The sequence below is a fragment of the Diplotaxodon limnothrissa genome, linkage group LG15 (assembly GCF_057381915.1).
Source record: "Diplotaxodon limnothrissa isolate DT_005_m linkage group LG15, D_limnothrissa_male_GT1.1, whole genome shotgun sequence".
Classification (NCBI taxonomy): domain Eukaryota; kingdom Metazoa; phylum Chordata; class Actinopteri; order Cichliformes; family Cichlidae; genus Diplotaxodon; species Diplotaxodon limnothrissa.
The window spans coordinates 4,162,710-4,739,425 of NC_140610.1; the positions used below are offsets into that span (position 1 = coordinate 4,162,710).

General features: G+C 41.9%; 15 protein-coding genes across 20 annotated transcripts in view; 5 read left to right on the forward strand and 10 right to left on the reverse strand.

Moving 5' to 3' along the window:
- The first annotated feature begins 6,178 nt into the window (after positions 1 to 6,178).
- On the forward strand, positions 6,179 to 17,406 carry opn8b (opsin 8, group member b). The gene is made up of 4 exons (XM_085373284.1): positions 6,179 to 6,248; positions 14,663 to 14,956; positions 15,396 to 15,724; positions 17,050 to 17,406. The coding sequence occupies exons 1-4, from the start codon at positions 6,179 to 6,181 to the stop codon at positions 17,404 to 17,406; spliced, it is 1,050 nt and encodes a 349-aa protein (XP_085229410.1).
- Positions 17,407 to 22,278: 4,872 nt separating this feature from the next.
- On the reverse strand, positions 22,279 to 44,465 carry mmut (methylmalonyl CoA mutase). The gene is made up of 13 exons (XM_085372380.1): positions 44,403 to 44,465; positions 42,915 to 43,348; positions 42,457 to 42,824; positions 42,211 to 42,368; positions 35,431 to 35,602; positions 35,014 to 35,262; positions 34,709 to 34,820; positions 32,904 to 33,019; positions 27,813 to 27,928; positions 26,385 to 26,516; positions 26,125 to 26,272; positions 23,510 to 23,677; positions 22,279 to 23,109 (listed from the first exon to the last, which is right to left on the reverse strand). The coding sequence occupies exons 2-13, from the start codon at positions 43,309 to 43,311 to the stop codon at positions 22,981 to 22,983; spliced, it is 2,265 nt and encodes a 754-aa protein (XP_085228506.1). The 5' UTR covers positions 43,312 to 43,348; positions 44,403 to 44,465; the 3' UTR covers positions 22,279 to 22,980.
- Positions 44,466 to 45,429: 964 nt separating this feature from the next.
- fkbp1b (FKBP prolyl isomerase 1B) lies at positions 45,430 to 56,540 on the reverse strand. Its single transcript, XM_085371880.1, has 4 exons — positions 56,315 to 56,540; positions 55,523 to 55,570; positions 47,060 to 47,172; positions 45,430 to 46,201 (listed from the first exon to the last, which is right to left on the reverse strand). The coding sequence occupies exons 1-4, from the start codon at positions 56,349 to 56,351 to the stop codon at positions 46,073 to 46,075; spliced, it is 327 nt and encodes a 108-aa protein (XP_085228006.1). The 5' UTR covers positions 56,352 to 56,540; the 3' UTR covers positions 45,430 to 46,072.
- A 1,048-nt stretch (positions 56,541 to 57,588) lies between these two features.
- wdcp (WD repeat and coiled coil containing) lies at positions 57,589 to 60,656 on the forward strand. The gene is made up of 3 exons (XM_085373231.1): positions 57,589 to 59,499; positions 59,667 to 59,787; positions 60,463 to 60,656. The coding sequence occupies exons 1-3, from the start codon at positions 57,589 to 57,591 to the stop codon at positions 60,654 to 60,656; spliced, it is 2,226 nt and encodes a 741-aa protein (XP_085229357.1).
- Positions 60,657 to 61,655: 999 nt separating this feature from the next.
- mfsd2b (MFSD2 lysolipid transporter B, sphingolipid) lies at positions 61,656 to 78,647 on the reverse strand. Its single transcript, XM_085372447.1, has 14 exons — positions 78,315 to 78,647; positions 74,633 to 74,758; positions 74,412 to 74,536; positions 70,376 to 70,499; positions 67,985 to 68,063; positions 67,676 to 67,857; positions 66,302 to 66,392; positions 64,934 to 65,055; positions 64,350 to 64,433; positions 63,451 to 63,534; positions 63,186 to 63,295; positions 62,229 to 62,372; positions 61,821 to 61,997; positions 61,656 to 61,704 (listed from the first exon to the last, which is right to left on the reverse strand). The coding sequence occupies exons 1-14, from the start codon at positions 78,645 to 78,647 to the stop codon at positions 61,656 to 61,658; spliced, it is 1,830 nt and encodes a 609-aa protein (XP_085228573.1).
- A 4,742-nt stretch (positions 78,648 to 83,389) lies between these two features.
- On the reverse strand, positions 83,390 to 90,498 carry ubxn2a (UBX domain protein 2A). 2 transcript variants are annotated; one of them, XM_085372896.1, is made up of 7 exons: positions 90,380 to 90,498; positions 89,950 to 90,012; positions 88,576 to 88,687; positions 87,261 to 87,370; positions 85,191 to 85,328; positions 84,712 to 84,873; positions 83,390 to 83,983 (listed from the first exon to the last, which is right to left on the reverse strand). In XM_085372896.1, exons 2-7 carry the CDS (start codon positions 89,991 to 89,993, stop codon positions 83,800 to 83,802), a joined length of 750 nt encoding a protein of 249 aa, XP_085229022.1. In that variant the 5' UTR covers positions 89,994 to 90,012; positions 90,380 to 90,498; the 3' UTR covers positions 83,390 to 83,799. The 2 variants fall into 2 exon arrangements, with proteins under 2 accessions (XP_085229022.1, XP_085229023.1); XM_085372897.1 differs by lacking the exon at positions 89,950 to 90,012 and having other exon boundaries at positions 90,380 to 90,496.
- A 2,882-nt stretch (positions 90,499 to 93,380) lies between these two features.
- atad2b (ATPase family AAA domain containing 2B) lies at positions 93,381 to 162,030 on the forward strand. Its single transcript, XM_085373587.1, has 28 exons — positions 93,381 to 93,569; positions 95,307 to 95,473; positions 96,346 to 96,377; positions 96,482 to 96,629; positions 96,956 to 97,055; positions 97,161 to 97,290; positions 97,473 to 97,622; positions 97,762 to 97,837; positions 97,997 to 98,098; positions 98,187 to 98,298; positions 99,324 to 99,439; positions 99,777 to 99,951; positions 100,122 to 100,210; positions 100,958 to 101,117; positions 102,098 to 102,188; positions 102,416 to 102,727; positions 103,402 to 103,558; positions 104,868 to 105,054; positions 105,234 to 105,419; positions 113,123 to 113,258; positions 114,773 to 114,966; positions 115,052 to 115,211; positions 117,714 to 117,836; positions 119,624 to 119,752; positions 140,743 to 141,480; positions 142,523 to 142,641; positions 154,301 to 154,429; positions 160,532 to 162,030. The coding sequence occupies exons 1-28, from the start codon at positions 93,471 to 93,473 to the stop codon at positions 160,571 to 160,573; spliced, it is 4,359 nt and encodes a 1,452-aa protein (XP_085229713.1). The 5' UTR covers positions 93,381 to 93,470; the 3' UTR covers positions 160,574 to 162,030.
- Positions 162,031 to 165,354: 3,324 nt separating this feature from the next.
- klhl29 (kelch-like family member 29) lies at positions 165,355 to 427,480 on the reverse strand. The gene is made up of 14 exons (XM_085372331.1): positions 427,297 to 427,480; positions 331,090 to 331,401; positions 287,736 to 287,883; positions 284,191 to 284,727; positions 258,189 to 258,327; positions 250,923 to 251,119; positions 248,762 to 248,874; positions 245,904 to 246,050; positions 230,340 to 230,538; positions 213,337 to 213,519; positions 209,336 to 209,516; positions 182,972 to 183,165; positions 168,962 to 169,106; positions 165,355 to 166,226 (listed from the first exon to the last, which is right to left on the reverse strand). Exons 2-14 carry the CDS (start codon positions 331,360 to 331,362, stop codon positions 166,043 to 166,045), a joined length of 2,640 nt encoding a protein of 879 aa, XP_085228457.1. The 5' UTR covers positions 331,363 to 331,401; positions 427,297 to 427,480; the 3' UTR covers positions 165,355 to 166,042.
- Positions 427,481 to 450,295: 22,815 nt separating this feature from the next.
- On the reverse strand, positions 450,296 to 457,293 carry trib2 (tribbles pseudokinase 2). The gene is made up of 3 exons (XM_085372106.1): positions 455,971 to 457,293; positions 454,266 to 454,558; positions 450,296 to 452,233 (listed from the first exon to the last, which is right to left on the reverse strand). The coding sequence occupies exons 1-3, from the start codon at positions 456,238 to 456,240 to the stop codon at positions 451,759 to 451,761; spliced, it is 1,038 nt and encodes a 345-aa protein (XP_085228232.1). The 5' UTR covers positions 456,241 to 457,293; the 3' UTR covers positions 450,296 to 451,758.
- A 43,051-nt stretch (positions 457,294 to 500,344) lies between these two features.
- gzf1 (GDNF-inducible zinc finger protein 1) lies at positions 500,345 to 505,828 on the forward strand. The gene is made up of 8 exons (XM_085372509.1): positions 500,345 to 500,387; positions 500,903 to 501,906; positions 502,045 to 502,228; positions 502,359 to 502,525; positions 502,975 to 503,069; positions 504,362 to 504,529; positions 504,650 to 504,807; positions 505,032 to 505,828. Exons 2-8 carry the CDS (start codon positions 500,918 to 500,920, stop codon positions 505,770 to 505,772), a joined length of 2,502 nt encoding a protein of 833 aa, XP_085228635.1. The 5' UTR covers positions 500,345 to 500,387; positions 500,903 to 500,917; the 3' UTR covers positions 505,773 to 505,828.
- A 1,742-nt stretch (positions 505,829 to 507,570) lies between these two features.
- napbb (N-ethylmaleimide-sensitive factor attachment protein, beta b) lies at positions 507,571 to 515,995 on the reverse strand. The gene is made up of 11 exons (XM_085372123.1): positions 515,792 to 515,995; positions 514,273 to 514,352; positions 513,916 to 514,032; positions 512,633 to 512,679; positions 512,184 to 512,261; positions 512,002 to 512,057; positions 510,270 to 510,354; positions 510,068 to 510,172; positions 509,919 to 509,987; positions 509,790 to 509,840; positions 507,571 to 507,816 (listed from the first exon to the last, which is right to left on the reverse strand). The coding sequence occupies exons 1-11, from the start codon at positions 515,890 to 515,892 to the stop codon at positions 507,715 to 507,717; spliced, it is 891 nt and encodes a 296-aa protein (XP_085228249.1). The 5' UTR covers positions 515,893 to 515,995; the 3' UTR covers positions 507,571 to 507,714.
- Positions 515,996 to 519,439: 3,444 nt separating this feature from the next.
- gpcpd1 (glycerophosphocholine phosphodiesterase 1) lies at positions 519,440 to 536,347 on the reverse strand. 5 transcript variants are annotated; one of them, XM_085372441.1, is made up of 21 exons: positions 536,284 to 536,347; positions 535,896 to 535,985; positions 535,650 to 535,740; positions 535,425 to 535,509; positions 534,122 to 534,197; positions 533,354 to 533,395; positions 533,018 to 533,141; positions 532,545 to 532,788; positions 532,244 to 532,406; positions 531,951 to 532,080; positions 531,710 to 531,764; positions 531,530 to 531,622; positions 531,347 to 531,421; positions 529,951 to 529,990; positions 529,578 to 529,636; positions 529,412 to 529,477; positions 529,190 to 529,326; positions 525,041 to 525,176; positions 523,669 to 523,829; positions 522,236 to 522,285; positions 520,654 to 520,738 (listed from the first exon to the last, which is right to left on the reverse strand). In XM_085372441.1, exons 2-21 carry the CDS (start codon positions 535,942 to 535,944, stop codon positions 520,719 to 520,721), a joined length of 1,896 nt encoding a protein of 631 aa, XP_085228567.1. In that variant the 5' UTR covers positions 535,945 to 535,985; positions 536,284 to 536,347; the 3' UTR covers positions 520,654 to 520,718. The 5 variants fall into 5 exon arrangements, 4 of the variants coding, with proteins under 4 accessions (XP_085228565.1, XP_085228568.1, XP_085228567.1 ...); XR_014906874.1 differs by having other exon boundaries at positions 520,689 to 520,738; positions 520,882 to 522,285; XM_085372439.1 differs by lacking the exon at positions 522,236 to 522,285 and having other exon boundaries at positions 519,440 to 520,738.
- An 8,804-nt stretch (positions 536,348 to 545,151) lies between these two features.
- Positions 545,152 to 553,614, reverse strand: LOC146616845 (solute carrier family 23 member 1-like). The gene is made up of 12 exons (XM_085372248.1): positions 553,567 to 553,614; positions 552,546 to 552,680; positions 551,228 to 551,385; positions 549,644 to 549,803; positions 549,241 to 549,422; positions 548,376 to 548,496; positions 548,138 to 548,294; positions 547,805 to 548,058; positions 547,478 to 547,642; positions 547,283 to 547,391; positions 547,092 to 547,187; positions 545,152 to 545,384 (listed from the first exon to the last, which is right to left on the reverse strand). Exons 1-12 carry the CDS (start codon positions 553,612 to 553,614, stop codon positions 545,152 to 545,154), a joined length of 1,818 nt encoding a protein of 605 aa, XP_085228374.1.
- Positions 553,615 to 570,276: 16,662 nt separating this feature from the next.
- Positions 570,277 to 573,971, forward strand: chgb (chromogranin B). Its single transcript, XM_085372872.1, has 7 exons — positions 570,277 to 570,322; positions 570,515 to 570,561; positions 570,648 to 570,738; positions 571,055 to 572,357; positions 572,556 to 572,655; positions 572,845 to 572,955; positions 573,891 to 573,971. Exons 1-7 carry the CDS (start codon positions 570,277 to 570,279, stop codon positions 573,969 to 573,971), a joined length of 1,779 nt encoding a protein of 592 aa, XP_085228998.1.
- A 518-nt stretch (positions 573,972 to 574,489) lies between these two features.
- Positions 574,490 to 576,716, reverse strand: part of trmt6 (tRNA methyltransferase 6 non-catalytic subunit) — an 8,317-nt gene continuing 6,090 nt past the window's right edge. Inside the window, exons 11-12 of the mRNA XM_085372630.1 lie at positions 576,693 to 576,716; positions 574,490 to 574,873 (exon numbers count right to left, since the gene is read on the reverse strand). The exon at positions 576,693 to 576,716 is cut by the window's right edge and continues 63 nt beyond it. Of these exons, the coding sequence (XP_085228756.1) occupies positions 574,712 to 574,873; positions 576,693 to 576,716 (186 nt within the window). The 3' untranslated portion in view covers positions 574,490 to 574,711. The remainder of the gene's footprint in view (positions 574,874 to 576,692) is intronic.

Genomic DNA, 576,716 nt, shown 5'->3' on the forward strand with positions numbered 1-576,716 from the left:
TGTGTGTGTATGTGTTTCTGCGGGTGCCTGGTGGGTGTGGCCCTGCTGGCGGACTGGCCACACCCGAAGCCACACACCTGCTGCTGATCAGACCTCGTCGGGGGAGCTACTTAGGAGAGCCTTGGAGCTCCCACCGACGTGGGATCATTGTGTGAGACGCCATGTTAGTCATCCTGTTGAGCTTAGTTAGTGTGTGTGTATATGCCCGCGGTTATACGTGTCCTGACGGCTGCTTCTATTGTGTCCCCAGGAGAGGTGTGGAATGCCAGACAGCAGCCAGCACGGGGAGTGCTGAGACACGGGAGCGGAGAGCACAAAGACACGGACTCGTCAGGGAAGACACGACACGGGAGTCTGGGGAAAATACGGGGATTTATTGTTGTTTTGTACCATACACTGTAAATAAACGCACTGTTCGCACACAGAGCACCACGCCTGGGTGCTCGTTCCCTACACCCCCCACGGTCTGCCAGCTAGACTGTGACAACAGGTTTGAAAAACTTTGTTTTAAAAGCGTGATTCTGATTTATCTGCTCAGATGTTCAGATATAAATGCATGTCCTTCCACACAGCTGCACTCTGTGGTACAGTTAAATCGTTTACATCCAGTCTTGCTTTGTATCATGAATCCAATTTTGCATCCAAATTATGAGAGAAACAGATCTAAGAGACATTGTGGTTGGTTTGGGGGCTCCAGACTAGACTGCTAGTGTAGCAACTTGGGCTTAAGTCACATCTGTATTTGCCTGTAGATCGATGGGAAAGACATTGGAAAATAGGGGCAGAATTTATGGTTGACTACGCACATTTGCTCGAGAAAAAAGAAAAAAAGAAAAAACTGAGTCTTTGGGTAAAAGGTCACAATGTCAATGCATGATCAGATAGTTAGCAACAACAATCGGTTCATAACTACACAGAAAGTGATATTAAGGAAGATCGCAGTGCACAATTACCTCAAAGATGAATGAACATCTGAGGGGTCATCAGTGCAAAAACCATTAGCACTGGTGTGAAGACGTGGAAAAACACAGTGATAAGGTCAGATGAGTCGTTCTTCCCTTATTCTTGACAAGCGAGCGCAGGTCTGAACCCTTGACCTCTACTGTGAGGAGATCTGGCGCCTTTGTTGTGCTGCGTGAGGCGTTTTTCTTAAAAGGGTTGTGTCCACTTGGCCCCTCAATCAATACAAAGCTGTTCAGAGCAACGGGAAAGGTCTTCCATTACAGTGCCCCCATCCATCATAGGGCATGAGGGGTCCTGAATGGACTAAGAGTATAAAAAATAAGATGTCCATCATGTTTTTCATCACAGTTAGTACATCACAAACCTCCTCTTCAATAAATCACGTTTCATGTTTATGTTAACACCAAGATCATGTCTTAAATTACAAAGATTAAATTGCTAAATGTTCTCTGTAAAGAGAACATTTATAGACCATATAGTTTCATATAGTGGAATAAAATGTACTCAAAGGGTACCTGGAGAGGAGTCAGAAAATTGCCTTTGAGCAGCAGAACATATGGGACCACATGAGACAGTGGAAAACAAACCTGATGCTTTATTTGGAGCTTCTTACTGTATGGCAGCCTCTGTTATGTGCTGTAAAAACAAATTGCAGCGCTTCAATTAAGAGCAGAGTTCTTTCAAACTAATCTCAATATCTGACCACTGTGAGGCTGTACGAACGGATGTCTCACCTCCAACAACTGAGAAAACTGATGACAACCTGTTAACCAGTTACATCATCATGCCATCCTTGAAAGCTTTTCTCTGTAAAGAAAGTGACAAATGCAAAAACACCAAAACACCTCAGCCTAACCAGTCCACTTCCCACAGTACAAAGAAAACATTCAAAGTGACGTTGTTGGCGCTGGGTGTTGATCGCCTCCAATAAAAGACGTGGTATTGATTATTGAGTGCATTCATCTCACTTTGCATGTGAGTTTAGGCTGTGAGTGAATGTGACGGACATGTAAGCGCTGAGCTTACTAACCAACAAAATGACTTTTTTGTCTTAATTTTTATTCAGCTGTATTTATGAGCGCTACAGCAAAATAACCGCTTACCGCTGTGTGTAATTACGAGATAAGTGGTATTACAGCTCCGTTAGGTTATAGCTTTATAAATGTCACTGTCTGCTGGCCTGTAGGTTAGAGCAGCAGTCCCCAACCCCCGGGCCTCGGACCAGTACCGGTCCGTGAGTCGTTTGGTACCGGGCCGCAAGAGTTGAGGCTCAGGTGTGAAATGTATGGTTTTCAAGGTTTTTATCGGTTTTCAGTGTTATTTTGTTATCGTTTTTATCATTAACTCGGTTTTCCTGGGTCTTTTCACGTGTGTTATGAATAAATCTTCTTTTTTTCGGTACCGGTACTAGTTTTATTTTGTTGTATTTATCTGCGACACCTTAAAGGCCGGTCCGTGAAAATATTGTCGGGCATAAACCGGTCCGTGGCACAAAAAAGGTTGGGGACCGCTGGGTTAGGGAACTCTGGCAACTGTTGTGCATTTCAACTCTGCCTGAACTAATAAGGCAAGATTAAATATTAAATCGTTGTGACTATTTGCACTAAAAATCTAACCCAGTGTTCAAGATAAGATGAATGATGCTGCTGCTGCACTGGCTTAAAAGTTGCTTTTAACCTTATGTTCTCTACATTCGCACTTTCATATCTCTCTTCCTCTTTGGGTTTCTACATCTCACATTACCTCTGTAGTGCAAAGCAAAGTGGGGCAATCAAATCATTTTTCATGGCAATTCATCCTTTGTGAAACTAACTTGAAGAACCACAGATTCCACCAGCAGGATTGCCAGAGATCTGACTAATAACCCTCGATTACCTGCCAACAAGCCACAACAAATTAATGGTTAATGTGTTGTGTTTTAGTGGGAATTGATGATATGCTTTCTAAGATTACAGTAACCAGCAGTATTAAAAGCAGTATTTTAGTCCTTAACCACCACTGTGACGACAAACCCAAAAGTGATTTGCCGATTTGTGTGATTGCTCGATTTTCTCTGAGGAGCCGATTTGCTGTGATGAAGAACACCTGGCCAAGTTTCAGCTCTGCCTGTCCATGGACCTCTCTTTGTGCTAAGTTTTGGAGTACAAATACTTTGTTGCTGTATAACTGAGAATTTTAAATATTTATTTTTACTTTTATTGTCACAGTATACGGCAGCACACCGTGTGAATGTGTGAAGAGGAGCCAAAATGCAGACACAAAGAACGTGGAAGAAAACTTGAATATTAACAAAAAGCAAGCCGTTTAATATGGCTGATAAAAAAGGTACAAAAGCAAAAGGCAGAGGCACACAGGGAAGAACCTAACTAGAACTAAACTGGAAAAATGAAATGCTGAACAATAAAAACAAAGAACAAAACCTTGAACGTAAAAATATCCAGAGACAAAGACACAAAGTCACTCATCAGCAGCTCGTCTCTAAAGAAAGAAGAAGAAGAAGAAAATCAACACCACCGTCCAGCTGTCAGCACCTAATTGCACACGACATTTAACTTCCACAAGACCTCTTAATGCCCTGGTCACTGTGATATAGCTCAGAGCTCTCAAAGTTGGGTCACTTCTCTTCCAACAGATGAGCCCGTATTTGTATTTGTCAAGAAAATTAACAATTACGTTGTTTTGTTTTGATGGAGTGTGAAAATAGAGATGACAACTGAAGACCTGGGCATTGAAGGTGTTCCTCATTTTTCAGTATAACCTTAAGCATAATAACCATATTAAAAGCGGAATAGGTTACTCATAACTGATAGGAGAAGGTGACCGGTGAAGTTAAAGTTAAATTCATTTTCTGGAATTTTTTTTTTTTCAATTCAATTCAATTCAGTTTTATTTATACAGCACATTTATACAACAACAGTTACCTCAGAGTGCTTTAAATTGTAAGGTAGACCCTACAAGAATACATGCAGAGAAAACCCAACAATCATATGACCCCCTGTGAGCAAGCACTTTGGCGACAGTGGGAAGGAAAAACTCCCTTTTAACAGGAAGAAACCTCCAGCAGAACCAGGCTCAGGGAGGGGCGGGGCCATCTGCTGCGACCGGCTGGGGTGAGAGAAGGAAGACAGGATAAAGACATGCTGTGGAAGAGAGACAGAGGTTAATAACAGGTATGATTCAATGCAGAGAGGTCTATTAACACACAATGAGTGAGAAAGGTGCCTGAAGAAGAAATACTCAATGCATCATGGGAATCCCCCAGCAGCCGACACCTATTGCAGCATAACTAAATAAAATAAAATGTGAATAAATTATCCAAAATCGAAAAAATGCAGAAAAATAACCATGGATCTCACTAGTTAACAAAGCTTATGTCACTAAGATTATATTTAGGCATAACATTATTTTATTAGTAAGTCCTACTCTTTACCTCAAGCAACCCTCCCTCGAGCTCACACTGGTCACGAGACCCCTTTCTAAAGATGTTCATAGATTTATACTTTAAAGCTCAACGTCATCCACAAAAATGTGCCCACATGTGAGTCAAATGATGCTGAACACAAAAAAGGAAAATCCAATCTGCAATTTATAAACCTGTGATCTATGAATTTCAAACCATCCTTAATTGACAGCACCTGCGCTACACGTGTCTATGTGAACGATTTCAGGAAGTTTAGTGTTGAGCAGAAATGGAGCGAAAGAAAAAGGGAAACGTTTTGGAAGACGATGTAGGTTTGCTTGGCCATTCTAGGCCTGCTGCAGAAGGAAGGGTTTAGTTATAGTGTCTCTGACTCCTCCAGTGACTGCCACTTTATTTCCTCATTCATACGGTCAATATCAAGGCACATTGGAGCTCATTCATCTTCAGAGGTTTATATCTACCCAGAGGAATCTTGGTTTGGAGAAAGCAATTTCAGTCTACCCCAGCTGTTAAGACCTTTTGATGCATTTTGTCACCTGAAAATGAACAGGAAAAAAGTATCCTGCCTCCTTGCCTTCCTTGAAGATTGAGAAATAAGTGCTCTTGGGGGCTTTTTGACAATAAAAAACTGGTATAATGAGCATGTTAGTATATCAGTATTTTAAAGGCTCCCCCTGGAATTTGCCACGTGATGTTTTAATGTGATGTCTTAATAAGATGAACCATACTCCTCCTTATCTGTAGTTTGCACCCTGGCTTTAGCTCAGCAGACTCATGTTAGTTTACTTGACTATTAAAACATTTCTAATATTTAAAAAGATGGTATTTTGTCCAATTACTTTTCATCCCCTGAAAACTGTTTACACAAAAGTATATTTAAAATACATTGTGGTTATGTACAGAGGCAAAATTACTTTGGTAATTTTAACCAGGTGTTCTTCATCACAGCAATTTTAAGCTATTAAATCTACTGTGCCAGTTTTTAATGGATCTCGTGCTACATATTATAGCAGTTCATGTTGTGTAATTTTACATTGCAGTCTTACTCTGAGTAAGCAAAAGTTAACTGTAGGGCCGGATCTACAGTGGGGCAAGGGGGGGGGGCAGCTGCCCCCTGCTCTAGAGCCTTGCCCCCTCAACTTTTATGTCTATTAGCCTAAAAGTGATAGCTGAAATTAGTCCCTTTTCTGTATTTGTTTTCTGTATTTATTTTTGTATTTATTTTGTATGTATTTGTGTTTATTTTGGGGAACTTTTTCTTATCTTGTTTACACAGAAACAATTATCTTTGTTCTACCAGAAGAAATAATGATACAATAAATATTTTGTTGACTCCATTTACATAAAGGGGATTTTCAGATACTTCACTGAAAACAACAAAGCAAAATTTGAGAACAGGATATTTTGTGTCTAATTGGTAAAAGGTTGAGTTTTTTTTTTTTACTTGTATATTTATTTATTTACTTTGTGGTCTCTGGCTAGCTCCCACACTCTCACCTAACTCAACCTGAAGCTAACATAAACCTGTTTTCCCGTTTTGACATCTAACGCTCAGTGACACCACGGCACTGGAGACGCTGGATGATCCTCTCTTTACGCATCATCACCCTGACAACACACGCTGGCTGCAGGCACGAGGCTTCAGCCGGTACGCGTCTCAGCTTCATTCCTGAGGACAGATGCCTCTGACACCGGAGCGCAGCAGCAGCAGAGGCGCAGTCTGACTCTTCTCCGCTTCGTCGGGATCGCATGAGGATCACTTTTCTTTTATCTTGGTTACTGATCATTGTTTTCATGGATAAGTACACCTCTGCTTTATCACCGGCGCTGGACATCGGCACGGGCTGCTACCTGCTGGTCTTAAGTAAGTTGAAAATCGCACTTAAACTAGAAACAATGACAGTTTATGGTTTTTGAATGCTTCCCATCTCTGATCATCTTAATCCTGTCTGGGAATATACTCTTCAATAGCATTGACTTATTCTCCCGGCTTTGGAGACCTAAACTGAATTAAAAGAGCGTGATCTTTTTTTTATAATCCATTTTGCGCACACGAGTTCAAAGCAGCTTTCTGAGAAAATACTGGGAAAAAAATATAATCTCATGATACTGAAAATGCGTGCAGAACAGAATAAAGTCAGCGGACCGAAAATGTGACAGACGTTTTGCAAAGTCACAGGAGACCTAACGTTTTGCTTAAATCTGAAATCTCCCACACCCACCCTCCACACCGTCATTTAGAAGGTTAGAGTAAGTTTGTGTGGTGTGTAGTGTATTTGCATGAAATCTGTTTGGTACAGTCAGGTAAGGAGAACAGTGGTCTTAGGTTTCAGAGAATATATAATATAACTTTCAGAATAATCCTAAGTGACAGAAGTAAGTCTTCAACCTTGTATGCCGCCCTTTATATAAGATCTTAGATTCTGTGTTTACTAAAATAGTTTATTTAAAAGAAAAACTACAGCCTTCAGGATGGGGGTGGAGGAGGTTATTATTACTTATGTTTGGGATATTATATATCATTACAGTGACAGACATGGACGAGGCCGAGGTAAACACTACCATCATTCACTTATCATTACCTGCCTGTCACCAATGAACGGAGGTCAGAGAGGATGCTGCTCCTCAAGGTGCTCCAAATGCGTGCAGTGGCTGTGATGACAGAAAAAGGTGGAAGGAGGTCCTGGGGTGCAGGAGGGTTAGAAGAATTATGGAAACACAGCTGTGAGGCATTTCCTTGCTTTTTATTGAGAACTGATGCCAGGGGCCATATTTAAAATGAAAATTTGAAATGACGCCAGACAGAAACTGGGAAGAAAAAAATCTTACCAAAGGGGCACTTATCAGGTGAGAGACCAAAGGGGGTGTGGTCGGTCTGTGCATGTGCAGACTTAATGTGCAGGGATAATTCTGGTGTCCAGCCTGCTGGTAAAGACTTTAAAAACATAGAAATCTCCACAAAGCTACTGTGATCTCCTGATCAATAAGACGGACAGAAGCACAGAGACTCAGTCATCCTCCTGCTATTTCGCACAGTTTATCTGCCTGGAAATGCATCATTAAGCAGTAAGTCTACTGCACAACCAAAGATAGACTGATAGATTGAAATAATAGAGGGTGGAGAATAGCAGCCGAGGACAAAGACCACCGGCCCTTTCATCCACTGATGGCAGGATTTATGAAGCAAAGCAGCAGAGGTTCATAATCCAAATGTTTGAGGTTTGATGTATTGAATTGGTTCTTCTAATGGACAAAAACAGTTGGTGTAGTTGTTCTGTCTGGGAACCACATTCACCTCATACCTGCAGGTCATCCCTGCTGATCTTTCTGTTATCCAGCATGAGAAATGTGTGCCTTATTTTATTTTTGTGCTGCATTTTGCATTTAGAATCAAACATGATTTCAGAATGTAGCTGGCCTTTCATGTGTTTTTAGGTGGTGACGTGGTGGGATTGGGAGGACAGCAATGCTTTGCAATGCTTTGAGATAAAAACATAGATGAGCTGTAGTTTGTAGTCTGACAGATTGTGCTACAGGGAAGCTGGATAAATAATGCAAGCTAAGAGAAGTTAGAGAAAGATAAACCGTGCTGTGTTTTGATGCTGGATGATTAATACAAAGCCTGGTCTGATTTCATTTCTGTTCGGTTCTCTGCTGCCCACAGGGGGGGAAATACACTATATAGGGCTTAATCAATCACTTCCACTGAAATCAGTCCCGACACCATCGCTCTGCTTCTGGTTATGAGGCAAGTTTCTTCCCAGAAAATTTCACACAAATACAGACAAATTATATCCAGTGATTGAAGTCATAGTCACATCACAGGAACAGAAAAACAGCACATGTGTGCAGGGAGACGTCCATGTGCACACTCATAAAAGCTGCTAAAAGGCTAAGAAAAGTTTAGTAACAGTTTGAATTCCCCCCTAATAATGATAGAAGACCAAGTTAGCTACAGCTGCATTAAAGTAATCCGATTGACTTCCTATTCTAAACCATTCTACTCCAACTGTTTGTAGTACAGTCCCTTTATCCTGATGTTCCCACACAGTGTCTACACCCTTGACTTTGTGCAGAATGGCCAAAGATTAAAAAAAGAAAATTAATTCCCTTTGGATTCAAATTAGCCCTTGCATTGTTTAAAGCATGCCTGCTTAGAAACAAAAGGATCCTATGTTTATCTGTGAGGGTTAAACACTAAAGACCTTTACCGGGGCGAGGTCTACAGGGGACCCAAACAAAAGGATGACCATTTATTTGACTTGCACGAACAGTTAAGGATACTAAAAGAGTCAGAGATAACATCTGACGAGCAGCATGAGGAACAGGAGCATGAAACACCATGAACAAGACTACAGACACAGAGGGATGATTAAACAAAAGCAGAGGCAGATGCAGTTAAGGTGGGGCAAACAATCACAACGACGGGACCACAAAGGGATTTTCTCATTTCTGTAATTTGCACCTCCTTGTTCCCTCTGTCCTCCGTTTTTTTTCCTGTGACCTGGATGTCAGTCTTATTATTCCACATCGAAGGATGTTTTAGTTCCTCAGTCTGTTCAGTCTGGTGGGCAAATGGTTGCCAAGGAAGCTATAGTCAAAGATCCACAGGTGTATCCTTTGCAGATGTGCTTTTACATTTTTTAAAAATCTTTTTACAATTTTTACAAACAAAAAGCGACAGTGCAGTGGGAGAAAGACTCTTAGAACTACCCATCCTTTCTATTAATGTTGTAGCTTAACTCAAATAAAATCATCAAACTTTGTACCCTTGAAAAAAAAAGGAGCTGCGTCTTTACATTGTCCCATGTTGTGACCTTTAAGCAAAAGTCACCCTAAATATAAAACACGCTGTTACTTCTTCTCCTACGTGTCGATGCTGTACCAGTAGACCATTATTAAGCCATGTATGGATTAGGATGAAAACAGCCTCTTCATCTGTCTGTCTAAATCTAACAGTAAGGGCTGTCATACCACTATATAATTGACCCCTTTTCATTTACCCCTGTGTGTATCCATAGATCACAAATGCTGCTGCAGTTGGATCTCTACAGGTCTTTCTCACATCCAGTCTGTCCAGGAGGGACACATGTTTTCAAACCTACTGCTTCTTCTTTTGTCTGCTTCCTTTAGGGGTCACCACACTGGATTATCTGCCTCCACCTCACCCCTTCCTCTCTGTCACATCACCATTCTGCATGTATTCCTTCACTACATCCATGAATCTCTGTGCAGTCTTCCTCTTTTCCTTCAGTTTGGCAACTCCATGCTCAGCATCCGTTGTCCATTATATCCATGTGCTTCATCTGCATGTGTCCAAACCTTCTCCATATTGAAAGAAGACAGTGCACCATGCAGCTTCAACAACTCTTTCTCATGTCTTTATTGTATGGCTCATTAATCCTTCTGTAGCTCCTACAGCTTTGCACGTCCTCCTTGTTCATAAAAACTGGAATCAGTGTTAAACAACCTGGTCCACTGTGCTTTCTCCTAGACATCTCCATAGCTCCACAGGACCAACCAGCTTTCCACTTTTCATCCTCTTCATAGCTGCCCTCACTTCCTCATTACTAATCCTCTGCAGTTACTGAATCAGGAAGTGCAGAGGATTAGTCAGGAGGAAGTGAGGGCTCCTCTCATTTTCTTCATTCATCAGCTCCTTAAAGTACTCCTTCCTCTATCTTTAACCCTGGAGAAACCATGGGGTCAAATTTGACCCCATGGTTTCCCTAGTAAACCAATGGGGTCGGATCTGACCCCATGGGTTCTCCAGGGTTAAGCACCCTAACCTCCTGCACGTCCTTTCCAGTTCAATCTCTTGCTAGCCAATTGATACAAATCTTTTTTTCCTTTCTTAGTGTCCACATACAACGCACTTAAAGTCCGTTCCTTTGCCACCCCTCTCTTTGCTGTGTGCATAGCCTCCCAGTACTCCTGTATACTTTTTGCATCTCCCTGACTATCCCATTTTTTCTTTGCTAACCTGTTCCTTTGAATACTTTCCTGCACAGCCTCGTTCCACCACCAAGTCTTCTTCCTTCTGCTCAGAGGATACACAAAACACCTTCTTGGCAGTTTCTCTCACCACTTCAGTTGTACTGTCCCAGCCATCTGTTATCTCTTACCTACCACCCAACTACTCTGTGTAACATTTTACCTTCTTTAACCTCCTCCATTTAATTCACTCACTTCCTCTCCTTCCAGAGTCGTCCTACAGACTACTGTCTAGCTGCCGAGCTACATTCTTCCCTCACACCAGCTTGCAGTCTCTTTTCTCTTTCACATTACACTTTCTCCAGGATTTAGTCCAGCTGCCTCCACTCTTACACATCACCCTATGTTCCTCCCTCTTCTTGAAGCATGTGTTCACCACAGAAAAAAATCCACTACCGTCTGTTGAGGAGAGAAATCCTTCTGCCTCTGTCTTCTTAAACCATCACCACCCTCTCCCCCTGGCGACACTCTCTACCACTTCATCCAAGTTAGTGTAGAATTCCTCTTTCTCATGTAACTAGCATCTAACTTGTGGGGCATATGCACATTCATCGTCACCTATACAATTTTCAGCTTCAAACTCATGATCCTGTCTGACTTTTTATTCCCCTCCACAACATTATGCATGCACTCTTCTTCTAACCATCAACCAAATCCATAAAGCAAGTGGTAAAACAGAATTTTCCCTGGGATTGATCACCGATGTGGTGGGTGGAATTAATGTGACTGTGTGTCTGTATTTCATAACCCTTCCCTCATTTGTATTATAACTGGTTATAATGTGGGTTTTCTAAACATAACTCCTCCAGCCATTAATTCAATCATGAGATAGTGGGTGTGTAGCTAAGACAAACTCTATTTGCAGACATATGGGATGATGTTACATGTCGCCATTGATTCTTTTTTGTTTGCAGAGAGCAGTTAAAGCCACTTGAAAGTAATTTGCAGTGAGCTGGAAGTTGATCGGGTCACTGGGCTTTGAGCTTAAAAAGTCCCAAAGGAGATCTTACATAAAATCAAGAGTTCCTGTGTAGGGAGACTGTCAGAGAATCTCCCTTCACGACGAAGGAGTCTGTCTTAGTGCTGGATATACACAGAAGTGCATTTATGCTGTTAGTTTTGTCATCTGTTTGTTTCCCTGAGGTTGCTTCCAGCAAAAAAAATCAATGCAATATTTTGTTCAGCAAGACAGGGCATGAACGTTATATGAAAACAATGTATACCTGCTATCTAACAGCCAGTAGGTGGGCGAAATATTGTATGAAGTCAAGGAAAGTTGGGAAACGGCTCATCACTTGATTTAAAACCTCAATAAAAATCTTTCTAATCAGTTTATGGTTTAATTGCTTGTTTCAACTCTTATTAAATAAACATTATGTTCATGTTGTAACCTCCAGTATGATTTAGAGTCAAACAGAAAAAAAAGCAGGATCCTTTAGGGCTTATTGAACCTGTGACTGAGAAATTACTACCTTATAAGTGTCTTCAACTTATGAGCTTGATCCACCTCTCACTCATCCATCCATCCATCCATCTTCTTCCGCTTATCCAGGGCCCGGGTCACAGGGGCCTAAGCAGAGAATCCCAGGCCTCCCTCTCCCCAGCCACCTCCTCCAGCTCATCCGGAGGAACATCAAGGCATTCCCAGGCCAGCTGTGAGATAAAATCTCTCCAGCGTGTCCTGGATCTGCCCAGGAGATCCAGGACACGCTGGTCTGCCAGGAGCGGAGCCCCTGGCAGACCGATTCCCGGCTACCAAGACCTCTCACTCATGATGTCTGATTTTAAAAATATATGCGGCCATAATGCTGAACTCCTCTTAAGACAATGGACTTCTGCAACATTAAAGTAGTCCTTCAAGCGCTAAGACAGAAGCAGGTGCAGGAAAGGAGTTTCTTGGTGTTCTAGTTTACGGGGAAAGGTTAACAAGATTACCCACAGTAGAAGAGAGTGAGAGGAAAGTACACAGTGCTCTAAGCTGAGGTTGCTCAGGAATAATCCTCACCTCTGGAAACTGTTTCATGTTCAAGCCAAGGAGCAGACGTGGCACACTATAGGCTAGCTCTAATTACAGCCTGAAGCTCAGCAGGTCATCATTCAGCATCTGGACATTTTTCACATTTTTCATGTTCTCCACCTTTTGACATCAGTTAATGGATTCTTAGTCAGTCACATTTCTATTACTGCTCTAGAGGTGAATGCCACCTAACAGTCTGCAGGTGTTGTCATGGCAGCTGATGTCAAGCATATGAAGTGTACTGGAAAACTATCTCTCTGAAATACACGGGCATTGATCCAAATCTACCAACCGAACCTCACAGTTCAACACTGCGGAGGCTGTGAAGAAAGCTGATTATACATGAGCACTTTAAAAGCACTTCAACACAATGTGTACACTTCTCTCCTCCCCTGCAGAACATTTTATTGTCACTTTTCTTTTTAGATATTATCCATCCTCATCAGTTCATTCTCTTAGCCATTGCTTTACCATGACTGTGAGACCAGCATCAAAAGCTGATCTAGCAACAAATATTTGTGCCTCCTTTTAAAAAATCCCATCTCTGAGAAAAGGTGTAATCACCATGGTTATTTCCCCACATCGGTGATTTTTTAAACCTTTGTTGTCCTTTTGTTCTCTGCCAAAAACAGAAGCTAGGCTCTTCTTTCTACACTAATCACAGCGATAATCACCGTATACGTTCACCAATTTCACCGATCTGGCAGGAAATTCATCAAATCACCCACTCCAGTGAATACAAGCTTACAGTCTTACAAACTTTCTTCATGTGCAAGGCTGCTAGGCAAGGTCAAGTTCACATGTTGAGAGATACAATGGCGGCTTTGTGCTGAGGAAAACAAAAGAGAGGCAACAGAGTTAGCGTTAATCTGTGTCTGACGTAATCATGACTTCTTTCTGCTTGAAATGTGAAAGAAATAAGTACTGTTATTTTCAGCTTTGAGCGCCTGCCAATGCCCTAACATTATGGTTTTCTTTCTGTGGTTGTTTTCTGTATTACTGAGAGGTCAGAGGTAAAAGATTACCCTTATATGTGAATATTTAACAGTGTGATAAAAACAGTATTGTTCAGATAGCTCAAATAGACGTACAATGTTTTAAGTAATATCCTTATTGGCCTTTAGACTAAACGGCAGACGTGAATAGTTCTTCAGGCTATGGTCAGATGCTGGTTGGCCTATTTCAAAAACATCTTGTGTTTATCAGGAAAATAATCCCCTAAAGGTTTAATGGGGCAAATGTCATAGTGAGTTTAATGAAACACAGATTTGCCTGAGGTGTGGAAACTGATGTGCAAAATGCTTCACCTTATCTCCGTCTCCGTCTTATACATCTGCTCCAGAAATGCAGGGAGACGAGAGGATAGAGTCAGAAACAACAACTAACACTACCTTATCTATTTTTTTTTTTTAAGATTTCATTAAGATTTCTGTAAATAGAGAATGGAAAAAAATCAATGTGTGGTCAAAAGATACCCAAAAAAGAAAATTCCTTCCTTTAAAACAGTACATTGTAACGTTTTCCTACTGATGGATTTATTTATTTATTTATTTTAAACTGTGCTGCAGATGTGATTTTGCAGCAATTATTTTACAGAAGATAATAAATAAATATAGAGGAGTAAAAAGTGACGTATTTATCTCTGAATTGTGGTCTAAGCGTATAAACTAGTAATAAAAAAGCACCTCACACAAACCTTGAAGCTGCACTTAGGTGCTCGCCTGACTTTTACCTTCCATTATAAAAGAAAAGGTCAAATCATTTTGTAATGGGCTGTGAGGCTGTTTAAAAAGATTAGCATTGTGTGTCATTTGCAGGCAGCCAGTGGGTAAAGCTGTCCTTCTTCCTTAGTTAAACCTCTACCGTGGATTCAATAAACGATGTAACGACAGTGTGGTCGCACTCCTCTCCAGAGAAACAAATCCAACATCCATCCAGAGTCTTGTGTTTTTACACAGATCAGGATCATTGTTAATGCACTGTGTGTTTAACCTGTGTGTCAGTGTATGTGCTTATATGCACTTCTTCAAACACAGGGGAACAGTAATGTGGACCTCACACGTACCGCAATCAAGGCCAGTGAATGCTGATTATTGTTGTTGTTAAATCATCTAACAGCTAAAGGACAAATTTGACATAATTTAACGCACGATTAATATGCATCCAAAGGCATCAACCACTTTAAACACCTTTGCAGACGGCATGTGTGTTTGTGTAGCTAGACTTCTATTCATTATATCATCTTCTCCTCTTCCTCTGTATCCCAGCTGTGCTCTCCATTGTGGGAAACCTGCAAGTCCTTATCGTGGCATTCAAAAGGTCGTCCAGGATGAAACCGCCGGAGCTGCTGAGTGTGAATCTAGCCATGACAGACCTGGGAGCAGCTGTCACCATGTACCCTCTAGCTGTGGCGTCTGCCTGGAGCCATCGCTGGCTTGGGGGAGATGTTTCCTGTGTCTATTATGGCCTGGCAGGATTCTTCTTTGGCATGGCCAGCATCATGAACCTCACCATCTTGGCTGTTGTGCGCTTGATTGTGTCCCTCAACCTGCAGTCACCTAGTAAGTAATTCAGGGCTGACAAAAATACTGTTTCCAAAGATGCTCTTCCCACATCTGCCTCTTTTCATGTATGCATAGAACCGGCAGAGAGGTCACAGACAAGAGCCATGCTGTCAAATATAAAAGAGAATTAATGGAAATAAAAATCTTCTTACCTTTGTATTACATACCATCCGCAATGTTTTCTAATTGTTTGAAGGTAGAAACATCTCGCTCACGTCCATATGTTTAAACCTGTTTTCAGTGTAACTGTGTAACAGAGTTTTTGCGTTTTAACATAAAGGCAACTGTTTTTGTGTTTCGGTGTTTAATAAATAAAACTAAATTATTTCTATGCATGTGATATGTGATTTAAGAAATATAGGATCTTATCTAAGCTCTGCCATTTAACTGCATATAAGAAGGAGAAAGCAACTGTTCTCTTTATTTCTCACTGCAGGGGAGAAAATCAGTTGGAAGAAGGTGAAGATGCTGTGCCTGTGGTCCTGGCTGTATGCTTTGATCTGGGCTCTGTTTCCCATAGTGGGCTGGGGTCGATACGGCCCAGAACCCTTTGGCCTGTCCTGCTCACTTGCCTGGGGCCAGATGAAATATGAGGGATTCTCTTTTGTTATCTCCCTGTTCTTCTTCAACCTGGTCATGCCTACTGTCATCATCCTCTGCTGCTACTTTGGCATCGCCATCAAACTCTATTTCACCTACAAAAAGTCGATGCACAACAGCCACAGAATCCCCAACATCGTCAAGCTCCATCGGAGGCTGTTACTAGTGAGTCGCTCTTTACTGAAGATTATAAAGATCTGAAACTGTAGTTTGCTTTAAAGGGTTAAAATTCTGAAAATTGTTGAATATTTGATCATCGAGAGAGACGGTTCATCCAGTCAGCACTATACCCTGTGGTTTGGTCAACCAATGGCTTGATGTTAGTTAAGTTCCCTCCTATTCCTTTCTCAGAATCAGTTCATTTTAATTTTTTTAGGACTGAAAAGCACATTTAACCTCGTTGTTGAAAACTTTAAGCCAATCCATTTTACACCCACAAGTGTCACAATCTGGAGCCAAATGTAAGCATACCTTCTGTCTATGGTTTAATTAAGAGGCACTAAAAAAGAACTGGTCCTTATCAGGTTTTAAAATTAGGTAAACCATATGACATATTACACCATGTCATTATTTATTGAACAAAACCTAAGCAACAGTGCAGAAGCAGTGTGTCAAAAAATTAGGAAAACCCCATCGCCTCTGTCAGTGCGCCCCTGAGCGGCTGTGGCTACAATGTAGCTGCCATCACAAGTGTATGAATGTGTGTGTGAATGGGTGGATGACTGGATGTGTAAAGCGCTTTGGGGTCCTTAGGGACTAGTAAAGCACTATACAAATACAGGCCATTTACCATTGATGTTGAAGCACCTTAAGCAGCAATTACATCAAATGGTTTTCTGTATGACTTTTTCAGTCTATCACAATGCTGAGGAGGAATTTGCCTCACTCTTCTTTCAGTTCAGTGAGGTTTGCAGGTATTTGTTTATGCACAGCTCCTTTAAGGTTAAACCACAGAATTTAATTTGGGTTGAGGTCTGAGTTTTGACTGGACACCTTGACACCATCGCTACACCTTGATATGTGTGCCTTCGGCCATTCTTTTGGAGATTTGCTGCCGTGTTTGGGATCACTGTCCTGTTGCACGACTCATTTTCCATCAGGCAAATGGCCTCAACCTTGACTCTAGAGCACTTTGGTATACAGGTACTTCATGCTTAACTCGGTGACTGCAAGGTGTCCAAGTCCTGTGGCAAGAAAATGAATCCAAATCATGAACCTGCCACCACCGTGCTTGACAGTTTTTCACACACGGCTTCTGCATTTAGGCTTAGTTTTTATTAAGTAATGCCATGACTTTTAAGACTTTCTAAGAACCAGATCATTCTTATTATGTCCCAATATGTAAAACCTGAGAATTGATAGGGTTTTTTTTCTAACCATAACTAAATCAGTGACGCTCCCAATCATAATCCAATGAAATTCTTGCCTTGTCTTTGTTTTCATCGACTTTGAGAGTTTTTTGCTGACTTTATCTTCCTGTTTTATTTCAGATTGCTGTTTTGATCAGTATAGGCTTTATATGCTGTTGGACACCCTACGGTTTGGTAAGCCTGTGGTCCATTTTCCGTGACAGCAGCACCATCCCACCTGAAGTCAGCCTGCTGCCGTGCATGTTTGCAAAGAGCTCTACTGTTTACAACCCTGTGATCTACTACTTCTTCAGCCAAAGCTTCAAAAGGGAGGTCAATCAGCTGTCGTGGCTGTGTTTATGTTGTAAGCCGTGCAAAGTCTCCAACACGATCAGTGACAACAATATTTACATGGTTAGTGCTAGCATCAAGCCCAAAGAACAACCACGATCTACCTTGCAGGAGATCACAGAATCCAAGTCAGTGACTTTGGGTTGAAAGACTGGTTTGTTTTTTGGAGCACACTTGAGAACAAAGACTGAAAATAATGTGTTATCAAGACAGACAGAAGTTTTTTTGTTTGTTTCTTTCCAAACGGTGTGTGGCAGAGGTGTGGACTCGAGTCACATGACTTGGACTCGAGTCAGACTCGAGTCATTAATTTTATGACTTTAGACTTGACTTGAAAAAATGTTCTAAGACTTGTGACTTGACTTGGACTTTTACACCAATGACTTGGGACTTGAATTGGACTTGAACCGGTTTACTTGAAAAGACTTGATATTTTACCCCAAATATAAAATTTAACATGCATATTATATAGAGATTGAAAATGTGACGTCATTCACGGGTAGAACCGCAAAGGATTCTGGGAACTCGTGGCAAGCGGTACTAGCGCACGCAGGCTTTCAATTAAAATCAGTTATACAGCGATAAAAAGAAACACAAAAATGTCAAGAAGCTGTTGTGTTATTAACTGCAATAGCCGGTCGCATGACAGCCACGGGAAGCCGACGGGTAAAGAGATCGGTTGTTATCGGATTACGTCGTTGAAGAGAAATTGTTCATGTTTCCGAAGTAACAAAGATGCAACGGATGGCCTGGATTGCAGCCATTCAAAGACCAAATATAACGTCCCAGAACACTCCAGCTCACAGGTTAGTCTGCTCCAAGCATTTACACAAAGGTCAGTGTTTTTTAGTAGTTAATACGTCATTTTCATAACATAATTGGTGATATAGGTTACAAGCAAGAACAGAAATTGTCGCGCTATGCTCCTTTGTTTATTGTGCATAAATAGTGAATTGTCCTGACACAATATTGCGTTTCGCTTCTGTTATTATGGTACATTGACAAAAACATATACTTTTATTCACAGGATAAAACAGGTTTTTTGTATCACTAATTGTCCAGTACGATTACAGCATATATTGTTGTCACTGCTACATTTCTGTGATGGGTACCAGAAATTATTTCCACTACTAATTAATTACCGTTGAGCTCAAAGGTTATATTAATAAACGGTTAACGAATGTATATTTATGACGACGATTTGTGAGACTGGTAAACTTATGATACGTACGATGGTCTTTCGTTCTACACGGTGCATTTCAAGGTCCTGCACCCATCCGGCGGTAAACTGTACCTGGGCTTGTTGCAGTGACCGGAAGTTACTAAACTTCATGAGTGTATGCACTCACTCCAAGAACCGTATAATTATAAATATGCATATAAATATGCTACGATGAGATAGCTGACTTCATCTAACTAGCAAATGTTGTCCAGGCTACGTTGGTGATGCAGTTTTTTTTTAAATTATATTTTTTTTAAAATATCATTTATTTATGTATGATATTTTTGTCATGCGATTTTAAAGCCGGTCCTACAACCGCATCCAAGAATAACATGCAGCTTATCTCAGAACTGTCGGTGAAAATTATTCTTGGAGCTAGGTTTAATTGAGCTGCATTTTAAAGAGGTGCAATTTCACAATTTGTGTATATTTTCTAAGTTCACTATTTTGTCATGTGTTGAGAAAAACACAGATTTAAAAATTACATGGTCTAATATTTACATTTAGCATATAACTGCAACATTATTTTTTCGTTTGTTTTTTTTAAAGACTCGAAAGGACTTGAAATTCAAAGTTTCAGACTTGTGACTTGACTCGGACTTTTACACCAGTGACTTGAGACTCGACTCTGACTTGCCTGACATTACTTGAGACTTGACTTGAGACTTGAGGATAAAGACTTGAGACTTACTTGAGACTTGCAAAACAATGACTTGGTCCCACCTCTGGTGTGTGGTATTATACCACAGCAGGGTAATACTTGGCCTTTTTCTGACTGGCCATGACATGTGGGAGGATGTGTTTGCACAATGTATTAAATGCTGTGAATGTGGAGCCAACAAAAGCTGTAATATAGAGTCAAATTTGTGCTTACAGTTGGTGAAACCCTGCTATGAGAGACGTTTCAGAGACAGAGCTGCTGAGCACACCCGTGCCCTTGAAGAACTCACCACAGTAAACATCTTTTTGTTATTTACTACATATACACACAAACACAATGAGATGTGAAAGAGGCAGAGGAGTGAGAAGACAATCAACTGCGACATATACTCAAACTGTGCAAATGTGCACTCTGCAGCAATGTAGGTTTTGAACAATCAAAACTTAGGGCCACTCTTTTTATTGTTGTCACCACATTTTACTGCAGTGTTTCCCACAGGCTGTTACCAGTGGGAATGCATTATTATAGGGGAAGGTTGTTTTCCATCCAGTTTATAGATATAAAAGCCAAATGCCCAATGCTACAAACTTTCAATAGATGCTACACTTTCCCAGTGTTTCCAAATACTCGGCACATTTCAGCCTGATGTTCCCTTTTAACTTTTAACCAAGAATAGCTGATCCCTATTTTACACTCCCTGGCTTTAAGTCCCAACCAGTAGTGTGAAGAAGACTGAATTAATGATTGTTGAGAAAGGTGGCTCCTTCATTTAAAAGTGAGATATAAACCAAAGGTTGCGCAGAAAAATACAACAAAAACCTTGATCATAGCAAAGAAAAGGTGATTTTTTACTTCAAAGTGGACCTATTCTGCTTTTCCTGATCATGTCACATAAACTGTTTTGGTAGTGGATGCTCCAATTAAACATGGCCAGAGTTTCAAATACTGGGTTCAACTGAAGTCCTGGTGAACCAAAACACTGTCCTAAATGTCCAACTTGTTTCTCTTTTCTTGGATCTGTTTGATGTCAGAGAGAGAGAACATGGTGGCCCTAATTCTCCTCCATATCTCAGACACACAGATCTCACTGCGAGAACAGTAGCACATTTGAGAGCGGCAGCCAATCAGAAGAAAGCTGGCTTAAATGGAGGGTTGTTTTTGAACTGTGAAATGTGGAAAGCAAGAGCTAGCTCTGGAGTTAGGTATTAAAAATACGGGACTAGTAATGAGCAGGATAGGTCCACTTTAATGATTCAGGTTCAGTATACACGTGTATTTGAATAGGTTTGTGATTATTTTGAGATACTTGATCTGGTTTTCCTGAAAAAAAAACCCACAATCATATTTTTGACTGACATTTTATTTCTGGAACAGCACAGGCAGTTACCGTATGTGTTAAATAGGTATTGTGTTGTACTGTTATTTCAGCAACCTGACATATGCATGGTTTAATCAGTGATTCTGACAACACCCATGTTGTGAGCATGTACTGTATTGGTATCTCTTTCTATCTCGGTCCAGTGCGTCTCGCCCAGCGTCATCTGGGACAGGATCCCTCTCTTTGGAGTTTATCTTGTTTTGATGAAATTAAAATGACAGACAGAATTTTCTTTGCTTTGTTTATTTTTGGAGCTTTAATGCCAACAGTGTGTGGCCGTGTGTGCTGGTAAATATCTGTATTGGGATGTCCTTTTGTTTGATAGCATCTGAAAGAGTTCGTTCTTGATTAACAGAACACACGTGGCTTTGCTTTCATTCGTCTTCAGTCAAAGTCATGAACACTGGCTGCTTTTAGTCATAGTCTACATCCTTGTTTCTAAATGTGGAGCCAGAATGTGAAGTGCGTTACATTTTCAAAACACTTCTCTAATACAAGTGTGTTGTGACAGAGCCTCATTTGCAGCTCATTCGGCTTTGAAAGGTTGGTTTAGTGTTGAGACATCGACTTAAATGGTGGCACGAACTGAATCTTCAGCTGATGTTAACTCCCTTTGCCTTTGATATTGGAGTTGGTGTTTTAATTTTGTTGTGTGTGGCAAGCAGACTTTTTTTATTTCTTGCAACTTGTAACTACTGTTGACGATCGCGATTTGTGAATGTAGCGTTCTGAACACTGAACATATTTATGTATATAAGGGATTGTGCATATTTGAAAATAAACACTTAATGAATGCATTAAAGTCTTGGAAAATGACAATCACACATTCGATCTCCAACAAGAATAATGAAAGAAGACTGACATTTAAGTCTATGTTTTCTTAATCTCGTTTTAACCCTCTCAAGGCAGGCGTTGCCGATTTGCAACAGTTAAAAACTACCAACCTGATTACCCCACATACATATTTTATGAGGTTTTTTTACTCCGAAGTACCACTGCAGGACTTGGTTGTGCATTAGCAACAAAAAGTTTAATTTGAGCCTGAGAGGGTTAAAATCGGGGCATAAAGGTCGCCAACGCCAGCTGACGTATAAATCCTTTTTTTTTTTACCTTATTTTTGTTTTAAAGAAAATGAGAGCCACAAATGAGGATATTCATTTAAAATTTTGACAGAACAGTAGCAGTATAAAGTCCTCGTAAGTGGATATCAGGCCCATGTAGAGCAAAAGTGAGTATTTTGGTCTAAATAACCCAAAATGTGATGTCCGCATATGTGGACGGCAGGTCCTAGGAGGTTAAGCCAGATTCTGACCCTCCCAGTCAAATGTCAGGGCTGAAATTGAGACTCATCAGTTATGGAAGCATTTTTATGATCTTCATCAATTTTGGTGAGCCCATGCAAACTCTACTCTGCACTGTGCATTTAGAGATGCTCTTCTGCCTTCCTTGGTTGTAACAAGAGTTCATATGAGTTACTTGTTTTTTGTTACCTTCTTATCAGCTAAAGCAGGCCACTTTCCTCTGAGCTCTGACATCATCAAGGCCTTTTCACTCAGCTGCTGCTCACTGGATATTTTTCTCTTTTTCACACCATTTTCTATAAAGTCTACAGATGGTTGTGTGTGGAAATCCCAGTAAATCAGTAGTTCCTAAGATACTCAGACCAGACCATTATGCACCTGCAACTAAATTGTCATCTTTTGTCCTTTCACAACAAGAACATGCTTCAGCTTATACATTTCCAAAGTTCACAGTATTTATTTTGAGTAAAGACCAGTAAACCGAATTCAGAGTCACAATCAGAAAAATACTTTTCTCTAACGGCTTCATAAACTCCGACCACTGTGACGGGGTTTTATCCTCGGAACAAATTTATGATTGATGCAAAGAGTCGAGATCAGAGCGACAGAAGGCCACTTACAGGACTATCATATCCATGAAAATAAGAGGCAGGGATAAAGTTATATAAGAGGATTGATCCATCTCCACCACACTGGCACTAATCACACTCTGCTACGTTATTAAATTACACAGAGACATTTCAAAAAATACATTCAAAGCAGGTTTGTGGTTTTCCCCGTGTTTTATCTTGGATTGTAAAGAAAAAAGGGCAAATTTCTGTCACATCATAATCCTAATTGGAATAACAGTGTATAATAAGTGCTTTCTTTTACACTTTGGAATTTTCTGGAATTTCAGATGTAATATAATCTGGCTGATTAAGAAATCAATACAGATCACACAGGTATGATGCAAAGGGTGAAATCATTAACAAACGTCATTCAAATCCTACTGAGGTTTGTCTGACGTTGCATTGTTCATTTTGAGTGTTGTTAATGAACACACAAAAAACTAAATGTAACAATTAGTCTTGCTTTTTCTTTTACATCCTCGTGCTACCAGTCAGACTGATCCTGTACAGATGCTTGAACAAGCAGTTCGCTTTTTGCAGTTAGCTTTCACATTGCTTGTCGATTCTTGTCCAGGCTCTTCTCAATGTTGTCAATAACCTCCACTGCAGCCTGTGGGATCCTGGTTCCTGGGCCAAAGATGGCGCATACGCCACTGTGGTACAAGAACTCGTAGTCCTGCATTCAAACAGAGGCGTCACACGGTTTAGATTCACGGTGTTCAGGCAATGTTGGTAAATGTTTTAATCTTTAAAAAGGCGATGCACTCTTAAAAAACGAAATAGTAATTCAACTTTTATTATCTGGAGTGGGATGGATATTGTCAATTAATTACCACAACTTCAATAATCCTTGAAAGGTAAAAGGATTTAAGTGTTCAGCAAATATTAAGCTAATAGGAAAGGGATGGAAAGAAAGACACTTGAGCATTTATAGCTTGTGTTTTTCGTCTATCTGTTTAATTTCAAACCTACAATCTTAGACTTACATTTCAGGCTCTAAAAAAAAGGCGCATTAGGAGATAAAATCCTCTGGAATGCTTTAATTATCCAAAGGAAACCATGCATGGACTGCTTACCTGGGGTGGGATGACACCTCCACAGATGACAAGTATATCTGGCCTGTTGAGTTTTTGGAGTTCCTTGATGAGCTCTGGCACCAGGGTCTTGTGTCCTGCGGCCAGCGTGCTGACCCCGACGCAGTGAACGTCTGCATCAACCGCCTGCTGGGCCACCTCCCGGGGGGTCTGTTTAGGAGAAAGAAAGAAGAGGAAAACACACAAACAACTCAGAGTGAGGTGGGCAGGATTTGAGGAAAATAAACATGAATGCAACAGTAATGCTGCTACTGTATTGTTCTCAAAATGTCATTTTTTTTATGTAGAACTGCCAAAATGCCCAAAGATCACTTAATGTGTCTTTTTGTTTTCATGTGTCACATTTTAATAACAATGAAAGGCTTTTCCATAGAAATGTTATTTTTTAATTTGTTGACTGTGCCTACACAGTCTTTCACAGAGCCCATCATTACTTCTAAAAGACTCACACTCACATTACTAGATTTATTTTTCCATTATACATTTCTCTTAATTTTTTTCCTGACAAAACCCCAGAGAGATTTTTGTCTCCTCCCACCATCTAAGCGGGGATGTCTTGGTTGTTAGGCAACTGTGTAAAGCATTACAACGTGAAGTCACTCCCAGCAGTTTTTAATGAGTGTTTTCTAAATCCTATTTCACAGTCACATCTCTTAGTTTCAATGTTTGATATCGTCTTGATTAATTTTTCCAGTTTTTTCAGAAACAGCGTAACACTTGAATATTAATACTTGAGTTCCCTCTGTCTTTTTTTATGAGCTGGGATAAAAATAACAGCAGTTTAACGCCACGCTTTACTTACCACCACCAGCTGAGCTTAACACCAAGCCCTGTGATCAGTAGTGCGAACTCATGCCAACAAAGTGTGACATAATTAGCTGTAGGGCTCAATTCAAAATGCACACAGACCATGAGATCATCTGGCGAAGCTTAAATAAGCACCTTTAGGTTGTCTGAACTTTTGAACTGTCCAACAAAGATGTGGCGATTGCGTCTGTATGACTTCAGCGGCATATCATTCATTTTTTAAAAGTTATGACAATCGCCAACAGCATGTCTTCAGCTTATATATGCATCTGAAATTCACTTAAAGCTAATGCGGTATGGAGTCGGGGTTCGTCGCCATTTCTTGATGTAGCTTGTCAGTACTACACATTACAGAGCATTATGTAGAGAGCAAAACCTTTCCGATTACATAGAAATCTGAGGTGTGAGCATCAGTTATTTTTTAACTACTCTTTAACACAAAAGAAGACCTTAAATGCCTCGGACACTTCAAATAACAGAAAAACCGCATGTGGCGGGGTGTGGCCTGGGCGCAGTTGCACCTCTCCTTAGACAACCTGGTGGTCTCGGGCTCCCCACGGAGCCCCATATCGATGCTGAACTTAGTGCAGACACCCAATCGACATAGCCTGCTGCAGCTCAGAGCCCTGAGCCTACAGTTTTTGTATTGTATGTATATTAATAACACTTCTCTTCCACTCGAGTGTGACAGCTGCAGTAAGCACCGACAATAACACGGTACCGGTACCGAAACTCAGGAACTTTTACTCGTGCACCATAGAGAGCATCCTGACGGGAAACATCTCAACCTGGTTCGGGAACAGCACCATGCAGGACAGACGAGCTCTACAGAGGGTTGTGCGGTCAGCTGAGCGCACCATCCGCTCCAAGCTCCCTGACCTGCACTCAATCTACAGCAGGCGGTGCTGGACCAAGGCCAGGAAGATCGTGAAGGACCTCAGCCATCCCAACAACAGACTGTTCTCTCTGTTGAGGTCAGGAAAGCGATTCCGCTCCCTGAAGACCAACACAGAGAGACTGAGGAGCTTCTTCCCGCAGGCGATACGGTCTCTCAATCACACCACCACACAGTACTGACCCACACATATGGTTCTTACACACACACTGGACATTCTGGACTTTGTTTACACTAATTCGATTAGATGCGTGGTCATCTAATCGAATCACTTCAAGCATATTTGCACTGCACAAGACACAAATGTGGATTGCACAACACTGGACATTATATTCTTCATTTCCATTTAATACTTGGACAGCTGCTGTTATTGTGTGTGTGTGTGTGTATGTATGTATGTATGTATGTATGTATGTATGTATGTATATATATATATATATATATATATATTTCTTCATACATTCTTATATAGTTCTATACTGTGTATTGTGTATTTTGTTGTACAGTTATTTTATTTTCAACTTTAATTTATATCTTTTATCTTATTCTTTCCCAGTTAAATTTACCCTTCATTCTAATTTGTTGCTGTGCAGTTATTTCATTTTCAACTTTAATTTTTATATTTTATTTTATTCCTTCCTAGTTAAATTTACCCTTTTTAATTTTCATATTTATTTCCTATCTTATTCATAGCCATTTTTTTTCTTTAGGTCACGAGCAGTTGTGTAAGCATTTCACTGCATATCGTACTGTGTATGACTGTGTATGTGACAAATAAAATTTGAATTTGAATTTTGAAACAAATGAACAAAACGAAACAATTCTGATACATATATTATCAGATTGAGGTCATTACAGGCAGTAAAACATCCTATTTCCTTGGTACAACATTCACCTGAAACAGTGGTCCGATGTCTACATCGAAGCCCAGGTCTGCAAACCCCGTGGCGATAACTTTGGCACCTCTGTCGTGACCATCCTGCCCCATCTTTGCCACCAGCAATCGAGGATTCCTCCCCTCATGGCTCTTGAACTCTGCAACTCTTTGTTTGTTTTTTTTAATGGGGGGGAAGAAGAATTTTACTTGAATCAGCAAATCGAGAGTCTAGCATGTAAATTATAAAGGTCATGAAATAAATTGTTATTATTTTCTACCTGTTGTTGGCCAGAGTGATCTCTTCATGCTCTCCGAACTCAGTGCGGTAAGCCCCGCTCACCATCCTGGTGCTGGCCTTGTGTTCCCCAAACACCTTCTTCATGGCTTCAGTTATCTCACCAACAGAGCATCTGCAGAAAGGAGCAGATTCGAGTGATAAATAATCATTAAGCACTATTTTAAGATACCCACACTCAATACACTAATAGCCTGTTTTTTAATAATAGCATTACAAATTTTATCATTGTATGCTCATTGTGAATTATGGGAGCTCTCGTGTCGTCACTGATCCGCAGAGGGTAATAAAAAAGCAACAGATACGTAATTTTACTGCTAATTTTAAATCAGCTGTTGAAATGTAAATTAGCGAGGCACTTGTGTTTATATGAAAAAACATATTGGAAGGAATTTAAATGTTTTTTTTTTTAGAGATAACCGGATATGAAGCCGTTATAAGCGTTCCCAGTCAGGCTATCCCCCTGCATCCAAGGAAATAAACTCTTCACATAATATTGCACCCAAGCGTTACACAGTTCATTATTACATTCTCAAGACCAGAGAGTAAGGCTGATAATGTAACAATAACGTTTAATTTCACATGTGACCAGCTTCTTAACCTAATATCAGAGTAACTAATGACTATTAAATAACCTGCTGCAGATTATCAGAACACACCAGTCAGACTCTGGTATTGTAGAAGCTGTAGCACATGAACAGGCTGCAGGTGTGCTGGTGTGTAGAGATGACATTATATATATATCGATTATATTCTGTGTTTTACGCCTTTTAACCTTCTATTCCTCGTGATTTGGTTTGTCACATAACAGTTTTGGGTATGAAAGGAAATTGAAAACCGGTGCTAAAAGTTACCCAGAAACAAAAACCCCTTGAAGAAAAAGCACAGAGTGGATTACAGTGTAGTGGTAAATACATTCACACAGGATGGGTGCATTTAATAGCAGTTATCTAATAATAATAATGGATTGCATTTTCGGGACCCCTCAAAGCGCTTTCCACTATTCATGCACACACTGGTGGAGGCAGCTACAGTTGTAGCCACAGCTGCCCTGGGGCAGACTGACAGAGGCGAGGCTGCCATATTGCGCCATCGGCCCCTCTGGCCATCACCAGTAGGCGGCAGGTGAAGTGTCTTGCCCAAGGACACAACGACCGAGACTGTCCGAGCTGGGGCTCGAACCGGCAACCTTCCGATTACAAGACGAACACCCAACTCTTGAGCCACGATCGCCCTTCTAGTGCTGGAAAAGGTCACTCTGCTCATTTGAAGGCACTGATTAGGAAACGATTTACACTGATTAACAAAGGAACAACAGACCAGAATAAAACTGCAGCCTGACTGAGGTTTTGAAGCAGCGTTCACGCAGACATAAGACTGATCAAAGGAGTTTTTCTGAGTCAGTTCTGACCTGGCTCTTGATGCCTCCACAGCCAGAGCTAAAAGGTTGCCCTCCCTGGTTCGGGCACACTCCTCAATGGCAGCCAGACACTTCTTGGCTTTCTCAGGGTCACGGCTCTCCCTCACCTAAAGAAAAGGAGGCAATGTGATATAAACATGGCACTTAAATGTTTTAATCCATCATGCTGTTGTATATACTACTTATACAGGTTTGGGTACTTTTGTTTTTATCATTTAAGGAATATTTCAAAACTCAGACTAATGGTGTCAAAGCCTGAACTTGAGATTATTATTCATGCTTTTATTCCTTCCCATTTAGACTACTGTAACGGCCTTTTTACTTGTTTTAACAAATCAGCCTTCTATCGTCTTCAGACTGTGCACAACGCTGCAGAACGTCTCTTAACAGGCACCAAGAGAAGATCTCATATTACTCCAGTTTTAGCCCCCCTTCACTGGTTGCCTGTAAGTTTTAGGTTTCATCTTAAAATTGTAGTTCTAACCTTTAGGGCCCTACATGGTCAAGCTCCCCAATATTTATCTGACCTGCTGAAACCGCATTCATCTTCTCGAGCTTTAAGTTCATTAGACCAGAGACTGCTGGTGGTACTGCGCACTTGTTTTAAAACTCGTGGTGATCGGGCCGATCAGGCAGCGGCATCACGGTTGTGTCTTCCAATGTCTCTGCGCTGCACGTTGATTCTTATAAAAAACAGCTGAAGACATTTTTATTTAGAAAAGCATTTGATTAATTTCTTCTTAGGTTGTTTTTATTGTTTTGTTGTTTTACATTGCTGTTTTATTTACTGTTACATTGTTTTATATTTCCATTTCTTGTGTTGTAAAGCACTTTGTGATTTTTATCTGTGAAAAGCGCTATATAAATAAATGTTACTTACTTTTTACTTACTTATTTTTGTGTGCGGAAAATCGTGATGAATTTTTATATTCATCACTTGGTTATGTCAGCAAACTGGGACCATATGTAGAAAAGTACATTTTGCAGACAGCTCAGTGTCTCACAATGTGTAACTATCCTAAATAAAGCTGTAGGGTCTGAACCCAACAAAGTAGTTTATTGTATTCAGTACAAAAGTTTTTGAGACTTCTCCCAAATACCTAAATAAAGTGCAAAATAAGTTTTTAAGCAGTAACTGCAAAGAAAAAAAAATCTATTTTCCTTTGAACATTGAGTGTTTATTGAACTTTCTCTCACATAAAAAAAAAAAATATATATATATATATATATATATATATATATAAAAAAAACACCCAGCACGCCCCTGCGGGCGGTTTATCCTTCAAGCTCGGGTCCTCTACCAGAGGCCTGGGAGCTTGAGGGTCCTGCGCAGTATCTTAGCTGTTCCCAGGACTGCGCTCTTCTGGACAGAGATCTCCGATGTTATTCCCGGGATCTGCTGGAGCCACTCGCCTAGCTTGGGAGTCACCGCACCTAGTGCTCCGATTACCACGGGGACCACCGTTACCTTCACCCTCCACATCCTCTCGAGCTCTTCTCTGAGCCCTTGGTATTTCTCCAGCTTCTCGTGTTCCTTCTTCCTGATATTGCTGTCATTCGGAACCGCTACATCGATCACTACGGCCGTCTTCTTCTGTTTGTCTACCACCACTATGTCCGGTTGGTTAGCCACCACCATTTTGTCCGTCTGTATCTGGAAGTCCCACAGGATCTTAGCTCGGTCATTCTCCACCACCCTTGGGGGCATCTCCCATTTTGACCTCGGGACTTCTAGGTTATACTCGGCACAGATGTTCCTGTACACTATGCCGGCCACTTGGTTATGGCGTTCCATGTATGCCTTGCCTGCTAGCATCTTGCACCCTGCTGTTATGTGCTGGATTGTCTCTGGGGCATCTTTACACAGCCTGCACCTGGGGTCTTGCCTGGTGTGATAGACCCCAGCCTCTATGGATCTTGTACTCAGAGCTTGTTCTTGTGCTGCCATGATTAGTGCCTCTGTGCTGTCTTTCAGTCCAGCTTTGTCCAGCCACTGGTAGGATTTCTGGATATCAGCCACCTCCTCTATCTGCCGGTGGTACATACCGTGCAGGGGCCTGTCCTTCCATGATGGTTCCTCGTCTCCCTCCTCTTTCTTGGGTTTCTGCTGCCTGAGGTATTCACTGAGCACTCGGTCAGTTGGGGCCATCTTCCCAATGTATTCTTGGATGTTCGTTGTCTCATCCTGGACTGTGGTGCTGACACTCACCAGTCCCCGGCCCCCTTCCTTCCGCTTAGCGTACAGCCTCAGGGTGCTGGACTTGGGGTGAAACCCTCCATGCATGGTCAGGAGCTTTCTTGTCTTTATGTCAGTGGCTTCTATCTCCTCCTTTGGCCAGCCTATTACCCCAGCAGGGTACCTGATCACGGGCAGGGCGTATGTGTTGATGGCCCGGATCTTGTTCTTACCATTCAGCTGACTCCTCAGGACTTGCCTGACCCTCTGCAGGTACTTGGTGGTTGCAGCCTTTCTAGCGGCCTCTTCATGGTTCCCATTTGCCTGCGGGATCCCCAGGTACTTGTAACTGTCCTCTATGTCTGCAATGTTGCCTTCTGGTAGTTCAATCCCCTCAGTTCTGACTACCTTCCCTCTCTTTGTTACCATCCGACTACACTTCTCCAGTCCGAACGACATTCCAATGTCATTGCTGTATAGCCTGGTAGTGTGGATCAGTGAATCGATGTCTCGTTCACTCTTGGCATACAGCTTGATGTCATCCATGTACAGGAGGTGGCTGACAACTGCTCCGTTCCGTAGTCGGTATCCGTAGCCAGTCTTGTTAATGATCTCACTGAGGGGGTTCAGGCCTATGCAGAACAGCAGTGGGGACAGAGCATCTCCTTGGTAGATCCCGCACTTGATGGTAACTTGTGCTATGGGCTTGGAGTTGGCCTCTAGTGTTGTACGCCACATCCCCATTGAGTTCCTGATGAAGGCTCTTAGGGTCCCATTGATCTTGTACAATTCTAGGCATTCCAGTATCCAGCTGTGGGGCATTGAGTCATAGGCCTTCTTGTAATCAATCCAGGCAGTGCACAGGTTGGTCAGTCTGGTCTTGCAGTCTCGGCTGATTGTTCTGTCTACCAGTAGCTGGTGTTTTGCACCTCTGGTATTCTTGCCAATTCCTTTCTGTGTCCCGCTCATGTATTGACCCATGTGCCTGTTCATCTTAGCCGATATGATGCCTGACAGGAGCTTCCATGTAGTACTGAGGCAGGTTATTGGTCGGTAGTTGGAGGGGACCGGTCCCTTCTTGGGGTCCTTGGGGATCAGGACCGTCCGGCCTTCAGTTAGCCATTCCGGGTGTCTCTCGTTAACTAGCAGCTGGTTCATTTGTGCTGCCAGACGCTCGTGGAGTGCAGTCAGCTTCTTCAGCCAGTAGGCGTGAACCATGTCGGGCCCTGGTGCTGTCCAACTCTTCATACTGGAGACCCTTTCTTGGATATCTGCCACTGTGATGGTTACTGGACCCTGTTCAGGGAGGTCGCTGTGGTCTGCCCTCAGATCCACTAGCCACTGAGCATTGCCGTTATGGGTTGCATCCTTCTCCCATATGCTCTTCCAGTATTGCTCCGTCTCCAGCCTTGGTGGTGCTGTTCTCTTATTGTTCCCTTGCCACTGAGAGTACACCTTTGCTGGTTCTGTGGAGAACAGCTGGTTTATTCTCCTGCCTTCTATCTCTCTGGTGTACCTCCTCAAGCGGCTGGCCAAGGCTGTGAGTCTTTGCTTGGCAGTTTCCACGGCCTCAGGTATGGACAGCTTGCTGTATTTCTTAGGCACCTTATTTGTCGCACCTTTCTGCAACTCTGTTAGTTGGCTAACCTCCCTCCGTGCTACTTTGATCTTGCCCTCTAGCCTCCTTCTCCATGGAGGGTACTGCCCCTTGTGGCTGTTCAACTTGTAGCCAAGCATCTCACTGATCACTGCTGCCGTATTGTAGATCAGCTTGTTAGTGTCGGTAATCGTGGTTGTAGGTATTGCCCGTAGTGCTGCATTAACATCATCTAGCAGACCTTCTGAGGGTACTTCACGTAATCTTGGTAACCGGCTACGGGGGATCCAGGTTTCAAGCTTGGCCATGATCCTATTTTTCAGGTCAGTTCCTCTCGCACTCAACGATCCTTCTCCTATCGCACTTGGGGCTATGTACCCAATCTCGGGTGGGGGTGATGATATCTCCCCCCTGACCTGGCGTCCTGACTCCTCCTTGCCGTAGCATTTGTGTTGTACCTCGTCAATCTCTAGCTGTGAGAGCAGTCCCTTCTTTCGAATGTTGGAACACTGAGCTACTAGTTGTTTCGCCGTCATTGTGGATGTTGGGTATCGAAGAATCCATAGGTCCCTCATCCTATTCATGTAGCCCCTTCCGCCGGGGTTACTTGCGTAGTAGCATTCCAACAACGCCCTGTTTTCGTCCCTTGCCCACCGATGCCTTCTTGTTCCAGTAGCCCACTTTTCGTCAGGGTGCCCTGGTTCCTCAACACCTGACGCGGACCTTGTTGATCCGGGCGACGTCCGAGCCGGCATGCCTTCATATTTATCTGTCTCGCTCATGTCTGCGGTAGGCTTGCTTAGCATAGGGGGTCTAGCCTTAGGACCCTTACTGGATACAGACGCCCCAGGCAGGAATCGAACTTGCGATCCTCTGTTTCCAAAGGCGTGTAGTTTAACCACACATATATATATATATATATATATATATATATATATATATGTGTGTGTGTGTGTGTTTTTGTTTTTTTTTGTTTTTTTTATGTTATGTGAGAGAAAGTTCAATAAACCCTCAATGTTCAAAGGAAAATAGATTTTTATTTCTAACATTTCATGTTTCAGGCTTTAAAGGGCAAACCTTATAATATAAAGTGTTTTGAATGACCATTGCTGTTTTGGAACTGTGAAATTAAAAAACCATTAGAAGATTAGAAAGCCTTGATGTTTCCCAAACTCTGCAAACCGTTTTTTCCAGTTTAAAGAAAAAAAAAAACCCTCCTGTGCCGATTAAAAGGCGCATGTGTCTTTGAAAGGCGTATATTATACCTGTCATACTGCCAATTCATCAAGCTGTTCACTGTACCACTGACCTTTTTCAGTTTTTCAATCTGCTTCTGGCGCACCACAGTGTTATCTATGGCCAGGACCTCCACCGTCTCCTCTTTCTCCAGACGGTACTTGTTCACACCAACAATAACTTCTGAGCCTGAAACATTCAGGAGAATGACAGAGGATAAATGACAGACACAAAGGAAGTAAATGGTAAGTTATTAGGGCGATGATGAGAAGAAATGAAGATCATTATGATCTGGTGAGAAAGGTTATCCTTTTAAATATACAACTTCAAGTACATGTAAACTGCGACACTGCAGCGTTTAATGAAAATATTAGCTCATTTCGAATGTCATGGCAGCAACACATCTCTAAAAAGTTGGGACACGGCCATGTTTACTGCTGCGCAGCATCAGCTCTTCTTTTAACGACAGTCTGTAAACGGAGGAGACGAGCAGCTGGAGAGAACCGTTGTCCTGTTTATGTCTGATGGAGGATTCTAGCTGCTCAACAGTCCTGGGTCTGCTTTCTTGTATTTTTTTAGTTTCATGATATTTCAAATGTTTTCAACTGATGAATTTAGCACGAAGTCACACATTTGTGAAAGACAGTGTATGCCGTTTGGCATCATCTTGCTGAAATATGAAAGGCCTTCCCTGAAAAAGAAATACATCTGGATGCAGCTCTAAAACCTGTTTTATACCTTTCAGCACTCACAGCGTCTTTTCAGATCTTCAAGTTGCCAATAAATAGTCCCTCTCCTTTTTATTACAGAGGACACAGCCTCAGTGTTTTCCAAAAAGAAGTTCAAACGTCAGTTCATTCAATCACACACCAGTTTTCCACTTTCCCTCACTGTGGCTCAGAATATTCAGAGACAGTGTATCTGTGAAGGTTCTCAGTCATCCAGGTCATCGTAGTCAAAGGAGCTTGCAAAGAAAAGCGTCTGGACTTCTTTAAGTTGCTTGAAGACGTTTCACCTCTCATCCGAGAAGCTTCTTCAGTTCTAAGGTCAGATGGTGGCTAGGTTTAAATCTGGGACTCCCCACCATTTGACCTTAGAACTGAAGAAGCTTCTCGGATGAGAGGTGAAACGTCTTCAAGCAACTTAACCCTGGAGAAACCATGGGGTCAGATCCGACCCCATGGTTTCTCCAGGGTTAAAGAAGTCCAGACGCTTTTCTTTGCAAGCTCCTTTGACTTCAGAGACAGTGATTTCTGCAAGTGCTGCACTGATTTCCGAGTGACTGAATCGTGTCTGTTTTGTGTCACAGGCACACAGACTTGATTTTCATCCTGTCCCTATCGCACAGATATTTCTCCAGATTCTCAGAATCATTTGATGATATTACGTTCTGCAGATCATGTAATTATTCTAAAAATATCTAATCAGTTTTGGGAGATTGATGAACATCTGCCTGTCTAAGATGCTCTTTTTATACCCGATCATGTTAGTGGCATGTTGCCAGTTAACCTAGATAGTTACAAAATGACACTTTTCCAGCCTTTCGTTGCCACCGTCCCAACTTTTTTTCACACATGTTTTAAAATGAGCTAATACTCTTTATAAAACATAAACTCAGTTGAAACATTTGATGTTTTCTATGTTCTATTGTGAATAAAATATGGGTTTTAGAGATTTGCTAACCACTTCTTTCTGTATTCACATTGAAACAACATCCCTTTTTTTCTCTTTGAATTGAGATGTAAATTCTCCGTTTCACTGCAGCACAGGCAGAGGGCAGGTTAAATGTTAGGACTGCTTTAAGTAATTAAAGTCAGGAGGGAGGTTAAAGAAAGAGAGGCTTTAAGGCCTTATAAAGAAGTCACCTTTATGCAGTACCTGAGTCAATGCGGGCCTGTCTACGAGCAGCACATTCCTCAATACGGAGCTTTGGAATTCCCTCGGCTACCGCTTTGGCCATGCCTCCCATCTCTTCGATGTCTTTAATAAACTATAAAAAGCAAAAGACCGGCTATAAAAGAATCTCTTTATGATTATGGGTTGCTGTTCTAAAGCTACAGCAAGAGCACTTGGAGCAAAGGAGAAATAAAGCCTGCACAATACAAGATTCAGGTCAAAAATGGTTAATGGTTAACAATAATTAATTCACCGCTCTGGTTACTGCCTTTGGCCCTGCGACCAACCTTCAAAGCAGTGTTATAGACATCATCTGTGAGAGCCTCCATCATGTGCGAGCCTCCCCAAGGATCTGCAACTTTGGGGATGCCCGACTCCTCCTGGATGATGATCTGAGTGTTCCTGGCGATGCGAGCGCTTTTCACGGTGGGCAAGCCCAGAGCTTCATCGAAAGAGTTGGTGTGCAGCGACTGGGTCCCCCCAAACACAGCGGCCATGGCTTCAATCACCGTGCGGATCACATTGTTGTATGGATCCTGAGAGCGGTCACATGGCACATTAATACTGATTAATTCATTTACAATTTTCATTTTTACATTTCTGTCTTTATTTGCAGATTTCGAAATCTAACAATTCGGGATCTCAAAGTTGGCCAATTATCTCCTCGTACTGTGAGAGCATTCAATAAAACAATTCATACTTACTTGTTCAGTGAGAGACCAGCCTGAGGTCTGGCAGTGTGTGCGCAGGAGGAGAGACTTGGCATTCTTGGGCTGGAAATTGTCTTTAATGAGCGTAGCCCATAACCTCCTGGCTGCCCTCAGCTTGGCAATTTCCATGTAGAAATTCATCCCGATGCCCCAGAAGAACGACAGCCTGAAAAGAAAAACACAAAAATGTCAAAAGAGAGGTTTGTTAAAAATTACAAGTGACACACCAGCGTAGAATTTAGTGTTTTCTATACAGAAAAAGAGCTTGGCCTTGGTGCTTTATTATGGATTATATAAATGTCACTAAGCAGCCAGATAATAACTGTCACATACACCACTGGTATGTGGTACAAGTTAGCTAAAAATCAGATCAATCAGATCGTTGTTTGGGATATAACCTTTCTTCCCTTCCTGTTATTTGCTATCCTTAACCAGCACTTTCCAAATCAAGAGGGTACATCATCCAAAATCAACTGCAGACCGCGCCAAATAATAACGATCTGAATAATTACAATTTTATATCCAACCTAATTCAACTGCCTGATCTGTCTCAGTCTGACATTTATGAAAAGCACAGCCCCGGCAATAAATTGGCGAAGCTACTATTTCAATTGATTTTGGCACACTGCAAATATCCTGGCATCAGTGTGCATGTCAGCTGCTAAGCAGCAATTACAGGAAAGACATGGAAAGGTTTTTCATCACATATTTGGGTCATTCATTGCAAGTTCATCAAATGCCTCCAACCCCAGATTTGTGTCAAAAAATGGGAAAGATAGGCTTCTTAATAGGAATTAGGTTCCCTACAGTGATTAGTCTTCTCAAGAAATAAAATACAGTTCAGAGCAAAACTCTTTTTATATATATAAACTTTTCCGTTTTGTGGTGAGCTTTTCTTTGGCTGTCACTTCTTCACCCTGACCTGTCTTATTTGCCTCAGCAGAACTAAAATATATATCCTGCTGCTTTTACACACGCACACACACACACATATAACGGTCAGCGATTCTCTGCGCGATCAACCTCTCATATGATGACGATGTCAGAGGAATTGGTGCACAAATTATCATCACTCACCAATCAGTACTGTCGCTCTCTATACACAGTTCGCTCGATTGCAAAGTGAAAGCAAAAAACAAGCGCAAATTCAAACGCGATTTCAATATGTCACATATTGACAGTGGCTCACCGATGCCAATGACATAATTACCCAGCTAAATTTCTGAAAGAATGCAAAAGCATTGACATATTTTTTCCTTCCTACAATAGCCCAACGGGCAGGGCAGAGATAGATTTTGGTAGCCCGACTGGAAAAATCGCTAGCCTCGGGACGTCGGGCTAGCGATTTTGCAAACCCTGTATCTGATTGAGGAATCACTCATCTTTGGAAAAGAGAGTTTATTACAGAGAAATGGCTCTTTCCAAAATAAAAGCTATACTATACGCTTCTTCTGGGCTATATTCTCAGCAGCATATTGTAGCGGGTCAGGGCTGTTCGGGGTTCTGTTTGTACAGTTATGTTTTGTTTATGTTGCCATAGTGACTAGTGACGCCCTCTCGCTGCGACGGTGTGTCCTTCCGGGGTCAGAGGGCGCCCTGTGTGGAGGGCGCTAGCCCCGGGACGTCGGGCTAGCGATTTTGCGAGCCCTGTGTTACAGGCATGCCCCTTTAAGGATGAAGCCTGATGGGAAATGTATTCGGGATGTGTGTAGCGGGACTGCCTGGTGTGTGTGAAGAGAGAGAGCGGAGAAGGGGAAAAAGTAACGGTTAGCTACAGAAGAGACGAAAAGAAAATAAATAAAAGGAATATAATAACTCCCTCGACAGCCAGAGTTGTGTCGGCGATGCTCGGTGTGAGTAAACTGTTTCAGCCCACTGTACGCGGTGTTCGTGCCTTAGAGAAGAAATAAAGTTCGGTGAAGCAGTTTCCTACGCCTCCTTCGATCTTTTTGCTAGCGGAGTTGACCTGTATAGTAAGCTGTTTCCGGCTACGAGTCAGTTACGGAACCTTCAAGTAACTGCCAGAGGTTTCCTTACTACGGTTCGGGGCCGCGGATCTGGCGCGGTAACACCTGTATCTGATTGAGGAATCACTCATCTTACGAAAAGAGAGTTTATTACAGAGAAATGGCTCTTTCCAAAATAAAAGCTATACTATACGCTTCTTCTGGGCTATATTCTCGGCAGCATATTGTAGCGGGTCAGGGCTGTTCGGGGTTCTGTTTGTACAGTTATGTTTTGTTTATGTTGCCATAGTGACGGGTGACGCCTTCTCGCTGCGACGGTGTGTCCTTCCGGGGTCAGAGGGCGCTCTGTGTGTTGTTGTTGCTGTGCGGTTGCCGCGCTGAGCAGTTAGCTAGCGGCAGTGTTCTTCTGCAGATGTCAATAAACGGCTGTGCTCCCTGGCTAGCTCACGGGAAGCAAGACCAAACGATACCTCCGTCTCCTCCGTGTCTGAGCTCGCCACATTGGTGTCAGAAGTGGGATGATGGTGGCACCCCATGTTCTGACCCAAGTGACCGTGACCGGCCGGTGCGCCAAAAGAAGGCACCTGGACATTTGCATGACTTTGTGTGGGGTAATGGGGTCGTCGGGGACGACTGACCCCTTAGGTGGGGGCTATGTAGCGGGTCAGGGCTGTTCGGGGTTCTGTTTGTACAGTTATGTTTTGTTTATATTGCCATAGTGACGGGTGACGCCCTCTCGCTGCGACGGTGTGTCCTTCCGGGGTCAGAGGGCGCCCTGTGTGGTGTTGTTGTTGTTGTTGTTGCTGTGCTGTTGCCGCGCTGAGCAGTTAGCTAGCGGCAGTGTTCTTCTGCAGATGTCAATAAACGGCTGTGCTCCCTGGCTAGCTCACGGGAAGCAAGACCAAACGACACCTCCGTCTCCTCCTTGTCTGAGCTCGCCACATTGGTGTCAGAAGTGGGATGATGGTGGCACCCCATGTTCTGACCCGAGTGACTTTTCCCCCGCCGGTCGTGACCGGCCGGTGCGCCAAAAGAAGGCACCTGGACATTTGCAGGACTTTGTGTGGGGCAATGGGGTCGTCGGGGACGACTGACCCCTTAGGTGGGGGCTATGTAGCGGGTCAGGGCTGTTCGGGGTTCTGTTTGTACAGTTATGTTTTGTTTATGTTGCCATAGTGACGGGTGACGCCTTCTCGCTGCGACGGTGTGTCCTTCCGGGGTCAGAGGGCGCTCTGTGTGTTGTTGTTGCTGTGCGGTTGCCGCGCTGAGCAGTTAGCTAGCGGCAGTGTTCTTCTGCAGATGTCAATAAACGGCTGTGCTCCCTGGCTAGCTCACGGGAAGCAAGACCAAACGACACCTCCGTCTCCTCCTTGTCTGAGCTCGCCACAATATTAAACATATCAGGTCCCCATAAGGAGAATCATGTGCTAACGGCTGTCTAAATGACTCGGGTAAAGTTTGTAGCATGCATGCTTGTTGTTTTTGTCTGCTTCCACTTGTCTTTGCACTAGGATGATGTCGGCATAAATGTGCAGTCATATTCGTTGTGTTCCCACTAGTGCTGTCAGCGTTAATCTCGTTGAAATGACGTTAACGCCACAACACGGCAAATCTCCCTTAACGAGCTACCCCTGCATGGGGCTAGACGGCCAACACGTTAATGAGCTAACTGCGCTAACACACTAGTTCCCACCCATGTAATTGAGCATTGCATGGCACATCCAACATACTGTTTTACTTTAGTCCATGACGCGCTTACCTTCAGGGTCATACGTCACATGAAAACCAAAATAATTCCAAACGCCAGATCTGAATGAGGGTGGGGGAGGTTCAGTTTGCCATGTTGCAAGGAGAGCTTAACTTCAGTCTCGCTAGCTTGCCCTGCGCTCTTCCTTCTGATGATGCTGTCTGTGTTGAGCGCTCAGTGGATCTGCGCTCGACAGTGCAGCCTAGGCAGAGTAGTCGAACGCAGATTCACTGAGCGCTCAACACAGACAGCATCGTCAGAAGGAAAGTTGATAAAATAAATTACAAATGTTGTATTGTTCATACATATGCGTACCGAACCGAAAGCACTGTATCGAACGGTTCAATATCGATACGAGTATCGTTGCACCCCTATTGAGAACAGAAAAAAACACCTCTGCACACGTGTGAACATATGTGGGTTAAGTAAGAAAGTAGCCGCTTCTGTCTAATTTAACTATTTTTTTAAAATAAATTATTATTATTAACAAACAGGAAAATTGTAAGTAAACACATTTTCTTTTGGCAATTTACCAATCGAGTAAAAAAAAATTTAAGTTGCGTGGACAACAACGTGCCCAATAACAGCTTATGTCTTAACTTAATGTGATTAACTTGAGCACAGCCTTTTTGCTAAAATAAATGTACAAGTTTCATTTAACTTACCTCTACATGCTTCCGCAGGTTTGATGTGGAATTTCTAAAAGCTGCTAACTCTGTCTCTCTGGGCAAACACAGCTTACACTGCATAATAAAGCTGTTGCCTTTCTTGCACTTGAAGCCGAAATGGTCCCTTAAATATAGCCAGGGGTTCAGATCAGTTTCTTCGAGTTCAGAGTCAGCAGAATTCGACGGGGTTTCTTTTTTCGCTGGATCCGTACCACCAATGTCAGACTCCATCTTTATCGTGACCCAATGCCAATTTGTTCTACTACCCATCATTCCCTGCAGTATTTCCGAAGCACAATGTTGGAGGTTTTTTTTGTTTGTTCTTTTAATTTACTCAGTAACAGGTGTGATTGAAAATGTAGCGAAGTACAATACTTTTTAAAAAATATACTTACCGTAATTCTCGGACTATAAGCCGCTACTTTTTGCACAAGCTTTGAACCCTGCGGCTTTTAGTCAGGTGCGGCTTTTCTATGGATTGTCCATGAGCGGATTTGTTTTGTTTGTTCCGCTGTTGTACGGCACTACGTTGCCTGGCGGAAGGATCGGGGTTCAAGAGTGGTATGTTGGTCACATGTCCATCCGCCAGGCAACGTAATGCCGTACGAAGTAGCGCGAAAAACAAACTTCAAAGTAGCGCTACGCGTTCAGCTGGATGATGAGCGGCGATAAACTTGCGAAAAGCAAGTTATGCCCAACTCCACTGGTGGATTCTGACAGCGTGGAAAAGTGTGAAAACATCCACGATCACCAATGGATTTCGAAGGGCTGGACTGCTGCATGATGGAGAGGAGGACACCGCCACGGCCCTTCTGAGGGTGTTCGACTCTGACACTGACAACGAGGATTTGTTTGGTTTTGAAAGTGACAACGAAGGAGAGAAGCGGAGAGTGGATGACGAAGCCATCCTGAGCCTGTTCGTTTCCGACACTGGAGAAGAGGACTTTGGTGGTTTTAGTGCGCAGGAAGAAGAGAAAGATGATGGTGAGTGACTGACTTTTCTTCTTGTTAAAGCCGTGTCACTGCACCTGAGCCTAAAAGGTAGTCCGAATCTATTTTTCTGGTGTGCTGTAGGTTACTGTTATGTACTACATTTGTTACTCATTTATGAAGCACAGTACATGTGCAAATATGTACCCATAACTTGTTTTTCAAAATATTAATAAAAGTGATGTCTCCAAACAGCCATCTCTTTCCTGACAATTCGCTTTGTTCTTTTTTTGACAATTCTCTTACATATGATAAGTCAACATTGAAACACCTGCGGCTTTTAGTCAGGTGCGGCTAATGTATGTACAAAACAGGATTTTCCCCTGATTTTAGCTTGTGCGGCTAATATTCAGGTGCGCTTTGTAGTCCGGGAAATACGGTAAGTAAAAGTAAAATTACCGACTTGAAAAATGACTTTAAAAAGTACAAATACACAAAAAACTACTCAATTACAGTAACGCAAGTAAATGTAATTCGTTACTTTCCACCTTTGCTAAATGGACACATTTAGACAAGCTAATATATTGGTTCGATCCTGGGTTTAATTTGCTGGAGCAGCAATTGACTGGTAACCTGCACCAGTAGTAGATGGATTCCTCTCAGTGGAATTATTTAGTTTAAATATTTTAAGCCTTTTCTAAACATGTCTTGTAACCTAACAAACTTATCTGGAGGCTCACTGGAGCTGTTTCAATACTGGCATAATGACACCACAACCTTAAATATAAAGACCACCAGACTCCAGATGTGAAATGTTTAAACAGCTTTTACAAAAAATAAGGTTCCAATAATTGGCACCCCTGTGACTGAATCTATATATTTGAAAATGTATTAAATATAGAGGAATACCTACCTTTTATTTACTTTTTATCTCATTTAATTTACAAAAATAACTTTGTAGCACCTCTGTTAATATTGTCAAATGAATGTGATGTAGTTATTTTTTAGCATGACTGAACTCATATTAGCAAAAAAAACGTGTAATTTGTGCAATTCCAAGAAAAACTTGATTTGTTTTTTTCCCTTCTTTTTGTGGTAAATTGCGGCGGAAATGATGAGCATGCAATACCTGCATGTTTGTTTTCGATAATAGTTAAAGATTTATGGTTAATTGGCTTTACTTTTATGATGATTCACAGTAATTTAATGGTTTGATATAAAAACATTTGTTTACTGGTTAAATCTGCATCATCACTGTCATTGTGCATTAATATTAATGTAAGTTTTGACATTTACTGAGCGTCTTATTCATTCACCAACATCACAACTGTCATTTGTTGATATTGTGACCATCACTGGCAGCAATCCTGAAGGTATTTGTGACGTGTTATATCATAGATTTCTCAGAAATATAAACTATTATTAAATAACATTATTATTAAAACACTTTGTCAACTTTTACCTTGGAGCAAATTCATCTATGGTTAACCCTGCTTTCAGTCCAGTGCGGCAGTACTCCAGGCCATTAGCAATGGTGTAGGCTACTTCCAAGATGGCATCGGCACCGGCCTCCTGAAGATGGTAGCCACTGATGGATATGGAGTTGAACTTAGGCATGTGCTGTGAACATGACCGTGGTAGTAAATCAGTTACACTGTGTTCAACAGCACCGGAAAAAAGGTTTCATTAAACCTGTGCTATTACATACCTTAGAGGTATATGCAAAGATGTCTGCAATGGCGTGCATGGAAGGTTCCGGGGGGAAAATATAGGTGTTGCGCACCATAAATTCCTTCAAAATATCATTTTGAATCGTGCCAGTTAGTTTGTCTTTTGGAACGCCCTGCTCCTCTCCGGTGACAATAAACATTGCCAACACAGGGATAACTGCTCCATTCATAGTCATTGAAACAGACATCTTCTCCAATGGGATTCCATCAAAGAGCAACTTCATGTCCTCAACTGTATCTATAGCCACTCCAGCCATGCCCACATCTCCGTGGACCCTGGGGTTGTCCGAGTCATAACCACGGTGTGTTGGGAGGTCAAAGGCCACAGAAAGACCCTGCTGACCAGCTGAAACGAGAGGGTCAAAGAGTAGCGTAATAATTATTTCAATGCAAGCTTGGCAGAAATGTGAAAAACGTAGACCACAACAAAACCTACCCTTTATGTTGTCTTTATAGAACTTATTGCTCTCCTCAACAGTGCTGAATCCAGCATACTGCCTGATAGTCCAAGGTCTGTATGTGTACATGGTGGGATAGGGCCCTCTAGTGTAAGGAAACACTCCTGGCAGTTCATCAGCAACATCTTTTGAGTCTGTTTTGGTGTACACGGGCTTGATGTTAATCCCCTCAGGAGTGTGCCAGATCAGATCTTCTGGATTCTTCCCCTTCAGCTGTTTCTTAGCCAGACTGGCCCATTCAGAATGCAGCTCAGCACGGTCCTGACAGGGTACTGAAGTATGGATCAGAGAGCAGTGTGTGAGGGATGAGGAGACTGAAGTTCTAACCAGGTGCCGGGCAGCCATCGCTGCACATGCCCTCTGTGCGGTCAGCATGCTTACTGTTGGCTTAATCACTCACACATGGAAAAACCTGGAGGCAGAAGAGAAAAAGCTGCTCAAATCAGCAGTTGTAGTAAGTTGGAACAATCTGGCAATTTCCAGTTAATGACTAATTAAATCTGTTTGACAGTTTAATACAAAACACAGCAGCAAGTGTCACTTGATAAACTAGAAATGTAAAGCTTACATGCAATGTTCTCATTTACTTTGGAAGATATTTTGCATGCATTGCTAGAGTTGCCTGTTTCATATCCTAAAGTGTTTTTGAAAGTAAATTAAATGATAATAAATCCATGTACTCAAACTTTATAGCAGATTGTAAGTGCAGGTTAGGTAGTCTGCAGTGATGTGGTTAAGTTTACAGAGATGGGCCGTGTTGGACGGTTGCAGGGCAGACCGAGGTATTGTGGTCACGGCTAGGTTTGGTCCTGGGTACCAGCAGAGACATTTACAAGACAGAGATATGGCACTCAGTTCTAAAATGTAATTTATAAGATCATTTATATTTTAGATTGAAAGTTATTGGTAGAAGCATACCTACCAGAGGAGAAGCTTTTAAAATCTTATGTGTGCAAAGTTTGCAAACTTTTATGCAGATTGAATCCGATTTGACTGAATATTCTGCACATCAAATTTTTATGGTTTGTTGACCTTTAAAATGCATTTCAATGTGACTAAATCAAGTTAAGTAACAGGCGGTGGACACCTGCTCTTTCGTGGCGTATTTTAACTTGCAGATGATAAATTAAAAGAGAAGATGCTAACTAGTTATTAGCATAGTGGTAAAGAAACAAACTGAATAAATACATGACTACATCACACTTTATCAAATTACAAAACCACGCGCTGTTTATGTCGCTGTGGTGGAATAAAACTACAGACTTATATGAGAGCAATATGCAAAAAAAACAAAAGACTAGACACGTTGCTAAGCTAAGTCAGCTAGCCGTAAAACGCTACCGAGCTGCACTCGTTTGCAATGGCGTAAACGTAAAAGCAAAACAGTGGTATACAACATGAGGCATATTGGTGCCTCGCGTGTTTAACAGTGAGTATTTTCAGAGATATTACAACAGAATTCTGACCTTGTCGTTTGTTTTCTTGTTCAAACTGATGACAGGCGTGTGTGCCTGTAGCCAATGGAGTTTGACAACAGAGACAGTCAGCCAATCGGTTGCGAGAATCAACTACAGTACCCTTTGACCTATTACACCGGAAACACATGTTACAGCAAAGATATTTGACTGTCGTAGAGATGAGCGACACAAACAGTTGTTAGTGTATGTGTATATTTAATTTGCTTTATTGGGTTATTCAGCTATTGATGTCGTTTCAGTTGTAGTAAACAATTAGTACAGTTGAAACATATTTTTTTATAATGACCACCCTTATTCCCTGTTTTGTCGACGCGAAGACTGAGAATTCATGTTTATTATTATTATTATTAGAGATTTCAGGAAAATTCAAGGTGATAAAAACAGACGTGCAATGACTGCATATAATTCAAACCCATAGTTAAATAAAAATGGTAACAACATATCACGTTTTGAAACTGAGATAAAATACATGGACAAATCAGGTTGTGATGTATCTCCATATTAGTTCATCCGAAAAATGCTAGATGGGGCTGAATTCTCCCACAACATACTTAACTAACCACACCTTTATGGATCTTGGTTTGTGCATTGCGGCAGTCATGCTGGGACAGAAATAGACCCTCCCAAAACTGGTCCCAGGAAGTTGAAACATCTGTATTCATCTTAATTTCTGGCCTGATGACCATTAAATACAGGTTTTAAAGGCCTTCTCCCCTGTATACAGATTTCTTGGCACACCAAGGACCTTTTTCTTGCAAAGAAATTTTATCCTTAAATGGAATAAGTATTAGTTTACATGTGTTTCTTGAAGTGATGAAGTCCTCCACATCTTGTCGTCTGAAGGCGAGATTCCAGATGTGATTAAATGCATGGTTTACTTATTTTACAAAAAATTTGATTATGGTTTCATAAAAATTGAACACAATATGTGAACTGGTAAACAGATTCCTCTGGAGGTAGCAATCAGTCACTCACAAATCACACAAAGGACACAGACTTTTTAACATAGTGCATGCCACTTTATTCAAGAGTTGGTCAATAAACTGTCATAGTAGCAATGGCTCTTAAAGACTTCTGTACAGTATTGATTGGGTTTGATTTTATAGGTTACACTTGCATGTTCACAAGGATTATAAAATATACCAAACACAGCAACATCATTCAGAGCATTCAGCAGGACAAGCCTTTTTTCAAAGTGGCGATGCAGACAGTGGTATATAATGCCCAGTAAATATACAGAGCAGACATTGTACTTTTAACCTATGTACCCTCAACTCCGCTGTTCAAACTGTAAGGCAATATATGTTTTGATTGCAATGTAGTACGGCTTTTCAAAGAGAACAGGGATCAACAAAATTTACAACATTAAATGAAGTTCAACAAAACAAGCATGTGTAACAAACAAACCAAAACGTGTGTGTGTGTATAAGAGTCTTGTACGACATGAACATTTTCTTGCAGCATCTAGCTCAAAACGATGGCAACGAAGCAGAAGATGCGTTTAAATACCTAACTGAAGAAAAAGACGAAGGCTGTGAAAACAGAGAAACATAAGAGCGGGTGGCTGTGAGAGGCAACAGTCGGGTATAGTCTCCCGGTTGTGGGTTATGGTGAATGCAGCCCCATTAGCCTTCTGCCTTTGCCTTCTACCCCATGCGTCACTCCAGCTTAAGCAGCTCCACATCAAAAATAAGGGTTGCGTTTGGTGGGATAACTCCGGGGTGGCCTGTTGTTCCATAAGCCATATCCGGTGTACAGGTGATTTTAGCCCTCTGGCCCAGGCTCATCTGCAGCACAGGAGAGGAGAGGCGAGGGGACAGCAGAACACACTGAGTATTTATGTGCATTTTCTTGTACTTTACGCCTACGCCCGAAAAGTCCCTTGTCACAGAACACAAAACACTTTTTGACTTGTAAATTAATACCCTATTCAAGTGTCCCTGTAAACAATAACAGTGTGACAGTTGGCAGGCAAACATAATACCAGGAACCTGAAACACAAGCAGATATTCGGAACTCGGGGCTTTTGTTTGCGTACTTTACCAAGAGGCCCGACCACAAGTAAAATATGAGAAACTGCATAGTTTATTCTCCTTTCATAACAGATCTTGGTTTCTACTCACTGCAGCTGTAAAAGACCACTTTCAAGCGGACAGCAATCAAGTCAGCTACTCAGCATTACATACACAACTGCAGAAAATAAGTAATGTCAGACTGCTGTTGCTGTTGATGCTGTGACTCCATTTGTCCTCATTCATCTGTTTTCTCTAACTGAAAACTCTGTAACTGTGTATTTTCTGTGGCTGCCATTATCATACAAGAGCTGAAGGAAGGAATGTGTTACAGCTGAACCGATCTGAACTCCAATAGCTACAGTAGAATCTGTTTTACAGCCTCCCTCTCATTGTTGCTGACCACTGCAGTGCATCTAAGCACAATTTAAAAAACAAACAACTGCAGTGGTGCACCTGTTCACTGTATGAGAGCACCTTCAGAATTGCAACTAACTGTTAGGTATGATCAATTAAAACCTGGCAGTATAAATGAATAAATGAAGTTCAATATGTACTTAGAACATGGAATGCATAACGTACTGCTTAATACTAAAAGACAAAACAAGCAGGGCCTCAACCTTCCTCTCTTACCTGTGCTACTCCTTCTTCCCAGCCTTTAATGACCTCGCTATGTCCAATCTTGAACTTGAAGGGCTTGTTCCTGTCTCGCGAGGAGTCGAACTTTTTCCCGTTCTGCAACATACCTGCCAAAAAAGCATATGAAAACAAAATTTAGAGGCAAAATAAACTCAAAAATCAAAAGTGCATGGGCATAGTTAGCTGCTGCAATAACCAGGAATTTTTCTGGTGGGACTTCTTGGGTCTGTTTCAACTTCTCAAATGAACAGAGGAAATGTGAATCAGGAAGAACTGGCCTGGTTTAGTGGATTATTTTTAAAGTTAACTAGGCCATTGCTTAACTGTATGTAGACCACAGCGAGAGAAAGGGGTAACAAAGGCAAAGCGGGACTCAGCTCCTTCAGAACAATGACTGACCATTCAGGCATGACAGGGCTGTTGTTGCTGTGGCGGTTAAACTACTAAAGGCATGAAAACACTAAATCATTTCATTAGCCACAATCTCAATCCCTGTTCTTTTACTCTGAAAAGTCGTGAACTTTGGGAACCGTTGGCGGCCAGAAAAAAGCAACAGGAGCAACTTAATGGTGTTTGTTATTTTCTCTGCACAATCTATTGTTGTGGAACAGGAAACTTGTAACTGCAAACAAAGTTCAAATAACTGAGATTGGAGATTCAGAGATTATACAATATAATGCAATGCTGTGCATTACCAACCAATATAATAATGTGTTTTATTTCAAGTAATTAACATATTTAATATAATAAGATTTTAATAATAATAATATTTTGTCCTCCATCCTCTAGAAATACAGATTAAAAGGTTTCGTTTTTACATAAATAAATTAAATAATAAAAAAATAATAATAATGATCCGCTATCACTTTGGAGGTTGTTCTGGTACATTATTTTATCTCTATGTCATAGTGTGAATACTTGGCATTTAAAGCTGGTGTTAGCTGAAGTTTAGTTACAGTGTCTTGCTCATCCAGTCATATGAAAGTTGGTACTGTACTCCTTCTCCACTTTCATTCCCCCACTAAACTTAGAAGGTCCATCATTTCCAAGAAGTCCAGTAGCCCAGATATGAGCGGGCTGGGCCAGGTCCAGCTGCGGAGTCATCAGGTTCACACCCCCTGGTGAATACCACCTGCTGCAGGGCATTCAAGTAGCAGAAACACAAAACCTTCTTGCAGAAAAGTCGTTTGAGTTTCTAGCAGCAGTTGGCTGCACACTGAAGAAAAACCCTGACACAGAAAATGCATTTCAGCTAAACTGAAATGCATTTTTACAGCAGTGCATACTCCTGCAGGTTGGGGCTGTCTCTGTGCAGTTAGCATGTCCTCCCTAAGCCTATGTGGGTTTCCTCTGTGTGCTTCGGTTTCCCCCCACATATGACAAACCTGTTTGTTAGATTAATCAGAGATTACCTGTCTATCTCAGCCATGTGATAGAGCGTTCAGGATGAACCCCAATTCATTGCCCTGCATCTGTTGTAACTGGTTTCAGTTCACTCCAAACTCAAAGATGGAAAAAAAAAATACTGGTGGCTGCCAGTGCTACCGCTCAGCTTCCTAGTGGGTATCAATTTGTTTGGTAGTGTATAAATAGTATCAATTTCAAAATCGTACGTCACCTTTTTCTCAACTCATCACATTCACAAGATTTTCAGAAAACTTGACCTCTGACCTAGAGGTCACTGAGATTTGAAGTCGTCTGATATTTATAGTAGATGCAACCACCGTATCAAAATCCTGCAATTCCTCTGTGACAGGAATGATAGACCGAACCACATATTTCACTCTTTACACACTTCTTTATTCCGGATGTCGCTTCTTAGACACAGCCGGAGCTTAGCTGACAGCCACACACAACAACAACAACAAACCCCAACCTCAGGTCCCGGCACGTTTAATATAGGGGAGGCGTGATGAGCTGATCGAGCTCAGGTGTGTCAGCCTCCCCCACAGCCGTGCCACGAACCACGCCCCGCCACAGCTTCATTCTGGAGTTATCCCAGTCACAAGATTTTAAGAAAACTTAACCTCTGACCTTGGCCCTGAGGTCGAGGTTCAACCAGCCCTGAAATTTTTATTAGATGCACCGATGCGCCTCCATTGAGTCGTTCTCAAGTTATCGCATTGACAAACTTCTGTGTTCACGCCGCCCACCCACCCAGTGGGGTGACGACAATACCCCACCGTGTTTTTACGGCTGATGTGTAAAAAATCGATGGACTGTGACACAACAGAACGCAGACACAACAAACACACTCATGCTCAGTGTGTCCTTCCTGGCCAGGAGGGCCATCCCAATGGAAAGTGGGCCGGCCTCTGGTGCTGGCCCCCCGCCCTCCGTTGTAAAGTGAAAATTTACAAAAACAAGGCAGAGGCTCAATCAATACACATCCTCAAAATATCATCAATATATCAGTCGGGCTCCAGTCTGGACACAGATAGCTCATTTCACACAGGCAGCTAGGTGTCTGCCCCTGCCAGACCACACCCTTCACCAGGGGTGGCCAGCATGGGACCAGGCTAAACGAGGACCAGGCCGTGGACTGTGAATTGCAACACATTGGACCCTGTGTTAATATTCTATAATAATCTGTTTCCTGGAGATCACAGAGATAGCCATAGCAAAATCCCAAACTGCTAACTAAACCACACTCGTATCACTGCTCTATTATCACTATTTGTACAGCCGAGCATGGGTGAGGTCTTTGCAAAAATACAGCCAAGCCTGTCCCTTCTGAGGTTGGCTCCTAGGCTCTCCTTGTGAGAAGCTTACACTTGGTAGTGGCTAGCTATCGCTGTAAAAAGCCATTCCACACAGGGGTGGGGCTATTTTTACTTTGTTTACCTTATCCTGTCTTAGCCCCTGTCTAGGATGGCTGCCAACACAGCAAGCCCCTTGGCTCAAATGTGGATGAAATGAGATGTGTGTAAAGCTATCTGAGTATGTGACTTACATGTCTGCTGTGTTTCACACCTGCAGGCACAGACATCTTAATAACAAGAGTCTTCATCATTCTTCATTTCTATAGCCAAGCAACTGGGATAGGGCATATGAGTAAAGTTGACACCGGAGCCTGAAAGTAATCCTCAGCCATGACTTAAAAGTTACTCTAATACTATCATTAAGTGCAAAAAGAGCTTTTTTCTAACTAGATATGGAGTGTCCTAGATCTTTAGTGGAGCCTAGTAGTTCACTTGATAAATAATAATGTGCTCGAATATCACTTTTCCTCCAGTCTTGCCTGCCAAGTAGGTGCTGCATAGATATTCGATCCATGTTCATAACACAAGTTGCAAAAAGCCTGTGAAGCACTCAGACAACCTAATAGTCAATGATTTTCAGCAGAAGCCTTTCTACTAATCTTGGAGCCTCCCATTGTTTGCTCAACTATATGAACAACCACTCTCCCATGGAGGAAGACTTTGGCATCTTCTGACACACAGCTTGATCTATTTCTGGGTCAAACACGTAGAACCGCGAGGTCTCAGTTTCTGTCTGTTTTATGCTAAAGTCTGGAGGACAAACATGGTAAGGTATGATGTCCACATTTAGGAATGACATCACATGCAGCACGAGCTTCATGTCAAAAGAGGCTACAATGCCATTCATCTTCGTAGCTTAGTGCCATACTTCATCAAACTTAAAACCGCATGAGCTACTTTTGTTGTCTCATGTTGACTGACATCAGATCTGCTTTAATTTTCCTCTTGCAGCAAAATGAGCTTCAGACTGCAGGACTGCAGCTGACAGAGCTGCCACTCTGTGAGCAGACTTGCAGTCAGCCATGAGAGAAACAAGAATGCAAGACAGGATAAATTATTGGAGGCCTGAGCCATCAACGACCACTCGGCTAATTTGGGTGGCTACAACTTTCACCAGAGTGAGAAGAAGGTCGCTCGCATATCTGAGCGTCTGTGTGCTTCTGGCATGTGTGCATCTGCATATTCAAAATCCCAGAGGTGAAAGTGAGAGTCAAAAATTGCACAGCATTAAGAGAATGCGTGAGAAAGCCTCTCCAGCAGAGTGGCTTCATATCCCAATATGTATTGGGAAATCACTCTCTCTCCTTACTCTTACTGTTTGCCTTTGCTATCTGGAAAACACCAGGGGAGGGTGGAGTGGAGTTGAGGGTACAGTCTGTGTTTTTGCACCGAGAGCCAGCTGACTTATGTTACAAATCCACACCAACCTGTATTACAAACATTATCTTTTTTTCAGAGTGTCAGCTAATCTTGTCGTGTAGCTTTTAATTAAAACACTTGTCCTCTGGGGCACTGAAACTGTGAAGTATAATCTTAAAACTTCCCTGCCTCAGTTTCTTACAAATCCCTTGATAACTACCTGAAACTAGTTGAACCGATGTATCAAATTTAACTGGGTTAACATAATAACAGTTCAGCAAGGAATTAAAAAAAACCTCCTCCCTCACTATAGGATCGGAGACTTGTTTATGAGTCCATAAAAACCTTGATGTGAGGAACACATTATATCAATTCTGCAGATTACAACACAAATACTCCCAGATTATCTACATAAACCACATTCTTAGCCAATTTCATGTGTTCATCACCAAGTTCAGCTCTACCCTTAAATATATTTTGCAAATGCACTTCCTGCATTTATACAAAACTGTACAGTGGGGCAAAAAAGTATTTAGTCAGCCACCGATTGTGCAAGTTCCCCCACTTAAAATGATGACAGAGGTCAGTAATTTGCACCAGAGGTACACTTTAACTGTGAGAGACAGAATGTGAAAAAAAATCCATGAATCCACATGGTAGGATTTGTAAAGAATTTATTCGTAAATCAGGGTGGAAAATAAGTATTTGGTCACCTCAAACAAGGAAAATCTCTGGCTCTCACAGACCTGTAACATCTTCTGTAAGAAGCTTTTCTGTCCCCCACTCGTTACCTGTATGAATGGCACCTGTTTGAACTCATCATCTGTATAAAAGACACCTGTCCACAGCCTCAAACAGTCAGACTCCAAACTCCGCCATGGCCAAGACCAAAGAGCTTTCGAAGGACACCAGGAAAAGTATTGTAGACCTGCACCAGACTGGGAAGAGTGAATCTACAATAGGCAAGCAGCTTGGTGTGAAAAAATCAACTGTGGGAGCAATCATCAGAAAATGGAAGACATACAAGACCACTGATAATCTCCCTCGATCTGGGGCTCCACGCAAGATCTCATCCCGTGGGGTCAAAATGATCATGAGAACGGTGAGCAAAGATCCCAGAACCACACGGGGGGACCTGGTGAATGACCTGCAGAGAGCTGGGACCAAAGTAACAAAGGTCACCATCAGTAACACACTACAACGGCAGGGAATCAAATCCCGCAGTGCCAGACGTGTTCCGCTGCTGAAGCCAGTGCATGTCCAGGCCCGTCTGAAGTTTGCCAGAGAGCACATGGATGATACAGCAGAGGATTGGGAGAATGTCATGTGGTCAGATGAAACCAAAGTAGAACTTTTTGGTATAAACTCAACTCGTCGTGTTTGGAGGAAGAAGAATACTGAGTTGCATCCCAAGAACACCATACCTACTGTGAAGCATGGGGGTGGAAACATCATGCTATGGGGCTGTTTTTCTGCCAAGGGGACAGGACGACTGATCCGTGTTAAGGACAGAATGAATGGGGCCATGTATCGTGAGATTTTGAGCCAAAACCTCCTTCCATCAGTGAGAACTTTGAAGATGAAACGAGGCTGGGTCTTCCAACATGACAATGATCCAAAACACACCGCCCGGGCAACAAAGGAGTGGCTCCGTAAGAAGCATTTGAAAGTCCTGGAGTGGCCTAGCCAGTCTCCAGACCTCAACCCCATAGAAAATCTGTGGCGGGAGTTGAAAGTCCGTGTTGCTCGGCGACAGCCCCAAAACATCACTGCTCTCGAGAAGATCTGCATGCAGGAATGGGCCAAAATACCAGCTACTGTGTGTGCAAACCTGGTAAAGACCTATAGTAAACGTTTGACCTCTGTTATTGCCAACAAAGGTTATGTTACAAAGTATTGAGTTGTATTTTTGTTATTGACCAAATACTTATTTTCCACCCTGATTTACGAATAAATTCTTTACAAATCCTACCATGTGGATTCATGGATTTTTTTTTCACATTCTGTCTCTCACAGTTGAAGTGTACCTCTGGTGCAAATTACTGACCTCTGTCATCATTTTAGGTGGGGGAACTTACACAATCGGTGGCTGACTAAATACTTTTTTGCCCCACTGTATTTATAGCTCTTTGGGCGTTCCTTTATTGAAGCCTCAGTTTGGCTCAACTATGTATTTTTGAGTTGTATTCCAATAAGTATAAGCATCTTATGAGTAAGTTAGCGTAAATCGAAACAAAAAGACAAACAAAAGATGGGGAGTACAGTACCTCAATGAAATAGGTGACGAATGTAACAAAAAGAAGAGTACCCATGCTAATTGTTGGGGGTGGCTATGGATCAAGTGGTAGAGCTGGCTGTCCATCACCAGCTCCTACAGTCCAAGTGTCAAAGTATCCTTGGGCAAAATACAGAACTCTGAGTTTCCCCTGATGCATTCATGGAAGCGTGAATGTGTAGTAAAGTGGTTAGGTATGGATAAAAGCAATGGATGCATATGTGATTAGGATGAGATTTGTAATAGAAAGTGCTTTGAGTGCTCAAATTGAGTAGAGAGGCACCATGTAATTCCCAGTCGATTTACCATTTGTAGATTTTGCAGACAGGATTCTTTACATTTGTCCCTCTTATAAATAAAAAAATGCAACAGGTAACAACACGGAGAAAGGAAATAAAGCAGAAAAAGGAAAAGCTTTTTTATATGTGCAATCCAGCAGAGGTGGTGCGGTCTTGATGGAGTTTAAAACTTAAAGGGGACCTATTGTGCTCATTTTCATCCCCTATGTTTAATTCTTGCTCACAGCGAGAGAAGGTCTGCATTATTTGCAGATCTAAATTATTCTTACTTTAAGATTAGAAATACTTTATTTGTCCTAGTATTGGGAAGCTCTTTATATAATCCTGGGTTTTGATGCATTACCTAAACGTCAACAACCTCACCAGAACCCAAAGTTTAGACACCTTTAAATCCCAAAACTCTGATGCACGATTCGAATGAAACAAGGGACCAGAACTGGGCAAATTCTACCATTCTTGGCATGGACATGAGACTGGCCGCTCAGCCTCCAGTGTGTCCGATTACGAGTTTCACGCATAGAGCAGTGCAACAGGACCAGGCAAATGAATTAATTTTTAATTAATTTTTGGCTTTCAATATTGTAACAATATATCCATCCACCCATGTTCATAACTGCGTATTCAACAGTAGAGGGGAGCAGAGACACCAAGTGTCAATCAAACCCTTACTCTAGAATGCTATGTGGCACATCTCAAGAGCCTAGCTTCACAATTTGAGACGTATAAATTAAGATTACATTCGCCTGACATATGAAGGATCCCCAGTTCCAGACACAAACCCAGCCTCGAGGGATCACCAGCTAGTCTACTTACAGGGCCAGACTGAAGCAGATATATGGAAGGGTTGCATCAAACATGCAGATCCATCCACTAGGCGACTCAATGGAAATAAGGCAGCAGCCAAAAAAATGGGATACCTGAAATTAGGCTTAAAGGCAAATCCAACTTTCCCCAGAAGAGTTTACAGCACAACATCCTAGTATAAGGTACAGTATAGGGCATAGTTGTTGTGGATCGTTTTGTCTCTAATGACACACACACACACACACACACACACTAGTCAAACAAAGCTGCAATTTTCACATAAGGTTAAACACTATGCATAGGTCAATCAAGATATACAGCCAGTATTACAATAGATTAGGAAAATCACATTAACCCATTTCAAATGATGAAAATGAAGTCCCAAAGCTACAAGATGGAACTACATGGACGTGTACGTTCAATAAAAATAAATAAATACTTACAAACTCGAAACCAACCCTCTTTACTACACAGACCATAGCCAGAGTGTGTACAATTGCATTTATAACCACATAATAACCATGTGATACTCAGACAGTCAACAGACGAGATGCCAGCGAGGTTTATTTACTTTCTGTCTGACCTAGTTGTGTGGTCTGCTAACCCGAGGCCATAGAGCAACCCAAATTCATTTCCCAAAAGTCTCAGCGTCTTATTGTCCCACCTAAAAACTTGGCAATCTGACAAGACACAAACAGGAAAAACATGCCCATTTGAATGAATATGTGCATGTCAGCACACCCTAAAACAAAAACAAAAGAAAAAACAGTATTTTCTGGTTCTGTCGGCAACTTGCAAGTGTAACCAACACTCAGTTACACAATGTTACGAGCATTTTGCGTATTTTGAAAGCTTGGTGTGTTGTGCACATATTTCCCCCTATGGACTCCAAGACAGAAAAAAAATGCAGAGAATGAAAAAAGGGGGGGAGAGAGAGAAGAAAGAGAAAGGAAGTTACCTATGTAATGAACAACACATGTTTGGCCTTTCTTTGGAAATGTTCTTCCTGTTAATGAAAGAGAGAAAAAACAAGTGTTAGTGTGTGTTTGTATACTCTCTGAGGCTGGCAGGTTAATCTTGTAATTAGACTGGCAGTCTCATTAGCAAATGCAAGGTTCAGTCTGGTGGGGTGCTGATGCCAGTACTGTTGCACCCTCTTTACACTTTCGGACATACTAAAGTGAGATATGCATCTGTCATCCTCATGCTGTAACTTTAGCCTGCAGGCATTTTTTTTTCCTACATAGTAATAGAAATAGTAGAGTAATTAGCTATCAGATGCACTTTAATTTAGCAGTGCCTATAAGGACACTGTAGTCTGCCTTACCCAGCCCTAGATTTGGTGTCTTTCACTCTTGAGCTGACTGACTGCTTACACATGAATAACTCTTCAAATGTTTCCCTACGTGCCTATGTGCTAATGCTCAATTTTAAAACACCGGACGGAGTTTGACTTCACAGGATAGAGAGTTCTAGAAAGATGCCGTGCAGGCGTCAGTGATTTTAAACTGTAAAAGAAGAAACTAAACTAAAATCAAAACAGGGTAAAGCCGCAGCATACTACCGTTAATTGCTAAATATCTACGGGATATATTCAGTCGCGTCGCACACATCTTAATATTAATCTTGACAAAAAAAAAAGTAAATATTTAAAAATATCTGAATGGCATTCCGGGGAACTACCGTGCCCCGACAACACCAGCACCACCAACCCTCATCAAAGCACACATAGGCGAATAAATCCGCTTACCATCACCGGGAGATATCGTCTCGACCTCCACGCCCATGGTTGTGCTGCTTCAAATATTAGCTATAAAGCATACAGCCGACAAAGCTTTTTTTTCTTAGAGCCAGTTCTACCCTTTTGCAGCTACAAGTCGGGCTTTAGCGACAGAAACCAGGCATTCACCCACCCGCGGTAGCTACAGCCAACCGTGAGACAGCCAAGATATTTTCCACTTCGCAGGGAGGCAGCGTAGAGATCTACAACCCCACTACGTACGTCGTCTTCAGCCCTGCAGACCCCTGGAGGTGAAATAAAGCTCGAGTGTCTAATGTCAGTTGAATTTTCATTTTCTGGTTTGTCATAGTCTTTATTAAGTTTATCAAGTCCCTCTAAGTAAGCCAATTGTTTTTTATTAATTCGGGCTATATAAAACTAGAGCGCTTGTTAAAAGTGAACTACGTCTCCCACAATGCACCGAAACTGTCGAGTAGTTTTGCTTCCGTGTCATTTACTAAGAAACGTTGGAGGCGATTTTTAACCGGTAAAACGTGAGTTTGCTGACATGAGAGTTAATGTTCACTGTTTTATACGAGCTCCTTGGAACGTGTTTTTAGTTTTGTAAGGTATGCTGAGCTTTAAAACTCATGTTTGTGTCGAATCTAGCTTTAATTATCTGTTTGCGCGATATATTTTTTAAAGGGAAGCAGCAAGTTAATCTCGTTAGTGATTTCCAATGTTTATTAATTGAATTAATGAGCATTTCTCCTTTTCGTGGTTTGTGTCTACGCGTTTTAAGCTGATGTGCAGTAATCAATCCACACAGTAAATCTGTTTTCTGAAGAATCTGATTGTGTTTAATGTGCTCCAGTGTTAAAATGGTGTTTACATTTTAAGTCTGTTACAGTTTTCTTTCTCTGATGACGTGTATTTGAAGACTTAATGTACTTTTTGTAATCATGTCAGAGTCTAAAAAGACAAATACTTTAATGAGACACTCTTATTCAACACATACTAATGTTAATACCCTTAGGTCCTAAAGGGCCTGTGTGTTGTTAAGGTCATCAGGCGTAAGCAGCTATAGGTGTTCGTCACCACTGCCTCAGGCACAGAGGGATTAAAGCATGTACTTGGAAGGAGACACAAGAGAGGCTTTTGCTATTCTTAATCTGCATAGGTAGCAATAGCCACTCGTCGTCAAGACCCATTTAGAAGACATACAGGACTCTATTATCAATGTTAACGCTGTGACTCTTTTGTTTTCTTTTTCTCTTTGGATAAGCTTCTTCATACCTGCCAGGATGGATCTTGGTAAGGCAAAGCTGCTCAGGACAGGTCTCAACACACTGCACCAAGCCATCCACCCTGTGCATGGGATTGCTTGGACAGATGGCAAGCAAGTCTGCCTAACATCTCTCTACTTTATCAACGGCGACGTGAAGTTTGGCGACACAAACGTCATCGGGCAGTTTGAGCATGTCTTCGGACTCTTCTGGGGCCCCCTGTGCTGCTCTGATTCTCCTGCCTTGCTGGCTGTGCAGCACAAGAAGCATGTTACCGTGTGGCAACTGCAGCTCAGTGCTCTTGAACAGAACAAGCTGCTGTGCACGCAGACCTGTGAGATGAGCGAGCCTTTCCCCTTGCTTTCACAAGGCTGCGTTTGGCACCCTAAACTGGACATTCTTGCTGTGCTGACTAAGAGAGACACCTCTCTGCTGTTTTCTGTCAGGGTGGACAACAGAAGAATCAAAGCAGATATCAAAGGTAGTGGACTCATCCACTGTGCATGCTGGACTAAGGATGGCACACGCCTGGTGGTGGCTATAGGCAGTGCCCTTCACTCCTACATCTGGAATGACATCCAAAAGAGTCTGGTGGCCTGTTCCTTCTGTCCCATCTTTGACGTGGGAGGCTATATCTGTGCCATTGAGGCCACCGGGGAAGCTCAAGTAGCTGTGGCTACGGAGCTGCCGCTGGATAAATTATGTGGGTTAAATTCTGGCATAGCGTTCGACTTACCAGCAGAGACAGAGGCCCTGCACGGCCATGGCTCTCACATGTCAGATGATGACAGCCTTCTGGATTCGAGGAGAAGATCCTTCGAATCGGAAAGGTCCCACATCCCTAGCTCAGGTCCTCTTGATATTACCCATCTTCTGGCGAGACACCGTCGCTCTGACCCCAGCCCCCTTATCCACTTGCGTCGCAGGGACACTGTAACAGGCTCCGGGCAGGACTCCTCGCACCTCATTCTGGTTACCTATGAGCGAAAGGTCACCACCACTCGTAAAGTCAGCATTCCAGGGATTTTGGTCCCAGACATTGTGGCTTTTGATCCCCGTGGTTCCACAGTTGCTGTTGCATCAAACACATGCAACATGGTTCTTGTGTACTGCATCACAGCCTCCACGATGCCAAACATACAGCAGATCTCTCTGCAGCAGAACGAGAGACCCAAAGGAGTCTGTTTCCTCAGCGATAAGATTTTACTGTTGATGGTGGGTCGCCAGAAGTCCAACGACCCCGCCTTCCTCCCATCTGCTAACACTGACAAATATATTCTTCATCTCATAGCCAAAGAGTTGATCTACGATGGAGAGTCGCCTATGTCTCCTATCATACCATCCTCCTCTGCTCAGAGCCATGAGTCCACCTCTAATTTCTGCACAGGGATTAGGAGGCACTCAGAGCACCTGTCAAAGGATGACAGAGAGCGCCCAGGGATAAAAGACTTGATACTGCCTGGAAGGGGGGTACTTTGCTCACCGGGGAACAGGCGGAGATTGGTCGAGGAGGTGAGAAGCAGCGAGCACAGCCCCATCACCAGCTCTGTGGACTTATCAGACAGAGCCCCGTCCAGTGCCTCTTCAGTTACAGTGGAAAACTTTGACATGGACCATGTCAGCCGCATGGCCAGCCTGGCGGTGGCCGGACAGGTCAGCAGAGATTCCAGCCGAGCCAGTTCTCCTCGCTTCGAACCATCTGACAAGATGCACACAGAGCCGAAGCTGCCTATGCCTGAAAAGACTCCCGGCAAGGCCAAGGAGCGCGCGCTGGAGCAGCTCATTCACAACATGGAAAGACTTTTTACACGCTTTGCAGAAGTGCAGCAGTGCCTGACAGAAATCAGAGATTACACTCAGAATGGCAAAAAGGCCCCAAGTGTCTACCCTAATGCCAGCGAACCCCCGTATGTCAATGTCACATGCCAGGTACAGTTTTACGTGTTATGTTTGATACCCTATTATATATATATATATATAAGTTATATAAGTTATATAAGTTAAGTAAGTTAAATAAGAATATTGCATTTTTTAACATAATAATAGCCACGAGCATGTCTCTTTCCATCACATTTCCTTTCTTTGTGCTCACGCAGAAGCAGTTGTCAGAAAATGTTTTTATTGACGAGCGGAGGCCGGTGCTGCTGTGCGACGGGAAACTGTGTCTGCGTGCGCTCCAAGACCTCTTCAACCTTACCATCGTGGAGATGATGTATGGTATGTTCACAAAATTGGATTTGGCATCAGTAGGTCAACAGTAACAAAGTAACGCAAATAGCACGTGTCCTCTGCTACTTGTTTTCTGTTGTTTGTGCATTTTAAGTGGCATTTCCCTTAATGTAAAGCAGTACCTAAGCTGCCTTTGTGCAAAAGCCTCATCTGTTGTTTTTCATGTGCGATTAACCGTGTTGTGACACAGGGTGTAAAGGGTTAATTAACTAAAATCACTCTGAGGAAATTTCTTCTGGTCCTCAAGTGGGGTCAACTGCAAGTCATTGACTAAATGTTAAGATCTGTATGCTCTTGCTGGCTTTATTCACCATGAAGGCATCCCCCTCAGATTGCTCTGTACTTTATAAGAAACCTTATTTATTGCAGTCAGTTGTAATTTCAGGCAGCTTGTGGTGGCATTGTTCTTCCGATAGCGTGCGTGAGCTATAATTGGAAGTGATTAAAAGCCTAAGTCAGATTATAAGGTCTTAAACAAAAGGAGCTTACTACCATTTAATGTGCATAGTGTTTTGTTGCTGCTGTAGCAAAGACTGGCTTTCCTAAACTGAGACCACCAAAATGTAGGTCGCACAAACTACAGTTTCTAAACTACACTGACATTTAGAAAACCATACTAAGTCAAAAAGTCCTAATTGTCGTTTTGTTTTTGTTTTTCTCCAGGACCGTTGTGGGTTGTACTTGTGGCAGATGCAGATGGCTTTGTCCCTCTGACATTTAAGCCTAAGGAGGAGCTCACGGTGCGGAACGGGAAGCGGAAATCAACCCTGCGGACTCCCGGGAGTCCAGAGAACTCTTGCCCATCCAGTCCAGCCCCCAGCCAAAGCCCCAACACAACCACAGAGGCCTCCGTGTAGCCACTCCTAACGCACAGTTCAATATATGGACTCACAAAACAATGTCCCTCTGTTATCATGATGTATTCGACTGTCAAATGGACCGCAGCTGTATGACAAAATTACTCTTGTGTGTGTTGAAATGACAGCCGTTTGACAAGAGATGCTCATTGCACTCCATGCATTTTTTACATTTTCTTCTTTTAAAAAAACAAAACCTGTGCAGTTCATGTTTTTGCTGAAGCAGGACGTGCTGATTAGCAGTCCAGCAACAGCGGCGAGTACGTTTTAGATATGTTTGGGACATGTTTCTGATTGTTCTGACGTCTTATATGAACAAATGGAGGCTAATGTTGTTGTTTTTTTTGAAGCAGAAGTAGATGTATGAAATTCAGGTTTTACACTTAAAATGTCAAGTTTAGCACTTTAACATCTCAAATGTTCTGTCTACGAGAGACCCAAAGGATTTTCCATCCTGCTAGAATTTTAACACGTTCAGGAAAACCCATGTGACCACTAGAGGGGGCAACAGTCAACAGTAACTTTTCTCTCATGGTCATACCCTGCTGTTAGGACCGCTGTGGTTTGTTTTGAATGTCCAAAGAAAGGAATGCTTGGGGAGCTTTCTGAAAATTAAATTTGTATATGTAGTGCTTCCTCGTCTGTTATTTTCCACCGCACCACCTCCTCGGTAAAGATCCCCCAAAACAACCATTACAAAAAGCACTCTCTACAACATTTATTCATCTCATATCATCAAACCTTTTGGAATCATATATTATAAATAAATAACAGCGTTGTAGAGCTAAACACAGCAAATAACTCTATACATTCATTTATATAAATTAAGTAATCTCATATATTTATATATATCCAGTATGACTGTACAGTACATGTGAAAATGAAACAAAAATGTTTACATTAAATCTATTTAGCAGTGTAATGTACACTAATGAGCAACTTCCCAGACGCATTACTGGAATCCGTGGCTTCGCGTCTTCACTCCATTCGACGTTTAGGTCACACGTTACTCGGATCTTCCACTGTTCTGGAGCCGATGCTTTGTTTCCTATGTGAGAGACACAGAGACACTGGTTTCAAATACAGCGTTTGAGTCCAGTCAATTTTCTCCTATACACTTCAAACGTCAGTATAGAGGTCAAAGGTTACAGGTTTCTTTCTCACCTTAGCTCCTCCAGGCAGACTTTATTCCTAAGCCGTACATCTTCAGTGATGGGATAGAGGAGCAGGATCATTAAGCCCGTGACGATGAAGGCCACTGGGGCGGCGCCGATCAGCAGCTTCAGGGTGTACACCACAGGGGGAGGCTGCTTGCAGGCGCCTGTGTCGTATCCTGCAAACCTACAAGCAATGACGGAGAGGCTCTGTTAAAATGCGCGAGAAGAAATGAGCATCAGGCCGCACTGTGCAGCCCTGCAGATGAGCAAACTCGACACCTTTCGTGTGATGAATTATGCATCGCACCAGGGGTTAATGCATTTCGGTGAGGTATCATGACATGCTAAGTGCAGACGTAGAATATCGCGCAGCGCTTGAGTTAATCATGCATGTGTAACAGTAATGCAGACTTACTCCAGGCAGAGGGTGGACACTCCCAGGGAGATCCCAGAGGCAAATTTGGTGAAGAAGACATAGAAGGAGTAAAAGATGGCTTCGTGGCCTTTACAGTAGGGGTTGGCCAACCTGAAGTCATCCACCACATCTGGCAGCATCGACCTGGATTGAAGCACAAAAACAGGCGTGCAGAGCTGAATGAGCATGTGTCGTTTGTCATAAAAGTTCAACATCACAGTGAGCCATGGTAAAACTTTAAGCTGATACGCGCCGAGACCTCCCTCGTGCTCTTACTTAGGTTATCTCACACGTGCAGTCAGGATGCCAGCGCGCAGCGATGTGAGGTCAGAGCTCTGATATACCAGTGGGCCAAAATTACAGAGCTAATAACACGATTAGATGATGAGCAGCGGGCGGGACAGGATAAACAATCAGCCCCTTCCAAAATAAACAGGCCCCCCTCAGGAGGCTGTAATTTAGGTTTTTAAAGGGAGGGGAAAAGAGATGAGTGAGGAGAGGCGAGGGCCTTAGCAACGACTGGAAAACAGATGTAGTGATACCTCTGGCGTTGCCGGGGCTCTGTGATGGTATGGAAGATTTATAGTAGACGGGTCCTGTAATTCTTAAAAATGACATCATTTCATGACCGTGGCATGACCTTGGTGAGCGCTCAGGGCCCTCTGACAGAATGGCTTGACTAATGACATTTTGCATCAAATCAAAAGGGGATTAAAATGAACAGCAGAGCATACATATAGCAGGGTTGAATTTAGGTAAACAATATCAGCGGCTTAGGGGATTTCAGTTTTATTTAATCCTTTATAACAAGGGGCGGGGCAACCAAATTTATATTACTTAGCAGATGGCAGGGACGCTCACGGGACCGTTCACTACAGGGCTTTTAAAATTTTAGCACAAATATTTACACCTAATTTATGTTGACGAGCGTGTTTCATCTGAACTGTTGAGTCTCACCATGGCAGGAGGAGCGATGCAGCCACAGTGAGTCCAGAGGAGACGGCCACAACGTAAGCCACTATGACGTTAGGGATGAACACCAACATCAGTGTGAAGGGCAGGATCCACTGGAGAGACAAACACACATCCATAAAAAACAAACTTTCTTAAAACTGTTTCTTTGGTCAAGACAAACACTTTAAAAGCTCATCCACAAGAAGGCACAAACAAAAAGTCTGATGGTCAAAGCTGAATGTTACAAAAATAAAACCAATTTACTCACGGTGATGCCACAAAAAGCTGCCGTCTTCTTCCCAAATCTCTGCAGAAACCACTGCCACAGTGGAATGCTTATTACTGCGGATACCTGAGCAGATGTGTGCAAAAGCGTAAAGTGACTTAGTCTGTAAGTTAATTTAGAACTTACAAAAGAAACAATAGTATTAGGAAAGATGGTCAACATTTAAAATAACATGACAAGTAGTGCTAATACTGGACAAAATAATAATCCTTTACACCAAGTAACGCGAACACTTCAATCCGGCCCATTGGACAGCTTTGGAAATGTAAATGACACAGATTTACACAGATTTTGGATTTTCAACAGTGTTTTCACACATTTTACAGCTTTTCCTCCTGTGGTTCATACTACACCAAAGTAGGTAATAGATATAAAATTCAATTAGGGTTCTGCTGAGATTTCTTCCTGTTAAAAGGGAGTTTTTTCTTCCCACTGTCGCCAAGTGCTTGCCCATATGGGTACTGTTTGACTGTTGTTTTCTCTGTATCACTGTCGGTTCTTTACCTACAATTAAAACCTCCTTGAGGCAGCTGCTGTTGTGATTTGGAGCTACGTAAATAAAACTGAATTAAATTGAATTAAATTGTAATTTTACATGTTTATTTTTTTTACAAATTATGCCTCTTGTGCTGACAGATTTCTTTCATTTACAACAGCAGCATTTCTTCATCATGTACAAGAACGTACTGTTCATTGCTTTTTTTCTATAATAAGATGTCTCAGGGATTAAATTTGAAGTTAAAAGTTCTTCACATTGATTATGTGGCACATGATGTGAAATGAAGTCGAGCTCCCCACATTACATTGTAGTTAAAATGCACAAGGTGTTACATTTGGTTACGTTAATGTTGCAGATCTTCAGTGCTAAAAGCTGTACTCACCAGGATGGTCAGTACAATATTCTGGAAATGATCCCTCAGGTCGGCTGCATAAGTGCAGAAGAGGACAAAGTTGCTCTGGATCAGCTGCAAAAACCAGAGATGAAACATTCAGATATTCAGTCTTGTCTATTCAGCACTGTAGCTGTGCACTCTTGCTATGCTGAGCACCAAATAAAGTGACTGGAGAAGCTGCTGACAGTGTTTTTGCCGGGATTTATTCCCGCTCTGGGGCTTTCGCAGAAGACAGCTGATAACTCCTCTGAGATGAGAGGATATATGAAATACAGAGAACCAGATCTGATGCAAAATTGGACAAGTTTGCAATCATTTAAACAGCGTTAAAGTGAGGTTGAAAAGTGAGCATCCGCGCACATGTGATAAACAAAAAGCAAGAACACACTGCTGGTATCACTCCCAATAGCCCTGCGACTCACAACACGCTTAAAAACGATGAGCTTTCAGTAAGTGCTCTTCTACTCTGATCAAATCATCATCGAGCGCCAGCAGTTCTCCCACGCTGTAAGGTCTCCATTTACTGTAAGGCCGAGTGTCATGACTGAGAAGTGTTCTGCCAATAAATTTACCTGAATGGCAACAGTGATGAAGAGGAATGCAGCGGTCAGAGAGAGGTATGGCCCGTGCCTCATCACCAGGACGAAGGCCTGCTGGAAAGAGACCTGCTTCTCGGTCTTCGGGGCGTATGGATCTGAAACACGAGGAATTAGAATAAGCAGTATATCAAATAACACCCAGCAAGGGAAAGCTGATAGATTTGCTCACTGGAACTACTGGAACTGCCCCTGCATTGCAGTGGACTGTGCTTGTCTCAGTTAGAGGTGTCATTTATAATAAAGAGCAGAGAATGAGAGCTAATGTGATCACATCTATGAGACGTAGCCCAGTATATATGTTCTTACATATTCCAGTAACTCTAAGTATTGTGTTATCAATTTCTAGATAGGTTTAGATTAAAATTTTCCTGTATTTGTTCGTTTTTTTTTTTATTTTATTATACTGGTATCATGCAACAAAAGTCCAGTTATGAAATATGTTGGGTAGAAAACTAATTTGGTCTCAGCGAAACTGGTTTAATCCTGAAACAGTTCCTCGGGGGCCTCACTGAATAACAGTTTTCGGACAAGTTTAACTGATTTTTTTATATAAATATTACAAGAGTAAAAATAGTTACTAAATTCTTCTGCTGACCGTTGACCAGTCCTGCACATTGATTTAGATGTATTCCAATCCATGTCCATTCCTCTGTGTAGAACCGGTTAAACTTTCAGATGTTTGTGATTTTCTTCACTTAAACTGCTCACTTCAAGTCTTTCCACAACATTTCTGTCGGCTCAAGGTCCAAACTCTACTCAAACTGTTTCAAAGCAATAACCTTCCTTGGCAGAAATGCTTGCTTAAGGCCATTATTTTGCTTTATGAATCACTTGGATTTGGTTCAGATGTCCAGACGTTTTCTATGATGCCGTTCCGGTGCAGAACATTACTAAAACCCTATTTTTCAGAGGTGGGGTCGACTCTTATGGTTGGAATGAAGTGTTTTCTTTTCTCTTAACATAAAGCTTCTCATTTAAAACCAAAGTGTTCTACCTTGGTCATTCCTGTCCGCAAAACATTGTTCAAGCAGCCTGTCCACGTGACCGTTGGCAAGCTTCACAAAGGCAAGAGGGTTGTTTTTGTAGGGCAGTGGCTTTTTCCTGCCAAGCACCCACTGTTGATCACCGTTCTCCTGATGGAGAGTTGATGACAAGTTAACCTGGTGTCCTTTGAGACCTTCCAATCTGTGAGCGATTTTGTCCATTTTTGACAAAGTCTTTGAAGATGTTTGCGTAACCTTTGCTTAAAACCTTGAATGTCAACTATTACAACTGATTAACCTTTTTTTGGTCAATTTCAATACTCATTAACACACAATCACACAAAAATTAAGTCCTCACCGTCTCTCTCTTTGACACCCAGGAACATCACCACAGTGCAGATGACGAATACGCCTCCAATAACGCCGGCAGCTATCGTGTACACCTGCTTCTGCAGAGAGAAAGAAACGTACAGTCATGTCTCCATCTAGCTATCTCGTTTCATGGAGGCGACACAACACAGTCTATTTTGAGACTTTCTGCAATCTTTAATTCATAGTGCCCTAAAAAATTTAACTCTTTCTTTTTAACATGCTATAGATCAATTTTTGGAAACAAACGACACAGAATGTGCCAGTTTTTAGCCTACATGGCTTTTATTTTCTTCAATTCTTTGTCATTCTATCACTCAGCAGTGCATGATTTATTGACGTGACGTCTATGGGGAGCCAAACTATCCGTGCACATCTTGCTTTCCAAATACTAGCAGGAACAGGAAGAAACCTCAAGTAGATCCGTATCCCAAAATACAGACATTTAAAGCTGTAAACCAACAGGAACTGCTCTGCCTTAAACAACCTCTGTTTGTTTGCTATTTTTCCATGCGGCTCAGCCCAGCAGTTCATTATTATTTATGCACATCAAACACTCCCTGTTTCTGAGGGCAGACGGAGTTTGCCCAGACGGTGTGCCACCCTCACCAGCAACCACGGAGGAATTTAGTGGGTGGCTGCAGAGGGTTTGGGCTGCCCTGATAGGGTTCACCCAAAATCCATTTAAAAAGAACCATTTGAAGCCCAAATAGCTGCGGTGCAACCCCAAATCCAACACTGGACAGATTGGACTCTGGCTTGTTTCATCTTCACAAAAAAAAGTCTCATGATGGATGCTCAGTTTATTCACAGTTCTGCAAACTGAAATGCGGACATGAATGTGTCCCTTTCCCCTTTTTTTTTTCAACTTTAACCTAAGCTGCAAATAAGACATTAATATATTGAACACATTACATTGTATGTAAGATGGCTTCAAATGTTCTGGGTGAGGCATAAACAAGCCCAATGACTGGCAGACTGTGGCGACCCCTCAGTGCAATGGGGCAAGATGTGGAGTGTGATGCCAGGGGAAGCACCCCCTTTGTGGTGGTGAGGGAGAAGCTGGCTCAGGGTGCGAGGATCAGATATCAAACAGTGGTGTTTCCTTTCACTCCCACGAGGTAAACATAGGAGTAAAAAGGTAAAAGTAAAAGAACCTGTAGACAGTAAATATGGAGCCAATTGTGAACAATCCTCCTTCTCATTCATCACTGCTTTTTTTAGCCTCTAATATTCTCTATAACTGCCTTGAGCACACACACACACGCCACAGCCCCGAGGTAAACTAGAAGTTATTTTCAAACCAACTCTTTGCCCTACTTTTAGCACACCTGGCTTCCTGGCTTGGCACGGTGATACTTACAGCATATGACAGGTACTCCTTGGAGTGCACCATGCTCTTCACGATCTCTGCCCCGCTGCTGTTGCCAAGGTAACCAGCCGACATGTTGCTGGTAGGGCAGTGTTTCAGAGTGTGAGCGCTGGCCACAATCTGTCCCTGGATGGCAGCACCCACAAGTGTCCCCAGGACCTCCATTGTCATTCCTGTCATCAAATGAGCAAAGGTCCAACTCTTGGTTGCAGCACTTCAAACGCTATGCAAATGAAAAGCTAGAGCAAAGATTAATTCAGCACTGCAGGCATTAAGAACTTTGTGCATATTAAAACTTACGGTAGGCAGTGGCTGAGTCTCTCTCCTTCTGGTCCGTGCTCAGGAACATTGTGAGAGCAGAATAAGGCACATGGAAACACTAAAGAGGAGCAGAAAGACGTGGACAGAAATAAATGCAAGTCCTGCATAACAGATAGGCAAACAGTTGCACAAGTCTCCTGAGGAAAGGAAAAGATAATGAAGGTATTTTATTTTATTTTTAGCATTGCTAGCGGCTTATTTCTAGAAGATTGAAGGTTGTAATACTTTGGTCCAGAACAAAATGTGTCTCCGCTGCTACTGAATCAGTTACAATCGAATTTTGCGCTCCGGTCGTGGTCCCCAGAAGACGACTCATAACAACAGTAGTTCCCTACCCTCAGGCACCAACATGAGGTGGACATTTTTTCATAGTATGTGTCAAAATCTAATAGATAGATAGCCATAAAATTAAGCAAGCATGTTAATAGTCCCTACAAGATAAATCTAAATATCTCTCTCTTAACTTTTCCAAATACCTAAATCTAAAAAGATTGCCTTCATCCTTAAAAATGTTTGCACATTACCATGCTGATATTAGCATTTAAACAAAGAACAATTTACAAGGGGCTGAAGAAGTAAACCACTTAAGTGCCATAAAGCTTCCTCAAATAGTCACTTAAGATGGCTCAAAAAGTCCCTTAAGCCGCCTATGTTAAAATGACCAACATTACAGCAGAAATAAATATTGTGGTCTGGTACAAGAAATTATTAATGTGTAAAGCTTATTTCCTACTCCTCTAATATATTTTACTTCTTGTTACTTCTTATTATTTAGTTGAGATTTAAGTGAGTCAGTGTAGCTGCTAACTGTATGCTAGCCTTCACCTCAGCTAACTAAGGTTGTTAGCTGAGATCCTCTTGGTCTCTTTTGGAGCAATTTTCTTAAATTATTCTATATTAAATTATGTCAAATTATTTTATTTGGTGCAATCATCTAACAAATAACATGGTGTGACCAAGAAAACAACCCAATTCTGATGAGTGAAAAGCTAGTATTTTTGTATTTGGCTAACCAGGCTTGTTAGCTGATCGTTTAGCATGCCACAGTCTTTTGGCTCCAAAAAAACAAACAAACAAGCAAAACAAAAGAAAAGAAAAACAAGATTGTTGCAGCCAAAATGCTAAATTCAAAGCTTTAAAGCAATGGGTGATGTCTCAGTGGCTATGTCCATCATTTTTTGACAGTCCGTGTATACAAAAGAAGAATGTAACTCATAGCCCTACTGTGCTAAAGTCCAGTCAAACTGTTAAAAACAAAATCTGGCTCATAACTGGAAACACCCTTAATGCCTTTTATCTATATATTCCAGAGAGAATGCTGAAGAAAAATATACACGGTATATAAATATCAACAGCAATTTCTGCAGTTTCCATGCTGGCCAACCTCAGATCTGTTTTCTCCTTTCTCACCACCTCTCCCAGAGAAAAGGCGAGCAAACCAAGTCCTGCTTCACTTTGTAATTTACACAAGGGCTCAGTCAGCACTGTGGCCAAATGAGTATGCATAGCCACAACGAAAATAAATGTGACTCTGTAAGGACTTTTTTCAGCCATCGCTCCTGTACAGCATGTCATTTATGGGGCTTTTCCTGGATGCAAACACATTTGGGAATCAAACTTTCCTACACAGAGGTGAATGAAAACTGATTAATTAGATGGAAAGCTATTATTAGTTGATTGCATAAACAAAGGAAATGTTGAATTCTAACCTCTGTTTACAGACTGTGAATGATAACAGCTGCGCTTTCCCAGAAAACTTCACACAAACACACAGGCAGAGACAATGAAGGGCGGCTAAAAGTGGCAACCAGCATTTATCCGGCAAGAGGTTCCTGGCAGGACTGACCGTATACTTATCAAGTAGTTAGAATGACATGCCGTTACAGTTCACCACAGTGTGGCTGCAGTGGGCTACATGCTCTGCAGCACATACTATATGGGGTGCCCCAGAATCAGAACAGAAAGAGGAGGAGGAGGAATGGTTTGGACCATCACAACAAAAGGGAACTTAAATAGCTACACTTCCCCATTTGAGGTAAGGTGTTTAAGCGCTCTGGGTTTTAATCTGCTGCTCATCTCACAAATCAAAGCAGAAATCCTACGAGGGGCTGTCAGAGCCTGCATGAGATGACTAATCATTTCCACTTTGAAATCTTGTTATTCCCAACGTTTTCTGCGTTTTGTCTATACGTTACATAATCTGTCATCTGCAGACTGTGAGCTGCATCAGTCAGAGCTTTTATCTCCCGTTTCAACTTGACATCTCTCTTGTACTGAATGCGCAGTCCCTCCGAGTTATCTGAAGCATCGCACACACATAAATCTGAATTTCTTAAACGCACACAGTTCTGACAGAGCGTGCATACTCACGGTGATGAGGGTTTGGTAGAGGCAGTAGAAGCCGAGGTACCAGATGAACCGGCTGCCACTGAAAGGAGGAACGTACCACAGGTAGAAGTACGAGATCACCAGGAAAGGAGTGCAACCCACCATCCTGTAGAAGACAAATGACAGTGTGTCAGATAAAACTAAACATACAGAAGCAAAAATATCAGATTGTTTCTGAAAAGGTTTCATTAAAAAACACCACCTACTAAAAAGGCGGCAAACTTGGATCTGAATTCAAATCCTCCATCGTCACCGCTTCAACCTGTCACAGTAAGTGTTACAGCAGCTGTGCTCTGTCATTTTCATAGCGCTGGTAATTTGAGGCCATATTTCTGTCAGATTACAGTCAGTTTAAGCTGAATGCTAAATGATAATGTTGTAAGCATGGCAGGAATCTGCCTTGGGAGGGGAATACCGCAGTATTTCAAATCAACATGAAAGATCCACATACACAAGCACGCAAATATGTAGTCCACACTCGTGCAAACGCAGCATGAAGCAATTCTGTCGCGTTGTGCTAGTTTTTTTGGGATTTTCTTCTAAAACGTTGTGGGCCATGTATAATACATAAGTAAACAACGGATATGTATCATTATGGTTAAAGCAAACAGCTGTGTGTTCAAAATGAAGAGAAATGCTGACAGATGATGGATGATGGACAGCATGACTTGGCTGCAGACATCAGTATGTATCACCAACCCTGCTCCTCTAAACAGTAAATGGAGTTTATCCCGCAGTGCAGACCGGAATAGCTGTAGCACAGCCACATCTGCAGGTGGGGGGAAAAAACGGAACGATTGAATTTAGGTGACTGTCACAAAACCCACGGGGGCTCTGACCTCTGACCTGCTCTTCGCCAGGAAAGAGAAAGTGGGAGAAAGAGGTAGAGAGAGGTTGATTGCAGTCATTTCTGGCATCATCCAGCTTGGCTACCTCACTCTCTTCCTGATTGTTTGCTGTAACAAAGGCGACTGACATCGCTGGTGCTGCAGTATTGACCGCTTGGTCATGGGAGCGATGAAAGGGCCCCGGGGCCGGTGAATGGGACAGTTAGAATGTTCCTGCAAGATGACTATGTCCGGGGAGAGGCAACAAAGGCACGCACACACACACACAAGCACACACAAACACTAGCATACTCTCTCACACGTCATGCACGCATGACTACACACCTGTCACACCTGTCCTAATAATTTGCACAGCCTTAATTAAACCAGAGAAGATTGATAAGTAGCTGGCACTTACAATTCTCTCCTCAGTGACTTGTCGGGGACATTTGCGGCATGTTAATTAAAAGATGTGCGACTGGGCAAAGGGGATTTGGAAGAGGTTGTGTAGGTGAGATTACACTTTCTTTGCTGATTTTAGGCTTAGTCATGTTCATATATCCCAGTGGATATATAAGTACATTTACTCAAGTACTGTTGTTGTACTTTCCATGTGCATTTCCTGTTTATGCCGTGTTATATTTCCACTGCCCTCACATATTAAGTATTTTACTTTTAAAACCACTACATTTGTTGTGACTAGTAAAAATCACTGATTGCGGTGAAGGATTTTGCTTGCAGTAATCGCTCAGATTAGCAGGCTGTCGAGGCGCAGGGGTGATCACAGTGGTCGCCTTTAGGGAGGCAACTTGTCTCCAGACAGTTGCAGTTTGGGTCAGATTGTCTGAAATCACTCTCAGACAGCTCAGTGTGGGTTTGCAAATAATCGCTGTTTAATTTATAAGCTCAGATTGATTGCTAGCACACTGCAAATCATATAGGATCTAATCCCAAAGTGATTGCAACTTGACCCCATTCAATCACAAGCTGATAGCACACTAACTCTGTCTCATTGTTGTTTGATCGCCGTTGTGATGCGCCAAAGACGCTTTGAAGACGGCACAGAACTGCACCTCTCCTTCAAAGCACCCATTTCAAAGGCAACGAGATTACAAGCAATAATTTTGTTCATACTGCAGTATCTAACCACTGCTTCCCCTCGTGTGACTGTAGCATTGGCTTTCTTTACATGTGACGACTGTGACAAGTTCTCTGTAATACAAGGAACCATAAAACTGTTCACCAGCTACACCTGCTTTTGTTTCATGTATTTATCTCTTTGTTTTCATCAAAACCTCCCATCTATGTTTGTCACAGTGCTCCCAAACCCAAGTGAGGGCAGTTTAGTTAGCCGACCTGCGATCTGGTGTCGAGGCTACTAGCGCTGAACCCCACAACGGATGTGAAATATCTTGGCAGCTTAGACAGCAAGGTTTTCTAAATGTGTCCCTGCGAGGACTTTGCTGACCGGTCTGTACAGCGGTCAGCCTGATAGCTGTCACGGCTAATGAAACAAACGCCACCGCAGTCAACAGAAGTTCAGCACTTGTTAAGATTAAAATAAGGGTTTGTACTACTTAATATGTAGCATTTTGAGTTTTGCGGATGATACTTTTCAGCTCTCAGGTATTTAAAGCTATAACTGTAGGACACTTACTAATAATTGAATATACTTTTATTGTCTGTTTTTGGCTACGTTTACTTAACTAAACAAATTCTGTCACTTAACTCTCACTCTGTCTGTCTCTGATGGAGACAATCTGATAAATCTGCTTTCTCAGGCTTGCCACAGTGATGGTGGTTTGCTGCCTTCACAAATAACAAACACGGCAGTACCCAAGGGATGCGTTTTAGGCTAAAAGACTCCATCCTTAAGAACTGAAGGCGCAGATACAAATCACTTAATGTCTGGTTGTGGATGGGTCAGCCAGAGGGAAGAGAAAAGCACTTCCTGCCGAATGGACAGAGGGGACTTCCCAAAGAAGGCTTTGCACGCATCTCATCACAATTATGACCAAAAACACACATTAAAAATGCCCATAAACACTACAGGTTCACAGTGGGCACACTCACATATGCGCACACCGACAGCTTCCCAGGGGTAATCGAAGCTGATTTAACATCAGCATCTGTCTGCTACTGAATGTGGCTGGCTGGCCACACTTGACTTGGTCCCCCTCCAGCACTGTCAGCCAGTGTTTAATCTATGGTTTATAATGGAGGAGGCATTAGATTGCCTGCTTGTGTAAATTACATCAAGTGTCATGCCAGTGTGTTCAAAAGACATATACTCGGTTTAGCTGCTTATGGGATGATTTTCGAAACTGAGTTGATAGCGTCGTATAATCCACACTTACAAAGTCGCAAAATTCAAATTGCACTCAAAGCCCCCTGAGATGCTGAGGTTGAGTTTGCAGATAAAGCAAAAAGAAATGGGACGTGGCACATTACGTAAATGTATTTAAGAGAGCACCAGCGGATGATTTATGAACAAATGCAGATGAACGTCCCTGTTTTTTCTCCTTGTGTGGCGTTCAAAAGTCAAAAAGAGCAGCCCACGTCCTTGAAGTGTACAGACTGTATAGCTAATCAGAGGGAGTGTCTAAAACAACAAATTCAAGCATAACGGCTGTTTATCTAGCACAATCCTCAGGTGACAGACTCGAGTTGGAGAATAATTTTCCAAAACTGGAGCACACAGCTTGTTTTTGTTGTTGTTTTTGCATAAACATTAGCATCATGTGGGGGCCATATTATGTCTGAGAGAGTGGGAGCAAACCTAAGTGAGTCCCAGGGTCTGTCAACAAATTGCAGTCCTTTACATAAGACACTGAAACCAAGAATTACATACCCTAGCTTTATAGTTTCGGTAAATAGTTCCATAAACAGTTTAGATTGAATCTTTACAGGAATCTGGAGTAAAGACAATCATTATAGATATTATGATGCAGTCTTATAACTTCCACTTTATGCAGTGTATGCTTTTATTCCAGTTGGGGAACACACATTTATGAATTCACTTAGTATTTGTGTGTTTTATTGGAAGAATCCTCAGTGAATGTCTCTGCCAGTGGTATCAACTGGCGTTTATAAGAATACACAGCCAGTTTTTAAAATTCCATCAAACTGGGAACAAATTATCATTTCAGCTTTCCTGTATTAGTTTATGGAGAGAGAGGAGAGGGTCTCACCAGGGCATGAGTCTTCCAATCCTGGTCCATTTGCTTTTTGTGATGAAGAAACCGACCACAGGATCGGTCACAGCACCCCAGACTTTACCGATGAACAGCACCATGGAGGCCTGGAAGGCGTTAATCTGTGGAGCGCAACAGGGACACGCTGGAACTCACAGGCACACATTTCCATACCAGCTCATTTTTTCATCTGTGAAAGTCGCTTCCAGTGCGCTTACCTGAGCAACGTCAAGCAGGTAGATTTGCAGGAAGAATCCTGTGGCGCTGGCAGCCACTTCCTTGGGCGCGCCGCCGATGGCAAAACACAATTTGCTGCATAGCGACAACTTCTGGCTCAGGTCGGTCTGGGCAAACAGATGTGAGAAGGGACAAAACACACCAGTATATTTAGATCACAGCAGTAAGTATATATTTATTGCACATACAAGACTAGAATAGTCATAAGCATATTTAAAAATGTTGAAAGATGTACTGTAAGTTCCTTCAGTCAGAAACTCTTCCCAGACACACCAACACAAATGAAGGTGTGTCCCTCTCACATTTTTTAAGTCATCAGAACAGGCTTACAACACAAAGAGGTGTCCTTTCCAATTCGTGGTGCTCCAAAAATAACATTTCCTCTATATCTTCCTGTTGCAATGATGCAGTGATTCAGTGTAAAGAAACGTCACATATGACATGTGTTTGACTGTGAACTGCACTCCTTCAAATAACCCCAGCCCAAACTGCATAATACGGTGATCACATCTCCCTTTATCTTTGCCTCTCTTTGCTCATTCATGACTGTGTGGGAATGTGACTGTGTGTAAATACAATTTCAAAAAAAGGATCAGAAGAAGACCCCCTGCCAGCTGTTAGCACTGTGGTCTATGTGTGCAGACACAGAGCCCACAGAGGAGCCGAAGAAACCCACCGAGTCTCCATTTCCTTCCCCGTGCTCTGCTAAAACCATCAGGCATGTGACTCTGCGCATTTGTGTTTAGCAAGGGCGAGCTTTCATCTTCAGACGCGAATACGACGAGACACCGCAGTCTAGGGAGCCCAATATTTACAACTGGCTGTGAACACATATCGACCTTTTTTCCCCTTTCCTCCTTCTGGACTGCACAACCTTTAGTGTCAGACGCACAAACAGCAGAGTCGACACACATCTAGTGGCCAGGCTGGTCCACAGCTACTCCCCTCAGAGCTGCATGAAAGACATAAATCACCAAAGTGGCCTCAACCCCTACTGACACACTGTTATTATCCGCCTCACATTTTCTCTTCCCCCCATCAAAATATGGAAGGGGTTGGAGAACGACAATTACCAGGAGGGAGGTGTGTAATTATTCAATCTCAAGACAAGCGGGTCAGAGGTAAGTAAAGGCTGCGCGGCGGTTCCGGCTTCAAAACTCTCTCTTCTTCTGCTCTCACTGCAATTACCCCTAATTGGAGAGGGGAAAAAATCAAAGTCTTTGGTGTCTGGAGAATGCTGTTTAACTGATGATGTGCAGAAAATACTCTCTCTGTGTCTCAAAACACTTTTTCTTTCCCCCCCAAAATCTTACACTCCATCTTTCATTACTGACTTCTTATCGTCAAAGAGGATAAACAGGATATCCCTGCTACTGTTCGCTGGATGCCCAAACGTAAAAAACCACATGCACACAAGTCAGCATAGACACACACAAACAAACTGTATATATACAGAAACACTGTCTGAGGAGGGGAAAAAACACAAAGAAAAGCACATTTAAAAACAGAGTACTTGGAGAGTTCATACAGTGAGCAAAGGGGCAAGGACAGACTAATCTCTAAAGTTAATGAAACTGAGGGAAAATGATTTAGGACTGAGAATAATTAAAGAAGCGAGGGAGGGAAAAACTGAGCTTTGCTATCAAAGAAAAAATGCACACACTCAGTGTTTGCAATGCTAATGTCAGCCTGGTAAAAATGGATCCATGTTGAGTCGCTGAAAGGGTTTTGGACATTTTGGTGCATCAGGTTTACGCCACAGAATCCAGTTATCTGTGTCAACAAGAGCAGCTTTTTGCCCTCCATTCAGCTTATGGATTATAAGCATGAAAGTAAAGTGATGGCAGCAGGCCATTATAAATGTCCACAGTGGGCTTAGTGACATGGCTCAAGGCCCTTGGATTTTATCCAAAATCGAAACATGAACTAGTGCGCAGAAGTGATTTATTCTTTCTCCCGACAATACTGCATATGAATAGATATCATTGCAATGTGACGAGCGCTTTTGTGATGGATTGGAAAGTTCTTGGTGTATAATTTCCCATGCTACTACTCAGTGTGCATCTATCATGTCATCTGAGTTTCAAGTAGTTTCAAAGAGAATATGTGTTTCACGTGCAACATTCCTTTTGTAGCCCTCATCTTTCAGAGAGAATGGAACGCAAGAGTCTACGCTGTAAAACACCTTTAATCCTTCCTTTGTTTTAAAGGTAGTTCAACTTGAAATGTATAGATTAATAGATTCAAGAGACGATGGAAAGTGAGTGTGTATAGTTGAGGACGGTTACAGAGCTGATGTTTTCATACGCTGCACTTTTCCGTCACATCTGAAACATCATGTTAGGATCCGGTGTTAGGAGCACACTAGCTTCACGTGAAGGCAACTAATCCATCAGTTCTGTTTCTATCGCACATAATTTGCATTTATTGATTTGAACTTTTCAGATAGTGTAATAACTTCCCCGTCTTTTTTGTCCATTTTTCTTTAATGTGCAATTTAAAATGTGCAAAAAAAAAGCAGTTCATCCAACTATTGTAACAGAAAATCAGACTATAACGCTTTTATACTTGTATGTATTGAGCTTAACAGCTAGTCCAGTAAATGTACATTTGATTTATTTCATTTCAATTCTTTGTCTAAGATGAGTTTGTTTAAATCCCATTTATGACGCTAAAAAGTGAATCGTGTTTTATGTTCACATCACTGTTCTGCTGCCTGAAGAGTAATCCACTTCACAACCGTTTGATTGAAGCAAACGTGTAAAATTTCAACTGTCAAGTCAAATTCAATGAAACAAAATGCATCGCATATTTGATAGTTTGGCAGAGATGAAATAGTTGCAGAACTGGTTCATTTGCCGTTCCCCGAACACCCTGAGCTAATCTAACGAAACAAAGAATAGATGACTAACTATTATGGTATTGCATTGAGATGACACCACGAACTGTAGTATCTGTCTTTACAAAGGAACAATACTCCATGTAAGGAATTGGTTGTCTGTCTTTCATTCCCTTGCCTGTGGGTCATGTTCTTGTGAGGACCTATAATCTTCTCTTGATTGAACTGGTTTACAAGTGCAAGCACATTCCCATGCACACAAAAAAAGCTTTGCATACCTCACACCAACTCATCCCACACATTGTGCAACATCTATAAGGTTAAATGAAACAACAACAACAAAAAATTACACATAAGGCAACAAATTTTCTAATCACGGCAAATTTGCCCTCTAGTCACTGTTTACTCCTATAATAGCTGTGATAATGACTGCCTCTTTCACTGCAAATCACCACTGATATCAGACAAAAGAAGCTAATCATCAAGCCGATCTTGCCGTCATCAGTGGAAACACTCACATGAAAAATAATCAGCTTCCGGACAGTGAATGTGTTATCTGAGGGATTATAGGTCACAGGAAAACAATGGAGGTGATTAATCCCAAACAGATAAGCAAATAAACAGATCTATTTCCCAACTTTATCCAATCAAGTTAATTCAGACTCATTCTGAGCCTTAAAGACATCAACTGAGATTGAAAGTCTCAGCAAGCCTTAATTGTCCAAACAAAGGTTACAGCTATGAGACTTAAAATTAACTCACACATGCAAGACTGCACAATAGAAAAAAATCACCAACAAACAAATGATAAGAGAAGATCTTACCTGCTGAGAGGTTTTGGGAAACAAAGGTTCGTTGGGCTTTCCTTCAGAGCCTTGCACGCCCCTCTCTCCCTTGGCCATGGCTGAAAGACTGTGTGTGAGGCGACAGCCGTACCTCTGTGTGTGTGACGGGGTGCTGTTGTTGAAGTGAGTGTGGCTGTGACTCCTTGTGTGAGCGAGGGCGCGAGGAGCCTGCTGCCAGTGAGTGGTGTGTGTCAGAGGCTGAAACTGGATGTGGCTCTGACTTCGGGTGTGTGTGTGGTGAATGACAGCTCCAGAGGCAGGGAGCTCCTCCTGCTCCTCTGCTCTAACAACCCTGCTGCTTTCTGCAGCCATTCACATGCTGTGGTGCTCTGGAATGAGGCCAAGAGGAAAGACCAAAGTCAGACAGGTTGTGTCACACACACATTTTTTAAAGGCACTTTCTCTGTCAGCACAAGGACAGAAAAAAAAGAGTTCATATGCTTGCGCACAGACAAATGCAAGGGCAGGAGAGTTCACTAAATAATACCACTCTCTTTCCCTCTCACACACACGCACCTATCCACACAAACAAACGAACTGTCTTGAGATCAAAATAAAACTAGAATGTAATTCATGGCACCACCGAAATATGCAGAATTTGACATGTTTGCACAGCTGGCTTTGAGAAACGGCACAAACGGGAGCGCAAATGCGACGATGTCCCGTGCAGGAGGAGTAGCCTCCTGTGTAGTCTGCCCTCACATTACTATTACTGTAAGTGCATCCATCAACAACCAGTCTGCATACCTACATGAACACCAGAGCCCATTAAAAAAATAAAAAATAATAGAAGCATTAACCAGATATCAACTCACCCCGTGATGATGGGAAATAGCCGGTGCCGCTCAGTTAGCAGGTTAGTTTTGAGCTGTCAGTGAGGTGATCTGCAAGTCACTCAGTCAGTCTGTCGGGCAGGAGAGGAGACTGCGGAGGATGGAGACGGGGTGCGCGTCTCCACTCCTGCGTTCAGTACGGTGACGCGCTGCGCCCTACAGCGGCCGCACCGGTGTTTCACATGGGAGATAGTGGCATCATTTTACAATCAAGCCACTATCTCTCACTATCGTCTCCTTTAAGCTCAGGTCAAAAACACCAACCTTTGAATTCCTATATTATCTATATTTATCACTTATGTATAAAATAAAATATTTTTATCAGTCTTTCTTAGCTCCTGTGTTATTGTCTAGTTAGTTATCTGACGGTCTATCACATATAGGAATCTTTTATTAGTCCATTATCGGTGCTTCACACTGAGAGTGTTCCAGTCATTGCAATCCACGAATCCCATTCATGGGAACTGGCAGTTGCTACAAGTGGAATGTATGCAATGCAGTTTGGTTTCATATCTTCTTGCATTAGTGTGCTTCTTTGGAAGAGGGAGCCGGAAACGGAACTCGTAAAAAATGCGCTCAAGAATTTAGCTGCATATTTCTTACAATGCATTATTATCATCATCAACGTCTTCACTATTATATAGTTATTGTGCGGATTTAGTCCCCGGGAAGCACCAAAATCCAGACCTAAAGGCCTACAGATCTATAGTGGCAGCAAATCCTAAAAAGAAATGATGCCGTTCAAACTAAGCATTTTTTTTTTTATTGTTGCGTTTTTTATTATGATAGGCAAAGAAGCCGGACGAAAATGTCAAATTCAGATGATTTGCATGAGATTTGCGCAATCTTATCAGAGAGGCAAACAGTGAAATGTAATGTGAAAAATGCACTTCCTCTAGAGATGGTAGGACAGATTATTTTGTGTGTTTAATGAAAAACAATATTCCTCAAACACGTGTTTTGACTGTCACATCTATTTTATTCACAGTCTAAAGCACATTTAAACAACAGGAGTTGACCCAAAGTGTTTCAGAGGTGTGTTTTTTGCAGAAAGCAAACATGGCAGTGATTAAACTGCTCAGAATGTGTAAATTGATGCTGAGTCATATGGCTCAGCATCATGTCATGTGTCAGCCATGTGTTATGACTTATGAGATATCTCATAAGTCATAACACATGGCTCTTACCTGCATAAGCTGCCTTTGTAGTTTTAAAGTATCGGTATCAGTATTAGTATTGGCGATACTGGCCCTGTATTTAATTGATATCGGATTGATACCAACATTTGCAACTGTAGATGTCTCCAAAGTGTCCCCTAGACTTCAGTTTTAAAATGCACAACTTTACAGCAGAAATAAACATGTTTACAGCCTTATACAAAAAACAGTTTTGTCCTGCATGACTGATTTCTGACTACATAATAACTGTAATGAGTATGAAATCTTAAACTGGGTGTTTTCTTGGTTGCCATTTTGGTGTTTGGTCCAACTGAGATACTGAGGGATGGTGCTGAAGCTCATGCTCATATGTGAGCAACTTGTAAATCACAAAGTAAAGCATAGGTTGCTTTTTAAATGCGATAACAAGATAAATGTAGAGAATAGCTCATGGTTTTATTAGACTTCTAAGGAGGTGGGCCTCTTTTTGAAACCCGACCAACTGCCCTCTGCTGGTCATAACAGCTGGTTAAAGCAGGGGTGTCAAACTCCAGACCTCGAGGGCCGGTGTCCTGCAGGTTTTAGATCTCACCCTAGGTCAACACACATGAATCAAATGATTAGTTCATTACCAGGCCTCTGGAGAACTTCAAGACATGTCGAGGAGGTCATGTAGCAATTTGAATTTGTTGTATTGGATTTATAACATCTAAAACCTGCAGGACTCCGGCCCTCAAGGCCTGGAGTTCGACACCTGTGGGTTAAAGGTACTTCTGCATTGGCCTAAGTTTTATATCACCAACTAGACAAACAAAGCTTTGTAGTGTTAGCAGATGAAAACTGGATCAACAAAAAAGACTAATGGATTATGTCACCCTCACCATTTCCATTTTTCTTATACAGTTTATGGAGTGGGTTACACTGTGCAATCTTCAAAATAAACGTTTTTCCTTTTACCATCAGCAGCGACCTCATGAACCTTCATACACAGGCTATTTACCAATATTGTCTTGTTTTAAACATGTGGTTGATGAACTTATTATAAATAACTAGCTGATAATAATCCTTTGTTACAATGGTCAAACAACAATTTTACTCCTCTGTTGGGAATGCCTTAGATTTGACCTTCCTTATCCCAGAGACAAGAGAAATATCCCAAAAACAGAAGTATTTATGATAATTATTTGCTGTTTGTATCAAGCGTTAGTCAACCTTGTTCACCCAGAATGTAAAATAACATGAATATAATAAAAAATGTCACCAGCTGCATAGTGCAAAAATATTTTTAACAGCGTCTTTTCACCTTCGCTGCCTTTTAAGAGTTTGATTTCTTTCAACTTCACACTACCTGTCTGCAATCCTGGCTTTCACTGTAGTTTCTTTCCCACAATTAGTCATGCAAGTTGAGCAGGAAACTGCACGACAGAGTAAACTGAATTCAAGTTTGTGGTTGACTTTAACCACAGTTTGTGTTAAACCTGTTTCTTTTAGACAGTGAGCTAGCTGAGAGACTGCACTGAGGCACAGTAGAAGGTAAAAAGAACTGCGAATCATGTAAAATAACTGTAGTAGAGTCCAAGGATAAAAAATATGGAGCTGGAATTGTGCATAATATATTCACTTTAAGATGGACCCCGAAAAAGAAAGGAGGCCTTTTTGTATGGTTTGGGGAATTAGACAAACTCTGGAAAGGCCCTTTTCACTCTTTGATTTCACTCTTTAGTTTTCCAACTAAGCATAAGCAGCTGTTTTGGTCCCAGATGCTTACTCTCAGCGATCCTCCTCTCCTTCAAGCATGACAACAAACATGTCATGTAGACCTCAGCTACCTGAACCAAGACCTCTCCATAAATTCCAAGCATGCAAACCCCCTCTATGAAAACCACATTACCGACAAGGGCACAGGCACCGCGGCAGCAAAGTCGGGCTTATGACCTGCATTAGAATGGGTATGTTTCCGATAATGCGTGAAGAGGAATGTACGAAATGAAAAGGTCTGCCGCTGCTCGAGTAAAGAAGGTCATTCTGAGAGGAAATGTGGGGAGTTGAAGGGAAAGTAATTCCCTGCATGCTTTGCCTTATTAAATATGCAGCACAAAGGAAATATGGTCTGTTTTAACTCTCTAGCCCACAACCAAGCGATGCACCCAGCCTGCAGCTTCAGGTATAAAATCCTAAACATACAGTCAGATCAGCTTAGAGACATTTCTGCTGCCGGATTTCTTCGTGTGACCTTGACCATCCAGAGGATGTGAGCTCCTCTTCCTCAACTCCCCCCACCCCCTCCTCACCCGCCTTTAAATATTGAAGATGGATAATGGTGTTGGGCTTCATCATGAGGCCAGTGCTGAGAGCTTGGCTACAGCACACACACACAGACACACACGTAAAACCAAACACGTCACGTACAAAGAAACACAAGGTTCAATACTCAAGAAAGAACCATCGGAATACGATGTTTGTGTTTGCTGGCAGTTTTTCCGTGAATCAGCATCAGATGTACGCTTAAGTGTCTTAAGCACCGCTGTGATGTCATCATTCCTCATCAGTGAGCCCTCCCTCCCTCCCTAATCTAAACCCCCTATTAGGACTGTAAATGCCAGCACAGATGTGGAGTAAGGTGCAGCATTGGTGCTTAAGAGTCCAGCCATAATCACGTATCTGTCATCAGTAGTGAAAGCACAGCTAAACAAATGATATTAAAACAACACCAATTCAATTTGATCAATTTATTAAATGTTAAAACAAAAAAATGCAAAATTTTAAGGATTTTTTAAAATTTTATTTTGTCATACCTTGACATGTGATATGTCGGCCAATGATTTGGTCAAATAAAACAATGCATTTGACCGAAAGAAAAATCATAACACTACACAAGGCGAGATAGAGATTAAACAGCAAGGCAAACATAAATACTTCTTTTGTATCACAGTACTGTGCAAACAAAAAAATCACATGTTTGTAAACTTAAAACCTCAGCCCCTTATATATATATATATATATATATATATATATATATATATATATATATATATATATATATATATATATATATACTGCTGACTGTGCAGAAAAGGTGGTAAATCACAATTTGGGAAGACTTGCTTGGTGGTGATGGTGGTGGGATTTTGCATGTGTGATGGGGCGGATGGAGGTTTCACACGTGGCAGATTAAACAGATGGAGATCCCTTGGAGGACCATCTGCATGGGCGACAGCCTATATAGTTTTTCAGCAGATTTAAGAAGGTCTGACGACAGGTAACTGCTGTCCTCCAGAGGAAGGACAGCACCTTTTGCAACTAAGCGATTATATCGTTAATAAAGTTTGAGCTAATCCCACACGGGGACAGTAGAAGGAGACAGCAGCTGTCAAATGCGAGTGCTGTGGACCTTGAGATTGCTATCAGGGGGACACAATGAGTCAGTGAGGGGGAAAAGCAGCGTGCTGTGTGTGAATTATGGGCTCGTGTTGGTCAGGAGTGTCCAAATGGAGCCTGTGTGTTCAGGGCTCTCTGTACAATGACAGCGTTGGTCAAATCCGCTTCTTCCAGACTTAATTCTTTGTTGGTGAGCTCTCGGAAAGGAAGAGACGTCGTCAGGACGAAAGGTGGGCAGCTCCTCTGGCAGCGTGACACGAAATCATGAACATCAGCGATCCTGGAGGAGAAAAAATATAAATAAATTAAACATCAAGACTGGAGATTTAAATAAACGAAACAAACAAACTGCCATCGTAAATACAGAAATGAACATGTCTGCTCCTATTAAAACTTTCCCAGCCAAGTACTCCAGTCCCTACTGTGACACGTGACTTCTGTATGAAGCACTATACTAGTACCATCATATATTATTAATAATGAGGCCCCAGTGTATATGAAGCAATCCTATGTAAGGCCTGCTCCTCACGCTGCAGGCTGGAAGGGTTCAGTCCTCTCCATCCATCCTTTGCTTACTAACCCTGTTATATAAAAGCTGCACCAGACTTACGCAATCCCTCTCAGGGGATTTTATAGATCCACGCTGTTGCTACATCTCAGATTATGTTTTCTGCTGCCCCATGCACTGTGGGGCAGGGGGACGTAACACGCAGCATGCCTCCAGCCTTTAACTCCAGCAGCCTAGAACAGAGCATTACGTAATCCTAACCCCCACCGACTTCACCACCTCCCAAGCTAGAGCAAACAAAAATCTTTTTTCATCCCTTCAACCACTTCTTTTTCCTGTTTGAGATTATGGGATTTACACGCAGCGCAGCAGGAGCAGAAAAGTGTCAAGATTCCTCTTACACAGCGCAGTTAGTCGGTCTTTAATTTGCTGATTCTTTCTCTTATTTTTGTCCTTTGATCAAACCGAAGATCGAGATGTGGCGTATTGGCGATACGTACCGATGCGATAGGTTAAACCTCTGCACCAGTCTCCTGCCGTCGGCCAACCAGATCTGCAGGGAGGTGACGGGAAGGGCGTGGTCTAGTGTTACCATGGGAATAGGAGGAGATTCTCCGTCCTCGTGCACAGATGGTGACCTGGCTACTACTCTGGGTGCCACACTGGGAATGGACAGAAGATAAATAGCAGATTAACCACCAGTTTAGGAGTGCGCACGCCGGGTTTACCATGCACACCGACGCCAGGAAAAAAAAATCTCATGCAAAATGTTTGCAGACTCTTTGTGTCAGTGATGGTGCAAAAATGTTTTGGTGCTCAGCTTGACAAGCAGACTCGTCTGCTGTGCCAGATTTGGTTGTGGGGTTTTTGATATTTGGATTTAGAGGGACACCTAGTGGTGCACGGTAGCCTTTAAATCTTGAGATCACACTGCACAAAATACAAAAACAATAGGACATTCACAGCGACAATCTCTCACCTGCCAAGTCTGTATCCTCGACCGCTGAAGGGATGAAAAGCCTTCTTCTTGGGAACGTAATTTTCCTCTGTCAGATCTTCCACGCTAATCTCCAGCTCCTCCTCTTCTGCTCTGCTCTCCCACTCTGCCGGAAGCTCCCTGGGATAGATTAAAGATCCGGATTGGAGTCCACTCAGATCAATCAATATGACAAATGAGCTGCACTAATAAGCTTTATCTAGCTTCAAGTGTCGGGCTTTGGTCAGCAGGGAGAATATCTTCCCTGCTAATTTCATCATGGGGGAGTGATCAAAACCAGTGAATCGAACCAAGGAGAGATGTTACATGTGACTTACATTCAGGCTTAGTCTGTCCCTCCTTCTTGTATGTGTGCAGCACATATAATTTAAGTAGGTCTGCATCAGTGTTCCCAAAGTGAATGGGTTCAAAAGTAATCAGACAATTGCCTACTTAATATTCCTGATCTAGCCCTTTGACATTTTGTCATTAGCCCATGATGAAAAGAGCTCCCGTTGATTGATTGAGAGCTGTCTTTTGGATTGAGGTGGCTACTCAGGAAATTGAGAAAACGGCAATCAAGCAGGTATACCAAGAAGCATGATTGGTTATCATCACTAAACTCTGGCAAGTAGGTTTGATAATGGACGTAGATATGGTATTTAAACATATTTAAACTAAAGACAAAGAAAGAGAGAAAATAAAAAACAACTTCATTTGGCATTTATTCAAAGCGATCTAACGCTGCAGGCTCTGATTGAAATCAATAAAGTATTAACCCACGCCGGCAGTCTCAACTGAACGGGTCAATGCTATTTGAACTGACGTTCATTAAACACTTGGCTGGTGTCGAGGAGAAGTGGACCACCTCTAATTCATTAAAACTTTTTTTTTTTTGGCATTTTGATATTGACTTAACTTCTGACACCACAAACAACTTTGGGTCATGCCCGTGCCTGCCGTGGAGCCATGCCCAGACAATGCATTCATCAAGCAGCGGCAGCTACTACACACTTGTTAAAGCAGTTGTAAAATGTTGCTTAGTGCCCACTCAGCAATAATGTTATGTTTTTGGTTTATGCATGTGAGACATGGGGAACCTGTCCACCGTGCACTCTGCTTTTTGCACCATAACAGCTGTGATGGACATTTTACAGATAAATTCAGCTGAATTGGTGTTTTTAGCTGTCCTGATTGTTTTAGTATAAGTGTGTTTTTGGTAGAAAAAAATCAGAAATTAGTATAACGTCTGCCACTTCTTTTTTTGTCCTCCCCTTGTCCAGTTTCCTGAATATTTTTAAGGTCAGACCGCACACCATGCAAAGATATGCCAAGCTTTAGGCTAACAGATATTTGGAAATCATCTTGTTGGTGTTATTATTGAGATTTGTCACGTATTCAACTATAAATAGGAACAAATGAGGTGTTTCAGAGAAAAGTCACGTGTCACAGTAGGGACTGGAGTACTTGGCTGGGAAAGTTTTAATAGGAGCAGACATGTTCAGTGGGGAGTGTTACATGGTCAGGTACTGGACTGAAGATGAGTGGAAAAAGAGCTAATGAATGAAGAAAAGCCTGGAGAACTATTGTTCAAGAACACTTTAAAAATGACAAGAAAATCTTTCTCCTTGGATGCGAAATGTTAAACAACTTTTGCACCTTACTGTACATTTCTCCCTAACACTGATAGCACATCTGCTCCGCAATGAGCACAAAATATAAATAAACATGTTTTATATTTAATTTCTGTATGACTTTGCTCTTATTAGGAGAAATGTGTTAAATTTATGTTACAGATTACTCAAAAAGATATTAAGATGATAAGAAAAATGACACCGTCTTGCCAATAACTTTTCACTGCCTGAGGAACAATAAGAATTGCACTATTAGTCTGAACACTCCCTTCTCATCAGTGAGAGAACACTATTTGAGGTCGTTAAGCCACCAAGAGTAATTAAAAACCATGATTAAAGCCTAGGATTTGATGGCCCTCCTTTGTGGTAAGGCAGCAAAAATCTAACTGAAGACATCGTTAAAACAGGAAGGTTATCCTGTTTCAGCCAGTCGACTCACCCCCTTTTGATGGCATCCAGGAACTCTTGATTCTCTGGAATGGAGTAGCTGCGAAAGTCCTCGTCATTCACAGTGAAGCCGTCCTTCCACAGCCTCACCACCATCTCCACCTGGAACCAAAGCAAAAAAAACCCCAATCAAATAGGCCTGACAGGATTCAGAGATAAAGTCGCCACACAGCTGTTAACCTCGGGAGGTCGGACTTTTACTGCGGACTGTTTATCCTGGCAACGAACGGGTAAACAAAATATCCTGTGATCACTGAAGCCTGGTGCTTGTGCTTTCAACTGAGATTTGCCTGACAGAGCTCGGCGAGAGTTCTCATTTGGAGAGACTTACGTCATTTTCACTCACGCACCGCAGGCCATTGGAGGCGAACGTGAGCATGCAATTTTCAACGCAATTAAACAAATGTTTAGCCTGCCGGGTCCCTATTACAAAGGCTTTGTGAGGTTCGTCTGGGCACGTGCCAGAAAAACTACAGGTAATAGTTCAGTGATTTCTCTGCAGGCAAGTGCGTCCTGCGTGGCTGTAGACACTCACTGTTCTACCTCTTTCCTGACTCCTCCATTTCTCTCCCCGTTTCCCTTCCTTAACAATAGCTTCTTGACAACCTGAGACACTGTGACCATTTCTGATGAGGCTTCAATGAACAGTACGTAGGTCAGCTGAAGGATAGAGACATCTCCCGGGTCCTGTGTTAGGTCTTTTGCTGGGTTTTTCCTCAAGGACATTACTTCCAGATTTTTTTTATTCTGTACTTATCCAGTTTCCTCAAAACTTTAACATTTTGGGCTAATAGTCCTAGAGGAATTACTTTGCTGGTGCAAAAATACTATTTATACTTCTCTTGTGGTGTTATCTTTGGCATTTTTCATAGTTTCAACTAAAGAAATGTGAACAAATTAAGTGTTTTTGCCTTAATGATGCAAAAATTGATTCTTTGCTAAGCTGTCAATTATTTATAGACATAACACTAGTTTCACTCCTTAAGTTTGATGCCTTTTTCTACTTAAATGCATTAAGTGGCTTAGCAAACAAAAATAACAATCCTGTGAAAATAGTCAGATACAAGGACCGGACTGAAAATGAGTGAAAAAGCAGCCAATACTGATGAAAACCAATTTTAAAAAAATGACAAGTGAGTCTGGCTCCTTGGAAGCATAAATGTAAAGCAATGAGGTGTGGCTTAAGACTCTTGCATAGTACTGTGTATACTTTACTTAAATGTTGTGTTATTACTAGTCTATAAGCTCAGAAATGTAGGCTGGACATTTGCAGAGATCTGGCTCTCAAGTGTGAATTTGTCTCTGACCTTTGAAGTCCCTGAGGCATCGTAACAGATCTTCTCCACCTCATCGAGGAGGTCTTCCACAGAAAAACTACGACTCATTGGAGCTTCCTCTTCATTGTCCTCACTGACCACCCTTTATGAGAAGAAAGTGCAGGTATTCACTCATCATGCTTATTGAATGTCAGTCTACAGTCACAAGCGTTAATGTGCAAGACCATGCAAAGCAAGTTCACACACCCCAGAATATGTTATTATTATTATTATGTCCAATAGGGCTGGGCGATATGACCCAAAATTCATATCTCGATATTTTTTAGCTGGATGGCGATATAAGATATATATCTCGATATTTTTTTTTAAAGCCATAAGTTAAGAACAAAAAGAGAGTTCTTAGTCACACTGTGTCCCAGATGTCACACGGGCACTTTTATTTACATACAGCGTAGATGTACATGAAGAAATTACTTAAAAATAAATTATCAGCATTTATTAAATAATCATGGTCCATAAATAAAAGAAAATGTTGTTTTTGTGCATAACAAAAAGCTCACAATTGTGCAGTCAAAATGTAAACTAATAGACGCTGAGCATAATAACAAAGAGACAGATTTCACAGCTGCACCACGTCTCTGAACAGGTGCCATTTATGGTCCTTATACACACACAGTACGGTAATATTACGTTGAAGCACAGTACGTATCACTCCGCGAGGCTCCTCCCCGGTAGCCGTAATCCTCCGACAATCCATCAAGCGGTGCAGCTCCGTAGCTTAGCAAAGTCATATTAAAACATTTTTTGACAGATTGCTGAGCGCTGTGTACCACATAAAATCGGTTCGCGGTCAGTAAGCACAACCAGAATTAATACATAAGGCGCACTGTCCAGTTTTGAGAAAATGAAAGGATTTTAGGCCGTGCAGCTCCTCCGGGCTGCATGTCGTTAGCGCGGTTAGCTCGTTAGCGTGGTTAGCTAGCTAACACGTTGACGCCGTCCAGCCCCACGCACGGGACGATCCGCGGTAACTCGCTAACGGAGATTTTCCGCTTTCATCTTGTCATTGCCTGCAGGTGAAGCTATGGGGGAGGCGGAGTTGTGTTCAGTGAAGGAGAGGCGAGGCCGAGTAACGTTGCGTAGAGACAAAAGTGGACGAAAGAGAGGCAAACCTGCGGCTCCACAAGTATAATTATAACGTAACATAGGCTATATCGATATAAACGATATTGTCACATCTTATATCTCGTATGAAAATATATCGATATTTTTAAAAAAACTCGATATATCGCCCAGCCCTAATGTCCAACCCAGTTATTTTCAGATTATTTCACATCCACGGCATCAATTCAGTTACAGGACTTCATTTGCCTAGAAGTGAATTTAACAAAGAGAATGACTTACCATTGTTCATCTTTTTCACTCTCCACAGTGTCAGTTTCTTTCATGTCTTCCTATGTTTCCCATCTAAGGAACAAGCGAGCACACACACACACTAGCGTGGTTGATGTTCAATATTTTGGAGGGTAACCTTTTATTGTCTTAGCGGCGTATTATGTACACGTGTGGAGTAAAACTGTGCTACACCGCTTAAAAATGACCTAAAACGGATCATTTTTATAAAGCACTACGTGATCGATAGATAGCCAGACAGCCAAGCAGCCTGTAGCTTTATCGTTATTTATGCAAGTGGGCGGCAGAAAGCGATGGACCCGCAAAGAGCAAAACACACACGCAGGAGCCGGTCGTAAAAACGAGGATTATATGTCAGCATAAACACAACAGATGCCCATTAGCATGCGCGCATAAAGGGTAAGGTCGAATAGTGAATTACCAGTCCGTGTTTTAATCGGTTAATCCAGGGCTACACATCTGTAGCCATAAGTTTCAGGGTAGCGGCGCTTCTGCTGAGCAATACATGTGACGTAACAGTGCCGTAAATCCACTCGCGATGTCGCGGTTGTACACTCTTCTGTGCTGAACTCAGCAGGTCTTCTCTCCCAGCTGAAACTCACGATACAGTATTAGATGGCATGGAAAGCCCACTGGATCCAAACTTGTGTGCGTTTGTTTCTATTTAGAGGTAAGATGTCTCATATGGCTCAACTCTATGGAGGGCTTAAACTGCCAAAATACAAAACAAATAATTAATGACTCACTAATAAACACGCAGGGAAACAAACACAGACAAAAATAATTTAATATAGTTTTCTGGTACATTTTCTTGCAGAAGCTTCTCATACGCCCTGAGGACCAAAACTACCAAAATTATAAATGAACAGGTAAATAAATCAGTAAAAAACAAATAACAATTTTAAAAAAGCTATCTTACTGAAACGCACAAAATCTCTTTTTGGTTGTTTTAACTGAGGAACAGAGCAACCAAACCTGGCACACAGGTACATCTTCCACACTGGATGTGATCACATTGCTTTGGTTCAAGGTTCAAGGTTCTTTATTTGTCACATGCATAGTTATACAAGTATAACACACAGTGAAATGTAGCAACCTGTCTTTGAAGCTGACAGGTGATTGCTTATGGACATTCTAGGCTCTGACTGCCTCACTGAAACTCCAATACATTTATTACGATATATTTACTACGTTGATCAGTGACATCCTGCACTCAGTAGTTTCAGTCGCTCATTTGGAAGTTTGGAAAAATTTGTCTTGGATCCAGCCCTCTATACAACATCACTGGTTATTTTACTTGTAGTTGTTTCAAATGCCTGAATGTAAATCACTTTCTGTGGCCTGTAGTTGCCAAATCGCTGTGAATTGCTTCCTGTAGGGGTACAGCTTTGGGCCCCTCAAGGTTCTCATCTATATCACATATTATGTTCCCTAACAACCACCTCTCAACAGGTTTTAATGACCCATTTGTAGCAGTTATGCACTTAAATTACCTTTCACGTGCATGACACCACTTTCACTGTACAACAATAACATTTAAATTGTTGCCTATTTGTTATTGTGACGCAAAACTTGAATAATGCATGATATATTATGATGTCATTATGTTGCACATTGTAGCCAATAGAAACAATACTACAGCATGGTCATTTAATAGTCAAATACAATTCAACACATCAAATATAATTTTATAAAAGATCTTTTTATTTTTCCCCATTCATTTGCTTACTTATTAAATGTGCCTCGTATTTATGAATTTGGCATACGTTTATACTTTTTTGACATAATTATAGACATTGTGCTTGAGAAATAATATAGCATCCAAGGTGGCATGTTCAGTATAAAACACACCCTTAAACTTATTTTCATTATCTTTGAATCAATTATCATTGTTAGCAAATGTATTATTATAGTATTTTCACTACTTCTAATAAAAGTAGTAATTTAAACTTGACATATGTTACATCAATTATTAAGCAGCTACACAGCGAAGATGGTGATGTATGGTGTGAAAAACAGGCTGTATTTCTGAAATTACGCTAATGAGAGATTAAAAAAAATGTTTAAAAATGAAAGGAAGCTCTTGATGGTAACAGAATTTAGTTTAGGTGTGGACTTAAATCATATCCAGGAAAATATGTTTGGTTAACATGAAATCCATGCCTGATCTTTGATGGCGTATCAGTGGAGAATGATTTCAGTGACCCTTGACCTTTTCTGCATTCCCATACCTTCTATTAAACTCTATGAGAACATATAAGCACAGGTAAAGAAATTTCATTTTTCAATCATCTAACCGATATTTCGATGGCGAGATAATGAACTGGACATGTGAATGAATCGTCTAGTTCACTTCATTTGAAATCGACAGCCTGTCTGGAGTGCATTGCCCACTTATGCTCAGAACAGGGTACAATGATAATGAAAACAGATTCCTGTTTCCATGTGAAAGGTTTAAATTTTCTTACATTTGTATAAAAAAATATTTATTTGAGATATCAAATGGGAATATTTTATGGCACAAGGTTCTTAAGAAAGAAACAACAACATTTTGACATTGATTTTTAGAAACTATTGCTTGAACCAAAAAAGAGGAAAAAAAGAAGAAAAAAACCCAAAACAGATGGCTAGCACAGTTGCATCTTGACTCGAGCCAGAAATAGAACAGAAATCACACAAACAGTCATTTTTACTTGTGGGGATAAAATGACAGGGAGTGCAGTGAAAGAAGCAAGGCTAAAAGCATCAAAGTGAGAAGAGATTATTATTAATTCAGCCTCTTCTACTACATACTTGGAGGTCACAAAGAATTCAAAATTTGATAGTCAGTACAATTCAGCCCTGTCTTGCAAACAAAAACAGTTTTTTATGTTGTAGTAATAATAGCTTGTGTGATTATTCGAGTTTTAAAGATTCTGATTGCTGCTTTACAGGGCAAATCTAAATATTTTTATCATTCACAGACCTTTTACATTTGTTGATGTTTTAATATATATATATATATATATATATATATATATATATATATATATATATATATTTGATGAAGACAAAGAGTGAATTGCTGCACATACTGGGCATCCAGGCTGCCCACTTCCATCTGTTTTCCTGCTGGCGTCAATTGTACCACCTTTTGTTATTCATTTGGTGACTTATCGTGCTTTAATAGTACTTAGCTGATTAACTGACTGTCCCCAGTGTACAATACAAGTACTTACCCATAGTAACATATCTGCATTAAGAATTACTGCCTTTGTGATATCAAGTATCCATGTAATAACAAAGATAGTAGGTCTTTTGGTGGTAATCCAGTCAGTAGAAATGAATGCACCTGCCAAACAGACTTAGAACCACCACACACAGAGAGAGAGGGAGAGAGAGGCGGGGAGATAGGGAGGTAGACACAGAGAGAGAGAGAGAGATGGCGCCTCGAACTCGATCCTGCTCTCACTGAGGCAGTGTTTAGAGCCGGTTAGAGAGATTCAGTAAGGGGCAGACAAAAGAAAAAAAACATGGTGAACACAAGGAAAAGCTCACGGACTAGGAGCGGTCCATTCATCTCGTCGAGGACTAGGTCGTCGTCGAGAAACGAGCGAAACTCTGAGGAACATGTAAGCCGGTTTCTTTTCTTTACCGGCGAGCTAGCTGGCTGGCTAGTTTGGCTAGCTGGTTGCTAGCCTTGGCCTCAAGGTGCTCCACATAATGTATTATTCACAGCAAAATACGAGCAGTATCGACACTGACACCAACACAGTCACGCAGATACACAGTGTAAGACATGATTGCGGCTAGTCGTTTGCGTATCCTTCGCACTGAACGGATTGTACAGCTGTTAGATTACAAGCTAGCGATATGAACTGGCTATAGCTTCAACTTGAGTTCCCTTTGTTTTTGGCAATTTTAACCGGCTGACTTGTTCCACTGTTTTCACCATTAATTAGCCCACCCAATAAAGACAGTTGGGGTTTTGACTCAAGGCTGTTGGCACTACTATGTGTCGCTATCCTCGAAGTGTCAGCTTACTTATTATCTCACATATGAAGGGAGAAAGCGATAGTTAAGCTAGCATTGTAGGTTATAGTTAGCCTAGCAGCTAGCTTACAGTGGGGGGAAGGGAGTCCCAGGTTCACAACAGTTGGCTGGCTCGGGTCCGTATTTAGCAAGTCTGAACCTGGTGAACTTTAAGTTATAAATGACCCAAAGACCCATGGGCAAGTTGGTTTTTAGACTGTCCGTTTAAAACACACTCGTAGAGTTAAATATTCCCATGTGTTCTTCGAAAGAATGATTTGATAAATGAGCTTTAGATTTTACTCCCGATCGCCCGACCTACAAGCTGCCTGACAGGCTTTGTTTCAAAATGTAAACATTGTGATTATGCAAGACAGGAAGGTCTGTATTTCCGTAATATTTACGATTATTAAGGCACTTAACACAGACAAAGAAATCATTTAATCAATGGGAAATATCTGTTGGTTGCTGTTAGCGCATTCCTGAGTTTTAATGGTTTGTTGGACGAGTGGTGGTACGTCGCAGAATTGTGGGTCATGATTCATGAAATACGTAGCTCCAGTCCAGACCAATCGATAGCACCCGATATTGCACTGTGTGAGTGTAGAACTGCACTCTTTGTAACAGAGTTGTAACTTTCCCACCTTTTATTTACATTGCCATATCACAAGAAGTCAGTGTAGTGTTGTACTCCATGCAACCAGCCATTTTACTCTGTTAGCTACTTGTTGACCTTGTCAGAACTTGTCAGAACCGACTGTCCTGCTGTGACAGTGTTTGCAGAGTGATTCACATGTGGAAATGATTTCACGGTGGACCTCTTGGGCAGCCTCCGTGCGTTTCTTCACTCCTGGTACATCCTGCATTTTACAGTCTGTCTGCATCCATCTATCCACCCAGTCAGACAAACCCCTCTGTCAGCACTGCAGACAGTTGCCTATGACAACAGTGAGATATGCTCACATATCAGCGGGGAAGTTAGGCTGTGAAGGGCATGAGCATCAAGGGCATATGTCTGGTTGGTGCTGTGCTGAGATTCACAGGGTACATTGAGGAAGTGGGTTCAGGGCGTCTTGTTTCATGACAGTCCTCTATTCTGGATTTGACGCTCTCCGATCTTGTTCTCTTGTGTCCTCGATTTTTTTAATTTTTTTTTCCCGCCCCATGAAATATATTTTTACTTAATATTCAAAGAGACCTTGTATGCAGATATTTGTGAAACATTCTCTCTGTATTTGTTATCCTCTTTTTTCCTTTCCTTGTTTTTTCTGATTGTGTGTCACAGTTTTGCCTTCACTCCCCTAAGTTCTGGTGTTATGTGTGTGTTTGTCCAACAGAAGGAGCCCAGCAGTGATGCGAGCAGTCCCAGCAGTCCACGGTTTGCACCGCCTTCCAAGCGCACACGGCGGCAGACTGCTTCTGAGCCAAGCTCCAGTGATACCTCCCCGTCCCCTCAGACTAAGGGCCAGAGGGTCAGCTGGGGCATTCCTACCTACTGCACAAGGTCAGCTCTTGGCCTAGTTTTTTTTACACACGTAAATTTAATTAAGACAGAGTTGGTCAAGATAGATATTTTGTGGCTCTGGCTGTGAAACCAGAGTTGCATTGTTACATGTCATGTTTTAGTGCTGTGTGATTAACCAAATTTGAAATTTTGATCAGTTATGATCTTCGCTTTTAACAGTTATGAAGACAAGATTATCTGGATAAAACAGTTACTTTTTGCATTACGTTTGCCTAATTTTTTAAAATGCAGTTTTCTTTGTTTTTAAGAGTTATTTCTTTGTATATATATTTTTCTTTTTCTTTAATACTTTTTTCCTGCTATTGTCAAGCATACATTTTTTTTACCCTTCCATAAAAGCTCAGACTCACTTGCTGTTTAATTCAGCTCTAGCTGAGATGACCAAAAGAGAGCATGCATAGACCTGTTAAGAGGAAGAAAAACTTATAAGGTTTCCATGGGTGAACTTGGGGATGGATTATTAGAAGTTGGCCTCGTATTTGAGGGTCTTTCCTTTGGCCACCTGGCCCAGGGCTAACTTGCAGGTCTCACAAGGCACACAAGTTCACTGCACCTTGAGGCTCCCCATTAGAGGCAGACTGGTAGCTGCACTCTTTACCCGTGTCACCCACTAGCTCTACCTGTTTTTTGTTTTGTTTTTTTCTTCTTCATGGAAATTCAAATGTTCAAAAAAATCCAGGTCACAGTTATCAACTAAAATAATTGTGATAATGATTTTTGGTTTAATCTTGTAGCCTTGTTGTGCATTGTGATCAGAAACACTCCATCCTAAGCTCCTAAGCAGTAATATGTGTGATTGCCATCTTTTGTGCAGCTGTCAGAATTATTTTCTTTGTTGTTCTGTTTTACAGACTGTCGTCTCGCATCATGCAAAATGGGCACGGTAAAGTATTTTCCCCCAGTTTATCCCTGTTTAAATAACAATCATCTGGGGAGCATATGATTAAAAAATACCAATTTTAATTGAATCTTCTATCTGTGCTGCAGCCCATATGAGTCACCGGAATGAGGAGAGCGGAGGGGGAGATCACTCTCATATGAATGGCCATGTGGAGCTGAAGAGGAGCTGTCGGGTGAAGAAGAGCCAATTTGAACACCTCAATCAGAGCCTGCTGTTTGACCAGCTGGTCAACAGGTAGCTTCAGGCAGTCATACTATTGACATGTTTCTTTGCAACAGTGCTTTGAACAGAGAATGAGCTGGAAATGTGGTTAACCGGTTCATTTGAAAGACACATTCATTTTTGGAACATATGAAAGTGGATCCTAAAAAAATATTCCTTATTAAATAGTATTTGTATGCTGTGTGTTGTAAGTTGTCACAGTGTTTATTGGTTCAAGATTTAAGATGAAACATGAGTAGAGAGAAAAACATTTTTGAGATTCTGTACTCTGAAAAGAGAACACTGTAGACAAAGTTGTTATCTTGTTTCTCATTCTGTGTTGGTTTACGTGTGTGCAGCACCGCGGAGGCTGTTCTTCAGGAGATGGACAACATCAGTAGCATCAGGCAGAATCGTGAGGTGGAGCGACTTCGCATGTGGACCGGAGAAACTGAGGAGGTGAGCGAAGCAGTGGAGCGCCACACAAACCAGGGTTTGAAAAGTACCACTGCCTGATGATGCAAGGTGAATGCAAGTGTTGGCATTAAGGCTCTTCTCTTTTAGGAAAACATGGACATGTATTCACGGGTGAAACGCAGGAAATCCATGCGCAGGAGTACTTTCAACATACCTGCGCATCACAAAGTCATGGGCAAAACAGAGCAGGAGGAGGAAGAGGAGGAAGGAACTGAAGGTCAGTTCCCTATTAATGTTCTGCTTACGAATCAGTGAAGAAAGCAAGAGATCATGAAGTCGTTATGAAGTACCTCGTCTTAAAACAAATTAATCATAAAAAATTTTGATTGCTTAGTGTACTATATAATATTTAAAAAACTCAGTATTCTCAAATTTAAAGATGATACTTATGGCTTTCAGAATCTCATGGTGAGGAAGAGGAGGAAGATGCAGAGGATGATGATGACGATGATGAAGGAGATGAAGCAGAGGAGGCAGGGGAGGAAAATGACAGGCCGTACAATCTGCGGCAGCGTAAGACAGTGCAGAGATATGAAGCACCGCCTATTGGTAAATATATGCATTTTCTGAATTATTCTTCACGCTTCTAAATTGGTTTCAAATGTAATTTAAACAGAACAAAAATCACAGTAAATGGAAATTATACCAGAGTGTAACCACTAATCATTTTTTGTTTCCCTTTTTTCAGAGCCAGTGAACAGAAAACAGAGCAACCCCTCACTTTTTGACACCCACAGATCCCCAGCGAGGAGAAGCCATATAAGGTGGGCAAACTGTGAAAAGCCCAAATCTGGTGCTCAACATATTACTGTCTTTTTCACAAGTAGCTTTTCACTAGTACGAGTAATGTGCTCATGAGGGAAAAAAGGAATGTCAGTGCGGAGTGATACAATTCTGACTCTTGATTTGTCACGCCTCTCCAGAGTGAAGAAACACGCCATTCACAGCAGTGACACCACCTCATCTTCTGATGAAGAACGCTTTGAGCGCAGAAAAAGCAAGAGCATGACTCGGGCCAGGAACAGGTGCTGGCTGCTGCCTTCTTTCTTCTTCCCTCAGTGTTTTTAACTACTCTGTTGTACTCACTTATTTCACTTGAATTTGTTGCAACAGGTGCTTGCCCATGAATCTGACGGCTGAAGACCTGGCTAGTGGGGTGCTGCGTGATCGAGTTAAAGTGGGTGCAAGCTTGGCTGATGTGGATCCAATGAACCTTGACCCTTCAGTGAGTGAAAATACTCCCAAGTTCCAAAACAATAATAGAACACAGTTTAGCCTGAATACTTGGGTTCATCAAAATTATTAGACAAAACTAAACGACCCACTGTTTAGTTTTGGAACGGTCAATTATTAATACATAAAAAAGAAATTTTCTGAGTTAAAATGTGACCTGTTATGCTTTTCCTTATTTAAAGTGGTGGATTGCCATATTAAACATAGCCAAAATTTCCATTAAAGAGTTCAGTATATGGACACACTTAGAATGTACTTCAGGCTGCTCTAATAGCCCTTTTCCACTAGCATCTACTGGACTAAACGGGACTCGACTCTTTTCGGTGGTTTTCCATTACAATTAAACATCACAAAATGTGTGTGCGGTCGTTACAGCCGTGTCCCGAAAGTCCTCTGACGTCATTTGTATGTAATGCGAATGGAGGGCGTTGAGATGATGGTATACCCGCTGCTCGGTGTGGGTTTTCGTCAGACTTGGGTACCACGGTGTTGTTTTCCTTTAGGCATTTCCCTAAATAATGGGGCTTTAGATTTTTGTGAAGGAGATGCTCTCATGACTCATCGAGTGATGCCACTGACTAACCAATCAGTAGAATGCAGGCTGTTGACGTCTCATTTTTGGATTGCCTCAGAATGCTTGGAAACGCGGCTGAGTAGGTACTAAAATACCTGGTACTGGGTACTATCACCTAATGGAAAACCCGAAAAACCGAGTCGAGCCATTCCCGAGTTGATCCGAGTAAATACTAGTGGAAAAGGTCTATAAATATCCCATACAATTTTCTTTTTCTACTCTTGGGTCTGTATGATGTCAGGGAGGGGGGATATCCTTCATTTGTTCAGCTCGATCTCTGAGCACAGAAACTCCACCATGTGATTTTCAAATCTTTTGTTTGCAAGAAAGAGCCCACTAGAAGAAAGGTGGCTTAAAGTCAGGAAGAGAGGTACAGCGCTTGCTTCCGACATTGGATAAACTGACTTAAAATATGTCTGTGGTTGTGTGTGTCTTCTCCCTAGGTAAGATTTGACAACGTGGGTGGTCTTAGTAATCACATACAGTCACTAAAGGAAATGGTGGTATTCCCTCTGCTGTATCCTGAGATCTTTGAGAAGTTCAAGATTCAGCCTCCCAGGTGAGAACGTACTGCAAGAATATAAGGTTATTCAGTTCCAATTTATGCTGTGTTTTCTAGGGAAAAAAATGGGATCGTTACTTTAACGATGACATTATATTTATGCCTTTTGTGCACAATAAAAGAAGTGTAAGCACTATTTGAAGTTGGTTAAGGGAGCATAAAATTGAGTTATCCCAACAATTTACAGCTTGAAGTACTATTAACATCAAATATTGATCAACCACAGGGTGAGAATTTCCTTTATGTAGTCATTTTAGAGATGAATCTAAAAAGTGGTGAGCTGTAATTATCACATAAACTAAGGTCCTATTCTCCCCCTGTTCTTTTTTTTTAGAGGGTGTTTGTTCTATGGCCCACCAGGCACAGGAAAGACCCTGGTTGCGCGAGCTCTTGCCAATGAGTGCAGTCATGGTGACAGGAAGGTTTCCTTCTTCATGAGGAAAGGAGCCGACTGCCTCAGCAAGTGGGTTGGTGAATCAGAACGGCAGCTACGCCTGCTCTTTGACCAGGTAAACCACTGCAACAGCACTCTGATGAGGTGGAAGACATTTTTTTGATTCTGATGGCATGTTTTCAGTTCTTCTAGTTCTTTGTACTTAAACACAGGTAAAGCTAAGGAGTGTAATCATATATTGAGTTAAGTAAGCTTGACTTTGGTCCTGTGTGTGCTTTTGACCAGGCTTACCTTATGAGGCCATCCATAATTTTTTTTGATGAGATTGATGGTTTGGCTCCTGTTCGCTCCAGCAAGCAAGACCAGATACACAGGTAAGGCCAATGTCATTTTCAAAGATGCACAGCTGCTTCATGTAAATGTAAAATGCCTAACCTATACAACACTGCTGCACATTAGCAGCAGTGGCATGTCTCTGCATGTGCAGTTCCAAACTGCTGTCTTTTTAACTACCAATAGGTGGCGCAGTTTTGCTAAAACTGCTGGCATTGTAGCTCCAATTGTAAATTAAATTTACTGGATATCTATTTTCCTGCTTGAATTTGAGTTTCATTTGAGCCTTGGTCACAGTAGTAGTGGAAATCAGGAGACCTTCATTTCTGATTTAAACCACTGAATCTGAACTGTGCGTGGGTTAAGAGCCCTTTCACGTAAACACAGTTTGAAGTTGAGCCTTGCTAAACAATTGCCTGCTAGAAAATTAAATATTTGTAACTGTGAAGAGTGCCATTTAAACCAGTGAAGAGTGTGTATGCTCTCTTTTTTCATCCATGCTGCCACGCTTTAGTCAACAGAGCACAAGCACAGTTGCTCTTTGCACCACACTATTTTATTCAGTATGGCTGTTTAATGGACCAAATCTTTGTACCATTTGCAAAAATAAAGCCTTGTTAATTTAGGTTGTACCAACTCATGACCCGTATCAGTATTGATTCAAACAGTATTTGGCTCTTGCATGAAGGTTTGCGTATAATGTTTTAGAGCCATGCATGTACAAAATTGAATTTGTTGTTCTATAACTGTCTGGCAGCTTTTGTAATTGCCTCCTTTTCTCTGTACAGTTCTATTGTATCAACTTTGCTGGCCTTGATGGACGGCTTGGACAGTCGAGGGGAGATAGTGGTCATTGGTGCTACAAACAGACTTGACTCTATCGACCCGGCACTCAGGAGGCCTGGACGCTTTGACCGGGAGTTTCTGTTCAGCCTGCCCGATAAGAAGGTGAGAAACATCAATACTGTATACAGTGGAAGTGTGCGCACAGTTGTTTCAATGACACCCAGCTGGAGATCGAAAATAATGCAAACATAATTAGTCTCTTACTCATAAGTCCTGTGACAAATTTGGTACCCACAGCCCGCTGGCTATTAAAAATCTCCTGTTTTTTTTTCTCTTCATCCTCAGTGTTTGATGTTTTGAGTTAAGCATGTGGCAAAGCAGATGCTCATTAGCTTTCTAGAAAATTAAAATTCAGTCTCAGAAGTTTAATTTTTTTTTCCATACGTAATTGATTTATTTAGCTCTTAGAGGGCGGGAAGCATAAAACAATGTTGCGTGTGAGTAAAAGTGACAGTGAATCAGATGACCAGAACAGTGCAGGTGACTCCTCCCCATCGAGTCTGTCTAATGGGTCGCCTTGCATCGTTTGTCCACACAGTAGGATCACTGGTAATCAAAGGCTAATCTGCAAGCCAGTGGTGGCTTCTCACCGGTAGTAAGCTCTGAATGATTAGAGGATGGGGGAAAAAACACTCTCTCTTATGCAAAAGCGAGTCTTTTTACATGTTTTAGTTCTGCTATGTTCCGGTGTTGCCCAAGCTAGACAGCTTCATGAAATCCATCTCAATGATGCCAGTTGAGTAGAAAGGTAGATATGATGAAACATGATGAAAACTCTCGCACTTTATTCACGATAAAAACCACTTTGCTCTCATTGCCCGATCATCAAAGCGGAGTCCTGTGGAGATGTTGCAGTGAATTGTAGGGTGTAGCTTTGGCAAACGTTTCAGCTGAACTCATTCACTCACTTGGCTCTGTTTTGATCTTTCTCATTATGTTGTCAGTTCTAGATAGGGTGAAGGGTGCTTACATTTAATAGGTGTATTTATGGTGTGTTTTTCTGGGTTTCTTACCTCATGTTTTTGCTCCTTGTGTTTTATTTATCTGGGTTTTTTTTTCCCTATTCACTACTCTCTCTTCAGGCCAGAAAGCACATTTTGGAGATCCACACACGGGACTGGAATCCCAAATTGTCTGAGCCATTTTTAGATGAACTTGCAGAAAAATGTGTCGGTAAGAGTGATGTTTAAGTATAAAACATTATGCCAATTTTGAAAGTGACTGCAGTGTGTAGCTTTACTTTAAAGCTCCAGGTGTTCGGGTAGAACAATAAAAGACAATTGAAAAATTTTCACCATGAAGTGGCAGCAGCTCACGGTGGCTGTGCCAAAAGAGCCAGCGTAAAACCCTAATTAGGAAAACAAATGATTCACTAAGCTTTGTTGTTCTCTTTCTTACAGGCTACTGCGGTGCTGACATCAAAGCACTTTGCACAGAGGCAGCCTTGATGGCGTTGCGCCGCCGCTATCCCCAGATCTATGGCAGCAGCGTCAAACTGAAGCTGGACGTCGCCTCTATCGTCCTGGGGCCTGGCGACTTCAGCAAAGCAATGAGGACAATTGTCCCAGCCTCCCAGAGGGCTTTGGCTCCCCCAGGCCGAGCCTTGTCCCCAACCCTCAGGCCCCTGCTGGCCACTTCTTTCTCCTTGGTGCTGAAAGCTCTGCTCCGAGTCTTCCCCCATGCTCAGTGTACTGACAGGGACAACACACACGGTAGGCGTCTGGAACCCAGGCACCTGTGGTTTCAATTCTATCATGTGTTTTCCTTTTCTTGCTGCTGTTTTTCCACTGTCACTCTTGCTCTTATCTCTCTTGCCACCTGTCTCTCTTGTTAGTTTGTTTTTCCTGTTGGTACTTTGTAGTATTTGATTATCTCTATCTCGTTCCCCAACCTTATTACCAAAGTGCTTTGTATCGCCCTCACACAGTGAACATAGAATCTGTAGTGAAACATCTCCCCTGTGTATGCAGAAGTGATGGCACAGAGATTGGATAACTAGTCATCCTGTGAGCGCTTCAATAACTCAACTCCCACTCCAGTCAACTGAAGACTGTTTACAGCAGATTAGGCTCGATGCAATACTCGACCAGTTGGAGATTGCTTGCAGGAATCATACTTCTAAAAGCCATTAATGACATGAAAATCCCATAGCTGTGCATGATGTCAAATGGCCTAAACATCTCTACCTAATAAGCAGATTTGCTTTTTTTTTTTCTTTAAATTTAATTTTCTTGTTGAATTTGCTTCATTAACATCAGCAGCAGTGCTACTTTCAGGATTAAACTTTTCAGAAACAATTTTTTATGTACCCGTTTGCCATCAGTACACTGAGTAAAGCCAGGAAAAGTGAGTAGCCACATGTGTACATGATCAATGTTCCTCACAGTGCTAGGCGGTGACAATCATCTGCTAGAAGAGGACCTGTATAGCGACGATGACAATGAGGAAGGCTCTGCTTCCATTTATGAAGTCCAGCCTGCTGCATCCCCAAAGAGTCAGCTCACCTCTTCTGCAATGCACAGACCCTTCCTCCATTTCTCCTCGTGAGTTCACCAAAGATGGCTTTTATGTGCTTTTTTGTGCAAAGGCGCTTACGTGTCATAACCAACAGATGGAATGAATGTTGTGTCAGAAAAAAACATCTTTTATCACAAGACTGCATTTAAGACCTACTCAGATAAAAAAAACTTCAGACTGCTCTACAGAACTGCATTTTCTAACGCTGAAGTTACAATAACTTTGTACAAACAGGTGCTATCGGTTCTCATTTTCGCCATTTAATTCGTGCTACAATAGCTCCAGTGAGCCTTGAAATACTGCTATCTCCTTAGATGAAGGCAACCTCTAAGGCAAAAAATATACAGTTGTTCCACTGGGAGTATTTATTAACAATCCTCAGCTGTAGAGTCAAAGGGGTTAGATCATAGGAGAGGATGAAAGAGGAAACAGAAGGTGAAAAGACGACTCACAAACCAGAATTGCTATTGCACCTTCTATTTAGAAATGTAGACGGGCAAAGGAAATAAACCGATCAAGTACTTGGCCTTTGACTTTCCGTTAACTTGAACTATTTGATAAACACATTAAGCACTTATCAAGCTTCTTGCTTTCAAGCTGTATAAAATTTGCTCGCACTGTGTGTTAGATGCACATAGGAAAAGCCCCTGAAGGCATGTCTAGATTTGTAGATTAATGGCACCTACTGGATTGAATGCAGGCAAAGCCATGCTTAAGTGGCTTATTGGCGTTGTTATCAAACAGCTGTGCTGCAGTAGGACAGATTTTGTCAGAACTCTGTTTCAAAAACATGTCTCCTCGAGGTTGAGTACAGATAACAATTACTGCAGAAGTAGAACTCATGTAACTCTGAGATAAGGGAGGAGTCCCAGTCATTTTTGCCTTCAAAAAAGCCATCAAGTAAAATGCAGAGCAGGATTACTAAGATTGTGCTCCCACACAAACCTTGAAAACAACAATAAGCTGCTGCAAGCGGGCATGTTGCCTTGTGCGTGCACATGTGCACAAGTAATGTGTTCACAGCTGGGTGTTTGCAAAACCATACTGAATTCCTGTTGTTTTTCCTCTGACCACTCTTCTTCACGTGTGGCTTATTTTTCTGCATCACTTGTGTGTGGGATTGCTTTTACACCAAATGCCAAAGATTCATTGCAATTAAAAGCAACTCTTACAGACTCGGACTAAGCTGTAGCTTTTACAGTGAGTGCACAAAAGTAAAAAGAGAACAATGGGGCTTCTGCTGTGACGAGGCTTTTTAAATGACTGGAGGACTGTTGTACTGCACTCATATAGTGATAGATGATACACTAACTGTGAACTCCCATCTGCCTCTAGCTCTGCCCTCCAACAGCCCACAGCATACAGGCCTCGTCTGCTCCTGGCAGGGGCCCCGGGCTCAGGACAGAGCTCCCACTTGGCCCCTGCCTTGCTGCACCACCTGGACAAGCTACCAGTACACCGCCTGGACTTGCCCACTCTCTACTCCGTTAGCGCCAAGACGCCAGAGGAGTCCTGTGCTCAGGTAAAGCGCAAACGCATACCGATGCACTGAGAAGGTGCAGACATGTATTTATTTAACTGAAGTTGTTTTACTGTGAGAACAAAATTTGGAGACAGTAGGCAATCTGCTGGCTTCCACAATCTTTATTTCCATTTCTTCAGTTTTAGAAAACATTGTTTGCTTGACCATTTTCCCTGTAGGTATTCCGCGAGGCCCGCCGGAGCGTGCCCAGTGTAGTATACATGCCACATATCTCAGAGTGGTGGGACACAGTAAGTGATACTGTGAAGAGCACCTTCCTCACCCTGCTGCAGGATGTGCCCTCTTTCAGCCCTGTCCTTGTCCTCGCCACAGCTGAAACTCACTACTCAAAGCTGTCAGATGAGGTAGGAACGCACACACGAACACCTGAGCTGACATTTTGAGATTTTCCTGAAGGCTTGCAACCTTTTTTTTTTCTTTCATTATATGAAAGAGAAGATTGTTAACCCAGTGTCCTTTTTATGTGGTGTTGGAGGTTAAAGCATGATTTGAAGGGTTTTTTTTTCCTTTGCTAAGCTGTAATGCTAGTGCAAACAGTGTGTCACAGTAAATGTCATCTGCTCCCACAGTTTTTATCTACTTTTGCTTTGTCACCCGCTGACCGCCACACCTCACCCAACCCTTCAGAGCAGTCAGCTGAGGGGAAACACTGAAACCCTAATCATCAGTCATAATCACTATCGTAACAATCCCCCCTCCCACGGTAACCCAGTCTCCCCACCTCCCCACCCCCTCATCAGGCTTGTCTTTTTTGGGTTACCTTGTTCAACCAGAGATATGAAAAATAAAAAGCAAAAGAAAATAAACATTGTTGATAAAATGAAGGCAACAGAGCCTGCAAAGAATGAAAGACTGGTTCATTTAAAATCAAAACATTTTAAATGTCATTATTTTTTAATTTTAGAACTTCATTTATTGTGCTTGTTTATATTGGATATAGGTTTGTCCCATAGTGAGGGGCATGTAGGAATTTTTTTTTTAATAAAACAAAATTAAAATAATTGCTATATATTGGATATTCTCTGTAGAAAAATGCAAAGCTGATAAGCCTATCAATTGATTCTGTTGGCTGAAGCTAAAACAAAAAACGGACCGGATCTAAATCTGGCAGCACTGACAACAACGCTTGAAGTTCTGTTGCTGATGACACAGACTTCGCTAACCAATGACTGATGAGGGAAAAAAATAGCAAAAAGCCAACAGGGAGTCCTTACTCCCACCCAAACATTCAAGGAAAAATGCTGCAGTTTAGAGCAGTCTGAAAAACCAAATAATCAAGCTTTGTACCCCACACTGTGCCCCAGTCTGCACTGTTTTCTGACTGTAAATGAACATTTAGACTATATGTGTGATGATTAATGGTTGACAGACAGATGAATATTGTTGCTTAACACTTGTGGCTTTATTTACTCTGAGAAAATACTTCATAGCTTGACAGTGTTGACCACTGACATTTTCACTGCTGGAAATTAAATGAGCCCTCATTCTCAGCTGTAGCAACCTTAATGGATTGACTTTTCTTTAAATGATGTGAAGATTGATTTCCTTGAAATATGCTACACTGGAAGTGACATTTCCACTAAGCACTTAAGATAAGCTTTAGTTTGTAGGTGTGTTTTAGCACACATGACTAAATCCATGTTATGGTGTAATCAGTGACATAAATTGACTGAAAGATTATTTATGATAAGCAGGTTTTAAGTTTCTAATAGTTTTCAGACTGCCCTGAGATGACCCTAAATGGTGGTTAAAGCCAGACAAAATGTAAGTATTTAGTATTTATTTATTTATTGTCATTGTCAAGAACAATGAAATTGCGTTTGGGGCTTCCATACAACCCAAAAAAAAGAAGAAAATAATAAATACCCCTTAAAACCCAAGTGTACATATTTAACCCAGTGTGACTCCAATGCAATAAGACAATCCTTAGCAATAATGTTCGTAGAAATTCAGACAAAGACCTGAGAAACATGACAAAATACAACAATGCAACCCATTCAATATTATTGTACTGTGAGATATGATATCAGATATGATAGTTATCTATTTAAGAAAGAGGGGGGGGGGGGGCAGGAGGGGGAAGATGACACTCTGTCTACGGTTAGTGAGGAAGTCCACAATCCAGTTGCACAGAGAAGAGTTAAGTCCCAGTTGGTGGAGTTTGGGACAGAGTTTGTATGGCCGGATGGTATTAAAAGCCGAGCTGTAGTCTACAAAGAGGAGCCGTGCATAGGTGTTCCTGTGTTCCAAGTGCTTCAGTAATGTGTGCAGCACTGTGGCGATCGCATCCTTGGTTGACCGGTTCTCCCTGTATGCAAACTGGTGCGAGTCCAGGGATGGTGGAAAAGCAGCTCTGATGTGTTTAATGACCAGTCTCTCCAGGCATTTGGCGGGAATGGGGGTGAGTGCCACAGGTCTGAAATCGTTCAGACATGTGACATTTGACTGTTTTGGGATGGGAACGATGGTTGCTGCTTTGAAACATGATGGTACCAGTGAACAGGACAACGAGGTGTTATATATAGAGGTGAAGACGTCCGCCAGGTCCGCAGCACAGTCTTTTAGCACCCGGCCCAGCACTCCATCCGGCCCGGCCGCCTTCCTGGTGTTAATGCTCCGGAACACACGCCTCAGCTCATGAGTGCTCAGGACCGGAGCAGGGTCGGTTGAGGGGAGAGGGGACAGGACAGGGTCGGTGTTCTCCCTGTCAAAACGGGCATAAAAGAGATTTAGATCCTCAGCCAGAGTAGAACTGTCGGCTGAGGGTGATGGTGTTCTTCTTTTGTAGTCCGTGATAGCCCTGATGCCCTCCCAGACCTGCCTTGGGTTTGTGTTGTTCTCAAACCTGGCCTCAGAAATCAGAAAGTAACTATTTGAAGCTAATGGTATAAAAACTCAGTCATTCCTGCTGCTGCTAGAAATAGTTTCTGTTGCACTACTTATATCTACAGCCTTTCTTTTAAATCCTGCAATGGGAACATAACGAGTACATGAGTTGGTTCCACTGATTGGGAGTATTGTTCAGGCTATTTAAAAGCTTGTTTCATCTACTAATTAGACCTATTTGCTGGATTTGTTTGCTTTATCAATCATTTTTAGGCACGGACATGCCGCAATCTATGGCGCTTTAAGTGATTTGGCCATCTCTGAGAGTGTTGTTTCTCTCTCTGGCACGGAGAACACAGTGACAGCTGCTGTCTCAGCTCCAAGCCTCAGCAGGGAATGGCTAGGATCCCTCCCCAGCCAAAACTGACACTGCAGGCTTGGGTCCAACTACATAATTTCCCTCCCTCCCCTAACAGTCGTTCAGCCTGCTAAGATTGACTCCCTTTTCTATAAAAGTAGAAGGAAAATTTGCTCCAGGTTCAACACAAAGAGTGTGGAGGGATGGTGGCATCCCTCAGTATCTTTGCTATCTATCTAGTTGTAACACCTTTTGCTGTGTCTTTGATGCATTGCTATACTGTTCAAGTGCACAATAACTGTATCAACAGCCTGTAGAGTGTGAATTCTATCCACTGCTGATTGACCATAAAAGCATGATTAATAATGCATTGGTAATCTGGTTGCAGTGCCAAGGAGCAATAAATACAGTGTAGTAACACTTATGTCCTGTGAGATGGATGATGAGGCGTAGTGATGTTTCTACAGTGCGTCCTTCAGCCAGACTTGAGTTGCAGCGGTTTTGCTGTTTTGCTGTTCACGCTTGAGGTTGGGCTGTAAAGGCCAGTGTTGGGCGATACGCCGCAATAGCACAGTTACTGATAAGACATTGAAAGTGAACAGCAAATCTCGCCTGCTGCTTCACATTTGCACAACTGATGCATCACCTTGGAAAGAGGGTTTCAGATATCTGACACTGACCTCTTCAATGGTTTCTAAATGCACACTGGCTCTTTTGTGTCATGCACTATTTATGTCTCCAAAAGCAAAATCATCACTGACCATTGTTCCTCAGTTCATGCTAAATCTTCACTTATCAAAGCACAACAGTGTGTGCACTGGCAGAATGAATTGTCACTTCATATTCATCTATTTTCTTCTGCTTTTCTGGGACTGGGTCACAGTGGCAGCAGGCTAAATAAAGTAAGCCAGCAGAACCTCTCTCTCATCCATGTCGTCCAGCCCTTTTTGGTGATGGCTAAAATGTAATCCCTTTGGCATGTCCTTCCAGTTATTTGTGCCGCTACCTCTACTGACTCGTTTCAGAGCAAAGGAGCCTTGATTCTTCTCGGAGCTCCTTCAGGATGTGTGAGCTCCTCGCTCTCTTGCTCTTTCAGTAACTACAGAAAACTCATACCAAGCTTGAGAGAGAGTTCATATGTGAGATTCAGAATGCAGTCCAGTGAATGAAAAGCTCCTGCTGATGCGACACATTCACGGTCCATGTTATCACCATCTGGGCTTCAGTGTTCCAGTTATCCATTACTCTTGCAGATTTCTCACTTTTATTCCCTAGATGCCGTGTAGTAGGTAGGGACTTGGGAATTTGATTCAGGTTAGCCAACATGAATGTGATTTTACTAAATAAAGCCTTTAAAGCATTGGAGATGGAGATAAGTGGCTCTATAACCATGAAGTGAAAGAACGGTGATAATGGAAACCTACGTGTCTCTTGTACGCATACACAAACTTTTCATGTGATTCAATTTATAGGTTTGCAAACATTGATTTCTAGCTACAAACTTTGAAAGTTGTTGTGTAAACCAGCTCAAAATCTTAACAACCCTAATCTGAGTCTATAAAGAATAGGTGTCCACTTTTATTTTACAGTCTCTCTAGCCAGTAGGCATTCCCTTTATACTTTCCACCCTCCCTTCCTTTTTAAACATTCATCTGTCTACACATTACTGCTCTCTCTCCTGGTGTTAATACACCTGCAGCCTTTATCATAATAAAAATACTGTGAATCATTACCTGCTGTGTGCTACCTGCACAATCTCTTTCTGGCTCTCCTACTGTTTTTACTCAGTTTCTCCTTTTTTAACCTCTTCTGAGGGGAGAGCAAGCAATTCAGAGAGTGTGTGAAAGAAAGACACCAGATAGCGGTGCAGAGCGAGCAAACATGCCACAGCTAAGGGTGAGGATCGATGTGAATGACAAATAGCGGGGGAATTATAAAGAGTAAAGTCGGCGCTTCGTCAGCAGCGGGGCATCCTGTTGGAACTGGTGTTCAGCTCCATCACAGAACTAACTTAGGATACTGCATCCATGTAAATGTACACATTGGCAGGTTATATGATCTTCTGCGTATGACCTGCTGCAGAGGGACTACAGATGCAAATGAGCCCAAGCTAACTCGACATTTATGTTAATATTGTTAATATTGTCCATGGTCCCTTTTCAAATAAAATGAATTAATAATAGGAATTATAATGATGCTCTCACTTGAGGTCTTTTGACTCCAAGCGTGCATTGTATGTGATAATAAAAAGTTCTGCTTCAGGTTAAACATTTGGCTATCAGGGAATGAGGTTATTGTGCTTTTTTTAATTTTTATTTATTTATTTATTTTTAAATACTTACAGTTTAGTCAGTCCTTCTGAATTATACAGGTTGAAACATCAGAACTTACAGGCAGACCAAATTTAGAGTCATTGAAACATTGTTATTGAATCCTGCAGGCTGAGAGGAAAAAATACAAACAAGCAACCATTAAAAGAAAACGCATCAAATCAGACCATGTAACTCATCCACTACAGGGTCTCATGTTCAGCACAGTTTTTCCATATCTGTTGTTTTCCTCTGTAGAACCTGGGACCATTTCGTGGCCTTTCCGTTTTTTAATTCCACGCCATTTCCACTGTGTTTAATGGAGTATAGCCAAATTTTCAAACATGTATTTTTTTCCCATTTTATTTTAAAATTTCAGTCTGAGTTTTTTAAATGAGCTTAAATGGCTGAATAAAAGGCATACATCCACTATCGAACCTCGTGGCCGATTTGTGCCCCATTGAAACCCATTATAAACGCTATTTTTCACGCCAGAAAAATTACGGTCAAATCGATCGTCAGGTTTCCGGCTTAGGTTTCGTTTTGGACTACAGGCCTTAGAGTTGTAATTTTTTTATTTGTCCACCGGGTGGCGCCCTTGCTCCACATGTGACGCCTGCTGGAACATACACATGTTCTCCAGCGGCCTGCTCGAGACAGATACCCGGAAAAGGCAGACTAATTTCCCGCGTACAGCAGCAGCTTGGCCCGCTGCTCGTTCCGGACCATTTTCTACCCTTAGGTTCGTTTGATTTTTTTTTTTTTTTAATCAACAGGAAATGACGTATTTGTTTTCACGTGGTAGCGGAAGTGTGTGCTGCAGACACGGGAACCGAACCATATGCTCCGGCGCTGCGCGAAACACACCCGCGGCAGAGGCACTCCTCCCCGGGGGAGCAGGAGCAGCAGCGCCGCCTGGGGACATTTTTGGCTTCTGGAAAAAAAATTAAAACCGGATCGAAATTAATGTTCGTGCCAATCTTTTGTCCATCTAAAGGCCTAATTATAATAACAATAAAATATTACTTCAAATGTTTTTTTTGGAAAATATTTTATGTTTTATGTTTTATGTTTTTGGGGCAAAAAAAGCAGTGCGCTCATGTGACGAAACCGGGATATAAAGGGTTAAAATCCGCGAAATGTAATTAAAACTTGACATGAATATTTCAAGGAGAAGTAGGTCTAAAAGATTGGCTAATTTAAAGTGGAATAAAATATTAATATATAAATTTTTTATAGCACTTTTTGGGCGTGGTCGATAGTGTGCATTTTATGAAATGCGCTCCTGGAAAAAAAAATAAAAGGCGATCGAAATGACTGTTGGTGCCAATCTTTAGTCCATCTAAAGGCCTAATTATAATAACAAACAAATATTACTTCAAATGTTTTTTTTGGAAAATATTTAGTTTTTTTGTTTTTTGGGGCTAAAAAAACAGGGCGCTCATGTAATAAAACTGGGATTTAAAGGGTTAAAACAATGAAAATATAATTAAAACTTGACATGGATATTTTAAGCAGAAGTAGTTTTAAAAGATTGACTAATTTAAAGTAGAAAAAAATATTGATATATAACATTTTTAGAGCACTTTTGGGGCGGGACCATTTTTGGTCCCGAGGTTCACGAAAGGATGGGATTTTGAGGTTTTACCAAGGGTTAAGAAAATTGACTTCAGTTGAATTTAATTCAATCCAATATGAACAGTTTTTATCCATTAAAATCCACCACAGTGCTATTTGTTTTTCTTTTTTTCAAAACACTGCTTAGCTGTGCACATTCACTGAGGACATCTGTAATACTTCATACATGCATTATATTTAGTAGAGTTGTGGTTGAGAATTTATCAAACACCTTTTAATAGCATTAGTGTTTATTAACCCATTGTTACCCACTCTGATTTGCAGTTTTTGACAGTTAAGATAACCTTTATTATTCCTACAGATGGGAAAGTTGTTGCTTTTATAATATAAGAATTTCCCCACAAGAAATCTGCCGCGTGTTTAAGGCGATGCATTGTCTGCAAACCTTGGACAGTGGGCTGTTTATCAATTGGGTTCTATTAGAAATAACGAGTCCCGTTTTCTTTTTACCGCTTTGGTTTGCAATTTGGACTTAAATATTTTCCACGTTCATTAAGTCCTGTGCTTGGTTTCTGCTGTGCTATTTTGTGCATTAGTTTAATGTAGCGACAGATGAAAAGAGGACTCGCGTCAATGTCATAATTATTATTTATCATTGGCTTCTGTGTTAACAAAAGTGTACATAACAAACTTCAGTGGAAGCAGTTAGTTTGTGCCCCTGGTATCAAACTGAAATTAAATTGGCTCAAAGTGGAATATTTTCACATCTCATGAATTCTACTTGGAACAAAAATGAATGAAACAACTGCCTTATAGTGCTCAATGAAAAAGGGCACCTTAGAATAAACATACTAAGTATACCGGCGTGGCAACAAGGTTTGACATGTTCTGTTGGTGAGTCTTTTTCAGAAACACCCTTATTTCTTTTTTCCCTTTTTTAAAAACTCCTTTTTCTTTTCTTTTTTGTTAAATACAGGTGAGAAGTATATTCCAGAGGACCTATGGGGAAGTAGTTGCACTGTCCCCTCCGGGAGAAGAGGAAATACGGCACTTCTTCTCTGACCTCCTGTTGGTTCAAGCAGCCAGGCCTCCACCACGCCTCAGGAATGCAGGTATCTATTTATGCATACATAAGTAAATAGCATAATGACTCATTTCTTCTGTCAGTGCTAGAGGGCAGTGTTGGCTGGTGTTGACTGCTTGTATTATTCCCTCTCTAGCTCTGGTTTCGTATTTCAACTCTCCTTTTATTTTGGATTAAATGTAGACTGGAGGAGCAAATGTTATTTGATCGGTATGTTAAAAACGGTCCTTGTGTGTGCGCGTTTGTGTACGTGTGTCCCTAATTCATATTCTCAGATCAAAGCTTTGTTTGACGTGTTCAGAATTGGTTTAATTTCACCTCGGCAAAAATATGTACAGATGTTAAGGTAATTAGCGTGGTGCACACAGAAGTGTAAGATTGGCCCAGTGTGAAACCTGTGAATCCTGGACATTTCTATTTCTCAGCCACATCAAAATCAGGCCACAGCACCCCTCAATCACATCCCCATCCACCAGTACAATTACCCCCTGCTATTTCCCTACTGCTCAATCTCAGTGTTCCCAAAGTCTACTGTTCCAGTTCAATATGAGAATGCTGTCCACCCGGGCTTTCAAATGGAAATGGTGTCCAGCATTCATCTTTCGATTCCTCATTGATGCAAACCAGGAGGGTCCCCTGCTGTACTCGCTCTGTGCTCTTCAGGGGCTCCTGCCTCTCTAAGACAGCAGTCTGATTTCCTGCAGAGAGGCCAGCAGAAAAGCACAGAGAGGAATTGCTGTGAGAGGGCCCGGCCGCGATTAACCATAATTAGAATCAGGAGTTGGATTGCTGCTGCTGAGTGAAGCGCCCTTAGGTGCTGTATAGCCCTCCTAACGATATCGGCTCATGCCTTGGGCAAGTATGGGCACCTCTAGAGACGAAGGGTGAAGATCTGCTGGCTTTGCTTTATCGCTTCGCCACTGGCCAGAGGCTGTTCCTAGGTGTATTTCAAAACCAGGGGAGTTTTATTTCGTTAGCTTAATTAATCTTTAATCTAGGGATGCACCTTCACTGCTTTTGACATTTATTACTGTTTTTCTTTGGAACAATAATTGTTTTACTGTTTAAATGTCCAAAGAGGGTATGATAAGGATAGACAACTCCAATGAGCTATGAAACTGTTATTTATTTATTTATTTTCCCCCCCCAACAATTTCTTTGTTTTGATGGCATAAAATCAGTAAGAAGCAGGAAAAGGTAACACCTAATTAAAAAAATTGGCATTGGTCAGACAGTTATTTTGTCTCAGCGTATCCTTACATGTTCTTCTTCACTGGACTAAGTTTGTTTGTTGTTTGCAATGGTGCTAAAAGGAAAAGGTCAATAATGACTGGTGTCTGACTTTAAACCAAAAGATTTTGTTTAGCAGCTTTACTTGTGCTGATAGTTGAGCCAAATCTTTGGTGCTTTGTTGCTAAGCTATAGACGCTCACAGTTCTTAAATGTGTTAGATTTTTTTTTTTTTGTCTTGCTGGATGGATGGAAGCAGTGTGAAAACTTTATATACTTTATGCACTTTTCTTGCTTTTCCTCCTCAAACAGATAAGTGTGAAGAGGTTCTGCCAGTGGCGGAGGCTCCAGGCCCGAGAGTCCTTTCAGCAGAGGAACAGCGTCGCCTGGCTGAACAGGAGGAGAACACATTACGGGAGCTCAGGCTCTTTCTCAGGGACGTGACCAAGCGCCTGGCCACTGACAAACGTTTTAACATCTTCAGCAAGCCAGTTGACATTGAAGAGGTAGAGTGGAATTGATTTGTGGAGGGACTGACGCCAGCTTTGTCAAACTGTGAATGAGATCACAAACTCAGTGTTTATGTTTCAGGTGTCAGACTACCTGGAGGTGATTAGGCAGCCCATGGACCTATCCACTGTCATGACAAAGATTGACACCCACCAGTACTTGACAGCCAAGGACTTCTTGGTGGACATTGACCTCATCTGCAGTAATGCTTTAGAATACAATCCCGACAAGGACCCTGGAGGTGAGAAGTAGTTGGGCTTGATTATGAATCCACGTACATAAATACAATCTCACCAGCAGGCTGTCACAAATGTAAAATAAAAAATTAACAAACAAAAAAAACTCATAAATAGTCTTGTATTACCAAGGTAGGCTGAGTATATCTGTTCTATCTCATAATTAACTCAGATCTTATTTTGATATCAAGCTTTCTATACACCCCTTGGTAGTGAAGCAAATTAGAAAATTTCCCCAAAAGTTGTATAATTATTTAATCCCCAGCTTATTTGTGATATCGTCCCTAAAACTGGCACAATATCTATAGAAAACTCCCAGTGTCCAATTTCCTTTGATGTTATATCAACATATCCAAATAAATATGAGCCTGTGTATCTCTAGTCATGGCTGTGTTCCATTAGACCACCACTGGTGAGTAAAAAGTAATTAGATGTAATACTTAATGACTTAAAAGGAGAGCTTCCAGGCGGTAAAATTGCTTAAATATGGTTTTCTCTAACTTGGAAATTCAAATGCAGTACATACGGCCCCCACTGAAAATAGCATTTCCACAGTGTACTTCATGCTCTGTAGCTGTGGAAGGCTGCATATGCATTAAAATTTAATTTGTCTCCTTTCTTGCAGTTTGAACTGAATTTTACCCCATCCACACTTCATCTCAGCACATTTTCCAGGCTTAGAATGGGCTTTATAAGGATTGGTGGGAAACACTTGTAAACAGAAATATATTTCATTTTCTATACCTTACACATATGTCTGAATTTTGCATGACAGGAAATGTTCTGGGGTGAATAGGTTCATTTAAGTTCAGTTCACAACCACAACACAGCCTCCTCAAGGTGATGTGTTTTATGCAGAATTTACAATTAATATAATATAGCAGTTAGCATTAATATAATATATTATTATATAATTATATTATTGTTGCACCAAATGATTCAAATCTGATATAATGTTTACTGAAGGCAGCATGTGGCAGGCCTGCGTTAAAACATTCACTTAAAATTGCTGTTTTAATTCTTGCCTTGTGTGTTTAGCTGCCTCGGCACCCTTGCTAGAATATAGCTGCCCGATACTAATGGGAAGCAATTCTCTGCCCAAAGGAATAAATCATATCTCTGTCTTTGCAGCCGAGGTCCTGGGTCATTTGTTGGAATGAAGGGCCTACAAATGATACACTAAAGGGAAAAAAAATTGCAATTAGGCAATTTAATAAAGAAGACTAACGAAGCATCTTGTCTGCTCACCCTGTGCTTGGTCCAGGGAATATGGCCCAGACCCTGCACAATTATGCTGCTTGGGAAGTTCTCCACCAGCTCTCCTAGTGCTTGGGAAAGAACCTCATTATCCCTCTGTGGTCGGTTTCTCCTTGTCCTTCACACTGAATTTAGCGTAAAGTCCTCCACGTCCAGTCATGTTGGTTTGCTTGCTTTATACCTCCCCACCTGGCTAAATAATTTGTTTAAAAATTGGGATATCTCTGTGCTCCACAGTACGACTCAGGGTTAGAAATACTCTTTAGCTGATTGGGGGAAATGGCAATAACAACCCTTTAACTATAAAGGAGCACTAAAGCAACAGAGTTGCATGTCAGTCCGTCCCTGCCAGTTTTAGATGGGGAGGTTAGTCCATGAAGTTGCAGATGAGCTCTTGGCATCCCACCTGGCCTTTGACATTTGGGCTCATGCACGTGCATTTTTTCCCCTTATAATGCACGTGCATGAGCATACTGTGAGACGTGCTCTGTCAGTAGAAAAACACACACACATGCACCCAAATTGCCTCCATTGCAATTAAGCAGCAATCCTCCAATTAGACAAGGGAAGCTGGTAGATTGTGACCTCTATGCCTGAACTCTTCTCCCACTGCCTGCTGTAATGAGAGACGGCCTGTTTACAGAGACTATGCTTTTAGCCTGCCTCTGCAGCTCTGCCTTTATTTTCCCTCCATGGATGCAGAAGCAGGGGGAAAGGAGGATTTAATGATGCTGTGACACATCTAAAGGGAACAAGGCCTGGAAGTTATAAAGGTGTAAGGACTGTGAGAGATAATGAGTGTGCATTTTAAAAATATTTCTCTTTGTATGTGCAATATACATGGTTGTGTGTGCATATAATGCACCCAACTTTGTCTTAAATGTTTGAAGTAGTGGCATTCCTGCTTTCATGTCTGCAGTTCTGCCCACTAACATTTCTCACTAAAGCCAGCTCTATCCTTTCGTTGGTACTGTGAGAAAATTCTACACTCCCCTTTCTCACAGATACAGTGGAATGGGTTAAGCTTTCTATTGACTCTTTGCTTTGCCTGCTCGTTAGGGTATGGAGAGCATGCTTTCATGATGGGAGGCAAATGAATATTTAAAATGCCATACCAGAGATTTGGGTAGATGTCTGCACTATGTTCTCAGCATGTCTCTGAACATATGGCATGAATGCAGCCCTATACAGAAAGCTGTGGTTTGTGTGTTTCTTCATTTGTGTTGTTTTGTCGTCTCCTCCCTTCTCAGACAAGGTGATCAGGCACAGAGCGTGCAGTTTAAAGGACACAGCCCATGCCATATTCGCTGCTGAGCTGGACCCTGAGTTTGATCGCATGTGTGAAGAGATTAAGGAGGCGCGCAGGAAGAGGGGTAAGAACTTCATTTAAATGGAGAAGGGGGAGTCGGGGTGGGGGGTTGCTGCAGATCCAAACATCCTAAATTAGCTGCTTATAAAAAGAAAAAGAAGAGTTTTTCCAATGTGATCATTTTAATAACTCTTACTCCAGTATTTTGTTAGGAGTGTTTTGCTGCGTTTCATTATATTGTTGTTTCAGCTGACTAATGATGACACTTAAAAGTACAGTTTGTTTATCTAAATATCTAAATATTTTGGGAGAATATTCAGGCTGAGCTCAATAATGAACTCAAGCCAGTTAATGTTAGCTGTGTGGTTCCCAGCCTGTCTGCTCCCCCCCTCCCCCTCTCATCTGGAAAGTCTTTGATAGATTCTTTCAGAGAATAGAAATTTGCTTTTAGGAAGAAAATCTGTAGGGTAGCCCAGCAGTACTTGATGGAGCAGTCAGTTTTTAGTGCAGAGTATGTAGCACAAAAAGGAGTGGCGCCTCAGGCTCCAGTGTTTCAGACAGTACCTTCTGTGCTAGCTGTCTGCCTGACGCTCCATATTTGTACACTCACCAAACAGCCCCAAGCAGTGCTGGGTGGACGGAGGGTAAATCTAAATTAGGCTTATGCACATAGAAGCACACAGGCAACGCAGTAATATGATGTGTTTTATGTATGCTGTCAAATACTGAGCACAAATCTGTATAATCTTGTTTAAATATTCCGATTGCTTTACATGCCCACGTGGGAGTTAACATTAATTAACAACATTTTGTACAAAGAGCACAGCACACTTGTTACATTCCTCTTAGTAATGTAAGCCATGACCAGATTGGGCTACAAATCATATCTGTGTGGGCATATGCCGACAGAAAAAACAGGATGTGTTCAGTCCTTGCACTGACTTTTTCTAGAAATGGACACAAAACTGCTCTTGAAGCTGAGGTTATCTTCCATCTTCGCCTCTCAAAGTGATGCGACTGCCAGGGAACTGCACAAGAAGACCAAATTTCTCATATAAAATATAATCTGAAGTATGCACAGAGGTCTTATTGACATCAGCCACAGAGGCCTGACAGTTTTTTTGTCAAGCAAAAAAAGCCAATTTTCAGAAGTCACCCTGTTTCTTTTGATTTCCTCTTTTAGCAACTAAAAGCACAGGATGCTAAATGAATATTGCAGGAGCAGAAGTCAATTGCCTGAGAGGAGGAATACAGCAGTGTAAATATTTAATCTTCCAGTCAAGGTCCTGCTATAAAGCTATCAATTAGCCCAGCACTGCATGATGTCCAGCTGCAGCGGCGTTCAAAACCCACAGTGCGTCCGGGGGTGGGTGGGGGTTCCTCCCCCGTGACAAGATGAAAGGAGTTGTGATAAATTTGGCTAAAAACATAAATATCGCCGGATGTTAGAGTTGAAATGTCTCATTTTCAGGGGCTTGCATGTCTCTACGCTTCCAGTTCTGTTTTTTATTCCTGTCATACTCGAGCTCCGAGTGAAACATAACCATTGCAAATTATATCTTTGTAGTTTTAATATTAATGTCTGTGCTGAATGACACACAGTTGTACTTCACTCGGCATATCACAACCCTTTGGTCATCTTTGTGTGTCACATCACATTTTTATCAATGTCTGCCAACGTACCTTCATAGCCTTTTGGTGTTTTATTCTCACATACACGCTGACATAATATACTGCCAGCAGCGTGTTTCAGAAGTGCTTTTCGTGTTTACACACACCGAACTGCACACGCACACAAAGCACAAAGAGTATTGTCCATTGTCGGTAACTGATCCTCTGTGGGCACCGCAGACCTTCTGACGCCGGCTCAGCTGTCAGCGGTTCCGGGTGCTGGTGCAACCAGGAAGCACCACAGTGCGGGAGAGGAGCAACCCAGGAGCAGCACTCAGGGTGATGCCACTGAGAAACATTGCACCACTAGTGAGTATTTATGCAATCTTTTAGACCACACACATACCCACAACGGGGGTGGAAGATGAGCTCAACAGGCTGATCATGCACACGCTTGCCTTGTAGTGTCAAGCAAATGCAGAAAAAACTCAGATTCTCCCCAAATACTGCGAGCCTTTCTGCTTGACTCACATTCACTCAAAACTTTTGACTCTCCCAAACACAGCAGCCAGCAGCTGTGTCGTACTGCAACAGAATACCAGATGTATGTGATTCTCAACACACACACACACACCCCACACCTGGCTCCTCACACACACACATACATTTCTCAGCAGTGCAGAAGCAACACAGTGAGCAGCCTCATTAGCAAGGCTGCTCTCTTCTAACCATTCAGAACATGACCACGCCACAGAGCAATTACATGCCCACCTGTGGCAAACGGCAGGTGCCTAAAGGTGAAGGGAGGGCCGGGAATGGATGGGGGGCAGACTAATGAGGCTGTTACCTTTTTACAAATCAAAGGTAAGCAGATTATGCAAGTAATCTGAAAAGATGTTCTCTAGCATTTACCTGGATAGGGTAAGGGAAGACTGAGATGCTAGCCAAAGGGTCTTCTGCAGCCATGAGATCAACAGAAAATGAAAAATTTAGAGATCACTTTGAGACCCTCGCTTCTTTATAAAACTACATCATTACATAATGATGGTTAATTATCTGAGATGATCAAATTTAATGACTGAAGTGGTAAAAGCTATTTAAAATGCTCTGTTGTGGCTTTTTGTGTGCCTGTGTAGTGCACCAGTCCAACACTAGGTGGTGCTTGTCTCTCATGAGAGTTTACCTAAAGGAACCCCTACTGTGTGAGTAAACCATGCGTTCTCTGAGGGAGATGGTGCCCTCTTGAGAGAGGAGGGCATCTTTTTTGAACGGCAAACATCTGAGAACTCAAGCTCACTGCAACTCATCAGGTTCTGTTAAAGCCAAGAGTAACAGTTTGATAGTGTGGAGGTGAAATGTGCAGATTAATGTTCACCTAAACAGCAGTTCAGGGTTAACTAATGAAGCTTTGGTAGAAGACTTTAACATCACACTCCAACACAGTCCTGTTTCCACCCCCTTTTTTTTCTTCCAATGTAGCACTGGAGAAGTGGAAACAAAAATATGTTATATTAGCCAGATTATTCATATTTTAAATAATCTCCAAATTGCTGCTTGTTGTATTGCATCACATGATATTATGCAAGTGTATTTAGTCATAAGTTGATTGCTAATAACAATTATTTGCAAAATTTTAAGTAATATAATCTGTAAATAATCCAAACAAATCAGTGGCAAAGTGAAAGAAGGGTCTAATTTATTAATCTGCACAAACCTTTTTTTTCTTTGATAACAGGTGACAGCCAGCTGTATGTGCTACCTTTAGCTGCAGTCTTTATCTATGACGCTAAATGTCACAGATACTAACCAGCAATTTAAAAGCTCTTGGGAGAGTCGTTATCAGCCTCCACCAGAGACTTAATTAATTAGGCTAACTCAGGTGATTAATTGGTGACATTGGCAGCCAGTTCTCACCTGGTGCACCTCAGCAAGGCAGCTATTAGGCTAATTGAACCAGTTATGTGCCGAGATATGACAAAGCCACATAACAAAGGAATGGAACATCAGCTGGAAGAGATGCCAGAGCTGAAGAATCGTTCCTGAAATCGCACCCACTTCAGCCAGGTCATTCTGGAGTTATTACCTTTCCCCTGTTCTTCTGTGGAAGGGCAGGACACTTGAAGGTCAAAGTTATCCTCGATCATTACCTTCCGGGGATAGAGCCTATCTGGAGCTCTTTGGGCATCTGCAGCTCTATAGGGCTTTTATCTGGGCCACCACTCTCCCTCTCCTTCCATCCCTCTTTTCTGTTTGCCTGAAGCTGAGAATTGCCCATGACAGTCAGATATAACAGAGTGGTAGCGGGGATGCAATGCACTATTTGAAAGCATGGAGAAAGTTACGTGGAAGGCTTTTTGAAAGGCTAGCGGTATTTCTGATTCAGGTGTTAAAAGCAGTTTGGTTAGATAAGCCGAGTCGTTGAGAATGTAGATGGTGGGCGGGCAGCTGCTGCTGCTACCAGCCCTCTCAGGGTTAGTAAGATGGGAGACCTTGCTGCTGTTAATGCACAAGGAAATGTGAAGGGCGATGGGGTTTCCATTAGAATCCATGGGTGGCTTTGTGATAGTTTCTCTGCTCCCCTCTCCTGGCCCTTCTTTTCTCACCCTCCCCCTTCTCCTGCCACCCCCTCCCAGGAGAAAAACCAAGGCCCATTACCTGGGCCAAAGGCTGGGTTCATTCATAGTGCATCACCACCAGCATTGGGTTCATGTGGAGTGCCTTCCTTTCATTCATAATTTAGCCCCCTGTTTTCCTGATTCACTGATGACTGTTTTACAAGCTAAATCAGCAAGGTTTCTTTCTGTGACCATCACAAGACAGCTGTTGATTAATTGCTTAACTGAACTGCAGTTTTTGATTATTCTCTCTTGCTTTGTCTCAAGCGGCCGGCTACATTTTCACTTTGGCAAAGACTAAACTCGGTCTGTTTTGTTGGCACGGTTCACCAGTGCTTTTCTTTTGCTACTTATGAAGATTGTCCTATTCAACTGTTGAACCGTTTGTGGAAGACAAGAGTAATGATGCAGATGCTGCATAATGTGTCCTCCGCGTCACTCAATGGCACGCCCAAGGCAACAGCCACCCGGCTGCATTCATGTAGATGGAACACTGCTGCGCCTTGCCTCTCCCCAAGCCTGGTATCACAATAAACAGGCAGATCCTCTCTCCATTGCCAATGTCAATCCATCATAAGACCTTGATGGGGTATTTTAAAGTCACAATAAACACTCCTTTTACCTCAGGCTGAAGTAGTCACTGCATAAAAGGATGGCCTGAATTTTGGCTCAAAGGGACAGCAGGCACGCAGCTTGTGATTTGCTGTGATGGTTGCAGCGCACAAGGAAATAGGTTAATAGAAGGGCAGAGAATTTGGTTAACTTCATTTTCTCATCTGTGCCTTTCATATTTACATGGACCCACTAAATTAAGTTTTACCTTGAAGTCAGCGTGCCAAAGACATGTTGAATCTGCAGCTGCTGCAAAGCGTTTGTTGTCTTTGTAGCTTTTATACAGCTCTGCTCTACAGGTGCTGCATGTAACCTAACATTTCAGGTAAATGGAATACGGATGTACAATTAGCCAGTTTAGATTTCAGTCCAATCATCTCATTTAGTTTGCTCCATTTGCTAAATTTTCTTAAGTACTTTAATAAGTTCCTTTATTTGATTTGATGTTATGGTTCATAGTTGAAAAAAAGTAATAATGGCACTTGTCCTGTTTAAGAGGCTGCCGTGTTTGCCAAATGAACTTGAAAATGAAAGAGACAGTGTTGTTGAGTCCAAAGTTTTAAATACCAGAACACAATTCTGTGGGAAGGTTTAAGCACTCGGACTAAAGTTTAGATGCTTTTGAAAATAATGCCTCAAGTAGCTTTCATTTGTCATTACCTTCATACACATGGAGGGAAAAAAAGCGGCTATTTTGTGTAAGCGTCCATGACATTCAAAACAGCACCAGTTCTCAGGTGCACACATGAACAGCTTTTGATAGTTCGCTTCAAACATGCCTAATTTCTTCTGTGGTTTTAGGCTGTCTCAGTTGTCTCTTCCCAGCGGGGGATCTGCCATTCCTTGCAGTACTTACTTTTCTTGTCGCTGAATATGGTTCTTTATCATTATCTGTATATTTGGAGTTGTTATCTTGTTGAACGAAGTTAGGACCTGTCAGTTGCCTGCCTAACAATGTCTCATGAGAAGAATTAAACACCCTAAGGACCAAAACTTGTCATAAAATAAGGTTTTGTTTTGGGGTTTTTTGCAGTTACATAATACATTCTTGTATTCAATTATCTAGATATTTCTTCATGATAGTTGTTGATCAAATATAGTAAATTGCACATTTCAGTTTACATTACATGTGCTGCAAACCCTTGTAAACGCCATCTGGTACAGACCAGAGGTGATGAATCATCCTGTTGTGTGGATTTAATATTTCCTCAGCTTCTCAAGGGTCCAAATGAGAACATGCTGGTGGCCAGCAGCAGAAAACAAAGCACCTTGCCTAAAGCTGAGGTGATGATGTTATTATTAGTTATTAGAACTGGACACCGATTCTCCTCAAGTCACTTCTTGGCTACCAAGCAGAAGCAATCTTGAGCTGCACACTCTGACACCCCGTGGCAGTCACTAATAAAATCCGTGCAAAGCCCCGAGCATAAGCTGCCATTTTGTGGGCACAGATGCCTCTTGGATCATTGTGGCACCAAGCGTGAAATGAATGTAAAATTATCTGTGATGCCTCTTGCTTCAATTTATTGTTTTGGGGTGCAGATGAGCTGACATCAGTGTCAGCTTATCTGCACTAGTTAATGTCTTTGAAGATTCATTCTGCGTATGTGGATCTTTCCACTCCCAACGTATCTCCGTGCATTGCTGTTGCCACATGCTAAGTGTGCACAATTTACAGCGTTGTGTGATGAGGCTCTTCACAGGATTTTAATGTCTGTTTTTTATTTCTGTGCCATGCAGATAACCATATATATTATTTTAAACCGCTTACATTTCTGTCTGAAAGAAATGAGCCTGGAGAGTTGCACTAGAATGATTGAGCATCAGTGCTCAGTGTCTCTGTGCATGCCCAATGACGACAAGCTGTGTTGCCTAAGGACGCTAGGAAAGGGGAGAGAGAGTGAGGGGAAAGGGGGAAGTAAATGAGTGAGTGAGGGCGGTAGGCTTCTGAATGCTAGACAGAAAGTATTATAACGCTGACAATTCCCTATTATGATATATGGTTAATGCCTTTTCAGAGGCTGTGCTTAGTGTTGTACAGACAGATTAGGGCAAGGGTGAGTATGAAAATACTGCCAGTGCGTAGGTGTCCATTTTGCACAGTGTTGTTTTTATTATTTTTGTTGTTCTTTGTGGAGCTCGGTTGAGCCTAAAAGCTTTCATACAGTGTATTAACAGCGACATTTCTGCTGATGGACTGCTTTATCAAATGACTAAACCTCAAATGACTCCTTTTGTTTTCTTTCTAGGAATATCTTCCGTCATTCCTGAGCTTCTGTTGGTAATAGACAGGTTTGAATTTTCACAAAGGACTGGCTTGCCTGCCATTCCAATTAAAGTGGATCTAGAGCTGTGCTTTCTGTGATAAAGGGGTTCTCCTTTTTTACTCTGCCTCTCTCCAACATTAGAGAGCAGCCCGGCATTCCAGCATTTAGTCTGTACTACAGACAGAAAATTATACAAGGCCTCCTGGGCTTTTACTCTCATTGTTTTTACCATAGTGCAGTCGATTAGTCAGTTTCAGTAAACATCAGAAGCTAGTAAACGGCAAGCAGCCTAATGGGGTGCATTCCCTCTCTCTGCCCGGTCCTGATAAGTTGTAATTGACTGGAACAATTGCACAAACATGATGCATTAGTGCTTGATTAGTTGAAATGACATATGGATTTGTTGATGAGGCCTAAATTGTCTTTTGAACTTCATGCAATACTTAAACTCGGTTTTATAGGATGTGAACTGTTATCAGTGTTCCTATTAACATCCTGCTTTTTTCATAACGTTTGGCTTGGTTTGGACAGCACGCTAACAACTTTTTTCTACAATTCTTATTGAGTATTTTGTTCAAACACGCTTTACAAATTTTCACTCGAGTGGTTTTAATCCTTTGGCTTCAGCGGTTATTGGTAATGATACCGACACCTTTTCCCCCCCACCTACAATAGAGAAGCTAATCTCTTTGGTGAAGATTAACTTTCCTTCATATAAACTCACATATCCATGCTCACATCTCTGGGGACTCTTTAAAAGCAGAGTCACATTAGACCATCATAAGAAGAGAAATGTGTGGTGACAAGGTTTTTAATTACATCAGTTTAGTCCTACAATCACGTCTAGGCTAATCACCACATCTCCATTAAACCCGGAGATCAGATGCACTTTTCTCTCTCCATATACGTCACCTTTTCAGAAAAAAGGAGGAAATAACGGTTTTTAATAATCACTAGCCGCATTTTAATGTTCATACTTTTATAGAAATCAGGAATTTTACCCATGTTTTGACTTATAAGCAGTCCATGTGGGCCCATAGTTTGTTTTTGTTTTTTTAGGCATGCTTGTTTCCAAGTATGTCCTCTACAGTTAAAGCACCTGATCCAGAATGGTTGTAGTTTTGTATATCAAAATCAAAAAATCAAAGATCAAAAAGCTATAGTAAAGAAAATGGATTAGACTTTTCCATCCAAATTCGATCGACTTTTTTACAGCGAGTTGACCATTGTATGTTTCACATGAAACGCCAATTACTCTGGGCAAGTATGCTCTACCAAAAATAGTGCTTTGTTGTGTATCTGACGGACAAAAGCTAAACCAGTTCCACACCACTCAAGACATACATACCGGTATTACCGTGAACGGTATGATATGGCCCAGCCCTACTTTCACTTATTTTATTCATCACTGCATTTTGTCTTTGTTAGGGACAAGGGAGTGTAAATTGCTATATTCACAGACCTTGAGCTATTTCCATTTTGAAGTCAGGTCTTTAAGTATTTGGTCAGTGACACAATTTTCATAACTTCTCTACAGTACCTCCCTCACCACCACCACCAGGAGACTTGAAAATGAAGCAATCAAAATGTGATTGAAGTGTCATCTTGGAGCTTTAATTCCAGAGGTTCAAGGAAATTTAGCCAAGGTATCTACAATTAAATGCAGTGTTTTTCTTGATAGGCTTTTGAGGGGAGGCAATCAGCCTCTTCCCATATTTTCTGCGTGTTTTCTAGTGATCAGGGAGATGGAAAAAAACAAAACAAGAGTGAATAAAAGTCATTAAAAGAAAAAGGTAAAATATTTTTTTAAATGTGCATGGTAAATTATGTTATCCCGTTGCCTGGCAGCCACCTGGTAACAGGTTAAAATGACCTGCTTTTTGCCTTTATGCACCTAAAACACCATCGAAAGCATCCCGTTGTAATGACAGTAACGTCTCTTTTTATTTTCACAAAAGCTGAATTAGAAATGATATAATAGCCACATGTTACCTAGCAATGGCAAAAATGACCAATTTTTGTATTTCTGCGTCTTATTACACCTTATAAGAGCGTCATATCATTTTTATTTCACAGCCAACGGCACGAACAGACCAAATAATGCTGTAGCAATATGTGGCAGGAATCTGCAGTCACATGTCATATTTTATATTAAGATGATTACCGGGATTCAGATGGTCTAAGTTTAATAAATGGCTGTTGAATCGTGAAAGGAAAACGGCATACAGAAAGGTGTCTGTGTGGAGGAAAAGAATCTCAGTGTAAACATCGGTTAATTTAATATTCCTTTCTGCCAAGTCTTATTATCATACAGCTGTGACAACCAGAATCCTTTAACAGACTCACAGGGTATCTAATTGGTATCTAATCTAATCAATTTAGCACGTGTAAGACTTTCAGCAGAGTGCAATTGCTATCCCTCACTGTGAATGTGAAATGCCTCCTGATCATGGCTTTTGTCAGACGGACAGTAAAATGAAACTAGGCCTAGTATGTTTTAGATTAGATTAGATTAGATAGAACTTTATTAATCCCTCGGGTGGGTTCCTCTGGGAAATTCGATTTCCAAAAAAGCACAGCACCGACAGAAGTTACAGAGTTACAGAATATTATATATATATATATATATATATATATATATATATATATATATATATATATATATATATATATATATATAAATAAATAAATACAGAGACAATATAAATAAAATAAATAGGAATAAAAATACAAGTGAATTGCACATTTCAAGTATTGAGTCTATTGCACCGTTGACTATTTACAAAAGTATTGCACAAAAGGTATTGCACAGTGAGGTGAAGAGGCACTACAGCTTAGTTGTTCCCCCCTCCTTTGTCCTCCTGTTTCCCCTCCCTCTCCCCTCCAGGGAGGAGTTAAACAGTCTGATGGCGTGTGGGACAAAGGAGTTTTTAAGTCTGTTAGTTCTTGTCTTTGGGAGAAGCAACCTGTCACTGAACAGACTCTTCTGGTTGTTTATGGCCGTGTGCAGAGGATGTCTGGCATTGTCCATAATGTCCAGCAGTTTCTTTAATGTCCTTTTCTCTGCCACTGTCACCAGAGTGTCCAGCTTCATGCCGACCACAGAGCTAGCCCTCCTGATCAGTTTCTCCAGCCTGGATGAGTCCTTCTTTGCTGTGCTGCTCCCCCAGCACACCACAGCATAGAAAAGTACTCCAGCAACCACCGACTGGTAAAACATCCTCAGGAGCTTCCTGCAGATGTTAAAAGACCTCAGCCTCCTGAGGAAGTACAGTCGGCTTTGGGCTTTTTTATACAGGTGCTCTGTGTTGCATGACCAGTCCAGTTTATTGTCCACCCACAGCCCGAGGTACTTGTACTTGTTGACCACCTCCACCTCCTCCCCCTCTATCTGAACCGGCAGTGGACCTGCTCTAGACCTCCCGAAGTCCACAACCAGTTCCTTAGTCTTTGAGGTGTTGAGTTGCAGGTGGTTTGTGTGACTCCATGCGACAAAGTTCCTCACCAGACTTCTGTACTCCTCTTCCTGATCATCCCAGATACACCCCATGATGGCTGTGTCGTCTGCAAACTTCTGAATGTGGCATAATTCAGAGTTGTAGCAGAAGTCAGAGGTGTACAGGGTGAAGAGAAGAGGGGACAGCACAGTTCCCTGTGGTGCTCCTGTGCTGCTGACCACTGTGTCAGACGTGATGTCCTTCAGCCTGACGTACTGTGGTCTGTCGGTGAGGTAGTCGGAGATCCAAGCCACCAGGCAGGGGTCCACCTCCATCCTGTTCAGTTTTTCTTGAAGCATACAGGGCCGGATGGTATTAAAGGCACTGGAAAAGTCAAGAAACAGGATCCTGACCGTGCCTTTTCCCCCATCCAGGTGTGAGTGGGCTCTGTGTAGGAGGTACAGGATGGCATCCTCCACTCCGACACCCGCCTTGTATGCAAACTGTAGTGGGTCCTGGGCATGTTGTACCTGTGGTCGGAGGAGGTTGAGGAAGAGCCGCTCTAGAGTCTTCATAAGATGTGACGTCAGTGCCACCGGTCAGAAGTCATTCAGCTCATTGGGCCGGTTCTTTTTGGGGACTGGGACGATGCAGGATGTCTTCCATAGGGCGGGCACTCTCCCCAGTCGCAGACTGAGGTTGAAGACTCGTTGTAGCGGCTCCCCAAGTTCAGCAGCACACGCCTTTAGCATCCTAGGACACACCTTGTCTGGGCCTGCTGCCTTTCTGGGGCGAAGCTTCCTCAGTTGTCTCCTGACCTGATCCACTGTGACACTGGGAGATGTTTGGGAGGAGGGGAGGGGGGGAGATGTCTTGCTGCTGAGAGAGGGATTGGAGGAGGGGGGTGTCAGGAAGGGGGGGAAGCGAGGGAGGTAGGAGAGTGGGGATTGGACTCTGTAGTGAAGGTGAGGGTGGGGGGGTTGTGGGCTGGTCAAACCTGTTGAAGAAGTTGTTAAGTTCGTTTGCCTTCTCCACAGTCCCCCCCACTGTGCTTTTCTTGGTGTTGTGGCCTGTGATGGTTTTCACACCATTCCAGACCTCCCTCATGTTGTTCCTCTCCAACTTCTGCTCCACCTTCCTCCTGTAGGTGTCCTTTGCTTCCCTCAGGCAGCGTTTCACCTCCCGCTGTGCTGCCTTCATCTCCTCCTTCACTTTGCTCCTGAAAGCCTTCTTCTTCATGTTGAGGACAGCTTTGACTTCCTGTGTTACCCACGGTTTGTTATTAGGATAACACCGTACCGTCTTAGCAGGGGCGACCATGTCCACACAAGTGGACTAAGTGCCGCAGCAATTTCCTAATGTTGTAAACCTGCTCAACAATTCTGATTTTGATTCTAGCTGTGGCATTATATCCCAGAGTAATCTAACCGGTAATTTCCATGTAAGACACATGGACTGTATGACAAGTTATTTTAATTTACCTGTGAAAGTTCGCGGGGCTCCGCAGACGTGTCACCATTTTAATATGTAGCAAAACAACGTCTATGCCAAGTGAAACTGTAGAAGTGTTTACAGACGATAAATAGATTAAAACTTAAATTCTACATTATGTTATAACATAACACAGATCTCTGGAGAGTATAGTGTTCCCGTTTTCTTCACGGTGTTTTATTTTACACTATAGCTGGCTGTTGAACATTACTGCCCTTGTCAAAAGACTTCTGCCAGGTGCATGATCGTACTTTCTCCACTCCAAGAGGAGTGCTGTTACTTGCAAATCAGTCAAAATGAGTCAACCGGTGCAGATCTCTCCACCCCCTCCCACTCCTGACTTACAACATGTGTGTATGCATGTTATTGCTGCAGGCGACAGACCTTTTTCCCCAAAAGGCTTTCATGGCCTGCTTTGTATGTGCATGTGTGCGTAGGCTGACATCTTCAATAGTTCTTGCGAGCTGCTGGTGCGTGAGGGCATATCTGTCTTCTGTGAAGAGGGCACCACAGGCACTGTTATCCCACTGGCCATTTACTGAGCAGCAGAGAGGAGGAGGACAGGAAAAGATTGATGCTCTGACTGAATTATTTTCTCAGTTCTTCTTTCTTTGGCTGAATTTACTCTTTGTAATACTACTAATATGCAGTAGCATTACTGGGTGGCAACTCTGACACAAAAGAAGCTATTTGTTGCACGTTACATTTTATTTAAGGCTGCTCGAATATAGCAAAAATCATGATCCCAATTTTGGTGACTAGCATGTTATTAATGAAATGATTTTTCTTCCATTTATACTTCATATAGTTATTGAACTTAAAGCATGCCTTTTTACTGGAGGGTTCCCTAATCTTTAAATATAATAGAAATGAAAAACAAATTGAAGAATGGAGGAGAGTGTGGCAACACAGGGAATTTAAGGCTCAGACTAACAGGTGGCCAACTGGTGGTCTGCCTCCTACGTGGTAAGTTTACAGGTACAAGCAGGGGTGAAGAGAGCCCCAGGCAACGGTGGACCTGGTTGTCTCGTGAGACCTGTATAATACTCACGGGAAGAGCAACAGAGAAGCGCAGCTAACATCCAGCTGTCCCAACAGAAAGCAGACTGAGCGAGAAACCTACAGACAAAGGAAGCTGCAGGCAATTGTTAATAATCCTTCCTCGGGTTCACTTATGGAAACCCTGTGAGTTTATCTTTCACTATAGAGCTTATTGACCGAAGGCTGTCTTTTTTTTTTTTTTTGAGGCATCTATGCTGCAAATGAACAAAGAGTGAGTGATCCAGAGATTTCAGGGAGGGGCAAAAGGAAGGAAAAGGTGTGTGTGGGTGGGGGGGGGGGGGCGCTTTGGTTTACAATATGAGAACAATCAAGAGTGTTGCTGTGAAAGTGAATACAAAAAGTAAATTAAAATTTGCTGTATCATATGGGCTCCATTTTATTAGGCTGAAATATGTATGTTTCTTTCTGGCATTGTGCTAAAGCAGGGTGTTGGTGAATAATCTTACCCATTAAAGTGAGTGCTTTTAGTTTACAGTGATGCTTGCTGGCGTTGCAGATGGAGGTGCTCTTTGTGTGAGAGCGTGTGTTTGTGTGTTTTCTATTGTGACTTCATAAAATCAGTGTGCTGCACTTAGAAGAAAATTAACCCCTGGTTAACCCCTTTCACCATCACTGAACTTGCCAGGATACTCCCTCAGGTCATTGCTCCAGCCAACACAATAGCAAGAAAAGAAGCTTTCAACCTTTTTATTGTGTATTGGTTGTGTAAATGGTAGAAATTATTTGCCAGTGCTTTAATTGTGCTAAACAGAAGCGGTTTCCTACTGGCAGAGCCAGGCTACCTGCATATCCCTGCGTCTTCGTGCTAAGCTGCACGTACTGTTGCTTTGTTTAAAGTTCAGAAAAGTGGCATAAAGAGACTTTTGGCAATAAAACTGTTTTATTTTTTAACCAAGAGTAGTGGCACAGCCTGAGGTGGAGGTGTGGTGGGTGAATGTGTGAAATGGGGAAGGTAGTGACACAGCAATAGAGGGAAGTGACTGATCTCCTTAATTTCAAGAAGCAAGGAGCGGATCATTTATTGATCCGGACATTTCATTAAGTGTCAGTGCAAAGTGTCACATCAGTTGATAAACTAACAGCCGGCTTCCTTTCATGACTTGGAGACCCCGAGGCCGTGCGTCCCACGATGAACTTTCTCTTTTGTCTCCTCCAGCGTTTTATTTGTCATCTCGTGTTTTCTCTTCACTCATTCGTCTGCATATTCTCCTGTCTCCTACTTGAAGCATATATGGTACATGCTGCTGCTGCTGCTATGTGCTGTTGCATCATAGCTTGCAACCTGAAAAATAAGTAAAAATTTTGTGTTTTTCTTTATTTAAAACAGTTGTGATTAAAGTGTTTTTGTATATGATTTCATACATGAAGTCCTGCTGTTGGAATGTATATGTAAAAGTGGAAGCACAGCTAAAGGAAATCAAAGAGTCTGTCTCAGACTGGTGTCAGTCAGTGTTTGTATGAAGCTGAGCTTAAATGGCCTTGAGGCGTTTGAGAGTTATAAGTCAGTTTATCGCATGCATTCATTTGAGTGAGCAAAATTATATCCATATTTATGAACCCATGAGGGACACATCATATAATTTTGAGTTTTTTCTCATGTCCATAAGGATCAATAATTGGTGCAAACTGCACCTGTGTGTATCACGTCTGCACCTAATATATTCTATACAGAGCATTTTTCATTTGCCATTTGCCCCACTGGTATTGCTGATTCAAATGAGTGAAGGCATCATATTAAAAACCTTTTTACTTATACATCCTCATGATTTGCATTTGAAACAACCCTTTAAACAGGAGCTTCTCTTGATGTAACTTTTTTTTTGACATTTCCTAATATGGTTTTCCCTTTTTTTATGTTTGCCTCTGTAAAAACAACATTTAATTCATTAATTTGGTTTAAGTTATCAGGAAGCAATGAACTGGAGTTTGTTCTGCAGGCAGGGCAGGGGATATGCAGATTTTGTATTGCTTTAATTACTACTCAGTTGAATGATTTAGAAATGGCTGCAATCCCCAGAGAGGGATACAGCTGGGAAAATACAGTTTTTCAAGAATAAGTGCTTGTTACTAGAGTTTAGAACAACGTCGCCAATCCATTTGAATTACAATTATGCTTCTTTTTAGAAAAAAGGTGGTGACATTTAAGCATGTTCTAATAGTTTTAAAGGACACCTGGGGATAATTTTAAAGTAAAAATCTTGTGCATTTTAAGTGAATAATCTGTAGACTTTGAGTGGCATGGTGTTTACTGTTTACTTGGACAGAATGTGTGTAGAAAGTCTTTTAAACTTTTAAGTTTGGGTCACAGCTCTTAACTCCAAGCTCCTCCCCCTCTGTCTTGGGTGATCAGAGCTGGACTGATCGATACTTCATTAATGTTACTCAATTGAGGCCCCAACTTCAATCGATTCCAGTGACCTGGGATGACAAAAAGCTGAGTTGGAAGCTGATCCGTTCCTGTCGTGGTGCTTTTTGTTTTGTTTTTTCTTTTGGACCGTCATATTTTTAATTCAGATGTGGATGCAGGTGGAAAATACCCTATACCCATGCTTGCAGCGAATTCATGGCTGCCTGCGTACTACATGTATGAAGGAAGGTGCACAGAGTCTGGAAATGAAACGGTGCATCACAAAGGTAATGTCATAAATTTCTAGCTCCTCACAAGCACACAATTATAATACCTTTTCATCCAGAGCACTGACCATAACAAATAAATATTTGTTTTATGCTGCTCACAGTGGTAGAGTACCACATATGCTTTTGATTTCTGGAAAACACAAGTATTGATTTGTTATGGAATAACTTTTTTCGAGAGACATCCTAAGTAATAGAAGTGTGTCTTTAAATTTTGTGAGTAGCCTATACTGTATGTAAGTCATAAAGTTTACTAGTGGTGATTTGCCTTTTCTCAACTTCCCCCCTTATTCACAACGTGTCCTTATATCACCAGAGTCACATGCTCATATTCTGGTTGTTTTTGTAATCTCTTAAATCTGGAAGTCTAATATCAGTGCCTTGTCTTCATTTCTCGAGAGCTGCAGTAAATTGACCTTACATTCAATAGCTTGACTCAATTGGATTCTGCTGTGACTAGCACGCACACAAATCCTATGTGGTTATTAAATAACACATGTAAACACAGAAACAAAACCATCTGTATATTCACATATTTTCTTGGGAGCTCGTTTCCCTTAGTCCCATAATTTTGTAATATATTTCCCTGCATGAATGCACCGCTGTGTTGGCCTGCTGTCCCACATGCAAATTCATAGAATAAAATTACAGAGCAAGCTTTCTCTGTAGGCAAGGAAAATTTTGCTCATTGCCATGGAAACACACACTCCACGCCCTTACACACACACACACACACACACAAACACACACACACACACACACACACACACACACACACACACACACACACACACACACACACACACACACACACACACACTCACTCTTCGTTCACACACATTCAGCAGGAAGGAGGTAAATGGGTTAGTAAACAACAGTACATCTGTCCAGGTTGGGAGAGAAACATACTTGTGTCGAGTGGACCAGGGAAACTCCTCAGACCAGTGCTGCTCAGAAAATTAATGGACGTGAAATTTATCTACAATTTCGACAGGGCCTCAAATTGTTTGTGAAATGTACGTCTAATTAAAAAGGCAGCAATGCTTACAGTGGTGATGACACTTACAAATTAATGATTAATTAAGTATGTAGAGTGTTAAAAGCTGTATCTCATATTTTTTTAAAAAAGAGAGACACAGTGAATTCTGCAAATATATAAAGTGCAGACATTAGCAGTCTCTTGGCTATTTTTCTGAACTAACGACCTAATGACAAAAAGGATTTTATGGATCAAACCAGAGAACCATTTTTATATGCACTGTCTGCCACAGTTTAGTTTTATGTCTGTGTTCAACTGATGTTATTCTGTGAAGTGCTCATCACTTCATGGTGCTTAATTATGGTATGTGTCATGATTGTAGCTTTTAAACTCAGTAATTGTAGCAGCTTCATTGTCCTTTACATCACTGAGCGTAATAACTCATGTCTGGGATATATTCGATCAGCAGTGAAAAGTTTAAGCTTTACAGTGTAATTCTTCCTCTTTTCTTCTTTGGCATTGTTGTATTGAGGGCATTGTTGTATTGAGGGCATTGTTGTATTGAGGAAGTGAGATCTTTTTTTTGGCCATTTGTAAATGCACAGTGTTTGTCAGCTGATGTGTGAAGGGGTCACAGTGAGAGAACATTGCAGTAAGATGTGGAGCAGCATTTCTGCTTCTTAAAGGATATTGGGAAGAATTGTCATATGTATTGTGTGTCTGAGTTTATGCCTTTTAAAATAGGTTTTACACTAAGGGAGAAGATGAGAAAAGACTTCAGTTATCCTTCCTCACCAAAGTAAAGAAACTAATTTATAAACTATGAATTTGATGGATAAAACTGAAGTAAAATAAGATCAGTCTTTCTTTCTTCTCAGCTTAGCAGCTTATAAAGACTTGAAAGTTACTCGTCCCTAACAAAGTAGGCATCAAGCACAGAAATCCCTATCCTTTTACTTTTTAATTAATTAGCGTTGTATGTTAGTTTTTCAGATGTTAAACAAGTAATACAGCCAATGTCTAAAATGAACAGTCGACTGTGGTTTTGTGGCGCATCCTGTAAACTGGCGCCCAGTGAAAATAACCCGGTGTTTACTGTTGCCCACAAGGACTCCTGTTAAGCATTAGCAACAAAGATAAAAAATATTATTCTCATAAAATGTTGAACATTTAATTTAAGAAACTTTCCTTTCTTAAAACTTTAACATTAATCAGCCCAATGGGTTTTGGATTATGTAGGCCAAGAACTGATTAAGAATTAATAGTAGTTGAATGGATTGATTACCTTGATTTTGTTTCACTAGCTTAAAGGTATTCAGTAAGTATGACTTAGCACTGATAATGTGGCATTGAATCCATATTCCTAGTATATGCAGCCTTTCTGAGGTGGATACACTTTATGGGCTAGTGTATCACGAGAGAATAAAACTAATGAATAGTATATGTACACCACATTTCATAATGCTAATGGTATGTGGTTCTTCAGAGAGACTATAAACTGTATGATCTGGACAATAATGACAAGGCTTTGGGGTATTTACTGGGTCTATTGTGCTAATGTTACTAGTAACATTTACTGGATGAGTTTACTCACTTTTAAAGTGAGTAAATTGAGCGAGGTACTCGATCAGACGTAAATCGGACACATTCACATTTATAGCCTTTATATAAAAAGACAGGCCACAGAGACAGCAGCCCATTGGTTTGTGAAGTCTCTTTCTGATTTTTTCCCCCCAACTCTAATAGGACCCATTATTTATAAGATGAGCATTGTGTACATAATATGAGACCTAAAACTAGCAATTGAAAGGTTTTTCTTGGGAACCCGAGGCACCGATCCCTGGTGGCCATTACGAAGAATGCTGCTTTAAAGTACCTCAGCATTGGTTTACTTTTCAGATCCTAAAGCTATGTCCATATATTATAAGGTTTATAATTCAGATGACATCTGATTAATGGAAAGGAAGTCTGAAATGGGTTTGGATGTGACTTAAGAGTGGTGATCCAATTACAGTGTATCAGAAACATTGATTCACAGTTTTTCCCAAAGGCATTGCCAGAGTATGCTGCTGGGGTTTTTTTTTCTCATTGGTGTCACTGAACTGATTTATTTATTTAATACTTGCTTGCATGGCAGCTTGGATAGCAGTCTCCTGGGGCTTCTGCTTTCAAAATGTGTGTGTGTCTGTGTGTGTGGACCCGTACATGCACCGTGGATGGGTTAGACACTTTTAATTATTACAAAGTGCTCTGGTTCTCTTTCCCTTCGTCTTCCCGTCTCCCCGCCCCCATCAGCATATCTCCCCTCTGTGGTTGGCTCTTCATGCTCTAACGATTTTCATGCATTATTTAAGAGCTCACAATGACGAGTCATCTGCTGCCATTCCGACTCACCTTCTCTTCTCTCAGTAGGATGCTTCATATCTTGAATGGTGATAGCTGACCTCAGTAAGACCTCTTGTACTGAACTTTTATTTGTTTGTTTTGGTTTATGTGACAGTAGACAGACACTGTGGGATGTATGCACCCAGGGAAATGAAGGGTCAGCAGAAAATTAGCCACTTAATATGAAGCCGCTGTGTTTTAAAAAACACAAAACAAAAACAAAAATGCACGCACCAAGGTAAAAGTTTAGGTAAGAAAGCAATATTTTCTCAGCAGAAATTGAAAAGAGCCATGCTGTGACTAATCGCTGGACTTGGCAAGGTGATGGTGCTACGTTATTACCAGCAACCTAATTCTGAAAAGTTGGGCAGCTGCGTAAAAATGAAAATAAAAACAGAATGCAGTGATTTGGAAATCTCACATACCCATGTTTTATTCGCAACAGAACATAGAAAACATGTTTTGAACTGACAATATATACCATTTTAAGAAAACATTAGGTCATTTATGGCAGCAACACATCATAAAAACATCGAGACTTGGCCATGTTTACCACTGTACAGCAACCCCTCTTCTTTTAACAGACTGTAAACATCTGGGAACTGGAAAAATTAAGATATAAGATTTTAGCTGCTCAACAGTCCTGTGTCATTTTTGGTCTATTGAATGGCCCAAACAGCACTCAGGCCTGTTCAGCACCAGGACTCTTCTATTATGATACCATGATGTTGGATTAGATGCAGTATGTGGTCTTGCTTTGGGGCTTTTAGCCTTTCTCTTGGTGGGACAGTGGAGAAAAGACCAGAGGAATCTTTGAATTAGCCTTACGACATATGAGTCACAATTTCAACACTGAGCTAAAAAGGCTCCCAGAATCATGCTAGGGTTTGTTTGTTTTGATGCAGTGCCACCTCAGGGCCCAAAGATCAGTATTGCTTTTTGGCCTTGTCCCTTGCGCACACCGATTTCTCCAGATTATCAGACTCATGTAATCACATTATTTATGGAACTTTACATTGTGAGGCCAACTTTGCATCGTCGAACATTATTCTGAAATTGTTGCACAATTTGTAGTCCCAGTTTTTGCATATTTGTGAACCTATGCCCATCTTTACTCCTGAGAAACTCAGTCTCTGTAAGATGCTCTTATGGTAACCAATCATGCTACTGACCTGTTGCCACTTAACCTAGTTAGTCCCAAAATGTTTCTCCAGCTGTTTTATTTTGTGCCCCTTACTGGTTTTTTTAGCGTTTTATTACCCTTATTCAAAGTTTGTGGAGATGTTTTGCTGCCATTAAATTCAAAAGGCGCTAATATTTTAGTTCTAATATTTGATATGTTTTCTATGTTCTGTTGTGAATAATTTTACACAACTTTTTCAGAATTGGGGTTGTATATCTGGAAGGTTTAAAAAAGTGGTCAAAAGTGAGCATTATGACCAGATGAAAAGTGCGCGCACACACATTGTTGCTAATGTGAAATATCTGCTTACAGAATCCAATGTTTATCCAGATTATTTCTTCTTTGTTGCTCTCTTTGTCCTTCCCTGGCCCTTCCTCTTATAACAAAGAAACTATTCTGAGTGCCAGTCATGTCTGAAGAATAGAACTGTGCGCCTGCTCCATAGCGTACCCTCCAGCTGTCATCTCTTTTCAGATCAGATCAGGAGGAACCAAAAATGAAAGGTGCATTCCACCTTAAATCTAGCCCAGACTGCAGCCCCTGCACCTGCTTGAGAGAGGCTTTATGGCAAACTGTGGGCACAATGGCACAGTGTTGTTTTGTGGTGGTAGTATGAACTCTGGCTCATATTGCCCCTAGTTCTGCAGTCCTCCGCTAATGGGAAAGGTGGCTCCTACATTACTATATTAAAGTGTCTTAAATCGCAGTTCTTTTCACTTATTTTTGGAATATTTTTATATAAGATCAGAAGGTCTGCGCTTACTGTGCATGAAAAATGCTACTAGCTCTGGATTTTGAATGGGATTAGTCCCCCAATGTGACGCATACCTAGCCTGCTGAATGGCTGGACACTTAATAAATGGTGAAAGCAGTAAAAAATTAAAGAATTCAAGGCAGCACTTACGTAATGCTGCATGCTTTATTGCTTCAGCCCTCCAGATGCAGAATCATGCATTGGTTTTGTAAGGTATATGTACGTGATTAAAATCTTTGGAACGACATACAAGTATGCTATGGATTTCTAAACACAGCTGAAGAATAGTCTTGTGTAAATAGCTGTTTGCTGCAATAATTGTAATACATTATCTGGCATGAAGTGTACTTTATTCCTTTCTGAGCTGTCTCCTGTGCTGGTTGTGGCTGACAGCAGTTTCGTGACTGGTCATTAAGAGGGTCACTAGAGAACACCATTACCAAAGATGAGTCCCATCAGCAAGCACTGGTTGACTAATTATCCTCTTTGTGTTGTCTATTTCTGGGAGACCAAATATAGCTTTCGGTTGGTGCAATAGTTGTCATTGCTCTTCTGTTCTCATTATGGACAGGTACTTAACATAATGTACATATACTGTGTGCATAACCACATCTCACGTTTAGAGTGGAAAGATGAAACCTGGCTAAAAGCACTGGAGGGGAGAGAGGAATGTGAGATTTGAAATTTGACAGACAGCATGCAGGCATATCCTGATTTCCTTTGAGTGTGTGCCTATTCATATCTTTGTGGGGAGCAGGAGTATTCAGGCGAAAAGCTTTACTCAGTATGTGCAGTACAGTGTGATCTCTGCCTAATAATTTTAAGGAGCTGTGATCCTTAAGTCCTTTGAGAACCAAGCTTACATATGTTATTGATTCTGCATAAAATGCCAATTTGGCCGATTTAGATCATTCAATGACCCTCTACAGAATTATAAAGCCTAGTAGTTTATGAATATTAGAGAGTCCACAGTGAACTAACAGTCCAAATCACAGCTCAGCTCATGTAGACATGTGGTCTTATATTCATGACTTTAGAGTAGATTTCATGGACTTGAACTGGAGCCCTTAACCATAATTAATATGTACCTAACCTTATTGTTACAATAGTCCTAATATATGTTTTTACTTTATGAGTTTACTTTACATGTCTTAAGCAAGACATGTACTCATAATGTTGAGTGTGGCTGTGTAAGCAGGTCTAGCTTCCTGCAACGTGAGTAATATTTCTGAGCAGATTTTTATTTATTTATTTTTTTAAACTTGGGAACAACTTGTTTCTTTGGGGTTAGAGTCTGTGTGTCTCAGCCACTTATGGTAATGTATAAAAAACTGACTTGTGATGGAGCCGTATGTGTGTTTTGTTTTGTTTTTCTTTCACAGTCTTTCTGTATCTGTCCTTCACTCTGACTTTGTTGCTGTGGTTTGTGTCTGCTCTGTAAAGCAGCAAATGAAGGCAAATGCCTTGAAGTTTTACTGCATTTAGCATCCTTGTTGGCTTGCTGTGACACTTTAACTGCACTTTCAAAGATCAGGCTTTGGTTTGCTCTTTCCTCTCAAAACCCCAAGCACCATCTGTTGTCATTAGTGTCTAACATCCATGATATAGCAGGACTGCTGTCTCTGTCTGGTTCTTCTCTGTGATCTATGTCACCCGCTGCTTATTACCCTTTGAGGAAGGCCAAATGTCCAGATTTAAATGCAGTGAACTTGTAATACATGCTATGACTCTATGTGGGCAAGGAGAGATGGTTTGTATAAAATTTACAGTATGAGAAATGGATTTTTCTAAGCATTAGTCGTTGTGGAGGTGTGTTGTTTTGAGTTATCTGTCCAAAATGCAAGATTTCTGTTAAAACAAAAAATGCTAGCCTTGTGAATATTTTGTTTAAATTAATATTGTTCCATCTTGTCTCTTTTCCATTCCCCTTTTCCTCACAGATTATGTAAAGCGGAAGGTTCGGAGGAGGCCATCGTGGGGGCGGGGCATCATACGGAAAAAGAAGAACTACAAGAAAGGGACAGAGGAGGAAGAGGAGGAGCCTGAAGCAGAGGTGGAAGCGGCAGGGCCCAGCGACTCCTGTTTAACACAGGATGAGGAATCATCTTGCGATATTACAGGTCCCCAACCCAATGGCCATCATCCACATGCCCCCTCCACAGAAGAAGAAAGCTCCAACGAACCCCCTGTTGCAGCTCCCGATAAACCTCCAGATGCTAGCGAAGCCAGAGAGGCGCCAATGCCTAAGGTTGAGGAGCCGGCAGCTAAAGAAGCAGAGCCTGAGATCACAGGGAAACACACCGAACCACATTGCCTTGGTGGTAGTTCTCAGCCCAACACAGATGGGGATAGCGAGGCCAGTCGGGCTGACTTCCAGCCTTTGATTGAAATGTCGGTGTCTTCAGATGCTGAGGACCAGCCTAAGCACACAGAGGTTCTCCTGGTTTCACAAGTGGACTGTGTGAATGGAAATGAGTCAATGGACAGCCTTGACTTGCAGAGCCTCAAGGGGAGCAGTGAGGCAGAGACAAGGACTCCTCAGAGCACGGCTGAGGGCTCTAATAGAGCTGAACAGGATGAGCACAAAGACAAAAATGAGAGCAAACCAACTCAGGAGCAGCATCCTCAGGATGGAGTGGCAGTAACGGAAACTGTTGAGGAAGATCATAACAAAGAAGGTATGTTAGTTATGTTCCAGCATTAATATTGGTTAACACAAATGTAGAGCTTTTGCTTGCAGTACACGCTTTTCACTATTAATGCTTTCTCACACTTTCAAAATCCAAATATATGTGATGAGTTAAAAAGAGAGAGATGCAATGTCAGGGCTACTTGTTCTGATCTCTTAATTTGACTTGCTAATTTTTAAATTCTAAATATGTTTTTATGCAAAGTTAACAAACATCTGTGAGTTTTTAGACATTCAGCCAGTGGGTTGCCTAGCACTTATCTATGATAAATTACTGTTATTATCATCCAGTTTTCTGATTTATGCTTGGTTTAAAATAGGATGTAAGACTCAGTGGTGAAACTTAAGTAGCATTAGCATTTATAAATACTATTCTTGGCTTGGATGCATTTCATAGCAAAATGCCATGGGCTTGAAAGTTATATGGATATGTTACACCTCCTGATATGCATCTTTGGATGGTTTTCAATTTTTGGATTTTCAGCAGTGGCTGCCTTTTCCTTTGCTCCAGTATATTTAGTTTCTTTGCCATGAAACCTTATGCTCCTTCTACTGGGATGTTGTGTTCAAGTCAGAGACGAGCAATAAGTTTTTGTTTGATTATGGGCCTGTGGTTTGGCTTATGATGAGGCCAGCTGGAAGGCTGAGGTAATGGTGCTGATAAAATATGAAGAAGCCATCAGAGGATGACATGATCGGACAACAGAACACGAATTGTGGCTCCTGAACCAATAGAAAAACTAAGCTACTCCACCCCCATCTCATTAAACACTGAGCCAGATGCGAGATATTGTACACTTTAAAGCTGATCGTAGCTGCAGATAATTTGTTTTTCTGTTGTATAATTGCATTGGACCTGTAGCCATGACATTTTAAACGTATTTTTCTTTGAATAGCATTTGAATGAGAAGAACAAAACTGCATCAATTTAGTTAGTTTGCTTAGGTTATTCAGTTACTCTTGATTGCAGTTAAATATTTAATATTTCTTTGGTAATCTATTCATTTGTCTTTTCATTGATGTCTTTGAAGTGGGGACATTCAACAGTAGCTCATCAGAGCAGTTGAAGGAGTCCGCTGAAAGGACCGAGGAAGAGCCACAAGCAGTACCTCCCCATCCTCCAGTGGTAATTGACCACCAGCGACTTTTGGTAAGAATTTTATTTTTTTAAGAAAATAAATAAAGCATTATGACCATAACAGGTGTAGCAGCACACCACATGCACTTAAGCTTCCTTACATTCTTGAAAATACTGTAATTTTATTGGGGTGTTTTCAAGGTTTAAAAGGTGCATAGATTTTCGCTAAAGTGCTCGAAATTGCTTAAAACTGCACTGCTTTTGTGATGAAATGCTTTCTGACTGAATGGTTTGCCTCTTAGATAAAGAAAGAAAATAAGTTGGGGAGAACCTCTTCTTTTCCATAAAATAAATACGACTCCACTCAAGTACCACCTGCTGCTTGGAGCCTCTGTGTTTGGCTATAGTGTGATCTGCTGGTGTTTTTGAAATATACGCCTTGTGATGGAGCAGTGGGTGGGACATGACAACATGCTGTGAGGTGGCAGGTTTAATGAGCGTTAGTTTGATAATGAAAAAGACAAGGTCATGGTTGAAACGAGCGAAATCTGTAAGAGTGGCCTCCTGTAAATTCTACAGGACGTGGTGGGGGAGCTTTTGTCACTGTAGCTAGGCTAGCTGTCACCATGGGTATGTTGTCCAAGTATTATGGGGAAATACAGTTTTACTGATGTCGGTTTAATTGAGCATCAGTGTAATCATCTTTGACATAGGTCGATAATTAGATGTGGTCTAATGTTAATTGGCCACGTGCTCATGTTACTAATGTGGAGCTGTTAATGCTGGTTTAAGAATGCTAGTCGTGTGAAAGCCTAATAAAATACATCTGTGTGTGCGTTTGTACTGGAAAAATGAATAAAGGTTATGTTTTGATCTTTAAGTTGCCCGACATAGTTTGATACATTATTCTTGATGGTGTTTTACTTAACATATTGTTAAAATATATTTTTTAAATAGATCTGTGTGATCAAGTATGATCAGTATCACGTATTTATGAGCATCTTATTTATGAAGTGCTAGAGAAGCTCGAAAATACTTTTTTCCAAGCACTTATTAAGCATCCTATCGTTTAAACACTAAAACGGTAACAGAAAATAGTGAACCTTAAATGTTGCTGAAATGGCAGCTTAATAATTCAAAGCTTGTTTGATTCAGACTGAGACATTTGCTTCAACTGTCTGTTGTGACTTTATTTCATTACTGCAGCAGTTGTATTCAGTATTTCTAATTAAAATACAACAAAAAAATCTACTTGAAAGTTTATAAACATTGGCCTCTGGTCTGCATTCGCTTATTCTGAAATAATTGGCTGAGAAAAGACACACACACACACACACACACACACACACACACACACACACACACACACACACACACACACACACACACACACACACAATGGAACTAAAACACTTTTTAACTTTTTTCAACCATCAAGACTTCGGCTTTTTAAAATCCTGTCCACACCTCATTGCCATCTTGTTGATTTTACACAGCCATCATTCTGATTCAGACCATGAAGGATGTAACAGCTGGTGTGATTTGGCATTGTGCACTGTTAAGCATTTCAGATTTAACAGGTAGTGTGATCTGTATAAAAATGTTCTGGTAACACAAAGGCAAACATTTTGTAATGAGGAAATAGTCACAATAAATGTTAATAAATGAGCATTTCTTATGATTTTAATCACTTAATGTATCCAGTTATGATTTCAACAGTTTCCAACCTGAGTTGCTTTGTTAGAGGAAGAAGATTGTAGGATCTTGCAAAAACATTTAAACAAATTAAACAATTCCCCCCAAAAATGAATTGTGTAGTAGCCAATACAATTAGTAGAAATTCTATATTACTAATTGTAATAATAAGTAATACTGGTGTTATAAAGATGGTATAAATATAGGGTTGCCCCTTTTTTGGTAAATACAAATGGCTTCACTTCTGATCATTTTAAGAAAATCTATAAAATATAAATGTTAAGCAAAGATGTATTAGTTCCAACACTACCAGCTGTGGACTGTCACATCTTGAAAGTGCATAATTAGATTTTGATTATGGAGAAGATGAACTATAATCAAAAATGTTGAAAATATGTTTTTGTTTAGTCTTATTTAAGTTCATTTGGCTACTTGTTGCAATGCTGTTGTTAACAGTCTGGGTGAAAGGCTTGCTTTTTTGTTTTCTCCTCCCTTCTGTAATTGAAACAGCTGTGCCTCATTTGTATTGTCTTGATTGGTCACTCTTTGAATTATATGAACCATTAAGTCATCTTGTTTGTGCATATTTTTATATGCAAGTGAAACTGTGGCTTGTTCTGACCAGTGTTGGAAATTGCACTGTGGGTCGTATTCATACATATGGCTGATAAAACTGCAGATGTTTAAAAATGGCTGCTTTTCGCATCAGGATTACTAATCAGTTAGCCTGGTTCTGCTGGAGTTCTCTTCTTGTTAGGAGAGTTGTTCCTTTCCACTGTTACAAAAAACTTGTAACATTTCTCTGCAACAGTGAAACATAAAGCTCCTTGAAGTTTTATGTTGCACTATGAATTGGTGCTATGTACGAAATGTAATTGAACTGAATTGATTTACACTTTAATATGTGTTTTATTGATGTAAAACACTAGTTTATTGTTGAGTCTGAGATATTACGCAGCCATTTGCAGCCCTGGCAGATTGAGCACTCCTCTCTGACTCTGATGCAAAGTCGTAAACAGGCAAGCTTCAAGTAAGCTGCACAAAGTAAGAAAGGGGGAAAAAACAAAACAGTTTCTATTAAATGCACAAGTTGCACAACCTCATCCATTCAGTTTTAATTGATGTTAAAATCAATCTTTTACATTGTCTTGCCTTTAGACTATTGAACTTTTCTCCCTCCCATTTAATCAACAGGTAGATTAGACGCCTGGAAAGTCCCACATTTTAACTTATACCTTTGTGTAACTGTAGAATATAGAAAAAGTTGAATAAAGTCTCTCCCTCCCTCCCTCCCTCCCTCCCTCCCTCTCTCCCTCTCTCTCTCTCTTCTTTGAATGGGATTTAAGGTATTGAGGTTGTGGAAGTGCAATCATGGGTGACCAGCCTTAAGCTTTCACCAGATCCATAGGTCTCTTCTGGAGCTGATGCTGTCACACTGCCCTTCTCAGATGAATAACTTCTTAAGCTTATCCCTCCTTTTCATTCATGCTACAGTTACGCCACTGTCGCTCGTCCCCTTCCATCTTTCAATTATCAACCTTTTGTATCCTTGCCCTCTGAACATAGGAGGGAGCCAATTACAATGGAAAGAACGAATTTCACATCGTTCAATCAACAGGTGTCGTTCCAGTTAAATCTGAAGGAAACAAGGTCATGACTCAAACATGAGCTTCTCTCTGACCCACTAGATCTGCCAACTCGTCCCAGGGTGTGTTCAAGTACGGTAAGTGGAAGCATGTGAAGCAGCTCCGTGGTACTTTGCACTGTCACGCCAGGGTCCCACCTAATACCCCAAGTGTAAATTGGAGCCTCGGCTCAGTGGGCCCCCTTGACAGCACTTCCCACTGATCGGATGGTTGGGGAGGGGGCGCTGGTTTTACAGCGCTCTGTGTAGTGTAATTGGTGTAAAAGAAGTGTCCTTCTGACATGTGCTTACGTCTTTCCTCAACGCTCCGAAGAGACATCCAACTATCAAGCCATTATCTAGTGGTTTTTACACACATCCCATGGGGATGATGGGGACCGTAGGGGTACATATCTCTTCGTGCTGAACCTGACTCCATCTTTCAGCCTGATTGACAGGCTTTTTAGCTGGCCTGATCTTAGTGCTTCAACTGGCTGCCCCTATGAACAGCCACACATAGCAGTAATCTGGAGGTTTATTTGTTAGCAGGGGGAAGAAGGGAGATATCTTAAAGAAACAGATTGTGAAAAGAGGGGACTGTGAATAATTGCTTTTTCATCCCAGTCTTACGGAACAAATTGAATTTCCGGTGCGCAGGATGAGAGCCGCCATTTAAGCAGATATTTGCTGGCGGGGCTGGGACTGGCACGGTGCCTGATGTGTGTTAGGGCCCACAGTGAGTGGTGTACTGTTCCCTCACTCTTCAGTTGTATTCATTGATTGTAGAAGCCTCATTATTCCTGACTTTTAACTTGATGGAAGAGGCTCTGAAATCTCTCTGGAATTAAATACCATCAGAGTGTTATGAGTTTGTTCACAGACCCTACACGCAAAGCCTGTAGGACGGAGATGGTATTATTTCAGTATTCACACCCTGCCTTTCAGAGCCATTGCACAGTTATTTGCTCTGATTCACTTAGTAAAATCAAGTTCTGTTATTGCCAGTTTCTCTGAAATGATGCTTGATGCTGTCTGGATCAAAATGAATTCCTCAGTATGAATAAATAGGTCCTGAGGCTTGTTTCGCTCCCTACTCCAAAACGTCTCTCATTCTCAGCTGTTTTCTTTCATCAATAATCAGACACTTGTCCACAGATGGGCTAGGAGAAGTGGTGCTGAGGATTGCAGATGAGAATTCAGTAACAAGAAATCCAATCTGGCCCCAGCAATTTTTCCTCCATCTCACCAAGAACACACAGATTATCATCTGCTCTGCTGTTTCCTTTAGCAGCTGCCCAGAAAAAGCCAGTGTTTCTAGTCACTGGCGCAGTATGGAGTCTTTCTGGCTTGATGCTTAGTTTCTACAGCATGTCAGGATTTCCTGTTTTAGAGAAGCTTGTCAACAGAAATGGCCCTGCTTCAGTTTGTCATCTCCCTTCATTTTTTAGTATTGATAACAGCAGGGGCCCCCTTTGGCAAAGTAGCCATGCCTCGTGCCTGTTCAAAAGAAGACAGCCTAATAGTAGTGCTGGACCATCGTTTTGATTGTCAATAAAAATAGATGGTGCTTGAAGTGCTTCTTTTATTTTTATTCATTCCCACTGATTGCTTTGACACATCTCCCATTTGCATGTAATTGCATATCTGTGCCTCTTGGCTATGCAGGTGAGGGTCACTTGTTTGCTCACACAACATAAACATACCAGTTAGTCTCTCTTATTTCTCTTCTAATAGTTTGCGGCCAGATTTATTGTGCCCTTTTGCGTTGCTCCCATCTCCTCAACCTTTGGCTTAGGGTTACACTGTGTGGGATTTTGTACGTCTTAATACCCATACAGTACATGAAGATGGTATTTTTAATGTCTGGTTACAATGTTTAATATCAGGGCTGAAACAGTTTCTTCTGTTCCCTGAAAGAGAGGACAAGAACAAAGTACAACACGTAAGTATGGGATATCACTCCCCCGCATGTCCTGGCTGAAGAAACCTCTATTCATGCTTTTAGGGTGGAGGCCATGTGATGACATGCGCATGGCCCTGCCTGCACATATACCCCCTGCCATCACAGTCAAGCCGAGGTGCGCGGTGAGGCAACCTTGTGTTGTACCTCGTTCCTCTCCTTCAGGGAACAAAGTCATAGATATAACTGTTCCTTTTCAGTCGATTCACTCGGGACAACACATAAATATGGGACATGTATACAACCAACGTACTCCAGTTGGACCACCGGCACCTTAGTGTGCGGTAGATCCAGGGGAAGGACAGCAGGAGCCATCAATCGATAGGACTGAACAAAAGAGTGCGGTGATGCCCAACTAGCTGCAGCACAAATATCACCTACGCGGGGTTTAAAAAGAGCACATCAGCTTACATTCTCCTGGTGGAATGTGCTCTCACCCCCTGGGGCAAAGCGAGACCCTTGGTGCTGTACGCACATGAGGCAGCTTCCATAATGCAGTGGGACAGCCTCTGTTTAGACAGAGCTCTACCACTTGCTGGATTAGTGAAGCAGGCAAACAAATGGTAACATAAATGCACATTCTGAGTGCGATCAATGTAGGTAGATAGGGCACACACCGGACCAGAGAATGAGGCATCCACTGTCATGAAAAGAGAAACCGCACCCCTGAGGACGGGGCCGAACAGAACAGTTCTGCCCTGCTTGCTTCGGTTTAGTGTCCATTCCAAAACGCTGCACAGGAAGACTCAAAATTAGCGCTCCGCAGGCAGCCTATGCAGCCGCTGCACAGTGGAGGCCAACACCAACAGAAGCCGTTAAGCTAAACCTAAGCTGCCAGGACGCATAGCTAATTTGCTCTAGCAAGCCAGCCCAACTCTGCAGAGGTGTTCTTAGCGAGGTGAAGAATGTAAGAACTGGGGGGTGATTTGATGACCGGTGGTATATGTGGCTTGCATCAAGGTTTCTTCAGCCAGAAAACGCAGGGATGTGATATCCCATACTTTTGTGTTGTACCGAGTCAATCAATGGAAAGATAACAATCCTGTTAAGATGCTATTGCAGTTGTTAATTCATGGGCAGGCTGCGATTCCAGGTCAGTTATATTGTGTGTGTTAATAATGTATCGTAAATGTAGGTCTGTAGTAACGAATTTCAAGCCTCCGCCACCTCCTCACTGCTCAAATCCTATGATAACAAATACCTGCTGTAACGCTTTAAGCTGCACTGCTTATTCAGATGAATCCAGCTTTACCAGGCCGTACATGCTTTTGTATATTCCAAAAGCATACCCTCATAATGCACAGACGGTGTGCAACGCTTAGTGCTCTGTCAGCATCTTTCGCTGTTTAACACTTTACTCTTCCTGCACACTGGTTGCACGACACATGGAAAGGAGTTTGTATTGATTACCCTTTATTTCCCTTGAGCTCTCCCCAAAGTTTAATCATATCAGTTCATTAGCAAATCCTTTTCCATAACCTTGACCTAAATCTTTTCCGTATTAAATTTTTCTCCCCTGTGCATTTGTTTGGTAAACATATCTTCATCTGATAATTTTGCTCTGTGTATGTGGAGGTCTGTTTGGTTTTCTTCTCCTTTATTACCTGGTGATATTGGATCTCTCCTGTCTTGAGTCTGTAAAATATGAAATTTCTTTCCTCCTTTTCCTTCCTTATTTTTTCCATCTTATTATCTTTCCCCCCCCAATTGTAATTTTTATCTTGTAATACTTTTTTTTGCCAAGGACTTGCCAAATGAAACCTGCAGATTTTACATTTGGTCATTTTCACATCTCTCAATGTTCTATATTCCTACCCAGACTCATGTCATGTATGGACTATTTGATTTATAAGGCTCATATTGTTATCAGTGTTTTTGAGTAAAAAAAAAAAAAACAATACTCATTGCTCAGATTTTTTCCTCCTAATTGAGATTGAAGCCATGTGCTTCAGGACATTTTAAGTCCTGAGATAAAGTTTGAGCTATCCCAGGCAGCTCTATTCTGTAGAACTACATTTAAGATGTATTAGGAAAACCACTAAGATTGACATTTCTAGATTAAAGCCTTAGAATAGTTTAATTTACCCCCTGCCCAGGAAACCAGCCCTTAGGTCTCTTAAGTTTTCTATCAATTAAAGTTAACTCCTTTATTGATCTTTGTGTGTGAGTGAATATAATAACAATTATCTACATTTATTTTCATCCGTGATTCATATTTTTGTGTGTGATTCTGAATTCAGTGTTCTACTCATTATCTAAGTGGCTGAGTCACCGCATAAACCTAACGGCACACAGAGCATGATGTGTTCATTTACATAGGTAAATATTAAAATCATCAGTTAGAAGAGAGTAATGCCGTTTTTAAACAGTATCATTGGGCTCATTTTATTCAGATGTTAGATTGCATACTTTGCACAAAAGACGTTACCATATATAGCATCGAAAACCCTTTTTTCCTCCTCTACTAAAGTCAAGAGAATTCACCGTAATCTAATGGCATTTTCCTGTAAAGCCAAGCGTTGCATATTTAAGATGAGCTGTCGACCCCTGCAGCGGTTTTTACATGGGCAACTGAACAGAAACACCATTTCATTTTAATGTTCTGGGACCATGGTAATATGATTCATCATGATTGTCCCTGACCCTTGTAACACTATCAATATTGCATTATCCGTGTGACCGAGTGCCCTGTAAACCACATTATTTGCCACCATGACTTAATTTTTTTTTTTTTTAAATAAATCTGAAAATCCAAATCCAGTGTCTGCCTCAGCTGAAGGTAACAAACAAACCAGAATCATTAATCATTCATTCATTTGCTAGTATTGGAGACACAAAATCTTAGTTAACAGGAAGAGCAGGCTGAATTGTTCTTAGAGGCAGATATTGAAGGCTTAATAGCGTCCCTTGTGATGGAGACTGTTGGGTTTTGAGTCCTTGTTGTTGAGTTTTTTTCCTCCTCCCTCTCTGCCTGCTAACCCTCTTCTCTCAGCCAGTGGTGAGGAAGTCTCTCCAACACACATGTGCGTGTAGATAGTGAAGCCTTCAGTGATCAAAGAAGACCCTCTACTGTATCACAGTCAGCTCCAGTCTGCATGCCTGACTGTGTACAGCATGCTTATTTGAAAAAGGGATTTGTTTGCAAAATACCAGAAGCATAGAGCGACTGTAAATTCAGTGGACTGCACTTACATTCTGCACATTTTCGAGACTTTTAAGTGGAAATACTGCATTTTATAAAATATTTGTGCAAGCCACGTTAACAAAAGCTCTGAGTTTGCCGCTAATGACAATGTATACCCTTATTCAGCTGTTGTTTAAAATCGCAGGCATCCCAACCCTCCCTTTTGAATCTGTGTTCTTAAGAAGCATAGATAGAGATGTGGTAAAGAAAAGGTTGTGGGGGAAGATGGAGCAAGGAGTTTAGAAGGGGTGAGGTTAAATGGCCCATGTCAGTAGTAGTCTTTAACGCATGGGATTACGGCCCTTTTGTGTGCTGTGAGCTCACTCAGTCACTGAGCCCATGTAAGACCCTCTCACACCATTTACCCCACAGTGTCGCCGACACCCTGATCAAGCTGACAAAGGCTGGGAGGTGCACTGCTGCAATCAGCCTGGTAACAGTAAGAGGAGAATAAAGCGAAGAAACGGGGAGAGAGAGAGAGAACAAAGAGGGGAAAGACAGGCGCATAAGAGAGGAGAATGCAAAGACAAATACACCAGAAGCAAAGACTGTTGTGCAATAGTAATGTCGGAAATGCAGTTGAAGAGGAGGTGAGAAGAGGCTGTGTAAAACAGTGAAAATGGCTTGAGGTGAGAAGATGAACTATCTCAGGAGAAAAAGGTGCATTATAAAGTAGAGAAATGCACTTAAAGCAAGAGTTGGGGAACATGATGAAAAATGGAGAGAAATGCAGTGGCAGTGGGATGAAAGGCTGGCTGACATTATTACACATGTGCGATGGGTTGGTAATGATGCTAATTAAAGCTTTTATGCATGTGTTGTTAAAACCGGCATCTCACTGTGATGTGCTCCATTTGGACCTCTTTTATTAGTTCTTATGGCTGGATTGAAACTATGAAAGCTGATAGCTCCCCTGATGTTAGGCCAGAGTTAATGTGAAAAAAGTACAAAAAGATACCAGTAAAATATATTCAATATGTAGCAGCTGATGGCACTTTTTTCCCAGTGTTGCAGAGATCATGATTATCGCTCTGCATGAATTCTGAATATTAGATTTTTTTCATGTTCTTAGCTTCTTTATGTAGACATTATTTGTCTGTCAAGGGACTTGGTTATTAGATTGGCCAGGTGGAAGTTCTTGTGAAAAGGGATATAACCAGTGATTTTCTATACTACCAGATGAAATTATGAAAGTTTGAATGTTTCAAAGGAATAATCGTCCTGTTTTCTGGACCTTTAAGTTTTATATGGTATGCATTTAGCGGCTGTGCTTATACGGAGTCTGATGTTCTGCTTGTAATCATTTCAAAAGCTGAAACAGTAAAAATAATGCTTAGTTTAAACACCCCAATCAGAAGAAACACGCCCGCTTTTTTTCAGTTTCAGAGGGATGAAATAAACCTTTGTGTAAACTGATTAGGAGAAAACTTGTACAATGTAAGTAATTTAACCTGATTGCATTCTTCTCTCCACATGCCCTCCATCTTGACAGAAAAGTGCAGGAACATATGCTTCTCTGCTTTTGGAATATGGCAGCCTGTAAGCGCAGCTGTCAATCTGCATAGAGATTGTTTTAAATACAGTGTTTTCAGGAATTAAGAGTGCGATAATAACGGCAACTACTGTGGCGAACAGATGATGGCTGTCTGTGTTCAGGGAGCTGATTAAACATGTGACGTTTACTGATAACTGTAGAAGAAGGGGAGAAGTTAACAGGTGAAACAAAGTCTTGAATCAGACTGACTTCAACTATAGAAATGTTTACATGTGACTGAAAGAGAAGCTGTAAAAGCTTTTTCTGATGATCTGTCACACTGTGGTTTTTCATAGTAATCATTGCTCTAACACAATTTTTCCATTTGTGGTGCTTTATGATGTCAAAGAGATTACATATCCTTAATATAGTCATCTCAGGCACATTACACAGTGGACTTGCCAACCTGCTGTTCAAACCTTATGTTTGTAGGAGGAGCTGAGGGGCTGCACCGAGGCCTAATATGAGATGAATAATGTTTATTTTGAATTGTGAATTATGCAGAGAGACTCTAATAGACTCCAAGGATAATAAATATGGAGCTGGAAACGGACACATTAAGTCCACTTTGAGCTGGAGTTTATCCAATCTTCTAAATACAAAATGTGAAAACATTGATGCAGATAATGTTGTTTAGTTGGAAGCAGGTGTAATTTCTCTCTCCATGTGATGTTTGTAGCAGAAAAAAACAATCTAAAAAAAACTAAGGAAGGCTTTTAGGAGGTCACTGATTACGTTAGTCAGCACTGAGATGAAGAGCAGTAGCAAATGTTTGTCACGAGGATTCGATACGAACCATTAGGACTAATGCATCATGCATGACGTTTTTCATTCTTTCAGTTATAAAGAATAATAACAATAATAATATTGGTGGCAGGTACGTGGCTCCAAGCTGTGGTGTATCTTAATAGAAGCTAAAAAGTAAAAAATCCTACCGAGTATTTTTCTTCAGGCCAGATTTCCGGTTATGAGCAGACTTTGTCTTGGGATTAAGTTTCTGCTCAAGTTTCTCTTGATGTGAAGCCTCAGTTTAACTTTAATCAGGCCAACTGTCATTTAAACAGAACCCATTGTCAGATGGAGTACAGTGATTAATACAATGCTAACCTTTTTACCTTTGCAATTTTCATTCTTTTGCTCACTGTAATTATCTCTCAGACGTTCACTGATGAGGCTCTGACAAACATCTGTCTTATTAATCATCATATTGCCTTGATTTTATGTTTTTCAAGCAGTTTTCTCTCTCTGTCTCTCTGTCTCTCCCACACACACACCATTTAATTTCAGTTGAGGTTTCTCTGTTTGCCTTGTGTCAGTGATGATAACTTTAATTATTGTGCCTTTGCTGTCTCAGTCCGTGCATTCTGATGAGCTGCGTGTTTAAATAGAAGCGCATATACACACAGACTTTGGTTTGGGTAAAATGCGAAGAACGGGTCAATTAAAAGGGCCTTTGACTGTCCAGAATGTTTTAATTAAAGTAGCAGTGAAATGTAAACTTGGTTCTAATTATGATTAGCCTTAATTAGCTGTCATTCTGATCTTAATTGCTTTTGAATGCAGCTGACCTCCAAATGATGCATCTCCACGCACCAGCATCAGTGAGTTGCTTGTGCGACCCGTTGTTCCATCACTGTACGACTGTCCGATTGCGCCTGTGCTGTTGTTTCTGTGGTATATATCTGTAAGATGTATTTATTTTCTAAAACGAATGATTTCTATTGTTTCCTGCAGATTCTACTGGATATGGTGGTGAAGAAGAGTGAGGGCTACAGCGTGGAGCAGCTGGAGCGACTGTACTCCCTACTCAGCCAGTGCATCTACAAGCATCGTAGAGAGTACGACAAGACCCAGCTACTCGAGGTCAGAGAGACACAACACACACTGGTGTAGCCTTTATAATGTGCATTTAAATACAAATATAGTCCTTATCCAGTACTGCAGTCTGCCTTGAGCCTTTCACTTAAAGGTGAAAGGGATTTTGTTGAATCATAACATTTAATTGCTACTTTAAATAATGCATTAGGTACACAAATGCCAAATCTTGCCATTTTCAGCTTCTCAAATGAGAATATTTCACATTTTTCAGATTCTCTTTAATATAGAAATGTATTGACAATGGTAATAAATGTTTTCTTTTATTGTTTGAAACCCACAAACACTCAAAATTATTATATAAATTAGATGGACAATGCCAGGAAATTCTGGGCAGCATGCAATAACTGCAGCTTGGAGAGCAGTACAAGGTCTAACAAAAATTGGCGTGCCCGGCCTTTACCTAAACCTTATCCTTTGTGGATAATCATTTAAAGCCATGCACCACCCAAAGACTCTCGCACTGAAAAGGGTAAAAATAAAACAAACTTGGGCTAATCAGAAAGTAGGTTTAAGGACAGGAGCAATCGAGCTTCTTGGGGACCAGAGAACCCTCCTGAAGATTTTCCAAGAACCCCCTCGTAACCTTAACATAGATTTAACTGGTTTGGATTTAGTGTCACATGGACAGATGAGTGGCATGTGTTTCTCCGTGCTTGAATAATAGCTAACAGGGTAATTAGCTAACTTGCGTAGCAGATCGCAGTCATATCGGTGTTTCTGCTGGCCCAAAGTGAACATGCAAAGGACCCCCTCCCCTTCTGTAAGTCTGTATGTTTAACATTTGCATTTTTAGTGATGCGGCATCCCGAGGATTAGTAGTAAGTAATTCTCAAAGCAAGATGTTATGGATGTCAAGAAAATGTTACTTTTTAGATTTATTTTTTTATATTTTGTCCTACAGATTTGACCTTGTTCAGACCAAATAACTCCGATTATTAAAGAGCTGGAAACAGTTGTACACAAAGGCAGATGATATCGGAGAAGGTGTGGCTTTCTCCTTAGGGAGCTTAGACATCTCTGAACACTGCGACAGACTGAAACAAGAAGACGTGTTTGGCACTCACTGGGATTCATGACAAAAAAAAGGCTAGATATCGACTATGGAAGAAGAGATGGGTAAGAGTAGCATAAACAGCATCTAGATCAGGGTAGAAATTGAGGTCTGCAGCAGAGTGTGATCTAATGAGGACAGTGGAAACTAGTAGTGAGAACATTTAAAAAATTGTTTTCAGTGCTTGTGGGAGACCCCCACAGTATATTCCACATAATTCTGATGTTAGTTGGCCAAACAAATGTACTGAACTTCTTAAACTCCACTGAGGCTTCATGAAAAATATATTATGGCTTTGTTTTCCAAAATAATTACAATTTAAAATGGTACTGTGTTTCAGGCAGCCAGAATAAGATCTTAGCGGCACAGGACTGAAAGTCAGAATTTTATATTCATGAATGCAATCAAGCCGCTGACACACAATAATGTTTTATATTATGGTAGCATGATGGTAATTTTGAGGAGATGTAGATCATAAAATGTAATATAAAGACAAACTCGTGCTACAATAACCGCAAATGTTCATTTATCTTTTTCCCAAGTCTCTCGGGAAAATACTGCAAATAATAATAAGCGAAGGATGACAAAAGGGTCTGAATGAATGGGAACTTTTTCCTTTTAAGTTTGGCTCTTTCTTGACAATGTTCCATGTAGAAAAAGCTGCTGTATATTTTCCCAGAATCCCATCTGGTCATCTGCTGCTGCTGTAGGATGTCAGTGCAGACAGGGGCTCAGAATGGCAGTGTCCTGGCGCTGGTAGCCAGTGCCGGCTGTCAGGATGTCAGAGGGAGGAAGCGGCAAAGGGAGAGGGAGAGAGAGCAGTCAGCCAGGTGGTGCCGCCTGTCTACGGGCCGCTCTGGTGAAGGGAGGGAGGGCGCGTGTCTGGGTTCGTTTCATACTGCCAGCCTAAATTGGTGTTTCAAGAGCAGAAATGTCAGCTCATCTGGCACGTGTTTTGTTTGCCTGCATTTCCAAACATACATCTCAACCCCACAGCAGGTCATCTCCTTGAGAATGCAAAACCACGAGCACACAGATGCACACCGAGGTGGTCCAGAGTGTAGGGGCTGCAGCCTTTTTGGGGGCAACTTAACGTTGCACGCCGTTGCAACTCTCGGTATTTATGTCCGAGTTGTAGAGCTGAGTGAAATGGAGCGTGTCCATACATTTGTCTCCCTTACGTTCTCGCCGTCCTCCTCTGGGCACGGCTCGTCTCAGTCTTCCTGAAGAGCTGACCTTTTCAGCAGATGGAGCGGACAGCACGCTGCGTTTAAAGCCAGAGGGACCGTATCTGCTCTGTACACAGAAACCCGCAAGCTATGTTCCTGTCCACAAATTGGCGTATGTGTTTCCCTTGGCCCGGTATCATATTTTGCTCGTGTCTCAGACAGCAATTAAAGACTTTGTAAGGGCCTTTGACCTTTAACCTAAATCTGTGCTGTGCCAAAGCTGAACAGGATACCAGTCAGGTTAACTAAACCCCTCAATAGTTGGTTAATTCTCTGCCAGTTTTGTGTGTATACTGCTGAGGGCTTTGGCCTGCAGGTCAATTAACACTTTTATTCCTACTTGTTTAGCCAAAGCAGCGTCATGAATAAGAGCCTAATTGTTCCTAAAACTAATTTGACCATTGAACTATTTGATTGGTTCCTGGCATGCATTTCGTATTTAGAATATTGATTAAACTTGAGCTTCAAGGGGGCCTATTACGCTCATTTTCCAGCACCGTATTTTGATTCCTGCACATTATTAAAGTAGCATTTCATTATGGAGTTCAGAAATGATCTTTATTTATTTTACACTGGGCTTCGGTACACCCCAACAAGCATTTAGCTCATTTCTCCCTGCTTTTAAGTTAGCTTCTTTCTGATTGGCTGTTACTCACAATCAAGACTTCTGTGGTCTCATATGAACACTCATTGACGTCATACAGAGACAAGAGTATAAAAACTGCCTCACACTCAGCTTTTGGCTCATGGGATTACACGCACTGCACTATTGGAAGACTAAATATGAAAAAGCGTAACAGCAAATTAGATCTGGGAAATGGAGGAACTCTGTAAGTGATGTGGGAGTAGATAAGATGGGTTCAAACAAGGTGGGTGCACCAAAGTAATTTAAAGTTAACAGTGGAGAGCATGCTACGCTGGATTTTTCTTTTCATGCACGCGTTGAGGGCCCCAGTGAGATATAAAACACCTAAAACTGCAGTTTGGCTGCAGTTGACCTGTTGAGCTGTGCAGAGGTTAGACATTTTTGCCATGTAAGTCACCATCCACCCATGCTAGATAGAGACAGTGTTACAGGCTAACTTTATGTCAGTGAGACAAAGGGGAGGTGCTGTGAGGGCTTGTTAGTCTGCTGTGTACTCGGGATGACAGCGTGCGAGGGCTTCAGGCAGATAAACTTTAGATCACAGAGGCGCAAAGCGTCAAGGCAGTGAAGAGCTCATTTGCATGTGCCCGTGTTTACAGCGAAACACAGCAAAAAAGTGCTAAAAGCACAGACATGGGCTGAGTCAAGGTTTTCACGAAGACTTTTTCATTCAAATGAACATCAGCTTCACCTTTCTTGGCTTTGCTGGCTTTTTACAGCTCGTGCAACCTGGATTTGATCGCTGTGGGGCTGTGATGAAGTGCTAAGCGCTTAATTGTTGTTCTAAATGAAGTTTCAAGAGAAGTTGGAATCTCATGCAGAATAACACTGGCGTGATTAAATTTACCTGGCTCCAGCTAAATTAGATCTCATGTTCTGATGTGTCAACTGAAAGTTAAATACACAGGCAGGACTGTTTTGGTGGGAAGAGTGAAAGCGGACTCCCTTTTGTTTGGGTTGGGTACTGCCAACAGTGATGCGTGGTGACGGCGGAGCTGCCGAGCAAAAGCCGTTTCTAGGCTGAATGGCAATACATGATGTATATGTTCCATGTGAGATGTCGGCAATATTTAGGATCAAAAATAAAACGCATAAAACTGCGGAAACGTTTCAACATATGTCACAATGAAATTAAATTAGAAAAACGGTGGTAAATTCTTAAAAATGGAGACGGACGCTTATCAAATCCACTGAGAGAACTAATCATTTTATCCCGAGAAGCACAGATGTTGGTCTGTTGCAGCCCTGATTGGTTCATTTGTGTTCTTGTGTCCTTTTGGTGTTTAAACACTTCGCTTGAATCTGAACCGAATGCTTTATTAGGTATTATCAGGTTGGTTGCAGCAGAAATCGAGACTCATCAGACCAGGTTTGTCCTGTTTTAAGCTGACAGGACTGGTAATCGGCGTGCTCTTCTGCATACATTGATTGTAATGAGTTACTGTTGTCCCCCTACCAGCTTGAAGCAGTCTGGCCAGTCTCCTCAACAAGACATTTTTGTCCAGAGAGCTGCTTCCCTTTTTTACACCATCCTCTGTAAACTTTAGAGATGGCTGCGCGGGGGGAAATCCCAGCCCGTCTGGCACCAATAACCATGCCCCATTCAAAGTCGCTTCTTCTCCAATTTGATGCTTGACCATGTCTAGATGCTTAAATGCAGCCATGTGATTGGCTGAACTGGTGCATGGGTTAGCGAGCAGTTGGAAACAAACAGGTTTCCTCAGTGCCATTAAAAGATTACATCTGCCTTCTTAAATTTGAGAGCTTCAGTTTTGTATTTATTGTTGGTGCTGCGCTGATCCTTCCTCCATGCTGCATGAGAGCAGGCTGCAGATGCAGAGGGAGTGTGGGGTGGGGCTGAGTGAGTCACACAGTTTAGTGAGAGAGAAGAGATGCAAACACTGGCATGGCTTTGTTAAAGAGATGATTTCTGTAGCTCAGCTTGGAGCAGGGGTCGGCAACCTTCAGCATCAAAAGAGCCTTTTTAACTGAATAATGTGAGGGGGGGAAAAACGTGTGTGTGTGTGTGGGTGGGCAAGTAACAAATAGCTGTATGTAATTTGGAGAGGATAATACATATACTTAAGGCATCTGATTATTCTTGTATTAATAAGAAGAAGAGCTTTTTTTTTTTTTTTACTGTTTAACAAACACCTTAAAAAAGAGGAAAAACAAATATAACATAACCTATTTGAGTTCACAGCTTGTGGAAAATTAATCAAATAAAAAATAGCCCACTTTAAAATAAATAAAACATAGCAGTGAAATAAAAAGAATAATCATGAAAACTATTTGTATGTAATTATGACTTCAGTCCATTTCAGTGTGCTGTCATCGTCTGCAATAAACCAGCCCTGAGCACAGCATGTTCACCCAAAGGGGGCGAAAGAGCCGCATGCACCTCCCCGACCTCTGGCTAAGAGGGCATCGGTACAAAAAGTGTGGTCTCATCATCTATCGCCCAGCTGCTTGCCCAGAAATCTAATCAGTCCAAAAATTCAGTGGTATTTCCAAGCTGACTTTTGAAAGGAAGAAATAAAATGAATAAAAAGTGAAGTTCAGTTTTTGGCACTGTCAAACCAACAGCTCAAATACAGAGGCAAATACAGTCAGTAAATAACAGAAAATCTATTTTCTTCATCGATCATCTAATCCTTTTATGAACGGATTATTCAGCTTGTTAAAACTTGCGGTCTCTGCTGGAAAAAGTTTGCCCTTCTTTAGATGTTAAAAAAAATTGCTGTAAAGTTGGCAGTTCTTCTTCCTTTTTTTTCTTTAAACTTCTTGAAATTGATATCTTGTAGCCGCGCGTGTCGCACTGACTCAGCCATTCAGATGAGAGAAACACACAGTGTAACATCTTCCAGGCATTAATCATGGTCTAGTGCAGGCTAACATCCATCTCTCTTCCTCTGGCTCTGCTCAGATTTAGTCAGTGTCAAACTGCTGTTTTCACGCTGAGAAAAATCGCCCGTCTCATTCAGGCACAGCTTTCCTTCATTTTACATCATTTATCATGGTGAAAGCTGTTGTTTGCTGTGGGAAATTTCCAAGTACTATTGAAAGCGCGCTGCACAGATGCTTTATACACACATTCGAGTTTGCTGTGTTAGTTGAGGCTAAGCTCCGTGTGTGTGTGTGTTTGTTTGTTGTTTGTGCAGGAGATGGAGGAGAGAATCCAGCGTTTTGATACATTCCTGTGAAATGGAGAGAAAATACCCATCAGGTAGATCCTGAACAGCCTGGGACCACAACAACACCACACACACAAAACTGAGTGAGCACGAGTGGAGGAGCTTCAACCCTCAACACAAAAACACCACACAGGAAAATCCAGCACCCTCCTCGTCGCTGGGAGGGAACAAAGCGAGGATGAGGACAGAGACATTCAATGGTGCTATCGTCTCAGGAACCTGGCCACATCCAGACGCATACTACACAACCAAACCCCTGGAGGTGTGTCAGCCACACTTATACACACACACACACAGACACGTGTGCACACAAACCAACAGTGGCGGGCAACACTGGTGCTACTCGGGTGCTATCCTCAACTTTATCCGTGCTGCTCTCGGGAAGATTTCTTAAGTTTGGACGACTAGAAAAACCAACAGATGGGGTGATGTCATATCACAACGTGGCAGCGCATACACTCCGAAACACTCGACACGAGTATGCATGCATTTCTACAAACAGACACACTCACTCAGACCCTCACCAGCAGAAGTGTGACAGCAGAGTGCCGCCAGGAGACGAGGACGGGGAGTGAATGGGCGACCCACGTCAGCGAGCCCTCCTGCCCTCGAGTGGAGCGCTTCATCATAGGCCAGTTGTTACCGCGCTATTGTGCGACCTTTTTTGTTGTAGTTTTGTTTTGTTTCCTCTTCTCTCTGCCCTTTTAGCTACTTGATTAGTTCCATATCTGAGCCACAATCACCCAGAAGAATAGTTTACAAAGAAGTTTTTTACCGTAGACACAAACTCGATGAGGTTAGCACAGCGGGACTAGAATCAATTATGTCCTCTTCATTATGGCGGTCATCAAGCGTGGAAAGCCGTTAGCCCCCTCAGCGCTGGTCTCAGAGTTACTGGTGAACAAGCGTAGCGTCGCCTCGGGGTCATCTGTAAAAACCTCCTCACTCGAAACATTCGCTGGCAGGCCACCTCTGGCGTTCACAGTCTTAGCGGATTGTTATGTCCTAAATAGTTGTGCTAGCGCAGACCCCCGACTCCTCTTCACTAGATTCACAGTATGAATGTTTTCCCTCCTGCTCCAGCAGCGCCCGCCAGTTGATTTGTATTTTTTTCCCCCCTTTCTTTCGTTTTTTTAACCCCCCTACCGACACACTCCTGCTGAGGAACTGGAAGCAGTACAAATTGGAAGGCATCTGTACTTTTTTGCACTGCCTAGCGTGTGCCTTATTTCAAACCTCATATGAAAGTGGTATATTTAGCAGGATGTTTGTTTTTACTACTCGTGACAATGAACAGGCTCCCAAGTTGGGGAGGAGGGTATTTACCACCGAGGTCACAGGGACCTTGAGGCAACGACAACTAAAAATGATTATCTTACCGCCATTAGATCGATTAAACATATCTACGTTATTCACCTCTAGTTAATTTTGAACTCTTTGGTCAAGAAATAAGTGGAAACAGTGTTGTGGTCAAATACATCTCAGATGATGTTCAAATATTTAAATTCATGTTTCTGTAATAAAACCTCAGACCAGTCGGTGAAGGTCAGTCTCCACCTGAGCAGGACAGCAGGTGGAAGGAGAGGTTGGTGACACCGGCCTTCAGTTTTTTCCCTCTCTTTCTCTTTTTTTTTAAAAATATGCAAAAAAAAAAAAGATTAAAAAAAGGAATAAATGAAGTAAAGCAAGTCAAAGGATTCATCGTGCCAAGTGTTATCTCACTCACTCAAAAGGTGCTGACATAACGGTGCCTGTTCACCGGCTTTCTGTTTCAACTCTGAAAATGTTCTATTAATCCTAAAAAACTTTGTTATGTTTTATATTTTGTAACTTTTTTCTACATAATTTTTTTTTTTTTTTTTTATAAAAACGCTTTGCTTGAATTGTTTTTACATGTGTTGTAAATCCAAACTGAACAAAGGCCATTCTAGGCAGTGCCCGTCACTAAAGTGTGTAAAAAGCATTACTTGTTTCTGTTTTACGTGTGTGAACCGACTTTATCTGTTCTGCTCTCTTCTCTTTCAACGTCAGACAAGCGAAACTGGATTTTCACCTGTGGCCGACACAGAATATGTTTTCCCGACTGTAGTAAATCAAGATACTTACAGAAGCTTTATAAGGTGGCATTTTTCTTTTTCTTTTCTCTGTGTGTGTTTTGAAGATGCCATATTTTGAACAGGTGTAGACTGAAGAAGCCCGCCCCCCACTCCCCTACCCCTCTACCCCGTCGTCTTTCTTCATCTCTCTCAGTGCACTCTCTTGTCCGGTCCTCAAACCTCTCGGTACAACTCTAACCCCAGCTCACCTCTGCCTTTTCTCGGATTCAAGGTGGCAAAAAAAATCTAAAGAGCGTATGCAAACTGGCAATGGCAGGTTAGCACTTGGACTACTGCAGAGGGGAATAAAAAACCAATGCTACCTCAGCTTAATTTATTTTAAAGCGAAAACTGTTTACTGGGTACAAAAACAGTATTTCTTTTTTCTTCCCACTCAAAATACTGTTGCAACATCCACAGTACCACCTCAGCGCAACCACGGCTGCTGCAGTAATCCAAGAGTTGTTTATATCTCTCTGATTGTTATATACGTATGTTTGCATTTGAGCCAGATGATGATTGCATAAATTTTACGGATATTTCATGGACTGTATATTTGATGCTTTAGTTTCAGGTTGTCTTTGATTACTTTACGTACTTTGACACTGAGGAGACGTCCCGGATCTGCTCCTGTTATCACCCAATACCTTCTTAAAAGCTATAGAGAGCATTTTCTGCCTCTTTACACACCCATCGCCTTTTACTCCCAAGTGTTCCAACTGTGTTTGGGTCTCTTGTTTGTTTTTTTATTTTCATCTCATGATTCTGGGTATTTATTATTAAATATGTTTTACACCTGATATTCAGTACATTCAGTCTTTTTGTACGTCTGAAACTGAACCGAATCGGGAAGCGTTGCGCGTCCATTTGAACGATTTTGCTGAATTGCGTAGCGTTTGTGTAGCAAGTTTATTTGGCGTGTACGGGGGAATAAAGGGTTTACAGGTCTCTCAGGTTTCAACACGTGACAACTTGCCCTTTCAGCTTTTCTATTTATTTCATTGTTCTGATGTTTTCTTTGTTGAAAGTGGTTACAGACTGTGGCATACTGGAAGAGGCTAGCATTAGAATATTTAAAACAGTTATGAGGAAAAGGACCAGATCAACTTTCTGTTAATGATGTTCACTTTGTCTCCAGTTTCTGCCAAGAGTTATTTTTTATGGATTTAAAAGAAAAACCATGGGGTATAAAATATGGGTAACAAATGTCATACATTGTGCTCTTTTTTTTGTTTTTTTAATCATAAATTGTTGCCAGTTTGGACTAACAACCAATTTTTGTCTGGTAGTGGAGACAACTTAGTCCAGTATGCAGAAGGAAAAAGGCTTGTTCTATCCTGAATTATTTTCTTCTTCCCTCTCTTTCAGTTAATTTAGACTTTTCATAGCTTTGTCAGTTCTGTTTGTGTATCTAACACACACCTGTTCGCAATTGTTACTTTAGTGTAAGTTATATTTGAAAAATGGAACATTTACTGTATTTCTCAAATAAACTGCTGTGATATACTTGAATAAAGGTGCAAACTGTAACTTTGAAGTGCTTGTTTTGTTTTGTTTTTTTTAAAGTAACTTTGACAAGTATTAGCCTAAAATACCTGCAGTACCTTTGATGGCCACTTGAGGCTGGATTTGAAAAGGAGTTAACCCTCAGACTCCCATATTAAAATGGGATGGTTTTATTTATTCATTAGCTAATTCCTTACTTTAAGAAAACTCAACAGGAAGTATTCTCATCAGTCTTGACACTCGCAATCTTTTTTTTTTTTTTTTTTAACAACCGCAGCTATCGCCATCTGGTGGCCTTCCGATAGAAGGCAGTTCCACATTTGTTGCTTACAAACCAGTGTGTGACGTCGCGCCGACTGCGGCTCTTTTACATACAGTCAGTTTGGCGGAACGATGAAGCCGTACTAAAAAGCAGGCCTAGGAAACCACGGGTTTTTCAGAATAAGGTTAAAAAGTCTATTCACAGTTGTTGCATTAAGAGCCCTGATTAAAGTGTTGATTAAACCGGACAACACATAAAAAAACAGACTTGACAATGTGTTCATATTCTGGTATATGTATTAGGTTTCAATAATAACAATTGTTAAGTTTTCCTTTTTGGGTACAGATTTACAGACGTACCATTTTCAATTCAGCCTATCATTTTTTTTTCTAAAAACATTTATACAGAATTGCCTTCAGGTTTTAAAATATACATATTTCCTTGCTGTATTTACAGAATACCAACCCGACATAATTTGCAGGTTGCAATGAAACATTGTATAAAACAAGCGGATTTGGGAAGGAGGAACTTGAAACACAGAAGAAACATGGATAAACAGATAACATCTATGATAACAGTCGCGGGTGAATATTGTGCTTTTTTTTTTCCGGAGGAATTGTCCCAACTTGAATCTGATCAGACGCCAGCGGAAGAAGGAATTCCCTCTTTCTCTCTCTCAGTGTGGTGCTTTCTTTGTCCCAGAGAGCAAGTCAGTGTGAATAAAGGCAGGAAAAAAAAGCCACTCACCCTCCAGATGATATCTCAATCAGACTGGAATTGTACAAGAACAAAGGAGGGGGGAAGAAATCTCTTTTTAAACCCAACCTGACCCCGATTTGATAGTTTTTTTTCCAATATTTAGAGAGCCATTAAAAAGGCCCAGGTTACACAGAGTTCAGAATCTGGATTTAAAGTTACCCCATAAATCTGCACAGTTGGAACTTTGCTTCTGGTTGCAGTGGAGAAAGAAACTCATCGGATCCACTGATAAAGAGGAAAACAGTCGCGTCGCTTCCCTTCGCTTTTCCCTCCTGTCCTTCAGATGTCGCTACTGGAAAAACGTTTGTATGCCACAAAAACTTTCACAAATGCACGACTGCGAAACCTACGCCTGTTAACGTGTGATTTACTCAAAGGGACACGAATCTGGACCTGCAATGGCTTTCAGCTGAGTCAGATTATATGAAAGGAAATGAAGGTGTTGAGTTTACAGAGATATGCACTGAAAACAAAAAACAAAAGGCAGTACCAGAGGGGGGAAACAGACTTCATTTAAAAACCCTGGAGTTTTCAAATTACTAAGAGGGACCCTGTGCCTGTTTGATGACAGAGAATGAACTACTACCATGACACATACAGTACTGGGGGTTGGGAATAGTCACCTGACATGGCTGAGTAGTTAAACATGAGTACATTCTGCACAGGGCGTTTTTATTTGACTTTATCTTCAGGTGTGGGGCAACAGTGTGGATGAATGCTGACGTCAAGTTCAGAGGTCGCCGACAGACCGAGCGAGCAATCGGCCCGTCTCGAAGCTGCTGTCACACATCGTCCCACAACTGGAGCTCAGCTGGTGTTAAGCGTTGACCCAGTGCGACCTGGTCCGAGCCACCCTCAGCCACTCTGGATATACTTTTTGATGACCACGCAGCCGTGTCTGAAGAGCGGGCAGGGCAGTGACTGCAAGAGTGTCCAAGTGTTGGCGCAAGGGTCAAATGTCTCCATGCTGCCGAGGGCTGGACCCTCGCTGCTCACGATGCCTCCCGTGGCGTAGATCTTCCCGTCCAGAATGACGGCGCTGCATAAAAAGACACAAAATTTTCTTTCGAATCAAGGATTGGATGCAGGAAAAGTGACATTTTTCTAAATTTGAACACAATATAAAAAGTTATGTGTTCCCATTTGATAGCAAGCTATCAGTTTCCCTGATGCTAAACTAAACAACTATATGCAATACTGAATCCTCTCATATCTACCTCGCAAAAAACAAACGAAACTAATCAAAGCAACAGCCATTCACTGCTTTTCTATAACATCTGTTGGAGGTGAAATCTGCCTCTAACAAACAACAAAGTGGTAAAAGCTGTTGACTGTTCCACAGAATGGCTGAAAAAGAAAAGAATCCACATGTTGCAATGGCCCGATCAAAGTCCAGATGTCAACCCGTTTAAAGTGCACTGGTGGGACCTTAAAGAGAGCTGTGCATGGCCTCAATGAACTAAAGCAGCGCTGTGGTGCCAAAGATTCCTGTGCAACAATGTGAGGGAGCAAGAAAGAGCAGGTTACTAGTACAAGTTACTATTGTGCCACTGAGTCAAGAGGTTTTTAGGAGTAGCTGCTGTGCAAGTTTGTCTACAGTGCTACACCAAACTGTGTGGCTCCATAGTGCAGTGGGTTACAAATTAGCCGAGCAAGCGAAAGATCCCCGATTAAATCCTGGGAGGAGACGCAAACTTTGGGATCGCATCCGGTGTAAAAACAAGAAAGGAGCAGCCGAAAGTAGCTTTAGTACAAAAACGACACATCTGTAACTGACTGTGCCGCCCAGTCACCTTTAAGTGAAATCTAAAAGATGACAAATCTTGAGATTTTGTACGGGAAAGCGAGCATTACGCGCGCATCGACTGTTAGGATAAACAGTAATGAGAGGTAATCAGTGTCAGGAAGATAAGTAGCTCAGTGCAAGTATGAGCTGCTTTGATAAAGCTAGCTCTGAGTCACAGCGGCAGAAATATTGTTGGTGGCGTTAATCACGACGAGACAACAAAGCCACACAAAGACGGCATCTCCACAAACATGCTGATTGTCACGCTGGGGGCCACGCCTGGGATTATTGACATCACTCGCACTTGCTCTCGACAACATGGGCTAAGGTGGGGAAGGGTTGGGGAAGGGTGAGGTGGATTAATTTATATATAAAAAAAAAATACATAAAATCTCACACATTACATTTTCTCTCGAGGACGAGAGAGAGAGGAGGGGGGGGGGGAAACTACTGAAAAGCAAATATCTGTACAAATGTGCTCATTTGATATGAGAAACAGAAACAGGAGTTTGTGTGCGGAGAGGATTAAAACTTGGGCCGTAAGCTGATTAGGGCTTTGTACTCCTATTGGGCTTTGGAACGATCTGCATTTACATAAGGTGCACGCTCAAACACACAGACGCGCTCGCACGCGGCGAGCAACATGCCGTCCTACTGCACAAATTCACAGCACTGTTAGGACCGCGAGAGGAGAAGGGAGAAAAAAAAAAAGATTATTACATAAAGCCTAAATCTACTCAGAGAGAAAAGCACAGCTGATCCAAAATGGAGAGAGCGCGGGGCGAAGCCTGGAGGCTGCTCTTCCTGATAAACAGAGGGGAGGTGCAGGGCCTGCGGAGGGCCGGACGCAGCCAGGGGAAAATATCTGCTCTCCTGCATGATGACCCTCCTAGACTTCGTGCACTGCAGATATTTTTCCGAGTTTCCTGTCTGACAGCGGCGTGTTTGTTGTCCCCCCCCAATCCCATCCCGCCCCCCCCCGGCCGTGCATCTCCTCCCCTCTCTTGTGTCAGACTTAGTTAAATGTAGCAGAACAGCTGCCTGGCGTGTGCTGGTGCAGCTTATCAATAACTCTGACAACATGATTTATGGTGTACGTTTTGCACATAAGATCACTGTCTGTAATTGCCTCCCAAATGTATTTCATGCATGCTTTTTTTTTTAATCTATTTTTTTTCTCGACTTCTGCAAGGAAAAGAAAAGGGGGAGAAAAAAAAGGAGCAAGAGAGAGAGAAGAAAGGGCTCAGGGCCTAGAAAACTGTGAGTTCATTATCCAGCGAACTGCACACCTCAGTGGCTCGAGTTGACTGGGATATTAGGGTGTGATCCCACTGCTGTTCATTTTCATTTTTCTCCCTTCATCAGCCATTATGGCCTCACTAATGGTGGGAAAGTTGCAGATCGCAGTTGTACTACTTCCTGTTTTTTTTCTTTTTCTTAGGAAACAAACATGACTCTCTGCACAAATACGCCGCCCCCTCCTCTTTCCGCCTCCACTAAAACCTAAATGACTCAGATTTCAGTTTAATAACGCGAAACAGTCTGTAGAAAAGTTGATTAAATCAAGCCGCCTCAGATGTGTCTTGTTTCTCTCTCTCTGTGACAGACGGCGGCGATACCGATCAGACGGATTTAACAGTCGCGTATTAGAAAGCAAATTTCCCGCCGAGGGAGAATTCTCGCAATCGAGCCGCATCGCGTTGGAAAAGGCTGTCAGCCCCGTGGCGTTGTTCGAGTTTTAATTAACTGGCCTGAAAACATTTTTTCCCCGTGCGACCGTTTACCTGTGTTATGACACAAAGACTGACAGATTACTAATAAGATTGAGTTTTAGATTGTTTTCAGGCTGTTTAATAATGTCACAGAGGGTTTTTTTTCTTAAAGCTTCACAAAACACAGAGCTGCAGTTTTGAGCTTTGAAAAATCTTTTAAATTCCACACTGGGGATTTAACTTGCGTGTGGTGCCGCTACATTAATTATCTCTTACCTGCAGAACTGCCGAGAGTGATTCATGTTGGGACCGGCCTTGATGTTGCCTTTGTCTGGGTCATAGATAGTGGTAGCTCGAGCGTAGGCTCCTCCCAGGATGAATATAAATCCATTTAGGCTCACTGCAGGGGCGTATTTGTTATCTAAAGATATGAGAGACAAAAAAAGGGAGCGAGACAGAGAGAGAAAGGGGAGGGAAAAACAGGAGAGATTTTTTATTTTGAAAAAAAGAGAAAACAGAGCTATTGTTTGGATGTCATTCTCACTCACAGCAGAAATTTCCATTCGGTATAATGACATCAATTTGTTCTTTTTTTCCCACCCTTCCTCCTGGTCCCCGCAGCGCATGCAAAAACGATCATCGTCAACATTCTACTTATCACTTTACAGATATGCCCCACTCAAGATTGCTTTGGAAAAAACAAAAAACAGAATGGATACCAAAACCGATGAAAAAGCAGAGTTCATAAATCACGGTGGCTTTATTGGGTTCCACTCCAAAATATGTTTGGGCTTAGAAGCAATATAAAAGAGTTACCTAAGTCCCAATAATTCACAATTGCATTAGGCCCCGTGGCACCTCCGTAGATTTATAAAGAACCAAAAATAAGGAAAAGAAAAAGCAATGTGCGCATGTATTGGCAATACATGAGTGAACAGGTGGGATACTGCATACTGTGCATGGTGTATAATTCACTCTGACACTGTATATGGCGCGCGAGGAAAGCAGAGGCATTGAAGCAGCACCGCTGCAGAGGTATAGATGATGGGAAACAAAATGAAACAGCGGTTTGCGCGTAACGATGCCGGCTGGAAACCAGGAGTTTGCGAGCAGTGGCCCTCCTGTGCGGGAAGAGGAAATGTATTTCAAACTCCCGGCAATTTCTCTCTAGCAGACTGCAGCTGGCCAATTTACAAGCAGCATGAATAATGCACGGATACTTGGCCGTAAGCTGCTGTCCTCCCCGTTTTCTGCCACAGTGGACGGGCATCCCTCATCGCAAACAGGCACCGGGAGGATTCGAGCCTGACGCCTTAATAAAGGCAGCGCTGGCAGCCCTAAAAAGCCTCACCTCTGTGTTTGATCCAGCTCCCCTTTCCTCTTACCTTTTGCTGAGAGGAGACTGGCATATTTCATTAAAAGGTCAGCTCCAGAGTTCAGAGGTGCTGCTGCTGATGATTATTGAATTGGCTGTGCTGCATTATGTGCTCTAGGGGCGCGCTGCTCTGTGTATATAGTGCTGCTTTAAAATAAATGATAATGGCAGCAAGTGCCAACCTCCTGGGTTGAAAAATGAAGCCAATGAGAAAGTGCCAAAAACTTAAGCTGCTGGAATGGCCAATTAAGGTTAGCTCCAAAAGTAAGTCAGTCCCTCTAGACTCTAATGCTTAGCTTTACAGCAGAAATAAACATGTACAGCCTGGTACAAAAAACTCATTAAAACTTTAGTAAAGCTTGAAGATGTGCATATTTAAGGGCTTAGACATTCTGAGATTCTGGTGGGGTTTTTTTTTTTTATTCAGTTGTACTAAAAGGTCCCGTCTTTGTGGTAAGAATATTTTATTTGAGCCACTTTTTTAATAGTCAAAAATCTTTTTTGACTCTTTTTTTTATTGCTACAGTTATTTACAGTTAACCAAGTAGCTGATGACTCTTGCCCAAATATAGTGACGTTAAGTGAAAAAAAAATGTGCAAAGTCTTTTGTAAAATTGTAGTCCACAAACCCGTGGGTAACTACAAAACAGCTACATTGATCTTTTATTATGTTAGTTAAAAGTTACAGTGTGTAAAATTTCATCACTAGATGTCAGTAGATTGCAGTTGACCAAGTTCTACTTTCATGTGTATAATCCACTGTAAGACAGCCATCTCTGGTCGCCGTCCATCTGTAGTGAATGTAGGCTGTCAGTCGGCTGTTTACCTCAGCTGTCAATATGCATCCACATTTATTTATAGTGGAGCAGATTGTGAAAAAGTTGTCAGCGAAGCTAAGTTTGTCTGATGACAGTAATACTGAGGTTGTTGAGCATATCTTGAACTTTTCTTGAACTTTTCCGCTGGTAAACTCTTAGCTGCTGTTAGCCTGTTAGCTGCTGTTAGCCTCTGTTAACTGCTGTTAGCGTCTGTTAACTGCTGTTAGCATCTATTAGAAAAACCTGTGTTTTTAAGTGTCTCTAACATCTAGATTTGCTAGCTCTCTCTTAGTTGAGAGATACAGAAAATGATTCGCACCCACAGCCATCACGCTTTTCAATTGTCATACAAATAGTGGATGATCCATACCAGAGTTATTGTTCTTATTCTTAACATTGTTCAAGTCAACACTCAGCAAATTAACTCTCATATGATGTGAGAATGTAGTTAAACAGTTTATTAGAGGTAAAGTGTGAGTTTTAGGATACTCGAACCTAACATTAGCTGGCTAATTGTTAGCTTATAACTAGCTAATGTTGTCATTTTGCTGGCTCGTTGTTAGCTATCTGGAGGCGGGAGAGTCGCATGTCTGAACTGCTGACAACAATTGTGACAGTTTCTGGAACAAATTAGCATGTTTAGACATGTTTTGGTGTTAGAGCCCTAACTGTAGTTCAGGATGAAGAGGACGATAAGGGCTTGGCGTGCTACATATACTGCTGATCTCTAACCACATACATAAAATGCATTTAGGCAGATTGTCCTTTTTTTCTATCAAATAATCTAAAAAATTATTCAAGGGCTCAGCCTTGGGTGATCTTGTTTTTTCTGATAAGAACATTTTGTTTGAGCCATTTTTTCGCTAGCCAAAATCTTATATGAGGCTACAATTATTTAGAGTTGTGCTATCCTCCCTTTCAAATATGATTACATTAAGCTAAAAATACCAAATGCAAAGCCTTAAATGGTCCTGCACACAGCTGTGGGCAACTACATAACGACTACATCCATGTTTGCTAATGTTAAGCAGGTGTAATGTCTACAACATCCAACATCTTAGTTCAGTGGTGGCATGCTAACATTTGCTAATTAGCGCCAGAAACCTAAGAATTGGAGCTGATGAAGATTTCAAAAGAAAAATTAAGAGCTCATCAAAGTTATAAAGAGTTTGTCCTTGCAGGGTGCCACATTTTCCAAAAAGCACTCGAAGAGTTGTTGAAATATTTCACTTAAAATCTCAAATACCAAACTCATGTGAGTGCTAGAGAAAAAGAGGATCACCAAAGTCATGAATGATTCATCCTCCTGGGACCAGTGTCTGCATGAAATTTCATGGCATATCATTCAGCAGCTGTTGAACTATCTCACTTGTAGACTGACAGAGACAGACTACGCTGCTATTGCGGTTGAAAAATACTGTATTATTCACATATGACGATCATGCAATCTTAAGTTCCACTGCAACCATCTGAGGCGTCAGCCTCAATTTCTGCCCTTGAGAAACAAGTTGCCACTGATTGGTCCTCCTCACATTCTGCCAGACGTGTTTATTTTCTTCTTTTACCTTCCTCGTCTCATTGATATGCTGCTGCCAGTCTTCCTGAGCGTATGTGTGTGTGCCAGTGTAAGCGTGTGTACATGATGTTTTGTGTTAGGTCCCATAAACACAGAACACTCATTTCTCTCTGCTCTGTGCCCGAGGCAGAATAATAACAGGATGCTCTCAAAGGAAAAACCTTCCTCTCTTTTTTCCCCCATTGAAACTCTTGCCATCACTTCCTGCCTCTCTCTAGCGGACTAACAGTAAGCACCGAGTTTGAGTGCTTGGAGGAGTACCAGGCAGGTAAATCTCATAGTTCTCGTTTGGCAAGCCTCAGAGGACTGCTGCTGGGGTTCCACTTCTCTTCCACCGCTTTGGTTTTGTTCTCATCCCTTGGCCTTCGTTGCAGAAAACGAGTCATTTTTTGCTGAAACAACATTGAGATACAGTAAAGGGAGCGCAATCTGTCTGTGTCAGCTGAAAACTTTTCAATTCTGAGATGGACTTTGCTATTCTTGAAATATCGCAATAGATTTTGTCGGCTTTCGCAGCTCGAAGGTTAGAGAGCTCAGCCAGGAATCCACAGCTGACCACGTTCTACATAAAAAATGAATAAAAAGAGGCAGCAAAACAAGGTTTTAACTCTGCAGCGGTGATAGAAGTATAGCTGTGCCTGCGGGGCAACATGGGCTGACACACTCTCCCGCACCTTGATAAAACAGCTTAGTCACCAAGCCTGGGTTCCCCCCGGGCTGAGGTCAAGGACATCAAACAAAAGAAAACGCACACACCCGCACACGGGTATGATGAATTGTGTAGCTGCTGTCTCAACAAACACCTTGTTCTTCCCTATCTCGTTCCTGCATCAACACCGGCAGCAGATATCCGACGCTGTAAAACCAGCACGCAGCAACAATAACCCACACAAATAGAGTAAAGAACAATTCACTCAATCAGACCAATACTGTTTGCTGTACAGATCTAGACAAGACCGCAGTCTCTGATAAAAAGCCAAACAGCAGCCTCCATCACAAAGCCGCAGCGGCATTACATCGACGCTGAAATGTGTGGCCGATCGCGGGAGGAAGCGCAAACAAGGGATAAACAAGACATTCTCCTCCAAACGACGGAGGATGAGGTGATCCACTCCAGCTCGCTGTATCATACCAGAGAGCGTGAGGAAAAAGGACAAAGAAGCGTCAGTTCTCTCTGACAGTAGCTTAGATAAGATCACAACAAGGTAATTGGAGCAGCGAAAAGTTCCCCCTTTTTTTTGCCTCCCTCTTCACACACAATGTCCTTTTATGCAGTGTGAGGAGAATAAGAGCTGCCTTTGAAATGATGGGCCGAAATAGCTGAAAGAGGATGATGTACTTTAATTCAGCATGATGGGTGCATGTCCAATTAGGTCGCTATGGAAACACTCCACCTTCTCCACCTTCTCTTGCTCTGTCACTTTCCCTTCCTCTTCCTCCACCTCTGTAAATGGCGCTCTCGAGGGCCGCGGCCGGTCTGCCGTTACGTCATTCGGGGGAAACGATCATCCCGACGGTCGGTATCTCGCAGCGGCGCTCCTGCTCCCGGGCTTTTGGAGTCTACCGGTCGACGGGGACCCGTCTGTCAGCTGGGGGACGTCGGCGGGTTAACTCAGGTTGGAGCAGCTTGCTGATGATTCTTCTCACGGTGGAACGATCCATTTCAAATGATTTGTAGATCTTTTTAACGTTCCATAAGTGAGACCCACAGGCATTCTCCAGCATTTTCCTCAAAATCCTCACAGAGGCTCTTTTGATCTTGGCATGGTGACTCCCCACGCTTTAACAGCAAAGAGAACAGCAAGTTCAAAAGTTCAAAAGTTCAAAAAGCTCCTCAAAAAGGCTGTAATCATCAGGAGCTTCACTGGTTGTAATTTTAATAATTTAAAGTTACGACAAATGTATCTGTGAGACGACATCCTTCATTTTTTGCATTGACAGCTTGTGTACAGTTGACTTTGGTCGGTCATTTGTTGTGGATTAAGTCCTGGTGTGCCACGTTAATGCTTTTCGGTACGAAACTGCACGTAAAGATGCTGTAAACTTAATTTTTTGTTAAGGCTTCTAAGATTTCATGGGATTTTAGAATTTTGGCCTCAAACACGAATTTAGTTTGGGGGGGGGGTTTTGTGGAAAAATATCCTCATTTATGCTTCATATTTCTAAAATTACTGCCTCATTTCTTTCCCTCAAAGAACATGCTGTGAACAGTTTGTTTTTTTGCAGCACAGATTAGTTAACAAAAACCACAATGTTAAGAAGAAAAAGCCCCTAAAAAGCGTCATATATCAGCTCTGTCATCAGGAACGACAGCAACGCTAATAGGGTTTTATGAGAATATATGTGCACGGCGATATTTGCCAGCATCAGCGTTCGTATCCACTCCAAACATGCATCTGCTGAACACCATGCATACATACTTAATTTACTGCGTTAGCATGCTAACAGCAAGCTCGAGAGCAGCAGAGGTTAACTGGCGTGTCAGTCCTGCAGCTTTGTGCAGATTTTCAATGGAAATCTATCAAAGAGTTGTGGCCAAGATTTGGTTGGACAAACTGTTTGGTCGACAGACATCTGCTACATTTAGTAAGAACACAATTCATAGTTTTTAGTCATGTGACCGGCCTGCAGACCCCATGGAGGGTTAAACACCCCTCTAACATTCTGGATAATCCTGCAGCACAAGGTCTGTCAACTTTCCATCTGTTTCTAGACGCAAATATTTAGATGACCTCTCAACTAAAACAGAAAATCATAAAAAACAATGAGACAGTGATGCCTTTCCCAGATCCCCGCCTCAGTGAAGCTTAATATCCATCCTGTGACGGTTCCCTTCCTGTTCACTGCTGCCAGGTGAAAAGTGTTCAAAAGTGCACACTGATTTATCAGCTTTAGATCTGGATGGGTCGATATTTCTGCCGTTTGCGTGTTGAAGGACATTGTCAAGGAATGGTGATCTGTAATTAGCTAATGTCGAGCCATCGGTCATCGCTTTCAGGCTCATTGCTGTCAGCAGTCTGTGACAGCAGAGACAAGGCAGGAACACAAAAAGAAAAAAAAAATGAAGGGAGCACAAATCAATGTGAGTCCATTGCACCTGATTTGGTTCAAATGAAAGTGAGGTGCACTGCAGAGACAACCACCTGAAAGGGAATGGTTTTGCAGGTGGTGCTCACAAACCGCTGATATCTACTTTTTTTTTCCCCTCATTGATTTTTCTCAGTTTTGCTTTTTGCTTGTATCCTTGTCACTACTGATTGTATGAGACAGAATCTGCCGGGTTACACAGGTAGTCCAGCTCTTCCAGGATGACGCATCAACACATGCTGTCCCAGGAAGGTTTACTACATCTACCAGCACTGTCTCAAGAGTGTGGAGGAGATAAGAAACAGGAAGTGGGCTGTGACACGAGGAGAGCCGGACCAATATCTGCCGTTTTGTGTGAGGAGGAGCAGTAAGAGCGCTGCCATAGGCCTACAACATGACCTCCAGCAGGCTAGTTGTGCATGTTTCTCATGAGGATATAAAGATCCAATATTGTTTAATGGCTCTGTGCTCGCGGCATAGCGCCGTGCTGTTTGACTGGAATCTGCCAGAGAACACCAGAATTGGCACGTCCACCGTAGCTGCCTGTTCTCTTCACAGATGAGAGGAGGTTCACACTGAGCACATGTGACAGACGTGAGAAGGTCTGGAGATCCCGTGGTGAACATTACGATGCCATCGTCCAACATGACTGGTTTGGCAGTGGGTCAGTGATGGTCTGAGGAGACACAGACTTCCATATGTTAGCCGACGGTACCCTGACTGCTGTCGGGGTCAGACCTTGTGCTTTGTGCTGGGCCCTGGTTTCCTCCTGTGGCCGACAAAGGCGTCGATGCCACTGACAGGCCCTCACGTCCCGAGGACATGAATCCAATTGCAACCTCTGGGATATTACGTATGGGGTGCATCCAAATATCACCACAGACTGTCCAGGAGCTACGTTCTGCTCCAATCCAGGTCTGGGAGGAGAATCCCCAGGATACCATCTGCTGTCTCATTTGACTGTTATGTCGTTTTTACACATCGCTGTGGAGATTTTCAACTTGAGTATTTTTTCAGTCATGTGTGATTTAGGGGTTCCCTTAATTTCTTTTAAGCAGTGATTTAAAAAAAGGCTACGTGACATAAATATATAAAAACTGTTCATTCAATGACACGACTCTAAGCGGGGGGGTTATCGCTCATATTTGAAACACTGATATTAGAAAGAGAAGGAAAGACTTGTGAAGCTGAGGCAGGAGTGATTGCCAAAGCTCTCCCTGCCTATGCTATGTTTCAGCTCCACTAGAACGGATATATTAAAGGGGTCTTTGATTGACCTTTTTAAAAACATGTTACATGCTGATTTTTTTTCTTCTCTGAGATGGAAGCAGAAAACTATGGCATTTCGGTAATTTAGGTGAGCTGACCTTTGGAGAATGAAGTAATGAGACTTCTTAAATAGCTTACTACATGTGAAAGTGCTCAGTTATGATCTTCAGACCATATACTGCTCAGCAGAGAGAGACACGCTGAAGACAAAGGAAGCTCTGGATGAACGAAGCTGCAGAGACCCGGCGTATCTCAATAGACTTGTTGAAGGGACTATTTTTGGCATGAGTAATATTATTTTTCACTCTGCGAGAGATGGGAAGTCCGTCCTGATAAGTGTTTGTGAAACCCATTTGCAGCCCACGCGGGAGACGGTGCACGCAGGGGGGAAACACACACACAGCTGCAAAAAAATTTGTGAAAAAAATATTTGTGTCAGTTGATAAGACGGTGTGGAGAGACCATGAGAGACGGAGTCGGGGGGTGTAGGGGTGAGACAGAGAGATGAACAGAGAGAATAGCGATGGAGAGCAACGGAGGGAAGCAGGGGGTTGTTCAAGGAGCGCTCCCCGCCCTCAACGCCTCGCTAAAATCATCGCCGGCCCAATTTCACTGGAAGCACTAAACCCGTCCATTATCTCCTGCCTCGTTGGTTGTAAGACGCCAGCTCATCTACGGCTTGACAGATGACGATATGTCTGTCTGTGTCTGCCATGCACGCGCACACACACAATGCATACACGCACGCATGTGTAACCTCCCAGCTTGTTATATAATTTGTGTACCTGTGGTCCTCAGGGATGCACGGTTTATGTGAGGCAAGCAGCCGTTGTGTGTGTGCATGTCTGGATCTATGTGTTTCTGTGTGTGCGTATATATGTGTGTGTTTCTCCTGTGCCAGCTGCTCTGCAAGCCCTTTAATACCACATAGCGCTCGCCCCAAACACCCGTGTTACATAATCATCGTTTCCTTCACAGTAGTAAAGCCCTGAGACGGCTCCAGTAACTGAAAGCAAGTTTCTGGGCGACAGCGCTCAGCAAAGTGTCTCTGTGCTGGTGTAACTTTCAAATACTTCTCTGACTCTGTGTTTCTGCTGAACTGTGGACAGCGCGGTTTTGAGGCATGCGCCATAGCCATTAAGCTCCCAGGATGTGCTATAATTTGTTGAAGTGGCTCTTTCATGCTTTTCCCTTTTTTGCTATATATATATATATATATATATATATATATATATATATATATATATATATATATATATATATATATATATATATATATATAATATTACAAAAGTGGATTTACATATTAAACATGGTCCAAAGTTTCAATTAATGAGGTCAGTGGATGTACAATTAATCGCTGCGACCCATAAGCTCAGGCTTCAGACGGCTCTGCTAGTCTGCTAGGTTTCCAATTCTTCGGCCCGGCTGATATCATCTTTCCTTGCACAGTCGATGCCTGCACAGCCGTAGCTTTTGCTCTTGATAATAACACTTTTTTAACAAGTTTTTTCAGTGCTCTACAAGTAAGGTAGAGGTTTTTTTCCAGTTGTGAAATAAAGTCAAATCTTTCCTAGAGAAGAAAGCACAGGAGAACAATGCATACAGTTTGTTCTACTGAACCAACAAAAGCCAAAAGCCAACACCACAGAGGACGATTTGCTCAAAAGAGACTGGCATGAAGCTGGATTACTAGCTAGCAGCCAGGTGTGTATTATCTGATCATCAGCAAGTGTGAGCGCTTCTACAAAAGCAGATGTTTTGGTAGACTACTGGTCTGGAGCACTCAGGTGAGTGTTAACATAATGAGCGTGCAATGCTCAGAGATACAAGAGCTACATCTCAGACTCTGCAGGCCTCAGTTAGCATGTTAAATGTTAAAGTTCATGACAGTACAGTTAGTAAAAGGCTGAACAAGCACAGCTTTTTTTGGAACGGGGTCCAGGAGAAAGCCTCGTCTCTGTAACAGAACATGGCAGGATGGTTTAGGTCTGCAAAGCTGCCTCTCGACAAACCACATGGAACAATGTCTTTTGGACAGACGAGAGCAAGGTGGAGATGTACGGCCATAATGCACAGCACCCGACATATCAGCACAAACACCTCATACTAACTGTCAAGCATGGGGGAGGAGGGGTGATGATTTAGGCCTGTTTTGCAGATACAGCACCAGGGCACCATGAACTCCTCTGTAAACCAAAGTATCCAAGAATCAAATATGAAGCCATATGTCTGACATGTTGGCTGAAGCATAGCAGCAGATCTAAACAGAAAAAGAAAAGTATTAACGCGTTGCAATGACTCAGTCAAAGTCCAGGCCTCACCCTGACTGAAGTGTGAGATCGCTCTGCATACGCAGATGCCCACAAAGCTCAGTGGACCGACTCAGCATGAAGAAGATTGAACAAAAGACAAAGCCATGCAAGAAACAGTAATATTTAATCATTGTTACTTCAAAGAAAAGTGAGCTTTGAGGGCGTCTGGCCTTTAAGAGACAGGAGCTAAAACACTGAAGTCCATGAACAGGGGGATGAAATGGATCAATCAATGGATGAAATGAGATGAAATCATGCAAAGCCATCCTAGTGAAGATCCAAAACAAAAATATGGGGCTGGAGATGACTGTAGCAGATTGCTAATTAAATCCAACCATAAAGGAACTTTTTAAATATCCTGGCATGTATGCACATTGTAAGAGTAAGATGAGAAGACCGGCACTGCTCTCATGTCAGTATGGATAAAATAAGGCTACACTCTGCAGTTCTGTTAGCTTGGATTAGCTCACAGACTGGAAACAGCTCTCCTGCCTCTGCCAGAAGGTAACAAACTGCCCCTCAGCACTTCTAAATCTTACTAATTAACAAGTTATATCTTCTGTTTTTTTGTGTGGATTAAACAATTTGCAATATTTCTTGCAATTATGTCCGGAGCTGTTTCTTGGCTCGGATGAGAATCTTATTGCAGGCAACGCTGGTTCTTAGCTTGCAAATAGAGAAACACAATTCAGTCAAATCCCACTTATCAACCTTTTTTTTTTTTAACTCTTTCTCACAAAATATTGAATTATCTATAGAGCACAAAGAAGTTTGTAGGTTAGGCTTAAAGCTGACTTGTGTGCAATAGTGTTGTCCAGGCCAGAATGTGAAACAAAGAGATTTGCAGAATATGTCCAAATCAATAGCAATCTCGCCTGCTCTGCACCTTTCAAGGATACTTATATTTGTGAAGAAATGCCTGTGGATAAGATCTTTGCACTGGGAAGACATCTGCCAGTGCTCTGAATAACAAAGTTGTAGGCTTGGTACGCTTTTGTGTTTTTCCTTCTACCTTTGAGTCACGGCAGCTTTCTTCTGGCTTTTCGTCCTTCACAGCTCCCCGGTGGATCAGACTGGAATGTGGATCCAGGTGTTATTCTGATGTTATTCAGATCACAGCTTGGCCAATAGCACGTCAGAAACCATCGTCAGAACCACCTATCATTTTAGCGATGGTCTTCTCATTATTATGACAGCGCAATAATGTGGGAAGAGGGGGAATAATGGAAAATCCCGAGGAGGATGATAACGATAAAGAGAAAAAGTAAAAACAGGCTGACTGCTGAATTTTCAGGTGTGGTTCAGCATTTTCACTGAAAGGATAAACACTGAAGGTTTCCTTAATTGGGGAAAAAAACTACCAAGTATATAATCCAAGTAGTTGGTTTTATGTTTACATGGCCATACAGATGAAAAGAAAGCATCGGGAACCAAACTCTGGCTCTGAAAAATTAAACCACTCGGGCCTGACTCCTAGAGCAAGTTAGTCGCCACAAACTCCCTCATTAAAATGCCCTACTTTACAACACAAACAAACACAATTACAGCTTAGCAGAGAAAAATGGTTTGGCAATTGTGTCGCATTATTAGGGCCAAAGGCACTGTGAGTTAAAGAGGAGTGCCAACTCGGCTGGTAGCTATCTGCTAGGCGTCATCCTAGTTCGGTCAAATCAGTCAACTCGACCTCTGGACTGGTTTTGTGGTGTTAGTGCCACTTGGAGCTTTTATAATACAAACTGAGGAACAGCATGGTTTGTTGTGTGATTCATTGTATTAACAGACCATCCGAGCAGTAGTTGCTCCAGTTTTGGTGGGTGACTGTGTACAGCTGGGAATCACCAGACACCCCATGATACAGTCTTATCAAAACACTTCCCTCACAATATGATGATATTATTGCAATAATCCAACAACATTAAGTTCTCTCACTTCAATAATTTTTCAATGCAAAAATAAAAAGAGATCAATAAACCAACACTGCCACTAAAACCTGCCATAAATGATACAATGAAACAAAGTCGGGTTGCTGTCAGTCTGAATGGGGTCAAGTCAATTACATGCAATTGCTTTCCAACAATAAAGCAACTGACTGTGATAAATAATTGAAAATTATTATCATTTGCTGTCCAAACAGACACAATGCAGGAACTCCAGCAACACTTAAAGGGAAGAAGAACAACTTTATTGACTGACCAACGCGTTTCGGCTTGTGGCCTTCATCAGGGTAGCAAAAAAACATTCAAATTAACCAATCACAGCTTCATTGATAAACCAGCTGACATATAACAGGTTGGTATTGGTTAACTGGTTAAGTCATGTCCAAGTAAATACTGCACTAGATCATTAATGATGAAGACGGGGGGGAGGAGACGTAATCCCTCCCCCCCGTTTGTAAGAAGAATATTACAAATATACAAAAAGACCCATAAAATGATTACATTTAATTAGAAGTCAGTGCAGCAGTTAGATTAAAAAACAAGAGGACATCATAACATGGAAACATTCTCTCCATGCACCTTGGAAGTAGGCGAAGTTGTGCCAGAAATCTTTGCTGTCTAAATAGCGACAGATATAGATTACATTTGTGCTAGTCGAATTTCCTAGACAGCATGTTCAAACACCTTCAAGCTCAACAGCACAAACAGACCACTATAGTACTGGCATATATCGGTAAACCACCATCCGTCCATCCTTTCAACTCAGTTCGATTCAAGTCAATTCAGTTTTATTTATCCAGCACCAAATTACAACAACAGTCAAAGTCAAAGTCAAAGTCAACTTTATTTGTCAATTCTGCCACATGTACAGGACATACAGAAAATAGAAATTTCGTTACTCTCAAACCCTAGATGAAACAGTCACCTCGAGGCACTTTATCTCGTAAGATGGAGACCCTACAATAATAGACAGAAAACCCCAACGATCAGACGACCACCTATTGGTCGGTTGGGTGTGAGGGGAGGGACAGGACATCCCTCCATCAATCTATCCATTAATCTGGAACCTACCCAGCTATTATAGGGCAACCTGTAATATCTGGCCACCTTGCAGGTAACCTGTCCAGGGTTGCCAGTCCATCCCAGTGCAACAGAGACAACCATTAACACTCACATTCCCACCAAAGGCTAATTTTGAAGTACCAGTTAACGTTCACAGTCTTTGGACTGTGGAAAGAAGCCATGCAAACCCAGGACCTTCTCTTCTTGCTATGAGGCAACAGAGCTGCAAACTTAACTTATAAAACTGATTGAGTCTGGTTTTATGCACGCTAAGAAAATATAAGGTCTCATAGTAATGTGCTGTGTAACACTGCACTGATAAAGAAGGAGTTTAAGATTTCGACAGGGTAAGTCGAGCGCATGACATGAAGTGAAGGGGTTCATCTGGGTAGAGTTGTGAGAACACTGTTGCTAGGCAACCAGGCAGCCATAATTGAGGCCCAAAGATATCTTGTTGCTCTCTAATGTGATAGTAAGATGTCAAAGAATAAACGAATGGATGCATATAAATGGTTAAACTAATACTTTTGCATTTTGTGCCGTTTCCACTTTAGATTTTACATCGCAAATAAAAAGCAGTCTAAATACTGATGCTCTGATATGATGCCTTGAAAGAAAAGCGTGGAGGTTTTCAGGGGCTAATTCTCTTTCAACTAAATTTATTTGACAGCACAATGAGGAAGAAGGACCCTACATTTGGGAATATCTGAGAGAAACAGGTCCGTCATCAGACAAAAGTTGATGCAACAATGGCGACAAGTCCCCTGAGGACATAACATCCCTTCACTTTTTTTTGCTGCATGTGTGAATCTGTGACAAACACGCTGTGTGTTTTCACCTGTCTTACCTATCATGGGCGATTCGATGAAACTCCAGGTGTTGCTTTGCGGTACGTAGGACTGGAGCACACCGGCCGAGCGCCCGGCCTCATTCACACCTCCGAACACGTAGATCTTCCCTCCGCACACGGTGGCTGCGGCAGAATGGACCGGCTTGGGGAGAGGAGAAACCGTCTCCCACTGGTTGGTGATGGTGTCGTACCTGAACGGAAACAAAGACATTTTCTTAGGCTTATGAAATTACCCATATAGTCATTTCACCTTTTTTTCTAGTTAATAAAACAGATAAAAGAAGCAGAACTACGCGCAGGTCAAGGTTTAGACTTGACTGATGAGCAAAGTTCGCGACCCCGCTTCTATTAAACAGCTCCAGGATGAGGAGAATTACTTATGAAAACCCCTGTAACACCCAGCAGTCAGTCACTCATTTACACCCACACACGCACACCAATAGTTTACAGAAACGCTCTGATTTTAAAAGTTCCCACTGCTCTGAATTCACAGTGAAATGCTCAATTTGGCTGCAGGGCCGACAGATTTAATTAGCAGAATGCCTACACCACCAGGGAAGATGAAAAAGACCAACCATTACGTACAATGACAGCAATTAAAGCAATTACACAAAACAACATATGTTGGGAGCTACAAAGCCATTAGTCTCTAGAGTTGGGCTGTGTGTCAGCACTGAGCTTTGGACCTTACTCGCTGAGCCCTCTTTGGCAGAGACGTCAACGCGGAGCCTAAAACTCAGCCGACCCAAACAGACACAGCCAGATGAAAGGGCCTGACACAAAGGGCTGCATGAGAACAAGACGCTGGCTTATTGGATTGTGCCCTTGTCAGAGGTTGAGCGTGTGCGTTTTATATGTATATTTCCCCACATTTGCATTCCTGTTTGGGCATGTGTGTGCGTGCATGCGCCACGCGGGTGTGTGTTTTTGACTTGCAGCTCCATTAGCGCGGTGTGTTAGCAGCGTAATCCCGTGTCCATGGGCCACTGATCAAAGCAGCCGCGCCGACAGCCTTCCAGCTGGAGCGGGCCTCATTAAAGAGGCGCAAACGGATCCAGGATTTGTGATTAAAACACGCATCCATTCAGACTAAAGCGAGCCTCCGTAATCAAGGTTGCGTCTTTGTTGTAAAGAAAAACACCTTTGTCTGAAAACCGGGGGCAGAATTCCCAAGACAACAAAATCTTACACTTGAAGCGCTTGAGTGAATATTAAAAGTGCCACACTTAAAAGTCATTTTTAACTCCAGTTTTCTCACTGGGGTCAACGACCTTCATCACGGCACAGGTGTCTTCTCCCATTCATACAACATACAGGTGTTTGTTTTAGCGTACGGATGCTTCGCCACCGCGGTCTGTGCAGCATTTGAAGTCAGGCTGAATTTAAATGACACCTGGAAGCACTCATTGCAACCACCTTCCTGTGAGAAGGCTGTTAGATAAAGTGCCAGAGGATATGGGTGAATTAGCCTTTGGGAATATTCTCGAGGTCTGATAATGACCTTGGCAACAGCTGCCGAGAGGATGGGGTGGGTTTAAAATCGAGTGTCAGTCTGACAAAGTGGTGACACAGAAGCTGCTCTAGGAAAGGTGGACTTGAAACACTCAAGAGTGCCAATTAGCACTTTTCAAACACTCACGCTCACACACTTGCCCGAATCAGGTTGAGTAACCGAACCCCGCTGAGATAGAAGGACTGGCACGTGGTCATTCCCCGGCAGATGTAATTACCCCTCGGACCACATCGGGGGAGGTTCACAAATTTAAGGGTCAGATGCTGCTGAGTGATGCTGATTACGGGACAGACAAAAGTCACACGGCACTGCTGCAAACAGCCGGTTTCCATATTTCTGCACATAATAAATGTCTCGTGGCCCGCGGTGTCGCAGTTTTGGTTCATTCGTATAGCAGACGCAGTTGGCGACCAGCTAGTGAACACAGTGGCTGCTAAAGAGCCAGATAATAGCCCTGGGTATTATTGTAAAGGGAAAAACATTGCTAGGGCTTGGAATAAAACATTTATGCAATTATATTTTTACATATTTTGAAAGAAGAGATAATTTTTCCTGCAGCACTTTATCTGATTCCAATTCTTGCTCTTCAAATATTCAGACGATTAGAAATACTGGCTGCATTTCTCCAAATTCAAAGCTTTAGACACAAAACAGAAATAGCTATAATGCTGAATAAAAACTGCCATTCTGACTTCTTCAGATAACGATGTGCTCATCACGTGAGACCCAGTATCTTTCAATAAGAAGCAGATTAGGGAAATGGCCTTCAAATTCCATTAATGTAAACACAGCACAGCTATCATCCAATCAGAAAGGGTCAGGAGTTGTAATAAAAGGGAACACGTGCAGGTCAGAAGAAAGCCGCCGTCTCGGGGCTGTTTCGCAGGTTGCAAATCTGATTGAATTCATTACGTGTGTGATTCACCGTCAAGCATTTAATGTGAACCGTGACATGAGGACTGACACTAAAAAGACTCGAGAGTGGGTGTATATGGTTCGATTATATCTCCAAGGCAGAGGAGCCAAAGCAAGGAGGGAGACACTCTGCTGATTACAAAAACAAAGACCATCTCTGTCCTTCTGTTTCCTCTTCCCTCAGTCAGACAGAAGCTGTTTTCATCGTCACTAAAGACAACGTATGAGTTTAATCATCGACATTCTGCGCTAAATTTAAAAAAAAGTGTTTACACACAGACTGATCACCGCGTGAAGCCATGTAATCGTCTGTAGCTCTTGACAGGGACTGTTTCATCACGCAGGGACAATCATCTTGAAAATGCAGCTGCGGGGTTACAACGAAACAAACAACGTGGGATTGTGTTCCTTTATGTCAGGTTAGAGACAGAACGAAAGACTGATAGGAAGGGCAGGACGAGGATGTGAATGAAAGAAAGAGGCCAGGCTTTCGAATGCGTAACGCGGATAAAAATGACAGGCTGATGCTCGCGGCGCGCACCGCGACTAATGCGTCAACAAATCAGCGTTATAATTTCGTGTCACCCAGGTGCGAGGCATCCCCGCAAAGTGTGATTGTGTTCCCACATGACCAGACTGCATGAGAACCATTATGTTTGATAACAACAGGTGAATCGAGACGGATGCCGTGCAAAATATGCAGCCGCAGCTGCCGCGTTTGCTCACGACGATTGGCAGATGGACGTGCCATTTCTCCACCTGTCTGCAGACTCTACGTGGCGATCCGACCTTAATTAATTAACTGGTAATTAATAAAATTGATGGGGGGGGGATAATCTGATTGACTTATCGGCATACAACCTGGTTATTGGTGGGTAGTGTGCATGTTTACTGGCTACACTGCATTTTTCACCAGCGACAAAACCAAAAGGCTGGAGTTATTTTTATTCCCTATTGGACAATTCCATCCGTCTCCAGCATTTTCCAATTTCCCTAACAATCTGTGGCACCCAGCGCCAATCCTAGTCGTTCTTACAGACAAAATAAATCTAACAAAGTAATTTTCTAACACAGCTTGGTACTTCACTTTTTAGCCAAATAGAACATTTACTGAAAACCATTTTTTTTTAGGGTGGCAGATGAATACATATTAGGTCCCTTGATGGTATTTAAGGCATCAGGATGCCGTTGACGATGTTCACTAAAAATACTGGAAACTACAGTGCACATGTTCATCAATGATATCAAACTATCCTGAGCAAAAGCGCTGCCCTGCAATGTGCTCTTAATACTGTTTGAGCTGTATGGTACAAAGGAATGCACAATATGAAGAGATGTTATACACAGACAATACTTGTCAGACTGTTTGTTAGTTTTATCCTTTTTAAAATAGAATCAAGTCTTTATTTATTTATTTATGTCTTCTATAAGACTGATTTGGCACTTCAAGAGAATGCCGAAAGATTAAACCCGTTTCCGTCATCTTCAAAAAGCTGGAACGTGTGGTGGACGTGGGCTTCACCAGCTAAGACTGATGTCATTACAGGCTGCTGAGAAAATGCAGTACATAAGAAGATATTGGCCCTCAGGCCCTCACTTTTTAACAATAACTCGGAAACAAACATCTGACTCACAGACCATAAAAATGAACCAAATGCAGCCTGCCGTCGGATTTGCTCAGTGGCATTACACATCTAAAGCCTTGTGAATATGTATGTGTATCTGTTATCTTGTTTCCTCTGATTATGGAACAACATCAATGTGCTATAGCATCTAAGAATAACATCAATCGGTAAGTGTGATCTAATGTGACACAGGAATTCATGCCATGAAATGTATCAGAGGCAATATAAAATATGGACGTAGCCACAGCATAATGACACACTGCTTCTGGACTGTGCATTGTAGAGCTTTTTAAGAGGCCGTTTTAGAGCAAAATTGATCACAACTGTATTTAATTTTAAATCTTGTAGCGCCAATAATAGAGAAAAAATCCCAACAATCAGACGGGCCCCTGTGAGTAAGAACTTGGCGACAGTGAGAAGGAAAAACTCCCTTTTTAAAGGAAGAGAGTGAAGTGCAACGTTGTATCCATAGACAGATACCAGATACCTGCTTATTAGAGCTAAATAACATGCAAATGAGATGCTATACTGACTAAAAGTAGAGGACTGATATCTTAGATGGACTGTTGGAACAAATACCTGCACAGCAAGTTATGATATTTATCAGATAGTTGCATTAAAAATGCTTCAAAAAGACACCAGAAACACGCTTCCACTTCAGTGACTCTTATTAGCTGAGGGCGAAGCCTAGCTGACAGCGAGGGGACTGTGTCAATGACCACTGATCACTTGGAGCAGCCATGCACCTAATTAAGCTTAACTTCAAACTTTTGTAGGTTTTAAACAGGTAGGCTGGAGATAGTAGCACTATCAAAAAGACACCAGGCGGAGCTGGAGGCGGTGAAGATGCTCAGATTTTAGTTGGGTTTGGGACAGCTCAGCGATGCAGGAAGGCGATCCACTGTGGCAACTTCTAAACGGAGCAGCTGAATGAAAAAGAGGAAGGTTATAAAAAAAAAGTTTTCCCCTCATTAATTTATCATGAAAGAGAAAATCGGTAATAGAAATGAGAGATTTTTTTGTAGCACCAGGCCTCAAAGACGTTTAATTTTGCTTTAAAGATTGGCAGGTTGATATGGGAGCCCGTGGGGACTGATTCCCATTTGGAGTCAACGCTCAGTGGCTATTTGAGGAACTGCACCTTTTAACACTTCCCCCGTTGGCCTAATTTTTCATCATCTGAGGTCGCTGCTTGGCTGTTGCAGTTCATTTGACAACTGACACATTTGGTCTCGTTTGTACCGCCTCTGGTTAATTTGGAAGCTGTCGACCGGTTCCTGCCTTTTAATGCTGACCACACAGCCTCCATTTCTGACCACATGTCCATAGACTAGCTGTCTCCAAAACACGCAAGTCATGCAATCTAATCATCAAGAAGGCGCCCAAGGCACTGGATCCAATTCACTAATGTAGTTAACTGGAGGGTAGTGGGGATGATGAACCATGCTTTTCTCCATACTTGTCTCTATTTTTCACACACATGCGATAAACCTTAATGGATGGGCTGCCAGTCATTGAGATACTGACATGCATCATTTCCCCCGAGATACAAACTACAGCGTTTATAGAGTGAGGAAAAGTGAGTCGGGAGGAAAGGGAGGAAAAAAAACCTTGTTAGGATAACAAAACCACTTGGGCTCTATACACCTCAGCACTGACAAAAAGATCCATTAAGAGGCAGAGGAGTGCGTCGTGCTGCAGTTACAACTACTCTGGAATCGCACACAAACATGGACTTAACAATGGCTACAGTATCCTCCACACTTGCTATTAAAAGCCTTGAGATGCAAACAGCAAGTGGTGGAATACAGTGCACAAACTGGAAAGGCATGATAACAAATCCTGCATTTACTCATGCTGTTAAGTATGCTTAAACCATACAGGTTCACAGCAGCGTAACCTTAAAAATGCAAAAAAAGAAAAAAGAGGGGAAAAAAAGCATTTATCGCCTGCAGAGAGGAGCTGATGCTCTAGATTATATCAAGCAGCAACTCGTGCCCTTAAGTTACAAACTCACATTAATCCCTGCAACAACTCCAGCTATCTTACTCTCATGAACACAGTCTATCGTAGTCTCTTCCCACTGCCCCCACACACACACACATGCACCACCAAATGTGCACTCTAATGTGGATTTCAAAAACCTGTGTTAGTCATGTGAGTAAATCCAGCTTGTTTGTAAAAGAAAAACCGTCAGTTTGTGATCAAATCAGCGTGTCACGCTCTTTGGGGTTTGAAGGGATTTGGCAGTTTGTTTTCACTTAAATGTCTCTGCAAGCATTGTCTGGGGGACGCATTTATTCATGCTGATAATCTCTCAGAACTGCACTTCAACAAAATGATTTTTTTTTTTAACATTTGTCCAATATAACACAACATATAGCATTTACCGCAGCCTAGAGTTTTGAATAAGCAGCATGCTAAAATGCAGACACAGGGTGGCAACCATAACTAGCTCATTCCACAGAACAATCTGAAAACCTCAGAAACAGCTGATTTTTTGTCCAATATTATATTTATCATGAAAAATGTTACCTTCATACTACTGATAGTTTCAAAGTTAAATAGCAGGGGGTTTAAATTTGTCACCTTGAGCCCTCATACCTTCACAGGAATCAAATAATTGTTTTTCTATAGCTAACTTAGTTTCAAATATGCGTTATACTGTACAGTAAGGATTCTACAATAATACAGAAGAAACCCCAGCATTCAGACCAACCACTACGATCAAGCACTTGGCGACAGGGGAAGGAAAAACTTCCTTTTAACAGGAAGAAACCTCCGGGAGAACCTGGCTCAGGGATGTAGAGACTGACTGGGGTGAGAGGAGGGAGTATTAAACCAAATCCACTGCATAAGCACTGCATGAAAAATGTAATACACCCTTACTCCTTCAATAAGAAGTAAAAGGGTGACTAGCAGCTAGGTGCCATGTTTACATCATATTTATCACATGCATTTGATTAATTTATAATCAACAAGTGTGAGCATTTTTCTAAAAGCAGCAGTTTTGGCAGTTTGCAGAGCATTCAGGTGTTATTACAAAATAATTAAAGACAATGGCCACAAACCTCGAGCCATTTCTGCATTTCAGCTTTGTTTTGTTCTGTTTTTCTTTATCTCAGGTTGTATTTACCCAACTTTAAGGCCGGGCATAGTCTACCGTATTTTCCACACTATAAGGCGCAGTTAAAATCCTTTAATTTTCACAAAAATCGACAGTGCGCCTTATGTATGAATTCTGGTTTTGCTTACTGACCTTTTATGTGGTACACAGCGCTCAAAATCTAGAAAATGTCTTAGTACTACTTTGGGAAGCTACGAAGCTGCACCGCTTGATGGATTGTTGGAGGATTACAGCTACTGTAGTCAGGAGCCTCAGGGAGTAATCTGGGTCCAAAACTTCAACTTCAGGTCCTAAAGTCAAACAAATACTGCGACATCACTGAAAGTTAAAAACTGTCTAAATTCTTTTATCTTTAATAAAATGATCAGTGTTGCTGCTTTACCAGGTGTAACAATTAAGTTTAACATCCAGCCATCATGAAAACAGAATTTATTAAATTTAACAGAGTTAGAAGTTAGCAGGAAGTTAGCTCGCTAGCTTCCACCTAAACATGATATAGCATGTTCTGACTGAGAGATTTCTGAAACAAATTCAAACGTACAGCTCTGCTATCACTTCCAACATAAATAAAGACAGAAAACTAAACAGCAGTGACGTTTGTAGGGCTACTGAAGTTGGGCTAACTGGTATATGCTACGTGATCGCTAGCTACACAGCTATGTTAGCATAACATAAACACAGTGAAGCTGGAGGATGAACGCTAACTTTTTTCCACTCGATAAAAGCTAATGTGAGGGTTCCTGATGGTTAGAGACAAATACAATCGCATGGCAGGATGCTGTAAACGGACCAAACTTCAGTCAGGAGAACAACTGAGATAATCCATCCACAATACGAGGTTAGTCATTAATAGAGCAGCTGCGAGAGAATTTAGCATTAATTAATCAATGGTATGGAAATGGAGGACTCAAGAAGAATGAGTTGAGTAAAGTTTGACTTATTTGACTGTTTTGTTTCGCTTAATGCTCCTTATGGTCAGAAAAATACAGTAGATAATTTTTTTGTAACGTGTACTTTCTTTTTACGATGACTGTATTTTAATTTCTATAACAGTGACAGAAACAAGTACTGGTATAGTTGATATTTTAGATTGCTTTCTGGTAGTTCACTGGATAAAACTTAAGAAAGTGTGATATGTTCAGCTACCCAACCCACATCCATACAAGTTGTAGCACATATAGCACTCCTTTTACCTATACCCCGTTTAGCAGGTGGGAGGTTCACCTGCAAAAACTCGAGCCTTGAAGCATGCCGACTTTAGCTTTTCATTCAAATAAATCAACAGAGATATATTTGCATGCAGCGACATATGAAGCAGCTGTTTGATTAGTATATTGCCACTGGAACGGGCACAAGAAGAGAAGAAGAACAGGTGTGTGAGAGAGTGTCAGTCTCTCATAGCCCTCTGTTTCCTGTCAGAAGTTATGAACCAAGAGCTAGTGATTTGGCTCGAAGAATACAGGGCTGCTCCAGCCTGAAGGGCTTTCAGAATAATTTACACAGAGATATAGGCATCATTTTTCACATTTGCCAAGACTGTTTATTAGCAGCCAGGTGGTGAAAATCTCAAGAGCACAACATAAATTACCCTTAAGAGTCCAGGTAAAGACCAGGTGTGCATGTGGGCTGTTGTTAACAGAGGAAGCTGCTGTTTGTGACTGTGGATGTTCATTTGAGATCATTCAACTGTGACTTCCAGCTTCTTTGCATATGTGCTACAGCCTCATCCAAATTTAAATGGCTATAGAGAGGAAATGCAATGGAAAAGGGGTTAAAAAAAGAGGAGAGGAATCAAGTAGAGAAAGGTAGTAATATTTTTCAGATTAATCTGTCTGTGTGTCTGTCTATCAAGTCAGACGACTGAGGCATGGAACCGTGAACAGAGAGAAAACATCCATTTTGGAGAAGAGGAGTGAGAGTGGGTGTGAGAGCACAGAATGAGAGTCTATCTGTGTTGTGTCAGCTGCCATCTGTGTGTCAGAGCACATCACAGAAACTGTAAGGCCTGCGCCCACACCTCCAATATCACCCTGCTTTCTGTTGGCCAACAGCACTCAAACATCCCTTTCTCCAAATCACAATCTTCTTGTCTGACTTGCACTCTTTGCCTACATTTTCCTTGCACCAGGACACATGTAGAAATTTAGCATCAATTAACCCAAGGAGGCTGTCTTGGCCACATGTTCGCTGTGGGTATTTTAAGGTCTTGTACTCGACTGCAGCTGCACTGGAATTGCCTCCTGAAGCACGAAGGAACTTAATCCTGAAAATAAAATTCATTACTGATGCATTATGTGGCTAATAAGGGACAAATGACTTTTAGATAAAGATGCAGTCAACAGTAATCATTGAGAAATACTAAATAGATGCATAAGTCTAACATTAATACAATTATTCAGTTTTCTTAAAATAAACACGTAGCCTTCAATGTGCCAAGAATAACACAGACAAACCCCATCTTTTGCTAGCTCTAGTTCACAAAAACACTACTCTACACAAATTGTCAGACATGAAAACAAAAACAGTGGCATTGTGACAACTAATTTGAACTCGTTTGTATGCACCTCTATTTCCCGTGTTGATTTTCTCTGCATGTGACAGCTGTTTGTATCTGTGTGATCTCTCCCCAGGTTGCTAATCAATGTCTGATGGTGAAATCCGCCGAGTCCTACCTTAGAGAGCTCAGCACCCTTTACACATATAAATGTCTGGTTATAAGAACTCTATAGAAAGACCCGCCCAAAGCTTCAAGCAGACAAAAAACACAAATAATCGTCTGTTAAGGCAGGATAGTAATGAATACTTAACACGTCACCATCAAAAACGTCCATCATTACTTGTGGATTAGGCTATGTGTACTTCCTAAGTTCTTAGCAGCAAGCTACAGTGGTTTTGTGTTGCGTAAACCTGTAAAACCTTAATTAATGTATCAACATATTATAGAAAACATCTGTAAGTGCAAATAAACTCACCTAAAACCCGTAGGAGGAAAATCCTGAAGCATCACAAACTAAATGCCCAAAAATTTCAGTGGCAATATGTTTACAGCCAATATCCTATCTATTTAATAATATTTTTAAAAAATTAATTCATGTTTCAATGCATGCAATAATGTACGGTTTACATTTCATGTTGGTATTCATGTAGTTCATAATGTGTGAGAACTATCCTGCAATTACGCTAATGCTTTTGTCACTCAGTCTAACATGAACTGCATTAAGTTTTGTAATGTGTAATTTCTGCAAAATCTAATCTAACATCTTTTATTGGTTATATTATAAAACATAATTTTGAGGACCATTTTCTTCATTATTTTCTGAATGAGTCCCTGATTGCGAAGCTAATGGTAGTTTAGCCTGACTGCACTTAACAGTTAGCGGCAGCTGGGAGTTACCGCGAGGAAAAATTAGCCTCAATGTAGGGTTGTCAAAAAAGAACTGATACTATTCATTAATAAAAATGAATGTCGGATTAGATACTCGTTTGCCACAGTGCTGTCTTTGGCTCCTCCAGATGACAAACATCTTCACACAGCGCCGCTGCAGCGCTAACAGCTGAAATCGTTGATGTTCACAACACCGAACGGCACTGTATGAGGAATTTCAAAAATATCATCAAATTATTAAACACTAATCATAAGTATTACCTGGCAGCACACACGTTAATGTTAGCTGTTTAACTGTTAGCAATTACCCGATTAAGTCATTATTAGGGTAGCAGCTAGCGGCTATGACTAACAGCGCGATTATGCTAGGTTACAGATCACAGGCAACCAAATTGGAGGCTGATGACTGGATGATCTTATTATACCAGTGCTACCAGTGTTATTGTAGTTTTGTATTTTCTTATTGGTTTTTTGCTTTTTTTTTAAAATTCCGTTTAGCTTAGATTAGCTTCCAGAGTGGGATCGCTTGTTTCAGTTTAGCTTTTTATGTATGAAACTGTTTTAGTTTTTATTAGGATCATTGTTAGTTATAGTCTTTATTACCTTTTTATTTCTGGTAAATGCCAGTGACCACATTGAGGAAAATCAGTATAGCTATTACAATATAGCATAGAAATGACAGCTTACTGTTTAGAGCCAACTGGACATTTTTGGTTCGTAATAAGCAGCAACCTCCAGAATATGTGGAAGTATCTAAAACTGCAGTTTCTGTTGTAGCTACTTGAGGACGGCTATAAAAAAAAAAGACCACAATTTAAGCATGAGAGAGAAATAATTAATGGAAATTTGTGTCCCTATGTGATCCCTTTAGTCATCCGTGTGACCTGCCTTAAACCTAACTGGCTCTTGACCCTCAGGTTAAGAACCACTGATTTAACCTCTGGCACGCTAGCTCATTCATGGACTCCCAGATCTTCCTCGTTTACTTCAAGGGCAGCAGTGTTTTGCTTGTTATTTACTCATCGTACACACATCTGACAGATTGTGTATTACGACATCTGGGGATCTGATGGAGTCTTGCTCCCGTATGGACGGCCTGGAAGTGCTCATTTGACAGACTGAAGTCAAGGTCATTCAAAAGACACCACGTACACAACACACACTTCACTGCCATCACTGTAGGAGAGCACACACACACACACACACACACACACACACACACAACTCATTAACTCTGATGAATTACAGGACATTTTAGGCTAATAACACAGACATACTTGTACACACCATGCATAACTGCACTCACTCTCACACACACACACACACACACACACACACACACACACACACACACAGACACAGCAGACTATGGGAGTACATACAAACACAGATGGACGCAGACCTACCACCTCAGTGTCACCTTCAGCTAATCCTTGTGAGACAGAGCAATCCATCCACAGGCCACACAGATTTAACCATAATCCCTGAAAATGAACTCATTTGGAACACAAGTCTGTTTCCTCAATGCCTCGACGCACAACTTGGCAAGATACGCGTACACACATACGCATTGTGTATGTAGATAACCTACAGATATGCCGCACAACACTCCTGTAAATGGAAAAAGGCACCTTGAAAGGCCACCAGGAAGAGAAGTTAGGGAGCGACGATAATAGAGAGGGTGTGCACTTTTTCAGTGTCTGTATGTGTGTGCAGACGCAGATTTAATTGGATGGGAATGTCACGTAGGACGGGGGACATGAGTGCTGCCGGTGCTGTAGGTCGTACACCAATTACTGCTCCGCACTCTTCAAAACTCGATGGAAGATGGAAGACTGACACCCCACTTCATTACCGACGTAAGCCCCCGTGTTGATAGCAGCCAAGTAGGGCAGCGCTGTGCTGGTGCAGGGTGGCGAGTAGTGGTTCTAGTATTAAAATTAACATCCAAATTGCTGGGGAAAAAGTCGCCGCAGCCAAAGCATAAGGTTTGGTCACCTTGATTAATTACTATTATTACTGAATCTAAGAGATTTGAAAGTTTAAAAAAGGGTAAATTTAAGTGGACTAGTGAAATGAAAATAATCCCCCCAAAAAACCCACCAAAGCACGTTGAGTGTTCTTTACTTTTTATATCCAGAGCCTACAGCTATTATTTGTGTGCAGTCTGTGTCTCTTTTTTCATCTACTGTTTAGTATTTGATAACATACAGGTGCTATAATAATGTGGGACGGCTGTGTTTTCACTGGAGTGCTACATAGAAAGCACTGTGATAGGAAACAGAAATGCTTGTGTGAATGAGACGTACTGCGTGACGCTCTTTAAGTGCTCCAGCAGAAAAGTGCTACATAAGAACCCATCCATTTACCATACAGGTGAAGATTGTGACTCATCCTGTCCGTCCCTTTCACTGACTAACACTGACTTACAAAGGGGTATTTCTCCAAACTGAGATTACTACGGCGTATGGAGGCTAGAAAGAAAATGATGCATGCACTTGAATTGTGCACCCGTGGTGAGTGAAATTATGATTGCCATTGCTGGTATCTTTATGCCTCTACACTCTGAAAAAGGCACAAATGCGTGTTGGTATATTTTTTTGTCTCTAACTCAGTGAAATTATGGCCTTTTATTACATGTTGAAAACAACCTTGAGTGCTAGGACCTGGATTTTTATGCCATGCTTTAGCTGTAATTCTATTTTCTTTTTTATTGTTGTTCTCATCCAGAAGCACTGGTGGTTTGAGGGACACCTGTAGTGCTCCTGCTAGTCTCTTTTATTAAAATCAGCTAACAATGTTGAGTTGGTTTAGAGGTGAATATGTCGTGTATTATAAGGGGGGAGATGATTAGCCATGTAGCAGGTGGTCAGATCTCAGGAGCCTATACTCATTTGGTTTAGAATATCATTAAATGTTTTTCTAATGATTTTATTTCATTCGTTTTCTAAACTTTGATTCAGTGTAGTGTACAGTTAGTTTTGTGACAATGACAGGGTTTTTGTGTTTGCACTTTTTCCTCTGTGCATCAACACAGGGCATTTTTTATTAAAATCAGTCATAATGTGATTGAAAGCACGACTTTCAGCTTTGATTCAAGAGGTTTAACAAAAGTATCAGATTAGGAATTCAGATTAACTTTGACAGAAAGGAGAGTATGGAGAATAGCAGTGTGCCATATCATAGTGTCTTGTACATAAATGATGCATTTTTACATGATATGAATGTGTCATATTAGATAATCGATGTAGCACCATCGCGTGTTTACACTGCCTAGTGCACACAACTACAATGAGACGAGGCTGTTGACAGCAGCTGTGCGTCACGGGGAAAATAAAGGGAGCTACTTAAATAACCTTGAACAAAACACAAGGCTTTGCAAAAATATGCAAGAAAACTGTTCCTGCTACAGGTGGAAACAACAAACCTGCTCAGTGGAAAAGAAGAAGAAGGAAAATGTCATTCATTTTGTTTGCACTAATAAATAAATGATGCTGCCTGCAAGCTGCAATCACAGATAAAATGTTTTTCCTATCGTCAGAACTATCATCATCGCAAATTTACTTGAAATACTGTGACATAATTTTAAGGCTGTATCGCCACCTCTAATGGGGAAGAAACAGCTCATGGTCTGAAGCATACCATATTATCTGTCAAACATGGTGGAGTATGGCTATCAGTGGAATCAGGCCACTAGTGTTTACTGATAACATGACTGCTGACAGAAGCAGCAGGAGAAATTGTGAAGCGTGCACGTTCAGATTCAAATTCAGCCAAATGCAAAACTGACTGGACTGACTTCACAGCGCAAGTAGATGAGGGTCCAAAGCTTACTGAAAAAGCAACCCAAGAGTTCCTCAAGGCAAAGAAATGAGATGTTCTTCAATGTAAAGTCCCTCACCTGGTGTCACCCGAGCCTCTAAAAATGGGACACTATGTATAAAAACGGCTGTAATTCCTCAACAGTTAAAGCAGTTCTTATGTTTAAACCCCTTAAAGCTGGAAGTCTGCACTTCAATCACATATTGATTTCTGTGTTGGTGAACAGAGGAAAAAAAAGAAAAAAAGTCAGTTAAAACTTCAGGGCTTAACTGTAAATTGAGCCGGTGATCAACAAATCGCTATAGTTTGAGCGGACAGTGTCCTGACCATAAACAGAAAAAGAGAGAGTAGCTGTCACCCACTACTTTTTAAATATACCTTTGGAAGCTTTTGACTGGATGGATTTTTAGAGCCAGAAATTTAAATGGTTAAATGAAGAGATGCTAGAAGGTTTGACAAGCATCCATGGCCTGTATGGGTGCAATGCACAGACACAGACTGCTAACTACAGTGCTGATCAACACACTAATAGATTACTAATAAAACACCAGTCACCAAAACTAAAGTGCAAACTTCAGCCACATTATTGGTCAGTTAATTCCATTAAAACTGCTCCAAAGGCACCAGCAGCACAAACACGGATGAGTTTTCCAGTCAAATGACTCCAATTAGCAGCGATGAGGCCTAGAAGACACTGACTGGCTCCAACACCCCTGCCAATCAAAGGGGTCCTGTCCCTACTCTACTGTCCAGATGGTTGGGTTATAAATAATTTACCCGCCGTAGAGTTGTTATGCATGGAAAAGCTACATTTATCACATGACTCGTGGTGCAAACATGCTTTTTAATGCAGTAAAGTTGGCTTCATCAACATGGTTCTCAATGGCACTGACTCACATTTGGAACGAGCCACTAAAAACAGATAAATGACACTCCATGTTGGTGTCATTTTCCAGCACTGAAGGTTGCAGCTGGTTCACATCCACACCTTGCTCACGACGCTCACTTTCAAAACACAAGAAGTGCAAAAGCCAAAATACTTGTGTCAAACAGGAGCTTCACAAAGGACCTGTATTCATCAACCTAAGTTGAATTTTATCAAATTCCTGTCTGCATCTTACTTCGACAATAGATGAAGGCGTTCACACTGAGCACACTGTATATGCTGCACACACGTTCGCTGGAGAGACCTGGACAAAAGCTGAAAATAGCACTGTGTTTGTGCTTATCACTGTTTATGTGAAAACCCCTCACCTTGACCGTACACACACATGCACACACAAATACACTCAGGACAAATCTATATATAACAACTAACCCTTCCACCTCCACTGTCGATCCCTCCCTGTGTCCTGGGGAGGCACGCTGCCTGGATATTGCAACGGTTTGCCTTGCCAGCCTATGCTTTCTAAAGGTCAGCTGTTGCTTCCTCCTGAGCGGGGACGCTGAACTGGCTGCCAACCATCATGGCAGCATCTGTCACAGCCTAACCACTGATAATTAGCCAGCAAACATTCTGCTGCAACCTGTCTAACTAGGTAGGAATTATGCAGCAAGTGCTCAAACGGAATATACGTTTTATTAATGTGTGTCTGGGTGTCTTTAGGAGTGAAAGATGGAAGGAAGTGAGAGAGGAGGGAAAAAAAGCACAGAAGCAAAAAAGGTGGGAGAAAAATGGCTCGCCTGTTGGTAAAGGCTGAAATTGTCCAAAGTGCCAGACTGTCGTTTATCAGTGAGGCAGAAGCACATACAGCTCGTACTACTCATTACCTGCAGTATTCCTCACACCTTTCCCTAATACCACACCTGCCACCATTCACCAATGTTTCTCTGTAACTGTCATGCACACACGCATGTGCACGCATGTGCACGCACGTACACACACGCAATGCGCCATCTACCTCCCTGTCTCAGAGACCCCGGTGCCCTATTAGAAGACAATGAAGAGGAGACACTGTCTTTGCTCGAGCATGTCAGACAGATACGACATCGCCGGCCTCGAAGGCCCCAAATACACCCATCATCTTCCTGCCCACCTAATCAGCACTGTAAAGAGACAGAGAGAGCAATGGGACACAAGGTGCAGAAGAGGCTGGAGATTGCAGTTAAAAGTGGAAACCGTAAGGGGGGAGGAGGAGGCACGGAGAGGGAGAAATATGAGAGAGATGTGATGATCTGCCTGATTTGGTCTCCCTTGCTTTTTTTTTTTTCCCCAGAGCCTGAAAAATACAGCAAAGTACTTCCACAGAGCTGGAAAATGACCTTGTACAGGCAGAACACTGTAAATAGGAAAATGAACCTTTCTGGAAACATCTGGAAAAACATTGCCAAAGGCCTGTTTGTGTACAAAAACTGCATACATGCGGGTATAACTTCCACATTTGAGAAGCTGAATTAGCACCTAACAAAGTGATTCATTTATTTAAAGGCAAAAAACAAAAGCAACAAAACCCCCCACAATTGGTGGTAATGCAGCCTAATTTCACTTCAGAAAGCTAAGCTGTATGCAAATAGATTTTCCTGCTGCTCTGGAATTAAATCTGAGCAAAAACACACTGAACTCTTCAAGTAAACAGTATCTGTTGTAAATGAGCTACTGCTTGCATGGGAACACGGAGAGTCATGAGAAGAAGAAAATCCACATCGACCCTTTGGGAAGGGGTCACGGGTACCACAGAGGGGCCACGAGGGCTTGTGTTTGAGCGTGAATGGAGGTGTGAAGCTGAAGTTCGATCCGATGTGATGCGCTGTGAAGTTAGTTAATCCTGAGGAGCGGGGATTTGCTCTGCGGGGGGGAAACTGCCTCAGCAAGGGGTCTCTGGGAGCCCGTTGTCTCCCCTTCGACCACAGTGGCACGCCGCGTGGTTGCACCCCCTCAACTAACACCGTCGGCCCATCCGCTCCAAAACTAGCCCCAGGCGCCGTCTGACCCAGTATGCAGAAACAGAGACACACAGCAACACGCATGCGGACGTATAGGAGACGCAGCAGCCCGTCAGTTCATTATTTCTGTGCAGAGGCTGGAGGGTCCGGGAGAGCAGACTGAGGGTTTCTTCACACAAGCCCATTGGTTCCACTGTGACTGATGGTGCAGCGCTCATAGGCCCACCTGGGGCTGCTGCGTCTACACTCCCTCTCATCTTCTCCTGTTGGCGCTGCACTGCTAAACTCTTTTCGACTCGCTCCTCTTCTGTCTCTCTCCTCCCCTCTTTCCTGCCTGCTTCACCGCAGGGTCCTGAATGCCTGGGGCTGCGGAGCTGCAGGACGCTCTGTTGTTATTAGCATCATTACCCTGCTGGTTATTTCCCCCAAATCTCCAAAAGAGAGTGCTGTTGGGCAGGAAGCTAAAACGGACAAAGGAGGACCTCCATCTCCCAAGTCACTGCACCCGAATCCAGCCTGTCAGTATTTACATGGAATGAGCGTGCTCGCAGTGCATCTGCATCCTGAGAGTAAGAGCTAAAATGTAGGTGGCAGGATGTGTGAGAAAATGTGAACAGATTGGAGCCTTGCAAAAACAAATGAAGATGTTTTTGTTATGTGGGAGAAACCCTGCCGGACTGTGACTCAAACAGCAGCCGAAGCCTCCTTCTGCAGAGCAGGATGCAGAAGAGAGGACCTTTTTCCCGGGGACATCAAGTATTTAAGGGACTTGTCAGTTCACAGAAGACTTAAACTGTGTTCAGCGTGAGGTATGATAAAACCTCCCGCTGGGGTCTCCATCTCACTGTATGTTCTTGGTCATGCTCGAGTTGATGAAATTTCCCAAGAGCTATTCAGCACTCCTCTGTAAGGTTGTCGAGGCGTTACAATTTGCCTCCTGTGCCAGACAACATTCTTGAAATGCCCCATTATGCTGGTCGAAAGAATAGCGGCACTTAATGGAAAAAGTCAAACTTAAAATAGAAGGAGGATTTTTATCAAGGGTAGGAAAAAGACAGTGGTTGAGTCAAACCAAGGTTGACTGCACTAGAGGAGCTCGGCACCCTTCATGGAGATGGGAGAAAACGCAGTCCTGACCTTCGGCGCTCAGTGACTGACGTCTGAATAATCTCACACACACACACACACACACACACACACACACACACGTAGGTGAAGTGCGGCGATGTTTCTTTTACAGCACAACAAATGTTAATGAACCTGAAAAACAAGAGACGAACAATGGAGCTCTTTCACTGCAGATTTTACAGGCGCATGCACAATTTAAAAGGTCATTTTATTTTGAAAAGCCATTAAAAAAAGCCTCCTCTCTCCTTCAGACTTGTTTAGCCAAACAGCACAACATCCCTGATGAGAAAAGCTAGTTGCTGTACTCAGCATCATGTTGCTGGCAGTCTTCATGCAATATTAACTTGCAATAGAGCTTGGAGGACGCACAAACCTGTTCATAGTGCGTGATAAATAAAACAAAACCATCCGTGATTGACACATTATTAGACAGCCATGAATTATTCAATGTCTGCAATCATTTTGGTTTGCCAAAGGATCAACATGCTAAGAAGCATGCGGGCCCGGGATACCTGATTGCAAGTTAAAAGCCTCCCGAACTCAACGGCTCCCACCTCTAAAAGTCTGTCAGTCATTAGCACAGATAGCAGAGAAAGGAATAAGCCAGCTCAGTCCTCTGAGTGTTGATTTGGACCTCCTGCCGTTCCCAAGGAAAGGCTTTATTCTACTAGCTTTGAGATGGCTCTGATTGAAGACATAATTGTGAATGTGGGTGAATTTCACGGTTAGGAGCGTGAAACCCTCAGTGAGATGGATGGGGAGATGGGGAGTGCAGGGAAAGAGGACGGACTGCAAATGATGTGTCAGAGTGTTCAGAGCCTGAGCTGGAAGGTGAGAGACCTTGGCTGTTGCTGGATGAGACATCATATGCAGACAACAAATAAACACACGCACATGTGTGCATACATATGTACATATACTCAAGGAACACACAAGCGCAGGCAGAAACGCAGACTCATGCATAATGAAAAAAGACTGGCTGCGTGTGTAAACAATCTCTGCATCAATCAGTCTACGAGAGGAGCAAATCAGCTCTTGCTGTCGCATCGTTTCGTGCCATTCTGCAGCCTTCACATACAATCCCCACCAGCCATCTGCATATTAAACAAGGCAGCTATTCACATACACTGACTAATGATTTCTGAATGTTATTAACTCTCCATATTACAAGTGTACTTCAGATGTGTGCAGTTCTTCTTCCTTGCAGAGGCAAGAAAAAAAAGTGTTTGAGTTACAGCTACCTTATCTCCAGCAGCCAGGATTTAGTCCTGCTGCGGACTGGCTGCCTCCCCGTTGAAGTCTCTACTATCTTTGGAGTTTTGGCCCCACAGTTACTGAGCTGCAGTAGAGCCAACTGCGACTCACAGCAGGGCCACACCTGCCAAATCTAGTGGTTAGCTGCAAAAATCAAGGATCAGCAGTTAATGGAGCTCATTTATCAAAGCAGAGAGGAACAAATGCTTTCAGAAATGGCCTGGAAATGATCTGAATAATCTTCAGCTGTATCATTTCCTGGCCTGTGAGACAAATGCAATAATTCATATGTACACTCTATTAAAATATCACATTTTAAGTGCTCCCCCCCCCGCACCCCCTCCAACCACGATGTAGCACGTGAGATATTATAGTAGTGTAAGTGATAAACAAAACAAAGACGCGGCTGATTTGAACTGCGGACGTCCTCATGTAAGTTCAAAAGCTTAAAAAAGCCCAGTTTTACTGCTTTTACAGTGGAAATAATTTTTTTTATGTCAACTTCAATTTTCAGAGGAGTTAATCTTTCTAATGGTGCCTCTGGCCTGCACCTTGTTTTTTTTTTTTTTTTTAAAAAAAAGCAATTTGAAGAATTAGAATCCTGTTTATGAGTCTTATGAAACTGCTGTTGTTAATCTGTCAAGCTCCTCACCAAGCTGTTGAGACTGTGTATGACTTATAGCATCTGTCTTTTGAGTTGATTTGACAGACCAGCTGCCTGTTGTTCACAAATCCTCCTTAATCTTTGAAATTGCTCATCCTTCCTCTGCAAAACAAAGCTGCAGTATTAAGCTCCAAAACTTGCCCCCACACAGTTTCTTTCACATTGTTTAAGCATTTTAAGAAAGTATTAAGAACTTTGAAAAACACATTTAGCGGGCTGTCTGTTACCGTGTGGCTTCTCGAGCTTCGTCGACTCGTGATAACCAACTCAAAGCCTGCGTTTCGCGACTCACATGAAATTCAAGCGAGAAGGACGCATCAGAGCTTTTGTTAAAGAATCGCCACAAGTGGCAATTACAGCCTGATTATAAGAGCTACAGGACTGTGTAGCAGTTGTACATCAGAAGTCTTATTGTAAACCTAGTTTTTGCTAATATTATTAATATTGCTAATACTATGAGCTACTGGTTAAAACAGAAGTTGTAATCCTGTTGCAGCAAAACGCTAATGAAATGGATTACAGTGTATTTAATGCTAAGGGATTCAGTTTTCTCCTGTGTGCTTGCTTCTTATTTCAGAATTAGAGGATATAGTCACGGGAAAACATCTTTACTGTTTCCTTTTATGACGGTAAGCAGAAGGCAGATGTTGAGCACCTCTGTAAAAGCAGAAGTGTTGGATGTTTGTTGGTCTTGAGCGTTCAGGTCTTATATCTAAGCTTGAGGTCAAGGTCACTGAGATTCAAACTCGTCTGAGGTTTTGGGTGTCCACGTCGCCGGCCTAGCAAGGTGATGAAAATACCCCATTACCCTTTTACGGCTGAGGTGTAACAACACAGCAGAATAAAAGTTCCATCTCAGAGTCAGAGACCTCAGCATGTTAAATCTTACAAATCATGACAGTACAATTTGAAAAAGACCAAAAAAACTAGGCTTATTTGGAAGGGTTGACAAGAGAAAGCCTCTTCTCTCTAAAAAGAACGTGACAGCACAGCTTAGGTTTGCAAATGTGTACGTGAGCAAACCTCAAGACTGCTGCAACAGTGTTTGGACTGTTCTTTGGACAGATGAGACCAAAAACCTTATACCAACTGTCAAGCATGGTGGTGCAAGGATGATGTTTGGGTTTGTTTTGCGACCTGGGCACCTTCCAATCAGCCATGAACCTCTTTGCATACCAAAGTAATCTAGACACTAACGTGAGGCCATCTGTCCGAGAGCTAGAGTTTGTCTGAAACTGAGTCATGCAGCAGGACAATGACCCCGAGCACAGCAGTAAATTTACAGCAGAATAGCTGAGAAAGAGAAGAATCAACGTTTTATAACGGTCCAGTCAAAGTGCAGAACTTAACTCGATTTGAATAGTTTGGAGGACTGTGCTCTCCGTGAACAAAGCAACATTGTAACAAAGAGTTCCTTCACGACAATGTGAGAGACTGATACAGAAAACGAGTACTCCAAGTTATTGCCGATAAAGGCAGTTCTCCTAAGCTACTGAAATGAGTGTAGTTAGTTTTTCACAGGACTGCGTCGATCCTGTGAAAACTGCTTTTCACATGACTGTAAATCATGTTGCTCAAGTTCTCCAGCACAGCCGTGAGGTCTAGCTTCAGGCGGGATACAGGGGTTTTTGTGAAGTTGTTGTTAATAAGTGAAATTAATCAGCTGACAGTGAGACTCAGTGATGTAGTTTTAGTAGTGCATGACAAAGCGACTAATTAAAATGTCTTTGTTATCACATTATTCCTTCATTACTTCACTTTCCACTAAAGACAAATTATACTCAGAAGTGATATGTGGTTCCTGAACAGGTCTTACAGCTCAGACTATTTAAAGCAGGGTTTTCTCTAAGTGACAGGAAAATTGCTGAAAGGTGTTTATAATGTGGCTTAAATATGAACACTCATGCTTATGGATGAGTTAGCTGTATCACCACTCACTCTTTTAACCCTTTAAGACCGACCATAGAACCAAGTCTGCCAGAGCTTATAGTATATTTTTACATGCTGTAGTTCCATTTTTGGGAGCATTTCAAGTTGATATACATCAATACAACCATTACAGCCCAAATTTTAATAATATGTCTGCATTAAGTGCATAGTAATTAAATAAATTGCAAAAACGTGCAATAAACTACCAAAAAATTGAAAATCGTTTTTGTTTTTTTAACATATATTTCTAGTTAGAGAGATTTAAGAGGCTTATCCCTCAAAACTGTAAATACAAAAACTAGTTTCCCACCACAGGAAATTTATTTTGAGTGTCTTCATAGTTTTATTTTTGAAATACACCAATTTTTATATACTGCAAAAAAAAAAAACCGAAAAGAAATATTATAGTGCAAATTTGCAAAAAAAACAGCATATGCATCAAAATAAACTATTTCCAGCAGTGCAATATGAGTCCTAAGCATCCCAGAAACGACACAGAAAGTCATAAAGTTAAGCATAACTTTTAAAAACACAAGTATAGGCTCATAAGGCCCTGATGGTAAAAAACTACATTTCCGCCAAATGACGTCACTTCCGGTTTCAGGCAGGACATGGCGGACATGTGATAGTTCACGCTGATGGACGTAGGAAGTGTTACGAACAGCTGATCGGATCGGCAAAGCGTGTTTCTGGAATATTATGTTTTTGTTGCTGCAAGTACTTTTTATGCAATTTTTGCAAAGCTATATATGGAAGGAAACTGTGACCGAGGACAAGCTGATGGCATAACATGTAAGTACAACTCCTCCGGTTTCATATGCAAAAAAAATTATTGCGCTAGCTTACGTGGTTGCAGTGCTACCGGGATTTAAAAATAGTTACGCAAAACGGAGCGTGCCCGCTCCGACCGGCTTTAAAGGATTAATTGGATATCTACAAGGACATATTAACTATTATTAATATTAATATTATCATTAATATTATTATTATTTTATTTATTGATTTATTTTACTTATAATCTTCATATTACCTCTATTGTTCTTCAGTAATTGCTTTGCAGTGAATATAGCTTCATGTCCCAGTCTTCAGAAATGTAGCTGCAGCTCACACTGCAAATATCTGCCAGTTGGTTAATCAACCTTTTAATCAACAACACTGACGACAAAGACATTTGCCAGAAGTCAACACGCCCAATCGGAAAATTAAGCGACTATAGAAATAGCACATTTTGATTGGAAATCATTAAGATAGTTTAAAACAAAACAAAACAAAATCCCTGCTGAAACTTTAAAAATATAAGAGATATACAGATGCACTGCAGCATAAACCATCCACCAGTAAATAACTAAGTATAAATGGGTGGGATACACAGTGTTAGCCATGAAGTTAACAGTCAGTTCTTCAAGTTGACAAAATGGACAAAATGTACTTTAACAAGGGCCAGAGATGGCTAGATGACAGGGTGACAGCATCTTCAAAATGGCAGGTCATGTGAGGTGTACCCACAAAAGTGTTCGAAGAAAGGGCAACTGATGAACTGGCAACGAGGTCATAGACACCTAAAGCTAACTACAAGGCTGGTGATTGAGGTGTAATGGCACAGAGGAGATACTGCAGTGAAAAAGAAGAAAACAGAAGCTGGAAGACGGCCATCCTCTGAGGACAGGGAGCAAATATGAATTGAATATGCGAAATGTATTTATAGTGATCCTCCAGCAAGTTTGTGAAGTGAGAGGGAACATTTTTGGAAAAATGTCATCAGGAACATCCACAACAAGAGGAATATAAGAAACACACTCAAAAAGCTGGAAAGCTGGAGACAGTGATTAGCTCCTGAGGATCTGCACTCTTTTTAACTTATTATTCTGTAATTGTTATATTTCCCCTTACTTTGGCAGGAATAATGGACTGGAAGAACTTTGATATGTAACACATGCTTTTCCCATTTATTAATTATTTGTTTTAAAACACAAACAAATTAAAGTAAGACTGTCAGAAAGCCTGGAGTACTGTTGCTTAAGACCACAAAGTCTGGCTTCCTGGAAGCAAAATGTAAAGAAATAAGGGGCAGTTTAAGACTTTCTACGAGTACTGTAAGCAAGTATCTTTTAAAAATAGCTCTTTTAATGCATTCTGGCCCTTTGTCTAAATGCAAATGAAGTTTCAGGTCACTGAAAACATCGTCTTCCTTTTCTTCTTTTGGAAAGCTTCTAAATTTATTCTAAAACTCTGTTTTTGGAAACTCTGCTTGCAGTGTGGAAGCGTAGACAGGACAGAAAAGAAGACTTATGGCAACGATAACAGATACCCTGTTTGCTACCTGGCCAGGTCTTATCAGTCGAAACATGTCTTTCCCCGAAGCACCCAGCTGCTTCCTGTTTACGGTGCATACCCCGCTGTATGTGAATGAATGAAAAGTGTGCAAGAGCGCTTCGTGCAGCTCAAGATCATTTTTGTTATAAGACAAACACACAAAAAAAGACGAAAAAAACAACAAAAAAATGCTGTCATGGTCAAGGGTTACTGGGACGACCACAGGCAAGTCTGTCTTTGATATTCCCTCCACATGCTACCACAGGTAGTTCTTTATGTTGACCCTTTTTAAACACATAAACATAAACATAGGAATTCTGGCCCTAGTATAGTGAACCCTTGGACCTTGTGACTTTGTTACTCGTTCCACATAACAGTCTTAAAAGGAGACAAAATTAAAACCCGGGTTGCTTGGAAACAAGCCCGTTGATTGCCTTGACAATTGCTTCAGAGACCTGCTGGCGTTTATATGACATGGCCAGAGAAAACAACCTTGACCTCGTGCTACAAATGCCTCGCCTCAGCGCGCAAACCGTGCATTTCCATATTAACTATTCAAACTTCAGCTGTTCTGTTTGGTTTTGTGTAGTGAGTGTGTTCGTGTGTTATTTCTCTGTAGCTTGCACAGTCTGCTACAGCGCAACAGTGGAGCACTAACAACAAGCAGAGGAGGCCTCTGGTCGTTCTTGGAGAGAGGCAAAGTAGGTTAAAGTTTCACGGTGCTGATGATTGAGTCCAGTTGCTGTGGGCCTCACAGAAGCTTCTCATGATTGCACAAAAACACACACCAGGGCAGAGAGTGAGAAACGTGCACGGGCACATCGCACTGTGAATCAGTGATTTCTTTGGAGCCTCGAATGCCCTAGATGCATCGGCAGCTCTCAAATTAAGCAGCTCAGAGACGGAGGAATCAAATGCGTTTCCATTACGGGGCAAATATTCCATCTCCCCCCTGTCATAACGACACTGTATGGCAGCATTATGGGGAAATATCAAATTAGGCTGTTTCATTTGGAGGACTGTTGTGCATTGCGAGAAGCTTCGGAGATCAATTGAGCTGCTAGGTAATGAGCGACAGCGGCCTGCTCTAATATACTCAGTAATGTTCTTTTGATTGCTTTGGTTAATCTTGCTCTGTCGAGCAAGGGAGGCAACCCTCCTCTTCTCCCCGCTTTGTAACACGCTCATCAGCCCAGGTTAGAGGGTAAACTAAGAAATAGGGAGCAGTGTTAAAAAAAAATCAAAATGAGATCAATCAAACTATTAAATCTGGATAACGTCTGCACACGTTCCGTGCCACTAGGGATTCATTATACTCCTTGACGACGTCGCCTATTTCTGGTTTCATGCTGAAGACTTTCCATAAAAGAAGACCCAGCTGAACAGGCCACAAAGTACGACCTCCAGATAAAGTCTCGCTAATGTGCCGATGCCGACGTGGATGGAATCAGACGCATTGTGCCGCTCTGATCTCAGAAAGCAAATCGTCTCACTCGTGCGCCGCTCACAAACACGAGTGCTGCTCCGGGACACCACTCACAGCTGTGACCATTTTAATATCCCCCGGCCCAGATTCACTCCTTTGCACCTTTTTACTCTAAGAAAAAAAATGCTAAGAAACCTGTCTAACCCCTTTTGCAATATGCTGCACCGCACTACTGCATGCCACACCATCTGCCATGTTTTGCTGTGCAGTGTGAATATTTATTTGCTCGAACTGTACTGCTCAGCATCCCCCTACTGACCGCGCTGATCAAGCTCTGACGCGGCAGCCACGACAGAGGTGCTTTGCGTAACTTTTACCTCTCCACGTGGTCCAGGTTCCCCGATACGCCCAGTCCGCCGATCGTGTACAGCTTGCCGTCGTACACCAGGCTGTTGTGCCGACAGCGAGCCACGGTCATCCGGGACACCAGATTCCAGTTGTCCAAAAGAGACATGTAGGACCACACATCAGCCACCATCACACCTGACTCTGTGCCACCTGCAATGCACAAAAAAAAGGTTTATTAGAGTTGATAAGCAGGGCGATCAAGAGATCTGAAAGAAAAACAAACACGCCTCCTTCAGTTTTCCTCTGTCGTAGCAAAAATGGGCTAAATCTTCTGCTTTGGTGTATTTTAGTCGCTGCTGGGGTTTGTGGAACTACTGCTGTGGCAATTATAGGGCTGAAGATTAATGACTGGTTAAAACCAGACCTGTCAGGTGCTTCAACAAAGTGAGAAGGTGCTGAATGATTTCATCACTATCAAAATCATCCACGCATCCATCATTATTGTCATGTTTATTATCTAAGAGAATGTGATAGTCAGATTTCCTCTTACTACCGGCTTCATCGCAATTGTGTTCAACAAAGAAGTAAATAACCATCGATCTTCTCTTTGACCTCGGCTCAGCGGACCGGTATTTAATCAGCAGCCTGAAGAACTGTGTTGCATAAGTGATTCACCCCTGATTTCACGACATTTCTCATCTCTTGGCCTGGCTCTCCTGTGCCGTGCTTTAAGGTGCCTCCCATCTCTTGAACTCTATTTCTATGAAGTTCCCTAGCGGTTTATTTACTGTACTCATGCTTTCCAGATGGTAACCCTGAGAAATCAGACACCCACATGTATGTCCCAGTAAAGCTCGGCGCCGTTGATGCATCACGTCCTACTTTGCTTAAATTAAAAACTGGATGTCCAAAAATTTCCTGCTCACGACTCCAAATTAGAGGTAATTGCAAATGCCCCCTGAAGTCCCCAACACTTGTAGCACTTAATAATCTCTCCGCTAGTCTGAGTCCCTCATCTAATAATGTTCAAAAAGAGCTCCACAACCGAGGTGTTATTTATGACTGTGTTATTGTCTAAGCGGTCAGGTGACGGAAAGTTAGTGCTGCTTTGGCCAACCGAGACAGCTGACCAAGATCGGGTTATTCCTTCCTTGCATACTTAGAAAAGGTCACCCATGCTTCTCTCTCGTCTACACTTGACTTCTGCAATGCACTTTACTCTGGTATCGGCACGTGAAACATTTAAATAATGCAGCTGTTACAAAATGCTGCTGCCAAGATTTTCAACACACAGTAAGCGAAGCAACCACCTCACAGAAATCCTCTCTTCAGTGGTTACCCTGGAGTTTCAGATTTGATTTTAAGGTTTTACTGCGTGTTCAAAAAGCCTTCAGTGCTCCGGCTCCTGCCTATATCTGCAATCTGTCGACTCCCTACGAGACCGTCCGCTGCTAGAGATCCACACCTCGACTTTTTACCTCTGCTGCCCTGTGACCCTCAAAGTGTGGACTTTACTGCCTAGAGATGTGAGCCAGATAAACTCTGTATCCTCTTCTTAATCTTTTGCTAATACTTACTTTTATTGCGTTTCTTATTTTTATTACACAATTGCCTGTATTTATCCAACGTCTTTTACATCAAACACACCCCCAACTGGTCATGGCAGATGACTGCAGTTCTGCCAGAGGTTTCTTCCTGTCAAAAGGGAGTTTTTCCTTCCTGCTGTCACCAAGTGCTTGCTCACATAGAGTCATCTGATTTTACAAAATAACCGCCGTGAGGCAACTGTTGTGTTGATTGGGTGCTATCTAAACGAATTTAATGAAATTGAGTTTATATCTAATATAGTGGTTTCTTTTTACTTCTATTACATGTATTTTTTTTGTTATTTTTTAACACTTTGTAACTTTCCGAAAGTGCCATAGAAAAGTTTTCAGTCTCCTTTCCCACCAAATCCTTTATTTCAAACTTCACAACTCAAACACAAAGAAAAAGTTGTGTCACAAAAGCTGGAAAATGAGAATGACTGTGTTTCCTCGTGCGATTCAACATCAATGAGATGTGATGAAAGCACAAACAGGGGCTCCTTTACCTGCACAGCACCTGCACCTATTAGATTAGAAATAGAAATGAAATAATTTCAGATTAAAGAACTATTTCTGAATTTGATTTTTAGCCCTTTATATTTAATAAAAGTCACTCTTAAAGTACATATAGAAGTTCCCCCCACCCACCCACCCCTCCAGTCCCCAAGAGGAACAGTGGCAGACTTGGACAACTTGAACCGTCAGAAAGTTGTTTGCTGCTGAGTCATCCAGCCAGCCAAGAAAACTGTACTTGTTTGAGCCGTCTTCAGAGCAGCTCTCTTAGCTGTGTTATTTGACATGTGACACCAGCCGTGATTCAGTGACCCTGTTCAGAGTGCGAGGACGGTTACAGGCCGGAGCCTGTTGATTGGCTGGCTAGAAAAACCCTGATTTCCCCACTGGCTGTCTGACTCCCAGAGGATACATGCAGACCTGTTCCAATGCCCAAAAACACATTTACATTTATATGAAAAGAGGGAGAGGAAAAGGTGCATGCAGGAAAAAGAAAATCCCGTTGCATTTCCACTGTGTAATATGAAGGTCTGAGTACCGTGTGAGAATCTCGCACAAATGAACCATGGAGGCAGAAATTCAGTCTGCTGGTAGAGAAGCAACCTAAACGTGTCTCATTGTGGGAGTCGCAGAGCGCACAGTGTGCCACTATGGAGCAAAACAAAGTGCAGAACGCTGCAGCAACTACAGAGCAAGACAGATAGGAAAAAGGTCTATTAAAAAAAAACCCAAAATCATTTTATATAAAAACGACTCCTCTAAAAAGACATTTGAGTTGTCTGCAACACAGGGCCGAGCAACATGTGACTAAGCTTTGAGGTTGGCCCCCTTTTAAAACTCTTGAACTGTTTCATAAAAGGTCAGAGAAGAGACCAGCGGCCTGGGTAGATTCACTCGGCCAAATCAAAGTAGCCACAGAGGAAAAACATCTATAATAAAAAGAGGTCACAAATGTCAACTTTGAAGACAACTTCGTGACCGTCTTTAACTCACGTTTGGCTTTCCTAACCTGACGCCGTAATGTGCTCATAAGCATTTATACAGCTACAGGCTGCGTCATAAAAACCAAGAAACAAGTTTATATGCGAATTCTAATCTCGCCTCGAGGTCCATTAAGCCGCTACCCTGCAGCTAATATAGCACTATACGGTCTACTTCAGCAATTTGCCTTGTTGCTCGTCTGTGCTGATTAAAAAGTTGAAGTATGCATGCTGAAGTTGATTTGACCACTGCGTTTGCTGAGATGGAAAATGAACTCTGAAACTGAACTTGAGGTGGGATTTTTTTTTGTTATTACAGCTCGTTGCAGTTAATGGCACTAAAGCACGTCTCAACAGATGATGTAAATGACACCCCCCCCCCTCCAAAAAAAAATCCATTAAGTCTGCCCTTACCTGGGTTTGACAATAATCAATATTGTTCCACACAATAAATCACGAGAGGAACTGGCTGTGGGATGATGAGAGTCTATAGTTATTTGAGCTAAACATGCTCACAATGATAGAATTTAATTCACGCTTAGTAAATTTTTTTTGTCAAAGGCCAAAAAAATTAATAAATAGAAGAAAAGTAGCTGAGTGTGTTCCATTAAGGTCATAAATTCAGTTTTGAACTAAAACCTGACCTGTTAATTTAACCTGTGAATCATCCTGTGTCAACCAGAAGTGATTGGGCTAAATTTCAAGGGAGTATTTCAGAGCCAAACCTGGCTGTAAAGTACACGAGTAATCCCAAAACACTCTCATGGGAAAAAAAGTTTACTTTACTTAGACGTTTAACAGTTTAGTTTATTTACACATTTAAGGATTACCCTTTCAAAACTGCCCTGTTATTAAGTCCCTCTATCATTTTTCCATCTCCGGCCCCACACCACTGAATGTCTGTGACAGCAACGCCACAGTTATACAGCTGGAGTGGACAATTTAGCTCACCTGACAGGTAGATGTTGTCTCCCGCCGAGATGACACTGAAGAACTCGCGGTCGTAGAAGGGCAGGCTGGCCAGTGGGTACCACTTACTGTTCTGGGGGTTAAAACAGGTGACTGCTGTCAGAGAGCGCTGGTTCATCCCGATAGCCTGACGCCCTCCCACGAGAACTATCACCTCCGCTACACCTAGAGGACAAAGAAGCAGGAGGAGGATGGAGGAGGATGATTGCGGTGGATAAAGGAGGGAAAGAGGTGGGAGAGAACAGGTCATCAGGAAAGGTTTCCACCAGTAAATAGAGGCCAAGACTGAACCAAAGGCTCTTTGTGAAGCTCTCAGTGCAGCGGTAACCAGCAGACATGTTTTGTGGCGTGCTGTCTGGCTTTTAAGTACAGATAAAGTATACGCATTGCCTGCTTAAAAAAAAGTATTTTTCACATGAATACTGAGAGGTGATAGAAATAAAAAGTTTCTTGTTCTGAGTCAATACGTTTGTCGGAAAACAAAAGAAAATGCAAAGCAGGAAAGTTTCCTCTTGGTCGCAGGAAACTGCTGATTTAAATGTTGAAATTTAACTCAATTACCAAGACTGATGGTGCTGCCATTCGTTTAGTTGCCTCCCAGCTCTCAAATTCTTCCTTCCCACGTGTACTACAGGCGCTTGCCTATAGATTTGCCCAAACACACACACACACACACATGCACTCGTAGTGAAACGCGCACCACTTTGGCATGCCATAAGAGAACTGCATATTGAATAGGAAAATCAATTTGTGTACATTTGTATGTGAAGGCGGGGCTCGTGTGATTAAGAAGATACTTGAAACACGTTCAATGATTATCCCTGTAAGAGCTCACCGGATCTCTGCTCTCAGGCATCCACACGCACACACAGAGATGGTGGATAAAGACACCAGTGATCCAAAACACACAAACAGGTTGGCAGGCTGCCACATGCGTGTCTCAGGTCCTCTCAGTCTTCGGCGGCGGCAGCAGCAGCAGGTTCCAGAGAGCAGGCAAGACGACGAGCCGACAGACAGAAATGAGCTGTGTTTGTAAGCAGCAGGCAGGCAGGTGGGCAGAGGGAGGCGAGCCAGGGAGGGAGAGGAGGATGATGAGGAGGAATAGAGACTGTGCGAGAGGAGAGAGAAATATGGAGGAAAAGGGGGGGAAAGGTGGAGGCAGGCGAGCTAATCTTCATACACTCCAAACCAGGGCGAACCCCTGGTTCACCTGCTTGGATCGATACTCTTCCTCGCGTGCACTCTCCCGACAGGGCACATCCTCAGGCGGCCGTCTTTTCCTTCTGCTTCTTCCTGTTAAAATTATCCCCTTATCGTTTCTTTTCCCTTTTTATTTCTTCTTAAAATTCACTTGTCTTTCAATGCTGGTAAAAACAGAGGGCTTTTCTCTTGGAAGGGGAACAAGGGTAAAAGACGGGGAGATACAAAAACTACAATGGGCTTTGCTGAAGCTGAGCAAACAGACAGAGCCAGTAAGCGCTGCCTCAGACATATCGTGGACATACAGCTTAGACTTAGTGGACAGCTTAAAGCCGGCTGGCTCTCCTCCAGTGAGGTTTTTAAGAATGTGCTCCTCCGCGTGGGATGCGAAAGAAAGCGATGGCTCGAGAAGAAATTGTGAAAGTGTCACCGCAGAGATGAAGGTTTTGGCATTGTGCAGAAGACGTAAGAGTTTTGCACGCTGCCGCCCGCTCTGGATGTGTTTTAAAGATTTGCAAACTTGAAGTGCAGTTTAAAAAAAAAAAGATTTAGTCTTGAACTTGTTCCCGTTGCACTTCAAGCCTCAATCGGCCCGAGACCTCCAACAGACCCTGGGCAATCAGCTAGTAAATGAGCGTGCAATTTTATAGGACAGTCACGGTTACAGCGGCGGTTCTTTGCCAAAAAAGCAAAACAAAAGCAAACCAAACAAAAATAAAAGTCTTTGTCTTCCCACTCATGAGACTCCAACCTTCACACACTCACAGATTAATTATACTGACACTATTCTGTTAGTTCTTCCCCGTGATGAGTTTGTTGCTATTACTCTACATGCTTGTACTCCATTTCTCTTGATCACGTGTTATTTTGCAACTTTACTGGACTGTAAACGTGCGACTCTTTTCCTCGCCTTTATAGGATTGAATTTTTCATCTCTTTTCATCCCCCTTTTCCTTCATCTTATTAGCTGTTTCACTTTTGTTGATATTGACTGGCTCCACAGACTCCACAACAAAGACTTTAACTGAACAAACACACACATCCACACATGTGCAATAACACTAAGTGCAATAATCTTTTCTGGCATCGTTGTATTTTTACTCAGTTGTATATAGCATTCGTATTCTATTTTTATCTTATTGTATATTTTTATTCTATTTTATTCTACTGTATATAGTATATTATTTTATTCTATTCTGTACAGTTGTGTACTGTATTTATTCTTATTGTATTCTAATTTTTGCGTCATAACTTTTGCACTGTCCACTTCCTGCTGTGACAAAACAAATTTCCCACGTGTGGGACTAATAAAGGTTATCTTATCTTATCTTATCTTAATTAACTTGGCAAAGTTTCTGTGTCTATGCCTGAGCCAATTTGGGATTTTCTTTCTTGTGTGTGCACATCAATCAGTGTTGCACAGTTTAAAGGGCTCTTTTAAAATCTACGTAGGTTTGTATTGTTCAGGAAGACATATTCCATTTAATTGCATCTTAAGACAACGCGGACGATGTATTAAACTGAATTTCCTGATATCACGGGTATGTTTTTGCAGCTGGAATTCTAAAATATGACGATCGAGCTCAACTTTAATAAGACAAACAAATGATTCCACGTGCCGAGTCAACGTGCCTAAGTGGATGCGCACCTCGGGTCTTTATTATCATCTAGTGCACATGCGCAGGGTTGTTCCTGGTAGCTTTCTGCTTGGCCAGACACGTCAGGGAGAGTACACATCTGGGCGCTGACGCTGCGGCGCACCTCTGACCTCTGAAGCCCCGAACGCATTCTCAAGCCCGCATAAGCCGACGCCGGCCTGTCAGAACGCAACGAAACACGAGTACGGCAACCGCTGACGGGGAGTCGTGGCATCGGCTCAGATGGCTGGTGCGTGCGCGCGTCTGTGTGTGTTTTCGTTTTTTCTCAGACAATGAAGCCTCACAGGGATGGCTGTCAGTCAGTGTGAGGTTTGATACCAGTTAGGTGGAGGGATGAAGGGATGGAGAATCGAAGGATAGAGACGAGCGGTTGGGGATGAAGGGATAACCAAGTTCTGACAGCTCTCCTTTTTTTTCCTTGACAGAGTTTATACCCGTGACTGCTGGGGGAGAAAATGCCTCCTCCTCCTGATAGTTACTGACCTTTTGTTGCATTGTTGGTATACTTTCCACCTGACTGTATTTAAGGAAATAAAAACATCAGCTTAACTCAAGGTTTGAGTAACAAACTGCTTTATTTGTGAGTGTGTTTAATTGATTGGACGTTCTGTCCTCTTATCTGTCAAATAACACAAGTGACAATATCAGCTGCATCTGGTTTGGACCTAAATCAGATCAGTTTGGTTTGGGAAGTCCTCTTGAGAACAGGGATGGTTAGGAGAGGTTTTTAAATGTGGTTGCAGATCCTGTTTTTGGTTCCAGTGGGGACCAAGAACATGGTGAGGTAGATCTATTATGTCAAAAGTAGTGGTGCACAAGAGTTTAAACTGGGATGGACGGCTCTATCCAAATACTGACAGCAATGCTATCAATGTGAGGCCGTGTGTCAGGTGAGCAGACGCACGTAGGCTGTAGAGAGAGAGCATAATGGCAGAGGGAAAGCGGTACAGAGAGTCCTTTTAGTCTTTTTTCATTATGAAAGAGCTCACTGAGGTCACCGTCTTTACAATCCGACTGCTTATGGAAACCAAAGTGTCCTCAGGTGGCCATGAACAAGAAATAGAGATACACAGTGACCCACACTGGCTTCAGTGTTCAGACCTGCTAGTTTGGTGGTTTATCAGTAGTAGCAGTGATGCAAACTACCAATGACAGCCCGATCTGGACTTCACTCTGAGCTGCTATAGTTGCATTTTTACTAAAGGTCGCTTATTCAGGATACACAGAGAAACATGTTGATTCATTTAGCTATGTTGGTGTTCCTACATCATCATAACAATGTTTGCTTGGCTAAGTAACGCCATGGCAGTTATAAAACATGGAAGCTTCCAGGTCGTAAAACCTCAGCCAACACGGGAATTCCTTAAAACCTGGTTTCTATCTGAAGTCTGTTTTTGCAGAAAGACTTCTGGTCCCATAGAAGTGCACGGGGGGTTGATCTGATATCCTCGTGTTGGTGTTGTTCCAGGATCAACATTGCAAGTGACCAATCAGAATGTTGTGACGTCATACTTTTGCAACTTCGGGAAAAACCGGCGTAAAACAAAAAACTGTACTAAAGCTGCGTGAAACCCCCTCTGTCCGCCGATCAACGGACCCTAACGCTAACCCTTTAATAAACAGTAAGCAGAATTGATATTGTCCTTGCAACATTGGAATTTCATAAATGCACGAATGGCTTGGCGCGCAAAAGAATAACGTCACAACAATGTGATTGGTCACTTGCAATGTTGAACCTGGAACAACATTTTCATGATGGTCTGGGAACAACACCAACACGAGGATATCAGATCATCCGTGCACGGGGAGGTCTGACTGCAAACGTGTTTCTGCTGAGTTTATGGTTTATGCAAATCTTAAAAATAAGGACTGTTTTGTAAATCTTGGTCATACCTTGTTTTAAAATGAAGGATTATCTTCACTATTTTGTATGGCTAATGATCTGTCATCATAAGTTGTTAGGGCCCCTTTATACCCGCCACGCTGTACCTGGTGAACAGCACCATACGACAAAGCTGACGCTAAATTGACGCCATGTCCACTTTCTCTAGCTGCTATCTGCACTGTGATGCCACCCGTCCATTCTCTTCTGCTTATCCTCAGGCTACGTCCACACTAGCCCGGATAGATTTGAAAACGGCGTTCAGTCGTTTTCACAGAGTTGTGCGTCCACCTTGAAACGGTCGAAAACGCTTACGTTCCAGTACTGCGCATGCGCGAAACGCAAGAAGATTCGATCTGCCTCATTTCTGTCTGCCGTTTATTTACTTTCCAGCTCATTGAAACGTCGGGGCAAAATGTCAAGGAAAAGCACCGAGTTTTTTAAATGGACTGACAATGAGGTGGAGTTGTTGCTGCGAAAACACAGAAGTACAAAGTTGCAACAGTGAGTGAGAATGAAAGAATTTAAAGAAAAGCTATCAGGAGCATGTACAGACTGCTATTAATCTTTAAATTGAGAGCAAACAAAACAACTGCTGTATAATGCCCTCCGCTATCTTAGTTTAATTGGTCACATGACTGCATCACATGACTAAAATGCGCCATCATTTTCGAAAAGTCTCCGTTTTCGCTGTCCACATTGCCACGCGAAAGCACCGTCTTCAAATGTATTCGTTTTCGAGAGCGTTTTCAAAACGCCGTCTCAGTGTGGACGGGAGGCCACGACGGAGAGAAAACGATGTGTTGTCAAACGAAAACGTGTTAGTGTGGACATGACCTCAGCGTAGGAGCTGGAGCCTATCCCAGCTACCATAGGGCGGGATGCAGGGTACTCCATTCTGACACAGATACCCACAGAGATACGGACTCACATTCACAAGGGTAATTTAGAATTACCAATGAACCTAACCCCAGCAATGCATGTTGGCTGTGGGAGGAACACTGCTTGCTGTGAGGCAACAATGCTAACCACCGTCTTGCCCTTGCACTGAAATGGCGAGCATACATATATGTGGCTGTGTGATAACATTACCGGTGGCATGCGAACTGACCAGCAGGGTGGGTATGCCAGGGCTTTCAACCAATGACCATGCAGTTTCACTAAGACAGTGGAAAAGCTCATCTTGAGGCTTCAGAACTGGAAACCAATAGGTGACATCATGATAGCTACATCTACCATTTATTAGTACATTAGCAGAAGCTAAGTCCCTCTTAAATGGAGCTAATGTTCATCAGCTAGACAGAGATTTTTGCCCATCAGAGAAAAATATCAGTTACATCTGTTTGGCATTAGAAACACAGACGGCAGATGAGTTTAGCAGCATGGCAGAGAGCGAGCATAAAGAGGAAAAACAAGGTGACGGGAGGAGGCGTATTGTGTGGCAATACAAAAAGCTCCAGAAAAGGATGTAGTCTGAGGGATGGGCAGGCTTGTGTAAGAGCTGATTCTCAAATTGAAGCCCACCCACGTAGTATGATGTGACCACACACACACACACACACACACACACACACACACACACACACACACACACACACACACCTGAATGTTTCTGTGCATCACTTCCACCCATCTTTGACGGGAGCACACGGCCCATGCTTTACCCCATGCTGGATTCTCGATGTGGATGCAAACACACACACACTTGTACACAGATGTATAGTCAGCAAGGCTGATATGAAGATAAAGATAGAATGAGAAGACTGTTTTTTTTCTCTTTCCCTGCATGCACAATGGGTCTTATATCACCTTTTTATTGGTCTCCTTGGTCTCTGCCTCGTGCTGCGACCTGCCTTTCCTTCTTTCTCTGCTGTTTTTTAACCCCGTGGCAAACATCTCTCTCATTCTCTCAACCTACGGGAGACTTTGCCCTCTCTCCTGCTTTCTTTCTCTTCCGTTCTTTTTCTCTTAAACCCCAAGAGTCTTTGCTCTACCTTCCAACGTATTCGCCATTTCATCTTCCTTCAATGCTTCCTGCTCTTTTGCCTTGTGCACTTTTTACCTTTCGCAGCCTTTTATGACCTTGCTTTAACCAGGCATACTTTGCAGCAGAAGGGCCACAGGGGCATTGGAGGTTCGGCTGGGTTGAGTCACAGAGACAAAAACAAGGGGGATAGAAGTAACTCAACAGAGTGGAACTTGAGACTTTAGTTTCAATACAATCCAGACAAGCTGTACTCTCAATATCTAATTACCAGTGTGTACTACAGTACAGCACCGAAGAAACAAATCTCAGCTTTGAAGTTCAGGTACTAGTACTAGAGTGGGTCACCTGGATGATTTATTACACTTGCCTGACCTCTCAGACAGACAAGGTGAATGGATCACCCTCCGAGTCCCACCCAACGTTCACCATGGATACATCCAGATGTTCGCTCGCTTGACTCTTACTGACATCCAATTTATAGCTTGTAAATAAATAACCATTTGAAACTGTGAACTGTGACGCCCAGTTTATCTTATCCTTGAGCAATACCTACATTTGAAACATTATCTATGCAAGTTTCTTTTACATGCAAAACATATACAGCTTTTTAAGGTATTTTTGTATTACGTTCCTCAGAAGTAGAGCTACGATATGGTGCGACTAACTAAAGTTTCACGGTTGCAGATTTTTAAATGTGTGAATTTTGCTTCTTTTCCTTTCAGTAACTTTGATAATTTAACAGTTTGGCCTGTTGATTGGAAAAGCAGCATTGTGCTTCTGACTTGAGCTCTAAGATCAATTTTTATACTTTTTTGTGTTTTAAAAAAACTTATTTAGGCTACCAGCAGGTAGTCCACATTGAACTCATTCAGCTGTCATTCGGGCTGTCATTCGCTGCCTGACAGCTTAACCACCAATCAGAGCATATTATAACATACTTCAGGCAAGTCCAATTAGCTACTGATTTTCAGTCCAGTTCTTGTGTAATTTGGCATGCCCATCTTTTCTCCCCGTTTCCCTTCCTAAAGAACCCTTTTTGACAGCCACCCCTCCAAAGTGATTTCTGATGAGGCTTTAGTGAACTGTAGGTAGATCAACTGAACTTCCAGATGGATCTCTCAGGTCTTTGATGGATATTTTTCTTATTTCTTAAGTACGTGACTTTCAGATATAGTTCTTTTATTTTTAAGGCCTGTCATCATTTCTTTTGTAACGCACTTTTCCAGCTGTCTCATAGTTTTTAAGGACACATGGCTCACCAAGCAGAGCTATGCCAAATGTTCGACTACTAATTTTTGGGGAATCGCTCTGCTGAAATTCATTGCAATTTAGTTTTATTAATGGTGCCAAACCAAAACAGCATTCACCTCAACTTGCTTTACACTGTAAGGTAAACTCCTACAATTGGTCGGCATGAAACATGAAATTTCCCACTAGTGGGACTAATAAAGGTATCTTATCTTATCTAATCCTTCTCTCATGTCTTCCTTCTCTCACCCCAACCGGTCGCAGCAGATGGCCCCGCCCCTCCCTGAGCCTGGTTCTGCTGGAGGTTTCTTCCTGTTAAAAAGGAGTTTTTCCTTCCCACTGTCGCCAAAGTGCTTGCTCATAGGGGGTCATATGATTGTTGGGTTTTTCTCTGTATCTATGAAGTGCCTTGAGGCGACTTTTGTTGTGATTTGGCGCTATATAAATAAAATTGAATTGAATTGAAAACCCCAAGCATCCCCTATGAGCGAGCACTTGGCGACAGTGGGAGAGAAAAATTCCCTTTTAACAGGAAGAAACCTCAGACGGAGCAAGGCTCAGGGAGGGGCGGAGCCATCTGCATCGACTAGTTGGAGTGATGCATGATTGCAACATAGTAATTGTTGTGGACTTTGATGTCCTTCATAAATAGTTACTTACTGTAGTTGAGTAGTCTTAACACTTTCACCCACCAGTGTGGGGCGCTATTGCCGAAAGCTACTGATCTGGTCATTAAGTGCACTCAATTCAGCTTGAAGAGATTTATTACTGTACACAACACATCTTCAGTAAATTACACTATCAAACATTCTATTTATATATATTTATATACACGATCTGCTCTGAAAATTGATTTAAAGCACTTCTCCACGTTCTCTTTTTTATATTAACTGTACATTTTCTCCTTAATGCTTAGTAGAGGAGGTGTAAAGTATGAAAACCATATAATTTATAAATGAGAACATTGCTCAAATAACTGTTCAGACTGTAAGATTATGTCAATTTAAGCTCTATTTTCCATAAGTCTCTCCCTCTAAAACCTATCTGCTTTGCAGCCAGACATAAATCATAAGACTACACAAACGACAACCATCTCGTCTAGTGTGACAAAAAAAACAAACAAACAAAACAAAACAGGGAAAATCTGTTTTTTTGTTGTTTTTTTGTTTTGTTTTTTACAAAAGCGTGCATAGATATATACATGTGTAAATAATATACATTCATATAGAGTTTAAGTGCAGAAAACTATGAGGATGAAGACTTTTTCTCATTGGGTATCACAGTCCCACTGACAGCCGCAGAGCAGTCTTCTCTTATCTGAGCCGCTTCTCTCCATTCTCTCTCTTTAGCATTTTTCCCCCTCCGAATCCCATAATTTCTCTCCCGGGGTGTTAATTTGCTACGGTGAGGATCAGAGGGCCAAAGGGCTCCAAAGGAAAGTCCAGGGAGGGTGCAGTGAGCGTGCTTGAAATGGATCTTGTGTCCTTGCGTTCATGCAGTGTGTGTGCATTTTATTGTCTGCTGGGCATCTGTTGACTGAAAATCTGCAGTGATGGCTGGTCTCCTTAGAAGGGAAAAACAAACGTCGTGAAGGGTTTAAGTGTCCTCGAACAACACTTAGAGGCTCAGTTCACCTCGAAATCCCCTTCCACAGACCGAGCTAGCTACACTGCTAGAGGAATGGGCAATGAGAGCTTCACATGTACAAAAACTGGTTTCTGTGTGTACAATAGAAATCATTTATAATATTAAAATGATCTTTTCTATTAATGATACCGGTGACTACTAAGTGAACTGTAGTTAGCATCTTTTTGCCCGTGCTTACAACGCACAGGTGGAAGCGAGTGAAGATCCTAGACATCGAGCAAAATAGCACCGTAATAAATGTTGCTCATGTTTGGGATGAAACTTTTTAGGTTTCTTTGCTTTTTAGCAAGCGCTGCACACTGTTGATGCTGTAGGGGAGTGGTAGGAAGGCACTGAGGCGCGAGCATAAATGAGGATCATATCTTATTTTTTAAACTTTGTTTTGTCCAAATTTTCCCAATAAAAGAAAAACATGTCAGTTCCTTTAGAATTCAACATATAGTGGATCTAAACCTTCTGGGCTGATGATTCGATGAACTTTCCATCCAAATGCCTCAATCTGCACCGTCAGCACACGCGACGACAGAGCCCAAAGCAGGCTCACCCCATCCCTCCTGTTGAATATTGGATGAGGCTGATGCATCCTTCCAGCCTCGCAGCAGGTACAGCAGGTCAGAGTACCAGATGTGGCATGAACGATGCTGAGACTGATCCGTGCTTCTGTAAATGCTGTTCACTTTGCTCGTGAGCACGAACTGCGGCTCAGGAACAGGATGAGTCAAGGTTTCTGGCAGCGGCTGGGGAAGCAATCGTTCACTCGTTCCCCTCCTCCCTTGCCCTTTCCCTCCCTGGGAGCTCGGGCTGGCAGCAGTCACAAGTCAAAAGGACAAGTGGAGGGAACCTTAATTTTGGCTGCAGCCCCCGCAGACACTCGGACCAGTGGTTATCTCTTCTGGATTTACTGCCTCCATGTTACATTTATGAGCCGGGACAGTTGTGTTTGCTGAGATTTTCACTGATAAGCCCAAAGAATATCAAAAAACTCATACTCCCAATTCTCCAGTGCATAGCTGCATCTAAGTTTCTCTCTTCTTTGCTTACTTGTTCTGTCTCCTTCTCCCTCCCTCGCTCTCCCTCTCCCCCTCCTAAAATACCAATCTCAGACTCCAGAAATAAAATCGGAAGAGGAATCTGCTGAAGGGCACTCTTCGCAGAGAGCGATTAAGACATTTCTGGCACATTCTCCTGAATCCCGTGTTTCCGGTTTGAGAGGTGAGGCAGAGTAATCTCATGCTGCATTGGCTCTACAAGACAAACCATGCTGAATAATTACAGAGCAGGACAACAATCAACAAAGTCCTGACATAAAAAAAAGGACCCAGCAAAGCACACAATTGTCTTTCCAAACTGCTGACAGCCTCCCAGTCGCCATCACTTTTGCCCAATGGTTAGCATTGAGGCTGTGCATCCACACAGAAAGATGACAAATAAATTCAATTATTCCACCAAAAAGAACTGCTGTCAGCAGTGATGAGGAAGCACCGGAGGGGGATCAGCGATGCGGAGTGGTTTATCAGACCCGAGCCAAAAGCAGTAGGTGGCAGACTTCAGAAGAAAGTTATCTGATGATCTTCTATGCTCTCTTTACAAGCTGTGAGTGTTGTTCTCCTTTCTTTGCAGTGGTGGCACGCTACGACTACTCTCCAAGGATCTCCTGGCTGGCGGAGGTGTGAACGAGTAGATGAATGTCACGCCTACGGGCCTTTAGGACCTCGCACAACAGCCTGCTTTTATTGTCTCTAAACTGTGGATGCAAGTCGCACTATTTGTGCTTGCTGATCTAATAAAATCCACCCATTTTAGACCGCCACCACTAGCGCAGCATTTTCTGGCTGGCCTTATGTCGCAGGAATGTAAAAACGGTCAGTAACAATTTGCTGTGAGCTTTTTCTTACTTTAAAAGTATGTAATCTATAATTACAACCTCCTTTTTTTCTGGCATTAAGGGTGACAAAAAAAGCTAAACCTGCGACACTCACAGTCGCAAATGTGTCTACAGTTGCACTTTTCTAGCTTTAGATACATGAACGCTTGATTACAGATGATGAAGTGGACAGAGGGAAAGGCTGGCTGAGAGTGCAGCTACTGTTTAAGGATTCCCTCCCACAGTGTATGCATTTAAAGTTTTAACAATGTGAGTGTGTGTGCGAGTGAGCAAAGACAGAGAAACAGTATGAGGCGAGCAGGACCCCTGCGTCTCCTAGTCATTACAGCTCATTTGTCTGAGTGCTATTCCACTTGGCTGGGTTGAGTTAACAGTTTGCCCTGGCGCTCTCCACCCTCCTCTGAGCCGAGCACAGTGACACATGTGGAGAGAAGGAAATGGGAGCATAATGTATGAGTTTGTCTCGGTGCACGCACATTCGCACACAGCATGCACACAAAAGAAAACTTAGCTTGCTGCTTAATAGCAGGCAAACGCAAACTGTATATGGATGTCAACACTCCTCAAAGCTGGAGTGCAACTCATACGACTTAAGGCAAAAATGTTTGAGGGCAAAATTTGCAGCACCGGCGGCTGTTTAATCCCCTCCCGATCCCCTGCAAAGTCTAATGACAGCTAATCAGATGCACATCCACAGTCTAATTAACCAATTAGCAGCTAATGGATTCACATACACTACACAAAATGCCACGGATTCATTACGAGACACCCATAGTTTTCACTTTACCCAAGACTTTTTGGGCCAAATGTGAAAGACAGAAGGCAGTTAACGCAAAATGCACAGATGCAGCAGCAAACCGAGGGAAATTAGGGGTGACAAGAGGAAAAAAAAAAAACATTTAAATCAATGGTGCACATTATGTTTAAAAAAAAATGCAAAAAAAGAAAAGATGCAACATCGCTATCTGTGCGCACACATTCACGCAGTAACCGAGCGTATTAACACATCTAATTTTAAATCTGCATTTGTATTTGAAGATCACAGAGAGCCAGTTTCGATGCCGAACACATTTTTTGGCTCCTTAATTAGCATCCAATGAAATTAAAGTTCTCAGCTGAAGAATGAACTTCATGTCACGGTTGTGATTCGGGTTTCACGACTTTTGTCTCCAGAGGAAAAAAAATGAGCTTTGCCCTAACGTCGTCCAGTATCGTTACAAACAGATTGATCTTATTGTATTTTTTCCCCATCAACACAGTATTATTTACTCTGCAAAGAGCAAAACAAAACGTGACATGCCAGGGCTTGTCAGAGTGACTGATTAACAATCAATAAAAACCGAGCAATTAAGTCCAAAAAAAAGAAAAGCAAGAGAAGGAGAGAAATTACAACATTGCAGCACAGCAGGATTCTACATAAAGAAAAACCTGGCAAAAACAAGACAATTAAGGGATGTGTGAAAACCATCTGGCTGCTTCTGTTTAGCCACAATAGAAATAACTTTTTTATTTTTTTTAGAGCTTGCAGCTAATGGAGCAAGTACTCATTAAAATGTCTCACTTTCTGTTAAACTTAAAAAAAAGTTCCTGCTATTCCATCTTATAAGCACACTGCAGCGTGTATCTTCATAGGCCATTAATATTCTTATTAGCGGTTAGCTTACACTTGTCATGATTTATGAGCTTAATTCAGCAAAACCCTGGAACAAATGAAATTTCACAAGCACATTTAGTATCTTCAGAAAAAAAGAAAACCATATCTAAAGCGTATACATCTATATTAAGAAAGTAGCTAATATTTGCTGTTGTTTACTTATGTACAGTTAGGAATGGGAGCTTGTACTTCTACCCTCTGGTGCCTTTTAGTATGTTTAAAAAACTGGCAAGTTTTTATGGGCTGTAAAGTCACATTTCTTTTACTTCATTAAATTCTTACTGCTCTCTCGTCAAGACTGTTTCCTGGCATTCGGCAACTGATTTCAGTAAGAAACTCTCTCAGAAAAGCCACTTTCTGCTACGTGTTCAGTAAAGCTGGTACATTTAACAGCTCAAACAGTATAAACACACCAGGATACTCAGAAAACAGCGAGAAGGAGAGTGAATAGTGGATGCACACTGATGATATGGACAAAAACAAAATCATTAATGCTAATGTTGCTCCGTGTGCAGAACAGCTATTGCTGACCAACATGGTACTTTACACAGTTACTAGCTCTTTATCCTGTGAAAGCCTACTAGGAGTAACCCTTTAAGCTCTTTTCTGCACCGAGTGGTTTCTGTCACGTCTCAGGCCTGGATATGGAATAAAATGACTGGATGTGCAACAGAAGTTAGTGAGGGCTGTCTCTACCTGTGCAGCTACCTTTGGAAAACCCCCAAACCTATTCGAATGGTCGTCAAACAACGTCTTCATTGATATAAAATGAGGTGTCAGTATAAAGGTGACCTCTGACCTTGAGCTTGAACCAGTTGGGTGTTAACTTGGGTGTCCACGCAGCCCACACACGACCCATCCAGCAGGGGTGGCACAGGAGGAATCGAGTACTGAACGGGCCAACAGCAGTAGTTTCAGGTTATGTCGACCTGACGTTTAGCTACACTTCCAGGGGGGTGAGCGCTACGACACAGCTACGGAGTAAATTACACACTCAAGCATAAATCCCCACGAAGTCTTGATGACATCCTTAGAGACCGTACAGCTTGTCACATTTGTAATGCTATTGATGTGCATGTTAGACGATCATTTAAAAATCTGACTTTAGAAACTGTCTCTCGTCTGATCAGATATTTTATTGTCTGTTTGAACAAAAGTTCAAACACGTTGAATTTTAAAAACTTCAAACCTCGATCTTAAGTCGTTCAATAGTTTATATATACAGGCTGAACTGGGCGGTCCCTGCCTTTTGCCCACCATCAGCTGGGATATTCGACCCTTACCTTTCACTCTGACCTTAGGTTAAGATGTCAGAGAATTATCTCTGTTACCTACCAGCCAAACAGACACCTTGTCTTTAACAAAGCCTAAACATAGGGGATAAAGAGCTGGCCTGGCTCCATCAGAAGCTCGCTAATTAACTTCCTGTGTCCCATTTGTTGCATCCTTGGAAAAAAAAACAAACCCCAAAACAACAATAACAAGATTTTCCTAAAACGCAAAACTAATTGGCTCGCAAACCAATTTGGGTGTTTTATTCATTTCCTCCCCCCCATGAAATTAAATATATACGACTTGTCTTATTCCTTTTTTTTTTTTTTAAATAGTCAGCCTTAATGATCCGAGGAACACTGGCACCATGAGCGCAACTCTTATTATTTAAGTCTCAATGTGAAAGGATGTTAATTAAAAATATGTCCCGCAAGAATAACTTTAAAAAAATTCAAGGCTGGAAAAAGTGCAATTCGACTCAAATTTATCTCGAGTGTAAAGAAATGGAGGTGTGAGGCGTGTGTCCGCACGCACACTGTAACACACCCACGCATGCACGCGACTCACAAGTTCACAGATTGACTGCGCTCAGCAAGAAGTGCTTCACGGATGGCAGTTTTCCTTTCTTTTTCCGCATGACAGACTTATCAACCGAGCTCAGGTGGTGCCCCATCTGCTTGTGCACATTTAAAATACACACACACACACACACACACACACACACACACACACTAGCTTACTGCTTACACAAGGAGACGCATGCTCAAGGAATAAACTCAATCAAATGTCTGCCCTTCAAATTTCATTTCTGATCCCCTTCTCTCCCCCTCTGTGACCTCTCCTCCTGTTCTTCCTTATCACTGGTTCGCCTACACGCGAGTGATACCGAACAACCTCAAACTCTCCTTCGAGTCTTCATCGTTTTATCTTTCTTGCCGTCTCCTCGTCTGCGGTGAAATCCCAGCGACGACGTGCCCCGCTGCGCAGAACCCACCTTGCCCAGCGGAGCAGATGGTTGAGCAACAGAAGCGAGGCAGGCGAACAAGCGCGTTTGGCATCACGTGCACGCTTAAGCATCGTAAAATATGTTAAAATGATGCAAAAAGCATTTGCTAACCCAAACAAGAAAAGGTGCATTCAGTGCATTAGAACGCAGGCTTCTCGGCAGTGACGCCCTGATTAAATGCATGCCTCAGACAGTCAGTCATAATAAGTGTTTTAGCTTCACGGGAGTTCAAAACTTGATCGGAAAAACTTACATATATTTCTCATTCATTGAGCCATTGGGGTATAATGCATCATGAATGTATTCATCCCGGCAGCATTTATGCATTTATATAATTCTGTTGTACAGAGCCACAAGCAACTGGGAATCAATACACACTTCAGCCTGCATAATGGGGGATGTAGAAGGCATAAGATATGCACATACCAAACACTATAAAATGCGCCTTGACAGAAAATGCTTCAAGAAAGTGCCGAGAACAAAGAGAAACTAGCGGCTCGAGGATGAGTAATGGGATGAAGGTGAGCATATGTAACGCCACAAATGTCTTCTCTCAAGAAACAGATAATTCTTCTCGTGCTGCTGGATTAAAGATGCAAAAGAATAAGATATTGATCTAAGGCTGACCTCCCCATGTTTTCAAAAACTCCACGGCCGGAGAGCAGAGTCGGCTCGGTAAACTGACCTGCATAAAGTCCCATTTGTTAGGCAATTATCTTTATTCTACCATGCAGAAATGACTTGTGCTGAACGCTAAGGTGTGCTGGTGCGAAACTCATAATGCCACGCAGACGCTATAATTAGGTAAAGATTTACAGGGTGAAGAACGGGATCCTGGCCGACCTACGGGGAAAAAGAAATCTGACGGCCAAAAGCAATTTGCAGGCGCCCTCCAATTTTCTGGAATTATCCTTTGATTTTAACGATGTAAACAAACACTGTCTTCAAATGACTTGGACTTGGGTTGCAGTAGAAGAGCAAATGATCGGCCAGTTCCAAGAATCTCAAAGCAAGAAATCCTACTGTGCCTAGCTGCTGTTAAGAAAGTTGTTTATGTGCTAGGTTTGCTTTAATAAAAGTTTATAGCATCTTGCACAATCCTTGGAAAGCCACTACAGCTGGCCGTGTTTAACTTTTCAAGGTTACCTCAATCAGACTCGATGCAGAAGCCGTTTGAGCGACTTCTGAAAGTAAAATGTGTCGTGACTTTTGGATACGTGACCCGTTGCCCACATGTACGTTCGAGCGTTTACAGTAGCTGTGTGCAAAACATTACCGAGTTCTAAATCACCGCCTTTGAGTTGTGGGCTAAAAGAAAAAATCAATCCAGTGCACTGGCGAGCCCGCGTCTCGTGTGGAGCCCTGACCTCTCGGTCACCTTGCTGCAGTAAAATATGAATCGAGGATATGTGTGAGCGTGTGGGCGCCCAGATGCCGACAGCGCCGACTGATCAGTTATGTGGGAGGCAGATCACGTGACCGCTACCGAGGCCAGGGCACAAATGATGGACGTCAGTTTATCTGTGCTTTATGTGTGCGCACGTACCGGCAGAAAGTCTGGGGCGGGTCCTCGGCGTCTGCATCTCTTGCCGTGCGTGAGGCAGCATGTGGTAACGCTTGGCTTCGTTCACCAGATCGCGACACGCCTCTGAAGATTTGATCAGCTCCTCGTTGTCCACTACGTTCAGCAGATAGGACGGGTGGATGAAGGGAAGACGCACCACCGCTAACAGCTCTGACAAATGCTGATAAGAGAGACATAAAAGGAGGGAAAGGAACAGAGAGTCATTACTTGTTCCAGGTTGCAGTTAGTGAGTGCTGCTTAAATAACCTGAAAGAGATCTAAATAAAGAAACAGAGTGGGTTGTCCACCAATTAGAAGGACGGCGGTTTGATCTCAGTCTCCTCGATGACTGCGTTTGAAAATATCCTTAAGCAAGAGTTTCCCTGGTAGATCCATCAGAGTGTGAGTGTGTGAATGTTCTTTTAGGTTCTTTTTCACCTCATTTTTTTAGGTTTGTTGGGTTCTTTAAAAATTTTCAAATTGACTGTAAGTTGTGTTATTGTTAATAAAGTTCCAATTTACCGAACACTAACAGTGTTTGAATTCATTTTAGTTGAAGTGATCAAAGAACAGTGTTCTTGCTGTATAGCCAACATTTGTGTTTCTTGCTGGGAAAAGAAATGTTTGATAAAAGCCGGGACCGTTAGCGTGAGGAAACCTGGCAGTAGCGAGACCATTAGCTCTGTTACCGTCAGTGTCAAAACTTGAAAGATGTAGTGAAACCCTGCACGCATTTTCTAAAATTTCTACACTCATATCGGACAAAAATGCTAAAACGTGTAGAGAAAAATGAGAAAATGCCTAATCGAGTCCTCACAGATTGAAGTGACTGAATTTCCCCAGTAATTTTCCAAAAAAGCAAATAAAAGGAACTCTGGAGACTTGTTTTGAACTGAAAGTTTACAGTAAGATCCGAGCCTCATCTCACTTTGGTAGGTGCATTCGGCTACGATGACACAGCTGACACTGTCGGCGGGGGGCGGTGGTGGGGTGGGAATCTCCCACCACCCCCATCTCCAAATAAAAATCTTTCATGAGACAGCTAATGCTCTTTTGCAGCTAAATTAAGACCCAGTTCTGGCTAATCACAGCCCATTCAAGCCAAGATGCTGCAGTGCCACCAGCAAGATTTTTTTTAATTTTTTTCTGTAACATAAAACTGGCACCATCAATTTCCCGCGGTGCCGAGCTGGTTAATGACAATTAGGCTTTGAAGGTAATGGGGGGGGAGGGAATCTTTTTAGTATAGCAACTTTAGCATATTTGTGTTTGTTTCATCTCTGGGCGTGCATGCATTTATGCTTATACTGTATAGGTGTTCAGCTCAGAGGTAGGACAGGCTGTTGCTATAGCAACCTTGTCTATAGCTCTGGCTGCTGAGTGAATTTTTTTTTTTTTGCCTCCCCTCCAGTCTGTGTGTACATGTGTATGTGTGTCCCCCCTCACACCTCACCGCCGACCCCACGGGAGCCTCGTCTACGCTGACAGTAAAAAGCTGTAAACAAGCACGGACGGAGCGGCAGAGAGTTGGGTGGAGGCTGACCCCATTGACCCTTTGGCTCAGAGCGGCGCAGACGAGCCACGCGGGGAGGGCGACAGAACAACGGGCTGAGAGAAGCATCATTCAGCCGAGTATAAATAATAAGCAGACACTGCCTAAGCATATCTCCCTTTCTCTCTCTCCCCTCCACCTGAGGCCTTTTAAGTCTGGCATGTGTCCCATCTGCTCTCCAGCGATGTCCTGAGCTCATCTGACCAGAAAGAAGTAAATAAGATGTCAGACTGCGGGACAAAAAGACGGAGAGACAAGCGCGAGAGGAAGTAGATAGGGCATGGGAAGTGGGGGGTGGGAAGACAAGTGATGACACAACGGGAGGAAAAGAGGAGGCAAGGCAGAAAAGGATAAAAGTACGTCGAACGATCTGAAGAAAGACAAGGTGGGAGAGACGAAGTGATGGTTTTATGGCAGCCAGAGAAATCTGCTGATGACATTTCCTCTCTGTGAGCACGCTCGGAGCAAAACGCTGTCCTGCGTTTGGGACTGTCTGTTTCCCTCATCTATGAATTGCCACAGTGCAGTTTATCAAACAAACAGCTCAGTTCCTACATAAACACTTGCAATCGCTCCGAGCACCTCAGCTCAAACACAGAGAAGGTGAAGTCAGAGCAAGCTCCTTAGCATTCTGCAATATTCTTAAGGGAAGACTTCTTTACTCAAGAGAAGCTACTACTTCCAATTAAAGTGCCCCCATAGTGGGAGATTTGCCCCAGTAGTTACCGAGTCATGTCACACTCAAATGGAGGACTTAAGCTTCAGGCTTACTGCTATGGACTTCCATTACAAGGTACTTTACTCCAAGTCTGCTTCAACCTACACCTCTTTGGACATCCTATCAAGTTATTAATACCTGTAATCGGCTGTGGCGAAATGTTAAAAGGCCATATTTAATAGTAATTTTTCATTAAGATAAATATCTTTAAAAACACAACAGTCTGAAGAAGGAAATATTGAATTTTGTTGTGTTTAAAATTCATGTGGCTCGTGAAATCTCGCACAGAAATCTGCAGGTTATCAGAAATAGGTCCTCTACGGACTCTTCTGGCCCTCAGAACTAAATTAAAGCTGTATATGGGGCAGTTTCAGCCAGGTGGTGCCCTAAGGGCACTACAGAAATAAATGTGCTCGAATGCCTGTGCGCACATCTGGAAGCCTTGCTCTTATTTGGAACGGCAGGTGGACTGGCTCGCAGTCCGACATCACACACCTCAGTTGAGCTGGAAACTCTAAAAATGCCTGCGACCAGTTGGGAAGGTTACTTTTGACATATAACAGCCATTTAATTAACACATCAAAGCAAGCACCTAATTAAAACTTCCTAAAAATGAAAAAATAAAAAATTTAAATTGAGTCATAATGAAGCGAAGACCTCAGGGTCTAGATAGTTCTTCACATCTAATATCCAGCATTTCGATGGTGACCGCTGATAAACAAGCTTTACTTTTTACTGTAATATTAGAACCGCTTTCAAATTTTATGAGGGAAATATTGGTAAATTTCCAGCGCTGAAGGCGATCTTGTCTGGGGAAATGGCCACCCGTCTCAGCCTGCAACGATCTGATTGGCAGATAAACTGTTCTTAACCTTTTAGTGTATACAGAAATAAACAGACCTGCGCCTAACCTTAATGTTGCTGCATTCGTGTAAGCATAAAAACCATACAATCTAAGTAATCGTCAACATTTTGATTAGTAACTGTAATTTAATTCTGCTTTTTTCAAGAACTCATAATGTTAGTAAAACCCTATTTAACTTATAATATAATTGTGCGTGCATGCCTATAACCGTCTTCCTAGCCAGTAGCTAGAGCGTTCAAGGAGTGATGGACATCTGTGTTAGAGGTTCACACACACGCTGCAGAACCACTCCCATTTTAGTGCTCAGTCTCTCTCTCTCTCTCTCTCTCTCTCTCTCTCTCTCACACACACACACACACACACACACACACACACACACACACACACACACACACACACACACACACACACACACACACACACACACACACACACCTTTCTTTTACTCACGTCTCCTTAAACAAACATGAAAAAAAAGAGCAAAACCATCCTACTGTACCATCTGCAAATCATAGCTACCTATAAAGCCACATCTGTTGTAGCCTCTCTTCCCTTGCCAAATATCTTTTAATGACAGTGAAACTACCTCAAAGAGAGCAGCTGGTCTCTGCAAAAAAGGTTAGGACAGACACTGTTTCCACATACAGGTAAAAATCTGCCTGAAAACAAGCTCGCACATGTGCACAGACACACACGTGTGCGTGTAAATACAGCCAGAGACAGATGGGTGCATTCAGGAGTGGATCCACTATGACCGCGCTGATTTCATCCTGTGCTGTTTGTGGTCAAAGTTGCTGGATTCTGTTCGGAGTGTTCTGTCCAAAAGTTGACTGGCTGGTAAATCTTGTTAAGGAGATTAAGACAACGTATAGTCTCTGAGGCTGAACTCTGATTAAATAAACCAGCCGCTGACTCGATTGCACTGTAAACAGTGTGGGATATCCCCTATGTATGTGTGTGTGTGGGAAAGAGTGCCTAGCAGCTTTTCTCTACCTTAATTCAGCTCCCTTTCCGCCATCCCTCTCCCTCTGTCCGTCTATTTCTAAAAAAGAATTACTCTCCATCTCTAATTCTAACTAACTCCCTATCTCTCCCACTTCTTCTTCACTTTCTGCCTCTCTCTCTCTCCACCTCCATTCCCCGCTCGTCGCTCTTCCTCCCACACATGCATATATCGGCATGGAAATGAAGTAGAGTTGCACACTTGGTGCTAATATTCAAATCCAAAGTGTCAGACCCCATGAAAAAAAAGAAGAAAAAAGTCGTGCTTCATGCCAGCTATTGAAACTAGTCAAGCAGAAATTATTGCAGATACTGTTTACTCAGGCTGCTGTTTGTCTTCTAAAACAAATGAGCTTCACATTTATGGTTTTGAAAGGAATTTCTCAACAACAGCTTGATGGATTACTATGAAACAGAGATTTTTCTTTGCCTGCGTATGAATTAATCTGCCCCAGCATCATGCCCCCCCCCCAAAAAAAATGTTGACAAACAAAAACTAGCTACAGTCCAGTCAGTCTCAGTCATATGTTTGCTTAATGCTTACTAGCAAACATTAATAACAGTAAAACCACTATCCCTGTTTAACATGAACATTTCAGCATTATGAACACATGCTGAATGAAAAAGGGGAACATGGGAGACTGTGTATAAAAAATGCCTGTAATTTCTAAACAGGTGATGCAAAATTCTTTACATTTTTTTGTGAATTAAAACTGACAGTCTGCACTTCGCTTACATGCTGACTACCTGATTTAAAATCAGCTGTGGCTGTGCACAGAGGTAAAACGACAAAAGTTCAATGAATTATGGACCTACTGTGGATTCAGCAAATACAGGTAAACTGTGGAGTTTAAAATGTATTCTTCTCTTAATGTGTGTTTTGTTTGGGTTTCCACTGGTGTGGAATTACCAAAAATAGAGACAGCCTAACATATGAAACAGGAAAAGACCGCCCTGTAATCCATTTACTTCAACAAAGTAACTGTATTCTGAATACCACCTTTTTAAACGCCGGTACATGTATTCCATTACTCCCCAACTCGACCCAAACGTCTCAGGAAGAAGCAACACCGAATAGACCAGGCAACATTTTTTCAATCTTTTGTCGTCCAATTTTAGTGAGCCTATCTTAGCGGACACGGCGGTACCTGGTGTGGTCTTCTGCTGCTGTAGCCCATGTGCTTCGAGGCTTGACATGTTGTGTGTTCAGAGATGCTCTTCTGCACACCTTGTCAGGGTTGTGGGGGATAATCCCAGCACGTCAACCTTCAAAGTCACTTAAACCAGCTTTCTGATTCTCAATTTGCACTAACAAGCAGCTAACAAAGTTCCGAAGCCTCCACTTCAGCATCACGTCCCTCCCTCATCTCATCTCTTTTGAGACCAGTTGTCACGAGTGAGAGGAGGATATGACTGAGAAACCAATGACGCTGTGAAAGGCAGTCACAAGTCAGATTATACCCCGCTGCTCTACTTTAAATGTAAATATTAGCTTAAAGCAAAGACTTAAAAACAAACATCTGAGTCCACAAAGTCATTAGCAAAGTGTTTACTGACGACACACATCTGGAATATAGTTGCTTTTTCCTAGATTTCTTTTTGCAACCATACCAGCTGATGGGCTTTATGAATTTACAGGAATTCTTTCGTGGCTGCGCTTTACACACCTAGATGTTGGAGCCATCTTTTTCACACCATGGAAACGTGAAAAATACATTTTCACTGTGCAAATTCATAATTAAGTTGAACTTAACTCTTCCAGTTGACATATTTCATGTGTATCAGGTTTACTCGGATGAATCAAAGCTCATCCAAAGATAAGTAAATCAAAGATTTGGTATTTAAACTCCTTGGGCTTTAACTTTTAAGACTTTGCAATCGTGCATGAGTGAAGAGTACATACATTAATGAGCATACTAATTTGTCTATGCGTGTGCATGCGTGCGACATGAACCCCGAGGTAAACGAGAATCCTCGCGACACTCAGACCAATGGGTGACGTCCTCTGAGCAGATGAGGAAAGGCGCCACGTATCCGGCTCCATTTCTCTCCATCTTCAACAAGCTCTCAAGCAATCAGTCTCTCATGCACAGGCGCACGCAGAGCGAATGCGGGCGCCTTCGCTGCAGACGAATGGTGTGACCTGTCATTTTCATCTTCTCGCTTACTCATCCAAGCAATCCTTGTGCACTTTTAAACAGAGATGGCATCTAATGGATGCAAATTATATCCACTACAGTGCCAACTGCAAGACATCAAGCCTACTGTGCATGATCCTTACAGATTTCTAAGAAGGAGTTTGATGTTTTTATTAGTTTTTTCTTAAACGTGGAACATATGGAAAGAATCCACAGGAGACTGAGGACATATGGAGGTACTGCTTTTAGCTTGTCTGCCCACTCTCGCTTTTTTTTCCTCCCCTGTTCCATCCTCACTGGATGAGCTGCATTTACGAGGAGCTTGTATTCATATCCACTTAAGATTCTGATACGCAGCCCTGACAACACCTTCTGACTTCATTTCTCTAATGGACTCAATCTCACAATGACCCGCTACGCAACAGCACACCGGGTCAGTGTCAGTGGAGACACATGCCCCGCAGCCTCGTCAGACTGCGTCTACTGCCGAAACACTGCTGCACAGCCCACTTCGAAACTTCTCTTTCTCCTCACACATGCACACACACACACACACACATTTGGGCAGGTGGACGGAGGAGGTTGAGCCTCGTGAAAGGCAGGGATAATGTGTCTAACAGGGAGCCTCTCAGATCTGTCAGTGCCGGCAGAGAAGCAGCCGGGAGGCCGCCAGCTGCTAACAAAGATGACAAATGTCCACTGAGCATTTCCCATTCCACTACTGTCAGTGAGGACTAACGCTTCTTACTGTGCATGTGTGTGTGTGTGTAAAATGACTGAGTACCACAGAGGCATCAAATAAATGACACAGGAGCGGTCCTATCTATTTCCTCTGCTTTACTGTGAAAAACGGACGACTCAACACTTAAAACACAACCCTGCATTAAAAATTAAACACACACACACACACAAGCTTACTGACTTATACGTGTGTGTTCAATAGCGCAAGAACTAAATGTTTGCCCTCACAGCCTTAACAAAACCCACTCAGTTGAAACAAACATGGCTCTGCACCCCTTTGTGTGTGTGTGTGTGTGTGAGCAGGTTTCTGTGAGGTAAATACATGCATGGCCTTTTTTTCCTTTGGTAACACATTATGAGCAAGTAAAATATGCTCTCGCAAATGGCACTTCATTTGGATTCAAGTGATGCTTTGCTGAGCGTGTTTGTGCTCTTTTGCTTGCATGACTGTGTGTGTGCATATCAGCCAGAAGGAGGGACTGGGGGGTGGGGGGGGGGGGGGGGTATAGAGAGAGGCGTAAAGGACGACAGACGCTCGATGCTGCCCTGAGCAACTACTGACAGGTGCAATGCGTTGTCCTCCGAGGCCTGTTTCAGCATGACTTCATTCAAAGAAAAAAAATGTTTTAAAAGTTTTCTTCTGCTGATTTCATTAGAAACATATTTGTAGGTACGGCTGCCTTCTTCACATTAACATAAAAGTTTTTGGCTTACTTTCTGACAAACTGAATTCTCTTTGACATCGAGTGGATTCCAGTAATTACAGCGTTTCCCTTAAATAACACAGACGATAGCATAGCAGAGGTTTGAGAATGGTGGCGTCCTGTGAGCATATACCCTCATTTGTTTTCCACGAATCGCATGTCACGCAGCTGTTGTGTGTTCATGAGCGCGCCCGGAGGAGATCAGATGCTGTAACTTTGTTCTGGGCATGCAGCCGCGGTGGTTGAGTGGCTGCGGTTCAAAGTGGCTGCACACATCAGGACCGAGCGCGCTCTGGGACGACTAAGGGCACCGATGAGAACGGAGGTCTGGGGCGCACTGATCCCGTCCGCTCTGGAAGTCGCGTGCGAGCGATTCTCGCTCTTGTGTGAACGTTTTTGAGTACGAAAATGGGGACGTGAACGATGACATCTCAGCGAGCCCCTGAGTGCGTTTGTGTGCCACGGAGACAAAGTGGAGAGAAGAGCGGAGGAAAGTGGCCAACCTTGCCTGCCGCATCAATCTCCATTGCCCGGCTCGGCCTCTTCAAAGTGCACATACGTCACAGATCCCGCTGCCAGTGGACTCTACAACAGTTTCACTTTCCTCTTCAAGGACTACTGCTGTGACAAAGCGCCTCTTATCAGAAAAAAACAACAACAAAAAGAACAAATTAACCGTTCCCCGAGGAGCTCGAGAAGATGAAAAGTTTCTAATTTGAACTCGGAGCCTAAAAGAAGAGAAGTACTAAATTAAAAGTGATGCTTGCGCCGATAGGGTCATTTGGAGTTTTGAAGGTAAATGATTCGTAAAACTGTGAGGGAAACTCAGTTTATATCCTTACTCAGCCTCAAAGCATTTATGTCTTTGATTATTTAATACTCTAACTACATAATGATAGCATCATTTGTTCTGCGAAAATGATTTTTTTCTCACCAAATGCTGGAGGGAAAAAAAAAAAAAAATCACCACATTACATGAGTCAACTGTACAAACCCTCCAAAAAAATAATAATCAGCAGCAACCTATAAGCATAAGAGGTAATACCTTTAACTATATTAATTTGGGCGGGGGAGCTGCACATGTCACGCTAGGCCATTGTTATTTCTGATGAGTGGACAGCAGGTCCTCTCTAATGGACAGCCCGGCCTTTTTTATCACAAAAATACACCATTAATTGTTCTTTTTAGCTGTTACATTAGTTGGCCGCTTTCCAAAGAGCCAATTAATCAGCCTCTTTTGTCAGGTTGAGTCACCTGGCAAGATAGGATCCTTTATGAAATATGTTGAAGAGAAGCGTAATGGAGGTCCTATTCAGGGATTTGGCAGAAGCTGGCCTGTTATAATTGGGGCGATGTGTTATCCCACAAAGGACTGCTAGGTGAAAGGAAGGACAGGTCTCTCACCGTCAGCACCTTCAGAGAGCAAACATGATGCTGGAAACCATTTTCTTCCAGCCTTTGTCTCGTGAGATTAGACTACTCAGTTTGCACATAAAAAACTCCATGTTTGTATGCACGCGCACGTTTGTGTAAGGCTTGTTTTCAGGCTACAATGACCATGTTCACCCCTGAATCACATATTAATATACAGGTTATTCTTGGATTCACTGACTAGCATATAAAATAAAAAAGGGGACAGACACACACGAACCACTTTATTAGATACACCTTGTTAATGCATCTGCCTAAGCTAATCAGCCAATCATATATCAATAATTCAGTGCATTTAGGCATGTAGACATACTCTACTGGGAGTTTCCCCACACAACCATCTTTAGGGTTTACACAGAATGATCCCAAGATGAAAAAACATCCAGTGAGCAGCAGTTCTCTGGATGAAAATACCTTCTAAGAGGTCAGAGGACAATGGCCAGAATGCTTTGAGGTTATAGAAAGGCAACTCAAATAACAAAGGTATGAAGAAGAGCATTTCTGCTAATGAAGCATGTGGGCTAAAGCAGCAGCCACACCAGGTGACAGTCCTGTCAGCAAAGGATAGGAAACCATCCATTCATCCATCTTCTTCCACTTACCCGGTGCTGGGTCGCAGGGGCAGCAGCCCAAGCAGAGAAGTCCAGACCTCCCTCTCCCCAGCCACCTCCCGGTGGGACATGGCTTGAACGCCTCACCCAGGAGGCGCCCAGGAGGCATCCTTGTCAGATGCCCGAACCACCTCAACTGGCTCCTTTCGATGTGGAGGAGCAGCGGCTCTACTCTGAGCCCCTCCCAGATGGCCAAACAAGCCCACTACCCACAGCTCGTGACCATAGGTGAGGGTAGGGATGTAGATCGACCAGTAAATTGAGAGCTTCGCTTTTACACTCAGCTCTCTCTTCACCTCAACAGACCGGTACAGCGGACGCAGTCTGTCGATCTCCTCCACTTAAACTCCTCCACTTGGGGCAAGAACTTGTCCCTGACCCGGAGTGGGCACTCCACCCTCCACCCTCCTTTTCCAGCTGATGACCATGGCCTCAGATTTGGAGGTGGAGGTGTAGAAAAATGTTGTCCCATCTAATGAGTCTGCTGAGACATTCACATGGTATGGTGCAAGGATCCATGCTGCCTTGTATCAATAGTTTAGAGTGCTGCTGGTGATGTAATGAAGTGGGGGATATTTTATTGGCTGACTTTGAGCCCGTTTGCACCAACGGAGCATCATTTGAACACCACAGCCAATTTCAGAGTTCTTACCAACCATGTCCAGCACTTCAAGACCACGTGACATGTGACAAAGCTCAAATCTTCTCAAACTAATTTCTCCTACATGATATTAATGTAAATGGTAGCACTGTCTTCTATGCTTTTTCTACTTAACTGCTCTCTGTCTTTATCACACACATTCATACTCTGATGGATGCATCAGAGAGCAACTTGGGGTTAGCATCTTGCCCAAGGATATTTTTTGTTATGCAGCCAGAGATCGAACCTTCCTATTAGTAGATGACCTGAGCCAAAGCCTCCCCACAGTGAGCTCACTGCACTCAAATGGCCTCCATAATCACCACATCTGAATCCAGTTGAGCACCTCTGGGATGGGATGGGATGGAAAATTCCCATGAAGGGTGACAAATCTGCAGCAACTATGTAACACCGTGATATATCTGTGCCACAAAAATGTAAGGCAGATCTGAAATCAAATGGGGGTCCAACCTGGTAGTAGCAAGGTACACCAAATAAAGTTCAGTGTACATGTCGTATATGTCACATGAATTATACTGTAAAAATGGTGAATGCTCAAATCAAACGCAGCAGAAGGTTCAAATACCAACATAAGCACGTATACGTAAGAGAAAAAGGCTCAAGCTTCAGACTGCTGTAAATGTTTGGTGTCATATGACATTACAGACAGCAGATCTCTCTATAATATGGTCATTTCAGGCACAGAATTCTGGCTGTAAGCACAAAACTGTGTTTAGCTGTTGGGTACAATGGGCAGCCTAATAACAAGACTTTAAGGTGAGCTTGAAGGCTTGAAGGGAGGGTGGCTACATCAAAGGCCAGCATAACGTAAGTAATGATTATTTTGAACTCTGACTTGTGCAAAGTTCCTCTAATTAGGTCCAAGAAGAAGAACTTGGAGCAGCAAAAGTGCATAACAGGTCCTCTTTAATCAGCTATAGCTGCGTTTTCTGTCAAATAACAGTCACTTCAGGAATACGTTCTTCCAAAAAGGGTATTTCCTTTTTTTCTTTTGAAGCCTCCCTAACTCCCCTTTCACTTAAGTTGTAAAGACAGACACATACAGATGCTTGAAGGGTGGCACACCTTCGATGATACCCATTCAAAGAGAACCGAAACAGTTCTGTACTTTCATTCAGCAGCTTTGTGTCTCATAGCAAACCATTATTAACGCTCAAATGCTCTCCCTCTGTCTCTAAGTGATGTCCGGGTCCCCCGTTTCCCGGTGCCATCGGTTGTTAGTGACAGCATAGTGGAGAGAGAAAATTGCATATTATTTACCCAGTGCCTTCAATATGCCACTTTTCCACTCTATAGCCTGCAGTTTACAACTCGCAGCACATGCACAGACACACAAAAACCCGCAAAGCCGCACAGAACCGACGCATGCTCGGATGAATGCGAGCGTTTTTTTTCTGTGACATCCTGCCCTGACATGTCATTAAAAAGTGGAGCCGAACTGGGTATGAATCCAACCTTCTCTTGTGGCATAAAACAAGAAGCCTATTCTCTTTTTTCTTTCACTCTCAAATTCGTCACAAGTGTGCGACAGGAAGAAAAAAAAAGGGAAATAAGATTCACAAATGTGTGCACTTGAGCACTTACTGCAATCCAAACACACATGTACCAACTGGAGAAGATCAAACTGCTATGCAAATGTGTACATCGCAGCGTGAATAAATATTAATATTTTACATACACAATCTTAACATTCACTTGCATTTATTCACGCGCTGATAAATGAATCAGGTCACATTAGCGAGCGGGCCTCTCTGCTCCACCCACATCCTGTGCCGGTGGAAAACTGGGACTTTCAGTGCATGCATGTGTAATTTCACAGTGGGGCAGTGGAGATCTGTATGCAAGTAAAATATTAAATATTTACTCAGACTGTGAAACGTGTGGATTCCTAAAACTTTCTTACATGCATATAAATGGCTTGAGATCTATGTCGGCATGTGCAGATCATGTGACGCGCTTCTCTCCGTATGCTCCTGTCCTCGCCGCAGACACCAGAGTTTGCTAGCTGTCTTTTTTTTATTTCTTTTCTCTCTCTTTGGTTACACGCGGGCAAGAGATTTGAGCTTGACCGTGAGCTCAATCACATCTCGGCTCCCTGGATGTCATGGCTGTGTGCAGAGACGCAAACCGTTGGATTTCAGATTAGAACACAGGGGCTCCTTTTCCAATCCACTTTCTTCTTTTCTCACCAACACGTTTCTCGCTCGTTTCTGTCTTTCTGCTTCGCTCTGATTCTTTCCCTCGCTCGCGGTTCCTCCCCCTCTCCTCCTCGCCGACTCTCTCCCGTCTCCCCGTGAAGACGGGGGGTGACCCCGGGTGCCTCGTCTCAGGAACCAGTGCGGCGGGTTGTTCAGACAACCGGGAAAATTTCTTCTACTTCATCTGAGTAAGTCACCTCTGCATCTCTCCAATAGAGTGTGAGATTGGAGAAGTTGGCCGGACTGAGCCTGCTAGAGGTTTTCGACACAGATGACAGGGATCGTACGCTTCTCCTAAAAACTGTGTACCAGCCTTGTTATGGTTATTGGTGAATTTTCAACCTTTCTATCAGCGATGCTACAAAAATTCAATTTTAAAGGCTTTATCAGTGGGAGAGATTGAGAGCGATGCCAAAAAAAAACATCTTTCATACTGTTGCTTTCTCATTTTCCGGCACCCATCACGATCTGTGCTTTAAAAGTTTCTCCTTACCCTTTTGTGTAGCACTAAATACTTTAAGGTTCTCCACTGCAAAAAAACAACAACAAAAAAACGCTTGGCAGGTCTGATGGATTTACCCCAAATCACTACAGCGCCACATATCAAAGGATAAACGCTAAATGTTTAATCTGAAAAGGTGAAAAATTCAAATATTGACATATGTGCCTCATAAAAGCAGGAGCCAATAAAGAAACATTGATTGCTGAGGTCTGCACCAAATCTGATCCGGGTGATATAAGGCCTTTCCCTGCACTTGCTGGTTGGTGAGAAGACATTACTTTGAAGGAGTGATTCTTGCCGTGATGGACTGGTGTAATTTATCTGATAACAATCTTTTCTCCATTTTAAAACAGCTATAAAATACTTTAAAATCATCAGCTTTAAATTCATGGTTTTGGGACCCAGTCCATAAATATCGCACAACCTGGGATTTTTTTTCTTCCCCCCCCCTTGCTGAATGGCTATCCGTCTACAGCGCAGTCCATTTGCTTTGACCTTGAGGCTTATCCATTCTGTGCCTGTTAAAATTCGACCTGCTTGCACCTGACTGTCAATACCCATCTCGGGGATATAACCTCTGATTATGATTAACAGCCTCTAGGAATAAATCAAACACCTGTTAGGCGTGCGCAGAGAGGGCTGCGGCTGTCTGCTGTTTTTGTTAGGCTTTTCATGCGGTACAGTGTCTCACAAACAAATGAAGTGTAACTAAGAATTAGAGATGGACCGATCCGATATTACGTATCGGTCCGATACTGACCTAAATGACTGGATCGGATATCGGAGAAAAATAAAAAATGTAATCCGATCCATTAAATATCACGAAAGCACCTCACAAAACTTGCAACACGCCGTAACTCACCTCAGAATGTTAGCATGTCGGAGCAGTATGCATCACGTGATAGAGCGGCTGTGGCATGCGGGACCTGTCGGTGGTCTGGATAGCATTTGGAGCTTCGCTAGCAACCTGGCATTTCATCTCCGACAAAGTTATCCCGAGAGAAGTAAAGCAAGTGTGTAAGTCCATCTCTGAATGTTTGTAAAGCATTCCTGCGTTAAGCTTAACGAGCGACTGCCTCTCGCTCTCCGGCTGCTACTTCAATCGTGAAACTGCTTAACGATCAGCTGATCGGCTTTTCTGTCGGGAGTCTCTCTTCTTTGTTTTTGGCCCACTTTGCACCAGAAAGAGGAAACCAGCGGCTGAACAACAGCAGCACGTTTAAGCTTGATAAGCTGTTGTTAGAATTTATTTAATATTTCTTTCTACACCAGGATCTTTTTCTACGTAGCTGACGGCTGGTAACTGTGCAGGGGCGGATCTAGCAAAGTTTAGCCAGGGGGGCTGATAGGGCATTAACAGGGAAAAGGGGGCACAAAGACATACTTTTCTTTCTTATTCTCATTTAAAATGTCGAGCTTTTAATAAATAATTATCTGACACACAAAGTTTTAATTTGATGTAAAATGAATAGAAGTCAATTACTGTATATAGTGACTATTAAGTCTAATATATATACCCTAGTAAGCTATAGTACTTTTTCCTTTGGGAAGGTACCATCTGTGCAGTCTGCAATTTTGTTGAAGAAAGATGTTGAATCTATTTAATATTTCTTGAAAAATAATTGATTTCTGTGCATTTTTTTTCACACTGCATCAAATTAAGGTTGATTACGTCGATTAAGCATCATGAGGTGGAGCGTGAGGGGTGGTTCCCTATTTTTTATTTATTTATTTTTGTTGTTGCTGGGAGTTGGAACCCTATTAGTTAGGTTGCTTAATATTTACGCTAAGTACTCTTTAAAATACCAGAATAGGGAGGATGGTGTAGGTCTAAGTTTATTAGATTGATCAGTATTGCTGAACTATTAAATATTTTTTTTGTACACAGGTATAACAGAATAGCTTTAGTGTAGTTGTTGTTTTAAACTTGAGTATGAACTTGCAGACTTGCAAAATGCAGCAAGATATTTTAAAAAACAGTTTTGTTGATTAAAAAACACTATATCGGATTCATATCGGTATCGGCAGATATCCAAATTTATGATATCAGTATCGGTATCGGACATAAAAAAGTGGTATCGTGCCATCTCTACTAAGAATAGAGCGCATTCTGAGGGCAAAGCATTCCTGGGATTACGAACAACTGCTGCGTTAGGCTGGATCCGAAGCACAAAGTTGATGAGCGCTAGCGGGACAAAACGGGGAGTCACTTGTGTGGCTTTTGGTGCCGTGCACTTCTGCGAAGAGAGGAAGAGGTGGGCCGATCTCTAACACGGCTCGGCACGCATGCGGAAACTGTTCTGCCAGATGTAACGAGAACTGGCTGCCTTTTAGTCTCGTGGTGCAGGAAGTGTGTGCTCGTGTTGGAAGAACAAAGTTTCGCACACTCCAAAAACACCCTCGTTAACTTTGTGCGTCGTTACCTGTACTCTAGAGTTGGGGTCTTGTTTGATCCACTTGATGACGGTCTCGTAGACCAGCTCCTCGGCCTTTGTGTTCAGGCTGTCGTTGGACAGATAGGCTATCAGGTCGTCCTTGGAGACGCTGAGGATCTCTTCCTGCCCTGCCACCTGAAAAAAAAAAGATTCAATAGCTAAAAAACTTTTCACTTTCAGCGACACAATCTGACTTTTCCTGTGCCAAGCTCTGAACATACACAATTCTGTAAAGTGAAGCTCCTGTTTTTGAGCAGAGGCAGATGCTCAGATCTGTCTAGCATAAAACTAACACAAAGGCCTCTTTGGAACCAGCGCAGAGACCAGCAGGGGCAGAAAAACGGCCTTTAAAACTTCACATCATGTGGCCGTAGCATTTAAGGAAAAAAAAGTGTATTTCTCTCACGTACAGTAAGTGCAAAAGTCTTGAGCCTCTAGATGTTTCTTTATATTTTGCTTCCAATGAGCCAGGCTTTGTTGTCATTTTTAGGGTGGAACTGAGCAATAGTTCTCCAGGATTTCTGAACGTCTTTCAAAGTTTTTCTTTGAACTTGGCTGCTTTTTCCCTCATTTACACTCCAGTCTTTGTAAAGTCACCTATCACCGACCTGTGAATCATTCAAGAATAAAAAAGGACACCTAACACAGGGTTGTGTCTACATATAACAGACAACCTTTAGGCATTTTATTACTAGCAGCCTGTCCCAAAAATACACAATTTGTTCGATTTCATTTCTTTAGTTCAATATATGAAAAACGACAGCACAGTGTGACCGGGATACAATTGTGTTTTTGCACCTTCCTAAACAGCTATTAGCCAAAATCTTGGCACATCTCTGAAGTTACAAATAATTGACGAAACTGGGAAAACGGAGGGAAAAAAGCAGCTGACTGAAAGTCACGTTTTTTAGAAACAGGGAAAAAATGCAGCAAAGATCTGACACAGGACCTGATTGATGCATCTGGCCATTCAGCTGATCCCAGCTCGTTCTCACTCACGACGCGTAACACACGCTCCGGCCGTGTATTCCAGCCCTAACCCTAACCTTATCCCTAATCTTAACCACCACCTTAATCATGTTAGATAGTGTTTTCCAAAGAGATTAAAGTAACGTACATGTGTAGATTAATTTCAAAAGCTTCTCGTGTTTCCTAATTTTTCCAAACTCGTAATATGGTGTGTGGCCGGAAGCTTAATATACTGACGATTTGTCACCTAGCATAAATTGTTACGCTTTGGGAGTGAGCACGTGTTGCTGATCCATCTCCTGTTCGCTGAAGCCTTACCAGAAATGATCTCAGTGGGAGGATGGCTGTCAAAAAGCCATTCTTAATGAAGGGAAACATTTTTGGTTCAATTTATTGTTAATATGTACAGAGGAGGTCATGAGAGAGATACAACGGTGAGTGTCTGCAGCCATGTGTAAAACACGGCGGAGGCTCTGTCATGGTTTGGGGCTGTTAAAATGAATGCATGAACGAAAACAGGGAAGTGCTGTCAGGTTTTGATCTAATATTCAGTATCATCTGGAAAGCTTTTGATTGGCAGTAACTTTATTTTTCAGCGTGACAATCACACCAAACACTCTGTCAGTGCAGTAAAAGCATAGCTGGATAGAAAAGCACACAACAGCACACTATCAGTCATGGATTGGCCTCCCCGGAGCCCGGACCTGAACTTTACTGAAGCAGTGCGGGATCATCCTGACAGAGAACAGAACAAACATCCAGCCAACATCCAAAGAAGAGCTTTGAATGTCCATCAAGAAGCCTGGAGAACTATTCCTGAAGACCGCTTAAAGAAATGACAAGAAAGCCCAGCTAAGGCAGTTCAAAGACATCTGCACAGTAAATCTTGAAAGAGAATGGAAAGTACATTTCATTTGATTTTGCATCATCGCGGTTTCATTATGTACTTATTTTCTTTCACTGACAACAGTAACATTTGTTTGCTGCTTTTACCTGATTTCAGGCTTTTCTCGACTGTGTGATTCACATAAAAACAGAAACGTAAAAAACAAGATAATGAGTGGACATTTTTATTCTCCTATATGCTGTATAAAAATACTAAGACATATAAAACAGGCTAATTTTGAGCTCTTTGTAGTAAATAGGTGTTGATTTCAGATTTACAGTGGACTTTTCTGTGACCAGCCCGGACGCCTCACATCAAAGGCAGAACATAATGTATTAATTTTTTCTGATCTGTGGAGAGAGACGTTTTTCCTCTGTTTTTCCTACCGAGTAACGCTCGACACAAAAAAGTATTTTTCCAACACTTTCTGATGCTGAGCTTTGATGCCCTTATTTTCCACGCTATTTTGTGTGATTCATGCTGGTTGGAAACTATAAGAAAACAGAGCTCTCTGTATTTCTCTTCCATTAAGTTATCTAAAAGCTGCTCGGTAATAAGTGTACTGTTGGGTGATTCAGTAGGGTACGTGGAGCTTCTACAGTAAATTGCATCCCATGAGGTAAAAACGGTTAACTCCAGAGAAGCATTTTAATGCAAGCAGTGAATTAACAGGGCCATTTGATATTTGCTAGCTTGAAAAAAAGGAAGACAAAAACATATAATTCAATAAGCTTTGTGTATGCTTTACATGTGAGACTTTAATAGGAATCTAGTAACTACAGACTTAATTTAGTGTAGAAGAAAGTGCAATTTTCCCCATTGCATTGTTGAGTCTGACAAAAAAGATGCTTAGGCAAAACAAGTTTTTTTCCTTTTTCCTCGAGCTGATCACTGATTTAGGTGTTTCATTTTCTCCCAGATGCAAACCGCCGTGTGTAACTTTGCTCCACAGCAATCAAAGAATCCAGAAAGACGAAGAGCCTCGACCTACCTCTGGGAAATTCTGCAGGGCAAACGCTTTGGCCATGTTGTGGAGCTCGGTGCAGCTCATGGCCTCGGCCATAGCCAGCACTCCCAGACAGTTAGCGGCAGTCAGCTGTTTCTCTGGAGTCAATGTAAAGCAGGTCAGAGAGAGAAAGAGAGACAGGGAGATAGACAAAGAGAAGAGGTTAGAAACAAAAACGAGAAGAAAACAAAAGACAGACGCAGATTGATTAAGACAGCCAGTGGGGAGGGGGGGAGAAAAACAAAACACCATTCAGTCATCTATAAAAAAGACTGCAGACGTACAAAGCTGCAAAGACAGAGAAAGCAGCTGCAGGTAGCACAGAGCCATAGCCTGGGCTTTGTATCTGCCTGAGACTGAGGGAGAACAAGTATAATAACTCAAAACAGCTCCGGGGACGAACAACGAGGGGAATCGATCGCTCACAGCCCAGGCATGAGGTGGTGGATGGCAGGGAGCGGGATTTGGGATTAGCTGAGCCAGTTTAAAGAAGTCCTGTCAGATCTCAGGATCTACTACACACATGCACACACACACATACACAGCCTGGAATATATGAAACTACCCTCAGGGCCAGGCCAGCGGGGAGAAGGCTTATACTGCCGCCTGTGATCTTTTGCAGGGCGGGGTTTAGGGGGGTGGAGAGCACGGGCGGCATTTTAGGTGATGTGTCTCCAAATGTAGTTTTCTAACAAGTGTCACCATTTATCACAAGAGAGGGAAATGCCCCCGGTCTTGTAGTGAACGTACGCACGGATGCGGGCACAAACGGTTGAGTGGCCGCTGAAAGGCGCCCGATTAAACAACAGCCATCAAAGCGAAGCAAAGCCAGGCCTTATATCGCTAAAGACAGAGCCTGAGAGTGTCTCCTAAACAAATATCAGCCAATAAAAAAGCCACCCAACATCTGGTAAATAACAGGTGAGCAAAAGCCAAACTAAAAAAAAGCAGGTTTGGGCTGCATCAAAGCTAGACTCTGTCTGAAAGTATATTTCACAGCAGATGATCATCTGAACAACCCTTTAAAAAAGAAATCATTTTTTCCAATACTACACACTCGGGTTGTAAAAAGGTGAGCATGTTTTGTTCATTTACTTTTTGATTTTCCAATCATAAAACAAAAAAAGCTGGGATTTCTCACAAGGCGCACGATGAATGACTTTGTTTTGTATTTGTTGGAGACAGAAGACGTGTCGGAGAAGATGTCTGCCGTTCCTCCTCGGTATATTTGTTGCAAACTTCAATAATTTCTCACGCGGTATCAATTCCTCTTTGCTCAAGGAGACACTGTCGTGCTCGTTACTTCTCAAGCGCTGAAATGTCATGAATCTTGTCGAGGAAGAACGGATTGACGCCTCGCTGGCGATGAAGTCTACAAATGGCTTCTGTGTTTTTCCCATTTTTAACCCTCCCCCCCCTCCCAAATTGAGAAAAACAAATCAATAACGGCGCTTGCTGCTCCTCTTACAATTTTCCCCTCCTTTCCTGCTGCTGACCTTTTTGCTAACATGCACTTCCCCCGTGTTACCGATACCCAAAACTATTTATTAAATGGAATGCAAAACTCGACCTTTGCGGCTTTTTTGGCTGGCCGACCCACTAAAATATGGAACATGCCATTTGCTTTTCATGCAGACCCCTCCCCCCATCCTTTGGGTTCCACCCCCAACAGGCCCACTCCCCTTCTATCCACCTCTTTCCATACCTTGTCTAAGTATCAATCTGTTTGGCTGTTTTTCGATTCCATCGCAGCTCAGACCAGAGGATTTGACATTTAAGTGACAATTGTTCCCTGACCTTTTTATAAATCTGCCCCCGTGCTTGATCCTGCTCTCTGGGACGAGATCAGAGGCACCGTGCCCGGCTGAGAGTGAATTCTAACACGGCTGTGAGCTTTGGAAACATGACAAAAATGGGAGAGCGGTGTGCCAGGGCCGGGGAGGAAATGTAGGTGCTGCATGAGGACTTCTGTGCACAGCGATGAAGCATGACCGTATATGAAAACACCCAGGGCCGTATGGTCGCGGCAGGCATATCTGATGTAATAAGCGTGCACGCGCTGCTGATATAAGCAGATAACACTCGTGTAAACACATACACCCCTCCCCACCCATCCCTGCCGCTCTTCCCCCTGAGCTACGCCTACCTAGAAAGGAGACACAGACTTTACAGAAGGTGTTGAACTGGAACTTGTTGGCAGCTTCCAGCAACGTCTTGGCATTGGCCGAGTCGATGACCAGCGACCCCGTGTAGACAAACTCGAGCAGCAGCTCCAGCACGTCGGCGCTGATGTTGCTCATGTTCAGCTCCAGCATCTCCCTGCTCCTCGTCTCTCCCGACGACCTGATCAACCAATCACGGCAGAGAGAGGCGAGTTAGGCGCATTCTGAGAGGAAACTTGGGGATAAAAAAACCCCCAAAAACAGTAAGAAAAGAAATTGAAAAATAAAAGAGAGGGACAAGAATACACGTATGCTACACACAACACCTAAAACACACCTGGGAAAGTACGAGAGTGGGGAGAAAAATAAGAGAATCGTTACACAATAAGATAACAACGTAAAAGTGGAAAAAAGAGACAGAAACAGAACTTTGGATGGTTTCTACTTTACTATGGGGCAAGCGGATTTACAGCTAGAGCGCTGCATCTGAAACAAAACGTCCTCACTGCACAAAGATTAGGCAAAACAAATGAAAAAAAAAGTTATTGCTTTGTTTCAAGAGGCATGCTTTTTGAACGTGTGGTTTCATGTATGCATAGTCTTGGAGGGCAAACATGCATACATGGCAGGGCACGTGTGAGCTGTGAGAGAGTGAAAAATGGAGAGAGATGGTGTTACACACGGACATAATGGAATGGGAAAGTCAGCTGGTTAAAGCGTGAGTGCACAGTTTACGAGTCACGCCGCTGCCGCAGAGAGCGCGCGGCTGCCTGCGTGTGTGCGCGCGCGCCGATCATCGAAGCGGCGCGTCTACTCCGACTGACGTTGCAGGTGCTGGGCGAGAGCTTAGATGGACAAATTAAATAGAATATGATATCCCTTTGTAATGCAGTGCTGGAGAGAAAGAGAGAGGGGGAACAACGAGGGCCGTTTTGGGAACTGGGCCACGTTGTGACTTCATCGGGATCAAATGGCCGAGATTAGTTCGCATGCAGGATCCCCTCGGGGAGGTATGAGAGCATTAAATAACACCTCACCACCCATGTTTAATGTCCCATGTGAAACAATAATCCACTCAAGGGCAAAATAAATGGAATCAAAGCCCCGCAGAATGCATGCCCCCACTGCTGTGTCTCGCTCCCAGCGGATATGGACATCAACAATATGAAAAGTAGCCAGCATTAAGATGGATGGAGGCTGTTTGCTTCTGCCAGTCATGGTAGCGCTGTGATAACGCTCTGTCTGCTTCTGTGTCTGTCTGATCCCTTTTTTCCCCCTCCACCTTCTTCTTCCTCTCCTTTTTTTTTGTGTGTAGAAGTCAGTTGGTTGGATTAGAAATCATGACAAACAGTCAGCGTTTAGTGAGACAGAGACAGCAAAAACAAACTACACGAGACAGATAGAATGGATGGAGTGGAGATGAGAGATTGGAAGGGTGGAGGGGGGGAGGGGGGTGCGATGGTGGGGAAGCAGAAAAAAAATAAAAAAAGAAGGAAAGGGAGGCAGGGTGAGACGGTTCTTCCACAGGGGAGCCAGCAGCCATCCTTCTGAGGGGGAGAGTTTGGGTTGTTCCATGACTGTGCCTTGCTCTTTTAAATAAGAGATATCCCCGCCCACCCCCGGAAAAAAAATAAATAAATACACCGTCACACCTAAACAGAGCCTCTGTCCCCGGCGTAATAATCACCAGTAGCCTGTGGTGTATGAACTGAGACATTAGTTGTCATTTTCAAGCGCACTCAGGAGGTGAAAGGTGGGGGTGGGGTGGGGGTGGGAGAAGGACATCCAAATAAAAGAAAAGACAATGGCATTTGTCCCTGGATGGACATTGGCTGGAAAAACCAAGGCAGTTACTCGTTTTCCTCCTGCAAAGCAAAAAGCCACATAGTGTTATTCCCCCCCCCCCCCGCGTTTTTTTTTTCCTGCACAAAGCCCTGCAGTTGGAGGAGGGGGCGGGTGGGGGGCAGGTAGTAAGACGGAAAGATGGGAAAGGGGAGGGTTGTTCAGGGTTAAAGTGATGGTGAGGCGGGAAGAAAGAGAGGGGTGGGAAAGAGCTAAAAATAAAAGAAGAGCATGCTCATCAACCTGGTCAATTAGTGCAATAGGAACCAGCTCGAGTGGCAGTTTGTTTTTGTCTGAGCACTTATGTTATGGAAATGACTTTTCCGGGAGCTTCTTAAAAAGAGGTGGATATTTATGCCGCGTTTGATTGCAGACTTGAATTTGAATAGTGAGAGAGGAAGGGAGGCAGGGAGGACAGGAGAGACAGAAGAGGAGAGACGGGGCAAGAAAAGGTGGGGAAGGAAGGAGGGGGGAGATGGGCGCGCGCACGCAGACACACACTCCGGCAAAGAAATTTGTTTATGAAAAATGTAGCACTTATTCAAGAGGAAGTTAAAAAAAAAACGGCAGAGAGTGTCAAAATGGTGGTGAGCAGAGGCGGAGAGGCGGGAGGGAAACAGGAAAACACACACACACACACACGTGCTAGCACACACAATTTCTAATACATCTTTCTGCCTAAAAAAAGCCCATTTACAAGGAACACATTTAGCTTGTTCTTACAAGATCATTTATTCTGTGGGAGTATATGCACTACCAAGACATGTTAACACAGAAGCTTACTCAGAACCACAACCTAAAGTGTCTTGGCTAAAAATGGCCCGTATTTACGTGTTGTCACAACATAAATCAGGACTAAAATTGTAAAAATAAACAGAACGCCGTGGCTGTGTCGGCGTTGGGACTGCTGGTTTTTCCGGTATGGATTATAAGGGCGCTGCATCCATAACACTTGGAAGGAACAAGTCATATATGTGTTAGATCGTCTGAAGGACAAAAAGGACACGGTGACAGGTGGAGAGTATGAAAGCTGACACGTGCATCCAAGTGTGAACAAAGGGGCCATCAACTCGAGAAAAAAAACACACAAAAACCTAAATGTAGACACCAGATTGACAGGACTCTTGGTATAAAAAACTTGACTTGAAGATGACAAAAAGAATCTCTGACAGTGCCACTATGGCAGAGCTCAAGATTACATTTACAATTTTATAAAATTTTTGGCATAAAGACTTCAGCAGGGTCTCACCGTTTTTAAAACATCTCAATTTCACGATTTCACTTTCCATTTCGAGAAGTTAGAATTAGTCAGAATTAAATCTATAATTTGGACAGTGCTGAAAACTCAAAAACGTACACACTATAAAAGATAATGTAGCTTCCAGGTCCGAAAAATGAAGCCAACGTCTGAGCGACTCAAACCTGCAGTCTTTTCAAAGGCCACCAGGGGGCGATCGGTGTGGTTGAAAAGACACTTCCAGTCCAATAGAGGTCAACGAGAAAACATCCCTCGAACTTGACTTCTATAAAGACTTTTGTGGTGTGTTTATGGACTCAGTCTCTCAATTTAGCCATTGTGAATAAACCGTTAAGTCCATTTTGTAAATTTGGGTCATTCTAAGTGTCAGAAACGAGATTTGACGACACGTCAGCCAATGAGTGTGCACTTGCACAGTCAGCTCCACCCGCTGGTCTTAAAAAGATGGAGTAGGCTCATCTCAAAGCTTTAAAAAGGGCACGTCACTGTACCCATGTCCATCTTTCATACTGTCAGTGGTCACAAAGTAACAATTATTCCAAGAATGTCAGACTCAAAAGACTCCATTGTTGTACATTTTTCATTGGAACTACTTTCTGCCAAGAGAAAAAAAAGAAGTAGGTCCAATAAAAACTGCTGACATGCTCTCTGAATTATTTGAATGAACATAAGGTGAAAAAGCCTGAATGCAATCGTGTGTGTTTAATTTGGTTTTCAGTTACACATGTCACCTAAAAAGAAAGCAACATTAAAAAGTAACGATTTATCGAATCAATACCCAAAACACAAAAACAAAACAAAGCCTTTACTCGCGTAGATGCCGTACGAAATTGTTAAAGAAACAAAACAAAAATGGGGTATTACAGTAACCTGTCTCCCCGTCTGACTGAATGGTGCTGCAGAGGGCTAAACCGTGCACACCGAGCTGCAGAGTTCACACAGCGTCCACACAGTAATGGGCTTTAAAATAACCCCCTACCATCACAGTCAGAGTGCTCTGAGTGGCACAAAAAACCTCATGGGTTAACACTGACAGAAGAAGAGCGGGGAAGCAGATGGCACCAAAACATGTATCAGGGCTGATTCTGGAGCTTTTTTTATTATTTATTTTTTTATTTTTAACATTAGTGTGGTGCTGGGATACAGTGGCCATAAATTAAATGCCTGCGAGCACGCTTATTGGAAAATCCCGTGGGGTAAAATGGAATTACTAGAGATGATCTGCCTCCTCGCTAGGTGCATTGGCCCTTTAAAAGAGTAATGTAATGGGTTTTTGGAAGGGGCAAGCGTGTGCTCACACTTCCAAGCGGCATTACATCCTCCAGGTAAGGTGGGGTGGGGACGGGAGGCTGATTTGCTCGGGTGAGGGTGGGCAGTGGAGCAGCACGCTGCAAAGAGGAAATAAAGACATTTTAGGATTCTGCTGAAAAGAGAATTTGAAATGAAGACTAATCAGTGTATTTGTAGTCCACTTAGGTGGAGAATGTGTGGTTTTCTTTTTTTTGTGACATTTTCAGCACCGTTTCAAATTGCTGCGGAGCCTGCAAACCACGCTGCTAAATACTGACACGGTGCCAAGAGACGCTTTAATTTCGTAAATAAGTCATTGGGTTGGTGTCTGTGCGTGCGTGTGTGTGGGTGGGTGGGCCAAAAAAAAAGTGTGATGTGCACTCCCTCACCCTACAGTATTACATCTCTACTAGTCTGACTAATACAGCGTGCCTGGATATTATGTCCTTGAATCCTACGCATGCACACACACACACACGTGATAAAACTTCAGCAGCACGCTTTATGTCAAGTCCATTTGAGTACGTACGGATTCACAATTTCAAACACACCCATACACAAAGGTGGTTTATGAGAGGAGGCAGGAATCTGAGCCGTAGTGAATGAGTTGGGCGAGGAAGGCTGGGGTACACGGCATCAAAGAAGCCTCTCTCTCTCTCTCCCATCTTCGTTTGACCTCATAAAGACGTGGACAGTACCGAGCCACGTGCGGCATCAGCGTAATCCCGGCCCCGGTGAAAGAAAGTGACCTGAGCGACACATGGGAGGCCGTAACTCGATGACAGACGGGCCTTTGGCTCTCTTTGCTCTTCTCTGTCCGAGCTTGCGTCACTTGCTGCGAACGCCTCAAAGCCAAGTATCAAAAAAAAAAAAATCTCTGTATGTTCTTTAGACGCTTTTCATTCTCTTGTTTGTGCTCCCTTTCTCTCCCCTTCCTGTCAACTTCTCGCTGCCTGCCGATTCGCATTTCCATAAAACCAAGGTGCCACGTGTCTTATAAAATCAAAGACGGTCTCGGCGAAGCTGCGGCGTCATGTTCACGTAGCGCTGCTGATCATGACTTCATTACATCAAAGCAAAGACGTCTTCCAAAATTAACAATTAGTGTAACAAATTCATTAGATATTCTTCAGTCTTAAGTCAAATGAGAGAATTTCTATTTTAGACATTATCTCATGAAAAATGACAGTGTTATGACAATAAATCAAAGTAGTTTTACAATTAATTAACCAATTAATGAGAACTTACTCTATTAAACTGTCAAATTAAAAAAGAAAAATCAGACAAAGCAGGCAGCAGCAGGCATAAAGATGAGCTTGATGAAATTCAGCCTGCTCCTCTGGGAGCCCTGGGTGTCTTTCAGGGCCCCTGTCTTAGTGCATAAATGATCTGGCTACGTCCCAGATAAGAGCCACCGACGAGACAATCTGATAGACAGGTTGACCAGCATGGGGGCTTCAGTTCTATCCAAAGTCACTCCGGTCTCTCAGGAAGCTTCTCTGCTATTGTCAAGGTCAAAGGCAGACTGTGTCTGTATTTTATTCATGGGATGTGTGGCTATCATGGAGATGAGTGGTGCTGGCGCAGACGTGGCTCTGTTGCTTTTCTACCTCTGGTCTCTCTCTGGTATTCCTCGCTCCATCCTCATTCAGGAGGAACAAGTGTATCGGTGGTGAGCAAGGAGGCCGCGGCAGCAGATAAGCAGCTTCTGTGCTCTCTGATGGCCTCGCTGTGGAGGCAGCATGACTGCGGGGCAAAATGGCAAACCTCTCTAAGGCTTTCTAGCTATCGCTCGCGACCGCTTGTCTTTGTTGAGCGCTTCATCCCTAGCCATGCGAGCAAGAACACACACTCAAACACACACACACTCAAAAACAACATCAAGGTGGCAAAGTAACTTTGGGTCCAGGGGACTCTCAATTATGCCGAAAGCACCTGCAAGGATGTGAAGTAAGGAGGAGGACATTAGGGATTCATGGTATTACCTCTCCAGGAAAACAATGCAGATGCTCGTGCTATCAAACTTTACACAGTCATACTACATGCATGCGCAAACACATACAGAGAGATTAAAGCGGTCTGCACCTGACGCACACTCACACCGACGACACACATGCACAAGTATGCTGAGCGGCGAAACGAAAACACGCCCGTGAAGCCGGAATCAAAAACAAAAAAAGTATGCAGAATGAAGGGCGTAACACTGGGGGAATACTTGGATCAAAATCAAATGAATACATTAGTGAAGGATGGTGTTAACCTGTGAAAGTGGTGGTCTTAGATGTGCTTTTTGTCTCGTCCTTTATGACTCTGAAATGTCTTTTATATCACTCTAACCAAGGTGTATTAGCATATGAAAAGGCTGTTCTGAAATACTCAAGAAATCAGAAACGAAAAAATATAGTAGCATGGGAGGCAACAATCCCTCTGCTCACAGTGCGGCCACCCAACGTGGAGTTTTGTTTCTGTTTTGGCCCTTTGGTGAGTTTTAAAACATTCCCAGTCATGGAACATTTTCACTGCTCGTTAAAATGGAAATGTGGTTAAATTGCCCTACATGGGGAGGAAAGGTAATGACGAGTGTGTGTGTGTGTGTGTGTGTTTGTGGGGGGGGGGGGGGGGGGGGGACTTTGTTTTTTCCCTCCACTTTCAGATACATTCATTTGAGTGGGAAGAGGAAGGAATGGCTGCTGGCCCTGTGCTAGGAACCAAAGTCTTCACACACCTGCAAGAGAGAGAGGGGAAGGGAAAAAAAGCGACACAAATGCGCCCTATGAAAAAAAAAAACAGATTGGATCAACAGCTGGTGGGAAAAGGGGGGAAAGGTGGAAGGTAAGGGGGTGGGGAAGCGAAGGCAAACCTTTTCACCAGGTCCTTGAAATACAAGCTGCAGGAAGCTAGAACATTTTGGTGGACTTCAAACTCTTTGCCTTCAACAATAATTTTCAGGTCTGTAAACTCTTTCGCTCTGCGCTGTTGGTTCAACTCCTTCAACATCTCTGTAGAACAAGAAAAAGAAACAGACAATGCCACATTTGGGTTTAGAGTTTTTCTTTTCTCTCTCATTTTCGAACATACATGTGCAGAAAAAAACAGCAACGCAACAGGAAAGCAAAAACGAAACAAACGCTGAAAAGTGCAGATTGTAGAACACGACACTTGCCGGTCAGTCTTAAGAAACAATGTTCATTAAAATGACAGAGAAGTAAAGATTTGTACAAACGTTTCAGCAGAATCAAAGCAAAGTACGGCTCTAAAAACAGGAAGCAGAACAGGGAGCTCACATATTGGATAGTGTACCAAGGAATGTGCATGCTCGTGGATAACAGAGCTAGCAATGAGATCAGAAACACGGATCATTATGAGGAAACACTTGCTTGACTGTGTTTGACTTTGGCAAATTTACACTGCAGCTCAAGAACTTCAATGGAGAGAGGCCGAAAAGCTTCTAACAGAGGCTGAAAACAGAAACACTGTCAGTGCATTAAATCATACTGAAATAAAAATTCTTTGGCTTCTCGCTAATGTCCTAGTCAGAGAGGAGTTGACCTTCAAATGCTGCTCATTGAGAGAACAACTGCTTATCCCCAAATCCCCCAAAACGCCCTTCTCTCACACAACGTCCAAGGAAAAGAAAAGAAATGCACCCACCCACCCGAACCCATGCTTGTCTTCATCTCTGGAAAGAAACACTAGGAAAAAAAAACCCACTGAGGAAACATGCGTGGAGCAAACCGTTGTGCTGTTAAAGGCCGCTGTACATTGTGAGTTGTGGTGTAGCAGCGCCTCGTTTAAGCCTGGCCTTACTGTAGCGTTGGGTCGGAGGCGCTCGTTTCTCTGCATCTTAATGAGGCACCATGAGGGGTTGCTGAGAGTGAAAATCAGCGGGAGGCTAGCAACTTATTCTACAGCTTTAGGAGGGATAACCAACACCGCTGCGTTGTTAATCTCCTATCGAGAACGCCACTAAAAAGAGAACACTGAGAGCCAAACAGGCACCATAATGTGGAACATCATGATTATGGGTGGGTTGAGGAGTAGGGGGGAGACGAGAGAGCCGCCCTCTATACTGTCGCCTTAGCAATAACAGAGCCTGTGAGGCATAGTAAACACTTGTTTGGTACAAAGCACAGTCTGCTACATCCTCCGTTAAGAGTGAGAGATATACAATGATTTAGATGAAGAAAGGAGATAAATTCTCCTCGTTCTCGGAGCCAATCTGCACACGCTACCTTTGCAAACAAAGCGATCTGAACAATGGAAATGGTGAGTCACCTGTCAATCACGACATGTGTAACAAGCCCAAGAAGCGCGTGTTTATGAACAAACATGTGCTCAACGCAGCTGCGCAGCTGAGAGATGTGGGACAACGATCAGACTTATGATCGTACCGGTGACACACAAGATGAAATAAGAGTTCTTCTTCTTCTTTCGTTTTTCCCGAAAGAGGTCTGTGTTCACGCCTCAAAGCTGGGATTTAATTAACCTGGAATGACACTCGCCCCTCTCTTTGGCTAGAATATCTACTCATTTAGCTCCCTCCATTCTCCTGTCTGACACTGGGAGCTCAGCTCTGAATTAATTTGGTAGCTGAAATTATACAGTATAAAGACACATGACAAATAAGGTGCAATTCAAAAGCGTGCTTTGGTAAAAATCCTTTCTCTCCGAGCGGCGCATCCTTCAGAGTTATCGCATCAAGGAATTAATGGCCAGAAAGGGAATGACCAAGTTATTAAACTTGCTGAATACTAAATGGGGGAAGAAATAATGAGATGCAATTTTTTTGGACAATGCGTCTGGATGCACAGCTGCACGGTTAGAGCGAGCCATACACACCCGCACGTAAACACAAAGGCTGCCATTTGCCTTGTCTTTCATCCATCTCTCTCCACTCTCCACATTCCACTCCACTGCTGCTTGTCAGTCGGCCAGCTATCTTATTACTGTGTGGGCATGGGCTGTGAATAGCGAATATACAGTAGTTTGCAGTTTGCATTAGTGAATTTCCAGCAACCGATATGGCTCTCAACTCTAATCAGCCGAACCACATACCATCCAGAATAGAGAAAGTGAGAGGGGGAAACGGAGAAGTCCACTTGTCAGGAAACAATGGCCGCCTCCCCCTGAGCCATGCAGATATACCTGAATGCCTGATGGAAAAGCTAATTATGGTGTCTTTAGGGTGGACTGGTGAGCGCCCTCGAAACAACTCATCACCACCGGGAACCATGAAACTGCACATGGCGTCCCCATTCTCAGCTTTGGCTTGGAGTGTGGTGAGGCAGAGCCACTCTCAATGGAGCCACGGTATCTTTGAATCACCAGACGTCTCAATACTCTTTAGGACTGTCAAGCTCTGTAAGACAGGGTGGCACCAGATGGGTGAAAAGGTGGTTTGAAGAAAGAGGTATAACGCGCCATAATTCCCGAGCGCAGCGATCACGTGTCCCGGCCCCTAAGTAATTCACTGTAACAACAGTACTCTTCACCGGGGTTCGTGATTGGCAGACGCACCGTGTTGGGGGTATGAACGGTGCCAACTCTGCTGTTCAGCCTAGTAACTCTACTGTCGAATATCTCCGCGCTATGGCCAATGGGGTTCACGGGTGTGATTTCCAGTAACCTATCAGCATGCACCGCTATAACGTGTAGTAAACCACCAACCGGGCTGCCAATAGGCAGTTGTTAGGGGGCAACTCAGCACACCATTGGTTGCTGAACTTGGAGCCATTTTGGGGTCCTACATGTATTGTACATGCACCTTGCAGACCCACCATTTTGTGTTTAAACAAAAATATATTTCTTCAGAAGCATCTTCTTGCATTATTTTCTGTTTGTTTTGAGTAGCCTGTCGGCTCCTTGAGCTTCTGCTTGCAATTACCTAAAAACTCAACGGCAAAACTGAACATGTACCTCAGTAAAACGGCACAAAGTGGGGCAGCCATTGTGTGTTTTTCACAGAAACTGCCTTGTATTTATTTCTCCTGCCAAGAAAAAAAATCGATAAAATGGTTTCAAATTTTGAAATTTAACTCACAGTTATTTACGCCTTTTTATAAAAATCAGAGTGGATCAAATATTCCAGCGTTCGGCTCTTACAAATATTATTTTGTATTATTATGATGCATTATTTTTGATGGCTAAGAAAGCCAGCGATGTACCGACAAAGTGGGACGAAAAGAGTAACGATGAAACAATTTTTCCTTGGGGGAAAAAAGACAACAACATTGAAAAGCCAGTTTCCCAAAAAGGGTGAAATACAATATTTACAATTTTTTACCTACTAAGTAATAATTCGTGATATCAATGCTGTAAGTAAACATTCAATCGTTCACACGTATCTTTCCATTGATTCAGATTCTTGGAGCGTAGCGGAACAGACACTGATGTGTTCATTCTGACCTTTTTGTTCTTTTTTTTTTAAACTTTCAACAATCAATTCCCACCAACACTCGCAGCTTAATTACCCAGAACAAACCATGCTAGCAGATCAATAACTCAATGTACAACCCTGCCATAATCATCATCTTTAGCTTTTGCATTTTTTTTTTTAACTAGAGGCAGTGCGTCATCATTTTCCTTTGCTAAAATAAATGACTTTTTATCTCCAACATGACCACAAGATAAAGCTTCTTTTAGCACCGTGTAATGACAAAAACTTACAAATTGTGGGAACCAATAAATTCATTTAATTTTAAACACTGCTGCTGTTTTTAATGCATTTTGAAGAATTCCAAAAACTATTTTGATAAACCAACCGCATTAAAAATAACCAACATAAATAATGTAACCAATATAAAATTAAAGAATTTATATCAAAGTGCTTTCAAGGTAGAAACATAATTTAATGACTACCTTTTGGGGAAAAATATTAAATCGGTTATAGTGACAAATAACTGCAAAAAAATCTATTTAACCTCCATAAGAATTTTAAATCAAAACTGATTTGCAGGATAAAGTAAAGCAACACACACACACACACACACACACACACACACACACACACACACACACACACACACACACACACACACACACACACACACACAAAGGACTGAAGTAGATTGGACTGAGGAAGTCTGATCAAAATGGGCTTCCTTGTACAAAAGCCTTTTGATAAGTAGGGATGTTTGAGAAATTTCATTTCAAAGAGAGACACACAGCAGAATAAGAACAGTGGGCCAAGTACACGGTTCATAAGCACACAAAGAAGCTCTTTCCAAGCAAAAAGCTTTCACAGTTTTTGGCTCCATCAAAAATGTCTCACCATCGAAGAGAACAGAATCCCTGCAACCCTCCAATAAACACAACGACAGTGTCAGGGGGAATTAAGAAACGGGGTAATTAAGAATGAAAAGGAAAGCGAATAAACGATCTGATATTAATTGTGTGTTCATGGATTGGTGCGTTTTTGTGACATACTCCAAACCACTGCAGTGCAACATGAAATATTTAGGGGAGAAATAAAAGCTGTTTTCCTCTCTGACTTTGACAGAGTAAACACTTTTCAGTCTTTGTGACTGCACAAATTAAATACACCTACACACAACATTTAAAGGTAGAGTGATGGTCAAAAGTTCACTGTCAGCACAAATTGTTGGGCAATGTTATAATCTCTGTATTGTAAGTTTTAGGACCCGAGTACAAAAGCCAAAAAGATTCACTGTTTGTAAGAACATTTTCTTAGACTGATATATATTTTTTCCCTTCGTGGAGCCAAAGCTTGCTCATTTAAATTTTGGTTATATATAATTTAAAAAATGTAAACATACATCAAATTTTTCATGTTGTTGTTGATTTTTTTAAGAAAAAGCATCAGCCTGTGTTAATTTAAGCAAAACTAAGAGAAAATGTAAGTAAATATTAGGATGTAAAATAAATTAGAATCTGTATTAAATTCAATCTTCATGTTCAAATATTACATTTTTACAATATTATATTTCAAATACATTTTTCCTTCTTAAAAAAGTCAACAAAGGTCTTTCTTTCAATAACTGCTGCTAGCTAATATATCATGTTCATTGGATATTAATATGGTCCAACAATCAATTTGGTTATAAAAAATAAACTGTATTCTCAAAAAATATTTTTTTTAAATCTAGGAAAACTGCTTTACACTTTAGGAAATACATATTTTTGTGATAAAAAGTGATAAAGTTTGTCTAAATTTATTAAATCGGTAAAATACAAACATGTAAGTAAATATATCTTCATATATGTTAATTTTAATTAATTAATTAATTTGTTTAAACAAAATGTTTCTGGTTCATTCTCTCGTTTTAAGAACGAACCAGAATAACAGCAATAAAAACAATAACAGTTCAAAATTTAAAAATGTTTGATTTCAGATTAGTATGTTTAACAGATGGCAAAATATTGTTTTCTTATTTTAAAATTTAATACTTCCAAATTCAAAAATTTGGTATTCCTAGAATATTTTTAAGAAATTTGTTGTGTTAGAAAAAACAAGTAATTTTTTCTAGCACCATCACAAAATAAATAAATACAAAACCTCAGTGGCCTCATTTAGTGTTTAGCAGATACACAACTTCATCACCACCATCATGATACTAAGACACCATCTGCAAACTAAATAGTTATACATAAAAACCATCAAATGTCATGTGTAACCCAATCCAGCTTGGGTCTTTTTCAAAAGCTATTTCTTTAAACAGTCTCTTAAACATACCTCTAACAATCACCGCCACATTCATTTCCAGAGACGTCTCAACTTTTTGCACCTACTCCCAGCAAAGCAGCTCAAGCAAATCTTCAAGACCCCTTGAGTCTCTAGCTGTCCTGATTTCAGCCTGTAGGAGAGCAGTGGCACCATATAGCCTTGGAGAATAGTCCATGATGAGGCCGCTTTGCTATTTCCCTTGCTTGCATCTGGTGAACTGAACTGCTGGAGTCCCAGCACTGCTGCTAGCAGGCTTGGACTGGGCCGGGGGGAGACATCACAGCAGAAAAAAGGAACCTGTACCCCTCAAAGACGCTGCCTGAGCCTTTGTTTCCTTCTACAATAGACAAGCCAAAAAAAGACCTGGAGTAGCATAAAGCTGCTCTGTCCTGCACGTTATATTCTAACCTCCACGTATCCCCTCTGGTCCAATACACAAGTGCAAACAAACAATTGGCACCAGCAGAACTAGGCTGAAGCAAATACAAGTACAGGCTTAGAAGAGGGAGAACATAAACAACAGGCCCTGGAAGCATCCACTGGCCTGTTGTAACAGTGTGACAGGATGTCAGGCTACGCTCTTCTTGTTCTTGGTGTTTGTGAAAACACAAAAAAGTCTCTGGTCCTGGCTGCTGTAGTGGCTTCCTCATTAGCCAGGCGAGGGGGGACAGTAAATGACAAGCGGTCATACCCTGGTTTTTAATAAGGTGCTCTTGTTTGCTGTCCACAGGAGAATGTGGAAAAAGTTGCCAGTGACACAGCTCTGAAGCCAATAGAATAAATAACACATGAACAGCTACTTTCAAGTCAAACTGGATATAGTTCACAGGAGGTTAACATTTACATTCAGTGCTGCAGTTATGACATTACAATTCAAAGAATCTCCTCCTTGCCTGATGCAGCTACTTCAGCTACAAGAAAAAAAGATTTTATGGGAGGACGGTTTCTGTTCTCCTTGGAGGAAGTAGTTGCCTCAACTGCTGTGAGCTTAAGCCTATTCTTGCTATTTACTTTACTATATGCATAGTAATAGAAAATAGAACCACTGGGAGGTTCTGCTGATATAAACATCAGTTAACAGGGCACACATTTTTAGCAGGAATACTCCTGGTGTTAAAAAAGCAGTCCATCAAATTAGTATCAGAGTGAAAATCGACGAATTTAAGAGTCGATTTTGAAATGGGAGCCCTGACAAGTTTCTCTATTTCACTTTGGTAAATGAGAAGAATAAAGCAAGCAAATCTATCTTCCCCTTTGCAATTAATGAGACTAGAGTGAGCTCGACAACAGATGCACCACAGGATTAACTGGGACATGACTTATGTTCCAAAATAATTCAAAGGAGAGCTGAAATCATTTTAAAAGGAGCAAACAAATCACCTCGTGGTACGCATTTTCATTTCCTACTGAAACTCAGAAACTCAGAGACCCTCTGCAGTATCTGTTCTAAAATTGCAAGAAATCTTGATCCCCACCAAAATCAGGTCTGAAGACCTTGCAGTGGTACAGAGGTAATACTGGCTCTGTCGATACCTGTCAAACAGTCGTGTCAGATAACACGAAGGCCACACAGACTCGAGGAGGAAACAACAACAACAAAGCAGGTGTAATAACTTCAATGCTGGTGTAAAACCATCCAAGATGTACATAGATTTATATTTCTTATCATGTGTGTGTGTGTCATCCCTCTACAGGGATATATCACCAGCAAAATGCTGGGTGATAAGCATTTAAAACATTGGATTAAATCAACTACAATTCAAATACCCTTTTTTACAGTGCGGTGCCAACCTGCTAATGAGGCAGTCCTAACTCTAATAAAGTGCTTTCTTCATACTTTCTTTCTCCAGAAAGCAGCACAGAAATGAAACGCCCACTGAACTATACATGCTTAGAAAAACTCTTTTCATATTTAACCCTTTACAGACGGAAAAATATCACAACATCTGCCACCTGCTTTGTCTTATCGATCCCAGCGTACCATTGGAGATTCAATATTTTAAAAAAGTCTCGACATATAGGATGAGCTGATGACAGCTTAAAAAAAAAGGAGGGCCCAAGTAAGCCTACTAAGGCTTTGGTTTGATTTTTAGCAAGTCTGACGTGCCAACACACGCACAACTCGGAGGCAACGTGCTGCCACGACTTAACTCGTCGCTGAACCTGAAGGACACCAGCTGTGACAGTGTGACGTAGAACCGTGCTCCGCGCCATAAATGTCACATCTCAGCAACATGGACGTCACAGGAAAGCAGAGATTTCTTTGATACTTTCACTCCTCGCCGGTGTGTTTCAAGCAGTCCAAACTGACGGTTCCCGTGTTTCCGACATCACTTGAATGCTGGTTGGTTGATGCATTCGTTGCTTTACTCAAAATGCCTTATACAACACGAATACTAGTCCATAACGAAGTGAGCGAGGAAAAAAGATGAGCTAATGAGATGTGATGAACAGTGAATTAAGTAATAATTATAAAGTAATTAGCTAAATTAACTGTTCCCATATAGTAGGAGGTGCATGTGCTTTTGTGTTTTCCCTCCGGGAGCAGGCAAAGGTGTGCAGCGGGGATGATTCACAGTTACAGGATTACAAGCTGAATATATTCAGTGTACAGAGTGTCAGAGTGGGTAAGAACACCTCTTCCACCCTTGTGGTCAACACCGGTGCCCCTCAGGGGTGTGTTCTGAGCCCTCTGCTATACACTCTCTTCACCCATGACTGTATTTCCTCCTGCGCGTCCAATCTCATTGTTAAGTTTGCAGATGACACTACAGTGCTCGGACTTATATCCAACAATGATGAGACAAACTATAGGACAGAGGTGCAACAACTAGAGTCATGGTGCCACGACAATAACTTGGTATTAAACACCAAAAAGACCAAGGAGATCATTGTAGATTTCCGGAAGAGGGGCCATAACAACCATCTGCCTCTCTTCATTGGCAGTGAGGCGGTGGAGAGGGTGAGCAGTTTTAAATTCTTGGGGGTAACTGTGACCGAGGACCTGTCCTGGGGCAACCATATCACCTTAGTTGTACGGAAGGCCCAACAGCGCCTCTACTACCTGAGGAGACTGCGGAGCGCACACATTCCCAGATCTCTGATGTTGAACTTCTACAACTGTGCCATCAGCAGCGTTCTGACGTATGGATTTCTAGTGTGGTTCCCCAGCTGCACCAAAGCCGATCAGCAAGCACTCCAGCGGGTGGTGAAAGAAGCTGGCAGAATTATTGGAACAAGTCTGCCAGAGATCAGTAATATCTTCCCCACTCGCTGTCTGAGGAGGGTGCACAGTATCCTGCGGGACCAACATCACCCTGCGCGCCACCTTTTCCATCTGCTGCCCTCAGGGAGAAGGTACAGGTCTATACAGGCCAGAACATCCAGACTGGCCAACAGCCTGTATCCACAGGCTGTGAGGCTCCTGAACTCTCTGCCCCCCTCTCACGGACAATAACCATATCCAACTTCTTAATAGCAATGAACTGGTCTGCATTGGTGCATCATATCTTTATTCTCTTCCCCCTCCTGCCCCCCCCCCTCTTTCTTAAATAGATAACTATCATATCTGATATCATATCTCACAGTACAATAATATTGAATGGGTTGCATTGTTGTATTTTGTCATGTTTCTCAGGTCTTTGTCTGAATTTCTACGAACATTATTGCTAAGGATTGTCTTATTGCATTGGAGTCACACTGGGTTAAATATGTACACTTGGGTTTTAAGGGGTATTTATTATTTTCTTCTTTTTTTTGGGTTGTATGGAAGCCCCAAACGCAATTTCATTGTTCTTGACAATGACAATAAATAAAATAAATAAATAAATAAATAAGTAGAGAAAAATTCTTTCTGTTAAAACTTTCTGCATTGTTCTCTTTTGTTTTGCTCAGCAGATGTATTTACATTTATATTGAGGCACCAGCCAAGCTCTTCCACAACAACAGCCCCTGAATGGACAATTTGGATGGATCAATAGGTTCATAACCCCAGAGGTCTCAGAAGTCACAATTTCCAATACATTTGTCACTTTCCTTTATATTTACACCACAGCTTGATCCTGTAAACTTAAGGCAAGAAAATCCAAAAACTTTTGGGAACAGAGATAATAATTCCTTTAGGAAAATACATGCTTGTAAGCTTAGTCCAAGCTTAAGCCTTGAAATGGTGGCTTGGCTTATTTGTCACAATGCCAAAGAGGCAAAATTCCAACGTGAGGGGCGTTTTGTTGTTTTTTAAAGCAGCATGTGAAAATGCAAAAGCACGCTGCATCCTACTGTATCACAGATTAGCAAGCATACTGCTTAAGCATTACGGAGGACGTCATTGTCAAACTCGGCTCGGGGTTGAGTAATTCACCCGCGCCGTAACAGATGACATTGTCATTGTGCAAAACACGCAAAGAGGCCCTCGTGCAGCCTTGCGCATGCAGATGCACGCATGCAGATTTACAGTCGCACAAATACACATCTGCGCACTTGCTCGACTTTAGGCGAGACAAAGTCATGAGAGAATAATCCTAATAAGAATGTTGTGCTTATGAGGAGTTGCTGGCTGGTGTAGATAACATACTGTATGCTTAGAGGGGATTTGATTAGAGCTGAGTGGGTGTGCAACACTTCTCCATCTTTCCTTTTAATTAAATTGCTAAGTTATTATTATAGAAATTGCTGCAAGGACCAGGGTCCTATCTAGCCCGAATCATAAACCTTGGTAGGAGAGAAAAAAAAAACAAGGCTTATTGGGTGGGTAAAATGAATCACGGCATTTGCATATCGGCATGAATGGAACCTTTCGGGAAGCATCTGTGCAAACCGTGTTGCATTTGTGCTTCACCTTGAGAGGGTTGACTGAGCATCCGAGTCCACCCCCTCCCCAAGTTGTGCACGTGTCACACTTGGTCACATAAATGCAGGTTTCTCTTAGTCACTCCTGCTAGATCGCCAAAGTTCCAAGCACTCACCGAGAATGAGATTTGACCTTAAAGGACATCATGACTCGAACAAATACCAAACTTGTCTTCAGGCCCTAAGTCAGGTAGTCTGTCCACTCTAGTATTTCAACAGCTCAAGTCTGAGTTTTCACCAGAGTGGAACTTTTATCCCCACAGGCAGAAAACATTCAGAATATACCATTTTGTCTTTTAAAAGTCAGTGCAGAGCCACCTAAAACTAAAAAAATACCCCATACATGAACACTCTTTCTCAGTGCAGTTTATTGAGCACTTTAACAGGTAATGATTGAAGGGAGCACAGCCGGTGATTACAGAGGCATTACCAACAAGGTGTGCTGTGTGGAAGTTGAATATGTCAGCGCCATTACAGTGACAATCTAGGGCTGTGTTTGAATTGCCCACTTATTCACTATAGATAGTGCACTGTGTGACGAGTCAGCCCTTTTGTGTATCTGTCTGAAATCTCTTCTGCAAGTTTCATCCAGTATAGCGCACTACAAAATCATCCCATGGCACACCGAGGAATAGCATATAGAAGCTTTACACTGCATCCATGGACCATCATGCATTGCAGTCTGTCTGAGGATACAATAAGAGGCATCAGATATGGCACTAATGTGATTTTCTTTCCCGATTAGAGTGTCTGGTGAGCGTAACACTCCTCGGTTGTCTAAGCCGTGCGGTGTCTCCTCGGTCCCAGCAGCATGACTACATAAACACAGACATATACTTTTAAATGCAGTCTGGAACAACATTCGAGACACTTGGGTTGCTCAGTATAAACTGTAAATATGAGTGACATGTTGCTTAATAGGTTATTTATGATGTAGCTGCACACAGGCTGTAACAGCAATGGTGCTTTTAGTCAGAGTTACTTTGATGTACTGGAAAGCTTTACAAGGCTAATTCAAAATCAGCTGAAGTGACATATCTCAATGTTTTTGTAGGTAGACAGGGTTCACCTGAAGCATGTAAATACAGTATGTGTTATCACTCTTTATTTAAATGTTGTAGTTTTAATTACAACATTTGTTTTAGTTAACCACAATAACCTTTGCAACTACAGTGGCATAAATTAACCATCAGTGAAACAGTGGTCAATTCAAACAGAGCCAAGGTGAAGACAAAGGACGGGGACGTTAAACTCATTTCACATCATCGACCACGAGTACTTTGATCTTAAGTGGGCCGGAGCAGCGAAACTCCCCTAAGTTTTAACTCTACACTCAATCCCTGAGATCCCATAGCATAAGAAAAAGGTGCAATGTCAGCAGTATGTTTTTGTACATGATACAAATAAATGCTGCTGCAATAAATGAAATGACTCTTTGGGCTTAAACTGCAAGACATAAATATATAAAATTACAGCTCCTTGCCCAGACTGTCCTGTAATTATAAAATGGAACATTTTTGTTAAACTCACAGAAAATCTGCTTTTCATAGAAGCAAAAATTTCAGTAATAAATTCATTTTTAATCTATTGCTTAATTAGTCGTATGTAATGAATGACCATGGGGGAGGTCTTCATCAGCAGGAAAAGCAGGAAAATTCAGTTTAAAGTCCAAAGCAGCCGACCAGTGGGCCAAACTGGAGTCTATGCCAGGCCGATTCTGCACCATAGACATAAATCTACACTCCGTCTTGTCAAATGCATTCTCAATAATCTAAGAAATAAAATCCCAAAAACCTGATCCTGTTCACCTTGATGCAGCAGTGTGTAAGTGGAAGAAACGTTTCATCACTCAAATGCTTTCTTCAGTCTCTTACTTTATTTTCTTGTATTGCACCTGCGAGATGAATGTAGCATAAAGCAACTCGAGCTCTCTAACAGAGCGACTATAAAAAACTATTTTAGGGGATCTCCCAATATGTCAATGACAAAACCTGAGCTACTCACCTTATTTACACATTTTCAGCCTCGAGATGTAAGCTAACTAAGATTGCGTCGCTCGAGTTGAATGACTGTTGCTGAGGTTTTACCCCAAAGTTCAGCTGCCTTGACAGTAAGGCCTAATAACAGCAATACAAGTGCAAAGTTCTGGATGAAGAACTTCTTCAAAGGCAGCCAATCGGAGCCATTGGGGAAATAAAATAGTATGACTGCACTTTAAATGCTCCCTAGAAGAATAGCTGCGAAGTTGTTTCACGTTTTTCCGAGTACAGATATAGAAGTACAAACGCTATATAAAGTGCAAACTCCACTTAAGCACTCGTTAAAAGTTTAAAGTTCTCCTCCACTGGCCCGACTGCAGCCCGGACCCAGCAGGCTCCACCGGCTGAGCACAGATGCCAGCGTATGCGTGACAGAGTCCCGGCTCGTCTCGCACCTTGCTCTTGTTTATGAGTTTGGCTCGTGGGCCTTCTTTACAAGCTTTGTGCATGGGTGTTACTTTCCTCTTTGGGCTACATTCCTTGCAGGTTGCCTCTGAAACAGCAGGACAGTAAGTATAACCACACAAACACGAGGAAAAAAAAATCCCACGCCACCAGTGCAGCTTAAGATAAATGTCACATCTCCCCCTGAAGACAGAAGATGTGTGTTTACTGGGTAACTTTGTGAAAGTCATAGCAGTCCAAGCAGAAAGGTTAGTGGCGGGGTTAGGTTGTATGTGGGAGTCTTCTCGGCAGACTGCACGCCTGGGATGAGCCTCTGCAGCCTACAGTGGAGTCAGGCGAGTAATCTTCGCATTTCATCAGATTTTTTTTCTTCCACCCAACCCTCCCCTCGCTGCTTTCTTTCACTCCTCCTTCGCTTTCTGTTTCCACCTCCCTCCTTTCACCTGCTGTCTCTCCGGGGATTGAAAACAAATCTGTGAGGTGACTGGAATGCACCACAAATTCTGATTGTGTCCAGCATGCTTGAATGCTTACAGTATGTATGGCTGGTGTGCCCTTGTAAAGTTGTAATCTAACTTTAAATCTCTAAAGCAACACTTTAAAAAAAAATGGTTTTAATCCTACATTCTAGAAAGTTGCATTGCATAAGACAAAAGTGGCTGTATCTGCGAGCGGGCACACAGACTGCACTGTAGTAGAATAATGATAATAATCGACACTATAACTCAGAGCTGCAGCCTCTGGGAAAAAATAAATAAATAAAAAAAACATTCGGTAGACCTAATAAGGGAATGTCGCGCTGCGGCTTCGGCATCTCACAGTGTTCGATCTTACTGCTAAAGAAGGCTATCAAGCTTACACAGAGCCCCACTAGCCTACAAAGATCCCTTGATTGCAATGCAGGCCATTATCGTTTGTCTAAGACACAGACAGATTATTTATCTTTACATGCTAAGACTGCTGCTAACTCTTTTGAATAATGACTTGGAGAGGGGAGCCATTCTTGCTAATGTCTGGTCTTGTCATTAGTATTTATTAGATGCCCCGCATGCATTATCTAGCCCATTTAAAAGTTTCTGGGTAAGGAAAAAACTTCGACTCCCCGCTCAGATAACGGAGCACACGGTGAACATTAGCAGGCTAATGCTGCTGAACTTCTTCTGGATTCCTTTCCTTTTATTTATTTCTCTTTGCTGAGATGTTGCAGCGCATCTGCCGCTGTTTCTGGAGTTCGTCCCCGTTGCAATTACGCCCTCTCATTAGAGAGAAACATCCGTTATTGACTAGCTTCCTGGTAACATCTGCTGTGTTTACACTCGGCCTCATTGATAATGTATTACCGCCTATTTGAAGGCTGATGTGCGGGATAACGCATCAGCATTTGACTTTTGCCAATTAATCCCGTCACGTCACGTAAGCCTGCGATACGAGGCGCTTGATATTCAAGCCCATTTGAGGGTGTAACCCTCACTCGGGTTGGCTCTGCTTTACACACAAATTAATGTGCTTCCCCCATAACCAAGGGCAGTGAAAGTTTCAAGCTGGTAAATGGCACTGTTCAAGTTTGAAACCTCTCCTGAATACTCAATGCGTGATGGTACAGCTTAGAGGAACAGAGTGTCACACTTCTTCACAAACCCAGGCAGTGCATGTGCATGTTCTAAAGCCTGAAATGAAGCCTACAAGTACATATGACAAGTTTCCAAACAAGCCTGAAACTGGCCTCCTAATTCTTTCTTAAAAAATAAATTAATAACTATAAATTTGCTGTACAACTGTGAGTGTGTTGTGCCAATGGCTGCCTGGGTTATCTCCCACAATCCTCTCACTGTCCAAATTGTTAGATTAAGTGTTGATTCAGAGCTGCCTGTAGGTTTAAATGAACAGAGTAAATGTCTCTAAGTATTTACAATGAAGTGATTTTTCCAATAACTTGGGGATTTTGAACCTGCGGGGGCTTCACGTGACTTTGACCAAATAACAACAAACAAAAAACCTGAACCAATTATTATAAATTTAACGTGTTCGTTCTTATTGCTTTAAATTCCTCGTTACGTTTTACAATTGAGAAATTGTGTAAATTACACACTGAATTAAAAAAAGAATCAATAACTAAAATATGTGTTGGAACCTGAGCCTCAATAAATCAAATCAAATTTAAACAGCGATGCTTAATAAGGATGAATACACATAAACGCCTTTGAGTCCCTGTAACCATGAACTAAAGTAAAAGGAACTGTTGAAAATAGAGAATTTAACAGCACGTGGATTGATTTGTTTGCTTTCACTACCAGCGTGGCTGGTTTACCAGCATCCTTTACCTGCTGTTGGACTTCAGTCTGAATTTAACTGAAAATTGGCTTTTTAATAAAGGAAAACATTTTTTTTTTGCTATTAAGATTGCTAGTCCTAATATTTCTTATAAAAGTATTCGACTTTTATTTCAATTTATTTGCACAAACGCAGGTAGCACCCAAAGTGGGCTGTAGAGCTTTACAGCAACTCATTCAAAGTCGGCGTGAGCACACTAATAGATTTTTTTCCTCTACTGCACAGTTGCTCAATTTTGATGTTAATAAAACAAACATATTTTTATTTGTTTAATAATTTCATAAATGCAAAGTTAAATATCAAATAATAATAAACAGCCCACTGCAGAGTAGTCATATATGGTAAAGATTTTCATTATTTCCACACATCATTGATGGTGACAGACTATTTATACTTAAAAAGCTCCATACAAATTATCTTTAGTAAAATAAAGAAAACCACTCATAAAATGTTTTTGTTCGAATATTGCCGACCCCCTACGCTATCCTGTCCTTGTTTTGCCTCTTTGGATTTATAGCTAATTAACGGAACAGACGTATACGTGACTACCAACTGTATCTTATTTAAAACAATAGAAAAAAATGTTTCAACAACAATTTTTTATTTTAAGCTTTTCTTTTAGCTATTTATCCATTCTGTTTGGGCTAAGCTTTTTCAGTGTTTAACCATTAATTTACATACATAATGCATACAAATTTGAACAGCTTGTTTATTTACAGGATTCTAACCATTCAACCATTAATTTAAATGGTTGCCTCTCTGCTTGCAAGGACTTTTTTCCTCCAGCACTTTAGTTACAACACGAACTGTACAGAAATGCAAATAATCACAAAACTGTATTCGGATAATTTATTTGTGCTTTTTTCCCCTCTCTGTTGTTGTATTCTTACTTTTAATTACGCAGAATGATTTCACTTCTGTTGAAGAGTAACAAGCAAAAGCAACAAGCATTTCAATTCTCTAGAAAAAAACAAGCTTCAGGCTCAGTGTAAATAAACAGGGGACCAAAAAAAAGAGGCCGTGTCAAAAACATTCAAAGGCATTTTTTTCAATTCAGTCACTGACGATTTCTGATTCAAGGATACGACCCTGTCACTCAGCATTTTTTGCAGCTGTTCCACTTAATGGTATTTTATATTATTTTGTAGTTCGTTGCAAGTTAAGGAAAGTCATATAAACAATATGACATTTTTGAAAGTCCTTTAATTTTAAATAATGAATAAACATAACGTTTTTAAGTTCATTTTCAGGTTATTTATCAGCACAGGATTACAACAACAGTCTTTGAGAGCGTGGACACAAACTTCTTTTAGCTTTTAGTTTTTCGTGCCCTCGCCTCTTTGACAGACGAGCTACGTGCTAACCTCGAGCTGCATTAGATGATTTACATGAAGATCTATAAAGACATCAAATGAAACATAAAGTGCTTAACTAGCCGTCTGAGGCTCTGAGCAAAAGCAAAAGTTTTTTGTTAATCTAATAAGGCGAAAGAGACAGTTTGATTGGGCGTTTGAGATGAAAACAGCCATGTGACACTCGGTCCAGCTGTCAGAGGCAAATGAGCAATCTGGGCTTACTGGGCTTTTTCCCCCCTCTGCGCTCTCTCCTCTTTAATCCCTTCTTCTCTTAAATTGTCCTCTGCTGCTTTGCTAACTGAGGCATTACTGGGATAAAATAAATAAATAAAATAAAACAAGGCCATTAGAGAAATGGCTAACAAATTGAACGTAAGAGGAGTAAGCAAAGAACAGAGGGAAGTGGAAAAATCGCAGAACAGGTACAAAATAGCTGGAAGATGAGAGGGAGGAAAACTGATGAAAAAAAGGAGTTGGGATGGGGGGGTAGGCTATAAGAGGATATGAGGAGGAGGATGTTAGGGCAGTGGGAGACCCAGGGGATGATACTGGGAGACAACAGCATGGTGAGAGGGGTGTGTTCAGGAGTGGAAATGGAGCCGAGTGAAAGAAACAGACATTTGCAACGAAGACGCCGTGTGGGAGGGGAGGGGGAGGAGCTGAGGTGGTTGAGGAGAGAACAGAGGAAAAGAGGAAGGTGTAGATATGGTGTCCCCCCCCTCTAACTGTGGTACGGAGCTGGGCGACGGCACTGCGCCTGTGATTATGCATGTAGCAGCCAGGTTTGTCAGGCTTCGGGTCCCGCCAATGCACCGCCGCCGAGCTTTATCTCGAAATCCCTGTGATTAATGAAGCTGGTGTTACGTTCTGTATGGAGTAGGTGGACGAGGAATGATCAATCTTAATGAGCTATCTACTGTCCCTATATTAACTGTGGGGGGATATAATGTATGGAGAGCCTGGCGGGGCATCTCTCCTTTAAAATACGATAACGAGGGAAGAGGAAGAAGGAGGGCGAGCAGGTTCGCTTCCAGCCGCTTATGACACACTGCCGACGCTCACCTCGCGCTTCCTCTCCTCCTTTTTCTTCTTTTGGCTCCCTCCTGAGAGCTGGAGCTGTACTAGAAACAGTTAAGACAGCTCAATGGATGTCATCCTTAGCAAAGTTAAAGAGACAGCGTCAGGCTGCTGCCAGGCACACACGAGGAGGGGTCTCCAGAACTCCCCTGGCGTTCCAAAATGAGATGTTTGAGTCAATATCATTAATACGTGGCCCCCATATGGACTCGTGAGCCAAGGTTAATTTTAAGCATATCACCATAGCATTGCATGTATTCATTTAAAAGAAATAACTGCACACAATGTGCCTAGAGTGACTGGAATAATTTCCTCTCTCATTAATAATTTGGAACATTTCTAGTTTCCAGCAGAGCTACCTCAACTTAAGGAATGCCATGAAAAAGAGAAGGAGGAGCTTTCAAATTCATTATATATTCCAAGCTAGGCCTGTTTTGGAATCACAATAACTCCGGTTCTGCTTTAGCTAATCCTGATGTGGATAGCTTTAAGATAATCGGTCCAGCACAACACCACCAACGGTGATTTTAATTAAATTGCTACTGTTGCACGGACGATGATCTGAGTCAGCAAACGGGAAATGAAATCTTAACGAAAACCACAACTCTTGCATTATATTTGTCTCGGAGAAAGTTGCGCTTTTTGCAGAAATTTCTAGCGGGTAAGGGTGGAGAACCTCAGCGAACGAAAGAGAGATCGAGACGGAGAAAAACAGGGGGAGAAAGGAGAGGGGAGGGTTTAATTAATGTGCTCGCTATGATTAATGGTCTCGGTGCGGCTATCACAAACTGGCTGTGTTTTTAATAACTGGTTTGAGCGGTCTGTCGTGATAGGAGTACGTTCTTGCGGTTGATTCAAAATAAATATTTATGCATCGCTGCAAATACTGAAAGCTTCAAGTCTACTGCGTAAACGGAGCAAAGACGAGTGGACAAATATGACGAGCAGTCACGTGAACAGATCCTGACACATCTTTATTGCATCCACTGACATTAGAAGCCAGTAAAAAGTCAAATCAAGCGCTACAACAGGATGTCAGGTTGGATCTAACCTTCTGGGAGTCCTGGGAAGGCCTAAGGAAACCAAGGAACTTATTTCCCCTGAATAAACAGCAGCAGCATGCACAACCCGGACTTGTAAACAGTCGCTATCTCGCTAATACGGCGATCTGTAACGTCCTTACTTAGTGGCAATATTGCAGCAATAATGTGCCAGAGAACCAATATGAAAGTGGACAGTAATGCTGCAGTGCCAATATGCTCAGACCAAAAGTAAACAAAGGCGAACACGTAATTAAAATCTTACTCTGCCCTTGGTATGAATAAGGCAGATAAGGGAGATGAAATGGTCACACGAGAGGAAAGATGGGTCTGCCCCGGTTGTGAGGCTGGGCCAATCGTGCTGTAGCAAAGTAAAACTCTGATCTTAACTCAACAAGACATCTTAATTGCATTCACTAGCAGTTCCAGAGCGGCTAGGTCCCCAGATTACGCTTGATGTGAGCTGACTGGAAGATGAACTTCCTGGGCAGAGAAGAGGCCGGGGTCCTGCCGATTGTGTGCGAGAGACGGTGGAGGAGGCTGACTTACAGCTGTTTGCGCTACGCCCTCGCGTGCATATGTGCATGTAAAGGCCTGGTGAGGCGGAAGGAAGGTTAAAATGATGTTTGACATCACAAAAGAGGTGTACGGTATACAGGGCACACTCAGTGAGATCTTCAATCTCTGCTAAAGCCCCCAAACACATATGGCAACCGTGCTTCGTGGGCTCACTACCATTAGCCATTTACCCACAATAACAGCATATTTTCAAAAGCGACAGAGCGCCGCGCGACCGCAACACGGCTCCCAACAGCTGTCTCTGCATTTGTTAAGCTACAAAAAAAGCACCATGAAACACATGATTCGAGTGGTCGTCACGGGTAACAGTGACAACGTCACTGAACACAGGGCTCAGAACTAACGGCTTCCTGTTTGATATTAATGTGTTTTTCTTTTTTAAGTCACGAGTTGCCTCTAAATGGTGCTCAATCACATTTGCAGTGAGCGGGTTCATCCCTGCTGAGCTCTGCACTAGCTTTTCCAGGCTGATATTCATCAGGGCAGCCATCGATTTTAATGACTTGGTCAATAGACACACACTGACTCCACTCCCAGCATCTCCCTCATGCTCACTCGCTCTCTTTCTCTCTCCTGTATGCATCTCTTTTTACTTTCACCTCCTTCCGTGTGCCGATTTTCTTCCTTTTTTTTATTACTATCTTTATAAATAATGTCAGTCACTCCCGATTCCTGCACTTCAGAAAATTTCCTTAACAGTTGTGACTGCTGAGGCTCAAGATGCAGATGTTGACAGATTATTAAAAGCGGAGAAGCCGTGCGAGATTCTGGTACAATTGTGATAAAATCCACACTTGAGGGAAACAAAGAGGAGACAGGGAAAAAAAGAAGCGAGGAGAGGGTGGTGTGAAGGAAATTAACAACTGGCAAGAAGGTGTGGAGTTTGATTCGTACGCTATGACAGGCAGGTATTATGAAAAAGCCCTGCTGTGGATGCAGAAACCAGGTAAGGCCGATCATAACCCGGTGACTGGCATATCTCAGTAGGTGATGTAGTTAAAGCTGCTGCCGCGACGCGCTGTGTGGGTCTTCAGCCGCACACACACAAAAAGACAAGCGTACGTCACGTCCACGTATGCTCCGTACTGTAAACAGAAATGCAGACTAACGCGCAGACACGCACACACATAGGAGCAGAGGGAGAGAGAGGGGAAGACAGTTGTTGATGTGCCCACTGATGCAGAGCGAAGACAAATTGCTCGCTTTGAAGGCAAAGCCAAATCAAACAGAGTGTGATTTCTGTCACTGGAGTGTTTGGCTTTAAGGCTGTGAGGCTGACATCTGACAAAACATGCACGCAGTCACGCCCAAGAAGTTGGGCACGTGCGTATTCACACACGCGCACGCACACACATGCACATAAGGCCTGTTGTGGAGCTGGATTAAGGAGGAAGAGCTCTGTCAGCTCCTCCACAATCCAGGCCTTTGCCATCAAAAAGCCACAAAACCTTTTCTGCACATCAGTGCTTACCAGCATTGTGTCTGGAGGCTTAAACATCTTTAAAATAGAGCAACGCAGTCTTTTTAAGTAGTGGCTTTACTATTTCAACTGGGTGTTCAATATTTCATCTATAAAATCTGCAGACGTGAGACGCTGAGCTGGGGATCGGACCACAGATCACAGCATGGTTTCTCAATATGAGAATGGACATATTCCCCAGGCTGACGCGTGCTTTGCTTGCATGACATTACTCTTTGAACATCTGAAAGGAAAGCAAATTCTGCACGTGTCAGGCAAACAGCAAAAGTTCTGAAACCTCATTTATAATTCCTTTGCTGAAATTTTTACCACGATCTTTAACAAATATGAGTGAATTAGCATACTTGTTGTGTGTTAGTTCTAATAAATGTCATAAATATTCATTTTTAAAAAATACAAAGTAAGTAAAGACCATGTGTAAATTTGGGAAAGTGGCATTATTTCATTGAAGTGAACGCTTTGACATTTGCTGCGGTTTTCTACAACCATTTCCAAAAATGCTGGGATGCTTTTTGAAATCTAAATAAAGCTGCAGTGTCATAATTTGCAATTCAAATGTTGAAGCAGAGAATTTCTTTTTAAATTTGTCCAGTACAACATTTAAAAAAACAACAAGAAAAAAAAACAGACATGAGGCTATAGAAGGGATCACTGCATGGTGGAAAACCTCCAAAAAACATTATCAGTAAACACATGCGAGCTAAAATGTCACAAGAAAAAATAAAAAAATAAATAATATGAGCAGTTAAAATGTTTTATTTGCTTTATAAATTATAGATGTGGCATCCTCCAGCCTAAAGAAGAAGGTTGTTATCAGAGAAGAGCTGGTTCTGGTTCCTTTAGCCTCGGTGGTGGAAGTTACCAAGGCTAAAGGATACTTGCAGGATTTAGGGCAACATGTTTTGGTATCGATCCCATACCAAGTAAATACAGGGCCAGTACTGCTGATCCCAGTACCCAAACTTTTAAGCTAAAGTAGGCAGAAACAGTGAATTATGATTTATGAGATCATCATTAGTAGGGCTGGGCTATATCATACCGTTCACGGTAATACCGGTGTAATTTTGGGCAACGATAGGAAAATGAAATATCGCGATAGAATATGGGTTAAAAGCGCATGCGCAGTGCCTATGTTTACATACGCACATGGCGACGACGCAGAAGGAGAAGGGCGAAAGTGGATCGTTGAATGAAACCGATGAACCAGAATTGGTTTGTAGAAATGCTGCAACTTCAGTGGTGTGGAACTGGTTTAGCTTTTGTCCGTCAGATACACAACAAAGCACTATTTTTGGTAGAGCGTGATAGCGGGCCGTCGTTATTACCGTGTTGTTTGGAAAATACGGCGCACTTAAAATCAATACTTTGATTTTTCTGAAAATTGACAGAGCCCCTTATAATCCCGTGTGCCTTATGTATGAATTCTGGTTGTGTTTACTGACCTGGAAACGATTTTATGTGCACGGCGCTCGAAAATCTGTCAAATGTTTTAGTACGACTTTGCTAAGCTACGAAGCCGCACCGCTTGATGGATTGTCGGAGCATTACGGCTATCGTAGGCAGGCGCCTCGCGGAGTGATACGTACTGTGGTTCAACATAACATTACCGTATTGTGTGTGTATAACCTCTTTTTAAGTTTTGTGGATATTATACATGGTTATGCTGAGGATATGTCAGCCAATTTCCACTGGAAATGCCTTTTGGTTAAACTGTCAGCGAGGAATTTGCACTGTTAAATTTTTATATAACTTTAATGCACATAAAAAACAGCTGCTTGTTTAAGTGAAAATACACTGATGGGGTTTTTTTGCACTAATAAAGTTTTGGAGTTGTAAAGTATTTTGTCTAGTGTCAATTATATCGTCAGTTATATCGTTATCGCAAATTTTCAAATGTATATCGTGATAAATATTTTTGGTCTAATCATTAGTTTGAAAATTCTGAACACATTTTAATGATCACTCAGTCACTGTGATTCTTACTGTCCACAATAATGAGCTAACACAGCAAAACACGTTTCAGATTTTCACGTATTTTGAAACTGGCTTTTCTTTTGGAAACCTCGACTGTAAATGTGTCCGTCTCTTAAAGAACGCTTCAGGTTTTCATTGCTAACGTTCTCTATGAAGCTGTATAATAACCCTTTATTCTGTGACAGGTGAGCACACCTGTCAGACATAGGATCCCACACACATTTTGTATTTTACCTTCATGCAGCTGTTTTTCATACATTTATAGTGGACATAATATTTCCTAATGCCATTTGCACTCCTCTCTTACACAAGAGTCTTGCTTTTACTGTTTTTAACTAACTTCATTTTTACTTTTGTTTTGTTATCACTGCTGTAAATGTATAAATTCCTGCACTCCCTAATAGCATAAGCCACTTACCGGGTGCCTGTGGCACTTTTGTTTAACTGGGTCACTGTGTTGTGACTGTACTATTTTTTACTCTTTGTCATGTTGCTGTAACACAAAAGTTTCCCTTGTGGGATAAAGTATCTATCTATAGGAGTTTGGTTCAACTTCCTTTACTAAAATTGTCATACTTGAGTATTTTTAAAAAAAAAAAAGGACTGTCACAGTGAACACACGCTTATCAGATACTTACAGGAACAAAGTATCAGTCCTATCGTGCAAGTAATGATCTGATGCCGATACCAGCGTTAATACTGATTGCTGTTAATATTTGGATCGATCTGCCCACAACAACTTTGACTATAGTATGGACGCATGCCGGGCGTCTGGAGGGGGACACCTTGAGCATTTGTGTTTTGTATGCAAAACTTCATATTGAGTCATACTTCTATATCAATGTGAGCTTTAAAAAATATAGCCTTATTACCCCGGATGCTTCTCTTGGATGCATGCTGTATATCTAAAGTTCCCTTTTTAGGGTTTGCAAATGACTGCATTGTGTTTTAATTCAATTTCACACAGCATCCCACCTTTTCTGGAAAAGGAGGCGTGTGTTTAAGAACCATTTCCTTCCCTGGAATCAGGGCAGAAGCTGATAGCCGTGCACACACGCGTGACTCTTATCCTTTCCACAGCCATTAGAGTTGCCGAATACCAACCTGAAGCTGCTTTCCTTGATTCCCACAAACTACATAATTTACTATTTTGTGTTCCGCCTAAGCAGAAAATGCTAACAGCAGGTCCTCGATAATTGCAACAGAAGAAAGCCAGAACGGAGGTCACGAGAGTTTTCCCTCCATATTTTAACAGTATGCCGCTACAGCAGGACAGTGGGTGTCCTTGCCACGCTAATACGTGGTGTTAATTGACGAAAAGCCCAAAACCTGCGAGCGGCTGGAATTTGAGACTTCTCAAGCATGCTAAAAGGAGGGAGGGGAACGAAAAGGGACAGGGGAAGTGGCAGATAGAGATAATCAAAAAGACAGATCAGCCGCAGTGGGCGCTGAGTGGTTGGGATGGCATTGTTGGGATTACAGAAGCGAAGTGAAGTGCCCTCGTCAGCCGAGAGAGTCTGCTGAAGAGACGTCACGGCTGCTAATTTACTGGTGCTCAACGCTTTACCTATTTCCACTGTCCTTGTGACATTACCACAATGACATGCTTACTAATATCTATTCGGTGCCAGGCAGGAACTTAAAAAAAAAAGCAGACAAAATGCTTGAGGAGATGTGAGAATCAAGTGCCTCAATTTACAGTTTGACCTTCACAGAGGCCCGCACAGGATTTAAAGTGTATGATGTCTGCAAATTGACACTGGGATGTTTCTCTTTTGTCTTTGAAACAGAGGAGCTGACAAAAACTGTTCCCACACAAACTGAATATATTACAGTAACTTTATCATTACTTGAATCACAGGAACAGTGTGTGCTTCCACAGCTGGGTTAAACAAAAAAGCCTCGCAGCACATTTCCTTCCTGTAAAACTGATCAGTATGAACACTATAATTGCCAAAAAATTAAGCTTCTTTGGCCTGTTAGAAGACTCCATTTTGACATGTGGATGCTTAATGGATCGAGACAGTCTATTCAACACGGCAGAAGCTAAAAAGCTCTTATTCGATAGAGACCGGACCAAGCAAACGAGCCCATCTAATTACCCATTTCCAATTCTACCTGCAGTCTCATTTCGATGTATCACAGGCAGCCCCCAAAATAATTGCTTTTTTGCAATCTACAAGTTCATTTGCACACATTTTATTGATCAAAACGAGTCAGGAAAAAGAAAACAATCTAAACCTAAATTAAAAGCTTCATTAAATGTGAAAATTGGTCGGGGAATTGCGAACATCTGTTTCTAGCGCCCTGCGTCATAAACTCCAAGGTTAAAGCAAACACCAATTTATGGCGTGCAGTCTCAGGCACGAGCTGGAGCTGTGAAGCACCTTCACAAACACAGCGTAAGTCAACAAGGCTTCAAAAGATTTCTAGGGAGATGTGAGGGCAGGGACTGAAAGCTCTTCCTGCCTCGTGTTTAGCAGGACTCTTCTGCAGTGCAGCTAGGAGCAGTGAGAAAGATTAACCCGACACACTTGGAAGAGCACAAATCTACAGATGCTGATGTTTTAGAGCAGAGATACCTTCTACTTTGCAAAGAATAACAGTAAAGGGCCTTCTTGCAGGATATATATCTATATATTTTTTGGGGGAAGCACCGATCTCTCTGCTGGCTTGAGGTGCTTCCATGTTCTCGGTGACCTTGGATCAGCTTTGAAGTGAACTGGCTCCGGTAGCAACTCTCGCTTGAGTGTTTGCAGCTTTGTTTATGACTGCTGGCATCTGAAACAGCCCGGGCATACAGACCGAGGGCAGAGGCCTAGGCATTTCATTCCAGCGCCACCACACAATAACAGGAGGTCACGAGGAGCAGAGAGCCCAGAGTACGCCGATTTAATACCAAATACCACCTTCCTAGCTTGGATTCGTCTGAGCGACCAAACAAATCTGCTTTGATGTACTCTTTCAAAGTTTTAGAAAGGGATTTATAATCTTTTTTTAAAAACATAAAGAAAAGATCGTCTTTAGAGTTTTTACAGTGCCCTTGCTTACCTTTGGGATGTCCGGGGTCGCTGAACTCGTACTTCCCGCTCCCAACCGTCCGCAGCATTTGCAGCCCGTTGGGACCGTCCTGATTGTCGGCAGCCGTCTGCTGGCCATGCGCTGCTGCTGCTGCCGCCGCCGCCTGTCCGTTGGTGAGAGGCAGGGTGTGGGGCTGGATGAGGCTGGGGTGAGAGGTTAAGTGGCCGTTGCCAATCATGCTGTGAGCGTTTGGATGAACCACCGGGTTGGCCTGGGCAGTGAGGGCGGATGGTGTGACCGTCGGCTGGGCTGAGGCGTACGGAGGCTGGCTGGGCATGCTCAGCACCATAGAGGGCGGCTGCTGGGTCGACTGCGGCGTCAGCTGGAAGTGGGCGGTCATGAGGGGGTGTTGCGGGGGCACCGGCGCCTGGATGGATGGGGTCACTCCTATGATGGGAGACTGCGCGGTCACGCTGTGGTTGAAAGAAGGCGGCTGAGGGAGGGCGTAGGTGTGGGACAGGAGACTGGGCTGGCTCACCGCCGCCACCGGTGCAGGCCAGGTTGGAGCTGAGGGGAAAGAGGCAAAAAACTACAAATCAATTTCACATTTTTTAACGCCAAGACAAAGTCAAGACAAAGACTTCTATGCTGCCGTGCTATTTAGGTAAGCTGCACAAAGCCGAAAGCAAGAGAAGGGCGCTAATTTTAAGTCGTGATATTACGTGATCAAATACAGACAGAAAACAGCATGAGAAGACAGACTCCAGCTTGAGTTGTGTTCCTTACCACGCCACAACTGTCAGTGTGCCGCTCCACTTCAGTCTAAGTTTGTTTTTGACTCGAGACTTAATATAAAACACAAAATATTTGAAGGGATGTACAGATCAGCACCCAAAATCAACATCGTAATAAGATTAAGAGATTTATTTTGCTACAAGATGAGCAAATAGCTTCCTGAACGTGAAGGCATACATGTTCATTGCATTCGGCATTTGGCACCATTATCTGTGCAGGAGTCTGTGTTTACCCAGACACTCTGAGCCAATCATTTCTCTACCCCGAGGCGTTAGATGCTGTGGATGTGCTGGGAAGGCCATATTGGACCTAAACGCCGTCTCCCTCCCTCCCTCATCCACTCCAACTCCTTCATCTCTGGCTCCTCCTGCCACGGCCCAAGCTCCAAAAATAGACTAGCGCTCTGCTAAGGGGCCAAAGGCTAAACGACAGCATGCAAAAAGCTGAACAAAAAAGAAGAAGAAGAAGCCCGCATTATTCATGGTACTAGCCCTGCAACAGTCCGGGCGGAGATGGATGGAGAGAGAGGGAAAGAGAGATAAAGACAGACATTGCGAATAAAAGGAGAGGTCAGTCCAGTTCATGATTCACGTCATTGAGCCAATCGGCACCAACGCTGCATTTTCATTTCCCCTCTTTTGAAGCCCATCTTGATAAGGGATGGCAATCAAAAGTGTTGGTATAATGGTTGCACATGCTGCAGAGGCTCAAGGTTTTAAAGGAGCAATGGAGTTGACTGGAACATACACACATTTTCCATCTGCCCTGCAGTTCTTTCTTGACTTTTCTTTCAGTCTTTTAAGAGGAAAAAAAAAAGAATTTTGCCATCGTGACCCGACAACAACCTAAATTTATAGCGCTCACCTGCAAGGTTTAACAAAAACGAAGAATCCGCGTCTCTAATTTTCGTCTTATTCCCTCAGATTTAACCGTTGAACTCCGTTTATTATTTATTTATTTGCAGAGCAATTTGCTTGAGTGCAAGACTGACATTAAAAAAATAAAAACACGACTATTTTTGTACAAAGAAGCGAAAGTTGAAACAAAACTTCTTTTTCAAAAGGCAAACTTTCTTTAACAGACAGAACAGTGAAGTTTCTGTTGAAAGAAACCGTTGATTAATTCTGGCACAGTTGGCAGAGAGCTCTCTGGCAACACAGTTCAGTGAAGTGTGGAGAGGAGCTGGCTTCGTTGCAAACGCCAGTCACAGCTTGGAATAGCGCGCGCACGTGAATCAATATGCAACACTATGCTAGAATTGGAGCGTCATATGCGACAGCGTGCCGGTGCTGGTGACATCTCACTCTCCTCACGCTTCAACTCCAAGCTGTGGTGTGGGTGTGGGGAGCTGCTGTGGCGACGGAGCACAAAAGCTCCACGCCGTCCTAGTGCAACTGCATCGCTCCTGCAGCGAGCAGGCTTCTGCTAAAGAAACATTCCTCGAGTAACTGATCGGCTGTTTAATAATTAATCCGCAGACCACGCAAATTATAATTAGGAGGGGAACTGAACAGGCAGCAGCAGGGGTTGCAACATGTTTTGAACATGACACTTAGCCACCACAGAGTCACAGCTGTTTGTAATCTGGATTTGTCGAGCCAGAATTTCCACCGGAGCGCGCGCCGGGCCAGTATTACTCTTAAATGAGACACATTTGTGATGAGCAGGAAGCGCACGGGCCAACAGAGCAATGTAAGGAAATTAACAGCTCTAGGGCAGAGCCATTCTGGGTGAGTTCATTACAACAGGAGTAAAAAAAACTTCAGCATTGGCTCAACTCGTTACTGTCGGCGCCGTGCGCTGTGCCGCGCTGCCGCTCCGTACACGTCTTAAAGTGGCGTGAACAGAATAAGGTCGACATCTAAATTAGACCTGCTGGAGATCATTTGGAGGACTTTCGCGGTTTTGCTAAATCGGTTTGATTGAGGCTAAATCAGCCCCGATTAGTGACACAGTAACGAGGGTGACAAAATGACGGCAAAGGAGGATGGTGGGAGTCTGGAATGTGGGTGAGGGGATGCAGCCGACCCCGCTCACCGCAGTCCTGATGCAAACTGACATTTCTGTAATTATATGCCTAATTAAGCTGGTTTATGTAAAGTTCATGTTTATGAATGAACATTATGCATGATTGTGTATGTAAAGCAAGCATATTGCAGAGGCGAGTGGGTTTATTTAGGGCAACGAAAGATGGCTTATTAGCATTGGATGCTAGTTTAACTGGCCAGAGCATCTAGATGCGAAGCACAAGTGTAGAGTGTGTGTGAGTGTGTGTGAGTGTGTGTGCATCCTGCTCTGCACTTACATGTAATGTACAGCTCTGTAAGCTCATTTTGGGGCTGCACAGACAACACGGGGCCTGGATTTATGCAAAAGGTGCACCAGTCCTGTTTTTGTGCCTCATCTAATTGTTAGCATAGTAACAATTATGCATACAGCCTCGCATATTGCAGGTCCATCGGGAACACAAAGGCGCAAATAATGTTGTATTAGACTACCTCGACAAGCCGGCGCGAGTGAAAAGACGAGCCTAATTGGAAAAAAAAAAAATACCCTGGATTTGAATCAGGCTGCTCCTTTTTCAGTCTGCAGCTTCTCATCATTTGGTCACATCAGCACAAAACACCCGATCTTTCTTACCTTTCCTATTTTCTTTAAATATATATGTATGAAATAAATATTCATAAAAAAATACAAACACACATGTACCTTTCTCAGAATTGGCTTCATCCCTGCTACATGTGCGTGTGTTTGTGAATGCTGTGCGTGTGATTCATTACCGGTGGGCTCGGCATCTCGATGTTGCTTAGCAGGGGGCTCATCTGTATCCCACGGTGTGAGCTGGTTTATAGGAGTCTGTCCCCACCTCACGCCTGGAGCCAGCAGCAGTCCCGGGGCCTGGCTGTCTCCGGGAGACAGTCCGGAGACCTGCAGCACGGTGACACACACAACAGTGCCGATTAGGGGATTATATGGGAGGGGGGAGAGAAGAAAAACAGGGGGGAAAAAAAGGAAAAATGTGTCACATCCTTCACTAAGCATGTTTATATAAAAAAAGCACCTGTTCCTTTATGATGTGAAGAGAAAAAGTGACAAATGACAGCAATCTCAACTGTTCTTTAAGGTCTTGAAGTGAGCCATGATGATGGTAGAGAGGTGTATAATTAGCTGTGAGTGAGTGATGATTACAGACTATAACAAAGGGGGAAAAATCCTGTTCAGGGCCTCAAGAATCTTAGCAATGTTTCTCTTGTTGTATACTAATAACAATTAAACTTTCAGGCGTGGGCTACATTCAAATTCTCCCCTGGAGATTTTCTTTATCGTCTTCCGTGTTGAATTATTAACATTTTTGTTCATTCAAGCGAGATAATAAAATTGTGAACCAAAACATGACAAATAGATTCAATAAGAGAGAAATCTTTTTCTCGGGGACGGGAGACAAGAAAAATGTAATTTCAAAAAAGAAAATGAAAAGCTAGCTTACAATGTGTGCGCTGGGTGGGCGAATCAAACTTCACCAAACCAAACTAAGAGTTCCCCGAGCCTCTCTTTGCACCCACGTCTGTAATATTTTGCTCTTGTCGGGCAGTAAGAAATGTTATCAGGCAAGCGCAGGCTGATGAAAACACAGGGTCAATCACCACTGGACCTCTGAGCAATATTCGCCTCCCCTATCTCCAGTTTTGGACGCACACTCTAACAACCAGGCGGGGAGAGAGGGGGCCTCCCTCCAAGCCCTGCTCACACCAGAGTTAATAGAAAAGACCTGGTCACCAGGCCCCTCCTGTGGCCCGGCTGATCCCTCCATCCCTCTTTCTCCATCCCTCAATTCCATTATCCCCCCCTGACCCGGCGTCCACTTCATCAAGCACGCCATCATGCATTCCAACAGCTGTGTCGACAAAGCCCGGCAGAGCGCGGACTGACCGCACAAAGACCCAAAAAGAAAAAGAAAAAAGCAATCCAAACAATTCTTCCCGCGGTGAATTAATGTGCAGCTTTACATACTGGATCGATCCCATTCCTGGAAAATGTCCCTCTTTTGCTTGAATATGGATTTATCTCAGCTTTGCAGGACCTTTAACACCAAGATATTACTCTGTATTGACGCAGCGCCACCATCTGCTGTCTAATAAACAGCTGCACAATAGCAGACAGGTTCAATGAGCGTCACTTACTTGATAAATCTATACTGAAAGTTATCTGACAGTTCGTATGTGTTTGTAGGGGAGGAGGAAAGGGGGGGGGGAAACAGAGGAAACATCTCAAGGCAAAATAGAAAACAGTGTGATGGAGTGAGAGAATGGAGGCGGGTTTAGGGGGGAGACAGGCTGTCAGGTCTTTCTGTCCATCTCAACCTGTCGACTTCAGACAAGAGAAAACTGAAATGGTTTACTCAGAGGATTCCCTAAGCGCTCGATTCCTCCTGAGAGCCCTGGAGACTTTGGGAAATAGAGAACGCCGACCATTTTCAAGGTGTGGACTTTCCCTGTGCTTTCTGTGGCCCACTATTTATTTTAATGAGCATTTTTTCCTCCTCTGCTCTGTGTGTTTCACTGTACTCCTCTCCAGCCATGCTTTACTTTCCCCTCTATACAGGCAACTCCTCATTAACTCGCAGTATTGACTCTCTTACATTCTTTTAGCCCTGCACCTGACTCGTGGCGTTCTCTCATTAATACGCCCCGTCCATTTATCCAAATAGAAGGCAAAAAAGAAAAAAAAACAAAACAGGAAACAGGAAAGATCTCTTCTAGTGAAAAGCAATCCGTCTGTCACAGTTTTAGTGCACCAGGTAAAAGAGAGAGGGGGGGGAAAAGGTTCTTAGTGAGCGCCATCACATTGACAGCATATCAGCTAGACTCAGGAACAATCCTGACTTCAAAATGATCAAGGTTAGATAGGAAATATACAGACACGCAGACATATACACAGTGGAAACACAGGTGTGTATGTACACACAGCAGGTGGAAATACAAGCACGCACACACACAGAAGCCAGGAGATATCAGGAGGGATGTTTATTAAGATGGCAGACTTGCTGCAGGCAGGCAGGAAGGTACTGTAGGTTCTGGGACAGCGCCTGCCATTTTCTCTCAATTTTATTTGCTCTCCCTATTTCCAGTCCCCTCCTCCCTGGCCACCCATTATCACCGGGCAGCAGATGGTTTCCTCTGACTTGACAAAAACCATGCTGGAGAAGAGGAGGGAAGCCAGATAAATAATTCCAGAGCCGTGCCAAACCATTCTGTGTTTGTTGTCGAGCTGGCCGGGGAGCGCTTTCTGTACGTCCGCATGCAACATCCGTGCATGCGGACGTGCAATGTGGCGCTTTAGAAACAAACACCTGCTGACACCTATGCACACAAATCTGCACACATAAGTAAACGTAAACACGAGCGATGATCTTAACAAGTCGTGAATCTTTTTTTCTTATTGTTATTGTTACTATTTTGGTGGGTGGGCTCGTATGTTATTATAGCCTCAAACATCATGTGATGTGAAGTATAAAGTCACACTTTGAGTTGTAACTCGAGGTCCTTCGTTCTATGTTTTGATAGCCGGTCCAGCTGCACATACGTGCTAATTCCTGAGAGTGCTGTATTTAAAAGTGCCGGCCCTTAATGGATTTATTAATGAAAATAAAACGGCGACCTCCCCCAAGAGTGATGGCAGAGGGCAGTGTAGTAGAGTGCAGTCCAGACATGTCTGTGCAGGCTTACAGTAGCATGTGAAAGTCACATTATCCTGGTTAAATAAAGGTTAAATAAAAATAAATAAAATTAGAGAGACGTTCCACACATTTTGCAATGTGAGTGAGGGCTAATGGTTGCAACTCCATGGCGGGGGGGGCCTTGGCCAACACATTAGGTTATTTTGGTCCGGGATTCTGGTGCTCTCGTGGGAGATCCAGTTGCTCTTAATGTTACAGCACATTTATGTAAACTAACTCGTTTTTTGGGTCAATAAAAGACCTGAGTCGAGAGTACTTTTAACTACACGGGCTGATCAAAGCAATATTTCTCATACCCGAGACACTGAGGCAACTCTAAAGAAAACAAAAACTGGAAATCTTTAGATTTTAAATTCAAAACCTCATAAACTCACAAGCAGTTATTCAGTTTTCTGGACCGAATAATCAGTTTATCAACTATTATTTCAGGTCTAACACATAACAGGTCAGCTTCTGCAGAGGCGCATAATGCATTAACAGCTTGGAACATTGCTATTAAAATGTGCATCACTGAACTTGCTCTATATTTAACAGGAACTCTGCATATTTTGCTCACTGCTGTACTGCAAAACATGCAATCTGAATTTGAAACAGCTATCCATCTGCTCCTCAGGCACACGCAGCAATAGGAGAAACATCCCCCACCCTTCCTGAACCTCTGAGTGTTGCAGACATGTCAGAATCGGTGCGTCGAAGAGAGGAAGGAAGATAAAAATCGAGACGAATCAGGCCCGAACATACGCCCGTCCTCCTCGCCTGGACACAGCGGTCATATTCTGCTCGGCGTATCGGCCGTTTTCTCGGACACGGCGAACACTGACATCTGTCACTATGTGCTCTCTACCATCCTGCAATAGCAGGCAGCATTATTGTGCTTACCAGAACCTCTTGCCACTGGCTACCATCTGCTATGAGTACATATAGGAGGGGCCTTGTGGTGATCCGGGGCTCTGGGCTTTGATTGCTTTGAGTTATCCACAACATCCACATCCAAATAAACAGAAAAGCGTTTGCTCATGGCTTTGTGTTTGCCTTAGCATTTTGTTCGAGCCAGCCCTCGTCTGTGAGAGTTATTGCACCGGTTCAATCCTATAAAAACACCGAGTCGGACACCAGGCGAAACCACCAGCACGGACATGCTGCATAAGCTCCGGCACTTTGTACCTATTGTGCTTCTAATATGGGCCCTGCATTCATTAGCGTAAAGATACAGCGCTTCGATCCAGCTGAGAGAAATTACTTCATTGCTCGACTTGGGGAGAAACTGCAGGAAAGAGCAAAAGACAGCGACAGAGAGAGAGGGATGAGTATGTCTGTAACGCCCAGATCCCATTGGGGGTAAACAACATTACAGCACACATTGATCAAATCAACTAACTGCTACGAGATTTAATAACAGGTCTGGGTGGAAAAAACACACACAAAAAAACCAAAAAAAACCAGGTGTAGCGAGAGCAAAGCCGCTTTTGCAAAAGAAGGGAAAAGAGGAGGAGAGGAGGAGTGCTTCAGGAGGGCCTTAAATGGAGCAATGGGCTCCTACAAACACACCGAGCTGGTCAATAACAATACCGCATTGAAAAGCTAATCTTGTGAAATGTCATTAGCACAATTGCCAGACACAATGAGATAGCGATGCGCGGCGTGCAGGCCGGTGCTATGTACACAGGTTGATTGTGTTCTACCTTTTAAAATCCTGTGTTGTAGCGAAGGGGGAGAAACACGGGCTACAAGTGAGGAGGAGGGTCGCCGCCGTGCGAAGTCAATCACTCGCTGTGGTTATCAGGTGGCCAGTGTGTAGCTGTTTTACAGGACGGGTTATGGTGCACCAAGAAATGTTCGCGGGCTCTTTGCTGGTTGAACAGGAGCCGCCATTATGGTTTCATTTATATGCAATAAATAAATAAATAAATAATCGCACTCTTCCCCTCCCCGCCTGCTATCAGACTGCTGTCTTTGGGGAGATGCACGCACACAACTGTAATCGTAATCAAAATTTCAATAACAGAAGTCACTGCCTTGCTATATTGGATGAACCCATAAAAATATCACACTGTAATTCCACACTATGAACAGATACCCTCCCTCCCAAGAAAAAAACAACACTGTATGCTGGTAAGGAAATGAAATTTTACTCTAACAGAATGGCTTTTTCTTCCCTTTGGCTGGGCATGGAGTGATACAGTGAATTTGGTTGAAATGTGGTGGGTGATGGAAATAATGGCTCTCCCCGGAGACAAGAAACAGAAAGAATGTCAGCGAAGGAAGGACTGAAAGATTGAGAGGCGGAGTAAGACAAACCCATCCATCACGTCGCCTTTTATCATTACCTTTGACAGATCATTTTCAGCTTTTCTAAAATAGAGGATGGGGGGGAAAGAAAAAAAATCTTCTTTTTCCTCCTCCTCCAACTCAAAGCTCCAAACCAAGTGTGGTCCCAAACTGACCAGGAGCGTGAAGAAGTGGACAAAAGCGCACAACTCATTTTCTTTCGGACATTATTCACTTACTGTAGAGAGGTATCTCCTTTCCATGACAACGCGCTGACACCTAAATGTGCAGTGGATTTGTTCTGGACTTCCGTCATAATAGTGCTGAATGCTGGAGCGAAACCACGGGGCGGCTGTGTCCAAACTATTAGACTGGAACATAGCAGAGCATCTCACAAGTAAACAAAGAGACTACTGCGCCATTTTTGGCAGCCATCTTAAAAAGCGAGCGGCGCACCAACGTGCCGAACAGCCTGGTGGCATAGATGGCGAAGGCGCGTATTCACTGTGATGGCTGCGCGCTGAAAACATGGAGAGGAATCGAGGTAATGCTGTTTTTACTCCGACCGGTCCAGCGAAATGTCTTCAAATGCTGCGATTAGACGTGTCGAGCGCAATGTGGAAGCGCTTTTCTCTAAAATTGAGAAGCAAATCTTTGTTTAAAAAACCTTATTGTGAATGCGAAGCTGTTTTAGCCTTACCGAAGCACAAAATGCGTTACATTTTACCTACAGGTTTAAACCAATTTAAACCGAAAAAATAACCTTCTGTAGATGCTTGTGACTGCAAAAACTACAACTCCAAAGTACTTTTACATTATTATTATGCAATTTTTGCATTACTTTCAGTCTGCAAGCTTTGGTATGCCAGCTATCACAGCCTTTTGGAAACTCCAGAACGCCATGTTTCAAGTCTGCATTTGGACTCGAATGCACGAAAGATTAAAAAGTTACTTTTCTTTAAAAAAAAAAAAAAAAGTTATAGATGTGGAAAAACAAGGCTGAGGAAACGCAGGTTGCCTAAATAATGTCCAAGGTTAAAGACAAAGTTTATTCAAAGAAAAATAAAGGGGTGGGGGGTGCAAGGAAGAGAAAAAACAAAGCTCAGGGCCTAACTGGAAACACAAAGAGACGGACGAGTGGAGGGTAAACTGAAAAAAGCAAAAACTGACAGGAGAGAAGCGGGACTCGGGGTTCTTTTCATTATGCTAATATATGCTGCCTCATGTCCCTTTTCCTCCCGTGACCCTGAAACCGTTCCCTCTCCGTCACCACAGAGGATCCTCAAATCCCTTAAATACACCTTAAGGAAACGAGGAAGCTTTCAGAGGAGCCTTCATGCATAGGTGGCACACTTGCACACGTGACTACGTGCATGCATGCACGTAGTCACGCTAGTCTTGCGGTTTACCCACCAATAACAGTAAAACAATTATGACACAAGATGCAACATCACACCTAACACATTATAAAGTACTGGGTAATGTAACTGCAGAGTGTTGCAGCATCACACAAATCAACTGCATTTTTAAATGTATCTCTTTAGTTTTGCAAATGACATTAATGAAATTACATATCTCAAAACAAGCAGTTTGACAGCTGACAAATACACCCGATACTGACGCCGTTAAACCGAGTTTAATATTTCTCGTCAGGAAGTTTCTGGTTTTTCTGCAGTGACGTCACTCCTGAGTCCAAAAAGTCAGGAAAGTGAGCATAAACAGGATTGTTTTGGTTCTTAAGGTAGAGCCACTCTCGTATTACTACGAGTGGAAGGGGCCGTTCCAGATTAAAATTCTGACTGGGAACGCAGAAATTCCGACGTTATCTGGAACAAGGCAGGGCATAAGGACGTCATGGGTGGGGAAATGGCAATGACAGGAAGTAACATCACCTAAGCCACACAACTAGCAAAATAAAATAGGAAGTGAAAACGAGGAGCGACAAGGACACACACAACACAGAGCGACAGTGAGAAACAAGGACACCGTGATCTCTCGACATAAAACAAAGCCCTAACAAAGGTCTACAGAAATGCCACATCCACAGTCGCCATCTGGATTTCAGAAATATCACTTTATACCATACTAATATCAGCCGTTACCGGTTGCTGACTGGCAAAGAAATACACCGAAAATTTGAAAACTAAACACAAACACAGCGCACATGCTTCCAGGCACCAACACTTAATACTGACCCCCAGCAGCACAACAGACAAACACAATGAAAACACGAGTGCCTGGTGGATATATATATGCTGCTGATGCACCACAGAAAGGGATACTGATACAGGCTCTATCATTTGAAGCCGCGGGCCAAACAAGTGAAGGGGAACGGACTTCGCTTCCACTAAAATTCCAGCTAAGACACTCCGACAGCTCCTGGCTTGATGCACACGTTCCAGAAAAGAGAAGCGTGATCGCAGGGGCGAGGCCGACAAGCTTCAGTGGAAAAGCAGGGCTGGAAACCCCGCCTAATATCCCATGAGTGCTTCGAGGTTGCAGCGTTTGCCCTCCAAACCCTACCTCCCTTCTTTGTTTTCTTTTCCTTTTCAGACCGAGTAAGTGGCTAGGCCGCTACAGTACTGTGAACATGTCTTAGCTTTGGGACCGAGCGGCGTGGTCAGGCTTTTAGGGAGGTTGACCAGTGCTTGGACATGTGAATCGCGGAGACATCCTAATGTCATGGTAACACCTCCCAAAGGAGAGTGTCAGGAACCATGTTGCCCTCCTTCGGATCAGCCTGGGATAGTTAGAGACACAGGACTCCGGCAGGCCGTGACCCTGCCTTGATATGTGGCGAGCGTTTTGGGAACAAAATACCCACGGCCTGTCACGGCGACAGCATCAGAGACGATTGTGTAGCTGTTATCTGTGGGTGAAACGACTGCTACGTGTGGCCACGGGCGCACACACGCCCAAGCCACAATGTGTGGCTGTAATAAATGAGCGTTAACTGGGCAAACAGCCATTTAGTGCTAAAGAATAAATTGAATTTATATTGATATTGCAATATGAAGGGAAACAATATCTGCTTTGCCAAGAGAGCAGCATGGGGAGCTGTTAAATGCATTTTTTTACAATGCATGCAATCAGCAAGCCAAATACTGGGATGTTCTGGGCAGACAGACCAAATAGCAGATTCCCGGGGAGAGTTTATATAGTGTGTCAAGACCAAACGAAATGACTTCTTTACCACCATATTCATTTGCACTTCACACATTGCTATGGCTTTACAATCGGTGGCACAGCGCATCAGCGTTACCTTGACTTTTGGATGCTTAGTGAATGTGGCTGCTTCAGGAACAAGCGACGCCATTTATTCTGTTATGCATGAAAACCCGTTCCTCCCTCTGTGTTACCAAGTTGTATTAGCAGCGGCTAAAGAATTTTCGAATCAAACTTCTTTTTTCTTTTCTACAAAAAAAAAAAAAAAAAATCAAGGACGAGTTAGCGGCAGCGTTCGATAAATTAGTATTGAACTTCAATTTGTGAGGAGAAGCTATAAACTTCTGTCTTGACCTCTGATGTATTCTGTCAGCCTGACCATAACCTCACACTCCATTTAACACTTATTTCTCTATAATGGTAACTGTCAAAGGGATGTGCTGGGAAGGCAGAATATGTTACCCCTGTGAGACACTCGCTTCACACAGCATGGAGGAGGGTTTAATTGAAGGAGAGCAGAGTTCTCTAGCTAACGTGTCTGCTAACAACAACTCAATGCTGCCCAGAAAATCTTCTTTATCTTTATGGGAATTCTTTGGCTTGGTGTTTATAGGAATCTGCTAATGAGATGGGAAAAAATAAACTAATAGCATCTAGAGTCAAGAGAGGGACTCTTGCAGGTATAAAGCATTTGATATACATTCCCTATTAGCGTGCATGCAGTGTATATAAATGTCTTCTATTGGCTTTTGCTTGACATGAAAGATTTGGCAAACAAAAAACAAAAATGCATTTGGTCAATAGAAAGGATAAACACAGAAGAGGGTTTTGGCTGGCACTCTTGTCAGCCTGACAAATTGCCCAAATTTGTCCTCCCCAATAGCTGATTTCAAATCAGACGGCATTAAAATAAGCAGAGCTGCATTTTGTTTAACCGCCCATCCAAATCCACCGGATTTAGTTTGCTAGAAATGCACATGCTGAAGCATTTTACAGTGTTACATCACCTCGGCACCCAGAAGGCAAAATCTCTAATCAGACTACAAGTGTTGGTAATTAAACTGAAAATTCAGGCGCTGCCAGTGGCCACTATTTGCTGTGAATGTGCGTAATTATCGCCGCAGCGCTGCAGCATTATGGGCTCACAATGGCCAAGTTTATCAGCTCCACTCAGATGAACTCTGGACACTGAAATGAATATGCCAGTTAGCTGAAGAGTGCCTATCACCTTTCATCGAGGTTTCGGGGGGGGGGGGGGCAGTATAAAGCGAGGTACGGTGGAAATAAAACTCTTCACTGAGGTAGATAACAGTGTTTTCACTTAAGAGCTTTTCCAGATGGAACAGCGTGTAAAAATTTGAGCATCACATGAAAAAGCAAAAAAACGTGTTCGTATTCTAAACGCAGATTCATTTTTATGTAAGCAGCGTGACTTGTGAGAGGGATATGGTCTTCAGCCTGGGACTTTTATCAGTCAAGAAGCAGTGCTCTCGCAGCCATATGTGTAACCTGTGGTGGCGTTGCAGCCTTTGAGGTTTGGGTCTTGGAACTCCTGCCCTGCTCCCCCAGGGACTGAGAGGAGGCTAAAAGACTGGTTTTATCCCACAAGATGAAGTGGTCAGTGCAGCTCTGTGCTTCTGCAATCACAGGGGGGAGTCCAAACAGCGCGCTGCTTGGGGTAAGATATAAACTGGAGAGGCATGCTGGGATCATTAGAAACCCAAGTCTCCTAAAGAAACTGAGAAATAGCCATGAACTACACAGCGGCAGGTGGATAAACAGACCTTTGCTTGAATTATGGGAGGATTTTTTTCTCTTTTTCTTTTCTTTTTCTTTTTTTTTTAAGCAAAAGACTTTTCTGTTTGGAGCCGCCTTTCAACTGCCTGTGAATGAGCTTCTCTTGATTTGGCCTAATGTTGTTGGTTTTTCAAATGCTAATGCCGTTCTATACAGATGGCAAAAGTAATTTCAAGGTTACTGTGTTGAAAGTTACAATTGACAAGTGAAATTAGGATGTTTTTGCAAATCGGCCGATGTCTACAAGCTTGTTTTGATTCTTAACAGCACTTTTTTTTTTAAAAACTATTTGTTCTGAATCATTTCATCTCCTCGTTAGAATGCAGATAAATACTTTAAAGAGAAAACTAGACATTGAATTGTATGCAAAAAAGATTCCTCACAATCATGTATTCTGACCACTACGAGGATGAGAAATCTATTTTTGCTTTTATTAATAAATGCTAGAGAAGGTCTGTGCAGTCTGCGAGTGTATATTTCAAGAGGTAAAATCGATGCAGCGTGCCTGTCGATGTTGCAGTGCAGACATATTCTCCGCTTCCTTTGTTTTCTGCTTTCAAAGTGTCCACCTCTCTTCAGTAAACTCATATTGCAGTTAAAATGCGACCAACAGCATCATTGTAAGGAATCCAAAGGCGAACGTGTCAGGGAGAAATTCCTCTCGTTAGCTAGCATTTGTCCTTTTTTTTTTACCTTAAAACTGAGAGACTCAAGGTTTAGTATTCACTTTAGTCAGAGTGCCAGTGAAACAGGCGTGCCTAAAAAACAAAAGTGTTGCTTTGGATCACTCTAACAGGTATACACTTATCACATCTGAGAAGGCTGTACTTCAAAAAAAAGTAGGGAGGTCTTTTAAAGCCAATATTTACTCCTGTTGGCATTTATAAAATCATTTTTACTTTGTTCTTTCAGTTTACTCATTTGTTGTGTGATAGTGCAAGAGATTAAAAGTGTTTCTGCTTTGTGAACACAGACAGATAACATTAATATTCATGAGTTAGATGATTAATCACCAACACGGATGAGTCACGTTATAAAAAAAGGTCCTGCAGCCAAATATATAACTAGCATGCTCCACTGAAGCGGGCCTTCATACTTGGAGAGTGTTGCTTTGCCTACTGATCCACGACAAACATCCATTGCATACCACAGTTATGTTAGTCTGCGATTATGCGGCAATGCATGGAGGCAGCAATGTTCTAGGAACTGTTAACCTCTGCAGTAAGAATGCATTTGAAGCAGTTTTTTAAGTAAGGGCTTCGATGGACTTTATCTAGAAGCTCCCTCTTGTTGGCCAGGAGTGTGCACCTGTCCTTTTTACTGTACCCGAATGACTCGATGATGTCTCTGGACTTTAATAGCACCTCTGTTGTCAGTGATAGCGTCCGCGCTGTGTGCGGTTTCCCCTCACATGGTCCTGCACACCTGCTCACCGTGCAGTTGTTGACGGCAGCTTGTAATCTGAAATAGTCTGCAGAATTGAGCTGCTAAGTCCCTTGCAGGAGTGGGACACGGTTATTGCTGCAAGGAAAGGACGAGGAGGAATAAGAGGGAACATCTTCCCTCCAGCTTATTGAGCTGTCAGGTTTCAGTCCCTATCAGAGCGCATTGATTTCCTGCCTCATATTTGACTGTACGTTCTTTTCTAAGTGTCTTTGACAAGAGCGCTTCACATAATGGGCCCTGCTTTGGTGGTTAAGACCACATCACGATGCCAGTCCACATATTGATCCGTGTTGACACTAAGCATAGTTCTTTATTTAAATGGATCCATAACAGGGTAACCGGGCTCCTGCTTCACACTATGATGTTTAATGAAAAACTATCGCACTGTATATCGAGTGCGACGCAGTGGAGTCATCCCGAGCTGACACAAAGACAGCAAAAGTGCTTTATGCGTGTGTGTGTGTGTGTGTGTGTAGATTTAACATTTCCCTGCAATGAATCTTCTGTGAATTTTAAAGAGCCAACTTAAAATTATATTTTTGCATTAGCATTTCAGTGACCTTTCCAGCACTCAGTTCTGCTGTCAAAAACTATACTGCAGGGAAGGAATACACCAAATGAAGCAGGATAAACTTTAAAAAACTGATCAAATTAATATTAGGCTTGTCTTGGAACACTTGCTGTCATGAATGGCTGTATGAAAAAGATATTCACAGTAGGTTTATTTTAATATCAAAAGGTTATTCGCCAAGAAAACGAAACACGTTTCTGTATCAGAAAATAATGCGCATTATGGATCGGAGGTATTTAAGTATTTAATTCTTTTGGAACAGAAGATTTGGTTAGGGTTAGAAACAGATCACTTGTCTTTACAGAGCTTCATCAAATCCTTAATGTTTCTGGGCTGTTACTTAGATATACAAAGCTTCACAGTATTGTATGAGGCCCAGGCTTTAAGGGGGTTTCTGTCAATAGTTGTCATTTTTCTCACCAAGCTATTTGCCGATGGTATGGTAGCCGATCGTAGCCTTATGAAGGTTAGAAATCTTGTCCATGATGTCTTTGTTCTTGAGAGCTCTTTGTCCTATTAGAGATATCCTATTCAACAAAGTGGTGCAATCTATAAATGGACTGGTTGTTATATAACGCTTTTCTACTCTACTTGAGCATTTTATGCACACAAGAATTTTTTTCTACATACATAAGTGCTTTCTGTCTAACATTCAAACACATTCACACTGATGAATGCATCAGGAGCAACTCGAGGTTCAGGATCTTTGCCAAGGACACTCTGCAGACTGGAGCAGCTTAATCGAAAGGATCGAACCACCAACATCCCGATTAGTACCTGACCTGATCTACCTCCTGAGCTATGCTAATCGACCATACTAATCCATACTAAAAAAATAAAAATAAAAATACTACCCAACAAACATTATTACTGGCAGCAGTGCTGAAACCAGCAGTACTGTCTTCACCTCCTCCAGCTTACAAACAAGTTCACACAGCACCACTGAGGAATTTCGAGAGGTCAGCAAAGCTTCTGTTTCAACAAAATGTAAGTAAGACAAAATTCTCATGTAAATCTTGTTAGAGCACATGTTTAAAATGAGCTGTTTAACTATTAGCAATTTTCTGACAGCCATATTAGCCATCGCTTATGCTATTAAAAGGTAGCAAATAGCAGCAACGGCAAATAATAAAAGAAAGTTCATGTAGTAGCCAGCACAAGTTCTTAGCCCTAAACCTACCCTAATAACTCTACACTGGGAGTACACAGCACTACCTCCGACTACCAAAAAATATATTTTATTTTTTCATTACCTTAGAAGTTGCGAGACAACTGAAAAATTTCGTTAAAAAATTATTAAAAGTTGTGATGATATTGTTTCTATTGTTCTCATCTTTTTAAAGAAAAGATTCTCTGCTAATTTTTTGTCATTTTTTCCCTGTCTGATGGTGCCGATTATCGAGTTTGAAATTCTCGTGTTGCTGTTGATTAGCGTCCTTTAACCAAATTCTTGCAGATCAACAACTTATTTTAATTTATAGTTGTGTCAGAATGTTTTATTTTGTATTTATTGTTGTTCATAATGTATTTGTTAATGTATCTTTAGGCTGCTCGTTTATTTGTATGTGAGAATAATTGGTTGTTCAACATGATTTAATAATTACTTTCACACACACACACACCCACACACACGTGGAGATATAAATTTCACAAAAATGTGTTTTTTGACTAAAATTTGCATCTTTACAATCCTCAGAAAAATTCACAATCCTGCCCCAGAAATCACATCGTAAACCTTACAACACAGAGGCCGTCATATTATATCAAAATAAAACATTTGGAGCAGACCAAAAAATGGGTTGTGCTTTTTATAAAGACAAGACCTCATAATGGAGATATACAACATGCATGCAGAGGACATTGCTCGTGAGAACATTTGCAATCTCTCGGCCATGCCCGGACATTAGTTGGAGTCATTAGGCCCATTTAAATGAGGTTGTTAAGCCGATGAAATGAGGCCATATATTTGAATGTAGAAACAAAAGTAAGAGTCTGCCATTTCTCACTGGTACACAATGTCTTCACAGTGAAAGATGTAATAACTCTTGCTGAAGGGAATAGCTTGAGTGAAACAGTTTGGCAGTCAAAAGTCACCAGTCCCAGTTCACAATGCACTCTATCACAAACACATTTTCAGAGCAGCAGTAACTGCAACAGCAGGTTCAGCATGCTGGTAGCGTTGCATGCTGAACGTGATGAAACCATTAGGATGCCTTTAATTAGATCGTTTTCAGCTGCCTGCAAAATGCAAGTTATCTTAATGTGTGACCTAATCTACAATAGGACATGGTATTATTGTAATCCTCACAATGATAATGCACAAACCGTGACAAATAAGCAATTTAACCACACTCTAGCATTATCACATATTGGTCTTTCAGTGGGGATTTGTAATAGTTTGTAACATAATTGGCCTGATCTGATGGTGATCAGAGGAAGAACAAAAAGAAACCAACGGTCACTTCTGACTGAAAACTTTAACCAAACAGATTAATATTCCTCTGCAGATGTTAGTGGGTTTAGCTACAAAACAACTCATTAAAGTACAGTAAAAAATAAAATAAAATATGGCCTTAAAAAAATCTACCTGGTACAGGCAGAGTGTGGGTATAGTTAAGAATGTACAATAACCTTTGCAGGAAACATTAAGCTAATTATGGTCTTTCCTGTCTAATTTTGCAACAACGTAGCTCATGATGTTGGTATCTGAACGGCTGGAGTGGGGATGTAGAGTGGGGTCAGTTAATAAATCATTAGAATCTGGCTTACATCCATTGAAGTCTTCAAGGTCAACTTAATGATTTATTGGTTGAAAATTGACAAAAAGCATTATACTCCACAAAGAGTAAGTACCATATATAGATTTTAAATATCGTGCCACATTTGACCTCTGATCTCTCCTACAAGGTCAATACACTGATCTGAAGCTCAACATCATGATAATGCTATTAGAGTGAGAGGTAGAGGTTTTCACACTGACAAAAACATGCTGGCATAGGATACTTATTTAGTTCAGCTGATTTATTTTATTTATTTTGATTTTTTTTTTACATTGCAGTGACAGGTTACAACTGTTAAATAAGTAACATGTCAATACGTGTTACTGTGGTCCTGAATAAGTGTCTTTTATTTCTGGAAAACAAAATACACAAAATTTAAACTGCTTTTACTAAACAGTGAAATGTATGCCACACAAGTACTTGTTTTTACTACAAACGTCATTACTACATTTAAGTTTAAGCTCAAATATATATAAAAAGACATTACAGACCCGGGTCATCCACTGTTTGAGCTGTTGCTGTCAGGCAGGTGGTGTATAACCAGGGCAAATTAATTTAAACAGCTGTTACCCAGCAGCAATTACTACACTCATCAAAGCAGTAACATAAGTCTGTTTGTGGAATTAGGCATGAGTGCAATACAACCTGTCTATGCCTGCGTGTGTGTGTGTGCGCATGGGTTTATCTTTTTTAATTATTATTATTATTATTTACTGCCATTTTTAGACTAATGCTTTTTTAATGAGTGCACAAGGATGGGATTAGCAATTTTAATTTTGTAATTTTAATATACTAGTTACAATAACAATTAAGTTATTCTATTCTTAAAATGACCAAAGACAACTAAATACAAAATACAATAGTATTCCCCTAAAAGTTAATTTAGTTTATAACAGTGCCAATTCACAACCCCATTTCAGCAAGCACTTGGCAACCGTGGAAAAGCTATACTTCCTTTCAAGAGGAAGAAACCTTTTGGCAGAACCAGGTTCTGGGAGGGAATCCACCTGCCGTGGCTGGTTTTGGTTGATAGGTAAATACGGCCTAGAGAGAAAGAGGCCTTGGCAGATGTTTGCACTCTCAGAATGCTTCTTCTTCTACTTAGTTTCAAAATAAAGAGCAATATGCAAGCAAAGTTCTATTAGGCCTGGATGTTTACAGCCAAAATAATTTTGATAATGTTAATCTGTTTTGAGATCACGATTATTTGCCATTATTATTCACTGAATTTGTTGAGGAAATGTTTTTATTGCACTTGCAATAAATAACACATCTTTCGCATTAATGTTGTGTAATTATCATTCCTGATAATGTACACGTCTTTGCATAAACAAATTGGCCTTCTTTTTCACCTAAGTTGAGTGCATCTCTTGGAAGAAAAAAATGTTATCCAAGTTTAAAAAATGGTAACAAAAAAACTAACACAAAATGTAACCAACAGGGCGCTGCTTTCACTTTTACATGTGCTGCAATCTCGCTACTTAAAACATCTTTGCAGACAAATGAGTTGTTTATGCACTTCATTTAAGTGCATTTCCTAGAAGCAAAGTATAAAGTCTTTCAATCCATTTGCTGCACCTGCATGATGGATGTGAAGGAAACTCAAAGTAGCAAAGTACTGAATAGCTGTGAGATAACTTTCCATCTTCCCTGCAACATTTTGCATACAGTGCAGGTTTTGTCAGTTCGGAGAAATAACTGCACCGGGGGATAACATATCTTTTGTCCGGCGTTTTGACTGTTTTCATGAAGCCTTCGGTACTCATCGTGCTTAATGGAAAGATATCTTTGGCCAAACAGAATGCGATGGCGTTCGTGATTTCAGAGCTGGATGGACACAGCTCACGTGGATGTCTGAGCTGATGTTGGATGATTCACGTTACCAGCCATTGCATCGTTTTACTCGGCCTTCATACATTCATCAAACTGCAGTTTGTGCTTTTTAGCCAGTTGAATAAGTTAGTTCAGAATCAGAATCAGAATCAGAATGGGTTTTATTGCCAAATGTTGAGCAGGTTTACAACATTAGGAAATTGCTGCGGTGCTTCAGTGCAAACATGCTGTCATAAATTGCGCTTAAATAGACATGAAAAAATAAAAGTAAGAATAAGAATTAAAAGTGCTACGTAGAAAGATATATACATGAGTGCAGGTGGTGATCAGTGCCAAACATGGAATGATGCCGTGAACACAGCGTAGGGTCATGAGTTAGTGGTGGGGACAGTCGTACGTTTATTGTTCATGTGTCCAACAGCAGAGGGGAAGAAACTGTTCTTATGGCGAGAGGTTCTGGTGCGAATGGACCGGAGCCTCCTGCCTGAGGGGAGCAGGTCAAACAGACTGTATCCAGGGTGAGAAGGGTCAGCTGAGATCCGAGCTGCACGCCGCAATGTCCTGGAGGTGTACAGGTCCTGCAGAGATGGGAGTCTACAGCCAATCACCTTCTCAGCAGAGCGCACAACACGCTGCAGTCTCTGTTTGTCCCTGATAGTGGCTCCAGCGTACCACACGGTGATGGAGGAGGTGAGGATGGACTCGATGATTGCAGTGTAGAATTGCATCATCGTCCGTGTTGGCAGGTTGAATTTCTTCAGCTGCCTCAGGAAGTACATCCTCTGCTGGGCTTTCTTGATGACGGAGGTGATGGTGGGCTCCCACTTCAGGTCCTGAGTGATGATGGTACCCAGGAAGCGGAATGAGTCCACAGAGGTGATGGGGGTGTCAGTCAGGATGATGGGGGGGGAGTGGGGCTGTGTGCTTCCTGAAGTCCACAATAATCTCCACTGTCTTCTGGGCATTCAGCACCAGGTTGTTGTGGCTGCACCAGGACACCAGACGTTCAACCTCCCTCCTGTAGGCAGACTCATTCCCGTCCGAGATGAGCCCAATAACGGTGGTGTCATCTGCAAACTTGATTAGCTTGACAGACTGGTGGGTGGAGGTGCAGCAGTTGGTGTACAGGGAGAAGAGCAGAGGAGAAAGAACACAGCCCTGTTGTGATGCTTTGCAATGCATAAACAACTCTACAACACTCTTCTTGATTAATATAACGTGCCCTAAATCCAAAATATTTCTAAATAATGGATGAAGATCAAATTCTATATTTCAGGTCTTCACCTTCTGATGTGCCAGACATTTGCTTTTTGTCGTATATCTGCCTTTTAATGTATTGTTACTCAACCAAATTTCTCCAGAAAATTCAAACGCACATGGTAAGGCACCGATTTAAGAAGTACTTGATTTGCTTTTGCTTTGCTCTCTGCTGCCAAGCACACATGTTCAAAATCACTCAATCATGTTCATTAAATTGTAGGAAGCCAATTCTGCCATGGAAATGAAAATTAGATTCATTGTGCAGCCTGCTTTTAAGTTGGAGTTATGTTAATTCGAATGTCCTTGACAATGCAACAACTTGATTGGCCAGTTGTAGTGACAGTCCAGTTACCAACATGGCAATATGAGATCACACATGTAACAACGCACTATTTTCAGCCGTTGCTCCTAAAGAAGAGTCATAATGTCTATACCAACTGTGTCTCAACATGTATGATATACTGTGTGTGGTGGATGCATGACTGACTGGTGAATTAGATGGTAAAGAGACCAAGACCAAGAGAAACAGTTCAGTATTCACTGTTATACTTCTGTGAGTTGCCTAAAATGTTCAGAAGTGACAGCAATCACCCCTTTAGAGACAAATCCTGCTTAAGTGCTAATCAAGAATTATGGCTCTGATTAAAAACTGTGTTCCTTTTGTTGCTCAACTCTGATGAATCAGTCAAGGGTGATACAACCAGGAGATGTGCTCGGAAACTAATCACATTCCATCTCTTTGTTTTTGATAAAATTGAGTCCTCTTTTCCTGTATTCACTCATTTCAGAGTGCACGGGTAAGGCTGAGAAGAAGCTCAAATATCATTCACGGTAAAAGATCTCAAGATGAGATTGATGAATTATTAATTACTCGCGTCTTTATGAACTCTGGACGGTTTTAAATGATCCTATTTGTGAGCTCGGTTTTCGTCCTTTTTCCTCTTGCAGGTTTTCTTCATATTTTGCCCATGTCTGCAGCTCCATTGAAAATCTGGCGTATGGTAAAATAGCCTTAAATTAGGTCCCTGGCCTTCCCGCTTGGTTATCTGTGATGATCGGAACAGTGTGTGCTGCTTGAAAAGACCCATTTTCCCTCTGGCACATCATTTAACATGTCTCATTTACCAGGAAAATATGCAGGTCACACACCAAGAGATTTCTGGTCACACCCTTACAATGCTCGATTCAAATTTAAAAGATTTGAATTAGAACAACTATTACATTTCTTCTATTTCTCGTGCTTCCTCCTGATAAATATTTATGTTTCCCTTTTCTTTGACCACAATAAATTTCAAGTAGGTGCCTACAGCAGGAAGAGAGAAAAAACCCTTTATACTTGGTAATGATAGCTCAACCCAGATCTTTGAGGGGCACCTTATAAAATAAGGAGACACAAAGAAGGAACATTGTTCAGTTTAGCAACACAGGGGAGGCTTTTGTATAATCTAAAAGGTTAAATTACAGATACAGAGTTAAATCTATGGCAGTAATTGTGTAACATATTTTCGGTATTCTCAGAAACGCCTACAGAGATAACTAAGTGCAACCAGCTGTTTCAAAATATCAGCTAATGGTTTAAAAAGAAAGCTGGGGGAAGAGAAAAAGATTTTATTCTGAATTAAGAGTCACAACATTTAAATTTGCCTCTGTATGCACACAAATGTTTCTGTGTAAGATATTCTGTATTAGAGGCTTTAATAGGGCAGCTTACAGCTCTGATGGTTCATAATAGTTTACTATAAATTCAAATTTTCTGTCTAGTTCAAGCCAATAAGCAAAACTTTTATGCCGAAGCATAAAAAAAATCCAAAATAAACCCAAATGTGCAGGAACCTGAAGATAAAGACACAATTGATTGGCTGCAGACTCCCATCTCTGCAGGACCTGTACACCTCCAGGACACTGCGGCGTGCAGCCCGGATCTCAGCTGACCCTTCTCACCCTGGACACAGTCTGTTTGACCTGCTCCCCTCAGGCAGGAGGCTCCGGTCCATTCGCACCAGAACCTCTCGCCACAAGAACAGTTTCTTCCCCTCTGCTGTTGGACACATGAACAATAACCACATGACTGTCCCCGCCACTAACACATGACCCTACGCTGTGTCACTGCATCATTTCATGTCTGGCACTGATCACCACCTGCACTCATGTATATATCTTTCTACGTAGCACTCATAATTCTTATTCTCATGTATATATCTCATGTATATCTCATGCACATATCTTTCTTTCTACATAGCACTTTAATTCTTATTGTCTGCACTGAAGCACCGCAGCAATTTCCTAATGTTGTAAACCTCAACATCTGGCAATAAACCCATTCTGATTCTGATTCTGAAACTGAAATATTAAAATTTCCACTTTGTTTGGAAGATTTTTAATATTAAGCATCACTTTTATTTAATAGTACGATTGATAATTTCTTAAATGTTGATCTGACAGCAACATGAAAACATGGTGAACGCGTTAAAAAGTTCACACATACTGAACGAGGAGCATTATTACCCTGAATCTGTTGCTAGTTTTTATGTGCCACATGTGCCTTTAGCAACAAGCTAGTGAAGCTGATGAGTTATAGCAGGTGAGCAATCAGATACTTTAATCAGATTTTAAATGATCCTGTTTGACGGCTGGGTTTTAGTCATTTTTCTCTTGCAGGTTTTTTTTTTTTCATATTCTGCTGATGTCTGAAACTCCACTGAAAATCAAGCATATGGTAAACAGGCCTTAAATGAGGTCCCTGGCCTTCCAGCTTGGTTACCTGTGATGATTGGAATAGCTGACATTCAGGTTCATCGTGAGGAGCCAGTAAATACCGAATTACGATTACACGGCATGAATGACTCAACACATTCAATATGGTTTCACCTTTTTTTTTTTTTTAAATTAACCACTGAACAGTCAACAATAAAACCACGGTGTAGGTAAACTGAACAACACTGATTTGGAATTTGCTTGCCAGTGTTTTGCTGGCAAACCTTGGGTTACTCTGACACACAACACACACCCAAACAATAATGAGCCTCACATCACAAAGTAGGGAAACGCCTCCCTGCCACGCTTGTCAAAGACTGCTTAGCAATGAACAAGCCAGAGAGGATAAGGTGTTGACCCGGCCTCCAGACTCTACAGATCCCAGCACAACTGAGCATCTGCAAGATGTGCCCGAACAAGCCAAATCCACAGAGACTCCCAACCTGAAACATAAAGAACCCCACAGATCCAGTGTGAACTTCCTGCTGTCAGACACTTTGACCCTCTTGTGCCCAGACAGGTCAGATCTGGTGGTACAGGCAGGCGGCTAATTGGTGTATATTACAGAAACCGTGGGACTTTTATTTTATAGAGGTCTGTCTTAAAAAAGAGATTTAATCCCCTAACGACAGGATAATAATAACAAAAAATAAAATTAGCTGGTGGTTTAACTTGGATTTAGACCACGCAAGGTTAAACTATTAATTTGCAAAGTAAGAAGGTATTTCTGTGACTTAATATAATTAAAAGGGGCACTATTATGCTCTAAAATACTCTTACTGTACAAGTGAAGCCTAAGAAATCTAGAGTCGAGTCTTATTTCGTGCGACAGTTTCAATAGCTGCCCTCGATGATGGTTGGCAAAAAGATTTGTGGGAGTTCTGCGCCATTTATCAGGGAAAATCTGCCGCATGAGAAATCTGATATGGTTCAAGACATTCAAGATTCAGTCTGCAGTATTTCTATTTTCTTTTGTGCGTTTCTCTTTTGTTGTGTGTGCCTATTGAGAATGATGATTTACTTGTACAATAAAGTTTTATGAAACAAGCAGGTATAATAATCCTGCAATCTTGTAAGGGAAAAAAAATTAGAAAGTGCTAGCAACACTGCTGATCTCGGATGTTCTGCTTTTTTTATTCGTGTCTGTCTCATATTGTGTAGGCATCACGGCTCAAATCAGCAGCTGTCATTAAATGAATCACAGACGGTTTATTCAACTGCACTTATTCATTTTTAACCTTGTCAAGGTAATCATTCTGCGAGGAAGACAGACACACCCACACGTTCATCTCTCTGCTTTTATTCTCCAGAGAGAAACCACACACATGCACAAACACACGAACCCACAACACTCTGCATAAAATGTTTCATTTCCAAGTTGGCTTACAAAATTCACAGTAACAAGACAATCACCCTCATTTTCAATAATCTTCATTGTGGGTTCACAAAGCCCGAGATAATAATTCGGCTGATTTTCAATTGAATTGTTCTGGACTTTGTGATTCAATGTGATGCAGACTTGACGGTCCTTCGAAAGACATTTGGGAAATATCGCAAAGGCTTTTTTTATGGCTGGAAGCAAGTATACATTACTCAGACTTGTATGCAGAGCTCTTTGAACCCTTTAAAAAATTTAGGCCGTATTCTCTGATCACTCTCCTGATGATTTCCTACCTAAAATATGAAAATTCTGCCCAAATAAACTAAGAATACAGGTCCTGGATTGTGTCAAACATGCACTGCTCTTTCAAGCAGAGATATTAATGTCAGTTTCTAATTGAATCTTAGCCCCAAACTTAATTATCACACGCTATAGTTTCAAGATGCTTTTGTGCACCAACAGAAGACGAGCCATTACGAAAAACAAATTGACTCAAGTCGCTGGCACTATCATAGCAAAGTCATTTACCGGCCAATGGCTAAAAGCTGTTGAATAAAAAACACCTGCCAAGAGCTGGAGGGGGCTTTCATTTGAACAACATCCATAAATTCATTTAGTGCAGTGAAATATTCGTGCAATTAACAGTAAAAAAAACAAAAGACAAAGAAATCAATACATGGGTTTCATAGATGTGCAATAGCTCAGCAAAAACAAGCCTGCAATAAACTGTGGCCCTAAAATAACATGCTGCAAGTGTATCATTTATAGTATATACTGTGCTTGGCTCATGTTTGACAATATTTATTGCTCCAACAGATGCACAGCACTTCTCATAATGATTCATGATGAAATGGTTCCAATTTCAATCTGACCTTGAGAGCCTTCTCTCCATGCACCGTTCTGACATACTGCGCGTCATCAGGAAGACAGTAGATGTGGTGCGAGAGCGCAAACAGTCCCTCGAAATCAGCTTCCTAATTGAGATGACAGCTGTAGAATCGCCAACAACAACAAAAACAACCAAAACGTAGAAGGACGTCTGCGCGGCCGGATAAAGACAGCGTTTTTTTTTCCCCCCTCCTGCTTCCTTCAAAGATGGAAATATGACTCAAACTGGGCTGACATTTAGGCTCCAGCTCACAGTAACAGCACCAGGAATGGATCAAAATGAACGAGGGATGTCGTGATGGAAGCCGGGGAGCGGGCAGCGAGGCAACAATCATACCTTACTTTTTCATTTATTTCAAATCACGGTACGCGCGCTCGCTCGCTCCCTGTGAAATGACAGGCCGTGACAAACGGTGCCTTCTGGCATGGCTGGAAGAGAACGGCGACGAACAAAACCGCCGACCCCACCGGCACTTAAGACGACGACGCAACGCTGACAGATCAGTGGCAAGCCACAGACAACACAACAAGTGTCCCGTGTATTCTCATACTGACGTTTGGGTGGTGAGTGAGGACCCACAGTGTCGCTTACACACCTGTAAAGAAAGTTGTGGCAGAACTGAATTTCATAAAGTAATTACAGGTTACAGTGATTGATTAAAGGTGAATTTTACTTTACTTTAAGTTTGCCTAAATAAAGCTTTATAGCTGATGTCAGTAGAAAGCAAGTTTAGGAACAGGATTTATGCTAAAGAGCTAAGATTAATGAATGGCAATATTAAGAGAGGCTTTTAGTCCCGAGTATGGAATTTAATACTGTACCGAGCGATGCTATTTCCATAGAAAATCCACTATTCTGTCATCGGTGCTATAAAGCACAGTCCTAATAAAAATTCACTTGAGAAATGGATATATAAATATAATGTTATATATTAGCAATTTGTAACAGAATACCAACCTGAAATTGACAACCAGTAGTGTAATCCACCAGATTAATCAAATTTAGTAATCATAATCTAATTGCTTTCAATTACTTTTTGGATTGCTTTGTCTCCAGACTCGGTAAAATATTATGTTGAACAGACAATTTATTCCATTCTAATTTGCAGACTAATTTGAATAGGGATATTATCCTCCTCTTCAAACATTATCAACTGTTATTTCCCAGAAGTATCTAATCTGATTAGGGTTGCAATAAAGTTTGCAGGGCTGTTATTAGAGCCGAATTACAAAGGAATACAAACTGTGTGGCCTTTGTTGTTTCACAGACGATGATCCGCGTGTTTGTGCATCTCGTGCACGGCGAGATTATGAAAATACAGAGGGACTTGAGGTTGTAAGTAAATGTGACGGCCAGCTGTTGATATTAGCAGGAATAAATGTAAGGGCTGGTCACGGTGCACATTGGAGCAATTGTTGTGAAATAGGACTGGGGGAAGAAAAAAATTGATGCTGAAGCTGTAAAGAGCTTTCTGCCTGGCGTAATCTTAAACCCATTCAACAAAACATGACCTTATTCGTAGCATAACCTCTCTGCACAATAGCTATAGTAATTCTAACATTTTTGCTGCATACCTGCATCTATTTCTTGGATGGGTGGAATGTTTCTTTCTTTTGTGGAAACACATTAGAATGTGTGCAATTTGTAATAACCATTCCCGCTATTATACACGGCCCAGATTTATTCTTTCCAATTACACGGCAGTTCCACTGTTGTTATCATTATGAATAGGAGTATGGTGGCTTAGTGTTTACCAGAGCCGCCTCACAGCCAAGAAGGTCCTTGGTTTGATTTTTTTTTTTTCTTTATTATTTCATCTGTGTGAGCCCAGACATGCAAAATGGTTTGTTTGTTAGCTCAGACACTGGTCCACTGGTGACCCTTCCAAAATATCGGCTCACCGAGCTCATGTTGAGATGAGCTCAAATATTTAACATAAGAGGCAGGCAAAGAGTATGAATATATGGATGGAATTTTAGGAGAACCTTTTCCTTAAGCACACAAAAAATGTGTGTTCTTACTAATATCTTCTCTAAATTTATGTGGCGAAAAGGAAATAAGAGCAGTGCTATTCAAGAGGCATCACAATTGATTCAGCGGCTTGGCAATAACCCCAGACAGCCATAATCAGAAGAAGCCATCTTCATGCAAAGCACTTAGATTTTAGCTATTTAGGCATTTTGCAATAATACTCTGCTTGAATTTCAAATATGGGACATTTACTTATACACTGAATATACTTTATTTCACCAGACAACTTCTTACTTGTACTTACTATATGTATGTATTACGATTTTCTGCATTAGTTATGAATGTTTTCTTTCAAAAGAGAACAAAAACAATGGCATTTATATAACTTTACCTCTGTATTTATTATACTCTTATCAGCAACATCAGCTGTGAGGTATTTGATGTTACTTTTTACTTTAAAAAAAAAGCGCACAGGTAAAAACTACTAAACACAAAAAATGAAAGGAAAATATTGAACACGTGTATACAGGGTTTGTGGTTATAGCCAAAGGCAACTTGGCGGTGTGATGATGCGTGGAGCACCTAATGAGAAACACTGAGCTCCCAGTAATTTGTTAGCCCGAGTTAAGGTCAAAACCGCAAATGCTGCATGATTGAGTCGCCCCCAAAGTCCCTATTAGAATTTGCATTTAAAATATATCTATTATTTATGTGTGTATTATTAAAATGGCCGGCTTTAGATCCCCTGAGTCTGGTGCACAGGGAAGGCCCACAGCAAGTAGGCCACAATGCTGGGGACTCGCAGTCGAATAATGGACTGATAGAAATGCAAGAATAAGGAGAGAGAGATAAAAAGTTGTCTGTAGTCGAGGAAAAGCTTCTGTCATAATGAGGACCTTGTTATATTAAAAAAAAGGTGAGAGAGAAAAAAGTTTGTTATATGCGCTGGATGGTAAAAATAGAATACAGGAAGCAGGGCCTGCTAGCCAGCAGAAGTCTCCAGATTAAGTGTAAATAATGTGTTAAATGTGCATGTAAGATGTTAAACATACTGAATAAGATCCATAGAAATGCTATGCTGCAGTGGTGTCCCTAAAAAATGCTTCTGCATTCTCAAAGAAACATTGCCAAGGCAGAGAGGTAATATTGCCAATTGCTGACTGAAGATAAGCTTATAGCCCTGTACATTTGGCAAATCAGCATCCTCCAATCTGACATAAAAAGGGGCAATTATTTTATCGCCCCAAGCAGAAACTATCAGCAGTACAGTAGAGCCATTTGTTGTTATTGACCATGATGAATGCAGGGACCCAAGACTCATTCGTTAAAGAGATTAGCCCAGATCAACTGGACATCCTAATCAAAGCGCGAGCTAAAGTATGCGCCACATTTCTAATGGATCCAGCAGAGATTTTACTTGGATGCAGTCATTCACTTTTAACACAGTACAGGGACAAATAAAAACGAGGGTTGTTAGGGGCAGGAAATGTTTATCTGCCAGTTAAAAATACCTATCAGAGCACAGCTAGAGCAGATCAACCTGTACTTTACATTCCTGCACCAGAAAAACAAAGTTTGACTTAGCTATCACCAGCTACTTTTACTAATACTACTACTAATCGCATCACCCAAGTTTCTGTCAACTACAAATGTATTTGTTTAATATGTCGCACCAATGATTAGTATTATTTATAGCTTTGTTTTTGTATATTTTTCACATCTTTTTCAGCAAATAATTTTCATCAAACAACAATTTAAATATTAGACAAAAATGAACCAAGCAACTGTCAAAAACTGACAAAGTAGAATAGGCAACAAGATTTCAAGAAACAAGCTGAGGAACAAAATCATTGATATCTATCGCTCTGAAAAGGGGTTCAAAGTCATTTCTAAGCCGTTGGTTCTCTGGTGAACAATGATGAGAGCCATTATCCACAAAAACTAGGAACAGCGGTGAACCTGAGTGAGCCCAGGAGTGCCCGGCCTACTAAAATTACTCCAAGAGAAAATCGACAGCTCATCCAGGAGGTCAGAAAAGAACCCAGAACAACTTTTACCTTGAGAGAGTCCAAGGTGAAAACCACTGCTGACCAAAAAGATCACCAAGGGTTTCCTCACACTTGCCAAAAGCATTTTAATCCACAAGACTTTTGGGAAAATATTCAGTGGACTGATGAGACAAAAGTTCCACTTTTGGGGAATTTTGAGTCCTTTTACATTTGACATAAAATTAACAGCGGATTTCATACAAAGAACATCATACCAACAGTCAAAGATGGTGGTGGTACTGCAAATTTCTTGGGATGGTTGGGATGAAACTATGAATTCTGCCCTAAAGCTCAAGTGCACTTGGGTTGCGCAGCAAGACCATATCTTGAAAAACATCAGGAAGTCAAAGGCTTTGCATTGGCCTAGTCAAAGTCAAGACTTAAACCAGATTTAAATTTTTTACACCATTCCTGCTAGAAAACCCTCCAAAAATGTCTGAATTTAAACAATTCTGCTAAAAAGAGTGGGCCAAATTTCCTCTACGGCGCTGTGAAATACTCATTACCAGGAAAAAAAAATCAGGAATGGCAAATACTTTTTTATAGTGTTGTATCTGTAACATAACTAAAATAGCATTTGCTAATGATATCTAAATACAAAGCTAAAGAAAAGGTCAATAACAACTTTACAGTATCAGACAAACTCAAATTTTAGACAATGCGGCGTGATGAAGAGTTCAGAATCAGAACATAATACCTCATTATGATGCATCAGCTGAAACAGATCTCTACCGAGCTTTAACACAGCATTTGCTGAGACGTAAACCAAAAATGTCAGCTTTGCGGTTGCATTACAGAAAACTTTAGGGAACGTGGAGATGTGTCAGTCTGAATCAAAGTGCTGGGCTGCGCGACAGATGCTCCCATCCCCAGAGCCGCTCGGAGTCAATAGCAAAATTCCTTCTCCTGTTCCATGCACTTTGTGTTCTTCAATAGAAACATTAAAGCTAAACAAAACGCCTAAGATCCTTTCCAGATATCAGCTCAGTGAGTGAGAAGAGCACGGCTAATTGGCTAGTGATTTTTCTTTTCCAAAGTATTTTCAGGACCTCTCTTAAGCCTTACGTTTATTGTCTCCTTTGTGCACCCAGCTGAAAACGGCAATAAGTCCAGCAAGGAATTTTCAAAGCAAAGCCTGTCAGTGTCTATTTACAGCCATAGAAAGTACAAACACTTTTAGTCTAGCCTTTTCAAATAGGAATGAAAAAAGTAAATGTTTCTACCAGGAGTCAAGTTTCAGCCTCGGGCTGCATCTGAGGGCAATTGTCCATAACTACTTCTTTTGAAGCCGTATGCATTTACACAAATATAGCCTTGGCAGCAAAACACGAAGACAAAAATCCCTCATTGTCTTCTGCAGCATGTAACTGACGCTAAGAGCACATCAGGCCTTAATACCACAGGTGAGATGGATCTGAAGTGCCAGATATGCCAAAGAGAGGTTGTATTGTTTACCTGTGCATCTTAAACACTACTCCGTCTGCCTCCTCACTGATATCTGATATTCCACGACATGACTGATGCTTTAAAAGCCTGCATTCACTATCACCTTTCGCATGGAGTTAACCTTAAGGTGGCAGTACTTTGAATGTCAACCCCTCCACATGTGGACCTTTTTAAATGCCACCTCTCTTTATTCCGCAATTGTGGAACAGGACAGACAAAGAGAAAGGAGTGGCCATTGAGGAAGGAGAACGATGCTGGCAGATGAGGTTTTATTGCCACCAGACAAAATCCAAATGACATACAATCAGCGAGGATCAGCGGGGGGTTCATTTAACACTTGAAAGGAAATTTGGGTACTAAGTGCGGGTATGAAGGGCTAGAGTGCTGATCCACTCATTCGATGATGTGCTCAATTACATAGATGAATGAATGGCAGCCTTGAACTGAAGAGAGGGGCTTTAGCGTCTCCAGACATCTGACTGCTGCTTTGTAAAAACTATTATCTAAAATGTGCCGTAAACAACCGAATGCGGACAATGTCAATTACAACTCATTTTTCTATAAATTCCTTTTTAAATACTGAACTTGTTTAAGTGGGAGATGAAAGTGCTAGTTTAAAACTTGCATAAGCACAGAGACAGAGCACAATTAGGTCCCACCCACACGGGGAGAAAAAACACTTCATGTGATTCCACTCACTTTATAAAGCTGCCTCTGTCACAACCACATAATACAAAAAAAAGAAAAAAAAAACAAAACAGAAAACAAAAGACGTCTGCGGTACAAACAAGTCACAGAAGCGAGTCTTGTTCTTTTTACGAGTTATCGAAAAGCTGTTCTCTAAAGAAGAGCCCGTAGTAGAAGTGATGCAGGCAATAAGATAGGAGGCATCAGACAAAGAAGCAAGCATTTTTTTGTCCCGCTGATGAGGTTAAACTAAAGCAATTTCACAGTATTCATTTTGTGTTATAGTGAAATGTGGATAATTCAGACAGCTATGCGTAATGTCAGCAATGTAGGGGAGTCTTTATACCTCCTATTAATTCCACTGTACAGAAATTGGCTGCGATTCAGCTGAGGGCACAGTGGGGGGTGCTCATGAGATAACACTCGGTGAACAATTCTCTGTTACATAAAAGGCTAAAATGACTATTTACACATGCTTCTAGACACAAAAAATGCCCTAGTTCTCACGAAAACAGTACAGATGATGTGCCACAACCGAAAGGAAACACTGCTATCTGACGTCTCACCACTTTTTCTTGCACAACCCATTAAATGCTAGCATTCTGCTAATGCTTCTTTAGGGATTCACAACATGACGTACTCCACCAAAGACACCCATTCCCTAATAACTGTTAAAACACAAGTGAGAAGTGTTGCTAAATCAAAACAAAAAGTTGTACGAGTGTATGAGAGGTAAAGATGATGCCCACTCACATCCTGGGCCATCTGATCTCAGGAATTCGCATGATAAGGTGGGGCCAGGTTTCACAATGAACTCACCCGAAACTCTGGCTGATTGGGACCCACACCCAGTTTCACACCTTGGCTCAGGCGATTAGAGGATCATCAGGGGGTCCTTTTGTCCCTCTGTGGGGGGAAACTCCCACTAGGTTTATATCTGGGACTCTCCACCATTTGACCTTAGAACTGAAGAAGCTTCTCGGATGAGAGGTGAAACGTCTTCAAGTAACTTAAAGAAGTCCAGACGCTTTTCTTTGCAAGCTCCTTTGACTAAAGATGATGAGGGCATTAGTGGGGAGTGCTAAAAAATTCTCTGCTGCTGCTGATTTCATGAGGACACATCTAAATAATGAATGCTTTGAAGTGGTTGGAGCGTTTTAGTACAACTAAAGTCATAACTACACTATATTGCCAAAATTATTTGCTCATCTGCCTTCACATGGATATGAAATTGAGTAATATCCCATCATTAATCCATGTTGCTCATATATCTGCCCACCCTTTGCAGTGATAAAGGCTTCAACTCTTCTAGGAAAGCTTTCCACAAGACTGTGTTTCTGGGACTTTTTGACCATTCCTCCAGAAGTACATTTGTGAGGTCAAACGCTGATGATGGATGCGAAGGCCTGGCTTGCAGTCTCCACTCCAATTCATCCAAAAGGTGTTTTGTCAGGTTGAGGTCAGGACTATGTGCAGGCCAGTCAAGTTCTTCCGCACCATCCCTGCGTATCCATGTGTTTATGGACCTTGCTTTGTGCACTGCTGATTAGTCATGTCGGAACAGGAAGGGGCCATCCCCAAACTGTTTCCGCAAAGTAAGGGGCAAGCCCAAGTCCAAAAAAACCCCACGCCATAATCGCCATGACGTTTTGCATTGGGTGTGGTGATATAAGACTTGATTGCAGCTGCTTGGACATGGAAACTGATTCCATGAAGCTCTCTACGCCAGCGGTCCCCAACACCTGGACCACGGACCGGTACCGCTCCATGAGTCGCTTGGTACCGGGCCGCGAGAGCTGAGGTTCAGGTGTGAAATTTATGGTTTTCAGGGTTTTTTATCATTAACTCTGTTTCCCTGGGTCTTTTCCCATGTGTTGTGAATAAATCTTCTTTTTTCTGGTACCAGTACTGGTTTTATTTTGTTGTATTTTTCCGCGACACCTAATCTGAAGGCCACATGAAGTCTGGAGATCTGTAGGGATCGACTCTGCAGAAAGTTGCTGACCTCTGACACTATACACCTCAACAACTGCTGAAGCTGCTCGGTTATTTTATGTGTCCCACCACATCATGGCTGAGTTGCTGCTGTTCATAATCACTTCCACTTAGTTATAAAACCACTAACAGTTGGCTGTTGAATATTTAGCAGCAGGGAAATTTCACGACTGGACTTGTTGCACAGGTGGCATCCTATCATGGTACCATGCTGGAATTCACTGAGCTCCTGAGAGCGACCCATTCTTTCACAGATGTGTGTACAGTCTCCATGCCTAGGTGCTCGATTTTATACACCTGTGGCCATGGAAGCAACTGGAACACCCGAATTCAATGATTTGGCTGGGAAAATGAATACTTTTAGCAAAATAGAGTATCTAATTGAAAAAATAATGAAAACTTTTGGGTTGAAGTTTCAAACAGTGGTATTTATTCTCAGCAATCTTACGGCCATCCCCTATGGAACTGGGTCCAGAAGGTGATAAAGAAATTAGCAGTAACTGGAGGTTCTTTTAAAAAAAAATTTTTAAGTTGCAAATACCTAACAATGGCCGCCTACTAATATGCAGTCACTGACCACTTTGTTAAGTACACCTGTTGGCCATTTTGTTAGGGAAAACTTGTACAAATGATTAATATCTAATCAGCCAATCACACTGCAGGAACCTGATGCATTTAGGCATGTAGAAAGACGACCTGCTGAGGTTCAAACCAAGTTCACTGCACTCAAATGGCTTTCGCAGCCACCAGATCTCAATCCAACAGAGCTTCTTTGGGATGGTGAGATGGAAGATTCTCATCAAGGATGTACAGCTGTGTTACGCTATCATGTCATGGACCAAAATCTCTGAAGGTGTCCAGTACCTGCTGGATCTGTTACATGAAGAATTAAGGCAGTTCTGAAGGCAAAAGGGGCCCACCCAGTACTAGCAACATCTACCAACTTTACCTTTTTAACAACAACTTAGACATAGTTCTCTTTCAGAATATACAAACAACAACAACAAAAATCCTCTGACTTACTAAACTGATATTTTTAGCCAGCTCAATTATTTTGGGGGAGCTTTTCAGCCCTCAGGTGGATATTGCGTGGCTGCGGCTTTATCCTACACTCGGAGCAGTTTTCAGAATATGATATACTTTGAATCAAGTTATTGCAGCCAGCACAAAAAAAATAAGCAACCTTGTTTCTGAGTCTCGAGGAGGATAAGAGCTAAGAGTGAGCGCTGTGGATTGAGCCATACTTTGCAGCAAAATAAGTGTTTAAAACACAACTGGAGAAAAATGGAGGGATGTCGAAGACAGGCTATGCTGCAAGAGTGGTTTTGAGAAGTAGCTGCACTTGCTTTTATACCATTTTTTGCCTTGGGGGTAAAAAAAAAAATGCTCCCGCCAGTGACATGAATTCAAGCTGATAAAGAGTGCAAACCTTTTACCTTTCAGGCCAAAGAAGTCCGAGTGTGTGATAATCGCAAGATACATTTGTGTGAAGAATAACTTTTCCCTTTGACTCAGACCTCTCAACCTGTGGTGAGGAAGAGGAGCGGTGACACGCACCGTCGGCAGCGATGACAAATGATAATGGCAAATCTAAGACGACAGCCACTTCAAATTGCCCAGGGATCAACGGTGACCTCCTGACACTTAAGCGAATCGGGCAAATCTGACAGCCTTGAACACGCCGGGCAGCGCGACGTGCCTGACCACAGCCTTGTGTGTTTCTGCTTGTTGTTCAGCGCTGTTTTCCTTTATGTTGTCATGAGATTTACTGAGAGCATTTACAGTCTTGAAGAGATGAGTCAAGCGTCGTCTGTGATCCCTCGGTGTCCTGTAACAGCTGTCTCTGGCATCAGAGCATGCGGTTGCCGCTATCCCATATTACATCTCTGCCACTCAAAACCAACGGATCAGCAATCCAATTTCACACAAGCGCGCTCAGAGGGTGGCATTGCTGACGCAGGAGTGGGGATCTATGCCTCAACAAAGACAAGAAGTTGTTTGAAGTCGCAAAAGGGGTGGTGGACAGGAGGGGGAAGCGCAGAGATGGGCAGACGAATTAGATCGAAAAAGTAATAGAGGTGTGATGGAGCAAGATGAAAAAGAAGAGAAAAAAAAAGCCTGGGATTTCTAGGCCTTTGTTGCTGTCATCAAATCATGCAACTGCAGAGGGTAGCATAAGCTACTAATTTCCCCAACAAATACGAGCACAGGAGACAAACTAATGCCAACGAGAGCCTCCGAGACAAATCCGCTCTTCGTAAACACACCTTTATTTGTCTAGTGACGCTCACCGTGCCAGTTTCTCCTCAGCCAAAGACCGGAGGGACAATGATCTCCATGTACTGGTGGGAGAGCAGATGTACAGTATTGGATGACAACACACTCCTCAAACCCTTTCAATATAACACCCTCATATTGCATAGTCATTGTGACATAAATAGAGAAGGGACTTGCGTCTCGTCTTTCACACAGCAGAGAAAGATTCAAATCTGATATCCAATGACTGCTTATTAGATTGAGCCATCAGGCCGCCAGTTTGGAGCCAGACTCATAAGACAGCCGGTGTGTTGAGAAGGCTGCTTTTCCATTTCCACCCACACATATATGCGCACACACACACACACACACACACACACACACAAAAACACAACAGAAAAAAAAGGAGAAGAGCAGGCCCCTACTGGACAATCTTCTCTTCTAATGCCAGAGCCGTGCATGCAGAATGTTTTTGTAAAGCCCACCGTAACCAGTTACAGACACACCGCAGAGCCAGCCCCCCTACCCACAAAGGTCTCCTATTTTGGGGTATCCGTGGATTTCTTTGAACAATAGCTCATCTCGGTCTGTTTTATTTTTCATTTTCCCAAAGGCGTCCAAATCCAACACGTGCACCGAAAGCAGAAAAAGACAGAGAGAGGGAAGACTTGGCCGGGCTGCAGAATCGTTACAGGGGAAGAGCTGGATGGATAATTGCAGCGCTACATTGTCGAGACAAAAGGTCAGCTGGGATCCTACCTCTGTGGGTCTGTGGACAGGATAGACAGACACGGGAGCACTCATGAAAAAAGATGTGGGTTAGATGAAGCCCGCGGGACACTCCTGTCACCGCGAGAGTGACGAGACAGACTAAGATAACGCTTTCCTTCACCTGTCCTTTGACCTGTTGCTTCGTTATCCTCCCACATCTGCCCGCTGTTTCGTTTTTATGTGGATTTTTCTTTCTTTTCTTTTACCAACCTTTCCTCCCTAAATCAAGACAGCTATCAATATTTTTTTGGACAGCGAAAGATGACGTTGTCCTAACTTTGCGATGAGGGCGAGAGATTTCTGATAAATCTGTCATCGGATTCATGACTCCCATTCACAACCCGTCCGATTTAAAATGTGAATACCGGACAAAAAAGAAAAGAAAGAAAGAAAAATACGGTTTTGACAGTTCCTTTTTTACAATGCCTTTTTCCCTCTGACAGTTTGACAGTATGCAGTCCTCATGACTGAGGAGTTCACCTGTCTCTCTGTCTTGTCTCTGACTCTTTCTCTGTGTCTGTCCGTCCATCTGTCTGGCTGGCTGGCTCTGTATCTCTGTCCTTGATTAGCAATCATGGCAGCGTAGCGTGGTCTGATTCAAAGCGGGAAGCTTTAATTCTTCCCACATGGCGCAGAGACGTCCAGACCCCAGCGCCGTTGCTCCAGGTAAACACACGATCGCTGCATCTCATTAATACTCAAAAGTTTCCCTGTATCATGTGAAGGAAAATCACTGCCTAATCCTCCCACTGCTCCCTTGAGGCCCGCCGTTTCTTAGTACCTCTGTCGTAGATGGGTGACAGCACATTTGTTTGTCCACAAACACCCCGATGATGTTTGCGATTACACACAAACACAAAAAAAAAAAGAATTAATAGCGCGCTCGAGGGCGGATTTTCTGCATACGCACCCGCCGAAGGGCTGTCTTTATCCAAACTGACACCACCACCAGATGGACAAGGCGGAAAAAGAGCTGACAGGTTCGGCTCAGCTCTTTGTTAGACAAGCTGACTTTTAGCGCTAAAATATCCTCCGACACATGCACCACTTAACCGCTTACAAAGAAGAGAAGAAGAAGGAGGGGTGGAAAAGAAAGAGTGAAACAGACCTCTGGCTCCGCATATTTAAAATTGAATAAGTGTTCAAACGCTGAAAGTCACATAAAGGGACTCTTGACTCACCTGTGAAAACGCCTTCAGGTTTTACATGATGCCATATAGATAATAAATGAAAGCTGCCGTGCTGAAATAAAGGGTTTCTCATCAATCAGTCAGCTCTACTTCAGAGGAATTGTCTTTTAGAAGCTTGATTTTGGTGACATTTTTGCAGTGAATGAAAATGGCACGCAGCAAGTCTGCGATGGGATGGCAACACGTACAGTAGAAGCTAATAAATCACATCCAGGCAGCGGCGGCATGAAGATTGAGCTGCAGCAAGGTAAACAAAGAGAAAGATAAAGGTGCCTTAGAAAGATCGCACTATTTAGTATTTAGGGAGAGTTTGGAGTATATATTTTGACTCTTAATGCAAGTCAAAATGTCAGGGATGATAAAAAAAGGACCACGTGATATTTTTTTTTCTTTTTACTATTCTTAACCAGCTCTTGTAAACCATCTCGCTGAATTATCTGCACCGTCAGTTTATGTCCATCAGCATAAAGGCACGCTGGATGACATCCCTTCAAGCTGTGAAGCGATCGTTTTTTTCTCGCTGCGATGATCAGTGTTCTCAGCTTCCCTCGTAAAAAGCGAGCAGCGTTTTCGGCGCGACCCCATGGTGAGTCTGCCTCGCTTTGTAAAATGTAAACTTTCATCTTATCTCGATGATGGAGTTGCATCGCAGTGTTTGACAGAACAATTGTGGTTTCCTCCACTAGCTCGAGCTAATTCAAAAGCAACCCTCACCTGGCGCCTCACCCCGCCTCCCTCCCTCTCCTCCCGTCTCCGTTCCGGCGCTCTCATCCCGCTTCCCCAGTGTGTGCCTACTTAAACTTTAATCATCTCATATTCAATACATTTCACAGCGACTCGTCACAAAGTTATCCCATTTTTCAAAGGACCCCCCACCCTCACCCCCCTCTTTGGCCTCAACCTCGGTAGAGGTTCAATAATTTTTCGCTCTTCCAGTCTATTCATTACAAGGCTCCCTGACACCGCCGTGACATTCACATGGAGTGTTTCTTTACGCAGATATTAAGGCTCTGCGAGATAATAAGAATAAAAGCTAAGCTAAGCCGCTGCTAATGCACTACAAAGGTGATGCCCCGGTCGTGTCATACTGGTAGTTTTTTTTAACGCCTCAACGCTGACCAGAACATCTATCACTATATTAGCTGGGGGGATGCAGAAATAGAAAAGACTCTCTGAAGAAACGTGCTTTTTGCAAGCGTTCTTTCTTTTCTTCTTCTTTTTGATTGTGTCAGAGTGAGGCCATGACACCCGCGGTTCAGTGTTGTGTTGGTCACAGTATGGGGTCTGCTTCAATCCACTGGCTACCTGACCTGGCTGAAATCAATGACCAGTGAGATACAATGTGTAATTTTGTTTTAAGAGAAGCTCTATTGATTGTTGCTGTCAGCGCTTCGAGGGTTTTTCGTTTTGCTTTTGTTTTTTTGGGTTTTTTTTCCCCCCTTTGAGATGCTTATCTTGGATCAAATCATTGCTGAAGCAACACTTTTAATGCAAATATCAAGTTCAAGATCAAACTGTTGGCTGATACCAAACTATACGTCTTCTATTTACTGCAAATCGCTGCTACCCAGATTTTTTTACACTTTTTTTTGAGACGCTACAAAATACAAAGCATAACCTCCACAGATTGTCTTTAAATAATTCATATTGGACTTTAGCTAGAGACTCTCTGCGTTTTGCACCTTCCTAGCTATCTGACCAGAATAACACAAGATTACTTACCTACTGAGTGCAACAACATTAAACTAATGAGATGGCTACAGGCTAAACAAATAGCAATCACGGTTCGAGACTGCTCGAAAGATCAGAAACCAAAATCTCATCAAGAAACATTTTCAACAGAGAAACGAATGAGATGTAAACAGAGCGAAATCAAAATGCCAGTGATGCCGTCCATCAACATAAACCTTCAAGCAAATGATAATGATGTATTTTTGGCGGTCTCTTGATCGATATAAAGGCTGTACTGATGTGAGACTCTTGGATTTTTTTCTGATTTTGGACACATTTAAAATTTATAAAAGTGGACCCCAGACAGGCTGCAAAACAGCGGTCATCTTGTCCATCTTATCCAACATCATCGGTGCTCTGCCAGTGAATCGTTCAGTTTATCACCATGCTCTTGCTGTACTAGTTGTGTCTGCTGCATTTGGGTTATACGAGGGCTGGTGAAGAAATTCCAGCTACCACTACTGTTAAATATCAGGGAAGGACGGATTAAAAATTTCACAGTAAGGGATTAGTCCATGCAGCAAAATCCATATGTTTCAGCAGCCTATCTGTGGGAAGATAATTTCTGAGTAATGTGTTAGGAGATAAAAAATTCCAGCTTTAGTGCACATATAAAGTCTATAAAATCCTCGCTAACCTTAATAACAGGTTGTAACATGAAAGTGCAAACGTTTAGCCGCAGCATTAAAGCATTAACACATATACAAATCCATCCATCTACACATTTTTAAAAGCACACCCCTTATGTGGATCACACAGAAGAAGTGTGAAACTCTTTTTAACTCATTATTGAAGCCAGCGATGCGTCTTCAGCTTTATAAACTGTGCAAAGTAATGTCACCTCTCTCTTTTTATGTCAATAGTGAGGACGTGCGACTATGCTGTTTGCATAAGCATTGCTTAATTGTCCCCAGGCAAAAGCAGCTGGACGATAGTATTTCCGTTAAGCGTGTGACTTAACGCAATGTAGAAGATGAGATTAATAAAACGGCACAGCATGTGCCTTTTAAGGATGTCCCTTATGCAAATGTTTAGCTCAGACAGCTTGTCCAGCTAATATGTTCTGGTTGGAACTTCAAGCGCTCCGCAACTTCGATGCAATTACGTTCAATTAAACAGAATAGTGAAGCAAGGAAGTCTCATCCAGAACTGAGCATCACACACTAAATGATTTAGGACATGTACACATACTCCTTTGATCCCCATGTAACCAAATATTAGATGTCCCTCTTTTAATATGCAGTTGGCTTTAAGAAAACATTGGTTGTACTGGTGGCACACATATACCCGTCCACAGATATGCCAGAAAAGGTGCTGTTTTTTAAATGATGAGTAAATAACACAAAGTCGGAGCACAACCTCCACCAAGGCCATTGCACCTTTTTGCTAGTTTAAGGCAAGCGTTCAGAATTTGCACCAAAATCTGACAAGTACTTCCTTTAACCGTGCTCCACCTCTCCACCAAGTTTTATGGAATTTGGCCTTGCTGTGTGAGCCTACAGTAATATTCCTGACAGGCACCAGGCCTCAGCTCTTGCCTCGACCTGCTCAGATGCTACGATGTCTGTTTAGTTATTACCTAGTAAATTGACTCTCATTGATATTCTAAGGAAAAAATGCTTTGGAAAAACGACTAGCATGCTGAGTGAAACTGAGCTTTTCCCTGACATTCACGATACTGTTCATCAGCCGGAGACACAATGGCTCTGTTTGATAATTACATCCAATTCAACATCTGTGACAGCAGCACAAAGTGCACGTTAAATTAAGTTAAAAAAAAATAATTAAAGGGATAACAGAGCATAGGTCTAGATTAGCAACGGTTCATCGTTCCATGTGGTTAGCTTTACATGGACAATGCAGCCAGATGGCCCTTTTCGAATGTCAGCATTTACCCTACACGCATATGTACACCTGCACATATACACGTGCACATGTACATCGGACCAGTGGAAATCAATATAGTCCACTAGCTTTTTAGTGTATATGTGGACAGAGCAGGGACAAGGGTCCCGTGGAGAGCGAGCTACAGCCGTCCATCAGACTCTTTGTGACCGCCAACAGCTTTGATCAAAGATGACAGAGATCAAGTGAGGACAGTATGCAGCCAGGAAGAAGATAGAGAGACAGGCTCCCACAGTGTTGGCCAGTTCTTAAGGCTTCTGGTATCTTTTGTAGGCCACTATTAAAGCAGAACCCAGACTATGTATTTGCTTTTCTAAACTGTGCTGGTCTCTACTGCCTACATTACAAAGGACTGTCAGGAGCAAACCAAAGCAAAGTAAATTGGCATCTTGGGAAATAACCACACAGTTGTTGCTGTGCGCGCACACGCTCGCACTCGTGCACGCACTCCCCCATACGCTTTATGTTTAAACAAGTGTGCACTCAGATGCAATGCAAAGTAGTTAATTGCTATGGCAGCCATTGAATGATGACAACGGCCACGGTGGGAGTTGGCGAGACTTTGTCTGAATGTATGTAATTATTCAGCTGCACAAAAGGAAGGGCCGATGCGGTGCCAAAGCAGATTCACTGCGTCTGTGGTCAGTGTATTCAGTGGGGAATCTAATGATGTGCACTTGTGGGCTAAATTACCAGAGCATTGCTTACCTCTGCTCTTACAGAGCAGATTCCACCAAGAGCAAGAGACCAAGAAGTCCAAGTTAAAGAAAATGATCTGACAGTGAGGAGGAATGTAGAGAGAAGATGAATGGTATCCATGGAAGCGGAGGCTGGGGAGAGGCTAAAATGTCTAACTCCTTTTTGGTAAAGGCCTCTCTCATCACACGTTGCTGACAGCCAGCTTGCTAGCAAATCCCAAGACGAAGGGGTGGAAAACACAAACTACAGCTCTTGACTATACCACTCAAGACACTTTCAAGCTGCAGTTATTTTCTAAACACAAATACAACGTATAATCAAATCAGGAATGAATGCACCTAAGTCACTTGAGGCCTTAAAAAAATAGCTTTATAATACAGTTTGGATTAAATATCATGGTCACAATGGAGCGAGAAGAGATTGCTTTTAATCTTTGACGGCAGTTCACCATCTTTTGCTTCTGATCTACCTCAACAGCCTTGTTACACTTGAACTCCTTTGTCTTCAACACTGGTTCTAATGAATTTCATTTCAGCTAAATATTTCTCCACAATTTTTAATTAACTATTAGCTGGATATTTTTAACTTACTTCCCTTAAGATCCACTTATTTTATTATGCTTATTGGCCAATTTACTTAATATATTTAGTAGGGGTGCAATGATACACAAAATTCACAGTTCGGTTCGACACTTTGGTGTCACGGTTCAATATTTTTTCGATACAAAAAAATGTTCATGCTTTTTTAATTTGTCATTTATTAAAATTATAAATATATATTTTAACTCAAAAGTAGTTTTTAAATTTAATGTTGCTGAAACAACAGAGTAAGAAAAAAATTAATCTATCTGATCGAGAAATCACTCATTTGGAAAACAGAGTTTATTACAGAGAAATGTCTCTTTCCAAAATAAAAGCTATACTATACGCTTCTTCTGGGCTATATTCTCAGCAGCATATTAAACATATCAGGTCCCCATAAGGAGAAGCCTGTGCTGACGGCTGTCTAAATGACTCGGGTAAAGTTTGTAGCATGCGTGCTTGTTGTTTTTGTCTGCTTCCACTTGTCTTTGCACTAGGATGGTGTCGGCGTAAACGTGCAGTCATATTCATTGTGTTCCCACTAGTGCTGTCAGCGTTAATCTGAAATGAGGTTATTGCCACAACACGGCAAATCTCCGTTAACGAGCTACCACGGATCGCCCGTGCGTGGGGCTGGACGGCGTCAACACGTTAACGAGCAAACTGGCAGTAGTTCCCACCAATGTAATTGAGCATTGTGTGGCACATCTGACATACTGTTTTACTTTTGTCCATGACGCGCTTACCTTCAGGGTCATACTTCACATGAAGACCAAAATAGTTCCAAAGGCCAGATCTGAATGAGGGTGGGGGAGGTTCAATTTGCCATGTTGCAACGAGCTTAGCTTCTGTCTTGCTAGCTTGTGCTGCGCTCAGTGGATCTGCGCTCGACAGTGCAGCCTAGGCAGAGTAGTCGAACGCAGATCCACTAAGTTCTCAACACAGACATCATCGTCAGAAGAAAAGTTGATAAAAAAAAAAAAAAAAAAAAAAAAAAAGATAAAATAAATTAAAAATTTTGTATTGTTCGATACATATGCGTACCGGACTGAAAGCACTGTATCGAACGGTTCAATATCGATACGAGTATCGTTGCACCCCTAATATTTAGCTAACACTCTGGCATGCTAGGCTACTTTTTTGATACACGCTAACCGCTCCATACTGTTTGCAAACAGTTTAACTGCTAGCCTCACTTTTACATCACCTGTCTACACCATTTCAACTGTTTATTAATTGGTTAGTTAGACCAGCGGTCCCCAACCTTTTTTGCGCCACGGACCGGTTTATGCCCGACAATATTTTCATGGACCGGCCTTTAAGGTGTCGCGGATAAATACAACAAAATAAAACTAGTACCAGTACCGAAAAAAAGAAAATTTATTCATAACACACGTGAAAAGACCCAGGAAAACCAAGTTAACGATAAAAACGATAACAAAATAACGCTGAAAACCGATTAAAAACCCTGAAAACCATACATTTCACTGAGCCTCAACTCTCGCGGCCCGGTACCAAACGACTCACGGGCCGGTACCGGTCCGAGGCCCGGGGGTTGGGGACCGCTGAGTTAGACAACAATTTCATCTGTTAACCCATACTGTTATCTAGCAATATAATTGCTAGTCATACTTTTTCAAAATAATTTACAGTGTTATATTCATAACTTTGCTTTATAGCCACATTAGCTGTTTAGCTAGCTGGCTAACAATTTCTATTGTTAACTGCTGTTAAATTGCTATCCACAATATGCATTAACTGCTAGATAGGTAACAGCTAACAATTTCAGCTTTTAACACATATTGTTAACTAGGAAATTTACTAAGATGTGATCTTAGTAAATTTAGTAACAAATATTACTTTGTTACTATTTTTTAGTAAAAAATAGTAACCTCTGATCAGAGAGGCTTCTTCAGTACTAAAACATGAGATTTGAAAATTCTTCAAAAAAACTCTTAACACAACTTTATGTTCATATTTTTACCTGACTACCATAACAGGTGTGTATCTATTATATTTGGCTAACAATATTAATTGTTAATCCATGATGGTACCTTGCAATTCAACTGCAAGCCAAAAAAATTACCTTTTACTAATTTTGCTGACTACTGTGTGAACTATCAGTTATAATTTTTGCAAAGAAAATTAATTTGGTTATCTATACAATGTATTAAAGTAACTTAAAAAAATATATATTTATGCATTCTTATGCTGCTTTGTACTGCTCGTACATTAATTTTAATTATCCGTTAATGCTTCTATGCAAACCTGTTCGGGTCCACTTAATTTATTATTTGTAACAACTAAGCTAAATCTTTCCCACTGGTTAATGCAGAAATATCGCCTGGGACACTGGGGAATCAATGACCTACAAGATCAATATATACTGATATGGTATATAATAATATGGCTCCCTTTGTTTGCTTGTTTCTAGCACACTACAAATGATCACCTGAAAGCAGAACCCATCTGAGTCAGCTGTCAGAGATCATTTAAATAATGTAAGAAAAAAATGACAAAGGAGGCAAAAGCAGGACAAGCCAGCAATTTGGCAGAGAGAGAAAATGAAGATGGAAGGAAAATGGTTTGGCAAGAATGTGCAGAGAGAGCAGCAAAACTGGAGTGAGGGATAAAGGTAAAGAGCAAAAGAGGCTGCAGAGAGAAACAACAGAGGGGGTTTGAGGAGCTGAGACAGTTGAACCATGAAGACAGGCGTGCCAGTGCAGAAATGTTTGGGAAAAAAAGTGGGAGGGAAGAACTGGAAGACACACAGAGCGAGAGAAGAAAGCAGAAGAGTCTCAAAAGCATGGAAAAAGTTAGATATTACATCCAGTTGGGGAGTCATCACAGATTGAAAAGTTGACACAGTGAGAGGAAAGAAAGCCTGACAGAGCAGTAAAAGAGATCGAGAGCTGTCCAAGAGGAGTCAGAGGGAAGCAGGTGTCCCAGCATCCATTTGGATGAGCCTCTTACCTTGGCTGATGCCGGAGCCACCGATCCTGCTGCCGAGATGCCTCGCTTGACCACTAAGTCGCTGCTCGATGTTGTCACGGCAACTGTAACTGGAGTTGGAAGAAGGGAGGGGATGACTGGGAGGGGAAGGAGCCCCGGACGGTTGTTGCCGTTGACAACGGCAGAGGCACAGCTATGATTGGCTCCTCCATTGTGGAGGCCAGAAGGACGGATGTCTCTCCGCTCCCAGGGTGCCCGGTAGTCCCTCTCAAAGCGATGGTGGTGGCGTGACATCACTTCCTCTTCCTCTCAGAGGGAACAACAGGGGCAGGCCTGTGTGAAACGGGAAGAGGGTAAAGGTCATTTCAACCACGACGTGCAAGCGGCAGCGAGCGATACAGACACGAATAGAATAAAAGTTTCTGGGAAAAAACAAAGAACAGAGTGAAACAGTCAGTCAGTAAATTAAGGAGAAAACATGTTGACATGAAGGTGTAAATGCTCACAGCATCTGCTCCCAGCGCACCTGACTGACGCGAATACACTGCGGTTCATTTGTTGCCTCTAATTCCTATTCTCCCAGTCATTAACGAGGGCTGCGACAAGAGCGAGAGAAATGAGCGCCGCTGAGCAGCTCTATAAAAAACACCATCAGTGCCAAACCATAAGGAGCCAAATGTGTTATGCGAGGCGTCTAGGCACGGCGACGACAGGTTCAAACAAAATGGCTGAGCCAGACGCAAGCAGGTACACGCTCAGTTCAAGTTGTCCTGAGGGCAGCGTGAGCAGTAACACGACCTTGCGGTCAAAACTCATTCATCTAAATAGATAAATACCCGCGTCACCCCCACACCCCAATTACAGCTCATCTCATACATCTAATGGCTGGTTAATTCAATCAGATTGCCCTTGAAGTGCATTGGAGGGTTCTCCCTTTTTCAAGCACAGCAGGCTGCGATTAGGGATGGGTGCCGGTATCCGGTGACATAAACGGTAGTAACCAGACCGAAAAGCAGCGCACATTTCGGTGCTTTTTTGTTTCCTGAGATGTCATACACTTTGGATTCCAGCCAATCATTTTACCTTTGCGAGCATAGTAAGCGGGCCCACGTACGTTCTTTTAGAGCAGAGCTACAGATTAAAAAAACGCCCAAAGCGAAGCGGTCTAAAGTCTGGCTGTACTCCACAGCAAAAGATGCAAACTCAGCAGCCTGCAACAAGTGCTTTAAGCTGATACTGTGCAAAGGAGGTAACTCCTCGAATCTGATGAAACACCTGGCGACGCATAGCGTTTCTTTAAAAGCCGAGAAATGCACCGTATTTGATAGCTTGCTGCGAGACCTCACACCGTGCACATCTACTGTGCGTGGGTTGCCTGTTATCAGACCCGGAGTTAGCAGCATCCCCCAAAAACCCAAAGAGGAGAGTCCTGGCCCCTAGCCCTGCCAATGTAGCAGAAATGATGACGGATGATGGCAGCAGCAGCCGTTCTTCTCTGCGTGAGTCGCTTAATGTTGTTCGTGTGTAATTTACGTTGAGTAGGCTAACCACGTTATTAAATTAATGCATGTAAGGTGAACTAGCAAACACCGTCGTAGCTACATGCGGCTGTCTTCTTGTTTGATGCCAGATACTCCCTTCACCCTGGCCAAAAAGGCTAAAATGACCAAAGGAAAAGTGGAAAACAGCTAAACATGAGAGGTTTTTGGACAAAGTTTGTGTTTTTTCCATTGTTTAAGCACTGCTTCCAGCCAAGAGTGATGCCATATATGCCCTATAGCTGCAGAAAAGGCTAACATTGTTATCTTTTTACAAAAAAACAGCTAAACATAAGAGGTTTTTGGACAAAGTTTGTGTTCTACATTCTTTAAGCACCAGTTCGAGCACCGTTTAAGCACCGGCACAGTTTCAAAAGTACCGGTTTGGTACTGGTCTCGGATAAAAACCTAAACAATACCCATCCCTAGCTGCGATAGGCTAAGAGGTGACAGCAAGCTGGAATTACATAAGAATGGAGCACGGCGCTATTGTGCAGCAGGAGCAGCGTATCACTCTTCTATTATGTCATAAATCAAAGTGGTACGGGATCTGAGCAGTGAAATCCATCACTGATGGGTTTCTAGTGCATTGTACTCAACCTCACCAAAGGCACGTTATGCTTCTCAAAGCCCTTGATAACAGATGAAATAAATATATAACAAGCTCACACCAGGTTCAGCGAGCCCCATGCAAAATCCCCTGGTCTGCAAGGAGAGAATGACAGCGGATGATAAGTCTGTATTCTGCACGCTGGGGTCTGTCATGCTGCTTCTTAGCCTCACAGAAGAGGGAACGCCTTGAAATGCCGGCTTCTCTGTGAGTATCTCTGTGTGTGCGCGCTAGTGTACAAAAGCAGCATATACTACAACTGAATGTGTTTAAGCCCAGCCGTGCAGTATAAGAGTCTACGAGGAAGCTGCAAATGAAAGGTTCTCTACAAAGCTTTGATGGAAGCGATACACCAAGCAGCCTGCGGTGGGAGCACCTGCCCTACTGTAACTTTAGCTGCTGTGACCATCCATTTATTTATCCACTACAATTCTCTCTTTCTTCCTTTGTGTTTTTATCGTCTGTATTTTCTTATGTTATATATACACCCACCTCTCTCAATCCTCAGTTCATTTCATTCCCCTCTCTAATACAAGGTCTACTCTGTGCAAACACAGCAAGCTGATCCGTGGCGACAGAGTCAGACGGAGCAACCGAACGCTTCGGGACAACTCTCTCACGCTCTCTTCTCACTCTCTCTGCAATAACCTTACTCCTTCTCCATAGTAACCCCTTTTAATAACCTCAAATTTTCCAATAGAATAAGCTCGAATTATCTCTAAAAATATGTACAGAGAGACTAACAAGATTCTAGGCCAGTGGAACAATGGCAGAGTTAGAGCCAGGTAATATTCTCTTATCTCCCGAGCTCCACACCTCAGCAAAGAAATAAGAGGGCAGTTAGAAAAATTCCTCCACATGAAAACAGTGGAAGAAAAAGCAGAAAAAAAGGGACATTATCTCCACAAAAGTCAGAATTGAGGGCAAGAGTGCATTTGCTTTCACAATTTCAGCGCGTTTCAGATGTGAAGTGAAGACATGCTATTGTGCATCCAGTGTGCTGTCTAGACGGTGATTCACTGGAAAACAGTGTGCTTTGTCTCCCGGTAAACCTCTTAGGACATCGGTGCACTTGAGAACAAATCAATCCATTTGATTAAAGAAAAGGCATTGAGCAAGTTTGCATGTGCTCACACTAGCAAGCTCTGTGGAACAAACCTCACTAGGGTAGCACCACACAGCACAGGATAGAGGAATGAAACAAGCAAAGTCGCCTCCTTTGCCGTCTTCTATTTCTCGCTAACGGCTAAAATTCAAAACATGAACAAAGTTATTCAAATACCTTCTGGAGCGCTGTGGGGATTATCCAGTGCCCATTTCAATAAAAAAAAATGTTGTTTTTCAAAATTAGTCCTGTTAAGAGAAATGCAAAAAATAGTTTGTCTGATGGAATATTTTGATCTGGCACTTCTGAGTTATTTGTAGCCAAGGCTGAGGAAACAAGACATGCACTTCAGGGTGAAGGGTTAAGGTTTTAAACACATAAAATAGCTCAAGTATTTCACAGCTTTCAAATCATATGAATGTCAAATCAAAAAATGGGTAAAAATGAGTAACGTGATGAGAATGTAAGGTTATCCACTGAATTCCGTATTTTAAATAAGGTGAAAACAAATTGATGACAAAGTCAAAATAACTTCTGTAAGAACATTTGTACTAATTCAAGTATCCATCCGTCCTCTGTTGCTTACTGGATCTGTTGTGGAGGCAGCAGTCTAACCACAGACTGCCAGAACTTGCCAACCCCGACCACCTCCTTCCTCTCTTCCAGAGACATTCCCAGGCCAGAGATGTAATCTTTCCAGTTTGTCCTGGATCTGCCCTGGGAACATGCCCACCATGCTAGTCAGATGCCCAAACCACCTAAATTGGCTCCTTTTGATATAGAGTAGCTCTACACAGAAAACCCTTATGAGGAAATAAAAACTCAAGAGACACAACCGTACCCAGGGCAGGGCTGACGGGCCCTGGGGCAGGGGCCTGGTTGGAGCTAGCCTGAAAGAGCTACAAGAGGGGCTGTAAGGTTTGGTGCATTGTAGAAGCGGCAGTCAGCGGTCCTTGCAGTCCAATCCCAGGCAGTGTTATAATTAATGTTTTGATATAAATACAATTCAAACAAATTTAAAACCATGTTATAAACAGCTGTACTAATGTGATTTTTTTGCATGTGCATTTTGATGTTAAAATGACTGAAAATACTCAATATAACGCTAATATGTCTGTGTAAAGGCACAAGAGAATGAAAAACACAATGAAGCAACAGCGCCTGCGAGCTGATTAATTAGAAAAGGTTAAATGTAGAACTCGAGATACAGAAAAGAATTAGTCACTATGAAACAAATGCAGTTCTTCATGACTGACAGCATTGCTCATGAGGGGGCTTCTGCACAACAGAACAAGTGCAGAACAATTAAAGGGTTAGCTCCGTTTTGTATAAACAGTATGCAAAGCTGCTATTTTCTCATGTCTCATATAACATCACGGCTCCTAATCAGAGGTCTGCGTGCTCCACATTTCCTTTCTTACTTTAGATAGCGAACGCAAACATCCAGCTTAGCATCATCGAGCGCCTCATACACACGACAAACGCTTCTGTTGTTTTCTAGAGGAGACTCTCACATTACCATGCTTCCCATTCTATCACTCACCCAAGTGGCATTTTCAGATTCTTGGCTCTACATTTCAATATCTGCACAATCCTCTAAGTGAATTCCTGTCATCCTGGCACTATGCATGTCAGTATGTACTGTGGAACTGGAGGCTGGCAACAGATTCCCGCAGAACGAGTGTCACCGAGACAAATCCCACTACATTTATGGTCCTCGGTGAACAGAAGGATTTAATTATTTTTAAGAAATCCAGCCCGGTGCCAAGTTGAAAGAGTGTCGGTTAAAACAATAAAACAGCCCTGGTTTAGACAGTTGACATTGCAGATGTCTGTTTTATGGGTGGATCTGAAGCAGAGATCATACAGTGCCGTGCTGCTTAAACTCAGACGTTATAATTAGTGACAGCAGGCTGCAGACTTCGGCTTCTTTCAATGGTTTTATGTCATCCATAACTTGTTCCAATTCCGTTTTCCACTCCATAGTCTTGCAGTCTTTCATGTGTATCTATTTAGTATTATTTATTGTTTACACAGAGTATGCAAAACATTTAAATGCTTACTGGCCTGTAAATCTGCTTGGCTATGTGTAAATATGTGGATGGATGCTAAACAGAATTTCTTAAACAACTTGTTTAATATCAACTTTGATTTGGTTGCTTTTAATCCCCACATACGTGCAGCCATATGTTTTCCTTCATTATCTGAGATCCACCTAATTAAGCAGACAACTACGTATGTTTTCCTCTGTGCAGTTTGTTCTTCTAGCAATGGTCTCGCCTTTATGTCAAGTTTATGTCACTCCAGCTCCTTTTAAGATTCCGTGCTTTGACAGGAAAAACTCAAAGTGCATTTATTAAAAAAAAAAAAAAAAAAAAAAAAAAAAGAACAGAAGGATTTAAGCTACTAATTACAGAGACTTAAATTCCCTCCACGGCTACGTTTCTGCCACTGCTTGAAAGTCTGCATGTGCGTGCGAGCCCACGTTGAGAGAGTGCGTGCTCTGTGTGTGTTTTGTCCTTTTTTTTTTAGGTTAAGTACGAGAAGGCGATAAAGGAAATGTCGCTCTCAGAGGTCCTCGTGGAAACCAACACCCAACACACCTGTGGACTCTGCCAGACCAGATAAACACTTGAATGCATCACATCTCCAATGACACTCGGCTCTGCACCGCTCCGCTCTGGGGAGATGGTGCCAATGAAGATTTGCCCATTTTCTTTCACATCCAATGAAGTCACTGTCAAACTCTGGACGAGGTGACGCCGATTCAAGAGGAGGGCTGATAACCTTCGCTGTGAGGCTCACGTGTTTAAAGTCAATCTAAGGGCTTTTATTTTTTAAAGTTCATAAGATATAATGACAGCACTTCAGTCATACCCTACAGCAATTAATGAGGCTCTTCAGCTCCTGCAATCCTGCCAGCATGTTAATAATCTAACCTGAGGGTATCAGTTTCCCACGCCAAATGCTGTTTTCTGACTAAAAACAGCTCATGATCTCTTCTGTAAGATGAGAAAAAAACAAAAATTAGTACAATTACTAATCGTCTGGAAGCCCAAATAGCAACAAAAATGCTTTGGTTTCCAGCGAGAGCAAAGGGACTCGAGAAAGTAACACAATTACTATGTCAGGAATCGAGCCTAATGAGCTGACTGACTCATCAAGAAATATTGATGAATCAGAACCCAAATTTCAGCCAGCTCCACATGTACAGATACAGAGATCAGATTAGATTCCCCTGCGAAACGAGGAGTTTACGACAACTTTAGATTCTTAAGCAGCAACGGTTTGGGGGGGGAAACAAAAAAAAAAAAAAAAAGTTGTCTGGCAGGTTGGGAATGTGAGACACACACCCTTTAGAGCAGCATCTGTCACTCCGAGGCGGCACACAGCATGTTGGGGTGCGCGTGACAGAACCGCGTTAACAAAGCCATGTGGGAATGAGCGGGGAGCCACAGATAGACGTGAGGAAAGAGGCAGCGTAACAGATGGACAGAACGCAGCGACGACGGAGAGACAGCCAGACAGTGTGCGAGAGAGAGAGCAAACGAGATATAACAGCAGTAAAGCGCGCGTGCGCTTGTGAGTGTGTGCGAGCGCGACACGCAGCCTGAAATAGAGAGAAGGGTGTTAAGGATGGAGATCAGGGTGGAGTGGGGCGGGTGGTGTGTCATACGTCTGTTCTGGGGTGTGATGTTTGCTTTGCTAGCACATTCTGCCCTGTGTTTAATACCACCCAGCAGTTCCTCCTGCTACAGATACTCCCCAAGAGTGAGGGCTCCGTTTCCAATCTGTAGTAGTGTTTATTTCTATTGACCCAGTGACAGCCCAGCTTTCACCGTGCTCGCGCACAAACAGCCACGTGCTAGACTCACGAGGCTGCGCTAATGATCGGCCCGTCCATCAGCGAGGCTGGATGGTACAAACGAGGGCTGGGGATAGATGGCATGCTGTAACTTTATGAGGACAAGATATTGCTGTAAATGAGCGGCCCTGTGGGAGACATGCACCGAGTATAGAGTAACTACCGCAGGTGCACACACACGCCGCATACACAGCAATCAGAAATGTGCTGACAGTCCCTCCAGGACGACGGAGGTATTCGCCCTGATATTTAAATAATGGGAGAGACTGTTGGTACAGGAATAGCCCGAAGCGCAGTGAGCCAGAGTCTCGGGCCTTTAAAATTCTCCTTCACAGCTAGAGTCCGTCCCAGATGATGAGTCACGCCTGATGATGAAGATACAGCGCTGTCTTAAATTGGATGTTTCGCTGCCATTACACACACACCTGCCTATAAAAGCATTCCCGCACAAGCCTTATTAATTAGGCAATGTGCTAGAACCTAAATTGGATGGGAGAGAGTTAATACGTTCTTGGTGGGAGAGAATTTTTCTTTCCAGCATTTTTTTGTCTTTTTTCCCACCTTGATGAAGCAAACTGAATTGCCGGGAAAGAAAGAGGGCTTCCTGGGTATTTTTAGCTTTCCTTCTTAAGGACGCGAACAGGAGAAAATCTAATTGATGTTCCAGGAGAAGAGGTGGAAAAAAAACCCGCTGGAACAACAGAGCAGAACCCAGAGGAAAGGCAAACACAGGAAAGGAACAATTAGGTTGAGTGTGTATTTCATGTGCTTGAACATTGTAAGTGTGGAGGTGAGTTATGGGGGGATGTAGAGAGAGGTGAGGAAAGGGCCATCTTTAGAAATGAGAGGAAAAGACAAATGTAGCTACAGTGGAAACCTACAAGCCTATTGTTGGGATTGATTCTTAGCATTAGTAGGTTGAATTAATCCCAGTGGTTTGAGGGGAATTAGTACTTTGCTACTGTTCGCACACCTCATTAGTGGTCTGAGTGGAATCCAGAGACACCACACAGGCAGCAGCACATCATAAAAAAGAAAAAAAAAATTGCAGGGCTTCTCATAACAGAACCCACCAGCTTAAGCATCATAGAAACCAAAAATAGCTTCGGTTTGAGCAAATTAGAGGCATATAGGCCGGGTGTTACTTAAACAGCTGCCACTACAGTCTTTGGCAGGAAAATAAACCCAAACCACGAGGTAATCACCAGTCACTCCGAGCAAGACCGGGAACTAATCTGAATCCAGCACCTCACATTTCCTTATCTCATCTGCCTATTAGGATTTCCACGCAGGTTCAGAGACGATAGTGAGAGATGGCACTGTGTATATTAATCTGACACCTTGATGGATGAAATACTGGTGGGTGACATGCACACACTGCCTCATTTTGTCTGAGACAGACACTTTCTGATCATCTCCTGTTTGATAAAGCATGCAAGCAAAGGCCAAATCATTCAAGGCGGATAAAAAAAAATTGGGATCAGGTGCATTAGGCACCTGAAGAGAAATAAAAAGGAAGAGAAATAAAAAGGAAGTGGGGGCCAAGGGTTATTTTTTCTTGAGATTAAGAAATATTGCATATGCCGACACCACTGACAGCAAATTACCCTCTCCGTGTGCATCAGCACAATTCTTTTAGCAGAGCATTAATAAGTAAAAGTTTCTAGCGACGTGGAAAGAAAAAAAAATAGAGGGGGAGCTGCATGAGTGCGTGTGCAATGCATGTGTGTGTTTTGTGTGATGCAAGGTTTTCTAAGCTGCTTGTTTGCTGAGGTCTGAGTACAGGGGGTGTGTTTTTTGCTTGTGCATGATGAAAACAGCACGAGAGTCGCTCTTCTGTCCGAAAGCGTGCACGACCGCGGAAATAGTGCAGCCGACTTGAGTTAGAAACACCCCGACGGTGTATGACTGTCGGCGGCCCGGGCGTGATGATTAGCCCAAACAGAGAGAAAGCTGCTACCTCCACCCACTGCGCGCCGGCGCTCAGTTAATTAAAACACCGACTTTCAACAAAACGCCACATTATCACAACAGCAAGACACGGAGCTGGAGGAAAAACCCCGAGGCAAGCGTGCACGCTTCCTTCCTACGTGCTGTTTTTTCGGTTTTGTTTTTTCTACTTGGTGCGTGAGCGGTGAATTTCCAGACGCCAATCACGCGCTGTGTTTGTATTTGTGTGCGCGTTCCGGGTGTATCCTCTGTGGCCCGTGGCAGCTGTCGCCTGTTCTCTCTCCCCGTCGCATCCTTTTCGCGTGTTTCTCTGTTCTCTAAACAAAAACCAACAACGCCATCAAAACAAACAGCTCTCCCGGCTGACGCCGCACACGGCTACGCGCGCATTTACACACATAAACACACACGCGGGTCTTTAGGCTGCGGCATTACTGGAGCTACTGTAACATGCGTGTGATGTTGTGTGTCTGTGTGTGCGAGTGTGTAGGTCAGCTTTGGAAGCGGGACATGGAGAGCCAAGTGAAGGAACAGTGACTTAATTATCTAAATGGCTGCTGCGGAGATTACTGAGGGCAGTGAGCATCCATCTCTTTCAACACCACCAGCTTAGAGTGCACGGCCAAGGAGGGGAGATCAAGAGATATAGACATCAATAAGAGAGACAGGCCAGCAATAAGAGAGTGAAAAAAGAGGCCAAGAGAATTAAACGAGAGCAAGAGATAGGAGACAATGTGGAGGAGAGCGAGAGGAGTGGCTCCTGTGACAATGATTTACAATGGAGTAGTTTGTAAGCCGACTGGCCCCGCGGATATGCGGCTGCACCCTCAGCTACAGAGAGTTCGCCGGCAGCTGGGATCATGACATCACCTCTGTCGCCATGGCGACGCCTCGCGTTTTCGATTTTACTCTTCCCATCATTACCATACAGATGCTTCGGGGCTGGATACTATCTTGACCCCGCCGTGAAGCATCAATGGCTCCATATTTCGCTCTTCCCATCGCTTACACGAGCGCGCGTTATTGACTTTTGCGTGGCTAAGCGGTAACCGAGGTCATCCTCAGAGTGGAGGGCCTCGGCTTTGATCCTCCTCGTGCACAAGCGGCGTTTCCTTGAGCAAGTTGTGTTCCAGTGACCCCCTCCAGGTGGTTGATCCCGTAAACGCAGAGCATCTAGACGCTGAAGAGCAAATCATAAAGAAATAAAAAGATTAATACTGTCGCTGTGCATGTCAGTTACTACATGTTACTGTAAATAATCCAACAAATGCCACCAGAACGTACTTTTCCTTAGAGGAAATTTATTAAAAAGCCTTCGTTAAATTGTTCTCGTTAAGCCTCTTTTCTAGAGGCAACGAGCAGGAAATGACATCTTACACAGCCACCATTTTCCTTCTTAAAACTTTAGTCCCTGATGGCACGGACAGTGGTAAAGAAAGCTTGTTTATGACAGGGAAACCCACTGGGTTGAATCCACAGACTGTCTGCGGAAAGAGGAAAATGAATAACTAACACTGCCTCCAACAAATGCTGTCCATGAGCCACTGAACGTGACATACTGTTCTACAACTTCCCAAATTACACCGAACACTGAATTCCGTCCTTACTTGGACCCGTCCCTGCTGAACTGTAGTCATTTTGTTTTTTCTCTTTTTGGTGATTTCCAGGAATTCGAGCCCAGGTTCTTTGGCTGATTGATGCTCTGCTGTTATGCTGGCTTGCTTTCCACCCTAGATGACATTAACAATGTGGTTGTACCATCCAGCTCCCTGGTGAGAACGTGGTGTACTGTTCAGAAGTGGAGAAGCAGACACTGAGGCTCCATATATATATATATATATATATATATATATATATATATATATATATATGGAGCTCGAGAGGATGTGGAGGGTGAAGGTAACGGTGGTCCCCGTGGTAATCGGAGCACTAGGTGCGGTGACTCCCAAGCTAGGCGAGTGGCTCCAGCAGATCCCGGGAAAAACATCGGAGATCTCTGTCCAGAAGAGCGCAGTCCTGGGAACAGCTAAGATACTGCGCAGGACCCTCAAGCTCCCAGGCCTCTGGTAGAGGACCCGAGCTTGAAGGATAAACCGCCCGCAGGGGCGTGCTGGGTGTTTTTTATATATATCACTGATTCAGAACACCATTCATGGACAGTCGGGATCCAATATGTGTGTCTAACAGGGTTGGGCGATATGTAAAAATTTTCCAACCGACAATCGTCAGTCCAATAATCAATGATGGGAGATATATTCACCCATGCGCAGACTTTTTGATGGGCGGAGCAATGTAATCATGCACGGACTGATTTGCGTGTTTACAACACAGAAGAAGTCCAAACATGGACGAACTTTCCCCCAAAAATTAAGGCTATCAGCATTAACGCATTAACATTTTAGGGATTTTGACTCCAGATGGGTTCATTATTAATCGCGTTAGTCGTGATGATGGCACGATAAAGCTGACAGCACTAAAAAAGTCACCAATTTGTGATCTTTCTGGCTTTAAACCAGATGAAACTGGTAAACCTGAGGATGTAACCAAGGCGGTGTGCCGCTTGTGCAGACATATACTGCAAGCAAAGTAGTTAAACACAGCTAACTTGCATGAGCATGTACATGTCCACCATCCGACTGAGTATGCGACTATCAGCAGCTTCTGCAGCTCCACCAACAGGCATTTGGGCGCACTCTGAGGAGGGGGCATTTGCTCGCAGAAGAAAGAGGGTGCTGTTAAAACAGTGCTAGTTTCTTTCAGCTGACTGCTTCTATTAGCTCCGTCATTATTAGCAAACTCATGGGCAAACAAATAAATAAATCGCCCGTGTAAAAACGATCGCCGAGGGGCTCAGCTTATCATCGAAAGTCAATATATTCGTCCAATCGCCCAACCCTAGTGCCCAATATTCAACTCCATGACAACTGCTAATACAGATAAGGGTCAGAGGCACCTGCAAATTCCTTGTTCCCTTTAATAAATGACTAGACTTTTGTCACATGAAAGCCATGGAGATTTTCATCCACTTATCCAATTGTAATGGTTGTGCTGGAGCTCAAAGCAGGGCACAAATTAGAATCACTAGTGAACCAAACTCTGTATCTTTGAACTGGTGGAGGACAGCATGCAAACTGTGGATTCAAACCCAGGACCTTCTTGCTATGAGGCAACAGTGCTAACCACCGCACCACCACACCGCCCCATTGCATGACAGACTCAATTAGCAGTCGAATGAGGGTGCCTGCAACACCATTTCCAAAAAAAGTCTCTTTTTCTGCCAGTTCAAATCAAAATGCAACTCCAGAGTTCTCAAATAAATAAATAAATGGATTTTAAATAAGTTTTAAAATGAAAACATATTAGTTTGGACATGGCCTCAGTCAAACTTCACTCTGGAAAAACCCACAAAAAGAGTGAAATGAAACAACAGTGTTTTCGGAGCGCATGTAATTGCATGCTAATTTGTCTAATTGCAGTAATGGCATCGAAAGCGGATGGACCCAGTTTGCTGAAAATGTGAACGCATGCAAAGATTAATGTTCGGAGACAGGTTTAGATTATTGAGTTGTTCTGTTTATTTAGCAGCATAAACGGGGCCTTTTATAGATTCAAGTCCAAATGTAAGCGTACGGGGGAATATCTAATAAATCAAAGGCTGATGTTTCCTTCTTAGAGAGTCAATTACATTAAAGCTGAAGCAAAACAGAGTTCAGATGTGCTGAGCAACAAATTCCCAACCCAGTCAGCTCCAATACTTTCTATGATGATTAATGACAGAGAAATCAAGGCTAGCAGTATTTACCGCCAAGTGTGTTTCATGTCTTCGTTGCTCTTACCTATTAAACGCAGACACACGTATCAGTGCAGATAGACTTATGAATGCAAGACGAGCACAAAACTTCTCTCACTATAAGTCACACACGCATCATCTGAAACCCAGGTATACGCAAATGTACACTCAGGACAGCACTCTCTGATTAAGCCGGGCCATCTGCTCGACTCCCTCATCACCGCTGACGGCCGCTGCCTGTCCAGACCGGCTCCAGGCGAGCAACAAATCCCTCCCCACCACTACCCCGCGTTATCCAACGGCATATTAATCTCCTCAAATCTCAACCTTTTCCAAAGGGCAGACCCAACGGTAATCTCAGTGCAGTTGTTCGAGGCAACATCATCTCTGGTCTCAAATACATGATTTTTTCACTTCCGTCTTAGATGACATGAAAAGTGAAAAAGAGGCAAGTATCTTCTTTGCTGCTCGTATGTTTCCCTTTCTCTCCACTTATCTCATGTCTCTAGGTGCTCTCTCTAAAAGCCATTCTCTGTCTCTGTCTATCGTTTCGTATCTGTATGAACACAGTAGCCTTTCAGAGCACATGGTGAGTGGCGCCACAGCCTGGTCTGGCCCAGAGGAGCGGTTGAAGCGGTGTAGATTAATGGCCTGGGAGACAGCCTAGGCAAGTGGAATGAACAAACAGAGAGGCCACTGAAATGACCATGATGAAAAAAAGGAAGTGAGGCAAAGATAAAGAGAACGTATACTGTAGGAAAGGAAGGGACTTGGGGAATGTGTTCTATCGCTGTACAGTTTTATACCCGTGTCACACTGACAGCAGAGGTTGGATGGAAGTCAAACAATGCCCGGATTTAGTGAGGAGCCTTTGCTTTGGGGAATGGAAACTCTGTAACGTACTTCGACTGAGATTACATTCATGAACGTTTTCCTTTGGCTCGACAAGCCCAAAAAAGATGACAGAGAGAGGGGCGAATGGTCAGCTGAGAGACAAGCTCAACTTCAATTAAACTTGATGAAAACAAAACTTTTCACAGACTAATAATTGGGCAAAATTTAATTGGAAAGGTTTTTATAAGAATTAATCAACACAGCAACTTTTTAAGCAAAAAGATGAAGCACTGCTTTTGTCTGATGCTGTTTTGACTTAAAGATTGAAAAAGGAGGAGAATAGTGGTTCTAGGTGGAATTTCGTGGTTTGATCCAGGATTTGAAGCTGTATCACGAACGCTTGATCCAAAAATAAATAAATGCTGCAAAATTATGTGGTTAGTGTGAACGACTGCATTAAGAGTAGATAAGTCCAAAAAATGGCACGTATTTTATGTGTATTAAATCCTAAGATCTCACAAATAGTTTGATAAAATGGGCCGCTACATTTATAGTGCTTTTCTACGCAATTCAGTGCATTAAATGCATTCAGTGTTTTCTTACTTTTAACTTAACATTCATACACACTTGCACTCTCATGGATGTTTTGGGGGCAACTCAGGCTTCATTATCAGAGATACTTCGACATATATATATATGATGGTGGAGCCAGGGATCAAACCAACCACTTCATTTCATAGGCAAACTTTACTTCCTGAACCACAAAATAAATAAAATCAACTCCTCTGTCACGAGTTGTACACAATACGATATGCTAGCAGCGTTGTGAGCTAACACTAAGGTCAATATAGGGTTGCCAACTCCCTGAAAAATAAATAAGGGACACCTCGTGGCCAGGGCCGGGCAAAGTGTGGTAGCTCTTTTTTTTGTGTGTGAAATTATTTTTTAACCATTTGACTTGAATTTGATTTAAGCAGATGCATATTCTTTGTGATATGACCATATGGGAAACAAATGATCATTTAGCCATTTATTTTTAGCTCAAAATGACAACATTAACACAGTAAAACAGGTCTCTTTCTTAAACAGAAGCCTGTCATGCTTAACTTTTGAGAATATAAGTAAATCTTTCTTTAAAAGAACTCTGTCCTACTTAACTTAAAATTATATAAATTAATAGAAAACAATAGAACAAAATCATTCTTGTAACAGTGCACATATAGTGCATTTAGTACAATTGGCTTCAGTTGAGCTATTATTTCAGCTTTTCTAATGCTAATCAGCTGCTCCTGTTTGTAAACCCGCTTGTTCCCATGATTACGCATCATAACTCATCATCATTATTCATCTATGTATTACTTTTATGTATTAGTCATCTATTTGTTGTAATCATCTATCCTTGCAGTTGTTTATTACACAAAATAAATTATATTATCACACTTCTGGCCACATAGCGCTGATATTCACTGCACATGCCCATATTAACCTTAACCAGAGGGTTTAAACAACAAACAAACCAATGTTTACATACCATATCTGCTTCTGCCGTGGCCTGGTGGACAAAAAATTGGTTAAGGGTTCCCCGAGCTTTCACGCCCCTCATGTTCTTCATGTGCCCACCATTAGAAGCATGCCTATGGAAAAAGTGCGCCGGCACACAGTGCAGTGCGCTTTATAGGTGTTATCGTGCACTTTTCCAGCCAGGTGTTTTCCTTTTCCCAGTCCTCCCTGTACTTTTACAGCCTATTTTTCTTTCTCTGGGCGAACAAACATTGCTGCTCTAATGCTGGGCTTACACTGTGCGATTTTTGGCCCATTTTGAGCCGATTTTTGAGTCGTGCGACCGATTTGGTGATCGGCCCGATTTTGGCCTTCATCGTGCATCGTGTAATATACGTGGGGTAACGAGAAGCGATTAACACCTCGAGCAGCTCCCGATCATCAATCGCTCGTGAGGGTGTCACCGCAGCTGCTCACACTGCTCACGCGCAAACACGTAACCGCCGGTGAAAAAGACGGTGCAGCACGGCTGTGCAGCCTGTGATCTGGACACAGGCGATGGAGGCACAACTTGTAGAACTTTGGAAAGCTCATCCGAGCCTTTTCGATGTGGCATCACAAAATTATCACGACCACAACAACCGTGAAAATAGTTGGATTTACTCTGCTGCTCAATCACAGCTGCCTGATTAATGTTTTTCATTAGACATTTAGCAAAGTTGATGGTGGTGTGCGTGTCTGTGTGAGTGAAAGAGAGAGGGAGAGCGAGCGACAGATTTTCTGTTATAACCTTCATTTTATGGAGGCACAGTGTGAGCACTCAGGTCGTATCAGAGCATCGGGCGGTATAGTGTGAGACCCTGCATCGTGACCTACAAACTTATAACCCCTGCGAGTCAATCGTGCAGTTTGAAAATCGCCCAGTGTATGTCCAGCTTTAGGTGTACTGACGTCCGAGACTTGCACCGCAGTGTCGGCGTTTGTTTCCCTGTTGGCCATGCTTCTTGTTGTGGTCATCTGTTGTCTTCCTGTATTTTCTCCGTAAGCGACCTTTCCTCGACCAATGAGATAAGCGGTAATATGAATTGTCATACTCGAATTTTCATAAGTGTGCTGTCAGCTCATTGGTCACAAAGCAGGAGAGGGGCTGGGAATTTTGTTTTCCAACAAAGCGTTAATTCCATTAAAAGTTATAGACTACTTTTGATTCTCACTGTATTACGGGACAAAGTGCGTCCCTTATTAGCTCAATACGGGACGTGTACTTTTGTTTCTAAATACGGGACGATTCCGTTTTTTAAGGGACGGTTGGCAACCCTAGGTCAATAGTACCTTGAGCTAAAAGTCAGCATGCTAACATGCTAATACTGAGCAACATAGCAGGCTAATTTTCCCCTGTTAGCATTAAAGATAAAATAGAGCTAAGGACAATACAGCTAAGTTTCAGACATGTCACATTTGGTTAAAGAATTACCAAAAAACAAAACGAAACTCAGTAAATATGCAGGATGGAACCTCAAAGCCAAAAGTGGTGGACAAATTTCACCCAACACCATTAGGTGAAGCTTATTAGCATTCATCCTCTGGGACTATTGATGTCTGTGTAAAATTTCAGGGCTAAGCCATTTCGGTTTGGGCAAAACTGATAGAAATACTCTTCAACCTGACACGTTCATAAGTGTGTAAAACTAATTATATATGGCTCTATAGTTGAGAGGGAGCGAGAGAGCACTGATGAAGTTGTTGGGTAACATCACAGATAGTGGAAGTGAGGTGAGATAAAAAGAGTAGAGGAAACAGAGAAGTGAAGAAGAACAGGCAATGACAGAAAAGGAAAATTAGAAAGCCCAGAGTGATGGGGAAAAGGTGGAACAAACACACACACACACACGTCCTTCAATCAATATGGTGGGAATGTGGCCCCATGATAAATCACTTTCCTGGCAATAACAGGGAGCAGCCACTATCCCTCTTTTTAATATGTTGCCGGAGTGTCAGTGGGTGATACACGGCAATATATAGCATGGAAGAAGGCAGAGAGAAGACAAGACAGTGGGAGTTAGGGGTGGGGGGGTCTGTGATGTATGGACCTGGACAGTTGGTCTGCACCCAGATAAAAGAAGGGAATCATGATTAGGTTGGGTAAAGTGTCCACGCTGGCCCATCCGCAAACACTCACACAGACACAAAGGAAAGCTGGAGCTGCTCAGGCGAACGTGTCCTCTCTCTCCCACAACCCCCCGCCCCCCCTTATCGTATGTCTTTTCACATGAGCTCCCAATGCATCAAAACTTGCCTTCCCCAGAACAAGGATGTACTATAATACAAGAGGGTCAGAAAAAATTTCATTACTCGGGGAAGAACTATCACTCTCTTTTTCTGGTTATATCGCTTAAGGGCGATATTGATACTTTCCCACCACTATCTGCCTGTCACCGTCCAGAGAGCCACCAGATTACAGAATGTCCCGGCATGTTGACCTTCACTCAACTATCTGACTGCAGGGCACATCGTCCACCATGTTTTTTTATTGACTTGATTCCATCTCGTTCAATCCCATCTTTTTTCCTGCTATGTTTGAGTCTGCTTGGCAAATGTTGTTACCGTAAACGAGAGCGGCTTCTCAATTGACTTGGGTCCCCTTTAAAGTGGTGCTAAATAAGTAATGGGGCATCTCATCTGCTTTGGCTAGCCAGTAGCTGGATGGGTTACAGTAAAGGGAGATTAATGGAAGAACAAATGGAGACAAATGTATGAGCTAAATGGAAGTTCCCAACCAACCTATAACACTACCCAATGACATATAGCATTGATTAGCATTTATGTACAACTGGACAACTGTCAAAGTGTACATTGATTCAGGAGGGTGAAATATACAGGTAGATGGAGCGACCTTTCACTAATAATCACAGGCCTAATAAATGTTTAACAAATTCCATTGTCTCGGCTAAACCTAAGCCCGAAACAATTTGTAGAAGTGACAATAAAATGAGTAATGTGCATCTGCAGCAGCACTTCCTGGATAAAATGGCCTATCGGTGTAAGGAGCTAAAATATGTGAGCTCTGAAATTCAACACCCCAAACCTGGTAACAGTTTCAACGTGTGCACAAACTACAGAGAGAGGCTGGTTATGTGACTAACTCAGAGGTGAAACGCAACACAGTAACAAGTCATCGTTTTTTAGAAGCTGTACATTATATTTGCTCTTTACACTTGTGTACTTGTTTACTATCACCTCGCTACGAGCTGTCGTTTATGGTCGCACTGCTCTGTAGGTAATGGGTACCGTAAACTTCGGCATTTTATTCAAAAAATAAATAAAGCGGGCAGTTAAAACACTTAGAGGGTGTACAGCTTTAATAACAAAAGACTGGGCTGCTTCCTCGTGAAGACGAAATTAAAATAAAATTTTAAAAAAATGTTCATTAAGACAAGTGGAACATATTGACAGCGTCTTTCCTGAGCAGCATCCTGCCTCTCACCCTTCCACTTCCTTCTGCCTCGGTTAAACAGTCCTTCAGCTTTTCACGGTTACTACAACAAGCTGTTGTGCTGGCGAATGTGAGCAGATTGCTCTACTGTTTGCTATAAAATAGAAATGTAAACTGAAAAAAAAAAAGGCTAAACTAAAATTTCTCTTTTTTGTTTTGGTAAAGAATTTTCTGTAAATGATCACTGGACCAAACTGAAACCCATATTATATCCTATAAGAACAATATTCAGAGACTGAAACTCCCCACAGAGTAAGATCAGAAACAAAGCTGCATTCTTCCTGCCCTGCTGACAGTGCTGACAACAGACCGAACCGAAGCACAATCTCTGCTGCAATCAGTTCACATAATTTAATTTTAATTAGCTGACCACAAAGAGCTCTGCATTACTACAGAGGCACATGAAGCGTCTCACTCACCCAGCCCACTTCTTTCTTTTTTTTTTAAACTTCCCACTGCGCATTGTCATAAAATGTGGGTCAAATGATCTGCATTAAGTATTGTAAAATGAATTAAAAAAAAAAAAAAAAAAAGCTACTTGAGGCAAAGTGATTATCTCGTGGATGAGTCACAGTAGATTAAAAATAGCCCGGTAACAGCACTAAATTTTTTTCACATTCAGCAACCAATTGCAAGTAGTTGCAAAGACCAGCTGGTTTGCCCAGAGGTGCAACACCCTGAACTTGTGTGTGATTGGTTGCCTCCCACTAGGCAACCAGTCTCCAAACAATCACAACTGAGACTGACTGCAGTCACTCTCAGACAGATTGGTGAAGGTTTGCAAATAACTACCATCTAATTCATAAAAACGGACAGTCTGTCTGTGCCGATGAGCCCAATCCGTCTGAGGTGCGTCTCTTTGCAACAGGCAAATACTTTGCTACTGAATTTTGCATCATTTAAGGCTAAATTGCGGTTGCAGTACTTCAGCATCTAGCATGCACAACAGAACAGGCGTGATCGTAAAGGGAGTAACGAGTAATTTCAAATGCAACAATTCTAACAGCTCAACAAATATCAACAAACACACAAACTGTCTGTGTGCAGTTAGTCACACAGTGTGTTTGCTAGCTAAAGGTGCAGCTGCTGCATTTCTCAGGGAGAGAAAAGAAAGTAACTTCACTCAGAGATAATGAAAGGTGTGGCAAAGACAGGACAGGAGAGGAAGGAGTCTTTTTAAAGGTAAAGTGTGCTCAGTGACATTTCATAAACTGGAGATTTAGTGGCGGCTACACTGGTTAGTTTGCAGAGCTGTTGGTTTGGTGCAGAGTGGCTGTGGTGTTCATGGTCAGTGTTAGGTTACATCAAGGGTAGCAGACATCAAATTAAGTTTAAGCTGATGATGCCGATTAGATTTCCTCACTGATTTCCACCTTTGTACCAGCTTTCTAGTGTCAAGGGGCTGGAGATTAGCCATGAAAGCCTATGTAACATGCTTTTATATTATTACATTTAGTTGGCTAAAGCCACAGAAAGCACCCCCAAAGGTCAGCTGATTGCAGCCTGTACGCAAAGACCACTTTCTCTCACAGTAGAAAGTATTGTGACTTATTTTTGACTCACTCTTTTCCCCACGCTGCACCACCACACCTCCTGAATCCCATTTTAAACTCCTGGCTTTGCTTTTTCAGTTTAAGTGTCAAAGTCATCAATCTACAATGTAGAAAACATTAGAGCTGTTATTTTTTCATTCCCTTTGTTTTTCCCTGCTTGTGTTCTAGATTTAAAAAATGCTCAAGCTGACTTTTCCCTTGAATTAATATTATTTTATTATGATATTGATATGACCTGAGTTATCTTAGCAAAACTAGCTGTTAGAAATGTGTTCTGAAGAACAACTTGTTACTTTTATACTTTCCCGAGTGTGTTACAGTCTCTATTGAGAAAAAAATGTGAATGAGTAGTTCAACACAGATCTGTGCTTCTATTTAAGCGACACATGTATATTGTTTGCTAACTCTGGTAATAGGAATCTATTCTTATTACATCCTGATTTAAACATAGTATTTGATCTGCAGTCAGATCACCGTCTGCAGCAACTAAATAACTATTTGTGGAGGAATTTCTACATTTCTGTTTTACAGCTATGAGGTTCATGCTAGGCACTGAATCAAGTAATAATCTAAATTTGTGTTTTTGGGGAAAATTGTGAATTTTTGTGCATGTAAAGGAACAAATTAGAAATTTTTACAAATGTAACCGAGTTAATCTCTGTATTATCACAAACTGATTTCATTCAATTGCTAATTTGACCCCATTCAATCGCAAACTAACAACCAACCAAAGTCACTTTGAAGATGGCAGCTGACTGCAGACCCGGTCCCTATCTTCAAAGAAACCATTTCACAGGTAATGAGACCAAAAGTTGATTGAACGCACCGTCTCCAACCATTCCTAGTGTGACCGTACCATCACTTATTCTCCCTTTTGGTTGGTCTGGAATTGCTCTGTTAAATTGTGATGTTGTAGTACGCACAAACATCAGAATACTGATCATTTCATGTCATCGATTGGGTGCCTGTGGTACTTTTAGGGACCAACTCTTTCTGCTGCGTCAGAACATTTTCTTTAAATGTGGAATGGGCAACCAGAATTGAGACGGTCACTGAGTCAGATCAGGAGCTAATAATGTTTCCACCAGTTCTTCCACCTAGCCCGAACCACCTGCTCAGTGTTTGGTTCCACATCTTTGGCTTTTAATATGCCGTTTGCACAGCTTACAAAATTCACACAGTCTGAAATAAAATTACACACACACACACACCAGTTCTGAGACCGCTACTTTCTGTAAGGTGAATATAGCTACACTCACCCAATGGAAAAGCAGGAAGCTGGAATTAGTTTGCGACTGCAGCTGAAACGGTTGATGACTTTCCACCACCTCACTCACACACACACACACTCACTCACTCACTCACTCACTCACTCACTCACACACACACACACACACACTAAAACTGCACTTACCTCTCTTTTGTTCTTACACTTTTACTGCTCCTATGACAGTTCAGCTGACAGGCCGGCCGAATGCGCTACAATCCCTGCGACGATCACTTCACTTAATTTAATCTTAATTAGTTGACCAGAAAGAGCTGCACATTACTACTAATGCAGATGAGGCGTCTCACTCAATCGAGTTGTCCCCGTAAAAGACACTTTAATGTTGCTCAAATTCCACAGTATACATTTTAATAATATGTGGGTCCTAATGATCTGCATTAAGCCTTAGCCTGTGACATCCCGATGACACATGGCGAGCCTAACCACTTTGCTTCCCTGCTTTTTTTTCACTCTCAAATGAGAGGCTTATCTTCTGATTGGCATCAAAGAAATTACCACGCACTACACCGGATCAGTCAGAGCTCTTTTGCAGGCTTTTAACCAGCCACTTCTCATTCTCAATGCGCAGTGTGAACTATCTGGATCTTGCCTTTTCATACTTCAAGGCTAAAATATTAGCTATAGTATAGTTATAGAGTGATCCACAATTCCCCCAGGTCCCTTTATTGAGGAAAGTGCTTAAATCAGATGGGTAGAAACAGTATAATAACCGCCCCCACTCCCACACACACACCTACACCCACCAGCTCCTACACTGGGACTCTGTGACCACTGAAGATAATGGATCTCTCCACGGGCACACGTGTGCATAAATAAAACAAGCCGAAATACTCGCCTGCTACTAACTGCGCTTTTCACCTAGAATGGAGGGGTGGTGGTGAGGGGGAGGTGTCAACGCTAATGGAAGACACGCTAAGCAAACGTGGGGCAATTCTGCGGCCTTTCGACCTACGGTGGCAATAAACACGCCTGCACATGTAAAGAGCAAATTCAGAGAGAAACTTGCATCCAGAGAGGAATAAATATGTGGATAACATTTCCTGTACTCAGCAGTGTCAGTTAAAAAAAAAAAAAAAAGCTGTGAAATGCAGAATTTGATATGCTGTACGGGTCAGCCCCAGGTTCTGAGAGAGACGTGGAAAGCAGATGAGCCAGAAATGGAGGAGGATGGTGTATGTTTGTGTACAGCAATATATCAGTCACCACTGTGAATCCACAGCGTGCGGATGGACCCGAGCTGTGACAGCAAGAGCACGGGAAAAACACTAAATGCGTGAAAGATGTGCCCACAGCTCGTGTGGTCGTCCGCACTGAAGCTCAATGTTAACGGTGCTGGACGACACATTTTATTCAGGGGTTATCAATAAGAAGGTTAAAAAAAACCCACCGCAAACAAAAACAACAACAACAACAAAGAGAGACGACACAGAGGAAGGGGAAAGTGGCGAGCGAAGGCTTCAGAGCAGAGCAATAATTTACAGGTATTGTAAAAGCAGGGCTGGCGGGGACGTCAGTAAAACAAAAATGCCAAACCGCTCTCCGGAGGGAGTGCAGTTTTATAAATTTCCACAGACATTTTTCATCAGAGGAGAGTGGAACACTTTCTCAAGTAGTCCCTCCAGAACATTCAAGCAGGGCAAAGTGCTTTCTTTGGAGCCATTCTTTAATTGCCCTGTAAAAGTCAAATATGAAAAAAATGGCAAGGAGTGGTGATGGAAACATTTAAACAGGGGAGAAAAACATAATGACTGATGATATGTTAAAGACTGATAAAATTTTGCATCTTTCATCTTGTTTTGTTTTTTTCTGTGGAGCGATGCAGCTGACATCGGCTCAGTTGCCACCCCTCCACGCCTCGCTCCCCGTGAAGCCCGAGCACAGAGCGACGGGGTCAGCGGGTTGCTCTTTCATGCGCTCCCTCAGGCCCCTTCACTTTGATAAAGGTTGCATACCTCCGGGCATTTTCGAGAACATTTCCCGCTCTCTGCTGACACTTCCACCTTCCAAACCTCTGTCCCCCCTCTCCCCACCCTCTCAGCACGCCCTTTCCCTCCGGCGCGGAGCAGTTTACCGACCGTGACACAGCGTGCAGGCTGGATAATCCCAGCGAGACCGAAGCACCATTAGGAAAAGGAGGCCGCTAAAATGCCAAACCACATTACCGACACACACACACACACACACACACACACACACACACACACACAATCCTCCTCCTCCTGCTTCATTGCTACTGGGTTTCCTCGCTGTCTCTTTCACAGAGGGCACCTGGTACCGCATCTCTTTATTAATGCATGGAGGCAGGGGTGAAGGGAGGAGGGTCTCCCGCACGCATTCGCATAACTTCTCATTCCCTCACACAGTCACTTATCTATGGTGAAAAGCATGACTATATATTGCGGCTGCCCTCTGACATCGGGGTCGGGGAGGGTGGAAAGACTAAGCGTGCTGTTGTGCGTGCGTGCGTGCACGCGAGTCCTCAAAGCAAACAGTCGAGTTTAAAGCTAATCATGCAGCATAATGAGGCTACCTAGACACGCAGCCTGCAAGGTTAATGGAACACCTGTATGCACGCTGTGTGAGAAACGCACAGAGGGAATCGTGTGTAAATCGGTGGAAGCCTTTCTGTGTGCGGGGGTTTTTCTTTCTTTTGCAGACTCATGTGGCTGGTGCATGTGACAGTGTGTACATTATTCACTGGAAGTGCTGTTGAGCTCTGAGACACGGTAGCTCAAAAGAAAATGGTAAAACGAGATGCCACAGCTCATATCTGTCTGCATCACAGAGAGGAGGAGGGAGGGGGGCGTGTTCCTGTGGGCGTGCCTGCATACTGTAAGACCTTAAAGGTGAGGCGAATCAGAGAGGTACACAATTTATTTATTTATTTTTTTTAACTGTGAAAAAGAATTGGGTTGACTTGTCACGAGACAAAATAAAACATTTAATTCGCTGGAACGGCAGGTTCCAAATTTGGCGTTTATGAAATCGACTGGACTTTTTCCCCGATCTCCAAACAAATATCTAAATCTGATCAAACAAGTCGTTATGTTGACAGCTTTCAATTCCATTCAATGTCACCAGCGTCTGCAGGCAGCCTCTGAAGGAGGAGGAAGCGGGCAGCTAAATTATGCAAATGTCTGTCAGTTTAACGAATCAGAGGCAGAGAATTAGCAGGCTGTTAGTCTCTCTTAGACCCGCAAATGCCGCTAATACAGATGAAGGGGCTGGAGCCTGATTTCATTATCGCTACTCTCGGAAAAAAAAGGAAGAGAGAGAGAGAGGAAGGTGGAAGGGAAAAGGGAGAGATGGAATGAGAAAGAGGGTGAGAGAGATCGGAAGATGGAGACAAATGTATGTGAAAACACGGGGCCTCTATTCAGAGCTCTATCAACTCCAAATATCAAATTAGCCAAATGAATGGTACAAGATAGAGGACAGCACACAGGGAGGAGGGAGAGCACGGACCGAGCAAGTGAAAGGAGCAGAGGGGAGGAGAGAGAGAAGCTTCCAGGGCGTGTTGAGGATGGGAGGGAAAGGAGAGCATTTCAATAATCGATAGAGCGTGAAGAGAGTGAGACACGGGCAAAGAGGGAGAGAGAGACAGAGGAGCAGGATATCACAGTTCATTAGTCATAGCTGGTGACAACTAGAGACTGTAGCAAGAAGATTGTCACTGGGTCTTAATCAGATGAGAAACGATGGGACGCTAATTCCAACGGCATTATACCGTCTATTGTCTGCTTCTGAAGGGGCTTATCGCAATCTCTATACCTCCGACTGCTGCTGCTCCTCCTGTTTCTGCGCCAGCAAACTCACCAGGGAAACTCTAAAGAGCGGGGGAGAAACTAAACTCTCCCTTTTTGCAAAGTCTCATTGTCTCTCATGCTTTTCGCTCTCTCTCACCCGCTGTCTCCCTCTCTGCTAACATGGAGAGAGAGAAATATGTAACGCTGCAGTCGCCCACAGAGCTACATACTGTAAAATAAAAAAGAGAGAGAAGAAAGCACTTTTTTTTTTTTTTTTTGCAAAGTTCAAAAGTTGCTGTTCAGACTTTCTTGAAAGTGGAAAATAGCTGCACTTTGACTGATAGGTTAGTTCTGTTATCTGGTTAAAGGAACTCGGGAAAAGTTAAGCAAACTTAAGATTAAGTGGAACGCTTTACTTTTTGAAGATTTTCTCAGTTTAAAGAGTTCAAGTCTTCAATTTGGGCGGAGAACAAGCAGCTGAAGCCATTGTGTACAAGAATTAGCACAAAGCCGACCTGTCAGGCTGCTCCCGCTGAGGAAATTTACAATATATGAACCACTGTAGGTCTGTGGGGGTTGAGACTGAACTCAGTGCTAGCCTTTGTCGTGGCTAGAATCGCTTTATTTATTATGAAAAGAAACAGTCGCTTAATTGAAGGTGTTATAAAAGATCGCAGCGAGCTTCCATTACTTTTTCTGAAATCCATTAAAAAAGAAAAGAAAAAAAATAATAGAATCCAGGGTGTTTTAACTCTAACAGCGCCCCAGGGGACGGCTACACCTATATACTACATTTGTTCTTTGTGAACTTCGAGTTAACTCTCACATGTTCATCCCATCAAACGTCTCGAAATCTACAAAAAAGGCAAATTAAAGATACGTTTCAAAAGCATTCACGTATTCCAAGAAGTAAGCCCGAAAAGACGAGATGGTTCGACAAAATCTGATTTTTTTTTCTTAACAGTGCACAGAAGCTTCTCTACGGCATGAACCAGGAAATCAATTCTCTCTTTTTAAGCTACCCATTAAAAGGCGCCAAGGAGAGTTAAAGCACTTGCTCAAGACACACCATTACCATATATTATATATTCTGTTCCGAGGAAAATCGTAAAGATCACACACCATTAGACCGCTCGCAGAAAAGTTTTAAGCACAAAGTTCAATTTCATGCAAACTATATACTAACGCACTTACACACACACACAAGAAAAAAGAAAAAAAGATGGAGAAAGATAACAGAATGTCATATTCTCTCTCTTCTTTACTCTGTTTGTACATAGACAAATAAATACTGCAGCATCCTCCTTAAAATGCACATCCCCTCCATGTTTTCCTCTCTTAGGGTCTGTTCCTGTCAGAACCATGGCCCAAAACTCTCAGTCAGCCGGCTCAGCTGGGGACGGCCCTCGCCGGCTCAAACAACTTCCCTGCCTGGCTGCAAATGTGTTTACTGGATTTGTACCACTATGCTGCACTGCCTGCCTCATTCACCGCAGCTGAGCAAAACCTACAGCGGTCGTGCGTCGACTGCTACGTGAACGCTGTAAGCGCTGGAGTGCATTCTCCTGTGCGCTTCGTTACAGGCGGCGGGGAAGGGGCACAGTTTTGACCAAAAAGGACTCATTTTGGAGCAAAAGAAGGCGGGCCATGTGAGGTTAGACATCCTCCTCTCTATCCCTTCAGTTTTCTCTTGCTGACTTGCTATCCTCAACTATTATGTATATTTTTTTATGTTGCATTTTCAAATACTCAAAGATAATACCAGTATAAGACCAACACAAGTGACCTCTGCTGTATAATTTTTGCATTCTGATGAGATGAAGAAATAAGGCTTCACATGCAGCTTGGTCCGGGTTAAGCTGCTCCAGCTGGCACACGCTTGTGCTTCCAAAACCCTTGCTGGATCTGCCCGCCATCATGAAATCATCATTAGGCCAGACTTCTTGAAACATGCCAGTTCTGATACGTTGCACACGGCCTACATCTTTTTTAAGCGATTATACCGCGTGCTGGAAACTTTACACCACAATTTCTGCTAATCTGCTTGAGCAAAACTGTGATCGCACCAGTGACTTCAGATGTTTTCGATTGGAAGTCGCCGAGTAACTGTTCAGGTTAAATTATTTAGACCCAGCAGCTTCTGTAAGACCGAACGAGCTGGTCTGTTCCTCTCTTGCCAAAACAATAATGGACTAATCCTGATGTAGCGATTTTCTCTTTATGAGAGTAACACCTGTGATTGTCTGGCAAATGAGAATTTGGTCTGACGAGAGCATATTGACTGATGAATTGACCAGTCGACCCCCAGACTAAAGACCCAGTATACAGAGCCTGCAGTTTTTGGTTGACTCGCTTTCTCCCGATCGATCGCTCCGGTGTTCCAGATCTACTGGCGTTTAGATCAACTGGCGTTGGTCGAACAGATGTGTGGCAGTCTTGCGTTTCAGGAGCTCCTACCGACAAACCAGCAAAAAAACGCCAAATGTGTCATCTGTGACACTTGTGAGGTTATCTCAAACACACTCCGTCAGTCTTGATGCTGTTGAACAACAAAATGTTTAAAAATGTGGCGAGTTTACTTGGTGATATCCTCATGCGCGACGCGATCGCGAAAACAGCAAACAAGTAACACCACGCCGATGTTGTTCACGGGACAGCAAGAGTAAACGATCGGGAGACTCTTGTCGTCGTCATCGTTCCCCTCGCACGGTTTATTTCTCCGAATTCAGCGTTTTTGCTTCACAACTACAGCGTGCTGTTTACTTTGTGCACTAACATGGAGTCGAGTCAACCAGCGCCACCTCTGGCCAAGTGCCACAGCCTACAGCCAGATCAACCTGTGACACATCTGCACCACGTTTGAATTCGTGTCATGCACATTTGTACCTTTCAATTGTGTCTGTTTGTGCGTCATGCAAATAAACCATTGAAATGAATGAAATGATATCATATATTCCTTATTGGCCTACATTTGTACAAAATGCCAAATGACATACACATAAGAATCACCATCCTGATATCAATACTTTTGCCCATACAAAAAATGTTGTGAACACACTAATATTTCACCAGTGTTGTAACATCACATGTCGTTAGCATAGTCTGCCTGTGTCTTCCCTCTGCAAACAAACATGTTAGAGTTGGTTGTGATATACAGTCTGCATAAGTGTGGTCAATCTAATAAACATTTATAAGGAGATGGCAGTTACTGTGAATGTACAGCAGTTACACAGTGATTAGTAATAAACAGTCAGACAATGACCCTGACAATCTCATTCAATCTTGCAGATTGCACCTTCTGTGGAAAGTGGTACCACACGGTGTGTGTGGACTTCCCCTGTGCAGAAGGCGACTACAAATGTTGTGGGTACTAAATAAACAGAAAAAATTGATCCCTGTTGTCTTTGCTTACCGATTGTTTTTAGTGTTGACAATCCACATTGCTGGCATTGCATCTTTCAACATGTTTGTGGGTAGATTTGGATGTACCAGGGGTAAGTGCAGCCACTCAGCCTCTACTCAATGTGATCATAGCAGCAGGTGCAGATGTGTCACAAGTTAATCTAGTAGTGGGCCATGGTCATGTGTTAGTGGTGGGAACAGTCATATCCACTCACTCTCACTGGCTGTTTATTACTAATCACTGTGTAACTGCTGTGAATTCACAGTAACTGCCATCTCCTTACAAATCTTCATTAGATTAACCACACGTATACAGACTGTATATAACTCCAGCCATGTTGATGGATTGCCTATATTGGCTGGAAATATTCATTTTCAGGGAAAAGACACAGACAGACGATGCTTACAGGACGTGATGTGACAACACTAATGAAATATTGATGTGTCATATTTGTCCAAGGCGTATTTCATTGTTATGGAAAAAGAGAATATTAAAATCATGATGACCAATTGGAGTGGTGATGTCTATGACTTTGTGTATATAATTTGGAATTTTGTACAAATGTAGGCCAATAAGGAATATATGATATCATTTCATTCTTTCCAAAGGTTTATTTGCATGACGCACAAACAGACACAATTGAAAGGTACAAATGTGCATGACACGAATTCAAACGTGGTGCAGATGTGTCACAGGTTGATCTGGCTGTAGGCTGTGGCACTTGGCCAGAGGTGGCGCTGGTTGACTCGACTCCATGTTAGTGCACAAAGTAAACAGCACGCTGTAGTTGTGAAGCAAAAACGCTGAATTCGGAGAAATAAACCGTGCGAGGGGAACGATAACGACGACAAGAGTCTCCCGATCGTTTACTCTTGCTGTCCCGTGAACAACAACGGCGTGGTGTTACTTGTTTGCTGTTTTCGCGATCGCGTCGCGCATGAGGATATCACCAGGTAAACTCGCCACATTTTAAACATTTTGTTGTTCAACAGCATCAAGACTGACGGAGTGTGTTTGAGACAACCTCACAAGTGTCACAGATGACACATTTGGCGTTTTTTTGCTGGTTTGTCGGTAGGAGCTCCTGAAACGCAAGACTGCCACACATCTGTTCGACCAACGCCAGTTGATCTAAACGCCAGTAGATCTGGAACACCGGCACCGATGCGGTTGTTTGTGTTTAGCATGCGCTGCGTGTAAATTGTTTGAGCTTTCTGTTGACACGCGATATCGTTTTCCAAACTGTTCTGACCGATACATCCGAGTTACCAGCATGTGTTCACGTTAGCTTGCGTCTACGTAAGAATATTGCCGATGTTCCAGATCAACTGGCGTTTAGATCAACTGGCGTTGGTCGAACAGATGTGTGGCAGTCTTGCGTTTCAGGAGCTCCTACCGACAAACCAGCAAAAAAACGCCAAATGTGTCATCTGTGACACTTGTGAGGTTGTCTCAAACACACTCCGTCAGTCTTGATGCTGTTGAACAACAAAATGTTTAAAAATGTGGCGAGTTTACCTGGCGATATCCTCATGCGCGACGCGATCGCGAAAACAGCAAACAAGTAACACCACGCCGTTGTTGTTCACAGGACAGCAAGAGTAAACGATCGGGAGACCCTTGTCGTCGTTATCGTTCCACTCGCACGGTTTATTTCACCGAATTCAGCGTTTTTGCTCCACAACTAAAGCGAGCAGTTTGCTCTGTGCACCAACATGGAGTCGAGTCAACCAGCGCCACCTCTGGCCAAGTGCCACAGCCTACAGCCAGATCAACTGGTGACACACATCTGCAGCACGTTTGAATTCGTGTCATGCACATTTGTACCTTTCAATTGTGTGTTTGTGCGTCATGCAAATAAACCTTTGAAATGAATGAAATGATATCATGTATTTATTATCAGCCTACATTTGTACAAAATGCCAAATGACATACACATAGTCATAAGAATCACCATCCTGATATCAACACTTATGCCCATAAGAAAAATGTCGTGAACAAATATATGACACACCAATATTTCACCAGTGTTGTAACTCACATGTCGCCAGCATAGTCTGCCTGTGTCTCCCCTCTGCAAACGCACATTTCAGAGTTGGATGTGATATACAGTCTGCATAAGTGTGGTCAATCCCATAACGATCCGTAAGGGGATGGCAGCTACGCTGAATGTACAGCAGTCACACAGTGATCAGCAATAAACAGTCCCCAAAACTTGCATATAATCCCCAATGTGGAGCCCATCTACTGACTACCACATAGCAGCTGGACCAGTCCCCAATGCAGGTCAGTCCACTGCTGCCACCTGTGGCCAAGTACCATAGCCTACCACTAGATTAATTTGTGACACACATCTGCACCTGCTGCTATGATCACATTGAGTAAAGGCTGAGTGGCTGCACTCACACGTGGTGCATCTAAATCTACCCACAAATATGTTGAAAGATGCAATGCCAGCAATGTGGATTGTCAACACTGACAACAATCAGTAAGCAAAGACAACAGGGATCATTTGTTTCTGTTTATTTAGCACCCACAACATTTGTAGTCGCCTTCTGCACAGGGGAAGTCCACACACACCGTGTGGTACCACTTTCCACAGAAGGTGCAATCTGCAAGATTGAATGAGATTGTCAGGGTCATTGTCTGGCTGTTTATTACTAATCACCTGCTGTACATTCACAGTAACTGCCATCTCCTTATAAATGTTTATTAGATTGACCACACTTATGCAGACTGTATATCACAACCAACTCTAACATGTTTGTTTGCAGAGGGAAGACACAGACAGACTACGCTAACGACATGTGATGTTACAACACTGGTGAAATATTAGTGTGTTCACGACATTTTTCGTATGGGCAAAAGTATTGATATCAGGATGGTGATTCTTATGTGTATGTCATTTGGCATTTTGTACAAATGTAGGCTGATAATAAATACATGATATCATTTCATTCATTTCAAAGGTTTATTTGCATGACGCACAAACACACAATTGAAAGGTACAAATGTGCATGACACGAATTCAAACGTGCTGCAGATGTGTGTCACCAGTTGATCTGGCTGTAGGCTGTGGCACTTGGCCAGAGGTGGCGCTGGTTGACTCGACTCCATGTTGGTGCACAGAGCAAACTGCTCGCTTTAGTTGTGGAGCAAAAACGCTGAATTCGGTGAAATAAACCGTGCGAGTGGAACGATAACGACGACAAGGGTCTCCCGATCGTTTACTCTTGCTGTCCTGTGAACAACAACGGCGTGGTGTTACTTGTTTGCTGTTTTCGCGATCGCGTCGCGCATGAGGATATCACCAGGTAAACTCGCCACATTTTTAAACATTTTGTTGTTCAACAGCATCAAGACTGACGGAGTGTGTTTGAGACAACCTCACAAGTGTCACAGATGCCACATTTGGCGTTTTTTTGCTGGTTTGTCGGTAGGAGCTCCTGAAACGCAAGACTGCCACACATCTGTTCGACCAACGCCAGTTGATCTAAACGCCAGTTGATCTGGAACACCGACTGTCATCTACATGTGAGCTTTTCTGTCTGTGCGAGACGGGTGAGAGACAGTCTGAGACTGTGTGACTTAATGTGACAAAGCAATTCTGCGCTCGGCCGTGCGCGTCTACGAAACACTGCAGAACTCGGGCTGCAATTTGATGTGTGCGTGCGTGTGCGCTCGTGCTTTTGCTGCCAGTGCCTCCAAGTGCGCGCGTACGCTACGGTATGTGTGAAACAGTGATCTAACAGGAACCAAGATGGCGGCGCGCACAGACGCAGCGGCCCGGAGCTCCTACACTTTTGGTGGTACTGTGTATTATTTCACACAGTCTGGGGTTACTTCAATACAACAGAGATGATCTACTACAACTAAGCCGTGGAGATCTTCAACTAACATCCGAGTATCTCATCCCCCCGGAGATCGTTAAGCAACCCCCGGGGCTACCCGCAACAGCAAGCCGCAGGAGGAGACGTTGCGAGCGGAGGCAGAAGAGAGGCAAGCGGGGAGGCCTGTGGGCACGGCTAAAGACTAGTCCGTTTAAACCACCACTCCCGATCATATTCCTCTCCAACGCCCGTTCAATCCGTTACAAACTGGATGAAATACGACTGCAGATCGCCACTCGACGGACTTTTAATAACTGTTCGTGCATGATTTTCACTGAAACCTGGCTGGACAGCGCCATTCCCGATGCGGCTATCGATCTAGCAGGCCGCACCGCCTATCGAGCCGACAGGTCTGCGGACTCTGGTAAGAAGACTGGCGGGGGGCTGTGCATCTATATTAACAACCTTTGGTGCACGAACGTCACGGTAACGGAAAAACTGTGCAGTACAGAGGTAGAACTGTTGGTGTTAAAGTGCCGTCCATTCTATCTCCCTCGGGAATTTTCTGCCGTTTACATCTGCGCTGTTTACATTCCACCAGATGCTAATGCTAAGCTAGCGTTAGCACAATTGAGCAGCAGCATCAATAACAGCCTGGTAGCACACCCGGACAGTGTCTTTATTGCGGCTGGGGATTTTAACCACGCGGACCTGAAATCTGTACTTCACAATTTCCACCGTAATGTGAAGTGTGCTACCAGAGGAGATAGAACGTTGGACCAGGTGTACACCAACATGGCGAATGCGTACAGAGCCCAGGCTTATCCCCACCTGGGTCTGTCAGACCATCTCTCCCTTCTGCTACACCCAATATACACACAAAAGATCAAGAGCACTGGGATTACAACCAAAACCGTGAGAACATGGCCGCAGGATGCTATTCCGATGCTTCAGGACTGTTTCCACTGCACAGACTGGGATGTATTCAAGGTGCAGGACACTGACAATCGTGTCGCATTGGATAGTTACACCTCCACTGTCTTGGACTACATCTGTTTCTGTGTGGACAATGTAACAACTTGGAAACGATTCCGTGTGTTCCCTAATAATCCACCCTGGATGACACACGGAGTTCAACAACTTATTCGAACAAGGAACAACGCTTTCAAATCCGGGGACCAGGAGGCATACAGTGCTGCCAGGGCCAACCTGAGAAGAGGCATCAAGACTGCCAAGCAGCAGCACAGGAGGCGTATCGAGGCCAGGTTTGAGAACAACACAAACCCAAGGCAGGTCTGGGAGGGCATCAGGGCTATCACGGACTACAAAAGAAGAACACCATCACCCTCAGCCGACAGTTCTACTCTGGCTGAGGATCTAAATCTCTTTTATGCCCGTTTTGACAGGGAGAACACCGACCCTGTCCTGTCCCCTCTCCCCTCAACCGACCCTGCTCCGGTCCTGAGCACTCATGAGCTGAGGCGTGTGTTCCGGAGCATTAACACCAGGAAGGCGGCCGGGCCGGATGGAGTGCTGGGCCGGGTGCTAAAAGACTGTGCTGCGGACCTGGCGGACGTCTTCACCTCTATATATAACACCTCGTTGTCCTGTTCACTGGTACCATCATGTTTCAAAGCAGCAACCATCGTTCCCATCCCAAAACAGTCAAATGTCTGAACGATTTCAGACCTGTGGCACTCACCCCCATTCCCGCCAAATGCCTGGAGAGACTGGTCATTAAACACATCAGAGCTGCTTTTCCACCATCCCTGGACTCGCACCAGTTTGCATACAGGGAGAACCGGTCAACCAAGGATGCGATCGCCACAGTGCTGCACACATTACTGAAGCACTTGGAACACAGGAACACCTATGCACGGCTCCTCTTTGTAGACTACAGCTCGGCTTTTAATACCATCCGGCCATACAAACTCCGTCCCAAACTCCACCAACTGGGACTTAACTCCTCTCTGTGCAACTGGATTGTGGACTTCCTCACTAACCGTAGACAGAGTGTCAGAGTGGGTAAGAACACCTCTTCCACCCTTGTGGTCAACACCGGTGCCCCTCAGGGGTGTGTTCTGAGCCCTCTGCTATACACTCTCTTCACCCATGACTGTATTTCCTCCTGCGCGTCCAATCTCATTGTTAAGTTTGCAGATGACACTACAGTGCTCGGACTTATATCCAACAATGATGAGACAAACTATAGGACAGAGGTGCAACAACTAGAGTCATGGTGCCACGACAATAACTTGGTCTTAAACACCAAAAAGACCAAGGAGATCATTGTAGATTTCCGGAAGAGGGGTCATAACAACCATCTGCCTCTCTTCATTGGCAGTGAGGCGGTGGAGAGGGTGAGCAGTTTTAAATTCTTGGGGGTAACTGTGACCGAGGACCTGTCCTGGGGCAACCATATCACCTCAGTTGTACGGAAGGCCCAACAGCGCCTCTACTACCTGAGGAGACTGCGGAGCGCACACATTCCCAGATCTCTGATGTTGAACTTCTACAACTGTGCCATCAGCAGCGTTCTGACGTATGGATTTCTAGTGTGGTTCCCCAGCTGCACCAAGGCCGATCAGCAAGCACTCCAGCGGGTGGTGAAAGAAGCTGGCAGAATTATTGGAACAAGTCTGCCAGAGATCAGTAATATCTTCCCCACTCGCTGTCTGAGGAGGGTGCACAGTATCCTGCGGGACCAACATCACCCTGCGTGCCACCTTTTCCATCTGCTGCCCTCAGGGAGAAGGTACAGGTCTATACAGGCCAGAACATCCAGACTGGCCAACAGCCTGTATCCACAGGCTGTGAGGCTCCTGAACTCTCTGCCCCCCTCTCACGGACAATAACCATATCCAACTTCTTAATAGCAATGAACTGGTCTGCATTGGTGCATCATATCTTTATTCTCTTCCCCCTCCTGCCCCCCCCCCCCCCCTCTTTCTTAAATAGATAACTATCATATCTGATATCATATCTCACAGTACAATAATATTGAATGGGTTGCATTGTTGTATTTTGTCATGTTTCTCAGGTCTTTGTCTGAATTTCTACGAACATTATTGCTAAGGATTGTCTTATTGCATTGGAGTCACACTGGGTTAAATATGTACACTTGGGTTTTAAGGGGTATTTATTATTTTCTTCTTTTTTTTGGGTTGTATGGAAGCCCCAAACGCAATTTCATTGTTCTTGACAATGACAATAAATAAATAAATACTAAATACTAAACACTACGAAAAAGTGTGACGGGTTGTGACAAAGTGACTCTGTGTGTGTGTGTGTGTGTGTGTGTGTGTGTGTGTGTGTGTGCAGAGAGAAGTTTGTCAATGAGCTAGAAAGCGAGAGAGAGCGCGGGAGAGAGCTTCTGCATCAGTTATTTGTCAGTGCCGGTGTTACACTTGGCTGAAAAGACCAGTCAGGAGAGACCAGAGCGCCTCCTCCCTAATGACACACTTTTCTCTGTGCACTCTGACTGACCTCGCCACACACCAACACAAGAACACAAACACAGTAGAAAGGTGGAAGCAATGTCACGGTATTGGAAACCTGTGTATTTCAACATTACGATAAAGAGGATGAATGAGCGCGTGCATAAGGGTATGCACAAAAATACATACTGTACGTATAGCAGCGCAGAACTGTGTCTAAAGCTACGGCAGCTACTGTGTGTATATATATATATGTATGTATATATATATATATATATATATATATATATATATATATATATATATATATATATATATTTATTTATTTATTTAAGTGAAGGTCGGCCCTGGTTGGATTCACAGTGAGTGTTCAACAAACCATTATGAGGCACCACAGCTGTGGACCTCGCGCATGCATATTGTGTGGGTGTGTGTATTCGGCATTGTGTAAATCCAGCCCACTCACTAGCGACTCCTCTCATTCTACCGATAGCCTCTCTCTCGTGTCCTTTACAGAACTAATTTTCTCTTTCATGCCTTCGCTCCTCTTTATCGATAATACAAAAAACAAAAAAAAAGTGGATGTATGCCTCAGCAATTACTCCACACAAGGATTCTGGAGTCTAACGCCGGACTGTATACTCAGCACAGAAAAATCCGCTGTGAGAGGATATTTTCATTTTATTTCATCTTTGGTCAGTACCAACGTGTATTAAAGTCATGGCTGAATTCTTTCTCATTTCAAATTCTATACAAGGGTTTTATGATGTCGAAGGACTGGACTTTAAATGGCTCACAATTGACACTGACTTTGAACTCGGCTGAGGTCTGGAAAATTGGGCCCGTCTCCAGGTTAAAAACGGGATCCTCGTGTCTGCTTCATGCAATATGTAGCGTGGCCTGCACACTACGTATCGCTAGCTGCTCCAAAGCTGGAAGAATTTACAAAGAGCTCATAGTGGAGATCATGAAAGAGCACTAAAAAGACTTTTCTCACCTCTTTTGTAGAAGGGAACAAGTCCATATTAAAAACAAGCTTGCAACAGAGGATTGTTTCATTTCTTAGTTCCTGTTTGATTAGAATAGGTGGTTAATATAAAATCCTCACTATGACAACCTTGCATTTGGCATCAATACAAAGCGCTTACTTTAATTTATACCATAGCAAAACAATTCCATACTTACAATAGGTTTAATGTATTTCACTAAATCGACCGCAGCAGCTTGAAATTAGACTTTAAATAAAAATTCATAAATGGCATTACAGTTTATTGTTGAAACAAACAATAACAGCACACATAAGCCAGTATTGGCTGTAATTGTTATTAATCTCTGGCTCTCTTCCTTCTATCCTGTTTTCCTTCTCTCACCCCAACCAATCACAGCAGATGGCCCCGCCCCTCCCTGAGCCTGGTTCTGCTGGAAGTTTCTTCCTGTTAAAAGGGAGTTTTTCCTTCCCACTGTCGCCAAAGTACTTGCTCATAGGGGGTCACATGAATGTTGGGGTTTTCCCCTTTATGTATTATTATATTATTATTGTATTACCTTACAATACAAAGCACCTTGAGGTGACTGTTGTTGTGATTTGGCGCTATGTAAATAAAATTGAGTTGAATTAATGTGTTACGAAGAGTTACTGTATTCAAATCACATGTTTTGGTGTGACTTTGGTGACGGTAAAGGAGCTCATTACAACACCAAATTTAATAACAACATCCATCCATCCATTCGCTTACCCTTATCAGGGTTGCAGCGCTGTCAGGGCCTATCCCAGCCACCACAGGCCTCAAGGCGGGGCACACCCTGGACAGGCCGCAATAACAAAGGTCCTTTAATGATCTACACAGGGGGCAGATAAAATAGAAGCTCCTGTCATGGACAGCATGGCTACAATCAGCTGTTTCTAAGGTAGATTCACTGAGGCGATCACTTTCAGGTCTGCAGAGTCCTAAAAGCACCTTGTACGTTACACCACTATGGTGAATGAGCCAAACCTAGTTACAGCTGCTCAACTGTGATTGGAACGTCTGTGTTCGTTGCAGGTTTTCAGTAAATGTCTTTTGCATTAATTTCCTCTCCTGTTTTTTGTTATATGAGTCTCTGGGGGGTAGAACAGGGGCATCGCAGTCCACTCAGGTGAGCGATGAAGCAGTTTACCATCTTTCCTAAGAGGTTAACAGAGTGGCCATTACACTTTACAAATCGTGGATAAAACATTTTAATGTGAACACACTCCTGACGGGGTAACTGCAGCAATCACACCGAAGCATCATAAAAAAACAGCGAAATAAATAAATAAATAAATAAAATAACAATAATAATATTAATAGATTCAGCACTTTGTTTATTGTATCATTTCCTCCCACTGTTCAAAGTTATCTGTTAGGCAAATCCATCGACATCAGCAGCTTTGAAATTGGTTTTATCTCCAAAATGACTAATGTGCATGTGGATGAGAGAGCCTGTACAATCAGGAGTGAATGTTAAATATATTAATATATGCGCCAAACAAACTCTGCCACGAAAAACAAGGGGGAGATTGAGCTGGTTACGTTTTCCCCGAGAGCAGAATGCAATTATGAAGAGTGTGTAGGACAAAGTAAATAAAGCAGGAAGACTGTGTGTGCTTGACAAGATGAATAATTTCCTTCCCAACTTCGCCGGACTTCACTTAATGCCGTTCTTATTTCTAGAGAGGGTTTCATTCTGTTGAGATACAACTCGTGGCCACGGCTGAAAAGGTCACCCTCAATGCCACAGTGGAGTCTAATTACCATGTATTAAATGGCTCGACCCCACTTCATTTGCATCCGGCCCTGCCATTCTTCCCTCAGAAGTTGTTTGGGGCAAAGATCACTTTTGGCAATGCGCAGGCGGCGCTCCGGTGGGAACTCTGTGGAGCTCAGGAGAGAATTAGTAACCGCCGCTTCCTCCCGGTGCAGATGTGCTGCATTCTGATTTATGATTTTTTTTTTTTTGGTTCAAATAATCCAAAATGTTTGCAAAAATGATTTGACACGTGATGTGTCAAAACTCACAATTTTAAATTTATTTTAAAGCTAACTTTAGTATTTACTTTTAAGGGAATAAAATTCTAGTTTGTACATTAAACATTATGTAGCAGGCCAAATAAAATCAGACATGAATAGCTTGAGTTTATTAAATTATTATTAAAATCTATTATATTGCAGCATATGTCTAACTAAGCAGCTTGTTCTCTTTTCTTTAGAGATGTAACACATTTCGGGGTCAAATTTCAGACGTCACATTTGACATATTTGAAATCTTTACACTGCACACCAGAATCAAAGCTTTCAAATTCGAAGACTTTGTCAGTTACCGGCCAATAAATCGTTAAGCCGACCTTGAAGAACTTGGTGGATGTAAATCAAATATTCATTTAAACTTTTAGAGCCACCGTGTGTACTAGGGCTGAACGATATATCGCATTTGCGATAATATCGCGACATGATCAAGTGCAATTTTCTAACCGCAAAGGCTGCGATTATACTCTGGACATGTCCAAATTCATGGGCTGCATCCTCCTGAGGCCGCATTTGTAGACCGATTACGTCACAGCGACGCGCCGAAGGCTGTCCAAATTACTACCATATCCCAGAATTCATAGCGCGGCCCAGCCAAACTCCAGTTTCCAGCAATGGCGGCCGCTACTAAGTTTTAAAATTACTCATACTAATCTTTCTGGGTCACAAAATAAACTTTTAACATATTTTCAGGCGAGAAAGTAGTTGTGTAAACATCAAATATCTGCTCGGTTTATCAAGATATCCCATATTTGCAAAAGTGCTTCGACGTTTTCAGAGGCGTCTGCTACCCACCAGCTCGACAGCTAGCCGGGAGCTCGAGGGTTACTGATGCGGCCGAGAACGGCACAACTCCCGGCACATCATTTTCAGATCACCGCGGAGTTTCGCTGCTCGGGTTAAACGTAATATATAAGTCACTTAGACAACCTAAAAATGTTATTGTTGGGCTTTTTTCAGTGTTTTGTTTGTTCGTGAGTAAATCGGTTTGGCTGAGATTAAAGTTATTAGATTAGATAAAATAAAACTTTATTAATCCCCCGGGTGGGTTCCTCCTTGGTTTTCACACAGCTGACTAAACGTCAAACAGAAAACTTATTAAACAGAAGTATGAGACAGTCGAGAATTTACACCAGTGTCTGGTTATATTTTAGATAGCAAGAAGCAGACGGCCGAGTTTATTAAACTCCACCGAGACAGCGGTGACGCTAATCAGAACACCGTCCAATTTCACGCCTTTAAATTTTAAAGGCGTGTTTGTGTGTGTGTTTATACAATTGCTATTATGTTTGCACTTTATGTGTAATGTTACTGACTGCAGAGATCAGTAAGATGTGTGTATTTTTTATTTATTAGTTTTATTTATTTAATATTATTTTTTAATTTAATGACTGTCTAGTAGTTCACAGATGTCGAAAAACTGAGTGTGGTAAAGCCACTGATTTGTTTTATGTATATTTCTGCAATCTGCACATTGTACTGACTTTCATTTTAATGTTTACACCAGGGTTCCTTGTCAGCACTTTATGCTCAGATGTTTGTAAGCTAAAAATAAACTATTGTGTATGTTCAAATATACTGTTGTGATTGAAGAAATTAAATAAAAATGTCAGTCATCAATTCATGCATCACCTCATGTCATCATAACAGAGGTCTGTCTTCCAGGAAAGAACAGTTTAAAATTAATGTAATATAGTATTGGCCATACTATATGATGTATTGCTTGTCTTTGTTTAATAATACAGAAGACAAAGACCTTAAAAAATAATCGCATATCGCATCGCAATCGCAATATTGGGGCAAAAAAATCGCAATTAGATTATTTTCCATAATCGTTCAGCCCTAGTGTGTACAGACAGAACAACACATCAATGATTATAACCATCTGCCCAATAGGAAAATATCACAACCAGTATTTATTCTCCAACTTGATACAAAGTATATAAAAAGGCAAACATTGGCGGTGTGACAGCTCTCTTATGTACACTTGCATTCAGAGTTTCAAGGTAGGTGGCAGGTAGGTTGGTGGGAGTTCTTCAGTGAATTCATGCAATCAAAGACTGATTCATCATGCAGAGCAATATGCATGACTCCTTTTTGTTGAAGATGGCCCTTTATTACTCTGGCTTTATGTTTGGGGTTGTTGAAAACTGAATAGGGGTCCAATTAAAACACACTGAACTGAAAGAGTGACTACATTTCTAGTATGAGTTGAAAGCTTTTTTCCCAGAGTACCGCACTTAACAGATGATATATGATCAGTCTGAATCTCAACATCCAAGCGTAGTGAGAGCATGTGGTAAGCTCGGTTGTCACTCTGTCTTCGTCAGCTCAGTGTGAACTGAGGATGTCAGTCAAAATAGTGAATATGCTCAAATAGTGTGCTAACCCGTCATTTAATTAGAATGCACACCTCGGCTTCACCTAAGAGTTACATACAACGGTAATCCCTCCCGAGGATGCTTAATACAAGGAAGAGACACAAGGAAGACGGCCAATCAACAGACAGATCAGGTGTGTGATTGAGCAGTGTTTCTCACTGCGATTGTTGCAAACATCAGCTACTAAAGCCGCAATTATTTATTCAACCAATTACGCCCAAACTCCTGAGACAGGTCTAAACAGGCTGAGGGGTGGAGCCACTGGAACGAAGCGGAGGTGTTAGTGGGGTTAGCTGGTATAATAAAGTGCACATTTCACACAGCACATTGCATAGCCAAGAGCCACATTCAGGGCAATAATGCAATAATGAGGAAATTCAATCAGCAGTGCAGGCAGTGTCTTGACTACATGACTGCTGAATTCATCTGAGAGGTGCGCGGGAGCACTGCGGCGACACGCTTTCCCCATTTATTACCGTAAATGTTAAGCTTTTACTACAGCCCGCGAAAGAAATCAAAACTGAGCTCAGGAGTGAAGTAAATATAAATTTAAAAGTATCGATTAACGCAGCCCACAACACACAGCTCTGCGGAGGCCACTTTAGTGTCTCTTATTGTTCGGGGTGTCGGGCATTGAGCGAAAACTCAGGGGCTGCCGCTGAAAGCTAAAGCTCGCCGAGTGGAAATTAGAAGGGTTTCCTTTTAAAAAAATCCACAGAACCGCCGAAGCCAAATGAAAGTACACACACTGTTCCACGTTATTACTTGTCACAAGGAAGCAATAAGTAGGAGAGATTTACAATAGGCAGAATAATACGTGCTAATATATTCGCGTTCCACCGGGCCTTTAGTTTGGAAATCTTCTTATAAAGAGTCTCTACATTTCCAAATGACTGCAGTATGAACAGTTAATGGACAATATTGGATTTAATCAACCATGGAGCACAAGTCTGGATGAAACACTAACAAGCGAGAGAGATGTACAAGTTTAAACTCTTGCATCCTGTTAGTTAGTTGTGATTTAATGATATCCCCCCCTCAGATCTGAAGCCCCCACGCCTGAAATCAAAGAGCATAATTCTTTGGCAGGCCGGCCCTGATTGGAAAAACGCACAGGGGCCGTTAGGCTACACTCGCAGGTTGGATATCCTCAGGCTATTTCGCTGTTTCCTTTTTTTCTTCTTCTAAATAGCTTCTTATGGTCATTTCTCTAAATGACAGTGAAGTATTATCATGGACCCAGGGATTGACATTACTATCAGCCTTTTCCAGTTATATAGCCCGGTTCTTGAGTGCATTCCTAGGAAACGCTCGTTTTCCCAGGCTGAAGTTGAACTCGTGCAACATACTGACATTTAAAAGCTGCACATCTTAGCATTGCTTTGCCTGCTTATTAGTTTCCTCCACAGTTTACACGCATAAGCAAAAAAAAAAAGCCCTAAAATAGTGGGAAATGCTTCCATTTTTCTTGTTGAGCCGCAAAGGGATTTCTGTGTTAATTAGAGCCGTTATGGTGACGGCTCTGAAGCTGGACGGCGACTATTGTTGCTGCTCTGTGGCCGCAGAGATGGAAAATGGAAAAAAAAAAGAAAGTGCATTTTTGTGTAGCACACAGAAGAGAGAGAGAGAAGGGAATAGAAAAAAAAGTCTGATGAAAGGTGGTTTTCAGCGTCCATTATTTTGTTACAGTTTATGAATATCTCAGGAGATGAAAGAAATAAGGCCTGAGGGAGCAGCAGATGGAAAAGCTCCATCACATCTCGAGAGGTACAAACACCGACTCTCTTTCTCTCTCTCTCACACACACACACACACAGTGTGAAGTACACAAGTCATGCATAGGTGGAGATGCACACGGGGATTTTCAATTTGTAATCAGACCCAGCGTGGCGAACTCTCAACATTCGCCTTCGCTGTCCTCCTGTATTTGGCATCAAAGTTTCGCTCCGCCATAAAAGCCAAATTCTCTATGACATAGTGGAGATTACTCTGTCGAAAATGCAATCAGCCAAAGCCTGCCTCAAGTGCTGATGAATTACCGTGGCTTAGGAGAAGACAATGACTTGTCAGTTTTTGTGCCGATTGGCTACGATGAGGGACACGCACAAAAGGGAAAAAGTCACAGTGCGAGCCCGCGACCCGAAAATCGTGACAGATCGGCATTCTTGAATCTTTAACTCCAGATCTGTCCGTGCACGTACTGAATACTTCTGCATTTTGAATCCAGAAACATCCAGCCTCCATAGAAACCGACAACAGTACTCTTATGTTGTTCTGATTTCATCTAAAACATTATTATAAACATTATGTGAAACTTGCGTCCTTTATTTCCTTCCTGTTGCAAACTGCATAATTTTTTCCTGTTCTTCATGTCCCCCCCTCAAAAAACCCCATGTCTTACGCTGATATCAGAATTGTTGATACATTGAATCTAGTGTAGTACGTATTAATCTTTTTGTGTCATTGTCAAAGTCAAATAAATATATATTTTTTAAAGATCTCAAACAAATAAAGTGCTTATCTCTCACTCACTAACATATTGATTTAAAGTTTGGAGATGATCCAGTGGAAACTAAAGCTTTATACTAATTCATGTGACCCTGACCTTTGACACATGACCTTAAAGTATAGCATCTTGTATTTTATTATGTTTACCTTTTCGAGCAGATCGGACTAAAATCGTCGGCTTCTTTAAACTGTGAAAACTTCAGATTTTAAAATACATTCATGCAGTGTGTGATTTTGATTATGCATGCGAACAATGAAGGTCAGGGTTAATTGCTTAGCCAACCCAGGTCCTCGTTTCCCCCAAGGCCCAGTGTACTGTTGTGAAGTTTGAAGACGATCGATTAAATAAATAAAGTTCTTGTGACCTCAACCCAAGTTTCACCAAATTTAAATCAGCTTGAGCTCTTTGGTATCTACAACCACAAAATTTGAAAATGATAACTTGAAAAAAGTGGATGCTAGTCTGCTAACAAACAGACAGACAAACGGCACAGATAGACTATGTGCACGTTAGCATATGCTACTTCCGGTGCAGAAACTCCTGTGGGGAGCTTTGTTTCCGGTGTCCTAGTCGCGCCTTGTTTACAGTCCAAAACAAGTTAAGCAAATGAATGAATCAAGCGGCGATTTACATTTCTATAGATGTCTTGGGCATTTACCCAATATATCTGTAAATGATGTTCATCGACTTGTCGATATTTTTTCCCCGCGCCTCAGAGCAAAAGAGAAAAGGGATTCAAATGTTATATTTCTCAGCTGTCCCTCGTTTATCGCGGGTGTCATGTTCTAAAAACAACCAGCGATAGGTGAAATCAAGTAGCCAATTTTATTTTTTGACGGTGCAAAACGTTTCGTGGACATCGTGGACATACAGCACTGCACTGCACTTCAGAGTCACACTGCCAGCGATCGATGCAGCGATTCTGTACTGTACAGGAGAGACGTCACGGAGGAGATCGTCTGCAGCGATCAGGACGCAGGACACAATGTGACGTAAAAAAAAAACGTGGAAACTTGCACTAAAAAAATCTGCGAAACAGCGAGGTGAAAGGTGAACCGCGTTATTAGCGAGGGACCGCTGTAATTTTGAAGGTAAGTCACAACATACCCTTCGTAAATACTAATGTATAGAAACCCTTACCAGCAATCATTCATTTTTTGTACTTGACTAGCTGATATCGACATAACGGGAAACATCTGGTTTGACTATTCTTCACCTGTAGTTTGAATGCTGAACATTTGCCTGTTTGAATCATGAGACCAGTCACTATACAGAGATGCTTCTGAATGTGGACGATGTGTCTTCTGCTGCAGTGATGCAGTTCTGCTTGTGTTGAGTGATGTAAACAACTGATCGATCTAAACTCTTTAAACGTCAAAATTGATCATTAGATTTTTTATGAAACAACAGCGGTGAGTGTTCCCACCTTCTCCTCTTTGTAACTTAACGCGATCTTTCCGTTTTAGAGTTTTGGACATGATTTTGGAGTATATCTTCGCAGTAGCGATTGACCGCAAAGTAAAGCTACCGGAAATGTACAACCCCACATCCGGTCTCAAACCAGGAAGTTAGCATTTTCTCGTGCACAGGGTCTATTACAGGAAGAAAAATAAGCATTACATACGCTGAGGTGATATCAGAATGTTTGTTTAGAAGTTCTGCATAAACCGTCTGTTGCTTTGATGCAACATGCTGGGGGTTTTTTTTGTCTTTCTGCACATTTATTCATACAGGATGATATGAAATGATGATCAATATTCCCTTTAAACTGTGCTTTCACCACGGTGAGCGTTACTTTTCAAACTCAGCTTTCACCCTTCGCCGCTGCATTGAATAGGAGCTAATTTGCTTGAGGAAACGGCTCGAGTGATCATAAAAATCATTTTACTTCAGGCGTGCTCGTGTAAGAAGTTGATTGCAAATAAAGGGATATGATCACAGTGCTGAAAGGATCGGGCTCGAAGTCATTTTAAAGTCAAACTAAAACACAAGTCCCAGCCAATCAAAAAAAACAAACATCAAACGCACAAAGTCACCGGCAGCATATTTTCTATACAAGAAAAACAAGAATACCCGTCATTCTTTCACCCGTCGTTATTAACCTTTTCACTCGTCCTCCGTCATCCCAGCTTCCTTAGTCACCTTTAATAAGGTTGCGGCAGAGGAAGATAATTGTGCAGTCGCCCACACAGGAGGCCACTTGAAGACAGAAACAGAAAGGGCCACGGGAAAACACTGCGAGCCAACTTTTCCTGAGTCGGTTGAGATGGTCAATTATGAAACCCCTGAACCGCCGCCGGATCAGCTGTGAGTGCCGTTTACTTTCTACGCCACGCCGTCAATAGCAGGTCACGGCTTTTTACAGGCTATAGCGAGCATATTAAGGATGTTGTCTGAAAATAGCAGATTGCACTAACAGGAAATTGCTCCTCGACAGTGAAGCGCAGCAAGCTTACTGCAATTTGTGTTTTCTGTTAATGTCCTGCAACTTAATATTAAGAACAATGTGATTTTCACAGGAAAGCAGTGACCCGCGATTTACAGCACATCTGAAGTAAAACATAAATATGCTAACATGCAGATTTCCACGATTTCTCATGTTACTGTTCAATGTCTGTGATTACAACAACAACAACGTGCCCTGCTGAAGACTCCTTCATTAATAGAAATGCTGCTAGCAATGAACAATTCCTTTTTAAAAATTGATCTTTTGCTGTTACATCCCATTAAAAATGGATGAGGCGGGGGCGGTGGTGGGGTCACCGGCAGCCGGTGTTGTTTCAGCTTCAGCTGGAAACTGAAAATAATCCGAATCGTCGCAGGGCAATGCAAGAAATCAGAGTCTCATGTGGCCTCCTTTTTCTCTTTTCTTGTATCATACTCCAGCAGTGAAGTGCCGAGTCTCCCATGCTGCCTGTCAGCCTCCATCCATGTTAATACTCTGGGGTACGGTTTGATTCTCTGTGGCTGAAGAAAGGCACACAGTGAAGTAGGAGGAAGCATGTTTCCAGGCCTGTGCCCTGGAAACGGTCATTAAATAGTCATGGGTCCCTGTGCTGAGCTATGCCGTGCCATGCTAGGCTGAGCTGGGCTGCTTCAGCATCACTGGTCATGTAATGCTCATCGCTGCAAGGGGTCAGGCAGAGTGCAAGGCTGCTACTCTGTTACGGGACCGGTTTGTCTGCGCTTACATGAGAGTCTCTGCGCACGCCACACGGGAGCGCGCGCGCGTTTACCTCGCTTCGAGCTGGCTGGTTTGTCTGCTTTGAGTAAGGTCGCATCACGGTCACTGAGCGGTTTGACACGTCACGCAGATGGGCTCTTCTTATGTGTTTTTTGGAAAGGCTATCTATCTTGTCTTTTTTTGTGAGCACGCGTGTTGCTACATATTCTTCTCTGAGTGGGTGTATGTAAGCTGTGAAGGTCACCAAGCAAAGCATATGAAAGTGGAAGAACCCTTTGAGGTTTTATCGGGTGATAAGAGTGTGTGTGTGTGTGTGTGTGTGTGTGTGTGTGTGTGTGTGTGTGTGTGTGTGTGTGTGTGTGTGAGAGAGAGAGACAGAGAGAGAGAGAGCGCTACCCTTTGCAGTGCTCCACTGTGGAAGCCAAATGAGACCCGACTGTAGACTGGAAAGGCTTCAGCGATGTGTTCTTGATGTTTGGTTTTCTGTCACACTTTTTTTTTTCCTCCTGTAACAGCTCACAAAGGAAGGCACTCAGCTCAGTTTAAAAAAATCCATGGTGTGTGTGTGTGTGTGTGTGTGTGTGTGTGTGTGTGTGTATAAGAGTTCAGTTCTGTCACAGAGGAGCGTAAAATACAGCTAGCCACAATGTAACTAATATCAGCCAGGTTGGCACACTATTACTTTTTGCACAAACTTTTGATTACCTTTGGTTGGTCAATGTTTTAACGTGTCCTAGACAAAAGCAAAAATGATGTCTCCTAAAAATCTAATTTTAATTTGCTCTCTTCCATACTCAACTTGTTAGCCTCTCAATTTGGCACAGACAGCTCTGCTCGCCAGGTCTGAAGCCGGCCCAGTTCGGCTTTCTGCTCTGGATTTCTCTCTTTTTTGCTCTCATTAGTTCTCCACACTCTGGACTCTCAGCCGAGTTAAGCTACAATTCCCACAGAGCTTCACACATCCTGCAAACTGCCCTGGTCTCTCTTAGCTGGACCGACGTTGTGGATGTTACTACAACATTGGTTTGGGTTTCAACACCACCTAGATGCTATTATTAAACCTTCTAGCAAGCAAAAGCTTGTGATCAAGAATTACTCTCTACTTCCTCCATAATGATTATAATGAAACAAAATGAACAACAATAAAAATCTGTCCACCCACGGTTCAGTTCTGCGACTGTACTGTGCTCAGTTTTGACCAGGGCGATGACACCGGAGTTCAACCATGTTTGCTGGGTTCACACACTCCCCCGCTCTGCCCCGACTCGACATCCCATCTGTGGCCCGTTCAGCCCTGCAGTAATTAATCATCTTTTATCTAACGACAGCCGCCTATATATTCATCGACCCGTCACATCTAGCTAGCTCAGGCTCCTTTTATAGCAGTGTTCATATCAAAACGTGTTGCTAAGCAACCTGGCATGCACAATTTTTGTTTTGCATTCATTTCTTTGAAGTCTTATCGACGTCCACGGTGGATCTAGGTACAAGTTATGATTTTTTTTCTTTTTATCCCACATCCGAAAATTAATTATAAGACAAATAACCATTTTAGAAAAAGTCAAAATATCAGATAAAAGGGTTTTATTTTAAGACACGATTTTTCAAAATGCCAAGCAGAAGCAGTTCTGAAGAAGCTTCTCGGATGAGAGGTGAAACGTCTTCAAGTAACTTAAAGAAGTCCAGACGCTTTTCTTTGCAAGCTCCTTTGACAAGCAGTTCTAGTTTTTAGAAATAGTTATATAGTAGCTGGTTGATTAATAATAATAATGCAATCAATTTGTCTGTGAAGGTTCTCAGTCCACAACAGCAATCAATTAATAATTCTTAATTGGCAGCCACACTGAGGTCAGGCTGACTTTCGTCACTTGGACGTGGAGTGACGGATAACTTCATCACTTGCTTAAGTTTGTGGTTTTGCCCATCTTTGGCATTACTGATCGTGGCTCAAGAGTTGGGTGTTCGTCTTGTAATCGGAAGGTTGCCGGTTCGAGCCCCGGCTCCGACAGTCTCGGTCGTTGTGTCCTTGGGCAAGACACTTCACCCGTTGCCTACTGGTGGTGGTCAGAGGGCCCGGTGGCGCCAGTGTCCGGCAGTCTCGCCTCTGTCAGTGCGCCCCAGGGTGACTGTGGCTACACTGTAGCTTGCCATCACCAGTCTGTGAATGTGTGTGCAAATGGGTGGATGATTGTGTATAGTGTAAAGCACTTTGGGGTCCTTAGGACCAAGTAAAGCACTATACAAGTACAGACCATTTACCATTTGAATTCCCATGCCAACTTCTTTTCCATGCCTTGTAATGTCCCTTCCCACCAGCCAGTGATATAGCCCTAAATCACAACAACAGCTGCCTCTAGGTGCTTTATATTGTGAAGACCCTGCAGTAATACAGACAAAACCCCAAACAATCAGATGAACGAGCACTTTGGCAACAGTGGGGAGGAAAAACTCCCTTTTAACAGAAAGAAACCTTCAGCAAAACCAGGCTCAGCGAGCAGCAGCCATCTGACATCTTTGTTTATTGATAAATAAAGCACTAAAATAGTCGTGACAATCTTTAATTTTTTTCTTTTTTGCTTGTTTGTTTCTGTAGCAGCGCAAAACCAAACAGAGAAGCAGAGAAAAAATTAAAAAACTGGAAACACACAATGCTTCAGCTTCTAATTGGCTGATTAAAAATTAATGAGGTATTATGGCATGTTTTTCTGCACTGAACATACAACTTGACGATCCTCCTCATGCCTGAGGGCAGGCATTTTATGCACTCAACATATACCAGCAAGATCTGAATCAATGGAGTGATGAATGACTTCCAACACACTGTAGACTCAGCAAATGTTAAATATTCTCATTAGCTTGCTGAAAGATCACTCCAGCAGCAGTGCTGGTGCCCTTAACGGTCTGAGCCTCCGGCGGTCCAAAACAACCCCCACCCAACACCACCACCAGCACACTTGTGTTCTCTTCTCCTCCCACCAGCATCGCCCTTCTTCTCTTTTCGTCTCAATCCATCGGTTGTGGGGCTTACATTGGCAGCTCCGAGGCAATATTGGCATCAGAGCTGCCATACGTGTCTCTGTCAAAGCAGAAGCAGCGGGGCATCAAAGACGGACAGACACCCGATATGTTGTAACTGCTGTTCCCCTGTGGGACGGATGATCCGGGTTGTTAGCACGGAGTTTCAAGATTAACCGAACCAGCTGTCCTAACAAAATGCTGCAACTTGACTTCTGCTCAACCTTCGGCTTCTGCTGTATCACCTATCACTTATAATTCAAACAGCTGTGTCCCCGAAACCATTAAAAGACAACTGAACCGTGTCCTCTGTTTATCAGGTTTTCCTCTCCGATCTTGAAAATAAACAGGTAACGCAAGACGCGTTTGGCTCGGCAATATTGAGCTGCCAGCAGCGGGTGTGTTAAGGAGAAGGGACTGGGATAAGGAGAGGAAGGAGGAGAAGAGACAAGCAGAGCACAGAGCTCAGGGCAGAGGTGGCTTTCGGCCATCCATCTCCGGTTTCAGGATTCAGAGAGTGCTGACAGGTCTGGGTCCCCCGGCACAGGCCTCTGGGCTGTAACCACGGATACCCAGACAAACCAAGAGCTGTCACTCAAGCAGTACTAGCTAGAGAGAGTCACAGGAGATGTGAGAACAGGATAGCCAGACACCAGGGGTGTGTGTATGTTCTTATACCTCTGTATGTGTGTGTGTGCTGCAGATTGTACAAAAGGAAGGACAGTGTTGGTCTAGTGAGATATCATCAGTCACTCTTGGGAAAGACACACACACAGAAGACACACAGCAAACAAATTCTTGATACTGGAGAAGGTTTTGTGAAACTCCGGCTTAGACACACACAGACATGCTGATAATAGCAAACTGCCACTTCATGAATTTTGCAGCTGTCTAAATCTCCTTGACATTTTTATAAAAGCATTCTCCTCTGGCAAAGCGCCACTGTGCTTCTCTTAGAGACAAATAAAGAACGGTGCAAATTAAGACAAAGTTGGTAATGGCTAAAAAGTGTGAACAATCAGATCCAATGTCAGGGCAGAAAGGAGGTTAATAAACATGCAGGCTTAAAAATGCGAGAGCTTCGTTGCGCGGCTGTCTCTAAGAAACGTATGTTAGTGTTATTTTTAAGGTTTTTTCCAGCACGCACGCTGTAGATCTGAGGATCCGACAAGAAAAATACAGAAACAATGAAACCATAAAGAAAAGAACAGAGCACCTGCATATTGTGTATACAAACTAGTGAACTGTGTGTAGCAGAAACATAAAAATAAATTATTTAAATCTCAACCTTGGTTTTTTTTATTTTCTCCCCTCTTCTTTGTTCTACACCATGCCATTGATTTCTCCTGGTGGCAAAGAGTGGGATGCATGAAGGTTAGACACACACACTATGTAGATAAATGACTCCTCAGCTCCAGAGTTTGATCCAAATGAAGCAATGATGTAGCTCACTGGCCCGGGCCCACACTGAAGTGAAACAGTGTGCTAGTAAAAAAAACGTGAGCGAGGTGGGTCAGAGTGTGTGTGGGGGGAGCTGGGGGAAAAAATCCCTCCTAGTACGACTCATGGAGGGGAAAAAAAACAACAAAAAAAGACAACTTTGTTTACAAGATCAAATCTGTGGCACGGCAGAAACAGTTACACCTAACTGAGCCTTGCTTACCTTGCAAATTTGATTAAATGGCAGTTTGCGCTTAGTGTAGCTTCTGATGCCGGCCTCTGTGTAGCACGTTCTATTAAATCAAGAACAAGAAATCTGTGTTCGCACAGAAAAGACGACCGCTTTGCATTTGCGGCTCCATCCACATCCGTGAATGCAATTACGCGCTCGTGCTCCGTACACGTCCGACGCTTAACAGCTTGTCTAAACGTGCATGTGACCGCCTGCGAGTTCATGACTGTGTGGTAGTGATGTTGATGTTATTTTCCTTTCTCAATCCAATACCCAGAGGCCCTGCTGGCTTTGCAGCACAGCAAAATTGGCCTGAGAGGTTTGGGAACACTTCCCCCTTACAAACAGGGGCAAATCAATAACGTCTCGGTTGAGGGAGCCACTCTCCATATGAAGGTGAGCTGACTCAGCAGTCTCGGGAACAGAAGGAAGGGGTGGGGGGTGGGGGGGGGTAAGCAAGGGAAGTGGGGATGGAAATGATTGCTTTACAAGCGGTAAAATGCACGGCGGTGTTGAGAACCCTCTGCGGACACCGCTCTACACGCCTTCTCAATCCCTCCGGTGGAGAAGCCGGATGGGGAGAGGGCGAGGAGAGCGCAGGCTGCATGCTCGGCTTGTAAATACAATAGCCCCGCTTTCCCGTGCCGCGAGCGTAATCCCGGGCTCAGTTTTTTCGCTTTCATAGTGCTCCCTGTCAATCTCCTCCGTTACAGTAGCCAGACGAGCCCTGATTTTTGAACGTGCCAAGTCAATCACAGCTCCGCAGTAGCACGATGGAGCCAGAGACCACAGGAAAATCCATGTCTTTAGCATCCCTTCGAGTCTATTTATTCTTGCAGGGTCTCAGCAGCTATGAGTGTGTTGATTAAATGTGGGAGTCGGCTAATTACGGGGTGTTCAGGCAGGAGAGTGGAAAGCGAGGGGAGGGCGGACGTTGCAGGGAGCACTGACGTCCTTCAAGCGCAGCGGGGAATCGGCAGCGCCGGGTTTGGCAGCGAAGACGGCTGTTATCAATTCTCATTAAAAATCCCGAAAGGCTGAATCATCTGTGAACATCACCTACAGACCCCACAGATCTATTTTCTTCCTGTCATCAGTTCTTGCACTTAGAAACGAGCATCAATCCGCACATTTCTTTTTTTAGTTTGTAAACGTTACACAAGAATGGGTGTAGGTGCGAGGATGCCTTCTTTCCTAAAATATCCACTTCCATTTGCACGGAAGAAGTCTGTTCCCTTACTTGTTTGATATTTGGTAGTTACAGTTTCACCTTTTTGCAGGGCAGTGACCAGTATTTCTCCACTTTTGAGTATGGCTATGTTAGTGTTGTGTGATACGAGGAGAGCTCTCTTTTTTGGTGTGTCTGTTTAACATCTGAATGCTTAAAAAAAGTTGGGAAGCTGTGGAAAGTATTATGTGAACGATGGTTTGTTGCGTTAAGAAAAGACAGGTGTCCTAAGGTGGCACTCTTGACCATTACCGTCCCTCCGGATGGTGACAGAGGAGGTGGTGTCAGGGAGTTGTTAGTGTCAGCAGCAGGAAGCAGTTGTCAAAACATGCAGATAATTGGGTTTATAAAAAGAATAGTTTATAGCATAATTGGCTCCCGTGCAGATAATTGAGAGGAGTGGCAGCTTAAGGCTTATAAGCAAGACCGAAAAGAGTTTTTTCTCTCAGATTTTGAACTAATAGGATAAAAGAGCAAAGCAATCCATGAACTGGTAAGTGTCCCGAGGCCCAGCTGAGAGGGAGCAATGAATGAGCGAGCGGAGCAGAGGAGCAGACTGAGCGAAGTTTTAACTTTGACAAAAATGAAAGGTAATGAAATGTTCAGCGTGATGGATTACCCATTTCCAGCAAAGTTTAAGTTTCTGCCAGTAGGTTTTCAAATGTAAATCAAATAGAAACCAACGGCTCCACAGGAGGGAAATCAATCCAAAACCTGCAGTGAATGCTTTTTCAAAATAATGTTGCCGTGTTGGACGTTGATGTGAAACCAGAATGTCAATGACGCAGTAGCTCTGGGTGCTTCACATTTCACATGTGGGATGTCCTGCAAGACACTTGGAAGTTTTCCTGACATAAGCTGGTTGCAATGCATAAACTAATGACAGCTGAGAGATTTTATTTCATGTTCAGGACAAGATCCAAGATCAGGTCACTGAAATCTGACCAAAACAGTAGCAGGATAGTAGAGATTCTCATGACTTGTGGAAAGACAGACAGATGCCTCACTGTGTCACAAGACCGTGGATCATTTGGTCAGATGAGGTTTCCTCATAGACGGGAGAATTCTTGTTTCCATCATTTACGGCAGGTCATCCAGGTCCTGAAGCAGCAAAGTAGCCCCGGACCATCACATTACCACCACCATGTTTGACATGTTCGATGAAATGCTGAGTTAGTTTTATGCCTGATGTAACGGGACTTAAACTTTCCAACAAGTTCAGTTTTCGTCTCATCAGCCTTCAGAATATTTTCTCCATTTTTCCACAGTGTCTCTCTTATTGTTGACTCATGAGCACTGACTGAGGTCTGCAGTTCTTTAGATCTTGTTTTGTGAAACTCCTGCATGAGTTTATGCTGCACTCTGATATTTTGGTTGGTCAGACACTCGTCGGACACTGACGTCTGGCGACGGAGCCAGACGTCAGTGTCTTTGTTCCTCAGCTGTTTCTTTAGATCGTGCCATGATGTGTTGATTTTTGAAATCTTTTAGCATATTAAACGTTGACAGACAGGTTCTTATGACTTAACAAGAAGAGCAATGACTTTTTCCAGACGGAGCCAGGTAGGTTTAAATAGCTTTTCCCTTAAAAAATGTGATCATTATTTGAAAAACTGTATTTTGTATTTATTTGCGTTATTGTTTAAAACTAAAACACATTTGATGATTGTGCAAAAATGGTCATCCCAGGCATCCATGTGCAAAGACGTGAGCAAATGAGGTTTATTCATAAAGCACAACCTAAGAGCTTGAAGTCAGCACAGCAGATTTAAACATGTAAAGCACTGGTAGGATCACTGAGCCTGAAAGCTGTGCAGGTGCAGTGGGAATCGGGTGCTCCTCTGGGGGCCGAAGGTGAGTGGCTGTTTTCCTCTCCCACAGTCAGAGGAGGCAAGCTTCACACTCCACGGTGACAGTAAATAAAAAGTATTTCAAAAAATCTGGCATCAGGCTTCCACATCTGCACTGCGAGAATGGCAGCAGTTGCCATTTTGTCATCTAACACGGCGTGAGGAACACAAAATTTTGAAGGAATGCTTTTTGTGACAAGCCGAATGCGGCGCCACGTCCCTGTCCATCATTTCGGTGAAATGTTAAATGGCATATGCATTGCAATATGTCAGAAAGTAATAGCCTACTGTCACATCTTCTCACATTTAGCTGCGGGTTAAAGCAGGTCTACCACGGAGCCAAGTGATAAAAGAAAGAACGGGGGGAAGAAGGGAACAGACAACCTGTAAATGCTGCTGTGTGAAAATCCACTGTGTGCATTATACATGTATATCTATATATAATATTCCAAAAACAAAAACATCCCATAAAGCTAAATAAGGCATGTGTCGTGTGTCGCTAGCTTTTCCTTCCATTGTGGGTGATAAAGTCATGCAGCCCGGCTACAGAAAGCTATTGACAGAGTGAGAATACTTGGTGCACATAGCCTTTAAAGCAGCTGTCTGCTCTGGTGAGGGCTAGATGAGCCAACCGAGGTGAATATATTACTCTTACTCAGTGAATGTCACAAATGCCATTTCCAACTGCTGAATGTCAGCGAGACTGTTGGGGTGACTGCTAACAGAGCTCTGTGACGTCTATATCCCCGCTGTTAACATCCTGCATCCCCGCTTTTTAAATAACAAACAAAACCACAGCTGCTTTGAGCCAAGCAAACATCAATAAGTGAGAGAGACTGAAGGCGATTGGCCGGCGCGTTGCTGCTGAATATTGCTTAAACTTTTTTTTTGTCATTTCTCTAGGCTACATATGCTGCTTATTTTTTCCCCTAACTGAATGAGAGGCTTTGATATTGATTTTTTTTTCCCTCCTTCTTCCTTCCCAAACTGAACACAAACAATATTAGTGCAGAAATCTACTATTTCATAGGTGCAAACAAACAAATGATACAGGAGAAGCTTTTGTCTCTGAAGTTCGGCGGGCGCGGAGACGTTTTTAATGAGCGACCCCTGTCGGCTATAGGCGGAGCCAAAATGGACTCGGGGAAACAAACAAGAGAGCAACTGAAGCACATCTCTCTAACACACTCCCAGCATCAGTGATGCTCATTGTTTGCAGTGCTGCCATCAGGGGCATGTTGCCTCTGATTATTTCCCCCACATCTTTTGATACGAATGCCAAGGTCGTTCCATGCATCAGATTTAGCCGCAACTCTTTATCGCTTTGCATCATCTCTCTCACATTCCCCACAGGTCATATATAAATATATATATCTCTCATTTACAGGTGCCAAATAATACTGCATGTATTTTTTTGTCTGAAAATGATATGTTTGATTAGGAAACACCTTAAATCTGTCAGAGAGAGCATGCTCCCGGTTAAGCTCATCATTGTTTGTTTGGATTTGAGACTGATCTAATTATTTTTCCATGAAGATTAAAGTTTTTTTTCCTTTTAATTAAAGGCTCTTATCAAATCTGAATAAACCTGCATAATTGGCTGAACTATTGCGAGTAAGTTGCACTATTAATACCTTCTTAAACAAAACCCATCCCCAAAAAACCAAAGAGCAGCGTAGCAAATAGTTTCTTCAAACACCGAGAACGCGAGTCGCAAAACACGAAGCGGTAAATAAATTAAAAAAACAACTACAAAAAAAACACCAGACACTGACGGCCAGTTGTGTTCAACACAAGACACCCAACCATCAATATAAACAATAATTATTCTTTCAGAATGTCTGCAGATTATACACGAGGAAAGGCAACTAATTTCATGCAGCAATTTTGACTGTATTTACTCATAAACCACCTATCAATCTCCGTGCTTGATAAGTCAAATCATGCTCATCTTCATGCTTTGTGCGTCTGTCACTTAGAAAAACAGGACACTAGCTTTCAAGAAGAAAAGAAGGGGCACGGTGCCAACTGGCATGTACAACAAAGAAGAAACAATCTCCAGTAATTGCCTGCCATCAAACAGAGAATAGTGATTCGACGTGGAGGATAGGAGGGAGGGTTTGGCAGCACTTATTGCAAACCAGTGAAGGACGTAAGAACCATCCATCTTCCGAGACATCTCGGAGCTAGTCAAAATAGGAGGAAGAGGGGCCGGCGGCGACGGTGATTGTGCAGCGTTTGCAGGCAGACTGCGCTCTGCGGACCCAGGCGTTACACAAAGACCAAACGCTGACGGGGTAAAGGGTAGTCGGCCCGTGACCTTTAGAAGTTAAAAGGTAGGAAAGCGTGCATAGGCGAGAATGGAAGTTTATTGATTTCACACAGTTTATCGCCATTGCACGCAACAGCCCCAACGGACGACACAGGCAACATTTTCACCTGTCAGGATTAGGTGCACAGAGCCCGGCAAAGACAAGCGGAGCATGATGTAAACATGGAAGCCAAAATCGGATCCATCTATTTACACTGGACAAATAGCTCTCCTTGCAGCTCAATGTGAGACACTGAAAGATGTAAAAAATGGTCCCTGTCTGCTGACATGCATCACGTGTAGCCTAAAGCAGCACATGCAGAGCAGTGTGAAAAACACATTAACACATTTATGATCAATAAGAAGACTAGATGCTTTCTATTGATTAGTTTGTCTCCAGTGCAAAATATATATTCCATTAGTTTCTTGTGTATGTGTGGATGTACATGTGTGAGGGTTAAACCATCAGACAATTCGACAACATGCAATTAACATTTTGAAAACACATCGGATCTCAATGGGAATCGCTGGATATCTACATTTATATTGACTGGGTAATGTGTTAGGAATGAAAGGATGCCGCATCATTTGAGGGAAATTAAGATTATCAGCCTACAAAGAGGTGAATTCAAAGACACCTCGAAAATCAAAGCGAAAGGATTCATTTATGGGATGACCCTAGGTCATTTTCACACCAGTTGACCTCTGACGTTGAGCTCTTGAGCTCAAGATCACTGGGATGCAATCCTACGTTAGGGCTCTGCGATATGACCAAAATCTCATATCCCGATATAAGACATTTATCGTCCCGACAACGATATAAATCACAAAAATTTTATATTTTCTGTAAATTCTTTGCATCTTGGGCAACTCGACTTGTGTGAAGTGTTTTCAGCTGGGCTTCGTGTACCTGGAGTCAACTGTTTTGACCAATGCATGAAGCTATACATTTTTAGACATAAGTTGAAACGGCCGCCATTTTTTTTTGCGAGAATTTATTACACGGCGTGCTGCTGGGAACAGCCTGTTCTAACATTTGAGCCTAAGGTTTACTTTGAGCACCTGACGGCTCTTTTCTGCTTCTCATCCGTAAACTCTTTCACGTGATTCTTGCGTAGGTGGTAGAAGAGGTTTGTCGTGTTCCCGGTTCCCTGCATAACTTGCATAGTACAGTTTTCTGGTCCGTGTCAGACTTTTCATAACCCAACCACGTCGATGGTACAGAGGTAGCCCCTCGTTTAGGAATAAGGTCCTCGATTTGTTTGGACTGGTCCTTCTGTTTGTCATCATTTCAGTTTATTTTGAAAAATCTCAACAGGATCTTCAGCTTTATTGTGAAAGGTTAATGTGGAAAATAAACGAGCAGATGGTGGAGCCACAAGCTGGGTTTACCGTAGTTGTTGCTAATCACAACGCATAGAAAGAGTCACTTATCCGTCTGTAATGTTGTTATTTTAAATATAAGAGAAAGAGAGAACTTTAATTAATACAGCCACTACAGTGACCATCAAAATGATGAAAATTGCCGTAAACAGTTTAATTTGCGACACCATAAAACAAACAATAGCATAAAATGAAACGATAGACTTTTTCATTTCGTCATCCGCTACATATCGTTATATCGAACAGCCCTATCCTACATTGTCTCATTCTTGAGTTACCGCATCACAAACTTGGATGTCCATATCTCCTGCCCTCCGAGTTGACCACAATACCCCATCAGCCTTTCATGACTGAGGGGAAATAATTCTAGTCTAGCCCATTTTGATGAAGCAAGTCATAATGGTTCTCAGTAGTTTCTATGGCTCCCACATGCTTGCGTGTTTGTCCGGCAATGCTCCTAATGAGAGGATGGACGTTGATCTGGACCAGGCTGCACAGTCTCAGGTGTCTGCCACCATGGAGGAGTTGGACTACCTGCGCAACCTTTGTAGGGTCCAGGTATCGGCTCATCAGTAGTTACACTGACCCTAGTCAAACGCAAAACTAGTGAAAAAACTATCAGAAAAGATGAGGAGGGGGAAAAAATGACAGTGTCCTCCATTCCTGTTTTGGAGGTTGACCCTCTACTGCACCTGTTGTTCATTTCATTAACACCAAAGCAGCTGAAACTGATTAACAACCCCCTCAGATACTTAACTGACCAGATCAATATCCCAGAAGTTTCACTGCTATACTCTGATTAAATAGGGATGCTTTATTTTTTTGAGTGGTGAACTAAAAGTAAGACAAAACTCTCCTTTAAAAGTGCAGCAATTTGCCAAGTTCTGCTCAGCTCTCACATCAGCCTGCTCTTCATAAAAGGTTAAAAAAGGTCTGAGACTAGTTCATGAAAGAATTAAAAGCCTGATGTGATTAAAAGACAAGAAGAGGGGCAAAAAACGGAGTCCAGCGCCTTGCCCAGAGCACGGTAGCCTCCTCAATCTTTCAGTGGAAATTGGGTTTGGGGCTCTAGAGTGTTTCCCCCACAGGCATATCACTGCCTCCTCCACAGCTCAGGGATCATCGCACACCCGTGTGCTCGACCCAAACCCGAAACAGAAGCACAACGTTATCACAGAGGCCCCGGATCGGCAGTCAGGGGGGCAGTTTCTGCAAAGCGTTGCTCGTGTCGCAAGGGCACGGTGCTCGCTCTGGTGAACAATCCGGGATATACAAGTTCAGCCGCTGACCGGCACCTCAAACACACTCCAGCAATGATTCATAGACATTGGGTAATCTTATCAGGGACTACCTGGACACAGCAGTAATAAACTGGAAATTGTCTAGTGAATCTCATATCAAATCACAACCATGGGGAAAATAAAGCAACGCAGCTGCACAGACCTGAGCGGGAAAGTCTATGGACTCGTCAGAACAAGCTATAATGTGATGGTGGTAATTAATTACCCAATAAACACATTTTAGTGGAATCACTAATTAGTTATTAATAAACGGCAAGAGTTCCTGACTCACCGTTTTTCTCATAATATGTATTATAAGAACATTTACGACAAATCCATCAAGATTATAAGAATGATATATATGCTAAGCTCTTGAAGAGTAATAGCTGCTGCGGTTTTTGATTCATGCGTCAGGTTAATGAGACAGAAATAGAGTATCCTTCAAGCAGAGAGCTGCCACGGAGATCTTAAACTTAACTATATGTAAAGGTTGTTTGACTGGTCGCTGGTAGAAAAAATACGAGGACGACTTGAGTAATGGAGGAAGCTCATTGTCCTTCCACAGTTTCTCACTCCCCGTCCGCCCCAAACGAGGTAGTAAAGCTTCCTGCCACAGACATAAAAAATGACTGGCCACTTTAATTAGCCCAATCATAAAATATGATTTCAGCCACATCTATCTAACATGACCTGCAGACTTTGGGAATAAAAGAACTACTCTGTTGTTCATTTATTAAATATCACATTCGCTCAAGTTCTCTGTCTGTGTCATAAGTAACACTGAAATTTTAAAATTGGGGGGTCATTGCATAGATTTCACTTGCTCTATTATTTAACAGGCACAGTGAATCAGATCTGAGGGATTCAAGGTGAGGATGATTATTAAAATGTTATTAATTCAATTAATTATTTAAGTGTCAAGCATAATTTAAAGATGTGAAATTTCTGAATGCGGATGCTCGAAGTGGAGATGATGACTCACTTGCTGAATATGTTGACCTGCTGGTGGAACCGGCATTGTCTGGAAACTGCAGACACTGGCCCCAGGTTCACGTTATTCTATCTGGGAGCTCTAAAACATTTTGTTAAGGACCAATATGTGCATGCAGCTTTCTTGTTCTTTCTTTCAGGAACAGTTCTCCAGGCTTCTTGAAGAACATTTAAAGTTCTTCTTTGGATGTTTGCTGCCTTTTGTTTTGTTCTCTGTCAAAATGATCCCACGTTGCTTCAGCAATGATGAGGTCAGGACTCCGGGGAGGCCGATCCATGACTGATACTGTTCCACTGTGTGCTTTTTTCTGTCCAGGTATGCATTGGCAGCATGTCTGGGATCATTGTCATGCTGGAAAATGAAGCTGTTGCTCATCAGACACCTTCCAGATGGTATCGCACGGCAAATCAATATCTGGCTGCACTTTTCCGTGTTCATTACTGCATTCATTTTGACAGGATCCCAACACCACTTATTGAAATGCAGCTCAGAAGCACGACAGTCTCCACCATGTTTTACAGGTGGCTATAGACACTCTCTCCTGATACTTTTACAGACTAAATGAGGATAATTTAAACCAAAAATGTCACATTTGGATTCATCATTCCATATGAACTGCTTACACTCCAGTTTACAGTCCAGTGCTTATGTAATTTGGCCTTTCCTCCTTATTTGTCTTCATTAAGCATGACTTCTTGATGCCATGATAGATAAGTTATTTTTGCTGAAAAAAAAAAATATATATTTTATTTTTTTTAATTTATTTATTTATTTTATATATTTTTTAGGGGTGCAACGATACTCGTATCGATATTGAACCGTTCGATACAGTGCTTTCGGTTCGGTACACATATGTATTGAACAATACAAAATTTTTAATTTATTTTGTTAACTTTTCTTCTGACAATGATGTCTGTGTTGAGAGCTCAGTGGGTCTGCGTTCGACTACTCCGCCTAGGCTGCACTGTTGAGCGCAGATCCACTGAGCACAACACAAGCTAGCAAGACAGAAGCTAAGCTCGTTGCAACATGGCAAATTGAACCTCCCCCACCCTCAGATCTGGCGTTTGGAACTATTTTGGTTTTCATGTGAGTATGACCCTGAAGGTAAGCGCGTCATGGACAAAAGTAAAACAGTATGTCGGATGTGCCACGCAATGCTCAATTACATGGGTGGGAACTAGTGCGTTAGCGCAGTTTGCTCGTTAACGTGTTGACGCCGTCCAGCCCCACGCACGGGGCGATCCGCGGTAGCTCGTTAACGGATATTTGCCGTGTTGTGGCGTTAACGTTATTTCAGATTAACGCTGACAGCACTAGTGGGAACACAACGAATATGACTGCACATTTACAACGACATCATCCTAGTGCAAAGACAAGTGGAAGCAGACAAAAACAACAAGCACGCATGCTACAAACTTTACCCGAGTCATTTAGACAGCCGTTAGCACAGGATTCTCCTTATGGGGACCTGATATGTTTAATATGCTGCTGAGAGTATACCCCAGAAGAAGCGTATAGTATAGCTTTTATTTTGGAAAGAGACATTTCTCTGTAATAAACTCTCTTTTCCAAAGATGAGTGATTTCTCGATCAGATAGATTAATTTTTTTATTACATTTAATGTTGTTTCAGCAACATTACATTTAAAAACTGTACTTTTGAGTTAAAATATATATTTATAATTTTAATAAATGACAAATTAAAAAAGCATGAACATTTTTTGTATCGAAAACATATCGAACAGTGACACCAAAGTATCGAACCGAACCGTGAATTTTGTGTATCCTTGCACCCCTAATACACACACACACACCATTTTATGCCCAAACGGTCAATAATCTACATGATTCACTCCAAGAACATTATATTGTCCATTTTTCAACACAAAGTGTAACAGAAGCAAAAAGACAAACTTTGGTGCTTTCTTTTTTTAAAAGTAACAACCTCCAAATCATTTTGGACCTCAAATGCCAAAGGGAATGTAACAGAGCTCACAGACAGACAACTCAAGTGTGAAAGAGAATTCCAAGTGGAGTAACATCAAACAACGTTCAGCAATCAACTGTAAAAACTGTTGGTGTGGCAGTAAACAACCTTTCACTATTTTCCCAAAGCTCTGACAATCATCACATTATTCACAGTAATCCCAGTCAACGCCACACTGGCCTGGGAAGGAAGATATTTACCTTTAGTATATGAAATGTGTGCGAGTGTGAAAGAAGGTGACAAAGCGCGAGAAGTCACTCATCTACACGGTTAGGCTCTTATGCGTTGCAAATCTACACCCTCAACTTGCTGATTCAAAACTGGCAAAGGCAAATTTCTAAAAATAAAATCACCACTGAGACAGTGTCTTTTAAATGAGTCTCACTCAGAGGGGATAAATACTGTGGCTGTACAGCTAACCAAAGAAATTTGAGTTGGCCTGCTCTTCCATAAGTTGATTGGTCAGGATCAGAGGTGCGGTTGGACGTTTGTGCCAAACGTATGAAAACGTACCAGTTCTGGTACGTTCAAAGCCAAAAGCAATAAACACAGACAAGCTATCCTGCAGTTTTCTGCTGATATGTTATAGGATTGTTATGCAAAAACTCAACTTTTTACCAACTTTTTAAAAACTGCAGCCACACTCTGATTTCTTTGACATGGTGCCATATTGGAGCCAGCTTTCAGCAGAAGTTCAGTAAAGTGTAGCCAGCTGTCAAAAAAAGGTTTAGGTGAGTCTATGGTTGTGAAGTCCATAAGAAGCAGGTTGGTTGAGAGCACATCAACTGAACAATGGACGAGTCAGCCTCGAGATTACAGCCCAAATGTACGGTGACACAAAAATGGAACATTGGTGTTGCAGATTGCCTCTTTACATCCCTAATAATTATGAGTCATGACAAACTCGCAGGTAAACTTCAACTTGTCAGATCCATCCACTAGGCAGTAATTATACCTGTTGGGGTGAAGCAGTGGTCCGGCTGACATTTTCATTTCTACAGCGCGACTTTTTTAAAAACTACACTTACCTAAAAATAAAAACCACATAATCTAAAAGGTTTTCACTGCAGCTAAACGTGTGCTATCAGCAGCTTGACACAAAAAAGAAGGAAAAGAATGTTTTTTGTGAAACTTTGCAACACGGATGAAGATTTTTAATCTATATTTTCCAGACAGAGGCCAGCAGCCAACCACCGGCAGCTAAATGACTGAACAGTTTGATGTCCTGAGTGAAACCATTATGCTGCGTGAACTAGATTGCACAGCTAGAGGTGAGACGCTGTGTTTTGTGGATTATTACAATAGTTCAAGTGCGTTTACTCCCAGGCGGCCGTGCCGGCAGTGAAACCAACTCTGAATTTATTCTCCGGTTTCAATAAAGGCGCAGAGATGAGGACGGATAATGCTGATGTCACTCTTAAGTGTCGGGACCGGTTATCTACAGTCCCTCCCCACGCGCACCCCCCCGCCCCCCCGCCTTTCCACATAAAAAATAATCAAGAAGGTATTGAAGCAATTTCATTTGGCCTCGACGTGATCCGAGAGAACACGGAATTGCCTGAATAAGCACAAAATCCTTAAAAAAGGTGCTGCCGGGGGGGAGGGGGGAGCTGGGGCTGGTTGTGAGAAAATATGCCTCTTTCATTCCCACATCTTTGTTGGTGGAGCGACTCCTATCTGCAGACTGATGGGAGTCAATTGCCGATGTCAAACGTGATAACTGACAGTTTCCTATAGACACACTCACACACACACTCCTAGGCCAATCCAGGCTATAAAAAAACCGAAAGAAAGAAATGAAGCCATTTGAAAAACCAATGGAAAGATCATCCCAATATAGCCTTGTGATCTCATCCACTCCTGGGTGCCGCTGTGTATTTTCCCCTGTGAGGTTTTGGCCTTGCACCGTGTTAAAGATACCTATCAACAAGTACACCTTTAAAAATCTGTTTACCGGGATGCAGGGCCACAAAGGGGGAATATGAGTCACAAACTCAGCCTCGTGTGTGTTCATGTCAATATCCGACTGTCTGATTGTTTTGGCAATCACTTCTTGAATGGGATTGGGAGTGTGGGGCAAACACTAAAACCTGTGGCATGCAGATGGTTAAAAAAAAAGGCAACCAGGCTTGTTGTGGCTAATCAACATGAGTACACAGTCAGTCTGTGTGCTCACTGGGCACAGAGCAGACGGCGATGAAACAATGTGCTGGAAACACCTGCACTATTTCCTGGACTTCTGCTGTCTGCAGTCTTCTGGTTTGAACACTGTCGCAGCAGGACAAGTTTCATAACTGTTTCATTTCGCCTGCAAAACGCGGCAGATTACAGACTGGATTCAATTTAGTTATAATTATTGTTTAAAACAATTATCTGTAGCACATTATTGAAAAGCAACAACCCGACAGCAACTGTTAGCCCAGTGCAATAAAGGAATTCAGGCACGTAACAAGTTAGAGTCAGAGTAGCTGCCATGACCACCTCCATCATTGTTTCAATGCAGGAGGCGTGCCCAAAGACTTAGGGAGCAAAAAGACACACCGAGAATTTGGTAAAGTTGGTCCCCATCCCCTTCCAACTAGTCTGCTGGAACTTTATTCTGATCCCATGTTTGGAAGGCTCTTAAAAAGTCAAGTTCACATAGACGGTCTTCCTCAACTGGATCAAAATGGCGATCCACTAAATCCAATTTAATTTTGGAAGAGACAGAAATTGTAAATCCGGCACAAAAAGTGGGTCAGGAGGATCAAGTGCATTGACACAGTCAAAATATACACACTGTGAGCTGACGCACGCTCAGGTTCAAGTCGTTTGCACCACAGTACCACCCTCAGATGCCTCAGGACCAGATTTGGGGTTGTAACTCAAAGAAAAGCAATGCATTACACACTCTCAGTAATGAGTAGAGAGATTAAAGGTAATTCTACCCAAGAAACAGGTGCAGGTAAAAACAGACGCTACAATGCTGCGAGCCTTAGCAGACATCACTGCCTTTGATACCTGTTGAAGTTCAGGCTGGCTGCTGCGCTGGGGTCAGCATACACTCAGCTTTAACATCACTTTAAGTTTCTGGCTGGTTTTGCATTAGCAAATTAGTCTGTGCTGATGCTTCCCAATGCAGTGTGCAGATAAATGAATAGCCTGTGTACTATAATTACATTACTTTAATGTAATTACTTTGTACAGTAATGGATTACATTATGCATTACTGGAAAATGTAATGTATTTACAGTAATGCATTACGTTGGATAGCTTAGCAGACCTCAGTGTTCAGTACCTGAACCTGCGGATGAATTCATGGTACACCACCCCATAGATGTGAACAAAAAAAAAGCCGCTTCTTGGTTCTTGTAATGGCCTGACTGCTTTTTGTCCTTTAGGTCTTTCATGAAATTTTAAATGCAGATGTGCAAGTGTGCACAAAAGCATGCACAATATTGGCGATCACGCAACATCTCATACTATCCCAGCGAAGAACAGTTTCTGGTAGGATGGAAGTTTTTCCAAAAGCGTTAACAGTGCAAAACAAACTTTTATGGCATTCACAAACACGCTAATAAAAATAGGCTAACTGAAGATTCACCAGTGGGCAAACATGTTTATTTCACAGTAGTCTTAAGGGAGTTTTCACTAAACAACACAGAAAAAAAGGCCTCTACAAAAAAATAAGGCCTAATTAAATCTAATCCTGCACTATAAACCTGCCAAAAAGGACTGATTACTTACTTTTTCTTAGCTTTAATGCCTTTCTTTCTTGTATAGATTAATTAGGCCTGGCTTTATATGGAGATCTTGAGGGTTACTACCCTCTCAGCTGTCCTTAATATTAATGAACACACGTGGAGGGGTTGCAGCCATATTAGGTGTGTAGAATCTAGGTGGTTAACAGATTTGATGCCAACAGTTTTTATGGAATTTATCATCAAGACGATGAAAACAATTCGACAGATTGGCAAAGCGATTGGCTTTACTCCTCGTCGTTTAGAGAGACCTCATATCTCTAAATTTGTCTGACTCAAAAGTTCATTAATGACAAGGCTAGATGTGGTCTGAACAGTGGCACCACAAATCTGTGAAATCTGGGCATTTTTCCCATCAATAGTTCCAAAACAACAGGCCTCGCGCTAACCAAAGGGTCTGCCTCTATTCAGCTCCCTAAGATCCTCCAAACCAAACAGTTTGGGTGACAGCTGGACTTCCACTCTTTATGGTGAAGGGAAGCGCAGTTTGGACTGTGCTTGAAATCTGCAACTGTGGGCCAATATACACAAGATTACAGCCCACCAAGGAATGAAGATATTGTAAAAAAAACCTTCTTCTGGTCTCATGAAGGGAGATCAGCAGACTGTAGGTAGCTTCCAAACCCAAATGTGTGAATCATAAACTTGTACATTTATGCTAAATTGCAGTAATGCAACTCGAGGCTCTGTGAAAGGTCATGAAAATAGGGGTCTTATTGTGGGAGCAAACGGAGGGCAGCGAGGCTGAAATGGGAGCGAGGAACAAATGGCCTTACACTAATGGTTTCTGCAGCTGCTCCACCTTTGGTTTATTGTTCCACTGTGCCTATCAGAGAAGGTGCGGGAGGCCATTTGAACCGAGCCTAGACTTGGGGCCGGGGCAGCACACCTTGGCCTTCACACGCTCCATTAAACAGGGAGCAGGGGGAAAAAGTACAAAGTATCTGCAGCTCTTGGCTGAGAGCCGCTGCTGCTGACACAATTACTAGTTCCTCGTCCCTTGTCTGTGCTAAAATGGCTGCCTGTAGCCATGACTGGAGATGCAAACAATAGAAAAGCTGCAGACTAGCGAGAAAAGCTTTCAAACACCCCAATGTTTTCTCCATTTTATTTGTTGCGTTCAAGTGTATAAACTTGGATTTGCAGACACTATGCCTAGTCCAGTCCTATTAAAATAGATCCAGGTACTAGTCTAAAGCTTGATACAACAACAAATCTGAAACACTCTTTGGTGCTAATAAAACTATTTGTGAAGGTGAAAAAGGTATGAAGAAAAACAACCAACAAGCTGCTCTTGAATCCTACCGTCTCAAACTCACTAGCATTTTTCCCCAAAGGCAGAAAACAGCTGGTCTGTGATTCATCCCCAACGCTCACTAATGTTCTCCCTTTCTTCCTCTCAAACACACAGCCTCACAGTGCCCACTTTCTTTAGCCAGTGGACAGTTTGCCAAGCAAAGCTGGAAGCGAAATTCAAGTCTCCTCGCAGAAAGTGTTTTGTTATGCAAGCCTACTTGATTGTAAAAATAATTGGAGCATCAAATGATTCGAGGCGTTACCGAGGTGCCGAGGTGTGTTGGCAACAATAACTAGGTTGCAGTTCGCTTTCCAGACTTCATTAAGCCACGTTATATGAGATAAGTAGGGAAAAAACGAAGAGAGAGGAAATCTTTATAAAGATTGCAAATTCACATGTAAACAAATGATGCACCTTACACCCATTAAGGCGCCGAGTCCTTTGGCCTGATTTAAGAGTGAGCAACGCCGCAATTAAACCACCTTAGTAGTGAAATGGGCTTCCCTTTATTTTACAGAGGAAGCGCATATGATGCTGCTGATGTCACATTTATGACATGTCGTTAGAGCCCGATCGATATATCGGCAGGGCCAATTTATCAGTCGGAGCTAACTATCTGTGGTTAACTGATATCAGCATTTATAATGGCAGAGAAGAAAGAGCGAGAGAAACAAACAAATGCCACAAACAAAAAGACCAACCGATCCAATTGGCTGTTGGGTGGAGCTTTCGTCCACACTGAGACGGCGTTTTTGGAAAACTGAGCTTTTTGAAAACGCTCTCCAAAGTAGATACATTTGAAAACGCCGTTTGCGCGTCGCAGCGTGGACAGCGAAAACGGAGGCTTTGGAAAACGATGACACATTTTAGTCATATGATGCAGTCATGTGACCAATTCAACTAAGATGGCAGCTGTTTTGTTTGCTCTCAATTTTGACAGCCCTATTAAAGGTTAGTAGCAGTTTGCACATGCTCCAGATAGCTCCAGATAAAACTTGGCACTTTTCCTCGACATTTTGCCGCGACATTTCAAAGAGCCGGAAAGTAAATAAATGGCAGACGGAAATGAGGCAGGTCGAATCGTCTCACGTTTCACGCATGTGCCGTACAGGATCGTAGCGTTTTTGAAAACAACAGTGCGGACCCGGAGCGTTTTTAGACGAAAACGCCATTTTCAAATTTATCTGGATTAGTGTAGACATAGACTTAGGCTGCTGCCCGCGACCCGGCCCCAGATAAGCGGAAGGAGATGGATGGATGGATATAATAATAATTTTTATTCTTTATTAATTGAAACTGAGATAAATTGTTATTTGTGATTTTTAGTTCATATCTACTTCAGTTACATATCCCTGATATTTACAGTACTATTATTTCTTACATGAATCACTAGTGGGGGAAAAATATCTGCCAATATATCAGATTTTTAATTCACAAAAATGTGTATTGACCTTTAAACTCATGTATCAGTCAGCTTTAGATATCATCCTGTCCGTCCTCATCCTTTGTTTTTATTGCTTTTAAATAAATTAGTTTTCATAAATTTTTATCTTTTTAAATACAACTGTCCTCAAGAGCAGCTGTAATTATTCACTTTTAATAAATCACCATCATTAAATCTACTCTGTTCAATCTCGTTGAGCCAAAATAGGCAGTTTGCAACTGTGAAACAAAAATGATTCAAATGCTTTCATTATAAAAATCGGCGTGTTAAACAAATCGGAAACACAAGCCAAAGTTATCGGCGTTAAGCTTCTCTGTAACTAAGAAGCTTTGTATTCTGACCTAAAGGTGCAAACGACAGACAAAGAAAAAGCAGATCCTGCATCACCTGAGGGAAACATAAAAAGGTTCATTCTGGCAAGTCTATTTCCCCTCCCAGAATAGAGCAGGGTGCATAAATGATTATCTACTGCCAGGAAAAAATGTGTCTGATTGGATTAATTCAAACGAGGGTCATATCAGAACAAGAATCAATGCATTTTTCCTCACTCTCCTACTGTGTGTTTTTATTTTAATTGAGATGGCCCTAATGGAGGGGGGAGAAGAAAAAGGCAGACAACGGGAGAGATCATGAAGCAGGACAGCCTCAAGTCAGCTCCAACAGAGGGGCCCTGCTGACCTAGATCCAGGCTGAGCGGGGATGATATTAGCAAAGCAATTAAGGGAGATGACAGCCGTCAGGCAGGGTCAGACTGACAGGGATAGCAGTCTGTCTCCCGCCCTCTTGAGCATGTTCTTTCATTTTCTCTCTCCCTCCTGTAATGGCTATTGATTTTTCACAACTAAACAAGAGGCTCTCTCCACCCAGAAGTGCCTGATTTGGTTAAAAAAAAAAAAAAAAAAGACGTTTTAAAAGAAAAAGTGAGTGGAAAAAAAGAAGAAAGTGTTGATGGCACGGGTGTAATGTGAGGGGAAGGGACTGAGGCTCACAGGTTGGTGACCCTGTCAGTTCTTTGCTTGGATGTGTAGAAATCACTCGGGGCATGTCTAAAACTTAATTCCCAAGAGATGATAAGAAAGTGGATCTTAAACTTTAAAAAGTTGTTCTGCATTTTTGCCACGGGGATAAAAAAAATTATATAATATCTGGGGTAAAATACAGCAAATTCAGCTTTTTGGTGGTGTGAAGCAGATAGAGGAAATCCAACCGTAGAAAAAAAACAGCAAATGAGGAACCCGTGCATTCATAGATGTTTGATCTGTTGGTTTATTTCATCACTTCTTTAATCATATTTTTGTATATAATTTTGCTGCACTACACACTCTGAGCACACATAGTGCATTACTCAAAAATGCTTAGAAATTCAATATTTCAATTACCAAGTAGTCCATACTGCAATATAACATTTTTTTATCCTTTCTAACTAAAATGTTAGTCTACTAGCACTTTGAGAAGAGTTCAGAGTTCATATTGAGCTCTATTTACACATTGGAGAAAACAGCATTCGTCCTCACAGGAAGGTTAAATGTGTTAAAATCCATTTAACTGAGCGGACATGATAGATTACTTTAAAAGAAGCCTGGATCGTGGTTCCAGGAACCATGAAATTTGGTAGAAAATGTCTTTGTTTCTGCGTCAGTCTACTGTACAATCAACTCCTCTGCTTAATACATGTGTACACCATAATTCATGAGTGAATTAGTAAAATAAACAGCAAATAGAACGGGCTCTTCCTGTCTCCTATTCCTCTATCAGCAGGCTCATCAGATCACTGTTGTGAGACCCATCTCTTGGTTTGACAGACTAACTCCACCATTTCACCATGGTCCAGCGAGGGTACTCCTTAATCGGCTCTGTAGACCCTCGATGAGCTGGTGGAGCGCTCTGTGCAGAAGCTGGTTGAGAACTGGTTAATGTGGTGGCTCACTGAGGCAGCAAACTTCAAACGGTCGAGTCTTTCCAAGTGATGATAAACTCATCATAGAGACATTTAACCTTTGCTCGATAATTTATTGCCTCAAATTATATTTATTGGTATGTTTTATTCAAGTAAATGAAAAAAAAAAAAAAACATTCAAGTAAACATGAATTCACCTGAACAGATAACCTGCTGAGATTCAGCTCTTAATTATTTGGTCCCACCTCTCCCCATTCACATTTTAAAATGTCAAAATAAGTTGAAAGCGAACCAGTTTACACCAGTAACCAGACATTTGGTGTGGTGTAGAGACCCGGAGTTAGAGACTGAGAGAAAGAGAGAGAACTTAACTGCTCTTTCAAATTATAATTAAACCATCTCCCTTAAGAGTCTTTTTTCTGACTTTGGATGTGCTGAATCTCAGAATGATGGAGTCGTGCCCTCTGTCTCAAATCTGCCTGCACATTCTTGCTATTTTGAGTGCATTCACACTGACAAGTACAGCTACGTGTACAGAGCACTGCAAGAACCCAGATTAATTCTCACAGTTAGTGGTTGCCATCTTATCTAAACCACGGAAGGGACCCCCAACCAATTTTCATCCAGTGGGAGGTGGAGGATATATCAGGAGTGCTGACTGTGATGCGAGCTAGCTAGTATCAGCTGTTGATTCTATCTAGCTGGACTTTTAGTCACTGAAGATAAATGCGTTGCTAAGTGTGATGTTTATGTGTGTTAAATAGTCATGGCTGGAGCTTCCCACATTCAGTTTGGGGACTACACTACCCCGTCACAATTCAAACCAATTCAAATCAGTTAAATTTTATTTATATATCTCCAAATCACAACAACCGTCGCCTCAAAGCTCTTTAAATTGTAAGCCCTACAATAACAGATGAAAAACGCCAACAATCAGATGACCTCCTATGAGCAAGCAATTGGTGACAGTGGGAAGGAAAAACCTCCAGCAGAACCAGGCTGAGTGAGGGGACGCCATCGGCTGTGACCGGTAGATGGCGGCGGGATAAACGAAGTAAATACTGCACTACATGGAAGTATACCCAACTTAAAGTACAGCACAGAACTGCTAAAAACTGAGGAAAAGTAAGGCCTTCAGCATTTATGAGTCTGCTGATGAAGCACAGGTGTAAGGAACCTAATTACCAAGTGAAATGTTTCGATAAAATAGAGAACGACATATGTGCAGCGACAGTCGCAGAGAAAACAAGATTACGGAAAATCTCATAAAAAACATATTACAGTGCAGCTCCATTAAAATGCCCACAAACCATACATCCTAATTAGTTTACAGCAATTACAGGAGGGACAGTGCCACTTACATCACTCGCCCATTCAGCTGTCACAGAGCAGCGTACGAGCCGCTAAATCCCAGCATGCTTTGCTCCAGGCATGCCACTCAGTGGTGCTGTGTTCGACATATCTGCTTTAATCTGATCTCGGTGGGTGGCTGTAAGACTGACAAAAGCAGCAGAGGTTGGCATACAGAGAAGCAAACTCAACACAAAAACAGCTGAGTGATAGTCGAGTGACATTATGAGACATAACGACTGAGGAAAAAGAGCCGGGAGAGGCTCGGATTAATGCGCACCGGATGGATTTAAAAATGTGTTTAACAGTCGCGATGCAAGTTTGTTACAAAACTTTGTAGGTGGCATCTTTGAAGTAACACCTGCGCGACAGACGGACGGAGAGCCGCGGTGCTTTAATAGACTTTTCACTGACGTTAATTGTTTTTCTTTCATCGGCTCGTCTAGCCGCGGAAGGTCAGCGCGTATAGACGAGCTTCTTTTTCAACTGCTCTCAAAAGCCAACGCAACCTGCTCATCCGACACCTCAAGTACACTCAAAAAAAACAAAAAGAAACAGAGCCAGGTACTCACTGCATACTGAACTTTTCTCCCCAGCTCAGATTCTCAATGCTATAGTGCCAAGTACTGCTATCAACACAAATTTCTGCTTCAATCTCAAAATCAATTTTTACAAGCGGCACTTTCATTTTTTAGGGGGTTTACAGCTTGGAAGGAAAGACGGTTTCGATGTGTGGGTTTTGAGGCTCAATGTGAATTTTGATTATTTTAGTAAGCAGCGGGAGTTTAAACTGAAAGGTGATTTGTTTTGCCTCAGCAGTATGCAGCGGTTTCTGAAAGAAGATTCGAGGGCAGCGGAGTTAAGGAAAAACACATATGGTGCAGGAATGCTCGCTCATAAGTATGAGCCCCTATAGTGTTGCTTTGACATCTGCGCTACACATGTGTGCCATCCATAAAACTGCACTAGGATCACTTTAATCGTTTTACATGCACACTAAAATGCACAACCTGTGGATCATCGTAGAGCTTCCTGGATTGTGTCATTAAAGCCAGGGCAAAACGGTGAAAACCAAATCTCCATCTACAAGAGTCCGGATAAACACATAACTGCAGATGACCTGTAGCATGTCGGTAATGGCTCACTACTCGGAATCTGTATTCGCCCTGCCATCTCTGCTGAAAGACAATAACCTTTCGCATAAATGACAGCGCACTCCTGAATCCCAGTTTAAGTGGAAAATGCAGTTAAATGCTTTTCTGTGTCTCATGCATGCAAACCCTGACATCTTTGTCACGCCTGAGAACGGCGGCGGACATCTGAGACGCCGTACATAAGCGATAGGTGACATAATGAGATGCACTCTCTGGATGGCTATAAAGGCTCGTGTCAACATTTATGCAAATAAAAATTTGGCAGCAAGTACATTATAACGCAGTGGCACTGACCGCTGATGATGAGGTACATCTGAATTCTTTGATAAGAGTCCCTGTTGGGAAATTAATTTCGGCAGAGGACATTTGGTCCGTACAGAGCTGCGATGTAATTAAGGTTAAAAAGGAGGCTTCATACCAGGCATGGAAATTGCTTCCTTTTAAACGTATCTGTGAATCTGACAGGGGCTGGAACGGGGTGGACACAGGATATTCACAACATCGGCGTGCTGCTTTACTTTTTTTATTTCATTTTCTTTAAATGATGCAGGACAGGAAGCGGTGACGCTGTCTAACAGCTCGACCCAGAAAGCAAAAGAAGAAGAAATCCTATATACATTTTCTTTTTTTTTTGCCTGCAAAACAGCTTGAGTCAGCTGAAAAATGGAAAAACGTTCAATCAAGTTTAGCAGACAACAAGGAGGAAGGAACAGCAATAAGTCATGGTTTTTATCTCCATCTCTGATATTGCATAATGCATTGTGTAGGCTCTAGTTTATATGCGCATACTCTGTATCCTTGAATACAATAGCTTGACTGTTGTTTTAACATTGTTCTGTCTCTATGAATTCCATTTGTATTGCTTTACAGCATTACAAATCTGATGCTACACTTCTTAACTTTGTCCTTTAGTTACCGTAAACCGGATGTTACGCCAGGACTAACAATAATGGCAGCGGTGGGATTCGAACCCACGCCTCCAGAGAGACTGGAGCTTGACCAGATGCAAACATATATGAGGAAAAAATACAAAGATAACAAGCTTTTTTATAGTCGCTTCTGTGGTACGTGGAGGAAAGAGCAATGTAATAAAATACAATATAATGTTCTGCAAATATGAAATTGCCTATGATTCTGTTCCAGAAGCACACACTGTTTTATATCTGAGCTCGAGCTGAGCGCTGCTCAAGACATTAAGTGAAACAATACACCTCATGTGCAGCGATAACCATCTTACAATAGCATGCCAACTAATGACGCAAACCAAGCTTTGATTTACGGGTCGTGACTTAACGTTATAGCCGGAGCACAGATGCCAAGCATAAAAATCAATACGACATTACTTGCATGGAGGCCGGGCAATAGGGGACGTTGAGGTGTAGATATTCTTAAATAAGACAGCTGACATGACAGACATACTGTGTGCTCTGAAATGGCAAAGCCCGCTGCTTGATATCATCAGGCTGCAAGACGTTTTCACCGAAAGGGGGACACGAATGTTTGGCATGGAGGGCTGAGGCGAGGCACGGCTGACAGGACTCTGTGCATGAGTAGATGGATGGACGGACAGCTGGCGATGCTGAACATTTTTCAGCTTTCTCTTTGCATCATATCGCAGCGTTATACTCGCTTTCCTCGCCCGAGTTGGCAATTTAAAATGGGAACTGAAGGGGTCTTTCAATAAACTGCCCGGTAAAGCCTATTTATCGACGCTTCTCCAATGCAATGATTTTTTTTCTTCGCGTGGACGCTTTTGCAAATCCCGGTATTTCTCCAGCTCATGGGTCTAATCAATGAATTGCAGCCGGCAGATAGCATCAGACTTATTGTTTTTGTCCCAGCGTGCTCATCCTTGGCTCAGTGATGCACACGCTGCAGAGACGGATTTATTTTTTAATTTCAGTGATTTTTGTGTGTCTTTTTTGTTTTCTGGTTAAACACAAATTTAAACAAATTAAGTTTTATAACCCTGAGCACTTTTTAAGGTGGAAGGTCAAGTGACATTTTGAAGCTGTAATGAATACAGTACGTTTTTTTTTCTAGCCTATTCAATTTACAGTGTGCTATTTGAAATGCTGCACATAAGAGCTTATAAAACCGGTCATTTAAACATCACTATGAGCACATGACGGTGAGCCAAAGCAAGGCTGCCTCGCACCTTTTAAGCTGCAAAGCGGAGAAATTTTATCTGCTGAGCCAAACGTGAGCCGACAGTTTTTAATGACTTTTAAATATTATTGCCTTTATTGTAGTCATCTGCTCCTGATTGAGGACATTAGAGGTAAAGTGGTAGGGTAGTTTTTTTTCACCCCCATTCTCCCTTATGATGTGATCATACCGTGCAGTCCCTCAGGGCGCTTTAAGGAAAAGCGACAACACCGATACCATGAAAATGCCAGCATGCCCCATTCACAGATATTAGCCTCAATGGCCCGGATAAGATGCCATGCTAAAACCCCTGCTGCGTGTATGTGTGCGCGTTTCTGTGTGTCAGCCTCTTCCGATTCTATGCTCCTTTAAACCACGGGCCGACCCCCTGCCGCGCCGTACGTCTTAATCACTCCAGGGGCGTGCAGGAGACAATGCCTCACTGTTTATGTGACAAGAATATAACCGGGTACGTACGACAGCGCGGGTCGCAGTCAGTGTTTATGAATGTGCGTTTATGTTCCGACTCTGTTATGGTCTGGTGACATGTGAATGGGATCCCCGTGCTCCCACCCCACCCCTTTCTATCATTAAAGATGTGTGTGTGTGTGTGCTGTGAAGGCCAGAGGTTGTCTTATGAATGGCACCAGGCCCTGACCTTGCTCCTAACGCCCCCCGCCCTTCCTACACACCTGATTATTCTCAACCAAGACAATATCAGACATGCGCTTCATGGTGCCCAGGTCAGAGGTCATGTCATTAGTGCCATTATTTTCTGCTTAGAACATTACTTTCCCCAGGACTACCCCCCTCCACTACACTCCCAACACTTCCTGTCTCTGCAGCTTAATACTTCAGCGCGCTGTGCCCCAATGAATGCCTTTCTAAAGGTTTTTTCTTTTCCCCTTCGTCGGCAGGTGAAGACACTCTGTTTTAATAATAGTGGCAGACGTAGGGTTTTTAAAAACACTATGAAACATTACATAAGGCAACTTCTGCTGTACTCCGCTGAGTTGAAGTAAGTGGTTGTGGGAGATGAGGCACCTTTTTGCATTTAATGTCTTTATCCCGTCACAGTGGGACAGTCCATTAGGTGAAGGAACATGTGTGGATAAGCACAAAGTGTAATATTACAGACTTTAGTTAAAGGATAAAAAGGAATATACTCCAAGCAGCCACAACATTAAAACAACAAAAGCTGAACAATCTAAATGCTATTTTCACCTGGGATTTTGGCTTCAACAACAAATAAGCTGCTGCTGCTGAATGCGATTTTGAAAACTCAAAATTCAAATTCAAATTTTATTTGTCACATACACAGTCATACACAGTACGATATGCAGTGAAATGCTTAGACAACTGCTCGTGACCTAAAGAAAAAAAAAAAAAGGAAGAGGCTATGAATAAGATAGGAAATAAATATGAAAAATTAAAAAGGGTAAATTTAACTAGGAGGGAATAAAATATAAATTAAGGTTAAAAATGAAATAACTGTACAACACAAATTAGAATGAAGGGTAAATTTAACTGGGAGAATAAGATAAAATATATAAATTAAAGTTGAAAATAAAATAACTGTACAACAAAATACACAATATAGAACTATATAAGAATGTATGAAGAAATATAAATAAATATATACACAATAACAGCAGCTGTACAAATATTAACTGGAAATGAAGAATATAGTGACCAGTGTTGTGCAATCCACATTATGTCTTGTGCAGTGCAAATATGCTTAAAGTGATTTAAGTGATGAAGTGAAAACAAAGTCCAGAAAGTCCAGTGTGTGTGTAAGAACTATATGTGTGGGTCAGTACTGTGTGGTGGTGTGATTGAGAGACCGTATCGCCTGCGGGAAGAAGCTCCTCCTCAGTCTCTCTGTGTTGGTCTTCAGGGAGCGGAATCGCTTTCCTGACCTCAACAGAGAGAACAGTCTGTTGTTGGGATGGCTGAGGTCCTTCACCATCTTCCTGGCCTTGGTCCAGCACCGCCTGCTGTAGATTGAGTGCAGGTCAGGGAGCTCTGAGCGGATGGTGCGCTCAGCTGACCGCACAACCCTCTGTAGAGCTCGTCTGTCCTGCATGGTGCTGTTCCCGAACCAGGTTGAGATGTTTCCCGTCAGGATGCTCTCTATGGTGCACGAGTAAAAGTTCCTGAGCACCTTGGAGGGCAGTTGGAAGTCTCTCAAGCGTCTGAGGTGGTAGAGACGCTGTTGGGCCTTTTTCACCACGGTGTTGATGTGACAGGACCATGACAGGTCCTGCGTGATGTGAACTCCGAGATATTTGAAGCTGTCCATTCTCTCCACTGGGAACTCGTTGATGACGGGGGTCTGGTAGTTCCTCTCCTGCTTAGTGCTGAAGTCCACTCTCAGCTCCTTTGTCTTACTGACGTTTAGAAGGAGGTTGTTCCTCTGGCACCAGTTCTCCAGATTCCTAATCTCCCTCAGGTAGGCCGTCTCGTTGTTGTCAGAGATCAGGCCCACCACGACGGTGTCGTCAGCAAACTTGATGATGGTGGTGGAGCTGGTAGTGGCCACACAGTCATATGTGTACAAAGAGTACAGCAGGGGGCTCAGAACACACCCCTGGGGGGTTCCAGTGCTGAGAGTGGTGGAGGCTGAGACATGTCCGCCCATCCTTACTGCCTGTGGTCTGCCAGTTAGGAAGTTGGAGATCCACTGACACATAGATGAGCTGAGTCCCAGATGCTCCAGCTTGGTGGTGAGTGTGGAGGGAATTATGGTATTAATTATATGGTATTATGGTATAAACTCTTCTTTAACCTGTTTTGTTTTATTCCTGAGTTTTGTTATTACTTCCTATCCTACCACTCTGACGCACCCTGTTGTGTTAAAGCACTGTGTGGTTTGATAAAGTTAATTATGGTATGACTGTAGGCTGCTTTATTGATCAGCGGTGTCATCATCTCTGAAATTTTCCAAGACATCTAAGTAAGAAGTATCATTCTCTAAGGCTGTGGGCAAGTCACACAGAGACCTCTGGCGTGACATGGCGTTTTAGCATGTACACATTCTGACATCCACCCGATCTCGATGCCTGTTGCTGTAATGCTAACAATTTCTCCTTCCTTGAATCACTTTGGGTCCAAATTTTCAGATAAAGTTACTTATTCAGCCATTTTTACTGTTCCCAAATTTAAAAACAGCTGTTCACTTTTTAATTAATGCTAATATCTTAATGTATCTATAGTGTAAAATCTATACTATTAAATGAAATATTAGCATCGCTGAAGGCTAGATTCTAACTACATTGCTGGTTTGAACTGAACTGTGCATAACGACATTGAGCCCACATGGTAACATAGAAAAAGAAGTATTTTCAAGTAAGGATATGAATATCTTTGGGAAGGTTGTTTGTTATTTATTTATTCTTGACCTCGGGACATTCAGAAAATAATGTAAGAATAATGTAAACCCAAGGTCTGGATACTGGCTACAGCATCTCAGTGTCTTCAGTGAATGGAGTCACAGAGCCAAGGGAAAGATTTATTTTTTAAATCTCATTTTCATGGTAAATATATTTTTCCTGTTACATTTATTAAAAGGAAAAAATTACGTCGTCTTTGCTGCTTGAAACATACCAGCGTTTAACAGAGAGAGAGAGCCTAAAACGAGTGCAAAACATACATTTTCTTTGAATCCATTAATGACGACGAGAGATTTCCTGCTCAGTCTAAAGTCAAGGTTAGCCCTTTTCGAGAGCACAAAACTGGAACTTCATGTTCAGCTTAATCAAGGTGACCACCGGGATTTATTAGTATTCACTGACAAGAAGGAGTCAATGCACACGCCTCACAGCAATTTACTGCACTCCTCAACAGGAGAGATGTAACTTTCTTTCTCATTAGCCGCTGCAGACATTCTTCCACTCTTTTATTTACCTCCACCCCTCAACCTTCCTCCACAATAGCACAGAGGATGGGCTGCCAGATGATAGCACCTTTGTCTGAGCGGCTCTGCGTGGCTACCGGAGGGACCCGTTTTCCTCCTCGCAGAAGCTTGTCATCTATCATTACTTGAGGCGGCCTTGAGAATGATTCTGGCAGACAGCTCAAGCTTACCGTCTGGGGGCCCAACATAAACAGCACACTGCTGGGTAAACAAGGGTGATGATGACCATTATTTCCCAAGATATGTGGTTTAAAAAGCAAACAAACAAACAAAACTTTATTGAGTTTTGTTGGCAGGCAGTGCGACATTTCTGATCATTAGAATTCGGTATTTTCTTTTTCCTTTTCACATGTTGCTGTGTGGATTTAGGGCACATCCACACAAAGAATGTCTGGAGCAGATAAAACACTCTAGATCTCTAACTCTTTTTGGTTGAAATTTGAACAGCAGCATTCAGAAACAAATAACCACACCATGGCCCCATGAAAATGCAACTCAGCGTGCTACTCTGAGCTGAATGTGGTGCAGTTTGTTTGGCGTAAAACAGTCGTACCAACTAATGGAAAAATCCCCAAACCGCTCTGAGCTTTATGGGCACATGGAGACAGATGGTAACACCTTATAGCCAGCGGGTAACCACTAGCTGTAAGATATTCCCATAGACACTTTCAATTAGTGGGTAGATGGGTTAAATGCAGGGTATCAAATAGTGGCCTTCAAAGGTTTAAAGACCATTCTTGTAATATCACCGAAAGCAAAAGATTACTGTTGGATTACTGATTAGTAATCCAACAATTAGTTTGGACTGGAGTATAAACACAACATAATAAGGCAAAGGTGACTATGGCTGTTCTAGACGACCAACACTATCACAATGGCCTGGTGTTTAATTCAAATAAAAGATTTTACTATTTAAATACAAAGAGGGTGGACATATTAATAAAAATAACTCAATCTTTGACCAGTTGGGGGTAGGGCTGTGCGATATGACCAAAATCTCATATCCCAATATAAGAATTCTATCGTCCGATAACGATATAAATCACAAAAGTTTAACATTTCCTGTAAGTTCTGTGAATCTCGGGCAGCTCGACTTGCGTGAAGTGTTTCCAGCTGGGCGTCGTGGACCTGGAGTCGAGTGTTTTAACCGATGCATGAAACGATACATTTTTAGACATAAGTTGTAACAGCCGCCGTTTTCTTTGTGAGTATTTATTACACGGCGTGCTGCGGGGAAAAGCCTGTTCTAAGGTTTGAGTCTAAGGTTTATTTTTTAGCACCTGACGGCTCTTTTTTAATTCTCATCCATAAATAATCTGCATCTTTCATGTGATTCAGTTTATTTTGAAAAGTCTCAACAGGATCTTGAGCTTTATTGTGAAAGGCTTATGTGGAACATAAACAAGCGGACACGCGATGATGTTACCGTCGTTGTTGCCAACGACAACGCATAAAAACAGGCGCTTGTCCGTCCGTAGTGTGGTTATATTAAATATAAGAGAAAGAGAGAACTTTAAGACATTAATATAGCCACTACAGTGACCATCAAAACGATGAAAAAATATTGCCGTAAAGAGTTTATTTTGCGACACCACGAAACAAACGATAGCGTAAAATGAAACTATAGATGTTTTTATATCGTCATCCGATATATATCGTTATATCGAACAGCCCTAGTTGGGGGTATTTTGTTGGCATGGTTGGGTGCATTTGTCCATTTAGAAAGGATACAAAGGCTTTCTGAGTGAACACCATTCCTGTCCTGAGTGGAATGATCTCTTATGGCATCAAGGGTTTAGTGACTGAGTTTTTTTATAGTGACAAAATTCTAGAAATTTTGAAATTAAATGAATTTCCCCTTTTGCCTTTTAAAAAAAAAACAACTATTGTAGTCGTTTAAAGGAACTCCTAAGGTATTCGTTTATTTTATTTTTTTTAAGTATTAGAAGGTATTAAGAGTTTCTTAAAAAGAGGAAAGAAAATGCAGAAAGGTCAAAAGTAATGAGCTGCTTAGCCATGAAGCTCCCAGCATGCAGTTTTTGTGCTGATGCTAATGCTAGAGGAGGTTTTAAGCCCTGTGGTTACTGAGTCAGGAGAACACTGGTGACTTTCACCAACTAAACACCTCACCACTCAGTGACCCCACTAAGTAACTTTACATGATCTTTGCAATAATAACTCCTACTGCTGATCAAGTAATATTTAGGAGACAAACTGACTTGGCAACAGTGGCCTCGTATTTAGTGCGCTCTGTAGAATGACTGAGTCTTTTCAAATGTTTGGAAGGGCAGACAGCATGGCCACCTGGGACTGGGACCAGAAACACCAAGGCGAATTTAGATGAAAAGGGGCGGTCCAATTCTTTTGTCCATGGAGTGTAGTCTTGAAATGACTGAAACAAGTCAATAAAATCCTGCAGTGCAGCGTTTGCTGATTTCTTCACGTCATCCCCAAACTAATGCAATTATAACTTGTAAAAAAGAAGCGATCACAAAAAAAGCAACTTTATAAATGCTAACAGTGCATCAGTGATGATCTCTGGATCTGGATCTCTTGCCACCTTCGAGCAGCACAATGATCACACAAACAAATAACAGGCCTTTCACACTCTCAAACCGTGACGCAGTTCATTTCATCACAAGGACTGAGGACAGCTGAGACATTTCTCGCCTATTAATATCAAGTAAATTGAGAAGTGCAAGTGTAAATTGGCGTTATAGGTTGCCAATTTCGTCGGCTACTGTAAAATACGACTTAAATTTATTCAAGTGAAGTTTTCATTACATGAAGCAGTATTCATAATGAATCCATACACTGACAGAAGCTAATTTCTAAAGGATTAAGCATATCAATCTCACTGTCACCGAGTCCCTTCTTTGCTCAGATTTCTCTGACAAAGCTATAACTCCTTGCCAGAATTTTTTAGGCCGCGTTAGCAGCTCCAAGAATGCCTGATAATATCTCAACCCACTCAAATCTCAACACTTGAACACTTTAAGAAAACCTTTCCCGAACAGCACTTGTATTTTCAATCTGCTGCATTAGACTGACCAAAATGTAAACACTCTACTCCACACCTGGCCCACTGTGAGCTGTGGCAGAGCATTTCTGTTACTTAATAACTAAGCAAAGAAATTCCTGATGCACAAAAGCCCAATGTTACGCTCAACTGGTAATTACCAACTCGTACACTACTTGAACCAAAAAGTGGTAAACACCGGTGGTTAAAAATTCCAGCTGTGTTATTAGACTTCAGCACATGATGGACTGCAGGGAACGGCCTATAGCACCGAACTAAATTTAACCTCAGACTACAACACACAAGTTGCAACTGTGATCAAAGGGGAGGCATTTAAAATGCATTGAGGAGTACAGATGATTTGCCAAATCTAAAAGCAGGATGATTGTGGGCCACCTTCCACAAACCCAACACCATCGAGTGATTTTACACCTGGAGCACCCCAGTGAGATATGAACCCAGCAAAGAGCACACGTAATGAGCACCGTTCATTAGTGATGCACTGACCCAAGACAGGACATACACATAATCACACACACACACATGAAACCCCGCCTCGATGCCTGTGGCGCCCATGCCTGGTCACCTCGCTCCGGGATCAAAGCCAGTATGTCGTTCTAATCAGTCCTCACAGTGGGCAACCCCATTAATTCAATTCTATTTCATCAGCGGTGAGCAGACCACCGGAGGGGTCTGCACATTCCTGGGGTCCCGCGGTCCAGGAGTAATCCTATCTCTTAATGACCCGAGATCAGACTCTAGCCCAAGTAATTGCTTCGAGACCAACTTTGTTTTGCTTGCCGACATAACTGCGAGATCATCGGGGGAAAGAAACAAAGACAGACACAACTCATTTTATGGACACGGCAGGGAAGTCAAGCAGAATTAATGACACCATATATCAAGTAATTCCAGACAATCAACCCCCCGCCAAACCAGGCCAACACTACACGTTATGCACAGTAAGCTGTATCAAACAATCAAGGTTTTGTCAGCTCGCATTAGAGCATAATCAGATTAGATTTTTATAGCCCTTCTCCTCTACAGCAATATCGTTAGTAAAATTTGTGAAATTAAAATGGCTCCAAAGAGTTTCCATGGAAAAAAACAAAACAATAAAAAGACATGGCAGAATATGACTGACTCATGTTTTATTGTGCTTTTGTATTATGCCGTGTGGCTTGTCGGTGGCATAATAAGATGTTTATTGGGACTTAAGATAATGAGCTTTTCCTATCTTACCGTACCTTTGGTCTCTTGTGGATGGGGATGCTCATCACAGACAAATTAGATCTTTTGAGTATTGCTGTCTACACCTGCAGAAACAATAACAGTTGGTAAATGGGAAGGCTTTGAGAAAAAAAAAAAAAAGCACTGCTATAAACGTGGTCCTAATACTCTGGTGTTCTCAAAAATTAATAAGAAACAGGTTTCCATTCACTCAAAGAGTATGAAAGTGAGGACAGATCTACACACAGACGTACTATTAATGGCTCTACAACAGTCCCGAGAGAATATCGGAGGTCAACAATAGACAATTGGCAGTGGGAGACAGCCAAACTAAACATATATGGCTGGAAAGCTCCTTGGGATTAGTAGCAAACAAATGTCTGAGTGAAAATGTGAGGAAAAAAAACCTTCCAATAATACACAAAAGTGAAAGCTCTGCTCTTTTTGAGATGACGACAAAGGAGTTTTTGCATGGGACGTGACACTTCAAAGGGCCTCATTGTCGCACGTAACAACAGAGCTGGTGTTGGTAAAAACAGCGATCATCTGACTCCTCGACGGTGGCAGCCTTTGGAAGTCACCACGTCTCCTTCTTTGTTTGTGTCTGTCTGTTTATGAAAGAGTACGTGCTTCTGTTTGGAATCTATGCACAATGACATTTTTTTGCTGAAAACAAGTGAGGGGGGGGGAAGGAAAAAAAAACTTGGTAGACATCTTTTTATCGTTTTGATCACCGCAAATAAAAGAAATAAAGATCAATTTGGCAAACAAAGAGGCTTTAAACAAAACAATCTATGGTGTCGGGATTTTGTTGTCTTTTTGAAAAAAATTTCATGACCCTTTTGCACGGCAGCGTACAATTAAAAAATAAAAAGAGTATAATCACATTTTTGTGGATTCTCTAATATCTGAAGACGGGGCTTCAACAAGCAGATATCCACCGCAGGTCACGCAGGAGCCGTTTCCACAAAATGTTAGGTGAATTAGCTGATGCCCCTGCAGCACACAATAGGAGATGACGCAATCCCAGATATTGTCAAAAGCACTACTGTCATGTAATATATATAGTATATACGTATACATACATTTCTCAGAGCAGCCTACATAAACCACTATGCAATACAGCCACACTGAACTTTAAGAGCTGCCAAAAAACCCTCTTGTTCTACTTTCACAAAGAGCATTGCCTTTTCTTTTTACCGACACACCAAACATGCACTGACATCGTAGATGACGCAGTGTGAGAAAGAACAAAAAGTTAAATTAGGCTCCCTTCATCGGAACAAAAAAACACTTCTGTTTACACATTTCTGCAAGTCCACATAAAACTCCAATACAAACGAAAACGCGCTGTATTTAAGCAAAACACTGTTGGTGCCCTTTTATCGCTGTGATTGTTAGACAACCGATAATCACAGCATTTGTGTACACATTTTTGATGTGAAGCTACATCTCTCTTTTCCTTTACTGTCCCTCTGTGAGCTATGCCACAAACATTTTCTTCTCCTTCAAAATAATACACCGATATAGGTATATTAGTTCCCAGGATGGGCAAAGCAGACGGGGAAACGTTTTCAAAAAGGGAAATGTTATTGAATGCTCATTTATCCTGTTTCGCTGACACTTCCACCGAGTCACGCGCATCACGTCAGACTTTCTGCAGGGCTGGATCTTGAGTACATTTTGTCTTTTTTTAAAGATGAAACACAGTGAATGAAAGCTTATTTCTTTATTCTTGGGGTGAAGGGAAGGAAAAAAAGTCTGATTGCATTTGTGATGTTGTGCAGGAATGGAAAGGGCTACCTTGCCAAATCGTTCTCGAGAGGATGATAAAAGACAACAACTCGCTGGGTTTTAAACATTTTTTTCCACCATCAATTTATGGGGCTAAAATACATCTGCTGTTGCAGAGTCTAAAAAATAAATAAATAAAATTTGTGACATATGGCTGTTTATGTAACAGTGCCAAAATAATCCAGAGTGAAATCTCATTAAAAGTTAGAACACAACCAAGTGTGCATATATAAGAAGTATATTTTAAGAAAGTCATAATGAATATGCACCCGAATATGATGTGTTTTGGTGCCACCACCCATTTTCTTTATGGAACGTAAGATTAGAATTTTAACGACATAAACAGTCAATAACTTCCAGGCAATATTGTATATATTGAGTTTGATGTGACAAAAATTACCAATACTTATTATCCGAACCAAGCGCATTGGCACTGGTGTGTAAACGAAAACCTTGAATTTCTTTCTCGTATTTTTTTTTTTTAAAAACAAAATGAGTTGAACCCCCGTAGGAGAAATGTTTACTTTGGCATGAAATTAGAGATGTTTTCCATTAACTCCACACAAAGGAACATCATTAACCATCTCATTGACTTCTCCCTATAGATTTATATTTGCTCTCTTCCTCTAATTGTCTACGCATTTGTGATGAAATTCGAATACTTGCAGTCCAAAGGCCACTCCTGAATGACATTTAACATACTTAATAACCTTAAAAATGAAAAATATCACTGGGATAAAAAGGTGAAGCGGTACAACTTTCAGTCACTCGCTGCCTTACTCAAATGATGTACAGACAAAGTTCTACCGTGTCCGTTATTGTAAACTTGTCAGAATGAACCCCAGTTATAAATCATCTACGTAATTATCAATTGATTGAAGCAGCTAACTGTGAAAACCACATGGGAGAATAATACATCAATTTTAATGACATTTCTTAATCAGAACGCTGAGCAATCAGCAGAGACCAATTAAGGCCTGAGAGATAGAGACCCGCCATTAATAATCACACTTGGCTGCCATCACATTGGCTCCATTCTCAAAAGGGTGTTTGAGCAGTTTTGAAGTGGACTATTCATTTCAGGGTAAAGGTATTGCCGCAAGACTCGAGAGCTGCAGCAGGAACAGGAAAGCAAAGTAAAAAGAGTACGGCAAAAAAACTGCAAATGCCGAGCAGCTTCACGTTATGGCCACGCCGTCAAATGACTGGTGTGACTACAGTTAAAAAAAATTCTCTCATAAAAATCAAAGGGCTTCTTTTCCAAGTGGCAATGAATTCTTGTCCACAGAGGAGGGAATGGATAGGCCTATCTTGCAAACGCACAGAGCAATGACAGATATCTTTACAATGCCACCTTCAGCTGCAGCCTTATTAACGTTATGGTCAGTTTTATTGCGGACAAAGTCTGTTCATCTTTGAATGCAAAAACAGCCAAGCTGCAACGCATAAAACGTACCAGGGGCACAGAGACCAAGCAGCAACACTGCCCTTTATGTCTTTCCAAGCAGGAGTTTTCTTCTCTCTGATTTTCACTTTGCATTTGCTTGGCTGCTGATATGAGTGGCAATTGCCTGACTTTTAAGTCTACTCCAATGAACTGTGTCCATGTAAAGAAAGGTTAAACAGCCAGGGTTGCATCTGAGCGAAGGCAGTTGTATAACCAAAGTCACTGTCATTGGCGTTTCCTTTTTAAGCTTTATGCACTAAAATCTTTCTCACGCACAAAGTCTTGAATGATCAGGGCCCATCATATCATAAAGATGTCACACTACCATATTATCCTAATAACAAACTTCCCTCTCAGACTGCAGGCTTAGTCTAAAGCATTTAAAAGTAAAATGGGAGGCAGACCCTTCAGCTATCAGGCCCCTGTCCTGTGGAACAAGCTCCCAGTTTGGTTTTGGGAGACAGACACCCTGTCCAGTTTTAACTCTTCGATAAAGCTTATAGTTAAGGCTTGATTAGGTGACCTGAACTTTGCCTTAGTTATGGTGCTGTAGGCTCAAACTGCTACAGCAGCAGTCCCCAACCTTTTTTGCGTCACAGACTGGTTTATGTCCGACAATATTTTCACAGACCGGCCTTTAAGGTGTCCCGGATAAATACAACAAAATAAAACCAGAACCAGAACAGTACCAAAAAAGAAGATTTATTCATAACACACGGGGAAAGACCCAAGGAAACCAAGTTAACGATAAAAACGATTTAAAAAACTGATAAAAATGCAGAAAAACACAAATTTCACCTCTGTGCTACACGACTTCAAGTGAGGCACTGAGCACTTCTGTTCACTCCCCGTGTGTTTATATGCCACCAACATATCATTACATTTTTGTCTTCTTACTGTTGATTTAGACTTATGCAGTGAATCTTTGCAGAGTGTGCGACATAACCTACGTAGGTGGTTGAAATCGTTGCCAGCACTCATACTTTTGTGTAGCGTTTTATGTATTAATTACATTGTGGTCGTGTTTTATATGCGGTGCCAGACACGACACAAACAAATAAAATGCTGGTACATTTTTCCCATCCTGCGCCCCTGCTCTTTGTTGTGGTCATTTTCTTTTTGTTTTCCTTTTTTTTGGAGGGGGGAGGCAAACATATTTGTCCCTTCAGATTTTCCACTTCTTTGTAAATTCCCTCACGTCCATTCTGACGGTTTCAGCGACCTCCCTCCAGGAATTCGCTGCCATCTGAGTCCTTATATTGGAGCAATGATTATCATTCCTTATTGAGGCAATGATTGTTATTCTCACTGATAAATTAAAAAGCCGTGGTGAAAAAGTAGTCGGAACACACAGGAGTCATCAACAGTGCTGAACAGGCCAGTTACAATAGCTGTGGGCTGCATTAAGACATGTAGATATGATTTCTAGGGACGTTCATGTCATGTTACGGCATAAAGTTTCAGAGGGGTTTGCGGTTACAATGTACCTATGATGTAGATTTAAAACAAAGTATAAAGTATACCCTATGAGTCTGCGTCTCTCTTTTCTCTTTCTCCTTGACTCTCAACCGATCACGGCGGATAGCCACCAATCCCTGAGCCTGGTACTAACAGTGGTTTTCTTCCTATTATAAAGGGAGTTTTTCCTTCCCACTGTTGCCAAGTGCTTGCTCGTTGGTTGTCAGGCTTTTATCCAAATATACTAAATTCATTACCTTATGGCATAAAGTGCTTTGAGGCGACTGTTGTTGTGATTTGGCGCCCTATAAATAAACCTGAACTCAATTGAAAATTGAATAGAATATGAGCTAATGTCAATAGTCCAATTTTGATAATGTGGTGACCCACTTACACAGAGTTTAAATGAATAAAAACAGCCCCTTTTCCTTTTTAATTTGTTGCTGGCTGTCATACGGTAATTACTAAATACAATTAATGACCCTGGTCATTGTGCTGCAGGTATTTATACAGAGAAAATCTACTGCCAACGTGAATTAATCAACAGGGGAGTGCATGCATCGCAGCATTAGGATGGCTGGGATGGTGCCAATATTTTATAAGCTGCTGTGGCCCTTGAAAGAATACATCCGAACTAATGCAAACAGGTTGTAAATAGGATAATATTTCAGATCCACATCACACCACCTGTAAACACGTGATTTATGTACCCTCTTAACTCAAAAAGCCACCTTTTAACTCGTGCAGTTGGAGTATGCAAATCAGACATGGCTGTAAGTCACTGTTATGTATACTACAATTAATTGTGAACGATTTACATATTTAGTGCTCACTGCAGATAAATGATTCAGAGGCTTCCCCTCAAACAGATCCCTTCAAAATAAATGCATGGTGAAGGACGAAGTAGGAGTGGCATCCCCAGATTCAGGTAAGAAGATTACTGGGCAACCCCCGCTTTTAGTATATTTTCTTGTTAATACCAAGACAAATGGCAATTTAAAAAAAGAAAAGAAAAAAAATCCACCCTGAGGCACACAGCACATAGACTATACACTGCAGTTACAATGTGGCACCACTGAAATGACAGTGGCAAAGCTCAAATGGTTTTATTGTAAATTCCCATGGTTCTGAGACAAAAAGCAAGTGAAATGAGTTCAAGTGACTTCAGTGACCGGTGAAATTTGTTTTCCTCTTGAAGTAATTTGAAGTCTGGTTTGCCTCAAGCAGACAGAGTTAGTTTGAGTCTGACATTCCACCTCAAAACCTCTTCCAACAGGCCTCTCTTTAAGCTTGGCTTCTCCTCAAGGCAGATTCAATTATTCAATTTCAAATAAATGATTACATAATGTGTCCGTGTCCTTTTAAGGCCCGGTGCACTTCCCAAACAATGTCTGCTTTAGTCTCCTTTTTTTAACAACTTGGACATAGCTTGAATAGGTTTTGTATTACATTATAGATGATGTTTATTCCAAAGCAGAGATAAGATAGTGAAGTGCACCTTATTAAAATGAGTAAGGTTTATAAAAGGGATGCCTGGGGAGCTGTGGCCGTCAGCTGCGGTGCAGAAATATTCCTGTAGACAGGCTTAATGGGGGCCTGCATAAACAGGAGGAAAAATAGCAGTGGTTCTGTTGGTTGTGATGGTCTACAAGATAAAAAAAAAAATAAAAAAAAAAAGATTTTCCATGCCTACCTCTTTCACAGGCCGCTCCCTCCCTTGATGGTGCAAACCTACGGCATCATCGCATGGGGCTAACAGGCTTAACCTGCCCCCTGCGGAGCCACTCGCCACACAGCCGCCTCCCCGAGTGCAGCGGCCCTGAGATGTAGCCTCACAGGCTTGAGTCCAAACCAAATCCTCACCCCGTGTCCCCAAACATGTCAAGTGAATTTAAACACTCTATGTGGGTATTAGCATTAATGGAATAGTCTTCAGTTTTCCTAACAATGCTTTCTCTTTTTTTTTTTTTGGCAGGAGGACCAAATACTTTCAATGCCACATTGAACAAATGCAATCGGAGCTAAAGTTACTGGTAAATTTAGAATTTAAGTGCAGCCCTTGGCCCTGGTGTTATGGCCTAATGGCTCACAGCCTTTTGTGTAGGGTGGTTCAGATTCCTGGAAAGCATAGCTGTTTGACAACAAAACACTCATGCCACGTACTACATATTACAGCCACAGCAACACTATGACAACTTAACACTTTTAAAGTCAGCAGATTAAAGACCTAAAATCATTACACTAACAGAAATCTTACTGTTAGGTGTTAATATTGAAATATGTGAAAAAAATACAAATAAAACTGAAACATAAATGTATATTAAAGAACCTATTCAGTTAAACAGTACCAAAATTCCTAACTTTCATAATCAACAACATAAATACAACAACAGAAACTAAGCTTTGAAAGTGATCTATTAAATCAAATCTCCATGGATGCAGGAGGTTCAGAGCTTAGTGCATTTTGAGACCATTTGAGTCTCTGAAAAGGGAAACTGCAGGCTTTTTAGAAATATGATACCAGCATCACTAGCCCTTGAGCGACTGTGTTCAAGAGGGCAGCTGAAGAGACTGCTTTTCATAGTTCACTGATCTCTAAAGAGCTTGGGAAGCACGGCATTTGCTCATGGCCTTATGCCCCGTGTGTTAGCAAGTATTTTATGCTTTGTAATGGCCAGTTATGCTAAATATTCAGCGGCATATTTAAACAAAGACATCACTGTCCCAGAAAACCAATAAGGAAAGTTTAAAGGCTCCCTTAAAAGCTGCGGGAGAATAATTCAGTACTATCGGCAAAGAAAAAACTTAATGTGGTAAGTATCTGATCCATCTTCATCTTTGTCCTTGAAAGGCATCTCCCCTGTCAGTATTTAGAATAGGATTTTAGTTTTCCCTGAGATGGTATTCAGATTTACAGCAAAAATGTTTTTAAAATGTGCGTTAAAAAGACGTTACAGCTACTTTTTTTTAATAACAAGTGTTACTTTTAAAACAACTAATGGAAAAAACCAAAATGCTTTGTGTTGGAAGGAAAACGAGGCCTTTTGGTCATCCTGTCACTGAAAACGCCTTTATCATGTTGATATCAAAGCAGGACACAGTAAACCAAATCAAGACAGATCAAGCATTCTCTCCACGCTTGCTATCAAGCTTGAATACACTAACAAACATGGCCAACACAAGCTGAAACCCATCTTGATCAATGAGAGACTTAATATTTGTTAAAGCACTGAGTTAAAGCAAGCTTGCATATGAGCCACAGAGTCATTAGCATACAGTGGAGCCCAGGTGGAGCTTGGATACGGCTGTTATCACGAACCGGGTGTAAATGATCTAAGGCTCTGCTCATACATGGCCTTAACATTGGTCTTGGGTGGTACAACTACAGGTGGACTGCTCCTGAAGGGACTTGGTTAATGCCCCATGGCTCAGACCACATTTGGAGGTGGTCTAGATGGGGATACCTCCCCAATCTTTAAACAGTCTTTAGACAAACGTGTCCTTGGACACATTAAAAGATGGCCTGCTCTAACTAACCTGCTCCTTTTCCAGCAACAAACAGCAAAACAGTTGGTGGAGTACAGGTGGCAGACTCTTTCCTGCAAAAAAGCATTTCTGGATCCATCGAACAATTTTTAACCAGAACCAAATGCAAATCATCAAAAATATATTCTTCTTCAATTTTTTAAACCAAGCATTCTAAACTTAATCACACAACTAACAAAACTACATATGTTTCTGTCAAATGAGGCGAGAGATTCATTGTCTTAATTATATGCAGACTGACCGTGTTAATGCAGCCAGTCAATCCCGAAAGCCTAATTCCACAATTCGCAATAGCCTGTCAGAGTGGGTCTAGATTTGCATGACTGCTTGAAAAGAAAATCTAAAAAAACTTGCTAAGCAAACTGACCTTGAGGTCAAGTTCAACCTGTACAGAGATTCCATGCTTGCAATTTGCTAGCAGCACAAGACCCAAAAAAATTAACCTAAGAAAAAGGAAATAAATGCACTAAGAGTACAAAAAGCTACCCGAGTACCGTCTAAGTGGCTATGGCAATTTAATACAGTGCTTCCTTAGTGAATTGAAATAACGGTTCAATTAACACAAAAACAGAAGCAAAAAAAAGGAGCAATATTATGAAAACAGCTGGGTACACCGTGTTCAAAGGAGCCACTAGCATCAAAGGGTTAGCATGAAATGTATACATAATGTACTGCAAGCTTTCTTGCTGAAGGAAGTCTTTACAGTAAATACAGTAAGCAGTAGCATGCAATAGATTTATGTTTGTATTGACAGAGGAGAGACATTAATATTGTTTTCTAACTTACGACAAGAAAAGAAACCACTAAAAATATTTCCTGTAATAAATGATTTCTTTAACGAACAAAACCCATAATTATTTTTTTATTATTATTTTAAAAAATAATATCACATTTCAGAAACATAAAAAATATATATATTTATGAAATGCAGAGTGCATCAAAAAGAATAATTCAATTTCAAAGTGCTTTAGGTCAAGCCATTCACCCGTAACAATCGAAGCACATACAGTTAGAAAGAACAGATTCGTGACTTTCATGTGGTTGCTGGAAGGTGGCATAACAGCAGTGGCTACAGTGACCACAGACAAGTTTGACTATTGTATGGACATATGCAAGTGTCCGGAGAGGTATGCCTTGAGCAATAGTTAAGTTTTGTATGTAAAAGTTTATATTCAGCCATGTACTTTCAATTTTACTGCAATTTTCCTTTTCTTTTCTAAAAAAAAAAAAAAAAAAAGTATTTTGAAATTGGATTAAAAAAAATTTTAATACCCTGTCTGTGTGTGCTTAAAAAAAATATATATATATATAATCAAAATTTTATAAATCATTTAATAACGACAGTTGTGTCACATTAATTCAGTAAAAGATTTGTTAACAAGAAAATAAAAAGATTTTGAAGCTGCAGATATTATTGCTAAATTCAACTCACTGTCACCTGATTGTGTAACAGGCTACAAGAATCTGATTTCACATTTCAAAATCTCACATTTCAGATCCCAGTGTGTGGATACTGTTGTTTGAATATACTGGTGTTTCTAAAGGGGTGCACGTGTAACCCCCCCCCCAAAAAAAGAATAAATAAATAAATTTAAAAAAAATTATTCACATACTCAAAGCAGCCTCTATGAACACGCAGAGAGAGCACAGTATAAATCTGCTAGAGCAATGTGATTACAGAAGAAAGGATACCCTCTTTAACCTTGGAGAAAATAGAGTTCATTGTGTGCCAAAGAGACAAAAACATGCACAACTGCTTTTCATTCTCATTTTGATTGGGGGCGGGCTGGTCCAGATTGGCCTTCTAATATCCACTGCTCCAACAGAATCAGCGTAATTGCCGGCTACTTTAATATTTTGCTTTGGTGAGCAGGCTGCAGATAAACAGAGGCATTACATGTACATTAGTTTAAAAAAAAAAAAAAAAAAAAGAAAAAGAAAAAAAGGAGACACTGGAAATTACTTCGTCTTACCCAAACTGCTGCCGAATAGCTATATTTATCTGACTGCTGTTACATGAAAATAACTCAGAGCTTGGCTTTCTGCGGTTATATTTATTGGCAAGTTTGGCACAGCTTCTGCTTCCTCGACTCCTTGAAATACACGGTTGATCACCGGAGGCAAAACCAAGTGCATCACAACTTCATCCAAGTACAAGAAAACACTGTACAGCATTTGATCCTTTCTACCTCCTTAGCCTGCATTTAGATCACACATCCCACACCGGTCAAATTATACATGCTTACCCCGTGTTCTCCTTCTTGGAAAACGTGGTGGAAAAAAAATTATAATAAATGGCCTTGAGCTGCAGTTTTGTAATTTGCTGACCATAACAACAGGAGTCGTTTTTCGCTTTGCCTTTGCTAATAGGATAAATGCCTCTGGGTAATTTCTAAATGAATTCCTCCGGCCAAAGCGGTTCCCTAGACCAACCTAAATCACATTTGATATAGAAGGATTATCCCTGATTGAGTTTATTGCAAAGAAGCTTGTGACAAACTGAAGAGACGACAATACTTCCACAGAGGTAAGGCTTGCCTGACAATAAGGCTCTGTAGCTTAACACACGCTACAGAGTGTGTTAACACCTCTCCATGTAATGCTGCTGTGTGATCATCCACCTGCGGTGACTGGTTATCCTAAATGTGCAGAGCGAGAGTTCTCCCTCGAATGCAGCACGTGAGGCGAGAAGACCCCCGCTAAACACAGCAGCTCTCAGGCAAATGCATTGTCTTACCTTATCCAGTCCAGAGCTCCCCGTCTCTTCAGAGAGGACTAGCACTAAAGCCTCTTAATCCCTGCCTTGATTTGTGATAGCCTGCTAGGTTTTCAAATGTCATCAGCAGGGAAGTGTGTCCTGCTCCTGCCCCACATGCTCAGCCCATTAATACAATAACAAATGTTGGATGCATCTTCAGAATAGCAACGCACGCGCAGTCATGTTGGGTGGCCGTAGGCTACATCTATTTATATACAGTAAGTCAGGCTCGTAAACAGGGATCAGCACCGGGGGGGACCATCCAGGAGGATCGACAAGTGTGCTGTTGGATGTGAGAGTTCACAATAAATCGTGCTAAATATGGACTGCAGGCAAAATGTGATAATTCTGCGATCCATGCTTTCGCCTCTACAGTGCCTTCACACTTGCACAGGACAACATCTCCTGCCCGGTCAGAAGGTGCATTTGTAAAACAGCATGGACTCGATGATCATCGGGAACTTTCTGCAAAACACAGTGTCCTTCACAGCCAGTGCTCCACTTCACTTCACAGCACTGCACTGTAACAACACATGGGACTTGTCATGAGCAACGCTTAGCTGTTTGAAGGATGAGTCTTGCCTAGTGCAGGCTACAACTTTACACGCATCTGTGGAATATAATAACAGGATTTTATTTATTTATTTATTTTTCCTCAAATCCACTCCAGAGCCACAATAAATCTTTCCGTTACAATCTGTGCAGTAGTGGGATTTGTGCAGCTGTAAATTCAGAAGATGCACAACTGGGGTAAGTGACATTGAAATTTATTTCTTCTGCCAGGTCGTTTGCACATGATTAAAGGCTTCTAGGCAGTTTGTCAGAACATGACCAGCTGATTACACCTGAATTATTTTGGTATATATATATATATATATACCAAAATAATTCAGTAATATGTGTGTATATTTGATAGCGTTGCTATAGTGACCAACTGTAAGTCCTAAATTGTTTGACATTGACGCAGACCACTCCTTTAAATTCCCAAACCTCGATCTGAGTCGTGAAGTTAGTTTTATTCGCCCTCCTCTTAACGGGAGCGCTTGCGCACAACGTGAGCGCCGTACACACCATTTGGTAGGCTATGGTCCTCAGCTAAGGGCTGGCAGTGAAACTGATGATCTCCCTCATTCATTCATGATAGGACGAGTGAACTCCTGCCTTAACACAAAAGCGTGTAAAAAAAAAAATTGAAGCAAAGGCGAGAGTCAGCGCGGTGTTTCTTCGCACCTCCGCTGACCGAGCGCTTACCTCCACCGGCCGCTCGCTGCTCCTGTCCCCCGGCGTTTGTCCTTGTTTCGCTCCGGCGCTGATTATGTATGAATGCTGTCTTTATCCCGCAAAGACCGCTGTTGCATTTTACAGCAAAAGGAGCAGCACAGTGCAGTGGCAGCGGCTGTGGGCCGGTCTGTAAGTGGCCTGCCTGCGCTCGGCTCTGCACGTCACCAAGTGGAGTAGACAGGACTTGGCAGACGGGCTTTCTGCGCTCTCTGCGCGGCGGCGGATCTGAGATGTAAGCGACTGCTTGGACGGACTGGCACACCGTGTGGCCACTTTACTCCCGATGCTGCTCCTCCCCTTTCACTTTGTTTCTCTCACACAAGCCCTACAGCGCCTCCCACCCGCCACTGTGTGCCATCGCACGTACCTGCAGAGAGCTGTGCTTGCACTCCAGCATCAGTGGAGCTGTCCTCGCAGGAGGTTCCTTGGATCATTATCAGCCATGAAGAGAGTTCCAAAGGTTCAATCGTATTCTTCTTCTATTACTTAGACAAGCAAGAAAACAAACTAATAAACAGTGTTTGGGTGGTTACAGCTGAAAATATTCCCAAACAATCTTCCCAAATAAGTCCAAATTACAGATGATAGGTGCACTAATGCTGGTTGTTCTTCCTTCCCAAAACCGCTGTAGCTTTCCCCGTCCTACCTGGTGCTTAAATGCTGGTAATTACATTCACTTAGCGTCCCGGTTGTAAATCAGCCCCTGATTAGATGGCTAGAATGAAAATCAACAGGGCCCTCTCCAGCTTGATCCAAATTGCCTAAAATCAATGTCCTTTTTGCTTCCCTAACCACTTTTCCATGAGCACAATCAGCAATGTCACGCGATCAAGCAAAGGTGGGAAGAAATAATTACAGAAAGTCAAGAAAAGACAGCCCCGGCCTCTCACTGAGGACATTTTGATGCACCGCGGCAGGAAAAACACAGGTGTGGACGATAAATGAATTCCTATTCGGCAGATTTATTTGTTTTGATAGTTCAGCTTTATCTCGGCCCCTTCTGGGGACCGGCTACTTGTGGGGCAATTAACTCAGACAGAAACCTTCTTATCCACTGAGAACCTTTTAATTCTGGCCATATCTTTACAGCCTTCTAAAACTTTCAATTTGTCGCCCAACGTGATTATTTGTTCTTACCTGATGGATTATCTCCCTGTTAGTGGCACATGGCGCAGAATCCATTACAGTCTTTTTGGCTCGCTCTCACCAAGCTCCTCTTTCCTGCCTCGACTGCACTGTACAAATGCTTTCACTTACTTTGCTTGATTAGTTCTCCTCTCAAGACCACGTGGGCGTGTACGGTCTCTTTAGATTGACAACTCTATCATTTTCATATCAAGGCAGTTCAGTGTGATGTTTGGTGACATCTGATTTTTTTTCCTGATGTAACTCATCTTCAGCTAGAGCAGGGGTCTAATCAGCCCCAAGTGAAAACACCTGCACCCTTTACAGGACCTAAAAGTATCTTATAAAGAGTATCTATGCAGGAGAGTTAACATGCTGGAGCAGGAAAACCCAGATATGGAAAGGAAACATGGCTGAATTTAGTTGCTTTGTTTTCAGGGTCAGCGCCACTGAATCTTCCTACCACTAACCGCTGTTACAGGCTCTTATACGCTGGAATAATGTCCCTTAAAATAAGAATTATGGCTGTTTATGGTTATAATACAGCACAACAAATGTTTTCCTTTATGATTTTGTATCAGAGTCTTGTAATTATTTGTTATATATTATCAGTTTTGGATGTTTTGTAGCAAAAGAAAAACAACAAAAAAGAAGCTGAAAAGTATTAAAATATAGGGTTTTTTCAAGTGTTTATCAGCTATATGAATCAAAAGTGAGTGTTATATATAGCAGTTGAAAAGCATATCCATAGTATTTACAAACTACTTATCATAGTGTTTGATATTTAATCAGTAATAATGCATCATTTACTGTAACCCCCTACTGGAGCACAGTTCTTACTGTTATTCAGTAGTATTATTATTATTATTATTATTATATTATATATATATTATATATATTATATTATTATTATTATTATTATTATTATTATTATTATTATTATTATTATTATTATTATTATTATACTCTTATACAGTTATTACTCTTACTTAATGATTAAGTTTGTTGACATCATCTTATTCCCAGCATAGCTCAACCCAATTTCCACCTTAGGTCTAATCAGCCTGAGTAATTAAAACACTTGCACGGGTGTGCAAACCTATTCATTTGAAAAAATATTTATTAAAATGAAGTGGGGCAAAAAAGGGCAATATTTCACTCCGAGTTGTTGTGAGTTGCTTTCCTCCAAAAACGAATCATGGCTTCGCAGTAACCTCTGACAAGAGAACAGACTTGCATGTAGTGTGTAAAATCCTACGGCGTTAAAAAACTAACACAATTTTTTTACTTTCGGCAGAGCACAAATATCATGATCACTGGAATACAATTTAAGCGTATGCACTCCTCAAAATGCCTGGGTGAAATACTCGAGTGCTCTACACTCCAGAGACATCCTGCGTTGCATCAAAATGTCACACTTGGCAGAATAGATAGTGGGCCTTATCAGGGGTCAAATTCTATTTTGCAGTAATTTCAGAAGTCTTTCAGCTGTGCCTTTCAGCTATGGCAGCGAGTGAGACGGTGTGCAATGGTGTGTGCTAATTTGTTGTGGAGCCCAGTGAGCCAAATCGGAGCCTGCAGGTTGTACTTTGAATTAATCAGAACTTCTTACATTGTGCAAATAAAGCTTCCTATCTGAGATCTTTGTTTTTTTGGGGTGGAACGAGTCTCCCAGAGGGGAAAACTGGGTACGATGTACAATGATGGAGCAAGCTCTTAGCGACTTAATGGTGATGGGCTAACATGACTCAGAGTTCAGCAAGGGAGAAAGATGGGGGTGGAAGGAGTGTGCTGTGCATCTGCGAATTTAATGCCAGCTTTGATAAAGTTGCAGTCCAAGATCTGTAAGAAGTAGGAACAATGGGCCGTTGTTGCCTGATAATTAACAAAATTGTAGCGTATCTGTGTCTGCACTAACGGCACCAGCATAACCTAATGGTGTTTTGTGGTTTGAGAGGTTTTGTTCTTATGGAAATAAAATGGGGTCGTGAGTACTTTGGCTGTGTATCACTACATCTGAATGTGTGAAGGCGTTTTGGGTGAATACGCTGGAGGTGGGCGATACATTCAAAGTGCGAATCTGTACAAACGTTTATGTCCAAATTAATTTAAATGTTAAAACGTGTGAAAAAAACATATCTGAACAAATAGATTTCATTTTTTCATTTGTATGGAGCAATTATTATGGATAGGGGAACGACTAAAAAATATATATGTATTGCACAAGCTAACGTAGGAATGCACAAAGTGACTTTGCATGAAGGTTTGCAGTTACTTGTGTGTTTGTGGGCAGAAGTCAACTGTATGTGGCAACTGCAGGTCTACAGGTAGGCGTTACAGTGCAAATAAAACCTACGACTTTTGATTCTTCCTCTTGCATAAGCCAATGCTTCTGCTAATATATAATTTCAAAATTCAGCAACAGAGCCAAGGGGTGCAAGCTTTCTTTGCTGTAAATCCACAGTTGCAAGCACATAACAAAGTTGCCTGTCTGAAAGAAGAAAAATATGTTCATAAAGCGAGTGAAAACAAGCTAACACAAACAGGAAAAAAAAATGTTACACGAGTTCATTATAAGAAAGTGTCATATTGTTACAAGTCTAGCTGCTCGCATTCATTCTAAATCACATTCCACCACCGCGAATACCAATCGTGTTTTTCTTCTTTTCTCACAATAACCTCTATTACATATGTCTGCAGCCGTCTTCTTCAAGGACTCTCCCACCAGACCAGCATGTTCACGTGCTTTATATGCGTAAAAATAAATAAAGCTAAAGCAGCTTAAGATTCTGGTTAGGACACTTTGTGCTTTTCACCTGATCTGGTCCAATGATTGGCCCAATTGTCCAGCCTCAGGCTAGATTTTCTTATGCCGGAAAACAGAACCCAGAATAGGTATAGCGGTGTACCACTTGAATTACAATATGCTGGAAGGTCATTATGGATTTTTTTTCTGTGTGTGTGTGTGTGTGTGTGTATGTTCAGTGACATTAAAACATTTTTGCATGCATTCAGTGAATGATTTTTTTTTTTTACAAGTCTAGTATGTATTTTGAATAAAAAAAAACTGCAGTAATTGTAGGTGCAAAACATGTTTAAATAAAGAAACGTTTTTATCGTTTTCTTTTGTGTAGTCATGTTGTTGCCTTTCACAGGTTAGTCTCCATTTACTTAGCTGGAGTGTCAGGGCTCTGCAGGGCACTGTGTTACTCATGCCTTACTGTACCCACTACATGCATAAATCTGGAACCTGTAAACAACAGTAATTGGGCTCAGGGGGAAGTGGACAAAAAAAAAAGCAAATTGCTTCCATGAGTTTACATATCATTTCATCTTGTTTGTAGATTTATTTTCGGTACAATGCAGGTGAAAGGAATGGAAAGCGAATAGAAATTCAGCAAAGACATGCCCTCCAAGCAACTTTTGTTTCTAGTCAGAGATTGAAGGGGAAAAAACTTTATGGGAGTTAGTCCACTGTTGACCGATGCTTTCATTCACTTCCGCAGTTTATCGATCAGCTTCTAAATCTATTATTTACTTTAGGTTATATATCAGCGTATAGTCTTTGCACTTCAGCCCCAGTGCCACTATTTATTTCTTTTTATGGTCAGTGTATATATTCTTGTCAAAAACTGTGCAGTATTTGATGATGGCTAGCACTGAACCCTGTGTCACGTCCACATAATGTCAGTCTATGAATCCCCCAACAAAACAAGTTAGTTTGCAAATGTGCTGTTTTTAACAGCTGGGGAAAAATATTCTTAATAAATGTCTGACTTTCTTTGGAGAAACTTGCTGTGAAGAAAGTTCAATGGAAAAAAAGGAAAAGATTTTTCATACCTCCTACCGCACAGTATATTCGCACTACAAAAATGTACACACCCTGCCTATAAGCACTATTCTCAATAACCATCAAGCTAGAAAATATAACAAAGCCTTGTGAGATTTGTGTGTGTGTGTGCAGATGTGACTGATACGCTTCGCTAAAAATGTTAGCGAAATGTAATCAAATTCAGTGGGTGAAACTGTGGCTTGTGTGTGTGTATTTTTAAAAACTTTTACTCTTTTTTAACAATAAACAATGTACTCTACATTCATTTAACTTGACTTCAATTAAAGCTCTCTCAGCGTGAAGAAACTCACTTAACATTTTTGTTTTAACAAGTTTTTAAAAAAGTACAAAGTTGTGTTTTGTCTTCAGCAGCCATGACAGATTTGAAAATAATGTGGGCTCCACCCTGGTGAGGGAGACTCATGTTGGCAATATTGTTTTAAGCAGAATTACAGAATAGGGCAGAGTCTGCACGTTTATCCTATTAGAAGGAAATGAAGCAGACAGTCTGTCTGTGTTTATCCATTATGAAATCCATATCTGGCTGGAAATGAAACAGTCAAGGTTCAGCCTCCGAAAAAAATTTTCTTCAAATGAAACTTGGGCCAACAAGGAATTTACAAATGGTTAATTGGCTGCTGTGGCTCTCAGCATAGCTATCTATAAAAACTGAACTCATGCTCCCATGCTGAACTCAATATGCTTTAGAGCGTCTTCAAATAGGAATGCACATTATCAAGCTGAGCAAAATATATATTAGAGAGGCCATTCTCTCCTGTGACAAGTCATTACAGGAGCAATGCCAAGTTTTCAGAAATGCAAATGCTGTTAATGGAGGGCCTTTGGGTGAAAGCACTTGGCTTGTGTTAAATTATAATGACATTTATGCTGCTCACCCTTTGAGAGTATCAAAGGATTTCTTCTCTTGTCTTTGTATAAAACAGATTTTTTGATGTCGAACATTTCTCCTGTCTGTTAGGGTGTTGCTTATTGCCAGTGAGCACAGGAGTTAGTAGATGGTTGAATGGCTGGCATTCACTTATTTTTATTTTTTATTCCTATTTATTCTATTTATCCCCTTCGTATATTTTATTTATATTGTCTCTGTATTTATATATTTATTTATATATATATATATATATATATATATATATATATATATATATATATATATATATATATATATATATAAAAAAAAAAAAAACACCCAGCACGCCCCTGCGGGCGGTTTATCCTTCAAGCTCGGGTCCTCTACCAGAGGCCTGGGAGCTTGAGGGTCCTGCGCAGTATCTTAGCTGTTCCCAGGACTGCGCTCTTCTGGACAGAGATCTCCGATGTTGTTCCCGGGATCTGCTGGAGCCACTCGCCTAGCTTGGGAGTCACCGCACCTAGTGCTCCGATTACCACGGGGACCACCGTTACCTTCACCCTCCACATCCTCTCGAGCTCTTCTCTGAGCCCTTGGTATTTCTCCAGCTTCTCGTGTTCCTTCTTCCTGATATTGCTGTCATTCGGAACCGCTACATCGATCACTACGGCCGTCTTCTTCTGTTTGTCTACCACCACTATGTCCGGTTGGTTAGCCACCACCATTTTGTCCGTCTGTATCTGGAAGTCCCACAGGATCTTAGCTCGGTCATTCTCCACCACCCTTGGGGGCATCTCCCATTTTGACCTCGGGACTTCTAGGTTATACTCGGCACAGATGTTCCTGTACACTATGCCGGCCACTTGGTTATGGCGTTCCATGTATGCCTTGCCTGCTAGCATCTTGCACCCTGCTGTTATGTGCTGGATTGTCTCTGGGGCATCTTTACACAGCCTGCACCTGGGGTCTTGCCTGGTGTGATAGACCCCAGCCTCTATGGATCTTGTACTCAGAGCTTGTTCTTGTGCTGCCATGATTAGTGCCTCTGTGCTGTCTTTCAGTCCAGCTTTGTCCAGCCACTGGTAGGATTTCTGGATATCAGCCACCTCCTCTATCTGCCGGTGGTACATACCGTGCAGGGGCCTGTCCTTCCATGATGGTTCCTCGTCTCCCTCCTCTTTCTTGGGTTTCTGCTGCCTGAGGTATTCACTGAGCACTCGGTCAGTTGGGGCCATCTTCCCAATGTATTCTTGGATGTTCCTTGTCTCATCCTGGACTGTGGTGCTGACACTCACCAGTCCCCGGCCCCCTTCCTTCCGCTTAGCGTACAGCCTCAGGGTGCTGGACTTGGGGTGAAACCCTCCATGCATGGTCAGGAGCTTTCTTGTCTTTATGTCAGTGGCTTCTATCTCCTCCTTTGGCCAGCCTATTACCCCAGCAGGGTACCTGATCACGAGCAGGGCGTATGTGTTGATGGCCCGGATCTTGTTCTTACCATTCAGCTGACTCCTCAGGACTTGCCTGACCCTCTGCAGGTACTTGGTGGTTGCAGCCTTTCTAGCGGCCTCTTCATGGTTCCCATTTGCCTGCGGAATCCCCAGGTACTTGTAACTGTCCTCTATGTCTGCAATGTTGCCTTCTGGTAGTTCAATCCCCTCAGTTCTGACTACCTTCCCTCTCTTTGTTACCATCCGACTACACTTCTCCAGTCCGAACGACATTCCAATGTCATTGCTGTATAGCCTGGTAGTGTGGATCAGTGAATCGATGTCTCGTTCACTCTTGGCATACAGCTTGATGTCATCCATGTACAGGAGGTGGCTGACAACTGCTCCGTTCCGTAGTCGGTATCCGTAGCCAGTCTTGTTAATGATCTCACTGAGGGGGTTCAGGCCTATGCAGAACAGCAGTGGGGACAGAGCATCTCCTTGGTAGATCCCGCACTTGATGGTAACTTGTGCTATGGGCTTGGAGTTGGCCTCTAGTGTTGTACGCCACATCCCCATTGAGTTCCTGATGAAGGCTCTTAGGGTCCCATTGATCTTGTACAATTCTAGGCATTCCAGTATCCAGCTGTGGGGCATTGAGTCATAGGCCTTCTTGTAATCAATCCAGGCAGTGCACAGGTTGGTCAGTCTGGTCTTGCAGTCTCGGCTGATTGTTCTGTCTACCAGTAGCTGGTGTTTTGCACCTCTGGTATTCTTGCCAATTCCTTTCTGTGTCCCGCTCATGTATTGACCCATGTGCCTGTTCATCTTAGCCGATATGATGCCTGACAGGAGCTTCCATGTAGTACTGAGGCAGGTTATTGGTCGGTAGTTGGAGGGGACCGGTCCCTTCTTGGGGTCCTTGGGGATCAGGACCGTCCGGCCTTCAGTTAGCCATTCCGGGTGTCTCTCGTTAACTAGCAGCTGGTTCATTTGTGCTGCCAGACGCTCGTGGAGTGCAGTCAGCTTCTTCAGCCAGTAGGCGTGAACCATGTCGGGCCCTGGTGCTGTCCAACTCTTCATACTGGAGACCCTTTCTTGGATATCTGCCACTGTGATGGTTACTGGACCCTGTTCAGGGAGGTCGCTGTGGTCTGCCCTCAGATCCACTAGCCACTGAGCATTGCCGTTATGGGTTGCATCCTTCTCCCATATGCTCTTCCAGTATTGCTCCGTCTCCAGCCTTGGTGGTGCTGTTCTCTTATTGTTCCCTTGCCACTGAGAGTACACCTTTGCTGGTTCTGTGGAGAACAGCTGGTTTATTCTCCTGCCTTCTATCTCTCTGGTGTACCTCCTCAAGCGGCTGGCCAAGGCTGTGAGTCTTTGCTTGGCAGTTTCCAAGGCCTCAGGTATGGACAGCTTGCTGTATTTCTTAGGCACCTTATTTGTCGCACCTTTCTGCAACTCTGTTAGTTGGCTAACCTCCCTCCGTGCTACTTTGATCTTGCCCTCTAGCCTCCTTCTCCATGGAGGGTACTGCCCCTTGTGGCTGTTCAACTTGTAGCCAAGCATCTCACTGATCACTGCTGCCGTATTGTAGATCAGCTTGTTAGTGTCGGTAATCGTGGTTGTAGGTATTGCCCGTAGTGCTGCATTAACATCATCTAGCAGACCTTCTGAGGGTACTTCACGTAATCTTGGTAACCGGCTACGGGGGATCCAGGTTTCAAGCTTGGCCATGATCCTATTTTTCAGGTCAGTTCCTCTCGCACTCAACGATCCTTCTCCTATCGCACTTGGGGCTATGTACCCAATCTCGGGTGGGGGTGATGATATCTCCCCCCTGACCTGGCGTCCTGACTCCTCCTTGCCGTAGCATTTGTGTTGTACCTCGTCAATCTCTAGCTGTGAGAGCAGTCCCTTCTTTCGAATGTTGGAACACTGAGCTACTAGTTGTTTCGCCGTCATTGTGGATGTTGGGTATCGAAGAATCCATAGGTCCCTCATCCTATTCATGTAGCCCCTTCCGCCGGGGTTACTTGCGTAGTAGCATTCCAACAACGCCCTGTTTTCGTCCCTTGCCCACCGATGCCTTCTTGTTCCAGTAGCCCACTTTTCGTCAGGGTGCCCTGGTTCCTCAACACCTGACGCGGACCTTGTTGATCCGGGCGACGTCCGAGCCGGCATGCCTTCATATTTATCTGTCTCGCTCATGTCTGCGGTAGGCTTGCTTAGCATAGGGGGTCTAGCCTTAGGACCCTTACTGGATACAGACGCCCCAGGCAGGAATCGAACTTGCGATCCTCTGTTCCAAAGGCGTGTAGTTTAACCACTACGCTATCCAGCTGCTTTTATATATATATATATATATATATATATATATATATATATATATATATATATATATATATATATATATATATATATATATATATATATATATATATATATATATATATATATATATATATATATATATATATATATATATATATTCTGTAACTCTGTAACTTCTGTCGGTGCTGTGCTTTTTTGGAAATCGAATTTCCCAGAGGAACCCACCCGAGGGATTAATAAAGTTCTATCTTATCTTATCTTATTCTTGCAGTGATGTTCAAGTGGCTTTTTATCTGGATGTAATGTGAATGAAATTGCCATTTCTGTGACAATAAACCCAGCAAATTGCTCACGATGTCCCTTAATGCCGGCAGGTTTTAGCAGTTTTAGGTGTAACTTGAGAGCAACTTCAAATTGTCACATTCCTCCTCCGCCATGGCTGCCTGGAAACCAAAACAATTAGCAGGACTATTTCTTCAGAGATGACCACAATCTTCACACTTTTCCTGCCGCAGGTGGCGAAATGCTCCTTTCCAATTAACAAGTCTAATTACATCACAACTCCACAGAGCTGTCTCGCATTCATTGTGTCTGATTGTCAGCGGGCACTTGTGAGTTGGTGCTTTTGTTTGATCTGTTTACAACTCTTTCATCGCGCGGTGTGAATTTAAAACGCAGCAGAAATAATCGGCCGGGTCGTAGTATGACTCTTCTTTTCTTACTAGGTTTGATAATTAGCTCAAAAAGGGCCCATTACTTGAATACTACTAAATACTTACCAAACTATGGTGCGTATTCATAGTGCAGCTTGCTAGTTAGATAGCAGTGCACTACATATAAATTAAAGGAGGTCTCCAAAAAAGAAATGTAATATAAACAGCTTCCACAGCTGTACTCACTGCTTCTCACTTTAATACCAAAAACTACTATTTCAAATGTACATACTCTTGTATTACCAATAAATATATATGAATATATATGAATATACAATGCTCATACATCAGCTGGCAACTATTATGCAAAAAATTAAGCAAATTCAGTACCTAAATGACACATTATCACTCATAAAATGAACTTCACAGGCACCTGTATACACTGTCTCATTGCAATAAATAACTACTTCCTTGAATTTGGGCTTTTTATTCTGGTTGTTTGGGTTTTTGTTTTTATCAGAGATCAGGGGAAGCCATCTCTCATCCTACTTTCAATCTTGTTTCACCTTCAAGATTTCATTTAAGCGCTCATCTCCTTTCCTGTAGTCGTGCACAGCTGATTCCTCTCTACACCCTCTCGTTTACCGAGACCCCCATAATAAGCCAAGATGTGCTTCTCCAACTCCTTATCATAACTACTGTACCCAGGTGCCACCTTTAATTTTTAAAATGTGCTAATATGTTCCTGCTTTGATACTTTCATCCATCTATTTTCTTCCTCTTATCAAACCTTAGGTTCTCAGTTCCAGGTCTCAACTATTCACACACAGAGTCGCACCTACAGCTTAGAACTGCTGGAGGAACAAAGAGTATTCAAACTCTGGACCTCCTTGGTTAGTGGTTAGCAGCAGTGCTAATCGTGCTACCAGCATGCCAACCAATGCATAAAAACAATGGTAACCTACCCTATTCTTCTACTTCTCCTTATTATTATTACTAGTATGGCCAGAGGGGCAGATGGCGCGATATGGCAGCCTCGCTTCTGTCAGTCTGCCCCAGGGCAGCTGTGGCTACAACTGTAGCTGCCTCCACCAGTGTGTGAATGAATAGTGGAATTGTAAAGCGCTTTGAAGGCCCCGAAAATCACTATATAAATGCAATCCATTATTATTATTCGTAGTAGTATTATTAGTATTATTATACAGATGTAAGGAGGGAAAACGTTATTTTGCTCTCTCTTAAAATGAAAGCTGCGCACCAATCAATTCACCCTTTACAGCTAGTGTAAACATCCTTCTATCCATTCCTTTCAGTTTTTTTAACATGTATACCACATATTATCTTTGCAAACCATCCCCAAAAAAGTATTTCTCGCCAATCTTGTAGGGCGTTACAGTTTTCTATCTTTTGAAAAGACAAAAAAAAACCCCACTAAATTCATCCTGAACAAAAACTAGACACTGCACGCTTCAGAGATTTTATAAAAAATGAGAAGTCCGTGTTGTTTTCTCCTTTCTGCTGCTTCTCTTGTACCTCAGCAAGGCACAAAAACAACCTGTTTCACCCAATTATCTCTCCCACAGGGCGCAGTCAGGCAATTTGGCTCAGTCAAGACTCTCATTCATTGAGCCAGATGATTTAAAGCTTTTGGGGGCCACAAGTCAGCCCACATGGACTGAAACTGCTTCGTGATTCTCAGTTGATATTTAGCAGCGCAAGTTGCTCCACTAAAGGTTGCAGAGACAAAAATAGAATGTTATTTCATGTCTCCCTCATTTCTCACTCTGTGAAAAACTGATTTCTGAGGGACAGAAAAATGCTTTAAAGCACAAAGTACCATATTCACCCTGTACTGCAAAAGCTGCTTTCTACCTGGACATTTATATTGATGATATGCTGATAACTGACATGTTTTTCTTGCAAAACATACATCATTGCATCACATAACCTCTAACCCACAGTGTCCTTCACAAATATGAAAGTAATTATCCCAGACATCAGACCTTGCAAAACCAATTCATTCGTGCTTGGCATCCCTCGAGGATGTATTGTCTAATAATTACTTATGAGATTTAGAGCTGAGGCACACATAAAAGCCAATGATACCTACAGTCAGCCACAGATGTCAGGACTGGTGGAAGAGTCCACTGGCACTTTAAGTCATTTTTGAGCAAAATGACAAATGGGCCAAAGAAATATCTTTTTGCAGCACACGTGCAAGAAGTGAAGTGTTTATGCGTGCGTCTATCCACTGTTCAGAGCCATTAATGGTTGATGAATGCATCAAGTCACTCTGGATTGTTGCAATTAGAAAACAATCCTGCAAAAAAAGAAGCCTATTTTAAGTCATGCGCTATCAGTAGGAAAAGCAACAGAGAGGATAATTGGGTATTGACGAAAGAGTGTGAAAGGCAAAGACAGCATGCAAGACCACTTTCCAATTTACTCTGTCATCTCAAGGCTCTGATTATGCTGTTTACTGACCAGATAATTGGGGCAATGTTCGATAAAAACAAACATTTTAGGGGGGACATGTCAAATACAAGCAAACTTGCATAAAAATATTCCAAACACTTAGCTGGAATGATGCTTTCCTATTTCCCGCAACTACTTGCGAGTCCTGACACACTCAAAGCATAGGAGGCTTTTGTGCTTTTCTGGCTGATACTAAATAGCTTCTGAAGAGTTAATTGAGAGAATGATGCCATTATGGTTTCTACTACGAAAGCAACCAAACGATAGCTCACGGTTTATTAGCATTTAATTCAATTCAGTGCAATTTTATTTATATAGCACCAAATCACAACAACATTTGCCTCAAGGCGCTTTATATTGTAAGGTAGACCCTACAATAATACATACAGACGAAAAAAAACCCCAACAATCATATGACCCCCTATGAGCAAGCACGTTGGCGACAGTGGGAAGGAAAAACTCCCTTTTAACAGGAAGAAACCTCCAGCAGAACCAGGCTCAGGGAGGGGCGGGGCCATCTGCATTAGATACATTTTTTAATTTTAATAAGAAAAGATGAAAGAATCCTCCACTCAAATTTAGCAACATTCAACATTTTAAATTGAAACTCTTAATAAATATTAACTTTCGGTTTCCTTTTAATTCCTTAACTTTGAATACTGCTGATTACATTTTTTATTTGTTATTAATATTATATAATCACATAAAATGTAATTCATTTTTAATCTTTCTTCAGAAGGAACAGACAATGCACATAATGTGGAAAAGCCTAGTTTTAGCTGGGAATGAACTTTTAGCAGTCATTACATTAAATTGGTACAGCAGTTATACTTTTCCTACTCTAAACTTCTAACAATGCTTCAATGCAGTGTCTCATTTTAATTGCCAAGTGCAGAAAATCATGTGAAACTTAAATGTGAGCACCATCTAGTGTTGAAAGCTATTATATTTAATGTGCTTCATTAAATTCTAAAAACAAAAAAGGGCATAATTAGTTTTTTAAAGTTTGTTCATGTAGACTGCCTATGTAGATTTTATACCTTCACAAAATATCCCCATGATTTTTTGTTTGAATTCAGTAAGTGACATACCATTAAATAAAATCCAATACTGCTTTAAGTTAAGTTGTCAATAAAGCTCTAAAATCCTGAGGAAAAAAGAATACAGATACAAGAAGTACGGCTATATCAAGCTCTATATGACTCACATTTCCACCTGATTGAATTGCAGGCTTCTCTGTGTCTCGGTAGCTCAGTGGGTTTTGTTACCCCACAGCCAGCAGAAGCCTCGTGGCTTGGTGAAAGACAACAGAGGCCATCTGTTGTCTGTCTATTTTCTTTGGTGCTCTGCCACAAAACTCTGCTGCCAGAACACCCAAGGGTACCCATGTGCACTATGCTGCGCCTGGGGACCGGCTCATTGAGGCACCTTTATAGCCTACTGGCTCCACTGGGAGGTGCCTGCATTCTGCCAAAGCCCAGACACAACAGCGACGGCGTTTGAAAAGGGCCTTGTTGTTGCTGCATCGTTACACAACCGTGCCATTAACCTTAATTGGAGCAGCTTGGTGGAACACAGAAAAACTTTCAGCACTCTGAGGCAGTGATGTTGTTCCCCTGAGTTACATAAAATCGAAACTGATCTCAGGCTGAGTTAATTGAATTGCAGAATACTTATCGTCCTGCTGAGGAGCTGAGGAGTAACTGAGGAGTAAGTGCTGTACAGTTAGAACTAATTCTTTGTTTCTGAGCTGTTTTATGATCACGGAAGCATTGCTCCTCCCCTTGTTTCTTGGGAATCATAATGACACGGCTGTAATAATTTCCATAACGATTGTTACTTGGGTGTAGTCCAGGAAACACAAACTTAAGAACAGACATTGGAGGCTAAGGGGAATCCCCTTAAAAATAGCTTTTAAATCAATAAATTATTTGTGAAAGACTGAATAAAGACCTTGTTTTAAGCAACTACATCATGTATGGTAGAGCTCACTATGACAAATTGCTGTAAAAATACAGTATTCAACTGTATTTTTACTATAACACAAATTGTTTTGGAAATGTATTCACTTGTGTTGTGACAGTAAATATATACATATTTTTCATCAGACTGATTGTTGTGGATATGTGGCGTAACCTCCTGTGTGTTACCAAGAATAATGTTAAGGTTTGGCTAGCAACAGGCTAGCATGACTGAGGCTCCTGTAGCATATACTCAGCTCTGTCTGGTGTTCATCTTTAGGGCCTTTGTTGAAACAGTGAATACAACAGAATTCCTATTAGCTTGCTATGTGGTGCAGAGAGTTGTAACAAAGCTGATGTCTTGTCATAGTTTGGGAAAATCGAAGTCAAGGTTCATGGGTGAGTAAATACAGTTAGACTTTACTGTAATGAAGTGTTTGTGGAGGTTGCAGTAGGAGCCCCATAAAAGCAGCATAATGTCAACCAAATAGCTTACAGTATTACACTGCAAAGCTCCTATTTTGAGTATTGTGATTACGGTAATATAACAGTATAATACGGCTAAATCGTGCTCCCAGTACTGATTTAGAAAGGGCATGTCTTACAGTACATTACGAGTCTGCTTATTCAACACATTCATATGTCACATCCCTTAATGTATAGTAGAATAGTAAAGAATAAAAGGTAATGCTCTTAAATGTTTCGGTTTTTCTGCCTAGCTTTTAGACTCTTGGGTCTTTCTTTTTCCCCACTGTAGCGTGATAGTATTATTAATATTTTCTATTCATCATTTAAAAAAAAATCCCCCTAGCACTTCCAGCCTAAATCTGTTATCTCATGCTGATATTAAGCTCCATAGAGATTGGATTGGAAAAGAAGATTACTGTGGCAGAAGGATTTTCCGGGCCAGCGGGTCACTGCACATGCATTGGAACCAGCAGCATTACAGTAACTCATCTGAATATGTTTGTCCATGGAGTTAATCTTCCATTAACTGCTAACAGAACTCCTCCAGAGTGTATGTCGCTCTGGCTTTTTGAGAGAAAGCCGAGGACATTAGGCAAACACATTAAACTTGTTAAAAGGATAAATAAAGCAAACACTTGAATGGATTTCTCCCCCTTAACTAAATAGCTAAGGCATTGTCTTGGTGTTACAATAAGCTGCAAACACACATCAATTATTTAGCCCAAACAGAGCTGGAGTCTGAGAACATTTTTGTGTGTTTTTTTCTAAGTCATGAAATGGTTTGTGAATGTCAACAGCTTGACAGATTGTGGAAATGCACAATACTGAATGAATAGTGTAAACATGAGATGAATCATTGCTGTCACAGGCGATACAAGCACGGAGCGGTAGAAATGTGGCTGTCTGTAATTCTGCTCTTGGCCTCCACCAGCCTATAAAATCTTTATCTTTGCAACCAGTAATGTCTTCTCTAAGTAGAGTTTTCTATGTTTATGTACCTACTTATGTTCAAAATAGAAACGGCAACACTTTCCATGGTGTTTATACGGCAAAGCAGCTATTGCCCGTTCATGGCCTCTGTTGAAGATCTCTAATTAGTCACATTCCTAATTGCATAGCATACACATTGAAACTGCATGAATTAAATCAGATGAAAGCCTACGATCACGGCGCTAGACTGTCAAACATAGCTTAGAAAACACACAATGTCCTCACATTATCAGTTGCACAGTAACCATTCTAGGGCTGGGCGATATGACCCAAAATTCATATCTCGATATTTTTTAGCTGGATGGCGATATAAGATATATATCTCGATATATTTTTTTAAAGCCATAAAGAAAGAACAAAAAGAGAGTTCTTAGTCAAAGCTGTGTCCCAGATGTCACACAGGCACTTTTATTAACATAGAGCAGATGTACATAAAATTTACTCAAAAATAAATTATGAGCATTTATTAAATAATAATGCTCCATAAATAAAAGAAAACAATGTTGTTTTTGTGCATAACAAAAAGCTCACAATTGTGCAGTCAAAATGTAAACTAAAAGACGCTGAGCACAATAACAAAGACAGATTTCACAGCTGCTCTGTTCCCAACTTGTACTGCGTGACTGACAGCCTGGAGTTTGAAATCCGCTTCGCAACCGCGTCTCTTACAGGTGCCATTTATAGTCCTTATACACAGTAGGGTAATATTACGTTGAAGCACAGTACGTATCACTCCGACAATCCATCAAGCGGTGCAGCTCCGTAGCTTACTAAAGTCGTACTAAAACATTTTTTGACAGATTGCTGAGCGCCGTGTACCACATAAAATCGGTTCGCGGCCATCAAGCACAACCAGAATTCATACATAAGGCGCGCTGTCAACTTTTGAGAAAATGAAAGGATTTTAGTCCGTGCAGCCCCTCTGGGCTGCATGGCGTTAGCGTGGTTAGCTCGTTAGCATGGTTAGCTAGCTAACACGTTGACGCCGTCCAGCCCCACGCACGGGGCGATGCGCAGTAACTCGTTAACGGAGATTTGCCGTGTCCATCTTGTCGCTTCCTGCAGGTGAAGCGATGGGGGAGGAGGGGGAGTTGTGTTCAGTGAAGGAGAGGCGAGGCCGAGTAACGTTGCGTAAAGACGAAAGTGGACGAAAGAGAGGCAAACTTGTGGCTCCACAAGTATAATTATAACGTAACATAGACTATATCGATATAAAGGATATTGTCACATCTTATATCTCGTATAAAAATATATCGATATTTTTTAAAAACTCGATATATCGCCCAGCTCTAAACCATTCCTTCATGTCTTTATGAAAAAAATTTGATAGTTTGAGCGAGATTTCACATAAAAGGCATGCAGCGTGTGTGCTTGAGGTCATAATCTGCGAATCCTTCTCCACAGAGAAGCATGCCTCTGAAGAACAGAGCATTGCTTCTCCTTGCTGAGGGTGCAGCTGATTTGTTGCAGGTGTTCACGGCCACACAACCTCAGACCCCATTATCCCCACTGCCATGTTTCACAGCTAGTTTGAGGTATCATTTTCTCTCCTGTGTCCTCTTACATACGCCCTTCTGTTGCCACTAATCTCAAACTTGGATTTATGAGTATATAAGACTTTCACTGTCAAATGATAGGTTGTGTAGTCCACAACCAAGCATTAAGCTTTGTTTCGCCTCCTGTGAAGTGGTTTGGAGGTCGCTGTTGAACAGTAGTGTTTTGGTGATTCGAGTTCTTTATTTAGCAAGTTCTGTGGCTCTGATTAAGTTGCTTATTCTGTCTCTCTGTGAGGAAGAGATTGATCTTTTGATTGTTCTGATAGATTTTGCCTGCCTGATTGCGTTTTAGATACTACTCGTGTAGTTCTTGCAAAACATTTGAAAGCTTCTTAGAAACTTTAGAATGGCCACAATGTATCAAAAGTCTCTCATTGCATAGAACAACAGATTTTTTGCCATCATATTGCTGTTTGGTAAGTAAACAATGCAATGATTTTAAGTGTTTATTTGAGGAAAAGGTTTTCTGCCATATTTTTTGGAAACATATTTTTCAGTTTAAACGTATCCTTACTTCCAAAATTTGATATTTTGACTTTTTACTATTTTAATAAGCTATAGTGTTTAACTAATTTCAGTGTGTTTGGATGTATGCTTTGCTAGCTTTTTTGAAAACAGACACAGCTGTGTGAGGAGTAGCTGGAACTGCCTGAATGACACCTGAACACTGTTCTGACAGATCACAACTCACCTCTGTCCTTTTGGAAAAATTGTATGACAAACTTAGTTTTGATTGCTAAACTATACGTGGCAGCTTTTTTTTTTTACCCCTAAATTGTTATCCTTACATGTTATTTGCTATGAATTATATTTTTAAATGTTTAGATTCACATTATTTTCAAGCTTACATCATAACATGGCAGGTTTTTTGATATACTCTCCTGCTGTGATATGTGCTCTACAAATGTTTTTGCGTTTGCGAAACGTCGTAAGACTTGGAAGCACAAATTTTCAAATAAATGAACATTTCATTGGCAGGTAAGGTTTACATGAGTGTTTGTATTGTCAGGTTGTAAAAAATTGATTTAGCTTTTAAGCCACTGATAAAGTGTAATGAAGTCTAGCTTCTCATGTTCTACCAAATCTGCAGCAGAAGTCAATGGCAAATATTAAGGTACTGCAGAAATCATTAACATATAGTCCTTTTAAACATCAGGTCTGTGGATGTAAATATTACTTAAAATACAAACAAAAAAAATCTTCCTTCACTAATTAGCAATTTAACAAGATAAACTGGATCAGATTAAAACATACCATTTGTGCTGCCTGTCTGCACTCTCATATGGACGCCTTCACCTTTCTGGACTCTGTAAAATTATGATATTATTTTATGCCATGTTATACCCCTAATTAAAGATTGTGAATTATTATGTAGTTTTAGTTTGCATTATTCTCCTGAATTAGAAGAAGCTGATAACTATTGCATTAGTTAAACTGATTTGCATTACATTAAATTGCTGACTTGTTGTGAATGAATGATATTGTTTTATGATGCATTATACTGCTGAGTTATAAGAAATACTGTTCGCAGAAGGTTATTGTCTAATTTGTCTGAGTAGAAGAGAACAGAGTGTGCTGGAGTTTTCTGCCCCATTTCAGCAGGAGCAGATAAACAGGGAGCCAAGGTCGTAGCTCAGGCGCTGTGTGAGAGAGAGCATGTGAATGTTTAGGCTTTTTATGATAAGGTGGAGGCACCAGAGGCTATAAAAGTTTGAGCAATGCTCCACCATTTTGAGATTTTGAGGCTGTCTGCATCAGTGTCCATCTCCCACGTGTGTGATCATTAAATCATCGTTTGACTCAACCCGGCCGGACCAGTGTTGTTATTGTGGTTTTTTCTCTTGTCTCCATCCCCAATATTTTGAACCTTAACAACTCCTTCCTGGCTGAAGAATTGTAAAATATTACTACTTCTATAGTTAAATAAATATCTAACATAGTAACAAAAATTCCGCAATATTAGCTGGCAATGACAAGTGGTGGAGAAACTTTTCAAACCATTCCTTCAGGAAAGAGAGTGGTACAACTCCAGGAAAACCCCCAGTACACAAACTGGAAAAATGTGCATACATTTTAAAAAGTAAAAAAATATTCTGCAGAAAAATGTCAATTTAATGTTAAACTGATTAATATTAATGTTGCATATGTTTAAGGTCGAGTTCATTTTAAATACATTATATTATATTTTATGTCCTTTTAAAAAAGTACAATGTATTACAATTTATTCATGACAAAAAAGAAAAATTAGCTAAATGAAAAGGCTTGAGTAGTGTGTGACATGGTTAATTGTTAATATCTATGAGGGGATTAAAGAAATCGATGGTGGAGCATTAGTAAAGCAGCTGATTAAACATAGTACATTCAAACATTCTCGTAGATGCTAATCTGAAAGTGCTGGTGAGCCAGCACCTGGGTCAACTTGCCTGTTTTATTAAAGCTGCGGTGCCCTCTCCATCATGGTCACAGCTTTCCTTGCTCGGGTACTGAGTTATTAACAACTTCTTCACACTCCATCTTCTCTACATCACACATGTTGACCAAGGTGGTTAGCGAGAGGAAACTCTTAGGATGCTAAATCACCGAAGCTTTTTTACTTGCTAATGCTAGCTGTGTGATAACTGATCTCAGACCTGTAAAAGCAAAGCAAGTGGTAGCCTGCTTCGCACACTGGTCTCCTACCAGTGGAAGGCTAAGGATTTATCCACAATGCGCATGCTCAAACATCGGGGGGTGGGGGGACTGCCGCCTTCTCGGCTTGGTTAGCTCAAATCATGCACTTGCCTGTAAAACAGACACAGCTACATTTTTTGCCAACTGATGGCTACCGATGTAACAAGATCGCAGTGACGTTAGGATGGATACAAACAGCTGTCTAAGTTGAAAGGAGAGAGATGTCTTTACTTTTGGTGCATTTTCATTTTAAAGTGTCTATTTTTAAATGGGACAACCTTTTCCTGTGAGGTTAAAGGTCATTTGTGGACACCTTTATGATGAATATAATAAGAGAATGCACATGTGTAGCAAGAAGAAAAAAATAAATGCAGCCCAACTTGTTTTCAGTTTAACTATAAAGCATTAGCAAATAGTTTATTATCATAAATTAGTTAATAGTTATTGGCTAATAGTGATACAAATTAAAGTTCATTACCTCTTTGTAAGATCTCCTATTAGGGAAATTATACACACATGTTATTATAAGGAATAATTAAATACTAAGTTTAAAAACAGAACATTGTGTCTCAGTGAAACATATCTCTATATAAACTCATTTTTATGTCAAGTGTTGCAATACTTGACATAAAAATGTCAAGTGTCATTATTACCACTAGAGGGCAGGCCAGCATTCATTTTCTCCTATGAAGGCAGTTGACTGTATTGAATTCTTTTATCTGCTTGATAACAAGTTTTCAGGTGTACTCTGCTCATAAGCTTTCATGTTTCACATTTAATAAACAAAGAAACCAACAAAGCCCACCACAGATCCTCATTTGTTAAATTAAAATCATCTCGCTATGTTAGCCCAAAGAGATCAGGAGGCTTGTGTTGCTGTGTATGAAACACAGTGCACTAGCAGGTGTTGTTGAGCAATGACACATGGCTTTACAGTGTCAATCTAAACCTAAGAACTTGAATTTGTTCTTGAGAATTTGGGTTATCACATTAGATAATTCAACCGTAAACAGGGTTACCATGAATGAACACGATAGGTGGAAGTGCTCTTGAGCACACACACACACACACACAGATGAAAGTACTGTCAAAGCACTGCATGAACAAATGAAATCTGAAGTGATTCTCTTCCTCGGAGCGATTCAAACACAGGATGGGGTCAGCAGGTCGGCTACAATTGCAGAACTACAATGTTGTCACACAGAACAGCAGAAAGGACTGTAGGCAGGAGTCTCTCAAGAGAGAGAGACACCAGGAAAATGATTTGACTGAAGAGCATTCTTCTAGAGTCTCATGTGTGCGATCATTTAGATGAAGTGGAGCTGACAGAGCAGTCCTCACTCATTTGCAATCCATTCAAGTTCTGACAGTGATTGCAGTCTCATTAGGAATGGGGAAGTGCTTTTGTTGGGGCATGCTGGCCAGAAGAGCACTGGGTTTTTTTGTTTGTTTGTTTTAAATACAGAAATAGGCTGCAAATATCTACATCACAGTTACTTGGTTGTTGAGAAATAACTATCACTTAGCTGGTAGTCTAAATTCCAATTCCACATTTTTATTCCAGGACTCGACTGGATTTGTCTAAGGGCGAGGAAGTTTATGCTCCTTTTATTCCTTCTTTTTTTAAAGCCAGGAAAAGCAAGTGGGTGGGGTCTTCTGTCCTCAAAGTCACAACTGTGTTCTTGAGATGATTTGGGATACCCCCACTGCATGACAATGATATCCAATAGTAGATAGTAGAGTAATATAATTATTATTTGAAACTTTCTCCACATTTATTGTGAAAATTCACCATTGTAATGATTTCAAAGGGTGGCTAAAGACTTTTGCAAAGTATGTGTCCACTCTGTATTTAATCATTAGTTATTATTGACCCCTGGCACTCCACAGCGTGTCTTCCTCCCCTCACAACCGGCTGCACCAGACGCCCACCCCTCCCTGTGCCAAGATTTCTTCCTGTTAAAAGGGAGTTTTCCCTTTCCTGTCGCCAAAATGCTTGCCCAAAGGGGATCACATGATTGTTGGGGATCTCTCTGTATTATTGTAGTGTCTTTACCTTACAATGTAAAGATGAAATGGTGTGTCTGTGTGTGTTTTTATTAAATGTAGCCATTACAACATTACAAATGTTAAGTGTGTAATGATGCGTGATTCTGCACGTTGTGCTGAAGAGCTTTTATTTTGTATGTACAGGAAAAAAAAACAAAAAGAAAGAAAGAAAAAAAAAAACCCAAAACAAAATCCAGTAGTAGTTCACAATTTATTTTACTGAATAAATTTGGACAAAACACCAGAATCTGTTACGATACAATCAGAACATCTGAGGCAGATATCCCACCATGCACCATCCCCATCCATGAAACAAAAAAAAGGACTAAACATTAGCACCAAATCAGCACCAGCTTAAATAAAGGTAGCTCAGTCTACAAAAACGATGAAAGCAATAGCTGTTTAAATCCAAAAACAACTCAGAAAAGCAGCAAACTGAGAATTTTTCCTGTTTTTAAACTTTTGTTAAAAAAAAAAAAAAAAAGAAAGAAAAGAAAAAGAAAAACGAGCACCCTCCTAACCCCACCCCGACCTCCCACCCTTTGCTAGGCAGGCTATAGCATTCATGGAGCACATGCCAATGTCTAGTTAAGGAAAACACAAATTCAAGTAACATTGAGATACGACAAAACGTGTCCACTGGTACCCATTTTCGAGCATGACCGTTTCACAGAACCTAAGCAGGGAGTAGAAAAACAAAAAAACAAAATAAAAAAAAATAAAAACAACCTAACATGAGGTTCTGGAGTGAGCATGTCATAGCAATACTATCACTGAATATCTCATATCAATTTTCTTAAAAAGAAGTGAGGGAGACTGGGTGGCATGAGGCTGTCGGGGGTACAGGAATACTGGCACAGAAGATAATGTGTATTCTAAAACTTCAGACAGACCTTTTTTTTGTTTGTTTTTTCTCTGTTGGCGCCTGTCCTGTGTCAAGATATTGCCTATATCATACATGAAAAAGGAATCTCTGGATAAAGAAAAACCCTGCAATGTAGTTTTAAATATATATATATATTTATATATATATATAGCTGTTACAATTTAAATAAATGTTATGTTCTTGTTCCTACAACTGAAGAATGGAATTAAATTATATATTTAAAAAAAAAAAAGTAAGCTAATTTTAGAGGTGGAATCATCCTTTCACCTAATACATCAAGTGCATGATACCGAGTGGGGAGGCTGACTATGAAAATAGATTAAGATTGAGGTGTACAGAGTGACAATAAAGCAGCAGTAACAATAGACTGGAATAGCTTTTTAAAAAACAAAAATGCTTTACAAAAGTAATGTGGAAAAACAAAAGTGTGGTAAGAGACAGGAGGAGGCGGAAACATAACAAAAGACAAGGCCATTGAGGAGTTTAGTGACTGTCAGAATCTTCAACAATATAAAACAGACAAACGAGACATGGACACACGACATAAAACTTAAAACCATGAGACAAGGGCGAGGTCAGCCATGTCGATTATGATGACAACCACAAGAAAACGCCTGCTCCGTTTAAACAATGCTCCTGGGTCAGAACTATGACCACCTAAAGCTATGACATCAAACTAAAGAAAACCAATAAAAAGAGCTGGGGTGTTGCGAGTCTGTCAGTTCCTTTAGGATTGTTCTCCTCGGATTCCTTGTCTGTATGTCCCTTCATGCTTTCCATAGTGTCAAAAAAAGGGGAAAAAAAGGTGAATGTGTCTACTTCTATGAGCACCACATTTAAAACAAAACAGATCTGGGAAAAAAAAGAACATTTGCTACATTGTTTGCAACTTGCATATCTGGTAGCAACATCCCCGATTGGGACGTGCATCGCCAGATGATGTATAGATGCCATTTGTCATGCCAGACTCAAGGTTTTCCATGAAATGGTGGCAAAGGAAACACAATGGAAACACCTTTTTTTATGAGTGACAAATTCACCTATTTACTTCTACTCTACTGTTTATTTTTTTGGCTCTGCTGCGAGCTTGGCGAGCCAACCGTGGCGGAGTCGTCCGTTTGTGCTTGGTGTTTGCTCAGCTGAAGAACTGCTCCAGCTCCTGTTCCATGTTCACCTCAGGCACCATCTGCTCCTGCTCCCTTTCCCCTCTGCTGTGCACTGCAGTGCCCCCTAGCGCCCCGGATGAGGCAAACCACGGGTGCTCCAGAATCTCCCGAGAGGTGAGGCGCTCCGCCGGCTCCCGACGGAGGATGGAGCGGATCAGGCACTTGGCCTTGGGCGTCAGCGTTTCTGGGATGTTGAAGTGGCCCCTGCGGATTTTGCTGAACAGCGAGCCGGGTTCGACATCGTGGAAAGGGTAGCGCCCCACGAGGATGGTATAAAGCATGACGCCCAGGCTCCAGACGTCAGCTGCCTTCCCCGAGTAGCTGCCGCTGGCATTGAGGATCTCGGGGCTGACGTAGGCGGGGCAGCCATGTTTATCTGACAGGGAATCATCGTGCCCATTCAGGATGTACGTGTCCTCGAGGCTCTCCAGCTTCACAAGGCTTCTGCAGACACACAAACAAAACTCATTGAGCTCCTTATAAATGTGGATGATATAGAAAGAATTTGAGCAATCAGAAGAAAACCATCAAGTGGGTAATTTATTCTGACAGGCAACGTAAAGTACTTTAAATCCATCACTTTTGGATGTCAATGGAAGTAGATCGCATAATTCTTTCAGCTTACGTCTGACATTTCTTTTCAATATGTAAAAAGTGGCATTATACAAACAGATTTTCCAGAAGAAACATAATTATGGGTAACTGATCAGAAAAGTAAAATCTCCCCCCCCTCCTACTCATCAAAGCATCTATTTGCACTTTTTGCTCTAAACCCTGCAACAGTTGCTACAATGCCCCTGGGTATTCATAATAGCGACTAATTGTTGAGAAGCTTTATCACTGAAGAATCTGTGTAAGTTCAAGCACCGAAAACAAAAAGCCCCCATACATGAATAGTCAGCCAGCAGAAGCAGGTAAAGACAATACGATATGATGCACCAAGCAACGAGACTGTGATCGAAGAGAAGGATGTATTTATTGCTACGTTTGACTTTCACATGAGGCCGTTTCCTTTCATTAATACGTGGCAGAACGAGTTTAGGTTTTAAAACGAGGAACATTCTATTGTTTCCTTGAGCAAAATACCCATTGTTCCCCTGCAATATAAAGAGCTGTGTGAATTTTAAACACAGCACACCACTGCCTGGATAACAGCTCATTTGGAGGATGTGCAAACCTGCAATTAGAGCTAAGAGGACCTAGGAAGGCAAACTACTAAAACGGAGCCGAATTTAATATTGGCACACATTGTGCATTTCAGCTGAGTCAGAGGCGGCGCTCATGATGAAATATCTTGAGGCGCGGTAGAGAAGAAAGAAACAAACGAGCCTTGTTTAATAGCTACATGATTCTACTCGAGGCCAGCGTTTGACTGATGCCGCCGTTTGGTCAAGGGTTAACGGCAGCATGACAAATTCGGGTCAAGAAGCCAACGAATGCTGCAGAAGCCTGCTCGGGTATCATTTTCTGTCTGCTCATCCACTCCTCTCTGCAGTCATCGCAGCGTTTTGTTCCACACTTGGCCTCAGAGCCAGAGGAGGTCTCTCTAAGGCAGCTTTGTCTCCTCTCTCATCTCTCTGCACTCGTTCACCGTTTCAGCAGGACTGAAAGGTTGTAAGAGGAGTCTTGACGGGCCACATAGTAAATGCGACCCGGTGCTGCCCTTCACATCACTCTTAGAATTCACCCGGCATGAATCATTTAGTGGAAGGGGCCCTCAGCATCCGAGCCCGGTGACATTCAAGGTTACTGGACCTGTACTAAATATGTGAGGCGGCTCAACTTCTCTTTTCCACAGAGAGCGCCAGAGAATGACGTCACATTTTTCAGACTGAAGGCCCTGAGTGCAGCATGTGGCTTCAAGGTGTTAAATAAGAAGTACTTAAGGACATGCTTTAGAGCTGGGATTTATATACAGTATCTAATGAAAAGAATAAACGTTGAGTCTGAACTGGCATCCACTCAAATTCTTTAAAAGAAAAAAGAAAGAACTTAAAAAGCTGCTCTAACAGATGTCTAGATTTTTTGTAGTTTTCATATGCTGCCAGCAGGGGTCAGTAAACCCGCACTGTGAAAAGTGTTATTCTAAAGTTTCCATCACACATAAGCCCAGAGTAATGGATCATCTGACATGCAAAAGCTTCCCCTGATAACTTATCTGTCCATGTTTCTCAGCTCAACAGCTTTCCTGAGTCTTAGCATGAGTAGCGATTACATTTGTGTAACTCATTTCCTTCCCCCAAGTGTGATTCCATTCACATTTACAGTATATGTGCACAAGAATAACCAGGCGACACACAAAAGGCTCATATTTCCTTCATTCTGCACAACACCTTGTATAGTGTCAACTTACACTATCTGCGGTATTAGCTGTAATATCACACACACACCGATAGCATCTTATACACCAAAAAAAAAAAAAACAGAGGGAAACTGCAAAGTGCACAAAAGATGCTAAGGTTTCCATGGGACTCACCTGTCCTCATTCTTGAAGACAAACTTCCTCAGTTTGAGGTCACGGAGAACCAGTCCGTTGTCGTGGCAATGTGCCACAGCCGAGGCTATCTGATAGAAGAGCCTGGCAGCTTCGTCCTCTCGCAACTTCTTGCAGGTACGGACAAAAGAGTGCATGTCGCCATAGCTTCTCTCGAAGAACACATAGGCCCGCGTCTCCCCAAGCAAAATCTCCAGGATTTGGTTAATGTGCTGGTGCTGGCCAAGGGCGAAGTAGGCCGCCAGTGACTCCTGGTATCGGCCCACATCGAAAACCTGCAATCAGAAGAAGGAAGAATTTATGCTTACTGTTAGCAATGTGGAGAATTAGATCGTATGTATATATTTTTTTCAGCTATATCATTAGATTCTTTTGGTGGTTGGAGATCTATAAACCAAACCTTTCCCACCATAGATTTACACAATTAAATCCAACTGAAGGAGGTGTAAATTGCCCTCTAATTGAACTAAATGTAACCAACACATGAGTAATCCAACACATTCCCGGGACACCAAACTTGGTCTTTTGGCAGAGTGAGTAAGGTTAAATAGAGGCAAACTGAAAGCATTGTATTAGTACATGGCATTGTGCTGCAGCCTGGGGGTTGCAGTGTCTCTTTTGTTTCCATAGTAACCCCCAATTGACTTTCAGTACATGCAGTTCAGGTGAGAGGGCTTCTCTTGCAGTCGATACAAATACACCCCACAGGTCTGGGGATCTTAAGTTGCAGCCTAAGACTCCAGCTAGACAAGAAAAATCAATCCTGAAAAAAAAGGGGGGGAGGGAATTGATCACCGCTGTATCGAAACCAGCACAAAGCAGATGGGGGTCAAACAGCAGTTAGTACACAGGCTTGTGCCAAAGGCCATTAATTTGTTATTGCCCTGACAAAACATTATCTCAAGTCAAAAGGCACAGGTTATTTGATATGTTGTGGCGTACGAGTCCAAGGGTGCATGCAAGTATTGCCTCAATTCATCCACTTAAGCCTCAGGGACAACCCACCTGCCCTCATAATCAGTAATTTACAGAAGTCAGAAGCTATAAATGTGGTGAGGAGAGGCCATGAGTTTCATCCAAGCCTAACAGGGCAGCGTTTTTTATATATTTTTTTGAATGTGTGCATTTTACTCAGATCAACTTCCCTTTAAAAACTGAGCACCTGGTGGAAAAAAGAAAACAAAAAGAAAAAAGGTGCACTATGGATATGTTGGCACTACAGATCCAAGAGTGAGCACTGTGCCATGAAAGAAAGAAGCCATGGCTGTGCCAGAATAGCACAGAGGAGTGTGTGCGTGGTTACTCACTCCTTTGTCAACGTTACATCATGCAATCCAAGCCACACAGCTCACTCCATTCACTTTTTCCATTAGGCTGCTGCTGCCAGCTCTCTATTTACAGTTCAAGCAATTATTAAAAAGTGGAGATGGTGGACAGGAAACCCATAAAAGCCAGCTCAGGATTTTTCTGCATAGCACATTCATCACATCTGAGGACATTAGGCATCGAAATAAAGTCGTTTTAATTCATCTAGACGTGCAAGCAACGCACCCCTAAAAATATTTCGTGCAGTAAAAAATATATATATATATGTGAATATATTTTTTCTCCCCAGATTGACGTCATAAGGGGGGAGTAAAGTCATGCTGCGAAATAGGGAAGGTTTGTTACCATATTGCCTACTAACCTTACATACGAGCTCGTCCCCGCTGTGCAGGTGGGCGGCTCTGAAAACGTGGTCTCCCTCCAGCGGCTCCAACAAAAGGTAGTCCCCGATGCGGGAGATACAGTGCGAGGAGTCCGGGGTCTCCGGCGGGCTGGGAGACCCGAGGTTGGGGCTGAAACTCTGATGAGACTCTGTAGTCCTTAAACAAGACAATTCTTCGAAATCGTGCGCTTTGTGCCGCGATCTCCCATAGCGTGAAATGTTAATTGGATTTGACCTCTGTATGTTCATGAGGAATAAGTGCGATATCTCCACAAAATCGGGGGCCTTCCTCCTCCTTGTTCTTCTTATCCTCTTCTGTCGGGATAACACTTCGTTGTGCAGAAAGACAATCTGTCCAAGTACTTCTGTTACGCTTGCATGAAGTAAAAAAATAAATAATAAATTTTTTCTAAAAAAAAAAAAATACAAAAAAATAAGAGATTTAAATGCACCTTGCCTTTGCAAAATCTAACCGACTCTGTGCAGCCAAAACTGGCTCGCTGGATTTCATGCAACTAAAATTGGTCTCTGATTTTTTACTGCTCACTTGCACCCCTTTGTTTTCCATTCATTGGATGAGACTGGGGTAAAGGAAAAATTAAGAATTACTGACTTAAGCTGGATGAAACCCCTTAGCACAGACGTGCTGCAGCTTCACTGACGTTAAGTGCGAACAAAACTGCAACAAAGGTTGCCAAAAGTTAGCTTTTAAAATGAATGAAGAGTAAACCCGCAGCTCGTCTTGCTAGCTTATCTTGCCGGTTAACGGTATGGCACGTTTCATAAAACGGAAACAATTTATAAGACACAGCTGTCAGGCAAGGGGGGAAATGCAAAAATAGAAACAAATAAAGCAACTTTCCAGCCCAATTATAGCTGCTGACTTTTTAGACTATTAGTAGCTAGCAGGTGCAGAGCTAACTAGTTAGCTCCCTTGGCTAACTAGTACCAGGTCAGTGCACGGCCTTGTTCCCCGGGATCATATCCATGCACGCTGATTGTCATCTATCACATAAGGAGAAACCCCCATCCGGAAAAAAGACTGCTGTGGCTCTTTGTGTGCGGGAGTCGACGTCCTCTCTCTTTCTGCTGGTCCGGTCCTGCGGAATAAAAGTGCCGTCTTTCTTGAGTGTCTGCTGATATAAATCTGATGGAAGGAAGGAAGGGACGGCCGGCCGACTTTCCCAGGCCAATCCCTCGATTCAGCAGGACATCCTCTCCCGTGGTGCCGCTGTGCTTCTTACGTGGCTGGGAATCTAGTCCATTCAAGTGCGGAGGGAGGCCAGCCGAGCTGTACACACTGCGCCTGTACAGACAGAGAGAGCAAGCCTGCCTGCCTGACGGAGGAGGGGACGAGGACGGGAGGGTGGGGTGGGGGGGGCTTCTGTACACACGCACACCTGCGCACATGCACACACATACAAAGAGGCATGCCGACCCGCCCCCTGACGTCATTTAAACAGCGAGAGCTCATTGGCTTCCGAGCTGCCTTATAATATGCGGTGAAGTCATGTGAGAGCCATGTAGTGCGGCTACACCCCCAGGAATCTAAATGCGTCGCATGCTGGTAAATTGGATGGGGAGGGGGGGCCGGAGTGAGAGTATAGCTACTGTACGTGCTGTGTTACAAATGTGTTTCCTCCTGAAATGTCATTCAAGGGAAAGCGAGGGAGATCCCGCTCTCACAATAGCACACACGCCGTTCAGCGCAGTTACCCATAAAATCGTGTTATTTGTAACACCTTTTTTGTGGCGGCATCTACACCTGTAAATGAAAACACACTGCGTTACTAAGCCCTTAGGATACAGTTGAGTCTATATTTAAAATTACATGAAAGTGTAACTAAAGGAGGGCCTAAGCCTGGGGTGTCAAACATAAGGCCCAGGGGCCAGAATCAGCCAAGCAAAGCCACCAATCCGGCCCACTGGATGGCTTTGTAAAATGTCAAGGAGAACAGAAACTTTTTTTTTACCCATAAAGATGCCCCCCATGGGTATTCATGTTACACCAAAATAATTAAGTTATGTATTTCTGTAATTTTACACATTTCCCTATTCAAATTCAAGCCCAAAAAAGTCATGCTAACAGATTTATTTCTTTTGAAAGGGGACTTCATTTTTCAGTATAAGATATTTCACTCCACTCCACAAAAGATAAAAGTTACAGCAAACTCAAAAAAAAACCAAGTAGTGTAACATGGTACTCATTACAAATGTAAATCAGTGGAAGTATAATACTCCAGATGTTTATTTATTTATTTGTGTGCCAAGCGTGCTTCATTAAAAAGCTAGAACATCTTAGACATGTCTTGCAGCAGATTGTTCTGTTACACAGTTGTGCATGGAAGAGCTTCATTAGTCATTGTTCTTCCCTATACACTGTAACCAGGAGGTGTGACGGCAGGCTTGTGCAATTCCATCTAGGACTCCAGGGCGGTGTGAGGAATGCTTGCAGCTGGACACAAGACACTGGCAGAAGTGTTTGATTTAATGTTTGTTCTCCCGTGTGCGATGTGCGTGCGCGTACACAGATGTGCTCTGTTCAAAATCCTTGTTTCTCACCGTGTGCTTGAATAAGCCCCCACAGCATGGAAATGCATTTTTTTCGCCCCTCATCGTTTCTGGTCTTCGAATGCGGCAGCACCCACGAGCTCGTCAAATGTATGTGCATGTATGAATGCATGTGGGTTATGTGAGATAATCTCTGTGAGCCACCCACTTTGCTCCTTGTCAAAATGCTGGAACATTCTTCCGTGCACAATAGCTGCACTTTGGTTTCACCCACTCAGTCAAGAACTGAACTTGTGAACTGTAAAAGTGTTACAGGTTACTATGAGCTAAATAAACACAGGGATACACACATGGGTTTTGCTGGAGTACATTTCTGTTTGATGCCTCTGCAGGCTCCGCATCTGCCCATCATTCTAACCCCAAAATGGGGATTCTGCTAAGCTGAAATCGCAGCTGTGCATGAATCAGAATAATAATCTCCAAAGATTCCTTTTGCCCTCATTCCTTGATACACTGTGTGACTCATTCGCAGTGGAGGGCAGCGCTCGAGAAAATCCACGCAGGCTCATCAGCTCTGCAGACGTGCCTACATGCCGAGGAGTAACACCAGGCTGCCCCAGCAGTGCCTTCCAGTGAGAGACTGTAAACCACTGAAACATGATGTGTCCTGGAAGACTACAGAGGTCAGTGCGGACGGCTGAGCATCCTTGAATCCCTGCAGCAGTTGCTCACCCGCCTCTTAATAGGCTGATCTGAATGTAGAAATGGAATCTAAGGTCAATTTTCTAAGTATTCTCGAGGTTACAGGGAGTCAGTTGGGGCTCAGATCCACCAGGGGAATGCCATTTTCATGTTTTATCACACTGGTCGCAATCAAATGAGGAACCGTTAAAGGTATTTTTCTCGGATTTTCCAAATTCAGAGAGAAGCCAATTTCCTGCCGCCACATAGCAACCCCAGCTAACTCATGTTGACACCAGCGAGAGTCGATGCTGTCACATCCACACCCCGTGGGTAACTTCCACTGAGAATTTCAATCATAGCAGGAGAGATGGATGCAGAGGCGCAGGAGAAATGAGATCATTCAGTGAGAGGAGACAGCGTGAGGGAGAGCGAGGCAGAAGGACGGAGGCTGGTGAAGCAGGCGGCTCGGAGAACGTGATGAGAGGTGGAGAAAGGGAAAGACAAAAGAGAGCAAAGATGGGTGGAAGTGTTAGAAACTGTGGTGCCAAAAAACCCCACGACTCAATAAGCAGACGTTCAGCTGGAGAGGAGAAGAAAGGAGAACGTGGTATTCTGTTGTTACAGTAAAAGTAAAAAAAACCAGTAATAAATACTTTTACTTTTTAAACCAGAATTTCTGGTAATGCACACACGTGCACACACGCTGTTGTTGACATTTTAAACCTTTATTTACTAGTACAGTACGGAGTAGACAGGAAGTCAGAGAGAGCCACACAGGAAGTGGTATGGATTGGACTCAGACCAGATCCCCAGCAGTGACCTTTGGCATATCTTGGTGAGCTATACCGGTACACAAAAGTAGAAAAATTTACTTGTGCTGGAGTATTTCCACACTGTGATAATGTTGCTTTTACTCAAAGAGAAGATCCACTAATGGTTAAGTATTTTAAAGATCATCAGAAAACTACTTTTTTATTTCTTTACATTTTTGGCCTTTTTTGTTAGAAAGGATAGGCTACAGCAGGGAATAACGAGGAGAACATGACCCAGGGCAGACTCAAACCTAGGAGGCTGCAGCAAGGATGCGGACAAGGGTTAGAGTAGAACCCAGAAGATGGATTTCTAAAGATAGTTACCCTTTTACTGTACATTTCAAATGTTTATTATCAGCTCAAATAACTTTGACTAACACCTCCTTAGTCAAGAAGGTGAAGAATGTCCAGGCAGGGGGTAACAAGGTGCAGGGAGAGACTTTACAGCACAGGCAGAACAAGATCATGATCTGTAAGTTCGTTTGTGGTCCATTTGTCTGGTGTATTAATTAATCATTTATTAAAATGTGTGGGAGGGGGGGATCTTTCTGTGGGCTCGGCTTGCGTTTCCAAAAAATTCACAGCATCCTATTGATTAATAAATAAAAGTGTGCGGCGACAAGTGGGACGAAAGGGCATCGAATCAAACCAAGAAAGGCAAAGATGCCTCACCAGACAAGTGCGACAAATGCTTTGAGTCACTAAGAAAGAACCGAAACCAAGCTAATATCAGACATATTCTCAGTTTTGCTTTGGTCCGACTCTGTGCTGGGATCGGGCAACACCTCATTTTCAAGCGGCTGAAAATGGAGAGCTGAGGACTTTGTAGTGGGAACAGAGAGGAGGAGGAAGTGGGGTAGAAAATCATTTCAGCTGTGATATGACTTTGCTCGCAGGCTTTCCTTTCTTTCCTAATAATCTTCTTGACGCAGCAGCTTGTCGCACAACAACTGCGATTTGAGAAAAATCCCAATCACAACCACAAACCATTTGATATTGCTTTGTAATTAGATCTAGAAAACCTCATGTTATACAGATGGAGGCAATATTATAGTAAAAATCATGATCCTTTTTGTTTTATAGCACAACCTTAAAAAATATTATACACTGGACCAACACAGTTATGGTATCTGAATCATAATTTTTCTCTTTTTGCTTACTTAAGACAGTAAATATAATAATGCTTATTAATGAGCATGCTGCTTGAAGAAATGCCCCATCAGCAGGAGAGTAAAACAAAGGGGAGAATAAATATTGGTGATTCAAATGACAGTAATGAAGCTTGCAGGATATTGCTCCCTCTATATTTTATGAACTAAAATGAAAATGTCCTGTACCGATGAATTCAGGATGCTGCCCGAGGACTGTGTCTTGCCGAGGCGTTTTTCCGATTACAACTCTGAGGCAGCAGGAAGTGTGAGCACTTTTGAGTGGCAGGTCACGCAGGCAAGACCTCGAGAGGAAGGATCTTGGCTCGAGGGGAGACAGGATTGGCGTCACAGGCTCTCCTTCATGGAGTCAGACAGCTGAGTGAGGACTTGTGGCAGCTCTGTCACTGGACAGGGTGACTCACTCGCTTATAAGTGGAGCGGTTAATAATAGTCATACATTAGTGCTCCTGGAGTGAAATAACACGGCTTTAACAGCTTAAGCCCTCTAAAACGGCTCACTGTAGAGAAAGACACGAGGACGCTCTTGTAACATCAAGCGCGTCTGTTTTAAAATAACATTACATTACAGGTGCCATGTCAAAACTGCCCGGAAAAGGAGAAGACAATCCCAGCAAGAAAGAATTGTGATTCCTCCCTGCTCTGTCAGATATTGTCGTCCCTTTGCAGAAAATATATGTTTTTGGAACTGCTTAACGTATAAGACGTAGATTTATTCAAATTCTCAAACAAGACACTCTTTTAGAGATGCAAGGCGAGGGTGAAGAGGTCGGCATTATATCACATTTGCCGGTGATGAGTCAATCTCAACTTTCCAATACTTGCAAGAGGATCAGACTACAGGAGCCGAACACAGTCAGCAAAGTGCATTCAGTCATGTTGCCTTATTAAAGACTTCTGGCAGAACATATGCTGTTGATTTACCCTGTAAACATCTTGTATAATATTCTAAGATTTGCATTTATAAAATGCACGTGGAAGGTAAAGACTCATTAAGTTAGCAAGGACATGTGATCTTTGTTTTGCTGGGGCTGTAGCTGTAGCTGAAGGCAAGTCATACTTATAAAAGTATAAATAGTCTGCTGAGTGCTTACCACTGCTGCCTCAGAGCAAACAGGTTGGTTTCCAAGCTGAGTTTGACACACAAATCCCCAAAAAAACAATCACTTATGTAAACTGCAGTGTTTACAAAGATGTAGACAAAAATGTAACAGTCTAAAACACATATGACTGAGGTAATCTTGGCAGAAGTACCAAAGGGGCAAAGTGGATGATTACATTGCTGTCTCAGACCATTAGGGGGGCCTGAAGGCTCCAGAATAACTACGTAGCTGTTTTGTTGTTGTTGTTATTCTAAATTTATGGAAGAGGATTAAAATCAATTCTGAGGAAAAAAAAAATTCTGACTTTTATTCCTCAAAATTCTAAAAAAAACAAAAATAACAGACACCCCCTGTTTTTTTGTCTATGGCCCTAATCCTCTTTTTTATAAGATAAGATAAGATAACCTTTATTAGTCCCACACGTGGGAAATTTGTTTTGTCACAGCAGGAAGTGGACAGTGCAAAAGTTATGAGGCAAAAATTAGAATACAATAAGAATAAATACAGTACACAACTGTACAGAATAGAATAAAATAAAATAAAATAAATATACAATAAGATAAAAATAGAATACAAATACTATATACAACTGAGTAAAAATACAACGATGACAGAAAGGATTATTGCACTTAGTATTATTGCATATGTATGGATGTGTGTGCTTGATCAAGTCTTTATTATGGAGTCTGACAGCAGTGGGGAGGAAAGACCTGCGAAATCTCTCCGTCCCACACCGTGGGTGCCGCAGTCTCCCACTGAAGGAGCTGCTCAGTGCTGTCACAGTCTGCTGCATGGGGTGGGAGATGTTGTCCATCAGGGATGACAGCTTAGCCGCCGTTCTCCTGTCACTCACCACCTCCACTGGGTCCAGAGGGCATCCTAGAACAGAGCTGGCCCTTCGGATCACCCTGTTCAGTCTCTTCCTGTCCCCAGCAGAGATGCTGCCGCCCCAGCAGACCACGCCATAAAAGATAGCAGAAGCCACAACAGAGTCATAGAATTTCTTCAGGAGTGGGCCCTCCACTCCAAACGACCTGAGTCTCCGCAGCAGGTACAACCTGCTCTGCCCTTTCCTGTAGAGGGCGTCTGAGTTATGAGTCCAGTCCAGTCTATTGTTCAGATGAACACCAAGGTACCTGTAGCTGTCCACAGCCTCAATGTCCATACCCTGGATGTTCAGTGGTTGCAGTGGAGAATGCTTGTGCCTGCGGAAGTCTACCACCAGTTCCTTGGTTTTACTGGCGTTGATCTGGAGGTAGTTCAGCTGGCACCAGTCCACAAAGTCTTGGGTCAGACCTCTGTACTCCTTGTCGTCCCCATCAGTGATGAGGCCGACTATTGCAGAGTCATCAGAGAACTTCTGCAGGAAGCACTGGGTGGAATTGTGGGAGAAGTCTGCAGTGTAGATGGTGAAGAGGAACGGAGCCAGAACCGTTCCCTGTGGGGCCCCCGTACTGCAGACGACCCTGTCCGACACACAGCCCTGAGTCCTCACATACTGTGGTCGGTCGGTGAGGTAGTCCAGGATCCAGGTAGTGAGGTGATGGTCCACTCCAGAGTTCACCAGCTTGTCCTTTAGAACCGAGGGAAGAATGGTGTTGAAGGCACTGGAGAAATCAAAGAACATGATTCTCACAGTGCTTCCAGCGGTCTCCAGGTGAGCGAGGGAACGATGTAGGAGGTGAATGACGGCATCATCCGCTCCAATGCCAGGCTGGTAGGCAAACTGAAGTGGGTCCAGTGATGAGCTTATTAGGCGCCGAAGCTTATGAACTGGATTACATTGTAATGAATTCTTTTTATCATTCCTGTGATTTTACCCATGTAGGGATTAACAGAACGACATGCACAAATACCAAAGAAGTACATGAAAGCAGTGTTTGTGTGTTTTAAAGTATCAAACAACCCAAAGCAAAAAAACAAAAAAAAAAAACACCAAATGTTGCCGTCATGGATGCATGTGATATTTATTAAAGGGCTTCCTCTAATTATTCTAGGCCTGCTCCCAATAGAACATGTAGTATAGCATTTGACATGGATACAATGGAAGTGACTGTATATAATCTGCTTTGTGACTCACTTGGATAAGTGGTCAGTGTTCAGACAGCAACTGAATCCGCCAGTGCTATTTTCCTCATGGCTTCAGAATGAACGGTAGTTTATCTTAAAGTGCTTCATGAAATAAATTTGATATCTGCGAGTATGCAGGCAGCCATTGTGATCCAGTGTGACTGCACTTTGGTCACACTGGAGTGGAAGGTCATCTGAAACGGCTCTTTTTCAGCGACCCACAGCCTGTGTGATCAGCTACAAAGTGACGAGCACACGTTGTCCTTGTCTGGCCTCTGCACAACTCTCTCACACACGCGTGCATGCACGCACGTACGCACGCACCTAAATATCACTGCAATTCACTCTACATTCAAGCTGCTACCATGGCAACCTGTCTCCCTCCTCCAGGGAATATGATACAGGACTGCAAACATAAATAACAATACACACATACACGCACAGCTACACACGGTGAAACACACATGAGGGACTCCATGGTCTAATCTCCTGGGAAAGAACAGTCTGCTCAGTTTATGAGGGATTTTATGCCAAAAGGTACATTTCATGCCTGCTTAGAAAGGAAAATTAAGGCAAGGAGTCATGATTCACTTTCCCTTACTTGTACCATGCATCATGATGTAGTCACCCAACTCCATCGTAGCGTGATTATGGTTGGCTTACTGTCACTTCCATCATCTTAAGTGAATTACTGCTTCATTATACTGTATTCATTTTATATGCAATAGCTTTTCTCCTGTGTTTTTTCCCCCTTTCTCCCTGAAACAGCCTCCGAAACTGCTTTTAGACCACTCAAACACTAAAAAATGAAATCAATACAAATGCAATCCATTTGAACGGAGCTGAGGCTCTTGCTCTTTTCAATTTTGGACGAATAATAGCTGCTGTGCAATTATTTTCAAGCCATTATTCTGCAGAACAATCAGACAGGTGGAGTCCCCGTGCAGTGTGTGCAAAACAGGTGAGACATAGCGGTAAAGGAGACGCTGATGAAGGACATCACTTCATCAGTTCAGTCAACTTCCTGCCTGTACTGCTTCTATGTCTCATGTGACAAGCCTCATCTTGTGTTTGTACATTACAGTACACACACACACACACATACAAGGGTGCTTTGAAATCCCACTTCTGTGCGATTGCTCATTATATTGCTCTTGTCAAATAATCCCTTGTTGAAGACAGCAGGGATAACTGCTGCATGACAATCAATTCAAACAAAGATGCCCGCTCCTTGTTTACTCGAGACGTTGTCTTTAAAAAACTAAAAGCAAAGGGGGAAAAAAGAAAAATCAAAATAGACAGAAACCTCGTATTGTACTGTGAAATCTCAAAGAGGAAGTTGCTGCTGTAAAATGAGAATCTAGGCCACACTAGGCTGAGGGCAGCAGATATCAGATAAGTGCATGCATCATTTAGCTCAAAAAAATCACACACGGTTAAATGATGAGAATCGCAAAGGGAATGCCTGCTTTCTGTAACGGTTTCAAAACAAATTCTTGTGTGGGTTGTGCCGCTTTTGGATGCGGAGTGCATTCACATATTGGGGAAAATGCGGCTATTAAGATAATCGGCTGTCGTCTCAAAAGGCCTTCCCCTCCAGGCAAAATAGCCTCGAGACTGACAGTGACAAACAGGAAGGGCAGACAGAGGGAGAATAAAAAGGAGAGGAGTGAGGGGCCTTTGATTACTGTTGTAGCAAGCAAATTAGCAGCATTAGCTTTGACAGTAATGATTTCGTTTTTCGTTTTTTTCTCTGCTGTATCTGGCTAACTGAGGCTGGCATGCCTGCGGGAATCAGCACTGGGCATGGTTCAATGCATTTAGCATAGAGCTCAAATACAGTTACTTCAGACTATGACCGCAACATTTGGGAAAGCCAGTACAGAGCAACGCTTATTCTCCCCCACCCCCCTTTCTTCCTACTCTCTATATTTTTATTATGATAGCTTACAAAGAAATGAAAAGTGATCACGGCTGAGCGTGTTAAAGGCAGTGGAAATCCCTCTGATGAAGGCTCAGATAACCATTAGCACAACCTTTCATAATGTCAGCCAGATAGTGACTGAAACTCATTTTCAGTCTGGTTTTAGATAATGTCGTACAACACACAAAAAAGCCAGGGTTCCACGGGCGGAGCATTATGTGTATCCGTCTTTTGAGATACCGTCTTTGTGATTTTGTGTCTTTGATGGTTTTTTCCTTCTCAGAGCAGGGCAGCCCCTTCAGTAGCACACCTCTGCAAGTGGAGGAGATGAGGAGATAAGGCTGCGGATGAGAACAGCTCATCAGCTAGTTTCTCAGTGTCGAACCTTAGGTGTCTCTTTCTGCTGACTGGGGCGAGCTATGCTTCAATGCCAACCTCACAGGTGTGTGTGTGTGTGTGTGTGTGTGTGTGTGTGTGTGTGTGTGTGTGTGTGTGTGTGTGTGTGTGTAGGCAAATACCAGATTCCTTTTAGTTTCTGAAGGTCATCACCTGATGCCCTCGTCAAGGGCCATTGCTTCATTTCTTTTAACAATAAACCCAGTGTTTATTCTACAAACACCTTCAGGAAGGATGGATGCAAAGGCCTTCCTGCTTAGTTTCTTTTGTATCTGCAGATGTACACAGATGCATTTCCACTTTCATTTGGTTACATTTGCCTTCGCATCTAATTCTTCCTTCTGTCTTTTCCTTTCTCACGCGCGCACATACACAGACACAGATGCAAATAACACAAGCATGATGTAATTATTGCAGCCTTCTATCCATTTCCTGCTGAGAAATGACCCGCAAATGAGGATTTTTGTAACTTAATTAAAAGCAAACGACTTCAAAATGTAGGATGCATTTTTTCTTATTTTTGTCGAAAAATAATAACAAGGAAAAAACGCTGGAAATTGAGTGTTGAGCCAACTTATGTTAGGTGGAGATAATCATACGACCGCTTTTAGAACGTTCCTGTGTGAATACTCCAGTGTGCTGTGCAAAAGACTGAACAGATGTTGTAGTGACACCCTAACCTCCCCACCAACATTACCATTTGCTTTACCGTTAGCATCTCCTCTGAATTAATTTGTCTGCGACAAGTCTTGCTTGTAGTTTAAAACCTTTTTGTTTCAGTATAATTTCAAAAGTGTCTGAGAACAATATGGAATACAGCGACAGAGACTGTGAAGGATCATAATGATAGCAGAGATTTCAACAAGTACACTTCTGCTGCACTGATGACAGTTAAAATAATCATTTAGTTTGGAAACGTGATTCAAGCGATGGCAGGTTTAAAAAAGAAATAACTACAAAGGCTTACAGAAGTGATAAAGCACAGTAAGTACTGAAAGTCATTATGTGAAATGTGTCCTTATCTGTGTGCAGTGCTGTATCAGATATGGTACAGCTACAGCACAGCCTGTCAGAGATGTTGGTCTTTAAATTACTTCGGGGATGCAGTTTGGATGTGGTGTATTATTGCTCTAAAACGTGCCATGAGCACCACTGGGCCACTGCATTACATGAAACCTAACAGATGGCTTTCAGCAACCTGTGCAATATGCCGAGGTGACCTCTCCGACTTCAGATGTAATAACTGCCAAAGAAATGACAGACCGAACCAAAAAGCAATCTCCTCAAATTGTGATAACATCACACTTTGGAGGCCCAGAAAACAAAGGCGCTGGAAAATATCAAATATTATAGGACAGCAGATTGCATACGTCGGTGAAATAAGTCTTTCAAAAAAGTCTTACCAAGATACCAAAACTGTATCCACTGCCATTTACTCATGAATATTGGTCAAGGCTACTGTACTGTGAAAACCCAACTTGGTTTTGAGATAATGAATTATAATTAATAAAATGTAAGAGACATGAATATGTGCACTTGACATTAAATCAGTGGAATTCACTCCAGAATTGGCCGACCAGGCTATCATATGTCCGATTATCAGCTGGTGCATGCACAAAATGCAGCACGGGTGACCAGTCGAGCACACTCTCACAGCCATATGCTAACATGCTAACATGCTAACATATTCTTAGCGTTGAGAGCTCCTCGCTGTGAGTAGCAATGCAAAATTTGCCAAAGTTAACTGCTGGAATACAATGTAACAAACATGTTTCCAACAACAAACCCAATCATATTATTATTCCCAGTGTGGGCATTTTAAAGAAACTAACAAAGTAAAAATGGCTAAAGCTATTCAGAGTACAGATAATAGAGGTCAGCAGCCTCGGTATGAGCAAAGGATCAAAGCTACCATGAAAATTATAGAGACGATTGAAATCAAGAAAAGGTTTGATGGCCTGTTATCTAAGTAAGTTAGAAACATATTGGAAAACGATGTGAGTACCTGTCATTTGTTTTGTTATAAAAATTTGTTACACCTGCTTTCATTTATTTGTATCTTTTTCTAATACCAGAACGCTTTACTTTCAGATGCTTATGCGAGAGAAGATCCCGAAACTTAATGATTTCTTTTATCGTGAGAATAATATTTTGCATTGAAGAGCAGCTGAACAATTTGTTTATGCTGTCAAATATAGTTCTCAGACGGGAAATCTGAATCAGTGAAAACTGGGATTGGCAGGTCACGCTTTGATAATCAGAACTGGCCAAGATGTTTTTGGCCCTTTAGATAATTGTTGAAAGCAGGGAGCAAATGTGGTGAGTTAATGTTTGACATGTAACAAGATCCCCGGCCAAATTTAAATCAGGAACGATGAAGTTTGCATGTGTCTTACGTCCTTAATTGCAGTAAAAATTAGCTTTTTCTTTCTCTATGTACAGCATACAGTAGATGCATATACACATGTATTTGTTTCTCCCCTTTTATTTCTCCAAAATTTCAACATTTTCTAAGATTGTTCAAACAAAGTGAGTCATTATGGCTGACAAAGTTTAAGCATTAAAATCAGTAGAAAAGGCAACAGACTTCACGGGACAAACCACCAGTTAATGTGTAATTTGTGCTGAGTTGCACTTTGACAGCAGTTTTTTCTCAAACTGTAATGAAACCTCTTTGCAGATGAAAAGTAATTCCGCTCCATTGTGGAAAATCTAACAGGTCCATTCTAAGTCGGCCCCCAGCCCTGTCTCAGTGTTACAATGAATCTGACTAAAGCTTCCAGAGGAATGAATGGTCGCTGCCTGCTCACAGCTCCACTCTTGCATGGCCCACTGCCAGAGCTCTAATTTAAGCTCCAGGCCTTCTGTTGGGAGAGAGTGGGAGAGTAGAGGAAGCCCACCCCAGGCAGAAGTGCAGGGGAGAGTGCTGGGCCCTGCTCCCTAGAGTGGAATTGATGGCTGTTAAGCTCATCAATGGGGATGAGTCATCCGAGGCAGCCAGCCGCTTCGTTCCTCCTGGTCTGCCTTACTGAAGTGGAGGCAAGTTAAAATGTTCAGTTACTACCTGCTCTCTGTGGTGAATCATGTCTGTTAGAAAACACACGATAAGCTACATTTCCACCCCGCTGCTGCACTGGAGACTTGGTGTTGCAATACACTCTACCATGTTGTTTTACCGATAATTTCTTGAGTGTTTGCCTAGTCACTGGAGTCAAGAACCTGTGTGTGTATTCATCTGTTTGCTCGTGCAGGCAATAGTGTGTGTTTAGAACCTGTTAAGCAACAATTTCCATATCCTTCTAATTGTCAAAGGTCAGAAGCTTTTAGGCAGCCAGCAGTAGGCCGACGGCGGTTGGCTGAACATGCATCTGATTCCATTTGGGCTGGTTTCAGTTTCAAAGCCTCCCACCTTCCTGTCTCATAATCACTCCTACAGATTTTTCGAATCAATTCAGGCCCCGGCTTAGACTGACTTCTGATCAACAACTGGCAATTGTGGTGCCAAAAAAAAAATTCCCAGTGGCCACAGACGGATGTTTGGCGTCCATATAATTCCTATGATTGCTGCAAATGACTGAGAATGGCCACAACTTGAACTCCAGGACACAGTTTGGTCCAGATTTTCCGTTCCTTCAGCAGAATCCGGCAGCTCTTTTCGCATCTCCATAAACTGCAATATTTCTGGGTGGTGACTCGTCTATAAATGCTATCTTTAAATTCTGTGGCAAGCATGTTACCATGACTGCTAGCTGGCTGCCAAGTGCTGGATGATAGCATCAGACAGAAGCAGATCACGAATTACGCTCAGCACAATGTGCAGCGCATTCATATTCATACAGGCATTTTGCTTATCGAGCCACTGCAACCACACGCGCATCTCACTGTTCCTACAGGTCATACGCTTCCTGCATCCTCCCTTAACTCATAATATGTGCACATATGTGCATCTGAGTGCTTGCATGCATTCGCACAATCTTGTTGGTGCAACAGGAATGTTAAAAGCTGTCATTATCTCAGTGGAAAATGTGTGATTGACCAGAGCTGTGTTGACATGTCAACCCAATTATGTACTCTCACAACACATCGGAGCCCTGGGAATGAGTTGTGTTGCTAAGAAAATCTAAGAGTTAGTGTAGGATGCTGGCACGCATGGTTTTACACGTGTAAGGCGAGAGCAAGAAGGATGTGTAAGACGGGTAATAAGAGAAAAATAAAAATCCCCCTCTATGTTGCTATTTGCAGCATCTTTGCCTGCCTACACCCTTGATCTGTAAGACAAGCTGCCCACCAGACACGTGTTTGGGCTGAAGTCTACACTTAAAGTACAGGTTCTCTTCTCTTCTCAGCAGCACAGGATACAGTATGTTCACGTTCACTGCTCATAAAAGGGGTTTCCTCCTGAATGCATCATATTGCATGCCACATTTTATACAAAGCAAAAAGAAAACAAAACTGTAACTACAATGAGAGCGAACAGGTGTGGAAAACAAAAGCGAGCACGTCTTTTAGATGCACAGACCTCAACTAGAGGCTGAGCTCGTGCTTGTCCACGCTCAAACTTTCAGACATACAAATGAATACACAGGAAACCCTGCAATGACTCAATGCCACAATGATTTAAGTTCAGAATGGCAAAGGACGCTCATGACTCAGAGTTTCCATTGTGGCTCCCGCTCTCCTGTTGCAGTTTTGCGTGTGTGTGCAGGTGTGTGTTTATATGTGTTTGCGGTGTGAATAGCATGACTGCTGCTGTTCATATAACCAGCGTGCATGCTCTAGTTCTTTAACAGCTAAAGTGTCAGTCTGCCTTTCTTCACTGTTAGATGCAAACTCTGTTTGGGAAAGTTTGGGAATTTGACTCATCGGTGAGCGGGAGAGTGCTTTTTATCGCTTCTAACTCTGGGTTATGTAGCCTATACACTATATAGCTGCACTGACACATATGGCGCAACCGCTAAAAGCAGGTTTCAAATTGAAGTGAAAGCATCTATTGGTAATCTAGCAATGAAACTCCATCAGCTAACCTCTGGAGGCACTCTGCAGGTGATGAGGAGACGAGATGATGAGGATAGCGGAAAAGAGGCAAGGACATCAAAGGAGGAAGTGTTGTGTCACACTTACACGATGCTAGGTGCTGTGAACTGTTTTAATTAACCGACTGACAAGAAAAATATGTTTATGTTAGCCTTGCGGCCCAAATGATGAAGCCAGGCTGCAGAGTTTTTGCCAAGGGTTAAGCAGTCAGACTCAAACAAATATTCAGAGAGGTTCATGCAAAAATATCTGTTCAAAATAAATCATCATTTTGAATGTAAATTTAGTGTAATGAGCCCTCTGTGTAAAAATATTTGCTTTTGCCTTTCACCTCGTGCTTCTTGTTCTCCCGTTTTCAGAATTTTCTTTTTCACTTTTGTAGTTTGTGTTTCTTGTTGGTTTTCATTAATTCTGTCTGCCTGCATTTGGCTCCTTTTGCCACTATTATGACATGTAAGTCTCATACTAGGATTTACTGCCATTTGTTTCATTCAAAAATTATTAAGAGAGTGATGAATCAATAGTCATGCTCATATAATGAAGCTAGGCATTTGATCAAGTTTGTTTTTACTAGTGACTCGCAACAAACAGAAAAAGCACGCTGCATTAAAACTCCTGTATAACTGCCCGTGTCAGGCTTGCAGTCAAATCTGGTGTGAGACAGAGCAGTGTGTCATGATTTATGGGATGAATCATAATTAATTTAAGTTAATTTAAGTAAGTATTATTTTTTTAAATTAATGATTCATGATCCTTTTTTAAATCAGGGCTGCTTGACAACAAATTTTCAGGCTGTTTTTTGTTGCCGGTTGCTCCCAATGTGCCGAATGTATGCAAGAGACTGCAGCTTGCATGAGCACGGGGCAGCACAAAGCATCGAAACTATATACGGTTGATTCAAAGTGCAAACCCGGAGCTTTAAATCTTTATTCCCACCCTGACGGATCAGATTCAGCTTTCATGCTTAGTCCCATCATGTGACACGCTGCAGCTATCAGAACATTAAATGAATTCTCAGCTGTGGCTGCACAACTAGCAACTTCAAAGTGCAGCAGTGCTTTAGTTGAGAGTTCTTGGATCAGACATCAAACGTGTTATCACTGTAACTTTGCAGCAGATGAAAAGGACAGGATTTTCCTTTCTGCTTGATACCTGGAGAAAGTATTCCCGAATCAAGGCTTTGATATGGTTCTAGGAGCCAAATAAGGCTAGTCACTGTGTGCGCAACTCAAAAACGCAGAAGAGATGCATGACACCCAATCATGTGACATCTTTCAGAAGTCAGAAACACAATGAAAATTTCATGCAGGCTCTTTTGTTTTCATACTCATGGATATTTTAAGCATGTAATAACATATAAGACTTCCGATGAGCGATTGTTTTTCATACCTCAGTCAAAATAAGAAACATGGACCAATTTCAAAATACGTGTTTGAGGCTTTAACTGTAGAGTGGAGCTTCTCCTTTGATGTCTGCAGTAATTCTTTGGTCTGGTGGTCTGGACTGCTGCGTCACGTGGTTTCCTGCTGGCCAGCCCACGTGATATCGGCTGCTCCTTACTGGAAGACAGGAAACACCGTTCTGCGGTGTCTCACGTGCTTCACATGTCTCTCGGAAGATGTGAGTGGGCTCATTTATAATGCATTAATGGACAGGGCCACTGGAAAGCCTGTCTCCTGATGGAGGAGCACCAGAGCATTTCCATTCATCTTAGCTGGATACCAACTCACGGCAGACAGGGCCATGATACAGCTGCTTGACTCCTGCCAGCAAAACAGTGCAAATCAATCATTTTGTAGGCCACTGGGAAAGACTACATAATAGCTACAGTGGAAATCAAAACTTTGGCACATCACCCGCACCTACATCTTAATTTAAATTTTCTTTCTGGAACAGTTTGACAATTTTGGACACACCCTGTCTTGTGAAAAAGTCCTGATGCAAAGTTTTGCAGGGTTTGCCTCAGCCCCCAAGCCCTGCAGCCCCTGCTGTCTTTCCAATGTTACGTCTCTTGTCTCGTGTTGTGGCTATCTTCAGAACATGATGCAAGGCAAGGCGGTGAGCGAGAAACATGTGGCTGGTGGCTCAGCTTTGCCCGGGGAGAGGGACCTCACCTTGATTGTTGCTGATGAGGGCTGACTTCACTACCGGCACTCAGACACCAGATTTCCTCCAACTGATAAGACAGCAACAATACTCGGTGATTGCAGAGAAAAACGCACAAGCGCGTGCTGCATGTGCAACCTTCAGCAACAAATTACTGCCACAGTGACACAAAGCGTGGACACGGATGTTTTGAAGATCAAAGCGAGGCCTCGCGCTCGTCTGCAGAGTGTGAGCGTTTTAGCCTGACAGCAGTGAGATGAAGTTAAACTCATGCTGAGTCTTTAAGTTAACAGCTACACTAACACACAATAGATAGACACGGTAATTATTGAATATTTCTTCCATCTGTCGCAGGATATCACGGGGGTTCAGCAGTTTTAAATTAAGGGTGGCTTTAAAGGCTGAATGGCGATTGATTATTTTCTTGGAAGCCATACCAGATTTATTCCTGTAACTCTAGACGGGCAGAGGCGGAAAATGAACCGCTGCTACTTCAGAGGAGAGGTTCGACTGATTCTTCTTCTCGTATTCAGTCCCGTGAAGGCCGGGGCCGTATGCATGAGCTCAAGTGGGCGTGCATATCTATAAAAGATGTGGGCTCGCGAGTGGGTGTGGAGTGTGGTTACTGGGTGCAAAATTAACAAATCCGCCTCCTTTTTATTTCCGCCCCCAACTAAGCTTTTTCACAGTGGTAATTATCATCATAACCACAGCGTTTCCTGCCATCAGCCCATAATGCTATTTTGCAGGGGTCATCCTCCGGGGCGTGCTGAGATAAATATGGCAAAGAAACGCCCACGACAGTATTAATACTTCGCTTTCTCTTGGTGAAAGTGGCCTGGTCCTTTTTTCTTTTTTTTTTCAAACGCTCATTCATGCCTGCTTATGAAAACCGGCCACTATCAAGAGGAATTTTATCATCTCCCCAGATTTGTTAGTAATGTAGTTCAGGAGTTAAAGTGAATGGATGAGCCCTAACGGTCCACGCTCGACAACAGCAAATTATCCAAGGGGTCCATGATTTGTGCTTTCACGGTGACATATTGAGTGCTCACAAAGAGATTCAGCCATGCATGAAGCACACGTGCATACAGCAAGCCCATATACACCTACACATTTATGGTAGTGTGTGTGCGTGTGGGTGTGACAAAGCTAGTTGAATAAACAGATGCGGTCATCAGAAACTGACACCATGACAGAATAAATTCTGAGCTGCAGGTGTTACAGGTCACTTACACATCACCAGCAGCATGATCCAACCAGCCTGCCCTTCCCGAGTTTTGAAAGTTTTTCGCAGGAATGATGTGACTTTAACAAGAATCCTGACTTATGTAGAAATTGTTGTAAAAACATTTTTTTCAAGGTCAGCTTTGAGGATCAGTAATTAAATATGAGAAAACCCACAAATTGTTGCTCAGGGTGGAAGAGGCACCTCAATGAGAACCTAATTTGTTGTGACTATGAAGCTTAATAAATTCCAACTTTTGATCTACTTTGCATATTTTCTGCTAATTACAGCACGGGAGGAAATGCCGTCTTTGCATATTTGAAGGAGCGAGAATAAGAGAGCAAGAAAGTGAAACAGGGAGACAAAGACGAGGGTGAAAATAAAAAAAGATTACATGCTGCTGGCCTCTTTAATGAGATTGTCGTCATATATTCCAACCAACCTTAATACCTCTGCAGTGTTTGAAGATTGTGTTTTTTTCCATTTGGGCCAGGCTGGATGGACTGATTAATCACTTTTTAATCAGGATGCCTCTGTGAATAATTCACCCTTTGAATGTCTTCTGAAGCACTGGGGTGACACAGTTTTAAATTTATTTAGTCTGATTACCTCTGCTTCCAATATTTATCACACAGACAGACAACTAAATGTTTGATTCCTTTACACTGTTGCAGTGGTGATATACTGCATTGCAGTAAAAGATGGCCAATAGCCAACAAGTGACAGTAGTGTACAACCTGCTCATCCTTTCAAAGAAAATATAACCTCCCAGCTGATTGGGCCACTGCCTCTTTGCTTCTGTCTCACTGATTGCTTGCAAGTGCAAACCCGAGAAAGAGAAAAGCTCAAAGTTTACACACGACTGACTACCTCTGATTTTAATCATTAGCTCACACAATACACGGTGAGACAGGTAGCTCATGTGCAACACTCCAGGGCGATTTGCGTACACTTTACATACCGTAGATTTACATAATTTGACAATGAGAAATTATCCACTGGTGCAGAAAGCGTGATTGTAAAATAAAATAAAAAAAAGAAAGAAACTAAAGTAGTTGCTGCAATCTGTGTAGTCAGAAAGAAAAAAATAGTGAGCTACACCGACTGTTTTAAATGTCCTTTGGTACAATGGGATAAGATGAGATGTTAGATGAGATAAGCACGAACAGGAAGTGTTTTATCAAGTCATACTGACAGACAATTTAGAAGATTTGAAACTGAAATGATTGTAAATAACATTTGATTCAACACAAGTTAAAAATATTTAGCTCCACTGGCGTTAAATGTATTTTAGCTAAATGTGCTGGTTTAGCAGCAACAGCTTTGTTTTGGTTGACTGCCTACTCAGTTTTTAGCCATAGATGCAAACTGCTTCACAAAAAGATTGCCACTGTCCCAGAACTGAACAGATGATGGGCAACTTTAGCAGCTAGCTTATTAGCATTTGAACATTTAGCTAATCAGTGACATTTCCATTAGGAGAAACAGGTAAACAAAAGGTAAAAGCTTAATGGATATTGAATGGTAGCCAGATACACACACACACATAGACACATACAGGTCTAGATGATATAAATAAATGATACCGATGCTGTTCCTTTTCTTTCTTGCTAAAAAAAAATTAGCTATACGCAAAAAAAGATAACCAAATTTCAACTGTGGGTTCAAGGTGCATTACAATGTGCTCTAATAGTGCCTATACGTGATGATTAGAGATTGAGATTAATTTCAGTTTTTCTGTGCCAAAGGACACCTGGTGCTCATCTCCGAGACAGAAGCTTTGACAAAAAACGTCAGTGTTTGACTCCCTGGGAATGAGGACGGGCTTTCACTTGCCGCATCGCAGAACTCCTAAAGAGACGCGGCTTTTTATCTCCTGCATTCCCTCCGTCTGGCTGCCTTTCTCTTATTTCAGATTATTCAGTGGAGAGCTAAAAGTCAAAGTTTATCTCACTGTGTCTCTATGGCTGTGTCAACCCACAGCCACCCACTCATTACTCTACTCTGTTATCATCACCCTGCTTTCCCAACCTGATACTTTTTGATGTTTTGTGGAAAATCAAAGGACAGAGTGGCACAGAAAAGGCCATCAGCCTCGTCTGTGAGAGGGGCTCGCGCGGCTACCTCGCTTACACAATGAAACAAAGCCTAATTGAAGAGGGAAAAAAAAAGGAAACAATGCCAAGATTCACATTGTTACAGCAGGTAGTTTAGAAGAACTGACAAAGATCTGCAAAGGCAGGCTCACAAATAATTGTAGAATCTCTGCATTTATAAAAGAGCCACAAAATTCATATCAGAAGCTTCAGTGTCAAACACTACACATCAAACCGATCTCCTCAATCACCGCTATCTCATCAGTTTTGTGTCCCACTAAGCTCAGTGAGTGTTTTGCATATGGTCTGCTTCTTTTACATGTGAGCCACGTTATTGTCACCTTGCTGAATTGCAAAATAAAGAATGAATTAAGGAGACTCACAACAAAAGACTATCTTGCATTCTGTACCCTCTAAGGGGGAGTAGCTCTGCCCTCCTGTGATTTAGCCTTCAGACTTCAGTAAGCTTGTTTCTTAAAGAACAAATTAGTGTCTGCAGTATGCTGTGCCCTTTTACTTCAGGTTTACCACGGCACAGATTAATCATCGCTCAATCGGATTCTCTGCTAATAAAGCCTGGGGGCAGAATTGCACTATTACTTGAATTAATTAACAGAACTTGCTGCTCTAGTCATATTTTAAAAGACTGTAGTGCACTTTGAACATTTGCTATAACCCCCCCAAACTACAGTGTGTGTCTTTTCTTTCTCCAGGCCTCTAAAGTCATGTGGGTTGCTGGCCTAGTTTAGGCAGAATCGAGTCAACATACAGTCAGGCCCATACGATTTTGGACAATTACACTTTCAGAATTTTGTCTTTGCATGTTTTATACATAGAGCTCTTTTTCAGAAGCTCAAAAGTAATTGGATAATCAACTGACAAGCAACATCATGGCCAGAAGAGGTTCTCTTGTTATTTCATGGTAAGTTAAGCAGATAACTGGAGTTATTGGCCATTCACTGGAACCTTTAATATGAAGTCCAAAGAGTTGTCAGGCATTATTAGGCTGAAAACTGAAATAATACTGTAAAATAAATTTATCTGAGAAGTATTACAAACTTTAGGAGCATTGACAATCAACAATCTGAATGCACAGGTGATCCCTACAGAACCAAAAGCCCTGAAAGGCCACAAAAGAACATTAAAGTTGAGAAACATTGAAATTCTTCCTCGGTTCAGAAAAAATTACAAAGTCTAGACAAGTCAAGAACATGCTTAAGGAGATAATGTTTTACAACAAGGTTCAAACCACTGGTTACACTAGAGAACAGGAAGGGCAGATTAGACTTTGTCAGAAAACATTTAAAAGAGCATGCACAGTCCTGAAAAAGAAAACTTTGGACAGATAAAAACCAGAATGTACTAGAATGAGAAAATGAACTGTATCAGGCAATCTTATGGCACACGCCTGTATGACTGCCCCTGGAACCAGGTCTCTAGAGTCTATTAATGACCATGGTGGATTGTGAAGTGTAGAAGGCTATACTCTCTGCTCAGAATCATCCAAATGCTGCAAATGGATAATGCCCAAAGCACCCTGCAAAGGAACCCAAGAGTCTCTAACGGCAAAGAAATGGGATATTCTTCAATGGCCAAATCAGTAAATCCAACAGAGCAGCTTTTCATTGACTAAAGACAAAACTGAAGACAGAAAGACCAACAAATAAGCAGCAACTGAAGATGGCTTCAGTAAAGGCCTAACAGATCACCTCAAGGGAGGAAATGCAGCTTAAGCTTCTGAAAATTCTGGACTATTTATGAAAAGCCTGTAATTTCCAAATTAAAGAAAAACTGCACTTCAATAACATATTGACTGGTTTAAAAATCCACTGTGGTGGTGTAGTCATGCCTCCGCATTGGAAAAGTTAGCCTGAAGTATTAAAAACTTGTCTGTTAGATTTCATTACGATGGATAATGATGCAGGAAGCAAAAATGAGTCAAAAACACAGTTGCAGCGGTAATCAGGAGCCATAGAATGAGATAAAGTAGCAATCATCAGAGCCACAAAATGGCATCCTCGTAAAATGACACCACACACTGTGCAGCACTTGCACAATCTAGTTATGCAAAAACAGAATGGCAAGTGCTTTAAACTTGGCACAGGTGTTATCAAGGGAAATCAACGTTTTTGTAACAGCTCGGACAGCGATAAGCACATTGCATAACAGCAACCTCTGTAGAAGGCATCTATGAAAAACATTTGCGTTGCATAAGTGCAATACGTGTTGGTTTTACAACATCTATAGATACCACAATGAAAATAGTGTCAGACAAGAGCTCCTGTTCTCCAGAAGCTTCGCAGGTTTAATCCAGCATGACAGTGATCCAAAGCGTGGCCTGCACATCTAGAGAAGAAAAAGTGAAACTCTGACCTGGACAAGTGTGTCACCTGCCGTGACTGCAACAGAACACCTCTCCAAAGAAATTTATGCAACGCTGGTCTCTCAAGTCAAGTAGGGTTGACTCCGTTGTGTAAAAGAAAGCTGGGCAGCTGAAGTAAGCAACAATAATCAGAATCTTTCAGCAATGAAAGATGAAATGGTTTCTATTGTGAGGCCTGCGTGTTTAATATAACCTAGAAAATCTTAACTGTTTAGTTCTGGATAACATCAAATAACATATTGTTGATCTAAGCAGGTGTGCCGTTGCTACAAATATAAATAGGATCTTTTGATGTAAGTGATTTTTGCTAAAAGGTGGATTCACTTCTCAATACTGTATGTTGCTAGCTAGCTAGCAAGTTAAAGATAATGTTCTTAATACAAGCACAGTAACAGTGAATTAGGAATTGAGCACTGGGGTTAAAGACTTTTGGCTTTTGAGTTTAGGCAGTGGTTGGTTTGCTGAACTTATGATTGTTGTTTTTTAACTGGTTTTATCAGGAGCAAACAGGGGAGGGGGGTTTTAAAGGATGACTGAGGGGGTGTTTATATATTATGTATTATATAATTGTTGTGTATTCAATTTCTTATCTTTAAAAAATAAGAAAAAAGAAAAAAAAGAAGTGTCTGACGTGTCATATGTCTACAATAAGAGCCTCTAAAGTATGTAAAGAAGGGCAGGGAGGACATTGGTGGATCTGCAACATATTGGCCCTAAATAGAATGTTATATCTTTAAAGTGTTGCTGGATGCTGTTCCATCCAGTTATCTTTCATTCTGTTAAAATTTGTAAATTATGCTGTGAAGTTGGTGATACGTTGCCTTTTCAGACAGCTGAGTCATCGCACTCGGTAGCTGGTAATGTAGCTGGGGTGGCTAGAGCTCATCATCTACTAATTGGAAGGCTGACGGTTCGATCCCTGGCTCCTCCAGTCTGCATGCCAAATATCCTTGGGTAAGATACTAACCCCATGTATCTGGATGCATCTACTGGAGTATAAATGGGTGTGAATGTTAAATGTAAGGAGCACTTATGCAGAAAAAGCACAGAAAAGAGCACTTGGGTTAATGATACAAGTTGCATAAAGTGCTTTGAGTGCTATATAAGAATTGGTCCATTTTTGCATAAATGATTATGTTAAAGAGTCCACAAATCAAAATATGAAGCTACAAATAATAATATGCTCTCTTTAAAACCTTCATATGTATATCTATGTGGATCTATTTCTTCTGTTAAAAGTATTCTCAATAAAAACGGTCTCTCAAATACAGGAAGATCGAAGCTTTAAAACCTAGAGAAATAAAACCACCAAAAACAATAAGGTATAAATTTAGTGCTGGGGTTAAGAAAAACATATTTTTGTAATGTCACGCACAACTGATTGCACTACATTTTCACTAGCAACATCCTGTTGTTATCAGGGGGCAAAACATTTATATTACTGAAAGTGAGAGAGCTTAGAAGCCCAGCAGTGCATGTCTGCTTATGGTAGGTTATGTGAACGGTGCTGGGATGGCACTCCTCTTACATGCTTCAGCACTCCGGCGCACATAAACAATGGGGCCGGCTGAAATTGCTGTGATCAGAGCCTGAAAGCTGTGAGTGGCAGGAAGCAGCGAGCAGCAGCAGACGCCTCTGACAGCCCTCCAGCTCCAGAGATGCTGAGAGAGAAATGGCAGCATCAGTAGCAGCAGCAGCAGCATGCAGAAACACTGTATCCATTCATCCACAGGGCTGAAAAGCACCTTCAAAGAGACTGTGAAATTCATCTCAAGTCCACTGCCTGGAAAGAGACAGAAAAGAGGGATGAAGGAGAGCAACTGGCCTCAGCTGGAGTTATTGATGTTCAATTGACTCTGGAACATCTGCAGGCCCATTTTGTCTTGTTAATTATACAGCACTAATTTAACTCACCCGTTGTTGCTAGAGATAAGAGAGGAGATGCTTGGTGAACCATGTGCAACACTGTGCCCTGACTTCTGCTTTACCACATGCTCAACCTGCATGATGATGACGCTCACAGCTATTGTATGTGTCTGTGGTAATTATGCAGCCGTTTTTTGTGATTAACAACTTAAAACCCTCCATATTATCTACCTACTGAGGGAGAAACGCAGGATAAATATGCTGTCTGCAAGTCTGCAACTCCTCTGTTTTTGCTGTTAAAGCTTTTTCTTGTGAAATCCAGTTCAAGGACCTCGAATGACCTCTTCAGCTTTGATCATTTTTTCAGGCTCCAAAATGCAAAACCTCTGTGAATTTATATTAAATGTGGAGTTATTACAGAATAAATATCACCGAAATGTGTTTTGAAAGCGATATCGTGTTTCAGTTAAATAACTAAGTGTATTCTACCTCAGTAAGAGGGAATATGTGAACAAGATGCATATGAAAGTGCTCAGAGACAAACACATCACCCAAATCTCAGCTATACAAACAGCCCCGAAACTGTGTGTCGAATTAAATGATGAAATCTGAACCCAAACGAAATCACATCCATCAAGAGAAACATGTCGGGCATTCTGATTGGTTATATAAGAAGAGCATACAGGGATAGCGACTGCACACACACACACACACTCACAGACCCCAGAGGCCTGTGTTTGTCTTTCCTGTAATCTGAGCTTCCGTTCTCTGAAGAATGATGTAACTGAATGCCAGCCCTGAACCACGTAGGAGAGCAAGCCCAGTCAGACATACTGAAATATGTGTGTGTGTGTGTGTATGTATATATATATATATACATTCTTTGCACTGCATCTCTTTGCGTCACTATTTGCTACAAATTGCAAAAGGATGCCAGATGTAGACGTTATTTCTGTTGCAAACTTCTTTTTTTGGCCTCTGCAGATTTTGCTGCAGTAAACATGATCTTTTATTGCATCACGTTGCCCTGCAGATACTTTTACAAGGTCACCAAGTTGTGGCTGTGGACCAAGACAGTAACACTAAATCTCCGACTGGTTTGTGAGCCATAAATGAAGCCAAGTACACACTGTCGTGGGCTGTGAATCGGTCAGAAGGACATCTAGAAATATGAATGAATTTCAAACAATGATCCCCCTTCACCTCTACTCTTCTCTGTTTTTTTCTCTGTAGTGAGTATCACCGTGAAAGGATCTCCTCACTCAGGACAAAGCTGCAGAAAGGCCGCTGCAATCTAAAACCTCTTCCTGCTTCACCCAGCGTCACCGGCAGGTAGTTGGTGCTGTCACAGAGAGTCATTTTACAGGCGCCGCTCAATACACCTTTCTTTGCATTCGTCTTCAATGGGCCTTTCCATTTTTCAAACTGGCATCCACATAAAGGAAACTTTCACCCAACACTCTGCAAAAGGCCAAAAAACCATATGTGTCACGGTTTATACTTTAACTGTATTGCATGTTGCAACATAAGCATGTTGTGCAAAAGAAAGAGGAGCGTTGTGGCGAAATAGGTCAGGGGTTTCTTTACTTTGTAACACTACACTTGATGTAAAGGGGGTTGCCGCACATCTATGAGTCTCTGTGTGTACGTGTGTGGGGTTGTGCTTGTTTTCCTCTCCATGTGACCCATTTGCTGATCGACCACAGTGTTCCCCACTCTGGTGGTGTTTCCATGCCAACGCCGCCAGTGGCAAGACAAAAGATGAGGACTCACTTGGTCTTGATCAAAGGGAGCACTGTTTCAGTCTGTTGCTCGTGCTATCTAGTATGTTCTGAAACTGACTGCATACCTAGAGATGTAAAAAAAGGATATATCACAGAACGGTGATTTCCACTCTTTTTCATCAGCCTCCCACCTAGAGCGCTGTCAGCTGATCTACAGCACCACTACTTCAGCACCTCCACTAATACTCCACAGTTATTATAATCGAATGTTATTTAGCAACATTATTTTGAATGTTTTGCAATAATTTTTTTTAAATGACGTGCACCACTTTGCAATTCAGTTCAGTTTAGCTAGCGTCAGTGTTTAGTCAAGTTGAGCCACATATTAAATGCTAAAAGCTTGATGTTTCAGCTATCTACTGTGCAGTATTTTAGTGTTTGTCCATTGTGCAAACACTGAAAAGTTCAAAGCATTCAACAAAACACATTCAGCTATTTATTCTTACTTTTAGCTTGCATAAAATGCTTGTATGTATCAGTGTAGTTCAACAATGTTTCGTGTTTTTTGACTATTTCTTAATTATCACTCTGTTTAGAAACCCATCACAGTTATGGGCTATCAAGTTCACATTTATTCAAAATAAATGAAAAAACACATTTCAAAGTCACTGATTCCTTTTCTGGGTTTTAAACACCAACATTTATAATGTATATTTTTAACAAATGCATGCGTATAGGTGGCTCACTATATATATCTATTACTAGGGATGGGTACCGGTGTCCGGTGCCATGATGGCACCGGTTCTGACATAAACGGTAGTAACCAGACCGAAAAGCAGCGCACATTTCGGTGCTTTATTTCGGTGCTTTTTTTTCCTGAGCTGTGATACACTTCTAGCCAATCATTTTACGTTTCCGAGGATAGTAGGCGGGTCCAGGTACGTGCGTTCTTTTAGAGCAGAGCTACAGATTAAAAATGCCCAAGGCGAAGCGGTCAAAAGTCTGGTTGTACTTCACAGCAAAAGATGCAAACTCAGCAGCCTGCAACAAGTGCTTTAAGCTGATACTGTGATACTGTCAAAGGAGGTAACACCTCAAATCCGATGAAACACCTGGCGACGCATAGCGTTTTTTTTAAAAGCCGAGAAATGCGCCGTATTTGATAGCTTGCTGCGAGACCTCACACCGAGCGCATCTACTGCGGGTGAGTTGCCTGTTATCTGACCCGGAGTTAGCAACATACCCAAAAACCCAAAGAGGAGAGTCCTGGCCCCTAGCCCTGCCAGTGTAGCAGAAATGATGAGGATGATGATGCAGCAGCAGCCGTTCTTCTCTGCGTGAGTAGCTAAATGTTGTTCGTGTGTAATTTACGTTGAGTAGGCTAACCACGTTATTACATTAATGCATGTAAGGTGAACTAGCAAACACCGTCGTAGCTACATGCTGCTGTCTTCTTGTTTGATGGCAGATACTCCCTTCACCCTGGCCAAAAAGGCTAAAATGACCAAAGAAAAAGAGGGAAAAAGCTGAACATGAGAGGTTTTTGGACCAATTTTGTGTTCTCCATTCTTTAAGCACCGGTTTGAGCACCGTTTAAGCACCGGCACCGTTTCAAAAGTACCAATTTGGCACCGGTATCGGATAAAACCTAAACGATACCCATCCCTATCTATTACGTGCCACCTCAGGGTGTTGGTTCAGTCATTTGTTGTGTTGTGTTTTTTATTGTCGCCCTCATTAACCTGCTCTCTCCCTCCTCTGATTTATTCTTAGTGTCAACTGGTGTCTTAAGGCTTGGTGCACCAATTGACACTAAGAAAATCAAATGACGCCTGGAAAAGGCGGACCATGGTGGTTGGCAACAGTCTTGGTCCTTTACTCCTCCTACCTTGTCTCCATCAGCACCACCTTAAACCCTCGGTTGCTTTCACCAGCACTACTGTTTAGGTTTTGGTTTCTATTAGTCTAGTTTTCCAGGACTAATTCAGGAGAGAAGCTTGAATCTGACGGCCCTTTGTGTAGCTAGTTCATGGTCTTCTTCCTCCTTGGTATGTTTTATCTGGAGTTTTTTTGGGGGATTACATTTGGGATTAATCTAAACAGAATAACTATAAATAAACTGAACAAAACTAAACATTAAAATCTGTAAGTATAGAGAATAGAGGATGAGCTCTTCTACAATCAGTAGAATTCACCAGAAATCGAGAAGTCACGCAGAGCACAAACTGCAGCACTGGGAAGCACATCAGCTCCGAATCAAAATGCCAAAGTCAACATCCACGCTGCGTTTACATGCTAATTTTTCAGCATGTAATTAAAACTCATTGTCATTCATGGAGAATCATTTTATTGATTCGCTTTTTCTTTCCATGTCTGATAGGTTTTTGTTTTGTGTTTTTTTTCTGATGGATGCATGCTTGTGTCAGTTTCAAAATGAGTACTTGTTTTCACTGACAGTGCTTGCAGGAAATGAATAGTCTCAGCTACTTTGGTGACACTGCAGTATCATTCTTCCCAGATAAAAGCACTCTCCCGAGTTCCCGCACGTCAGCCAGGCAAACAAGCTCAGCCGCCGCAATGATAAGTAAAAGCGGAGGGACACATTCACATAATAAAAAGCAGGGCAAGTTTGAAAGCGGAGCTGCATTTCCCAACACCCTGAATGAACAAGTCAAGAAATACCACAGCAGCCGCTTTTGGGGATGCTACTGGGGCAGTTCCCACTCCATTCATCAGCAGTGGAAGTGGAGTGAGTGAATGAAGGGAAAAATGGAGACAAAGGGAATGAAAAAGTGACGCTGATGTGATGAATGGGAAGTGCGTGAACATGAGAACTGGCCAGAAAAAGAGGGAATAACAAAGAAAGACTGTTGCAAAAACAGGCCAAAGGAAGCTTGAAGAAAGAGGGAAACACGGGGAAATCATCACAGTCTAGTTCAGACTTTCAAAGAGATGCAGCGACTAACTAATTTGCCTGTGTTGAAACCTCAACCAACCGAAGCCAATTTGTGCAGCTCAAGGTGACCCTTGGGAGAGAAAATCGGCGTGTCTGTTTGTGTGTGTCTGAGCATGTGCGAGGGTACATGAGAAACCTAGAGGGAGAAAGAGACGCCGTTCTTTTTTGGAGGGGGGGGGGATCATCAATACCGCTGTGAACAAACAGTACTGGATTCACCACACGGCCGTCCTGGCACACACATACACACATCATCATCATCATCGCGGTGGAAGATTAATGATCTTGCTGTTGCCTCTCTCAGATAACTGCCTCATCATCAGCTTAGCATCCCGCCAGCTGATCAATCATCCTAATGTAAAGAGATAGACTCTGACTGCTTTGACCGCAGCCGCATTCACGACGATGATCGCTCATTACAGCTTCTGTGAACTCCTCCTGTGAATGCTGCGATGTACACAATACATGCATGATAAAGCCGAACGCTTGCCCCTAAATTACAGTGAATAACTTCAATTAAAGCATGAAGTCGTCAGTATTTGGCAAGATACTTCATAATCAAAAAATCTCTCTAATTATACTGGGAGCTGTCTTTTTTATTAGAAGCAGCTTCACAAAAACAAAAAATGATCAAAATGAATCTCTTAACAATGTAGTTCTGTCAGAAAATCTAGGATTCTTCTTGCCAGGAGACGTTTAAATAATAAAAATGATGCAGATTTGGAGCCACCAGAATATCAATTCACTCGATATCTTTGATGAAGTTCTCCCTGCGTTCGCGCCGGCGCTCTCTCGATTCGAAGCGTTCTGACTTGAAAATAATGAGATCATTTAAATCGCATCTGCATATGACCGCAGATGCTTGCATCCATGTTGAATTGTGCCATTCATATTGCCTCAGCGAGCTGATAAGATTGTGAGTTTGAGGGCGCGTGGTGCGGAATGAGGAATTCTCTCCTGCGCATTGGATTAATGGAGTCAGCGACTCCCTGTGGCATCTCTCTGATAAATGCATATACCGGCTCTCTGCAAGAAGATAAACAAAAACAGCCCGAAGCAAGCTGTCGAGCCACAGGACACACGCACATACAGTATGCAAGAAAATACACACACAAGTGCAACGAAACATATCTTTGTGTATGCCCGTGTTTATACTTACGTATGCTACTAAGAACACACACATCTTTTATTTTGTGAGCATTTTTTTTCTGGATGAATCATCAACCTGCCAGTCTTCCTCGGGGTCTCCATCCGGATGACTCATCCCTCATCAAATGCTGGCCTGTTGGAAAATCAACACAATCCCATTCACACATCCACGCATCCTGTCATTAACACAAATATGCTCAAACACAGATGTGCACGCACATGCACGCACTGCCTGAAAAACATAAACACAAAGAGCTTCCCTTTTCTGTATTCTGTCAGGGATGTCTTTCTGCATGTACTGCACTGCTGGTGAGGGAAACTCCTGGCAGATAAATGTGACTGTATATGTGTGTGTGTGTGCATTGAAAGAATGATCACATGCTCCATGTGATGAGTCATACACAGGATGGCTTGCCAGGGAGCGGCTGGCTGACTGGTTGGAAGCAGTTATGCAGGAAACTCATCAGCTATGCACCGTTGAGCTCAAGACTCCGGTGAGATTCCAACAAGCCTCCCTGACTTTCTTGTTAACTGATATTTGATTTGCAGCTGGCTGCAAAATAGCTGCCTTTACATGTTACATGCTGTTCTGGTGCGGAATCAAGCACCCCACTTTGAAATGCCATGTGACTTTAACAGCCAGTTTCACACCTCATTAGCTCATTTAATGCAATGGAAGATGAATACAGATGGTTTTGGACAGGATAGAAAAATCCCAACATGCATGCCAGTAATCCAACTCTTCCCGACAAGGTCAGTTTTTTTTCCAGCATCTTATTATATGTTAAATGACTTCGAATTATTAACAGTTACGAAGACACAGTGACTAAAAGCCTGATTCAATTTAATTTAAATTTATATAATGTCAAATCACAACAACAGTCACTTCTAGATCCTAAAACGGTACAGAGAAAATCCCAACAGTCACACAACCTCCGATGAACAAGCACTTGGCGCAAGTGGGAAGGAAAAACTCCCTTTTAACAAGAAGATGGAGAGAAGATGCATGCTGGAAACACACAACGAGGTGACAGGTGCCGAAGCATGATAGTTAAGCTATTATGCTCGAATATTCAACAGACCAACACCAAAAAAAATCACACACACACACACACACACACACACACACACACACACACACACACACACACACACTATTGTATCTATTGTATCTGTATCTATTTATGCTTAGAAATAGATAAACTATTGCTGATGTGCGCCTGAGGCTGTCAACAAGGGTCAATTAGACATTTTTATATGTCATGTGAGGCAAGACAACCTCTCACTTAACATCTGCAAAAAAACACCTTCCCACACACATCTTTGACACTAATGTTGAAAGGATCAGCAGCTCCGTGCTCCCGGTCACGTCACACAAACACTGTGGTCAGGACACCTCAGCGGGCACGCGAGTGAAGGTGCACCATCAAAGTACCTGTTGAACCACTCTGATCCACTCTGCACAAAGCGCTGTAGAGTGGGTAGACTGCTATAGACTGCATGCACAGCACATCACTGTAATGGATTTTTAAAGAGTTGACCTCTGTATTTGGTGAGGCTTCACTCTTGTGGGGAAGGCTGAGAACAGTCAAGCCTGATAGAGCCTTTTAGATCACAGTGATCTGTCTTCTTTTTGGAGCTGTTTGTTTGGGCTTTACGACAGGTCTCAAGGGCTGCCCAGCTACTTAGTGCTGGTAGAAATACTAAAACACTGCGCTGCCTTATCTGGACAGTAGGTCTTCTCTTGAATATCGAGCTGATGTTTCATAATGAATCCATATCTTAAACTAGTCATCCGAATTTTTGGAACAGCTATTTCTGAATGAGGGCAACTGTCTCGTCACAGTTTCCATGTTAAAGATCGGCACCAGACTCCCAGCACGTACACGGCTGTCCTTGCTGCTGTCTGATGCATGTGGCTCACTCGTGTCACTATACTTAAGGACAATTTTTAGCACCAGGCTGTCAGGCTGCTCAATTCGCATATCCATTGCAGATACTGACTCTTACTGCATTGTTTATTGCACTCCTCACGCAACTGCTGCATATGCTTTCATACATAAAATCCCGTTTCATACATGTGCACATTTATATTGCATCCTACCTACATTTAATATTTAGCTTTTTAAAAAAAGCTAAATTGTTTTTTATTCGATGAGTGCTTTTATTACTGAGCTGTGCTACCTTTCTGGTCCAGCACTTTTCATTGTACTGTTAACTCTGTTTGGAGCTAATAAATCAGAATCTGAAGAGATTTGACTCTGTGCTGCTCGCATGTGAAGTCTCTGAGAATCGTTACTACTGAAAACACACACTCTGTAACCGAGGAGGCGGAGTAATGAGCGGAGCAAGCTGCAGTAGAGGGATTGTAATGATAAAAGACTTTCACCATGACACAGAATCCACATCAAATGTTTTAGACATGTTTTTATCCTCCGTCCACAGATCCATATGTGAAATGTATAATGTGTTAAGCCATATGTAGCTAATGCCAGTGTAAAGTAGGGAAGAGAGAGGAAAAAAAGGGTGGCGGGACGGTGGGGGAATAGAGATGAAGAGGGGGTGGATGGTGTGTGTGTATATGTGTGTCCATCCAAGTTAGGAAAAGATTGAAGAGATAAGCAGCCAGATCAAGCTGGCAGGAGAGATAAATGGCTACAAGACAAGTGTATGTGTGTCTATGCGTGTGCAAGTAAGCGTGTCAGGCAGGCACATGAGGGGCTGCCAGAAGTGAGACTTTGATGAAACAGCTGTAGGCAATGGCAGGAGAGCGATGAGACAGTGGGTCACTCATCACTTTGTTCTACCTTGCACCCCAGGGTGTGCATGTGTACTTGTGTGTGTGTGTCTTGCACTGGCCTTGCTATCTTCAACTCAAATGAAAATCACCTGGTGCACCTGAAAAATCTCTGGCAAACACATGTATCTCTCAAAACTCCCTCTGCAGATTTGGTTCCCGTTACAAAGTTTGGCATTCCCTTCCACATCAGTCATCTCTTCTCTCTCTCTCTCCTGGTACTCGGGATGCTGCTCTGGTTTTCCATAAGGCCCCCGATTTTGACATCTGGTGGCCTAGATAAGCAGGAAACGCACTGAGCACATCAGCTGATCGGACAGACTAAAGGCCGATTAAAGCCCATAATCTACCTGATATATAATGAGGTGAACCAGTCAGATCACAAAGGCAGGCGCCAACATAACCACTCAGAAAGGAGGACTACTCAGTGCGGTGCACATCTGTCATGGTCTGAAAAAGGCACCTTAAAAGTGTCATGCACGTTCTGTAGTTGGTGAAAAACGGAAGATTATTCTGTGCAAGTATGCATATAATATATGCATATAATTAACACAGATTTGCAGTGGATGTAGGAGTGTAAGTACGTATGTGTTGCCTGGCCTATCTAGTGTGTGTGTGTGTGTGTGTGTGTGTGTATTGTTTTTCCCCCACCCCTTTTTGTTCCAGATGCAAAGATGATGTGTATGAGTCATAGCCTTGTGGTGTAGAATATCAGTGATCTGAGTGTCCCTGATGAAGAGCAAATGTGGAGAGACAGACAGACAAGAACCCCACGGAAACACTCTGTGACAAAGCTGCTTGGTTTCCATGACAACCTTGGTGCGCTAGTGTACCCGGGAACATAATGTTTTTTCTCTAATGAGGCAAACTGGATCATTTTGTCCATTTACCTGTGTACCTAGCAGTCTCTGTTTCCTCCCTGTGCGTTTTATCACTCGTGCACGCCGAGCGGGGCGAAGGCGGGAGAAGGAGGAGGCGAGGTTATGACTGCAGCTCGTGTATTTACTTTGTGCAGTGCTGAGAAGGTAAATTGCTTCTTTGTGCTTCGATGTGAGACTTGCTAGACAAATGTGAAAAAGATTGCCTTCTCTAACTTACTGATATGCTCTGCAGTGGTAAAGTCAAGGTGACCTCCACACACTCCTCCTGCCACTGCTCTACAAACACACAAACACACACACACTTGTATGCACAGTGGCATGATAGCACCGTATCAACTAATGAAGTGTAACTGTTGGTTACGTCAACAGTCTCCAACTTTATCATCTCGGCGAAAGACATTTTTTTGCAAAACGAGGCAAAGGACAGAGATGAAGGCAAATCTCACATGATCCACAAAATATCAACAAGCAGTAAAAGCAGTTATTATCTAAGTGTGGGCAGCTAATCTATGAATCTCAGAAAGTACCAGTGCTGCGCTGTTAACATTCAGGACAGCCTGTACTGAACTGTGCTGTGAGCACACTATACAGATGGCTTCTTAAGGGAGGTCAAGCACCCTCTCTTACTTTCTATCTCTCACAAAGGACCTTGCCAACACCTCTCTGCACTCGCTTTGCTAAAAATGGTTTGCCTGCACCCTCACTGTCACACAGGATAGCTTTATACCAGGTTCATATTTGATCAAAATGGAACCAAAATAACCCCACGGTCAAATTTCTAAACAAAAACTATGTTTTTGTTTAGAATGTGCGCTATTACTTGTCAAAAAGACAAAAAAGGAATAACTATGCATATGTTGCATTGTAATTAAACTATGTTGAAGTCTTCTGTTGTAGCTGTTTGCATAAGTAAAGTGCAGATGAGATTAGCGACACAACTGCTTCATTTGTATGGGTGAACTTGGCTAATTTAGTGCTGAATTTGTCAATAAATGGAATAAAAAGCACGTCCTTTTTCCTTGAAGCATAGAACATTAAAGTTTACCCCACTTCAGCTATTCTGGAAAATAACAATAAAATATCTCATCCTAATCATATTGGAAAAACACCTCCATATTTTCTTCAGTCCTGTCCACTCTAACAAATGAGACTGGTGAGATCGCAAAGACTGTTGTGGTTTAACACTTCCTAACCCTAACCCCTAATCCTAATCCTAAAGGTTAGGTGTTAGGGTTAGAAAGGGTTCCTAACCCTTCCTTATTAAATTATTACAATTAATGTGTAGTCTTAATGTGAGTTAATACTACAAATTAATAAGATTGAACCTGCATCGGAAACAAGGGTCTGTTTGGTTGGAAATACAGCGTCTTTGCAGCTGGATTCATACTTTCCCTCATAAAATTCCCTAAACTTTGCAAGTACCTCTTTAGATATGTAATGTGTATGATTTCAAATCTCTTTCAAAGGGGTTCATTTTTGGACAGCTGATGTGCACAGTCAAGGTGTGGAGACTTCTATTTTGGTTACAAACCAAACCGAGATGCCAGACGAATATTTCCAAAAAGGCTAATCCTAAATGTCTGCATGTCCCTGAATGCAACATGGATTCAAGATGGGAAACATTTCACTGGTATGCTTAAATTGCTTCTAATGGCTTTTGCACTGTAGTGAAATAAATGAAGGCCTAACGCAACAGAGAAGAGCATTAACAGTTTGCACTTTGGAGGAAAGACAGGCAGAACCAGCAGAACAGTCCTTTCTGTTCTCAAAGCTGCTGTCCTGCAGTTCTGCACCGAATCCTGCACGTCTAATAGTGAGGGATGATCTCACCATCATGCCCACGATGAATGCTGGATCACTCAATTATAGAGCAACACAATGAATCATTCTCCTCTCCTCTGACAAGCTCCTCCACACTCAACTCATCTGACACCCCCAAACCACAGAAGATGGCCCCGTTATCTTCATAATGTGGATAAACAGTGACAGTTGCCTCAGACGGAAGGCCATTTAGATGGCAGGAGATCAAATGAGATCTTATTTTGGAAAAAAAAGTGACAAATCTGTGTCTGTAGTGAGGATTTAAAGGAAACAGAAAAAAGGTCCTGCTGAGATGTCTCTGCAGAATTCCTACCCAGCCAGGAGGGAATGAAATTAGTGAAGTGGAGCTTTGGTCTTGTGACCACACTCAGCTGACAAAAAGAGATACTATCTGCTAACATTTCAGTTTCTGTGCATGTGTGTCTTTCTCTGTCTCGCTCACACATTCATATACTTGTCCTGTTCCACAGTAAATGTGTCAGTCATGGGTCTCGTTGCTGGAACAGCCTGTCAGATCCCTTCCCTCCCCCCCTCGTGCCTCTTTTTCCTCTCTCCTCTCCATTTTTGGACATTTTCAAAAGGATGTGGAGGGATAAAAGGGTTCATACTGAAAGAAAATGGTGGCTCTTAAAGCAAAGCTGTGTTCCTTGGGATTTCGTGGTGATCCGCAAAGAGTCAAAAGGGAATAGGTCAGCATTCGAAATCTCACTTTAACAGCCTGGGTGTTTGGGAATTTTTCAGTAAATATTCAGTATAAGATACTGTTTCACTTTAATGAAACCATCCTCTCACTAAAGCCTGATTCATGTAGAAAACAACAAAGAGCATGTGGTAACAGTATACTTATAACAAGAGGTTATGAGGAACTAACAAGCTACAAAGGAAATGATTTTTAAATCAGCCTTGCCACAGTAGTGTACGTCTGCATGCACACTATAGATTGGACAGTTTGGCCGTATGGTTGGGCGTCATCTCACATAGGTTTTCGTGTCTGTGGTCTCGCCTGCTTCTGGGAAGCCACCCAAAGAAAATGGACAAATTTAATATTGTGAACAGAGATCTTTCGGAGGTTACCCTGAAATTAATTTGACACTGTATATTTGACGACCGGTTGCATATTTGAAAAACAATCTGCCCCGAGCAGTTGTGTCAACAAGCTGAAACTGAGCAGCAGGGTGCAGCGTTTCCCGAAAAGTATTTGTGGTTTATTTTACTGGGAGAGTCTCCCCTCTTCACTGTTAAAGCATCAGTCTGAAACAACAATGCTTTTCAAAGCTCCTGTCCCGGCAAGTACTGTAGTAGACTCCGCTCAGGGACAGACACAGATCGTCCAGCACGCAAGGAGGCACAAGTATGCGCAAAGTGGTCATGATGAGTCAGAATGTAGAAGACATGAAAAGATGCTGAAGGAGTCCAAAACAATATCCGTTTCCCAAGGCCTCACAAACTGTCCCTTTAGCTGGAGAACACAAGGTGTCCTTGTGTTGAGAACATTTTCAGTGTGCAGGATTCAAGTTTTGAAATCTTTATCTACAACATAACCAAGCAGGTTTTGCTGCCCTATGCTAACCTGTAGTGCCTAAATACAAAAGCAGAAATAGAAGAGAAAACAAAGGAAAGCCAAGTAAAAAATAACAAAGTTCCCACATGGACAATCATAGCCTGTGGACTGAAAAACTATCACCCTCACTGCTTTTTAACCCTATTTAACAGTGATTTAGGAAGTCTGACGTGAATCGTCTTCAGATTACTTCAACAAACTGGATCTGCAAGGGCTGCTATCATTTTGCACAAAGTACACAATTGTTTTAATTTTCCACTATCTTTTAACTATATGTCATGTTGACTTTGAAAATCATTGGATGAATACAAGTTCCATAAAAATGTAGGTGATCTACGTCACTCTTAACTGAAAACTGTTGGCGGCTGGGTTCAGCATTTAACTTCAAAGTTGGAGGACTGTTTTTGAATTTAAAAAATAACTTTAACAAAGAAGAGGAAGGATTTATGGACATGATCTCATCCTTTTCTGGTAGAAAACCGTTAGCTGAACATTTGTGGAACTACGACTGAGGCGTACACACGAGAGACTTGGGATCAGGTTAATTGGGCAAGACTGTTTTCCTCCATTAACTGGCGGATACGATGACTGTTTGAACTGCCGTTCTTTCAGTCAGCCAAGGCCCTTGTTATTTCACAAGTGCTGGACTTTTGCCATGTTGCACAACTCAGAGAATAGGTGAACCCAGAAGAGCAGGGTTAACCTGGCTGGGGCTGGAGCAGTACACTGACCGTGGCTTCATGTGAGGAAGTTGAGGATTGCTCATTATTTCACTGTCAATGAATCAACAGATTTAATATGGATAAGGTCTTCGGTGGCAAATACTTCAGCCCGGAGCAATAGGAGACTACGGCATTGTTTCCTTCCTGAATGTTACATGCCGGATAGCCTGCTGACCCCTGATGAGATGGACTGTGTGTGTTGCAAGGCACACAGAACTGCCAGTGCTTATCCCAACATGTGTTTCCTGTATGGGAATGCTTAGAGTAATGCAGTATGCTTACAGTAAGTGTGCGTGTGTGCATGTGTGAGAGTGCGCACAAGCAAGACAAAAAAGAAGGAAAAGGCAGAGAGAGGGAGAGAGGAAAAGCATATCCAAGGGGATCAAACCGAAACCACAGGATATTTCTGACCTTGAGGGCGAGTGGGTAAAGCTGGGAGGGTGGGGAGAGGAAAGAGGGGAGGAAAAGAAAAAGAGAGGAAAGCTGAAGGAAAGGAACAAAGAGATGGAGGGAGCGAAAGCGGGGAGAGGAGACTTTGCAGGGCAGCTGGAAAACCTCCAGAATCCTCTGCTCAAACCAACCATAAAATTCCAACTGAAGCCTCAAAACCAGTATGAGGACTGACGAGGGTTCCTTCTGCCCACAGTTTGTGTGTTCACATTTGTGTGTGTGTGTCTGTGCCACGCACACATTTACTTGTGTGCGTGCCATATGTGATTAAAGGGTCTGAGCAGAGGAGGCCAGGAGGCAGACGAGTGATGCAATCCATGGAAGCAAAGTAGAAGACACCAGGGCGGCAGGAAGGAAGGGAGGGAAGAGAGGAAGGAGGAATTGTTGCTTCTGGGGATCCAGCTCTCCAGGAATGTGCTGACGGTTGTGGCCCACACAGTCGGGGAGTGTTGCATTCTGGAAAAAATTCTGCGGAGGTGATAGCACCTGTTTTGAGGCGCCGCAGATCGCAAACGGATAATAAAATCGCACATTATAAAAGGGATAGACTGTGTGAGTCATTATTGTTAATTTTCAACGACACAACAAAGCTTTTTTCTGTGCAAACTGGTCTCTCACACTGCAAGCTGAAGGCCTGATTGCACCCTCACGCAGCAGCGGAGGTCTATTTCGGTACAAGCTACACAATGTCCACAAGCACCCACACAGGCTCTGTGGGTAACGTGATTGGTAAGCCTGGGCAAATAGTCTATTTATGAACATCGTAAGAGTGGGCAGTTGTCCTTGAGCTGGTTTGTCTGCCGTCTGAAGTGCTAAGTGCTGTATACAGTTACAATAGATAGAACATTCACAAGGACAAGTAAGGTGGAGAGTGGGTGAGGAGGGGGGAGCTGAGAGAGTACTGGGAATAGAGATGGTGAGTCAGAGGCCATTTGGAAAGTAATTTCATCTCTGAATGCTGTATATCTTTTCATCAATGAAAGGAAAGTATTTTCCAAACCAGGCAGGCGCAAGAAGAAAAACATCTCTGTTTGGTGAAATGGAGCCTATTTGAATGGGAGAGGACAGGCACGATTCCTTTTGCGCTGTATTTCAGAAACTTAACGTTGTTTGTTACAGTACACCGCATTGAGGATCTTGGAACGAACCTACAACAGCCCACAGCTACGGTTATTGCTTATTGAGGGATTGGATATGGCTAAACGCTGGCATGGTAATGTGCCCCTAAATGATGAGCAGGGTTTAATTTTTTTTCATGTAGTACACTATGTACAAGAGCATACTTACTTGATTAGTTTGTAAATTTTGACAGGTAACTTTTGTCACAAACTGAAGAAGTACTGCGCTTATCAGACAATTGCAAAAGGATTACTGTTATTTTGCTGGCTGATGTTAACTTGTCAAGCATCTGGCAACAAATGCTAAATAGACTTAAATACCTTAACACGTAATAAATAAATAACAATAAACCCCAGAACACGTGCAATATTTAATTGTAATACAATGTAGCAAATGACTGAAGCCACTGTCTGCGCAGTGATGGTGATGTAGTTACTGCAGTCAGGCTATGCATGTTACAGCATAGGGTTTCAAAAGGGTTATTATGCAGATTAACACAGAATTATAAATCCCCTGTAATGTGTATAGGTAGCTAGCACTAACAGTCTGGCAGTATATTAATCTCCTATTGGCTAAAAATCTACTATTAAACCTACCTAAGTTTGGATGGTATTAAGAGTGGATTCATCGGCTGGGCACAATGGATATCTGTGCCAATTTTACTGAAAGCCATCAAACACATTTGAGATCCTCATACTATAGACAATGCCATGCCTGGAGCCACGGTACGAGTATGACTAAGGAATGAGCATTTTTTTGCTATCGTATGAGCCTATCTGGCCTTCTACATAAACCTTAAGTCTCAGCACTCATGACCAAAAAAACAAAAACAAAAAGTATCACATTTCCTCATTATGGCATGGACAGTCTTCTGCAATTTTTGTGAATCATTGGTCTCATATGTCTTGTGGTTTTAGAGGTTCCAGTGATATTCTGGACTAGCTAAATGTGGTCTGGCGTCCAGCCAGTCAAAAAAAGGAAAAGAAAAGGGAAAAAGGAGAAGGGTGTTGGGTTGAAGTGTTAGACGAGAGTACCATAGACAGGCCTGGACTGCTGTGTGTATCCTGGCAAAGCAACCTTGGCCTTGACACGACTGCACAAACATGTACAGTATTTGAATCCTGACCAGATTCTTACTTACATAACTGCCGGTGGAAGAGTTGCGCTCATTTACTAAAACAAGTGAAACAGCTCTGCAAATTTTCATAAAATCAAGAAAGTGCACAAAGTAGGAACAAGCCATTGACAAAAAAGCATTGGTATCTTAATTAAAGAAGTATGTTTTTAGTTTGCAGAGTTCACTGACTGGAGGGGAAGGGAAAGACACCACAGAATACTGAGTTGGACCGGTTTGTGTTGGTCTGGCATCAGCTTTGTGGTAAATATGGGCAAGCACAAAAAGAATTCTGCGGTTATTCTTGGACCACCACTGTCCGCACTTCCATGTAATGTTCGGCTGTTTACCATCACTGGTTCAATTCATGTGCTGGGATTCTGAGTCAACAAACCCCACTAAAGATCTGCAGAGGTCCTGCAAGGACACAAACTGGCTTACCCTTCACAGCATCCAAATTAAAGTGTTTGTACAGTCCAGCACACAAGCCTAGCCCAAACATAACCATCACAATCCAACTCCCTGAATTCTACTGTTGTGTTTTTTCTTTTCTTTTTTTTTACAGTGTGTGCGCACTCTGTAGCCTCAAATTAAATCTGCCTTGGCTCTCACTTTTGCTTTTTCACTCACACAGTGCACATTTTGTCGTGTTGTTTGTGCGCTGTGGAATGTCAGCACTGGTATTTTCAGTCGTGTGGAGGAGTCTGCCCATAGCAGAACAAACACAGCCCAAAAGTCGGCGCAGTGTTTTGTTTGCTGAGCCCATCACCTTTCAGCAGGCTTTTGCACGTCACCTTCTTCTCTGGCAACCTAATGTGGGAATTTAATTCGTTACTGGAAGAACCCCTGGCTACTAGGCATGCCATAGTCTAGCAACATCTGACACCTTGACTGAATAACACAAACTGCACTGGAGTAAAAAGTCAACCAGTATCAGCTGAAAGTAGATCAGATAGTCTTGTTTTTGCAATGACTGTTTGGCCTTTTGTTATTTCAGCGATGCAGCATGTGTTCATCCTCTTGATTACAGATGTCAACCACTGATGACATGTAGAAACAGTTCATCTATTTTTCTACCCAGTCTTCATTCTGACAAAGCCTCCTGTCACATCATAAACCACAAATACTGAAGTGCCCTTCATATTTACCCTTGACTATACCACAAACCAGAATCTGCTTAACTCTTTACTGTGCTACACAGGAACAATGATAGTGCGACTTAGACATAACCACCACGATTGCTTAAGCTATTCTTTTATCATTTTTGTAAAGCGGCTTCTATAAACAGAAAACATTTATATAGGTCTTCTAGGCTGACTGAAACCTTCATTTAGATAAGCCTTAAACAACAAATGTGCTCGCAAGCTCAAAGTGTAAAATGCATATATGTCTTCTCATTATTTTCCACAAAGTAATCAGTTTCTCATTAAACTCTCCCCCGCCCCCCCCCCCCCCGCCCCCCGCCCATGCTAATACTTTACACAATATTAATATCTATGCAAATACCTTTAATTCCCATCAGCCTGCAGTTGCAGATTATCACAAATGCAGATGTTTTGTGTATTGTAAGGACCTGTTGTATGAAAACGGCGATCTGTAGAATATAGTATATATAGTAGGAAAGCAACCAGGACCAGGTGAACACAGTGTTCCAGGTCAGAGCTAAAGCCTCCACAGCGCTGCACACAGAGAGCAGCATGAGTCACCGGAACAGAGAGATTGCTAGCTTGCAGAATTCATTAAGACAAATGTAATGGATTTCCTCTGGAAGGAAAAAAAAACCTTGGCAGCTGCAGAACAGCACCCCAGTGAATCCTCAAGTAGGTTTCCATACACCTTTGGAATGGCAGCATTTTGCAACCCTGCAGATGATATATGTTTGGTCTGACTGTAAATGAATTAGCTTAAGTCCTTCAGCATGCTGGCCTGTTTTACCTCGGTACTGGTATTCCCTCTGCAGCACTAAACTATTACACTATATACAGTCCATGATATTATACAGGGAAATTATTTGACATCAAAGAAGGCTGCCACGTGATACTAGCGACCAGAAAGCGAGCTACATTATAAATTACAGGCACTCCTGAAAACTGTCCAGCCCTAAAAGACTGCAGACTGTACATAATGCATAAACACAAAGTGTTTTTTAACCCAACACAAGCGGTGTATAGCGCGTTGCTGTCCTACTGTGCCATGCTGCCACCATGTGGGTGCTAGGAGTAATGTTTTCATAAGCATTATCTTCTATAGCGATTAAGAGTTACGGTAACACGGGGACTTGGCTGTCATTGTTCTGTAAGCAGTTTATTTCACACAAAATAAAGGCAGTTGCAGTAGCATGAAGACTGCAGTATCCTATTGATTAAGCAAATGGACAGTATTTTGGCGCAAAGGTAAACCGATATAAAGTGCTATCTAGCTAAATTAGCACAACAGTAGTCACGGGTGAACAAACGTTCGAACACCGTCTAGTTTTAGATAAGGTCCTGCGCTTATAGTCAATAACCCGACACAAAACGACCCAGAAACAGCAGCTGTACTCAGCAAATTACGATTTTAAACGCGACTGCAAAATAAAGACTGATCCCAAATCAGTCTAAACGGCACCGGATGTCGGCAAAGTAAAGAGACAAGTGCCGTTTTCGTGAGTGACTTGTTCCAGGAAGTGCTCTCCGCCGAGTAGAGCATTTCTGAAGGGCTGCCATTTTACCGAGTTTACGGTAAGAAAACTTGCTTCGTTTCGCTGTGTATATTGCTGGCTGCTACACTGCGTGCAGCGTGTCGTGCTACGATGTTGTGTTACCAAAGAAACACACATTAGTTACATACGAAGTGCTAATTTTTTTGTAGCTAACCTAGCTTGTTTGCCACAGTGCATGTGACGCTGCTGTTAGCATTTGCTGTCAGTGAGTGGTATCGAGACAAAACCACAAACGTGTTACATTTAAACCACTTTAAGTAATTATATGTAAGTTTTTCTGACATCGGGGTCATTTTAAGGAACTCGCTGAGCATTTACTGCCCTCTAGTTAATTATTAACTGCCAATTCCCTATTATTGTGTTCATCTCATTTCCTAATAGACTAAATGTCACTTTAACTGCTGTAAAGTTAGCCTCTTCTAACGATGGCTCAAGCTAATGTAGATTTAAGCCGGTATAGTCTTTTCATAGCACATACACAAATGTCAGTGCTGAGTAACAAACCCAGCCAATTACAGCTCATGTTTTTCTCAGGTGCCCGAGTGAACGATGGGGAGCAAAGCGGTCCAGCTTACCTCAGGCTCGCATCATGAGCACATTCTGGCTTCTCTGCATGACCTGAGGCTGCAAGGTCAGCTGAGTGACGTCACCGTGCAGGTGGACTATGAGGGAGATGTGGAGGAGTTTCATGCCCACCAGGTGATGCTTGCTGCATCCAGTGGCTACTTCAAGAAAATTCTGCTGTCTCCGGACGCATCTCGTGATAAACTGTCTCTCTCAAATATGCACTCGGAGGATTTCTCTGCATTTCTGGAATTTGTGTACACCGGTAAAGTTGAAGTTGCCAGAGACAAGATAGGTAGTGTTCAAGCAGCGGCAGAGTTTTTGGACTGTGATGATCTGCTGAAGGTTTGCGGCGAAGCCATAAGCGCAGAAATGATACAAAAGCCCACAAAGAAAAGCTCAAAAGTTGTGGCTCCAGATGATGTGCATGGTGCTCAAAAGGAAGAAAAGGCAAACGGGAAGAGGCATCGTAGAAGCTTGCTGGTTAAGCGGCAGCTGTCTCCACATAGGCAGGTGACAGAAGTCACTTCAAAAAGATTCAAGGCAAAGAAAACAGTGAGGGATGAAAAAAGGCGGGGAAGAAAGCTACAGGTGAAACCGTCTGGCAGTAAGGTGCAACAGAGAGGCGTTTGTACTAAAATAGTGCCTTTAAACATCAAAAATCAAACTATTGATAAAGATGGAGAGGAGGATGGGAGCAGGACTGAAGATAAAGCTGAGCCAGAGAAAGAAAAAGCCAAAGAAGACGAGTGTTCACTGGGAGACCCTGCCTCTGATGGGGATGACTGGGAATGTGAGGACGATGCGCAGAGTAAGGATTCTGAAGACCCGTTGTTTTTACCACCCGGAGAGGAGGAGGAGGATGAGGAGGAACAATCCAAGCAGACTTTAAAACAATCATCCAAGGCCCAGTTCCAGTGCAACAAGTGCCAGCGGACTTTCCACTATGAGAAGAGCTACTTAAAGCATATCAGGTAACATGATAATAATGCTTTAGCTCTAATATAGCTGGAATTATGCACTGCAACGTACAGTACAGTATGTGCATTATATCATAATGTACATGGTATATATTTTTAAATAATGCTGCAACTTGTTGGTGTCTTGGTGAGTACGTACCATGGCGTGAAAGCAGATGTGGTTTATCGCTGTGAGACCTGCTCGCAGACCTTTGCAAACCGCAGCAATCTGAAGATCCACGAAAAGCACGTTCACAGTAACGAGAGGCTCTTTGTCTGCGAATCCTGCAACAAGACCTTTAAGCGAAAGAAGGATGTCGTCCGCCATCAAAGACAGGTGAGGACCGGTAGAATTTCTAACAGCCATATTAATGTTATTTTAATGATAAAAAGTATTAAATTTGTAATAATCCAATTTCTGTGAGAGTCACATTTTTTTATGTGGAGTTTCTGTCGCGGCTGCTTAGGTGCATGAACGCAATCTGCGACACATCTGTCCTGACTGCGGGAAATCACTCAGCTCCAAAACTGCCCTGTTGTTGCACGAGAGGACACACACAGGCACAAAACCCTATGAGTGTACTGACTGCAGGGCCAGATTTACCCAGAACTCTGCCCTCAAGATGCACCGCAGGTACGGAGGTGGTTAAATAAAGCCTCGGGGTAGGGGTGGGCCTGCAAAAGCAAGAAATTGACCGAAAGCTTTTAATCTTGGGAGAGTATTAAGGGGGTCATTTGAGTTATTCTCTTTATAGTGAATCCTTTGATATTAGCATCCCGCTACTTAGTCATGAAATGCATCACCTTCAGCCTTCCTGGAGAACAGTATGCTAAATTAATAGCTCAGACCAGGCATCTTTATATATAGACTACTTTCACCAGAAACAGCTGGAATATCAGGCTGAAGGTGCTGCCATCAATTGGAGATCAGGCACGAGAGCCTCCTATGTTACTTTACCGTCAAAGAACAACTGGACTGTTTTTTTAATGGCAGTTCTGTGTGTTTGGTGCATCCTACATGTTTATGTAGTGTATGTGTAAGCAGATGATGAGGTTTAAACCTGTGTGTTTACACATGTGTAGGACTCACACAGGAGAGAAGCCATTTGCATGTGATGAGTGTGATGCACGGTTCACTCAGAAGCACATGCTGGCCTACCATAAGAGATCGCACACAGGTAAAACCATAATTGAACATTAATAACTAATCAGATTTGAGCATTGTCATCAAGAGCATGTTTCATCTTGTCATTTCTTTACATTTCTGTGCTTTGGTCATTTTTGGCATTACAGACCTGTGGGAAGAAAAGAAAAAGAAAGTTTTCACATGACTTTATGCAGTATGTTAAAAACTAAATACACCCCATGATTGAGTAGCTTGTAAGCCATCTTTAGCGGCAATACCTTGAAGGAATTGAGCTCTGCGTGGCTTTATCTGTCTTTCATTGTGTTGTGGAGGAATTTTGGCCCTCTCTTCTTTGCAGTGTTGTTTCAGTTCATTGAAATTTGCTGGCATTTATTTATGCACAGCTCTTGTACACTCCTACCACAGCATTTGCGTCAGGTTGAGGTCTGGACTTGGGGCCATTGCAGCAACTTGATTCTTTTAATTTAAAGTCATTCTGTTGGAGATTTGCTGCTGTGCCTGGCATCGTTATCCTGTCCTGCATGACCCATTTTCAGCCAGCTGTTATCTGTCAGACAGATGGCCTCACATTTGACTCTAGAATACTTTGGCATACAGAGGAGGTCAACTGAATGACTGCAAGTTGTCAAGGTCCTGTGATTGCAAAACATCACTCCTCCACCATCGGGCTGGAAAGTCAGTATTGTTTGTTTGTTTTTTGCCAAATGTGCCACTGTGCATTATGGCCAAATATCTCAATTTGTCACCTGGTCTGTCCAAAGGAAATTGTCCCAAAAGTCTCGTGGTTTGGTAAGATCCAACTTTCCAAACCTAAGTTGTGCTGTCCTGTTCTTTTTTTTTCCTCGTAGTGCCCAATAAACTTTAAAATTTAACATCCTGGGTTTTTTGCATTGCATCTGAGCATTGCACGATTTGAGTTTGAGTTCAGTTTGTTTGCACATCCAGACCAGCAAACTACCAAAACATCTGCTTTTATAGACGTGCTCACGCTTGCGGATGATCAGCGAATTAAGTACATTTGATTAGCAGCACCTGGCATTAGCATTAATGGCTGTTTTCTGATTCATGAAGTGTTAGGTTTTTAAAAAATACCCTCATTAAAATATCTTGAAACAGCTAATCACCCGAGGATGCTTCGTTGGGATGTGTTACAGTTTTTATCCTCTGCGCCTATAGTTTCTCCCTTAAAGCTCATTGGAGATTATTTTTTTGGTCTATCTCCACAAACAGTATTTCTTAAAGAAAAAGTCCTGAAGTGTGAGCACACTAAAAACAAAACTATCTACACATACAAGACCATAACTTTTTGTTCTCTCGTGTTAGGAGAGAAGCCATTCATGTGCGAAGCCTGTGGGAAAAGCTTTGCATCTAAAGAATACCTGAGACACCACTCAAACATCCACACAGGCTCCAGACCATATAAGTGTGAAACTTGCGGTAGAGGCTTCGCTCAGAGGAACTCTCTCCACCAGCATTTAAAAATACATACAGGTGAAATGTAGATGTCGTTTTTCATTTAATAGTTATATTACATTGAATTTATAGGTGATTTTTCATTAATCTCTTCCTCAATATTTTTTGATATTTTCTTGTTTCTTTGGTGGTTGTCAGGCGAGCGTCCGTACAGCTGTAAAGACTGTGACAAACAGTTCACTCAGCTCAACGCACTGCAGAGGCATCAGCGTATTCACACAGGAGAGAAGCCCTACATGTGCGGCCTCTGCAAACGCACATTTACAGACAAGTCCACCCTACGCAGGCACACTACGGTGAGCAATACTTCTTAGAAAAAGTAGTTTCACCTACACGGGTACAGAGTTTGTTTAACTTGTATTGTGGCAGGAGCTGAAGTTCCCGTATTTAGAAAAAAAGACACATAAGCTGATGATTTTTGGATTTTTTTGTATAGTGATTGTAGATCTTAAAAAACAGAAAAAAGAAAGAAGCCTGCACTGACTGCTGCAGAAATAACATCGGATTCTTTGACCTTCAGATTCATGACTCAGATGCTCCGTGGAAGACATACCTGGTGGTGCTGGAGGGAAATGTGGAGGAAAAGAAGCCCAGATCTCCTACTAAGATAAAGACAGAAGAAGCAGGACCAGGAGAGCATAAGAGCACGCCCAGGAAAAGTGCTACAACTGCTGCTGGCGATGCTCCTGATGCTGGCGATGCTCCTGATGCTGGTGGTAAAACCCACACCGACTCCATTGTGATTCCATCTGAGCCAGTCAGTGTTCCTGCTGAGTGGCTGACCAGTCACGGAGCCATCGCTCTGGTCAGCCACAGCACTATCGGCGGGATCACCGTTATCCACACGGATGTCACACCAGGGACTCAGATCCAGCCCATCGTAGCCACTGACAATACAGGGACCAGTGTCATTTCTTTAGATGGGTCAGCCATCCCTGTTCCCTTCCCTTTACCAGTGTCCATGGCTCACTCTGTCCCCTTGTCCTCTGAAGCGCCCTCTACTTCTCTGTCTGTATCCACTCTCTCAGTTCCAGTTTCTGAGGGGTTTTTAGCATCAGTCTCACAGATCCCAGGAGTTTCGACATCATCTGTACTGGAAGCTGCAGCTTCGCAAACTATTTTGGCTCCAGTTTCAGACTCTAAAGCCGCTTCAGATACTGAACCTCCGGACCCCAACATTCAGACTGTGGTTATTGGTGAGAATGATTGTGGGAGAAAACAGCCAGTATCCAAAGTGAAGAACAAGAAAGGACTAAACTGAGACCTCAAAATAAGATGTGTGTAGGGGGTGAATGTAAATAGCTTATTTTACTGGCTTTGGGGAGTTTTTAGCTGTCTCAAATCAAATCATGCTACCTTATGTGTATTCTTTGAGTTTTTCACTATTATAATTATCTGAGTTCTGGTGTTTCAGGAATAGCGTTAGCACTTTTTGTTTGGCATTTCAATATCACACTGTTACAGAGGTGAAGCTAAAGTTTAATCTGACACAAACCCCAGTGAATACAAATGAAGTGAAGATTGTAATCAATTACACATGTTCAAAAGCATGGTTTAGAATATTTTACAACACTTTTGTATTAATTACAGAGAAACGCTCTGCATATAAAATACTGCAGCTGTGAAACAGCAGCAACGAACTTTTGATCATTTAATCTAACTGTGAACAAAATTGCTTAAGTCCTTCAAAATCCTGGCACTTGTCTCTGTTTGAAATTGTCCCTCAGCCTCCTAGTACGCACAGCTAAGGCATCAATTTCAAAAATATGTCACCTTCTTGTTATCGCATTCACAAAATTTTCAGAAAACTTAACCTCTGACCCTGAGGTCACTGAGAATAAAACCGGTCTGAGATTTTATTAGATACACTTTTGGTGTTATTTTGTAAATCCTACGTTGCCTTGATCTCGAGTTATCGCATTCACAAAGTTCGGTGTCCACTTGCCTGCCTGACGACATCAGCCTTTTACAACAGAGGGGTAAAAAACTATTTAACAGAAAACCTTGAATAAGAAAAACTACAGTTTAAGCTTTTTTTTTTTTTTTTTAAATAGAAAACAAAATGCTATCATTTACATGTAAAACTTTGTCATGATGACACACACATGACAGATGAGGCCAGAGTACAAATATTATTCAAGATAAGCTAACCTGCTTGAGGTAACACCAAAGGCAACAACAGTATGGGATATAATGCCTTTATTAATTTCCATTTGCACAAGCATACTGATCAAATCCACAGCCCACTGTTATCCCACCTGGAAGAAGCTGGGTACACGGGGCAACTGACCCTTTAGTAAACACTTTGGTCTGGCTAACAATAGTGAAAGTACACAACACTGAACTATACACAATGACATGCTTAGCGACTGGCCATTTGCAAGGTTTACAGTGCAGTAGTAAACCTTCTATGATACGTTTACAGCACATAATGAGTGACTAATGATGCTCATCAGCACAGGATTACAGCCCTGGGTATAAGAAGTAAGGAGATCTGTGTCAGTGCTTTTCATTCAACAGTACAAACTCTAAATCGCAGCTTCAAACATTCAAAGTATCATTAAGTTGACAAATCATAAACAGCAGTAATAAAATTACCTATAAATGTATAACAGTCTACACTTAGTGCATATCATTACCCTCCCTGTGGTGATAAAATGGAAGCTAAATAAGAGTTTGTGGATGTAATAAATGAATTTTGCTTTAAGATCTTTCTGTTTCCATCTCAACAACACAAGCTAAGATAATGGTACATTCTTTAGATTCATACAAAGCATGAGAAACATTACATAATCTGTTTAAATATACAATAAACTAGATTTAAAAAAGAAAGAAAGAAGCTGCATCTGACTAGTAAACAATAACTGTACAAAACATGCAATATTTCTTATCAGTACTAACTTCAAAACAGAATACACTGCTCTGAAATCCCCCAGGACAGATTTCAAGAGAAAAATGTATGCAGCAATCCTCTAGACAGAGGTGAGGGCGAGAGGATTTACATTCTGACCAGATTCAGACACGCTGAAACAAAGACAGTGCTCTGAAAGAACAGCAAGTGAGCAGTGAAATATTGAAAAATCATCAGTGGACACTCCTATATACACAGTGAGGGGAGTGTAAGGGTGTGTGTTGGTTTGTGTGTTTGAAAGCATGCGTGATAAACTTTCCCTCCGTGCTGCGTTTCTACCCCGAGGTGTCTTTCATTTCAGATCCCCTTCATCGCCCTGGATGGTCTTTTTGATGCGCAGCAGGAGGGTTGTGTGCCACTGGTCCAGACGTGAGATTGAGTCAAACTCCTTTACCTGCATCAGGCAGACAAGGGCACACACAATAAGTGTTTCCTGCTTCAAATTAGGATTCCAACTAGAATGACCTGCTTTGCATCACCAGCACTCTATCAAAAGTGGTGCATTTTCACAAACAAGATCCTTTTTAGATGGTCCTTTATGTAAAAGGCTGTACTCCAAAAATAACCATGGTGCCTACCTATTGGTTTGTGGATGCCTGTTTTGAAGCCTTGCCTGACCATATTTGTACAACTACAAACTATCCCAGAGAAGTAAAGCAAGTGTGTAAGTTCATCTCTAAATGTTTTAAAGCATTCCCACGTTAAGCTTAACAACCGATATATGGAGCGACTGCCTCTTCTTCTCCCCCCCCCTCCCTCTCCTGTTGCTACTTCAATCATGAAACTGATCAATGATCAGGCGATCGGCTTTTCTGTCGCGAGTCCGTCTCTCTTGTTTGTTTATCGCCCACTTTGCTCCAGAAAAAGGAAACCAGCGGATAAACAACAGCAGCACGTTTAAGCTTGATAAGCTGTTGTTAGAATGTATTTAATATTACTTTCTACACCAGGATCCTTTTCTACGTAGCTGACGGCTGGTAACTGTGCAGGGGCGGGTCTAGCAAAGTTTTGCCAGGGGGGCAGGTAGGGCATTAACAGGGAAAATTCTGTTGAAGAAAAATGTTGAATCTTTTTAATTATTGTAGAAAAATAATTGATTTCTGTGCATTTGTTTTACACATATATCAAATTAAAGTTGATTACATCGATTAAGCATCATGAGGCGGAGGGTGGGGGGTGGTTCCCCATATTTTTTTGTTGGCAATCCCATTAGTTAGGTTGTTTAATATTTCCGCCAAGTACTCTTTAAAATACCAGACTAGAGAGGATGGTGCAGGTTTAAGTTTATTAGACTGATCAGTATTGCTGAACTATGAAATATTTTGGGTGCAGTGTATTTTTTGCATTAAGGTATAATAGAATAGCTTTAGTGTTTTATTTTTTAAAACTTGAGTATGAACTTATACAAAATGCAGCAAAATATATAAAAAAAACCAGTTTTATTGATTCTAAAATACACTATATCAGATTCATATCTGTATCGGCAGATATCCAAATTTATCGGTATCGGACATTAAAAAGTGGTTTCGTGCCATCTCTAGTAAAGACCCTACAATAAAACCGAGAAACCCCCAACAACCAAATGACCCCACTTGAGCAAGCACTTGGCGACAGCGGGAAGGAAAAACTCCCTTTAAACAGGAAGAAGTTAGCAAACTATAACCACAGAATGTATGGATGTGCTACACAAACACAGCTACATGCTAAGTAGTGCTTAGTAACTAACTACTAGGATATCACTTACATAAACTGCACAACAAACTGTACATTGGTCAGACAGCTGCATGGTTGAAAAGTCAGCTCAGTGAGTTGAAGCCTGAAGCCCTTATAATTAAGCCTTAATATTAATTTACAGGGAAGGTTAAAAAAGATTCCTCTATACAGTTGTAAAAAGCGGTAAAATTAACCCAGGGACCAAAACAATTTTTATACCAGGCTGTAATTATGGTTATTCCTCCAGTACAGTCATGCGTTTTAATATGGGAGTCCGTGGGGACCGACTCATTTTTGGAACCAACCTCAAGTATCTATTTCAGGATTGGCTTAATTTTTCAGCCCCAAAGGTTTACACTTGGTTTATTCAAACTTCTGGCACGAGGACGCTTTTCGCTCTGTGACTCTGAGTTAATTTTAAACTGTCTTTTATGAGTTTAGCTGTTATGATTACCGGGCTGCACTATACACTACACTTTGCAACACATTCACATACAAAGTCCATGGAGAATTGCCGAGTTCCAGCCTTCAGCTTCCTTGAATGAAAATCTAACTAAACTACAAGTTGAAACAGTCACAAGCGGACGCCTACACTCTCCAAACGCCTTATTAAAAAAGAAGAAGAAGAGAGTTTTCAGTGTATACAAGACTTACTGCCTCTGTGAAAGCATCGCTGTTCTGCTCCTCGTGAGCCTCAAGGAGTTTCTGTTAAAACAAAGAGATGTAGGTCACTCATAGAAACTGAATAGATTAAGGGAAGAAAGTAAGCCGCTATCCAGCTACCTTCAACAACTTGCATTCTCTGGAGTCGGAAAAAGCCGGGAACATCTCCTCATACTTCTCAACAGCGATCTACGGAGAGGCAAAGTTAAAATTCTTCCAGAATTCATCATCCCAGATCCTGAGAGTCACTCACGAAGGCGTAAACTCACCTTAGCGTTGAGCTCGTCAACGATGAAATGACAAAGAGCGGCTTTGAAGAAATACTCCTTGGCGCTGTATTTCAGCAGCGGGTTGTCCATCGTGTTGGCTCCAACCTGGATATAAATCCATATCATTCAACATTTATCAGAAATGTCAAAACTGAGTTAGGAGCCTCATGCACAAATACAAAGCAGAGCACTGTAGACACACCTGCTCGTAGATCTCGATAGCCTTCTGGTACTGCTCCAACTGAGCGCAGTAAGCTCCCACTTTCAGCAGACACTTGTTGGCGGAACTAAGGACAGTGTGTAAACAGCACACAGTGAATCTAATGCAACCTGTATAACCATGAGGGCTGTTTGAAACCAGTGTTGCACAGTTTTCAAAAAGCGCTATGCTAAATTAGTTTCGAATGCTGATTTATTAATAACGAGTGCGTCCAATGCCACAGTTTTGTGCAGTTCAGCCCACCTGGATAAGATTTGTTATTGGTTAGAGATTATTTAACAGCTGCTGATATTTTTAAACTAATACTGTTCCTGCTTTAATGGCTATCCTCTTTCTACTTGTGTAATGGATTGGACTATTGAACAAAGACTTCAGTAAACAGCTATGTGAGTGATCAATGCTTAACGCCAGTCAGCCACAACATTACAATCACAGACCGATGGAGGTGAATAACACTTGATCTTGTTTTGCTTGAATGTTCATGCAAAAAACAAGTATCTTAACAATCTTACTGCACCAGCTGGTAATGTCAGCTAAAGGGGAAGAAAAAACTGCAGTTCCTCTAGTTCTCTATTTTATTAGTATGTTGCTTTGCACTTATCAGAAGATATCTGTCTGTGTGTTGCACCTGCACAATGTTTAAATGGAGCTTGCTAACAAAGCTTGCTGGGACTAGCTGGTAACTTAGCACACCACCCTTTTTGTCCATAAAACTAACATAGCAGCGGCAAAAATGTAACAAACCCATAACCGATGGTCGAAGTCTCACAGCTATGTCCATTTTCTTATATAGAGTCGATGCTGCAATACCTTCTGCAGCAACCAACATCCCTTTAGTGGCTCACGATAAAACAACCGACCCATCTTCTAAACCAGCGGTGTGACACGTGAAGCCCACGAGCCAGAATTGGTCTGGCAAAGACTCAAAAACTGGACATCTTTGGAAAATGTGAAGGAGGGCATAGATTTTAAACTTTTATCTGTACTTTCATAAATTTTACAGTGTTTCCTAATAATAAAGACCTCCCCCATACCCATTCATACTACAGTAATAAAGTAACAGATAAGCAATTAAAAGACAAAACGTTACCTTTTTTTATAAGTTGAAAGAAATGAAAAACACAAATAAATAAAATATAGCTTTTTCTATTATTTTATACATTAATTTCTCACAATTGAAGCTCAAAGAGTCATGCTGACTGATTTCTTTCAATTACTACAGACACACTTCCTTATTGTGAAGAAGAACTGGGACATATTAGAGAGATTGCACTTCTTTTTCTTGCATTAAGATATTTCAAGGATTAAATGTGCAGTTAATGTACATACGATGTAAGATGAGTTTGAAATCCCTGTTCTAAACTCAGCTAGTTCTCAATCCAGCTGGACATCAATCCAAGAAGGATTTAACTCTCAACCTGTCAGCATCCCAGCACCAGACACTAGAGAACATCTCCAGAAGCCTGTGTCCATGCCCTGATGGGTTAGAGCTGTGCTGAAGTTGTGAGGTTACTTATTTAATATTGGGCTGGTGGTTTAATGTTGTGGCCGACTATTGTAGACCTTTACAGCTTCGATGAGGGTGCACACATATATCTGAAACCTGAAATTACTTTTTGCTTTAATTTCTGAATTCAGAGCTGAAAAAACAAAAAACAAAAAGAAAAAACGACTGACAAAATCCAATATTTTATACTAATAAAGGGGACAGTACCTGTTCGATTCTTCTCCTTTGTAGTAGTCTGCTGCTTGTTCATAATGTGCAATCGCCTTTACAGAAGACAAAGCAACAAAAAGCCCTTATATTTATATTTTCAATGTCCCTTGAAGAAAATTTGCACCATAATTAGTTTTAACAGTAGTTGGTAGTATAATCTGATTACATGACACCATTACCTTTTCAATATCAACTAGTTCAGACTCGTAGATCTCTGCAATACTGATGTGGTGTTTGGCTGCGATGGTAAATCTTCCCTGAAGGACAAAGAAAGGGGGGAAAAAATCATTACACACTGGATCTATCCAGACAGATGCCTCTCAAGTCAATGAAAGGTTCCACTCTGAGTGCTGAGAGGGGAGGTTAAGTAGCAGCCTGTGGGGCTCCATCTACAAGACATTTAAAAATCACCCTCTTTAAAGGAACATGAAGAAAAACAACAAGAAAAGGGCAAATTGGAGAACAACATTCAATAAACACAACATGGGCAGTGGATATGATGATACTGGCAGAGGTAGCCTGCTACAGCACAGATGTGTATGAGGGCCTTCGGTTATCCAGGTGATGGGACTTCTAGTACAGTCTTGGAAAAAATAAAAGTCACAATCAGACACTATAAAAATCTTACCATGTCTGTGTATATATCGATGGCAGCATTTAAACACTTGATTGCCTCTTTTAGCAGCATTAAGGGAAGAGGAGGGAACAGTTAGACATCATGTAAGTTTTCTCACACTTTCTCTTGCACAGCATCGTGTTTCACATCGGTATACACGGGATGTTCTTTCAGCGGGGTGAAATGGTGTGAGTCATACAATTATCTAACACGCTTTTCATAAAAGAGATTTCTTACCTCTTACTTATAAAGGTAAAATATAAAAATACTGGTAAACACACCTGTGGTATCAGTTTTAAAATCCTATGTAACCTTGTTCTCGGGTTATCACATTCACAAGATTTTCAGAAAACTTGATCTCTGAACTTGACCTCGAGCTCAAGGTCACCGGGATTCAAACTTGTCCGGGGTTTTTAGGAGATGCAGCTATGGTATGAATTTGACGACAGTACCCCACATCAACAAAGAGAGTGACATCAGTCACAGGTAAATACCATGCAGCTCAAAGAAACAACCTTACACAACACTGCGAACAAGCTGCTTAACATGCCAACATCAAAGTCACAGCAGGCTGACAGTGAAACCTATGGAAGCTTTTGTTTCCACTACTGACAGAAGAAATTGCAGGCTATTTTCTCAAACCTTTGAGTTAGTAAGATTAAATTTCAAGTTAGCTCTGCCAATCAAGAAGCTCAGTGAATGACACCTTTTCCTTGTTACCTGGAAACAGATGGCAGATGGTACAGACACATGCACACGCAAAATTGGACAGTGATAGCATCATTGAGCTACCAGTGTACATTAAACATGAACATATTGCAGTTGTGCAGAAAACAATGCCAGGCGATTCAGCTAGCAACACAAAAATTCATTTGTAATTCATGTGGCTTTCACGTAGCACCTTCAGAGCTTCCTTAATGACAGCGCCAACTTAAATATTTAAGTTATTTTCTCAAAAATTTGACTTATAACTCAAACGTTTGTGATACGTAACCTGAAATTATTTATTTCTTTGTGGAACGAAGCTTCCATAGAAACCTTGTAGCCTAAAGCTCAGTCTAATGCATGATCAATAATCCATTCAAGAAAAAGATGATTTTGCTCATGTGAATGCAGCATTTTCAGTGAGAGAAATAGTTCATCACCCACTAAAAAAGCCATTGGGATGAGTGATTACTGAAAACGCTGCATCCAGATTAACAGAATCTGCTTTCTGGGCTCCACAATCAACACTTCATTCATTTATACAGTTGGAATATAAAGAGTATTACATATGATTAGCAGCCTGGTCTTACCATTAGGGTCAGACTTCTTGTAAGCATTTCCAGCATCGATGAAACTGGTGGCACAGTCGTGTTTGTTCTGCAGCTGCATATGGAGACGTGCGGCCTTGCAAAATGCATTTCCAGCACCTGGAGACGAGGGAGATGCCAAACTGTTACACACACACACACATACTGCACACTTTGGATTTAGCTGACACTCTTAATTATGCGCATAACTTGAACCCAACTTAAGTGTGGCACTTTCACAAAGTTTGCAGTTACAGCGCCAAAAAAATAAATAAAATAAAAACTTGTTCAAGAGAGCAGCAAAAGTGAGTGGAAAATTTTAAGGTGTGGATGTCATAAGCAATAATCAGTTCATCGCACCGCTCCAGTTCTTGGCCATCTTGAACATGTTGGCTGCTCTGCAGTACATCTCACATGCCTCTTCCACTTTGTGATGTCCCCTAAAAAAATATATTCATATGAGGAGAAAAACAAGAACACAGTTTTGAATTTAGTGCAAATGTTCATTGCATTTTGTTTATGAAAAGGACGATCATGCTGAGCTATATGTAAAGACACACTATTGTTAGATTTTCCACTAAGATGCAATGTTTGGCTTGTCCTAAATAAACCTTCTACACAGGCACTATAGAGCTCAATTCCTTTTGACAGCCAGCAGACCCCTGGGAGCTCCCTGTAGTCGTAATCATACTCTGGCCATTCAATCATGGCAGAGGATTACATCATTGCCTGGCCGGCAACAGAATTAGCAATATGAAGCCTGGCAATGGTTATCCTGGATAAGAACTGCAGCGTAGTAACATCTGGGGCTCATCTGTGCAGAGGTTTAGAGAAAAAAAAAAACCACTGAGTCACACGGGGCTATCGCCGAAGGTTTTTTGCATTAAGAGTCTAAACAAACAATATTTTTTATTCATTACCGGATAGAATATACACACGTTTGCAAGATTTAAATAAGGTAATGCTGATCTCTTCTGGGGTCACTGACAGTGGCAAAAGATTTGGATAGAGCTTCTGTAATGACGACCATTGGGAAAGCAAGACGCATGAATACAGGTACAGATATAAAAGAGAAACGTTTATTTGGTTAGAACTGGTCAGATAAACCAGAGGGTGTGAGTTAGGAGCTTCCTAATCAAAATACACTTCACCCCTCCTCCAAGCGTCCTCCATAGTTTATGTATAGCATGAATCTAATGACAGCATCTGCCATTGCTATAGTTATGGGGATTAACGAGGGTGTTGGTCACAGCTGAAGGCAACCATTAACTGTAGTTAATGCAATAAATTCACTCCTCTGCGGATTACATCAGGATTAGATGATGTGCTGCTGCTGGTGATTTAACTCTGATTACGTTGTTTTCTATTTTTTTAAGTCCTTTTTATTTTGGGGGGTATTTAATTAAGAGACATGATCCAGGACTTGCCATTAAACTGATTTAATAGAAATAAACAGTTCAATGACATTAATGAACTTACCAGCACACTGTATGTGTAAGCTGACATAACAGGCAGTATTAAACAAAGGAAAGACTTACAGCTATAGTAAATAAATTAGATATTTTAAGCTTGCTAAAACAGTCTGCTGCGTAGCCTCAAGGCCAGCGCTAAGTCTAGCAGGAGGTCGTGATCTGCTGGCTTGTTTACAAACCTAAAAACAGCTAAGTTAGCTAACTGCCTCGCAGGTACGATTGCGCTGCATGTCATCTTCCTCTACGTTAACAATCAGCTAAACTTCTATAACATTTAGCCTGTTCACATACGGACACCTCAGCTAGCTAAGTGAAAGCAAGTGTGAATGGAAACAGGCTCCGTGCCAACTTTGCCGCTGACACTAAACGCTTGCTAGCTGTTGTTCTTTGGTGCAGTGCTGTCTTACCCTCCAAACATCCCTCCCAAAAAAGAACCAGACGACTTGACTTTTTTGTCAGCGTCGGCCATAAGCTGAATAGCTTCCTTCTCTTTCCCAGAGTTGTCCATTTCTTGTCTGTAGTTGGGGGAGGAAAAAAAGCTAACAGTTAAGCAGAGAACACCCGCAGAGGATTCAAGTGTGTACAGTAAGGATTACAGTCGACGGGTTTATTTAGCGTAGGCGTGCACAGCTAGTGGCTTAGGTGAGTGCCGTGGCATCACGGGAGTTGGAGTGCTTTACGCCCCAAACTCAGCAAGAGCCGAGGCAAAAAAGAACTACAACTCCCAGCCAGATATGAGCAAATTTTCTTATGTCCGTGTTACGTAATATCTTGTGCCAAATTACAAAATAAATGTTGAATATTCGGCTTATTTTTTCTTAATTCGTTTTTTCTGCAGCATTTAATTAAAAAAAAAAAAAAGTTAAATAATAAATAAAATATTTTTGTCTGAATTTAGAAACACAACAATTAGTGTCCTTTGTGTTTCTGTACAGCAGAGGGCGCGAAAGCAGTGCAACTGACTAATTATACTATAAACATTTTGACTTTCCTAATTATTCATTTTGCTAAATGAAGCTCAAACAACTTTTTGTTGCTGTTGTTATTTCGACAAAACTTCAAATTGCTTACATTATACTGTGCGTGTGCAGTTATGTCCTTTTTTTAAACTAAATTAAACTGTAGAGGGAAACGTGCATTTGGAAAATCTAATTCATTTTATGGGTTCAGCAAAACAATGCCATTGGGTACAATTAGACTTTGACTCTATTCTCCTGGTGAATGTAAATTCTCAATAAGGGCTTAAAAACAAACTGTCGTAACATGTGACCGTACATAGCCCCCTAGCTCAGCTGCTCTAACATTTATAAACTGTTAAGATTTCTAAAAAGTGTGAGAAAGACACTATTGTGATCGTCCTTTTTCTGTATTCAATCCTTCCAAGTCGTACAACAAGGCTCTCATTCAGAGCTGGTCAAACAGTAGGTTACAAATGATAATGCTTGTCATTTACATTATACAATACGTAATTACTTAAATATTAATTGTAACCAATTATGTAACAACAGTGAGTGTCTACAGCCAACTGCAAATGACGGTGGAGGCTCTGTCATGGTTTGTCATGGTTCATTTCAGCCAGTGGTGTTGGGGATCTTGTGAAAATTGAAGGAATTATGAACAGAGAAAAGTACACCAGCCTTTGATTGGCCGGGGCTTCAGTTTTCAGCATGAAATTCCAAACACACTACCAATGCAGTAAAATATCTGGATAGAAAAACACATACTGGACCTTAACATTACTGAAGCAGCGTGGGATCATTTTGACAGAGATCATCCAAAGAAGCCTGGGGAAATATTCCTGCAGACTACTTAAAGAAATGACCAGAAAGCTTCCCTAAGAGATCTGATGAAGAATAAAGGTGGTCAAACCAAATACAGACTTTCAACTTTGTTGGAACTCTGCAAACTCCTTTGCCTTATGTACTCTATTTTCAAGGATATTTGTACATTTTCATAAATTGCTGACCCTATTTCCTGTTTCCTTAGCAAAATATAAAGAAACGAGGCTCTATCAAGGCTTAAGCACAGTGTTGTAGGCTATATATATGGATCAAAGTCTGCATACAGCAGCAACTTGTATGTCAAGCAAGAGTGGGAAAACAGCTGGTGCCCTCATATTTCAATGGCTTACAAGAGCAGAAGTCAGTGTGGTAAGCACTGTTTGCTGTCCCTATATTATCTGGATATGTCTGACTCTCATTAAGTATAAAATTTGTATATTAGATATATTATTAGTTAAATTGTTAATATGTTAACATATTAACATCCATCCATCCATCCATTCGCTTCCGCTTATCCTTTTCAGGGTCGCGGGGGGCGCTGGAGCCTATCCCAGCTGTCATAGGGCGAGAGGCAGGGTACACTTATTTAACTAATTTAACTAATATAAAATATAAAGATATTGTCTTTATATTTTATATTACAGAATAACACTTTAAGCTTTAATCTGATGTAAGGGAATTTCTATTTCTAGAGCCAGAAAAATGCTGACATACCACAGACATACAGCATATCATCTGCAAAGTGTTTTGTTCCGGGTATGATGAAAAAGCAGTCCCTTTTTATTCCTGAAAGATTATGGTGTCATTGCATAGTTTGTCCAGCAGAGTGCGATGCAGCTCTGTTGTTTACAATTCTGCACCGTTTGCAACATAACGATGATATGGAAGGACTTTAAGGACATGGGTGGTGTCCTTAAAGCACAAGAGAATAGAAACAACTTTATTGTTTGTCACAAAGCAGCGGAGAGAAAAGTCATCAGTGACACCGCTCTAAATAGAAACAAGTAACACAAACACTGATAAAGGGCATCAGAGTTAAACATCAGTCTGTAATAATACAAGGATATAACATCATTAAAAAAAATTATTCAAAATATTTACAGCTGAGGGATAAACGATCCTCTGTTGACCTTTGTCTTAGCCAAGGGGACTCGATTATGCCAGCCTGATGGTAACAGCACTGATGGAGATGATGCAAGGGGGTTCTGTGTGGTCACATGGCCTTCCTAGTAAGTGACCCAATACCACTCACTCAGACAGCGGTGCTTGAATAGAACCTGTTTTCTCACCAGCCTGTTTGGTAATCAGAGAGTGTTGTGTATAACAGTGAGGCTGTACCAGGATGAAATCAGAGTCAGTGACAGGCGTTAAACCAGCCATACTGATATAAAATCTAAGTATCCTCAGTATTTATGGTCCTCGTTGAGTCTTTTTGCGCAGAGGTCTGGAGAGTCCAGGCGACGTTGGTGGAAAATTGACAAACAGTGAACGTATCAGTATGTCTTGAACTTAACTCCATATAAAGAGCAACTCCCTGGAAATGGCATTTGTCATGACCTCATAAGAGTCTGTTTACTTTGACCTTTTAATGTATTGCACTAAGAACAGCTCTCTTATCTGCATTTAATGTTTGCTTTACTAGTCTGGTTGCATCTGTAACAAGCAACCTGGTAATCAAAACTCTAATCTAATCTAAAAATCAGAAGCAATAAAGACATTACTACATGAGTCAACTTAGTTTTTGCGTCAAGAAAAATTTCATGCATTTTGCAATTGTTTACATGGTTTACCAATATTCTAAAAGGTACTCGTACTAGAATCATAATTGTAAACTAGTTTCTAATAAAACAATATGGCTTAAATAAGAAAATACATTAAAAGCAATGTGTACAGTCAAGATATAGATAGATAAGATATGGCAACAGTGAAGCTGCTACGAAACACAATTACTGATTAATTTTGATAGTGAACAGTTCAGGCCACTGGTTTGACTTTTATGACTCACCTTCTACAGTAGAAACTTTCAAGGGAAAACCAGTGAAGGGTAATTACACACTGGCTACACCTGGCTGAACACTTCAACTACAGATTACAGCTTTGTAACAGTGACTCAGTCATATTGCAGTGCAGCTTTGGTACAATGAAAATGCAGATCCATTAAAATCAAAAGATCAAATGGAAATTCTTAGTTAGACTGTGACTATTATGAAAATGTGAAACATTAAGTTTCTTGGAAAAACAAAAGTCAAAGAAACCATCGTATTCATCTGTTTTTTTTATTTATTTATATTGAACTGGTAGTTATATTACATCTTAGACACTTTTCATTCTTTCAGTTGTTCAGATAGACAGACGATACATGCAGCAATCATCAGTCTTTGTGGTTAAAAATTGTGCGATAACACAGATTTACACACTTCTAAAAAGGGTAATGTCCACCAGAAATGAGCCCGCCACCCAAAAACCATCATTGGTGTTGTGAATTCCAATAATATATACACAGTATGGAAGTGTATGCATCTCAACTCAAGTCTATTCTAATCAGTGATTGAGGTATTGGTAATGTTCAAATAAAAAGGCAAACATAAGCATTTTCCCCCTTTAAGGCTGTGGTATAAATGTGCCCTGCAAATAAATACAGTTTCCCATTTAACCTCAAATCAAGTACAAAGGAGAAAAAAGTAATAAAAAAAACAAAACAGTACATCCAGTGTGCTGTATCCAAGTTAAAATAATGGCTACTTATTACCAAGTCAATAATCAGGAGTTTGAAGGCATCATAAAGAGGATCAGAGTGGTATGGTAACCTCTAAACATCATCAAATTGGAACATTTTTGTGCGCAGTGAACAGGTGGTATGCAACATAAACCCAGCAACTGACTAATTTGTGTGAAAAAAAATTCAAAATTACTTATTGATATTTAGGATCAATAAATCATGGGTACACGCACATAAAAACATACCCCTGAACCACACCACATGCATTTTGCATTCGATAGAACAGATGTAACATTGGCTTCATAAATATCCACTCATGAACAATTTGTCAGCTTAACCTCGTTTCCAGCATGATGAAAACCTCTGTGCAGACTGCTCTTATACAAACAGGCCGGCGTCTGACAGAGAAAAACGAAAAGCATTTGTGGCTGCTTTCACTTTTTGGCTAAACATACACGTGTTCAACAGAAAGTAAATAATAAAACTTCACTGAAGCTAAACGACAGCCTGCAAAAACCTGCTAATGACTGGAGTGGAGTGAAGGTGGTCTGAGTGGTTTTAGTGATATAAACTTTCTAGAGTCACCCATTTCTACCATGGTCCTCTTGAGTTTGTCTGTGTAGCAACAGTACAGAGAAAGGTAGATCTTTAGGGATATTTATGAGGAGCTGAGACCAGAGTCTGACTCGAGGTTTCCACCACGGTCCTTTGAGGCAATGCATGGTGCCAAGGAGCAGGGAATCGAGTAGCAGGAACAAGATGAGCTCTTTAGGGTCTCTGTAATAACCTCCTGCAGGGAGTGTTGTTCCTCTATCTGGAAGATGTTTGGCTGTTCTATTGAGTCCTCACCAATACTAGTTGTGGGGGGAAAAAAGAAAAAGAAAAGACATGCTAGCAGTTAGATCAGTGACAGTATCGAGTACACGAGCATGCTGGTACGATGGCACCAACACAATCAATGGCACAGAACAATCCACAGACAAAAGTACTAACAAACCTTTAGTTGATCTATTCCTCACATAATCTCCACCAAGCAACAGAAAATACTTCTGTTCTTCTCTAAACCATCAAGAAGAGTCATAATTTTACAGAAATTCACATTCATTATTTCCATGCACCCACATTAATACAATCAGCAGGATTTGTTGCATTCATTTGGGTCAGGGAAATGATTGCACTGGTGACCATTCTGTGAGTGAGAAGCTGCCTTTTTCTGCAAACATTTTAGATCCCATTAATCTTTGAAGACCTCAGTTTTTGTTTTTGAACCTGCTGGGTATGTTACATACCAGTGGCTTATAAGGTATTCCTTCCAATATGAAGTAGATGTTGTTGTGAATGGGCAATACACGCATTAAAAACTGGATGGCTCACTTTCTGAACCAAAGCAGATTAGGTCAAGTACGAACAAAAGCATCTATGATCCCTTTTGTAGGACACAATCATTATCGACATGTCTGTGTAAATATGTGCACTCAAAGGAAGTCAGATATGAGACTCCAATAATAATGAAAACATCACATATTGAGCGATGCAAGTCTAACATCCTTTCATGAAAGATGCTGTTAAATAGGTTCACAAAATAAAGACAGAGAGTTCAGTGCAATCAGCCCTTTTGTACATAGAGAGTTGTAGTAAAGGCAGACCATCCACAAGCCCCATAAGTGCAAAAGCAAAACAAACAAACAAACAAAAGAACATATTTGTGAAGAATAATGCTATTATACCCGACAAAGTACCTTTGTGAGCTATTTAAAACTACACAGTGAGTATGCATGCTTTAATAGGTGGCTTAGTGTTAAGCAACATTCATATTTTAGTACTACGCAAATAAGATTAAAACTAGGTGTTAAAGTAGTTCATACACAAGCCAACGCCTCCAGAGGTGCCGTCTCATGCACCAAACAAACCATTTGCTCTTGCTGCCTTCTTTGTTTCAAAGTTCAACATCACCGTGTACAGTTTAAAATTAACCATGTAATAAGGAGGCCTTTCAAAGCATACCCAAACAATACAGGCATTATTAAAAAGGAAGTGAAGCCGCTTTCAGCTAACGAAACTAGGAAATGATGAACATGGCAGTTGACCAATCAAAACAACTTTGATTATTACAATTACATTTTAGAAAAATGCAAAGCATTAACCACTGCTACCTGAACATTAAGTGGAATATGGAAGGAAAAGATGATAAGTCAACCGTCTTGCATCATTGTCGAGAACATCCTTTTGTTCTTTCAGCTTTTAATGAGTGAGATTCATTCAAGCTTTATTTTTAAAGGGGCAAAAACAAGCCAAGGAGTGTTCAGAGGGAAAATAAACAAAAACACAGCCAGAAACCAGAGAGACATTACGGGAATCTGGAGAACTTGAGTCTAAATATGGAACCAAGCTTTCAGAAATTCTGTAAGAAAGAAGCACAGTTATAACAACAACTACCTGGAGAGGTCAACTGGTTTGTGATGGGTTAAAACAGGTGTTAAACACAAACTAGAGTGTGCGCGGCTGTTGTCTTTTCTGCAGGGGTCTGCAGAAATCTGGGGGAAAGTGCTAACGGGAATGTAGAGTCACTGTCATTGTACAGTCAGACACGGAACTGAAACTGATAACAAACAGGCTCTGCTGACCACGCAGCTTTGCGAAAGACCAGAGAAAACCCTGTCACCCTGCCTACAGCTCCAGCCAAGCTTTATGTAACAGCACTGGCACATTGTGTGCATTCATTTTACACTCACAAATTAGTCAATGAATACTCAAAGCTTTTGTGTCAAAAGCTACGCCAGTACCAAATAATTAAAATGTGTCCCGGCACTGAATTATATAACTCTGTAAACCTGAAAAAGAAGCCGGAAAGCAGCTCAGTATTGTACTCCGTAATAAGAAAAGGACCTTGGAATGCAATAATCCCTGATAAACCTGAAAGGCCTCTGAAATACCCTACAGTCTCAGCCAGAGCAGAAACACAATAGAGTGTGGAGTACAAAGTGATATTTAACAAGCAGGTGTTTCAGATACTTTGTGTATACTTTACTATATTATCAGTGTTGGTTTCTTTACTGTAGAAGTTAGTAGCTCATTTAGTGAGTTACAATTCTCTGTGCCAAAGCACAGATAGCATATTTGTAGAGTGGATAAAATAATGATTTTGTTCCTTTGTAGGTGATGATTAAAAGGAGCTTCCACTTTCAACTAGTATCAATTAAACATTGTACTAGATGTAAATTGTACTGCCACTGCCATCTTGAAGCTATACTGCCTAGACTGTGACAATGTTAATGATATTAGTAGGTGGCAGGTGTAGATAACATACACAGCATGTACCAAAACAGCTCTAAATGCAAACTCAGACTCTGCAATACAAGTCACGTGTGTATATCTGTGTGAACATACAGATATATAACATATCTGTTAATCATTTATGTGCAGAGCACTGCCAAATGAGTCAGCCCCGAAACAACACAACAGTAACATAATGTTCCTGAAACTTAATAAAACACAAAGCAAAATGCTCGGAAAGGAATTCACTGGTCTCCTATTAGAGGACAATTGGACCGAGGAAATACTGTGACTCGGCTGACATGTAAAGCAAGCCTAACGATGTGAATCCTATAAGTCTGACAAGTAACATAATCACAAGCTCCAAGAGAACATAATGACAACAAAGTGAGGAGCCCACAGGCCTGGAAATTCACACAACAATATTGCTCCTTACCTTGAACCTTGAAATAGTCTATGCAACGATAAATTAACATGGCAGCCACAGATAAGCAAGGTTAACTCAGCCTACCTGTCATAGATGAGCCCGTCGATTCCCTGCTCTCTCAGCTTCCTTCTGGTTTCGTGATCATTGTTGTCATCCCCCCAGCTGAATACCACTAAGCCTTTAGACTGGGCATCCCCAATGTAGCTAAGGTACTTTAACAGCTCTTCTGTGTGGGCGCTGATTCCCTAGAAAACGAAAGTCATATATAGATTAGATTACCGTATTTCCCGGACTACAAAGCGCACCTAAATATTAGCCGCACAAGCTAAAATCAGGGGAAAATCCTGTTTTGTACATACATTAGCCGCACCTGACCAAAAGCCGCAGGTGTTTCAATGTTGACTTATCATATGTAAGAGAATATGCACAAAGGGAATTGTCAGGAAAGAGATGGCTGTTTGGAGACATCACTTTTATTAATATTTTGAAAAACAAGTTATGGGTACATATTTGCACATGTAGTACATAACAATAACCTACAGCACACCAGAACAATAGATTCGGCCTACCTTTTAGGCTCAGGTGCAGTGACACAGCTTTAACAAGAAGAAAAGTCAGTCATTCACCACCATCTTTCTCTTCTTCCTACGCACTAAAACCACCAAAGTCCTCTCCTCCAGTGTCGGATACAAACAGGCTCATGATGGCTTCGTCATCCACTCTTCTTCTCTCCTTCGTTGTCACTTTCAAAACCAAAGAAATCCTCATTGTCAGTGTCAGAGTCGAACACCCTCAGAAGGGCCGTGGCGGTGTCCTCCTCTCCATCATGCAGCAGTCCAGCCCTTCAAAATCCGTTGGTGATCGTGGATGTTTTCACACTTTTCCACGCTGTCAGAATCCACCGGTGGAGTTGGGCATAACTTGCTTTTTGGGCATAACTTGCAAGTTTATCGCCGCTCATCATCCACGACTCCCGCTGAACGCGTAGCGCTACTTTGAAGTTTGTTTTTCGCGCTACTTCGTACGGCACTACGTTGCCTGGCGGACGGACATGTGACTAACATACCACTCTTGAACCCCGATCCTTCCGCCAGGCAACGTAGTGCCGTACAACAGCGGAACAAACAAAACAAATCGTCTTACGATATGACAAAAATCACGGACAATCCATAGAAAAGCCGCACCTGACTAAAAGCCGCAGGGTTCAAAGCTTGTGCAAAAAGTAGCGGCTTATAGCCCGACATTTACGGTAAATACGGTCCATCCTAAAAAATAAATAAATACCTTCTTACATAAAGTGGTGAGGATGAATCACTAAAGTACTCTCAGCCCTTCGGACTGAAACATTCAAGATGACTGACTATACACAACATATTCAGTAGCACTTATAAAAAGAACATTACACTGAAAAACCTGAAGACTAATCATTGTAGTAAAGCACACGGTTGTATCTCACCAGAATATTTTCACTCTGGGCGAAGCTCATGGCAATTTTAGTGGACTGGCACCGGATGTCCATCATCTCGGGATACTTCTCTGAAATTCCCTGAGTGAGGAAGAGGATGGGGTACTTGTTCTGCTTATGACGCACCCTGAAGGACAAGCAAAAACAGATATCACAAACTGCTGGAAAGCACCTATTAATAACTAAATGCTGGAAGGGCAACATCTGTTCATGAGTTCAATCTAGTAAGAGAATAGGAGAATCAAGCAGCTAAACATCCAGAGCCATGCTTTACTATGAGACTGAACTACCTAAAGGTGCCCTAACAAAGAGATTTTTCAGCAACAACTTATTTAAAGCAACTCTTGTAAAAACACAGTCTGAGGAATTTCAAAAAATAAGTAAATAAAAAAATAATAAAAAAAATCTTTTTTTAATATATATATATATATATATCTCTCATATATATATATATATATATCTCTCATAAAAAAAACACCCAGCACGCCCCTGCGGGCGGTTTATCCTTCAAGCTCGGGTCCTCTACCAGAGGCCTGGGAGCTTGAGGGTCCTGCGCAGTATCTTAGCTGTTCCCAGGACTGCGCTCTTCTGGACAGAGATCTCCGATGTTGTTCCTGGGATCTGCTGGAGCCACTCGCCTAGCTTGGGGGTCCTAAGGCTAGACCCCCTATGCTAAGCGAGCCTACCGCAGACATGAGCGAGACAAATAAATATGAAGGCATGCCGGCTCGGACGTCGCCCGGATCAACAAGGTCCGCGTCAGGTGTTGAGGAACCAGGGCACCCTGACGAAAAGTGGGCTACTGGAACAAGAAGGCATCGGTGGGCAAGAGACGAAAACAGGGCGTTGTTGGAATGCTACTACGCAAGTAACCCCGGCGGAAGGGGCTACATGAATAGGATGAGGGACCTATGGATTCTTCGATACCCAACATCCACAATGACGGCGAAACAACTAGTAGCTCAGTGTTCCAACATTCGAAAGAAGGGACTGCTCTCACAGCTAGAGATTGACGAGGTACAACACAAATGCTACGGCAAGGAGGAGTCAGGACGCCAGGTCAGGGGGGCGATATCATCACCCCCACCCGAGATTGGGTACATAGCCCCAAGTGCGATAGGAGAAGGATCGTTGAGTGCGAGAGGAACTGACCTGAAAAATAGGATCATGGCCAAGCTTGAAACCTCGATCCCCCGTAGCCGGTTACCAAGATTACGTGAAGTACCCTCAGAAGGTCTGCTAGATGATGTTAATGCAGCACTACGGGCAATACCTACAACCACGATTACCGACACTAACAAGCTAATCTACAATACGGCAGCAGTGATCAGTGAGATGCTTGGCTACACATTGAACAGCGACAAGGGGCAGTACCCTCCATGGAGAAGGAGGCTAGAGGGCAAGATCAAAGTAGCACGGAGGGAGGTTAGCCAACTAACGGAGTTGCAGAAAGGTGCGACAAATAAGGTGCCTAAGAAATACAGCAAGCTGTCCATACCTGAGGCCTTGGAAACTGCCAAGCAAAGACTCACAGCCTTGGCCAGCCGCTTGAGGAGGTACACCAGAGAGATAGAAGGCAGGAGAATAAACCAGCTGTTCTCCACAGAACCAGCAAAGGTGTACTCTCAGTGGCAAGGGAACAATAAGAGAACAGCACCACCAAGGCTGGAGACGGAGCAATACTGGAAGAGCATATGGGAGAAGGATGCAACCCATAACGGCAATGCTCAGTGGCTAGAGGATCTGAGGGCAGACCACAGCAACCTCCCTGAACAGGGTCCAGTAACCATCACAGTGGCAGATATCCAAGAAAGAGTCTCCAGTATGAAGAGTTGGACAGCACCAGGGCCCGACATGGTTCATGCCTACTGGCTGAAGAAGCTGACTGCACTCCACGAGCGTCTGGCAGCACAAATGAACCAGCTGCTAGTTAACGAGAGACACCCGGAATGGCTAACTGAAGGCCGGACGGTCCTGATCCCCAAGGACCCCAAGAAGGGACCGGTCCCCTCCAACTACCGACCAATAACCTGCCTCAGTACTACATGGAAGCTCCTGTCAGGCATCATATCGGCTAAGATGAACAGGCACATGGGTCAATACATGAGCGGGACACAGAAAGGAATTGGCAAGAATACCAGAGGCGCAAAACACCAGCTACTGGTAGACAGAACAATCAGCCGAGACTGCAAGACCAGACTGACCAACCTGTGCACTGCCTGGATTGATTACAAGAAGGCCTATGACTCAATGCCCCACAGCTGGATACTGGAATGCCTAGAATTGTACAAGATCAATGGGACCCTAAGAGCCTTCATCAGGAACTCAATGGGGATGTGGCGTACAACACTAGAGGCCAACTCCAAGCCCATAGCACAAGTCACCATCAAGTGCGGGATCTACCAAGGAGATGCTCTGTCCCCACTGCTGTTCTGCATAGGCCTGAACCCCCTCAGTGAGATCATTAACAAGACTGGCTACGGATACCGACTACGGAACGGAGCAGTTGTCAGCCACCTCCTGTACATGGATGACATCAAGCTGTATGCCAAGAGTGAACGAGACATCGATTCACTGATCCACACTACCAGGCTATACAGCAATGACATTGGAATGTCGTTCGGACTGGAGAAGTGTAGTCGGATGGTAACAAAGAGAGGGAAGGTAGTCAGAACTGAGGGGATTGAACTACCAGAAGGCAACATTGCAGACATAGAGGACAGTTACAAGTACTTGGGGATCCCACAGGCGAATGGGAACCATGAAGAGGCCGCTAGAAAAGCTGCAACCACCAAGTACCTGCAGAGGGTCAGGCAAGTCCTGAGGAGTCAGCTGAATGGTAAGAACAAGATCCGGGCCATCAACACGTACGCCCTGCCCGTGATCAGGTACCCTGCTGGGGTAATAGGCTGGCCAAAGGAGGAGATAGAAGCCACTGACATAAAGACAAGAAAGCTCCTTACCATGCATGGAGGGTTTCACCCCAAGTCCAGCACCCGGAGGCTGTACGCTAAGCGGAAGGAAGGGGGCCGGGGACTGGTGAGTGTCAGCACCACAGTCCAGGATGAGACAACGAACATCCAAGAATACATTGGGAAGATGGCCCCAACTGACCGAGTGCTCAGTGAATACCTCAGGCAGCAGAAACCCAAGAAAGAGGAGGGAGACGAGGAACCATCATGGAAGGACAGGCCCCTGCACGGTATGTACCACCGGCAGATAGAGGAGGTGGCTGATATCCAGAAATCCTACCAGTGGCTGGACAAAGCTGGACTGAAAGACAGCACAGAGGCACTAATCATGGCAGCACAAGAACAAGCTCTGAGTACAAGATCCATAGAGGCTGGGGTCTATCACACCAGGCAAGACCCCAGGTGCAGGCTGTGTAAAGATGCCCCAGAGACAATCCAGCACATAACAGCAGGGTGCAAGATGCTAGCAGGCAAGGCATACATGGAACGCCATAACCAAGTGGCCGGCATAGTGTACAGGAACATCTGTGCCGAGTATAACCTGGAAGTCCCAAGGTCAAAATGGGAGATGCCCCCAAGGGTGGTGGAGAATGACCAAGCTAAGATCCTGTGGGACTTCCAGATACAGACGGACAAAATGGTGGTGGCTAACCAACCGGACATAGTGGTGGTAGACAAACAGAAGAAGACGGCCGTAGTGATTGATGTAGCGGTTCCGAATGACAGCAATATCAGGAAGAAGGAACACGAGAAGCTGGAGAAATACCAAGGGCTCAGAGAAGAGCTCGAGAGGATGTGGAGGGTGAAGGTAACGGTGGTCCCCGTGGTAATCGGAGCACTAGGTGCGGTGACTCCCAAGCTAGGCGAGTGGCTCCAGCAGATCCCGGGAATAACATCGGAGATCTCTGTCCAGAAGAGCGCAGTCCTGGGAACAGCTAAGATACTACGCAGGACCCTCAAGCTCCCAGGCCTCTGGTAGAGGACCGAGCTTGAAGGATAAACCGCCCACAGGGGCGTGCTGGGTGTTTTTTTTTTATATATATATATATATTTTTTTTTTGGAATATACACTTTATCCATCCACATATAAGTGTTTACCATTTGTGAATACCAGAGAGTTTATCTCATGAGTGTTAGCATGTGCCCCTTTTAATCCTTTTGCACTCACATGGTGCAGATGTCCGGGTCAAAACAGGAGAACACGATGCGTCTTTTTCCACCTTTCTGCAGAACATCTGTCAGGACAATGTCCAAAAAGGTGTTCATGTTGAAGTAAGATGATAAGTTTCCGTCCCATGACCCGTCCTGTCAATACAAAGCATCACCAACAACGTCAGGTTACTTTGACAATGACAGTCTTGAACTTTTGACTTTACTTCTGAATATTAACCTTCATCTGGCAGATCCACTTGAGCTCGATATTGAAGCCGACGTTTTCAGGAACAGCTTGGAAGATCTGTAGAGAGGTACAGAGCAAAATCCTTTATTACACTGGGACATAAAAATCAGACTAAGAGGAAGAGATGAAGATGGTTCAATCAAATTATGTCATTTACCTGTGAGAGCGAGGGGAATGGCTGATGCTCATCAATTTCATCTTCATCATCCAGCAAATCTGAGCAAACGAAAACAGATTACTCTACATTGTACGAGTTATCCCCAACATTCAACAAATCTTTACAAGATGATGTGTACAAAACAAGCTTGGATAAACAGTGTCATCTACAGTGTACAAAACAACAAATCATTGCTTAAATAAAATAACTTATCTTAAACACCTCATGCAACAAAACCTCTATAAACATGACAATATAATTTCATAACCAAGCCATTTTACTCTTTGAACCAAGGTCTTAGCATGATCATGTGAGTATTGAAAGAATAAATGAATGAATGAATGAATAAATAAATAAATAAATAAATGCACACCTTTGTGATCGTTTACTTTCATTGCAGTGACATGAGCCAGCTGTGAAAAAAAAAACAAAAAACAAAAACAAATAAACAAACCAAAAATACATCCATCCATCCATCCATCTTCATCCGCTTTATCCGAGGCCGGGTCGCGGGGGCAGCAGCCTAAGCAAAGAGGCCCAGACCTCCCTCTCCCCAGCCACCTCCTCCAGCTTATCCGGGGGAACACCAAGGCGTTCCCAGGCCAGCCGAGAGATATAATCTCTCCAGCGTGTCCTGGGTCTGCCCCGGGGCCTCTTCCCGGTGAGACATGCCTGGAACACCTCACCCAGGAGGCGCCCAGGGGGCATCCTTGTCAGATGCCCGAACCACCTCAGCTGGCTCCTTTCGATGTGGAGCAGCAGCTGCTCTCCTCTGAGCCCCTCCCGGATGGCCGACCTTCTCACCCTATCTCTAAGGGAGAGGCCAGCCACCCTTCGGAGGAAGCTCATTTCTGCCGCTTGTATCCACGATCTCGTTCTTTCGGTCACTACCCACAGCTCGTGGCCATAGGTGAGGGTAGGGACGTAGATCGACCGGTAAATTGAGAGCTTCGCTTTTACACTCAGCTCCCTCTTCACCACGACGGACCGGTGCAGCGTCTGCATTACTTCAGCTGCAGCCCCAATCCGTCCGTCGATCTCTGGCTCCCTTCTCCCATCACTCGCGAACAAGACCCCGAGATACTTGAACTCCTCCACTTGGGGCAGGAACTCAGCCCCAAAAATACATAAACTAATTAAAAACAACCCCGCCCCAAAAACTTTTTGCATTAACATCCTTCACCAAGTTTCATAGTTTTAAAGAAACTGATCAGAGTGTAAAATGTAATCAATTCCACCAAAATTCAAGCTGGTAGATTTTTTTTTCCTGCAGTCTTGCTAAATGATTGTTAGGTAACAATCTGACCTCTGCATCAGTGCAGGGGACCATGATGTTTCTTGTATGATCAATAAAGCAATCAAAAGGATTTTTTTTTTTTTTTTTATAAACTCGCTCTTTCCCCCATTACCGTTTTAGGCAAACAGGTGGGTAAATGTAGTGTTGGTTCAAATGTGATACTATGAATATCTATACACATCAGAAAAAAAAGGAGCTTTTCACTATGATCTACTCCACTGAGCATTTGATTTTATTCTGGTGTTGACAACAGAAGCAGAGGAAAGGCATCCATCCATCATCTGTAAGAAGTTTTGCAGACTTTCTTTTATTCTACAGCTGTTATAACTGTTAGGAAAGGTATGGTTTGGAGACCTTTTACCTTTCTGTGCAGAGGTATAGCTCAGGAATTATAGGTCAAGCTGTCTGATTGATGACATTCCTAAGCTGACACAATCATGACAGACAGATTTAACTTGAACAGCATTATTACCTTCAAAAGCTGCAGCTGGTCATATGTCAGGTCTTTGACTGGCACCTCAATGAGTTCCAGGTTCTTGTCATTTTTCTGTTGAGTGTGAGACAAAATATTAGCACGACATGGGAAACTGATCATGCAGTGCTACTATGAATTTCTCTCATTAGCTCTGAGGAGCCAATTACAATCATAGTTTACCTTCTTAGTGGATATGCAGCAAGTCAGGTCATGGTATACAATAGGAACAGCATCCTTGGAGAGGTGAACATCGAACTCTACGAAGGCTACGCCCTGTGAATACAGAAAGAAAACTAATTTAGTAGATGCAATAGCAGGGCAGTAGTACTGACTCATGCAATAATCTTCTTGGTGACTTACATGCTTAGCAGCACTTTTAAATGAGGCTATTGTGTTTTCTCTGATTCTGTGGTGCCTGTTAAACACAAAATATCCACAAGATCACATAAAATATTCCATGATGGATGTCACTGGTTATATCATCATGTCAAAATGTGTGATGAACCATATCTTGAAAACAATCTGAATATTATCTGAAGACAAACACAAAGCAGCAAATGTTTAATTTTAAGTTGGGTAGTAGTTAAAGATCATCACTCACTTGGCTGCATGGGTGCTGCCTGCTCCCCTGTGACCCACATCCAAAGTACCTCTCTTTTTCCAGTACTTGGTGTATGAAGAGCTCATGTCACACTGCAGTCCCTGGATGGGTCGGATTACCAGGTAATCCACTAAAATGAATTAATAAGTTAACATCTTTGTACATTCACGGTATGCATAAGTTCTGGCAAACATGTAAAAGGAAGCTCAAGCTGGTCATAAATTTATGTAGATTTTGTATCTCATTTTGTCATAAATAAATATTTGAGGGGGGGAAAAAAAGGGAAAACTTACCTCTTACTTTTCCAATGGTCTGCCTGGAATTTCGTCCCATTATGGGAAGAGTGACTACTCCAATATCATTGCCACTCTCCAAAAATGAAGAAGAGAGGAGGCAGGCAGCGCCCACATGTCCTGGATGGATGTCCCCCTGGACTACATGCTCACTCAGATCCTCCTGTTAACAAAAACACTAGATTACTACAACACAATTCAATTTACCTAAATAAATACCAGCTGTGCTGCTTTCCCTTCCTTTCACCATCAACTACCAGATGTACAGAATTATTAGAGACAGTGATCCCAGGAGGATTACCTCAAAGAACTCAAATGTGAGCTCAAGGTTATCTGGGTCCATGGTGTGAATACTGTACTCAGTCCACTGGGAAGGCTCCAGAGCATAGCCACACTCAGGCTGCGAGTGGCGTGACTTATAGCCATTGGCACTAATCATACTGATTTCCAGAGTGGTGGTCATCTTGTGCCAAGATGAAGGACTGAGCTCGTTTTCTTCCTCATCGTCTTCCTCTTCCTCAACGCCCTCTAATGTCAACTTGATCCTGCATAAACAGGTACAACAGTTCAGATAAAACCACATTCAAACACATACTGTAAAGACATTTTGCATCGAATGATAAAGCTTATAATTTCAGCTGTCGTTTATAGATACTTATGCAGGACTTCTTGAACTCAGGTGAAAGATCGATCAGGTAACGACTGCACATTAACGATCTGTGCCCTGATACTTTCTCTAGCTGGTTTTAAATTTAGCCTCTGTGTAATCAATACCTGAAGCGAGACTTCTTGAATTTTTTCTTAGTGATGGACACTGGAGCCTTCTTGGAATGGTGCAGACGTAAGCGAATTTCTGTCTGACATGTCAGCCACCCAGAGTCAACACAGTTTATCCCATCTGCAGAAAGAGAAGACACAGACAGGAAAGCATGTGATCAGACTTCACACCCACTCTGTGTCTCATGAATGCTGACCACAGAACTGGTGATGGCTATAATATTTGAAGAAAGGAACTATAATGTAATTAAAAATCTATGACACACAACAAAGTGCAGTTATTGCACTTTGTTATTGTGTGCTTTTTTTTTGGCATTTTTAATTCCAACTTACTGTGAAATCCAAACTGTCCATCATCAATATTCTGGTGTGTTGCTGCAGTAAAGGAGAAGAGAATTAAAAATGGGACAAAGGGATCTCATGGAGACAAAAGTTGAAGTCAAATCAAACCAGAGCATTCGAGAATTTTCCAAACTGATCTGGAATAAACATAGTATTTTAAATTTTATTTTAACTTGTCACTTAGAATAAACAACAGAAATCAAAGAACGCAGTACTTCTAAAAAATTCCTACTGCAGCAGGAAATGCTTTTTTAAAGGACTAAAATAGCACACAAAAATAAGAATAGGTGATAAGGTGCGGTCAAAGAAGGAAATCAGTGGGGTGTGTAAGCAGCATTTCAAGCTCATTTTGAATGAGTTTTTTTTTTAACAACACAAGCTTGTTAACAAAGAGAGCTTTACAGTAACAGATCATAATATCGGCTGCACTGCAGTGTCTCCTCCTTGGATCAGGATTATTGTACATCTTTTTCGCCAAATATCTCCCCAAAGCATACGCACAGCATCAAAAAGGCAAAAAGCTCCAGGCAGACAAGGTTTAAAGAGGAAACACTGCAGCCAGGTGGAAATGGCAATTCAGGCGTGAGTGTTATCCAAAACAACAAAACCCTCAGTAGGATAAGCCTGAACAGACTCTACACTGGTGTTTACAGGTAACTGTTAGAATAGAGAATGGGGGGTTTAAAGGGGGGTTGAGTATGACACACTTAATCAATCCCAACCCAACCAAACCTTGAACAGTTTTCTGTTGGTCTATACCTGTGGGGCTCATCGTGCGGGGGCGATGATGGGTCTCCCACATATTGACTATCACTTGACAGGGACCACCTGCACTCTGCAATTCCAATGTTTGGTACAATGTTAGGGTTTTCAAATCAGACACATTAACCTACTTTTCAGTCTGGTCTCAAAGCTGTCTTTGGACCAGACCGTGAGAAAGGAATTAGAGCCAGCATAGTCACCGATCCCCAGAAAGGGCAGTCAGCCACCATGGATTGAAATCTGAAAAGTGGATTTGTTAGTGACGTGTAAAAAAAAAAAGAAAAAAGGAGGAAACATTTCTTTGTTTATGTTATCTTCTTTTAACTAAGTAATAGTCACAACAGAAACAACATGTATATACCAATACATTTTTAGAGGGAAAACCTCCCTAGAAGACTCAATGGCTGTCGATTCACCACCTAGTTAAAGACATCTTGTCATTTATTTAAAATCTTCTCTTTTTTTTGCCTGTTAGGACTTTTTAAACACAATAATATAACTTGAGTTGAAGTGCGACAAAACAAAAACAAAGAAACAAAAAAAACCCAAACCCAACATACTTCATAAAATGGGAGCTGTTCTTAAATTAAACCAGTAAGGCATCAAGTGTGAGCTTGCAGAGATTTCTCTGTAATCTACATAGCATCTTGTCGAAAACACAGTACAAACACATTATGAAATCAGGTTAAGTCATCCTCACACAAAGAGCGCTCCACCTGCTTTAGAAAAAGCATAAAAACACACTATGTTTAGGCTAAACAAAGTCAACAAAAACTGTAGCAAAGCATGCACAGTGGGTGTTTTTTCCTTCCAAGGAATTTTGATCTCTGCTCTCTCAGTTTGTTTTCTATGCCTATTTTCACACACGAGGCTTCGAGGTGCAATGAAGGCCCACTGCTAGATTAGAGGAGGCCACCTGGGCAGTTTGTCTGTGGCTGACCAACACTGACAGATGTTTCTGAGAATGTAAACACAGAGGTACAGGCAGTCACACAGCGTTTGTGTAGATACCGTCTTAAACCAGGGCAACTGATATGCTTTCTAATATTTATTCTCACAAATTGGTATAAACTGTTGAGGTTTACAATGACTTTTGCTATATGGAAGAACTTCAGGGATTTGAAAATGACATCAATAGAAAAAAATACTAAGGCTCAAAGAATCCCGCACACCACAATGACCCACAAAAATTGTTTCAAAACAAACAATAGCTAGTCTAGTCTATTCAGTGGCTCTTTTATGACTACGGGGGAATGAATCTTTCACATGGGGGACAATAAAATAATGAAAAGCAGCTCACCTTGGACTCTAGAAAGAAGCCTTTGAAATAGCGGTACTGGGTAACAACACCTTTAGGCACAGTGACTGTTGTAGTCCACATGCATCTACGGGGAAAAAACCCACACAGCTTACTTTTTTATTCTGACAAGGTAATTATAAATGACACTTGGCCACAAACTGTAAGGGGGGGGGGGAGCAACCTGTATATAAGTATTTACAATATACACAAAAAAGTCTAACTTACTCATCACCACCAACAGGATGAAGAGTCACAGCTTTTTGGTGGCTCCAGCTTCCCAAGGCTTCACAGCTACCAACAACAGCAAATACCTCACCTATGGAAAATCCAAACAAGCCATGAACCCGATGAAACCTTATGAGAAAAAAATGAATGGGGCATGGCTACAAACTGAAACAAAGTCATCAGCCTTCTGATACAAGTATCGTGGAGAAAATAGGTTAAAGGTCACACCAAGTTTATCAGATATACCTGGGGATGCCTCTCCCCTGATTGCCAAAGTCACCTCACAGGTCTCCATTGTTTACACGGGAACAAACAGAAATAGGTGGCGCAAACAAGCTGTAAGATAATAACCATGAATTAGTTTGTGCAATTCTAAACTACAGATACAACTCATGCAATTTAAGCTAGAAAACATGCGGAGCACAGGACTGTTCAAAGTGAGGCCACGGTCTGCTAAAAACTTGCGACATTATCTAAGAAGTAATAGTAATGTAATTTATCTCATTAGCAACAGTTAGCGCGTTAACTCAAGGTAAAATGCACATTAATCTAGCTTATGTGTTAACAGAAATTGTGTCACAAAAACATCGTTAAAAATCCGAAAAGTAGAAGAATACAAACAGAAGCGACTAACCTTCTAAGTCTTGGTAGCTCTGTATCGGCTCCTGACACCCACGCGTAAGGAGAGCCCGCGGAAAACACACTACGCCTATCCCGCTGACAGCTGCCGGTCTAAGCGAAAGCCAATCTGAACAGCCGACCCATCTCTGTTCAGAGAAACAAGCACCAGATAGACAGGAAGCTTTATCTCAAGAGAAAACAAAACACTCACTGAAAATATAACCCTGTTCTGACAGAAACCTTGCAAAACCCCTAAAGACACAACTAAGTGTTGATTTACTAAGAATTAACTGACTGACATGAAAGCTTCACCATTGTTTAGCTGATTTAGCAAACATCCGGAAGCGTGTGCGTCAAATGACCAGAAGTCACATACGACTTCCGGGATATATTTTTAAAAGTAAAACTACAGACCGAACGTCAACGAAATTATATCCAGAAGAACTTTGGTAAAGTTCTCCTGGATATATACATATCCATTTCTTTAGATTACACAAAATTAAGATACAAGTTTTTTATTAATATATGCTACTAAAACCTGTTGTGTACTTTTTCCATCTCATTGTCCAATATGATGGCTTTACCTGTGTTGAGGTTGTGAGATAGCTAAAAGAACCAGAACGAAATTTATGATCCATGATCATTGTGTTTTCATTTTTTTACATGTTTGGTGTACCGCTGGATTAACATTTTCACCTATATTTATTATAATGAAAAAAATGCATTTTTTTAAAGACACCGTATTGTAAAACAGTGACAAATGAAAAGAAACTTTAAGACTATTGTATTGGGACACAGAATGTAGAGAAAATAACATTCAAAACTAATCAGCAATGTTTTCAATATTAGCATTTGCATCGACAACATTTGGACATTGTATTAAAAATTCACTTTTATTTTGTTATCATTTTCTCTTCTTGTATTTGGCTTCCGGTGACTACTTGGGGAAGCCGGTTCATACCGCTCTGCACCGGATCTGAGGCGCGTCAACATGCCGCATTCGCGTACTTTTCAGAAACACGGCAATTATATGAGGTATGCCGGCAGAAAAACCTCGACCCCCGCCCACGTCGACTGCAGTAAAATATATTTCTGATAAATGTCTTACATGAAATCGCTTTTCTCACAAGGTCTTTTTTTTTCTTTTTTTAAAAAAAATACTGTTTACAATCAAATGTACTCAGAAATAATATAAGCTTATAAAAATACACTGAAGAAAATCTTAAGCGTAGGAGCTTCTGAGAAGTCCACAATGCCACATCAACTGACTTTCTTAAGTTTGCTGCAATGCACCGGCAAACTAAAATATGTACAACAATGACAACGCATAGAAAAAAAAGTGTTGAGAAGTATCAACATACCATCAGCTGAAATCGATAAACCTGAGCATTTTCTTTGAAAATATGAGTTGTTTTTTAGACGAGGACGAAGTGCTCCGATATTAAATAGGAGGAGACGTTTGGGACAATTGCGTCATGAATCCGCCTTCTTGACTATTGAGAAAACAGATGTCCCACAAGTTGGCAATGATTTCCAAAACACACACACAGAGAAACAAATAGTCGTGTCTTTGGCAAGTCCTTTTCCACGAAAGCGTGAATTGCATAACTGAAATGCAAATGTGTGATAGCATATTTGCATTTCTCGACGTCCTTGGGTCAAGAGCAGATGATCATTTTTCACTGTTTGGGCAGTCTGGGACAGGGAGGGATCAGATGATGTGGCCTTTTAAACTCACTTACCCTCTCAGACTTATGCACTGGAGAGTGTAACCTTACTTTAAACACTGCATGGGCATTATAATTAAAACGCAAACTTTTATAAAAACAAATCGTAGAAAGCAGTTAATTATATTTCTGAAACGCCCATCCACTACTGATGCATTTTAAAGCAGGGTTGTCTTCACTGAGACTGGATGAACATTAGAAGTCTTACATGGTCAGACACTAATAGCCTATTACTGAAATAACTATAAATACGATCCAATGCAGATGAGCCAAAAACATTTTTTATTATTTTACTGTAGAGTATGTGGAAAAGGGTGTAACTACTGCAGCGGGTCAAGGGTTAAATGATAAATGCGAAGTAGGTTTGTACAACTGTGAAAATGTTTCACTATTGTTATTTTCAGCACCCAGATCCAAACAAAGTTTTTATAATATAAGGAAGGAAGATCTGGTTTCCAAATTAGGATGTATGAGACGTATTTGTCATGTCATCGAACAATTAACTACGAGACTTAATAATCAATGCCAAAATTTAGCCTGAAGCACCCTCTCGTGTTCAAATTAAGGTAACACACCATGCAACAGTAAGAAAACGCTACAGTCTCAATCAGATCAGAAAACATATTGTCAGAACGAAAAGCGTCCTTATAAGTGAGATCCTGACATTCAGTCAGAGATAAAGGTGTATGTAAAGCACTTATGTACAACAAAAACAAAACAGTTTATATACTTCAGCCATTTGTGTTTAAAAGCAGACACTAAATAAACATGAACCTTTTAGAGGGGCTAACTGGGATTGTATGGCTCAACTATCTATATCAAAAAGAGGTTTGAGAGGGAGAGTGAAATGTGCAGCTCACGAAGACCCGATGAAAGAGTAAAGGAAGCAGAAATCATAATGAGTATAAAGTGACTGCAGCATAATGAATATTTCAGGGTATTTCTCACCATTCAACAGTCTGCTTGTTACAAATCACCATATACTTCCTGGTGCTGTATGCTTATTCATTTACATGTGTTTTGTTTTGTAAGCAGGCATTAACAGAAGTCTTCAGGCCAAAGACTGGAGCTCAGTCACTAGGAATTATTAAGGACGCCAAATCAACAGAAAAATCAGTGTGGATTTTAATTTTATAATCTTGCAATATTTCTGCTTCATTTCTGTGTTTCAAAATAACGTAAAACCCAAATTTAAAAAACAAACAAACATAGGAAATATGTCACATGTTTAAACTATGTCATGAAAAATGTTAGCTCATTTTTTAAAAGGTTTGGATGGGTAAGTAAGTGGTACTACAAAGAATCCGCTTCGGGAACATTTTGTAACTCGGTTAACTTGTAACAGGTCAGTAACATGATTGGGAGTAAAAAGTTTCTCACAAGTAAAAATGGGCGGAGGTTCACCAGTCTGCAGAAAACTGTCTACAAAGTGCAGAAATCATTTCAGAATAATGTTCCTAAATATAAAGTTGTGAAAATTTGAATCAAAAACAGAGACAATTCTGTCATTAATATCAAAGCATGGGCTCAGAAACACTTCCAGAAATCACTGTCTTGGAACGCAGTTCATCGTGGCATGCACAGTCGCAGGTTAAAGCTCTATTGTGTGAAGAAGAAGCCATGCTACTGTATATGTGAACATGATTCAGAAATGCTGCTCTCTTCACTGGCTCAAAGATGATTTAAAATGGACTGAGACAAAGTGGAAGAATTTTCTGTGGTCATAAAAAATCAGAGTTTTTAATTTATTTTGTAAAATACCTAAAACCTGTCGGACACCTACACCTGCAGTTCCCCACCTCTGATCTAGATGAAGTCCTTTTAGGTAAGCTCTGCATATTTCAGCAAGACAATGCTAAACTGTGTACTGTCTTGTCCTAGGTCATTCTCTTAGGATCCTAAAGCAAGTTAGGGGTGCTTTGTGCCTTCCAGACCTATCCATTTTTGCTCCCATAACTGAAAACCTTTCTTTTTCACCCGGCTCGATGGACCCTGTGTTTAAGCTTTGGTCAGAATTAGGTCTTCACACTATTAAGGACCTCTACATCGACAATTGTTTTGCTTCATTTGCTCAGTTGCAATCAAAATTTATGCTCCCCTCTGCTCATTTATTTAGATACTTACAAATGAGGAATTTTGTTAAACACTCCTTCGCCCATCTGGATAAGGCCCCTGCTCATAGTGACTTTTATGATTATTTGATTAAAAATCCCACTTCCAAACACCTAATAAGCCAGTTTACTACACTTTTTACACTTGCACCTACAAACCACATCAAGGATGCTTGGATTAAGGACTTGGAAGTAGACATATTGGATGCTTTGTGGGCCCATGGGTTGAAGAAGATTAAAGAACGCTCTGTTAATGCCAGACTACAACTTATACAGTTCAAGGTCCTTCATCGTTTGCATTTTTCTAAAACAAAGCTAGGCAGCATTTTTCCATCTATTTTGTCTTTGTGTGACAGATGCAAAGCAATGGAAGGAACCCTTGGTCACCTTTTCTGGTCTTGCCCTACACTCGGGAGTTTCTGGGCAGAGATATTTAATATATATAACTGTATTTATGACATCAAATTAAAGCCGTCCTGAAGTCCTCTTCAGAAAGCCTTAATGTTTGGCATGATTGGAGCTAAAAGAGCCCGGAAATCACCATCTCCTCCATTGTTTAGGTTTTGGCTACATGATGATTGCATGTTTGTATATTGAAGAGGTTCGTTATCGTCTGGCTGACACTCATTTTAAGTTTGTCGAAATCTGGGGCCCTTTTCTCAATCATATTAATGGGGTTCAACATAAAGTCTGTGAAGGTTCTCAGTCATCCAGGTCATCGTAGTCAAAGGAGCTTGCAAAGAAAAGCGTCTGGACTTCTTTAAGTTGCTTGAAGACGTTTCACCTCTCATCCGAGAAGCTTCTTCAGTTCTAAGGTCAAATGGTGGAGAGTCCCAGATATAAACCTAGTGGGAGTGACCCCCCACAGAGGGACAAAAGGACCCCCTGATGATCCTCTAATCGCCTGAGCCAAGGTGGGAAACTGGGCGTGGGTCCCAATCAGCCAGAGTTTCGGGTGAGTTCACTGTGAAACCTGGCCCCACCTTATCATGCGAATTCCTGAGGTCAGACGGCCCAGGATGTGAGTGGGCGTTAAGGCGTCTGGGAAGGGATCTCAAAACTGGATTATAGATGGCAGAGAGTTGGTGTCGTAAAAGATGGTCGCTCACAGTGGACATAGATGGCTTCTTTCACTCCTCTTTCAAACCATCTGTCCTCTCTGTCCAAAATGTGAACATTGGCATCCTCGAAAGAGTGTCCTTTATCCTTAAGATGCAGATGGACTGCTGAGTCTTGTCCTGTGGAGGTGGCTCTTCTGTGTTGTGCCATGCGCTTGTGAAGTGGCTGTTTGGTCTCTCCAATGTAGAGGTCTGAGCATTCCTCGCTGCACTGTACAGCATACACCACATTGTTAAGTTTGTGTTTTGGCGTTTTGTCTTTCGGGTGAACCAGTTTCTGTCTGAGCGTGTTGCTGGGTCTGAAATACACTGGGATGTCATGCTTGGAGAAAACTCTCCTGAGTTTCTCTGATACACCGGCTACATAGGGGATGACAATGTTGTTGCGTCAGACATTGGAGAGACCAAACAGCCACTTCACAAGCGCATGGCACAACACAGAAGAGCCACCTCCACAGGACAAGACTCAGCAGTCCATCTGCATCTTAAGGATAAAGGTCACTCTTTCGAGGATGCCAATGTTCACATTTTGGACAGAGAGGACAGATGGTTTGAAAGAGGAGTGAAAGAAGCCATCTATGTCCACTGTGAGCGACCATCTTTGAACAGAGGCGGTGGTTTACGACACCAACTCTCTGCCATCTATAATCCAGTTTTGAGATCCCTTCCCAGACGCCTTAACGCCCACTCACATCCTGGGCCGTCTGACCTCAGGAATTCGCATGATAAGGTGGGGCCAGGTTTCACAATGAACACACCCGAAACTCTGGCTGATTGGGACCCACGCCCAGTTTCCCACCTTGGCTCAGGCGATTAGAGGATCATCAGGGGGTCCTTTTGTCCCTCTGTGGGGGGTCACTCCCACTAGGTTTATATCTGGGACTCTCCACCATTTGACCTTAGAACTGAAGAAGCTTCTCGGATGAGAGGTGAAACGTCTTCAAGCAACTTAAAGAAGTCCAGACGCTTTTCTTTGCAAGCTCCTTTGGTTCAAAATAAACTTTAACCTATTTGACTGCATTTTGTGTTTGTGTGAAACTGCACTTCTGCTGGACCCTGATTCCTTCTTGGACTTGTTCCCCACATCTTCTGGACGTGGTGAACTCTCTGTTGTCCTGTCTAACCTCACACAGAAAATCATCTTCTTTGGACACTGGTGTTTCTTTTGAACTTTTGATTTGTACTGGCTAACCGGTGTATTTTTTCTTTTCTTTCCTGTTTTTTTTTTTGTTTGTTTTTCTTTTTCTTCTGTGCTTGAATGTTATTATTTTTTAATCTTATGTCCTTTGTCTGGTGTGATTTTATGTAACTTCGAACTTACAATCTTATAAATAAACATAACAAAAACTGTGTACTGTAAACCCTATTTATTTGTATTTTTCATTTTTTCCAATATTTGTATATTTGATATTTTAATTGAGACTGTTCATAATGCCTCAGAACTATGCACCTCATCCCCCCCTTTTCTTTTTCCACATGTCTGCACTGGATAGGAGCTGCTCTGAATCTCATTATACATGTATATAGTGACACTAAAAGGTATTCTATTCTATTCTATTCTATTCTATTCTATTCTATTCTATTCTATTCTACTGCTTTACTCTGAATTAAATGTGTTTGTGTGTGATCTGAAAACAATCACATTCAGTTTGTTTGTTTGTTTTAAATTGACACTTTACACAGCATCCCGACTTGTTTTGTGGCATTGGGGTTGTAATTCTGAGACTTTAGTTTATGAAGATTAATATGATCAATGTGTCTGTGAAAGGAAGGAACATACAATTTTAACTTTGTTGTTTAAAATTTTATTATTTAAAAGCTATCAGAGTTTATTTGAAGGTAAACCAGTGTCATAATTTCTTCCACCAGTGAGCACGAGGAAACACATCAAATTTATAGTCCCATTATTCCAGGCATAATCCTGACAGTACACAGCAGTATAACTGGCTGCCTTACAAGTAACCCTGTTAGCTTTTGCTACAACAACACATGTAGTTTCTGTATGAAATAAAATACTACATGTCACAAACAGATTTGCTTCACTCGACCTTAGACGAGGCTCCTTCCTCACCGTTCTTCAGTGTGAAGACAATCAGTATTTCTGAGCGCTGATGTACAAGATATGCTCGACACCCAGCTCAGGAAATGAGCAGGCTGTTTCCCAAAGCGTACGACAAGAGTCGAAGGCTTAACCTGATCTTTATTATAGGAATAAATCACACTTTGTCAGGTGAGAGTGTTTCCTCTTAGTGAGTAAAACTGTTCCCAATGTGCGCATAAACATGTAAAAATGTTAAGTTTAAATGAAACAAATAAATACAAAACAGTTATGGAAACACAACATTTTATGAATGTCTTTGCTCTTATTTTCTTGACAATTCAGAGCATTTAATACTCTCTGATGATGACCTTCAGGGCATAATTATGTTTCATTTACACACATAATTATGTATAATTATGTTGGGCTTGAATCTTATAAACAGAAAAATAGCAGTTACCATGAATTACAGCCCATAAATGAGGTCAGCTTACATATACTTCACATACCTTCACTGGATGCTTATTATTTACCACGTTTCAATGAATGAATGAACCAGCATCGTGTTTTGCCCGCAGTGTGGCTCTATCTACCAGCGATAAATGCACAGTCATTTTCTATTTCTCATGGATTCTCTTTGAGCCTCACGCTGCTCCACTGAAACTCCATTTGCAGTGATAGTTGTGTCAGAAAAAAAATAAACTTGGCACTTGAAATCTGATCTTTCAAGAGCTTACAATCGATCTCATAAAGCAGGGCATGTCACGGGACGCTGATGATTGAAAAAGAAAATAAAGGCGATTCCTCAGGGTTGAAGTCCCGTCAGTGAGTGGGAATTGCTAAGTTATAATCTTTTATGCCACTGATATGCAGATCCATGCTACAATTTGACACAAAACTTTGACTTAGTGAGGAGGAACGCCACTTTCCAGAACACTGTGCAAAATTTAATATTCTGCAATATGTTCCCACCGAGGTACATCCAATCAAAGAAAATGTGAGATTTCTAAAGTGCAAATTACGCTCAGTGCCTCGTTCTAGCACGCCATCCTGAAATAACCTTAGGGTGTGCAACCAACCAATGACTTGTGGTCAAAATAGGCCCCGGGGAACACTGATGGCTCCACAGATCGCAGCATTGCACCATATCCCACCTGTCTGTCAAAGTTGCTTAGACAAAGGAAATGAATACAGAGGGAAAAAGATATGACAGCATGGAAGGCAGGGAGATTGAGAAGATGTGTTATCTGTGTTTGTTTTCGCTAAAGGAAACACAATAACAGCTCAGGGGGCTGCTGCTGTGGGTTTTTAAGCAGCTGCCTGAATCAATGGGGAGATGGTGCTGTGTGATAATAAATTTATCCACGGGCTAAATTTAATTTCTTTCGAAAGAGAAGAAAGAAAAGCACATTATTCCAGTTTTCTGTTTGTGTGACCAGCACCAAGTTATTGGAAGATCTGGGAGTAATGGTGGCACACAGTAACACTCTGATCGCTCTGAAGTCCTCCTTTAATTGGTGTTGACAGAATCCGAGTCTTAGATATTTTTATTCCTTTTCGGTGCAGACAGGCTCAAACTGTCAAAATCTACTTTGCACATCAAAAATAAAGCGACTGCAGGTTTGACAGAGATAATCCCACTGTCTTGTTCTTGTTTTTGTTTTTTTAAGATGGACAGATCTCTATTTGCAATCAAGATCAAGCAAAGAGAGAGCGTTACCTTAAATGCATATATACCTGATATTTACAGCTAACCAGTACATGGTTCAATTTAAAAGATATCCATCAGTCAGTGATGCACGGTCTAAACACCAGAGTCTTTTCTGCGACACGTCTTGGTAAGAAACGAGCAGTTTGATTCAAACTAAGAAGCAAACTTAAGGTCGTTCAGATCCGTGTGCTGTACTCACTCTCCGGGCTCTGTGACACATGGTTGTCCTCCGACTGAGATCTGTGACCCTTGTGTGGGCAGAAAGGGATGTAACGAGCCCAAGATTGAGATTGGAGGTGAGAAGTTATGCCAAACGGAAGATCATACACCTCATCAGTTTCCAAACTGCTGCTAGAGTCTTGAAGATACACGTTTTCCCAGGCTAAGAGGCCACGTTCACGTTTAGTCCCTGAATGGTATGAAGAAGGCTGTTAGTTGAATATGCCGCACCTTTCTTTATATGTACACATATACAGTGTAAAACAAGATTAGTCACTGTTGACATGTCAGCTAACTGCTCCTAGATGTGCATGACTTTAAGCCGGGGTGACATACTGCATATAGTGTGTTTGAAGAAGATACGTTTGACTCCATTATTTCCCAAAGCCACAACATATTGATCTGCATGTTTGAGTTGGTACAGATTTTATGCCCTTCTTAATACAACCTCCCCATTTATCCAGGCTTCAGACCAGCACTGGGGGCAGATTATTTGTGACCTCCTCAGGCTGGGAGAACACCAGGGAGCCACACTCCAATGTATATACTATTAGCTGTCGGTAAATTTGTTAATTTCTTCTGTGAGGTTGGCCATTTAACATGAGTGCCTATGAGGATTGACTCCCTTTTAAAGGGACTGCGGTCTTTTGCATTTCTTGGTTAGCTTTATTTATTAGTAATTCTACCATTTTGAATTAACACCACACAGGAAGTCTGTCATTTTTAATTGATTTTGGTGATTTTTGTATTATTCAGTCGTTGTACTTTTTCAAACTCCTCCTAGGGTTGTAATTGTATCAATTTCATATTTGGTTTGTCTAAACAACAGAGCTGCGAAATGTTATATTGCAAACTTTTTGAGTCTTTGTTGAAGGCGGTATCTGTGGCACTGTGGTGAATTTCGAACACTTGCCATGGAATTTTAATTTGCTGCCATTCACTTATAGATTATTCAATCTGACCCAGACTTCTTTCTGATATTTCCATATAAACGAAGATATTTTTATAGAAATATTTAATGGTAGTCATAGTGCCCCCTTGTGGCAACAAGAAATGCCATGAGTTTTGTCCATAACATTTTGAAATTATGGCAATTATGAGATAGAGGTCTCAGAAACTCATGTAGCAAATATGATACAAATGGCATTAGGCTATAAGGTTAAGCAGTTAGTGGTACTACAATTTGAAAACTGAGTTTTCATCAAAGGATGTGACATTGGTGCCATGTTGAATTCTGATTTTTGGCAATGAAACAGGAAATTGCTGTATATCTCAAGTACACATTGTCCGGTCAGCCCCAGACTTCACATGCTTGATAAGAGTCAGAGTCTGGAGACTCTTGAGGTCACACTTATGGCAACAGGAAATCAACAGTAGGTGATAATCATCATCCCACGTACATGAAACTTTTATTGGTGGTTCCATGCATGATATACAGCAGTGTGTCTTATAATTAGTGGTTATTCTCCATCACCACCTAGTGGGCGTGGTGGGTGGGTGGGGGTGTGGGTTCAGTAGCCAATTTAAGCAACAACCAATTAGCATCCCAGGCTTAAAACATCCACATAACCACATGAAACTCCTCATCTAAAGCACGCCTGAGCTGTAGCATGGCTCGACAGCAGCACCCCTGAGCATGCACTGAGACGCACTGATTGCAGCTTTAACTGTATTTATTACCTGCATTTACCAAGAAGTCCCATTGAGATACCTCTGTTTTACAAGTGAGACCATACACGCATACACGCATGCTGAGGAGGCAACATGCACAAAAGCAGGGCCATACGACTAGTATACTTCAATGATATGCTGGTATAAATATGTATCTTAAATACATCTGTGCCATTTGTTATAAAAAGTCTGTATTATTCAAGAGAAGCCATCCATTACAGCTTACCAGGAATTGTGTTATCTAAGAAGAAGCCAAGGAAGCCTCCTACAAACATATGAGTAGTCAACAATATTTGCAACACTTGATCCACCTCCTTGACACCTGAGACAAAAAAGTATCACAAAAGATTTTGGATGATTTGCTTTTTATTTAACATTAAAAACTATTTATAGTGATATTTTCAATGGTGATTTTACCTGTGTCAAGAAAAGTGTGATTCTTCATGATCCAATTTGGAATAACAAGTGCAGAAAACATGGAGAAACCAAATATAAAGATATTCCGAGAAGAATTCATATCTGTGGACTGCCATTTAAGATGTGTCAGCAAAACACAGATAGTAGCAAAAATGTAAATGATTAAAAAAAAAAGGATTTAGCACGGTTGTTTACCTGCAGATTAGAAATTCCAGCAGCTCCTATGACTCCAAACATGATCATGAACATCCCTCCAATCACAGGTGTAGGGATGGTTGTGAAGATTGCTCCAATTTTTCCCAGGATCCCCATCAAAATCATGACGAATCCACTCAGAAGAATCACTGTTCGACTGCCCACCTGTTGCCAAATGAAACATCATGCGGTTCATATGTTTTGCCCAGGTAATCAGGACCCACAGCCTCACTCATAAATTAGGTTTGCAGTCTTGATCCTTGTGTTGAAAGATAATTAAGCTCCGGAGTGGAACATTTTATGCAATTCATATTCACAGTATCTTACTCTGGTGATGCCGAGGGCTGCCACATTCTCGCTAAACGAAGTAGTGCCATTGCCCGTGCCAAACGCCCCTGCCAACAGTGACCCGACTCCCTCGACACCGATGCCACGATTGATGGCGTGCTTGGGGGGAGGCGGTGCTCCTGACAGCCTGGCACATGCATGGTAGTCACCCACAGACTCTGCCATGGAGCATATTATTCCAGCAATAATGCCAACCACACCTGCCAGGCTAGCAGTTGGCAACCCCCATTTACCTGAATAGGTAGGTCAACAGTTAGGCTTGTCACTGCTGAATACGTCTTTTGGCATTGTTTTAATTCCCTGTGGACTCACCAGGATAAGTAAATGTGAACCAAGAAGCCTCACTCACGACATTTCCCTTCACATCTGTGCGAGCCAGGTAGCCGTATTCATCTGGATCAGATGGCAGAACATCATAGATGGTGAGGAGGTAGCAGACTAACCATGAGACTGCAATGCCCAGGAGAATCTAATCAACATCTAAAGTTAGTATTAGAGCCAGTATGTTTTTGCTACATCAAATATGAAGTCGAATTTTAAGAGAACATACTGGCATTATCTGAAAGAGAAAGAACTTTGAGACGTGCAGTTTCTTGATCTTGTTGTATGCAGGAACAGGGATTGGTATGCGGCGGAGGTATTGAGAGAAAAGGATGATCAGCACTGTGGTCCTGTGCATAGAAAAGAATAAGCAAAAGGTGATGAATGCAAACAAAAACTCAAAAAACATCAACACAAACTGCTGAATTTAACTAATTTAATTGCATGTAAAATTCCCATGTCATTTTGTTACAAGTTGCACAAGTACAAGTTGTTACATTTTATGGAATATAGTTGAATTAAATTATTTGATTGTTTGATACCAAACACATTTTCCTTAAAGATTTTTGTATTTTATTAAATAAATCTTTGATTTTTTAAAAAATATTTCAGTGCATTTTACTCAAAATTATGACTTTATATTTATTGTGTCATTGGAAACCCATATGGAAAAGATATATATAAATCTTATAAAGTTTCTGTCTTGTGTGAAACTTGTATGAAAAGCATACAAGAGTGAAAACAGATATAAGATCCCTTGAAAAATTATATAAATGAAACTTGTATGTTTTGAAAACTTACTAAAACAATATATGAAAGTGGCCACTTTCATGAGTAAATCATATAAGCCTTATATGATTCACTATATGAAGTAGGCCACATCTGCTGCAAGTCTTTTATAAGTTTTTTCTATTTCTTTTCCATATGGGAAGATACTGGTGATACCGCTGTAGACACCATGTTTAAATCACTAGCTTTTGGCTGTATGCTAAACCACGACAAGGCAGAATTTACATCCTGATGTAAGTCTAGACTGTGACCTTGTGGGATGAAAATCTTCAACCCCATACTGATGCTTCAGAGTGGTTACATACATAGCAGAAATGCCCCAGTGGCTGCCTGCCTTCACTCCAGCTGAGTCGTACAGCGACAGGCCTATGAGTGACACGGTTGGAGCAATGGTTAAGGGGCCAATGAAGCGCATGAGGAAGCCGATGAGGCCAGAGAAACCAACCAAGACCTGGAGGAGAGAGGCCACCATAATAGAGCCCTGCAGCTGTGGACGGGAACATAGTGTTCAAGAACATCAGTATCAATGTCACCGTGTTTTCTTTGGCTGAGTGATAGACTTAAACAATGAGTACAACTCGTTACTTCCTGGAGTGCAAACCACATGTGTTCACTGAATAAATCATGAGCTCTGCAGAAGTGCTGTTATGTTTTTGTTAGCGTGCTTTTAAGCAAAGATTTGGATGCGCAGAATTTGCGTTGGCTCACTGTTCTCATGCGGGTCTGCCACACTTCTATGAAGACAGGTGAGGAGGTATTGACCAGGCTGGCATTCTTGGTCCAAGCTGGGCATTCCCAGTCTGGCATGGACAACAAGGCCATGGCTGGGGTCACCAAGGCAAATGTACCTCCCTGTAGGATGGGAAGCCTAGAAGTGTGACATAAATAGTAATAACTTTCAGATAAACAGACAATCAGTTAGACCCATAGTTAGCACATGGTACGCTAACAAAAGAAGACAGTAGGTCGTTAAGCACAAGCTAGCAGATTCAATTTTCTTTTTAGTAAGCTTGTTTGTTTTTTTAGCCTAAATTATGCAATACTTTGCACAAAAAAGTCACTGTACGTCTTGCTAACAGCCCATAGCTTTGTGCCCTATAGTGCTGACATGGTTGCATGTCCAGAAAGACAAAATTAATAATATTTATCATAATAGCAAGCTAACATTTACTAAGATGCTAAGATTTACTACAAGCACCAATTGATGCCTGTTTTTTTTCTTTTTGTTGTTATTTAATAATCTTTCTAATTCAGCTACCTTTCAAACTTAACATGTATTTGTGTCATAAGTACATTTTTTTTTATTAATTCCTGTCATAAAAATGTGATTGGAATTTAGTAAAAGAAACAAAGTATCTATGCAGTGTTGGGCAAGTTACTTTGAAAAAGTAATTAATTATAGTTAGTAGTTACTTCTTCAAAAAAGTAACTGAGTTACAACATTCTAAAAGTAATTGATTACTTGAAAAGTAACTATTGCGTTACTTTAAAAAAAACGTTTAACCCTCTGGGGTCCAGGGTATAATTGGCCATTTTTAACTACTTTTGATTTTCCCTCCACATTTTATCTTTAAAAACTATTTACTTTGCCTTGTTTGGTATCATCCTTTTCAGCACAACCTCACGTGTCTGAATTTACAGTCAGGTTTTCATTTTGATATACTGTATTAACATAATTGATCTAAAATCAGACAAAAAACATAAAATCAGAGTAGAAAAAGTTCTATTTTTTACTGTAACAACCACAAACATGTTTATTGAATCATATTTCATAACTTTAAATGTAAATATAAATTGTCAATTTTAAAATCATATGCACAAGTTTTGCAAACAACAAAGTTATTTGCATCCATTTACCTTTTACCTTTTTTAAAATAACCATTTCAAACTATTTACAGAACAATCAGCTGTTCTTCAATAAGATGCCACACAAATTATTTGTGCCACTCCAAGTATTCCTGTCCACTATAAAGGAGAACATCACAGCCTGATACCTGCAGGTCTGACAGCAGCAGGTGTATCACTCCTGTTTCTACCTGGAGACAGCAGTCGCCTCATTGTTCTCACACACAACACAAAACAACACAAAACTATCCACAACACTACACATATTACGTTATTCCCATCCCTGTATCTATGTAAATATTAGAATCTTACTGAATTTTTGAACATGGTCTTGCTCATCCACGGCAGCAACATCTTGTGCAGACAGAGTTGTATTAACTATTAAGTCAATATCAGACCATCCCTAAAGGATACAAAGCAGCAATAACCCAGCAGCAGCACTATTACCTGACACCGAAGATGACCTGCAGAATCGTGCACAGGCCAGAGACGAAGAAAATGTTGTTAATGAGCTGACTCTGGGTCAGGCTGTCATGCTGCAGACATAGGCCCTCTGAGAGGATGAGAGGGATGGAGATTATCCCACCAAATGCTGTCAGGTAATGCTGTAGAAGAGACAAACAGTGATGATGATGACAAAACGATGGCAGTGATTACACTGTTACCAACATTAGTGAAACAGAGAGAGCAGAAGGCCTATAAGGCATCCGTGTCACTTATGGTATGGGGTCATTTTCTGTATTTGTACACAAACAAAAAGGGGTTGCTTTTAGACTCCTTAACTGCTGTTGTGATGTTTACAGTTGGATCTCTGTCCACCACTACACTTTCAAAAGTAAGTGGACAACCTAATGTAATAAGAAATACAAGGATTGTGTTTAATACTTGAAAATCACTTGCAGTTACTGACTGCCTGAAGTCTAGAACCCATGGACATCATCAAAAGCAAAAATGTCCTCCCCTGAGACACTGTGCCACAGAAAAAATATCGAATTTCTTTACCTTTTATGTCATTATTTGTTTACTCTGTGAAGTACTCGCCAATCAGTTTGGCAGTATTTGTTTGAATCTGAGCAGAGAGTACAGCCCTGTACACTTTACAATGCATCCTCCTGTTTCTATGAGCAGTCACATCATCAATAAACACCACTGGCAGCCACTCATGCACGTGCCTTAACATCAGTTCCACCATACTTCACAGATGATGTGATATGAGCTGTTCGTCTCGTTCTTCATATGTTTCCCAGAACTGTTCAGTCTCTGTTAGATGTTTAAGTCTAATCTGTCTGCACCTTTTTGCATTTGCATTCATGAAGAAGTCTCACAGAGGTAAACCTACCTCCTTGAGAGTGTTCTTAAAGTTCTTTTTCTTAGCCATGGAAAAAAGTCTGGTATCGTGCACTTTAGTTGTCACCTGTGGTCTTTCAGGAATTTTGATGTTGTTGAGTTGACCTGTGCATTGATTCCTTTTAAGATTGTTATGACCATTCCTACTGTTTTTGCTTTCTCTGGTTTATTTTGAATTTTCATCCCAATTATAGAATTTTTTATTTGCAGAAACATGTCTTTGGATCTCATTTGAGAGGGAAATCCAAATCTAAATTCAGCCCTTAAACTGCTTGCTAAGTGGGTGTCCAGTTACTTTTGACCCTCTGAAAATAGGGGGCTTTGTCATTGTTCAAAAACTTTTGGATCTGATTATACATGACTGATAAATGGATGAAAAAGACACCAATACACTAATCACATCAAAGATTAAACACACCTGAATAGCCAAGAAAATGCACAGGTACCAAGGTGGAACATCAGTCACACAATAGGTCGGTTTATTTCTGTCTCCATCTGTTTCAGACGTTTTACACGCCTTTCCTTTGAGGTGATCATTAACTCGCTCATCCATCTGTAATATCATAGAAAAAAAATCAATCAAAAAATCAATACAAAAGAATCAGTATGCCAAAATAAAAGGAGATGAAAAATCATTATCTCGGGACTAGTTCACTTCCAGTTTATATAAAAACAGGGAACAAAAATTTTACTGAGGACAAACAGTGCTTTAAGAAATTTATTATTATAATTGTTGTTTCTGTAACGGTTAATCCACCAGCATGTGCAAGCTCTATAACTGAAATAATAGTTTTGATTGTAAAATACAATTATAGCTATCCATGAGTTTTGAAATTTACACTTTTATAAATAAAAACCCCAATAAAACAGTAAATCACATGATCATTTTTAACTAGGATGCTAAATATATGAAAAAATTAAATTATTTTAGTTTTCAAACAAAGTTTTTTGACAGATGCTAGAATGTGTGAATTCTCGTTTTTATGACAGGTGGTCCAATAAAATTTTTAAGCACTGTACTAGTGTAATGACCTGCCTTCAGCTGCTTTTTGTGACTTGCAAATATTCATTATTTAACACTGAATCATTGAATAATTTGAGGTTTTATGTGCACGTTCAGGCAGAGAGTAGATGCAATGGAATGCACAGACATCATAAAGCATTTTATTTCTTTATTGGACTCGTATGTTTAAAAGAAAATACCATATTGTGTATATGTGCTCTAAACTGCAGCAAGCACTAGTAGGTTGCAAAACTTTCAAAACTTTCTCACCCTTTACTCCCACTGGATCACTTAGAACAGAGTTAAGTGCAGCTCTTATTGCAGTTAAAGGCAATCTGAACGTTTCCAGGTGCCTATTGATGCTGACCTTATTTAGAAAGAATGCTCAAAGAAGCAAACAATGGTATCTTTTACAAAAACACGTTATTGTACTCACATCAAACGCAAGATTGTCGAGTCCACTGCTGTCCACCCCAGAAGCCATTGAAATTTCAAAATGAAGTAGATTTTCTAACAAGAGATGAACCAAACTGTATGTACAACAAGGTACTAACAAGCAGTTGTTACTTGTTAAGGAGCCAAAGGTGGACAGGACGTTGTAAAGGTGTCTTACTGGCAGTGTCTGCCTTTCAGAGTATCACATTTATAGCTAGTACTGTTATGGTCATCCCAGGACTAAGTTCAGCTCCGGGCACCCGTGTTAATTATTTTTTAACCATGTGGACTTCCTAGCGCTAAAGGTAAGTTAGGAGAACAAGGTAAATAAATGACACTGACTATTGCATTTGTTCATATATTATCCAGTTTCTGTGAGTTAAAAATTATGCACTTTTGCTTTCAAGGTCTGATGTGACCCCCCCTTTTCGCTCCTGGACATCAGCTAATGGGAATACTTGCCCAATCGTCTAATTTGGATTGAATTTTCTAAAAGAATAAAACACTGATTCATTGAGCCTCATTCTTCTTATTCTATCTGTGGTAGAACAGCCAGTGTGCTTAAGGTCACTGTTTTTCTTTATGCACCACATTCATCTTCAAAGAATTCAGAATTTCTTGCTCTATCAATGATTACAACCTATCCCAGCTCGATGCAGGAAAACAGACACACTATTATGCTCCCTCCACCGTGCTTTACCCTCGGATAGAAGATGCTGCAGTGCCAGTGTTTTCGTTTTCCATCTCCTCACTGCAAAAAGGTCCTCGGGTCAAATCCACTGGGCGATTGTGGAATTTGCATGGTCTCCCCTTGTCTGCATGGTTTGACACCTGGCACTCTGGCTTACATACCAAGCATGTTATGTTAATTGGTTAATTGTCTGTCTCTCTGTGTTGGTCCTGCAACTTGCCCAGGATGTCCCTTAGCTCTTGCCCTATGACAGTGAGGATGTTGTGACACTGAATTGGATAAATGGAAAAAATTAAGTGAATGGATTTTATTTACATAGATAATCTTTAATTGCATTCATGGCTCGTGTTCAAATATGATGATTTAATGCAAAAAGCATAAAAATTAAAAAGGTTGACTTCCAGGAACCTAACTTACTCTAAATAATCGTAAAGTCCAGTAAAAGCTGTGATAAGTTGACAGAGAGTATATATCAGCAATAGTGATAAAATGTTGTATGATTAAGGATGGTGCATGATTGGGGATATACTTCCCAGCAAGGAGAAAGAGATGTGAGAGAAATGTGGCCATGCAGAGCTGTATGTCCTGCTGTATTCTTGCTGTATGTCAGCAAGAATGCCGGAAAACTAATAAACTAAAAATCTTGAAACTTGGTGGAGAGGTGGTGTGATGGTTCAGAGATGAAAGCGTCCAAATACATAACACCAGAGGCAGATAAAAAGATTGAAAACACTGAGTCTAGGCTTGGGGTCTCATGCCTTAAGCAAAATATACAAGGGAAAAGGTAAGAGGCAAGGTCCAAAAATCCCAAAGCACACATGAAACTTTTAAGAGACAAAGTATGAATTAAAGTAAAGGATATTCTAAAGTCATACACAAGGAAATCTACAAAAGAACATCAGGAAATAAATGTATAAATATAAATGTAAATGGGAGGTTCAGCAGTGAGTACGAGCATAAAATAAATCTGGCAAATGTGAATATGAGTGGGTGCATGAACTCACCAATCATTTTGTATTTCCTTCTGATATCTGTACCTGAGCTGAGGTGACGCAAAAATTTCCCCGTTGTGGGATCAATAAAGTCTTATCTTATCTTATCTTCTTAACAATAAAACCACTTGTGGGTGGTAGCAATCCTTTGCAGGTTTTAGGGTGGGGCCTAATCATTGCTGTAAGTGGGTGTGTTTGTTTGACAGTAATGTTCAATTCAATTCAATTCAATTTTATTTATATAGCGCCAAATCACACCCGATGTAATGTTTCCCAGAGCAACATTAACAAGATGACACTGTTCCCATCACCTTTCTGAGGGTTTAACGCTGAGATCAGAGTACACCGAGGTAAATGATTGTCCGATTAAACTCATGACGAAGAAAACTCACGGGAAACTTTAAAAAAATGAATATGTCATAGACAGGATATTTGGGCGAGGACTGCGCGGCTTTAGTGTCTCAGTGGGTCTGATGTTTAAAAAATTGTTTTCTTTCTTCTTTGATTTGCTGATTTCATGTTGAACTCATAGATAACACTGACAGATTCTATTTGATGGCTTATAGTTTCCATGTGAGACTTCTATTACAGACTATTACAGGTTACAAAATTGTTAGATAAAAAGATTCATGCCAGCAAGCACTCTTTCTTTTTCCACAAAGCAGTGAGGAGAATGTGAGTGTTGATTAATGCGCTGAGCCAGGTATGGCAATATATTTTGGCAATATATGTCACAGTCATCAGATGAAAACAGACTCCAGTGTCCAGTTAGGTAACAGAAAGAGGGTCAATTGCAGTGCTGTGCTTTGTCTCTACAGCAGCAACATTTAGGTGTTTGATATGAGATCATAGCAACCCAGACTCACCTACGTTCCAAAGCTAAAGTCAGTGTAATCCATGAGTTCACACAGTTGTCTCACCTATTCTGATTGAGCTGAAGCAATTACACTAGCAGAAACAGAACTACGGGATAATAAAACCAGATCCACCCCAAAGTCAAGAGAAATCCTTTTACTGGGTGTAGATATTTAGTTAGCAGCACCACAAGCAAGCTCTTTGCACTTTGAGATAATTCTAATATCTGTGTCTGTGCTCGCAATGTGAGCTCCGCGAGCACACTTAGAAAGTCATTTATATTCTAAATTACTCTTTGCAGAACACCATGCTTTAACGTCACTGGCTGCGATACGGCAAATTATTAACACCCTGCAACATTTTCATATGCAGTGCCTCTTCATCATTTTGTATCATTACCAGACAGATTAATTTTTTATATTCTGAGATTAGAAAAACATTTCAGTCCATTTGTGTGGATAGAGCAAGTAAAATATGATCTCTTTGATCATTAAAACACTGAAGTATTTTCTGTAATGTGTTTTGTTGCAAGTATTTACAGTGGGGGAAATTTAATCCCCTGCTGAATTTTTAAGTTTGTTCGCTTGTGATGGTGCTTTCATTTTAATGGATGCAGACAGAATATAAACCAAAAATCCAGAGAAAAAACATTACAGAAAAAGTTATGAATTGATTTGTAGAATTTGCTAGAACTCTGGATGCCACACATTGGTTGTATGCCCATTAAAATCAGTCATCCAGTCATTTACAGATAATCCTAATCTCCGTACACAGAATCAGTTTCTTCCATTCCAACCTCTCCACTACAATGTGCAAAACCAAAGAGCTATCAATTATTTGGCCATGGAAGAAATATCAAATGACCATCACTTGCTCTTGGTCTGAAGATCTTGCTTCATGGGGGTGAGGATGAACATGAGAGAGATGGACGATCAGCCCAAAACTTGTTAACGATGTGAAGGCAGTTTGGATCAGAGTCACCAAGAAAACCTTTGTTAACTAACTACATTGTAATGGACTGAAATATTGCTGGTCTTTGTGCTCAAGAAGACACGAATGTACACCTGTTTTATGAATGATTCAGAGAAGGCTTGGGAGCCGGTGCTGCGTTCAGATGAAACCAAAATCGAGCTCTTTAGTATCGACTTGACCCGCTGTGCTTGGAAGAAGAGAATCAATCAATCAATCAATCAATCAATCAATCAATCAAAACTTTATTCGCCACATGCAGGTTGCAGGTTGCCCCCCCCCCGACCTTACACACACAACACAGACATCACATGGGGATACAAGTCAGAGATCGGTAGAGTTACAGAAAAACACTGAAATGTACACTACAATGGGAAAGTACAAGAGGAAAAAAAGAGACCTCTACTCATGCTGTGCTTCCATGGTAGGACAGCATGAGAACAGGAAACAAAAAAATGCTGAGAATGACCTAAAGGACATCTCTCCACAGTAAAGCAGGAGGCTGTTTTCTCCTGTGGGTACAGGACGCCTTCACTGCATTGAGCAGCCATGTAACACAACATCTTGGATGAGAACCTCCTTCTCTCATCCAGAACACTGAAGACGGGTTGTGGACTAGTCTTCCAGCATCACAGTGACCCAAAGCATGTAACAAAGGCAACAAAGAAGTGACTAAAGAAGAAGCACATTAGACTCTTGGAGTGGCTCCAGACCTCCATCCTAGAAAATCTGTGGACTGAGTTGAAGTTTCAAATACCAAGGATTTAGGGTGTTTCGGTAAAGAGTAAATTATTTCCCCCACTGTAGTTACAACAAAACACTTGCAACAAGATGATGACCAGACACACATCATCCTGTGCTGAATGACGTTTCCCTGTTTAAAACGTGACAGCTGCAGTGATGCATCTACGTTACGTTCAGTCATCGGTTAGCAGTGATGTGACTGAGACTCGTGTTCACATTCATGCATGCAAATCTGCTCTCAGACTCATGATGGCATGTTCTGGAAGGAAAAGGCTGGATGCAGAAATGTAAACACATGGCATAGAAACAGCAAAGGAAATGCAGCTAGTGGACTTCAGGGCACACACAACAAATGCTTCATGTCATATTTATTGATGCAGCAACTACAGACTCTCAATGAGCCCGAGGGAGCACATAAAGAATGTGCGTTCTCTTTGAAACCCTCTGCAGCGGTGTATGTCACCACGGCTGCATTGTATATAATCAGGCTCATTTTCATTGTATCTTTTTTCTTTTTAATTTCATAACTTGCCAAAAATACTTTTAGACAACATCTAAACAACTTAGACTATAAAGTAAACATGTGAAACAGGTGAAAATGATTTTTCAATGTCCACGTTTATAGTGAGTAGGGAAGACGGCTAAAGCAGATGACAGCTATCATAAAGTTCACTTTATTGTTTTAATCCCCTGCTATCATTCTCATGCATCTTTGTAGCTGTGATAGTGAGCAGTGAGTCATTCATGTCTTCCTCAGACGGGCCGGTAGACACTGACCGAGGACGTGCGAGTTATACGTCAAACATGCTGCGTTTCTACCTGAATAAAATCAGATAATCAGATTAATGGCTGCCTTTCTCATACATCGTACAGCTTGAAATCACAGACCTTTTCAGAGTAAACAAGTGACAGGATCACTCTGTTCAAAAGTGAGTTTAGGGAAAGAAAAGGAAAAATACAACAAATTACCAAACTACCAGTGTGAGTGGCCTTGCTATGAGGCAGACTTAATGATTAAAAAAACATTTTAAACACAGACCTTGTAGTGAAAAATAATTGGGGTTTTATATACGCAAGCATATTTACAGTTTTTGTTTATTAAATAACATAAATAACAATAAAACGCATACATAACACAGAATTATTGGTGTAAGTGTACAGTCACAAGTCAGCTTGTTTTCATAATACCTTCCGAAAGGCTCTTTCTCAGCAAGTGATGCACTTTCATGAGAAATTTTAAAGTAAGTTTTCCTTATTCAAAAGATGAAAAAGAGAGCAACCCTCTTCACCTATTCTCCTTGTCTGTGGTTAACTTATCCAATAAACTCAGTGCATCTGGGCATGTAGACATGGTCAGAGGGACACACTGAAGTTTAAACTGAGCATCGTAATCGGGAACAAAGGCGATTTATGTGACTTTGTACGTGGCATGGTTGACTTTGATGGGCTGGTTGGAGTATTTTAGAAATTACTGGTCTACTGGGATTTTCAGCACAGAGAATGATCCGTAAAATATAGAAAATACCCAGTAAGTGTTAGTTCTCTGCGTGAAAATGCCTCTTTGATGCCAGAATTACAGGAGAATAACCAGATTGCTTTGAGCTGATAAGAAGGCAACAGTAACTCAAATACAAGGCAAGGCAAGGCAAGGCAAGTTTATTTGTATAGCACAATTCAACAACAAGGTGATTCAAAGTGCTTTACAGAGACATTAGAAACAAGAACAAATAAAAAGCATGATTTAAAATTGATTAAAACAAGCAAATAAACTAACTAACTAATTAACAAACAAACAAACAAACAAAACAGTATATAAAATCAAAACAGATAAAATCAGAACAGTAGATAAAATCAGTAGTTAAATGTAAGTTTTGAAATTTAAGCTTAAAGTGTGGATTTGGTGCTTTATTCAAATGCAGCTGAGAACAGGTGAGTCTTCAACCTGGATTTAAATAAACTGAGTGTTTCAGCTGATCTGAGGCTTTCTGGGAGTTTGTTCCAGATATAAGGAGCATAAAAGCTGAATGCAGCTTCTCCGTGTCTGGTTCTGACTCTGGGAACTGATAAAAGACCGGATCCAGATGACCTGAGGGATCTGGAAGGTTCATACTGGGTCAGGAGGTCACTGATGTATTTTGGTCCTAAACCATTCAGAGCTTTATAGGCCAGCATCAGAACTTTAAAGTCTATCCTCTGACGGACAGGCAGCCAGTGTAAGGACCTCAGAGCTGGACTGATGTGGTCCACTTTTTTGGTCTTAGTGAGGACTCGAGCAGCAGAGTTCTGAATGAGCTGTAGTTGTCTGACTGATTTTTTAGGTAGACCTGTAAAGATGCTGTTACAGTAATCAAGCCTACTAAAGATGAATGCATGGACTAGTTTTTCCAGGTCCTGTTGAGACATCAGATCTTTTATCCTTGATATATTCTTGAGGTGATAGTAAGCTGACTTTGTTATTGTCTTAATGTGTTTTTCTAAGTTTAGGTCTGCATCCATCACTACACCCAAATTTCTCGCCTGGTTACAACCGTGGCTCAGGGGGTTGGGAAGCGCATCTGTAACTGGAAGGTCGCCGGTTCGGTCCCCGGGCTCTCTGTCCTGGTCGTTGTGTCCTTGGGCAACACACTTTACCCTACTGCCTACTGGTGTTGGCCAGAGGGGCCGATGGTGCGATATGGGAGCCTTGCTTCTGTCAGCCTGCCCCAGGGCAGCTGTGGCTACAACTGTAGCTTGCCTCCACCAGTGTGTGAATGAATAGTGGCATTGTAAAGCGCTATATAAATCCAATCCACTATTATTATTATTAAATTACAACACATCAGCAGAACACCATGTCGGGTACTACTCCTGTCAGCTAAGAAAGGGACTGAGGCTCCAGTTTGCACAGGCTCGCCAAAACGGGACACCAGAAGGTTGGAAAAATGTTGCCTGTTTGGATGAATCTCAGTTTCTGCTGTGACATTTGGATGGCAGGGTCGGGTCAGAATTTGGTGTAAACACCATGAAAGCATGGATCCATCCTGCCTTGTATCAATGTATCAGTGGTTCAGACTCCTGTGGGGAAATGGTGTGGGAAATATTTTCTTGGCACACTTTTGGGCTCCTTAGTACCAACTGAGCATCGTTTAAAATCCACAGCCTATTTGAGTGTTATTGCTGACCATGCCCATCCCTTTATGATCGCAGTGTGCCTGTGTTTTGATGGTTGGTTCTAGCAGGATAACACACCATTTTATGAGGGTCAGATCATCTCAAACTGCTTTTCTGAACATGACAATTAGGTCGCTGTATATTCAAATGACCCACAGTCACCAGATCTCAATCCGATAGAGCACCACTGGGGTGCAGTGGAACAGGATGTTTTCATCATCCGACAACAGCTGACAAATCTACATAAACTGTGCGATGCTGTCATGTCAACATGGACCAAAATCTCTGAGGAATGTTTCCAGCACCTTGTTGAATCTGTGCCACGAATAATTAAAGCAAAGACAATCTCTGATTACTCTCTTTTCCACAGTTGGGCATTTTTGTAAGAGAACACTACTAGAAATTCATCAGCAACTAAACAGAATAACAAAGAGGCATTATCACATGTGTGCTTTGAATATTTAGTGATCAGCTTACACAACAAACATTATGTGCTGTTTGCTCCCACATCAAATATGCAGCAGATCTCCAGATGAAGCGTGTTCAGTGTTAATAGGTCAGAGATGGCAAATAATAATCGCAAGATGATTTTGTTTTGATTTGCACACATAGATAAAATAGACAGATAGTAAGTATTATTTATTGTTTTATTGTCCCGCAGAGCACACCGGTGTGATGCAATTGGTGTAATGCAATCTCCTATTTGAATCTAGCACAAAGGTTACCTTTCAAACCAAAAGGCCTCACCGTGAATGCAATCAAGAAGTTACCCCTAGGCTCTGTCTGAGGCCAGTATAACACACTGAAGCTTTACACTTATTGACAAGCTTTAAACCTTTGAACCTGAGGCAGAATTTAGATAAAATAATCCAATTTCTTATTCACCGCTGTCTCGGTCCTGACTCAGACCACTCAGTGTTGTCACTCCTGTGAAGAATGCAAAACATTAGTGTCAATTCAAGTAAAGGGTTGAAGGTCACAGCAGTAAAGATGCTTTAGGGGAGAATCAGCCAATTTTAATATCACTTCAGTCGAGATTTTAAAGCAGTGAATCGCTTTTCCCTAACATGTTTTTATACTCAAAAGTTACTGCTTTACTGCACAGAAAAGGATTGCATAACTTAGTTATTGACATGTTTTACAACCTCTGCAGTGAGCTTAAGGAGATAAAGCCTTCCCTGTAGGTATTTTGTAAGCAGTTCTCAGGTGCTTAATCCGCGTTACAGTCATAATCATGCAAAATGCAATATAATACTCCCCAGTCTGGACACTGTGTCCAAAACAAAACCAAACCACTGTGTAACCATTGTGTAAATTGTAGTTCTACAGTACACTATGTCTTATCTGCCTTTCCTCAGCTGCAAGTAGTAGGGACAAAAATCAATGACATGGAAAAGCTAGTTTGTATTTTGTGTTTTTATTTTAAAAAGTCTCTCAAAGTCAAAAAGACACAAGCATTCCTGTGCAGGAACTTTAGTGAAGCTATAAAATGTGATTTTTTCATGTATTGCCAAGCTAACACCATTCCCATTTTCTTTTATTTAAAAAAAAAGAAGAAAAAGAAGAAAAAAAAGAAGTGTTTTCAGCTTTTATTTGCTTCTCCTATGAAGAACAAACGGACTTAGACTGTGAAGCTGTCGTCCCTCTTGTGAGCTCTTTCATGTGCCATATTGACGTGGTATTATGAGACAACAAAGGCAGAAACTACAGCAAGCCAGCAAGAAAAAGCAGCGACGAGAGAAAACGAGGGGGAAATAATGGAAAAACTTGAGTGCTCTTTTAAATCTCTCTTAGGAAGAAAATGTGGTCTGATAAAATACAAACACATGCATCGATGCTACACTGCCTCAGCGTCAGCTTGGACTTACGCTTTAATCACTATTTTGATGGAACATTTGTCTGTGTCTCTTCATCACAGTTATTGATTTGATTTATGTGATAGCCACATTAACATAAAAAAAATCAATACTCATTATTTAAACCCAGGAGAGGAGAACATATGCAGCAGGACCACATTAAATGTTCATTCACTGCAGAGGTTCAGTCCAAAAGGTTGTAATTCTGCTGAGATGTGTAGCAGTCAACATTTGTTATGTTTTAGGGGTAAATAAATATATATGGCGAGTAATAGTGGACATAAATTGTCTGAGCAGAGTGATGCAAAAGTGTTTTTGACAAATTTCACAGAAGCTAAAACTAGATTATGCAGTTTCTGGGGAAGTGGCAGAGGGGTTGTTACTACTGTTGTTTGTTATTTCAAAATTGAATCGATCAGCTGAAAGACCTCAGGAAATATAGCAGTCATCTGAATGCTTAATCAGCATTGACATTAATGAAAAATTTAGCAAACAAAAACATATACTGGGATTGTTTACTTTTCAACACTCTCGCCAAATACAGTGGGGCAAAAAAGTATTTAGTCAGCCACCGATTGTGCAAGTTCCCCCACCTAAAATGATGACAGAGGTCAGTAATTTGCACCAGAGGTACACTTCAACTGTGAGAGACAGAATGTGAAAAAAAAATCCATGAATCCACATGGTAGGATTTGTAAAGAATTTATTCGTAAATTAGGGTGGAAAATAAGTATTTGGTCAATAACAAAAATACAACTCAATACTTTGTAACATAACCTTTGTTGGCAATAACAGAGGTCAAACGTTTACTATAGGTCTTTACCAGGTTTGCACACACAGGAGCTGGTATTTTGGCCCATTCCTCCATGCAGATCTTCTCGAGAGCAGTGATGTTTTGGGGCTGTCGCCGAGCAACACGGACTTTCAACTCCCGCCACAGATTTTCTATGGGGTTGAGGTCTGGAGACTGGCTAGGCCACTCCAGGACTTTCAAATGCTTCTTACGGAGCCACTCCTTTGTTGCCCGGGCGGTGTGTTTTGGATCATTGTCATGTTGGAAGACCCAGCCTCGTTTCATCTTCAAAGTTCTCACTGATGGAAGGAGGTTTTGGCTCAAAATCTCACGATACATGGCCCCATTCAAATCAAATCAAATCAAATCACTTTTATTGTCACATCACATGTGCAGGCACACTGGCACAGCACATGCGAGTGAAATTCTTGTGTGCGAGCCCCACAAGCAACAGAGATGTGCAAACACAACAACACAAACGAGCAAAATACAAGAATGGCCAACCTGAAACTAATAAATATATGTACAATATATAATAGTGTATGCATTTCTGGATGTGTATACTAAATATTTTCCTACGTGTGTGTGTGTGTGTGTGTGTGTGTGTGTGTGTGTATACACATTTTTACAAATTAAATAGTAAAAAAAAAAAAAAAAAAAAAATAATAATAATAATAATAATAATAATAATAATAATAAAATATATAAAATATACAGAGTTGAATATGTGCAAAACAAGTGGCATTTATATACAGTGTGGAGTGCATAATGTTGAATTCATTCATTCATCCATTCATTCTGTCCTTAACACGGATCAGTCGTCCTGTCCCCTTGGCAGAAAAACAGCCCCATAGCATGATGTTTCCACCCCCATGCTTCACAGTAGGTATGGTGTTCTTGGGATGCAACTCAGTATTCTTCTTCCTCCAAACACGACGAGTTGAGTTTATACCAAAAAGTTCTACTTTGGTTTCATCTGACCACATGACATTCTCCCAATCCTCTGCTGTATCATCCATGTGCTCTCTGGCAAACTTCAGACGGGCCTGGACATGCACTGGCTTCAGCAGCGGAACACGTCTGGCACTGCGGGATTTGATTCCCTGCCGTTGTAGTGTGTTACTGATGGTGACCTTTGTTACTTTGGTCCCAGCTCTCTGCAGGTCATTCACCAGGTCCCCCCGTGTGGTTCTGGGATCTTTGCTCACCGTTCTCATGATCATTTTGACCCCACGGGATGAGATGTTGCGTGGAGCCCCAGATCGAGGGAGATTATCAGTGGTCTTGTATGTCTTCCATTTTCTGATGATTGCTCCCACAGTTGATTTTTTCACACCAAGCTGCTTGCCTATTGTAGATTCACTCTTCCCAGTCTGGTGCAGGTCTACAATACTTTTCCTGGTGTCCTTCGAAAGCTCTTTGGTCTTGGCCATGGCGGAGTTTGGAGTCAGACTGTTTGAGGCTGTGGACAGGTGTCTTTTATACAGATGATGAGTTCAAACAGGTGCCATTCATACAGGTAACGAGTGGGGGACAGAAAAGCTTCTTACAGAAGACGTTACAGGTCTGTGAGAGCCAGAGATTTTCCTTGTTTGAGGTGACCAAATACTTATTTTCCACCCTGATTTATGAATAAATTCTTTACAAATCCTACCATGTGAATTCATGGATTTTTTTTCACATTCTGTCTCTCACAGTTGAAGTGTACCTCTGGTGCAAATTACTGACCTCTGTCATCATTTTAAGTGGGGGAACTTGCACAATCGGTGGCTGACTAAATACTTTTTTGCCCCACTGTACATGTCTCTATTAGAGACTGCCGGAAAACAACACTAGATGATTTAAAATAAAATTAAAACAAGAATCAAGGACAAATATTCAACCTTGTTGCACAGTAATTAAAACTAGAGAGAGGTCAAACTCTTTTATGCCATCCTTTTCTTTCAGTATAAACTGACTGGATTGAATATTAAACTCATTAGTTGAACTGGACTTTGCATGGATCTTGGCTTGATTTGGTTAGTTTATTGGCCTTTTTTCCCGCTACAATTGCAGCACCATAAGTTCTCAATAGAGTTCTTTTTATTTTACTGCCAGACTTGAGTGCCATGCTGTCAGCAGCAGGGTCCACATAAAAACTTTCATTAGCTCTTGCAACCAACTCGACAGTCTGCTCAAGCCTTCCTTGTACAGTTTGAGATATTTTGCTCTCTTAGCTGAGTGTAGCGATGATGCTATCTCCTCAATAACTATACTTCATTAGCACATTTTGGCAAACAGCTATGTAACCACATTAAAATGAGCCGGTCCTGTGCTACCATAATAAGTACTCTTAATGTTATTCAGCAGGAAACGCACAAGCATTTTGGATGAATGAGTTTTCACTGGAGGTGGGTTATGCAGTCAAAATGATGATATGGATGTATAACAGTGCTATAATGCAAACACACAGTGTCCTCACCGTGTAGTGTAAAGGCTCAGTGACCTTTATTCTTGAAAACCCTGAAAATCCCATATTCACTTTATTCATATTTATTCTCGTTTAAGTAGCACTTGGTATTCTTTTCTCCTTGAAGACTTCGTTAGAATCTTCACCTTTACTAAAATAAAATTTTAAAAAAATCCTAAAACCATCTGCATTAATAAAAAATGACTCATGGGTGGTGTCAGAAGAGCTCAGTCACAGTACCCAGTTCTACAAGTCTGCAGCTCACAGTCAGACAAACGCTGAAAGAGTGCCTTCAGGTTCAGTGGGGCATTCAGCCCCATTCATTCTCTGTCGTTGGCCTCAGGTTATCTCTCTGATATTTAATTAAGGAGCTGAATTCTGTTATGAAAATGTTGCTGAAGCTGAACAATAAGTGAGGTACATCCAGTAAAGTATTATCATATTATATTATAAAATTAAGCCTTCACCTGCATGGCTGCTAATTAGGATAATCTAGATCCTGAATTAAACAATTAATCAGAGCTAAATCCTCTTTATAGGCCATTTTATCCTTGCAAAAGCCTTTTGGACCCCATTGAGTGCTGTATTGAGAAAGCACCCTGATGCCACAATGAAGGTGCTAATAGCATTACAGATCTGGATAAAGGGAGATATGGCACAGCCTGATGAGTGCATAAACAACCAAGCTGTTCTGTAATGACACCTTCATGGGTCATTTGGAGCTTCATTTTCATTCTTTACAGCTTATTCGTTTCTATCGTCTTTACCCAATGGTCTGCTTGGTCTTGTTTGTTGAATATCTAGCAACAGAAACACCAGGAGCCACAAGTGGTCCAGACTTTTTTTCCCATCACAGTGTGGATCCTGCTCTGAATCCTAAACTGTGATGAGGATAATTAGCACAAACAATGTTATAGCTGAAGAAATGGCATTTGAGCGATACCACATATAAAGTCAAAGGAGGTGGAGGGGCTCTCCATCTTTCACCAACCCCCATAAAATATAGAAGAATACAGTTTTCTTTCATGATTAATTGATTAAGCTTAGAGTTAGAAACACACTGTTTTTAGTTTTTGTTTCACCAGTTTGGTTGATTAATATTAGCTTGGTAGAAAACACAATGACCCACTTTTCTGGTTGATTCAAGGCCTTTTTTCACTCTTGGTTTAGGTAGTTTGTTTTGGCAGTGTGTTTTGATAAATAAGAATTTGGGAGAGAGGTTTAGTATTGTGAGACTTTAAAAAAAAATTAACTTGCATTTAAAATGCTTACAGTTCTTTTAAACAATTGATTTAGGTGCTCTAACATAATTTGGGGGCTTGCCTGAGATTTGGAACCAGAACCTACTACAAATCCAGTTCTTGCTGATGGATGTGGCATATTTTTTGCATCAGGCATTACCAAAGTTTTTACAGTTCACCCTGAGAGAGGCATGAAAGGTGACATTAAACGCTACATGTATAAAGGCTAATTTACACCTGGATGTAGATGTAAAACTGTCTGTGAAGCTGGATTTAAGAAATAAGTGCTTAAAGCTTTAAAAACATTTTTAGCGCCATCTTCTGTCAGTACAACAGTCAATCTTAATAATCCCCACCCACCCACACACACAATGCTGTAATTACTGAATAAACAAAACAAAACACACAATTTCCAGAGTCCTCTAAAATGCTTCGGGGCCTCATACAGCAGCAGACAAGATATATTCCTTTTGGAACAAAGAGAAACTATTTATGGTCAATTGTGCTGTGATAGATGTTAAAAATGGATGGGTGCTAATTAGTGAGAACCTTTAGTCTTTAGTACATCAGACTGTGCCTCTATACTAATAAGAAGCTACTCCTTCACAACAAAATATCAGAAAACAATGGTGCATTGATCATAGAATATTAACAAACGCACGTGTATTTGACCAAAAGTGACTGTACACAGACTCCCCTATTGTTCTTGGACTATCATCAAAGTCACACAGTAGGTTTGAGCCAAACACAAAGCTTGTCCCCACCAAAGATCAAAGCGCGGTCGAGGCTTTCATGCGGCCCACTGCATTGTGTTCATCATGAGCCACTTTGCCTTTTGTTCATTCATGTAAATGGAGATGATGAAAGAGGTGGTGTTGCTGCAGACGAGCCAATCTGAGTCGTGCTCTGAGAGACCAGCAGAGCACTCTGGCTTCTCCTCTGAAATCCCCTGTAAGCTCCTACAGTATATCTTCGTGGCTCACTGAAATATTAATCGGGCCTGGAGCAAAAGCGGCAAAGCCACAAAAATCACATATACAGAAGCACATGTGAATGAATGAGCACACATTTACGGACACACACACACACACACACATTGTTCAGGCCACAGGACTTGTATAATTCAGTGGCTCAGTGCTTTTGATATCTACTGACTGCATGGCTCACTGTGGAATATTGAGCCTCAGACATAACTTCCTCCCCAGAGACAATAGAGGAAACTGCAGAGCTCTTCTACCCTACTGCTGTTCACTGAACACAAAGCATACACACTTGAAAATGGTCCTCCTATATTTCACGCCACAGAATCAGTGTGTATTGCTTGTGTGTGCAATACACCATCTGGCATTACAGTTTTATGTTCTGAACAGTAATTAATTCAGTCACCCCAAAGGAGGCTCTGTGCAGTAACAAATAGAGATGTCAATAACCAGTCATGTAGGGATGACAAGCACAGACAAGAGTTCAGATTTGTGGTAAGCAATATTCCAATTTTGCTTGCAGCGGTTGCAGTTTCTGGACTTATGCTTTCCAAGACATGATTGAATTTGAATGTATTTTGTGGCATTTAAAGGTCAGTGCTTCTCATCGTATGTAAAAAATACTTATCTAAAAACATCCGAGATGGAACCACTTTAAGTTTTAAGCATTCTATATTGTCAAAATTCTCAGTTCACTTTTTAATTTGATTTGTTGTTGTTTTTTCCCTTCTTTTTCCTGCGTCTGATTGCACTGTAGACAAAGAGAGAACAAACTGCTGTACAGGGAAGTGAAAATGATGCAAAGTGCCAAAAAGAAGATGCCAGGACTTGTCAGTTTTAATGTCCTTAGCCATGCTGAGGCCAGCTTACTACGTCTGAGCTCTGTCGCTGCATGTGTCAGCTCATTCCAATCCAGTGTTTGTCATAAAGACAGCAGCACTCACAGATCCTGGCACTGTTTATGCACAGCCTAGTTTCCCACAAAGTTGGGAATGGAAAGAAAATCTCTACACTTACACACACCCACAATTGTACTTTGTACATTGCAGTGGGTAAATGTTCGTGTTTCTCTATGACAGCGGGATTACACACCTGATCAGGCCCACACTGCACCAGAAAGATCACTGCACAATGAAAAAAGGCAACAATAACAATATCAGTAACAATAAAAACACCTCTACACAGTCTTTTTTTCTTTTGATTTCTTCTTATATGCGCACCAGGCAGGATTAACCACAACAACTAATGATGCAGATCTCCATTAGTTTTCCTCTGCTAGTGCTGAAGCCCACTGGCTCCCAAGGGAAAGTGGATGGTGCTCGCTCAAAGGTGGATGAATCACTGGGGAAATTTGGGTACAGTTCTGACTTTCTTTAGCGCGCACACCCAGGCCGTTTGGGCAAATATAAGGGAGGAATTATATAACTACAACCGGAAACCGCAGAGACAACTGATATTTTAAGGGAATTAGCCACCAGGCATAACCTGAAATAAACATAACTATTTTTCTAAGGAGGACACAAGCACCAGCAGCAAACAGAAACTTCTCTGGGAACATCGAAAACGACACTTTCAAAGTAGTCTTGTAAGGTATCACGTTGCATAACATCTTCGGGGTCGTGTCGTGTCCACCCGCCGTACCAGCAGGACAAACACGCCGCATGAACTCTTAATGCCAGCGCCTCTTTAACCTAACGTGTCACCTGAACGCACCGCGACAATAACCGGATTACAATTTGGCTTCCCACAAAATGTCGAAATTCCCATCAAGTCGCTCTCTTTGCAGGTCTAATGAGTCATGACATTAACTGAGCCTAAGGTTGTTCCTCCCACGCCCCTCCAGCCCACTCCTCTCTTTATTTAAGGCGCTCCTCTGCTGCAACACTCAGAGCAGCAGGCGCACAGTCAGCGCAGCTCTCTCCTGCCGCCGCGGAGGGACGAGAGCTCCAGCTTTGTCACGTTTTCCCGGATTTACCCGTCAGCTCGTCACGATGAGACTTGTTCCAGTCGTGCTGGCGGTTACGGCTCTGTTGACAGGTAGGTGAAAGAGTTATGCCTTTCTTTTTATTCTGTTTTTTCACCCCTTTTTTGTTGAGTGCTGTGCAATAAGTTTCTTCAGGACCATGGACAGAGACGCCATCGATTCCTCAGATTCGCTACAAGCAAACTATTCGCTTATCAACCTATATGTTTAACACAGATACATTTTTTTTAATTATTCCAATGCAGGAAATCTTGCGCTTCCAGTTGGTAAAGAAGAGCAGAGAGAGGATGTGGTATGTTTTTCGATTCGTTGCTTTTTAATCAAAGCATTTTCTGTGCAAAGATCTATATTGTTATTTAGCTCATTTGATTTTTCCAGGTAACACGATGTTTGGTTGAAGTTCTGTCCAAAGCTCTCTCCAAACCGGACTCTCAGGTCGATCAGCAATGCAAAGACATCATCCAAGCAGGTCTGTGGCACAAATGATCGGTTGGATAATTCCAGGATTGTTATTATTATTTGTTTTTTTAACCTTCAGACGGGTAAAACAGCACTCAGAGCGCAAGTGAGAAGCTCAAAGCTTTGAGCAGGTATAAAATCAGGCAGCATTACATTAAAAATGATCATAGTTTTCACATGACTTCTCTAAAAAAAAAGTAGTGCTGATTTCCTCAGATCATTATTCTTTTGATCTAAAGGTTAAAATTCCTCTACAAATCCATCATAACTTGCACCTGTGTAGCTCTTTGTGGATTGTTTATAATATTTCTTTTGCTCTGTCACAGGTATTATACATGCCCCGTTGGACAAGAAGAGTGGGGATGGCTCAGTAACTCATGAAGAGATAGTCAAAGTTCACGCAGAGCCAGTGGCAAAGGCAGCAGATGTGAAAGACATCGAGGAACTCCTGAAGTCTGTGGAAGAAAAAAGAGAAAACCCAGAAGATGAGCGCAGCCAAGAATCCTGGAGTCTGGGTGATGAGAAGGACAAGAGACATGAGAACGATGTGGAAGAAGAACGGGAGAAGAGGAGCAGCTGGAGGCCTGGAAGATTCCACCAAAGAAGGCACAAACGAGGAGAGGAAGAAGAGGATGGCGAGCGCAGCCAAGAGAGTTGGGGAGTAGATGAAAAGAGGTCAGACGATGAGGAAGAGGAAGATGAAGACAGAGAGAAGAGGAACTGGAGGCCTGGAAGATACCACCAAAGAAAACACAAACGAGATGAGGAACCTCTAGGAGAAAACGAGGTAGATGAGGACCGTAGCCAAGAGCGCTGGGAAGCAGACAAAAGGCACGGGGATGAGAATGAGGAGGAGAGATACAAACGCATTTGGAAACCTACACATCGCTATCATCACAAGAAAACACCCCACAAACGCAGCAATGAGCCATCAGAGGGCGAGGAAGATGGAGAACGTAGCCAGGAGTACTGGGATTTTGATGCCGGAAGAGATAAGAGGAACTGGAGACCTGGCAGGTACCACCAGAGGAGACACAAACGAGATGAAGAGCTGTCAGAAGAAGCCAAAGAGGAGCCAGAAGAAGAACGCAGTCAGGAAGACTGGGATTTTGACACTGGAAGGGAGAAGAGAGAATGGCGGCCTGGCAGGTACCACCAGAGGAGACACAAACGAGATGAGGAGCTGTCAGATGAAGCTAGGGACGAACCGGATGATGAACGCAGCCAAGAAGACTGGGATTTTGACACTGGAAGAGAGAGGAGGAACTGGAGGCCTGGCAGGTACCACCAGAGGAGACACAAACGAGATGAGGAGCTGTCAGATGAAACTAGGGACGAACCGGATGATGAACGCAGCCAAGAAGACTGGGATTTTGACACTGGAAGAGAGAGGAGGAACTGGAGGCCCGACAGGTACCACCAGAGGAGACACAAACGGGATGAAGAGCTGTCAGATGAAGCTAGGGATGAACCGGATGAAGAACGCAGCCAAGAATACTGGGATTTTGATACTGGAAAAGAGAAGAGAAACTGGAGACCCGGCAGGTACCACCAAAAGAAACACAAACGAGATGAGGAGCTCACAGAAGAAGACGCGGAGGCGGCAAAGGACAGAGACGCAGCTTTGAGGTACTTCAAATATTTTTTTCACATCAAACGACTTCTACTGTTAAGTGTCGCAGGTTCATTGCCTGCAATCTGGAGCACAAAATACTGCAGATTACTGTAAGAACAGAGAATAAAAGCCAAATCTCACAAATGAAACATGTGCTGCCATAAAAAACGAATAAATAAGAAGAAGTTGGTAAAAATCTAACCATTTTTCAGATATCTTGCTGAGAAGCGCAATCCCTGGATTTACCGAGGCTTCTACCACCCAGCCTGGTTTAAAAGGGATTCAGAAGAACACACTGCAACCTCAAACAAGGTAAGCATGAGGTTGTGACAATACAGCGTTTGACTGAAGATAATCAAATGCATATGACTGCTCTGTGTGCTACATCAAAGAGCGCTTAGTTTTGACATTTTTCAACAGAATGTTACTTCACCCAGTCTGAAGTCACTGTATATTTTTGTAGACACATAATGTGTTTTTTCCCCCTTTTTGTCTGTTCAGATGGATGAACTGACCAAGTTGCTGAGCTATAAGATAAACCAGCTGGCTAACCACTCTCCTCAAGAGGAGGCAATGAGGAGCTCACAGCAGAGAGCACTTACACCACAGGAGGTACAAAAAAAAACAACAACAACAACTATAAAAGGCTGCATTCACAAGTGCAAAAAAAAAGTGTTTTATGCCACTGATGAAGACTGAAAATTAGTCTTGGAATCACGTCTGTCACTTATACTGATGATCAGAAGGGTTCAGACAACAAACAGGTAATTTAATATTACAAAAAGTCAGTTCATCCAAAAAACGCAAACTGATAAAAAAAAACCACACTGCACTCTGCAGCTGTTTCTGTAAACTATTTGCACCACATTTAGCTGACCTAGTAAAACCACGGAGCGCATCACACACCTCCACCGCACCGCTTCACGAGGAGAAAAAGCAGCTCGTCTCATTAGGGACATCTCTAGCCTGCACCGTGATCCTGGGATTTATCCTTCAAAAAGCTCAACGCATCTGTGCAAATGCACATCAAGAACCGCCCCTTGTGAGCATGTCCTCAAAACATAAAGGAGAATCTAACCAGTGCATTCATGAGCAGCGACTCGTCTGGCTTGCTTTGAATCTGCGTGCTGACTTCCTCACAGCGCTTCTTTCTTTTTTTTTTGCTCTCCCTGCACCAGCGTTTTATGAGTGCTGCAGTAATCACAGTAAGAACCACATGACTGCAGCTTCTCAGAGCAAACAAAGTTATAATATACCCATTAAAAAAAAAAGAACTAGAGCCTACAGAGACCTCCCTGTCTTTGAAGCAGAAAAACAAATTAGGGAGGCGATGGCATAATGATTTATTAGTTCTTCAGCAATGCAACTACAAGCATGACGAGGGACTAGTTAACCTAAATGACCAATTACAATATTTTATTTGAAGCAGGCACAGGGTGGCGGGGGAAATAGAAGGAAATGTATGATCATTCAGTCCTGATTTCTATTCCAAATGTGATGCTGTTCCAGCAGGAAATGTTGGTAATGTGTTAATCTGTGTTTTTCAGGAGAAAGAGCTACAGAACCTGGCAGCGATGGATATGGAGTTGCAGAAAATTGCAGCCAAGTTGCATGAAAACACTGTATAACTGAAAAAAAAAAAAAAAAGTTGCAATTTTACTGTATGTCTCCCAGTTTAGTGTGCTTGCAGTGTTAAAATGAAGAAAAAAAACAACAACCCTGGAGCCTTGCCAAAGCATTTTAGCTGAGTTTTCGTTTTTGTGATATTTTGATGTTATCAAATCAAACAGCATGGGAATGGCTTGGATGTTTATATTCAGAGAAATGTAAAAACAATATATACATATATGAGATCATAATTACTTAAATGTGTTCTGCAGAGTTTGTTCTGACTGCACTCAATAAACAGTTATTCTGGGACCAAGAAAAAACGTGGTCACACATTTGGTTCTTTTAGTACTGCTTTTTAATGTGCAGGTAGAAATGTAGCCCGCAGTAAAGCTGCATCAGCAACTGTTTCATAAAACAAATGGCAATTTCTGCAAGAATAACAAAATAAAATAAAAGCAAGTTATAACGTAGAATCTGGAAAGCATAAAAAAAACAAACTTTTACTTGTCTCAGGACAAAAACAACCAAAGCTGTTACTCTCGACACACAAACTATAAACTGGCTAACAATTTACTCCTCATCTCCACTGATGTGAGCACACCCGGCAGGAAAAAGTGTTCTGATGAATACAAACCAGACACTCGGTCTCCCCTTACTACTGATGGTGTCAAATCAGTTCAACAGCACAGGAGGAAAAAAAATCCCTACAGGCCTCTGGGAATGTGCCCTTAAAAAGATTTGATGCTTCTGTATTTGTTTATCCCTCCGTGTCTTCCAGTTTCTGTCTCTTTGGCGCTGGTTCTTCAGCTTGCTTAGAGCCTGCAGGTTTCGAGTGGTCCGTGGCAACGGTCGTCCCTGAGAGGAGGTAGCCCCCGCCCCCGCTCATTAGTAGCAGAGGATGTGTCCTGTCAGGCAACACCTAGGGACCAAACAGAGTCTCAGTCAGGAGACATTAACTCTGCAAGAATGGTTAGAGGGTGAATAACACTTTGGTCCTGAGAGTCTGCAAACATGCATTTATCTAGTTGCTGCTGCTTAGTATCCAATTCTGTAAGAAGCAATAGGAATGAAAAGGAATGCAAAATAAAGAAAAACAAAAGTAGGGAGTCTAATAATTTATCAAGAGCAGTGGCAATTAATGTAATGTAGTGATGCTCCCAAATGTAGAAGGATTTTATAAGTTAGTCCAAAGTAAAGTGTTTAGAAATAAAAGAAGCTTCAACAGGGATAATCAGCAACATCCCCGTGTTCTAATTAATTCAATGCTTGCAGTTTCTAAGCGGAGAATTAGATTCTTTTCTGGATTGTGTCATTACACATTGTGAATACTTATGGTTAAGCAATAGATCCTGGTGGGACAACAACCAATGAATCGAAAGATAATAATCCACAATTATTAATTTGGGCAAATATATTGGGCCACACCTCTTCATCTTTGAATAAAGGTGTCCCATGTCCACATGTGTATAAAAATCAAGCACCTAGCCATGCAGTCTGCATTTACAGACATTTGTGAAAGATCGGGTCCATCTACACAGTGTTTCAAAAGGTCTCAACGTTTATACATCGCTGCTATCATCAATTTGAGCACGACACTGTAACAGGATGTTATCGCAGCAAAACGTTTGGGAAATTTATTTCTTGTTCGGCTGTAAGTGTGAAAATATTTACAAACCAAAGCAATTCAGCCACAAAGTGGAAGTCCATGTAACATTACAGACTGCTTAGGCAGACAGTGTTAAAAAAGCCTGGAGTTCCAAACCTCCTCTGACATAAACATCAGCACAAAACTGTGTGCTGGGAGCTCCAGGGCATGGATTTCCATAACCGAGCAAATGAGCTTCACATCACCAAGCACAATACCAGCGGAGAGGTATAAAGGTGCCAACACTGGACTCTGGAGCAGTGTTCTGTACAGTGACAAATCACACTTTGCTATCTGGTGGTCTGATGGGTGGGTTTGGGCTCCCTGCCTGTCTGTTTTGTTAAATTTGTAAAGTGTGGTAGAATAATAATAATGCCATGGGGTTGTTTTCCTGGATTGGCCTGCCCCTCTTTGTTCCAGTAAAGGAAAAGCTGGAACGACCCTTTTCTGTTGTAGCATGATTGTGCCCCAGTGCAGAAAGCAAAGTCCATAAAGGTACGGCTGGATGAGATTAGTGTGGAAAACTTCAATGGCCTGCGTAGAAGCCTGAACTCAAGCTCACTAAACACCTTTAACGTGATCTAGTATGAAAACTATGGGTCAGGCCCTCACGTTGAACATCAATATCTGAGCTCACAAATCTTCTGGATGAGAGGGCAGCAGTTCCCACAGACACACTCCCAAATCTTCTTTAAACTCGGTTTTTATTGTTACCATCTACTTTTTTAGTACCTGCTCAGTTGGGGGTCCAAGCGGTATGAGTCAATGGGAAAGTGTAATGTCAACTCTGTATGCCACAGACTATCCAGTCAGCGGCAGCACTTAATTAGTCATGAGAGCAATTCCTTCACAAAAATCAAAATAATAACAAAAAAAAGTAGCAGTTGAGTCGAGTTGAGCAGAGCCGATGCTAATGGAAAAGAGGTAATTGTCTAGTTAACCTAAACAGTGATAAAGCAGTTAGCTGTGCTGATTTGAGTAATTATTCCCTGTTGCTTGTTGACTATGAGCCACCTTCATTATACTTTGATTATAGAATAGCTTCAAATGCAAAAAACAGAAAGCACACACAGTGCAGAGTCCAAATATTTACCTGGTAATGTCTCAGCCAGGTGTC

Excerpts from the sequence above, each read along its gene's own strand:
- opn8b (XM_085373284.1), top strand. The coding sequence starts at position 6,179 with ATGGATAAGTACACCTCTGCTTTATCACCGGCGCTGGACATCGGCACG. Across the intron at positions 6,249-14,662 it reads CTGCTACCTGCTGGTCTTAA|CTGTGCTCTCCATTGTGGGA; the intron begins GTAAGTTGAAAA and ends TCTGTATCCCAG. Across the intron at positions 14,957-15,395 it reads CCTCAACCTGCAGTCACCTA|GGGAGAAAATCAGTTGGAAG; the intron begins GTAAGTAATTCA and ends TTCTCACTGCAG.
- mmut (XM_085372380.1), bottom strand. The coding sequence starts at position 43,311 with ATGCTGACCGCACAGAGGGCATGTGCAGCGATGGCTGCCCGGCACCTG. Across the intron at positions 42,825-42,914 it reads CTATAAAGACAACATAAAGG|CTGGTCAGCAGGGTCTTTCT; the intron begins GTAGGTTTTGTT and ends CTCTCGTTTCAG. Across the intron at positions 26,517-27,812 it reads GTGGAGGCATCAAGAGCCAG|ATGCTCTGTTGGTGAGATAA; the intron begins GTCAGAACTGAC and ends TCCTTTCTGCAG.
- fkbp1b (XM_085371880.1), bottom strand. The coding sequence starts at position 56,351 with ATGGGCGTGGAGGTCGAGACGATATCTCCCGGTGATG. Across the intron at positions 47,173-55,522 it reads ATGTGTTGTTCATTACATAG|GTATGTTGCAGAACGGGAAA; the intron begins GTAACTTCCTTT and ends CTTTTTTGGCAG. Across the intron at positions 46,202-47,059 it reads GGGAAGAAGGAGTAGCACAG|ATGAGCCTGGGCCAGAGGGC; the intron begins GTAAGAGAGGAA and ends CCTGTGCTGCAG.
- wdcp (XM_085373231.1), top strand. The coding sequence starts at position 57,589 with ATGGATCTTGGTAAGGCAAAGCTGCTCAGGACAGGTCTCAACACACTG. Across the intron at positions 59,500-59,666 it reads ATGTCAATGTCACATGCCAG|AAGCAGTTGTCAGAAAATGT; the intron begins GTACAGTTTTAC and ends GTGCTCACGCAG. Across the intron at positions 59,788-60,462 it reads CATCGTGGAGATGATGTATG|GACCGTTGTGGGTTGTACTT; the intron begins GTATGTTCACAA and ends GTTTTTCTCCAG.
- mfsd2b (XM_085372447.1), bottom strand. The coding sequence starts at position 78,647 with ATGGCTGCAGAAAGCAGCAGGGTTGTTAGAGCAGAGGAGCAGGAGGAG. Across the intron at positions 61,998-62,228 it reads GTGTCCACCCTCTGCCTGGA|GTTTGCAGGATACGACACAG; the intron begins GTAAGTCTGCAT and ends CATTGCTTGTAG. Across the intron at positions 61,705-61,820 it reads GTCTGCCTGGAGGAGCTAAG|GAAACAAAGCATCGGCTCCA; the intron begins GTGAGAAAGAAA and ends TCTCTCACATAG.
- ubxn2a (XM_085372896.1), bottom strand. The coding sequence starts at position 89,993 with ATGAAAGAAACTGACACTGTGGAGAGTGAAAAAGATGAACAATG. Across the intron at positions 88,688-89,949 it reads AGTGAAAAAGATGAACAATG|GGTGGTCAGTGAGGACAATG; the intron begins GTAAGTCATTCT and ends CTTCTCATAAAG. Across the intron at positions 85,329-87,260 it reads CTGGATGCCATCAAAAGGGG|GGAGCTTCCGGCAGAGTGGG; the intron begins GTGAGTCGACTG and ends AATCTATCCCAG.
- atad2b (XM_085373587.1), top strand. The coding sequence starts at position 93,471 with ATGGTGAACACAAGGAAAAGCTCACGGACTAGGAGCGGTCCATTCATC. Across the intron at positions 105,420-113,122 it reads ACTCAAAGCTGTCAGATGAG|GTGAGAAGTATATTCCAGAG; the intron begins GTAGGAACGCAC and ends TGTTAAATACAG. Across the intron at positions 114,967-115,051 it reads AGCCAGTTGACATTGAAGAG|GTGTCAGACTACCTGGAGGT; the intron begins GTAGAGTGGAAT and ends TTTATGTTTCAG.
- klhl29 (XM_085372331.1), bottom strand. The coding sequence starts at position 331,362 with ATGTCACGCCACCACCATCGCTTTGAGAGGGACTACCGGGCACCCTGG. Across the intron at positions 251,120-258,188 it reads TTCAAGGACCTGGTGAAAAG|GTCGTCGGGAGAGACGAGGA; the intron begins GTTTGCCTTCGC and ends TTGGTTGATCAG. Across the intron at positions 248,875-250,922 it reads AGTCTGTGTCTCCTTTCTAG|AGAAACAGCTGACTGCCGCT; the intron begins GTAGGCGTAGCT and ends CATTGACTCCAG.
- trib2 (XM_085372106.1), bottom strand. The coding sequence starts at position 456,240 with ATGAACATACAGAGGTCAAATCCAATTAACATTTCACGCTATGGGAGA. Across the intron at positions 454,559-455,970 it reads GGGACGAGCTCGTATGTAAG|GTTTTCGATGTGGGCCGATA; the intron begins GTTAGTAGGCAA and ends TTCTGATTGCAG. Across the intron at positions 452,234-454,265 it reads GTCTTCAAGAATGAGGACAG|AAGCCTTGTGAAGCTGGAGA; the intron begins GTGAGTCCCATG and ends GTGTGTCTGCAG.
- gzf1 (XM_085372509.1), top strand. The coding sequence starts at position 500,918 with ATGGGGAGCAAAGCGGTCCAGCTTACCTCAGGCTCGCATCATGAGCAC. Across the intron at positions 502,229-502,358 it reads TCGTCCGCCATCAAAGACAG|GTGCATGAACGCAATCTGCG; the intron begins GTGAGGACCGGT and ends GCGGCTGCTTAG. Across the intron at positions 504,808-505,031 it reads CCCTACGCAGGCACACTACG|ATTCATGACTCAGATGCTCC; the intron begins GTGAGCAATACT and ends TTTGACCTTCAG.
- napbb (XM_085372123.1), bottom strand. The coding sequence starts at position 515,892 with ATGGACAACTCTGGGAAAGAGAAGGAAGCTATTCAGCTTATGGCCGAC. Across the intron at positions 514,353-515,791 it reads TTGGGAGGGATGTTTGGAGG|GGGACATCACAAAGTGGAAG; the intron begins GTAAGACAGCAC and ends ATATTTTTTTAG. Across the intron at positions 512,680-513,915 it reads CAAGAAGTCTGACCCTAATG|AGGCAATCAAGTGTTTAAAT; the intron begins GTAAGACCAGGC and ends TGCTGCTAAAAG.
- gpcpd1 (XM_085372439.1), bottom strand. The coding sequence starts at position 535,944 with ATGGAGACCTGTGAGGTGACTTTGGCAATCAGGGGAGAGGCATCCCCA. Across the intron at positions 533,142-533,353 it reads TGGACAGTTTGGATTTCACA|ATGGGATAAACTGTGTTGAC; the intron begins GTAAGTTGGAAT and ends CTCTTTCTGCAG. Across the intron at positions 531,623-531,709 it reads TTAAAAGTGCTGCTAAGCAT|GGCGTAGCCTTCGTAGAGTT; the intron begins GTAAGTCACCAA and ends CTGTATTCACAG.
- LOC146616845 (XM_085372248.1), bottom strand. The coding sequence starts at position 553,614 with ATGGCTTCTGGGGTGGACAGCAGTGGACTCGACAATCTTGCGTTTGAT. Across the intron at positions 552,681-553,566 it reads TCGACAATCTTGCGTTTGAT|ATGGATGAGCGAGTTAATGA; the intron begins GTGAGTACAATA and ends ATGATATTACAG. Across the intron at positions 551,386-552,545 it reads GCATTTTCTTGGCTATTCAG|CATTACCTGACAGCATTTGG; the intron begins GTGTGTTTAATC and ends TCTCTTCTACAG.
- chgb (XM_085372872.1), top strand. The coding sequence starts at position 570,277 with ATGAGACTTGTTCCAGTCGTGCTGGCGGTTACGGCTCTGTTGACAG. Across the intron at positions 570,323-570,514 it reads GGTTACGGCTCTGTTGACAG|GAAATCTTGCGCTTCCAGTT; the intron begins GTAGGTGAAAGA and ends ATTCCAATGCAG. Across the intron at positions 572,956-573,890 it reads GAGCACTTACACCACAGGAG|GAGAAAGAGCTACAGAACCT; the intron begins GTACAAAAAAAA and ends TGTGTTTTTCAG.